This window comes from Aegilops tauschii, chromosome 3, assembly GCF_002575655.3.
Source record: "Aegilops tauschii subsp. strangulata cultivar AL8/78 chromosome 3, Aet v6.0, whole genome shotgun sequence".
In the NCBI taxonomy this organism is placed as follows: domain Eukaryota; kingdom Viridiplantae; phylum Streptophyta; class Magnoliopsida; order Poales; family Poaceae; genus Aegilops; species Aegilops tauschii.
This window is the reverse complement of record NC_053037.3, coordinates 82,850,843-83,427,558: the sequence shown is the minus strand read 5'-3', so window position 1 is coordinate 83,427,558 and position 576,716 is coordinate 82,850,843. Positions and strand designations below refer to the sequence as shown.

At 48.7% G+C, this 576,716-nt stretch overlaps 2 protein-coding genes, 1 long non-coding RNA gene and 1 pseudogene across 3 annotated transcripts; 1 reads left to right on the top strand and 3 right to left on the bottom strand.

Moving 5' to 3' along the window:
- Window positions 1-62,649: 62,649 nt before the first annotated feature.
- LOC109777347 (aspartic proteinase CDR1) lies at window positions 62,650-67,870 on the bottom strand. Its single transcript, XM_073510045.1, is given in 4 exon segments — window positions 62,650-63,504; window positions 63,506-64,858; window positions 66,705-66,835; window positions 66,932-67,870. Coding segments are annotated over 2 exon segments (1,377 nt in total). The 5' UTR covers window positions 64,468-64,858; window positions 66,705-66,835; window positions 66,932-67,870; the 3' UTR covers window positions 62,650-63,089.
- On the top strand, window positions 65,082-68,551 carry LOC141042282 (uncharacterized). The gene is made up of 3 exons (XR_012204331.1): window positions 65,082-65,670; window positions 66,079-66,193; window positions 67,877-68,551. It is a non-coding gene; the product is annotated as an uncharacterized lncRNA (long non-coding RNA).
- A 30,329-nt stretch (window positions 68,552-98,880) lies between these two features.
- LOC109777154 (aspartic proteinase CDR1-like) lies at window positions 98,881-105,711 on the bottom strand (annotated as a pseudogene).
- Window positions 105,712-446,550: 340,839 nt separating this feature from the next.
- Window positions 446,551-447,399, bottom strand: LOC141042729 (uncharacterized). The gene is made up of 2 exons (XM_073511608.1): window positions 447,193-447,399; window positions 446,551-446,946 (listed from the first exon to the last, which is right to left on the bottom strand). The coding sequence occupies exons 1-2, from the start codon at window positions 447,397-447,399 to the stop codon at window positions 446,644-446,646; spliced, it is 510 nt and encodes a 169-aa protein (XP_073367709.1). The 3' UTR covers window positions 446,551-446,643.
- Between the last annotated feature and the right edge of the window lie 129,317 nt (window positions 447,400-576,716).

Genomic DNA, 576,716 nt, shown 5'->3' with positions numbered 1-576,716 from the left:
GAGATACCTCTCCGACAATCGGAGTGACAAATCCTAATATCGAAATACGCCAACCCAACAAGTACCTTTGGAGACACCTGTAGAGCACCTTTATAATCACCCAGTTACGTTGTGACGTTTGGTAGCACACAAAGTGTTCCTCCGGTAAACGGGAGTTGCATAATCTCATAGTCATAGGAACATGTATAAGTCATGAAGAAAGCAATAGCAACATACTAAACGATCGGGTGCTAAGCTAACGTAATGGGTCATGTCAATCACGTCATTCTCCTAATGAGGTGATCCCGTTAATCAAATGACAACTCATGTCTATGGCTAGGAAACATAACCATCTTTGATTAACGAACTAGTCAAGTAGAGGCATACTAGTGACACTTTGTTTGTCTATGTATTCACACATGTATTATGCGGAGGCAAGCATTTTTGGAGGAAAAGGAAAGCTTCCAATAAGTGCATCCTTTGCATACTCTTGAAGGCAAGCATTTCTGAACTCTGGCATAATATTTGTGTGGTGGTGTTTTGATACGATCACAGCACCTTTGGACTTGGAGTATGTGATAGCTTTATGTATCGATATGGTCTCGTGCATGAGTGCACTTTGGAGTTGTTTTGTGGTCAGCAAAGGATACACTAATGATTTGGATCATCCTCGTGAGCTTCTCTTGCACACCGGTAGGAAGCCGGGAAAGTCGTGGTCTTGGGTAGACACGAGCTTGTCCCTAATCCCTCGTCGAGACGAGTATGCCCGGCATAGCATGGTGAGGCTCGAGGAGCGGTGATTTATTTCACTAGTGGTAATATGGTTGGTGGATTCTTGGACCACCCGAGCCGGTTGTAGACCGAGTCTTGATCAATAGCTTCCTTTTGTTGGTACCACCACTTGTCCCTGCAGGGGACAGGGTATGGTTCAGTAGGTTGTCAACCCCTTTCCAAAGCACACACCGTACAGAGAGGCCGGGATGAGGGTCCCATGGCCATGGATTAAAACCAGTCATCCGGTCCGGGGGCATGGGTGTTTCGGTTGTGGCCGAAGGGGATAGCTTCCCCAGTTTGCGCGCGGTATAAATTTTGTGATCCCATGCTACGTCGAGGTTGTAGCCTCCCCACTTAGAGTTTTGCTTGGCAGGTGTCGTGGGTGATTCCAGACACTGGTGAGTTAAGCTGGTGTGTGCAGGTCAGGCGTGTTTTCAATCAAAAGACCGTAGACGAAATTAGTCCCGAGGGACTAAGTAAACCCGTTACTCATGGGAAATGGTACTCCCTCTGCAGAGGATATATCCTGTTGGACAGTCTTGTTCTTGAGTAAAAACCACAGTCTGAGTTGAACCTCAGTAACGGTATTCGGATGGAGAACGATTCAACTAGAACTCAGTAACGGTATTCGGATGGAGAACGATTTAACTAGGTCGTAGAAACGGTATTCGGATGGAGATACGGCTTGACTAAATTATCGGTTTTCGGATGGAGAAACGACTGTACTAAATATTGCTTATGACTATGGCACGCATGGATTGTGATCTTATTATTTTGGACTAACCATTATGTATTTTTTTTAGTATCCTTGGGATGGTTCTACCTCCCAGATATTCACTGTAATTATTCTCTTTTAAGCCCTTTCTGTGGCGTCGTTCAGACGCCCGACTGCGGTATACTTGTTGTTCCTTTACCTTTTATAAGCCCTTTCTGTGGCGTCGCTCAGAGCCCGACTGCGGTATACTTGTTGTTCCTTTACCTTTTATAAGCCCTTTATGTGGTGTCGCCCCGACGCCCGACTGCGGTATTATTATTCTGCATTTTCCGCTCGAGGAGTCTTTCAGACACTCGTTTGGCACCTGTATTATTATTTCGCATTTTCCGCTCGAGGAGTCTTTCAGACACTCGCTTGGCACCCAGTATTTTACTTTGACTCATTTTAACCACATGTGTGCATCATGGTGTTCGTATCTGTTCGTGACAGGCGTGTGATCACATATTAACCCGGAGCCTGTTTGATATATTATACCCGTGTTCTTAATGTTTGCGAGTACATTCAAACGTACTCACTGGCTTGTCCCTGGCTATTGTCTTGGCCAGATTCCTTGCTTGGAGATCAGCGTCGCGGGACAACCTCAGAACCTACGCGTTGACATTTACAGCCTCGCGAAGATAGGAGTTATCCTGGTCAGCTGTTCTTGTGGGAAATGGAGACCCATAGACGCAGATGTACCCAATCGCTTCCGCCCTCAATCATTAGAAACCAAATGTTGTACTCCTAGGCCTGAATGGTCTTGTACTACATATTTTTGTACTTGCTTGGAATTCTTGTATCAAGTTGGTACCTCATAAGCTAACAGTAATCCTGGGGCTGGTGAGCGCACAGGCCGTTTTCTGGGAGTTTATATCCCAAAAATCCGGTCGTGACACAGCCTGAAGACGATCTTCCTCAAGGACCATAGCATCATCTTGTTGCAATTTCTCTTGCTCAAACTCATCATAAGCGAGCACTTGAGGTGACCCGTGTATGAGTTTCGTGGGGAGAAATGCTCCCCGTACACCAGGGAGAAAGGTGTCTGGCCAGTAGCTCAATTTGGTGTCGTCCTGATTGACCAAAGAACTGCCGGCAACTCTTCAATCTAGCGTCTTCCGCACTTGCGCGGCCTGTCGAAGGTCCTCATTTTGAGACCTCACAGCACCTCAGCATTTGCTCTTTCAGCCAGGCCGTTGCTTCTTGGATGAGCAATAGAAGCAAAACAGATTTTGCTGCCAAGGTCTTGGATATACTGCATGAATGTGTGGCTCGTGAACTGTGTGCCATTGTCGGTGATGACACTGTTTGGCACACCAAAATGGCAAACTAGTCCTCTAAAGAACGTGACGGCTGACTGTGCTGTCACCTTTTGTTGGGGAACGCAGTATTTCAAAAAAAATTCCTACGATCACGCAAGATCTATCTAGGAGATGCATAGCAACGAGCGGGGAGAGTGTGTCCACGTACCCTCATAGACCTAAAGCGGAAGCATTTAGTAATGCGGTTGATGTAGTCGAACGTCTTCGCGATCCAACCGATCCAAGCACCGAACATACGGCACCTCCGCGTTCAGCACACGTTCAGCTCGATGACGTCCCTCGAGCTCTTGATCCAGTTGAGGCTGATGGAGAGTTCCGTCAGCACGATGGCGTGGCGACGGTGATGATGAAGTTACCGGTGCAGGGCTTCGCCTAAGCACTACGACGATATATATGACCGAGGTGTGTAACTATGGAGGGGGGCACCGCACACAGTTAAGAGAAACTTATGTCTCTTTGGGGTGCCCCCCTCCCACGTATATAAATGAGGGGGAGAAGGAGGCCGGCCAAGGTGTGGCGCGCCAAGGGGGGAGTCCTACTTGGACTCCCGGTCCAAGTAGGATTCGCCCCCCCTTTCCTATTCCAAGAAGGAGAAGGGGGAAAGAGAGGGAGGAGAAGAAGGAAAGGGGGGGCGCCCCCCAACCCTAGTCCAATTTGGTTTGGGCTTGTGGGGGCACCTCCACCTGGCTGCCTGCCTCCTCTCTCCTCAAGGGCCCATGAAGGCCTAACCCCCCGGGGGGTTCCGGTAACCCCCCCGGTACTCCGGAAAATGTCCGAACCTTTCCGAAACCATTCCGTTGTCCAAACACAACCTTCCAATATATCAATCTTTATGTCTTGACCATTTCGAGATTCCTCGTCATGTTCGTGATCTCATCCGAGACTCCGAACAAACTCCGGCCATCAAATCACATAACTCATAATACAAATCGTCATAAACGTTAAGCGTGCGGACCCTACGGGTTCGAGAACTATGTACACATGACCGAGACATATCTCCGGTCAATAACTAATAGAGGAACCTAGATGCACATATTGGCTCCTACATATTCTACGAAGATCTTTATCGGTCAAACCGCATAACAACATACGCTGTTCCCTTTGTCATCGGTATGTTACTTGCCCGAGATTCGATCGTCGGTATCATCATACCTAGTTCAATCTCGTTACCGGCAAGTCTCTTTAATCATTCTGTAATGCATCATCCCGCAACTAACTCATTAGTCACATTTCTTGCAAGGCTTATAGTGATGTGCATTACCGAGAGGGCGCAGAGATACCTCTCCGATGCACGGAGTGACAAATCCTAATCTTGATGTATGCCAACCCAACAAACAACTTCGGAGACACATGTAGAGCATCTTTATAACCACGCAGTTACGTTGTGACATTTGATAGGACACAAGGCGTTCCTCCAGTATTCGGGAGTTGCATAATCTCATAGTGAGAGGAAAATGTATAAGTCATGAAGAAAGCAATAGAAATAAAACTAAACGATCATTAATGCTAAGATAACGGATGGGTTTTGTCCATCACATCATTCTCTAATCATGTGACCCCGTTCATCAAATGACAACACATGTCTATGGTTAGGAAACTTAACCATCTTTGATTAACGAGCTAGTCAAGTAGAGGCATATAGGGTCACTCTGTTTGTCTATGTATTCACACGTGTACTAAGTTTCCGGTTAATACAATTCTAGGATGAATAATAAACATTTATCATGATATAAGGAAATATAAATAACAACTTTATTATTGCCTCTAGGGCATATTTCCTTTAGCCTCCCACTTGTATTAGAGTCAATAATCTAGATTACATAGTAATGATTCTAACACCCATGGAGTCTTGGTGCTAATCATGTTTTGCTCGTGGAAGAGGCTTAGTCAATGGGTCTGCAACATTCAGATCCGTATGTATTTTGCAAACTTCTATGTCTCCCTCCTTGACTAGATCGCGGATGGAATTGAAGTGTCTCTTGATGTGCTTGGTTCTCTTGTGAAATCTGGATTCCTTCGCCAAGGCAATTGCTCCAGTATTGTCACAAAAGATTTTCATTGGACCCGATGCACTAGGTATTACACCTAGATCGGAAATGAACTCCTTCATCCAGACTCCTTCACATGTTGCTTCCGAAGCAACTATGTACTCCGCTTCACATGTATCGTGGAACTGCACCAACTGACAGCTCCACCATTCAATATAAATATGTATCTGGTTTGCGACCTAGAGTCATCCGGATCAGAGTCAAAGCTTGCATCAACGTTACCATTTACGACGAGCTCTTTGTCTCCTCCATAAACAAGAAACATATCCTTAGTCCTTTTCAGGTATTTCAGGATGTTCGTGACCGCAGTGATCCACTCCTGGATTACTTTGGTACCTCCCTATTATACTTATAGCAAGGCACACAACATTTCATACATGATAGAACCTATGGCTGAGGCATAGGGAATGAATTCCATTTTCTCTCTATCTTCTGCAGTGGTCGGCCATTGAGTTTCACTCAACTTCACACCTTGTAACACAGGCAAGAACCCTTTCTTTTACTGATCCATTTTGAACTTCTTCAAAATATTATCAAGGTATGAGCTTTGTGAAAGTCCAATGAACCGTCTTGATCTATCTCTATAGATCTTGATGGCCAATATGTAAGCAGCTTCACCAAGGTCTTTCATTGAAAAATTCTTATTCAAGTATCCTTTTATGCTATTCAGAAATTTTGTATCATTTCCAATCAACAATATGTCATCCACATATAATATTAGAAATGCTACTGAGCTCCCACTCACTTTCTTGTAAATACAGGCTTCTCCAAAAATCTGTATAAACCCATATGCTTTGATCCCACTATCAAAGCGTATATTCCAACTCTGAGAAGCTTGCACTAGTCCATAAATGGATCGCTGGAGCTTGCACACTTTGTTAGCACCTTTAGGATCGACAAAACCTCCTGGTTGCATCATATACAACTCTTCTTTAAGAAATCCATTAAGGAATGCAGTTTTGACATCCATTTGCCAAATTTCATAATCATAAAATGCCGCAATTGCTAACATGATTTGGACAGACTTAAGCATCGCTACGGGTGAGAAGGTCTCATCGTAGTCAACTCCTTGAACTTGTTGAAAACCTTTCGCAACAAGTCAAGCTTTGTAGACAGTAACATTACCGTCAGCGTCAGTCTTCTTCTTGTCCATTTATTCTCTATTGCTTGCCGATCATCAGGAAAGTCAACCAAAGTCCACACTTTGTTCTCATACATGGATCCCATCTCAGATTTCATGGCCTCAAGCCATTTCGCGGAATCTGGGCTCATCATCGCTTCCTCATAGTTCGTTGGTTCATCATGGTCAAGTAACATGACCTCCAGAACAAGATTACCGTACCACTCTGGTGCGGATCTTACTCTGGTTGACCTACGAGGTTCAGTAGTAACTTGATCTGAAGTTTCATGATCATTATCATTAGCTTCCTCACTGATTGGTGTAGGAATCACTCGAACAGATTTCTGTGATGAACTACTTTCCAATTCAAGAGAAGGTACAATTACCTCATCAAGTTCTACTTTCCTCCCACTCACTTCTTTTGAGAGAAACTCCTTCTCTAGAAAGGATTCATTCTTAGCAACGAATATCTTGCCTTGGGATCTGTGATAGAAGGTGTACCCAACAGTCTCCTTTGGGTATCCTATGAAGACACATTTCTCCGATTTGGGTTCGAGCTTATCAGGTTGAAGCTTTTTCACATAAGCATCATAGCCCAAACTTTAAGAAACGACAACTTCGGTTTCTTGCCAAACCACAATTCATATGGTGTCGTCTTAACGGATTTAGATGGTGCCCTATTTAACGTGAATGCAGCCGTCTCTAAAGCATAACCCCAAAACAATAGCGGTAAATCAGTAAGAGACATCATAGATCGCACCATATCTAATGAAGTACGGTTACAACGTTCGGACACACCATTACGCTGTGGTGTTCCAGGTGGCGTGAGTTGTGAAACTATTACGCACTGTTTCAAATGAAGACCAAACTCATAACTCAAATATTCACCTCCATGATTATATCATAGAAACTTTATTTTCTTGTTACGATGATTTTCCACTTCACTCTGAAATTCTTTGAACTTTTCAAATGTTTCAGACTTATGCTTCATCAAGTAGATATACCCATATCTGCTCAAATCATCTGTGAAGGTCAGAAAATAACGATACCCGCTGTGAGCCTCAACACTCATCGGACCGCATAATATGTATTATTTCCAACAAGTCTGTTGGTCGCTCCATTGTTCCGGAGAACGGAGTCTTAGTCATCTTGCCCATGAGGCATGGTTTGCAAGCATCAAGTGATTCATAATCAAGTGATTCCAAAAGCCCATCGGCATGGAGTTTCTTTATGTGCTTTACACCAATATGACCTAAACGGCAGTGCCATGAATAAGTTGCACTATCATTATGAAACTTATATCTTTTGGCTTCAATACTATGAATATGTGTATCACTACTATCGAGATTCAACAAAAATAGACCACTCATCAAGGGTGCATGACCATAAAAGATATTACTCATATAAATAGAACAACCATTATTCTCTAATTTAAATGAATAACCGTCTTGCATCAAACAAGATCCAGATATAATGTTCATGCTTAACGCTGGCACCAAATAACAATTATTCAGGTCTAAAACTAATCCCGAAGGTAGATGTAGAGGTAGCGTGCCGACGGCGATCACATCGACTTTGGAACCATTTCCTACGCGCATCGTCACCTCGTCCTTAGCCAATCTTCGTCTAATCCGTAGCCCCTGTTTCGAGTTGCAAATATAGCAACAAAACCAGTATCAAATACCCAGGCGCTACTACGAGCATTAGTAAGGTACACATCAATAACATGTATATCAAATATACCTTTCACTTTGCCATCCTTCTTATCCGCCAAATACTTGGGGCAGTTCCGCTTCTAGTGACCAGTCCCTTTGCAGTAGAAGCACTCAGTCTCAGGCTTAGGTCCGGACTTGGGCTTCTTCACTTGAGCAGCAACTTGCTTGCCGTTCTTCTTGAAGTTCCCCTTCTTACCTTTGCCCTTTTTCTTGAAACTAGTGGTCTTGTTAACCATCAACACTTGATGCTCCTTCTTGATTTCTACCTCCGCAGCCTTTAGCATTGCGAAGAGCTTGGGAATTGTCTTACCCATCCTTGCATAGTATAGTTCATCATGAAGCTTTTGTAGCTTGGTGGCAGTGATTGAAGAACTTTGTCAATGACACTATCATCAAGAAGATTAACTCCCAGTTGAGTCAAGTGGTTGTGGTACCCAGACATTCTGAGTATATGTTCACTGACAGAACTATTCTCCTCCATCTTGCAGCTAAAGAACTTATTGGAGACTTCATATCTCTCAATCCGGGCATTTTCTTGAAATATTAACTTCAACTCCTGGAACATCTCACATGCTCCATGACGTTCAAAACTTCGTTGAAGTCCCGGTTCTAAGCCCTAAAGGATGGCACACTGAACTATCGAGTAGTCATCAACACGCGACTGCCAGGCATTCACAATGTCTGCAGTTGCTGGTGCGGGTGGTACACCTAGCGATGCTTCCAGGACGTAATTCTTCTGTGCAGCAATGAGGATAATCCTCAAGTTACGGACCCAGTCCATGTTGTTGCTATCATCATCTTTCAACTTAGCTTTCTCTAGGAACGCATTAAAATTCAAGGGAACGGTAGCACGGGCCATTAATCTACAACAACATAGACATGCAAAATACTATCAGGTACTAAGTTCATGATAAATTAAAGTTCAATTAATCATATTACTTAAGAACTCCCACTTAGATAGACATCCCTCTAGTCATCTAAATGATCACGTGATCCAAATCAACTAAACCATGTCCGATCATCACGTGAGATGGAGTAGTTTTCAATGGTGAACATCACTATGTTGATCATATCTACTATATGATTCACGCTCGGCCTTTCGGTCTCAGTGTTCCAAGGCCATATCTGCATATGCTAGGCTCGTCAAGTTCAACCCGAGTATTCTGCACGTGCAAAACTGACTTGCACCCGTTGTATGTGAACGTAGAGCTTATCATACCTGATCATCACGTGGTGTCTCGGCACGACCAACTGTAGCAACGGTGCATACTCAGGGAGAACACTTATACCTTGAAATTTAGTGAGAGATCATCTTATAATGCTACCGCCGTACTAAGCAAAATAAGATGCATAAAGGATAAACATTACATGCAATCAAAATAAGTGATATGATATGGCCATCATCATCTTGTGCCTTTGATCTCCCTCTCCAAAGCACCGTCATGATCACCATCGTTACCTGCTTGACACCTTGATCTCCATCGAAGCATCATTGTCGTCTCGCCAACTATTGTTCTACAACTATCGCTACCACTTAGTGATAAAGTAAAGCAATTACATGGCGATTGCATTTCATACAATAAAGCGACAACTATATGGCACCTGCCAGTTGCTGATAACTGTTACAAAACATGATCATCTCATACAACAATTTATATCTCATCACGTCTTGACCATATCACATCACAGCAAGCCCTGCAAAAACAAGTTAGACGTCCTCTACTTTGTTGTTGCAAGTTTTACGTGGCTGCTACGGGCTTCTAGCAAGAACCATTCTTACCTATGCATCAAAACCATAACGATTTTTTGTCAAGTGTGCTTTTTTAACCTTCAACAAGGACCGGGCGTAGTCAAACTCGATTCAACTAAAGTTGGAGAAACAGACACCCACTAGCCACCAGTGTGCGAAGCATGTCGGTAGAACCAGTCTCATGAACGCGGTCATGTGATGTCTGTCCGGGCCGCTTCATCGAACAATACCGCCGAATCAAAGTAAGACGTTGTTGGTAAGCAGTATGACTATTATCGCCCACAACTCTTTGTGTTGTACTCGTGCATATAACATCTACGCATAGACCTGGCTCGGATGCCATTGTTGGGGAACGCAGTATTTCAAAAAAAATTCCTACGATCACGCAAGATCTATCTAGGAGATGCATAGCAAGGAGCGGGGAGAGTGTGTCCACGTACCCTCGTAGACCGAAAGCGGAAGCATTTAGTAACGCGATTGATGTAGTCGAACGTCTTCGCGATCCAACCAATCCAAGCACCGAACGTGCGGCACCTCCGCGTTCAGCACGCGTTCAGCTCGATGACGTCCCTCGAGCTCTTGATCCAGTTGAGGCCGAGGGAGAGTTCCGTCAGCACGATGGCGTGGCGACGGTGATGATGAAGTTACCGGTGCAGGGCTTCACCTAAGCACTACGACGATATGACCGAGGTGTGTAACTGTGGAGGGGGGCACCGCACATGGTTAAGAGAAACTTGTGTCTCTTTGGGGTTCCCCCTCCCACGTATATAAAGGAGGGGGAGGAGGAGGCCGGCCAAGGAGTGGCGCGCCAAGGGGGGAGTCCTACTTGGACTCCCATCCAAGTAGGATGCGCCCCCCCCCCTTTCCTATTGCAAGAAGGAGAAGGGGGAAAGAGAGGGAGGAGAAGAAGGAAAGGGGGGCCGCCCCCCAACCCTAGTCCAATTCGGTTTGGGCTTGGGGGGCGCGCCTCCACCTGGACACCTGCCTCCTCTCTCCTCAAGGGCCCATGAAGGCCCATTAACCCCCGGGGGGTTCCGGTAACCCCCTAGTACTCCGGAAAATGTCTGAACCTTTCCGAAACCATTCCGGTGTCCAAACACAACCTTCCAATATATCAATCTTTATGTCTCGACCATTTCGAGATTCCTCGCCATGTCCGTGATCTTATCCAGGACTCCAAACAAACTTCGGTCATCAAATCACATAACTTATAATACAAATCATCATCGAACGTTAAGCGTGCGGACCCTATGGATTCGAGAACTATGTTGACATGACCGAGACATATCTCCGGTCAATAACCAATAGCGGAACCTGGATCCTCACATTGGCTCCTACATATTCTATGAAGATCTTTATCAGTCAAACCGCATAACAACATACGTTGTTCCCTTTGTCATCGGTATGTTACTTGCCCGAGATTCGATCGTCGGTATCATCATACCTATTTCAATCTCGTTACCGGCAAGTCTCTTTACTCGTTCCGTAATGCATCATCCCGCAACTAACTCATTAGTCACATAGCTTGCAAGGCTTATAGTGATGTGCATTACCGAGAGAGCCAAGAGATACCTCTCCGATGCACGGTTTGACAAATCCTAATCTTGATCTATGCCAACCCAACAAACACCTTCGAAGACACCTGTAGAGCATCTTTATAATCACCCAGTTACATTGTGACGTTTGATAGCACACAAGGTGTTCCTCCGGTATTCGGGAGTTGCATAATCTCATAGTCAGAGGAACATGTATAAGTCATGAAGAAAGCAATAGCAATAAAGCTGAACGATCATTAATGCTAAGCTAATGGATGGGTCTTATCCATCACATCATTCTCTAATGATGTGATCCCGTTCATCAAATGACAACACATGTCTATGCTTAGGAAACTTAACCATCTTTGATTAACGAGCTAGTCAAGTAGAGGCATACTAGGGACACTCTGTTTGTCTATGTATTCACACATGTACTAAGTTTCCAGTTAATACAATTCTAGCATGAATAATAAACATTTATCATGATATAAGGAAATATAAATAACAACTTTATTATTGCCTCTAGGGCATATTTTCTTCACCTTTCTCACTGCTTCCACTTCCGGCCACTTTGTGAATTTGTCGATTTCGATGTACAAGTACTCAAAGCCCCCTACATCACGGGGAAAAGGGCCCAATATGTCGAGCCCCAGACCGAAAATGGCCAGGAAAGAGGGATTGTCTGAAGAGCTTGAGCTGGCTGATGCAATTTCTTTGAATGGAACTGACACGCTTCACACTTGGTTACTAGTGCAGTTGCATCCTGGAGGGCAGTGGGCCAAAAGAAACCTTGCCGGAATGCCTTGCTGGTAAGAGCCCTTGATCCTATGTGAGAGCCACATATGCCTCCACGTATCTCTGCCAATAGCTCCAGTCTGTCCTCCCGAGGAATGCACTTCAATTTCACGACGTTCGGTCTTTTTCTGTACAGGATATCGTGCACAAACTGGTACATATTAGACCGACGAGCTACTTTCTCCGCTTCTTCCTGTTCCTCAGGGAGTTCCCCTGTTTGGAGGAACCTGACGATGTGTTGTGCCATGCTGGAGCCTGAGGCTCGACAGCAAGGACTAAGGGCATTTCTTCTGCTGTGGGAAGAGTTTTCTCTACGGCAAGGGCTCGAGGCCCTGCTGGAGCCTGTCGCCCCCCGACAAGCTTGGCATCGTCCTCGGCAACTTCCTTGTCAGCGGACCCTGGGAGCTCAGCGGCAAAGTACTTGCCGGAGCTCAACTTCCTTCGCTTATCTTGCCTTGCTGATGGTTCAACAGATGGCTGAGTCAGTTGGAGCACAGAAGTCCCTGGTTCCACAGGTAACTTGAGGGCAGCACGTTTCGACAGGTCGTCAGCAATGTTGTTCTCTGCATGAGGAACATGCTCTGCTTGCAGACCGTCAAAACGCTCCTCCAATTTCCTCACTTCATCTATGTAAGCCTCCATCATTGGGCTCTGATTATCTTTGTTAACTTGCTTGACGACAAGCTGTGAATCACCTCTGACGATGAGCTTCTTAATTCCAAGGTCCGCCGTGATCCTGAGACCGGCAAGCAGTCCCTCATATTCTGCAGTGTTGTTTGTTGATCTCTCCCCGGGAAAGTGCCTCTGGACTACGTATTTGAGGTGCTCCCCGGTGGGCGCGACAAGCAGCACACCAGCACCGGCGCCTTGTAGTGAGAAAGCCCCATCAAAATACATAACCCACTCTCGGCTCGTTTCCTTGTCGGGGAGAGTGGTCTCTTGAATCTCCTCGTCAGGCATTGGGGTCCACTCCGCAATGAACTCCGCTAATGATGTGCTCTGGATTGTTGAAGTGCTTTCAAACTTAAGACCAAAGCTCGACAGTTCCAATGCCCACTCCACAATTCTTCCTGTCGCATCTCGGTTGTGTAAGATCGGTTGCAACGGGAAGCGAGTGATGACGATGATCTCATGTTCTTGGAAATAGTGGCACAGCTTCCTCAAGGCCATAAGGAGGCCGAAGAGCAACTTCTGCACACGGAGTACCTTGACCTAGCCCCCTGCAAGAGGGAGCTGACAAAATAAACTGGGTGCTGCACCATCTTCTTCTTCTATACTGCTTCATTTGCTTGCGTAGATCCTGCCTTGTCGGCACCAGACTCTGCCGGGGGTCCTGCCTTGTCGGCACCAGACTCTGCCAGGGAGAGCCCTAGCTCATCATTCGACGGTCTCGCCGCCGCTGCTGCTTTTTCGTTGACTTCTCTCTGCGCCACCGGCGCAGCACTAACCACTTGATTCGTTGTCGCTAGATATAGCAGCAACGGCTCTTGAGCTTTATGAGCAAGTAGTGTTGGCATAGAGGAGAGGTACCTCCTCAAATCTTGCAGCGCCGCCTACGCTTCCGGAGTCCATTTCATTGGACCTACCTTTTTCAAGATCTTAAAGAAGGACAGGGCGCACTCAGCAGATTTGGAGATGAACCTGCTTAGAGCAGCAACGCAGCCGACAAGTCGACGCACATCTTTGACTCGTCTTGGTGCTTCTATATGCTCAATTGCCTTGATCTTGTCAAGGTTCGCCTCGATCCCACGCTGAGACACAAAGAATCTGAGAAGCTTGCCGGATGGGACGCCAAACACACACTTCTCAGGATTGAGCTTGAGATTGATCTTGCGCAAATTTGCAAATTTTTCTTCCAAATCTTGCACGAGTGTTGCCTTGTCCTTGGTTTTGACCACTGTGTCATCCATATAAGCTTCCATATTTCTATGTAGCTGGGGCTCAAAACCGATCTGGACCGCCCTTGTAAATGTCGAACCAGCGCTTTTCAACCCGAAAGGCATTCGTATAAAACAATACGTACCACATGGGGTCGTAAATGTGGTCTTCTCTTCATCTTCCTTTGTCATGAAAATCTGATGGTACCCTGAGTAAGCGTCAAGAAACGACAGCAAGTCGCACCCGGCAGTGGAGTCTACAATCTGGTCGATGCGCGGCAAGGGGAAAGGATCCTTTGGGAAGGCTTTATTGATATCTGTATAATCAATACACAGCCTCCATTTTCCATTCGCCTTGCGCACTACAACCGGATTGGCCAACCACGTTGGATGGAGTACCCCTCTGACCAAACCTGCTGCTTCCAACTTCCTGATCTCTTCAGTGATAAACTCTTGCCGCTCCAAAGCTTGCTTCCTAACCTTCTGCTTGATGGGCCGCACATGAGGACAGACAGCAAGATGGTGCTCAATCACCTCCCTGGAAACGCCGGGGATGTCAGATGCTTGCCATGCAAACGCATCGACATTCGCCCGCAGGAAGGCAATGAGCACGCTTTCCTATTTGCTGTCGAGGGCGGAACTTATAGTGAAAGTTTCGCCCGTGCCGTCCTCCTTGACGGGCACCTTTTTAGTCTCTGGTGGAGCTGCCTTTGATTTCTTGCTCTTGCCGGTGGAGCTCTCTGGCACTTCCTCGATGGGAACTCAACACTTCGAGGAGGCGCGCTTGCCGGAGTGGGCGCAAGAGGTCTTGCCGGTCTTCTTCTTGCCGATGGAGCTCTCTGGCACTTCCTCGATGGGAACGCAACACTCTTAGGAGGCGCGCTTGCGGAGCGGGTGCATGAGGTCTTGCCGGTCTTCTTCCCCCCGGGGGCTCCAGTGGCAGGAGCAAGCGCCTTAACGATAGGTTCTACAACTGCTTCCCGGTAGATTTAGTCGGCGCAGATAAGCGCATCCTTCTTGTCGGAGTTGACGGTGATGATGCTCATCAGGCCGGGCATCTTCAATGTATTGTAAGCGTAATGTGATGCCGCCATAAACTTGGCCAGTGCTGGACGGCCAAGGATCCCGTTATACGGCAACAGAATCTTGGCAACATCAAAATTGATCTTCTCCATCATGTAGTTCAGCTCTCCACCAAATGTAACTGGTAGCATGATCTTACCCTTCGGCTGGCTTCTTCCCGGGTTGATCCCCTGAAAAACGTGCCCGCCTCTTTGAGATCTCCATCAGGAATCTATAACCTCTTGATCACATTGGGTGAGATCAAGTTCAAACCGGCCCCACCGTCCACTAGCATTTTTGTCACCGTGAGGTTGCGAATCGTTGGTGAAACCAACAATGGCAAACACCCGAACGCTGTTGTGCGATCAGGGTGATCCTCAGCGTAAAAAATGATAGGCGTGTTGGACCATCTCAACGGCTTCCGGGCATCGACCAAGGGCTCTGTCGCATTTATCTTGCGCGCCCACTATTTAGGTTGGCGGTGAGAGCAATGCAACGAGGCGCCACCGTCAATGCACATGGCTTCTGTAGCTTTTTGAAACTCATGCTCGTTGGACTTGTCGTCCTCTTCATGGTCATCATCACCCTCTTTCTTGTCGCGGCCTCGAGCTGGCCGCTCCTGTTGTTTGTCCTTGCCGCGGCGACCTCCTCGGCCACCACGTTTCTTGCCGGACCCCTCAGCACCATCCTGGCCCTTCTCCTTGTCTCGCCTTTTGATACGTCTCTGCCGTATCTATAATTTTTGATTGTTTCATGCCAATATTATACAAGTTTTAGATACTTTTGGCAACTTTTTATATGATTTATTGGACTAACCTATTGATCCAGTGCCCAGTGCCAGTTCCTGTTTTCTGCATGTTTTTTGTATCGCAGAGTATCCATATCAAATGAAGTCCAAATGCAATAAAATTACACGGAGAATTATTGTGCAATACTTGTGATTTTTGGGAGTTGGAATCACCGCAAACGGAGGCCCACACAGCCCACAAGGCACCAGGGCGCGCCAGAGGCCCCTGGCGCGCGGTGGTGGGTTGTTCCCTCCTCGAACGTTGATTGGAGCTCTACTTCAGGCGCAAGGAAGCTTATATCCGGAAAAAATCGTGTTAAAATCTCAGCGCAATCAGAGTTACGGATCTCCGGGAATATAAGTAACGGTTTTTGGCCAGATTTGGGGAACGCAAAACAGAAGAGAACAGAGAGGGAGATCCAATCTCGGAGGGGATCCCGCCCCTCCGCTGGCATGGACATCAAGGACCAGAGGGGGAACTCTCCTCCCCATCTAGGGGGGAGGCCAAGGATGAAGAAGAAGTAGGGGGGCTCTCTCTCCCTCGCTTCCGGTGGCGCCGGAGTGCCACCGGGGCAATGATCGGGACGGCGATCTACATCAACAATCTTGCTACCGTCAACACCAACTTTCTCCCCTTCCATGCAGCGGTGTAACACCTCTTCCCCCAGCTGTAATCTCTACTTAAACATGGTGCTCAACTCCATATATTATTTCCCAATGATCTATGGTTATCCTATGATGTTTGAGTATATCCGTTTTGTCTTGTGGGTTAATTGTGATCTTGGTTGGTATGATTGTATATTTTATTTATGGAACTGTCCTACGGTGCCCTCCTATCTCGCACAAACGTGAGGGGGCCCCGCTGTAGGGTGTTGCAATATGTTCATGATTCGCTTATGGTGGGTTGCGAGAGTGATAGAAAGTTAAACCCGAGTAGGTGGGTTATGGAGTATGGGAGTAAAGAGGACTTGATACTTAATGCTATGGTTGGGTTTCACGACCTTAAGGATCTTTAGTAGTTGTGGATGCTTGCTAGAGTTCCAATCATAAGTGCATATGATCCAAGTAGAGAAAGTATGTTAGCTCATGCCTCTCCCTCATATAAAGTTGCAAGAATGATTACCGGTACTTGTTATCGATTGCCTAGGGACAAATAACTTTCTTGTTGACACAAACCCTTTAACTAAACACCTAACTTTTATTATCTTGCAAAGTACTTCTAGTTTTATTCTTGCAAAGTAGTTCTAGCATCACTCTTACAAAATAGTTTCATACTTGTTTTCGGTAAAGCGAACGTCAAGTGTGCGTTGAGTTGTATCGGTGGTCGATAGAACTTGAGGGAATATTTGTTCTACCTTTAGCTCCTCGTTGGGTTCGACACTCTTATTTATCGAAAAAGGCTACGAACAATCCCCTATACTTGTGGGTTATCAAGACCTTTTTCTGGCGCCATTGCCGTGGAGTTATAGCGTGGGGTGAATATTCTCGTGTGTGCTTGTTTGCTTTATCACCAAGTAGTTTTATTTCTTGTTCTAATTTGTTATCTATCTTTAGTTAAGGATATGGAACACGAAGCACCAAAAAAATTAGTGGTACTTGCTACTCATGGAGATGTGGAACCTCTTAGAACCCTCGATGCTCGTTATGTAAAAGATATTATGCACTACTTTGATAATCCTGAGAAAACCCCATTCAACTATATAATGGGAGTAACGTTGGATCAACATGAATACTTTAGGGATTATCGCTTGACTCATAAAGGGAAATTGTTATGGGATCAAATTCATATGTTGCATTGGTATGCTTGGAATTTATGCCAGAGATATCATTATACTTGTTGCTCTAGGATGAATGCTCCACATCTTCCCTTTTCATGTGAATTTAATGATAATGAAACCTTAGCTTCTTATGCTAATGGTATATATGATTACTATGATGTGGAACGGATAGAAGAATTTGTTGCTTTTAAGGGTGCATATGAAATTGAATCTTTGTTTGAGAAGTTTGAAGATTTTGATGATTCAGTTTATAGACCTGAAAAACTTGCTATCCTTAAATATTGCTATGATAATTATAGATACAATTATGATATTGATGTATTTATTTAGAATAACTCTGCTGTCCAAGAAAAGACTAATATTTTGCAGGAGTTTATGGAAGAAGAAATTGATGAAACTGCGAGCTCATTGGATGGAAAAGATGATGAGGAGAGCGAAGAACAAATGGAGGAAGAACGGATTGATCACCCGTGCCCACCTTGTAATGAGAGTAATTCTTCAACTCATACATTGTTTAATGCCCCTTCATTCTTACCGAAGGATGAATGCCCTGATAATTGCTATGATCCCGTTGATTCGTTTGAAGTATCCCGTTTTGATGAACTTGATGCTTGTTATGCTTGTGGCCAAGATGCCAATATGAATAATTCTTATGGAGATGAACTTGCTATAGTTCATTATGTTAAGAATGAAATTGTTGCTATTGCACCCACACATGATAGTCCTATTATCTTTTTGAATTCTCCAAACTACACTATATCGGAGAAGTTTGCTCTTATTAAGGATTATGTTGATGGGTTGCATTTTGCTACTACACATGATGATTTTGATGAATATAATATGCATGTGATTGCTGCTCCTACTTGCAATTATTATGAGAGAGGAACTATGTCTCCTCCTCTTTATGTTTCCAACACGAAAAAGTTGCAAGAAACTGCTTATGCTATGTATTGGCCTTTACTTGATGTGCATGAATTGTTCTTGTATGACATGTCGATGCATAGGAAGAGAGTTAGACTTCGTCATTGCTTGATATATGTTGCTTTGTGCTCACTACTAAATGCTAAATCATTGTTGATTCAAATTGGCTTTGATATACCTTGGGATCCGGCTGGATTCATTACTTGAGCACTTTATGCCTAGCTTAATGGCTTTAAAGAAAGCACTGCAAGGGAGACAACCCGGAAGTTTTAGAGAGTCATTTATTTCTATTAAGTGCTTTTATAAAGTTTAAGAACAAAAAAATATAGAGGGGAACTTAAAAACTTTTTCACAAAAGAGAATCGATTGGAAGTTATGCATTGGAGAAGTGAGGGTCGACCTTGAACACTTGTGTTCATGCTCATGTAAACAATGTAGAATTTTCATGAAGATTATCACAAAAATAATTATCCCCTTGTACAATTCCATTGTATTATAAAAATAATGTGCCAAGGTTTGCCTTTAGGATGTTTAGATTGCTTGTTGGTTTGTGCGGTGCAAAACAGAAACTTTGGTTGTAGTGCGCGATTTTACATTTTTTGTTGGAACGTCAAACGGTTCTGAAACTTTTTGCACTGTCTTTCTATACAAATTTTTTTTCCTAATTTTTTCAGAATTTTTGGAGTACCAGAAGTATGGTGAATGTTTCGATTACTACAGATTGTCCTGTTTAAGACAGATTCTGTTTTTGATGCATTGTTTGCTTGTTTTGATGACACTATCGATTTCTATCAGTGGATTAAGCCATGGAAAAGTTATATTACAGTAGCTACAATGCAAAAACAAAATATAAATTGGTTTGCAACAGTACTTAGAGTAGTTATTTGCTTTATTATACTAACGGATCTTACCGAACTTTCTGTTGAGTTTTGTGTGGATGAAGTGATCAAAGATCGAGGAGGTCTCGATATGAGGAGAAGGAGGAGAGGCAAGAGCTCAAGCTTGGGGATGCCCAAGGCACCCCAAGTAAATATTCAAGGAGACTCAAGCGTCTAAGCTTGGGGATGCCCCGGAAGGCATCCCATCTTTCTTCAACAAGTATCGGTATGTTTTCGGTTTCGTTTCGTTCATGTGATATGTGCAAATCTTGGAGCGTCTTTTGCATTTAGTTTTTCCCTTTTTCTTTTATGCACCATGCTGGTATGAGATAGTCCATGGTTGATTTATAGAATGCTCATTGCACTTCACTTATATTTTTTGAGTGTGGCCTTGTAGAATGCTTCATGTGCTTCACTTATATCATTTGAAGTTTGGATTGCCTGTTTCTCTTCACATAGAAAACCGTTATTTGAAGAATGCTGTTTTGGTTCACTTATATTTGTTAGAGCATGGTCTTTTGTAGAAAGAATTAAACTCTCATGCTTCACTTATATCTATTTAGAGAGTCAAAAGGAATTGGTCAATTGCATGGTTAGTCATAAAATCCTACATAAAATTTATGGATCACTGAATATGATATGTTTGATTCCTTGCAATAGTTTTGCGATATAGAGATGGAATATGTGGGAGGTACTAGTAAACGGTTGTGGTTAGTAAGAATGTTAGTGTTAAGGTTTATAATTCCCAAAGCATGCACGTATAGTCTCTCGTTATGCTATGAAGTTGGAGCATGATTTATTATTGATTGTCCTCCTTATGAGTGGCGGTCGGGGATGAGCGATGGTCTTTTCCTACCAATCTATCCCCCTAGGGGCATGCGTAGTAGTACTTTTCTTTGAGGGCTAATAAACTTTTGCAATAAGTATATGAGTTCTTTATGACTAATGTGAGTTCATGGATTATACGCACTCTTACGTTTTTTGCAATTTGCTAGCCTCTACGGTACCATGCATTGCCCTTTCTCACATCGAAACATGGTGCAAACTTCGCAGGTGCATCCAAACCCCGTGATATGATACGCTCTGTCACACATAAGCCTTATTATATCTTCCTCAAAACAGCCACCATACCTACCTATTATGGCTTTTCCATGGCCATTCTGAGATATATTGCCATGCAACTTCCACCGCTTCCGTTTGATGACTTGAGCATTCATTGTCATATTGCTTTGCATGATCATATGTCTGACATAGTAGTTGTGGCTCAGCCAGCGTTCATCATTTTTTATACACGTTAGGCTAGATCATTGCACATCCTGGTACATTGCGAGAGGCATTCATATAGAGTCATACTTTGTCATAAGTATCGAGTTGTAATTTTTATTTCTTTTGAGTTATAAGTAAATAGAAGTGTGATGATCATCATTATTCATTTTCAGAGCAGTGCCCCAGTGAGGAAAGGATGATGGAGACTATGATTCCCCCACAAGTCGGGATGAGACTCCGTACAATGAGAGAGAAAAAAGAAAAAAAAGAAAAAAATAAACCAAGAGAGAAGGGGCATTGTTAGTATCCTTTACCACACTTGTGCTTCAAAGTAGCACCATGTTTTTCATATGGAGAGTCTCCTATGTTGTCACTTTCATATACTAGTGGGAATTTTTCATTATAGGACTAGATGCACACCCACTTAGTTTTCATATTGAGCTTTCATACATTTATAGCTCTTAGTGCATTCGTTGCATGGCAATCCCTACTCCTCACGTTGATATCAATTAATGGGCATCTCCATAGCCCGTTGGTTAGCCGCGTCGATGTGAGACTTTGTTACTTTTTTGTCTTCTTTATGTTTACCCCTATCATCATACTCTATTCCACCCGTACTGCTATATCCATGGCTTGCGCTCATGTATTGTGTGAGGGTTGAAAAAGCTGAAGCGCGTTAAAAAGTATGAACCAATTGCTCGGCTTGTCATCGGGGTTGTGCATGATAAATACTTTGTGTTAAGAAGACAGTGCATGACAAGACTATATGATTTTGTAGGGATAACTTTCTTTAGCGTTGATATTTTGAAAGACATGATTGTTTGTTGGGATGCCTGAGTATTGATGTCTTTATGTCAAATTATAGACTATTGCTTTGAATCACTTATGTCTTCATATTCATGCCATGATTAGATATATGATCAAGTTTATACTAGGTAGCATTCCACATCAAAAATTATCTTTTTTATCATTTACCTGCTCGAGGACGAGCAGGAATTAAGCTTGGGGATGCTGATACGTCTCCGTCGTATCTATAATTTTTGATAGTTTCATGCCAATATTATACAAGTTTTACATACTTTTGGCAACTTTTTATATGATTTATTGGACTAACCTATTGATCCAGTGACCAGTGCCACTTCCTGTTTTCTGCATGTTATTTGTATCGCAGAGTATCCATATCAAACGAAGTCCAAATGCAATAAAATTTCACGGAGAATTATTTTGGAATATTTGTGATTTTTGGGAGTTGGAATCACCGCAAACGGAGGCCCACACAGCCCACAAGACACCAGGGCGCGCCAGAGGCCCCTGGCGCACGGTGGTGGGTTGTGCCCTCCTCGAACGTCGGTTGGAGCACTACTTCGGGCGCAAGGAAGCTTATATCTAGAAAAAAATCAAGTTAAAATCTCAGCGCAATCGGAGTTACGGATCTCCGGGAATATAAGAAACGGTTTTCGGCCAGATCTGGGGAACGCAAAACAGAAGAGAACAGAGAGGGAGATCCAATCTCGGAGGGGATCCCGCCCCTCCGCCACCATGGAGACCAAGGACCACAGGGGGAACTCTCGTCCCCATCTAGGGGGAGGCCAAGGATGAAGAAGAAGTAGGGGGCTCTCTCCCCCTCGCTTCCGGTGGCGCCGGAGTGCCACCGGGGCAACGATCGAGATGACGATCTACATCAACAATCTTGCTATCGTCAACACCAACTTTCTCCCCCTCTATGCAGCGGTGTAACACCTCTTCCCCTCGCTGTAATCTCTACTTAAACATGGTGCTTAACTCCATATATTATTTCCCAATGATCGGTTATCCTATGATGTTTGAGTAGATCCGTTTTGTCCTGTGGGTTAATCGTGATCTTGGTTGGTATGATTGTATATTTTATTTATGGTGCTGTCCTACGGTGCCCTCCATTCTCGCGCAAACGTGAGGGGCCCCCGCTGTAGGGTGTTGCAATATGTTCATGATTCGCTTATGGTGGATTGCGAGAGTGACAGAAAGTTAAACCCGAGTAGGTGGGTTATGGAGTATGGGTGTAAAGAGGACTTGATACTTAATGCTATGGTTGGGTTTCAGGACCTTAATGATCTTTAGTAGTCGCAGATGCTTGCTAGAGTTCCAATCATAAGTGCATATGATCCAAGTAGAGAAAGTATGTTAGCTCATGCCTCTCCCTCATATAAAGTTGCAAGAATGATTACCGGTACTTGTTATCGATTGCCGAGGGACAAATAACTTTCTTGTTGACACAAACCCTTTTACTGAACACCTAACTTTTATTATCTTTCAAAGTACTTCTAGTTTTATTCTTGCAAAGTAGTTCTAGCATCACTCTTACAAAATAGTTTCATACTTGTTTTCAGTAGAGTGAAAGTCAAGTGTGCGTAGAGTTGTATCGGTGGTCGATAGAACTTGAGGGAATATTTGTTCTACCTTTAGCTCCTCATTGGGTTCGACACTCTTATTTATCGAAAAAGGCTACAAACGATCCCCTATACTTGTGGGTTATCACCTTTCATATTCAGCTTTCTGCCTCTCGACAAGCTGCTCAACTTGCCGGCAGTTCTGGAGATCATGGCCCTTGGTGCGATGGATCTTGCAGTACTGCTTGTTGGAGCCCTCCGGCTTGTCAGCAACCGCCAAGGCCTGGCAGGCGGCGCACCCGGCAACCTCCTTGCCCGGGTCGTCAACCTTGGCTTTCTTGGCGGTGCCGGGGTTGCCGGATTCCTCGACGGCAAGCACGGTCTGCCCTTGTGCTTCCTGTTATGCCATCGGCCCTTATTTGCCGGGGTGGCGGCGTCTTCGTCTCCGGAGTCAGTTGCTGCATTGGCATCTTTGCCGAGGTACCTCCTTCCTTCTTCAGCCCGAGCACATCTATTGGCTAGAACATAAAGCTCGGCAATATCCCTAACCTTGTTCATCGCCAGCTCTTCGCGCATCTTGCGGTTGCGCACATTCTGATGGAATGCGCTGATAACGGCGGCAGGATGAACGTTCGGGATATTGTACTATACACGGTGAATCTTTGTATGTACTTGCGCAGGGCTTCACTCTCTTTCTGGGGGATGATATGTAAATCACTTGCCTGGCCAGGAGCTTGGTGGCCTCTGGTAAAGGCGCCAACAAACTTGTGAAACAGATCTGACCAAGAAGAGATGGAATTTTCTGGAGGTGCATCAACCATGACCTGACGTTGGGCTTGAGTACCAACGGGAAGTAGTTGGTGAGCACCGTGTCGTCTCGAGCCCCGGCAGCCTGCACCGCGATGGTGTAGATGCTCAAGAACTTCGACGGGTGATTCTTGCCATCGTATTTTTCCAGGACCTCGGGTTTAAACGCGCGGGAAGTGGGCCACTGGACTCGCCGCAGCTCACGAGTGAAAGCTGGCAACCCACCTCGTAAGGTAAGTCACCAGAATCCCCCGGCGCAGGCTTGTCTACAGTGGGCCCTGCGATGCTGTCAGATTGATGGCGCACTTCCCGCCGGCGCTCGATGGTGGTTCGAGTGTCTTCTTTTGACTCGTTCCCGAAGAACTTGACGTTGATCGCGGCGTGTTCGTGGGTCGGACGACACCGTGGAACCGTCTTCACGGGCGTCGACCCGCCGAACTGGCGACCATTGTTGTCGTGGCGGAGGAGAGTGCACCATGGTCGCACCACCTCCGATCTTTCTGCCATCGGCACATGCTGGCTCGATGGACCGCCACCGCGAAGGCTCCGCTTGCTGCCGTCCATCTCCATTAGCAAAACCGAGGAGGCTTTGAATAGCAGTTCAACATTCTTCAAGCTTCTCCGTAGCGGGAGGAAAATCTAGGAGTAGCTGCCGGTGTAGGTGGCAGCAATAGGCGTGAAGAACGTGAGGTGTTCTGACTCCAAACCGTGTTAGAAGGAGCTCCATCACAGTCCCATGGCCATGTGCCGTTTCCACCGGCATCTTGGCGTGCGTGCTGGCCCCGCACATCTCAGGAACGATGTTGAGGGCTCTTTCCATGGGGACGCTTGGGGTCACCAACGTCGCGGTGTTGCTCATCACGCACGACCAGGGAGGACCACGGCGCATGCGCTGGCGGGGGTGTCTTGGAAGTCGCTTTTCCACCCTTGGAGGTCGCTGCACCGCCCGTAGGCAGCACGGCTCCGTCCTTGGATCCAGCGGTGTGCGGGCCAACATCGCGGCCACGGACGATATCGCTCGCCTGGCTTCTATCGCCAGAACGTCATGAAATCTCATGATCTCCACCTCCTCCTCCCGCGTCCATCCCGTCACCCGTCCGTGTTGGTACGAGCAGATCGGTCACATATGAACCAATCGTCGTGATACCCTTCCTCTTGGGAAGTATGATGATGAAGACGTTGAAGAAACTGACGCGCTGACTGCTAGATCAGGTTCGGGCAACCTCTAGCCCCTGCCTGGCATGCCAAAGATGTCGGAGAAACGACACCTATGGGATCACGTGGATCCCTTCTATGGTTTGGCAAGCAAAGAAGTGCGCACAAAGAGCAGATCCAACGATCAACACGAGGGGTTTTACCCAGGTTTGGGCCGGTGAGAAGCGTAAAACCTTAGTCCTGCTTTAGTGTACTGAGAGTTCTTGAGCTCTGGCTAGCTGCTACACATGCAAACTGGGCCAGAAAGTCCAAAAGTCCCCCTCTGTATCGCCTTGGGCCTCCTTTTATACCAAGGGGCTGCCATAGTGGCGTACATGAGGTGTAAAGTGCTACAGTTCACATGTTTATCCCTGTCATCTTAGGACAAGCGCATTTAATGCGCTGCTTATGTGTCCCTAACTTTCTTGGGGATGGAAATAGAGCTCGCCCCATCTGTCGCCGCCTCGTCCCATCTCGACACGCGTCCAGGATGACGAGGCTCGCGGGGCCAGGCTGGCAGGCTAGTCGCTGCGCTGGAGCGGTGGCAGGGCAGTGGGATCTCGGTCGGGCACGAGTCTTGCCATGGCCCCGTAGACGTCCCCGGCAAGAATCTTGCCGGGGCCTCGCAAACATTCCCGGTAAGAACCTTGCTGGGAACTTCGCCTTTTAGTCTTCACAAAGATCTGCATGCCACCACGCAGACACCCCTGGATCTTGGTCTTGACATTGTCAATGGTGTCAGAGCTCTCAACCTCAAGGGTGGTGATCTTGCCGGGGCTTCGCAAACCATCCCGGCAAGGATCTTGCCGGGGACTCAGCTTGTCTTCAGTTCTCTGATTATTGGCTCGAATGCCATCTTGGTCGCCTCGTACTTGCTTCCAGTTGCCCCCGTCAGGCCTTGCCGCGAGCGTGGCTGCAACTGCCCGTGCACAAGTATGGGGTACTATAGGGCCCAAACTTTAGTACACCGACAGTGGCCTTCCCTGCTCTCTTCAGCCATGCTCGTCGCAAAAACAGAAAAGTAGGGGCCGCCCTCACCAACGAGCAAGATAACGGATCCGCAACATGGAGAGACAAGTGCAATTTCACCACAATACCTGAGGATGTGTGATACGTCTCCAAGGTATCGATAATTTTTTATTGTTCCATGCAATTATATTATCTGTTTTGGATGTTTAATGGGCTTTAATATGCACTTTTATATTATTTTTGGGACTAACCTATTAACCGGAGGCCCAGTGCCAATTTCTGTTTTTTTGCCTATTTCAGTGTTTCGTAGAAAAGGAATATCAAACGGAATCCAAACGGAACGAGACCTTCACGAGTATCTTTCTTGGAACAAATGCAACCCAGGAGACTTGGAGTGGAAGTCAGAGACGCAACGAGGCGGCCACGAGGCAGGAGGGCGCGCCGAGGGGGGTAGGTGCGCCCCCACCCTTGTGGGCCCCTCGTTGCTCCAACGACGTACTTCTTTCGCCTATATATACTCTTATGCCCTAAAAACATCCAGAGGAGCCACGAAACCACTTTTCCACCGCCGCAACCTTCTGTACCCGTGAGATCCCATCTTGGGGCCTTTTCCGGCGCTCCGCCGGAGGGGGAATCGATCATGGAGGGCTTCTACATCAACACCATAGCCTCTCTGATGATGTGTGAGTAGTTTACCACAGACCTTCGGGTCCATAGTTATTAGATAGATGGCTTCTTCTCTCTTTGGTTCTCAATACAAAGTTCTCCTCGATGTTCTTAGAGATCTATTTGATGTAATACTCTTTTGTGGTGTGTTTGCCAAGATCCGATGAATTGTGGATTTATGATCAAGTTTATCTATGAATAATATTTGGTTCTTCTCCGAATTATTATATGCATGATTTGTTATCTTTGCAAGTCTCTTTGAATTATCGGTTTAGTTTGGCCTACTAGATTGATCTTTCTTGCAATGGGAGAAGTGCTTAGCTTTGGGTTCAATCTTGCGGTGTCCTTTCCCAGTGACAGCAGGGGCAGCAAGGCATGTATTGTGTTGTTGCCATCGAGGATAAAAAGATGGGGTTTATATCATATTGCTTGAGTTTATCCCTCTACATCATGTCCTCTTGCCCAATGCGTTACTCTGTTCTTATGAACTTAATACTCTAGATGCATGCTGGATAGCGGTCGATGTGTGGAGTAATAGTAGTAGATGCAGAATCGTTTCGGTCTACTTGACACGGACGTGATGCCTATATTCATCATCATGCCTAGATATTCTCATAATTATGCGCTTTTCTATCAATTGCTCGGAAGTAATTTGTTTACCCACCGTAATATATGCTATCATGAGAGAAGCCACTAATATATGCTATCATGAGACAAGCCACTAATTTGCTGCATCACCCTTTCCTCTTCAAGAGAAAACCAACGCATGCTCGAGAGGTAGCAAGAAGGATTTCCGGCGCCGTTTCCCGGGAGATCTACGCACAAGTCAGGACATACCCATCACAAACTCTTCTCCCTCGCATTACATTATTAGCCATTCACCTCTAGTTTTCCTCTCCCCCACTACACCTTTGCCGTTTTATTCGCCTCTCTTCCATTCGCCTCTTTTTGCTTGCTTCTTGTGTGCTTGTGTGTTGGATTGTTTGTCACGATGGCTCAAGATAATACTAAATTATGTGACTTTTCCAATACCAGCAACAATGATTTTATTAGCACTTCGATTGCTCCTATTACCGATGCTGAATCTTGTGAAATTAATGCTGCTTTGTTGAATCTTGTCATGAAAGATCAATTTTCAGGCCTTCCTAGTGAAGATGCCGCTACCCATCTAAACAACTTTGTTGATTTGTGTGATATGCAAAAGAAGATAGATGTGGATAATGATATTGTTAAATTGAAGCTATTTCCGTTTTCTCTTAGGGATCGTGCTAAAACTTGGTTCTCTTCTTTGCCTAAAAATAGTATTGATTCATGGAATAAGTGCAAAGATGCTTTTATCTCTAAGTATTTTCCTCCCGCTAAGATCATCTCTCTTAGGAACGATATTATGAATTTTAAGCAACTTGATCATGAGCATGTTGCACAAGCTTGGGAGAGGATGAAATTAATGATACGTAATTGCCCTACACATGGTTTGAATTTATGGATGATTATACAAAAAATTTATGCTGGATTGAATTTTGCTTCTAGAAATCTTTTAGATTCGGCCGCGGGAGGCACTTTTATGGAAATCACTTTAGGAGAAGCTACTAAACTCCTAGATAATATTATGGTTAATTATTCTCAATGGCACACCGAAAGATCCACTAGTAAAAAGGTTCATGCGACTGAAGAGATTAATGTTTTTAGTGGAAAGATGGATGAACTTATGAAATTGTTTGCTTATAAGAGTGTTTCCTATGATCCTAATGATATGCCATTGTCCACTTTGATTGAGAATAGTAATGAATCTATGGATGTGAATTTTGTTGGTAGGAACAATTTTGGTAACAACGTGTATAGTGGAAACTTTAATTCTAGGCCATTCCCTAATAATTCCTCTAATAGTTATGGTAATTCCTACAACAACTCTTATGGAAATTTTAATAAGATTCCCTCTGATTTTGAGACTAGTGTTAAAGAATTTTTGAATTCGCAAAAGAATTTCAATGCTTTGATTGAAGAAAAAATGCTTAAGATTGATGAGTTGGCTAGGAGCATAGATAGAATTTCTCTTGATGTTGATTCCTTGAAACTTAGATCTATTCCACCTAAGCATGGTATCAATGAGTCTCTCAAATCCATGAGAATTTCCATTAATGAGTGCAAAGAAAGAACCGCTAGGATGCGTGCTAAAAAGGATTGCTTTGTGAAAGCGTGTTCTTCTAGTTTCGACAATAATAATGATGAAGATCTAAAAGTGATTGATGTGACTCCTATTAAATCTTTGTTTTCCAATATGAATCTTGATAAAGATGGGACTGGAGATGAGTCAACTTTAGTTAAAAGGCGTCCCAACGATTCGGAGTTTTTAGATCTTGATGCTGAAATTAACAAAAGTGGTATTGAAGAGGTCAAAACTTTACTTAGTAATGAACCCACTATTTTGGATTTCAAGGAATTTAATTATGATAATTGCTCTTTGATAGATTGTATTTCCTTGTTGCAATCTGTGTTGAATTCTCCTCATGCTTATGATCAAAATAAAGCTTTCACTAAACATATCGTTGACGCTTTAATGCAATCTTATGAAGAAAAGCTTGAACTAGAAGTTTCTATTCCTAGAAAACTTTATGATGAGTGGGAACCAACTATTAAAATTAGGATTAAAGATTATGAATGATATGCTTTGTGTGATTTGGGTGCTAGTGTTTCCACGATTCCAAAAACTTTGTGTGATGTATTAGGTTTCCGTGAATTTGATGATTGTTCTTTAAATTTGCATCTTGCGGATTCCACCATTAAGAAACCTATGGGAAGAATTAATGGCATTCTTATTGTTGCTAATAGGAATTATGTGCCCGTAGATTTCATTGTTCTTGATATAGATTGCAATCCTACATGTCCTATTATTCTTGGTAGACCTTTCCTTAGAACGATTGGTGCAATTATTGATATGAAAGAAGGAAATATTAGATTCCAATTTCCGTTAAGGAAAGGCATGGAACACTTTCCTATAAATTAAATTAAATTACCTTATGAATCTATTATGAGAGCCACTTATGGATTGCATACCAAAGATGACAATACCTAGATCTATTCTTGTTTTTATGCCTAGCTAGGGGCGTTAAACGATAGCGCTTGTTGGGAGGCAACCCAATTTTATTTTTGTTTCTTGCTTTTTGTTCCTGTTTAGTAATAAATAATCCATATAGCCTCTGGTTAGATGTGGCTTTATGTTTAATTAGTGTTTGTGCCAAGTACAGCCTTTGGGAAGACATGGGTGAAGTCTTTGCAATCTTGTTGTAAAAAACAGAAACTTTTGCGCTCACGAGAATAGATGCCATTTTTTACTGGAGAGTGCTTTAGGTTGATTATTTTTTTAAGATGATTAATAGACAAATTCCTCACGTCCACCAATTTATTTCAGAATTTTTGGAGTTACAAAAGTATGCGTATGAATCAGATTGCTACAGACTGTTCTGTTTTTGACAGATTCTGTTTTTCGTGTGTTGTTTGCTTATTTTAATGAATCTATGGCTAGTATCGGGGGGGGGGGGGTATGAACCATAGAGAAGTTGGAATACATTAGGTTTAACACCAATATAAATAAAGAATGAGTTCATTACAGTACCTTAAAGTGGTGGTTTGTTTTCTTATACTAACGGAGCTCATGAGATTTTCTGTTTAAGTTTTGTGTTGTGAAGTTTTCAAGTTTTGGGGTAAATATTTGATGGATTTTGGAATAAGGAGTGGCAAGAGCCTAAGCTTGGGTATTCCCAAGGCACCCCAAGGTAAAATTCAAGGACAACCAAAAGCCTAAGCTTGGGGATGCCCCGGAAGGCATCCCCTCTTTCGTCTTCGTCTATCGGTAACTTTACTTGAGGCTATATTTTTATTCACCACATGATATGTGTTTTGCTTGGAGCGTCTTGTATGATTTGAGTCTTTGCTTTTTAGTTTACCACAATCATCCTTTCTGTACACATATTTTGGGAGAGACACGCATGAATCGGAATTTATTAGAATACTCTATGTGCTTCACTTATATCTTTTGAGCTAGATAATTTTGCTCTAGTGCTTCGCTTATATCTTTTTAGAGCACGGTGGTGGTTTTATTTTATAGAAATTGTTGATCTCTCATGCTTCACTTATATTATTTTGAGAGTCTTTTAGAACAGCATGGTAATTTTCTTTGGTTATAAAATTAGTCCTAATATGATGGGCATCCAAGATGGGTATAATAGAAACTTTCATATAGAGTGCATTAAATACTATGAGAAGTTTGATACTTGATAATTGTTTTGAGATATGAAGATAGTGATATTAGAGTCGTGCTAGTTGAGTAATTTTGAAATTGATAAATACTTGTGTTGGGGTTTGCAAGTCCCGTAGCATGCACGTATGGTAACCATTGTGTGACAAATTTGAAGCATGAGGTGTTCCTTTGATTGCTTTCTTTAGGAGTGGTGGTCAGGGACGAGCGATGGTCTTTTCCTACCAATCTATCCCCCTAGGAGCATGCGAGTAGTGCTTTTGGTTTGATGACTTGTAGATTTTTGCAATAAGTATGTGAGTTCTTTATGACTAATGTTGAGTCCATGGATTATACGCACTCTCACCCTTCCACCATTGCTAGCCTCTCTTGTGCCGCGCAACTTTCGCCGGTACCATGAAACCATCACTTACCTTCCTCAAAACAGCCACCATACCAACCTATTATGGCATTTCCATAGCCATTCCGAGATATATTGCCGTGCAACTTTCCACCGTTCCGTTTATTATGACACGCTCCATCATTGTCATATTGCTTTGCATGACCATGTAGTTGATATCATATTTGTGGCAAGGCCACCTTCATAATTCTTTCATACATGTCACTCTTGATTCATTGTATATCCCGGTACACCGCCGGAGGCATTCACATAGAGTCATATTTTGTTCTAAGTATCGAGTTGTAAGTAAATAAAAGTGTGATGATCTTCATTATTAGAGCATTGTCCCATGTGAGGAATGGATGATGGAGACAATGATTCCCCCACAAGTCGGGATGAGACTCCGGACGAAAATAATAATAAAAGAGGCCAAAGAAGCCCCCCCCCCCAAAAAAAAAAAAAAGAGGCCAAAGAAGCCCACCAATAAAAATGAGAGAAAAAGAGAGAAGGGGCAATGTTACTAACCTTTTTCCACACTTGTGCTTCAAAGTAGCACCATGATCTTCATGATAGAGAGTCTCTTATGTTGTCACTTTCATATACTAGTGGGAATTTTTCATTATAGAACTTGGCTTGTATATTCCAATGATGGGCTTCCTCAAATGCCCTAGGTCTTAGTGAGCAAGCAAGTTGGATGCACACCCACTTAGTTTCTTTTGTTGAGCTTTCATACACTTATAGCTCTAGTGCATCCGTTGCATGGCAATCCCTACTCACTCACATTGATAACTATTGATGGGAATCTCCATAGCCCATTGATACGCCTAGTTGATGTGAGACCATCTTCCTCCTTTTTGTCTTCTCCACAACCACAATTCTATTCCACCTATAGTGCTATGTCCATGGCTCGCGCTCATATATTGCATGAAAGTTGAAAAAGTTTGAGAATACTAAAGTATGAAACAATCGCTTGGCTTGTCATCGGGGTTGTGCATGATGGGAGCATTTTGTGTGATGGAGATGAAGCATAGCCAAACTATATGATTTTGTAGGGATGAGCTTTCTTTGGCTATGTTATTTTGAGAAGACATAATTGCTTGGCTAGTATGCTTGAAGTATCATTATTTTTATGCCAATACCAAACTTTTGTCTTGAATCTTTTGGATCTGAACATTCATGGCACAATAAGAGAAATTACATTGAAAAATTATGTTAGATAGCATTCCACATCAAAAATTCTATTTTTATCATTTACCTACTCAAGGACGAGCAGGAATTAAGCTTCGGGATGCTTGATACGTCTCCAACGTATCTATAATTTTTTATTGTTCCATGCTATTATATTATCTGTTTTGCATGTTTAATGGGCTTTAATATGCACTTTCATATTATTTTTGGAAATAACCTATTAACCGGAGGCCCAGTGCCAGTTTCTAATTTTTTTTTTGCCTATTTTAGTGTTTCGTAGAAAAGGAATATCAAACGGAATCCAAACGGAACGAAACCTTGGCGAGGATCTTTCTTGGAACAAATGCAACCCAGGAGACTTGGAGTGGAAGTCAGAGACGCAACGAGGTGGCCATGAGGCAGGAAGGCGCGCCCCCACCCTCGTGGGCCCCTCGTTGCTCCACCAACGTACTTCTTCGCCTATAGATACTCTTATACCCTAAAAACATCCAGGGGAGCCACAAAACCACTTTTCCACCGCCGCAACCTTCTGTACCCATGAGATCCCATCTTGGGGCCTTTTCTGGCGCTCCGCCGGAGGGGGAATCGATCACGGAGGGCTTCTACATCAACACCATAGCCTCTCTGATGATGTGTGAGTAGTTTACCACAGACCATCGGGTCCATAGTTATTAGCTAGATGGCTTCTTCTCTCTCTTTGGTTCACAATACAAAGTTCTCCTCGATGTTCTTGGAGATCTATTTGATGTAATACTCTTTTGTGGTGTGTTTGCCGAGATCCGATGAATTGTGGATTTATGATCAAGTTTATCTATGAATAATATTTGGTTCTTCTCTGAATTCTTATATGCATGATTTGTTATCTTTGCAAGCCTCTTCAAATTATCGGTTTAGTTTGGCCTACTAGATTGATCTTTCTTGCAATGGGAGAAGTGCTTAGCTTTGGGTTCAATCTTGCGGTGTCCTTTCCCAGTGACAGCAGGGGCAGCAAGGCACGTATTGTATTGTTGCCGTCGAGGATAAAAAGATGGGGTTTATATCATATTGCTTGAGTTTATCCCTCTACATCATGTCATCTTGCCTAATGCGTTACTCCGTTCTTATGAACTTAATACTCTAGATGCATGCTGGATAGCGGTCGATGTGTGGAGTAATAGTAGTAGATGCAGAATCATTTCGGTCTACTTGACACGGACGTGATGCCTATATTCATGATCATGCCTAGTTATTCTCATAATTATGCGCTTTTCTATCAATTGCTCGGCAGTAATTTGTTCACCCACCATAATATATGCTATCATGAGAGAAACCACTAGTGAACCCTATGGCCCCTGGGTCTATTTCCATCATAAAAGTTTCCGATCTACAATTCTTGTTTACTATTTTGCAATCTTTATTTTCCAATCTATACAACAAAAATACCAAAAATATTTATCTTATTATATTTATCAGATCTCACTTTTGTGATTGGCATGAAGGGATTGACAACCCCTTTATCATGTTGGTTGCAAGGTTCTTGATTGTTTGTGCAGCTACTAGGTGACTTGTGTGTTATCTCCTACTGGATTGATACCTTGGTTCTCAAAAACCGAGGGAAATACTTACGCTACTTTGCTGCATCACCCTTTTGCTCTTCAAGGGAAAACCAATGCATGCTCGAGAGGTAGCAATGTGGCGGCTGATCGGCGAAGCACACATAGCTCTGGACCCAGCGCCTGAAGATAGGATTAATTGGACTAACACATGCGACAGACGATACACGGCTAAGTCGGCTTACAAGATACAATGCCTACAAAACCCCAACTCAAATTTCAACAGTCTCATATGGAAGGTCTTGCCGCCCAGCAAGCTAAAGATGTTCATGTGGCTCCTCCTCCAGAACCGCCTATGGTGCAATGACAGGTTGCAGAGAAGAGGTTGGCCCAACGGCTACTTCTGTCCCTTGTGCCTCAGGGACCTAGAAACGTCAACGCACTTGATATGGAGTTGCAACTTCTCCCAAGAGATATGGAGGAAATGTGCCAGTTGGATAGGATGCTCCTCACTCGCGCCAAGGGATAGGCCTCAACTAAGCTCGGCCTAGACCTGCCAAATCATCATCAGCACGGCTACAGCTGCCAATAGGCGCGGAATCAGATCAATGATCATCATGATCACCTGGGAAATATGGAAGGAGAGAAACCAATGCGTCTTCCGGGAAGAAACACCCTAGACCCAAGACGTCATCTCAGCAATCAGGAACAACATCGAGCAGTGGAGATTAGCTGGAGCGAAATGCATTGAGCCCCTTTTGGGGATACTGTTAGCGAAAATTAGCCCGCAGGGAGGGGGAGCAAGCTGTACTTTCTCTTTTCATCCATTTGATCACTTGATCTACATGTTTCCACAATTCCGTTGCTTTTTGCCAAATCAATGAAGCAAGTGTTCAAGCCGGGTCTTTAAAAAAATGCATTTACATTTCTCGGCATGCCTCGGATACGGGCCGAAAACAGCTGAGGCAGAACAGAAACTTTAAAATAAACCTGTAAATTTTGAAATCAAAACTTCGCGCGACAAATCGAACTTCTCCAATAGAACTACTAGCGTTCATAGTTACTTGATCATCATACAAAAGTCATACATAGTCAAAAAATTTAGAAACTAGATCGAAGGAGCAACAGCCACCCTAACCCTAATGCCAAAAATTGGCTCAACGGCGGCAACGCTGCAGCGGCGGAGGAGCTCAGTCCTCGTCATCGGAGCCGAGGTCGACGTAGATATCATCCCACGCCTTGCCTTCGCGGCACCATGCTGCCAAGTTGTCGTCGAACTCCTGCGCCTTCGCGAGCCCCTTCTCGAGGAGGACTTTGTCGAGGTCAGCTTCCCATCGATGGCGCTACTCTGCCTTCTCCTCCTCCTGCGCACTGCACGCCAATGGCGGCCTCGAAGGCGTCCGCCTCCGCCGAGCAGAGGAAATCCTCCGGCCCGATGACGCCACCGGCCCGCCACTCCGGCTCCTGCTCCCTCCTCACCACGCGGAGCGACGGGAGCTCCTCTGTCTCCCTCTTGACCGGCATGTGCGGCATCCATGAGATCAAGGCACCGGCGGAGGAGCTGCCCTCGACGGAGGAGCCAGAGGACAACCCGCTGCGGAGGAGCACCTGCCTGTGGTCGTACTCCTCCGTTTCGCGATGGAGGAGCGACGGCGGCGGCAAGAGCCCGTGGTTGGTGTACCTACGGGCAACCCTTTTCCTCGCATCGTCGGTGGCGACGCACCACCTCCGCTCGGGGTCGTCGCGGCCTGCCGACCACAGTCCGCGCCACGTCAAGAGGGGAGAGGGGGGATTGAAGTCGCCGGTGGTGGGAAATCGAGAGGGGGGGATTGGGAATTGCGGCGGCACGCTGATAAGGTTTTGACCCGTATTCCAGCCGCAAACCCTTACATATACTGCATGGGGGGTTGCGGGCCACTGTAAAAAAATTACAGTTCGTGCGACTATACAGGCTCTGGTCTGGCCCAAAAAACGGGCCAAACCCGTATAGTCGCTGGATTTTTGCGGGTCGCCCTATTTTAAGGGTTCTACTAGAGATGCTCTTAGGGTTTTGTTTCTTCGACAACAACAACAAGGTGATGACCAACGATGACGTGTTGGAATAAGGTATCTCTGGCCTCTCCCTACATCGACGATGTCTGATCCGGGTCTGGCAAATGACCTATGAGAGTTTGTATCCCTAGATCTGTTGGCTCTCTTCTGATCAATGAGAGCAATTAGTTTTCCTTTGGTGCGACAACTTCGTCATTTTTTCCAGTGTTGTACTGTGTCATGTTCTGATTGTTTCCACCCCTCTGGATTGGCAGTGATGGATTGCAAGCCTGTACTGCATGGGGTGATACTCCAACTGATGCTTCTTCAACAACTCTTAGATCTCGCCTCAAGGGGCGAGTGACTATTGCAGTCTTTAAAGCCTGGTGTGGCGAAGACATTTGCAGGTGTAGCTTCCTTTAGTGATGTTTTAGTGCAATTTTTAAACTTTGACAGGTGATACGCAATCAGATGAAGAAGAAGTCTAGTATGTTTTTGCAATGTAATTTTATTTTGTACTGGTCGATCTATGTCCAGCTGTCTTTCCATTGTATTGGCTATTGGTTATCATAACAAATATAAGATATAAGATGTCAATTGGGAGTAGGGCATTTTGCAGGATGAGCTCCATAGAGATGTTTTTTGAAAAAAAAATGAAAATCATACTTTAAGTTTAATTTATTTATTTTGAAAAATCATACACATTCATATTGATGTGTTTTACAGTAAAGTCTGATGGTCAAATACATTATAGTGAGAGCAATACATAAAAGACAAATTTTTATAGTGAATAGTACATGCACTATTCATCATTTCAAAATCATGATTTTTCTCTTTTTTGTGTAGCTCTCACCATAATATATATCGTCTTCAAATTTTACACACATGTATTATACATTGATGTCGCTTGAACTACTTCGGTATTTCTCCAAAGAGGAAGGGATGATGCAGCACAACTACGGTAGGTATTTCCCTCAGTGATGAGACCAAGGTTATCGAACCAGTAGGAGAACCACGCAATACTACGTGAATGGCACCTGCACACAAAAAACAAATACTTGCAACCTGACGTAAAAGAGGGGTTGTCAATCCCTCCCGGGTAAAAGATAGGTAAAAATTGTAGTAGATTGGATAAATAGATCTCGCGGGAACGCGAGATAAAATAAATAACAATAAATTGCAGCAAGGTATTTTTGGGTTTTTGGATTAATAGATCTGAAAATAAAAGCAAATAAAAATAGATCTCGAAGGCAAATATGATAAAGAAGAGACCCGGGGGCCGTAGATTTCACTAGTGGCTTCTCTCGAGAAAAATAGCATACGGCGGGTAAAAAAATTACTCTTGGGCAATTGATAGAACTTCAAATAATCGTGACAATATCCAGGCAATGACCATTACATAGGCATCACGTCCAAGATTAGTAGACCGACTCCTGCCTGCATGTACTACTATTACTCCATGCATCGACCGCTATCCAGCATGCATTCAGTGTATTAAGTTCAAGGAAGAACGGACTAATGCAATAAGAACGATGACATGATGTAGACAAGATCTACTCATATAGGAATAGACCCCATCTTGTTATCCTTGATAGCAATGATACATACGTGTTGTTCCCCCTTATGTAACTGGGATCAAGCACCGTAAGATCGAACCCTTCACAAAGCACCTCTTCCCATGGCAAGAAAAATTGATCTAGTCGGCCTAACTAAACCAAAGATTCGAATAAGAAATACGAGGCTATAAGTAATCATGCATATAAGAGATCAAAGAAACTCAAATAACTTTCATGGATAAAAACATATATCTGATCATAAACTCAAAGTTCATCGGATCCCAACAAACACACCGCAAAAAGAGTTACATCAAATAGATCTCCAAGAGACCATTGTATTGAGAATCAAAAGAAAGAGAGAGAGGAAGCCATCTAGCTACTAACTACAGACCTGTAGGTCTACAATGAACTACTCACGCATCATCGGAGAGGCACCAATGAGGATGATGAACCCCTCTGTGATGGTGTCTAGATTGGGTCTATGGTATCTGGAACTTGCGGCGGCTAGAATTGTTTTTCGTCGACTCCCCTAGGGTTTCTAGAATATTGGGGTATTTATAGAGAGAAGAGGCGGTGCGGGAGGCCACCGAGGTGGGCACAACCCACCTGGGTGTGCCTGGGCCCCCAGGCACGCCCTGGTGGGTTGTGCTCCCTTGTAACCCCCACTGGTACTTCTTTGGACAAACAGGTGTCTTCTGGTCCAGAAAAAATCTCCAAAAAGTTTTGCTGTGTTTGGACTCCGTTTGGTATTGATTTTCTCCAAAGTAAAAAAACAAGCAAAAAACAGCAACTGGCACTGGGCACTATGTCAATATGTTAGTCCCAAAAATGATATAAAGTTGCTATAAAATGATTGTAAAACATCCAAGAATGATAATATAACAGCATGGAACAATCAAAAATTACAGATACGTTGGAGACGTATCATACATCCTTATGAATGCGTGTGATTTTTCTTTAAAAAATGAAACTTAAAAAATTAGTTTTTCAAAAAAAATCAAAATAAAGGGCTTCATGGAGGTCATCCTCCATTTAGCATTTACGGTCGTTTGGGTGTCTCTTCAAGAAAGGCCATAGATCGGTCGCCTCCTACACCATAGGAATGGGCCGCTCGTACGCGTTGGATCGCCTCTCCGTTGTCCCTGCGATCACACCCACATCGCTTGCACCTCCCAGCCCTCCAGCAGGCGCGCTACCCGTACCGCTCTCATCATCGGGTGGCTAGAAACACCTGGAATCATCGCTTCCAACAGAGAGCGCCCACTCAAAACTGGTTATTTTCTCGAACAAATGAATGGCATGCTCGAAAATGGTTATTTTTGCTCAAGGCATCATTATCACATGTCGAGTTTGATAACATGACGGTCACCTTGTGTCCCATTTGGTTCGCCCAGAGAAATGCCAATTCACAAAGCACAATTGCAGTCCCCATTATCAACACATCTTTTCATCAAGAGTTTCATCAACGATCTTTCGGTAGTTGAGGATCCTCGACGCGCGCAAGTGGCAAGCCCAGTGATGGGGAATGTGTGTGAACCTTGGGTCCCTCCTCCGATGGGACATGTTAAATGTTATTGCTGCTATTTCTACATAGAGAGGCAAGGTCAACCGCGATAGTTTGTCACGATCATACTAGCTATTATTTGGGCTCGTCGGCCATGGCCTTTGAGATCACATATCCTAACATCCTTGAGACTTTGGCATGTAGAGAAGCATTGACATTGGCCGCCAATTTGAATGAGCAACATCTCTTTGTTGCCTCTGATTACCGTTCAGTTGTCAAAGATATTGCAGAAGCACAAGGAGGAAGCAATGTATGGTGCCATAGTTAGAGAGATTAATGCATGGAGGAGTGAGTTTATTTCTTGTGACTTTTGCTTTGAGAGTAGGAAGATAAATTTTGAAGCTCATAGTTTAGCCATAATAGCTTTATCTCTTGCAGTAGGCTGATGACCCACAAGTATAAGGGATCAATCTGAGTCCTTTCGACAAGTAAGAGTGTCGAACCCAACGAGGAGCAGAAGGAAATGACAAGCGGTTTTTAGCAAGGTAATTTATGCAAGCACTGAAATGGTCAGTAACATGTAGTTTGATAGCTAGATAATTTGTAACGAGCAAGTAACGGTAACGGTAACAAAAGTGCAGCAAGGTAGCCCAATCCTTTTTGTATCAAAGAACATGCCAAAACAAACTCTTATAGCAAGTAAATCGTTCCTGAGGACACATGGGAATTTCATCTAGTCACTTTCATCATGTTGGTTTGATTTGCGTTCGCTACTTTGGTAATTGGATACTATGTGGGTGGACCGGCGCTTGGGTGTTGTTCTTACTTGAACAAGTATCCCACTTATGATTAACCCCCCTCGCAAGCATCCGCAACTATGAAAGAAGAATTAAGATAAAATCTAATCATAGCATTAAACATGTGGATCCAAATTAGCCCCTTACGGAATAGCGCATAAACTAGGGTTTGATCTTCTGTCACTCTAGCAACCCATCATCTAATAACTACTCCACAATGCATTCCCTTAGTCCCAAAGATGGTGAACTGTCATGTAGTCGACGTTCACATAACACCACTAAGGGAATCACAATATACATATCATCAAAATATCGAACGATTATCAAATGCACATGATTACTTACAACATGGCTTCTCCCGTGGCCTCAAGAACAAGGGCACCTACTCACAAATAAAATTCATGCTCAAGATCACAGGGATATTAAATAGAATAATGGGTCTGAACATATAATCTTCCACCAAATAAACCATCTAGCATCAACTACGTGTAATCAACACTACTAGTCACCCACAGGTACCAATCTGAGCTTCCGGTACAAAGATTGAACACAAGTGATGAACAAGGGTTTTGAGATGAGATGGTGATGTTGAAGATGTTGATGAAGATTGGCCTCTAATGACCCACAAGTATAGGGTATCAACCTTAGTCCTTTCGATTAGTAAGTGTGTTGAACCCATCGAGGAGCAGATGGAAATGACAAGCGGTTTTCAGCAAGGTATTTTCTGTAGGCACTGAAATTATCGGTAACAGATAGTTTTGTGACAAGATAATTCATAACGGGTAACAAGTAACAAGTGTAGAAAAAGTGCAGAAAGGTGGCCCAATCCTTTTTGTAGCAAAGGATAAGCCTGGACGAACTCTTATATAAAGCAAAGTTCTCCCGAGGACACATGGGAATTACTGTCAAGCTAGTTTTCATCATGCTCATATGATTCGCGTTCGTTACTTTGATAATTTGACATGTTGGTGGACGGGTGCTTGGGTGCTATCCTTCCTTGGAAAGGCCTCCCACTTATTATTAACCCCTCTCGTGAGCATCCGCAACTACGAAAGAAGAATTAAGATAAATCTAACCATAGCATGAAACATGTGGATCCAACTCAGCCCCTTACGAAGCAACGCACAAACTAGGGTTAAAGCTTTTGTCACTCTAGCAACCTATCATCTACTTATTAATTCTCAATGCCTTCCCCTAGGCCCAAATCATGGTGAAGTTTCATGTTGTCGATGTTCACATAACACACCACTAGAGGAAAGACAACATACATCTCATCAAAATATCGAAAGAATACCAAATTCACATAATTACTTATAACAAGACTTCTCCCATGTCCTCAGGAACAAACATAACTACTCACAAAGCATGTTCATGTTCAAGATCAAAGGGGTATTGAATATCATTAAGGATCTGAACACATAATCTTCCACCAAATAAACCAACTAGCATCAACTACAAGGAGTAATCAACACTACTAGCAACCCACAGGTACCAATCTGAGATTTTGGGACAAAGATTGAATACAAGAGATGAACTGGGGTTTGAGAGGAGATGGTGCTGATGAAGATGTTGATGAAGATTGACCCTCCATCGATGAGGGATCGTTGGTGATGACGATGGCTTCGATTTCCCCCTCCCGGAGGGAAGTTTCCCCTGCAGAATAGCTCCCCCGGAGCCCTAGATTGCTTCTACCCAGGTTCCGCCTCGAGACGGCGTTGCTTCGTCACGAAAGCTCCCTTATGATTTTTTCTATGTCAAAAACTTTCATATAGCAGAAGATGGGCACCAGACGATGGCCAGGGGGGCCATAAGCCCTGGGGGTAGGGCGCGCCCCCAGGCTTGTGGCCACCTTGTGGGTCCCCTTCTGTTGTTTCTTCGCCCAATATTTTTTATATATTCCAAAACAATTCTCCGTAAAGTTCCAGGACATTTGGAGTTGTGTAGAATAGGTATCTCAGATTTGCTCCTTTCTGGTCCAGAATTCCAGCTGCTGGCATTCTCCCTTTCCATGTAAATCTTGTAAAATAAGAGAGAAAAGGCATAAGTATTGTACGATAATATGAAAGAACAACCCATAATGCAATAAATATCAACATAAAAGAATGATGCAGAATGGACGTATCAACTCCCCCAAGCTTAGACCTCGCTTGTCCTCAAGCGAAAGCCGGAATCGATAATCATGTCCACATGTTTAGAGATAGAGGTGTCAAAAAATAAAATACGGACATGAAGGCATGTAGCGACCAGACCTCAAACAGTCTCATCTACCGTGCACCAGTGTCATCCCTGGATCAGTAATGCTGACACGCACAGTACAAATGGAGGATTTATAACAGAGTAGCAATCACACACTTATTACATCGAGTATCTCAAGAGAGAAATAAGTGACAAATATGGCTTAAGGCCATCTAAATACGATAACAGCGGAAGACTTGGAAGATAAGTGAGTCCATCAACTCCAACGGCATCACTGAGTATAAGACCACGACCTAAGGCACCTTACTCGTCGTCTGAAAAGTCTGCAACATGAAACGTTGCAGCCCGAAAATGGGTCAACACATGGAATATGCTGGCAATGTAACACATGGAGAGTAATGAACAAAATAATGCTATACTACATGCATATATGGCTGGTAGAAGGCTCTATGGTTACAGTTTTGCGAAAAGCCAATTTTTCCCTACTGCAAAGGAATAAATTTTATTTAACTATCATGGTGGTTGTTAAACATTGAGATGGTTGACAGCATCTCAATCCCAATTAAGTACCATCATTAACCCAACAAAATTAATTAAAGTAACATGATGAGATTCACAGGATAATCCAAGTACTAGATACTCAAGATGTCCATAACCGGGGACACGGCTAACCATGATTAGTTTATACACTCTGCAGAGGTTTGTGCACTTTTCTCCACAAGACTCGATCGCCTCCGCTTGATTCTCGCACTACATGATGTTTGAGAAACGGATGACCGAGACACAGTCTTTCAGAAGTGTTTGCACCATACGAATGGGTAGACCGTTACACCTACTTTCCCCTACATCTGCTAGTCTACCACTGTAAGAGTTCACACAACTTAGTCAACTATGCTAGAGCCCATAGTAGCTTGCGGCTGCACACGGAAGTTTCTAGCATGAATAATCTCATGATCCCTTTGAACCTGGGTGGCGGTCCAAAAGAAAACAGGCAATCCTGGAATACCCAGGTACCTCAATCCACCCAGATGTGAGTTTTAGTTGCCACCTTAAGGTTAACCATTAATTAACAATCTCATATCTGTCATGGTAACACTCAAACCCAATCCACGTCTACTAGCATAGCATAGCAATATAAGCAAACGTAGAAGTAACTCCCAAAGGTTTGATAATAAACAGGTAATAGGTACTACCTCAACTACTTCCCAATACCCACAATTTAATTAGATCCTAATCATGCAATGTTTGAGGGTTGGTCTAATGCAATAAAACTGGGTAGTAAAAGAAGTATGATCAAAGTGTTACTTGCCTTGCTGATGATCCGTGAAACCTAGAGATTCGAAGTAGCAAGCGGCGCACTCCGGGTACTCTATCGCAAACAAACAAGCATACAATAAGCACTCATCAAATACATAGGTAAAACTCAAATAAAAGATCTAACCAGAAAGTTCAACTTAAGAACTCCGGTTTGCAAAAAGAAACAAATCGAACGAAGTAACAAAAGTCAAACGGCGAAAGAAACAAGCTTCATTTACTAATCTGAATCTAGGTCAAATTTTACAGTAGCAAAAACTTGTTTGAATAGGTTAAATGGAAAGAGAATTTCGAGACGAAACTCTAGGCGCTTGAATCGCCTGATTCCGATAAACGAGCTAAAAGATATACCAGAACGAAAATCTGATCAGAAATCGCGATCCGGAATAATCGCGGAAAATCCGTCGAAAAAGAAAATTGACGAACAGTTAAACGAACGGACGTTCGTTAGCTGCGACAAACCGACGAACACGTTCGTTAAAACGAACGGATCGGGCGAACGCTCACTAACTAACTAAACCAAAAAAATAAACCGATCTATTAAAGTAAAACCTAGGGTTTCGGAAAAAACCGAACGGGTTTTTTTTTAAACCGGCACGGCGGCGGCGGCTGCAGTTACCTCGGCGAGGTACTCCGGACGGGCTCCGGCGGGGTCTGGATGGGGGGCGGCGAGGGGCGGCGGGGTGCAGGCGTCGTCGGCTTCAGCGAGGGGCGACGAACGGAGCGGCGGGCGGCGGCATTCGGGCTCCGGCGGCGAGCTCCTTCGGCGGCGGGGTCGGCTCCTTCAGGCGGCTCCTGGCGGCGGCTTCGGGCGTCGGGGTGTGGTGAGGAGAGGGAGGCGGCGAGGCTGGGGTATTTAAGAGGGGGGTGCTGCTGCCTTGGGGAGGGGGCGGCGGCGGCGTGTCCCGCCAGGACACTGGCGGCGGCGGCTGGCGTGCTCGGGAGGGAGACGGGGAGCTGGGCCGTCGGCTGGGCTTCGGCCTAGTCGGCGCGCTCGCGACCTTTTTTTTAAATAATTTCGCCGAACCTAAGAAAAATCATAGAAAAATAAATAAAAATCCAAAAATGCCAAAACAAATTTTCACCGTCTAATTAAAATAATTAGAACGAGATGAACATTTTCTTGGCCCAAAAATGCAGTTTTGAAAGCGTGCAATTTTTTTCTAATGCAAATAAAATCCGAATAAAATCAAATATTTGATTTTAATATTTTTCCTCCAATATTTCAATTATTTTGGAGAAGTCATATTTTCTCCTCTCATATATTTTAATACAAAATATTTTTTGGAGAGAAAAATAATTAAAACCTAAAATCCTCGTTTCATTATTTGATAAAGTCAAATATGAAACCGCGAAAAATCCCCAACTCTCTCCGAGGGTCCTTGAGTTGCTTAGGATTTTCGAGGATTTGCAAAAATGCAATAAAATATGCTATGCAATGATGATCTAATGTATAACATTCCAAATTGAAAATTTGGGATGTTACAAACCTACCCCCTTAAGAGGAATCTCGCCCTCGAGATTCGGGTTGGCTAGAAAATAGGTGAGAGTGGTCCTTCCGTAGATCTTCCTCTCGCTCCCAGGTGGCTTCGTCCTTGGTATGGTGACTCCACTGAACTTTGCAAAACTTGATAACCTTGCTGCGGGTGACTCGGCTGGCATACTCCAGAATCTTAACTGGTTTCTCCTCATAGGTCAAATCACTATCCAGCTGAATCGCTTCCAATGGCACCGTATCTCTCAGTGGTATCTCAGCCATCCCTACGTGGCACTTCTTCAACTGGGAAACGTGAAATACATCATGAACTCCTGACAATACTTCACGCAATTCCAGTTTGTAAGCAACTTCTACCATACGCTCCAAAATTTTGTATGGTCCTACAAAACGTGGCGCTAACTTTCCTTTAACTCCAAAGCGCTTCACTCCTCGAAGTGGTGATACATGAAGATAAACTCTGTCTCCGACTTTGTGAACTGTCTCCTTGCGTTTAGAATCTGCATAACTCTTCTGCCTGGACTGGGCTACCTTGAGCCTATCGCGAATCAACTTCACTTTCCGTTCAGACTCTTTAATAAAATCTGGTCCAAACAACTGGCGGTCTCCAACTTCGTCCCATAACAATGGCGTTCTACACCTCCTTCCGTACAAAGCTTCGAAAGGGGCCATCTTCAAACTGGTTTGATAACTGTTGTTGTAAGAAAACTCTGCATACGGCAAATTGTCGTCCCAACTAGATCCATAATCTAGCGCACAAGCTCTCAGCATCTTCCAAAATCTGATTGACTCTCTTGGTCTGTCCGTCTGTCTGTGGGTGAAAGGCTCTACTGAACTCTAGCCTGGTACCCAAGGTTTCATGTAACTGATTCCAAAACTTCGAAGTAAACTGGGTTCCTCTATCTGATACAATGGTCCTCGGAACTCCATGCAGACATACGATCCTGGTCATGTATATCTTTGCCAACTTAGCACTGGTGTAAGTGGTCTTCACTGGGATGAAATGAGCTACTTTCGTCAAATGATCGACTACAACCCATATTGAGTCATAGCCTGAACGAGTCCTGGGCAATCCCGTGATAAAATCCATGCCTAGTTTATCCCATTTCCATTCGGGTATCGGCAATGGCTGTAGCAATCCTGCTGGCTTCTGATGCTTTGCCTTCACTTTCTGACATACATCACAAACTGCTACATACTCCGCAATATCTTTCTTCATTCCGGTCCACCAGAAAGTATCCTTCAAATCCAAATACATCTTGGTATTTCCTGGGTGAATCGAATACGGTGAATCATGGGCCTCTTGCAAGATCAACTTCCTGATCTCCGGATCATTGGGTACATAAACACGGTCCTCAAACCATAAGGTATCGTGCTCATCCTCACGAAATCCCTTGGCTTTTCCTTTACTCATCCTTTTCTTTATCTCGTCAATTTCCTTGTCTGTCTTCTGAGCTTCCCTGATCTTTTCCATCAAGGTAGACTGAATCTCCAACGTTTCTACATAGCCTCTTGGAACTATCTCCAAACATAGCTCGCGAAGATCCTCGGCTAATAATTTCGGTAACTCTCCGGTCATGAGGGTGTTAACATGGCTCTTGCGGCTCAACACATCAGCTACTACGTTAGCCTTTCCGGGGTGATAATGCAATCTCATGTCATAATCCTTTATGAGCTCCAACCATCTCCTTTGCCTGAGATTCAACTCCTTTTGCGTGAAGATGTATTTCAAACTCTTGTGATCCGTGTACACCTCACAGTGATTTCCGATGAGAAAATGTCTCCATGTCTTCAACGCATGTACTACGGCTGCTAACTCCAAATCACGCGTGGCATAATTCTTCTCATGGGGTTTAAGTTGTCGTGAAGCATATGAAACAACTCTTCCCTCCTGCATTAGCACTGCTCCAAGTCCTCGACGTGAAGCGTCGCAATATACTTCATAGTCCTTGCGTTGATCTGGCAGAATCAGCACTGGTGATGTAACCAAACGCTTCTTCAACTCTTGGAAACTAGCTTCACATTCCTCAGTCCAATTGAATTTGGTGTCCTTCTTTAACAGCTCTGTCATGGGCTTAGCAATCCTCGAGAAATTCTCAATGAACCTCCGGTAGTATCCTGCAAGTCCAAGAAAACTCCGGATCTCTCCAACTGATGTGGGTGATTCCCAGCTTGTTACTGTGTCAACTTTGGTGGGGTCTACTGCTATTCCTTCTCCGGATATAACGTGTCCGAGGAATCCAACTTCCTTCAACCAAAACTCACATTTGCTGAACTTGGCGTATAACTGATGTTCTCTGAGCTTCTCAAGTACCAAACGCAAATGTTCCTTATGCTCCTCTTCATTCTTGGAGTAGACTAAAATGTCATCAATGAACACTACGACGAACTTATCCAAAAACTCCATAAACACTTTGTTCATCAGGTTCATGAAATAGGCAGGTGCATTAGTCAGACCAAATGACATAACGGTATACTCGTACAGCCCATACCTGGTGGTAAAAGCTGTCTTAGGTATATCCTGCTCTCGAATCTTTAACTGATGGTATCCTGATCGTAGATCGATCTTGGAAAATACCTTAGCTCCTTGTAATCGGTCAAACAGATCATTGATCATCGGCAGTGGGTACTTATTTTTTATGGTCACTTCATTCAATCCTCGATAATCAACAACCATCCTCAATGATCCATCGTTCTTCTCCACTAGAAGTACGGGTGATCCCCAAGGTGAAGAACTTGGGCGAATATAGCCTTTATCCAGTAACTCCTTAATCTGCTTCTTAATTTCTTCCAAATCCTTAGCGGGCATCCTGTACGGTCTCTTAGATATCGGCCCTGTGCCTGGCAAAAGTTCAATCAAAAACTCTATGTCTCTATCTGGTGGCATGCCTGGCAACTCTTCTGGAAATACATCCGGGTAATCCTTCACCACTGGTACTTCCTCCTGTACAACTCCTGATAAGGAATTTACTTGAGTCCTCTTCGGCACATGCCGGGATACATACTTAATCCTTCTCCCTTCTGGGGTGGTAAGCAAAATCGTCTTACTGGCGCAATCGATGTTTCCCCCATACATCGATAGCCAATCCATTCCCAATATTACATCCAAACCTTGCGACTCCAAAACTATTAGGTCTGAGGGGAAAACATGCCTACCTATGGCCAATGGCATCTGAAAACATCCTTGGCTTGCCATATACTCTGCTCCTGGCGAGGTTACTAACATAGGTGTTCTGAGAACTTTGGTGGGCAACTTAAACTTATCCACAAATCCCCTTGATATGTATGAATGCGATGCACCAGTATCAAAAAGAACGAGTGCAGTAAATGACTTAACCAAAAACTTACCTATTACTGCATCTGGCTGAGCTTCAACCTCCTCCACGCTAACGTGGTTCACATGTCCTTTGTTGAAAGGGTTCGGCTTCTTCCCAGAGCTTCCATTGCCATTTATATTCTGGGCTTCAGGACATTCATTGGCATAATGTCCAGTCTTCTGGCACTTAAAGCAAGTGACTTGGCTCAGTTCTCTCTTAGCTGGGGTTGAAGGGCTGGTACGGTTCTGGCCGTTGCTTCCTCCATTCCCATTACCATTCTTGGGGCCATTATGGTTGTGCGAACTACCTCCTCCATGGGTATGCTGAAACTGTCCTCCCGATTTCGGGGTAAAACGTGGCTTCTGCTGAGCTCCAGAATTGTACTTCCCTTGTCCATACTTCCTTTTACGGTTTTCAATCTGCTGCTGCTTCCCTTCAATCATGAGAGCTCTATCTACCAACTCCTGGTAGTTGTTGAAGGTTGCTACCATCAACTGCATGCTCAGCTCATCATTCAGTCCTTCCAGAAACTTCTCCTGCTTGGCTGCATCTGTAGCAACGTCATCTGGAGCATAACGTGCTAACTTACTAAAGTCCTCCACATACTGGCCTACGGTGCGTCCTCCTTGGCGTAGGTTGTGAAACTCACGCTTCTTCATAGCCATAGCTCCTGCTGAAACATGGGCAGTACGGAAAGCTTGCTGAAACTGGTCCCATGTGACAGTGTCAATAGGGTGTGTGGCTGTGTAATTCTCCCACCATGAGGCTGCGGGTCCATCAAGCTGATGTGTGGCAAATCGCACTCTCTCCGCATCTGTGCATCCTGCAGTGGTCAACTCCCTTCCAACTTTGCGGAGCCAATCATCTACAACAATCGGCTCGGTGTTGCTGGAAAACACCGGCGGATTTAGCCTCAAGAAACGGGCTAAGTGATCAACAGGTGGTGGTGGTGGGTTGTTGTTGTTGTTGTTGCCTTGGTTCTGTACTAACACTTGCATCAGGGCATTCTGCTGCTGAATCAACTGAGTGATCTCCGGTGGGAAAACAAATCCGGTGTCGCGTCTCGGAGGCATCTGATAGGTTTAGAAAAGATGAGAATTTAGAATAGAATGAGGTCTAGAGAGAAAACACCACCCTTATGCTCATGAGACAAACACAATCAATATCACTCAATCAAACAAGGCATACAATCGATCTAACTATCGTTATAAAGTGCTCGGACTATACTATATACATGGGGGAATACTACTACTGATTATGGTGGTCTACTAGAAATTTTGATCGGTCGAAGACTCCATGATATCTGCTCCAGCTTCATCAACAAAGTCATCTTCACTAGGGTCTGAGTAGGTGTCGTCGATGATGATGTAGTTATCCGGGCAAGTAGAATCGTCATCTTCTCCTCCTGGTGCTGAGTCTCCCATGAATACTCCGATCTTCTTTATCAGGTCATCATTCTTCTCCAACAACGTGGCGATCTCCTCCTCATATCCATCGCGCGTAGACTTGAGTTCTTCCTCCAACTCCGTGATCTTGGTCAATGCCTTCTTCAGATCTATCATGTCTGCGCACATCTGGTTCTCCTGGCGACGAATGTGTTGGTTTTGCTCCTGGATGAAAGCTGCAATTGATCCATCCTTCTTGGTGCTGATCATCTCCCATTGCTCATCTAGGCGTCCACAAATCTGATAAATAGTATCCTTAAGCTCCCTGTGGTAGACTTCTCCAATGCGTCCCATAGAGATGTGGGTTGCCATGCTCTTCCCTAAACTCCAGGTTGGTGCATCAAAGGAAAACTCTATAGGCTCAGTGACTAGCGTAAACGTCCTTCCTGGAACTTGAACTTGAATCTTCCAGCGCTCCTCTTCTGGTAGTGTGGCTTTGTAAGTCCCGGTGAAACTTGGTATTCCGATGTTCAGGTACTTAGTGACTTCCTTCAAGTGTCGTCCAAAAGGTGTATCTTCATCTGGTTGCATGAACTTGTTCCTTGCATCCGCCATTCCTAAAGGAGTAGAAAGTGGAGAGGAGTCAGAAATAAAAAGAGAGTAGTGTTCTAGGGTTTAAGCTTAGTGGTCGTGTCCTACAGTCAATGTGTGCTCTGATACCACCTTTGTAGCGACCAGACCTCAAACAGTCTGATCTACCGTGCACCAGTGTCATCCCTGGATCAGTAATGCTGACACGCACAGTACAAATGGAGGATTTATAACAGAGTAGCAATCACACACTTATTACATCGAGTATCTCAAGAGAGAAATAAGTATGACAAATATGGCTTAAGGCCATCTAAATACGATAACAGCGGAAGACTTGGAAGATAGGTGAGTCCATCAACTCCAACGGCATCACCGAGTATAAGACCACGACCTAAGGCACCTTACTCGTCGTCTGAAAAGTCTGCAACATGAAACGTTGCAGCCCGAAAATGGGTCAGCACATGGAATACGCTGGCAATGTAACACATAGAGAGTAATGAACAAAATAATGCTACACTACATGCATATATGGCTGGTAGAAGGCTCTATGGTTACAGTTTTGCGAAAAGCCAATTTTTCCCTACTGCAAAGGAATAAATTTTATTTAACTATCATGGTGGTTGTTAAACTTTGAGATGGTTGACAGCATCTCAATCCCAATTAAGTATCATCATTAACCCAACAAAATTAATTAAAGTAACATGATGAGATTCACAGGATAATCCAAGTACTAGATACTCAAGATGCCCATAACAGGGGACACGGCTAACCATGATTAGTTTATACACTCTGCAGAGGTTTGTGCACTTTTCTCCACACGACTCGATCGCCTCCGCTTGATTCTCGCACTACATGATGTTTGAGAAACGGATGACCGAGACACAGTCTTTCAGAAGTGTTTGCACCTTACGAATGGGTAGATCGTTACACCTACATTCCCCTACATCTGCTAGTCTACCACTGTAAGAGTTCACACAACTTAGTCAACTATGCTAGAGCCCATAATAGCTTGCGGCTGCACACGGAAGTTTCTAGCATGAATAATCTCATGATCCCTTTGAACCTGGGTGGCGGTCCAAAAGAAAACATGCAATCCTGGAATACCCAGGTACTGCAATCCACCCAGATGTGAGTTTTAGTTGCCACCTTAAGGTTAACCATTAATTAACAATCTCACATCTGTCATGGTAACACTCAAACCCAATCCACGTCTACTAGCATAGCATAGCAATATAAGCAAACGTAGAAGTAACTCCCAAAGGTTTGATAATAAACAGGTAATAGGTACTACCTCAACTACTTCCCAATACCCACAATTTAATTAGATCCTAATCATGCAATGTTTGAGGGTTGGTCTAATGCAATAAAACTGGGTAGTAAAAGAAGTATGATCAAAGTGTTACTTGCCTTGCTGATGATCCGTGAAACCTAGAGATTCGAAGTAGCAAGCGGCGCACTCCGGGTACTCTATCACAAACAAACAAGCATACAAGAAGCACTCATCAAATACATAGGTAAAACTCAAATAAAAGATCTAACCAGAAAGTTCAACTTAAGATCTCCGGTTTGCAAAAAGAAAAAAATCGAACGAAGCAACAAAAGTCAAACGGCGAAAGAAACAAGCTTCGTTTACTAATCTGAATCTAGGTCAAATTTTACAGTAGCAAAAACTTGTTTGAATAGGTTAAACAGAAAGAGAATTTCGAGACGAAACTCTAGGCGCTTGAATCGCCTGATTCCGATAAACGAGCTAAAAGATATACCAGAACGAAAATCTGATCAGAAATCGCGATCCGGAATAATCGCGGAAAATCCGTCGAAAAAGAAAACTGATGAACAGTTAAACGAACGGACGTTTGTTAGCTGCGACAAACCGATGAACACGTTCGTTAAAACGAACGGATCAGGCGAACGCTCACTAACTAACTAAACCAAAAAAATAAACCGATCTATTAAAATAAAACCTAGGGTTTCGGAAAAAAACCGAACGGGTTTTTTTTTTAAAACCGGCACGGCGGCGGTGGCTGCGGTTACCTCGGCGAGGTACTCCGGATGGGCTACGGCGGGGTCTGGACGGGGGCGGCGAGGGGCGGCGGGGTGCGGGCGTCGTCGGCTTCGGCGAGGGGCGACGAACGGGGCGGCGGGCGGCGGCGTTCGGGCTCCGGCGGTGAGCTCCTTCGGCAGCGGGGTCGGCTCCTGGAGGCGGCTTCGGGCGTCGGGGTGGGGTGAGGAGAGGGAGGCGGCGGGGCTGGGGTATTTAAGAGGGGGTGCTGCTGCCTTGGGGAGGGGGCGACGGCGGCGGGGTCGTGTCCGACCAGGACACGGGCGGCGGCGGTTGGCATGCTCGGGAGGGAGACGCGGCGCTGGGCCACGCGAGGAGCTGGGCTTCGGCCCAGTCGGCGCGCTCGCGACCTTTTTTTATAAATAATTTCGCCGAACCTAAGAAAAATCATAGAAAAATAAATAAAATTCCAAAAATGCCAAAACAAATTTTCACCGTCTAATTAAAATAATTACAACGAGATGAACATTTTCTTGGCCCAAAAATGCAGTTTTGAAAGCATGCAATTTTTTTCTAATGCAATTAAAATTGCAAATAAAATCCAAATAAAATCAAATATTTGATTTTAATATATTTCCTCCAATATTTCAATTATTTTGGAGAAGTCATATTTTCTCCTCTCATATATTTTAATACGAAGTATTTTTCGGAGTGAAAAATAATTAAAACCTCAAATCCTCGTTTCATTATTTGATAAAGTCAAATATGAAACCGCGAAAAATCCCCAACTCTCTCCGAGGGTCCTTGAGTTGCTTAGGATTTTCGAGGATTTGCCAAAATGCAATAAAATATGCTATGCAATGATGATCTAATGTATAACATTCCAAATTGAAAATTTGGGATGTTACAAGGCATCACAATCATCCTTAGAACAACAACATATTGTCATATAACTTCTTATGCTAAAGTGATAATTCGTTCACAAGGTAAAGTATGAATCAAAAACTTCATTGAAAACTAACAGACTATGATCTCAGTCATTGAAGCAATTGCAATTTATCATAATATCAGAAAGAGTCAATGTTAGAGCTTTTATGTAGCAAGTTCACATACTCAACCATCTTTTAGTCTTTCATAATTGCTAACACTCACGCGATACTTATGAGATCAAAGCTTCAATCGGACACAGAGAAAGACAAGGGCTTATAATTTCGCCTCCCAACCTTTTACCTCAAGGGTAATGTCAACAATAATAAATTATGATCACCAACATCCGAGTGGATATGTATGTCTGGATCTTTCCCCAACATATAGTGCTTGCCAAAAAGAGTAAGTGTAAAAAGGAAGGGTGAAGAGCACCATGACTCTTGTATAAAGGTAGGAGAGAAAAATAAAAGATAGGCCCTTCGCAGAGGGAAGCAGAGGTTTTCATGCGCTTCTATGGTTGGATGCATGAAATCTTAATGCAAAAGAACGTCACTTTATATTGCCGCTTGTGATAAAGAACTTTATTATGCAGTCCACCACTTTTATTTCTTCTATATCACAAGTTCGTATAAAGCTTATTTTCCTCACACTAAAAGATCATACATATTTAGATATCAATTTTTATTGCTTGCACCGATGACAACTTACTTGAAGGATCTTGCTCAATAGATTGGTAGATATAGTGGACTCTCATGATAAAACTAGGTCGATGGGTTTTGGATGCACAAGTAGTATCTCTACTTGGTGCAGAAGATTTGGCTAGCATAGCATGAGAAGAAAGCTCAACATGTTGGAGGATCCATGACAATATAACTTCTATTCGGATATAAGAAAACATAACTCATTATGTTGTCTTCCTTGTCCAACATCAACCTTTTAGCATATAATATTTTAATGAGTGCTCACAATCGCAAAATATGTCCAAGATAATATATTTATATGTGAGATCTCTCTTTCTTTATTATTTGCTATTAATTGCAACAATGACCAAAACTACGTTTGTCAACCCTCAACAAATTTCATGCTACATACTTCTTATATGTGAAGTCATCACCTTCCATAAGAGTATATATACTTTTCCACCTCCTGTGTGCCACTGTGGCAACCCCTTTTGTCCATAAAAGGAGGCTCGAGGCGTACAAGAGAGGGATTCGGGTCGTTTGGACAACACACGCACCACAGCTAGTTCGAAAGCTCAAGAACACTCAAATATACACCAAAGCAGGACTAGGGTATTACGCATCCTTGTGGCCTGAACCTGGGTAAACGATCTTTGTGCTGGCTACCAGACCCGCTCTTTGCACAACCCGTGCCGCCAACCGTAGAAGGGATCCCAGTGATTCCATAGGTGTCGTTTCCCCCCGACAGTTCTACTATTTTTACTTAAATGGTAGGATGATATTTAAACCAGTTCTCCTTAGGGAGATCAACATGAGTAGCAACTAGCAAATGATTCACAGAAAGAAGCTACTATCTCAGAGTCAAGTCCGTATTTAGTGTTAAATTCACGAAAAGCATCAGTATCCATAAAGGATTTAACACTATCGAACTCAAGGTTTATACCTGACTCCTTACCTTTGTCGAGCTCCCAATCTTCAGAGTTGCATTTAATTCTTTCCAAAAGATCCCATCAGAATTCAATTGTCTTCCTCATAAAAGAATGAATACAAGAAGTATCGAGCATGGATTGATCATTACAAGAAAGCCGAGCAAAAAAATTCTGTATAATAATTTCTCTTGAGAGCTCATGATTGGGGCAGGAATATAACATTGACTTAAGCCTACCCCAAGCTTGAGCGATAGTTTCTCCTTCACGAGGCCAATATATATATATATATATATATATATATATATATATATATATATATATATATATATATATATATATATATATATATATAAAATTCCGATGACAATGAACCAGATGCATAGGATAAAACTTCTGATGAAATTCCAATTTCAATCAGTTGTAATTCCAAGCTCCAATATCATCACATAGCCTATACCATGTCAATGCCTTTCCCTTGAAAGATAAAGGGAAGACCTTCTTCTTGACTTCATCTCCGGGCAAACCTGCAAGCTTAAATAATTCACAAACTTCATCCACATAGATTAGACGCAAATTAGGATGTAGTGTTCCATCTCCTGCATAAGGATTAGCTAGCAGTTTCTCTATCACACCCGAAGGAATTTCATAATAAATATTTTCAATAGGTGCAGTAGGTTGAGGTGTAACTTCTTGTTCTTCCGGTCGAGGTGAAGATACCCCGAACAAACCCCTCAAAGGATGATTTTCCATAGTGACAAGTGACAGTAAATTTCAGCACAAAATATAAATTTTTCCTTACCAAATTCCATTCACCAAAGGCGCTTCACTCCTCGGAAACGGCGCCAGAAAAGAGTCTTGATAACCCAAAAGTATAGGGGATCAATCATAGTCCTTTCGATAAGTAAGAGTGTCGAACTCAACGAGGAGTGGAAGGAAATGACAAGCGGTTTTTAGCAAGGTATTTTCTGTACGCACTAAAATTTTCGATAACATATAGTTTTGTGATAAGATAATTCGTAACGGGTAACAAGTAACAAGTGTAGCAAAATTGCAGCAAAGTGGCCAATCCTTTTTGTAGCAAAGGATAAGCCTAGACGAACTCTTATGTAAAGCAAAGTGCTCTCGAGGACACATGGGAATTACTGTCAATCTAGTTTTCATCATGCTCAAATGATTCGCGTTCGTTACTTTGATAATTTGATATGTGGGTGGACCGTTGCTTGGGTCCTATCCTTACTTGTACAAGCCTCCCACTTATGATTAACCCCTCTTGCAAGAATCTGCAACTACGAAAGAAGAATTAAGATAAATCTAACCATAGCATGAAACATGTGGATCCAAATCGGCCCCTTACAAAGAAACACATAAACTAGGGTTTAAGCTTCTGCCACTCTAGCAACCCATCATATACTTATTACTTCCCGATGCATTACCCTAGGCGCAAATCACAGTGAAGTGTCATGTAGTTGATGTTCACATAAAACCACTAGAGGAAAGACAACATACATCTCATCAAAATATCGAATGAATACCAAATTCACATGATTACTTATAACAAGACTTATCCCATGTCCTCAGGAACAACTGTTACTACTCACAAAGCATATTCATGTTCATGATCAGAGGGGTATGGAATATCATTAAGGATCTGAACATATGATGTTCCACCAAATAAACCAAATAGCATCAACTACAAGGAGTAATCAACACTACTAGCAACCCACAGGTACCAATCTGAGGTTTTGGGACAAAGATTAAATACAAGAGATGAACTAGGGTTTGAGAGGAGATGGTTCTCATGAAGATGTTGATGAAGATTGACCCTCCCTCGACGAGAGGATCGTTGGTGATGACAATGGCTTCGATTTCCCCCTCCCAGAGGGAAGTTTCCCCGGGAGAATAGCTCCGCCGGAGCCCTAGATTGCTTCTGCCCAGGTTTCGCCTCGAGACGGCGGCACTTCGTCCCGAAAGCTCCCTTCTGATTTTTTCTAGGTCAAAACCTTTCATATAGCAGAAGATGGGCGCCAGAAGATGGCCAGGGGCCCCACAAGAACTGGGGGCACGCCCTGGGGGTAGGGCGCCACCCAGGCTTGTGGCCACATGGTGGGTCCCCTTCTGTTGTTTCTTCGCCCAATATTTTTTATATATTCCAAAACAATTCTTCGTAAAGTTTCAGGACATTTGCAGTTGTGCAGAATATGTATCTTAGATTTGCTCCTTTCCGGTCCAGAATTCCAGCTGCCGGCATTGTCCCTTTTCATGTAAATCTTGTAAAATAAGAGAGAAAAGGCATAAGTATTGTGCCATAAGATGAAACAACATCCCATAATGCAATAAACATCAACATAAAAGTATGATGCAAAATGGACGTATCGGCCTCCGAAAGATGAGAGGGTTGTTGGTGATGACGATGGCTTCCATTTCCCCCTCCCAGAGGTAAGTTCCCCCAGCAGATTCACTCCGCTGGAGGGCAAAAGTGCTCCTGCCCAAGTTCCGCCTCGAGACGGTGGTGCTCCATCCCGAATGTCCTCTCCTTATTTTTCTAGGTCGAAAGACCTTATGTACCAGAAGATGGGCACCGGAGGTGGGCCAGGGCCCCCACTACCCACGAGGGCGCGCCTGGAGGGGGTGGCACGCCCTGGTGCCTAATGGGAACCTCTGGGTGGCCCCCTCTAGTACTTCTTTTCTTCAATATTTATTATATATTCCAAAATAATTCTCCGTAAAATTTCAGCTCATTTGGAGATGTGCAGAATAGGTATCTCTGACGTAGTTTTTTCAGGTCCATAATTCCAGCTGTCGGCATTCTCCCTCTTTATGTAAGCCTTGCATATTATGAGAGAAAAGGAATTATAATCACTCAACAATGTGTTATATTGAATAAAAACACTATAAATAATAGTAGGTAAACATGATGCAAAATGGGCGTATCATAGGCCGGCGTTTGTGGCTTGGCATTCCATCGTGTAATGATACCCATGAACATTCAGGTTGAATAAACTGGAACGCCTTTATCCTTTACAAAACAGAGAGCCCCCGCTTGACCGACCACGCTCTCCATCTCATTCCCATTGTAGGATAGCCTGCCGCATCACTGCTTAGGTGCATCCCCTGTTGCCAAATGTCTCGCAACACGCCGGGTTGGGTCACATCTCTGAAGGAAATATGCCCTACAGGCAATAATAAAGTTATTATTTATTTCCTTATATCATGATAAATGTTTATTATTTATGCTAGAATTGTATTAACCGGAAACATGATACATGTGTGAATACATAGACAAACAGAGTGTCACTAGTATGCCTCTACTTGACTAGCTCGTTGATCAAAGATGGTTATGTTTCCTAGCCATAGACATGAGTTGTCATTTGATTAACGGGATCACATCATTAGGAGAATGATGTGATTGACTTGACCCATTCCGTTAGCTTAGCACTTGATCGTTTAGTATGTTGCTATTGCTTTCTTCATGACTTATACATGTTCCTATGACTATGAGATTATGCAACTCCCGTTTACCGGAGGAACACTTTGTGTGCTACCAAACATCACAACGTAACTGGGTGATTATAAAGGTACTCTAGAGGTGTCTCCGAAGGTACTTGTTGGGTTGGCGTATTTCGAGATTAGGATTTGTCACTCCGATTGTCGGAGAGGTATCTCTGGGCCCTCTCGGTAATGCACATCACTATAAGCGTTGCAAGCAATGTGACTAATGAGTTAGTTGCAGGATGATGCATTACGAAATGAGTAAAGAGACTTGCCGATAATGAAATTGAACTAGGTATTGAGATACCGACGATCGAATCTCGGGCAAGTAACATACCAATGACAAAGGGAACAACGTATGTTGTTATGCGGTTTGACCGATAAAGATCTTCGTAGAATATGTAGGAGCTAATATGAGCATCCAGGTTCCGCTATTAGTTATTGACCGGAGACGTGTCTCGGTCATGTCTACATAGTTCTCGAACCTGTAGGGTCCGCACGCTTAACGTTCGGTGACGATTTGTATTATGAGTTTATGTGTTTTGATGTACCGAAGGTAGTTCGGAGTCCCAGATGAGATCGGGGACATGACGAGGAGTCTCGAAATGGTCGAGACGTAAAGATCGATATATTGGATGACTATATTCGGACATCGGAAAGGTTCCGAGTGATCGGGTATTTTTCGGAGTACCGGAGAGTTACGGGAATTCGCCGGTGAGTATATGGGCCTTATTGGGCTTTAGGGGAAAGAGAGAAGAGAGGCTGCGCGCCCCCCCAAGGCCTAGTCCGAATTGGACTAGGGGGAGGGGTTGTGCCCCCTCTTTCCTTCTCTTCTCTCTTCCCTTTCCTTGACACCTACTCCGACTACTTGGAAGGGGGGAATCCTACTCCCGGTGGGAGTAGGACTCCTCCAGGGCACGCCATAGGGGCCGGCCCTCTCCCCCCTCCTTCACTCCTTTATATACGTGGCCAGGGGGCACCCCATAGACACAACAATTGATCTCTTGATCTCTTAGCCGTGTGCGGTGCCCCCCTCCACCATATTCCACCTCGATCATATCGTAGCGGTGCTTAGGCGAGGCCCTTCGTCAGTAGCATCATCATCACCGTCACCACGCCGTCGTGCTGACGGAACTCTCCCGTGAAGCTCTGCTGGATCGGAGTTCGCGGGACATCATCGAGCTGAACGTGTGCTGAACTCGGAGGTGCCGTACGTTCGGTACTTGGATCGGTCGGATCGTGAAGACGTACGACTACATCAACCGCGTTGTACTAACGCTTCCGCTTTCAGTCTACGAGGGTACGTGGACAACACTCTCCCCTCTCATTGCTATGCATCACCATGATCCTGCGTGTGCGTAGAATTTTTTTTAAAATTACTACGTTCCCCAACAATCTTACAGTAGAGCGTCCTACTAGTCGTAGCATCATCGTTCTTCTTCGTCCTGTCGACTGGTAGCACTAGTAGAGCGACGCGCCGATGCAACATCGCGGTTGTGCACGTCTCGTCGCTGGCCGTCTTGCAGCAACGCCGCGAGCCGGTGGTACCAACCCCATCTATGCAAAGTCATTTTTACCATAGCCGGGAGCTACCGGTGGCCTTGCCACCAATGAGCAACTGACACCACATCTAGTACCTTTATATTGCTGTTGTATTTGATTCCTTTCACCCATTTGCATATTTGGTATTTCCCTTCTACTGGACCCAACACGTGGGATGGCATCTTTCTCTCATCTACTCACGTACAGTTACATGCATGGCTTTACTCTCTCTCTCTCCATCAAAACCCATTCCATTTTATTTTCTCGTTATAATTTAAATCATTCATATCTTTTAAACCAGAACTTTATTTTAGTAAAAAAATTATATATTTGAACTCCTGGCGTGAAGACCATGAGAACAAGACCAATCGTGGATACATTTTCAACACATTTAAATTTTAGCATTTCAGTCAACTTATTTTACTCAATCTATTTCAGTGTGTTTTTTAAATGAGTTTCTTTTGTGAAGTTGCTTTGTTCACTTATTTCAGTTCAAGTTATATTTCACATATATCAGCTTCCAAATGAGTGAAATCAGCTTCTGGAAATAATTGAATCATGTCTTTTCAAATGAAACGAGTGAAATTAGCCATTTAAAATTAGTAAAATGAGTTTCATTTGAATTATTATTTTTAATAAGTGAAATTAGTTTCTAAATTGAAATATAATTTTTGTGAAACACCTTTTTCCAGTTTGTTTTTTGTGAAGTTGCTTCGTTCACTAATTTCAGTTTCAGTTATATTTCACATATACCATGACTTGAAACCAATGTTTTTTTATAACTGGGTAAAATTACATTTTCAACTATGTGAAATCTCTTTTTATATAAATAGTGAAATGTATTTTTGAGTGAAATATGTTAACTGAAACTAAAGAAATATATTTGGGAAGATGAATGAAATATTTTACATGCATATTTCAGAAATCAGTTATGTCAACATTTCAAACATTTCAAGCGTATGTGAAATCAGTTTTTTTAAATGAGGGAAATATATTATTTCAATTGAGTGAGTGTAATGTGTTTTGAAAAATGTGTGAAACGTATCTTTTGTAAATAGTATAAGTGAAATCGTTTATTGAAATGAGTGAAATATATATTTTCAAAATGAGTGAACTCCGTTTTTATTATTCAAGATAAGTGAAATATGTTTTTTTAGTTGAGTGAAATATGTTATTTGGCATCTATGAAATAAAATTCGTCCAAATGTATCCAATTTTGATCTTATTTTAAAGATCTTGCCTCGAGTAATTCAAATATTAAAGTATCACCAATTAAATTTATTGTTTAAAATATTTAAATCTCCAAAATTTTCGCTATTGAATTTAATACTAGTCTTTCCTTGGGAGAGAGACTTCTGATTGTTTAATCGCCGTACTCCTACCTACTACATGTAGCTGCATGGGCATGCATGCATAGGGGTCCACAACAGGTTTATATTCGGAAAAAGTCCAAAACAAACCTTCTTCAATTTGTAGGCGAAAGCTAAATCAAAGCCCGAACTCTCAATCCCTGAAATCAGTACACCAAACTCTCTAATCCCGGTCTATTTTAAACCTTAACAGAACATAGCCGGGATTTGCTGAATTGCGCCGGCCCAGTAGCACAGTTGCTCGCGCGCGCACTAATCTGCTTTTTTATTAGTTTCTTCCTTTTTCGTTTTCTTTTCTTTTTTCATTTTTAGACATGTCTATTTTTTCTAAGTACCCAATGTACATTTTTAACGCACACATTAAATATGTTTGAATAAACTTTGATATTTTCAAATACTTTATGTTCATTTATAAATTACATGTTTTCAAAACTTTTTGAATACTTGGTAATATTTTTTCAACTACATGTTTTACATTTTCTTAATGACAATATTTTTTTTATAAAAATACACAATACTCTTTTACGTGGTTTAACATTTTTAAATTTGCATACACTTTTTTCAAGGACATACCACATATATTCTGTTAAGGTTATGACACTTTTTTTACATCATGCAAACATTTTTTTTACATTGTAAACACATTCTTTTAAAAATGTCACAAACACATTTTTTGGAACTCGTGATCATTCTTGAAATGTTACATTTTTTGAATGTATAAAACATTTTTTTGAATCACACAAATATTATTATACATTGTATAAACATTTGGATTGTCCCGTACATTTTTTAAAACTTTTGATATTTTTTAAATGTCACAAAATATTTTCAGGTTTCAGAAAAATTTTATGTAACAAAATGTGTCCGCACTTTAAAATTTTGTTCAGGTTGCAGAAAAAATTTATGTTTCAAAAAGTGTTTACCCCTAAAAAATATTTTCAAAGTTCGATACTTTGGTTTCTGATTAAATATTTCGGGCCTCTGACTATGTCAGTCATAGTCGTTTGGTGTAGTGGCTACCAGGTCCCAAGTTCGATTCCACAACATGTTTTTTTTGAATTATTACGTCGCCGTTAAGAAAAAGAAAGAAAGAATTTTTTACGTCGCGTGTTGGAATTATTATCACGATTTAAAAAAAAACTAATAGAGTTGATTTTGTGCGAAACACGAAATTCCAAACAGTTTTTAAAAACACAAAACGAATTGAATTAGTGTGAAAAATAGAAAACGAAAACATTTTTAACTTTTGAACAATTTTAGAAATGTGCGAACATTTTTTAAACCTCATGAATTCTTGTTGTGTTATAGTGGGCCAGCCCAAATTCTAGTCCGTGAGAGTAGCTGGAATCCCGGCCGGGATTGTAGTCTTCCCAGTGTGCCAAACAGGTCTAGGGTCGAAAATAGACCGGGATTACAAGTTCAGAGTGCCAATTTTCGGGATTCAAAGTTCAGGGTTTAATTTAGTTTTCGTCTACAACTTCAAGGTTTATTTTGGACTTTTTCCTTTATATTCTCACCTATTGAAGTGTGAAAGAGATTGGTTGCTTACACGTGAACAGTGGCCACGAATCTCAAAGCAATCGTATGTGGTGGATTCTTTTCTGGTAGCTCCCGGCTCCAGTAAAAAACTTTTTCGACCCCATCTGCCATTCGCATCCTTGGCACTCGCTGTGAGCCAGTCGCAGCACCGTTGACTGGGTTGACAACGTCGCCGCCAGGCAGTCGTCGCACACTCTCCCTCTGTTCCAAATTTGAACTAAAACCACGACGAATAATTTGAAACGGAGGGAGTACTACAGATTATGGATCAACCAACTCAAATTGGTACGGTTCTTATCCAGGCCCTATGCTCAGGCACAGCATCGACCAACTAAATAGTGATGATGCATCACATGTTTGACCACTTTAGTGTATCAATTTATTGACATACGAAGAACGAACACAGATATCACAATTATCCTTGAGAGGGATTTTGCACGACAGTGCATATCCGTTCGTCCATCCATCCATCCATGTCAAAGTGTAGCAGACAGCCAGCACTCCCGTCGTGCAGGTCATGCATCGTCTGCAAAGCAGTTTTGGAGATGAAATTACATGTTGCATTCGTGGTCCAATTTCCCAGACAACGAGGCACATCAACGCATGCATGCATAGATGCATCATGCATGGCAAAACATTAGACGTAGTTATTCGATAATCCTAGTTATTACATGGTTATTAGCTATATCTACTCATGGTGATTAGCTATATCTACTCATGGTGATTAGAGGCGGGAGGAGAGGGGTAGGATTTGGCGCAGTCGGCAGCGGCGAAGGTGATGGCGCCCTTGTCCAGGTCGAAGCCGAGCCAGAAGTTCTGCTGCGCGATGTTACCGATGACCGCCACATTGTCCGTCGCCGCGGACATGGCCAAGCACACGGTCCCCGGCTGCGGCTGTACGAACGCGTTCTTCACCTTCAGGGTGATCACGGCGCCGCCGCCAAACCCCAGCGTCACCTCCGGGAAAAGCTTCTCCAGCACCCAGTCCTGAATCGTACCGCCCACCTCGTAGCACAGGTCCAGCAGCTTCTCCGGCGACTGCTTCCGCTGGAGCTTGATGCTCTTGGTGAGCTCCTCCACGATCGGGTCCAGCAGCGCCTTGTCGAGGAACGTCAGTGCCGTGCCAGTCGACGACGACGGGCGACCGCTTCGGCGGTACGATGGTCGAGCTCCCGATCTTGACGGACGTGAGCAGGATGGTGTAGAAAGCGTCCACGGCCGAGGGGATCAGCGGCGTGGTCACCGCGCCCGGCTCCTTCACGGTGGCGCGGGCGCCGAAGTTGATGATGGAGGAGGCGTTGATGGAGAAGGGCGCGAGGCAGTACGAGAACCTCCGGCCGAGCGATGTCTGGGTGCCGATCTGGTCGATGAGGGAGAGGTTCCCGGCGCCGAGGCCGACGTTGCCGGTCAAGAGGAACGGGCTGCCGCCGGTCGTGTTCGTGTTGCAGCCGAAGTTGACTCTGGTCAGTTGCAGCTGCGGACGTTCGCGGCATCCAACACAGCCGCCGGGAGCGTCGTCGAAGATGAAGGTCTCGGTGGAGAGGATGCCGTCCGTCGTGGAGCCGTCACCGGAGGAGAAGTGGTACTGGCAGTGGGAGTTGGCGTCGCAGGAGGCGCCACGGACCGCGTGGCACGAGGGCAACCGGCAGGCCACGAAGCCGTAGGATGACGAGGAGGAGGTGTCGAACACGTAGCTCAACGGCGACCCCCCGGCGGCTGGCGGAGGGCCGGAGGTTCCGTTGATGCATTTGAACGACACGAGGTTGCTGCCGGTGTTGACGATGGCGAGCATCCGGGTGCGCGGCGTGCCGATGTTGACGTAAATCAGGTATTCGTACGGACTGGACCTGATCTCGGCCACGCCGCCGGAAGGATCGCCGACGGTGTACGAGCGCTCCGTGGAACGCCGCACGGCGGCAAGCACGCGGTCGTGCGAGGTGAGCGACGGGTCATGGAGCGGCGACTTGGGAGAGTCCCGGTGGATGAACTCCACACTAAACCCGCCGCCGACGTACGCCGTGCACGGGCAGAGCTGCGCCGTCAGGACGACGCCAAGGAGCAACAGTGCCCGCCATGTCGTACCCGTCATTGTGTCCTAACTCTTCTTCTGAGTAGTAGCTCGACACCCCGTCGCTTGCTAATGGCCTCCTCTGCTGCTGGTGCAGTATTAATAGGGGGGTGGGGAGACGAATGTGGTAAGCAAGAAATGATAATTTCCTGCAACTAGTAAACGTGCACGTGCAAACGCACGTCTTAAACGTTTATCAAGTGAATTCACATGGTATACTACTAAAATAATTTTTATAAAAAAATCAAATAGGTACAAAATGTTGTCATGCCACTCAAATTGTATTTTTTAAAGTGTTAATGATACATAGCAAAATATACCTGGGTAGGTGTGTCGGACAAAATATGTCCAGTGAAGTACTCTATAAAATTTAACATCCATAGACCACAGGATGACCTGCATAATTACAAAACTAAAATAAAAATAACTATTAATTTTTAAGAAATTTTAAAAAATATAATCAAATGGTCATGACTAAAAAAATCTTTGTGAAATCCTTGTGATGTAATAACTCCTCGTGATAACAAAAATCAAACCCGGACACGCCCGTTTATAAAAAAAAAAAAAAAAAAAGTTCACAACGCCCACTGGCTCCACCGCCCCCCGCTAGGCATATCTGTCCGCCGTTCCCCATTCTCAACGTGCACATTCACTCCACCGCCCCCGCTACCCCTATCCAGCTCGTCAGGCCGGCCCTCACCCACACCGCGCCCTGCATCTGCCGCTGCGTCTGCCGCCCGTGCCACGCCCAACTACGCCTGCCGCCCGTGCCGCGCCCAGCTGCGTCTGCCGCCGGCGCCAAATCTCTGCTAGCGGGAGCAGAAGGATAGGAAGGAGAGAACCGCATGCACTGACTTTCTTCCCCATCGCCGGCGCTAGGTTTAGACGGCCCCTTCTCGTCGAATCCGGCCGCGACGTAGTCCCCGAGGAGGCGCTCGAGCTCTATCGGGCGACCCAGCGCAAGGCGGCGTCTGAGGCGGATGCAGAGGTGTCGGATTCGTCTCCACCGGATCGGCGGCTGCGGCACCAGATGCAGCGGATCGGGCGCTTCTCTTTCACCGGCGAGCTGCCCGTCGGCCTGCGTAGGGGGAGGAGTCGAAGGAGCTGGTGTCGCGCTCATTCTCGCGTTGGCCCGATGTGAGAACTCCTCGCCTTGGCCCGATGTGAGAACTCCTCGCCTTGGCCCAATGTGAGAACTCCCGCTCCGCGCGCCGCTCGCAGCTGGTAAGCCCACGCGTTACCCTCCAGTCTCCACAGCGCCGGACACTGACTCAGTTGGTGTTTTGAGCTGATTGTTGTGTAAGCTATGATTTAGATAGTGTACGTATATAAAATCGAAAATCTCCATGCTGAGGTTGGCTTGACAGATGATTATACCGGGTAGTCCATTCAGTTTTGACATCAAATCAGCTTGAAAACATGAATGCACATGAGACTTTGCAAACCAGACAGACTTTGCAAACAAGGCACAACCAACTAAATCTCATTTTGGTCATGTATTTATGTGTGTCTAGCAGTACACATGACAAGTGTAACAACAACAACAGAACATCCTCCACACACAAGCCTCGTCACCCTCACAAGAAATATTCAGCATAATGCAGAATCTAATAAGTTTTTCTCTTTTATAAGCAAAAGAACATTGAAGGGATGCTCGTGGAAGATGAGGTCAAGAAGGTACGAGAAGAACGTTGATGGGATGCTCACGGAAGATGAGGTCAAGAAGGTGGATACGCCCATGATGCATGTATGAATTGTACTTTCACAAACATACTCTGACAAGTATCTCATGTCAAGCTTTAGTTTTGTTATAAAAGATTTGGTTGCCCGTATGAATTTTCTTTCTGATATAGTCATGCCACTAATTTACTAACAGTAGTCGTTGTGGCACTGAAATCTACAACTGCACTAATCTCTATCAGGAATGAAATTGGACTCCACGATTTCAGTGATGTTTCTAGATAAGAAATTTGGAACTAACAAGAGATAAACATGCACATAGCAATTGAAGTGATTTTGGTCCCGCCGTCTTATATTTAAGCAGACTGCTAATTTGTGATGGTTTGCTACTGTAGGTTAACATCATGGATGAGTAGTCTGCTCGTGACGAAGACCCTTAACTATTATGTCATCTAGTCTCATTTGTTATGACTTACATGCATATGCATACTCTATTCGTAATTGCGGGGATATTTTCTTTCTAATGCGATTAATGGGCATATACAATAAACACATAAGCGTTGAATTAGGAGGTATACCCATTTGTCTGCAGTGTGCTCTTAATACGCTCTTGCCTTGGCCATGTTGAAATGTCTAGGTCCTTCCACTTATCTGATTTTAGTTCGATGTGAACCGATGCAAATTTGAATACACTTTCCAGTCCTTCCAGCTGTTGCATGAATAAATGACAAAGTATTAGCATCACAAGTGAAGAATAACAGAAATTGTTCTATCAAGAAATGGTGCAGCAGGACTAATAACTAACCATATTAGTGAGGTCTTTGCGGTGAATTCCTGTGCCTAGTGAGTCGACCACCTGGATGCATCACACCCTTGTATTTATAACTGCTAGGTACCAATGAAAGTCTTCAATGTTTACTGGAACGAATATTTGAAAAAGGGTTTCTATTAGTTGAGGTCTGATCTATACAAAAATTTGTCCTCGATTGAATTCATAGTAATATGGAACTGTGACTCACCATACCATGTCCAAATAAGTTGTAGCTCTCTTTAATACCCATCTTGGTGCTTCAAATTGTATACAGCTAAATTCCTTTATCATCTTAGACATGTGTGCATTCTCTAAGAACACACTTCCACCTGACCTCATCTGTAGATGCTCTTTAGCACTTATGCAATGTATGTATGCGTCTATGATCTACAATATGAAGTGCACACCTTAGTTATAGGAGATAATAGAAACTCATGTTAAACCAGCACTATCTTGTCATAAAGCTACATATACTTACTTCGTCGTCTTGTCATAAAGGCATTTGGCACGCAGATTATATGCTATGATGTAGGATATGCGGCTCAGCAACTGAGCATTATCATGGATTAGTTGATGGTTGGCTTGTTTTGATTAGAACTTCCACCCACACATGCAGGCTGTATTTTGTAACCATGGCGCCCTCAGTTGAGCGAGTTGTTATTTCAAATTAATTACAAGAAACTGGTCCAATCCATGATGCGATGCTAGAGTAATAAATATGACAGTACTGTTTTATTACTTCACTGAAATATGCACTTAAAAACCCAAAATTTACTTCACTGAAATATGCACTTGAAAACCCAGAATCTGCTCATTATAGTCAGAACATTGATTGGATAGAGGCATGAAGCGCACCATGTAAATATTACTGTCCATTCTAAGTAAAAGAAAAGAAGAAGAGATGTATACTATGTATTAAAATCTTGCCTGATGTTTCAGAGGATGGCGAAAGAGGTGCAGGGAGCCGACGGCCTGTCCGCAGTGAGGAAGTGATGGAGGAACAACCACCCACTTGAGGGTGGGTACACGGTAGCAAGGGCGCCAACTGGGAAGGCGACGCTGCTGCCGGGCGGCGAGGTCGTCGTCCACCAAGGCGATGATGCTTCCGTGCGGCGAGGGGATCCTCCTCAGTGAGGAGGTGATGAGGAACAACCACGCACTTGATGGGTGGGTACAGGGCGGCGAGGGCGCCGACCAGGAAGGGGACTCGGCTGCCGGGCGGCGAGGTCGTCGTCCACCAAGGCGACGAAGCTTCCGTGCGGCGAGGCGATCAACCTGGGGATCTGTTTCTATTTTTATGGGATATACGCATGTTTTTTTTTCTTTGCATGGCCTATGTGATGCGTGATTGTAGGGGGTTTGGTCGAGTGCGTGTGGGGTCTCTATTTTTCTCCGCGGTGGAGTACGGTCAGCGAAGTTAAATCGGTAAGTGCACACCAGAAACGTATCAGATTACAAGGCTAGCCGTTGGATTGTGATTAGTGGGCCTGATCATGTGGTGGTATTGGGTCTGTGTACGGTTTGCGGGGTGCGTTTAGTGAAGTTCTTGTTTGATTGTTTAATAGTAGTGGAGATAATTTGATTGGAGAGAGATTAGAGATTTGAAGGTGGTAATTAGGTTTGTGCTTAAAGTTTTTTTGTGATCACTTGTTAATTTGCTAGCATGCGAATATCCCAGTGGCAACTGGCAAGACAGGCAGCTGATTGATTCTTTCCCGGGCAGTGATCTGCGCCGGTGCACCGGCCCAATCGTTGGGCCGGTCAAGGCCCAGCCGTCCGATCCGCGAGCTCGAGCCGTCAGATCTGTTCCTCGAGCCCCCTTCCCATGCGTTGACTTCTTCCCTTCTTCTTCACCGCGTGCTCGCCCCAGCCGCTCTCTGTCGCCGGCGACTAGCCCCTCACCTGGACCTCCTCCCCTCCCCTCCCTAGTCCCACGCTGCTGGATGCGCTCTCCGTCCCCGTCGCCGCCGGCCGCCGTCCCCGTCCCCGTCGCAGCATCCATACTCGCCCCCCGGTCCAGCAGAAAGCCCATAGCCCCCTCGTAGCAAAAAATGGCGCCGTCTTGAAGCACACCGGCACCCCCCTTGTCGTCGCAGCACCTAGCAGCCGCCATCGTCGCTGCACTGTCGTGTCGCCGACGCAGCTCTCAACGTCGCTGCTCGCTGCCATTGGCGAGTCAGGTTGAAGCTTTTTATCTCATCGGTTGAAGCTTAAGCTTTTCTCGCGGATTGAAGCTTTCCACCGTGCCAATTGAAGCTTTTTTCACCTGAGCTTGAAGCTTTTTTCACAAAGGGTTGCAGCTTTTTACTCTGCGGTTGCAACAAAAACACAGAGAGACGCCATGGTCGTCGTCGAGGAGGATTTTCTCAATCTCTGTTTGAAGCTTTTTCATCTACGGGTTGAAGCTTTTTGTCAAAACGGTTGTAACTTTTCCTGTATTTTGTTGTCTGGTTGAAGCTTTTTTATCTACTGGATGTAGCAAAAACCTCCAACGGTAGTAGCAAAAGCCTGCTACGGTTGCAGCAAAAAAATCATTGTCGTCCTCGCGAGGTCGTAGCTCTGCCTGATGGATGTAGCAAAAAGCTTTGCCGGTAGTAGCAAAATCCAACAACGGTTGCAGCTTTCCCTTGTTGTGCAGTGCCATTGAAGCTTTCTATGTCTATGGTTGAAGCTTTTTTCAACGGCTTTTGAAGCTTTTCTAGGTGACGGTTGCAACACTTGTATACGCGGGAGGATCCGGGCATGGCTGCAGGCAGCCATGGCGGCCGGCGAGGGAGCGCTTCACCGCCGACGATGCGCGTGCGTGAAGACTGTAGGTAGGGGGTGGACGTGTCGTGTGCGTGGGGAAATCGTCGGCCGTGCAGTGGACGGGCGGCCTCGCCGGCGAGATTGGGCTGCCGCGGGTAGAGGGTCGATGCGGGGGGTAGACGGCGGCCTTGCCGGCGAGATTGGGCTGCAGCGGGGTAGGGGCGCGATGCGGGGGTGGACGGCAGCCTCGCCTGCGAGATTGGGTTGCAGCAAATAGGGTCACCGGCGCAGATCTCATCGACACAGGGAGCACGAGGTAGCGGGCGACCGGCCGAAAGCTTCGGCCGGCGCACCATCTCCAAACGTTTCCCTTCTTTTCCTCCGCCAGAAAAATGGCAGGGACATTAAATCATTCAGAAACGGCAACGGTTAAACTACTGCATGATTTTCTTTTTTTCTTTATTTATTATGTTCTCCTCAATCTAAACGTATTTCATAATTCTTTTGTGTTTTCCTCGTGAAAGAAAATGATTCTGCCAATACAGGAAAAACATATTTTGTCTTGTGTTTCTCAGTTACGCTGAGAGTATTATGTCGGTCACTCGGCTTATGGCCCTCTAAGTCGTGTGTCGATGCCAAGACGCACGGAGCGGAGTCTAGGCGCACCACCACGTACACCATGGTACAGCTCGAAAACACTCAGCGTATTGGAAAAAAACTCGACGTATAATGATAAAATTCGAGTGTTATTGTGGCCCGCGCGGCGAATTACCACATCAGGTGGTCATGCTCACCGCACATGATGACACCGTGATGGCGTACATAATACATTTTCTTTTAAAAAAATCTGAAAACTCATCATCTAGGGTAAGCCAAGGGGTCGACAAAATGCACTCGGTTACATTGGATAATATCCCGCCAACCGTCCATTCGTATGATAAACTATTATTTTGGTGGCGTGACTGTTGCTACCGTGCTATATGTATCGACACAATTATTGTTTTTATGATCTAATACACTATGCTTCCTAATTTTGGAGCCCCCTCTTTCAATTGAGGTGTTCCATTTTTAATTGGATAATATCCCGCCAACTGTTCATGTGCTCAGGTTTGCCCCCAGTTGCGAATTGTGCTCAGTTTTGCCCCTAGATTGTGCGCAACTACTATGACGAGGCCAAACGGGCGGTTTTCAGTCCATTCCGTCTATTGGCGTTAGTGGTAGTGGGTCCGGAGCTTACACATTGGACCGCGTGGACGTGGGTCTGGAGCTTACATGTGGGACCGCGCAACAACGTCCCCAAATCAATCCTAGGGTCTAACCGGGCCACTCAATGCCACTCTGTCCCGTCCGCCGCCCGGCCGTCTTGCGCCACCGCCGCCACCTGCGCCGCCACCAGCTGCGCTGCCGCGGCCGTCCTGCTCCGCCCGCCACCTTCTTGTGACGCCATAGGTGGGGCGCCCGCCACCTGCTCGACCCGCGGCATGGCCTCCTTCCATGCGCTCGGCCGGAGCGCTGATAGGTTGGGGGCTGGTGCACACAGAGGAAGTATGAGGGTGAAGCCTAGGGCGAAATGGTGAGCGGCGGCGACCCCGGAGTATTTGGCAAGGCAGGCATCGGGCCGAAGATCCGCCGCGTCCACGACTGGGTTCTCGAGGGGTAAGTCATGCTTCCTGTTTAGATTGAGCTTAGTTGTGCATTTCAATAGTCGATTCGAGTTGGTTTGCCCGGTTAGTTTGGCTATTGGTGTGCTGATTGCGTCTCTGTTTTTCATCGGTTAGGATGGAGTTGCGGTTTGCTTTCTTGGGGCACATTAGAAGGGACCGGTACATGATGAATGCAAAGAATAAGAAGAAATTCCAAGGAGGTTTCGATATCTATTGCCAATGGCTTGTAATTGGAGTTTCAGACAATTTGGGGAGGTAATTTGTAGCCAATATCCTTGGGGTTTGCTTGATGAAGTGGAATACAAATACTACGATGGGAAAAATAAATGGGTGACAATTAGTAATGATGAAGAGCTGGCTACCGTGTTTGCTAGGCATAAGGAGAAAGAGAATTTTCATGTGAGGCTGCAAATTGATGTGCGTGAGCAGGCATTTGGACCTAGGATGGCGGGTGCACCTTCTCGGGCAAAACCAAGTCGTTGTAATGGCAGCTCTAGTCAGAACAGTTCAGTTAGTGCACGGCGATGTGGTGGCCCGACAAGCGTGGGCACCGGCAGTAGGGTCCCCCTTGAAGTGGAGCCTGATGCCTACAATTCTGGAGTTGATGAAGAGAAGCTATATTCTGATGTTATTCAGAATTTACGAATGGCACCTCGGGCTGAAAACCAAGATAAGGCTGACAATGATGTCCATGTGGATGATGACGCGGTGGGTGAGGACGAAGACCTCGCAGCTGTTGAATGGGACCCTTTGAACCCTCATATGGACTAAGGTACCATTTTTGCATCCATGAGCAAGTGTAGAAATGCACTTGTGACATACTGCATCAAGGTACAACGTACTTTCAAAGTTAACAAGAGCGATCAAGTACGTTACAGAGTGTACTGTCCGACTGAGGGTTGTCCATGGAGGATGCTCGCATCTAAAATGCGAAATGGCACGAATGTTCATGTCAAAGTGAACCCTTTTAATCACACATGCCAGGAATCAACCCTTATGAAGGATAAAATCGGTAGATCCAAGTCAAGATGGGTGGCGGAAGAAGTAAAGAAGTGGGTGAAAGAAAACCAGCAAGTGGGAACAACGGAATTGCAGAAGAACATCAAAGACAAGTTCAAGATAGAGTTACCATACATGAGGTTGTTAAATGGTAAACAACATGCTATGGATTCTATTTATGGTAACTGGCAGGAAAGTTTCCAATTACAGTATTCATTCAAAGGTGAAGTGGAGAGGACCAGCCTAGGTAGTATTGTAGATATTGACCACCACACCGTGGAGTACACATTCAGGGGAGTGACAAAGACCAAGGAATGCGTTAGGAGGGTTTTTGTCTGCTTTGAGGCTTGTCGCTGGGTTTTTTGGGCAGGCTCCAGGCCGTATTTGGCTATTGATGCTACTTTTCTCATAGGGAGGTTTAAAGGACAGTTAGTAGCAGTTTGTGTAGTTGATGCACACAATTTCGTATTTCCGGTTGCGTACGATGTGCTGGAGACAAAGTCTAAGGAGAGCTGGACTAGGTTTTTGCATAATCTGCGCCGGGCTATTGCACATCCCAATGGGTTGGTAATTCATACAGATGTCTGCAAAGGTTTAGAAGTGGCCGTGGACAATGTGTTCCCTGGAGTAGAGCATAGGGAATGCATGCGTCACCATGCTGCAAATTTTGTGAAAAAATACAAAGGAAAGGCATATACCGACAATTTATGGCCAGCATCTTTGGCTGGCAGTGTGAAGAAGCACAACCACCACTTGAGGCAGTTATACAAGAATCCCAAAGTGAAGGAATACTTGGAAACACACCACTCCAAGTTATGGGCCAGAAGCCAATTCAGTGAACTGAGCAAACTTGACTATGTGCACAATAATCTAGCAGAGTCTTTCGACTCAACGATCCGGAAACTAAAGGGTCATGATGTGGTGGATTTGCTTGACAGGATAAGGATAGAATACATGCAGAAATTTCATTATCGTGCAGGAATAGCCGATGGAAAATTCATGGGCTACATTATAATCCCTGCTGTGATGAATGAACTGAAGCAGAAAACAACAGGCTTGAAAATGAGCATGACTCTTTGCTCGGGTACCACAGCAGAGATGTCATATTTGGATAAAGAGAAGAGGGAATGGAGATATCTAGTGGATTTAGAAGCTAGAACTTGCATTTGTAGGAAATGGCAGATAACTGGGTTGCCATGCATTCATGCCTTGTTTTTTATCATTTCTCTCTCAAGTCCAGCAGGAAACATACATCAGTACGTGCATGATTACTACTGTTTTGCAAGGTTCAAAGCCACATATGCGTATGACTTGCCTTCTATGGAGGGAAAACAACAATGGGACATAGTGGACCATGGATTTAAGCTTTGCACCCCAGTTCTGAAGAGAGCAGCAGGTAGACCAAGGAAGAGTTGAATCAGACCTCGCAGCGAAGGAGCTGGACTTGGAGCGAGGAAGCTTAAGTGCACAAGGTGTGGTGGGTCTGGTCATTTCGGTAAGTATTGTGATAGCACAATAGATCCAGCGTTCGGAGAGTGTTTCGAGGAAGGCTTCGATGAAAATGTTGGTCAGCAGTCGGTTTCCGCAACAGATGGTGAAAATGATGGTCAACAGCCGGTTGCATCAGATGAGGATTTTGACGAGGTTCCAAATGATGATGGTCAACAGCCGCATATGATTTTGACGATGATCCAAAATATCCTCCAGATGTTGATTCAAGCAAGGCTCCAAATGGTGATCGAAGTGAGGCTCCAAATGGTGATCCAAGTGAGGCTCCAAATGGTGACCAACCTTCTGTCGTTGTGAGTTCTGCTAGGTATGTAAATCTTGCAAATACTACTGGACATTTATCACTTGACATGATCTCATTACCCTTTATGTTTTGTACAGCTCTGTGGTAGGTTTGAAGAAGACGCGCAAGGTACCGACAATCAAGAGGAGAAGAGAAGAAGCAATGAGCACAATGAGCACAAGGTGCATGAGGAGCAAAGTGATGGCAAGAAGCTCAAGGATCAAACAGAAGCCCCAACACTATTTATGAATAATTATGAAACATTATGAATAATGTTGTATTTTTGTTGAATGATGTTGGACCTATGTTATAACTATGTTTGAATGATGTTGGACCTATGTTAGAACTATGTTTGAATGATGTTGGACCTATGTTAGAACTTCAAATTTGACATGGTATTTGGATGTTGCAATTCTGTCGAAACTTTGGTAGGGTAAACTCACATTCATGAAAAAATGTGCTAAAAAGGAGCTCCAAAGGTAGGGTAAACAGCCTCATTTCTAAGCAAGGTTTTTTCGACCTTGTCTAAATCAGGCAAATAACTTTGCTACACATATATTCTATATATACAGACTATGTGCGATGGTTTTTTTTTAATTTGTTTTGCTCATTTGAATTCTGGTCAAACCTAACATTGACCAAGATTTAAACAACTCCAAAACATCAAAATGAGAAACTAACCCTGGATCCTTCTTAGTCACTCCAAAATGAAGCTGTGGTGAGGTTTTTGAAAATTTCATGTTCCAAACCCCAAACCACTTCTCTTCACTTCATACGTCAGAATTTTTTATTTGAATGTATGTATACCTTGTTTATCAACTTAAACGCTAGTATATGACATAAGAAGACTACGTGCGCTGGTTTTTCATTTTTCTGATTTTTTTAATTTATTATGCCCATTTGAATTCTGGTCAAACCTAACTTTGACCAACATTTAAACAAGTTTAAAACATGAAAATGAAAAACTAAGCCCGGATCGTTCTTAGTCACTCCAAAATGAAGCAGTGGTGAGGCTTTTGAAAATTTCATGTTCATTCCCCCAAAACACTTCTCTTCACTTCATACAAGAGAGTTTGAGATACTTGAGATATCACATGAGACACATGAACTTTTCGTTTAGATGCATGTAGACCTTGTTTATCAACTTAAATCGTTAGTATATGACATAAGAAGACTACGTGCGCAGGTTTTTCATTTTTCTGATTTTTATTTAATTTATCATGCTCATTTGAAATCTGGTCAAACCTATCTTTGACTCCTCCAAACCCCTCCCAAATCCCGCCAACCCTAGCGCTAAACAAGGACCGTCCATCTAACCCTAGTGCCGAACAAGGACCATTGATCCAACCCTTCTAGAAGGAATCTGCGGGGAGGAGGAGGGTGATCCACGAGATGCAATCTGATTGGGTCGGCGATTTTTTTCTCAACACGTAGTGGGTGCGCTGGATGGACCGTTGGGCCGTCTCGCTCTCCGGGCCTGTGAGCGTTGTTAATGCCCGTCTCAGCCTTTCCAGGCCTGCATGCATGGGAAGTGCGGCGACGTGGGCATGCATGCGCGGGAGGCGGGCATGGGCATGCATGCGCGGGAGGCGAGCGACGTGGCCATGCACACATTGATTCAGATTACGCAGTGATTCAGATGCACACACCCGGTCAAATAGCAGCCCTATCGTTTCAGTGCCCGGATTCACACACGCACTATTCGCATCCCTTCTATCTTCCTCTCCCACTCACACGCCTATTTATATGCCTCTCTTCCTCTCCCACTCACCACCCAAGCCAGATCCATTCTCTCCAACTTCAAACACCCAAGCGATCGAACCCTCCATCCTCTCCGAGAACCCCAACCACCAAGTGAAGATGCAGTACAACTGGCCGACCTTCCTTCGTCCGCCTGTCGTGCCGGAGCTGCGCTACCCATCGGGCGTGCTCGTGGAGAGGGAGCTCCGTGTGTGGGCGACTTCCAGGTGGAGGGGGTCCGTCGAGCTAGCCTAGGATGTTCACCCTCAACGAGGTTCATGACCGCACCGACACCCTCCTACTGCTCACGGTCATCTTTGCCAACCCGTTTGACGTGCGCGAGCTCCTCGTCCAATTGTATTGGTGCGGTTGCGAGTCCATCTTCTTCACGGTGTACAACATCTTCACCAAATACGAGTGCATCTTCCCCACTGAAAACTAGATGCACTCCCTTCCCTGCGATGAGGAGGAGGAGTGAAGTTGAAGACGGTGGTGAAGGGGTGTGGCCAAGGTGGAAAAATGTCAAGATGAAGATGTTCAAGAAGGGGTGCGAGCCCGGAGTGAAGTTGTTAGTCAAGCTCGTCATGTTTTAGTTTTATTCTTTTTATTTTGTTGCTTTTCTATGTCGTGTGTGCTGTGTCGTGTCGTGTACCTGGACTTATCTATGTAGGGTACCCATTTATGTAAGGGTACGGTGGGTTGCATCTTATCTATCTAAGTTATTATATGTGTTCAAAAATGTCCGTGACCGAAGATATCATTTCTTCCCTAAACCAAGTCATGAACTAACATGCACATGTATTCCCTTTAAACCCTAAACCAAGTGCCACTCTAACCAGAATCATGTGGCAGTGCAAACATGCGTTTCCAACCCTCCAAGTTCAGTACAAAACAAAGGAAAACCACTGTCACGCGTGTGCAAACATTCAGTACAAACATGCGTTTTTAAACCCTAAACCAAGTCACGGTCTCACTATGTATAGTTTCCTTCCCTATCCATGTCAAAGTCTTTCCATCTGCCCTAGCGGTTACCAGCGCAGCCCTAAATGCCACAAACCCACGCGGTCCTGGGTTCGAGTCCCAGCCGCACCAATTTTTTGTGCATTTTCCACCCTTCATTTTTAGACATTATTTTTTTCTCAATGTAATGCCCTTCAAAAATGTTCATTAATTTTGGCACCTGGTGTAAACCTCAACCAGCGCTGAGGCATATTTTCCATGACATTTTGGTCTTTGATTTAAATCACAATGTATTTGAATTGGAGTAATTAAATTGGTATTAAATATTTAATAGCTCCAAAAAAATTCTGAACTTAATTGTTTGGCTCTAGAATAATTCAATTAGCTTCCATAAAAAGTTTCAGAATTAAATAAAATGATTTACTGGCTAAACTAAATCAGAACAAAAAACAGAAAACACGCAAGAGTACTCATTTGCCCACCCCCGAATGGGCCTAATTGGATGCAGTTGGCCCATTAGTCTAGCCGGCACTTGGCTCTCGGCTCTGAATTTTTCCCACAGAGAAACCTTTTTTTACAGAAAGGCAGAGCAGAGAGCTGCATTTCATTGATCAAAGTTTCCGAATTTCTCATTTCTTCTCCCTTTTTCCAACATATTTAAATGTCGGTCATTTCCTCTCCTTTTTTCAACATTTAAAAAACTTTGAACAACATTTAAACAAGGTGAATTTCTCATACAATTTCAAGCTTACAAATTCCTCCATAATTCATGCCTTTCCATACAATTTCAACATTACACCCAGTGCGATTACCATACCTACAAATGTCCAAAAGTAATTGCAAATGGGTATTTGTGCTTGATCTTTGAGCTTCCTAACCTTCTTGTTCAACCTCTTAAGCTCAACAGCTAGCTCTCTGTCATTGCGTGCTCTGCCCTCCTTCTCTTCTTCCGGAGCTCTTGCTGCGGCCACTGCCGTTCATGGCAGGATGAGCAACCATTCTTCGTGCTCTTCTTGCAGTTCATTCATCAGAGTCTTGGCCAGAGCATCGAACCAAAGGAAAAAACATTTTACCTGCATGAACGCCAAACAGGTCAACCGTATTGCTCAAGGATCCCGACCACGAAAATGGTGCAATTGCCCCGATTCTTACCCCATTCTCGCTGCACACGTAGAACGGACGAATATGGTTCTTCGGTGTGCGAGAAATCCTCCGATCAACGCTCGACGACACCGCGGGCAGACGAAGATCGACATATCCACATGCGCCGGGCTCTGGATCTGCGAGGTGGCGGGGGAGCTTGAAGAAGACATCGAGCTCGGAGCCGAAGGGGGTCTCAACGCCGCCACGCCCTCCACAACAATCTTCCCACCGCCGCGCTCTCTATCGCCAGTGGTCACCGCCGCTCTCTCTGTCGCCCGGGCCCAGCTCCTAGCTACCAACAGTGGTCCCCGCCACTCTCTCTGTCGCCCGCGCCCAGCTCCCCAGCCTAGCTGATTGTTGCTCACCGCTATGAGCTCTGGGGACGCGCGCCGCCGCTTATATCGCACACCCGCAATGACTCTTTGCTGGGTCCCACAAGCCACGAGAGCAACGGTCTGATCTGAAGGAAATATGTCCTAGAGGCAATAATAAAGTTGTTATTTTATATTTCCTTATATCATGATAAATGTTTATTATTCATGCTAGAATTGTATTAACCGGAAACTTAGTACATGTGTGAATACATAGACAAACAGAGTGTCCCTAGTATAGTTTCACAACTCATGCCACCTGGAACATGTAACGCCCACGATGCGGCTATATCTCCCACGTGTCGAGGCACGACTTAGAGGCATAACCGCATAGTGGTTTTGTCGCAAGAAGGGTCATCTTCATACAATCCCATGTAAAAAAGAACAAGAATGGGATAAAGAGTTGGCTTACAATCGCCACTTCACACAATACATAAATATCATCATACATCATCCAAAATACAATCATATAGACCGACTACGGCCAAAATCCAGATGAAAATAAGACAACCCCAAATGCTAGATCCCCGATCGTCCCAACTGGGCTCCACTACTGATCATCAGGAAAAGACACATAGTAACGACCACGTTCCTCGTCGAACTCCCACTTGAGATCGACGCCATCGTCTGCACTGGCATCGTCGGCACCTGCAACTGTTTTGGTAGAATCTGTGAGTCACGGGGACTCAGCAATCTCACACCCGCGAGATCAAGACTATTTAAGCTTATAGGAAAGGATGGAATGGTGAGGTGGAGCTGCAGCGGCAAAAGCATATATGGTGGCTAACTTGCGCAAATGAGAGCGAGAAGAGAAGCAACGGAACGGTCGTCATCTAGCAATGACCAAGAAGTGATCCTGAACACCTACTTACGCACACATAACACAGACCGTGTTCACTTCCCGGACTCCGCCGAGAAGAGACCATCACGGCTACACACGCATTTGATGTGTTTTACTTGGGTCAAGTGACAAGTTATCTACAACCGGACATTAACAAATTCCCATCTGCCTCATAACCGCGGGCACGGCTTTCGAAAGATAATACCCTGCAGGGGTGTCCCAACTTAGCCCATCATAAGCTCTCACGGTCAACGAAGGATAAACCTTCTCCCGGAAAAACCCGATCAGTCTCGGAATCCCGGTTTACAAGACATCTCGACAATGGTAAAACAAGACCAGCAAAGCCGCCCGAATGTGCCGACAAATCCCGATAGGAGCTGCACATATCTCGTTCTCAGGGCACACCGGATTGTCCAAGCTTCCGATAGGCCAGACCAGAGTTGCCCCTGGTGGCCACCGGCGATTGACAGTTTGGACCAATACTCAGAGGAGCACTGGCCCGGGGGTTTAAAATAAAGATGACCCTCGGGCTCTAGAAAACCCGGGGGAAAAAGGTATAGGTCGCAAATGGTAAAACCAAGGTTGGGCCTTGCTGGAGGAGTTTTATTCAAGGCGAACTGTCAAGGGGGTCCCATAAATCACCCGACCGCGTAAGGAACGCAAACTCAAGGAACATAATCCCGGTATCACAGTAACTAGGGCGGCAAGAGTGGAACAAAACACCAGGCATAAGGCCGAGCCTTCCACCCTTTACCAAATATATAGATGCATTAATTAAATAAGAGATATTGTGATATCCCAACATATCCATGTTCCGACATGGAACAACTTCAACTTCACCTGCAACTAGCAACGCTATAAGAGGGGCTGAGCAAAAGCGGTAACATAGCCAAACAACGGTTTGCTAGGAAAGGATGGTTAGGGCTGGCATGGCTAAAATGGGAGACATGATATAGCAAGTGATAGGTAGCGAGCATGGCAATAGAGCGAACAACTAGCATAGCAAAGATAGAAGTGATTTCGAGGGGTGGTCATCTTGCCTGCAAGATTCTCAGAGTTGTCGAAAGCTTGATCCTCGTAAGCGTACTCGACTGGTTCCTCGTTCACGAACTCGTCTCCCGGCTCTACCCAAGACAAGAACACAAACAAACGGAACCACAATCAACAATGAGGAATGCGCAAGCAACATGATGCAAAACATGTATGATATGCAAGATAAGGTATGCGATGCATATGCGTGCTCCAGGAGGAAAATGATGAACATGGCAGTAACTTGGGAAACCAAGCATGCCACTGGAAAGATGAGATGATTTCGGTCGAAATCGATATAAAGATCACCGGAATCGGATGCACGGTTTGCAAATGGCAAGCAAAACAAGAATGACACTAATCTGCGATAAACAGCAAGATAACACTTAAAATGCAACAAACAACAATGCTACAGCACCCCAACATAGCAACAAAGCACATGGCAGTAATCTACAGGAGATGCTTGACAAAAGATGAACACTGAGCTACGGCTAGTTCTCAACATATCAAGCTCAATCAAGCATGGCAAAAGTGCAAAAGATTACAGGTTCACAGACTTAGTGAAAAACTGGACATGGCAGTAAACAACATCAGGTAGCAATGTTCAGAGCATGAAATCAGCATGCTACAGGAACTTAACGAAGCCAAACAAGGCATGGTAGTGTTCTACTAAATGCACATGACAAAAGTCCCTTACTGACCATAAGCCAAAAAGGACCAGAAGATATGATGGCAAGCATGTAAACCTAGCAAGTTTCGTTATCAGGTTTCAGACTAGCAGAAAACAGAGCATGGCAGAAATATTAATATGTAGGCCTCTTTGTGAGCTTGAAGCACTCACTACAGAGCAATGCATGACAAACCAAGCATACCTAAAGCAAGATGGAATGTTTATGAAGCTAATCATGGCAAGAACAATAGCATAGCGTGTATGGATCAACTACAATAAGCTTGGCAAAAATGCATGTCATGTTAAGAATCTGCCAGAAATATTTTATAGCAAAATGACAGCAACTAGCCCTCTTCCAACAGATATTTGGGTATCAAGATGACCTCTAATGAACAAGGTGCAATTGAACAAAATGAAGAGCATCGCGAGACGAACAATTTGACATATTACACGCGCGAATCAGAGCTACATGCACAGAGTTATGGCATCGGGAACAGATGCACATGCTGATGAATTTCCAGGACTTAGAGAAAAAAGGGGGGGCGAGAAAGTCAACGGGCACGTACTGGATCGATCGGATCTGGCGATGCTCGGCTCGCCCTCGTCGGCGGCGAAGGAGGGAGGCGAGGCGCGGCCAGAGGAGAGGAGGAGGGAGGCCGACGGGCGCGGGGAGGGGCGGCGCCGGCGGAGGCGGCGCACCGGCGAGCGGCGGCGGCGACCGGAACGCGGCGGCGGCGGTTGGCGAGCTCGCCGGAGCTCCACGGCGGGGCGGCCGGCCGGCGACGGGACAGGCGGCGAGGAGGAGGAGGCCGCACGGGGGCACGGCGACGGGCCAGGAGGCGGGCTCGCCGCGGGCTCGGGCGGGCCGCGGGCGCGGGCGGCGGCGCGCGGTGACGTGGCGGCTCCGGACTGGTCGGGCGGTGCGGCGGACGTTGTCCGGCCGGAGCGGACGCGTCCGGCGCGGCGCGGAGGGAGAGGGTTAGGGTTCGTCTGTGATTTCGTTTTTCGGGATGCCCACATATAAATAGGTAGAGGGAGCTAGGAGACTCCAAATGAGGTACGGTTTTCGCTCACACGATCGTGATCGAACGACCTAGAGCATGGAAGAGAGTTTGGTGGGTTTTGGGCTGGTTTTAGAGGGGGTTTTTGCTGGACACTCAAATGGACTTTGCGGATGCCCGGTTAACCGTTGGAATACCAAACGACCTCCGAATGGAACGAAACTTGACCGGTAGTCTCCGGGTGGTATATTAAGACCACTTGACAAGCCTCGGTCCATTCCGAGAAAGTTTGACATATGCACATGAAAGAAAACAAGAGGGGTGCACCGGAGGAGATAGGAGCGCCGGATTGGAAAACGGACAGCGGGGAAAATGCTCGGATGCATGAGACGAACACGTATGCGAATGCAATGCACATGATGACAAGATAAAAAAAATGCATGACATGACAAAATGCAAAACGAAAGACAAAACCTGACAACGGAGGGAAAAACATATCACATCGCCGAAAATGGCAAGAGTCGGAGTTACAATTATGGCAAGTTACATCCGGGGTGTTACAACACTCCACCACTACGAGAGGATCTCGTCCCGAGATCTAGGACTGAAAGAACTCCGGATATTCGGAACGGAGATGGTCCTCGCGTTCCCAGGTGGCTTCCCGGTCGGAATGGTGCGACCACTTCACTTTCAGGAATTTGATAGACTTGTTGCGAGTCTTGCGCTCAGTTTCTTCAAGAATAGCAACGGGGTGCTCATGATAAGACAAATCTTCTTGGTGGTCAATCTCTTCGAAGTCGATAGTGCGCTCAGGCGTCTTGAAGCACTTGCGGAGCTGTGACACGTGGAACACATCGTGCACGTTCGCGAAGTTGAAAGGAAGCTCAAGTTGATAGGCGAGGTCGCCTCTTTTGCCAATGATCTTGAAAGGACCCACGTATCTATGGGCAAGCTTCCCTTTGATACCGAAGCGACGAGTGCCTTTCATTGGAGAGACGCGGAGGTAGACATGGTCTCCGATCTCGAAAGTCAAATCACGATGCTTACTATCATAGTAGCTCTTCTGACGTGATTGCACGGCTTTGAGATTATCACGGATGACTTTACACATTTCTTCAGCTTCAGTGATTAAGTCATTGCTAAGAAGTTGGCGTTCACCAGTCTCTGACCAATTGAGAGGAGTACGACACTTTCTGCCATATAGAATCTCGAATGGGGCCTTGCCCGAACTCGCTTGGAAGCTGTTGTTGTAGGAGAATTCAGCATAAGGGAGACAATCTTCCCATTTCATGCCAAAGGAAATGACACAAGCCCTGAGCATATCTTCAAGAATTTGATTGACTCGCTCGACTTGGCCACTGGTTTGAGGGTGAAAAGCTGTGCTGAAGCGAATGTTTGTGCCCATGGCCTTCTGGAAGGAGTCCCAGAACTTAGACGTGAAGATGCTTCCACGATCTGAAGAAATCAATTGTGGAATGCCGTGCAAAGAGACAATTCTGGAGGTGTAGAGCTCTGCCAGCTGAGCTGCTGTGATGGATTCTTTGATAGGATGGAAATGAGCCACTTTAGAGAGCTTGTCAATGACAACGAAGATAGCGTCATTTCCGCGCTTGGACTTTGGAAATCCAGTCACGAAGTCCATTTCGATATGATCAAACTTCCACTCTGGGATAGCAAGAGGTTGGAGGAGACCAGCTGGTCGTTGGTGTTCTGCTTTCACTCTTCGGCAGACATAACATTCATTCACGAATTGAGCAATTTCTCGCTTCATTCGAGTCCACCAATACGACTGCTTGAGGTCATGATACATCTTCGTACTTCCAGGATGAATGGAAAGGAGAGAATTGTGCGCCTCGTTCATTATGACTTTCCTTAGATCACCTTTAGGAACCACAATCCGGTCCTCGAAGAACAAAGTGTCTCTGTCATCAATGCGATAGCACTTGTATTTGGAAAGACCCTTGTCGATACCACGTTTCACCTTCTTCACCATGGCATCAAGGAGTTGTGCCTCACGAATTTGATCTTCCAAAGTAGGAGATACTATGAGGTTGGCAAGAAAGCCTTGAGGAACAACTTGGAGATTCAGCTTGCGGAAAGCTTCACAAAGATCCGGTTGGAAAGGCTTGAGGATTAAGCTGTTGCAATAAGCCTTCCTGCTTAAAGCATCTGCAATGACATTACCTTGCCTGGAGTATATTCGATACTCGGATTGTACTCTTGAATCATTTCGACCCATCGAGTCTGCCTGAGGTTGAGGTTGGGCTGAGTGAAGATATACTTGAGACTCTTGTGATCAGTGAAAATGTCCACTTGTCGTCCCAACAAGAGATGTCTCCACGTAATCAATGCATGGACAACTACCGCCAACTCAAGATCGTGAGTGGGGTAGTTCTTCTCGTTGGGCTTCAACTGCCGAGAGGTATAGGCCACAACTTTCTTCTCTTGCATTAACACAGCACCGAGACCTTGGAGAGAAGCATCACAGAAAACTTCATACAACTTGGATTCATCAGGAGGAGTCAAGACAGGAGCTGTGACTAGTTTCTCTTTGAGAGTGTTGAAAGCAACGTCACACTCAGGAGACCAGACATACTTCACATGCTTCTATAGGAGGTTGGAAAGAGGCTTTGCAATCTTGGAGAAATTCTCCACGAATCTTCGGCAATAGCTTGCAAGACCCAGAAAACTGCGGAGCTGCTTGAAGTTTTGAGGAGGTTCCCAATCCACAACTGCGGACACCTTCTCGGGGTTAACAGCGATGCCCTTGGCAGAGATGATGTGACCAAGGAAAAGAACTTCATCGAGCCAAAACTCACATTTGGAGAACTTCGCATAGAATTGATACTCTCTGAGCTTGTCGAGCACCAATCGCAAATGTTTGGCATGATCCTGCTTATTCTTGGAGAAGACCAAGATATCATCGAGATACACCAGAACGAATTCATTGGTATAGGGGTTGAAGATGAAATTCATCATTCGAGAGAACACCGGAGGAGCATTGACAAGGCCGAAAGACACGACAGTATATTCATAAGAACCAAAGCTTGTTCTGAATGCTGTCTTGGGAATATCTTCTTCACGAATGCGAATCTGATGATAACCCATACGAAGGTCAAGCTTCGAGAATACTTTAGCCCCTTTGAGTTGCTCAAATAGCTCATTGATGTTGGGAAGTGGATACTTGTTCTTGATTGTCTTTTTGTTCAATGGACGGTAGTCGACACAAAGTCGGTCCGTGCCATCCTTCTTCTTGACAAAAAGAACACCACAACCCCATGGAGAAGAACTCGGTCTGATCAAACCCAGACGCTCTTGTTCATCGAGCTGTTTCTTCAATTCCTTCAGCTCGTTGGGTCCAAGCTTGTATGGACGCTTGCAAACGGGTTCAGTGCCAGGCTCTAGTTCGATAACGAACTCAACTGGCCGGTGCGGAGGCATACCCGGAAGCTCTTCTGGAAAGACATCTTGATACTCGCAAACGCCTGGAATTTGTGAGATGGCATTCAATTCGCCCTTCTCATTGAGAGAAAAAAACCGAATGGTTTCATCACGAGCGGCAAAAATAATCACATCCTCAGACGAGTGTGTCAATTGAATTTCCCTGGCAGCACAATCAAGTAGGGCTTTGTGCTTAGAAAGCCAGTCCATCCCGAGAATTAGATCAATATCCGAGTCACCAAGAACAATTGGAGAAGACAGAAATTTATAGTCGCCCATCTTGATGGTAACATTCGGAACCATGGAACTTGCATTCATGCATTTGCCCGGAGAGACAACTGCTAACGGCCTAGGCAATCCTTGGAAATGCAATTCATGCTTGGATGCAAAAGGTCTTGATATGAAAGAAAGCGATGCACCAGTATCAAAAAGAACTTTTGCAGGAATATCATTAACAGGAAGATTACCCATTATCACATCAGTAGATTCCTCCGCTTGAGCTGCATTCATCATGTTCACCTTTGCAAACTTTGGATTATGCTTGACCACTGCATTGCTGGAAGATCTGACAGGAGGAGGAGGAGGAAGACGCCTCTGGTTGAAGCACTTGTTAGCATAGTGACCTTTCTGCTGACATTTGTTGCAAGTCACCTCTGAGAGTGGACGGTGATAAGGAGCATTGGACTTTGGAGCTTGATTCTGAGACTTGTTCTGATAGCCAGAGTTGGAAGAGTTTGAAGAACCATGGCCACCTTTGTTCTTCTGCTGATAAGGCTGACGAAATGGAGGAGGAGGAGGCAACCAGAACTTCTGTTGCTTAGCTGTCACAAGTGAGGAAGAAGAAGACTGAACTGCGTCTCTGACCCTCTTCTTAGAAGCCTCACACTTGAGCTGAGCAGCCTCTTGCTTCAGTGCCATATTGTAGAATTGATCAAAGTGAGTAGGCTCAACAAGAACGAGAGCTAACTGCAGATCCTCTTTAAGGCCACCTCTGAAGTGATAGATCATGCTCTTCTCATCAGGAACGTCTTGTTTAGCGAAGCGAGCAAGTTTCTGAAACTGAATGTTGTATTGATACACAGACATGTTGCCTTACTTGAGATTGCGGAACTCCTCACGCTTGCTCTCAACAACACTTTGTGGAATGTGGTGCGCTTTGAAGTCCCGACAGAAGTCAGTCCAAGTGATCACACGACCTCCTCTGGAATCTTTGTATTGTTGATACCAATCAGCAGCTTGGTCCTTGAGCTGGAAAGAAGCGAACTTGACATAGTCCTCAGGCCTGACATTGCTACATTCAAAATGCTTGTTGATGTCCACGAGCCAATCATCGGCATCCGTGGCCTCGGCACAGTAGCTGAAAGACTTGGGCTGATTTGCGAGAAACTGGTTGAGAGTGGCAAAGTGAAACTGATTGTTGCCTTGACCTTGATTGCCTTGCCCTTGAGTACGTTCTTGCAAGAGTTGCAGAATCATCTGAGCATTGGCGTTGGTGGCTGCCATGATTGCTTGCCATGCCTCCGGAGGTGGAGGTGGTGGCGGAGGGTTCGCTTGACTCCCTTCATTGCGATCCGGATTCTGACGCGTTGGCGGAGCCATCCTGAAGAGGGTGACATCCGTTAGCATCTTGATAGACAAATAGATAAGTAGAATCAACGGATAGAAATTGCAACATATAGTCTTCACAATAAACATTCGCACGAAGATGAACAAATGAATTCCGTAGTAAATCATCACACTTCCATAAGTTGAGAAGCCACTTGAAAAAGATATGGAATGAACATATGAATTCGAAACAACTCGAATACCATAATACAAAATAAAACAAAGTTTTGGCTTGCAGAATAAGCCGGAACAAACATATGATAGATATTTTGTCCGAAGTTTTCGTGGTGGGGCCCACACGGGCTCAATCGTACAGCACCATCATGTACAAGGCTGTGCACATGACATACGAAGCGTCCCCGAGTCGGCAAAGCCATGGACTCTTTAAGACACAACGAGACCACTGTAAAATCAACCGTATGCCGGCGGACCACTAGACGTCGAACCCCAATCTCATATCATGCGTCTGTCGGAAAGATATCCTAAGGCTACTTGAATTCCCACTTATAAACTCCCGAAACTTTCTGGTTATGCAATCTGGTGTAGGGGATACAGGGGACACAAAATATATCACCCAAACTAACAATCCCTAGATCCAGCTGTATCCATCCATCAACACATAACCAAGAAATCTTCGGAAATCGTTTACCTCAACATTCGAAAAGCATCCGTTATACAAGTTATGGCAATACTCCCGAACTCCCTCCCCAGTACTGGGTGGCGTCGAGGTGATCTCACCAACAACTGCATAAAAGAGATTTCGATATCGGCGAAACTCAGGTATTCTAGAACTGCAACGATAAAATTGTGACGACAACACCTCGGAGCTCAACTCCCCGGGACACTGCCACAACCCCTAAATGACAGGAGGCACCAAGAACAATGTTCTCGTCACAAATCCATCGGAACGATTCCAAGATACCCGCGTGATCCTAAATTTTTTTTAGTGAAATTTGAGGACAGAATAGTCAAAACTTCTACGTCAGGAGACCTCACCAGAGCGACGAAGGGACTGAGGAGTAAAAAGAATCCTACTCTCCGATATATATAATCCTAAGACTCAAAACATTTTTGTTCTAGACTCAACAACGCCAGCGATTCGATCAAGCAGGGGGCTCCTAAGTCGGGGATGGCTCTGATTACCAACTTGTAACGCCCACGATGCGGCTATATCTCCCACGTGTCGAGGCACGACTTAGAGGCATAACCGCATAGTGGTTTTGTCGCAAGAAGGGTCATCTTCACACAATCCCATGTAAAGAACAAGAATGGGATAAAGAGTTGGCTTACAATCGCCACTTCACACAATACATAAATATCATCATACATCATCCAAAATACAATCATATAGACCGACTACGGCCAAAATCCAGATGAAAATAAGACAACCCCAAATGCTAGATCCCCGATCGTCCCAACTGGGCTCCACTACTGATCATCAGGAAAAGACACATAGTAACGACCACGTTCCTCGTCGAACTCCCACTTGAGATCGACGCCATCGTCTGCACTGGCATCGTCGGCACCTGCAACTATTTTGGTAGAATCTGTGAGTCACGGGGACTCAGCAATCTCACACCCGCGAGATCAAGACTATTTAAGCTTATAGGAAAGGATGGAATAGTGAGGTGGAGCTGCAGCGGCAAAAGCATATATGGTGGCTAACTTGCGCAAATGAGAGCGAGAAGAGAAGCAACGGAACGGTCGTCATCTAGCAATGACCAAGAAGTGATCCTGAACACCTACTTACGTCACACATAACACAGACCGTGTTCACTTCCCGGACTCCACCGAGAAGAGACCATCACGGCTACACACGCATTTGATGTGTTTTACTTGGGTCAAGTGACAAGTTATCTACAACCGGACATTAACAAATTCCCATCTGCCTCATAACCGCGGGCACGGCTTTCGAAAGATAATACCCTGCAGGGGTGTCCCAACTTAGCCCATCATAAGCTCTCACGGTCAACGAAGGATAAACCTTCTCCCGAAAAAACCCGATCAGTCTCGGAATCCCGGTTTACAAGACATCTCGACAATGGTAAAACAAGACCAGCAAAGCCGCCCGAATGTGCCGACAAATCCCGATAGGAGCTGCACATATCTCGTTCTCAGGGCACACCGGATTGTCCAAGCTTCCGATAGGCCAGACCAGAGTTGCCCCTGGTGGCCACCGGCGACTGACAGTTTGGACCAATACTCAGAGGAGCACTGGCCCGGGGGTTTAAAATAAAGATGACCCTCGGGCTCTAGAAAACCCGGGGGAAAAAGGTATAGGTCGCAAATGGTAAAACCAAGGTTGGGCCTTGCTGGAGGAGTTTTATTCAAGGCGAACTGTCAAGGGGGTCCCATAAATCACCCGACCGCGTAAGGAACGCAAACTCAAGGAACATAATCCCGGTATCACAGTAACTAGGGCGGCAAGAGTGGAACAAAACACCAGGCATAAGGCCGAGCCTTCCACCCTTTACCAAATATATAGATGCATTAATTAAATAAGAGATATTGTGATATCCCAACATATCCATGTTCCGACATGGAACAACTTCAACTTCACCTGCAACTAGCAACGCTATAAGAGGGGCTGAGCAAAAGCGGTAACATAGCCAAACAACGGTTTGCTAGGAAAGGATGGTTAGGGCTGGCATGGCTAAAATGGGAGACATGATATAGCAAGTGATAGGTAGCGAGCATGGCAATAGAGCGAACAACTAGCATAGCAAAGATAGAAGTGATTTCGAGGGGTGGTCATCTTGCCTGCAAGATTCTCAGAGTTGTCGAAAGCTTGATCCTCGTAAGCGTACTCGACAGGTTCCTCGTTCACGAACTCGTCTCCCGGCTCTACCCAAGACAAGAACACAAACAAACGGAACCACAATCAACAATGAGGAATGCGCAAGCAACATGATGCAAAACATGTATGATATGCAAGATAAGATATGCGATGCATATGCGTGCTCCGGGAGGAAAATGATGAACATGGCAGTAACTTGGGAAACCAAGCATGCCACTGGAAAGATGAGATGATTTCGGTCGAAATCGATATAAAGATCACCGGAATCGGATGCACGGTTTGCAAATGGCAAGCAAAACAAGAATGACACTAATCTGCGATAAACAGCAAGATAACACTTAAAATGCAACAAACAACAATGCTACAGCACCCCAACATAGCAACAAAGCACATGGCAGTAATCTACAGGAGATGCTTGACAAAAGATGAACACTGAGCTACGGCTAGTTCTCAACATATCAAGCTCAATCAAGCATGGCAAAAGTGCAAAAGATTACAGGTTCACAGACTTAGTGAAAAACTGGACATGGCAGTAAACAACATCAGGTAGCAATGTTCAGAGCACGAAATCAGCATGCTACAGGAACTTAACGTAGCCAAACAAGGCATGGTAGTGTTCTACTAAATGCACATGACAAAAGTCCCTTACTGACCATAAGCGAAAAAGGACCAGAAGATATGATGGCAAGCATGTAAACCTAGCAAGTTTCGTTATCAGGTTTCAGACTAAGCAGAAAACAGAGCATGACAGAAATATTAATATGTAGGCCTCTTTGTGAGCTTGAAGCACTCACTACAGAGCAATGCATGACAAACCAAGCATACCTAAAGCAAGATGGAATGTTTATGAAGCTAATCATGGCAAGAACAATAGCATAGCATTCATGGATCAACTACAATAAGCTTGGCAAAAATGCATGTCATGTTAAGAATCTGCCAGAAATATTTTATAGCAAAATGACAGCAACTAGCCCTCTTCCAACAGAGATTTGGGCATCAAGATGACCTCGAATGAACAAGGTACAATTCAACAAAATGAAGAGCATCGCGAGACGAACAATTTGACATATTACACGCGCGAATCGGAGCTACATGCACGGAGTTATGGCATCGGGAACAGAGGCACATGCTGATGAATTTCCAGGACTTAGAGAAAAAAGGGGGGGCGAGAAAGTCAACGGGCACGTACTGGATCGATCGGATCTGGCGATGCTCGGCTCGCCCTCGTCGGCGGCGAAGGAGGGAGGCGAGGCGCGGCCAGAGGAGAGGAGGAGGGAGGCCGACGGGCGCGGGGAGGGGCGGCGCCGGCGGAGGCGGCGCACCGGCGAGCGGCGGCGGCGACCGGAACGCGGCGGCGGCGGTTGGCGAGCTCGCCGGAGCTCCACGGCGGGGCGGCCGGCCGGCGACGGGACAGGCGGCGAGGAGGAGGAGGCCGCACGGGGGCACGGCGATGGGCCAGGAGGCGGGCTCGCCGCGGGCTCGGGCGGGCCGCGGGCGCAGGCGGCGGCGCGCGGTGACGTGGCGGCTCCGGACTGGTCGGGCGGCGCGGCGGACGTTGTCCGGCCGGAGCGGACACGTCCGGCGCGGCGCGGAGGGAGAGGGTTAGGGTTCGTCTGTGATTTCGTTTTTGGGATGCCCACATATAAATAGGTAGAGGGAGCTAGGAGACTCCAAATGAGGTGCGGTTTTCGCCCACACGATCGTGATCGAACGACCTAGAGCATGGAAGAGAGTTTGGTGGGTTTTGGGCTGGTTTTAGATGGGGTTTTTGCTGGACACTCAAATGGACTTTGCGGATGCCCGGTTAACCGTTGGAGTATCAAACGACCTCCGAATGGAGCGAAACTTGACCGGTAGTCTCCGGGTGGTATATTAAGACCACTTGACAAGCCTCGGTCCATTCCGAGAAAGTTTGACACACGCACACGAAAGAAAACAAGAGGGGTGCACCGGAGGAGATAGGAGCGCCGGATTGGAAAACGGACAACGGGGAAAATGCTCGGATGCATGAGACGAACACGTATGCGAATGCAATGCACATGATGACAAGATAAAAAAAATGCATGACATGACAAAATGCAAAACGAAAGACAAAACCCGACAACGGAGGGAAAAACATATCACATCGCCGAAAATGGCAAGGGTCGGAGTTACAATTATGGCAAGTTACATCCGGGGTGTTACAGAACACCACAGCGTAATGGTGTGTCCAAACATCGTAACCGTACTTTATTAGATATAGTGCGATCTATGATGTCTCTTACTAATTTACCACTATCTTTTTGGGGCTATGCATTAGAGACAGCTGCATTCACGTTAAATAGGGCACCATCTAAATCTGTTGAGACGACACCGTATGAACTATGGTTTGGAAAGAAACCTAAGCTATTTTTTCTTAAAGTATGGGACTGCGATGCTTATATGAAAAAGCTTCAACCTGATAAGCTCGAACCCAAATAGGAGAAATGTGTCTTCATAGGATACCCAAAGGAGGCTGTTGGGTACACCTTCTATCACAGATCCGAAGGCAAGATATTCGTTGCTAAGAATGGATCCTTTCTAGAGAAGGAGTTTCTCTCGAAAGAAGTGAGTGGGAGGAAAGTAGAAATTGATGAAGTAGTTGTACCTTCTCCCGAATTGGAAAGGAGTTCATCACAGAAATCAGTTCCAGTGATTCCTACACCAGTTAGCGAGGAAGCTAATGATGATGATCATGAAACTTCAGATCAAGTTACTACTGAACCTCGTAGGTCAACCAGAGTACGTTCCGCACCAGAGTGGTACGGTAATCCTGTTCTGGAAGTCATGTTACTAGACCATGACGAACCTGCGAACTATGAGGAAGCGATAATGAGCCCAGATTCCGCAAAATGGCTTGAGGCCATGAAATCTGAGATGGGGATCCATGTATGAAGAACAAAGTGTGGACTTTGGTTGACTTGCCTGATGATCGGCAAGCCATTGAAAATAAATGGATCTTCAAGAGGAAGACGGATGCTGATAGTAGTGTTACTATTTACAAAGCTCGAATTGCCGCAAAAGGTTTTCGACAAGTTCAATGTGTTGACTACGATGAGATTTTCTCACTCATAGCGATGCTTAAGTCTATCCGAATCTGGCAAATGGATGTCAAAACTGCATTCCTTAATGGATTTCTTAAAGAAGAGTTGAATATGATGCAACAAGAAGGTTTTGTCAATCCTAAAGGTGCTAACAAAGTGTGCAAGCTCCAGCGATCCATCTATGGACTGGTGCAAGCATCTCGGAGTTGGAATATACGCTTTGATGAGTTGATCAAAGCATATAGTTTTATACAGACTTGCGGTGAAGCCTGTATTTACAAGAAAGTGAGTGGGAGCACTACAACATTTCTGATAAGTATATGACATATTGTTGATCAGAAATAATGTCGAATTTTCTGGAAAGCATAAAGGAGTGTTTGAAAGGAGTTTTTCAAAGAAAGACCTCGGTGAAGCTGCTTACATATTGAGCATCAAGATCTATAGAGATAGATCAAGACGCTTGATAAGTTTTTTCAATGAGTACATACCTTGACAAGATTTTGAAGTAGTTCAAAATGGAACAGTCAAAGAAGGAGTTCTTGCATGTGTTGCAAGGTGTGAAGTTGAGTAAAGACTCAAAACCCGACCATGGCAGAAAATAGAAAGAGAATGAAAAGTCATTCTCTATGCCTCAGTCATAGGTTCTATAAAGTATGCTATGCTATGTACCAGACCTATTGTGTACCTCACCATAAGTTTGGCAAACGGGTACAATAGTGATACAGGAGTGGATCACTGGACATCGGTCAAAATTATCCTTAGTGGAATAAGGACATGTTTCTCGGTTATGGAGGTGACAAAAAGTTCGTCGTAAAGGGTTACGTCGATGCAAGCTTTGACACTGATCCGGATGACTCTAAGTCTCAATCTAGTTACATATTGAAAGTGGGAGCGATTAGCTAGAGTAGCTCCGTGCAGAGCATTGTAGACATAGAAAATTTGCAAAATATATACGACTCTGAATGTGGCAGGCCCATTGACTAAACTTCTCTCACAAGCAAAACATGATCATTCTTTGGGTGTTAATCACATAGCTATGTGAACTAGATTATTGACTCTAGTAAACCCTTTGGGTATTAGTCACATGGAGATGTGAACTAATCACATAAAGATGTGAACTATTAGTGTTAAATCACATGGCGATGTGAACTAAATTATTGACTCTAGTGCAAGTGGGAGACTGAAGGAAATATTCCCTAGAGGCAATAATAAAGTTGTATTTATATTTCCTTATATCATGATAAATTTTTATTATTCATGCTAGAATTGTATTAACCGGAAACTTAGTACATGTGTGAATACATAGACAAACAGAGTGTCCCTAGTATGCCTCTACTTGACTAGCTCGTTAATCAAAGATGGTTAAGTTTCCTAGCCATGGACATGTGTTGTCATTTGATGAACGGGATCACATGATTAGAGATTGATGTGATGGACAAGACCCATCCGTTAGCTTAGCATAATGATCGTTTAGTTTTATTACTATTTCTTTCTTCATGACTTATACATGTTCCTCTGACTATGAGATTATGCAACTCCCGAATACTGGAGGAACACCTTGTGTGCTATCAAACCTCACAACGTAACTGGGTGATTAGAAAGATGCTCTACAGGTGTCTCCGAAGGTGTTTGTTGGGTTGGCATAGATCAATAATAGGATTTGTCACTCCGTGTATTGGAGAGGTATCTCTGGGCCCTCTCGGTAATGCACATCACTATAAGCCTTGCAAGCAATGTGAATAATGATTTAGTTGCGGGATGATGCATTACGGAATGAGTAAAGAGACTTGCCGGTAATGAGATTGAACTAGGTATGATGATACCGACGATCGAATCTCAGGCAAGTAACATACCGATGACAAGGGGAACAACATATGTTGTTATGCGGTTTGACCGATAAAGATCTTCATAGAATATGTAGGAGCCAATATGAGCATCCAGGTTCCGCTATTGGTTATTGACAAGAGATGTGTCTCGGTCTTGTCTACATAGTTCTCGAACCCGTAGGGTCCGCACGCTTAACGTTCGATGGCGATTTGTATTATGAGTTATGTGATTTGATGACCGAAGATTGTTCGGAGTCCCGGATGAGATCATGGACATGACGAGGAGTCTCGAAATGGTTGAGACATAAAGATTGATATATTGGAAGGTTGTGTTTGGACACCGGAATGGTTTCGGAAAAGTTCAGACATTTTTCGGAGTACCGGGGGTTACCGAAACCCCCCGGGGAGTTAATGGGCCTTCATGGGCCTTAGTGGAGAAGAAAGAGAGGGCCAGCCAGGAGGTGGCGCCCCCCTGCTAGTCTGAATTGGACAAGGGGTGGGGGCGGCGCCCCCCCTTTCCGTCTCCTACTCCTCCTCTCTTTCCCCCTTTGCTACTCCGGAAAAGGAAAGAGGAGGGGGAATCCTACTTGGACTAGGGAGTCCTAGTAGGACTCCCCACACCTGGCGCGCCCCCCTTGGGCTGGCCACCTCTCCTCCCCCCTTTATATACATGGGAGGGGGCACCCCAAAGGCACACCAAGTCTTCTCTTAGCCGTGTGCGGTGCCCCCTCCACAGTTACACACCTCGGTCATATCGTCGTAGTGCTTAGACGAAGCCTGCGTCGGTAACTTCATCATCACCGTCGCCACGCTGTCGTGCTGACGGAACTCTCCCTCGTCCTCAACTGGATCAAGAGATCGAGGGACGTCATCGAGCTGAACGTGTGCTGAACGCGGAGGTGCCGCACGTTCGGTACTTGGATCGGTTGGGTCGCGAAGACGTTCGACTACATCAACCACGTTACTATACGCTTCCACTTTCGGTCTACGAGGGTATGTGGACACACTCCCCACTTGTTGCTATGCATCTCCTAGATAGATCTTGCGTGATCGTAGGCAAAAAAATTGAAATACTGCGTTCCCCAACATGATCGTGTAGCGCATCTCTGCTGCCTGGTCCCACCTGTAAGGGCCGAGTCAAAACGTTGACCTGACGGAGACTACAGTGTTCACGGAACGAGCCGGTGCGGACAGACTAGGGGCAAAACTGAGCACGATTTACAACTGAGGGAAAAACTGAGCACAGAGACACCACTGAGGGCAAAAGGATAATTAACCCTTTTTAATTTGGTTGATGAATTTGACTGGGTTAATAATTTCTCGAGAAGCTCTTCATTCAGCTAAGTTATTCAATATTGGATCGGATTCATGATTTTGATCTGGCCAATGATTTCTCAGATTAATCGGTAACAAGCAGCCTAAAAAAAATATAGAACACCAATCCCACACATACTCTCACCATCTAGAAAAAAATTAGCGCCAACATATGACATCATAGTATCAATATAATACATGCGGCCATCCACCAATGCAAAAAACTACCACATAAGTGTGATTTCATTTACAGATCATAGAATGACACTGCCAAGAAAGCCCACAAAAACACCATATTAGAATAAAACATCTTCCCCACGCGCCAAGCCAAATAACAAACAAAAATTATGAAATCCCAACAACTCCAACGGCGAAGCGAAGTGCACTCAACCCTTCTAATATATACTACATATGTAGTAGCTTGCTTTCCTGCAATTTTTATTCCATTATTTTTATGATTGGAGTTGATTTGTTTGGTTTCAGATTTGCTAGATAGAACTGTTGAGAGATGTGAGTACCAAATGTGTCAGCGTGATTCTTTTTATGCTTTTCATTTTATTTATTGTTTTACCTCAATGCACTCTCTCTGCTGATCTACTCATGAAATGATGATGTGGATGCACGAGCATCTTGCATAATTCCAGGGATGACTCTAAAGGAAAAACAAACTAGCAAATGCTTAGTTGTTTTACATCAACATTTGTATTATACTTAATGTGCATGATAAGATATTGTTTATATTTTTATTATCATACATTAAGATATTTTTTTGCGAATAATACATTAAGATGTGTTGGTAGCTAAATCTTTCAGACTCATTGTTCTTTCCTTTGAAGGCCAGGTGTGCACATGGGATGGGATCCATTGGTTTGATACAAGATGGCGGTACGTTGATCCATTTCCTAAAGGTTACCATGAAGCATGGGATATCGTGCTCATTCCAAGATGATGGCACACCCAGCAAATCGATGGGGAGCTGAGTTAGCATGCAGTGAGGAAGTGAGAACATAATCTATTTTCTCCCGATGGAGTGGAGATGAAACCACATAACTATAGAGAAGAAAGCCGAAGGAGCATGCATAATGTAAACGGGGATGGGAGCATATAGAAACCAAGTTTTCAAGACTTGATCTTGGGGACCAAATCTTGTTCAGGGTTCAGTTGTGTACTGGGTGTCATTTTTGATACACTTGATGCATGATCAAGAATTCGTCCGAAACCACACAAGGAAGGGTCGGAAAACCTCCCGCATCTACATGTGGCCCTAATATATGTTTAAATATCCACTAAAAACTTTGATGTGGCACTTGCTTCACAAACAGGACTATCCGACAGGAAAGTTCTGGACTTAGAGTTTGACAGCCCCCATTTCAAGGCGGTGGGAGGGAATCTTGTGAAGACATGGGCTCAATGTTGGTTTGACATGTGTTGTCATGCCACTTCTCCGCTGGATGAAAATTCGGTGTCGCGGTTATATGATGCTGTTCTGCGCGAGGAGAGGCTCAACGTTGCGCTGTTGTGATGCTGCTCCGACGGCGTGCGACCGCTGTCAAGTTGACTGTAATTGATAGGGATTGGAGAATACGAAATAGGAAATACAAAATAGTGATGGGGTGCAGATGCTTTGAGATCGTGATAGCCATGTGTCACGTAGAGTGTGTCTAATTTCTTGAAGTGTGACTCCTGATTTCATATAATTTGTCACATTGCATAGTTGGTCTATCCTATCTGTCCCCGATAAGCCTTTGAGGTTTTGAAACAACGCGTGTAGCCAAGCACGGTTGAGAGGGTTAGCCACTGTGTATGCACAACCTGAAGGTGACTAGGAGGGAAAGGGCGGGACTGAAATTCAGGAGGAAGGTTCCATGGGTAAGAGCAAGTACAATAGGGAGACATGGGCGGGCTATAAGATGCCACATCTGATTTTTACATAGTTGGAGAAGAGTGAAGATGAGCTGTTGTAACACGTGCCCTAACACACTTTGCGAGAGAAAAAGATGGGTCTTTTTTGCGGGGATAAAGGGAGTAGGATGGGTCATATATTAATAACATGGCATAGTAGAAGGACTAACTATTATACAAGTAGTCTATTAGGTTGGCTATATGTGATATGACAACTACATATAGTTTTTTTTTTAAATTGGCAACTTCATATATCTGGATGTTGGATATATTATTAACCAGGCTCGAAATTTATCATTTTTGGGTAAGCAATGCTACACATACGGGGAGTATTTACGGGTTAAGGGAGAGGCTTAGCTGCGGTTTTTTGATTGGTTAGAAATCAGGATGGGGGCCCACCCCGGCTGAAATTGAGGGGGGGGGGTGAGAAGATTAGTTATAAGAAGGCATGTAAAACCTCCGTAGAAGGCCCGTAAATTTAGAATTATTGTTTTGGCGCGTTGCAATTTTTATTTGTTCCTTTAGAATGTTATTAGTATTACTACGTATTTATGTTTTGCTTTGTATAGTACGAAATGTAGGCAGTATTTGAATAGGTTTAGCAAAGCAGTTTTATCTTGTCCCCTCAAAAAAGAAAGAAATACAGTTTATCTTGCACCTGTAAGGCTGGTTGTGATGACAGTTTCATAGCTAGTATCATGCATGCCAACTAGGCAAATTTGATGAGGTGTCATATGCTAAAAAGCGACACCATACAAACAAGTAGCTGCCTTGCTAGTTGGTTAGCGTGGTTAGTTTAGTGGTCTTAGTTGTCTAAGGTTGAGAGTTCCTAGATTGCAGGATCCAATTGTCATTAATTGCGGGATCATGGAGAAAATGGAAGGAAATCAACCAATAATCGGTGTTCGCTCGAGTTAAAACCGCAAGATCAATAAGCATCGTCCGATCTAAAATGAACGAGATCCGGGTCGTTTAGATCTGTTACAAAAATCCGGCTGACTGGAAAATAGCTTTTCCAAAAACTAAAAGAAGCAGTAGCTACAGAGAGGAGGCCGGAGGGGAGGGCCATTGATAGGAGGTAGCACAATCTACACTGGCAAAGGTGGCGGTGCGCTTGTCGAGGTCGATCCCGATGTGCATGTTCTGCTGGGCGATGCTCCCCCAGATCATGCCCCCATCTTCCTTGTGGGCCTCCCCTAACGTCATGCACATCGTCCCCTCCTGCAGCATCACGAACGTGTTCTCCGCCTTGAGCGTCACCACCCCGCTGCCTTCCAGGCCCAGCTTCACCTCCGGGACACTCCTCCCGAACGCCGTCTCCCCCACCCCAGACACGTCGTAGCAAATAGGTATCTCCTCGTCCGGCGACTTCACCCGCCGGAGTTTGATGTTCCGGGTCAGCTCCTTCACCATCGGGTCCAGCAGCTCCTTGACAAGCCACGCCAGCGTCGTGCCAGAGTCCACGATGATGCGGGGCGGCTGCGGCAACATGAAGCTCCTGTCCCCGATCCTGACGGACTCGAGCCCAATGGTGAGGCACGCGGCGATGTCGGAGTGGAGTAGCGGTGTGGTTGCTGCGCTCGGCTCCGTCACGGCGGCGCGGGCGCCGAAGTTGAGGATCGAGGGGTGTTCACAAAGGACAGCACGAGGCAGTAGGAGAATCTCCGGCCGATCGACGTGGCCGCACCGAGCTGGTTGGCGAGGGAGAAGTTCCCGTCGCTGAGCCCAACGAGGCCGTCCCCGGTGAAGTCGCCTTTCGTGGACGTGGAGCAGCCGAAGTTGAATCCGGCCACTTGCAGCTGCGGACGGTCGCGGCACCCGACGCAGCCGCCTGGGGCGTCGTCGAAGGTCAAGGTCTCCGTGGAGAGTGTTCGCACACGAACACGTCACCGTGTACCCTCGACGCCGAGGGTGATGCACCGCAGCTCACGTGGAAGAAGACCCGCCGGAAGCGCGGTACGCAAGACAATCCGGCGCACACTTTTGTAGACCCGAAACCCCACACGTCCGGGAGGGACCCCGTCAGGGCGCGCGGCGGCTATGGGCTGCCCTAGGTCGGCCTGACTGCCCCTAGGGCCTCGAGGTTCGCCGCCCTGCAACAAGAAGAACGAACGAAGAACGAGGAAGAAGAAGAACTAGGGTTAAGGAGAAAAGATAAAAGATAAAAAGTGGTAGATGATTTGTTCGATTGTGTGTTGTTCAATCGGCCGTCACCCCTTAAATATATAAGAGGCGGCTGGACTTCCTGTGAAAGGAAAAGGCTTGGATTCACGTCCAAAACCCTAGTCAAATTCGGATTGGTTTTGTCCGAACTTTCCAAAACTGTTCGGTTTAAACTGGCTGCACCTTGCGGGTCTTTTTTGTGGTGGTAAACTATCTCGGATGGAAACGAGCCCAAAAAATTCTTGACCGTTTCGACGAGACGAACAAATTTCATGTTGAACGTGTTTTGATCAGAGGTCATCTTGAGGGAGTTTTCGGCTGTTTTCCGAAGTCTGCGGCAGAAAAATCCAAAACTCGGACAAACATCCCCGGAGTGTGCGGCCATCCTCGGAGAAATCCAAAACCCGGATGATCATTCCCGGAGTGTCCGGCCATCCTGATGTAGCCATGCATTTTTGGCCGTAACTTTTGCACACGAACTTCGATTGAGACGTTTCTTATATCAAAATCGATCGTTTCGACGAGAGGAAGACAATCCGTGTAGATCACTTTTCCATACGAGGCAGTCTTGGGGGTGTAATCAGCCGAATAGTGTTCTGAATACAAAATCTCGGTATTTCAAACACAACCTCGGCCTTTGAGATGAGATCGGACGGCGATGGCCCAAACTTTAAAGATGTTCATACCAACAATACAGAACTCTTTCATGTAGATCACTTCTTTATTTGAGGCCATTTTAAATAAGTTCTTGACCATGCCAAAATCTGGTGTCAACACATCCCCCCCCCCCCCCCCCCCCGTTTTCGGCAAAGCTTGTGTGCGGAAAAATAACTTGCACGAAGTTTGTTCTAAGCGCGATGTCAACACTCCATCGGCCATTTGTACGTGCTTAGGAAGATAGGTATATATCGGCCATTTAGATTAGCAACAAAGTGAAGCTAATTGAACATATGATGATTTGGTAATACCCTTTCATGATGTAAGAAAATACATTGCATCCATGGATTAAAATAAGCCCACTGAGGGTAACCAATCATACCTGATAAAGAATTCCATGGCATATGCATCAACTACATAGTTGAAGAATATGGATAATGTGTGGACCGAAGATGTTGAAACCTTCGGCTGGGTCCTTCATAGTTTTCACTCTTTTCCTTCTTCATCTTTGCCGCACTTCGTGTAATGAATGCTTTCACATAATTCTTATTTTGAGTACTTACTTTAGGAACCCATGCCATGTTCCTTTCTTCAAGTTCTTGTGCACTAAGTTTTTGTAATTTCTTCTTTTGCCAATATGATAAGCCGAGTGAGCGCCCCGGCTATGATTTTGTTTGAACTAATGACAATTCTTGTTTTACCTTGTGCACTTTTAACTTCTTTTCTTCAGATTTGGCACTTTGATTCTCGACAATTGATTGCTTCATCTCATTGCCTTTAGTAGCCAATGTTAACACTTTAATTGGCTCTTTATCCTTTAAGATCAAATCTGAATTGGCACTCTTGCGACCATCTTTTTTAACTTGATATACTTGTTTGATCACCTCTTCCTTCTTTCTTGAGCTCCGGACCGATTCTTTTTTATTAAAACGGTCTTGAACATATGACAGCTCACTGAACATTGATCTTCTTGGAGCTGCATAACAATGGTGAGATGGTCTAAAATATGATGGAGAATGTGCCATTGTATCATACCTGTCCCATGATGAATATCGATCTACATGAGCATAGGGAGGCATCCACGAAATTGGCATTGGTGGCCCAAAATAAGGATATGAACACGTTGCATTAAAATTCTCTTCTTGCCAATAACGATCCTTGGATTTGCGCCTAGGGGGTGATCTTGATGCTTTTGCATCACTTGACCGATAAGCACCATTCTCTTCACTTTTCTTTTGATATTTATCTAACAACTGTGCAAAAGTGACCTTGAATTTCTTGTGCTTGTGCTCATTGCGGCCTTTATCTCCTTTTGTTTTGCTTGCATCGATCTTTGGATTGCTTTGTTGCCCCCCAGTCCTTGGCGTCTTCATTGTATCTTCGATAGGACTCGTGCCTTCAAGAATATTTTCATTGTGCTCTTGAACAACTTCTTTACTTGAAAGCTTGATCCCATCACCTGTAGTTTTTGCCTTCTCATCTTTAAAGGAATCGTCTTGAAGCATCCGATTCAAAAACTTTTTTCCATTAGGACCAATCGGAATAGACTGGTCATCCCTTGGTGTTTCAACAAATTTTAATCGTCCTTTATCAATGGCCGATTTAACTATTTGACGAAACATGTTGCAATCCTCAAAATTATGCTTGGATGAATCATGCAACCTGCAATACATTCGTCCTTGGATTGATGGCTTCACATGGTGATCAAGAACTCTAATGTAATTATTTTTCAGCAACAAATCAAATATTTGATCACACATGCTTGAATTGAAGGTATACTTCTTGTTTTCTAGCCGATCTTGGTGCGCAAACGGCTTTGGAGTTAAGCAAACGAATGGTTCAAATTTGGAATATCGCCATTCGGCTATGCATTGTGTTTTGCACCCTATCTCCGATGTATTTGGATAAGATATTATATTAGCATCAGATTCCTCAAAAGAATTTGACCTTGGCTTTAAATTTCTGAAATGAAAATAGTTAGAATACACATGTCTCAATTGAGACCAAGTGCAAGCCAAGTATGAAACAAGCAAAGCTACACAATTAGATATGAATTTTTGATAAAGCAATTGGGGAAAATTTTGGCTGCAATAATAGGTCATTATCGGTCTTTATAAGTGGCACAATAGGTTGACCGATATGCTCTATAACAGTTTTATTGCTAACAAGTAAATTTCCCTTCTTCATTGGTCTTTCAAAATTACTTATGAGAATTTTTCTCATAGAAGCATCAACAATAAAGTTGCGACCAAATCGGAAGATAGGTAAATCACTTGCTAGACATACCTCTTCAAACACGTTGGGAGAGCATGATGGTTGTGTTACTTGAACGATATATTGTTCCTCTTTCGAATAGCTCCCCAACACCTTGTCGTCCTGTTTTTCTAGAAAAGATCCGGCATACGTAATATTTGATTCGGTCTTTTCAATAGCCAAATTAACTTTGTTATCCAAATCACCACCTTTTTTGACAATTCTATCCACACCCAATGCTTTCTCTTTTTGGCATAATCTAGCTTGGATTGCAGTAGAATTAATAGGTCTTCCCTCTTTTATTAATTCATGTAGAACAACATTGCATTCGTCCCAAAAAGACATAAGGTTTTTCTTAATGACCCAATTTGGATAGAATTGCCCCCCGACACTTTTAGACTCTTTCGGTAACGAGATGTCACCGAAATTCTGTAATTGTGTTGGGGGGACATGATATGCCACGGTAGTAGGTGAATGCATTTGCGCTCCTGTAGAAGTTTCACTTATTCGGCCATGACCATGAAGGTGCGGAGCCGAATTATGGACATCAACAGTTGCGTATGGTGCCAGAAAATTAGTAGCATGAGCTGTAGCATATGATGTTTGAGGGTAATTGGCCGAATAACTAGTAGTAGCATGGCCAATTCCCCTATCCACCGGCACGTTTGGATTAACATACTGCAAGTTATTTGCCGATGAATAAAAAGTTGAAACACTTTGTTGCATCCTATTGGAAGTTCCTACATGGGGTGTCTCAACTTGATTAACCGAACTCATCATGTTGTTCATCGGCATATAGGTTTGTGGGGTTGCCGATACATGAGAGTTCGGATACATATGTTGCATGTTGCTAAAATTATATGAAGTTGAAGCATGAAGATTATTCTGAATCGGCTGTTGCGCATAATTAGATGCATAATTGATAAAACTAGGGCTAGCTGACACATTATGCTCATTAGACGATCTAGCAACAACATATGGATTATTTGCATCTACAAAGGGGAATTGGGTATTCATATTACCTTTGTAGATTGCAGCAACTTGATGACGATCTCTTCGTAGCAAGAACGGGCTGGAGACTGTTTAAAGCTTCGTCCCCAGCGGAGTCGCCAGAAAGTGTGTTCGCACACGAACACGTCACCGTGTACCCTCGGCGCCGGGGGTGATGCACCGCAGCTCACGTCGAAGGAGACCCGCCGGAAGCGCGGTACGCAAGACAATCCGGCGGGCGCTTTTGTAGACCCGAAACCCCACACGCCCAGGAGGGACCCCGTCAGGGCGCGTGGCGGCTATGGGCTGCCCTAGGTCGGCCTGACCGCCCCTAGGGCCTCGAGGTTCGCCGCCCTGCAACAAGAAGAACGAACGAAGAACGAGGAAGAAGAACTAGGGTTAAGGAGAAAAGATAAATGATAAAAAGTGGTAGATGATTTGTTCGATTGTGTGTTGTTCAATCGGCCGTCACCCTTTATAGATATATAAAAGGCGGCTGGACTTCCTGTGCAAGAAAAAGGCTTGGATTCACGTCCAAAACCCTAGTCAAATTCGGATTGGTTTTGTCCGAACTTTTCAAAACTGTTCGGTTTAAACTGGCTGCACCTTGCGGGTCTTTTTTGTGGTGGTAAACGATCTCGGATGGAAACGAGCCCAAAAGCAATCTTGACCGTTTCGACGAGACGAACAACTTTGATGTTGAACGTTTTTTGATCAGAGGTCATATTGAGGGAGTTTTCGGCTGTTTTCCGAAGTCTGCGGCAGAAAAATCCAAAACCTGGACAAACATCCCCGGAGTGTGCGGCCATCCTCGGAGAAATCCAAAACCCGGATGATCATTCCCGGAGTGTCCGGCCATCCTGATGTAGCCATGCATTTTTGGCCGTAACTTTTGCATACGAACTTTGATTGAGACGTTTCTTATATCAAAATCGATCGTTTCGACGAGAGGAAGACAATCCGTGTAGATCACTTTTCCACACGAGGCAGTCTTGGGGGGTGTAATCAGCCGAATAATGTTCTGAATACAAAATCTCGGTATTTCAAACACAATCTCGGCCTTTGAGATGAGATCGGACGGCGATGGCCCAAACTTTAAAGATGTTTATACCAACAATACAGAACTCTTTCATGTAGATCACTTCTTTATTTGAGGCCATTTTAAATAAGTTCTTGAACGTGCCAAAATCTGATGTCAACAAAGAGAACGCCGCTAGTCTCGGAGCCGTCCAAGTAGGAGTAGACGTACTTGCAGTTGGATTTAGCGTCGCAGGACACGCCGGTGCCGGTGAACGCGTGGCACGTGCCGGAATGGCAATCCACGCGGCCGAACGTCGACGACTTGGACGGGTTGAACACGACCCTCGGCGGCGCTCCCCCGGCGGCTTTGGGAAGATCGGCGGTGCCATTGTTGCTGCATTTGACCCACAGGAGGTCGCTGCCGGTGTCGGCGAAGGCGAGCATCCGTGTAGGCGGCAACCCGATGTTGACGTACATGAGGAAGTCCAACGGCGGGATGGAGATGACCTCAGCCACGCCGCCGTCAGGAGAGCCAGTGCCGGTGGCGGCGGCGTACGAGCATGCCAGTGCCGAGGCGCGCCTCGTGGATCGCCGCGCGGCCGCGAGCATGCGGCCATGCGGGGTGAGCGACGGGTCGTAGAACGGCGACTTGACGGAGTGGTCACGGTGGATGAGCTCGACGCTAAACCCGTCGTCACCGCCGACGTACGCCGTGCACCCGCACATCTGCGCCGTCAGGAGCACGACGCCGACGAGCAGGACAGCACGAGATACCACACCCGTCATTTGTGCCCGAAATCCCAAGGATTAGCTTCACTGGTCGAGTTGCGGGTGCGGCTGGTGCTGCGTACGTAGGTAGTATAAACGATGATGGTGTAGTATAGATGGTAATTAGTAAATGGGGAGCCGAGACGAATGGGGCAAGTCATGATTTGATATGAATTGTGGAGTGCACACTCATGCATGCATGGCCAATGAGTGGTGATCGTACATTAATTTGATTGGAGAGGGGATCATGCGGTTTCTATATTGCTAAAATATACTCCTCCGCTCCTAAATGTAAATCTTTTTCAAGATTCCACTACAAACTACATACCGATATATATAAACATATTTTAGAGCATTTCCAACAGGCGCCCTAAACAAGCGCCGTGCCGCAAATTTAGCCAGTTTAGCGCGCGCGCAACCCGGCGGGTGGCTCCAGCAGGCGCGCAATAACCGCGCGCGCGGTATAAGGAGTTGGGCGCGCGGTCGGATTCGCTATCTCGCGCGGTGTATTTGGGGTGCCCGCTTCCGCGCGCGGCACACTCGAGCGCTCGCGCTGCACTCTCTCTTCTCCGCCTCCTATGCCCCGCGCGCGCCGGCGCCGGCGAACTGCACCCCATGGACGCACGCGCCGGCACCCCGCTCACCCCATCCTATAGCCGCGACCCCTCCACTGCCGCCGCCGCCGCACACCCTAGCCCGGGTGGCGTTGGCCTCGCCTCCGCCGGAGCTCCTCCGACCATCGGCCTCGCGCGCGGCCTCTTCATGCCGCCGCGGATGACCTCGGCGGCGGGTGGCGTCGCGCCGGCGCCGGCCCGAGCCGCCGCCCCCTCCTCAAAGCTTCCCAATGCGGCGCGGCCAAAGAAGGGCAAGACATCGGCGAAGAAAAACAAGGCGGCGGATGGCTCCGGCACCTCGAAGGCGAGGAGGAAGAAGCTTGCAGCGTGCGACGGGCGCGGCGGCTACCGAAGCGCCGGCGAGCTCACTCGTTGAGCCGGCGGCCGACGCGCACAACATGTTCGACGAAATGCCCCCAAGGTAAAAAAAATTCTAACTTTTCATTTTTTGTTATTTTTTCAATGCATTCACATATAGATAGCTTATTTGCATTGTTCAAAAAAAAATTGTAGTCTCAATGATGATGCATACATGTCAACGATGGGTGTTGGCTCCAACAATTCGCATTGGTCTCAAACCAATGACATGCATTTCGAAGACCATGAGTTCGAGGTGGACGAGGAGGGTGAGGGCATTGTCGACGCACCGAAAGGAAGAGCGGGCAATTACACCAACGTCGATGACATCTTACTATGCAATACTTGGTTGCAAGTGTCGAGGGATCCATCCGTTGGAGGTGATCAAAGTAGAGATGCTTATTGGGGGCGGATGAAAGAACACTTTGATGTTCACAACTTGAGTGGAATTGACCGCTCCGAGAGATCACTTCGGTCCCGATGGTCGACAATCAACTCGGATTGTCAAAGGTGGGCGGCCTGTCAAAAGGCGGTTGACAAGTTGAACCCAAGTGGCACAAATGAGGACGATAGAGTAAGTGGCATTTCATACATGTTCATCATACTTGTTGTTGGTGCTAACTTGCTTTGTTTTCATGTAGTACAACATTGCGCAAAACTTGTTCAAAGAAGAGGAGAGGACAACCAAGAAGGGAAAGATCAAGAAAGGAAGGGTCTTTACCTTGCCCCATTGCTATAACGTGTTGAAGGATGATGAGAAATGGAAGAAGCGTGAAGATTTGAATGATTTGCATTTGAGCAACAAACGCAAGCGAACAATTAAGTTGGATGATGATGATGAGGAGGATGATGCATCAAGTGATGACGGCAAGAGAAGCCCCACACCCAACTCGGTTTCATACTCGAAGCCAAAGCGACCGGATGGGTGCAAGAAATACAAAACCGAAAAGAAGAAGAGGAAAGGAGATGATGAGCTCAAAAATGCTATGGAAGCTATTGTGAAGGCAAGAAAAGAAGCCAACGAGGTGAGGAAAATGGCAAGGAACCAAGATGCCGCGGCCGAGGAGAGGAGGTTGGCGGCCGAGGAGAGGAAGGTGGCTTTGGAGGAGAGGAAGGTGAGCAATGAGGAGCGAACTAGATTGTTGGAATGGGAGAAGCACTTGTTCTTCTTGGACACATCTAACCTCAATGCGGCGCAAAAGGAGTATGTCAATCTTGCCCGTGAAGAAGTCTTGATCCAAAAAAGAGCCATGGTTCGTGCAATGGGTGGCGGTGGCCTCGGCGCAATGGGTGGCGGTGGCCTCGGTGCCATGGGTGGCATGGGTGGCTTCGGAGGTACCGTGGGCGGTGCAATGGGAGGCATTGCTGGCTTTGGAGCACCCCCTGACGCTATGGCCACCATGGGAGGCATGAGTTTTGCTTCTCTCATGGGAGGCATGGGTGCACCTCCGGCCGCCATGGGCGGAATGTCTTTCGATGTGCCTCCTCGCACACATTCCCATGAAGATGCCGTTGAAGATCTTGCCAACACCGTCGGAGCTTCACGTGATGCGGTGCGCGATGAGGAGAGGGAGGAAGATTCATCTTCGGAGGCGGAAGAATCGTCTTCCGAAGATGAGGACGAGGACGAAGACAAGGACGAGGAATGATGTGTCTTTCATTTGTGTATTGAACTTGATTTGCATTTTGAACTTGGTTGGATGAACTTGTGGGCATGATTTTGAACTTGTGGGCATGAACTTTTCTTCATCAACTTGTTTGTGTGAAATTTTATATGTCATGTTCATTGCATTTTGAATGTTTTAACTTCATTTTGTGTTCAAAATGCCATATATGCAATGCCCCGGCGAGTCGCGCGCGCTGCATTATTTGCGCGCTGCTGGAGCGGCGCGCGCGCGCTGCATTTTAGCGCGGCTGCTGGAGCCAGCGCTGCGCGCCGCGCCAAACCAGGCGATGGGCGCGCGACAAAGCAGTTTTTTGCGCGCGGCGCGTTCGGCGCCTGTTGGAGATGCTCTTAGAGTGTAAATTCATTCATTTTGCTCCGTACGTAGCCCATAGTGAAATCTCCAAAAGGACTTATATTTCTCTAAAATGCATCTATATACACATCCGTATGTGGTCTATAGTGAAATCTCTACAAAAACTTATATTTAGGAACAAAGAAAGTATAAATCTACATGCACATATCCATGAGGTGTCTTCTTAAAGCAAGAAATCGATAGGCCTTATAAGGATAGTCCAGGAAATTGTTGCAAATATATTAGGGCCTTTTTAATATGGAAGATATGGGAATTTTTGATAAAATAGCATGGCTGATACCTAAGCATAATTATAAATCAGATTTCTAAGCCACTCTATATATTTTTTCTTTATGGGCGGAGCCAAATACAGATAGCAACAACCCCGTGTCTCATACACAACTACCATTCATCCCCACGCCAGTTACTAAAAGTAATAACCTTCCGTCCAAAGGAGGCATATGTTGGATTGTCAACTTCACCCAATATCAAGAAGATCATTAATATAAACATATAAAGAGGATATCAAATCATATTATCATACAATCGTAAGCCTACTAAGTTTCCTCCATATCCCCGACAACTGGGGAAACTACTCTCACATCGAGAGTACAAACATCGCATGATGAATCATGATAAAGATGGTGGTAGCGTTAAAGTAATACGATCGTGAATCCACACTGACTAATGTATTACAAAGATTTGGAGATGAAGTGGTGATGATGAAGCTGGATGGTAATGATGCCCTTTAAATGTGGTGATGTGGCGGCGGAGACCCTGAATCAATCCCCCCTTTGGAATCCTTCCGAGGCTAGGGTTCTTTGTTCTGGATCTGTTTCTGGTCACGTGACGTCTTTGATCTTCAATCCATCTGCACGGGGGTGAAGTAGTTGACTAGGAAGAGGCGGCGAAGGTGGTACGACCGCTGGTACGAGCGCGTGTGCTCGTACCATAAACCGTCTTTCGGTTTGGAGGATTTCGTATGAGCTTTTTCTTCTCCCACTTGTTTCACAATTTTTATGGTAGTGTTTTATCACGTTAATTATCATGATTTTATCACCATAAATTGAGTTCTTTCCTTAATGCTCCAGATTATTCCCATATATGATATCCTGGCAACTACATACAAAAAGAAGTGCGCGAATGCAGTAAAATCCAAAAAATCCTATACTACAGGTCGAAATGAAATGCGCAAATCATCAAAAAAAATTGGACTCATCATCACCACGGACGGGCGCAAAAAATTGCCACCACATCTAACAACTTAGCAGTGGCGGGCGTTTTCTGGCGCCCGCCACTAATTTGTACCTATTTGCGCATTTTTTTGTGTTATCGCGCTATTGTTGTTTTATGGGTATATTTTTTGTTTCCATTTTTTGCAGGCTTGAATTTAGTACGTAGGTACAGTCATGTCAAACTATTGTCATTTTTTAGTTAATTTCTTATTTTTAAAGTATTAATTGAATTTCTAGCCATTAAAATGACCAAAATGCTATCCGGTTAAAACAAAATACACAACCGAGGACAGAAAAGGATGAAACTTGGAATGGTGTTATAACATGACTCCTATAGGGTCTGGTCAAAATTTGAGATCTTTATAAAAAAACTTGATGCACTTCGTGTACAAATTGAAGAGTCTCCCTCAAAATATCAGGTTTTCTAATGGAAATTAACCGTCTACTTTTGCAATGTTGAATATATACCAATGAAAGTCCCATGCTCAAATTTCTAACTATTTTTGGTTGATTTGACAATTTCAGAGCATTATATAAATTTCAAGCCATTAAAATGAACTTCGATTAAAAAATATATGCAAATGAGATCAGAAAAGGATGAAAATTGGCACGTTTTCATCACATGATCCACATAAGATGTGGTCAGAATTTTAAAGATTAGGGCAAAAACTTGATGCACTTTGTGTACAAATTGAAGAGCTTTTCGTGAAGTATCAGTGTCGGTGTACAAAAGTAGGGACCTTTTCTGTACCCCTTTACTTGTGCACGGGCAGTTGTAGCCACACCTACGGCCACGCTTGGCGGGGCAAAGGAAGCGAGGATAGAAGACTACCAGAGCAGTGCCCCAGCCAGAGGCGCAAGGAGCAAAGGGACAAGATGGGTTTTCCTCGGCAAGAGCCTTGCCGGGGCGGCCCGCGTAGCCTCGGCAAGAGCCTTGCCGGGGCGACCTGTCCAACACCAGCAAGGCCGCCACCCTTGAGCCTAAGAGTTCCGACACCATCGACAACATTGGAACCAAGGCTCGGGAGGCGCTTTCATGGTGGCATGCAGATCTTTGTGAAGACTAGAGGCATGCGAGACTAGATGAGAACCAGAAGACGAAGGCCCCCGGCAAGATCCTTGCCGGGGACGACCACGAGATCCCGGCAAGACCCTTGCCGGGGACATCTGCAGGGCTGCAGCCAGGCCCACACCTACCAAGGCTCCGCCGCCCCGTGGCCGTTCCAACACGACGATCAGCTCGCCAACTAGATGAACGCCTGCGTGGCAGCATGCACCTTCTGGGCCAACTAGCCAAGCACCTGCGTGGTGGCATGCAGATCTTCATGAAGACTCTGCCACCGCACCAGCTTAGTAGCCAGCCAGCATGGCGCAGCACGCCTCGTCAGCGTGGACGCGCGCCGGAGCGAGGAGAAGCGGCGATAGACGGGACGAGCTTCCTTGGCGTCCCCGATAAAGCAAGAGGGCACGTCGGCAACGCATTAAATGCGTTTTGTCCCACGATGTCAGGGATAGACTCGTACATTGTACATACTTTCCACCTCCTGTGTGCCACTGTGGCGACCCCTTTGACGTATAAAAGAGGCCCGAGGCGTACTGGGAAAGGATTCAGACTTTTTGGGCTAGGATGCACCATAGCTAGTTCAAGAACTCAAGAACACCAAATATACACCAAAGCAGGATTAGGGTATTACGCATCGCTTGCGGCCCGAATCTGGATAAAATTCCCCCGCGTTGATTGTCTAAACCCACTCTTTCCACAGCTCCGCGCCCCGTCAACCGTAGTAGGGATTCCCTGTGATCCCATAGGTGTCGTTTCCCCGACAATCAGGGTTTTGAATGTAAATAGTCAACTTTCATAGAGAATGCTCTTCTTTCAACGACTGATTTTTCTCCATCTCCACAACCAACAACCCTTCATATTTCCTGAGGGTTTTCTCAATTTTCTCCAGAGAGTTTTGTTGTATATTCGCAATTTTGATCAGTTTGGCATGGTCATCCTCATACGAAGAATATTGATCACTGGAATGAACCTTGTGATGTTTGGAGGATACCTTTTCTTTCAAAGCCTTTGCCATGAAGCAGTAGGCAAGAGATTCATCGTCACTTGAATGGTTCTCGAAGTAGTTTGATGTAGGGGTGGAGGCACATGCTATACTAGCCATGTGATGTCTACTACGCAACTTTATTCTTGTAGACACGTGTTGGGCCTCCAAGCGTAGAGTTTTGTAGGACAGTAGCAATTTCCCCTCAAGTGGATGACCTAAGGTTTATCAATCCGTGGGAGGTGTAGGATGAAGATGGTCTCTCTCAAACAAAGCTGCAACCACATAATAAAAAGTCTCTTATGTCCCCAACACACCAAATACAATGGTAATTTGTATAGGTGCACTAGTTCGGCGAAGAGATGGTGATACAAGCGTAGTATGGATAGTAGATATTTGTTTTTGTAATAAGAACAATAAAAACATCAAGGTAGCAATTGATAAAACGGAGCACAAACGGTATTGCAATGCTTGAAAATGAGGCCTAGGGTCTATACTTTCGCTAGTGCAATCTCTCAACAATGCTAATATAATTGGATCATATAACCACCCCTCAAAGTGCGATGAAGAATCACTCCAAAGTTCCTATCTAGTGGAGAACATAAGAATAAATTGTTTGTAGGGTACGAAACCACCTCAAAGCTATTCTTTCCGTTCGATCTATTCAAGAGTTCGTACTAAAATAACACAAAGCTATTCTATCCATTCGATCTATCCTAGAGTTCGTACTAAAATAACACCAAAGAAAATTCATATTCATAATACTCAATCCTACACAAAGCACTTCAATGAGTGCCCCAAGATTTCTACCGGAGAAATAAAGACAAGAACATGCATCAACCCCTATGCATAGATTACCCCAATGTCACCTCGGGAACCCGTGAGTTGAGTGCCAAAACATATATCAAGTGAATCAATACGATACCCTGTCACCATGAGTATTCAATTGCAAGACATATATCAAGTGTTCTCAAATCCATAAAAGTATTCAATCCAATAACAACAAAATCTCAAAGGGAAAACTCAATTCATTACAACAAGATAGAGAGGGGAAAACACCATATGATCTGACTATATTAACAAAGCCCGCGATACATAAAGATCGTGCCATCTCAAGAACACGAGAGAGAGAGAGATTAAACACATAGCTACTGGTACAAACCCTCAGCCCCGAGGGTGGACTACTCCCTCCTCATCGTGGTGGCCGCCGGGATGATGATGATGGCCATCGGAGATGATTCTCCCCTCCGGCAGTGTGCCGGAACGGGGTCTATAGTGGTTTTTGGTGGCTACAGAGCCTTGTGGCAGCGGAACTTCTGATCTAGGTTCACCCCGAGGGTTTTCGGAATATTTGGGAATTTATAGGGCAAAAAGGGGGTGCGGGAGACCACCGAGGTGGGCACAACCCACTTGGGCGCGCCTGGGCCCCCAGGCGCGTCCTGGTGGGTAGTGCCCCCCTCGGGGCACACCCCAGGTGCTTCCCTAGCCCACTGGTGGCCTTCTGGTCCATAAAAAATCCAGAAAAAGTTTCGCGGTGTTTGGACTCCGTTTGATATTGATTTCCTGCGATGTAAAAAACAAGCAAAAAACAGCAACTCGCACTGTGCCCTGGGTCAATAGGTTAGTCCCAAAAAATGATATAATGTTGCTATAAAATGATTGTAAAACATCCAAGAATGACAATATAACAACATGAATACTTCATAAATTATTGATACGTTGGAGACGTATCAGCATCCCCAAGCTTAATTCCTACTCGTCCTCGAGTAGGTAAATGATAAAAGAAATAATTTATGAAGTGTGAATGCCAGCAAAGTGCAGTTTGATCAATGATAATATCAATCACTTTTCCTAGCATCCTGACAACAACTCTTTCTTATAATATTTCTCATGTTTAAAGTAGCAACCAATTCACATGTTAAGGTTCAAACAATGAATTCTCTTGAAACTCAACAACCTATGTTCTCAGTCACCAAGCAATTGCAATTCAACTTATTCAACAGAGTTTAAGTAAGAGCCCCACATACTCAACCATCATATAGTCTTCTATGATTGCTCACACTCACCGCATACACATGAGCAAAATGTATCAACCACATACATAGAAAGATAGGGGCTTATTGTTTTGCCTCCCAACGCATTCACCTCAACGGTGATGTCAACAATAATAACTCATGCTAACCATATCCAGCTGGATATATGTACCTAGATCTTTCCTCACCACATGACGCTTGCCAAAAGAGAAAAATAAAAAGGAATAGAGAGAAATAGTTTGACTCTTCGCATAAAAGTAAATGCTGAAAAGTAAAAGATAGGCCCTTCGCAGAGGGAAGCAGAGGTTGTCATGCACTTTTTGTTTGTATGCTCAACCCCTTAGTGCAAAAGAACGTCATGTTATATTGCCCCTTATGATAGCAACCTTTATTATGCAGTCTGTCACTTTTATTCTTTGCCATCACAAGTTCGTACAACGCTCAATTTTCTCTTACACTAAATGATCTAACACTTTTAGAAGCAATTTTTATTGCCTTATTGCACCGATGACAACTTACTTGAAGGATATTGCTCAATCCCTAGGTAGGTATGGTGGACTCTTGAAAATAAGATTTGGTTTTAAGGGTTTTTGGATGCACAAGTAGTATCTCTACTTGGTGCTGAGCTTTTGGCTAGCAAAGATGGGGGGCAAGCACCACATGTTGAAGGACCTATGACAATATAACTTATATGTGAATATGAACAAACATAAATCATTACGTTGTCTTCCTTGTCCAACGTCAACAATTTTGGCATATAATATTTTGATGGGGGCTCACAGTCACAAAAGATTTCCAAGATAGTATATTTGCATGTGAAAGTTCTCTTCCTTCTACTAATCATTCGTGAATTGCTTGTATGACCAATATTGTGATTGTCAAGCCTCAAAAGATTTCACTTTCTAAACCCAATGTGAAGCTACCACTAGGCATGATATGATTTCAAATTCATGACATTCAATTTATTCAGCAATTTACTCATAGGATATAAGTGAAGCACAAGAGTAAATGACAAGCTACTCCAAAAAGATATAAGTGAAGATCAAATGAGTAGTTAAGTAAATAGATAGCTATGTGAGGACTCTCTCTTATTAAAAAAACTTTCAGATCTAAGAATTTTATTAAAACAGCAAGCAAAAACAAAATAAAATGACATTCTAAGAATAGCACACATCATGTGAAGAAGCAAAAACTTAGGCTCAACCGATACTAACCGATAATTGTTGAAGAAGAAAGGTGGGATGCCTACCGGGGCATCCCCAAGCTTAGATGCTTGGGACTCCTTGAAATATTATCTTGGGGTGCCTTGGGCATCCCCAAGCTTGAGCTTTTGTGTCTCCTTAATTCCTGTTATATCACGGTTTTCCTAAATCTCGAAAGCTTCATCCACACAAAACTCAACAAGAACTAGTGAGATAAGTTAGTATAAACCAATGCAAAAGCCTTATCATTTCTACTGTAGAAAATCACAAAAATTATTATTCAACATTGCATACTAAATGCCTCTGCATATTTAATACTCCTATCCTCAAATAGAATCATTAAACAAGCAAACATATGCAAACATAACAGCAATCTGCCAAAACAGTACAGTCTGTAAAGAATGCAAGAGTATCAATACTTATTACACTCCAAAGATTATGAAAATTGACCACACTATAGAAAATTTATCAGAGCTTATTTTGCAAAAAGTTTCAACATTTTATCACATTCTGACTTTTCTAGGGAATTTTTGCAACAGCGGTAAACTTTCTGTTTTCAAACAGCAACATGTATAGTTGCAAAATAAGCATGGCAAAGGCTATCCTTGCCACTTTTATTGAAATAAAAGATGCAAAACATTATTCTAAATAACATCAAGCAAATCCTAACAAAATAAATTTATGCTGCAAGCAAAACACATATCATGTGACGAATAAAAATATAGCTCCAAGTGAGGTTACCGATAATGTTGGAGACGAAAGAGGGGATGCCTTCCGGGGCATCCCCAAGCTTAGTTGCTTGGATCTTCCTTGAATATTACCTTGGGGTGCCTTGTGCATCACCAAGCTTAGGGTCTTGTTCCTCCTTATTCTCCTCATATCGACATCTCACCCAAAACTTGAAAACTTCAATCACACAAAAATTAACGGAACTTCGTGAGATAGGTTAGTATGATAAAGAGCAAACCATTTCACTTTGGTACTGTCAAAGACAAGATTCATAATTTTTTCCACACAGTGACTACTGTAGAATATTATTTCCACAATTTATATTGAACAATATAAGCCATAGAAACTAGGAAACAAGCAAACTATGCATTAAAACCAGAATCTGTCAAAAACAGAACAGTCTGTAGTAATCTGTACTCAAACCATACTTCTGCTACTCCAAAAATTATGAAAAAATTAGGACCACGTGAAAACTTTGTATATTAATCTTCTGCAAAAATAATCAACTCAAAATCACTCTTATGTTAAAAATGAGAATTATTTTCGTGAGTGCAAAAGTTTTTGTTTTTCAGCAAGATCAAATCAACTATCACCCAACATGATCCCAAAGGCTTTACTTGGCACTTTATTGAAACAAAAGCAATAAAACATGATTACTACAGTATCCTAATCATGTGAACAAAAAAAACAGTAGGTAAAAGTGTTGGGTTGTCTCCCAACAAGCGCTTTTCTTTAATGCCTTTTAGCTAGGCATCATGATTTCAATGATGCTCGCATAAAAGATAAGAATTGAAACATAAAGAGCATCAAGAAGCATATGACTAGCACATTTAAGTCTAACCCACTTCCTATGCATAGGGATTTTGTGAGCAAATAATTCATGGGAACAAGAATCATCTAGCATAGGAAGGCAAAACAAACATAACTTCAAGATTTTCAACACATAGAGAGGAAACTTGATATTATTGCAATTCCTACAAGCATAAGTTCCTCCCTCATAATAATTTTCAGTGGCATCATGAATGAATTCAAAAATATAACTATCACAAAAAGCATTCTTTTCATGATCCACAAGCATAGAAATTTTATTACTCTCCACATAAGCAAATTTATCCTCAGTAGTGGGAGCAAAATCAACAAAATAACTATCATGTGGTTGAAAATTAAAATCATGATGACAAGTTTCATAGTTATCATTATTCTTTATAGCATACATGTCATCACCATAATCATCATATATAGCAACATTGTTCTCATAATAATGAATTCAAACCTCTTCCGAAATAGTGGATTCATCAGTAAATAAAGTCATGACCTCTCCAAATCCACTTTCATAATTATTATAATAAGATTCAACACCCTCCAAAATAGTGGGATCATTAGTACCTAGAGTTGACACTCTTCCAAACCTACTTTCATCAATATAATCATCATAAATAGGAGGCATGCTTTCATCATAATAAATTTCCTCATCAAAACTTGGGGGAGTAAAAATATCATCTTTATCAAATATAGCATCCCAAGCTTGTAACTTTGCATATCATAAGCATCATGGATATTCAAAGAATTCATACTAACAACATTGCAATCATGCTCATCATTTAAATATTTTGTGCCAAACATTTTATTGACTTCTTCTTCTAACAATTGAGCACAATTTTCCGAACCATCATTTTCATGAAAGATATTATAAAGATGATCAATAATATGATGCAACCTCAATTCCATTTTTTATGTAGTTTTATTTTATAAACCAAACTAGTGATAAAAGAAGAAACTAAAAGATTCAATAGCAAGATCGAAAGATATACCTTCATGCACTCACCTCCCAGGCAACGACGCCAGAAAAGAGCTTGATGTCTACTACGCAACTTTATTCTTGTAGACACGTGTTGGGCCTCCAAGCGCAAAGTTTTGTAGGACAATAGCAATTTTCCCTCAAGTGGATAACCTAAGGTTTATCAATCCGTGGTAGGTGTAGGATGAAGATGGTCTCCCTCAAACAACCCTGTAACCAAATAAGAAAAAGTCTCATGTGTCCCCAACACACCAAATACAATGGTAATTTGTATAGGTGCACTAGTTCGGCGAAGAGATGGTGATACAAGCGTAGTATGGATAGTAGATATTGTTTTTTGTAATAAGAATAATAAAAAACAGCAATGTAGCAATTGATAAAACGGAGAACAAATGGTATTGCAATGCCTGAAAATGAGGCCTAGGGTCCGTACTTTCTCTAGTGCAATCTGTTAACAATGCTAATATAATTGGATCATATAACCACCCTCAAAGTGCGATGAAGAATCACACCAAAGTTCCTATCTAGCGGAGAACATAAGAATAAATTGTTTGTAGGGTACAAAACCACCTCAAAGCAATTCTTTCCGTTCGATCTATTCAAGAGTTCGTACTAAAATAACACAAAGCTATTCTTTCCGTTCGATCTATCCTAGAGTTGGTACTAAAATAACACCAAAGCAAATTCATATTCATAATACTCAATCCAACACAAAGAACTTCAAAGAGTGCCCCAAGGTTTCTACCGGAGAAACAAAGACAAGAACTTGCATCAACCCCTATGCATAGATTACCCCAATGTCACCTCGGGAATCCGCGAGTTGAGTGCCAAAACATATACCAAGTGAATCAATACGATACCCCATTGTCACCACGAGTATTCAGTTGCAAGACATATATCAAGTGTTCTCAAATCCATAAAAGTATTCAATCCGATAACAACAAAATCTCAAAGGGAAAACTCAATTCATCACAACAAGATAGAGAGGGGAAAACACCATATGATCCGACTATATTAACAAAGCCCGCGATACATCAAGATCGTGCCATCTCAAGAACACGAGAGAGAGAGAGAGAGATTAAATACATAGCTACTGGTACAAACCATCAGCCCCGAGGGTGGACTACTCCCTCCTCATCGTGGTGGCCACCTGAGATGATTCCCCCCTCCGGTAGGGTGCCGGGACGGGGTCTAGATTAGTTTTTCGTGGCTATAGAGCCTTGCGGTGGTGGAACATCTGATCTAGGTTCACCCACCTGAGATGATTCCCCCCTCCGGCAGGGTGCCGGGACGGGGTCTAGATTAGTTTTTCGTGGCTATAGAGCCTTGCGGTGGTGGAACATCTGATCTAGGTTCACCCCGAGGGTTTTTGGAATATTTGGGGATTTATAGGGCAAAAAGGGGGTGCGGGAGGCCACCGAGGTGGGCACAACCCACCTGGGCGCGCCTGGGCCCCCAGGCGCGCCCTGGTGGGTTGTGCCCCCCTCGGGGCACCCCCAGGTACTTCTCTGGCCCACTGGTGGTCTTCTAGTCCATAAAAAATCCACAAAAAGTTTCGCGGTGTTTGGACTCCGTTTGATATTGATTTCCTGCGATGTAAAAAACGAGCAAAAAATAACAACTGGCAGTGGCACTGGGTCAATAGGTTAGTCCCGAAAAATGATATAAAGTGGCTATAAAATGATTGTAAAACATCCTAGAATGATAATATAACAACATGAATACTTCATAAATTATAGATATGTTGGAGACGTATCACCATGCCGGAATCAGAATCCACACCGGATTCATCAACTTCTTCGGAGTCAGATGACTCTCCTTCATCAGAATCCATCTCCTTGCCGATGTATGCCTTGGCCTTGCGAGAGGTATTCTTGCGGTTGGAGGAGGACTTGGAAGGATTCTTTGAGGAGGATCTCGACGAAGACTTGGAGGTGGAGTTGTCCTTCTTCTTGAAGAACTTCTTCGTTTTCTTCTCATCATCGGAATCATACTTCTTGCTCTTGATTTTGCCTCAATAGTTGCCTCAATCATATCTTCCACTAGCACGAATTTCAGCTTCCCAAAGAGGACAGTTCGAGATGAAATGTCCTGGCTTTTTGCACTTGAAGCAGGTGTATTCTCCAATGGGTTTTGATGAACATTTTGAACTGCCAGAGTTGCTGGATCCTTTCTTCTGGAACTAGTTCTTCCTGTGAAGGCACTAGAATCTTTTCGTGATCAGTGCAAGATCTTTGTTGATCCTTTTGGGGTCATCAGAATCTTCTTCGGCATTTCCTTCTGAGGAAGAATCAACCACATCCTTGAGAGATTAGATTTTGTGATGACTTAAACCATACAGATCTTTCTTCTCTTCTTCTTGTTCCTCGCGGGTGTTTAGCCTTTCCATGATATCAGCAGAGTCGAGAGCTTTGAAATCAGCTCATTCCCTGATCATCAGAACTAATGTGTCGAATGAACTGTCAAGTGATCGGAGCAGTTTCTTCATGAGTTCATGGTCAGTGATGTCTTTGGCATTGAGACCTTCCAGCTCATTTGCAATGTCACTCAGACGATCGAATGTTTGCTGACAGCTTTCATTTCCAATGCGCTTGAACCGATCGAACTTTGCTCGAAGAGTATCAATGCGAGCTTCTTTCTGAGTTGAAACACCCTCATTTATCTTTTCAAGAATGTCCCACAATTCCTTCGTAGTTTCACACTTACGATACAAAGAAATTGAGCACGAGAGAGATGGCCACCAATTTCATCTTTAGCTTGAGAGTCCATCTGAATGAGTTTCTTCTCGAGGTCAGTGGGTGCCTAAGGTACTTCAACCATGAATCCAAACTGCACCACGTTCCACATATCATCGTCAATAGCTCGGATATGGATCTTCATCTTCTCTTTCCAGAAGGGATAGTCCGTCCCATCAAAGATGAGAATCTTGAGATGCGACTTGTAGCTCACTGAATACATACTTAAACTCCAGGGTGGTTAGACTAAAATGAGTAGAGTCAAGGAGCACCTTGCTCTGATACCAATTATAGGAATGAAGTATGTCTACCAGAGGGGGGGTGAATGCACTACAAAAAAATACACTTCCGTGATGATACGTGTTTGTCACAGTAGGTCACGTTTTCTGTCATGCATGTACATCCATGACGATTTTATGACAGAATCAAGATAGTCATGCATGTGTTGTCGTAGAAGTGTTCCATGACAATACCAAAATTATCATCACGGAAGTGTCCACTTCCATGACGATAAATGGCACGCCATGGAAGTGCTTTCGTCAAGCGTAACCGACACGTGGCATCCACCGTAATGGGTCGCCGTTAAGCTATAGGGTCCGGTTTCAATCTGATAACCCGTTAACAGCCAAGACCAATGGGGATTTTCCATGTGTAAAATTCTCAATGGCCAGAGGAACCACGTGCAGGCTCACCGTTGGGACAGATGTCATCCACTCATTGGACCGAAGGCGCCTATGATACGTCGACACGTGGCACGACCCAACAGAGACCCATTCCGGTGAAAAGGCCAGCCCGTTTGACTTGGTCAAAAGGTAGCGGGCCGGCCCATGGAAAGCTTGTTAACGGCCTGTTCGCATATAGCCCATTTATAGCCTGCTAACTCATGGCCCATTACGGCCTATCCGAATTAGGCCCAGTAGCGTCATATGGGCCGTCCAATATGATTCCAGCCCGTTGTAACTCCTGGCCCATGTATGGCCAATGACGTCTTTTCGCCCATACGAGGCCCTTTGTAACTCTGGGCCCATTAAAGGCCCGAGGTGAAACTGGCCCATAATGAACAGTGTATCGCTTTATACCCATTAACAGCCCATTATTCCGTCGGCCGTTTCCAGCCCGTGTTAACTTTCGGCCTTCTAAGGGCCCATTTATTCTTGGGCTCATTTCCAGAATTTGGTTACTTTCGGTCCGTTACTGGCCTGTTCTGCTTGTGGGCCAAATTCAGCCCGTGGTTACAGTCGGCCTGTTTGTGGCCCGTTAACCCATTGGGCTATTTTCATAGCGTCATCAAATACGGCCTATTAGCGGCCCGTTATGGTCGGGCCATAAAACAGACGATTTCCACTCTAGCCCGTTTACGGCCCATTTTGCGGACCATTATTGGTCCACGAATAGTACAACCCATATTTGGCGAAACGATTATGCGGCCCGTAGAAGGCCCACAGATTAGATGGCCCGTAGAAGGCCCATGGATCCTACGGCCCGTAGAAGGCCCATGGATCCTACGACCCGTAGGAGGCCCATGGTCACTACAGTAGGTAGCAGGACCATGGTTACAATAGTCCGTGTGTTGCCATGGTTATTGTGGCCTAGTTATAAAAATAGATTATTGTGGCCACTAGAAAAACACGGAAAAAGAACTGCAGTGACTACAAGCAAACAACTAAACAAGGCAATAAGGAAATAAATAAGCAAGAAACTAACACTAGGCTATTACACATATTACATACATTGGGCATCAAAGTTGGCCACCAGTGCAAATATAGGGAACAAAGCAGCATATTACATACATTGGCCATCTAAATTGGCCACCAGTGCAAATAACGTGGCAGCAAAACAAGTCCATAACTGAAACAACTTCAGAAGAGCTCAAGAAACGTTATCCTAGGTATCCACCATGCTGGCAATAAGCTTAGCAAGCTTATTAACTTTCTCCCGTTTGGCACTAAAATCCTCCAAAGCTTGCTATTGCACCAGAAAGTATGCATCTGAATGCTCCAGGGACTTCTGTAGTCCTTCGGCTTCTTGTCGCAGCACAGCTGATCGATGTCTTTCAGCTTGTAGTTGAGACTCAAGAAACTGAACTGATTCAGACAGTGAGTTTGAATAGCTTGTGCCAGCGGTAGTGGCCAGTAACTCGAACACTACACCAAGACAGGACTTTGGGGTTGTCTCACTGTCTTCAAGATAGTTTTCCTTAGCTGTTTTATCAGCTTTGTTGGAGACCAACAAGGATGTCTCAGTATCCTGAACCTTATCTGCATTACTTCCTTTACCATTTCTTAATAAGGCACTCTTCCCCAATATTTTGTCAGCATTCTGAAATAAGAAACAAGCAGACACATAACAGGTTTAGCTAGTATATGAAACTCATTTCGATGAACCAATTCATTAGTAAGGTGGACAGGATTAAACTACCAAGTCTTCTATTGCCAAGTAGTACATAATAAAAGCATCAAACAAACATATATCTATGTCCTATGGTCACTGCATTGTCTTGCCAAATCAAAATAGAGACACGGTTCAAATCATATCAGTTCAAGACAAAGCAGCACTGACAGAATACAAAGCGTGGGGAACTACACGGCACAACTAGATTTTAGATGGGTACCACGGGTCTACATGTACAACAACACTATTGGCTCTGTTGTGATGCTTGTAATCACTGGTGCGCGTCGGTCCTAAACAAACGGTTTTAATCCTTTCCGCGACGGCATATGGAACCGTCTCCAAGTGAGTGTGGGCGATAGGGGGGTCCTTCCCACATGACCCAGAAACCGTCGAGGATAGGGAGCCTTGATGCATACAGTTGTCCATGTATAACCGTTTTCGATATCTCAAATATCCCAAACGCTTCATCCTTGCTACTCGTTTGTGCTCGCATTGCCATCGTAGTCAGAGTTTTGTGGTTCTGCCTAAAACCAGGCAGATTCTAGGCACGGGAGTTTTCTAGGCACATTCTAGGCACGGGAGTTTTACGATGCCTGGCACATCACAAACAGTTCATGATTATAAACCGTGTACGATAGGTAGACAATCACACACATTTAGTTTTCCCGCACCGTATGTGATAGTGTCTGACATCACACACGCTTTGCAAACAGCAACTGTGTGCATGCTTGCACACGTTTCCTCTCTATGAACCGTCTCGGATTATGGTGTATATCACAAACGTTTGTGTTTTACCAACCGTGTGTGCCATAATGACCCGCACAACGTAATATCGCCCTAATTTAATTGCTGCTATTTAAAATTTTACCTAATTTAAACATGAAAGTAGGCTATAGCTTTATTCATATCCATCAGGTTCAAACAACCAATGCATTATTCAATTCACAGGTACATATGTTTAAGAATTACAGAAGCACCAAATAAAGAATGATGTACCAGGGTTCTATACTTGTACTATTACAGATGGTAAAGAAAGAGGCGACAGACATTCCAGTTGCTGAACAAGGTGAAGCGGAATGGCCCTATTGTGCTCTCCTGGATGCAGAAGGCATGCAGGACTCTAGTCCAACCCCTTGTGATGGCCGGCCGCCAATCATGTAGTTTGAGAGGTAATCTTGAGTAAACTGCTTCAGGATCCACTTCAAAAGAAAAAAGATGCAGATATTGTCATCTAACACAACCCATTACGGGCAGTAAAAAGAAGGCTACAGGGTTCTTACTTACCATTCTGCAGTTCACTGTTGTCTTGCATAAAGTGTAAACAAATAGTTTGATTGACATCTTTTGACCCATTTTAGTAACAATCTTTATCAGTTTCCTCACTTGATGCTGGTTCATGAATATCTCATTGCCCCATACGCAGAAAGGATCAAAGTGTGGATCTTTGGCAATGATATATGTACCTAAAAGCACCAAGTTAATATTAGAAGGTAAACAACAATTGAAAAATGATGTATTACAACACTCCATCCATCCCATTATATAAGATTTTATTACATGTATATCTAGACATCATCAGAACATTAAGGTAACACTCTTCCTTGTTGCTATGTAGCCTGGGATTGCATATTTAGTCATTCAGTACAATGCATGTTGCTAAACAACAATTAAAAAACGAAAAGGCATGTTAACTGTAATATCCTTAACAGCAACCAAATATCGTAATTCATAGTGGTATTATTGAAACTGTTACTGATGGAATTGAACTGCACGGCAAATAGTTGCACATATAGAGCAATACATTGTGAAGAACTGAAATAAACAAGTCATAAGGACATCTCTAGGCGATCCTTAAAAAGTTAAAGGACTAAAACCCTTAGTGGATATATATATATATATATATATATATACTCCAGCAATTTTTGGCATTTTCTAGTCGATCCCCTAAACTTAAGGTTGTAAACTTCAATTTGATCAAGTTCAAAGCAGGTTCAACCGAAAGTAGCATGTATTCAAACATAAACATAGATAGTTTTGCATAACCGAACATAAAACATAAATTTAAACTAAGCTAAACTACTTTCGGTCGAAGTAGAGGTCGAGCCAATCCTTCCTCGTCATGTACGGTGTGCCGCGAGCCGGGTCCGGGCCAGTACCATCGTTGGGGTTGTTGGGGAAGGCACTCCTCCACTCGTCGACGTTGATCTCCTCGTCCTCGGGGCCCACCTCGACGCCCTCTGCACTGCCGTCGCCCCCGCCTTCGACCTCGTCATCAGAGGAGAGCGCGATAACCTCGCCGCCCTCCGCGCCGCCATCCTCCCCGCCTTCGACCTCTTCATCGGAGGAGAGCACGATAACCTCGCCGCCCTCCGCGCCGGCAAAGATCGCCCGCTCCGCCTCCACGAGCTCTGGGTGCTGCCGACGGAGCTCTTGCATGTAGGCCTCGTCGGTGGCCTTGGCCTCGAGATGCTCCCATGCCTCGTGGTCCTCCCGCGCCATAGCCGAGCTCACCACCCTTGGCTCCGGCGGAACGAGGTGGACCAGACATGTGCTGAAGGGGAAATTGAGCCTAGCCGCCGCGCCGTGGTAGCGGACCTGCCAGCGGTCGTACTCCATGGCCGCGAGCTCGGTCGTGTGGAAGCTACCGAGCCACCGGCGGGTGTGGGTCTCTCGATCTGTAATCTCGGCGATCCACGTCCCCCACCGCCGCTGCTGGACCCCGAGGTAGGACTTCGTCGACTGCCGGGTCCGGGGGAGGACGGGGAAGTCCTCGAACCGGCGTAGGGGCGCGGTGGCGGGCGGATCAGGGGACCGGCGACGGCGGATCGGGCCCGCGGAGGACGACGGGGACACCTCCGTGGCCACCTCGCCGGTGTCGGGCGAAAATGCCGCGATAAACCTCTTTTTGGCCATTGGCTACTCGAGATCCCTGGCACACATGTAGGGGTTGAGGATGGAGGCGCCAGCGATGGCGGCGACCTACCAATGGTTTCGAGGGTTGTATGTGTCTATGTGAGAAAAGGTTGTGTTTGAGGAAATACTGCGGCAACTGAAAATTTTACTAGGCGGGAGTAACAAGGCAGAGCTACTGAAAATTTGGATCAAGGGCGAGCAGATATTTTTGAGATTGCGAGGGATGCAGAGGCGGGAGTAAAATGCTGGGGCTACTAAAAATTTGAATCAAGGGACTGAAGTAGAGTAGGAGTAACAGACATCACACACAGTCCGCACATACTAATCGTGTGCTATCAAACATTAAAACCTTCCAGGCGGTAGATATTTTCGAGATTGCGAGGGATACAGAGGCGGGAGCTTTGGGGGAGCGAGCTAGTGTGCTTGACGCGCCGGCTGTGGACTGTAGCCGATGCACCTTCTCGCGTAAGCCATAGGCGTACTATACACCGACGGTGCTCCAAGATATTTTGTACTACATCTCACACGGTTGGTGAGAATAAACTGTGTGGGATCTACTTGATTTGAATTACAAAATGGGGTCACAGCGGCAATGGATGGTGTTTGAATTGCTAGACCTTTAATCTGCAGTGAACATGCAACTGTATGTGTTGGGGAACGTAGTAATTTCAAAAAATTTCTACGCACACGCAAGATCATGGTGATGCATAGCAACGAGAGGGGAGAGTGTTGTCCACGTACCCTCGTAGACCGAAAGCAGAAGCGTTAACACAACGCGGTTGATGTAGTCGTACGTCTTCACGATCCGACCGATCAAGTACCGAACGCACGGCACCTCCGAGTTCAGCACACGTTCAGCTCGATGACGTCCCTCGAACTCCGATCCAGCCGAGTGTTGAGGGAGAGTTTCGTCAGCATGACGGCGTGGTGACAATGATGATGTTCTACCGGTGCAGGGCAGCACCTAAGCACTGCTACGATATTATCAAGGTGTAATATGGTGGAGGGGGGCACCGCACACGGCTAAGAGATCAATGATCAATTGTGTGTCTAGAGGTGCCCCCTTACCCCCGTATATAAAGGAGCAAGGGGGGTTCGGCCGGCCAAAGGGGAGAGGCGCGCCAGGAGGGGCTAGGAGAGAGAGGGGGAAGAGGTGGAGGGGAGGAAGAAAAGGGGGGGGGCGCCGCCCCCTTCTCCTTGTCCTATTCGGACTGGGGGGGGGGAGGGGCGTGCGGCCCTGCCTTGGCCTCCTCTCCTCTCTTCCACCTAGGCCCACTAAGGCCCATTAAGTTACCGGGGGGTTCCGGTAACCTCCTGGTACTCCGAAAAAATCCCAACTTCACCCGGAACACTTCCGATATCCAAACATAGGCTTCCAATATATCAATCTTTACATCTCGACCATTTCGAGACTCCTCGTTATGTCCGTGATCACATCCGGGACACTGAACAACCTTCGGTACATCAAAACATATAAACTCATAATATAACTGTCATCGTAACGTTAAGCGTGCGGACCCACGGGTTCGAGAACTATGTAGACATGACCGAGACACCTCTCCGGTCAATAACCAATAGCGGAACCTGGATGCTCATATTGGCTCTCACATATTCTACGAAGATCTTTATCGGTCAGACCGCATAACAACATACGTTGTTCCCTTTGTCATAGGTATGTTACTTGCCCGAGATTCGATCGTCGGTATCTCGATACCTAGTTCAATCTCGTTACCGGCAAGTCTCTTTACTCGTTCCGTAATACATCATCCCGCAACTAACTCATTACTTACAATGCTTGCAAGGCTTATAGTGATGTGTATTACTGAGTTGGCCCAGAGATACCTCTCCGACAATCGGAGTGACAAATCCTAATCTTGAAATACGCCAACCCAACAAGTACCTTTGGAGACACCTGTAGAGCACCTTTATAATCACCCAGTTACGTTGTGACGTTTGGTAGCACACAAAGTGTTCCTGCGGTAAACGGGAGTTGCATAATCTCATAGTCATAGGAACATGTATAAGTCATGAAGAAAGCAATAGCAACATACTAAACGATCGAGTGCTAAGCTAACGGAATGGGTCAAGTCAATCACATCATTCTCCTAATGATGTGATCCCGTTAATCAAATGACAACTCATGTCTATGGCTAGGAAACATAACCATCTTTGATCAACGAGCTAGTCAAGTAGAGGCATACTAGTGACACTCTGTTTGTCTATGTATTCACACAAGTATTATGTTTCCGGTTAATACAATTCTAGCATGAATAATAAACATTTATCATGAAATAAGGAAATAAATAATAACTTTATTATTGCCTCTAGGGCATATTTCCTTCAGTCTCCCACTTGCACTAGAGTCAATAATCTAGATTACACTGTAATGATTCTTACACCCATGGAGTCTTGGTGCTGATCATGTTTTGCTCGTGGAAGAGGCTTAGTCAACGGGTCTGCAACATTCAGATCCGTATGTATCTTGCAAATTTCTATGTCTCCCACCTGGACTAAATCCTGGATGGAATTGAAGCGTCTTTTGATGTGCTTCGTTCTCTTGTGAAATCTGGATTCCTTTGCTAAGGCAATTGCACCAGTATTGTCACTAAAGATTTTCATTGGACCCGATGCACTAGGTATGACACCTAGATCGGATATGAACTCCTTCATCCAGACTCCTTCATTTGCTGCTTCCGAAGCAGCTATGTACTCCGCTTCACACGTAGATCCCGCCACGACACTTTGCTTAGAACTGCACCAACTGACAGCTCCATCGTTCAATGTAAACACGTATCAGGTTTGCGATTTAGAATCGTCCGGATCAGTGTCAAAGCTTGCATCAACGTAACCATTTACGATGAGCTCTTTGTCACCTCCATAAACGAGAAACATATCCTTAGTCCTTTTTAGGTATTTCAGGATGTTCTTGACCGATGTCCAGTGATCCACTCTTGGATTACTTTGGTACCTCCCTGCTAAACTTATAGCAAGGCACACATCAGGTCTGGTACACAGCATTGCATACATGATAGAGCCTATGGCTGAAGCATAGGGAACATCTTTCATCTTCTCTCTATCTTCTGCAGTGGTCGGGTATTGAGTCTTACTCAATCTCACACCTTGTAATACAGGCAAGAACCCTTTCTTTGCTTGATCCATTTTGAACTTCTTCAAAACTTTGTCAAGGTATGTGCTTTGTGAAAGTCCAATTAAGCGTCTTGATCTATCTCTATAGATCTTGATGCCCAATATATATGCAACTTCACCGAGGTCTTTCATTGAAAAACTCTTATTCAAGTATCCCTTTATGCTATCCAGACATTCTATATCATTTCCAATTAGCAATATGTCATCCACATATAATATCAGAAATGCTACTGAGCTCCCACTCACTTTCTTGTAAATACAGGCTTCTCCAAAAGTCTGTATAAAACCAAATGCTTTGATCACACTATCAAAGCGTTTATTCCAACTCCGAGAGGCTTGCACCAGTCCATAAATGGATCGCTGGAGCTTGCACACTTTGTTAGCTCCCTTTGGATCGACAAAACCTTCCGGTTGCATCATATACTACTCTTCTTCCAGAAATCCATTCAGGAATGCAGTTTTGATATCCATTTGCCAAATTTCATAATCATAAAATGCGGCAATTGCTAACATGATTCGGACAGACTTGAGCATCGCTACGGGTGAGAAGGTCTCATCGTAGTCAATCCCTTGAACTTGTCGAAAACCTTTCGCAACAAGTCGAGCTTTATAAACAGTAACATTACCGTCAGCGTCAGTCTTCTTCTTGAAAATCCATTTATTTTCAATGGCTTGCCGATCATCGGGCAAGTCAACCAAAGTCCATACTTTGTTCTCATACATGGATCCCATCTCGAATTTCATGGCCTCAAGCCATTTTGCGGAATCTGGGCTCACCATCGCTTCTTCATAGTTCGTAGGTTCGTCATGGTCTTGTAACATAACCTCCAGAACAGGATTACCGTACCACTCTAGTGCGGATCTTAATCTGGTTGACCTACGAGGTTCAGTAATAACTTGATCTGAAGTTTCATGATCATTATCATTAACTTCCTCACTAATTGGTGTAGGTGTCGCAGAAACTGGTTTCTGTGATGATCTACTTTCCAATAAGGGAGCAGGTACAGTTACCTCATCAAGTTCTACTTTCCTCCCACTCACTTCTTTCGAGAGAAACTCCTTCTCCAGAAAGGATCCATTCTTAGCAACGAATGTCTTGCCTTCGGATCTGTGATAGAAGGTGTACCCAACAGTCTCCTTTGGGTATCCTATGAAGACATATTTCTCCGATTTAGGTTCGAGCTTATCAGGTTGAAGTTTCTTCACATAAGCATCGCAACCCCAAACTTTAAGAAACGACAACTTTGGTTTCTTGGCAAACCATAGTTCATAAGGTGTCGTCTCAACGGATTTTGATGGTGCCCTATTTAGAGTGAATGCAGCCGTCTCTAAAGCATAACCCCAAAACGATAGCGGTAAATCAGTAAGAGACATCATAGATCGCACCATATCTAGTAAAGTACGATTACGACGTTCGGACACACCATTACGTTGTGGTGTTCCGGGTGGCATGAGTTGTGAAACTATTCTGCATTGTTTCAAATGTAGGCCAAACTCGTAACTCAAATATTCTCCTCCACGATCTGATCGTAGAAACTTTGTTTTCTTGTTACGATGATTTTCAACTTCGCTCTGAAATTCTTTGAACTTTTCAAATGTTTCAGACTTATGTTTCATTAAGTAGATATACCCATATCTGCTCAAATCATCTGTGAAGATGAGAAAATAATGATATCCGCCACAAGCCTCCATATTCATCGGACCACATACATCTGTATGTATGATTTCCAACAAATTAGTTGCTCTCTCCATAGTTCCGGAGAACGGTGTTTTAGTCATCTTGCCCATGAGACACGGTTCGCAAGTACCAAGTGATTCATAATCAAGTGATTCCAAAAGTCCATCATTATGGAGTTTCTTCATGCGCTTTACACCGATATGACCTAAACGGCAGTGCCACAAATAAGTTGCACTATCATTATCAACTCTGCATCTTTTGGCTTCAACATTATGAATATGTGTGTCACTACTTCCGAGATTCATTAAAAATAGACCACTCTTCAAGGGTGCATGACCATAAAAGATATTACTCATATAAATAGAACAACCATTATTCTCCGATTTAAATGAATAACCGTCTCACATCAAACAAGATCCAGATATAATGTTCATGCTCAACGCTGGCACCAAATAACAATTATTTAGGTCTAATACTAATCCCGAAGGTAGATGTAGAGGTAGCGTGCCGACGGCGATCACATCGACTTTGGAACCGTTTCCCACGCGCATCGTCACCTCGTCCTTGGCCAGTGTTCGCTTAATCCGTAGTCCCTGTTTCGAGTTGCAAATATTAGCAACAGAACCAGTATCAAATACCTAGGTGCTACTGCGAGCTCTGGTAAGGTACACGTCAATAACATGTATATCACATATACCTTTGTTCACCTTGCCATCCTTCTTATCCGCCAAATACTTGGGGCAGTTCCGCTTCCAGTGACCAGTCTGCTTGCAGTAGAAGCACCCAGTCTCAGGCTTAGGTCCAGATTTGGGTTTCTTCTCCTGAACAACAACTTGCTTGCCGTTCTTCTTGAAGTTCCCCTGCGTCTTCCCTTTTGCCCTTTTTCTTGAAACTAGTGGTCTTATTGACCATCAACACTTGATGCTCCTTTTCGATTTCTACCTCCGCTGCCTTTAGCATTGCGAAGAGCTCGGGAATTGTCTTATTCATCCCTTGCATGTTATAGTTCATTACGAAGCTCTTGTAGCTTGGTGGCAGTGATTGAAGAATTCTGTCAATGACGCTATCATCCGGAAGATTAACTCCAAGTTGAATCAAGTGACTGTTATACCCAGACATTTTGAGTATATGCTCACTGACAAAACTATTCTCTTCCATCTTGCAGCTGTAGAACTTATTGGAGACTTCATATCTCTCAATCCGGGCATTTGCTTGAAATATTAACTTCAACTCCTGGAACATCTCATATGCTCCATGACGTTCAAAACGTCGTTGAAGACCCGGTTCTAAGCCGTAAAGCATGGCACACTGAACTATCGAGTAGTCATCAGCTTTGCTTTGCCAGACGTTCATAACCTCTGGTGTTGCTCTTGCAGCAGGCCTGGCACCCAGCGGTGCTTCCAGGACGTAATTCTTCTATGCAGCAATGAGGATAATCCTCAAGTTACGGACCCAGTCCATGTAATTGCTACCATCATCTTTCAACTTTGCTTTCTCAAGGAACGCATTAAAATTCAACGGAACAACAACACGGGCCATCTATCTACAATTAACATAGACAAGCAAGATACTATCAGGTACTAAGTTCATGATAAATTTAAGTTCTATTAATCATATTACTTAAGAACTCCCACTTAGATAGACATCCCTCTAATCATCTAAGTGATTACGTGATCCAAATCAACTAAACCATAACCGATCATCACGTGAAATGGAGTAGTTTTCAATGGTGAACATCACTATGTTGATCATATCTACTATATGATTCACGCTCGACCTTTCGGTCTCAGTGTTCCGAGGCCATATCTGCATATGCTAGGCTCGTCAAGTTTAACCTGAGTACTCCGCGTGTGCAAAACTGGCTTGCACCCGTTGTAGATGGACGTAGAGCTTATCACACCCGATCATCACGTGGTGTCTGGGCACGACGAACTTTGGCAACGGTGCATACTCAGGGAGAACACTTTTATCTTGAAATTTAGTGAGAGATCATCTTATAATGCTACCGTCAATCAAAGCAAGATAAGATGCATAAAAGATAAACATCACATGCAATCAATATAAGTGATATGATATGGCCATCATCATCTTGTGCTTGTGATCTCCATCTCCGAAGCACCGTCATGATCACCATCGTCACCGGCACGACACCTTGATCTCCATCGTAGCATCGTTGTCGCTCGCCAACTATTGCTTCTACGACTATCGCTACCACTTAGTGATAAAGTAAAACATTTACATGGCAATTGTATTGCATACAATAAAGCGACAACCATATGGCTCCTGCCAGTTGCCGATAACTCGGTTACAAAACATGATCATCTCATACAATAAAATTCAGCATCATGTCTTGACCATATCACATCACAACATGCCCTGCAAAAACAAGTTAGACGTCCTCTACTTTGTTGTTGCAAGTTTTACGTGGCTGCTACGGGCTTAGCAAGAACCGTTCTTACCTACGCATCAAAACCACAACGATAGTTTGTCAAGTTGGTGCTGTTTTAACCTTCGCAAGGACCGGGCGTAGCCACACTCAGTTCAACTAAAGTGAGAGAGACAGACACCCGCCAGTCACCTTTAAGCAACGAGTGCTTGCAACGGTGAAACCAGTCTCGCGTAAGCGTACACGTAATGTCGGTCCGGGCCGCTTCATCTCACAATACCGCTGAACCAAAATATGACATGCTGGTAAGCAGTATGACTTATATCGCCCACAACTCACTTGTGTTCTACTCGTGCATATAACATCAATGCATAAAACCAGGCTCTGATACCACTGTTGGGGAACGTAGTAATTTCAAAAAAATTTCTACGCACACGCAAGATCATGGTGATGCATAGCAACGAGAGGGGAGAGTGTTGTCCACGTACCCTCGTAGACCGAAAGCAGAAGCGTTAACACAACGCGGTTGATGTAGTCGTACGTCTTCACGATCCGACCGATCAAGTACCGAACGCACGGCACCTCCGAGTTCAGCACACGTTCAGCTCGATGACGTCCCTCGAACTCCGATCCAGCCGAGTGTTGAGGGAGAGTTTCGTTAGCACGACGGCGTGGTGACAATGATGATGTTCTACCGACGCAGGGCTTCGCCTAAGCACTGCTACGATATTATCGAGGTGTAATATGGTGGAGGGGGGCACCGCACACGGCTAAGAGATCAATGATCAATTGTGTGTCTAGAGGTGCCCCTGCCCCCGTATATAAAGGAGCAAGGGGGGGTTCGGCCGGCCAAAGGGGAGAGGTGCGCCAGGAGGAGTCCTACTCCTACCGGGAGTAGGACTCCCCCCTTTTCCATGTTGGACTAGGAGAGAGAGGGGGAAGAGGTGGAGGGGAGGAAGGAAAGGGGGGGCGCCGCCCCCTTCTCCTTGTCCTATTCGGACTGGGGGGGGGGGAGGGGCATGTGGCCCTGCCCTGGCCTCCTCTCCTCTCTTCCACCTAGGCCCACTAAGGCCCATTAAGTTACCGGGGGGTTCCGGTAACCTCCCGGTACTCCGGAAAAATCCCGATTTCACCCGGAACACTTCCGATATCCAAACTTAGGCTTCCAATATATCAATCTTTACGTCTCGACCATTTCGAGACTCCTCGTTATGTCCGTGATCACATCCGGGACTCCGAACAACCTTCGGTACATCAAAACATATAAACTCATAATATAACTGTCATCGTAACGTTAAGCGTGCGGACCCTACGGGTTCGAGAACTATGTAGACATGACCGAGACACCTCTCCGGTCAATAACCAATAGCGGAACCTGGATGCTCATATTGGCTCCCACATATTCTACGAAGATCTTTATCGATCAGACCGCATAACAACATACGTTGCCCGAGATTCGATCGTCGGTATCTCGATACCTAGTTCAATCTCGTTACCGGCAAGTCTCTTTACTCGTTCCGTAATACATCATCCCGCAACTAACTCATTAGTTACAATGCTTGCAAGGCTTATAGTGATGTGTATTACTGAGTGGGCCCAGAGATACCTCTCCGACAATCGGAGTGACAAATCCTAATCTTGAAATACGCCAACCCAACAAGTACCTTTGGGGACACCTGTAGAGCACCTTTATAATCACCCAGTTACGTTGTGACGTTTGGTAGCACACAAAGTGTTCCTCCGGTAAACGGGAGTTGCATAATCTCATAGTCATAGGAACATGTATAAGTCATGAAGAAAGCAATAGCAACATACTAAACGATCGAGTGCTAAGCTAACGGAATGGGTCAAGTCAATCACATCATTCTCCTAATGATGTGATCCCGTTAATCAAATGACAACTCATGTCTATGGCTAGGAAACATAACCATCTTTGATCAACGAGCTAGTCAAGTAGAGGCATACTAGTGACACTCTGTTTGTCTATGTATTCACACAAGTATTATGTTTCCGGTTAATACAATTTCCTTCAGTATGTGTGTCGTAAAAGAATTCGAATTATTCAGGGTTCGTTTAGACATTTCATACATTAAACTGGTTTTCTAGCCATTTCAGGTGCACAATTCAAAATTAAACTACATGCACATGCTCCGGTGCATACAAATTGGTTGGAAAATCAAATATGTGTCCTTTAGTGCATGCTCTGGTCCCATGGAAGAAATGGGAATGAATTTTTCAGGGTTCGTTTGGCCTTTTTTTATAAAATAACTGGGTTTTCTAGGCATTTTATGTGCATAATTCAAATTTGAACTACAAGCACATGCTCCAATGCACTAAGGTTGGTTGAAAAATCCAATCTGTGTCCTTGGGTGAATTTCTAGGTCCCATGCAAGAGATGGGAGTGAAATTCAAACACCAGGGCACTATTGATTGCCGGCAAAACATTGAGATGCCTGTTTTTTAAATTCTAGTAAATCCAAAACTCGTCTGAAATTCATGAAACTTGGCATGCTATCATGGAGCGGCATCAACATGCCGTGTTAAAAAAATTGTCCCATTTGGGGCAGGTTCGGGTATATGCTTCTCACAAACCAGAGCTTCTCACAACAAGCATGATGGTTTTGGTAGGGAACGTCCCACCTTTGGGGACGAAATGATATCCATTGCCTCTTATTGCTTTCAAAAAATTTCTCGTGTCAACATAGAACAACAGGAGTGTTGTGTCAATTTTTGGGATTTTTCAGGATTCGTTTGGACATTTTTATGCATTAACTGAGTTTTCAATGCATTTATGTGCATAATTCAAATTTGAACTACATGCACATGCTCTAGTGCAAATAAATTGGTTGAAAAATCAAATCTGTGTCCTTGGGTGCATGCTTAGGTCCCATGCAAGAAATGGGAATGAATTTCAAACACCATGGCACCGTTGATTGTCAGAAAAACATTGAGATGCCTCATTTTTAAAATCTAGTAAATCCAAAACTCGTCTGAAATTCATGAAACTTGGATGCTTTCATGGAGCGACATCAACATGCCGTGGTAAAATTTTTGTCCCGTTTGGGGCAGGTTTGGGTAAATGCTTCTCACAAACCAGAGCTTCTCACAACAAGCATCATGGTTTCGGTAGGGAACGTCCCACCTTTGGGGACGAAATGATATCCACTGCCTCTTATTGCTTCCAAAATTTTTCTCATGTCAACATAGAACAACAGGAGTGTTGTGTCAATTTTTGTGATTTTTTGCGGTTCTTTTGGGCATTTTTATGCATTAACTGAGTTTTCAATGCATCTATGTGCATAATTCAAATTTGAACTACATGCACATGCTCCAGTGCATCTAAATTGGTTGAAAACTGTTGGGAAACGTAGTAATTTCAAAAAAATTCCTACGCACACGCAAGATCATGGTGATGCATAGCAACGAGAGGGGAGAGTGTTGTCCACGTACCCTCGTAGACCGACAGCGGAAGCGTTATCACAACGCGGTTGATGTAGTCGTACGTCTTCACGATCCGACCGATCAAGTACCGAACGTACGGCACCTCCGAGTTCTACACACGTTCAGCTCGATGACGTCCCTCGAACTCCGATCCATCCGAGTGTTGAGGGAGAGTTTCGTCAGCACGACGGCGTGGTGACGATGATGATGTTCCACCGACGCAGGGCTTCGCCTAAGCTCCGCAACGGTATTATCGAGGTGTAATTTGGTGGAGGGGGGCACCGCACACGGCTAAGAGATCTCAAGGATCAATTGTTGTGTCTCTGGGGTGCCCCCCTGCCCCCGTATATAAAGGAGCAAGGGGAAGGCAGCCGGCCAAGGGGAGAGGCGCGCCATAGGGGGGAGTCCTACTCCCAACCGGAGTAGGACTCCTCCTTTCCTTGTGGGAGTAGGAGAAGGGAAGGGGGAAGGAGAAAGAAGGAAGGGTGCGCCCCCCTTCCCTAGTCCAATTCGGACCAGACCATGGGGAGGGGTGCGGCCACCTTTCGAGGCCTTTCTCTCCTTTCCCGTATGGCCCATTAAGGCCCAATACGAATTCCCGTAACTCTCTGGTACTCCGAAAAATACCCGAATCACTCGGAACCTTTCCGAAGTCCGAATATAGTCGTCCAATATATCGATCTTTACGTCTCGACCATTGCGAGACTCCTCGTCATATCCCTGATCTCATCCGGGACTCCGAACTCCTTCGGTACATCAAAACTCAATAAAACTGTCATCGTAACGTTAAGCGTGCGGACCCTATGGGTTCGAGAACTATGTAGACATGACCGAGACACGTCTCCGGTCAATAACCAATAGCGGGACCTGGATGCCCATATTGGCTCCCACATATTCTACGAAGATCTTTATCGGTCAGACCGCATAACAACATACGTTGTTCCCTTTGTTACCGGTATGTTACTTGCCCGAGATTTGATCGTCGGTATCTCGATACCTAGTTCAATCTCGTTACCGGCAAGTCTCTTTACTCGTTCCGTAACACATCATCCTGCAACTAACTCATTGGTCACAATGCTTGCAAGGCTTATAGTGATGTGCATTACCGAGTGGGCCCAGAGATACCTCTCCGACAATTGGAGTGACAAATCCTAATATCGAAATACGCCAACCCAACAAGTACCTTTGGAGACACCTGTAGAGCACCTTTATAATCACCCATTTACGTTGTGACGTTTGGTTGCACACAAAGTGTTCCTCCGGTAAACGGGAGTTGCATAATCTCATAGTCATAGGAACATGTATAAGTCATGAAGAAAGCAATAGCAACATACTAAACGATGGAGTGCTAAGCTAACGGAATGGGTCAAGTCAATCACGTCATTCTCCTAATGAGGTGATCTCGTTAATCAAATGACAACTTATGTCTATGGCTAGGAAACATAACCATCTTTGATTAACGAGCTAGTCAAGTAGAGGCATACTAGTGACAGTCGTTTTGTCTATGTATTCACACATGTATTATGTTTCCGGTTAATACAATTCTAGCATGAATAATAAACATTTATCATGATATAAGGAAATATATAATACTTTATTATTGCCTCTAGGGCATATTTCCTTCAGTCTCCCACTTGCACTAGAGTCAATAATCTAGTTCACATCGCCATGTGATTTAACATCAATAATTCACATCACCATGTGATTAACACCCATAGTTCACATCTCTATGTGACCATCACTCAAAGGGTTTACTAGAGTCAATAATCTAGTTCACATCGCTATGTGATTAACACCCAAAGAGTACTAAGGTGTGATCATGTTTTGATTGTGAGATAATTTTAGTCAACGGGTCTGTCACATTCAGATCCGTAAGTATTTTGCAAATTTCTATGTCTACAATGCTCTGCACGGAGCTACTCTAGCTAATTGCTCCCACTTTCAATATGTATCTAGACCGAGACTTAGAGTCATCTAGATTTAGTGTCAAAACTTGCATCGACGTAACCCTTTACGACGAATCTTTTGTCACTTCCATAATCGAGAAAAATTTCCTTATTCTACTAAGGATAATTTTGACCGCTGTCCAGTGATCTACTCCTAGATCACTATTGTACTCCCTTGCCAAAATTAGTGTAGGGTATACAATAGATCTGGTACACAGCATGACATACTTTATAGAACCTATGGCCAAGGCATAGGGAATGACTTTCATTCTCTTTCTATCTTCTGCCGTGGTCGGGCTTTGAGTCTTACTCAATTTCATACCTTGTAACACAGGCAAGAACTCTTTCTTTGACTGTTCCATTTTGAACTACTTCAAAATCTTGTTAAGGTATGTACTCATTGAAAAATCTTATCAAGCGTCTTGATCTGTCTCTATAGATCTTGATGCTCAATATGTAAGCAGCTTCACCGAGGTCTTTCTTTGAAAAACTCCTTTCGAACACTCCTTTATGCTTTGCAGAATAATTCTACATTATTTCCGATCAACAATATGTCATTCACATATACTTATTAGAAATGATGTAGTGCTCCCACTCACTTTCTTGTAAATACAGGCTTCACTGCAAGTCTGTATAAAACTATATCCTTTGATCAACTTATGAAAGTGTATATTCCAACTCCGAGATGCTTGCACCAGTCCATGGATGGATCGCTGGAGCTTGCATATTTTGTTAGCACTTTTAGGATTGACAAAACCTCCTGGTTGCATCATATACAACTCTTCTTTAATAAATCCATTAAGGAATGCAGTTTTGTTTATCCATTTGCCATATTTCATAAAATGCGGCAATTGCTAACATGATTCGGACAGACTTAAGCATAGATACGAGTGAGAAACTCTCATCGTAGTCAACACTTCGAACTTGTCGAAAACCTTTTTTCGACAATTCTAGCTTTGTAGATAGTAACACTACTATCAGCGTCCGTCTTCCTCTTGAAGATCCATTTATTCTCAATTGCTTGCCGATCATTGGGCAAGTCAACCAAACTCCACACTTTGTTCTGATACATGGATCTCATCTCAGATTTCATGGCCTCAAGCCATTTTGCGGAATCTGGGCTCACCATCGCTTCTTCATAGTTCGTAGGTTCGTCATGGTCTAGTAACATAACCTCCAGAACAGGATTATCATACCACTCTGGTGCGGATCTTGATCTAGTTGACCTACGAAGTTCAGTAATAACTTGATCTGAAGTTTCATGATCATTATCATTAACTTCCTCACTACTTGGTGTAGGTGTCGCAGAAACAGATTTATGTGATGAACTACTTTCCAATAAGAGAGCAGGTACAATTACCTCATCAAGTTCTACTTTCCTCCCACTCACTTCTTTCGAGAGAAACTCCTTCTCTAGAAAGGATCCATTCTTAGCAACGAATGTCTTGCCTTCGGATCTGTGATAGAAGGTGTACCCAACTGTCTCCTTTGGGTATCCTATGAAGACACATTTCTCCGATTTGGGTTTGAGCTTATCAGGACGAAACCTTTTCACATAAGCATCGCAACCCCAAACTTTTAAGAAACGACAACTTTGGTTTCTTGCTAAACCTCAGTTCATAAGGCGTCGTCTCAACGGATTTTGATGGTGCCCTATTTAACGTGAATGCAGCTGTCTCTAATGCATAAGCCCAAAATGATAGTGGTAGATCGGTAATATACATCATATATCGCACCATATCTAATAAAGTACGATTACGACGTTCGGACACACCATTACACCGTGGTGTTCCAGGTGGCGTGAGTTGCGAAACTATTCCCCATTGTTTCAAATGTAGACCAAACTCGTAACTCAAATATTCTCCTCCACGATCTGATCGTAGAAACTTTATTTTCTTGTTACGATGATTTTCAACTTCACTCTGAAATTCTTTGCACTTTCCAAATGTTTCAGACTTATGTTTCATTAAGTAGATATACCCATATCTGCTTAAATCATCTGTGAAGGTGAGAAAATAACGATATCCGCCACGAGCCTCAACATTCATCGGACCACATACATCTGTATGTATGATTTCCAACAAATCTGTTGCTCTCTCCATAGTTCCGGAGAACGGTGTTTTAGTCATCTTGCCCATGAGGCACGGTTCGCAAGTACCAAGTGATTCATAATCAAGTGGTTCCAAAATTCCATCAGTATGGAGTTTCTTCATGCGCTTTACACCGATATGACCTAAACGGCAATGCCACAAATAAGTTGCACTATCATTATTAACTTTGCATCTTTTGGCTTCATTATTATGAATATGTGTATCACTACGATCGAGATCCGACAAACCATTTTCATTGGTGTGTATGACCATAGAAGGTTTTTATTCATGTAAACAGAACAACAATTGTTCTCTAACTTAAATGAATAACCGTATTGCAATTAACATGATCAAATCATATTCATGCTCAACGCAAACACCAAATAACACTTATTTAGTTTCAACACTAATCCCGAAAGTATAGGGAGTGTGCGATGATGATCATATCACACTTGGAACTACTTCCAACACACATCGTCACCTCGCCTTTTACTAGTCTCTGTTTATTCTGCAACTCCCGTTTTTGAGTTACTACTCTTTAGCAACTGAACCAGTATCAAATACTGAGGGGTTGCTATAAACACTAGTAAGTACACATAAATAACATGTATATCCAATATACCTTTGTTCACTTTGCCATCCTTCTTATCCACCAAATACTTGGGGCAGTTCCGCCTCCAGTGACGAGTTCCTTTGCAGTAGAAGCACTTAGTCTCAGGCTTAGGTACAGACTTGGGCTTCTTCACTTGAGTAGCAACTTGCTTGCCGGTCTTTTTGAAGTTCCCCTTCTTCCCTTTGCCCTTTTCTTGAAACTAGTGGTCTCGTCAACCATCAACACTTGAAGTGGTCTCGTCAACCATCAACACTTGATGTTTTTCTTGATTTCTACCTTCGTCGATTTCAGCATCACGGAGAGCTCGGGAATTACTTTCGTCATCCCTTGCATATTATAGTTCATCACGAAGTTCTACTAACTTGGTGATGGTGACTAGAGAATTCTGTCAATCACTATTTTATCTGGAAGATTAACTCCCACTTGATTCAAGCGATTGTAGTACCCAGACAATCTGAGCACATGCTCACAAGTTGAGCGATTCTCCTCCATCTTTTAGCTATAGAACTTGTTGGAGACTTCATATCTCTCAACTCGGGTATTTGCTTGAAATATTAACTTCAACTCCTGGAACATCTTATATGGTCCATGACGTTCAAAACGTCTTGGAAGTCCCGATTCTAAGCCGTTAAGCATGGTGCACTAAACTATCAAGTAGTCATCATATTGAGCTAGCCAAACGTTCATAACGTCTGCATCTGCTCCTGCAATAGGTCTGTCACCTAGCGGTGCATCAAGGACATAATTTTTCTGTGCAGCAATGAGGATAATCCTCAGATCACGGATCCAATCCGCATCTTTGCTACTAACATTTTTCAACATAATTTTTCTCTAGGAACATATCAAAAATAAACACAGGGAAGCAACAACGCGAGCTATTGATCTACAACATAATTTGCAAAATATTATCAGGACTAAGTTCATGATAAATTTAAGTTCAATTAATCATATTACTTAAGAACTCCCACTTAGATAGACATCCCTCTAATCCTCTAAGTGATCACGTGATCCATATCAACTAAACCATGTCCGATCATCACGTGAGATGGAGTAGTTTCAATGGTGAACATCACTATGTTGATCATATCTACTATATGATTCACGCTCGACCTTTCGGTCTCCGTGTTCCGAGGCCATATCTGTTATATGCTAGGCTCGTCAAGTTTAACCTGAGTATTCCACGTGTGCAACTGTTTTGCACCCGTTGTATTTGAACGTAGAGCCTATCACACCCGATCATCACGTGGTGTCTCAGCACGAAGAACTTTCGCAACGGTGCATACTCAGGGAGAACACTTATACTTTGATAATTTACTGAAGGATCATCTTATAATGCTACCGTCAAACAAAGCAAGATAAGATGCATAAAGGATTAACATCACATGCAATCAATATAAGTGATATGATATGGCCATCATCATCTTGTGCTTGTGATCTCCATCTCCGAAGCACCGTGCTTGTGATCTCCATCTCCGAAGCACCGTCATGATCACCATCGTCACCGGCGCGACAGCTTGATCTCCATTGTAGCATCGTTGTCGTCTCGCCAACTTATTGCTTTTACGACTATCGCTACCGCTTAGTGATAAAGTAAAACTATTACATGGCGATTGCATCTCATATAATAAAGCGACAACCATATGGCTCCTGCCAGTTGCCGATAACTCGGTTACAAAACATGATCATCTCATACAACACATTATATCACATCATGTCTTGACCATATCACATCACAACATGCCCTGCAAAAACAAGTTAGACGTCCTCTACTTTGTTGTTGCATATTTTACGTGGCTGCTACGGGCTTAGCAAGAACCGTTCTTACCTACGCATCAAAACCACAACGATAGTTTGTCAAGTTGGTGCTGTTTTAACCTTCGCAAGGACCGGGCGTAGCCACACTCGGTTCAACTAAAGTGAGAGAGACAGTCACCCGCCGGTCACCTTTAAGCAACGAGTGCTCGCAACGGTGAAACCAGTCTCGCGTAAGCGTCCGCGTAATGTCGGTCCGGGCCGCTTCATCTCACAATACCGCTGAACCAAAGTATGACATGCTGGTAAGCAGTATGACTTATATCGCCCACAACTCACTTGTTTTCTACTCGTGCATAGCATCAACGCATAAAACCTGGCTCGGATGCCACTGTTGGGGAACGTAGTAATTTCAAAAAATTTCCTACGCACACGTAAGATCATGGTGATGCATAGCAACGAGAGGGGAGAGTGTTGTCCACGTACCCTCGTAGACCGACAGCGGAAGCGTTATCACAACGCGGTTGATGTAGTCGTATGTCTTCACGATCCGACCGATCAAGTACCGAACGTACGGCACCTCCGAGTTCTACACACGTTCAGCTCGATGACGTCCCTCGTACTCCGATCCAGCCGAGTGTTGAGGGAGAGTTTCGTCAGCACGACGGCGTGGTGACGATGATGATGTTCCACCGACGCAGGGCTTCGCCTAAGCTCCGCAACGGTATTATCGAGGTGTAATTTGGTGGAGGGGGGCACCGCACACGGCTAAGAGATCTCAAGGATCAATTGTTGTGTCTCTGGGGTGCCCCCTGCCCCCGTATATAAAGGAGCAAGGGGAAGACAGCCGGCCAAGGGGAGAGGCGCGCCATAGGGGGGAGTCCTACTCCCACCGGGAGTAGGACTCCTCCTTTCCTTGTGGGAGTAGGAGAAGGGAAGGGGGAAGGAGAAAGAAGGAAGGGTGCGCCCCCCTTCCCTAGTCCAATTCGGACCAGACCATGGGGAGGGGTGCGGCCACCTTTTGAGGCCTTTCTCTCCTTTCCCGTATGGCCCATTAAGGCCCAATACGAATTCCCGTAACTCTCCGGTACTCCGAAAAATACCCGAATCACTCGGAACCTTTCCAAAGTCCGAATATAGTCGTCCAATATATCGATCTTTACGTCTCAACCATTTCGAGACTCCTCGTCATATCCCTGATCTCATCCGGGACTCCGAACTCCTTCGGTACATCAAAACTCAATAAAACTGTCATCGTAACGTTAAGCGTGCGGACCCTATGGGTTCGAGAACTATGTAGACATGACCGAGACACGTCTCCGGTCAATAACCAATAGCGGGACCTGGATGCCCATATTGGCTCCCACATATTCTACGAAGATCTTTATCGGTCAGACCGCATAACAACATACGTTGTTCCCTTTGTCACCGGTATGTTACTTGCCCGAGATTTGATCGTCGGTATCTCGATACCTAGTTCAATCTCGTTACCGGCAAGTCTCTTTACTCGTTCCATAACACATCATCCCGCAACTAACTCATTAGTCACAATGCTTGCAAGGCTTATAGTGATGTGCATTACCGAGTGGGCCCAGAGATACCTCTCCGACAATTGGAGTGACAAATCCTAATCTCGAAATACGCCAACCCAACAAGTACCTTTGGAGACACCTGTAGAGCACCTTTATAATCACCCATTTACGTTGTGACGTTTGGTAGCACACAAAGTGTTCCTCCGGTAAACGGGAGTTGCATAATCTCATAGTCATAGGAACATGTATAAGTCATGAAGAAAGCAATAGCAACATACTAAACGATCGAGTGCTAAGCTAACGGAATGGGTCAAGTCAATCACGTCATTCTCCTAATAAGGTGATCTCGTTAATCAAATGACAACTTATGTCTATGGCTAGGAAACATAACCATCTTTGATTAACGAGCTAGTCAAGTAGAGGCATACTAGTGACACTCTGTTTGTATATGTATTCACACATGTATTATGTTTCCGGTTAATACAATTCTAGCATGAATAATAAACATTTATCATGATAGAAGGAAATATATAATACTTTATTATTGCCTCTAGGGCATATTTCCTTAAAAAAAAATCAAATATGTGTCCTTGGGTGCATGCTTAGGTCCCATGCAAGAAATGGGAATGAATTTCAAACACTAGGGCACCGTTGATTGCCGACAAAACATTGAGATGCCTGGTTTTTAAATTCTAGTAAATCCAAAACTCGTCTGAAATTCATGAAACTTGGCATGCTATCATGGAATGGCACCCGACATGATGTGGTATTTTTTGTGTCCATTTTGAGAGAAGGCGCACTCGAATAATGACAGCCAACAAAGGCATTTTGAAAAATAGCTGCCACTTTAATATCTCAAATGTTTGTATAATTCAAACCGTGTGCGTTCTGTTAACCATTCACGTGACGCCACGTGTCTTGGTTTTAATGGCTGTAGGAGGTGCCGTGCAGACAGCTGCTTGATCTTGACTGAACGGGAGGCGTGCGAGCACAGTCCGATGCGCAGGCTGACCGAGAGGCGTGTAAGCTGTCCTCCAATGCGCAGGCTCACCGGTAAGCATGCGAGCTGTACGCTGTGCAGGCTCACTAGGAAGCGAGCCCTTTGACTTCCTTGGCCGCCCGCCTTCCTCTCCATTAATGGCGCCCAAGCCGCTGCTTAATACGGGTGGCCTTACTGTTCGCCTCCCATACCCCTCCCCCCCCGCAGACCCCCACCGCCATGGCGCAGAATGATAATCGCCACTAGTCTTCAAGTTTGGTGAAGTCGACTCTGAGCCAGAGGATATAGAAAATAAGGAGGAATGGGGCCTCATGGACATGGCCCAGAACGAGCTGGTCGCGGCGGTTGCTTCCCCCGCTCCCGTCCCAGCTCCCATCCCCGTGCCAGCGACCATCCTCGTAGCATTGACGGGCTTGTCGCCGAGCACTATCGCAAAGCTGAAAGCCGCGGGCGTCAGCGAGGTCTCCGCGGACCCGCGCGAGCTCGTGTACATGCCAGCGCCAGCGCCCGTGCCTGTGCGCGCCCTCCACCCACCGTGGCGCCGGCCCCCGTGCGTTTGGCAGCACCCGCCGCGCCCGTGCGCGCCCGTCCACCCACCACGGCGCCGGTCCCCGTGCGTTTGGCTGCACCCGCCATGCCCGTGCCCATGCGTGCCCCCCCTTAGCGGCATGGGACGCTGCCGTCGACCGCTACCTCTCAGCGGCGCCAGTTGCCGTCCTCAGGCGCCCCGCCCGTCGATCGCGCGACGACATGATGTTTGATTTACAAGTGAAGAACATTTTGTGCTGCCTTGAAGACTTCAACAACGGCGTCCCGGAGGACGACAACGACAACGACGGCACGGCACGCCGCCTCCGCCGCTGCCGGAAATAGTATTTTTGGGGTTTAATACTGTATCTCGAATTCTCGATCATATGAATATAAATTCGCAGTGTGACTGAACGAAAGATATGGTTTGAACGAACTTGCATGTTTCTCTCTTAATGTACAGACTTATCAAACGATTTTCTTTTGAAAAAACGTCAACGGTTTTTAGATATAAAACACTCATCGCAAACGTTTTAGTTAGAACACCCATATGCAAACCGACAACTTCCCCAGGAAGCCAAGGGAAAATGTGCCGAGCAGGATTTCTGCATCCCTTCAATGCAAACGGTTGTTTTGCATGACCCGTGTGCAACCACGTACAAACAATTGGGTAAGATTTGCATATCTGTCATTTTGGGTATGTTGCCATTTCTCAAACTGGAAAGAATGACATTTGTTTATCTAGTAACATTGCCATATGTCAACCTTGTAACACTGCGATTTGTCAAAATATGCAGCTACAAATCACTAGCACTATCTAATTTTTGCAACTATCACTAGCACTGTTCATATGGACACCACTAGCAGGCGTGAGTTCATGGACGCATATGCAAATGTACCATTGATTACATACAAGTCATCAACCCACAACGACAACGAGGATTGATGACCCACAAGTGTAGGGGATCTATTGTAGTCCTTTCGATAAGTAAGAGTGTCGAGCCCAACGAGGATCAGAAGGAAATGATAAGCGGTTTTCAGCAAGGTATTCCCTGCAAGCACTGAAATTATCGGTAACAGATAATTTTGTGATAAGATAATTTGTAACGGGTAACAAGTAACAAAAGTAAATAAAGTGCAGCAAGATGGCCCGATCCTTTTTGTAGCAAAGGACAAGCCTGGACAAACTCTTATATGAAGGAAAACGCTCCCGAGGACACATGGGAATTATCGTCAAGCTAGTTTTCATCACGTTCATATGATTCGCGTTCGGTACTTTGATAATTTGATATGTGGGTGGACGGGTGCTTGGGTGCTGTCCTTACTTGGACAAGCATCCCACTTATGATTAACCCCTATTGCAAGCATCCGCAACTACAAAAGAAGTATTAAGGTAAACCTAACCATAGCATGAAACATATGGATCCAAATCAGCCCCTTACGAAGCAATGCATAAACTAGGGTTTAAGCTTCTGTCACTCTAGCAACCCATCATCTACTTATTACTTCCCAATGCCTTCCTCTAGGCCCAAACAATGGTGAAGTGTCATGTAGTCGACGTTCACATAACACCACTAGAGGAGAGACAACATACATCTCATCAAAATAACGAACGAATACCAAATTTACATAACTACTAATAGCAAGACTTCTCCCATGTCCTCAGGAACAAATGTAACTACTCACAAAGTATATTCATGTTCATAATCAGAGGAGTATTAATATGCATATAGGATCTGAACATATGATCTTCCACCAAATAAACCAACTAGCATCAACTACAAGGAGTAATCAACACTACTAGCAACCTACAGGTACCAATCTCAGACTTAGAGATAAGAATTGGATATAAGAGATGAACTAGGGTTTGAGAGGAGATGGTGCTGGTGAAGATGTTGATGGAGATTGGCCCCCTCCCGATGAGAGGAGCGTTGGTGATGACGATGGCGATGATTTCCCCCTCCCGGAGGGAAGTGTCCCCGGCAGAACAGCTCCACCGGAGCCCTAGATTGGTTCCACCTCATGGCAGCGGAGTCTCGTCCCGAAAGCTTGCTTATGATTTTTGGGATAATTATATTTATGCCCCTAGTTGTGTCCCACTCGTCTGTTTTACCCCTAATTTCCAAAAGTCACCGGTTCTGTCCAAGTCACTTTGCCCCTCTTATGCTTTTGCCCTTTGACTGTTTGACCGCCAGTTTGAAAACTTCATAACTAATTCATACTAAATCAGAAAAATGCAAATAAGATACCAAAATGTTCAAAAAAACATCACCTATATGTCAGTGTCATTTGCATTCATGAAAAAAGTGTTGGAAAGTGCACATCTGAGTTTTAGCTCTTTTGATACCACCATGAATAGTAAATCTAAAAGAAATTCAAAAAATTCAAAAAAAATATGGTGGCAAAGAACGACAAATGTTCTAAGTGCTTGCCAAGTTTCATCAAGGAATGAAATTCGTGGAAGTCATGGCAAAAAAATAATCTATTTTGGAGTGCTGATTGTTTTTTTGCTGGGGCTCCCACGAATGTCATTCCCTGATGAAACTTGGCAAGCACTTAAAACATTTGTCATTCTTTGCCACCAATTTTTTTTTGATTTTTTGATTTTTTTTAGATTTTACTATTCATGGTGGTAGCATAAGAGCTAAAACTCAGATGGTTACTTTCAAACACTTTTTTCATGAATGCAAATGACACTGACATATAGGTGATGTTTTTTGAACGTTTTGGTATCTTATTTGCATTTTTCTGATTTAGTATGAACTAGTTATGAAGCTTTCAAACTGACGGTCAAATGGTCAAAGGGAAAAAGCATAAGAGGAGCGAAGTGACTTGGACAGAAGCGGTGACTTTTGGAAATTAGGGGTAAAACAGCCGAGTGGGACACAACTAGGGGCATAAATCTAATTATCCCATGATTTTTCCTCGGACGAAAGACTTCATATAGCATAAGATGGGCACCGGAGGGCCACCAGGGGGCCCACGAGGCAGGGGTGCGCCCCCTCCCTCGTGGCCAGGGTGTGGGCCCCCTCTGGTATTTTCTTCGCTCAGTATTTTTATTATTTCCAAAAATGACTTCCTTGGAGTTTCAGGACTTTTGGAGTTGTGCAGAGGTCTCTAATATTTGCTCCTTTTCCAGCCCAGAATTCTAGCTGCCGGCATTCTCCCTCTTTATGTAGACCTTGTAAAATAAGAGAGAATAGGCATAAGTATTGTAACATATTGTGTAATAACAGCCCATAATGCAATAAATATCGATATAAAAGCATGATGCAAAATGGACGTATCAACTCCCCCAAGCTTAGACCTCGCTTGTCCTCACGCGGAAGCCGGTAATGATAAACATGTCCACATGTTTAGAGGTAGAGGTGTCGATAAAATAAAATACAGACATGAGGGCATCATTATCATTCTTATAACAGCAACATATATGAATATTGTCATATGATTTCTTATGCTCAAGTAATAATCTATTTACAATGTCAAGTATGAGTCAGAAACTTCATTGAGAAATAACAAACTATAATCTCAGTCATTGAAGCAATTGCAATTTATCATAACATCCGAAAGAGTCAATATAAGAGCTTTTCAGCAAGTCCACATACTCAACTATCATTTAGTCTTTCACAATTGCTAACACTCACGCAATACTTGTAGTTACGGAATTTTAATCGGACACAGAGAAAGATAGGGGCTTATAGTTTCGCCTCCCAACCTTTTACCTCAAGGGTGATGTCAACAATAATAGTTCGTGCTAATTTACATCCAATTGGATATATATATCAGGATCTTTCCAACACAACGTGCTTGCCAAAGGATAAAATGTAAAAAGGAAAGGTGAAGACCACCATGACTCTTGCATAAGGTAAGAGATAAAAGTAAAAGATAGGCCCTTCGCAGAGGGAATCAGAGGTTGCCATGCACTTTCAGGGTTGGATGCACAAAATCTTAATGCGAAAGAACGTCACTTTATATTGCCACTTGTGATATGGACATTTATTATGCAGTCCATCGCTTTTATTTCTTCCACATCACAAGATCGTATAAAGCTTATTTCCTCCACACTAATCAATTATACATATTTAGAGAGAAATTTTTATTGCTTGCATCGATGACAACTTACTTGAAGGATCTTACTCAATCCATAGGTAGATATGGTGGACTCTCATGGAAAAACTGGGTTTAAGGATATTGGAAGCACAAGTATCTCTACTTGGTGCAAAGAATTGGCTAGCATGAGGGAGAAAGGCAAGCTCAACATGTTGGATGATCCATGACAATATACTTTATTTCAGATATAAGAAAACATAACCCATTACGTTGTCTTCCTTGTCCAACATCAACTCTTTATCATGTCATATTTTAATGAGTGCTCACAATAATCATAAAAGATGTCCAAGATAGTATATTTATATGCGAAACCTCTCTTTATTTATTACTTCCTATTAATTGCAACAATGACCAAAGCTATGTTTGTCAACTCTCAACAACTTTTAATAATCATACCCTTTCTATGTGAAGTCATTACTCTCCATAAGATCAATATGATCTCTTTGTTTCTTTTTATTCTTTTCTTTTCCTTTTATTCACTCAAGATCATAGCAAGATAATCAAGCCCTTGACTCAACACTAATATTTATTATATAGCTCACGGACTCGATTACATAGAGGGATCATAAGCAAAACTCAAAACTAGATCATACCAAAAACTTTATTCTACTAGATCAAGATATTACTAAAAGGATCGAACTAAGAAAAATGGTAAAGATAGGAGTGTGATGTGATACGATACCGGGGCACCTCCCCCAAGCTTGGCAGTTGCCAAGGGGAGTGCCCATACTAGATACTTAGTTTTCCTTTTTCGGAGGAGGTGATGATGGAGTTGTTGATGATGACAGTTGTGTCTTTAGCTTCTTCATACTGTAATTGAGAAGGGAAATTTCCTCCTTTAAATCATCGACCTCCGATTCCAGCTTCAAGATCTTGTCACATTAATCTCCTTTGCTTTTCTGCCGAAAACGAGAAGGAATAGATCGGTTGCTAGATAGTTTAGCCCTCTTAGGGAGACTAGATTTCTTGAACTTCACGTGCATATCCCCAGGTTGAGGTAGAGGGACATCCTCCTCCTCCGAACTTGAATCATTGATCCTCATCAAATGAGCATCCTCCTCCTCATCTGTAGTTCAACCACAAGGAGATAGATCCCCATAAGTCTTTGGGTCAGCAATGAGGTGTGAGACATGGCTCTCTCCGTCGGAATCCTGAGATGACATCTTGCTCCAAATCTGCTACAGAAACAGCTTGAAACAAAAACAGAGGATAATTGCGTGATACGGTGGTCAAAACCTTCAGGAGATTATATAATGACTTTTTACCGACCGAAAGAAGTATCGTGCAAGAAAACAGAGTCTGGAGAGCGCACGAGGTGCCCACGAGGCAGGGGGCGCGCCCTCCACCCTCGTGGAGGCCTCGTGTCCTTCCCAGACTGCTTCTTATTTTCCTATTTTTCTAAATATTCCAAAACGGAGAAAATTTGCCATTAGAACTATTTTGGAGTCGGTTTACTTACCGTACCACATACCTATTCCTTTTCGGAGAAATAACTTCTTTAAGCATCTTAATAGAGGTGTTATGATCAGCACTACTAGTTGGAATAGCTTCTACCCACTTAGTAACGTAATCAACAGCAACTAAAATATGTGTATACCCATTAGAGGAAGGAAAAGGTCCCATATAATCAAAGCCCCAAACGTCAAATGGTTCAATAACAAGTGAATAATTCATAGGCATTTCTTGACGTCTACTAATGTTACCAATTCTTTGACATTCATCACATGATAAGACAAACTTACGAGCATCCTTGAAGAGAGTAGGCCGATAAAAACCGGATTGCAATACCTTATGTGCAGTTCTATCTCCAGCGTGGTGTCCTCCATAAGCCTCGGAGTGACACTTGCGTAGGATCTGTTCCTGTTCATGCTCAGGTACACAACGTCTAATAACACCATCTACTCCTTCTTTATAAAGATGTGGGTCATCCCAAAAGTAATGTCTTAAATAATAGAAAAACTTTTTCTTTTGCTGGTATGTGAAATTAGGTGGTATAAATTTAGCAACAATGTAATTAGCATAATCAACATACCATGGAGCAGGACGAGAAGCATTTATGACATTTAGTTGTTCATCAGGAAAGCTATCTCAATAGGTAGTGGGTCATCAAGAACATTTTCTAACCTAGACAAGTTGTCTGCAACGGGGTTCTCAGCTCCCTTTCTATCAATAATATGCAAATCAAATTATTGTAGCAAGAGAACCCATCTAATAAGTCTAGGTTTAGCATCTTTCTTTTCCATAAGATATTTAATAGCAGCATGATCAGTGTGAATAGTTACTTTAGAATCAACAATATAAGGTCTGAACTTATCACAAGCAAATACAACTGCTAAGAATTCTTTTCAGTAGTAGCATAATTTCTCTGGGCACTGTCTAGAGTTTTACTCGCATATTGAATAACATTTAATTTCTTATCAACTCTTTGTCCTAGAACAACACCTACAACATAATCGCTAGCATCACACATAATTTCAAAGGTAAATTCCAATCAGGTGGCTGAACGATAGGTGCAAAAATCAATGCTTTCTTAAGTATTTCAAATGCTTCTGCACAATCATCATCAAAGACAAAAGGTATATCTTTTTGTAATAGATTAGTCAGAGGCCGAGAAATTTTTGAGAAGTCCTTAATGAACCTCCTATAAAACCAGCATGACCACTACTAGGAAAGGGCTATAGATGAAATGGCCACTAATGTGTGGTGCGCCACTACTATATAGCAGTGGCGCACCATGTGCTGGTGCGCCATTAGTGTGAAAGACACTAATGGCGCACCAGCACATGGTGCGCCACTAGTAACAATTTTTTTATTTCTCCAAATATACTAATGGCGCACCAGGGCACAGTGCGCCATTACTAGTTCTAAGTAGTAATGGTGCACCAGCCTCATAGTGCGCCACTACTATTTTTTTTGCAAAACTACTAATGGCGCACCAGTGTATAGTGCGCCATTACTAGTTAGTAATGGCGCACTGTGCTCTGGTGCGCCATTAGTGTATATATTTTTTTTTTGCAAAACTACTAATGGCGCACCACCAGCAGGTGCACCATTAGTAACCAGGGTTACTAATGGCGCATTTGTAGGTGGTGCGCCATTAGTAACCTGGGACCAGCTAGATATTTTGGACAGCCACACCTACCCACTCACTTTCCCCACTTCATTCTCTCCACCTCCTCCTCCAAGCTTGTCTCGGCTGCCTCCTCCTCCTCACCTCATTTGCACCATAAATTCATCCAAATTAAGTGGTTAAATTACCCTTTTTTGATAGGTAAGTAAGGGGGAAGCTATCTTTATGTTGTTCTCCCTCCAACAACGTGCACATACACTTTTTATGGCCTAGCTAGATCTATGTATGTTTGTGGTGTTGCATATATGTTTGTGTTTGAGGTACCGGTATTTGAAATGCGATAGTTGCCAATATTTTGCCGGAATGTTGATTCATTTCCGTTTCGGCAAGAATTTTGGCACTATGCATTCTTTTTGGTCCTATTTTTAGGGAAAGTCATGCCAAATTTTTTCTTGGTTCTAAAATATCGTTTTGCTCTACCCCGCAGGCGACCATGGTCCACACGATGACCGAAGGCATCGTGAATTGGTTTTTGAGCTCCGCAAAGGCCGAGATGCTTGAAAAGAACGAGATGGAGATAACATGTCCGTGTCGAAGATGCAAGCTGAAGAGCCTTATTGCGGACCCGGATCCCGGGCAGGTGCGGGACCACCTGCTCTTCGGTGGTTTCATGGATGGCTATCGGTGGCAAGGTGATGAAGATGACTATGAAGTCGTCCATGGGGGCCGGGCAAGAAATGAGGAAGGGCAGCAAGACAACCACCGCGGCTCGGGCGGGCGAGAAGACGAAGAATCTCCAGGACATGATCACGACAGTGATGCGGTACACAGTCATCATGTAGAAGATGCCAGACATGACGATGAGGAAGATGCCGGAGCAGACGAAGGGCATGATCATGAAGATGAAGATGCCAGCAGAGCAGACGACGATGGACCATCGATGGGCTGGGTGCAGGACCCTCATATTCAAGAGCTGCTTCTCAAGCAGACGGATAACGCAAGAGCTGCTGCCCGAGAGAAAGCCAAGCTGGATCAACTGGAGATAGACGCGGTTACTCCATTGTATGAAGGATGCAGGCCCGAGGATACCCGCCTGAAAGTAACGCTCATGGCTCTGGAGATGAAGGTAAAACACAAAATGACCGACGCATGCTTCGACGAGAACATGTCATTCTGGCACGAACGTCTTCCCAAGGGGAACAAGTGCCCGACCAGTTTCGAGGAGGCGAAGACAATCGTGTGTCCTCTGGATTTACCGCACGTGAAATACCATGTGTGCATGAACAATTGCATCATTTATCGGGACGAGCACGTGGAGTCTACCATATGTCCGGTGTGCGGCATCACTCGATACAAGAAGAGGAAGAAAGCTCCTCGAAAAGTGGTGTGGTACTTTCCGATCACTCCTCGTCTGCAGCGGTATTTCACGGACCCTAAGGTAGCAAAGCTCCTGCGTTGGCACGCGGATAGGGAGGAGAAGAAGCGAGAAGATGACGCAAATGATCCGGAGATAAATAAAAAAGGCAAGATGCTGAGTCACCCTAAGGATGGGAGCCAGTGGCAAGCGTTGAACTTCGAACACCCAGAATTTGGGAAGGATCCAAGGAACATCATGCTGGGCGCGAGCACCGATGGAGTCAATCCGTTTGGCAGCCAGAGAAGCACACATAGCACCTGGCCTGTGTTTGTGTGGATGTACAACCTTCCCCCTTGGTTGTGCATGAAGAGGAAGTACATTCACATGAGTATGCTAATTGAAGGGCCGAAACAACCAGGGAACGACATCAATCTGTATCTGGGGCTGCTGAAAGAGGAGCTAGACACGTTGTGGAAAACGCCAGCCAATACGTGGGACGCCGCAGAGAAAGAATATTTCCCTATTAGAGACACACTGCTCACAACGGTGCACGACTATCTCGGTTACGGATATCTCGCGGGGTAGGTGGTCCACGGATTTTCTGGATGCGTTAGGTGCATGGATGACACAACGTATGGCCAGCTAGATAGAGATCCCGGGTCTTCGAAAACCGTGTTCATGGGACATCGAAGGTGGCTTCGCGACGATGACCCATGGAGGAAACGCAAGGATCTGTTCGATGGTGAAACCGAACCCCGAAGACGTCCGCGTACGAGGAGCGGCGAGGAAATAGACGAGCTGTTGAAAAATTGGAAAGATTGTCCACTACCGGGAAAGAAGCAAAAGGTGCCAGAGCTGGGAAAGAAGCGAAAGGCGCCAGAGCCGCTGCTGACGGTATGGAAAACGAGGTCTGTTTTCTGGGACTTGCCGTACTGGAAGATCCACCGTGTGCCTCACAGCCTTGATGTCATGCAAATCACGAAGAACGTGTGCGAGAGTCTGCTTGGTACCCTGCTCAACATGCCAGAGAGGACCAAAGATGGGCCGAAAGCAAGGGCAGACTTGAAATCAATGGGCATCAGGGAGGAGCTTCACGCTAATGATGATGATGATGAGGCGAAGCAGGACACGGAAAGTCGTCGCAAAGGCAAAAAGGCCAAGAAGACCGGAAATGACTTCCCTCCCGCGTGCTTCACTCTAAGTCAGGAGGAGATCGATCAGTTTTTCACCTGCCTCTTAGGAGTAAAACTTCCTTATGGTTACGCGGGGAAGATAAGCAGATACCTAGACTCAGCGAAGCAGAAGTTCAGCGGGATGAAGTCTCACAACTGTCACGTGCTGATGACGCAGATACTTCCAGTTGCAATCCGTGGGATCATGGACGCGCACGTCCGTGAAACGCTATTTGGCCTATGCAACTTTTTCGATGTCATCTCTCGGAAGTCGGTTGGCGTGAGGCAACTCAGAAGGCTACAGGAAGAGATCGTGGTGATACTATGTGAGCTTAAGATGTACTTCCCGCCCGCATTCTTCGACGTTATGGTGCATCTGCTGGTCCATATCGTGGAGGATATCATCCAACTCGAGCCGACGTTCCTGCACAGCATGATGCCGTTCGAAAGGATGAATGGTGTCATCAAAGGATACGTTCGCAACATGTCACGTCCAGAGGGAAGCGTAGCCAGGGGCTTTCTGACCGAAGAGTGCATCTCCTACTGCATGAATTATCTAGGCATCGAGAACCCCGTTGGTCTGCCCGTCAACAGGCACCTCAGCAGGCTCGCTGGATGGGGTCATCATGAGGGTCGCCGCGAAATGCATGTCGACTTCGAGGGTCGACTCGCCGACTTTGAAAGAGCAAACCTAGTCGCGCTACAACACATAGACGTGGTCGATCCTTGGGTGGTAGAGCACAAAACCTTTATTGAGAAGATGTACAATGACCGAGGCCAACAGAGGACGGACGGAGATATAATCAAAGAGCACAACTCATGTTTCACGCGTTGGTTCAAGCAGAAGCTTCTGTCGTACCCTTTACATGAGGATTCTTCTGCGGAAGAACAACTCATATTCGCCTTGTCACAGGGCGCCGAGCACAACTTGATGATGTATGTGGCGTACGATATCAACGACTACACATTCTACACCGAGGACAAGGACATGAAGAGCGATGGTTATCAGAACTCCTGGGTAACGATGGAATCCTACACCGGTAACGACAAGGATAGATACTACGGAAGGATCGAGGAGATCTGGGAGCTGAGCTACGCTGGAGAGAAGGTCCCGATGTTCCGTGTCAGATGGTCCAAGAGCGTTATAAAAGAAGACCGGTATTTCACCACCATGGTTATACCCGAAGCCAAATCCAAGACCGCAGGCGCGAACGTCACCGCGAAAAATGAGCCATGGGTACTGGCTTCCCAAGTGGACCAATGCTTCTTCATTACCGACCCGTCAAAGCCCAGTCGTGTTGTCGTGAGGAGAGGCAAAAGGAAGATCATCGGAATGGATGGAGTCGCCAATGAGCAAGACTTCGACAAGTACGGCGACCCCAAGATGGAACATGACGACGACGATGAAGTATCAGCATACACCACAAGAAGAAGCAGGACCACCCTACCTAAAGGACGTCCGTTCAAGAGAAGAACTCCATTTACGAAAAATAAGGGCAAGAAGATTGTGAACAGATAGCTAGCTAAGATCGATTGTATTTAAATTGTAGCCTTCATTTCTCGATTGTATTTCATGGGCACTTTTTGAACTCATGAATATTTTTAAATTTCATGGACACTCGATCTCGATCCCCTCCATCTCGATCGCTATCCCACCTCGCCAGATCCAGTCCCCCTTGCCGCCGAGCACCCCCCGCACCCTCTCCCCCGCTCCACCGGCCGCCGTCGCCGACTCCCCACACCCTCCCCCGCTCCACCGCCGCCGACGACCCACCGCACCCTCCGCCGCTCCACCGCCGCCGACGACCCACCGCACCCCTCCCCCGCACCCTCCCCGGCCCGCTCCACCGGCCGCCGCCGCCGACCCACCGCACCCTCCCCCTCTCCACCGCCACCGCCGACCCACCGCACCCTCCCCCGCTCCACCGCCGCCGACGACCCACCGCACCCTCCCCCGCTCCACCGCCGCCGCCGACCCCCCGCACCCTCCCCGGCCCGCTCCACCATCACAAATGAATGCAACAAAAATTGCAAAAAAAAACAAATTTGATTATATTTTCAAATAACAAATTTGATGATATTTTCAAATAAAAAATTTGTTGACATTTTTTCATATTCATAAATATTTTCAAATAACGAATTTGATGATATTTTATAAAAAATTATTACTGTTTCATTGCTATATAAAAAAAATTACTTATGGCGCACCTCTGGCTGGTGCGCCATTGCTATATAAAAAAAGATTACTAATGGCGCACCTCTAGCTGGTGCGCCATTGCTATAAAAAAAGATTACTAATGGCGCACCGACCATGGGTGCGCCATTGCTATCTAAAAAAACATACTAATGGCGCACCGCTGCGGGGTGCGCCATTGCTATCTAAAAAAACATACTAATGGCGCACCGCTGCGGGGTGCGCCATTAGTAAGCTTCCCCCTAGCTAATTCCTCCCTCTCCCTCGCCAGATCCCCTTCGTCCCTCTCCCTAGCCAGATCCACCCGAGCGCTGCCCCGACCCATGACGCCGCCGCCCCGAACCCCGCCGGACTCCACCCCCGCGCCCCCACCACTGCAGCTCCCCCGCGCCGCCGCCCCCGCTCCCCCCCGCCCCGAGCCGGAGGAGGAGGACCAGGAGGAGGACGAGGAGGAGGTCTTCCTCTTCGACTACGAGGACCCGGACGAGCTCGGACGCCCTCGAGCCATCCCTTCGACGCCCGCCTATTTCCTCCGCCTCGGCCACCATCGCCACCGCTCGACGCCGAATTCGTGCCGCCTAGACTAGCTCCGGCTACCCCGAGTCGTCCTCGACCTCCCCAGTGAGCACCCGAGCCGCTTCCCCCTCTTCCCCCTCTGTGTTCTTGTGACGCATTTTGTTGTTTGTAATCCTGGAATGTCAACGAATGGTTTCTTTGCTAAATTCAAGGTGATTGTCAAAGTTTCTTATGATTTAAGCCCAAAGTCTGAACCAAATCTTCAGTTTGTTCCATCTAATGTCATACTTTGGTTACTCCCCTGTCATGCTAATCTTACATTCCAGTATACTTTAGTTCGAGACATGGATGGATCATTCTGTATGTGTGCAATGGTGAAAAGAGAAGGAAAAGGAATTAACAAGTTTAACATTTGGGCAATTAGAATCTCGCCAGATAGTAAGGGATAGAAAGTTGTGCAATCTGAAATCCTGTCTGAGTGGCACATATAGAAAGCCTAGATTTATTTTTCTTCTCCTTACTCTACTGTATGCTAGGAAAATGTGTACTAGTGCATCCGTAGTACTACTAGTGCCACTTAGTGATGCTCTGTGTGCTTGTTTTCTCGATCCAAATGGGTTACCAAGTTGGAAGTTAACTGCAGACAGATGAGGAAGTTGAAGTATTCAGTGCTATCTTGTGATCATTTCCTTCACACCATCCTGTAGGATATTTAAGACGTTTTTAAAATGGGCAGTAAAATGACCAAATAATCAGATGTACAGTTTTCTCTGCTACTGAACATCATACATTTCAGATATGACACTGTTTGGACATTTGTAAAATCCAGTGCTTGTGTATCTGCTGTTTGGATTAAGAATTATGAATAGCACATCCTAGGACATGAACTAGAATTATGAACAGGACATCCTAGGAGTAGATGAACATTTTGTGGTTCTGCTAGGACTTGCTCCAGATTTTTTAACCCTAGGATTTCTTTTCTTTTAGTTCTTTTCTTACAGAAAATTTACTGAAAATTCAGAAACTTGGAGTAACCTGTGGACTGTACTTTTGTGATCTCCTACTCTTGAATCTTACTACTACAAGCACAAGCAGTACAAATAAGGCTAGAATTTACTCTGAATTTTGACAGTAAGAAGAAGAATGAAAATGCAAGGAGTAAATAAGAATAAGAATAAGAATTTTACTTATGATATGATGATGAGGCAAATCACTAGCAGACAACTGCCAAGAATGCAGGACTATTTTACTCTGCCTAAGAATATGCATGTCTTGTTTTCTGGTTATGGATATTGTATAGTACTACATATCTTGTTTTTTTGTAATATAATGCTTACCAAAGGTTTCAATATTTTGCTGTTACCATTGTTCTTTGAGCATACTTCTTTTTCATTTCCTACTATCCTTATTCTAATTCTCTTAAATTGCTATGTTGTGTGTAATAGAATTAGATCTTGGATCTGCTAGTGGACTTTGGGAGTTTGTTTACTTGGCACCATTCAGTCAAGTAGCCATTCATGTGAACTTTTATTTTGTCCATATGAAAGCAGATGACCATATGGTCTGTGGCCTTTTCATCCATCATTTACACTGTGAATCCAACACCGGTGGTGCTGCTTTGTTTCTGTGATCACATTGTGGTGCCTGGCATATTTGCCCCATCACTTCGTTACCCCTTTCTCCTGAAATGTTGATTAATTTCCGTTTCGGTTGAGATTGGGGCCCTCCTAGGTCAAGAAAATTAGCAAAGGTCATGCCCAATTTTCTTGACCTAGAAGGTGCCCGATTCTCATCCAAAACAAAAATTAATCAGCATGTATCTTGACATCAACCAATAGTAGTGATCTAGTGCTTTAGTGGTTGGATTAGTTTAGTATTTTTTTCACACACTCAGACACCCTTGCTTGCCATGTGTGTGAGAGAGATAGTGAGAGGAGACAAGAAGAAGGGGGTTAGGAAGATGCTACCTGCTCATCAAAGCTAACCATCTCCCCCTTTTCACCCCTTTTCCTTTGTCTTTTGTGGGTTACAAGGAAGCTACTGGTTCCATCCCACAACACCTAGCAACAACACACTAACAGGTTCCATCCCAAAACACCTAGGCAATATCACAAACATCTCTCAATTGTTCCTTGATAATAACCAACTTTTTGGCGACATTCCTCGAGAATTAGGTTATTTGGTCAACTTAGAGATCTTGTTCCTTGACAATAACCAACTTTTTGACCAAACTTTTTTCCTATTTAGAGCGAAAGATGGCCCACAACGATGAGGCTGGCGGTTCGGGCGGCAAGCAATTCTGGGAGCTGTCCCAGGAGCTGGAGGAAGAACCTCACCGCTATGAGGACGACACCGCGGAAGACACCGATCCTGACTACACAACCCCTAGTGGCATCGGGGATGACACCACTGATGGTGCCGCCGAGGATGCCACCACTGATGATGGCAGCGCACGCACAGATGGCAGCCAACCGAAGAGGCAACGGAAGGACCGGCGCCCGAGCGTGCTCGGCACCGTCAAGGAGGAATTTACTAAAGTGAACTCCGACGGGCATCCAACGGCGCCCAAACAAGTAGTCAAGGGGTACTCGGTTCAGCTCGGGTGCATTCTCCGGAGCACCGTCTCGATCAACACCGAGAACCTAAGCCATAAGGACCGAGGGAATTTGCGCAGCCTCCTCTTCACGAAGCTGCACGAACGATACAAGTTCCCCGCTGACTTTGAAAACACACGCCTCTTAGGGAATAAAGTGAACAGTGCCGCCCTCACGAGGATGAGCACGGCCCTGTCTACTTGGAGAAGCACGGTGAAGGCAATGATTGAAAAAGGTGATAGTTATGAGAAGATGAAGGCGAAATATCCTTTGATGAGCGAAGATGACTACAAGGAGTTCAAGATCAAGTGCGAGAGCAGCGCAACCTCCGAATCAAGTTAGTGGGGGAAAGAAATGCGGCAGTTGAACTTCGGGGTCCACCAACTCGGTCCTGGCGGTTACAGAGTGGCGGAGCCTATATGGGACAAGGAGGACACGGAGCGTGCCAAGCAAGGCCTACTGCCCCGCTTTGAGAAATTCCGTGACAAGCAGACCAGGAACTTTGTCAGGGCCCGGTACAAGGAGGACCCGGTAACAAAGGAGCTTACCACGGATCCGAAGACCAGGGCGCTTGAGCTTGTTCTGGTAAGGAATACACCCCCGCGTAATTAGCTCCATATGGTTGCATTCTAATTAATGAAGCCAAATTTCTAAATGGTTCACATTCCTTCTGCAGGAGGCTGAAAGCAGTAGCGCGGGGTCGTCTCAGAGCTCCCCTTTTGACACCCCTTTAAATAGGGCGTTGAACGTAATGAAAAACAAGGATAAGCTCAGTAAGCCGTCGTCAGCTGGTCGTGTGGCCGGCAAAGGCTTGTCCACAAAATGGTCGTCATACTATACCGCTGGTGGGAGAAAGGAGAAAAAGACCAGCTCGGAAAGCCAGTCGCGTGAGGTTCAAGAACTCAAGGCACAAGTGGCGCGGATTCCGGAGATTGTCCAAGAGCAAGTGCAACAACAACTGGGAACGACGCTCACCGCCATTGTGCCTACCTTGATTCAGGGGCTGACGACGTGGATTGCGAGCGGCCAACAGGGGCCTCCCCCGGTTCCCAGCTTCACGGCCAGCAACTCGCACAACGCGCAGACGACGCCATTGGTGTCTCCAGCGGAGGCGGTATTCGTGTTTCCGGCGCCGGCATGGGCATTGGAGCTTAATGCACCCGGATGTACGCCGGCCGGCACCTCGCCAGCAAGCGGCCCCTCCGTCAGTTGCACGCCCGCCGTTGGCGGTGCCTCGACATTAGGCGAGCTCGACGGCATCACGGTAACTAAGCCTCTCGGCCGATGACTTCATCTCCTTGCCTTTGACTGGGCATCCTTGACGCCCTACATGTTTTCACAGGGCGCCGCCGACGTTCCTTGCACTCTCCTGCACTTCGTGGGCGGCGAGTTGGTCGATGTCGCCAAGGGCAGAATCGTTCAACCGGGCAACCGCGTGTTCCACGGTAATCCGATGCCACCCACATTGTATAGGGTTGAACTGGTTCGGGTGCTGCCAGGCTGCGACGAGTTGTTACCTCCGATTCGACCCGCTGGGGCCGACGAAGATGATGTGATGACCCTCAGCGCCTGCGTAAGCTGGCCCCTGCTTTGGCCGAAGAGCCAGATTCGTTTGGGGACGGGGGACACCACCCCACAAACAAGACCGCCAGTCGTGCCAGCGCCAAGCCATGGCAAGAACGCCGCAATGCTACCGGACATGCCGGACATCCCTATGGCACAGGATCCGGACATGCATATGGCACAGGATCCGGACGACGACGACAACGACGACGGTACATTTTCCAACGTTGATAAGTACTTTGCCGAACATGGGTACGGTGACGAGTTCTGCGGGCCTCCTTCTCAAGAACCCAACCCTGAAAAAGATGACCGTGATCTAGCTGGTACGGCGGAGAAACCCAATTGCAACAGGCGTCGTCTGGCGTTCAGTTCTCAGGAGACGCCTCCAGCTGCCACCTTCACCGAGCCTCAGATAGCTGAGGTGCGAAATATTATCAGCCCCAACACGCTCAAGAAGGCGGTCTGTGAGCAGAACTCGATCCCATTACAGCTGATCAGGAAGAAGGGACGGAAACGAAAGACTAACAAGGGCGCCGGTGCGAGCCACCCAGCACCGAGTACGATCCGTGCTCAGGATGGGCCACCTTCACCTAAGGATATCTCGAGGAGGGTGCATGTGGCGGGTAGGGCGATGCTACCAACAAATATGCTCAATGCTGCAACCGGTGCTATGCGGAGTCTGCATGATAGTGTTCTTTCTTTGGAGAAGCGGCGTCTCAGAGAGAATGATGTGGCATACCCGGTTTTCGTGGCCAAGGTGCCAGAGGGCAAGGGCTTTGTGGATAGCGCCGTCGGGGGTACGATCGTCCTGCGGTTTGATGACATCTTTGCTATGTTTAACCTTCATCCGCTGCACTACACCTTCATTCGGCTGTTTTCACTGAGTATGGAGATGCGGATCATTAGAGACAAGACCCCGGACATTGTGATAGTCGACCCCTTCTACATGCGTGCCAAGATCTTGGGCAGCGCTGGGGACCGGCAAGTCGCGAGTTCACACCTCGAAGGCGTCATTCTGGCAAACCCAGATAAGGATAACTTCCTCGTGCCTTACTTTCCCGAGTAAGTCATCCCCTAACCGCCCCGTAACATATGATTTCTTAGATTTCGATCGTTCTTTTTTTTCTTCTAACATTCTGTGTTCTGTGCAGTGACACACATTGCACACTCATCCTCTTAAGCCCGAAATATTCCATGGCCACGTATTTCGACCCGGACCATGACTCCAAGATGGACTACACAAATATCAAGAAAGTTCTTGATGATGCTCTCCCCGGCTACGCCGCATCTGGAGGCACCTTTAAGAGGGCAGCTTGTAGGTACGGCAGGCACGTGTTCACCCACAATACGACGTTCCCCTGCGTCAAGCAGCCGCCTGGCGGTCAGAAGGATGCCTACTACGCCCTCCATCACATGCGGGCGATCGTACGGGACTATAATCACCTTCTGCTACCAAATAATCTCAAAGATTGGGCCGCAAGCTTGGCGGCAATCCAGGACGCGGACATCCGACAAGAATTCTTTCGCATCCAGTCGGAGTTCGCAGAAATCATCCATCAAGATTTCCTTCGTACCTCGGGGCAGTTCTACCTCAAATATCAACCGTCCAACAGTGAGATAGACACAACGCTACAAATGCAGGCTCAGAACGCCCGTGACTTCATGACCATCACGACAGACGGCGGCTTCATCCATGCTCAGGTCCCATGAGTCGAGTCGAAAGTAGTGATGCTATGTGTAGTTTTGAAACATCGATTAGCTCATGTTGTAATTAAACTTTAATGAACTTGTATGTCTCTTTGGTTTGGACAGTCGTTCAACTTAGATGTAATCGATGCTATTTATTAGTAGGACCATGAATCGTGCTATTAATGTCTTGCTATTCTTTTCCGATCCTTTTGTTGCATACTTATATATTGCTTATGTATTGTCTGTTGTTTGGCTAGTGCATAGAGATGCCGTCGTATGTCGTGTACAAGGGTAAGCTTCCCGGAGTCTACGACGACTGGGAGGAGTGTCGGAGACAGGTTCACCGTTTCAGCGGTAACAGTTACAAAGGGTACACCACTAGGGCGGAGGCGGAATCTAGATACGCGCGCTATCTAGCGGGAGAGAGGAGGGAGCGTTGGAGGAACCGAATGAAGACCAGTTTCATCGCGATGATGCTCATCGTGATGACCGCAGTTCTCTTCTATGTGATGGTAGTTTAGATGATCGATATCGACTTGTAATGTGAAGACAAACTCGCTACTCACGGTCTCGAGACTTGTAATGTTCTATCTTTGTTCGGTCTTTTGAATTCGGAGACTAATATGATGGATTGTATTCGGAGACTAATCTTTTATTGTATTCGATGAATCTGCTGTTGCTGTGTGGTGCTGTCTATATTCTGTCAAATAATATATTTTGTAATCTGTGCAAATATCAGAAAAGAAAAAAATAATAATCCCTAATATACATACTAATGGCGCATCACCCCAACGTGCGCCATTAGTATGCCAAAGGATACTAATGGCGCATCACCCCGCAGTGCGCCATTAGTATGGCAAAGCACATGTGTAAATATCGCCCCCTGGGAGGCACACTAATGGCGCATGTTGGTCTATACTAATGGCGCACGGCGTGATGCGCCATTAGTATACCAGATACTAATGGCGCACCAGTGGTGCGCCATTAGTATTTAATACTAGTGGCGTGGTACTAGTGGCGGACCAGTAGTGCACCATTAGTAGACAAAACTGGTGCGCCACTAGTAGGCCTTTTCCTAGTAGTGGACCAAGGAAACTTCTTATACCTTTGATGTCCTTAGGACACGGCATCTTTTCAATAGCATCAACTTTGGCTTTATCAACTTCAATACCTCTTCCAGAAATTTTATGCCCCAAGACAATACCTTCATTAACCATAAAGTGGCACTTCTCCCAATTGAAGACAAGATTAGTTTCTTCTGCAAAACTCGATCAAGGTTGCTCAAGCAATCATCAAAGGAGGATCCATAAACGGAGAAATCGTCCATGAAAACCTCACATATCTTTTCACAAAAGTCCGAAAATATAGCCATCATGCATCTTTGAAAGGTAGCAGGTGCATTACATAAACCAAAAGGCATATGTCTATAAGCAAAAGTACCGAAAGGGCAAGTAAAAGTGGTCTTTGCTTGATCATCAGCTGACACATGTATTTGAGAGAAACCAGAGTAACCATCTAGAAAGCAAAAATGTGTATGTTTGGATAATCTTTCTAGCATTTGATCAATAAAAGGCAAAGGGTAATGATGTTTTTAGTAGCTTTATTTAGTTTGCGGAAATCAATTACCATCCTATAACCTGTAATAATTCTTTGCGGAAACAATTCATCTTTATCATTAGGAACGACAGTAATACCTCCCTTCTTAGGGACACAATGGACATGACTTACCCACTGACTATCAGCAACGGGATAGATTATACCTGCCTCAAGGAGCTTTAGTATTTCCTTTCTTACCACTTCTTTCATCTTAGGATTTAGCCGTCGTTGATTATCAATAACTGGTTTGGCATCTTTCTCCAAATTTATTTTGTGTTGGCATAGAGTGGGACTAATGCCCTTAAGATCATCAAGAGTATATCCAATAGCAGCACGGTGCTTCTTCAGAGTTTTCAATAATTTTTCTTCCTCCTTCTCTGAAAGGTTAGCACTAATAATAACATGATATATCTTCTTTTCATCAAGATAAGCATATTTAAGAGTATCAGGTATAGGTTTAAGCTCAAACACGGGATCACCCTTGGGTGGAGGAGGATCCCCTAGGATTTCAACAGGCAGGTTGTGTTTCAGAATAGGTCCCTGTTTAAAGAATACTTCATCTATTTCCCTTCTTTCATTCATAAACATATCATTTTCATGGTCTAGCAAATATTGTTCTAAAGGATCACTAGGAGGCACGGCAATAGAAGAAAGACCAATAATGTCATCCTTACTAGGCAATTCCTCTTCACGGTGTTGTCTACGAAATTTAGAAAAATTAAACTCATGAGACATATCACCCAAAGCAATAGTAACAACATCCTTTTCGCAGTCTATCTTAGCATTAACAGTGTTCAAGAAGGGTCTACCAAATATAATGGGACAAAAGCTATCTTGTGGGGAACCAAGAACAAGAAAATCAGCAGGATATTTAGTTTTCCCACACAAGACTACAACATCTCTAACAATCCCAATTGGTGAAATAGTATCTCTATTGGAAAGTTTAATTGTGACATCAATATCTTCTAACTCAGCAGGTGCAATATCATGCATAATTTCTTTATATAAAGAGATAGGTATTGCACTAGCACTAGCACCCATATCACATAAACCATGATAACAATGATCTCCTATTTTAACAGAAATAACAGGCATGCCTACCACAGGTCTATGTTTATCTTTAGCACCAGGTTTAGCAATTCTAGCAGTCTCATCACAAAAGTAAATAACATGCCCATCAATATTATCAGCTAAGAGATCTTTAACAATAGCAATATTAGGTTCAACTTTAACTTGCTCAGGGGGTGTATAAGTTCTAATATTACTTTTACGAACCACAGTTGTAGCTTTAGCATGATCCTTTATTCTAACAGGGAAAGGTGGTTTCTCAACATAAGCAGTAGGAACAATAGGATCCTTATAAGTGATAGTCTTTTCTTCAACTTGAATAGGTTCAACTACTTTTACTTCTATGGGGGGATGATATTTAAACCACTTCTCCTTAGGGAGATCAACATCAGCAGCAAAAGCTTCACAAAAAGAAGCTACTATCTCACAGTCAAGTCCATATTTAGTGCTAAATTTACGGAAAACATCGGTATTCATAAAAGATTTAACACAATCAAACTTAGGTGTTATACCTGACTCCTTACCTTCGTCGAGATCCCAATTTTCAGAGTTGCGTTTAATTCTTTCCAATAAATTCCACTTGAATTCAATAGTCTTCATCATAAAAGAACCAGTACAAGAAGTATCGAGCATGGAGCGATTGTTGTCAGAAAGCCAAGCATAATTTTTTTGAATAATCATTTCTCTTGAGAGCTCATGATTGGGGCATGAATATAACATTGACTTAAGCCTCCCCCAAGCTTCAGCGATGCTTTCTCCTTTGCGAGGCCAAAAATTATATATATATAATTACGATCACGATGAACAAGATGCATAGGATAAAACTTCTGATGAAATTCCAATTTCAATCGCTTATAGTCCCATGATCCCATATCATCACATAGCCTATACCATGTCAATGCATCTCCCTTCAAAGATAAAGGGAAGACCTTCTTCTTGATAACATCATCGGGCATACCTGCAAGCTTAAATAATCCACAAACTTCATCCACATAGATTAGGTGTAAATCAGGATGCAATGTTCCATCTCCTGCAAAAGGATTAGCTAATAGTTTCTCTATCATACCCGAAGGAATTTCAAAGTAGACATTTTCATTTTCAGTAGGTTCAGTAGGTTGAGGAGCAACTCTTTGCTCTACTGGTCGAGGTGAAGATACCCCGAATAAGGCCCTCAAAGGATTACTTTCCATAGTAACAAGTGACAGTAAATTTCAGCACACTATATAAATTTTTACTTAGCAAATTCCACCTGCCAAAGGCGCTTCACTCCCCGGCAACGGCGCCAGAAAAGAGTCTTGATGACCCACAAGTGTAGGGGATCTATCGTAGTCCTTTCGATAAGTAAGAGTGTCGAACCCAACGAGGAGCAGAAGGAAATGATAAGCGGTTTTCAGCAAGGTATTCCCTGCAAGCACTGAAATTATCGGTAACAGATAGTTTTGTGATAAGATAATTTGTAACGGGTAACAAGTAACAAAAGTAAATAAAGTGCAGCAAGATGGCCCAATCCTTTTTGTAGCAAAGGACAAGCCTGGACAAACTCTTATATGAAGGGAAATGCTCCCGAGGACACATGGGAATTATCGTCAAGCTAGTTTTCATCACGTTCATATGATTCGCGTTCGGTACTTTGATAATTTGATATGTGGGTGGACCGGTGCTTGGGTGCTGTCCTTACTTGGACAAGCATCCCACTTATGATTAACCCCTATTTCAAGCATCCGCAACTACAAAAGAAGTATTAAGGTAAACCTAACCATAGCATGAAACATATGGATCCAAATCAGCCCCTTATGAAGCAATGCATAAACTAGGGTTTAAGCTTCTGTCACTCTAGCAACCCATCATCTACTTATTACTTCCCAATGCCTTCCTCTAGGCCCAAACAATGGTGAAGTGTCATGTAGTCGACGTTCACATAACACCACTAGAGGAGAGACAACATACATCTCATCAAAATAACGAACGAATACCAAATTCACATGACTACTAATAGCAAGACTTCTCCCATGTCCTCAGGAACGAACGTAACTACTCACAAAGCATATTCATGTTCATAATCAGAGGAGTATTAATAGGCATATAGGATCTGAACATATGATCTTCCACCAAATAAACCAACTAGCATCAACTACAAGGAGTAATCAACACTACTAGCAACCTACAGGTACCAATCTCAGACTTAGAGACATGAATTGGATACAAGAGATGAACTAGGGTTTGAGAGGAGATGGTCCTGGTGAAGATGTTGATGGAGATTGGCCCCCTCCCGATGAGAGGAGCGTTGGTGATGACGATGGCGATGATTTCCCCCTCCCTGAGGGAAGTGTCCCCGGCAGAACAGCTCCGTCGGAGCCCTAGATTGGTTCCGCCAAGGTTCCGCCTCGTGGCGGCGGAGTCTCATCCCGAAATCTTGCTTATGATTTTTCCTCGGACAAAAGACTTCATATAGCAGAAGATGGGCACCGGAGGGCCACCAGGGGCCCAACGAGGCAGGGGCGCGCCCAGGGGGGTAGGGCACGCCCCACCCTCGTGGCCAGGGTGTGGGTCCCCTCTGGTATTTTCTTCGCTCAGAATTTTTTATTATTTCCAAAAATGACTTCTGTGGAGTTTCAGGACTTTTGGAGTTGTGCAGAATAGGTGTCTAATATTTGCTCCTTTTCCAGCCCAGAATTCCAGCTGCCGGCATTCTCCCTCTTTATGTAAACGTTGTAAAATAAGAGAGAATAGGCATAAGTATTGTGACATAATGTGTAATAACAGCCCATAATGCAATAAATATCGATATAAAAGCATGATGCAAAATGGACGTATCAAGGATACACGTTGGATTATAGATCATTTCCAACAAAACATTCTAGTAAAGTTTTTCTCACACAACAAATAACAAAGCGATGAAATGAACTTCAGCTCAACCACTCGTCGGCGTTGGAAACGCTTGCTTTCAACCAGAAGTGATTCTCTGGGAAGGGCCAGCTACTGTCAATCTCGAGACCAACGCAGGACTGATCATCGAGGCTGAAGCGGCCTATGTCAGGACCCATATTGGGACGGTAGGGAAGCATAGTAATGTCCGAGGTATAGATACAGTTGCTTCTCATAAATGGTAGTAATGTTGTGTCAACAGAAGCTGGATCGCCTTCCACCATCATTAGATAGTTTTGTCCAAGGAAGAGCGAGTTTCCTCCAAGACTTTCAATACTGAACCAGGGAGAAGGTGTTGGCGCTAGTACACTAGTATCCATCCCGAATACCCTGCAACGGATGTTGGAATAGGTCCGAAGAGTGCGACCATACGAGACAACACCTGCTTCCTTAGTAACATCAGTAGTGCCCCATATACAGACAAGAAGAGGTGATCCATCAGACTAAGTTGCCAGGCGCCACTGAGTATATGGGTCTTGCTCGTCCTCATGCTCGTGAATAAAATTTTCAAGTATAGGAAGTGGAATGTTCACAGGACCTTGGAAACACAAGAAGGTTAATTAGTAAAGGGAAACTAGCTAACCCGCATGCATGTGGATGAAACAATTATAATTACGGTGGAAGACAAACGTACCGAAATCATAAGGATTCCATGCAAAAATAGTGCCACGAGTGGTGGCAGCAAACACAAGACCCTCGTATTGAATTGCATCACAGTACTCATCCGTGTATAGAAACTGATTTTTGAGCAATATCCATCGAGTCGAACCATGAAGGACGGCAACAAGCTTGTCGAAGATAGCGACAACATAAGCGTTCCTATAACCCCAAGAGCGGTTGGGAACTCGACAAATTGCTATCTTCCGTAGACGACAGTCAGCATGATTGTATTTGATCTCACGTAGAATACCGGTGTACTCAACCTCTGGGCAGTCGTCTGAGATTTTTCAAAGTGGAACCCTATGACGAGTGTACACATTCACAAGTTCCCACTTGCAGTTGTACCCAATATAAACAACCCAATCTCCATTTGCGCCTGCCCAAGCCTTGCCCTGAAGCGATGGCATCTTAACATCATACGTATCATTATCAAGCGGCATCAACTTACACAAGGCGAGGCTTCCCTTGTCCCTGCGCCAGTCAGCAGGGTCATGGCAAAGAAGATAGGGGAGATCAAACCACTCCTGGACCCTTGGGTTCCTTGTAATGATGTTATTAGTTGAGTCGAGAATGGTCTTGAACGAACCTGCCATGCTAGCCGAGGTGATGATGTCGCACCGATCAATGAGTTCCTCCACCGCGTCACCATTCAGATCGGGGCAAGAATAACAGGGTCGTTTTCGGCTTGTTCCCTCCATGGAGAAGATGATCAAACAATGGCAGAAGGAAGGGTGAAGGCAAATGGAGGAGGGAGGAAGAGCTAGCGTGCGACAGCAGTTCCAAATCGAGAGGGAAAGGCGATGAGTCGGTGGACGGTTGCCACGGTACACGAAGAGGCGCCTGGGGAGCGAACGGTTGCCACATAGGTCACACACTAACGACAAGGGTCGAGTGAACCGCATGCAATCCCATCGCCAACACAAACGTCTTGTTAAGTTGAACCATTTCTGTTCTCTTGTGTCAACGCAAACAGTTCATACGAGTGAACCACATGCCATATATCGCACACACCTTGATCTGGCTGACCGTTTCTTTTGTGTTGCCTAATCACAAACAGTTCATCCGAGTGAACCGTATGCTGTATATCGCACACACCTTCAACTGGCTGCCCGTTTCTTTTGTGTTGCCTAATCACAAACAGTTCATCCGAGTGAACCGTATGCTGTGTATCGCACACGCCTTCATCTGGCTGCCCGTTTCTGTTGTTCCTCCTCATCACAAACAGTTAATTGAACTGAACCGTATGCCCTTCATTGCACACGCAACTAAAATCTGAACCGTGTTTGATGCATCCTCCATCGCAAACGTTTTCACCTTTTTTGACGGTTTTCATACACCACCGTTTGCGATTATTGCATTGCACACAGTTTCTCGAAGGGTCTCTGGTTGTAGTGTCGCGTTAGCAGCATCCTGCAGTAGTGAATGTGCATGATATGAGAACTCAACTGTATACACAATTGAAACAGAAATCAACAAAGCTTTTTATAAGAACAAACTTGTTAAAGAAACATACGTAAACATACCTGTTGTGCCATTGGAGTTTCGATTGGATCCTTCAATTTAAAAATAAGTTTGTATGGGTAAATACAGTGATACAAGAGCAAAGCAGTATGCACGATAGCAATGGCATCTTAAATGAGAACAGTTGTTCTTCATGTTTAAGCACTTGTTCTACATGAATAGAGTACAGTAAGACACGGACATATAGTACTTAAAAATAAAAATGAGCTCATAGACCTTACCACATTCTTGGTTCGGGACCAGTACAGAACAAGGCGTTCTCAATCATCATCCAGTAAATGTGTCTCGGGAGAACGTAAGGGAATTTGATGAGTTTCTTTGCCAGTGAAGTACATTTTCTTCAGGTAATTTCGATACTGCAGCCAAGCATTCTTGAAGATAGCAGAGGTATTAGCACAGGTTACCTCATCCTGAGTTTCCAAATCGGTCCTTATCTATAGAGAAAAATGGGAAAATTTGCTGTATTATAACCATCATGGAGGTAGAATGTATGGGACAAAGCAAAGTAATTGCCATGAATAACATTACTTACACATAACTCCTGGACAAACACCTGCAACTGGCATTTTCCTTCATCTTCAGTATAATATTTCCATGATGGGAAGATACGCACATAGGATTTAACAACATCAAATGCGATAGAAGCTAAAGTATGAATGGCTGGTTGTGCTTCCTCCACAGGAATAGGTATACTAACTGGTGGAGTTGGAGTTCGCCGTGGTAGTACTGGAGCTGCCTTACTAACTGCTTTTGTTTGGGAGCTCTGTGGTAGAGATGGTGTTGTGTCAACAGGAACTGGGTTACTATTTGCTAGGGTTGGGGTTAGATTGGGTGAAGCTGGTTCTCTGTCCATTGCAGTAGGGGTACAATATGCGAGAGTCTGGTTATGTGTGGTAGGGATGTTTCTCGTGCATGTACAAGCGGGGTGCTATCTCCACCAAGAGGTAGCACTGTTTTATTTCAAGACTGTGTTTTTACTCGGCTAGATACTACCATCACCCGCTCTAATTCAAATGGCTGATAAACAGGAAACATAGTTGAATGTACAAACGTTGTATGAGAGACAGATGAAATAGATAGTGTGGCAAAAAGAGGGCATGAAATAGTTGACATGTATATTGTTTAACTAAAAAGGATAGCATGACATAATTTCACATATATGATGTCTATCTAAACTGGATAGCATAGCATGACATAATTCAAAGATATGATGACTAACTAAACATGATGGCATGAGATAATTATACGATGTCTTTAGTAAACAGGTTCGCATGACATAATTCACATACATGTTATCTAAGTAATTAGATCACATGATTTAATTCACATATGTTATTTATATGCTAAGCAGAGGGCATTCGCATATATGATGTCTGAACTAAGAACATGGTATTGAATATTGTGTATATGATGTCTAAACTATGCAATGCAAGACACCATATGCATGATATGAGCAGTATAATCGTGCCAAGTTAGAGCATACACCTCGGTGGGGGAATAGGACTGGTCATCTATCTCTGAATCCATCTCTGAGGAGCTATTGGGACCCAGCAAGAGATATGCTTCGACAGGTAGCATTGTCTGCTCTGAAGACCTTGTTTTTAGTCTGAATTTTTCCATCACCCACTCAAATGGCTGATTCACAGGAAGAGTAGTTTAATGTACAAACATTGTCGACAAATCAAAATGTAATGAAGGAAAGGATGGGCAAGATATCATTCAAATATATGATGCCTCGGTTAACAGGATGGCGTTGCATATTTCACATATATTATGGCTGGCTAAAAGAGATGAGACTGCAAAATTCCCATATATGATATGGAAACTAAACAGGTGGCATTACAGAACATGTCTAAACTAATCAGATGACATATATGATGTCGAAAGTAGGCACTGCAAGACAACATATGCATGATATGACCAACATCATCATGCCAAGTTAGAGCAAACACCTTGGGGGTAAATAGGAGTGGTCAGGTGTGCCTGAATCTGCCTCAGAACAGATATCTTCCTCTGGATTACAATCTGGAGAGGGGGGTGGGGGTTTGCCATTGAACCCTCCATGCATGGAGCGATGTCTGCATGACATTGTATTGCCATGCAAAACTCTTCTCTTTTTCTCTGCATGTTCAGCATGGCCGTGTACAATATCTGACATGCATACGAAAAAAATTTAGTGAGATTATGTAAGGAGAGCATGCAGAAATCTAGAGTGATGGTAACAACCAGTGGATGGATCCAAAAATAATGATAGCTGGTTGATGATAGCTTTAATTTAATAAAAAGACAGATGATGATTGCTTTACTATTTGTTTCCCACCCAAGATGAACAACATAGGCATACCCTAGGTGAACCAGATAATAGACATAGATACTATTCATTGCTGCCTTGATATGTGCCCCACAAGTAATTTTTAAACTCAAGTTTGAACATTAATTTGGACCTGACTTGGAGTCTAAGAGGTGAACAGGACGATAAAGTAGCAGGTAATATTAAGCAATGCATAACATAAGCAGAAACAAAAGAGTGCGACCTCTCTTGTGGACGCGTGTACTCCTCAGGTTCATCTGCTGAGTCGATGATGGTGATGCAATTGCGGCGAGTGCCGGCGGCAGGGAAGGAGATCTGAGGCGGTGAAAGATCGTCATGAGTCATGATGTCTGGTTTGGTGGATGCTTCTGTCTATGGAGCAGCTCAGGCGAGGTGGACGACGTCGCGGCAAGAGCAGGATAAACCACACAAAGTTTTCTTTGACACCTACCTGTAACTGAAGTAATTCTGTAAGGGCTCATTTGGCTTGCAGGATTCTAAAAACGCAGGGATAGGAAAAACACCGGAATAGGATAGGAATGCAAGTGGGAAACATAACATTTGTAAACATGGGATTTCTGTCAACTTGGGTGTTTGGTTCATAGGAATTGGAAGAGCAGAGAAATGCAAAGAAACATGGCCAAATTAAAGTGAAACCATATGAAAGCGTGTACAGTTAGAATGTTATTCTGCCACTAATGCACTTGGTCTTGTGTTCATGCATAGGATTTTGAAAAGTAGGTCTAGGTGGATGTTTTGCTCCATTCCTTTCAACAAAATGCATGAATAATAGAATAGTAGAGTGGCATAAGAAAATTTCCTATTGCTATGTTTTTCCTTCACTTTTTCCTTTGAACCAAAATAGCCCTAATGGATCAACATGAATGTAGAGTAATAAGTGATGCGACAAGTGTACAACCTCTTTGCCGTAGCCGTGTCGACCTCAGCATCATTGGGTTGGTCGTTGAAGAAGTTGAGGCAGAGGTGGCTGTCGGAGGTGTGGAGGAAGATCTGAGGAATCTGTAGACGGCGTCCAGGGCACTGCTTTGTTGTGATGGATGGTTCCATCGTTGGAGCAGCTCCGGCGAGCCATACATAAGACGTCGAGGCTGAAGCAGTACAAGACAGACATCGTTAATCTCAAGTGGGATTCTAATAGCATCTCCAATAGATGATGTAAAATACATTACCAAAAAGTGATAGATGTAAAATTTACATCACCAAAAAACACCTGACCACAACAGATGAGGCAAAAACTATTGACTCTGAACTTAACTGTCGAAACTAAAATTTACTGTGGAATCTGAATGTTACTATTGAAACTGAACACACTGGTAGCAGAGAGGCACTTCACATGTAGTTTAGGCCGCTCGAGCACTAGTAGTAGAGAAACAGTGATCTAAATCAGCAGGCGATCGACGGGGAACACATTAGCAGATAGCAGCCAGAGCAGCAACGCTTGGAGGAGTGCGAACTAGAGCCAGAGCAGCAACTCGTGTAGCTGCAGCAGCCTGTGTACCAGCATCAACAGCGCGAGCGAGAGCAAGAGCAGAGCAGCAGCATGAGCGTGGGGGAGAGCAGAGCAGTAGCGCGACGGAGTGAGAGACGGAGCAGCATCAGCGTGAGTGAGTAAGAGCCGGAGCAGCAGCAGCAGCATGAGTGAGTGAGAGCCAGAGCAGCAACAACAGCAGCATGAGCGAGCGAGAGCCGGAGCAGCAGCAGCAGATTCGGCTGGTATGGCCGCCGCCGAAGGGGCCTCCCACTGGGGGAGATCCGCCATGGAGATGTCGCCCGTGGCACCGGCTTCGAGGTAGCTGCGCCATGGGGGTGCGGGATGGAACACCGTCGACGCCAGGAGGTCGAGTTAAGGAGAAGGTGCGATGCGATGAGTGTACAACCTCTTTGGTGGCGCTGAGTAGGGCTCCGCTTCGTCCAAGGAGTCGGTGAGGATGTTGCGGTTCTGATGGAGCAGGTTAAGGCGGCGTTGTGGGGATGGATCAGCCGCGATAGACGAGGCGATCGTCGGAGCAGCTCTTTGGAGGTAGAGGACGGGGCGGCTGAACCGGCGGGACGATGAGATCTGTCGGATTTCGGGTTCCGGCAAAACCCTTAAGGTTCGAACACTGGGTTGCACGTGAATATCTCCCCCTCACCGATCACTCCCTCACACGCTTCACGAATTCACAGACTAGCTCGCCGAACCTAAAGAATACAAAGACACAGGATTTATACTAGTTTAGGCCACCATTGCAGTGTAATACCCTACTCCAATGTGGTGGTAGTGGATTGCCTCTTGGGCTGAGGATGAACAGTACAAGGGGAAGAATAGCCTCCTGAGGAGAGGTGTTCTTGTGCTTGGTGAGTGGTGTGTGGATGAGGATGGTCTGAGTCCACTCTCTACTATGGTGGTGGCTAGTCCTATTTATAGAGGCCCTGGTCCTCTTCCCAAATATTGAGCGGGAAGGGAGCCAACAACGGCCAATTTGAAAGGGGACAGCTAGTACAGCTTATCCTGACAAAAGTAGTCTTCGCCTGCCAAAGGCTCTGGTGGTGACGCCGTCTTGGGCTTCACGATGACCTCCGTCTTGCCGTCCTGCTGGTCTTGGTCTCGTTGCACCGATATGGAAACCTTTGCCTGATGCCTCGGAACTCCTCGCCTGCGCTTGCCCCTTAGCACCAAAGAGGAAGCAAGGACACTGTGCGCGCTGGCGCCCGCCTGGTCTCGATCGTCATGGCTCACGTCACTGGAACCTCGCGAGGTTTGCCTTGCCTTGATCTCTCCGCCCCTCGCGAGCTAGTCTGGTGAGGCCGCTCCTGAGGAGGTCTTGTGTCGTCCGCCTCGCGAGGCTTGGCCCCTCGCGAGGGTCTCGAAAGCTTGTTGGTGAAGATGGGCCGTACGGGCCCACGCCGTGGTCCGCAGGCAGGCAAGTCTAGGGACCCCCGTTCCCAGAACACCGACAGAAGCCCCCGGGCGCAAGGCGCGCTCAGACTTGGCTTCGAGGCGAAGCCAAAGGGCAAGTGCGGAGCGCCGCGGGCCCCAACAGCCTGCGGCCTTGGTCGACGCGTGGCGGTTGGTTGGACGTGGGCATCTCCGCTTCCCCACGTTGCCTCGGCAACTACCCGACTGTCAAAAAGGCTAGCGTAGACAGCGCTTGCCTTCATTGCTTCCTTTCGCCTTGCTCTAGATCCCCTTTCTTGCTTTTCGCTTCCGAAATCCCCAGATCTGCTCCCTTCCCCTTCCGCATGAGCGACCAATGGCGCCTCGGAAGGTCAAGCCTGCCTCGTCGCCGGCCTGGTACGAGCCTGCTCTCGATGCACCCAGCGTCTCGGAGAAGAACCTCACCGCCACGCGCTTGCTGACGGTGGGGGATAGCAACGAGAGGGGGAAGACTGAGCTCCGGGCTGCCTCTGACGTGCCGGAGCTCGAGGGAAGCACCTTCTTCCCCTTCTTCACGAGCAACATCATCGCAGGGTTAGTTCCCCCCTTCTCTGACTTCTTCTATGAGGTCCTTGGCCACTACGGGCTGCAGGCGCTGCATCTTCATCCCAACTCTATCCTTCTCTTGTCGATCTTCGCCTACTACTGCGAGGCGTACCTTGGCGTGATGCCGTCCGTGGCCTGCCGCACCACTTCTTCTTCCTCCGCATCAACGAGGGTCATACCTCCGGGTGTGCCAATTTCATCGCGGCCGGCAAGGCCAACTCAATCTCGAAGACTGGGAAGAAGGCTGACGGCTTCAGGAGCAAGTGGGCCATGGTGGACGCTACGCTGCCAATGGAGATGCCCCAGGCTGACAAGGGGTGGTCCTGCGCGAAGCTCACTGATGAGCGCGCGACATTGTTGCTGGAGCAGATGAAGACCGACCTGAAGCCAGGCAATGCGAAGGCGGCAAAGGTGACAGGGGCCATGCTTCTAAGGGAATTCCTGATGCTGCGGGTAGCCCCACTTCAGGCTCGTACGCGCCCCTTGTGGGAGCTTGGGGACGAAGAGGACAAAGTTTGCCTGAGCCCGAAAGCCTTGTCCGACGGTGAGCTGGCCGTGGTTCTCCGCCTCTTAGTTGGGGACGACCAGGAGTACCCGCCGAGCATCTTCACTCCCTTGTTTTGCCGTGACGACGGGGCGCAGGTTGTGGCCTGCAGGCCGACTTTTGACGGGCGCGGGCTGGTGCCGCCGGCGCCTGCCGGGGCCCTTGTGGCACGGACGCCGGTGGATCTGTCTTCTGATGAGTCCCGTAGGGAGGAAGAGGAGGAGGAGGAGGACTCGGAGGTGACCTCTGAAGGGATGGGGGAAACCTCCCCCTTGAGCAAGGCCGACATCCTCTGCACCCTGCCAGACGACGACGAGGCCGACGCCCGCCAGGAGAAGGGGGAGCCTCCCATGGTCCCGACGAGAGGCAGGTCGGCGCTGGTCTCCCGAGATGCCACCCCAGCTTTGACACCGCCTGGGGCAGCCTCCGGCCCCTCCGCTGCCCCCGCTTCTACTCTTGGAGCCTGCGCGCCCGTACTTCAAGCCTCGAGGCTTTCGGGCTTCAAGCTCACCAAGCGGAGGGTGGACCACGCCGCGGTGGACCAGTAAGTGCTCGCGCTTTGCCTTGTTCTTGATTATGCCACTGATTCCTGATGCTTCTCCGCTGTGCGATTAGGCCGACGCAGGTGACGAAGAAGAGGAAGGAGGGGGTGGTGGTGCCGCCCGGGACCAACCCGCCTGCTCCGTCAGCATCTCCCTCCATGGAGAAGGGCTACGTTGCCGCTCATGTCTCTCCGGCCCGGTCGTCCTCGCGAGGCATGGGGGAGAACCCTTGGGAGGAGTCAGCCCCCATGGCCTCGCTGGCTCCGGAGGCACCGGCGTCCGGCTCGGCTGCTGAAGCCTCCGAGGCTCAGGAGCTCCCAGCTTCCCAGGCTATGGCGACAATACCTTCTCCTCCACCTCCTGCTGCGCCGCTGATCCCAAGTCCTTCTACCTCCCCTGACGTCTTGGAGCACGCCCTTCTAGAGATGACCCGTCCGCGAGAAGATCTTCAAGGCGCCGACCCCCTCCTGGTGGCCGGGCGTCTGGAGCTAGTTTCTGGCTGGCTCCATTCCAACGTGTCTGTTCGAGCGGCGCTGAGCCAGGCCGTGGCGACCTCTGAGAAGGAGAAGCAGGCCGCCGCCCAGGCAGCAGCCACTCGCGAGGCTGCGCTGAAGGACGTCGAGGCCGCCAAGAGTCGCTGCCAGACGCTAGAGGCCGAGCTGAAGACCCTACAACGAACACGCAGAGGAAGCCCGTGGCCGTCAGGCGGAGGAGGAGAAGATGAAGGCCCGGGAGGACGCCGTCAAGGGTCACGACGCCGAGCTGGAGCAGTCGGCAAAGGCGCAGGCCATTGAGCACGGCCGACTGGAGGAGCTGGAACGGAAGGTGAAGGCGGAGGAAGCCGAACTTGCCGCGAAGGCGAAGGTCCTGGCTGAGGACCGCGCGACCTTCGCGCTTCTCAAGAAGAGGTCTCGCGAGGCTCTGAAGTCACTCTATGAAAAGGGCTTGGAGAGGCCGCTGACCACCGACAAGGACGGCCCCACCCAACTGCTTCCCTACTTGGTTGCCGCGCATGAGGAGGTTGTGAGCGGCATCGGTCCCATGGCCGAGGAAGAAGCCCGCGTTCTTTCATCAGCTGCGCTAATGCGTGTCTTCAGCCACCTCCATCTTCGCGACCCTACCGCTCGCCTTGATGAGCTGCTAGAGCCCATGGCTGATGAACACTACATAGCTGCCGCCGCGGCCGTGAAAGGTCAGGTGGAGGCCCTGCTGAAGAAGTTCCGCGCCTTCACTTCCGTGCCTTCGACCGGAGGCGCCACCACTCCTGCAGCTCTGGCCGGTGGATGCGACGAAGGCGACGTCATCAAGGGAGGAGCGCCTCTCGCGGGCGTCGGTGGTGTTCAGGGGTGACTTGCGGCTCCTTTCCTGTTTTATTCCTCCAACATGCATCATGCCTCGTGGAGGCGTGAAACTTGCGTTCGGTATTGTGAGAACAATATGTCTTGTAATATTTGCTTTGAGATTTTGTGATTTTCTTCCTATCCGCTTTACGTTTTATGTCGGCAGAGCCCGGCCCCGCGCATATCTCAACCGCCATTGGGCGACCGGAGACCAGGACGGAACCAAGGAGTGAGGGGCTACGTGACCAGTTAGGCTCCTGAGTCGCGATGCTCAGGAGTCTCCCTTGACGCGCAAACAGCTTATAGGAAGGGGCGTAGGAGTGAGTTTAGTGTTCTACGTCGGCAGGGCCCGGCCCCGCGCATATCTCAACCACCGTTGGGCCGACCGGAGACCAGGACGAGACCAAGGAGTGAGGGGCTACGTGACCAGTTAGGCTCCTGAGTCGCGATGCTCAGGAGTCCCCCTTGACGTGCAAACAACCTTCATACCTTTGCCCTCGCCGAGGCTTGGCTCGGGAGGGGCACGCGACGACCAGGTCTGGGGAACCTGGTTGGGTGGCGTACACTTGGGCATGACCCGAGCGCAGCCCCCGTGCCCAGCCCCCTCGCGCTAGTCTCCCGAGGAAAGGTGTTGCGGTGAGGCCGGGCACTGAGCTCAAGGGCTCCCTGAAGATGATACGGCCATGGGGCCTCCATCAGTTGTTTATCACCAGCGCGGAGCATAGCACTTCCGCACTTGCACGGGCATAGCCGCTCCTCGGCAGTGTCGACGGCCAGCGCGGAGCATGGTGCTTCCGCTGGTACGTGGGAGGGGACTCCCTACTGCAGAGAGCCCCCGGGGCGTGTACAACCCCGCCCTGACACGTGGCTTGCACGACAGGGCTAGACGAGGTGTGTCTGGGCACTCGTGAGCCAGCGCGGGACTCACGAGGCCCTACCTCAAGGCGGGTTGCGCCTGGTCTTGATTCTTGTTTGTTGTGGTGGTCCTGTGAGGTGGTTAGACAACCTGCGCCAAACGAATCTCCTGAGGTTATCGCGTGAGAAGGCCAGGCACCAACGGCCCCAGGAGGTGACGTGAACGGGGCCGACCCGCCATACAGAGCTCAGCCATTGGATTTATCGGCGCTGCAGGTACGGGCCCGAGCACAGACGCCGTGCCCAACCGTTCTCACACGAAGGGTCCTGAAGAAAGACAATCTGTCAGAGTAAATGGCCACGGGTAGCTTAACCGACTGCCCCTGGCTCTTCCAAAAAATTATCAGGCCTTTGGGCCTTCAAGCATTCCAAGCATTGGGCTGCCTTCCCTGGCCGGCTACCTCTGAAGCCGACTCACGGAAGGCAACCCAGCCTCAGCAACCTCCCCCAGGATAACCACGGGGTGGCCGACTCCAGGGAGCCGGCCATAGAGGATGCCAACTCCCAGAAGCCGGCCACGAAGAACGCCGACTCCAAGAAGCCGACCACGACCGCAACCACCAAAACTACCCCACATAACGGTGACAAGACGGGGTGTGGCCACAGTGCGGCCCACTACCCCCGAAGCCCGAGGCAGGCATGGCCACAGGACGCCGTACGGGACGGCCATCTCCCGTCCGGCTCGGCACTGTAGCCATGCTGGCCTCAGCGTCACCCACGGCAGACGCCAGTATGGACCGCGGGCGGCGGGCCCCTTCAGCCAGCGAGAGGCGCGAAGGCGGCCCGGCCTCCCCCAGTCGGCCAAGGGCGTAGCCGGCCCCCAGAAGCTGGCTACCCCCTCCCTCGAAGCATGTGCCACATTAAGGAGATAAGACGAGGTAAGGCTACAGTGAGCACCCTCGAAGCGGCACACTGTAGCCACGCTTACCTCGGCGAAGCCCTCGTCGTTAGGGGCGAGGCTACAGTAAGCAGCCGCCGACAAGACCCTAGGCGGTGGGGCTGGCCTGTCGACCAAGAGGCCGGCAGCCGCGGGACCCACCAGTCGGCGGGCCCCAACAGCCGGCGGAGAAACCGGCGAGTGTAGACACTGACGGCTGGGACCAGTGCCAAGTCGGATTACAATTGTACCCCCGGGAGGTAGGCCTATATAAACCCCCCGGGGCACCCATGCAAAGGGTTGGTTTCTTAGCATTACACACACACCATAGAGAGAGGGAAGCAAGAGCTAGCCTTGTTCTTCTTCTCCCTTGAACCCAACAGCTCTAGGAGCGATTGTAGCTACTCTTCCTGATCTAGTGATCATGCGGAGACCCCGCAGAGCAGGACTAGGGGTGTTATCTCCTCGGAGAGCCCCAAACCTGGGTAAGATCCGCCGGCGTGCATGTCTTCGCCTCATCCCATTTCCAGGCACCGGCGACATCTTACTGGCACCCACCATGATAAGCCACCCGTTGGCATATGTCGCACCTACCACCCGACATTTGGCGCCCACCTTGGGGCCAGGTGCACCGTCGTCCGGAGACCTGTTCTGGACGGGAACCCTCTTCCTCCCCCGCGAGCGCAGCCAGCCTGCTGCGCCCGATGGCGTTTGCCTCGACGCGCTGCAAGGCGTCGATGACGCCTGCGCAGCGAGCTGCCTCGCCGATCTTCTCGGCGAGACTCGCATCTCCGACGAGCCTGCGTCCGACGCAGGCACAGACTACCCTGAGAGCCGCCTCGTTAGCCTCCTCGACCAGCTTCACGTCTCCAGCGAGCCTGCCGCAGACTTGGAGTCGGTCGGCTCCACCGACCCGATGCTCGTCGACTCTGACACAGCATCGCTCGATGCCTACCCCTCCGACTCGGTGGTCTTCGACGATCCTCTCCCTCGAGCTGACAGTGGCAGCAGCGCTGTCACCGAAGTGTTGGTCATCAGCCACGTCGCCAACTCGGGCGAGAACGCCCACGACGCCCTGCAAGCGGCAATGCACGACCTCTCCGTCCCCATCCCGGCCGACGCCGACGCCGAGACCTTGGAGGCACGTCGCCTCGCCCTCGTCGCGGAGGGCCAGAAGATAGCCTCCATGAGACGCCTCACCGAGGCCCACCAGCGTGAAGTCGACCGCGCCGCCTTCGGTACGCCGCCGCCTAGCGGCCCGAGCCGAGCCGGCTTCGTCCAGAAGCGCGACGCGGCTATCGCTAGCATGCTGGGGGCGGATCGCCCCGTCTACGCCACCCCGCTCGAGAATCTGCGAGCCGCTCAGGCGGCCGCAGAAGAGCTCAATGGGCTGGGAGCCCATGAGCTCCCCTACATGACAAGACGGATCCAGCAGCTGATCGACGCGGCTGTAGAACGGCACGAAGCCGGCGCCTGTGCTGATAGTCATCCCCCGCGCCGGGAGCACGCCGCGACGTCCCGCTCGCCGACTGCGAGCGGCGCCCGCCAGAAGAAAGACAAGGAGTCGGCTGCTAGCCGCGGCCGGACTCGCATCACCATCGAGCGTGACGCGGAAGGCCGCCCGCGAGCGGTGGAGCACCAAGGAAATCTGCCTCCTCCCCCGCCTCGAAGAGAAAGACGTCTCACCCTGCCGCCTATCACGCACCCGACTCTTGGCGACCGACTCGGCCGCCGAGAAGGAGTCGGCGAGAACGACGCCCGCCACCGGTCGACCGCCTTGTTCGATCCTTGGCGTTAGAAGAAGAAGACGATGTCGGCCCGCCATGCTTTGGCCCCCGCATCCGCGACGAACACTTCCCCAAAGGGTTCTCGCTCCCCAGAGACACGCCCAAGTACAATGGCTCGGTGAAGCCGGAACATTGGCTCATCGACTACTCCACTGCTGTCAGCATAGCCAACGGCAATCGGAGCGTAGCCGTGAAATACGCCCCCCTCATGCTGCAAGGCACGGCGCGCACCTGGCTCAACAGCCTCAAGCCTTACAGCATCAACAACTGGCTGGACTTCACGGAAGTCTTCGTCCGCAACTTCACCAGCACGTACAAGCGGCCTCCCAAGCCTCGCCAGCTCTCCCTCTACGTCCAAGGACCCGACGAGTCGACCCGCGACTACCTCACGGGGTGGGCCGAGCTCCGCAACTCCTGCGAGGTTGTGCACGAGGTCCAGGCCATCGAGTACTTCACCGCCGGGTGCCGAGAGGGCACCCTCCTCAAGCACCGACTCCTCTGCGACGAGCCGGCTACCCTCGACGAGTTGCTGGTCATCACGGACAAGTACGCCATGGCCGACTCCTCGATGAAGACCGAGCTGCGAGTAGACGCCTCTGGGAAGGTGATTTCTCCGGCTCCGAAGACGCTGGCTGGTGACCCCAATCGGCGCCCCAACCAGAACGATCACAAGTGCAAGGCCCCCATGCCGACTTCCACCAGTCGGCAGGTGGCCACAGTTGAAGAGGAGCAGCCCGAAGAGCGGGCCGCTCCCAAGAAGAAGGGTGGCAGGCCGGCTTGGCAGCCGGCTTTCTCTTACGAGCAGACTCTCGACGCCCCCTGCAAGTTCCACTGCGGCGCGAAGCCGTCCAACCACACAACCCGAAAATGCCATTGGCTCACCCGCATCTCCAAGGGTGAAGGGTTGTTGCCGCCTCCGCCTCCCGGCCCGCTGCCTCCAGCCCCTCAGCAACCGACGGCTCGGCCGGCAGTCGGAGCCATCCAAAACGAATTCCCTGAAGAGCACGCCGCCTACATCGTCTTCACCAGTCAAGCCGACGACAAGCGCAGTCGGCGCCGTCAGCATGAAGAAGTCAATGCAGTCGCCTCTAGCACCCCCGAGTTCATGCACTGGTCAGAGAAGCCAATCAGCTGGAGCTAGGCCGACCAACCAGAGGTGATGCCATCCCCTGGCTCCTATGCAATGGTCTTGGATGTCACCCTCGCGATGGAGGGGAGAGCTGCCCGATTCTCCCGCGTCCTGATAGATGGCGGAAGCAGTATCAACATACTGTACCGCGATACCATGGAGAAGCTGAACATCAAGGCGAAGCAGCTTATGCCGAGCCGGACCGTGTTCCATGGTATCGTCCCCGGCTTGTCTTGCTCCCCAATCGGCAAGATTAAAATGGATGTTCTCTTCGGAGACAAAGATCATTTTCGCCGAGAAGCGATCTGGTTCGAGGTAGTGGATTTGGAGAGCCCCTATCATGCTCTGCTTGGCCGACCTGCTCTGGCCAAGTTCATGGCTGTGCCCCACTACGCCTACCTGAAGATGAAGATGCCGAGCTCGAAGGGGATCATCACGGTAGCCGGCGATTACAAGAAGTCCATCGAGTGTGCCATGGCCAGTAGCCGGCTGGCCGAGTCCCTCGTGGTGGCAGAAGAGAAGAAGATGCTGGAGCGGGTTGTGGCCATGGCCGGCAAGCAGCCGGCCCTGTCCCCCAACCCCAAAGATTGTGATGCGCAGGGCTCCTTCTAGCCTGCCAAAGAGACAAAGAAGATACCTCTGGACCCGGAGAACCCGGAGAGGTTCGCTGTCATTGGGGCGAACTTGGACAGTAAATAGGAAGGCGAGCTCGTTGACTTCCTCCGTGAGAATCGAGACATTTTTGCATGGTCCCCGAAGGACATGCCGGGTGTCCCGAAGGATTTCGCCGAGCACAAATTACATGTCCGAGCTGATGCGAAGCCGGTCAAGCAGCACCTCCGCCGACTGTCAGAAGAGAAGCGAAGAATCGTGGGAGAAGAGATAGCCCGGCTCCTTGCCGCTGGCTTTATCATGGAAGTGTTTTTTCCAGAGTGGCTTGCCAACCCAGTTCTGGTTCTGAAGAAGAATAACAAGTGGCGTATGTGTATAGACTACACCAGCCTGAACAAGGCTTGCCCAAAGGATCCGTTTGCTCTGCCGCGGATTGACCAAGTGATAGACTCCACAGCTGGATGCGAGCTGTTGAGGTTTTTGGACGCCTATTCAGGGTACCATCAGATCAAGTTGGACCCAGCAGACCGCCTGAAGACAGCCTTCATCACACCATTTGGAGCTTTCTGCTACCTGACTATGACATTCGGCTTAAGGAATGCCGGTGCCACTTTTCAGCGTTGCATGCAGAAATGCCTCTTGAAACAACTCGGCAGAAATGCCCACGTCTATGTAGACGACATTGTGGTGAAAACAGAGAAGCGCGGTACCCTGCTGGAAGATCTCAAAGAAACATTCGCCAACTTGCACCGATTCCAAATCAAGCTCAACCCCGAGAAGTGCGTGTTCGGAGTACCAGTCGGCCAGCTGCTAGGCTTCCTGGTCTCCGAACGCGGCATCGAGTGCAACCCCGTCACAATCAAGGCCATCGAGAGGATGGAGATTCCCACCAAACTGCGAGATGTGCAGAAGTTCACCGGCTGCTTGGCCTCCCTGAATCGTTTTATCAGCCGACTAGGAGAGAAGGCTCTCCCCCTGTGCCGACTCATGAAGAAGTCCACTCACTTCGAGTGGAATGACCAAGCCGACCAAGCCTTCCATGAGTTGAAGAAGATGCTGACCACTCCGCCTGTCTTGGCGGCGCCGACTGAATAGGAGCCCATGCTCCTCTACATTGCCGCAACTAGCCGAGTAGTAAGTACTGTTGTTGTGGTCCAGCGCCCGGAAGAAGGCCGAGCCCAGCTAGTCCAGAGGCCGGTGTACTACCTAAGCGAAGTGCTATCCAGCTCAAAGCAGAACTACCCGCACTACCAGAAGATGTGTTATGGGGTATACTTCGCCGCCAAGAAGCTGAAGCCCTACTTCCAAGAGCACCCCATCACGGTCATGTGCACCGCCCCGCTCGCCGAGATCATAGGCAGCCGGGATGCATCCGGCCGGGTGGCTAAATGGGCCATTGCACTGGCGCCCTACACGATCTTCTACCAACCCCGCACCGCCATCAAGTCCCAAGCCTTGGCCGACTTCCTCGTCGACTTGGCCAGACCCAGTACCTACCGCCGGCTGCCGACTCTACCCATTGGCGGATGCACTTTGACGGGTCCAAGATGCGCACCGGCTTGGGAGCCGGCATCGTCCTCACCTCTCGCAAAGGCGACAAGCTCAAGTACACGCTGCAGATCCACTTCGCCGCCTCCAACAACGTGGCCGAGTACGAGGCGCTCGTACACGGGCTCCGGCTAGCCAAAGAGCTCGGCATACGCCGAATCCTGTGTTACGGCGACTCAGACTTGGTGGTCCAGCAGTCGTCTGGCGACTGGGACGCCAAGGACGCGAACATGGCGAGCTATCGATTCCTCGTCCAACAGATCAGCGGATACTTCGAAGGGTGCGAGTTCCTTCACGTGCCAAGGGCCGACAACGACCAAGCAGATGCCCTAGCACGGATCAGCTCCACCCGACAAGCCATACCGACTGGCGTCTCCCTCCAGCGCCTCCTCAAGCCGTCCATCAAGCCGTCTCCAGAGTCGGACTCTATCTTCGTACCGCTTGCGCCAGATGCAGCCGGATCCGACTGGAGGAACCCCGCAGGCGGCACGGGGACTTCGACAACTGGCCCGGGGACTGCCGTAGTCGCACCCGGCCCAGGGACTTCAGAACCCGGCCCGGGGACTGCAGCAGTCGGCCCGGGGACTGCAATGACACAAGAAGCGGTGGCCGACTCAATTTCCACGCCACCCAACCCACCCACCCGAGTCATGGTGGCTACACTAACAGAAGAAGAAGTCACAGCTCCATCATGGGCCCAGCCCATCCTCAAGTTCCTAGTCAGCAGAGAGCTGCCGGCTGATGAGATCTCAGCAAGACTAGTGCAACGACGAGCCGCAGCATATGCAATAATCAACAGAGAGCTTGTGAAGCGCAGCGTCACTGGAGTCTTCCAGCGTTGTGTCGAGCCAGAAAAAGTAGTGGCAATCCTCAAGGATATCCACCAAGGCGACTGCGGCCACCACGCAGCCTCAAGATCACTTGTGGCAAAGGCTTTCCGCCATGGTTTCTTTTGGCCGACTGCCTTGGAAGATGCTAAAGAGATAGTCAAGAGCTGCAAAGGATGCCAAGTTTTTAGTTCCAAGCAACACCTGCCGGCTTCTGCACTCAAGACCATTCCCCTCACCTGGCCTTTTGCCGTCTGGGGACTGGACATGGTGGGCCCTTTCAAGACAGCCCGCGGCGGCTTGACGCATCTACTTGTCGCTGTGGACAAGTTCACAAAGTGGATCGAAGCAAAGCTGATCAAGAAGCTGAACGGGCCGACTGCCGTGATATTCATCACCGACATCACTACTCGGTACGGCGTGCCGCACAGCATCATCACTGACAACGGCATGAACTTTGCCAAAGGAGCACTGGCACGTTTCTGCGCGACGCAGGGCATCCGACTGGACTTAGCATCCGTTGCCCACCCGCAGTCAAACGGCCAGGTCGAGCGAGAAAATGGACTCATCCTCTCCGGCATCAAGCCTCGACTGGTTGTACCACTGGAGCGATCAGCCGGCTGCTGGCTCGATGAGCTGCCGGTTGTCCTCTGAAGTCTGCGCACTACACCCAACAAGTCAACCGGCTTCACTCCGTTCTTCCTTGTATATGGTGCCGAGGCTGTCATCCCAACCGACATCGATTTCGACTCGCCTCGGATAACCATGTACATGGAGGCGGAGGCCAAGGAAGCAAGAGAAGACGGCGTCGACCTACTGGAAGAAGGCCGGCTGTTAACACTCAGCCGGTCTGCCATCTACCAGCAAGGGCTGCGCCGCTACCACAACCGTAAGGTCAAGCCAAGATCCTTCCAAGAGGGCGACCTTGTGCTCCGGCTGATCCAGCGAACAGCCGGCCAGCACAAGCTCTCGGCCCCTTGGGAAGGCCCCTTCGTCATCAGCAAGGCACTAGGCAACGACTCCTACTACCTGATCGATGCGCAAAAACCAAGAGCACGCAAGAGAGACGACTCTGGCAAGGAGTCGGAGCGACCATGGAACGCGAACCTCCTGAGAAGATTTTACAGTTGAAAGCAGTATGTATCATGCTACCCTTTTGTGTTAAGTACGAACCAACAGGCCCCCCGAACAGTACTCGGGGACTGCCTTTATTTATCTATGAATGACGAGTGTCATATCCATGAATGTATTATTACATTTGATTTCTTGTCTGGCACCGGGTCCGACTAGTCGGCCCGGGGACTGGCCGCCTTGAGCTATACTAAAAGTTCTGCCTGAAGTCAGACAAGTAGTGTGCCGGCTCCCGAGTCCTCTCTTGTTGAAAGTTGCAGCTCGAAGAACCGACTGTCCGACTAGCAAGAGGCAAGGCAGAAAGGATGCCCACACGAAAAACGGCTAAGGACCAACGAACTTATATAGCAAAAAGACGGCCTGCAACCACGCTTACCGGCTGTCAGAACAGCCGGCTGGCCGGCTTCCTAAACATTTAGCTCTAGTCCAGCAAAGCTAGAGTACTTGCCCCCCCCCCCCAATTGGCCAAGCACTCCTCCAGCTACAAATTGCAGAGCAACTATTTGACTGGGGAGCCGGCAACCAAGGGAGGGCGGCAAAGGAAACAGCAGAAGGACGAAAAGCAAAGTACGAGGAAAAGCCAAATGCATGCATAAGTTATATATACATATAAAGCCCCCAACAGGCTGGCAACGAACATAAGTTCGAATACACCCCCAGTGGGTGGAATTGTGCAGACTTAACAGAATATTGTTCCAAAAGTGACAAGACAGGAAAACAAAAGATGGCAGACTAGACTAGGGCGCGGTGCGGGAACCAGGCTGGTCGGTGGAGACGGCGTCGCCGGCTGAAGGAGTGGCCGCCTAACGGGTCTCGGCTTGGTCACCACCAGTGGCAGGCGACGCACTCGTGCGTGACGTGGTGCTGGAGGCGCGGTCAGGCTGAGGCTGGTCGGCTGCTCCACCAGCCGGCTCGACGTCTTCACCCTCCTCCTCCTCCTCTTCGCCCTCGTCACTGGAGTCGATCTCCTCCGCCGAGTCTTCACCGTCTGCCGGGTTCAGCCCGAACCACTCCTCCGGCTAGGCGACACCGTTGTCATCTACCTCAGGGGCGAAGACGCTGGTGTCGGTGTAGTCGACGATCGCCGAAGCCCGCCGGATGATAGCCGGCCGCGCCGGCTCCAGCTCCGTGTCGGCTTACTGCCGCCAGGTAGCCAGCTGATCCAGGCTCATGCCGGGATACCAGGCCTTGACGAACTCCAGCGCCCGCCTGGAGCCTGACCGAGCCGCCAAGGCCTTCCAGGCTTCGAAGTGGCCGACTGCCACCTCCAACCAGTCGGCAGTCCGACTGGGGGTGCGAGGAACCACTTGGCCGGGCCAGGGGGCGGCCAATACTTGCGCCCCGGCGCGCTGAAGACGGCGGAGCAGTCGGTGAGCCGGCTGGAGACGGGCCTGGATCGCCAAGAGCTGCTCCTCCAGCGAACAGCCAGCGGTTGGCGAAATCTCGAAGCCAGCCTGCCTTCGTGCTTGGCGGCGGGCCTCGATGATCTGGTTGGCGGCGGTAGAGTAGCCAGGGAAGTACTATGGGCAAGAAAGAAAGAGAAAGAAGAGAAAACACCAAGTCAGAAAACGAGCCAAAAGCGGCAGACGGCTAGAAAGGACGAAGAAGTAGGCGGCTTACCGTCAACCAGATCCTCGATCTGACCATAGCCAGTGATCAAAGTTTGCCTTGCTTCAGCCCAGCCAGCTGCCTCCGTCTCGTACTCGGCCTGGAGGGCGGCTTCACGGTCCTGCACCGCCTTCAGAGCCGCCTTGTGGCCCTCCTCCTGGTCGGCCAGCTTCTTGGCCAGGCGGTCGCGTTCCTGCACCAAGGCGGCGAGCTCGGCATCCTTGGCACGAAGGGCAGTCTGAGATTCTCCCAGCTGTGCCCCCAGACCGGCGTTGGCCGCTGCAGAGACGGCAGAAAAAGAAGAAACAATAAGAGGAAGTCGTCAAGGAAGATCCGACCCGACTGCTCAGCAGTCGGCCCGAATCTCAGGGACTACACCGAGTGGGTGCGCTGACGCGCCCCACGTGAGATAAAGAACAAAGCACTTACCCCGGCTCTCAGTAAGGTCGGCGGTCTTCTGGGTCAGCTCCCGAGCCTGGGAGTTGAAGGCGGCCGCACGAAGATTGTGGTAGTCCTGCAAGATAGACAGAAGATCGAAGTAAGAACAAGAATAGCAAAGCCAAATCAGCCGGCTGGAGGCAGACCTGGATCGCCAAGAGCTGCTCCTCCAGCGACCGACTAGCGTTCGGTGCAATCTCGGCACCAGCCTGCCTCCGCGCCTCGCGGCGGGCCTCGATGATCTGGTTGGCGGCGGTGGAGTAGCCAGGGAAGTACTCTGCGCAAGAAAGAAAAAGAAAGAAGAGAAAACACCAAGTCAGAAAACGAGCCAAAAGCGGCAGGCGGCAAGAAAGGACGAAGAAGAAGGCGGCTTACCGTCAACCAAATCTTCGATCTGGCCATAGCCGTTGATCAGCGTCTGCCTTGCTTCGGCCCAGCCAGCCGCCTCTGTCTCATACTCGGCCTGGAGGGCGGCTTCGCTATCCTGCACCGCCTTCAGAGCCGCCTTGTGGCTCTCCTCCTGGTCGGCCAACCTCTTGGCCAGGCGGTCACGTTCCTGCACCAGGGCAGCAAACTCGGCCTCCTTGGCACGAAGGGCGGCCTGAGACCCTCCCAGCTGCGCCCTTAAATTGGCGTTGGCCGCTGCAGGGACGACAGAGAAAGAAGAAGCAATAAGAAGAAGTCATCAAGGAAGATCCGACCCGACTGCTCAGCAGTTGGCCCGAATCTCGGGGACTACACCCAGTGGGTGCGCTGACGCGCCCCCACGTGAGATAAAGGACGAAGCACTTACCCCGGCTCTCAGTTAGGTCGGCGGTCTTCTGGGTCAGCTCCCGAGCCTGGGAGTTGAAGGCAGCCGCGCGAAGATTGTGGTAGTCCTGCAAGACAGGCAGAAGAGCGAAGTAAGAGCAAGAATAGCAAAACTAGATCCGCTAAGAAGTTCTAAGCCGCCTGCTCAGCAGCCGACTCGGAACTCGGGGACTACACCCAGTGGGTGCGCTGACGCGCCCCCACGGAAGAAATCAAGATCAAGAAGAAGCAAGATAAGAAGACTAACCCGGATGGCCGCCCGCGTCGCAAGGAACTCGTCGGTATACTGCCTCAGCGCCGTAGCCTGGGCCTGGAGCCGGGTCCGGACGTCCTGCGCGGCCACGTTCATCACGGCCGTCCCTCCGCCCGGCGTCCACCCCGAGGTAGCGCTGGCCACCTCCACATCCTGGGCCGACGAGCTGGAGCCCGCGGCCGGCTGCGGCTCCGACACGGCCTTCTGTGGCTCCGACGCAGCCTTCCCTGCGTGCCGTCTCGGTGGCATCCGGACCGCTCGCTCAGTCCTTGTGGCCGGCTCGCCCCCCGCCGAATGCACAGGCGGTAGATCAGGCCGGCCGCCTTGAGCCGCCCCAGTCGGCGGGGTCGGCACCGGCGCCCTCTCCAGGATGACGACGTCATCGTCCCTCTCCAGCCCTGGCTGGTCGCCGCCGGCTCCTTCTAGCGAGGGCTCCGGGGCCCCAGGCGCTGCGACGCGCAGTGGGGTGACCAACAAGGCCCCCTCCGCCGTCGCCGCAGCTGCAGCCTCCGCTTGGGCCTTGGCTGCGGCGTCGGCGCGCGCCTTCGCCGCCTCCTCCTCCTACGCCGCCTGGGCGGCGGCCGCCTTCCGTACCTCCGCCTCCCGCGCGTTCCGTTCTGTTGCCTCCTGAAGGTCGGCACGGGGGTCCATGCGGCGAGTGGTGCTCCCAGACCCCCTCGGCGACTCAACGACGGAGGCGGCAGCCGCCCGCTCAAGCGACAATGGAGCTCTGGTTGTTTGGAGAAAAAGACAAGGATTTAGGAACCACCAGAGAAAAGAAAGAAAAAAGAGTACACAAAAGAGTTCGAACTTACGCCGACACCGTCTGTGGTTGTTTCACCGTCTTGCGGAAGCGAGCCGCCTTCGCGGCCGCCGCCTTGCCCCTGGGCTTCTTCGTCCGACTGCCGAACAAACCCTGGGAGGCGCGACGCTTTTGCCCGCCGCCCCGAGTAGGCGGTGCCGCGGAGGAACCCGCGCCGCGTCCAGATGCCGGCCGACGGCGCGGGACGACTTCGGCCTCGTCGTCGTCCGGCCAGTCGTCGAAGGTGACTCCATGCCCGGAGCCGCCTGCTTCGCCGCCGGCTTGGCCACCACCCGTCTCGGTGTTGTCATCCATAGCGGCCGCCCCCAAGTCGGGGTCCTCCAGGTCGTGCTGCGTCCGGTCGGGGACGAATCGGCGCTCCGCACCCGACCCGCCGGCAGGCCGAAGAAGAGGGCTCTGTCAAAGACAAGCCGACTAGTCAGAGTCGGCCAAAGGAACTCGGTGACAAAGCTAAGAGAAAAAGAAGAGACAAGGAGAACATACCGTGGGCGGCGGATTGGCTCGGCTATATGGCTCCTTGCCGAACTGCCACTCTTCGGAGAGTTTGCAGTTCGCGAGGTAGTTCACCATATAGGACACCTCCTCGTGCGGCATGTCCTTGGTGCACATCCGGCTTGGATCGAGCTGGCCGCTCATCTGACAGATCAGATGAGGGCGGCTCTGGAGCGGGAGTACCCGGCGCGTGACGAAGGCGGCCAGCAGGTCGGGCCCCGTCAAGCCCTCCGACTGGGTCATCGCTCACACTCGGGCGACGGCTGCGGATCCAGCCGGCGTCAGAGTCACGGCCCGGTAGGACCACTGGGGCCGCCTGCCCGCCGGTGGGCCGGCTATGTAAGCCGACAGGTTGACGTAGTCGCCCTACGGGGCCATGTTCCTGACGTAGATGTATGACTTTTGCCATAGCTTCACCGACTGGATCACCGTGATGATGGGGAAGGGGTTGTCGGCAGCCACCCTCCGCATCGCGATGAAGGCGCCAGTCTGAGCCGGCACGCCCTGCGAGCGCGTGCCCAGCTTGGACTGGAAGAACTCCCCCAGAGCTCGAGGGTGGGGAGGACGCCGAGGTAGCCTTCGCACAAGGTGACGAAGGCAGACAACAGCACCACCGCGTTCGGGGTGAGGTGGTGCGGCTGGAGCTGGTAGAACTCGAGCCAAGAGCGGAAGAAGGCGCTCACGGGCAGGCCGATTCCGCGCAAGAAATGCGAGCGGAAGACCACCCGCTCGCCCTCCCGCGGCTCCGGCGTATTCTCCTTCGCCGGTGCGAGACGGACCTCCACCTTGTCCGCGCTGGGCAGCCGCCGCGTCTTGCGGAGGAATTCGACGTGATCCTCGTGGACGTTGGAGCCGTCCCAATCCCCGCTGTACTGCTTCGTGGCGGGAGGCATAGTGAAAACGAACGCGGCGGGGGAGGAACTAGTGGTGGAAGAGCGCGGCGGCGAGGCGCTATTGCAAGAAAGGGCAGGAAGAAGAAGATGGTGGAAAGAGGAGGAGCGTGCGAGAGCCTGCCGCTCTCACCCCTCCCCCTACTTATAGCTTCGCCAGGTGAAGCCGGGGAGGCCGGACGTGGGGTGAGACGTGGGATTAACTGCACCCACTCCCCCCGCACCTCGCGATTATTACGCCCTAAAGGCGTGCTGAAACTGCCGCAAGGAGACGTGCGGGCGGTTTCGGGCTGCAGAGAATCCGCGCCTGGGCCCGGGCGTGGACGTGGCGGGCCCCCGCCCTGCGGCGACGTCCCGTCGCGCGCGTGGGCTGGCAGGCTTTTTGGCCGAGAGAGGCCACGTGGTTCGCAGGCGGCAAGTGGCCGGCCCGCGGCCTGGTGCACGCGCTGGCGATCTCCCGCCCTCTGACTCTGGAATTTTTGGCCAAGACGGCGCGCCTAACGAAAGCCGGCTCCCAGCTGCCGACTTGTCAAGATAGGAAGCTGATCGAGCTTCTCAACTCCTACCCAACCTCGAAGCCCAATCAGCTTCGGGGACTACTGTCGGAGTAAATGGCCACGGGTAGCTTAACCGACTGCCCCTGGCTCTTCCAAAAAATTATCAGGCCTTTGGGCCTTCAAGCATTCCAAGCATTGGGCTGCCTTCCCTGGCCGGCTACCTCTGAAGCCGACTCACGGAAGGCAACCCAGCCTCAGCAACCTCCCCCCAGGATAACCACGGGGTGGCCGACTCCAGGGAGCCGGCCATAGAGGATGCCGACTCCTGGAAGCCGGCCACGAAGAACGCCGACTCCAAGAAGCCGGCCAAGACCGCAACCACCAAAACTACCCCACATAACGGTGACAAGACGGGGTGTGACCACAGTGCGGCCCAGTACCCCCGAAGCCCGAGGCAGGCATGGCCACAGGACGCCATACGGGACGGCCATCTCCCGTCCGGCTCGGCACTGTAGCCATGCTGGCCTCAACGTCACCCACGGCAGACGCGAGTACGGCCCACGGGCGGCGGCCCCTTCAGCCAGAGAGAGGAGCGAAGGCGGCCCGGCCTCCCCTAGTCGGCCAAGGGCGTAGCCGGCCCCCAGAAGCCGGCTACCACCTCCCTCGAAGCATGTGCCACATTAAGGAGAAAAGACGAGGTAAGGCTACAGTGAGCACCCTCGAGGCGGCACACTGTAGCCACGCTTACCTCGGCAAAGCCCTCGTCGTCAGGGGCGAGGCTACAGTAAGCAGCCGCCGACAAGACCCTAGGCGGTGGGGCTGGCCTGTCGACCAAGAGGCCGGCAGCCGGCGGGACCCACCAGTCGGCGGGCCCCAACAGCCGGCGGAGAAGCCGGCGAGCGTAGATGTCACGACCGGTTTTCCAATAAAAATATTTATTGAGAAACCGATCCCTTTTACGGACCAGTAGAGAAGAATTCTCCTCACTGGTAGACAATTTCTTGATCACAGAAGAAAAACCAGGAGTACTAAATATAATACAAGGTTGAGCGGAGATTGCTCAACAATTTATTACAAACGCGCCAATATTACACATAAAGGCGGATAGGGTGGCATAACTACTGACTCACAATTAAAGCGGTGGTGGATATGTCACGGTGAAGTGGGTGACATGACTCCTGAATCTAACAGCTCTTCGAGCGACGGAGTGAGGCTCGAGGATACTTATTGTGGGTGGCGGAAGCGTAAATAATACAAGTGACTAATATCCAGGATCGCACGGGACTGACTGGGATTCTTCTAGGCGTCGGACTCACTATCAAACTCTTCATCCATGAGATCGCCTTCGTCAACATCTGGCCAAATCAACAAGCCAGGTGAGTACTATGAAAGTATTCGCAAGATAGTTCGGACATGAGATATAACAAATGTAAACATGATGCATATGAATAGATTAACAAAGCGCACTCAGACAATGAGATAGCCATGCATGGGAAAATAAAAGGGAAGTCGGGCGGTAGTCCTCCCGAAATCCCAATGTAATACTGAAGACCAATCGAGTGTCTGAATGACTCCTCGAAAGGATGCCAAAGAAAATAACAATGCCGCAGTCGGGCGTCAAGGCGACACCACATAAAGGGCTTATAATGGAAAATAAATGACAGTGCGTGCCACAGTCGGACGTCTGAGCGACATAACATAAAGGGCTTATATTGAAATTAAATGACAATAGTGCCACAGTCGGACGTTTGGGCGACATCACATAAAGGGCTTATATTGAAAGTAAATGACAAGAGTGCCACAGTCGGACATCTAAGCGACATCACATAAAGGGCTTATATTGAAAGTAAATGACAAGAGTGCCACAGTCGGACGTCTAAGCGACATCACATAAAGGGCTTATATTCCATAACTTAATATTTCAGTGGCTCATAAATTAAAATCATTACAAGGGAATATTCAGGTACGTGATAAAATAAAGGTTAGTCCATCCATAGGAATAACAATTCAAACGGGTATACCACTCAAGCTTGTTCACCGGGGATTTTACCACGAGTACTGACATAGATATGGATATGCTGGCCATGGTCCTTGACCATGGACACGATGGCTCGGAAGGATTTGACTCTGCAGAGTTTGTACTCTTAACCACAGCCAACGGATTTTAGTAGTCACAAGGGACTAGTTCCGTTTACGGTGTTTTAGGAGAAACACGTCTAACCAGTACCCACCCATTCAACATTCCGATGCCCGGAATCACCCTCGGCAACGTTCAAGAAAAACTTTGAGACGGGGAGGCTACAACCTCGCGTAGCATGGGATCAAATTTATATACGCGCGCTCTAAGGGGTGCCCCCCTCTCGGTCCCAACCAGAAACACCCATGCCCCCGACCGGATGACTGGCTTTAATCCAGGGCCATGGAACCCTCATCCCGGCCCCTCTATTTGGTGTGTACAAGGAAAGAGGTTAACAACTTACTAAACCGTGTTCTTTTCAGAAGACATGTAGCAGCACGAAAGGGGAAGGACGGTAACGTGACTCAGTCCACGTTAACGTCGGAGTTTATCGGATGACGTAAGACTGGCATGCTACAACCATACCATCTTACTACCTTTCATGTCACCACATGATCAGGTCATTTTGTCACAGCCCCAGATCAGCCCTTGTCTGACTTTGCTTGTTCCTCATGCATCATGTTTAAATTTTGCTTAAACTTGAAATAGGGGTGATCAATCCCTAGCACCCAAAAGAACTCAACTAGGTTCAACTTAAAAAACATTTTCAATGAACCCAAATGCCCTTTAGAAAAGTTCATGATTTTTGATAAAGGTAAAAACCTCTGCCAAAAATGATAAACATATTTCTAGGTCATTTCTGGACATCTTCAACCTCCCAACGCCGGAGATCCCTCTCGCCGCCCCGCTCGCTCCAGTGCTTCCCCGAGCACGCCGAGGCCACCTCTGCACTCACTGTGAGCCCCTGCGTCGAACCCCCCTCCTCTCTGCTCCGTTTGCTCATTGTAGACGCCGCCCCCTTGCTCACCGTAGCACGCCGCCGCGCGAGCTCGACGCCAGCATCACTCCGGTGACCATTTGGTCACGCGCGGTGCCTAACACACTCACCGCACCTCGTAGCGTCTCGCTAGTGCATCCATTCACCCACTAGCACGCTACAGCAGCAAAACCACCGACGCCCGAACTCCGGCCGCCGCATTCGTGCTCGCCGCCGTCGACTTAGACCACCCCAGCTCCTCCCGCTTGGCCTACTAGATGCGCGCGAGCCCCAGCTACGCGTAGGACCAAACCGCGGTCGATTTGGTCGATCGTGGGCAAATCCCGAGCCCCTCCGCCGTCCCGGGTTTCACCGGCGACGAGCCGTGGACCAAGTCCGGCGGGTTTGACCCTGCTTGACCGGGGTTTGACTCCCCCTGACCCACTGACATGTGGGCCCAGGCCTTAACTAATCTAGATTAGGTTTAGTTTAATTCTAAATAACTCTGCTAGTTAACCTTGTCACTGACGTGTGGACCCCACTGTCAGGTTTGACTTGGCTAGCCCTTTGACCTGCTGACGTCATGCTTACACATTGCTGATGCAGTAAATAGTTTCTGTATTTAAAATAATTCAGGAATTCCAGAAAATAGTATAAACTTCTAAAATTCATAGAAAATCAACCGTAGCTCATAATGAAATATTTTATATATGAAAAATTATCAGAAAAATCCAATCTATCCATTTATGCTACTTTCATGCATGAAAAACCAACTTATACCTGCTGTATAAGTGAAAACATTCAAATGGCATTTTAAATGCTCAAACTAGAGTTTGCATTTGAACCTTCGGTTCAAATGGGCTCCCTTGCACTTGTTGCTAGCTACATTAGCTCAATTCACAGCATATTGCCATGTCACATTCATGCATCATATTGTTGCATTGCATTGATTGTGTTTCCTTCTCTGTTGCCGGTGTTGTCCCCTCTCGGTAGACGTTGTTCCGGCGTTGTGATCGTTGACACTAATGAAGACTCAATGCTATCTTCAGAAGTGCCAGGCAAGCATAACCCCCTTGTTCATTCCGATACAATCCCACTCTCTTGCTCCTGCTCTCTTTACTGCATTAGGACAACAACGATTCAACTGTTACTTGTTGCGGTAGTTGAACCCCTTATCCTCTGCATGACCTGTCATTGCCACAGTAAATAGATGAAACCCACTAGCATGAGTAGGAGTTGTTTGAGCCCTGATGTGCCTACTCATTCATGCTTGTTTGTCATGCCTGCTACTGCTTAGAGTTGTCGGGTCTGATTCATCGGGGATGAGTTGGAATGGTGATGAACATGTCCTACTGTGTGCGAGCTAAGTGTGTGAACACGTTTTGGTAAAGGTAGCGGTGAGAGGCCATGTAGGAGTACATGGTGGGTTGTCTCATTGCAGCCATCCTCAGGAACAGAGTTCTGTGTTTGTGCTCCATGATACAGTTACTACCACGCATTGGGCCCGAAACCAATGGACCCTCTTGGCTTCTTAATCACCCTTGTCCTCTGTCCAGGAGTTGCAAGTAGTTTCTGGTGTTTGTAGTATGCTGGAGGCCGTGGGCAGCGCTGACCGGAGGGGTGGGCTGTGATGCGGTAGGCACGTGGCCGGGCATGCCGGGCGCCCGTTTGGTGTCTCGGAACCCTGCACACATCCTTCGGGGCTGTATGTGGAAACCTCGGCCGGACTCCCTGCGGATGGAACCTGAATAGGCGATAAACCTGGACTAGAGACTTGAGTGTTTAGGTAGGCTGTGGCCGACTCCCTCGCCAGGCTTCCGCTTGAAGGTTGCCGAGGTACACGACGTGTACATGGTGGTAAGTGGCGAGAGCGTGTGTGACGAAGTACACCCCTGCAGGGTTAACATCATCTATTCGAATAGCCGTGTCCGCGGAAATGGACTTCTGGGTTGCCTATAACAGTTCATAGACAAGTGAAAGTGGATACTCTAAAATGCGCAAGATAAGCGTGAGTGCTATGGATGGCGTTCTCGTAGGGAGACGGGAGCGGATCCATAGTGGAGTATTGATATGATGAATATGTGGACTCGTGTGCGCCACCTCAAAAGAGTTACTTGCAGTCGTAGTTTAGGATAGCCACCGAGTCAAAGCTGGCTTGCTGCAGTTAAACTCCACCACCCCTTTTGTTGATACCGATGCATATGTAGATAGTTCTGATGTAAGTCTTGCTGGGTACATTTGTACTCACGTTTGCCTATTTTATGTTTTGCAGAGAGACGTCAGTCTCGCTAGTAGTTCCGTGTGGACTTCGACGTTTAGCTTGATACCTCAGCTACGATCTTGTGCCCTCGGCAGGATCTAGTACATAGTCAGGCTTCTCAGCCTTTTTCATTTGTAGATGTCTGTACTCAGACATGTTGAGCTTCCGCATGTGCTTTGACTTGTATGCTCTGAATGTTGGGTCATGAGACCCATGTTTGTAATATCTGGCTCTTCGGGGCCTAATGAATAAATACTCTGAGTCGTAGAGTCTTGTTGTGATGCCATGTTGTATCTGCACATATCGAGCATATTGTGTGGATGATTGAAATGCTTGGTATGTGTGGGATCTGACAATCTAGTTGTCTATCCTTAGCAGCCTCTCTTATGGGGAAATGTAGTCTAGTGCCTCCTTGAGCCATAGTAGTCCGCTACAGCCCGGTTCACCGGAGTCCTGCTAGCCCAGCACTACTGCTCTGGACACTTGACTGGCCGGCATGTGTTTCATATCGTTCCTGTGTCTGTCCCTTAGGGGAAATGTCACGCGGTGACATCCGGAGTCCTGCCTAGCCTGCTACAGCCCGGGTTCCCGGAGTCCTGTTAGCCCAGTGCTACAGCCCGGATTCGCACGCTGCTGACCGACACGTTCGATGTTGATTCATGTATGCCTGTCCCCATACGTTAGTGCCGCTTTGGGTTCACGACTAGCCATGTCGGCCCGGGTTCTCTGTCATATGGATGCTAGCGACATTATCATATACGTGAGCCAAAAGGCGCAAACGGTCCTGGGCCATGGTAAGGCGACACCCGTGGGAATACCGTGCGTGAGGCCACAAAGTGATATGAGGTGTTATAGGCTAGATCGGTGTGACTTAGAATTGGGGTCCCGACACATTTCTCATCGAAGATCACAGTAACTTCGAGACACAGGGTTAGTTGCCTTGCATGCAACGTAATACTCACCGATGCTCACATGCCATGCACAAACTATTCAAGCAAACATGCAAAACACCTATCATATCAAAGGTTCAAACATGCTTGCCTGATTCGGAGAAGTCGGAGTCTAGCTCGGCGAAGTTCGCGGCTCCGTCACCTCCTCCGGAACCTACGGTATACGAAACCGTACACTAACGTGAAAATCATCGCGTGCACAAAAATTGTTCCAAATTTTTTCCAAATAAATACTATAAAAAACTAGACAAATATATAAGACTGACAGAAAAAGAATCAATCAAAAATCATCTTTTATTAAAAAGTATAAGGGTTTTAGTCCAAGGACTGATCTGTGATGAAATAGAAAAGAAACAGGGACTTGTTTGAAAAACCAGAAAACGGTTCGGTAGGAAATGCGCCAGCCCAAAGTGAAAGCGCATTTTGCCCGAAGGCGCTACCAGAAAACGGTTCGAAGGGGGAAAAGAGAGACTCTGACGGGGGTCCCACCCGTCAGGTTTAAAACTCCCAACGGAGTTCGCCGGCGCCCGAAGGCTGCGGTGGTCGCCGGCGTCGAACCATGGCGAGGCAGGGAGATCGGAGGGTACCAAGAGGTTCAGGGTGTTCTTCCGCGTCGGTGGGTGGTGGACTTGGACGTCGGAGAGCACCACGTCGACGGCGACACTTTCTCCGGCGGACGGTGGTTCGGGCGATGGTGGAGTACTCCGGTGGGTGCTGCAAACTCCAAATTGAAGCACGGGTCAGAAGAGTGGATGTACTGGAAGGCTGCTGGCAAGAGTTGAGGGGTAGGGGTGTACGCACGGGGGTGAATCGAGCTGGGTCCCGTGGCGGGTCGAGGCGGCCGGAGTTGGGGAAGAAGGCTCCCTTGGGGGCTGCCCAGTGGCTTGGCGTGGTATTGGTGGTGCGTAGAGGTGGTGTGGGTTCGAGTTCAAGCTCGGGACCTCCTTTTATAGGCGATCCGAGGGGGTGGCCGTGAATGGGGTAGCTCCGGCGAGCGATTACGGCAAGGCAGAGGTTGGGCAGGGGGTTTAAGCGGCTAGGCACCATCAGGGAGGATCACTGGTGCCGTTCCCCCGCTAAACCTCGGTCGGGCTTGGCGTAATGCGCCGATCCTCGACGGGGCGGCCGTACGGGCACGGCGGCGGTAGATAGCGCGCTCCGCGCCTACCAGTTCACGACGACTGACTGCAGCGCGCACGGGTGAGTGGGTGGCCACGCGGCGGCCTCCGGTGGCTTGGGCGGCGCTGGACGGCGCCGTCCAACGCTGCGCCCCTCTCTGGCAGCCGCAAAGCCGCTGCTGCCGTCGCTCACGGGGTGGCGCACCTCCTCCTACTCGTCGCCGACGCTCGCAAGCCTCCAGGCGATCGTGCGGCGCAGGGATAAGAAGGAGGGAACAGGGAGCAAGGCGCCACCGAGGCTACTGGCGAGATCGACGAATGGTTCTGAAGAAAACAACAGCAGCTCCTGAAACTGTTTACTGAACTTCTGAACTTGACAGAAACAGTGCCCTTCAGGTGTTCGACGAAATGATTTGGCATGAAGAAATTTTTTTCTGGAGCTGGGACTTGGTGAGGTGACCTCTCAATGCATCCAGAGGCTGCCTGAATTTTCTCAGATTTTTAGGAGGAGAAAACAATTGAATTTCATCAAATTTGGCAAATATGGTCCAACTTGCAGCAAGCACAATTTGAAATATTTGAACTGGAGACCAGTGGATCTTCATGGATCTTGGTTGAGGGCTCTAAGGACTAGCTAGGGAAATTTGTTTGGAGGCCAAACTCAAAGTAGAAATGGTAGCTCCTTTGTAAATCTCCAATAGCCAAAGTAGAGGGCAGAAATTATTTTTGATAAGAAATAAATGGAAGAGAAATTATGGGGAGGTTCAACTTGCTGGATTTGAAGTATATCTTGACACAAAGATGGGAGATGGCTTATGGGAGGTGGTTTCCACTCATGTCATGGCATGAGGGGATTTTTGAAAGGGGAAAAGATCACTCCAAATGCCATAGGGCTATTTAAAAGATTTTTCAAAAGAAATATCCTAAATGAAAAGCATTTGGTTTTGAGTCCAAATAAGATGGAAAAACCTCCAAGACCAAAAATCAAGTCTTGGGTGAATCCAAACAAAACACTTGGCATAAAAGAAATTTTTTGAGAGGGAGAGTTCTTTAGAAGAAAAATTTAAATAACCTCCCTCAAATCAAATAAAAGTTTGAAAAAGCCAAATAAAAATTTTGGGTGTCACAACACCTACCCCCTTAGGAAAATTCTCGTCCCCGAGATTTCAGCTGATCCTCAAATAGATGTGGGTATTCTGCCCGAAGAAAATCTTCTCTTTCCCATGTTGCTTCATCCTCAGAGTGATTGCTCCACTGAACCTTGAAGAATTTTGTTGTCTTCTCACGGGTCCTTCTTTCAGACTCTTCCAATATCTTTACTGGCCGCTCTCTGTAGGTGAGGTCTGGTTGCACATCAATGCTCTCATGAGATACATGCTTCTCCGGGTTGCCCACACATTTCCTCAACTGTGAGATGTGGAACACGTCGTGGATGTCTGACATCTCTTTGGGTAGGTCTAGTTGGTAGGCTACTGTGCCTCTTCGTGCAACTATACAGAAGGGTCTGATAAATCTCGGGGCTAGCTTCTCCTTAATTTTGAACCGTTGCAGGCCTCGCATAGGAGACAGTCGTAGGTATACGTAATCACCGGGTTCAAAGCTGATCTCACGATGTTTTCGATCGTAATAGCTCTTTTGTCGGCTTTGAGCTGTCTTGAGTCTGTCCCTGATCTGTTTAACTTTCTCCTCGGCTTCCTTGAGCATGTCTGGGCTGAAGATACGACTGTCACCTGTCTCTGACCAATTTAGTGGGGTACGACATCTCCGCCCGTACAATGCTTCAAAAGGTGCCATCTGTAGGCTGGCTTGGTAACTGTTGTTGTAAGCAAACTCGGCATACGGCAAACTTTCTTCCCAACTGGATCCATAGGTGAGCACACAGGCTCTCAGCATGTCCTCTAGGATTAGGTTCACGCATTCCGTTTGTCCATCAGTCTGAGGGTGGTACGCTGTACTGAATGCTAGTTGCGTGCCCAGAGCTTGTTGTAAGTGATCCCAGAATTTAGAGACAAATTGAGTGCCTCGGTCGGATATTATAGTCTTTGGGACTCCATGCAAACAAACTATACGGGAGAGGTAAAGCTTAGCAAGCCTTTGAGTGGAGTAGGTCGTCTTCACGGGAATGAAATGTGCTACCTTGGTTAGCCTATCTGTGATGACCCATATGGAATCATTTCCGCGTTGTGATCGAGGTAGTCCGACGATGAAGTCCATTCCAATTTCATCCCATTTCCACTCAGGTATCCTGTTTGGCTGTAGTAGCCCTGCTGGCTTTTGATGCTCGGCTTTTATGCGCTGACATGAATCGCAACAAGCAATAAATACGGCTATATCTCTTTTCATACAGTGCCACCAAAATCTCTCCTGAATGTCTTTGTACATTTTGGTTGCTCCAGGGTGGATCGAATATGGGGCGGTGTGGCTTTCGATTAGGATTTGTTGCTTGAGTTCCTCAATGTTTGGTACGCAAAGTCTGTCCCCGTACCATAATATTCCTTCATTGTCTGTGACGAACTCTGAAGCCTTGCCAAGGCTCATTTTTCTCTTTATACCTTTGATGCTGGGATGTCCTTGCTGAGCCTTCTTAATTTGTTCCACTAGGGTGGGATGTATCTCCAGATTTGATACGTTGCCCTCGGAGACTAACACCATGTTGAGTCTAGCGAACTCCTGCTGAAACTCAGGCCTCAAGTTCTGTGGACCGTCGTTGCCCGGGCTGGGGTTCCGACTAAGGGCATCTGCCACTACATTTGCTTTCCCTGGATGGTAGTGAATGCCGACATCATAGTCCTTGACCAATTCCAACCAGCGTCGTTGTCGTAAATTTAGCTCTGGTTGTGTGAAAATATATTTAAGGCTCTTATGGTCCGTATATATTTCACAACGATTTCCCAGTAGAAAGTGCCTCCACTCTTTGAGTGCATGGATGACTGCCGCTAGCTCCAAGTCATGAGTAGGGTAATTTTCCTCATGTTTCCGTAGTTGCCTGGAAGCATACGCGACAACTTTGCCGTCCTGCATCAATACGCACCCGAGGCCCTTCCGGGATGCGTCACAGAACACTTCGAAACTCTTGTGTATGTCTGGCACGATCAAAACTGGTGCTGTTGTTAGTTTCTTCTTGAGTTCTTGGAAGCTTTTCTCGCACGCTTCCGTCCATACAAACTTCTTGTCTTTCTTGAGCAACTGTGTCATTGGTTTTGCCACAGTGGAGAATCCTTCAATAAATCTTCGGTAATATTCAGCCATTCCTAGGAAACTCCGTACATCAGTTACGTTGGCTGGTGGTTTCCAGTCAAGTATGGCTTTGACCTTTTCTGGGTCTACGGCCACGCCTTCTTGGGTCAATATATGGCCTAGAAAACCAACTTGTCTTAGCCAAAATTCACACTTGCTAAATTTGGCGTATAATTGATGTTTCCTTAATTCTCCCAAAACAATTCTGAGATGTTCAGCATGCTCTTCTGGTGTCCTTGAGTATACCAGAATATCATCAATGAACACCACAACAAAGTTGTCCATGAATTTCATAAACACTTTGTTCATGAGGTGGACGAAATATGCGGGGGCGTTCGTCAGTCCAAACGGCATTACTGTTAACTCATATAACCCGTATCTGGAGGTGAATGCTGTCTTAGGGATATCTTCTGTCTGTACTTTCAATTGATGATATCCCGATCTCAAATCAATTTTTGAGAACACCTTGGCTTGTCCGAGCTGGTCAAACAAATCATTTATCCGTGGCATCGGATTTTTTTTTTGATGGTGACCATATTGAGAGCTCGATAGTCTATACACAATCTCAGTGTCCCATCCTTTTTCTTGGCGAATAATACTGGCGAACCCCAAGGTGAGGAGCTGGCTCGAATAAATCCTTTGTCCAGTAATTCCTTTATTTGCTTCTTCAATTCTACCAACTCGGACGGTGCCATTCTATAAGGCTTCTTGTAGATGGGGGTGGTGCCAGGTGCTAGTTCAATGCTGAATTCTATCTCTCGGTCTGGTGGCATGCCTGGTAGTTCTTCCGGAAAAACGTCGGGAAATTCGCACACCACTGGAACTTTTCTCAATTGTGAAATGTCCACTTTGTTCAGCTTTGGTTGCCGTGACCGTGGTCGCTCTTGAGCTGTAACTTTTATTGTCTTGTCGTGATGATGAGTGAGAATCACAGTCCGATTGAAACAATCAATAAATCCATTGTTGGTGGTCAACCAGTCCATCCCTAGGATAACATCCAGTCCTTTATTTTCCAACACGATGAGATTAGCCTGAAACTTTAGTCCTTCGAATTCAATAATCACTCCTTGGCAGTAACTCTGAGTGATCTGCTTATTTCCGGGGGACTTGATGATCATAGATTTTTCCAGAGGAAGGATCGGAAAACCGTGTTGCAAAACAAAACTCTTCGAAATGAATGAGTGAGAAGCTCCAGAATCAAACAAAACCGTGGCAGGTATTGTGTTGACAGGGAACGTACCGAGTACGATGTCTGGGGCATTCTGGGCTTCTTCCCTGGTCACATGGTTCAGGTGACCCTTCCTGTGATTGTTGTTGGGATTGAAATTGTTACGCTTGGGGGCTGGATTGTTCCCACCATTGTTCGGCTTGGGGGCCGAGTTCCTTGGTTTTGGGCACTGTTTGGCATAGTGCCCTTCTTCTCCACAAGCATAGCAAGTGACCCCTGGACGGTATGTAAAGTCCTTGTCCCTTGAATGAAACTGTCTGGTTGGCCTAAGAGCAGTAGGCGTGGATTTTCTTGCTTCAATCCTCTGAACATCAGTCTTGCTTCGGTTGTTGCGAGCAAGAGTCGTTTTGTCCCTCTTTCGCTTACGAATATCCTCCAGACTGCGGCGCTCATTCTCCAAAGTAATGGCCTTGTCAACCAGAGTTTTGAAATCCGGGAAAGTGTGTACGACCAGTTGGCATCTTAGTGCTGGCGCCAGGCCGTCCAAGAACTTTTCCATAATTTTGTTCTCAGTCATTTGCTCATCGTAGGCATAACGAGATAGCTGGGTAAACTGACTGTTGTATTCTGTCACTGACATGCCTCTCTGCTTGAGGTCATCAAATTCTCTTTTCTTGATTTTTATGATGCTCCTGGGGATGTGTGCCCCACGAAAGCCTTCCTTAAACTCTTCCCAGGTGATGTTATGTTCACTGGGATGCATGTGTAGGAAGTTCTCCCACCATGCTGCAGCTGCTCCAGTGAGGTAGTGAGGTGCATAAAGCACCTTCTCATGATCAGAACATTGAGCAATAATTAACTTTCTTTCGATGTCACGAAGCCAATCATCGGCTTCAAGCGGCCTATCAGTGTGAGCAAACGTTGGAGGGTGTGTCTTCTGCAGTTCAGACAACTTGGAGTGTGGTTGGTATGGCTCACGGTGATTTCCCATATTGATGACGTGATTCATCATTTCTTGGTGTTGCTGTTGGCTTTGTTCCAAAAGGCGGCATACTTGAGATAAGGCTGCCTCGCTGTCCTGTTGACTAGACTGTCCCTGAGTGAAGTTGTTGCTTGTCTATGTTCCATAAACTTCTTCTGGTGGATTTCGCATGGAACGAGTCCACGGACGAGACATTTTCCCCTCTGGGGGTATTATTTTGCAAAATTTATGAGAAGAACTGTGTGGTACAAGGAAAATTTTGCAGAGATGAAAACTTTAAAAGATCTCAAGATTTTTCAAGAACATGAACGATTTCGCACGGAGAAGGACTGCTTAGCACATATCTTACACGTGATACGCAAACATACGATACATCACTCAGGAGGTGCGTACACACTCCTGACATGTTATTAAGGCTAGCACACTCCTCCGGGATCCTACATGATGCGCACACAAATACTACAAACTAACGTACATATAAAACATATCATACATGCAGACACATCGCGCGGCGACTAGGCGCACTCAGTCAGAGATGGTGAAGATATCCTTCCCCTTGCCGAGGGTAAGGCCCAACGGTGCAGGAGACTCAACCTCCACCTCCTCCCTAATAGGCTCCAGGCGCGTAGCACTGCGCTGAGGTGATGGCGCGGGTGCGACAGGCGGTAGTGTGGGTGCAGCAGGCGGTGCAACTCTGATTGGAGTAGGAGCAATGACCCGGTCGAACTCCTCAGTGGTAGGCAGACGGCGAGCAGTGGCCAAAATGGCAGGTGAATAGGACGCTGAGGACGAGACGTACGTCAGTGGCGGTGCCATGTGGCGAAGCTCCTTCCTGCTGGCAGAACCGCCCCGAAATAAGTCCATGCGGGCAGCCACAAGATCGTCCACGAGGTTGTCGAAATCTTTCTCCAGAGCTTTGAGATACTCAACAAGCATCTCGATAGCTTCATCTCGCTCTCCCCTATGGCAGGCGAATGCATAGTGACAAGTATATGGCACATGGCATGGGAGGTAGCGGTAGCGACGAGTCTTCATCGAAGGAAGAATGTCCCGAAGGCGAGCTATCGCCTCACGGGCAGCCATCTGCATGGCATGCCTCTCCGTAGGCATGGCCCTTCCCACAAAATGGAAGTGGTGAGACGCAGAACGTCCTCCCTTGAATTTCACCACGGCCTGGTGCATAGACACGTCGTCGCTGAGCTTGTGCTGGTAAAGCGTGAACTCCGGACGAGTCGCTGGCCCGATCGCGAGCTTGGTGATGGAGACGAGGAGTTTGACAAACCCCTCGGGCACATTAGTGAACACCCGAGTCTCGCAGTCGCTGCCAGCCATCTACAAAAGTAGGCAAAAATTCTGAGTAGTCATATCATAAATTTATGATGACCAACAGAAAATAGCTACATTTGCAAAATGCTGAAAAAGCACTAAAGATGCTAATAACCGATTAGCGATCGCACCTTGTGGCTTCCTACAGTCAGCCTGGCTCTGATACCAAGCTTGTCACGACCGGTTTTCCAATAAAAATATTTATTGAGAAACCGATCCCTTTTACGGACCAGTAGAGAAGAATTCTCCTCACTGGTAGACAATTTCTTGATCACAGAAGAAAAACTAGGAGTACTAAACATAATACAAGGTTGAGCGGAGATTGCTCAACAATTTATTACAAACGCGCCAATATTACACATAAAGGCGGATAGGGTGGCATAACTACTGACTCACAATAAAAGCGGTGGTGCATATGTCACGGTGAAGTGGGTGACATGACTCCTGAATCTAACAGCTCTTCGCGCGACGGAGTGAGGCTCGAGGATACTTATTGTGGGTGGCGGAAGCGTAAATAATACAAGTGACCAATATCCAGGATCGCAAGGGACTGACTGGGATTCCTCTAGGCGTCGGACTCACTATCAAACTCTTCATCCACGAGATCGCCTTCGTCAACATCTGGCGAAATCAACAAGCCAGGTGAGTACTATGAAAGTACTCGCAAGACAGTTCGGACATGAGATATAACAAATGTAAACATGATGCATATGAACAGATTAACAAAGCGCACTCAGACAATGAGATAGCCATGCATGGGAAAATAAAAGGGAAGTCGGGCGGTAGTCCTCCCAAAATCCCAATGTAATACTGAAGACCAATCGAGTGTCTGAATGACTCCTCGAAAGGATGCCAAAGAAAATAACAATGCCGCAGTCGGGCGTCAAGGCGACACCACATAAAGGGCTTATAATGGAAAATAAATGACAGTGCGTGCCACAGTCGGACGTCTGAGCGACATCACATAAAGGGCTTATAAAAGTAAATGACAAGAGTGCCACAGTCGGACGTCTGGGCGACATCACATAAAGGGCTTATATTGAAAGTAAATGACAAGAGTGCCACAGTCGGACGTCTAAGCGACAGCACATAAAGGGCTTATATTGAAAGTAAATGACAAGAGTGCCACAGTCGGACGTCTAAGCGACATCACATAAAGGGCTTATATTCCATAACTTAATATTTCAGTGGCTCATAAATTAAAATCATTACAAGGGAATATTCAGGTACGTGATAAAATAAAGGTTAGTCCATCCACAGGAATAACAATTCAAACGGGTATACCACTCAAGCTTGTTCACCGGGGATTTTACCACGAGGACTGACATAGATATGGATATGCTGGCCGTGGTCCTTGACCATGGACACGATGACTCGGAAGGATTTGACTCTGCAGAGTTTGTACTCTTAACCACAGCCAACGGATTTCAGTAGTCACAAGGGACTAGTTCCGTTTACGGTGTTTTAGGAGAAACACATCTAACCAGTACACACCCATTCAACATTCCGATGCCAGGAATCACCCTCGGCAACGTTCAAGAAAAACTTTGAGACGGGGAGGCTACAACCTCGCGTAGCATGGGATCAAATTTATAAACGCGCGCTCTAAGGGGTGCCCCCCTCTCGGTCCCAACCGGAAACACCCATGCCCCCTGAACGGATGACTGGCTTTAATCCAGGGCCATGGAACCCTCATCCCGGCCCCTCTATTTGGTGTGTACAAGGAAAGAGGTTAACAACTTACTAAACCGTATTCTTTTCAGAAGACATGTAGCAGCACGAAAGGGGAAGGACGGTAACGTGACTCAGTCCACGTTAACGTCGGAGTTTATCGGATGACGTAAGACTGGCATGCTACAACAATACCATCTTACTACCTTTCATGTCACCACATGATCAGGTCATTTCTCATCGAAGATCACAGTAACTTCGAGACACAGGGTTAGTTGCGTTGCATGCAACGTAATACTCACCGATGCTCACATGCCATGCACAAACCATTCAAGCAAACATGCAAAACACCTATCATATCAAAGGTTCAAACATGCTTGCCTCGTTCGGAGATGTCGGAGTCTAGCTCGGCGAAGTTCGCGGCTCCGTCACCTCCTCCGGAACCTACGGTAAACGAAACCGTACACTAACGTGAAAATCGTCGCGTGCACAAAAATTGTTCCAAATGTTTTCCAAATAAATACTATAAAAAACTAGACAAAATTATAAGACTGACAGAAAAAGAATCAATCAAAAATCATCTTTTATTAAAAAGTTATAAGGGTTTTAGTCCAAGGACTGATCTGTGATGAAACAGAAAAGAAACAGGGACTTGTTTGAAAAACCAGAAAACGGTTCGGTAGGAAATGCGCCAGCCCAAAGAGAAAGCGCATTTTGCCCGAAGGCGCTACCAGAAAACGGTTCGAAGGGGGAAAAGAGAGAGGCTGACGGGGGGGTCCCACCCGTCAGGTTTAAAACTCCCAACGGAGTTCGCCGGCGCCCGAAGGCTGCGGTGGTCGCCGGCGTCGAACCACGGCGAGGCAGGGAGATCGGAGGGTACCAAGAGGTTCAGGGTGTTCTTCCGCGTCGGTGGGTGGTGGACTTGGACGTCGGCGAGCACCACGTCGACGGCGACACTTTCTCCGGCGGACGGTGGTTCGGGCGATGGTGGAGTACTCCGGTGGTGCTGCAAACTCCAAATTGAAGCGCGGGTCAGAAGAGTGGATGTACTGGAAGGCTGCTGGCAAGAGCTGAGGGGTAGGGGTGTACGCACGGGGGTGAATCGAGCTGGGTCCCGTGGCGGGTCGAGGCGGCCGGAGTTGGGGAAGAAGGCTCCCTTGGGGGCTGCCCAGTTGCTTGGCGTGGTATTGGTGGTGCGTAGAGGTGGTGTGGGTTCGAGTTCAAGCTCGGGACCTCCTTTTATAGGCGATCCGAGGGGGTGGCCGTGAACGGGGTAGCTCCGGCCAGCGATTACGGCGAGGCAGAGGTTGGGCAGGGGGTTTAAGAGGCTAGGCACCATTAGGGAGGAACACTGGTGCCGTTCCCCCGCTAAACCTCGGTCGGGCTTGGCGTAATGCGCCGATCCTCGACGGTGCGGCCGTACGGGCACAGCGGCGGCAGAGAGCGCGCTCCGCGCCTACCAGTTCACGACGACTGACTGCAGCGCGCACAGGTGAGTGAGTGGCCACGCGGCGGCCTCCGGTGGCTTGGGCGGCGCTGGACGGCGCCGTCCAACGCTGCGCCCCTCTCTGGCAGCCGCAAAGCCGCTGCTGCCGTCGCTCACGGGGTGGCGCACCTCCTCCTGCTCGTCATCGACGCCCGCAAGCCTCCAGGCGATCGTGCGGCGCAGGGATAAGAAGGAGGGAACAGGGAGCAAGGCGCCACCGAGGCTACTGGCGAAAACGACGAAAGGTTCTGAAGAAAACGACAGCAGCTCCTGAAACTGTTTACTGAACTTCTGAACTTGACAGAAACAGTGCCCTTCAGGTGTTCGACGAAATGATTTGGCATGAAGAATTTTTTTTCTGGAGCTGGGACTTGGTGAGGTGACCTCTCAATGCATCCAGAGGCTGCCTGAATTTTCTCAGATTTTTAGGAGGAGAAAACAATTGAATTTCATCAAATTTGGCAAATATGGTCCAAACTTGCAGCAAGCACAATTTGAAATATTTGAACTGGAGACCAGTGGATCTTCATGGATCTTGGTTGAGGGCTCTAAGGACTAGCTAGGGAAATTTGTTTGGAGGCCAAACTCAAAGTAGAAATGGTAGCTCCTTTGTAAATCTCCAATAGCCAAAGTAGAGGGCAGAAATTATTTTTGATAAGAAATAAATGGAAGAGAAATTATGGGGAGGTTCAACTTGCTGGATTTGAAGTATATCTTGACACAAAGATGGGAGATGGCTTATGGGAGGTGGTTTCCACTCATGTCATGGCATGAGGGGATTTTTGAAAGGGGAAAAGATCACTCCAAATGCCATAGGGCTATTTAAAAGATTTTTCAAAAGAAATATCCTAAATGAAAAGCATTTGGTTTTGAGTCCAAATAAGATGGAAAAACCTCCAAGACCAAAAATCAAGTCTTGGGTGAATCCAAACAAAACACTTGGCATAAAAGAAATTTTTTGAGAGGGAGAGTTCTTTAGAAGAAAAATTTAAATAACCTCCCTCAAATCAAATAAAAGTTTGAAAAAGCCAAATAAAAATTTTGGGTGTCACAACACCTACCCCCTTAGGAAAATTCTCGTCCCCGAGATTTCAGCTGATCCTCAAATAGATGTGGGTATTCTGCCCGAAGAAAATCTTCTCTTTCCCATGTTGCTTCATCCTCAGAGTGATTGCTCCACTGAACCTTGAAGAATTTTGTTGTCTTCTCACGGGTCCTTCTTTCAGACTCTTCCAATATCTTTACTGGCCGCTCTCTGTAGGTGAGGTCTGGTTGCACATCAATGCTCTCATGAGATACATGCTTCTCCGGGTTGCCCACACATTTCCTCAACTGTGAGATGTGGAACACGTCGTGGATGTCTGACATCTCTTTGGGTAGGTCTAGTTGGTAGGCTACTGTGCCTCTTCGTGCAACTATACAGAAGGGTCTGATAAATCTCGGGGCTAGCTTCTCCTTAATTTTGAACCGTTGCAGGCCTCGCATAGGAGACAGTCGTAGGTATACGTAATCACCGGGTTCAAAGCTGATCTCACGATGTTTTCGATCGTAATAGCTCTTTTGTCGGCTTTGAGCTGTCTTGAGTCTGTCCCTGATCTGTTTAACTTTCTCCTCGGCTTCCTTGAGCATGTCTGGGCTGAAGATACGACTGTCACCTGTCTCTGACCAATTTAGTGGGGTACGACATCTCCGCCCGTACAATGCTTCAAAAGGTGCCATCTGTAGGCTGGCTTGGTAACTGTTGTTGTAAGCAAACTCGGCATACGGCAAACTTTCTTCCCAACTGGATCCATAGGTGAGCACACAGGCTCTCAGCATGTCCTCTAGGATTAGGTTCACGCATTCCGTTTGTCCATCAGTCTGAGGGTGGTACGCTGTACTGAATGCTAGTTGCGTGCCCAGAGCTTGTTGTAAGTGATCCCAGAATTTAGAGACAAATTGAGTGCCTCGGTCGGATATTATAGTCTTTGGGACTCCATGCAAACAAACTATACGGGAGAGGTAAAGCTTAGCAAGCCTTTGAGTGGAGTAGGTCGTCTTCACGGGAATGAAATGTGCTACCTTGGTTAGCCTATCTGTGATGACCCATATGGAATCATTTCCGCGTTGTGATCGAGGTAGTCCGACGATGAAGTCCATTCCAATTTCATCCCATTTCCACTCAGGTATCCTGTTTGGCTGTAGTAGCCCTGCTGGCTTTTGATGCTCGGCTTTTATGCGCTGACATGAATCGCAACAAGCAATAAATACGGCTATATCTCTTTTCATACAGTGCCACCAAAATCTCTCCTGAATGTCTTTGTACATTTTGGTTGCTCCAGGGTGGATCGAATATGGGGCGGTGTGGCTTTCGATTAGGATTTGTTGCTTGAGTTCCTCAATGTTTGGTACGCAAAGTCTGTCCCCGTACCATAATATTCCTTCATTGTCTGTGACGAACTCTGAAGCCTTGCCAAGGCTCATTTTTCTCTTTATACCTTTGATGCTGGGATGTCCTTGCTGAGCCTTCTTAATTTGTTCCACTAGGGTGGGATGTATCTCCAGATTTGATACGTTGCCCTCGGAGACTAACACCATGTTGAGTCTAGCGAACTCCTGCTGAAACTCAGGCCTCAAGTTCTGTGGACCGTCGTTGCCCGGGCTGGGGTTCCGACTAAGGGCATCTGCCACTACATTTGCTTTCCCTGGATGGTAGTGAATGCCGACATCATAGTCCTTGACCAATTCCAACCAGCGTCGTTGTCGTAAATTTAGCTCTGGTTGTGTGAAAATATATTTAAGGCTCTTATGGTCCGTATATATTTCACAACGATTTCCCAGTAGAAAGTGCCTCCACTCTTTGAGTGCATGGATGACTGCCGCTAGCTCCAAGTCATGAGTAGGGTAATTTTCCTCATGTTTCCGTAGTTGCCTGGAAGCATACGCGACAACTTTGCCGTCCTGCATCAATACGCACCCGAGGCCCTTCCGGGATGCGTCACAGAACACTTCGAAACTCTTGTGTATGTCTGGCACGATCAAAACTGGTGCTGTTGTTAGTTTCTTCTTGAGTTCTTGGAAGCTTTTCTCGCACGCTTCCGTCCATACAAACTTCTTGTCTTTCTTGAGCAACTGTGTCATTGGTTTTGCCACAGTGGAGAATCCTTCAATAAATCTTCGGTAATATTCAGCCATTCCTAGGAAACTCCGTACATCAGTTACGTTGGCTGGTGGTTTCCAGTCAAGTATGGCTTTGACCTTTTCTGGGTCTACGGCCACGCCTTCTTGGGTCAATATATGGCCTAGAAAACCAACTTGTCTTAGCCAAAATTCACACTTGCTAAATTTGGCGTATAATTGATGTTTCCTTAATTCTCCCAAAACAATTCTGAGATGTTCAGCATGCTCTTCTGGTGTCCTTGAGTATACCAGAATATCATCAATGAACACCACAACAAAGTTGTCCATGAATTTCATAAACACTTTGTTCATGAGGTGGACGAAATATGCGGGGGCGTTCGTCAGTCCAAACGGCATTACTGTTAACTCATATAACCCGTATCTGGAGGTGAATGCTGTCTTAGGGATATCTTCTGTCTGTACTTTCAATTGATGATATCCCGATCTCAAATCAATTTTTGAGAACACCTTGGCTTGTCCGAGCTGGTCAAACAAATCATTTATCCGTGGCATCGGATTTTTTTTTTGATGGTGACCATATTGAGAGCTCGATAGTCTATACACAATCTCAGTGTCCCATCCTTTTTCTTGGCGAATAATACTGGCGAACCCCAAGGTGAGGAGCTGGCTCGAATAAATCCTTTGTCCAGTAATTCCTTTATTTGCTTCTTCAATTCTACCAACTCGGACGGTGCCATTCTATAAGGCTTCTTGTAGATGGGGGTGGTGCCAGGTGCTAGTTCAATGCTGAATTCTATCTCTCGGTCTGGTGGCATGCCTGGTAGTTCTTCCGGAAAAACGTCGGGAAATTCGCACACCACTGGAACTTTTCTCAATTGTGAAATGTCCACTTTGTTCAGCTTTGGTTGCCGTGACCGTGGTCGCTCTTGAGCTGTAACTTTTATTGTCTTGTCGTGATGATGAGTGAGAATCACAGTCCGATTGAAACAATCAATAAATCCATTGTTGGTGGTCAACCAGTCCATCCCTAGGATAACATCCAGTCCTTTATTTTCCAACACGATGAGATTAGCCTGAAACTTTAGTCCTTCGAATTCAATAATCACTCCTTGGCAGTAACTCTGAGTGATCTGCTTATTTCCGGGGGACTTGATGATCATAGATTTTTCCAGAGGAAGTATCGGAAAACCGTGTTGCAAAACAAAACTCTTCGAAATGAATGAGTGAGAAGCTCCAGAATCAAACAAAACCGTGGCAGGTATTGTGTTGACAGGGAACGTACCGAGTACGATGTCTGGGGCATTCTGGGCTTCTTCCCTGGTCACATGGTTCAGGTGACCCTTCCTGTGATTGTTGTTGGGATTGAAATTGTTACGCTTGGGGGCTGGATTGTTCCCACCATTGTTCGGCTTGGGGGCCGAGTTCCTTGGTTTTGGGCACTGTTTGGCATAGTGCCCTTCTTCTCCACAAGCATAGCAAGTGACCCCTGGACGGTATGTAAAGTCCTTGTCCCTTGAATGAAACTGTCTGGTTGGCCTAAGAGCAGTAGGCGTGGATTTTCTTGCTTCAATCCTCTGAACATCAGTCTTGCTTCGGTTGTTGCGAGCAAGAGTCGTTTTGTCCCTCTTTCGCTTACGAATATCCTCCAGACTGCGGCGCTCATTCTCCAAAGTAATGGCCTTGTCAACCAGAGTTTTGAAATCCGGGAAAGTGTGTACGACCAGTTGGCATCTTAGTGCTGGCGCCAGGCCGTCCAAGAACTTTTCCATAATTTTGTTCTCAGTCATTTGCTCATCGTAGGCATAACGAGATAGCTGGGTAAACTGACTGTTGTATTCTGTCACTGACATGCCTCTCTGCTTGAGGTCATCAAATTCTCTTTTCTTGATTTTTATGATGCTCCTGGGGATGTGTGCCCCACGAAAGCCTTCCTTAAACTCTTCCCAGGTGATGTTATGTTCACTGGGATGCATGTGTAGGAAGTTCTCCCACCATGCTGTAGCTGCTCCAGTGAGGTAGTGAGGTGCATAAAGCACCTTCTCATGATCAGAACATTGAGCAATAATTAACTTTCTTTCGATGTCACGAAGCCAATCATCGGCTTCAAGCGGCCTATCAGTGTGAGCAAACGTTGGAGGGTGTGTCTTCTGCAGTTCAGACAACTTGGAGTGTGGTTGGTATGGCTCATGGTGATTTCCCATATTGATGACGTGATTCATCATTTCTTGGTGTTGCTGTTGGCTTTGTTCCAAAAGGCGGCATACTTGAGATAAGGCTGCCTCGCTGTCCTGTTGACTAGACTGTCCCTGAGTGAAGTTGTTGCTTGTCTATGTTCCATAAACTTCTTCTGGTGGATTTCGCATGGAACGAGTCCACGGACGAGACATTTTCCCCTCTGGGGGTATTATTTTGCAAAATTTATGAGAAGAACTGTGTGGTACAAGGAAAATTTTGCAGAGATGAAAACTTTAAAAGATCTCAAGATTTTTCAAGAACATGAACGATTTCGCACGGAGAAGGACTGCTTAGCACATATCTTACACGTGATACGCAAACATACGATACATCACTCAGGAGGTGCGTACACACTCCTGACATGTTATTAAGGCTAGCACACTCCTCCGGGATCCTACATGATGCGCACACAAATACTACAAACTAACGTACATATAAAACATATCATACATGCAGACACATCGCGCGGCGACTAGGCGCACTCAGTCAGAGATGGTGAAGATATCCTTCCCCTTGCCGAGGGTAAGGCCCAACGGTGCAGGAGACTCAACCTCCACCTCCTCCCTAATAGGCTCCAGGCGCGTAGCACTGCGCTGAGGTGATGGCGCGGGTGCGACAGGCGGTAGTGTGGGTGCAGCAGGCGGTGCAACTCTGATTGGAGTAGGAGCAATGACCCGGTCGAACTCCTCAGTGGTAGGCAGACGGCGAGCAGTGGCCAAAATGGCAGGTGAATAGGACGCTGAGGACGAGACGTACGTCAGTGGCGGTGCCATGTGGCGAAGCTCCTTCCTGCTGGCAGAACCGCCCCGAAATAAGTCCATGCGGGCAGCCACAAGATCGTCCACGAGGTTGTCGAAATCTTTCTCCAGAGCTTTGAGATACTCAACAAGCATCTCGATAGCTTCATCTCGCTCTCCCCTATGGCAGGCGAATGCATAGTGACAAGTATATGGCACATGGCATGGGAGGTAGCGGTAGCGACGAGTCTTCATCGAAGGAAGAATGTCCCGAAGGCGAGCTATCGCCTCACGGGCAGCCATCTGCATGGCATGCCTCTCCGTAGGCATGGCCCTTCCGACAAAACGGAAGTGGTGAGACGCAGAACGTCCTCCCTTGAATTTCACCACGGCCTGGTGCATAGACACGTCGTCGCTGAGCTTGTGCTGGTAAAGCGTGAACTCCGGACGAGTCGCTGGCCCGATCGCGAGCTTGGTGATGGAGACGAGGAGTTTGACAAACCCCTCGGGCACATTAGTGAACACCCGAGTCTCGCAGTCGCTGCCAGCCATCTAAAAAGTAGGCAAAAATTCTGAGTAGTCATATCATAAATTTATGATGACCAACAGAAAATAGCTACATTTGCAGAATGCTGAAAAAGCACTAAAGATGCTAATAACCGATTAGCGATCGCACCTTGTGGCTTCCTACAGTTAGCCTGGCTCTGATACCAAGCTTGTCACGACCGGTTTTCCAATAAAAATATTTATTGAGAAACCGATCCCTTTTACGGACCAGTAGAGAAGAATTCTCCTCACTGGTAGACAATTTCTTGATCACAGAAGAAAAACTAGGAGTACTAAACATAATACAAGGTTGAGCGGAGATTGCTCAACAATTTATTACAAACGCGCCAATATTACACATAAAGGCGGATAGGGTGGCATAACTACTGACTCACAATAAAAGCGGTGGTGCATATGTCACGGTGAAGTGGGTGACATGACTCCTGAATCTAACAGCTCTTCGCGCGACGGAGTGAGGCTCGAGGATACTTATTGTGGGTGGCGGAAGCGTAAATAATACAAGTGACCAATATCCAGGATCGCAAGGGACTGACTGGGATTCCTCTAGGCGTCGGACTCACTATCAAACTCTTCATCCACGAGATCGCCTTCGTCAACATCTGGCGAAATCAACAAGCCAAGTGAGTACTATGAAAGTACTCGCAAGACAGTTCGGACATGAGATATAACAAATGTAAACATGATGCATATGAACAGATTAACAAAGCGCACTCAGACAATGAGATAGCCATGCATGGGAAAATAAAAGGGAAGTCGGGCGGTAGTCCTCCCAAAATCCCAATGTAATACTGAAGACCAATCGAGTGTCTGAATGACTCCTCGAAAGGATGCCAAAGAAAATAACAATGCCGCAGTCGGGCGTCAAGGCGACACCACATAAAGGGCTTATAATGGAAAATAAATGACAGTGCGTGCCACAGTCGGACGTCTGAGCGACATCACATAAAGGGCTTATAAAAGTAAATGACAAGAGTGCCACAGTCGGACGTCTGGGCGACATCACATAAAGGGCTTATATTGAAAGTAAATGACAAGAGTGCCACAGTCGGACGTCTAAGCGACAGCACATAAAGGGCTTATATTGAAAGTAAATGACAAGAGTGCCACAGTCGGACGTCTAAGCGACATCACATAAAGGGCTTATATTCCATAACTTAATATTTCAGTGGCTCATAAATTAAAATCATTACAAGGGAATATTCAGGTACGTGATAAAATAAAGGTTAGTCCATCCACAGGAATAACAATTCAAACGGGTATACCACTCAAGCTTGTTCACCGGGGATTTTACCACGAGGACTGACATAGATATGGATATGCTGGCCGTGGTCCTTGACCATGGACACGATGACTCGGAAGGATTTGACTCTGCAGAGTTTGTACTCTTAACCACAGCCAACGGATTTCAGTAGTCACAAGGGACTAGTTCCGTTTACGGTGTTTTAGGAGAAACACATCTAACCAGTACACACCCATTCAACATTCCGATGCCAGGAATCACCCTCGGCAACGTTCAAGAAAAACTTTGAGACGGGGAGGCTACAACCTCGCGTAGCATGGGATCAAATTTATAAACGCGCGCTCTAAGGGGTGCCCCCCTCTCGGTCCCAACCGGAAACACCCATGCCCCCTGAACGGATGACTGGCTTTAATCCAGGGCCATGGAACCCTCATCCCGGCCCCTCTATTTGGTGTGTACAAGGAAAGAGGTTAACAACTTACTAAACCGTATTCTTTTCAGAAGACATGTAGCAGCACGAAAGGGGAAGGACGGTAACGTGACTCAGTCCACGTTAACGTCGGAGTTTATCGGATGACGTAAGACTGGCATGCTACAACAATACCATCTTACTACCTTTCATGTCACCACATGATCAGGTCATTTCTCATCGAAGATCACAGTAACTTCGAGACACAGGGTTAGTTGCGTTGCATGCAACGTAATACTCACCGATGCTCACATGCCATGCACAAACCATTCAAGCAAACATGCAAAACACCTATCATATCAAAGGTTCAAACATGCTTGCCTCGTTCGGAGATGTCGGAGTCTAGCTCGGCGAAGTTCGCGGCTCCGTCACCTCCTCCGGAACCTACGGTAAACGAAACCGTACACTAACGTGAAAATCGTCGCGTGCACAAAAATTGTTCCAAATGTTTTCCAAATAAATACTATAAAAAACTAGACAAAATTATAAGACTGACAGAAAAAGAATCAATCAAAAATCATCTTTTATTAAAAAGTTATAAGGGTTTTAGTCCAAGGACTGATCTGTGATGAAACAGAAAAGAAACAGGGACTTGTTTGAAAAACCAGAAAACGGTTCGGTAGGAAATGCGCCAGCCCAAAGAGAAAGCGCATTTTGCCCGAAGGCGCTACCAGAAAACGGTTCGAAGGGGGAAAAGAGAGAGGCTGACGGGGGGGTCCCACCCGTCAGGTTTAAAACTCCCAACGGAGTTCGCCGGCGCCCGAAGGCTGCGGTGGTCGCCGGCGTCGAACCACGGCGAGGCAGGGAGATCGGAGGGTACCAAGAGGTTCAGGGTGTTCTTCCGCGTCGGTGGGTGGTGGACTTGGACGTCGGCGAGCACCATGTCGACGGCGACACCTTCTCCGGCGGACGGTGGTTCGGGCGATGGTGGAGTACTCCGGTGGTGCTGCAAACTCCAAATTGAAGCGCGGGTCAGAAGAGTGGATGTACTGGAAGGCTGCTGGCAAGAGCTGAGGGGTAGGGGTGTACGCACGGGGGTGAATCGAGCTGGGTCCCGTGGCGGGTCGAGGCGGCCGGAGTTGGGGAAGAAGGCTCCCTTGGGGGCTGCCCAGTTGCTTGGCGTGGTATTGGTGGTGCGTAGAGGTGGTGTGGGTTCGAGTTCAAGCTCGGGACCTCCTTTTATAGGCGATCCGAGGGGGTGGCCGTGAACGGGGTAGCTCCGGCCAGCGATTACGGCGAGGCAGAGGTTGGGCAGGGGGTTTAAGCGGCTAGGCACCATCAGGGAGGAACACTGGTGCCGTTCCCCCGCTAAACCTCGGTCGGGCTTGGCGTAATGCGCCGATCCTCGACGGGGCGGCCGTACGGGCACGGCGGCGGCAGAGAGCGCGCTCCGCGCCTACCAGTTCACGACGACTGACTGCAGCGCGCACAGGTGAGTGAGTGGCCACGCGGCGGCCTCCGGTGGCTTGGGCGGCGCTGGACGGCGCCGTCCAACGCTGCGCCCCTCTCTGGCAGCCGCAAAGCCGCTGCTGCCGTCGCTCACGGGGTGGCGCACCTCCTCCTGCTCGTCGCCGACGCCCGCAAGCCTCCAGGCGATCGTGCAGCGCAGGGATAAGAAGGAGGGAACAGGGAGCAAGGCGCCACCGAGGCTACTGGCGAGATCGACGAAAGGTTCTGAAGAAAACGACAACAGCTCCTGAAACTGTTTACTGAACTTCTGAACTTGACAGAAACAGTGCCCTTCAGGTGTTCGACGAAATGATTTGGCATGAAGAATTTTTTTTCTGGAGCTGGGACTTGGTGAGGTGACCTCTCAATGCATCCAGAGGCTGCCTGAATTTTCTCAGATTTTTAGGAGGAGAAAACAATTGAATTTCATCAAATTTGGCAAATATGGTCCAAACTTGCAGCAAGCACAATTTGAAATATTTGAACTGGAGACCAGTGGATCTTCATGGGTCTTGGTTGAGGGCTCTAAGGACTAGCTAGGGAAATTTGTTTGGAGGCCAAACTCAAAGTAGAAATGGTAGCTCCTTTGTAAATCTCCAATAGCCAAAGTAGAGGGCAGAAATTATTTTTGATAAGAAATAAATGGAAGAGAAATTATGGGGAGGTTCAACTTGCTGGATTTGAAGTATATCTTGACACAAAGATGGGAGATGGCTTATGGGAGGTGGTTTCCACTCACGTCATGGCATGAGGGGATTTTTGAAAGGGGAAAAGATCACTCCAAATGCCATAGGGCTATTTAAAAGATTTTTCAAAAGAAATATCCTAAATGAAAAGCATTTGGTTTTGAGTCCAAATAAGATGGAAAAACCTCCAAGACCAAAAATCAAGTCTTGGGTGAATCCAAACAAAACACTTGGCATAAAAGAAATTTTTTGAGAGGGAGAGTTCTTTAGAAGAAAAATTTAAATAACCTCCCTCAAATCAAATAAAAGTTTGAAAAAGCCAAATAAAAATTTTGGGTGTCACAGTAGACACTGACGGCTGGGACCAGTGCCCAGTCGGATTACAATTGTACCCCCGGGGGGTAGGCCTATATAAACCCCCGGGGGACCCATGCAAAGGGTTGGCTTCTTAGCATTACACACACACCATAGAGAGAGGGAAGCAAGAGCTAGCCTTGTTCTTCTTCTCCCTTGAACCCAACAGCTCTAGGAGCGATTGTAGCTACTCTTCCTGGTCTAGTGATCATGCGGAGACCCCGCAGAGCAGGACTAGGGGTGTTATCTCCTCGGAGAGCCCCGAACCTGGGTAAGATCCGCCGGCGTGCATGTCTTCGCCTCATCCCGTTTCCAGGCACCGGCGACGTCTTACTGGCACCCACCATGATAAGCCACCCGTTGGCATATGTCGCACCTACCACCCGACACAATCGGCGCACGGCTCCCATGGTAGGTGACAATCAAGCAGGTGATAGTCATAGATAGCATGGAAAGCAAACTGGCCCAAGTAAATGCAGGGACGATACATGCCACTGGGTCAGGCCCGAGCGGCTTGGGGATGATGCAGCCCGAGAGGCGCCCTCAGCAAGGTAAGCTAAAGACATAAAAAGGGATACATGCCACAGGGACGGACCCACGCGGCCTGGGAATGATGCAGCCCTGAGGGCGCTCCTAGCTGAATAAACATGGAAAGTGTCACCTGGTTCTGTTGATAAAGGGGTGTTGAGGCAGCTGAAGATGCGTGGTGCAGGGGTTGCTCCTCACGAGCCACCGGGGCCCTGATCCTCAGGAGACTCTGGGGGTCCAAGCGGTTCCTTGAGGACCGTCTCCATCTCCGCCAGGACTGCGTGGTGCCTGGCCTCCTGAGCCGCGAGGATGCTCCGCATGTTACGCTGGAAGGTGGAAGCCACGCTCGGCAGGCCAAAAGGCATGCGAACGTAGCTGTGAGGTGGGCCCTCGCAGCGTCCCACGCGCGAAGGCCGGAAGGGCTCTTGAGATGCGGCTCTGTTGAGCCCTGGAATGTCGATGCAGACGCGCAACCCGCCATCCTCGCCTGGATGGGGAGCTGCGGCGGGTGAGCGCCGGCCGCCGCACATGGCTCTTGCTTCTTGCAGTTCCTGAGTGGTCTTGGTGATGAACTCTCGAGCGTTGGGTGCTCCTCGCCCATTGTCTTCCTGAGGGAAACGTGCCACGAAGCACGCCTCCACGTGGTGCCCCAGCGCCTTCCTCGTGATGTCGACAAGGTATGAGGCCCTCCAGAAGAGAGCCCCCGAGCCCTGCCCGAGGAGGGCGCCGGGTGCGCCTTCCTATGCTAGGGAAGAAGGTGCCCCAGGCACGGGCGCTGATCCTGACGAGGTACCACTTGCGGTGCCGCTCTCCAGAGGTCCGGCGCGGAGCAGTTGCTTCTTCTTCTTGGGGATGGCTTGAGCTGCATTATTGTCGGGGTCTTCGATTGACGCTGCTTGGAAGGCACGCTCGAGGGAGCACACCGCATCTCTTTCTTCGCAGGGGACTGTGATGATCCCGCCACTTCCTGGCATCTGGAGGACGTTGTAGCCGTGGTGCGTGACCGGCATGACCTTGGCCAGGGCTGGATACCCGAGGATGGCATTGTATGGTAGACGAATGTGGGCGATGTCGAAGTCGATGAGCTTGATGCGCTAGTTGTTGCGTTCTCCGAAGGTGACAGGGAGGCGGACCTGCCCTAACGGCATGGTGGAACCGTCGGTCACTCCCGAGAAAGGCTTGGTAGGCTGAAGCTGGTCGTAGGGCACTTGGAGACCGTCAAACATGTTGACGGACAAGACGTTGAGCCCGGCGCCGCCATCGATGAGGGTCTTGGTGACTTGCACTTTGCTGATGACGGGCGAACCAAGCATCGGGAGGACCCCAGTGGTTGCCACGCACTTGAGCTGATGTATCGAGCTGAAGGTGATGGCGCACTTGGACCACCTGAGCGGGCGTGTGGCCTCGAGCCTAGGGAGGTCTGCGTTCACCTCGTGGGCAAACTGCTTGAAGATGCGTTGAGAGGCCGGGGCTTGAGCTCCACCCAAGATGCAGGCGATAGCATGCGGCTCCTGGAAGCCCCCAGCCCCCTCATCTTGATGGCGGTCATCGTTCCTTCTTGGTGGCGGCGGCAACGGAGGAACCCCAGCATTGCCTTGAGGACGATCCTCACGAGGCTGATCCCTCTAGGCGCCCTTGCGAGGCTGATCCTGCTAGCGGTCCTCACGAGGCCAGTCGCCCCACTCCTGGCGCAGGCCCCGGTCGTCCCAGCGTCCTCCGCCACGTCCTCCTCCTCGGCCGTAGCCTCGGTCGTTGCGCTCGGGGCGTCGACCGAAGCATCCGTCGCGGATGGCCCTGAGCTCTTGACAATCGTTGGTGTTGTGGCTGTGCACGTTGTGGAAGGCGCAGAACGGTCGGCTGCTCTTGGATGACTCGGGCTGGTCCCTGCCGCATTTCGTGTCCGGCTCCGCCGCGAGCACGGCGACTCCCTTGCGCTTCACGTCCTTGGCCTTGGCTTTCTTCTCCTCCGGGTTAGCAGCTGGGAGCTCGAGGAGGGAAAGGCGCCCTTCCTCAGCCCTTGCGCACTTTGTCGCCAGGTTGAACAGCTCCAGGGATGTGCACAACTCCTCGTGGATGGCGAGCTCCTCCTTCATCTTGACGTCGCGGACGCCAGAACGCGGAGATGATGTCCTCGTCCGTCACCTTGGGGATCTTGAGGCGAACGTTGTTGAAGCGCTGGATGTACTTCTGGAGGGTCTCCCCTAGTTGTTGCTTGCTGCGGCGCAGGTCACCCGCGGCCGGGGGGCGGTCGCGCGTGCCCTGGAAGTTGGCGACGAAGCGGTCACGCATCTCATTCCAGGAGGAGATGGAGCCAGGAGGCAGGTTCAGGAGCCAGGAGCGGGCACCATCCTTGAGAGCCATGGGGAACCAGTTTGCCATGACTTTCTTGTCGCCGTTAGCCGCCTCGATGCTCAGTTCGTAGAGCTGCAGGAACTCCGTGGGGTCGGGGGTGTCGTCGTAGCAAGGAGGCAGATCTGGCTTGAACTTGCCCAGCCATGCAACGCTACGCAGCTCGGCGGTGAAGGCACGGCAGCCTGCCGTGGTCACGGGGCCCGTCGTGGAGGTGGGGCTTGATCTTGGTGCCCGCGCGCCGCCACGGCAAGCGGTGCAAGGCCCTGCCACGGCAAGCGATCCTAACGTGGTGGTGCGAGGAGCGGTGGGGCGTTCTCCTGCAGCCGAGGGACTTCTTGACAGCTTCTTTCTTCACGCGCGGGTGCTTGGCGCGGCGGGTCGCGCCGCGGAGCCGCGCGTCTTGGCGCCAGGGTGCCGTCTTGGTGCAGAGGTGGCGGAGGCGCTCCATGAGCCAAGTCGCGTGTAGCCGGCGGGGGGCTAGGCAGTGAGAGGGACAGTGCAGGGGAGCCCCCTGCGGTGCTGACGAGCTCGGTGATGCGGTCTAGCCAGTCCTCGTAGAGGTCGTCGACTAGGCGGTAGCGCAGGAGCTCGTGCGCCATGAGTAGCGCGGCCCGCGTGACCGTGGGAGCGCGACGAGCGTGGGATGACGAACCAGCGGGGGTCAGTGACGGGGTGGCGGTGCGACCGTCCCGCCGCACGGAGGGGTGCAGTGAGGATGATTGCTGCTCGTTCCCCACCGGGCCGGTGGCTGCGTTGGCGGCAGGCGATGGAGAACAACGGGGAGCCCCGCTGACGGGGGCCGTCTGAATGGCACGGGCGGCGAGGGCGGCCCGGCGCTCAGCGCGGGCGCGACGAGCGTCCGACATGGTTGTGGTGGAGCGGCGAAGCACGGGTCGATGAGAAGAAGGCCTCGGTGCACCCCTACCTGGCGCGCCACATGTCGGATTTCGGGTTCTGGCAAAACCCTTAAGGTTCGAATACTAGGGTGCGCACAAAGATCTCCCCCTCACCGATCATGCCCTCACACGCTTCACGAATTCACGGACTAGCTCGCCGAACCCAAAGAACACAAAGACACAAGATTTATATTGGTTCGGGCCACCGTTGCGGTGTAATACCCTACTCTAGTGTGGTGGTGGTGGATTGCCTCTTGGGCTGAGGATGAACAGTACAAGGGGAAGAACAGCCTCCCGAGGAGAGGTATTCTTGTGCTTGGTGAATGGTGTGCGGATGAGGATGGTCCGAGTCCCCTCTCTACTATGGTGGTGGCTAGTCCTATTTATAGAGGCCCTGGTCCTCTTCCCAAATATTGAGCAGGAAGGGAGCCAACAACGGCCAATTTGAAAGGGGACAGCTAGTACAGCTTATCCTGACTAAAGTAGTCTTCGCCTGGCAAAGGCTCTGGTGGTGACGCCGTCTTGGGCTCCACGATGACCACCGTCTTGCGGTCCTGCTGGTCTTGGTCTCATTGCACCAATATGGAAACCATTGCCTGATGCCTCAGAACTCCTCGCCTGCGCTTGCCCCTTTAGCACCAAAGAGGAAGCAAGGACACTGTGCGCGCTGGCGCCCGCCTGGTCTCGATCATCATGGCTCACGTCACTGGAACCTCGCGAGGTTTTCCTTGCCTTGATCTCTCCGCCCCTCGCGAGCCAGTCTGGTGAGGCCGCTCCCGAGGAGGTCTTGTGTCGTCCGCCTCGTGAGGCTTGGCCCCTCGCGATGGTCTTGAAAGCCTGTTGGTGAAGATGGGTCGTACGGGCCCACGCCATGGGCCGCCGTGGGGTTTCGCGGCTGGAGCAGAGAGGTTCTGGCGGCCTGGGATTTCGAATGTCAAAAATGAGGTGATGGGAGAGTGGGAACCATGACTTAGGGACATGCTTGTCCAAAATGTAGGGTGTGTTACAAAAGTACCCCCACTGATTTGAACTAGCGGTCCTTTCGGCTCAGGGTTAGAAGGGGGATTTCACGTGTCAGGATTTGGCAGCTGGAGCGAGTTTTCGCGCGCTTTGTAATTTCGAGATAGCAAGGCGTGGGTTGTGAAGGCGCGAGTTTTGGGAGCACGATATCTGAATTTTTGGGATATAACAAGGCGCGGGTTGAATATTAGGGACAAGCCTAACGTGTAATATTGTACGTAAAAAATCAATTCGCACTTACCTCAACAAAAAAACAAAAAAATAAAATTATTCGCACCACACAAAGAGAGAGTCTTGTCTCGTTATACTGTACAAATGCTATTCAACATGTTATGTCCAATTAAATTTTTTTGCTGGCTGTATAATGGATGTAACCTACTCATACCAACATTTTAGTGCATTCCAAATGTCCAGACCGCCGCTGCAATTTGAACTAAATTTGAATTTGTTTCTCTACTTGAATAAGAATCTACAATCATGATTGTTGCCAACTGAAACCATCATTCGTGTATTATCTTAACACACAACATGATTACTATAGAGATAGATATGAACTATGTGTACGTCGGCGTTCTGGGAACGGGGTTACCCAGACTTGCCTGCCTGCGGCCCACGATGTGGCTCCATCAACGGCCTGGTACGACCCATCTTCAACATCGACAACTCAAGACCCTCGCGAGGGGCCAAGCCTCGCGAGGCGGACGACGCCAAGACCACCAAAAGGAGCGGCTTCCTCAGGCTGGCACCTGAGGGGCGGAGATCCCTATGCAAGCCTCCAACTCGTGAGGTTTGGATGACGTGAGCCATGACGACCAAGGCCAGGCAGGCGCCAGCGGGCGCAGTGCAGTAGTTTCCTCTTTGGTGCCAAGGAGGCAAGCGCAGGCGCGGAGTCCCGAGGAATCAGCCAAAGGTTTCCATTTCCATGCAACACGGCCAAGACCGCCAGGAATGTAGGACGGAGGTCATCGCCGAGCCCACCACAGCGTCACGACCAGCATCTTTGCAGCGAAGACTACTTTTGTTAGGATAAGATGTACCAGTTGTCTCCCTTCGAATTTGGCCCTTGTGGGATCCCTTCCCGCCTTCGTTTTGGGGGAAGAGGACCAAGGCCACTATAAATAGGACCTAGCCACCACCATAGCTGGGGGATGGATCATTCAGGCCATCCTCTCCCTCACCAGCTCAAGAACACACCTCCTGAGGTTGTTCGCCCATTATAGAAGTCATCCTCAGCCCACCTCGAGGACAATCCTCCACAAAGCAGGAGTATGGTTTTACACCGCAAGGTGGCCCAAACCTGGGTAAACTGCTGTGTCCCATTTCCTTCCTGTTCATCGAGCTAGGCTTTGAGATCGGCGAGTAGGAAGACTAGGGAGGTAGAGTTCTTCGCACGCACCCCAGAGTTCAAATCTATCCAGGGTCCGTGTAGCCCGGAATCTAACATTTGGCGTGCCAGGTAGGAGTGCATCGGAGCCTCCCTTCCTCTAGTCGATTCGCCACCGTTCCACCGCCTCCATGGTTGATGCTCATCGAGTTCGTGCTAAGCGCCGGGCTGCCCTCGCCACCCACGTCGCCCAAACGGCGCCTGCCGGCGACAGCGCTCCCCGCCGTTCCCCATCGCCTGCGGCCAACGCTGCCACCGGCCCCGCGGCCCACCAGCAGCAGGCTTCATCGATGCAGCCCTCTGGGCGGCATGATGGGCGCACTGCCACTCCGTCCCTTCTTCCTCGTCTCATGCTCGCCGCAGGCCGGCGAACGCGCAGGCTGTGCTGGTCATGGCGCGTGAGCTCCTGCGCCATCGCCTGATCGACGACCTCTACGAGGACTAGCTGGACCACATCGCCGAGCTCGTCAGCGCCGCGTAGAGGCCCCTGCACCGTCTCGTTCGCGGCCTCCCCCGCCGCCCCTCTTGAGTGACGTGGCCTACGGTGCGCCTCGTCCGCCTCCAAGGCAAGACATCATCCCTGAGCCAAGGCAAGACATCGTCCCCGAGCCAAGGCGCGAGGCTCCGCGGCATGACTCGCCTAGCAGGCCGCCGGCGTGCGACGAGGAGAGCTGCCAGGTGGTGCAACATCCGGAAGGAGGCGCGTGCACTCCCAGCACCGTCACGTCAAGACTGTGTGCCACCGCGGTGGTGGCGCGCGAGCGCCAGGCTCAGGCTCCGCCTCTATGGCGGGTTCCCGTGACCACGACGGGATGCCGCACGTTCACTCCGGAGCTGCGCAGCGTCGTCTAGCCGGGGAAGTTCAAGCTAGACCTGCCTCCATGCTACGAAGGCACTCTCGACCCTGCCGAGTTCCTGCATCTCTATGAGCTGAGCATCGAGGCGGCCAACAGCGACGAGAAGGTCATGGCGAACTGGTTTCCCATGGACCTCAAAGATGGTGCACGCTCGTGGCTCCTGAACCTCCTGGTGGGATCGATCTCCTCCTGGGATGAGATGCGGGAGCGCTTCATCGCCAACTTCCAGGGCACTCGCGACCGCCCGCCGGTTGCGAGTGACCTGCGGCGCATCAAGCAGTAGCTGGGAGAGACCCTGCAGAAATACATCCAGCGCTTCAACAACGTTCGCCTCAAGATTCCCATGGTGTCGGACGAAGCCATCATCTCGGCGTTCACAAACGGCGTCCGCGATGTCAAGATGAATGAAGAGCTTGCCATACAGGAGGACCTGTGCACGACTCTGGAGATGTTCAACATGGAAAACAAATGCATGAGAGCTGAGGAGGGTCGCCTCTCCCTCCTGGAGCTTCCAGAGGCTGACCCAGAAGACAAGAAGGCCAAGGCCAAGGATGTGAAGCGCAAGGGGCCAGCAGTGCTCGCGGCCGAGCCTGAGATGAAGCGCGGCTGTGACCACCCGGAGTCATCCAAGGGCAGCCGTCCGTTCTGCGTCTTCCACAACGTGCACAACCACAACACCAATGACTACCAGGAGCTCAGGGCCATCCGCGATGGGTGCATTGGTCGCCGCTCTGAGCGCAACGACCGAGGCTACGGCCATGGAGGAGGCCGAGGCGGAGGACGTTGGGACAACCGTGACCCCCGCCAGGACTGGCACGATCAGCCTTGTGAGGACCACTGGCAGGGCCAGCCTCGCAAGGGTGCCTGGAGGGATCAGCGTCGCAAGGATCGTCCTCAAGGCAACGTTGGTCATCCTCCACTGCCGCCACCGCCAAGAAGGAATGATGACCACCACCAAGATGAGGGGGCTAGGGGCTTCCAAGAGCCTCGTTCCATCGCGTGCACTCTAGGTGGTGCTCAGGCCCCTGCCTCCCATCGCATTGTCAGGTGGTAGGTGCGACATATGCCAACGGGTGGCTTATCATTGTGGGAGCCAGTAAGACATCGCCGGTGCCTGGAACCGGGATAAGGCGAAGACATGCACGCCGGCGGATCTTACCCAGGTTCGTAGCTCTCCGTGGAGATAACACCCCTAGTCCTGCTCTGCGGGGTCTCCGCATGATCATTAGATCAATACAAGTAGCTACAAGTGCTCCTTGAGCTGTTTGGCTAGGGGAAGACGAAGGGCAAGGCTAGCTCTCCTTTTCTCTCTATGGGGTGTGTGAAACTATGTGAGATCCACACTTTGCATGGATGTCCCGGGGGGTTTATATAGGCCTACCCCCCAGGGGTATAATGGTAATCCGGCTGGGCGCGGGTCCCAGCCGTCAGTGTCTGTGCTTGCCGGCTTCTCCGCCGGCCATTGGGGCCCGCCGACTGGTGGGTCCCGCCGGCTGCCGGCCTCTTGGCCGACGGGCCGGCCCCATCGCTTGGGGGCCTTGTCGGCGGCTGGTTACTGTTGCCTCGCCTCTGATGACAAGGGCTTTGTCGAGGTAAGCGTGGCTACAGTGCCGCCGCCTTGTGGGCTCTCACTGTAGCCTCACCTCGTCTTGTCTCCTTAATGATGCACATGTTTCGAGGGAGGGAGGTAGCCAGCTATTGGGGGCCGGCTACGCCCTGGCCGACTAGGGGAGGTTGGGCCGCCTTCGAGCGTCTCTCTGGCTAAAGGGGGCCGCCGCCCGCGGGCCGTACTGGCGCTTGTCGTGGGTGACGTTGAGGTCAACATGGCTACAGTGCCGTGCTGGACGGGGGATGGCTGACCCGTACGACGCCCTGCGGCCATGCCTGTTCCGGGATTCGGGGGTAGTGGGCTGTACTGCGGCCAAGCCCCGTCTTGTCACCGTTATGTGGATGCAGTCTTGGTGGGTGCAGTCTTGGCCGGCTTCTGGGAGTCGGCCATCTTCATGGCCGGCTTCTGGGAGTCGGTCCTCTTGGGGCCGGCTTCCTGGAGTCGGCCATCTCGTAGCTTTCTTCGGGAAGGTTTTTTGAGGCCGGGTCGCCTTCTGGTAGTCGGCCTTGGGGATAGCCGGCCGGAGGAATGCGGCCCCATGCTCTGGATGCTTGGAGGCTCGAATGGCCTGATAATTTTTTGAAGAGCCAGGGCGAGTCGGTTAGGCTACCCGTGGCCATTTACTCCGACAGTAGTCCCCGAAGCTGGTTGGGCTTCGAGGTTGAGAGGAGGTCGAGAATCTCGGTCAGCTTCTTATCTTGACGAGCCAGTAGCTGGGAGCCGGCTTCGGTTGGGCGTGCCGTCTTGGCAAAATTTCTAAAGTCTGAAGGCGGGAGTCAGCTGGTGCGCGCGCCGGGCTGCGGGCTGGCCGCTTGCCGCCCGCGAACCACGTGGCATCCTCCGGCTGAAAAAAGCCTGCCAACCCACGCGTGCGACAGGATGTCTCCGCAGGCCGGGGGCCCACCACTCCTACGCCTAGGCCCAGGCGCGGATTCTCTGTGGCCCAAAGCTGTCCGCACGCCTTCCGGCGGCGGTTTCCGCATGCCGTTAGGGCACAATAATCGCGGGACGTGGGGGAGTGGGCGCCGTTAATCCCACGTTCCCCCCACCCTCGCCTCCTCGGCTTCGCCGCACGAGGCTATAAGTAGGGGGAGGAGGGGAAGCGGCAGACGCTCGCACGCTCCTCTTCTCCCCGCCATCTTCTTCCTCCTCCTTTCCATCTCAGCAGCGCCTCGCCACTGCGCCGTCCCACCAATCTTCACTCCACCCCGCAGCTTTGCCGCCGCAGGGCCATGCTTTCTCCGCCGCTGCTCCCTTTCTCGCCAGCTTCTCGCCATCATGCAGTACGGCGGGGACTGGGACGGCTCCAACGTCCATATGGACCACATCGAGTTCCTCCGCAAGACGCGGCGGTTGCCCGGCAAGGACCAGGTGCGGGTCCGTCTCGCACCGGAGAAGGAGATCACGCCGGCGCCGGAGGAAGGCGAGCGGGTAATCTTCCGCTCGCACTTCCTGCGCGGCCTCGGCCTGCCGGCGAGCGCCTTCTTCCGCTCCTTTCTCGAGTTCTATCAACTCCAGCCGCACCACCTCACCCCGAACAGGGTGGTGCTGCTGTCCGCCTTTGCCACTCTGTGCGAGGGCTTTCTTGGCGTTCTCCCCACCCTCGAGCTCTGGGGGAAATTCTTCCAAACCAAGCTCGGCACCCGCATGCAGGGCGTGGCGGCTCAGAGCGGCGCCTTTATCGCGATGCGGAGGCCGGCAGCTGACAACCCCTTCCCCGTCATCACGCTGATCCAGTCGGCGAAGCGCTGGCAGAAGTCGTACTTCTACGTGAAGAACGTCGCCCCGCAAGGCGACTACGTCACCCTGCCGGCTTACGTAGCCGGCCCGCTGGCTGGGAGGCGGCCCCAGTGATCCTACCGGGCCGTGACGCTGTCGTCGGCTGGAGCCGCGGCTTTCACCCGACTCCGGGTGATGATCCAGTCGGAGGGCCTGACTGGGTCCGACTTGCTGGCCGCCTTCGTCGCGCGCCGGGTGCTTCCGCTTCAAAGCTGCCCTCATCTGATCTGTCAGATGAGTGGCCAACTCGATCCGAGTCGGATGTGCACCAAGGATATGCCTCACGACGAGGTGGCTCATATGGTGAATTATCTTTCGAACTGCAAGCTCTCCGCAGAATGGCAGTTTGGCAAGGAGGCGTACTCCGGTGCTCATCCCCCGCCTACGGTATGCTCTCTTTATCCTTTCTTCTCTTAGTTTTGTTGCCGAGTTTTTCTTGGCCGACTCTGACCAGTCGGCACGTCTTGGCAGAGCCCTCTCCTTCGAGCTACGGCCGGGTCGGGGGCGGAACGCCGATTTCTTCCCGATCGGGCGGAGCATGACTTGGAGGACCACGACTTGGGGGCGGCCGCCATGGACGACAACACCGAGGCGGGAGGCGGCGAAGCCGGCGGCGAAGCAGGCGGCTCCGGGCTTGGAGTCAGCTTCGACGACTGGCTGGATGACGACGAGGAGGAAATCGTCCCACACCGCCAGCCAGCGTTCGGCCATGGCGCGGGTTCCTCCGCCACGCCGCCTGCTCGGGGCGGCGGACAGAAGCGTCGGGCGGCGTCGGGCTTGTTTGGCAGTCGGCCGAAGAAGCCCAAGGGCGGGGCGGCGGTGACCAGGCGGTATGAGGTAGCCGCGAAGGCGGCCCGCTTCCGCAAGGTGGTGAAGCAGCCGCAGACGGTGTCGGCATAAGTGTAGATTCTTTTGCATACTCTTTCTTCTCTTCTTGTCGATTTCTGAATCTTTGTCTTTTCTCAAAAATCAGGGCTCCGCTTTCTCTTGAGAGGGTTGCTGCCGCCTCCATGGTTGGATCGCCGGGAGGATCCAGGAGCACCCGCCGTGTCGACCCCTGCACCGAGCTTCAGGCGGCGACAGAGCGAAATGCGCGGGAGGCGCGGGAGGAGCGGGAGGCGGAGGAGCTGAGCACGGCTGCCGCCAAGGCGGCACAGGAGAAGGAGGAGTCGGCGAAGGCGCGTGCCGACGCAGCAGCCAAGGCCCAGGCGGAGGCTGCAGCCGCAGCGAGAGCGGAGGGGGCATTGCTCGTCACCCCCCTTTGTGTCGCAGCGCCCGAGATCCCGGAGCCCTCGCCAGAGGGAGCCGGCGGTGACCTGCCGGGGTTGGGGAGGGAGGACGACGTCGTCGTCCCGGAGAGGGAGGCGGCACCGTCTTCGCCGACTGGGGAGGCCCAAGGCAGCCAGCCTAACGTGCCGCCTGCGCAATTGGCTGGGGGCGAGCCGGCCGCGAGGACGGACCTGGTGGTCCAGTCGCCATCGCGCCAGCGCGCGGGGAAGGCCAAATCGGCTCCGGACCTGCAGAAGGCCGCGGGCTCCAGCTCGTCGGCCCAGGACGTGGAGGTGGCCAACGCCAGCTCGGGGTGGACGCTGGGTGGAGGGACGGCCGTGGTGAATGTGGCGGCGCAAGAAGTCCGGAACCGGCTTCAGTCCCAGGCCGCGGCGTTGTGGAAATATAATACGAGTTCCTCGCGATGCGGGGTGGCCATTCGGGTAAGTCTTCCCGTTTTTGCTTCTTGATCTTGGTTTCTACCGTGGGGGTGCGTCAGCGCACCCACTGGGTGTAGTCCCCGAGTTTCGAGTCGGCTGCTGAGCAGGCGGCTTGGAACTTCTTAGTGGGCTTTGTTTGCTATCTTGTTCTCATTCGCTTCTCTGCCTGACTTGCAGGACTACCACAACCTTCGTGCGGCTGCCTTCAACTCCCAGGCTCGGGAGTTGACCCAGAAGAATGCTGATCTATCTGAGAGTTGGGGTAAGTGCTTCATCTTTTATCTCACGTGGGGGCGCGTCAGCGCACCCACTGGGTGTAGTCCCCGAGATTCGGGCCGACTGCTGAGCAGTCGGGTCGGATCTTTCTTGATGACTTCTTTTCTCATTGCTTTTTTCTTCTCTGCCGTGTCTGCAGCGGGCAACGCCAAACTGAGGGAGCAGCTGGGTTGGACTCAGGCCGCCCTTCGTGCTATGGAGGCCGAGTCTGACGCCTTAGCCCAGGAGCGCGACCGCTTGGTCAAGAAGCTAGCCGACCAGGAGGAGAGCCACAAGGCGGCCCTGAAGGCGGTGCAGGATAGCGAGGCCGCCCTCCAAGCCGAATATGAGACGGAGGCGGCGAGCTGGGCCGAGGCGAGGCAGTCGTTGATCAACGGCTAAGGCTAGATCGAAGACTTGGTTGACGGTAGGCCGCCCTCTTCTTCGTCCCTTGCTTGCCGCTTGCCGTTTGGTTCACTTTCTGACTTGGTATTTTTCTCTTCTTTCTCTTTCTTTCTTGTGCAGAGTACTTCCCTGGCTACTCTACTGCCGCCAACCAGGTCGTCGAGGCCCACCGTGAGGCGCAAAGGCAAGCTGGCGCCAAGATCGCGCCGAACGCTCGCCCGTCGCTTGAGGAACAGCTCCTGGCGATTCAAGCCCGCCTCTAGCCGGCTCACCGCATGCTTCGCCGGCTTCAGCGTGTTGGGGCGCAGGTGCTGGCTGCTCTCTGGCCTGGCGAGGTGATTCCCCGCACCCCCAGTCGGACTGCCGACTGGCTGGAGGTGGCGGCTGGCCGCTTCGAGGCCTGGAAGGCTTCTGCGGCTCGGTCAGGCGCCAGGCGGGCGCTGGAGTTCGTCAAGGCCTGGTATCCTGAGCTGAGCTTGGACCAGCTTTCCAGCTGGCGGCAGGAGGCCGACACGGAGCTGGAGCCGGTGCGGCCGGCTATCATCCAGCGAGCCTCGGCGATCGCCGACTACACCGACACCAGCGCCTTTGCTCCTGAGGTGGATGACAACGGCGTTGCCCAGCCGGAGGAGTGGTTCGGGCTGAACCCGGTAGATGGCAAAGACTCAGCGGAGGAGATCGACTCCAGCGACGAGGGCGAGGAGGAGGAGGAGGGTGAAGGTGTCGCACCAGATGGTGGGGCAGCCGGTCAGCCTCAGCTTGACCGTGCCTCCAGCAACAAGGCGCGTGCGAGCGCACCGCCTGCAGCCGGCGATGATCAAGCCGAGACTCGCCAGCCGGCCACTCCTACAGCCGGCGCTGCCGTCTCCACCGAGCAGCCCGACTCCCCTGCTGCGCCCTTAGTCTAATCTGCCGCCTTTACTTTCCTGTTTTATTACTCTTGGAACAGTATTTTGTTAAGTTTGCGCAGTTCCACCCACTGGGGGTGTATTCGAACTATATTGACTACCGGCCTGTTGAAGGCCTTATGTGTAAATATAATCATGCATGTGTTTGGCTTTCCATTGTTCTTTGCTTTTCATCCTTTGGCTGTTTCCTTTGCCGCCCCCCTTGGTTGCCGCCTTCCCAGCCGGACAGCTGCTCTGCAGTCTGTGGCTGGAGAAGTGCTTGGCCGGTTGGCAGGGCAAGTACTCTAGCTTTGTTGGATTGTAGCGAAGTGACTTGGAAGCCGGTCAGCTGGCTGTTTTGACAGCCGGTAGGCGTGGTTGGAGGCCGGCTTGTGTTATATAAGTTCGTTAGTCCTTAGCCGTTTTTCGTGTGGGCATCCTTTCTGCCTTTGGCTCTTGCCAGTCGTACAGTCGGTTCTTCGAGCTGCGACTTACAACCAGAGAGGGCTCGGGTGCTGGCACACTACTTATCTGACTTCAGGTAGAACTTTTAATATAACTTAAGGCGGCCAGTCCCCGGGCCGACTAGTCGAACCCGGTGCCAGATAGAAAATCAAATGTAATAGTACATTCATGGGTATGACACTCGTCATTCATAGATAAAGGAGGGCAGTCCCCGAGTGCGCCTCGGGGGGCCCGTTGTCTCGTACTTAAATACAAAAGGGCAGCATGATACATACTGCTTTTAACTGTAAAATCTTCTCAGGAGATTGGCGTTCCATGGTCATTCCGACTCCTTGCCGGAATCATCCCTCTTGCGTGCTCTTGGCTTCTGTGCGTCGATCAGGTAGTAGGAGTCGTTGCCTAGGGCCTTGCTGATGACGAAAGGGCCTTCCCAAGGGGCCGAGAGCTTGTGCTGGCCGGCTATTCGCTGGATCAGCCGGAGCACAAGATCACCCTCCTGGAAGGATCTTGGCTTGACCTTCCAGTTGTGGTAACGGCGCAAACCCTGCTGGTAGATGGCGGACCGGCTGAGTGCTAACTGCCGGCCTTCTTCGAGTAGGTCGACACCGTCTTCTCACACTTCCTTGGCCTCCGCCTCTGTGTACATGGTGACCCGAGGCGAGTCGAACTCGATGTCAGTTGGGATGACAGCCTCGACACCATATACAAGGAAGAACGGAGTGATGCCGGTTGACTTGTTCGGGGTAGTAGGCAGACTCCAGAGGACAGCCGGCAGCTCATCGAGCCAGCAGCCGGCCAAACGCTCCAATGGTACGACCAGTCGGGGCTTGATGCCGGAGAGGATGAGGCCGTTTGCTCGCTCGACCTGGCCGTTTGACGGCGGGTGGTCAACGGACGCTGTCGGAGTAAATGGCGACGGGTAGCCTAACCGACTACCCCTGGCTCTTCAAAAATTATCAGGCCATTTGAGCCTTCAAGCATTCAAGGCATTGGGCCGCCTTCCCCCGGCCGGCTACCCCAGGAGCCGACCCTCAGAAGGCGAACCATCCCCAGAAACCTCCCCCAAGATAACTACGAGATGGCCGACTCCAGGAAGGCGGCCACGGAGAACGCCGACTCCCAAGAGTCGGCCATGGAGAGCGCCGACTCCAAGAAGCCGGCCAAGACCGCACCCACCAAAACTACGCCCACATAACGGTGACAAGACGGGGTGTGGCTACAGTGCGGCCCACTACCCCCGAATCCCGAGGCGGGCATGGCCGCAGGACGCCGTACGGGTCAGCCATCTCCCGTCCGGCTCGGCACTGTAGCCATGCAGGCCTCAACGTCATCCACGACAGTGAAGGAAATATGCCCTAGAGGCAATAATAAAGTATTATATATTTCCTTATATCATGATAAATGTTTATTATTCATGCTAGAATTGTATTAACCGGAAACACTCGGCAGGAGCCATATGGTTGTCGCTTTATTGTATGAGATGCAATCGCCATGTAATAGTTTTACTTTATCTCTAAGCGGTAGCGATAGTCGTAAAAGCAATAAGTTGGTGAGACGACAACGATACTACGATGGAGATCAAGGTGTCGAGCCGGTGACGATGGTGATCATGATGGTGCTTCGGAGATGGAGATCACAAGCACGGTGCTTCAGAGATGGAGATAACAAGCACACGATGATGATGGCCATATCATATCACTTATATTGATTGCATGTGATGTTAATCCTTTATGCATCTTATCTTGCTTTGATTGACGGTAGCATTATAAGATGATCTCTCACTAAAATTTCAAGATAAAAGTTTTCTTCCTGAGTATGCACCGTTGCAAAAGTTCTTCGTGTTGAGACACCACGTGTTAATCGGGTGTGATAGGCTCTACGTTCAAATACAACGGGTGCAAAACAGTTGCACACGTGGAATACTCAGGTTAAACATGACGAGCCTAGCATATGTACAGATATGGCCTCGGAACACAGAGACCGAAAGGTTGAGCGTGAATCATATAGTAGATATGATCAACATAGTGATGTTCACCATTGAAACTACTCCATCTCACGTGTTAATCGAACATGGTTTAGTTGCTTTGGATCACGTAATCACTTAGATGATTAGAGAGATGTCTATCTAAGTGGGAGTTCTTAAGTAATATGATTAATTGAACTTAAATTTATCATGAACTTAGTACCTGATAGTATCTTGCTTGTCTATGTTAATTGTAGATATATGGCCCGTGCTGTTGTGCCGTTGAATTTTAATGCGTTCCTTGAGAAAGCTAAGTTGAAAGATGATGGTAGCAATTACACGGACTGGGTCCATAACTTGAGGATTATCCTCATTGCTGCACAGAAGAATTACGTCCTGGAAGCACCGCTAGGTGCCAAGCCTCCTGCAAGAGCTACGCCAGAAGTTATGAACGTCTGGCAAAGCAAAGCTGATGACTACTCAATAGTTCAGTGTGCCATGCTTTACGGCTTAGAACCGGGACTTCAACGACGTTTTGAACGTCATGGAGCATATGAGATGTTCCAGGAGTTGAAGTTAATATTTCAAGCAAATGCCCGGATTGAGAGATATGAAGTCTCCAATAAGTTCTATAGCTGCAAGATGGAAGAGAATAGTTCTGTCAGTGAGCATATACTCAGAATGTCTGGGTATAATAATCACTTAATTCAACTGGGAGTTCAACTTCCGGATGATTGCGTCATTGACGGAATTCTTCAATCACTGCCACCAAGCTACAAGAGCTTCGTGATGAACTATAACATGCAAGGGATGGATAAGACGATTCCCGAGCTCTTCGCAATGCTAAAGGCAGCGGAGGTAGAAATCAAAAAGGAGCATCAAGTGTTGATGGTCAGTAAAACCACTAGTTTCAAGAAAAAGGGCAAAGGGAAGAAGAAAGGGAACTTCAAGAAGAATAGCAAGCAAGTTGCTGTTCAGGAGAAGAAATCCAAGTCTGGACCTAAGCCTGAAACTGAGTGCTTCGACTGTAAGCAAACTGGCCACTGGAAGCGGAACTGCCCCAAGTATTTGGCGGATAAGAAGGATGGCAAGGTTAACAAAGGTATATGTGATATACATGTTATTGATGTGTACCTTACTAATACTCGCAGTAGCACCTGGGTATTTGATACTGGTTCTGTTGCTAATATTTGCAACTCGAAACAGGGGCTACGGATTAAGCGAAATTTGGCTAAGGACGAGGTGACGATGCGCGTGGGAAATGGTTCCAAAGTCGATGTGATCGCCGTCGGCACGCTACCTCTACATCTACCTTCGGGATTAGTTTTAGACCTAAATAATTGTTATTTGGTGCCAGCGTTGAGCATGAACATTATATCTGGATCTTGTTTAATGCGAGACGGTTATTCATTTAAATCAGAGAATAATGGTTGTTCTATTTATATGAATAATATCTTTTATGGTCATGCACCCTTGAAGAGTGGTCTATTTTTAATGAATCTCGATAGTAGTGATACACATATTCATAATGTTGAAGCCAAAAGATGCAGAGTTAATAATGATAGCGCAACTTATTTGTGGCACTGCCGTTTGGGTCATATCGGTGTAAAGCGCATGAAGAAACTCCATACTGATGGAATTTTGGAATAACTTGATTTTGAATCACTTGGTACTTGCGAACCGTGCCTTATGGGCAAGATGACCAAAACACCGTTCTCCGGAACTGTGGAGAGAGCAACAGATTTGTTGGAAATCATACATACAGATGTATGTGGTCCGATGAATATTGAAGCTCGTGGCGGATATCGTTATTTTCTCACCTTCACAGATGATTTGAGCAGATATGGGTATATCTACTTAATGAAACATAAGTCTGAAACATTTGAAAAGTTCAAAGAATTTCAGAGTGAAGTTGAAAATCATCGTAACAAGAAAATAAAATTCCTACGATCTGATCGTGGAGGGGAATATTTGAGTTACGAGTTTGGTCTACATTTGAAACAATGCGGAATAGTTTCGCAACTCACGCCACCCGGAACACCACAGCGAAATGGTGTGTCTGAACGTCGTAATCGTACTTTATTAGATATGGTGCGAACTATGATGTCTCTTACTGATTTACCGCTATCGTTTTGGGGTTATGCTTTAGAGACGGCTGCATTCACTCTAAATAGGACACCATCAAAATCCGTTGAGACGACGCCTTTTGAACTATGGTTTGGCAAGAAACCAAAGTTGTCGTATCTTAAAATTTGGGGTTGCGATGCTTATGTGAAGAAACTTCAACCTGATAAGCTCGAGCCTAAATCGGAGAAATGTGTCTTCATAGGATACCCAATTGAGACCGTTGGGTACACCTTCTATCACAGATCCGAAGGCAAGATATTTGTTGCTAGAAATGGATCCTTTCTAGAGAAGGAGTTTCTCTCGAAAGATGTGAGTGGGAGGAAAGTAGAACTTGATGAGGTAACTGTACCTGCTCCCTTATTGGAAAGTAGATCATCGCAGAGATCAGTTTCTGCGACACCTGCACCAAGTAGAGAGGAAGTTAATGATAATGATCATGAAACTTCAGATCAAGTTATTACTGAACTTCGTAGGTCAACTAGATCAAGATCCGCACCAGAGTGGTACGGTAATCCTGTTCTGGAGGTCATGTTACTAGACCATGGCGAACCTACGAACTATGAAGAAGCGATGGTGAGCCTAGATTCCGCAAAATGGCTTGAAGCCATGAAATCCGAGATGGGATCCATGTATGAGAACAAAGTGTGGACTTTGGTTGACTTGCCCGATGGTCGGCAAGCCATTGAAAATAAATGGATCTTCAAGAAGAAGACTGACGCTGATGGTAATGTTACTGTCTATAAAGCTCGACTTGTTGCGAAAGGTTTTCGACAAGTTCAAGGAATTGACTACGATGAGACCTTCTCACCCGTAGCGATGCTTAAGTCTGTCCGAATCATGTTAGCAACTGCCGCATTTTATGATTATGAAATTTGGCAAATGGATGTCAAAACTGCGTTCCTGAATGGATTTCTGGAAGAAGAGTTGTATATGATGCAACCGGAAGGTTTTGTCGATCCAAAGGGAGCTAACAAAGTGTGCAAGCTCCAGCGATCAATTTATGGACTGGTGCAAGCCTCTCGGAGTTGGAATAAACGCTTTGATAGTGTGATCAAAGCATTTGGTTTTATACAGACTTTTGGAAAGTGAGTGGGAGCTCGATAGCATTTCTGATATTATATGTGGATGACATATTACTGATTGGAAATGATATAGAATTTCTGGATAGCATAAAGGGATACTTGAATAAGAGTTTTTCAATGAAAGACCTCGGTGAAGCTGCATATATATTAGGCATTAAGATCTATAGAGATAGATCAAGACGCTTAATTGGACTTTCACAAAGCACATACCTTGACAAAGTTTTGAAGAAGTTCAAAATGGATCAAGCAAGGAAAGGGTTCTTGCCTGTACTACAAGGTGTGAGATTAAGTAAGACTCAATGCCCGACCATTGCAGAAGATAGAGAGAAAATGAAAGATGTTCCCTATGCTTCAGCCATAGGCTCTATCATGTATGCAATGCTGTGTACCAGACCTGATGTGTCCCTAGCTATAAGTTTAGCAGGGAGGTACCAAAGTAATCCAGGAGTGGATCACTGGACAGCGTTCAAGAACATCCTGAAATACCTGAAAAGGACTAAGGATATGTTTCTCGTATATGGAGGTGACAAAGAGCTCATCGTAAGGGGTTACGTTGATGCAAGCTTTGACACTGATCCGGACGATTCGAAATCGCAAACCGGATACGTATTTACATTGAACGGTGGAGCTGTCAGTTGGTGCAGTTCCAAGCAAAGTGTCGTGGTGGGATCTACGTGTCAAGCGGAATACATAGCTGCTTCGGAAGCAGCGAATGAAGGAGTCTGGATGAAGGAGTTCATATCCGATCTAGGTGTCATACCTAGTACATCGGGACCAATGAAAATCTTTTGTGATAATACTGGTGCAATTGCCTTAGCAAAGGAATCCAGATTTCACAAGAGAACCAAGCACATCAAAAGACGCTTCAATTCCATCCAGGATTTAGTCCAGGTGGGAGACATAGAAATTTGCAAGATACATACGGATCTGAATGTAGCAGATCCGTTGACAAAGCCTCTTCCACGAGAAAAACATGATCAGCACCAAGACTCCATGGGTGTAAGAATCATTACTATGTAATCTAGATTATTGACTCTAGTGCAAGTGGGAGACTGAAGGAAATATGCCCTAGAGGCAATAATAAAGTATTATATATTTCCTTATATCATGATAAATGTTTATTATTCATGCTAGAATTGTATTAACCGGAAACATAATACATGTGTGAATACATAGACAAACAGAGTGTCACTAGTATGCCTCTGCTTGACTAGCTCGTTAATCAAAGATGGTTATGTTTCCCAGCCATAGACATGAGTTGTCATTTGATTAACGGGATGACCTCATTAGGAGAATGACGTGATTAACATGACCCATTACGTTAGCTTAGCACCCGATCGTTTAGTATGTTGCTATTGCTTTCTTCATGACTTATACATGTTCCTATGACTATGAGATTATGCAACTCCCGTTTACCGGAGGAACACTTTGTGTGCTACCAAACGTCACAACTTAACTGGGTGATTATAAAGGTGCTCTACAGGTGTCTCCAAAGGTACTTGTTGGGTTGGCGTATTTCGAGATTAGGATTTGTCACTCCGATTGTCGGAGAGGTATCTCTGGGCCCACTCGGTAATGCACATCACTATAAGCCTTGCAAGCATTGTGACTAATGAGTTAGTTGCGGGATGATGTATTACGGAACGAGTAAAGAGACTTGCCGGTAACGAGATTGAACTAGGTATTGAGATACCGACGATCGAATCTCGGGCAAGTAACATACCGATGACAAAGGGAACAACGTATGTTGTTATGCGGTCTGACCGATAAAGATCTTCGTAGAATATGTGGGAGCCAATATGGGCATCCAGGTCCCGCTATTGGTTATTGACCGGAGAGGTGTCTCGGTCATGTCTACATAGTTCTCGAACCCAAAGGGTCCCCACACATAAAGTTACGATGACAGTTTTATTATGAGTTTATATGTTTTGATGTACCGAAGGTTGTTCGGAGTCCCGGATGTGATCATGGACATGACGAGGAGTCTCGAAATGGTCGAGACGTAAAGATTGATATATTGGACGACTATATTCGGACACCGGAAGTGTTCCGGAGAAGTTTCGGATTAAACCGGAGTGCCGGAGGGTTACCGGAACCCCCCGGGGAAGTATTGGGCCTTAGTGGGCCTTGAAGGGAGAGAGAGGGCAGCAGCCAGGAGGTGGTGCGGCCCCTCCCAGGAGGAGTCCTAGTTGGACTAGGAGAGGGGGGCGCAGCCCCCTTTCCCTCTCCCTCTCTTTCCTTCCCCCCTTCTTTTCCTAGTAGGACTAGGAAAGGGGAGTCCTACTCCTACTAGGAGGAGGACTCCCCCCCTCTCCTTGGCGCGCCCATAGGCAGCCGGCCTCCCCCTTGCTCCTTTATATACGGGGGCAAGGGGGCACCTCTAAACACACTTGATATACTATATTTTAGCCGTGTGCGGTGCCCCCCTCCACCAGATTACACCTCGATAATACCGTCGCGGAGCTTAGGCGAAGCCCTGCGTCAGTGGAACATCATCATTGTCACCACGCCGTCGTGCTGACGAAACTCTCCCTCAACACTCGGCTGGATCGGAGTTCGAGGGACGTCATCGAGCTGAACGTGTGTAGAACTTCGGAGGTGCCGTGCGTTCGGTACTTGATCGGTCGGATCGTGAAGACGTACGACTACATCAACCGCGTTGTGATAACGCTTCCGCTGTCGGTCTACGAGGGTACGTGGACAACACTCTCCCCTCTCGTTGCTATGCATCACCATGATCTTGCGTGTGCGTAGGAATTTTTTTGAAATTACTACGTTCCCCAACAGGCAGACGCCAATACGGCCCGCGGGCGGCGGGACCCTTTAGCCAGAGAGAGGCACGAAGGCGGCCCGGCCTCCCCCAGTCGGCCAGGGGCGTAGCCGGCCCCCAGAAGCTGGCTACCCCCTCCCTCGAAGCATGTGCCACATTAAGGAGACAAGACGAGGTAAGGCTACAGTGAGAGCCCTCGAGGCGGCACACTATAGCCATGCTTACCTCGACAAAGCCCTCGTCATCAGGGGCGAGGCTACAGTAAACAGCCGCCGACAGGACCCCAGGCGGTGGGGCCGGCCTGTCGACCAATACGCCGGCAGCCGGCGGGACCCACCAGTCGGCGGGCCCCGATGGCCGGCGGAGAAGCCGGCGAGCATAGACACTGACGGATGGGACCCGCGCCCAGCCGGATTACAATTGTACCCCCGGGGGGTAGGCCTATATAAACCCCTCGGGGCACCCATGCAAAGGGTTGGCTTCTTAGAGTTACACACACACCATATAGAGAGGGAAGCGAGAGCTAGACTTGCTCTTCTTCTCCCTTGAACCCAACAGCTCAAGGAGCACTTGTAGCTACTCTTTCTGATCTAGTGATCATGCGGAGACCTCGCAGAGCAGGACTAGGGGTGTAATCTCCACGGAGAGCCCCGAACCTGGGTAAGATTCGCTGGCGAGCATGTCTTCGCCTCATCCCGTTTCCAGGCACCGGCGACGTCTTACTGGCTCCCACAATGATAAGCCACCCGTTGGCATATGTCGCACCTACCACCCGACATTTGGCGCCCACCGTGGGGCCAGGTGCACCGTCGTCCGGAGACCTGTTCTGGACGGGAACACTCTTCGTCCCCCGCGAGCGCAGCCAGCTTGCTGCGCCCGATGGCGTTTGCCCCGACGCGCTGCAAGGCGTCGACGACGCCTGCGCGACGAGCCGCCTCGCCGATCTGCTTGGCGAGGTTCGCATCTCCGACGAGCCCGCGTCCGACGCGGTCACGGACTACCCTGAGAGCCGCCTCGTCAGCCTCCTCGACCAACTTCACGTCTCCAGCGAGCCTGCTGCAGACTTGGAGTCGGTCGGCTCCACCGACCCGATGTTTGTCGATTCTGACACGGCATCGCTCGACGCCTACCCCTCCGACGTGGTGGTCTTCGACGACCCTCTCCCTCGAGCTGACAGCGGCAGCAGCGCTGTCACCGAAGTGTTGGTCATTAGCCATGTCGCCAACTCGGGCGAAAACGCCCACGACGCCCTGCAAGTAGCAATGCACGACTTATCCGTCCCCATCCCGGCCGACGCCGACGCTGAGACCTTGGAGGCACGCCGCCTCGCCCTCATCACGGAAGGCTAGAAGATAGCCTCCATGAGACGCCTCACCGAGGCCTACCAGCGCGAAGTCGATTGCGCCGCCTTCGGTACGCCGCCACGTAGCGGGCCGAGCCGGCTTCTTCCAGAAGCGCGGCGCGGCTATCGCCAGCATGCTGGGGGCAGATCGCCCCGTCTACGCCACCCCGCTCGAGAATCTACGAGCCGCTTAGGCGGCCGGTGAAGAGCTAAATGAGCTGGGAGCCGATGAGCTCCCCTACATGACAAGGCGGATCCAGCAGCTGATCGACGCAGCCGCAGAACGGCACGAAGCCGGCGCCCGCGCTGACAGTCATCCCCCGCGCCGGGAGCACGCCGCGACGTCCCGATCGCCGACTGCGAGCGGCGCCCGCGGGAGGAAAGACAAGGAGCCGGCTCCTAGCCGCAGCCGGACTCGTATCACCATCGAGCGCGACGCAGAAGGCCGCCCTCGAGCGGTGGAGCGCCAAGGAAATCCGCCTCCTCCCCCGCCTCGAGGGGAGAGACACCCCACCCCGCCGCCTATCACGCATCCGACTCTTGGTGGCCGACTAGGCCACCGCAAAGGAGTCGGCGAGAACGACGCTTGCCACCGGATCGACCGCCTAGCTCGATCCCTGGCGTTGGAAGAAGAAGACGATGTCGGCCCGCCATGCTTTGGCCCCCGCATCCGCGACGAGCCCTTCCCCAAAGGGTTCTCGCTCCCCAGAGACACGCCCAAGTACAACGGCTCCGTGAAGCCGGAAGATTGGCTCATCGACTATTCTACTGCGGTCAGCATAGCCAACGGCAACAGACGCGTCGCCGTGAAATACGTCCCCCTCATGCTGCAAGGCACGACGCGCACCTGGCTCAACAGCCTCAAGCCCTACAGCGTCAACAGCTGGCTGGACTTCACGGAAGTCTTCGTTCGCAACTTCACCAGCACGTACAAGCGGCCTCCCAAGCCTCGCCAGCTCTCCCTATGCATCCAAGGGCCCAACGAATCAACCCGCGACTACCTCACACGATGGGCCGAGCTCCGCAACTCCTGCGAGGGGCTGCACGAGGTTCAGGCCATCGAGTACTTCACCACCGGGTGCCGAGAGGGCACCCTCCTCAAGCACCGGCTCCTCTGCGACGAGCCGGCTACCCTCGACGAACTGCTGATCATCGCGGATAAGTACGCCACGGCCGACTCCTCGATGAAGACCGAGCTCCGAGTGGATGCCTCTGGGAAGGTGCTTGTTCCGGCTCCCAAGACCTCGGCTAGCGAATCCAGTCGGCGCCCCTACCAGAACGACCAGAAGCGCAAGGCCCCTATGCCGCCTTCCACCAGTCAGCAGGTGGCCACAGTTGAAGATGAGCAACCCGAAGAACGGCCCGCTCCCAAGAAGAAGGGTGGCAGGCCGGCTTGGCAGCCGGCTTTCTCCTACGAGCAGACTCTCGACACCCCCTGCAAGTTCCATAGCGGCGCGAAGCCGTCCAACCACACGACCCGAAAGTGCCACTGGCTCACGCGAATCTCCAAAGCCGAGGGGCTGGTGCCGCCTCCGCCTCCCGGCCCGCCGCCTCCAGCCCCCCAGCAGCCGGCGGCTCGGCCGGCAGTCGGAGCCATTCAAGATGAGTTCCCTGAAGAGCACGCCGCCTACGTCATCTTCACAAGCCAAGCTGAAGACAAGCGTATTCGGCGCCGTCAGCATCAAGAGGTCAACGCAGTCGCCTCTAGCGCTCCCGAGTTCATGCACTGGTCCGAGAAGCCCATCAACTGGAGCCAGGCCGACCACCCAGAGCTGATGCCATCCCCTGGCTCCTATGCACTAGTCTTGGATGTCACCCTCGCGACTGAGAGGCGAGCTGCCTGATTCTCCCACGTCCTGATTGATGGCGGAAGCAGTATCAACATACTGTACCGCGATACCATGGAGAAGCTGAACATCAAGGCGAAGCAGCTCATGCCAAGCCGGACCGTGTTCCATGGCATTGTGCCCGGCTTGTCTTGTTCCCCGACCGGCAAGATCAAGATGGATGTTCTCTTCGGAGACAAGGATCATTTTCGCCGAGAAGCGATCTGGTTTGAGGTAGTGGATTTGGAAAGCCCCTACCATGCTTTGCTTGGCCGACCTGCTCTGGCCAAGTTCATGGCTGTGCCCCACAACACCTACCTAAAGATGAAGATGCCGAGCTCGAAGGGGATCATCACCGTTGCCGGCGACTACAAGAAGTCCATCGAGTGCGCCATGGCCAGCGGTCGGCTGGCCGAGTCTCTCGTAGTGGCAGAAGAGAAGAAGATGCTGGAACGGGTTGTGGCCATGGCCGGCAAGCAGCCGGCTTTGTCCCCCAACCCCAAAGATTGTGATGCGCAGGGCTCCTTCCAGCCGGCCAAGGAGACGAAGAAGATACCCCTGGACCCGGAGAACCCGGAACGGTTTGCTGTCATTGGGGCAAACCTGGACAGTAAATAGGAAGGCGAGCTCGTCGACTTCCTCCGTGAGAATCGAGACATCTTCGCATGGTCCCCAAAGGACATGCCGGGTGTCCCAAAGGATTTCGCCGAGCACAAATTGCACGTCCGAGCCGACGCGAAGCCGGTCAAGCAGCCCCTCCGCCGACTGTCAGAAGAGACGCGAAGAATCGTAGGAGAAGAGATAGCCAAGCTCCTCGCCGCTGGCTTTATTATGGAAGTATTTTTTCCAGAGTGGCTGGCCAACCCAGTCTTGGTTTTGAAAAACAATAACAAGTGGCGTACGTGCATAGACTACACCAGCCTCAACAAGGCCTGCCCCAAGGATCCGTTTGCTTTGCCACGGATTGACCAAGTGATAGACTCCACAGCCGGATGCGAGCTGTTGAGTTTTTTGGATGCCTACTCAGGGTACCATCAAATCAAGTTGGACCCAGCAGACCGACTGAAGACTTCCTTCATCACACCATTCGGAGCTTTCTGTTACCTGACTATGACATTCGGCCTAAGGAATGCCGGTGCCACTTTTCAGCGTTGCATGCAGAAATGCATCCTCAAGCAACACGGCAGAAATGCCCACGTCTACGTAGCCGACATTGTGGTGAAGACAGAGAAGCGCGGCACCCTGCTGGAGGACCTCAAAGAAACATTCGCCAACTTGCGCCGATTCCAAATCATGCTCAACCCCGAGAAATGCGTGTTCGGAGTACCAGCCGGCCAGCTGTAAGGCTTTCTGGTCTCCGAACGCGGCATCGAGTGCAACCCTGTGAAGATCAAGGCCATCGAGAGGATGGAGGTTCCCACCAAATTGCGAGATGTGCAGAAGTTCACCGGGTGCTTGGCCTCCCTGAACCGGTTTATCAGCCGGCTAGGAAAGAAGGCACTCCCCCTGTACCGACTCATGAAGAAGTCCACTCACTTCGAGTGGAACGACCAAGCCGACCAAGCCTTCCATGAGCTGAAGAAGATGCTGACCACTCCACCTGTCCTAGCGGCACCGACTGAGAAGGAGCCCATGCTCCTCTACATTGCCGCGACCAGCCGAGTGGTCAGTACAGTTGTCGTGGTCCAGCGCCCGGAAGAAGGCCGAGCCCAGCTAGTTCAAAGGCCGGTGTATTACCTAAGCGAAGTACTATCCAGCTCAAAGCAAAACTACCCGCACTACCAGAAGATGTGCTATGGGGTGTACTTCGCCGCCAAGAAGCTGAAGCCCTACTTCCAAGAGCATCCCATCACGGTCGTGTGCACCGCCCCGCTTGCTGAGATCATAGGCAGCCGGGATGCATCCGGCCGGGTGGCTAAATAAGCCATTGCATTGGCACCATACACGATCTTCTACCAACCCTGCACCGCCATCAAATCCCAAGCATTGGCCGACTTCCTCGTCGACTGGGCCGAGACCCAATACCTACCGCCGGCTCCCGACTCTACCCATTAGCGGATGCACTGCCGTGAGTCCAAGATGCGCACCGGCTTGGGAGCCGACATCATCCTCACCTCTCCCAAAGGCGACAGACTCAGATACACGCTGCAAATCCACTTCGCCGCCTCCAACAACGTGGCCGAGTACGAGGCGCTCATACATGGGCTCTGGCTAGCCAAAGAGCTCGGCATACGCCGGATCCTGTGTTATGGCGACTCGGGCTTGGTGGTCCAGCAGTCGTCTGGCGACTGGGACGCCAAGGATGCAAACATGGCGAGCTATCGATTCCTCGTCCAGCAGATTAGTGGGTACTTCAAAGGGTGCGAGTTCCTTCACGTGCCAAGGGCCGACAACGGCCAAGCAGATGCCCTGGCACGGATCGGCTCCACCTGACAGGCTATACCGACCGGCGTCTCCCTCTAGCACCTCCTCAAGCCATCCATCAAGCCGTTTCCAGAGTCGGACTCTATCTTCGTACCGCCTGTGCCAGGTGCAGCCGGATCCGACTGGAGGAACCCCACAGGCGGCACGGGGACTTCGACAAATGGCCCGCCGACTGCCGTAGTCGCACCCGGCCCGGGGACTTCAGAACCTGGCCCGGGGACTGCAGCAGTCGGCCCGGGGACTGCAGCAACACAAGAAGCGGTGGCCGACTCCAATTCCACGCCACCCGACCCACCCACCTGAGTCATGGTGGCCGTACTAACAGAAGAAGAAGTCACAACTCCATCATGGGCCCAGCCCATCCTCAAATTCCTAGTCAATAGGGAGCTGCCGGCTGATGAAATCTCAGCAAGACTAGTGCAACGACGAGCCGGAGCATATGCAATAATCAACAGAGAGCTTTTCAAGCGCAGCGTCACTGGAGTCTTCCAGCGCTGTGTCGAGCCAGAAAAAGGAGTGGCAATCCTCAAGGATATCCATCAAGGCGAATGCGGCCACCACGCAGCCTCAAGATCACTTGTGGCCAAAGCTTTCCGCCACGGCTTCTTTTGGCCGACTACCTTGGAAGATGCCAAAGAGATAGTCAAGAGCTGTAGAGGATGCCAAGTTTTCAGTTCCAAGCAACACCTGCTGGCTTCTGCACTCAAGACCATTCCCCTCACCTGGCCCTTTGCCGTCTGGGGACTAGATATGGTGGGCCCTTTCAAGACAGCCCGCGGCGGCTTGACAGATCTGCTGGTCGCCGTGGACAAGTTCACGAAGTGGATCGAAGCGAAGCCGATCAAGAAGCTGAACGGGCCGACTGCCGTGACGTTCATCACCGACATCACTACTCGGTACGGCGTACCGCACAGCATCATCACCGACAACGGCACAAACTTTGCCAAAGGAGCACTGGCACATTTCTGCGCGACGCAGGGTATCCGACTGGACTTAGCATCCGTTGCCCACCCGCAGTCAAACGGCCAGGTCGAGCGAGCAAATGGACTCATCCTCTCCGGCATCAAGCCCCGACTGGTTGTACCACTATAGCGATCGGCCGGCTGCTGGCTCGATGAGCTGCCGGCTGTCCTCTGGAGTCTGCGTACCACCCCCAACAAGTCAACCGGCTTCACTCCATTCTTCCTTGTATATGGTGCCGAGGCCGTCATCCCAACCGACATCGAGTTCTACTCGCCTCGGATCACCATGTACACGGAGGCGGAGGCCAAGGAAGCAAGAGAAGACGGTGTCGACCTACTGGAAGAAGGCCGGCTGTTAGCACTCAGCCGGTCCGCCATCTACCAGCAGGGGTTGCGCCGTTACCACAACCGCAAGGTCAAGCCAAGATCTTTTCAGGAGGGCGACCTTGTGCTTCGGCTGATCCAGCGAACAGCCGTCCAGCACAAGCTCTCGGCCCCCTGGGAAGGCCCTTTCGTCATCAGCAAGGCACTAGGCAACGACTCCTACTACTTGATCGACGCGCAAAAACCAAGAGCACGCAAGAGGGATGACTCCGGCAAGGAGTCAGAACGACCATGGAACGCGAACCTCTTGAGAAGACTTTACAGTTGAAATCAGTATGTATCATGCTACCCTTTTGTATTAAGTACGAAACAACAGGCCCCCCGAGGAGCACTCGGGGACTGCCTTCTTTTATCTATGAGTGACGAGTGTCATATCCATGAATGTATTATTACAATTGATTTCTTGTCTGGCACCAGGTTCGACTAGTCGGCCCGGGGACTGGCCGCCTTAAGCTATATTAAAGTTCTACCTGAAGTTAGACAAGTAGTGTGCCGGCTCCCAAGTCGTCTCTTGTTGAAAGTCACAGCTCGAAGAACCGACTGTCCGACTAGCAAGAGCCAAGGTAGAAAGGATGCCCACATGAAACACGGCTAAGGACTAATGAACTTGTATAACGAAAAGACGGCCTCCGACCACACTTGCCGACTGTCAGAACAGCCGGCTGGCCGGCTTCCCAAACACTTCGCTATAATCCAACAAAGCTAGAGTACTTGCCCTCCCAATTGGCCAAGCACTTCTCCAGCCACAGATTGCAAAGCAACTGCCTGACTGGCGAGGCGGCAACCAAGGGAGGGCGGCAAAGGAAACAGCAGAAGGATGAAACGCAAAGAACAAGGAAAAGCCAAACACTTGCATAGTCATATATACATATAAAGCCCCCAACAGGCCGGCAATCGACATAGTTCGATTACACCCCCAGTGGGTGGAATTGTGTAAACTTAACAGAATATTGTTCCAAAAGTGACAAGACAGGAAAATAAAAGATAGCAGACTAGACTAAAGGTGCGACGTGGGAGCCGGGTTGGTCGGTGGAGACGGCGTCGCCGGCTGAAGGAGTGGCCGGCTGGCGGGTCTCGGCTTGATCACCACTGGTGGCAGGCGATGCACCCGCGTGTGACGTGTTGCTGGAGGCACGGTCAAGCTGAGGCTGGCCGGCCGCCCCACCATCCGGCCCGGCGTCTTCACCCTCCTCCTCCTCTTCTTTGCCCTCGTCGCTGGAGTCAATCTCCTCCGCCGAGTCTTCGCCATCTGCCGGGTTCAGCTCGAACCATTCCTCTGGCTGGGCAACACCGTTGTCATCTACCTCAGGGGTGAAGGCGCTCGTGTCGGTGTAGTCAGCTATCGCCGAAGCCCGCCGGATGATAGCCGGCCACACCGACTCTAGCTCCGTGTCGGCCTGCTGCCGCCAGGTAGCCAGCTGGTCCAGACTCAAGCCGGGATACCAGGCCTTGACGAACTCCAGCGCCCGCCTGGCGCCGAACCGAGCCGCCGAAGCCTTCCAAGCTTCGAAGCGGCCGACCGCCACCTCCAGCCAATCGGCAGTCCGACTGGTGGTGCGGGGAACCACTTCGCCAGTCCAGAGGGCGTCCAACATCTGCGCCCCGGTACGTTGAAGTCGGCGGAGCAGTCGATCAGCCGGCTGGAGGCAGACCTGGATCGCCAAGAGCTGCTCCTCCAGCGACCGACTAGCGTTCGGTGCAATCTCGGCACCAGCCTGCCTCCGCGCCTCGCGGCGGGCCTCGATGATCTGGTTGGCGGCGGTGGAGTGGCCAGGGAAGTACTCTGCGCAAGAAAGAAAAAGAAAGAAGAGAAAACACCAAGTCAGAAAACGAGCCAAAAGCGGCAGGCGGCAAGAAAGGACGAAGAAGAAGGCGGCTTACCGTCAACCAAATCTTCGATCTGGCCATAGCCGTTGATCAGCGTCTGCCTTGCTTCGGCCCAGCCAGCCGCCTCTGTCTCATACTCGGCCTGGAGGGCGGCTTCGCTATCCTGCACCGCCTTCAGAGCCGCCTTGTGGCTCTCCTCCTGGTCGGCCAACCTCTTGGCCAGGCGGTCACGTTCCTGCACCAGGGCAGCAAACTCGGCCTCCTTGGCACGAAGGGCGGCCTGAGACCCTCCCAGCTGCGCCCTTAAATTGGCGTTGGCCGCTGCAGGGACGACAGAGAAAGAAGAAGCAATAAGAAGAAGTCATCAAGGAAGATCCGACCCGACTGCTCAGCAGTTGGCCCGAATCTCGGGGACTACACCCAGTGGGTGCGCAGACGCGCCCCCACGTGAGATAAAGGACGAAGCACTTACCCCGGCTCTCAGTTAGGTCGGCGGTCTTCTGGGTCAGCTCCCGAGCCTGGGAGTTGAAGGCAGCCGCGCGAAGATTGTGGTAGTCCTGCAAGACAGGCAGAAGAGCGAAGTAAGAGCAAGAATAGCAAAACTAGATCCGCTAAGAAGTTCTAAGCCGCCTGCTCAGCAGCCGACTCGGAACTCGGGGACTACACCCAGTGGGTGCGCTGACGCGCCCCCACGGAAGAAACCAAGATAAAAAACAAGCAAGATAAGAAGACTAACCCGGATGGCCGCACGCGTCGCAAGGAACTCGTCGTTGTATTTCCTCAGTGCCGTAGCCTGGGCTTGGAGCCGGGTCCGGACGTCCTGCGCGGCCACATTCATCACGGCCATCCCTCCGCCCGGCGTCCACCCCGAGGTGGCGCTGGCCGCCTCCATGTACTGGGCCGACGAGCTGGAGCCCGCGGCCGGCTGCGGCTCCGACGCAGCCTTCGGCGGCTCTGATGCGGTCTTCCCCGCGCGCTGGCGCAGCGGCGTCCGGACCGCCAGATCAGTCCTCGCGGCCGGCTCGCCCCCCGCCGACTGCGCAGGCGGCAGATCAGGCCGGCCGCCTTGAGCCGCCCCAGTCGGCGGGGTCGGTACCGCCGTCCTCTCCAGGATGATGACGTCCTCATCCCTCTCCAGCCCAGGCTGGTCACCGCCGGCTTCTTCTGGCGGGGGCTCCGGGGCCCCAGGCGCCGCAACGCGCAGTGGGGTGACCAGCAAGGCCCCCTCCGCCATCGCCGCAGCCGCAGCCTCTGCTTGGGCCTTGGCTGCGGCGTCAGCGCGCCGCTTCGCCGCCTCCTCCTCCTGCGCCGCCTTGGCGGTGGCCGCCCTCAACGCCTCCGCCTCCCATGCATCCCGCTCCTCTCGCACCTCCCGCGTGTTTCGCTCCGTCGCCGCCTGAAGATCGGCACGGGGGTCCACGCGGCGAGTAGTGCTCCCAGATCCTCCCTGCGACCCAACGACGGAGGCGGCAGCAGCCCGCTCGAGCGACAATGGAGCCCTGGTTTTTTGGAGAAAAGACAAGGATTCAGGAGCTACCAGAAAGAAGAAAAAAGAATGCACGAAGGAGAGTATACTTACGCCGACACCGTCTGCGGCTACTTCACCGCCTTGCGGAAGCTAGCCGCCTTCGTGGCCGCCTCCTCCCGCCTAGTCGCCGCTGCCCCGCCTCTGGGCTTCTTCAGCCGACTGCCAAACAAGCCCGGCGCGGCACGACGCTTTTGCCCGCCGCCCCGAGCAGGCGGCGCAGCGGAGGAACCCGTGCCGTGGCCAGGCGCCGGCTGACGGTGTGGGACGACTTCAGCCTCGTCGTCGTCCGGCCAGTCGTCGAAACTGACTCCAAGCCCGGAGCCGCCAGCTTCGCCGCCGGCTTGGCCACCGCCAGCCTCGGTGTTGTCGTCCATAGCTGCCGCCCCCAAGTCGGGGTCCTCCAGATCGTGCTCCGTCCGGTCGGGGATGAATCGGCGCTCCGCGTCCGACCCGCCTGCAGGCCGAAGAAGAGGGCTCTGTCGAGACAAGCCGACTAGTCAGAGTCGGCCAAAAGGAACTCGGCGACAAAACTGAGAGAAGAAAAAGAGAAAAGGAGAACATACCGTGGGTGGCGGATGGGCTCGGCAATATGGCTCCTTGCCGAACTGCCACTCTGCGGAGAGTTTGCAGTTCGCAAGGTAGTTCACCATATAGGCCACCTCGTCGTGCGGCATGTCTTTGGTGCACATCCGGCTCGGATCGAGCTGGTCGCTCATCTGACAGATCAGATGAGGGCGGCTCTAGAGCGGGTGCACCCGGCGCGTGACGAAGGCGGCCAGCAGGTCGGGCCCCGACAAGCCCTCCGACTGGATCATCGCCCGCACTCGAGCGACAGCTGCGGTTCCAGCCGGCGTCAGTGTCACGGCCCGGTAGGACCACTGGGGCCGCCTGCCTAACGGTTGGCCGGCTACGTAAGCCGGCAGATTGACGTAGTCGCCCTGTGGGGCGACGTTCTTCACGTAGAAGTATGACTTCTGCCATATCTTCACCGACTGGATCAGCGTGATGACGGGGAACGGGTTGTCGGCAGCCACCCTCCGCATCGCGACGAAGGCGCCAGTCTGAGCCGGCACGCCCTGCATGCGCGTGCCAAGCTTGGACTAGAAGAACTCCCCCCAGAGCTCGAGGGTGGGGAGGACGCCGAGGTAGCCTTCGCACAGGGTGACGAAGGCGGACAGCAGCACCACTGTGTTCGGGGTGAGGTGGTGCGGCTGGAGTTGGTAGAACTCGAGAAAGGAGCGGAAGAAGGCGCTCACGGGCAAGCTGATGCCGCGCAAGAAATGCGAGCGGAAGACTACCCGCTCGCCTTCCTCCAGCTCCGGCGTAATCTCCTTCGCCGGCGCAAGACGGACCTCCACCTTGTCCGCGCCGGGCAGCCGCCTCGTCTTGCGGAGGAACTCGACGTGATCTTCATGGACGTTGGAGCCGTCCCAATCCCCGCGGAACTGCATCGTGGCGTGGGGCTGGCGAGAATGGGCGCGGCGGCGGAGGATCGAGTGGTGGAGCGGTGCAGCGGCGAGGCGCTGTCGCCAGAAAGAGCAGAAGGAAGAAGATCGCGGACAGGGAAGGGGCGTGCGCGCGCGTGCCACTCTCCCCCTCCCCCTACTTATAGCTTCGCACGGTGAAGCCGGGGAGGCGGGGCGTGGGGTGAGACATGGGATTAACTGCACCCACTCCCCCCACGCCTCGCGATTATTACGCCCTAAAGGCGTGCCGAAACCGCCGCAGGAAGACGTGCGGGCGGCTTCGGGCCGCAGAAAATCTGTGCTTGGGCCGGGGCGTAGGCGTGGCGGGACCCCGACCTGCGGCGACGTCCCGTCGCGCGCGTGGGCTGGCAGGCTTTTTAGCCAAGGGATGCCACGTGGTTCGCAGGCGGCAAGTGGCCGGCCCGCGGCCCGGTGCGCGCGCTGGCAGGCTCCCGCCCTCCGACTCCAAGTTTTTTCGCCGAGACGGCTTACCCAACCAAAGCCGGCTCCTAGCTGCCGGCTCGTCAAGATAGGAAGCTGACCGAGCTTCTCGCCTCCCACCCAACCTCGAAGCTCAATCAGCTTCGGGGACTACTGTCGGAGTAAATGGCCACGGGTAGCCTAACCGACTACCCCTGGCTCTTCAAAAATTATCAGGCCATTTGAGCCTTCAAGCATTCAAGGCATTGGCCCGACTTCTCCCGGCCCGCTACCCCAGGAGCCGACCCTCAGAAGGCGACCCAGCCCCAGAAACCTCCCCCAAGATAACTACGAGATGGCCGACTCCAGGAAGCCGGCCACGGAGAACGCCGACTCCCAAGAGTCGGCCATGGAGAGCGCCGACTCCAAGAAGCCGGCCAATACCGCACCCACCAAATCTACGCCCACATCACGGTGACAAGACGGGGTGTGGCTACAGTGCGGCCTGTTGGGGAACGTAGTAATTTCAAAAAAATTCCTACGCACACGCAAGATCATGGTGATGCATAGCAACGAGAGGGGAGAGTGTTGTCCACGTACCCTCGTAGACCGACAGCGGAAGCGTTATCACAATGCGGTTGATGTAGTCGTACGTCTTCACGATCCGACCGATCAAGTACCGAACGCACGGCACCTCCGAAGTTCTACACACGTTCAGCTCGATGACGTCCCTCGAACTCCGATCCAGCCGAGTGTTGAGGGAGAGTTTCGTCAGCACGACGGCGTGGTGACGATTATGATGTTCCACCGACGCAGGGCTTCGCCTAAGCTCCGCGACGGTATTATCGAGGTGTAATATGGTGGAGGGGGGCACCGCACACGGCTAAAATATCGTATATCAAGTGTGTTCTTAGGTGCCCCTTGCCCCCGTATATAAAGGAGCAAGGGGGAGGCCGGCTGCCCTAGGCGCGCCAATGAGAGAGGGGGAGTCCTCCTCCTAGTAGGAGTAGGACTCCCCTTTCCTAGTCCTACTAGGAAAGAAGGGGGAAGGAAAGAGAGGGAGAGGGAGAGGGAAAGGGGGCTGCGCCCCCCTCTCCTAGTCCAACTAGGATTCCCCTTGGGAGGGGGCGCGCCACCTCATGGCTGCTGCCCTCTCTCTCCCCTCAAGGCCCACCAAGGCCCAATACTTCCCCGGGGGGTTCCCGTAACCCTCCGGCACTCCGGTTTAATCCGAAACTTCTCCAGAACACATCCGGTGTCCGAATATAGTCGTCCAATATATCAATCTTTATGTCTCGACCATTTCGAGACTCCTCGTCATGTCCGTGATCACATCCGGGACTCCGAACAACCTTCGGTACATCAAATCACTTAAACTCATAATATAATTGTCATCGTAACTTTAAGCGTGCGGACCCTTTGGGTTCGAGAACTATGTAGACATGACCGAGACACCTCTCCGGTCAATAACCAATAGCGGGACCTGGATGCCCATATTGGCTCCCACATATTCTACGAAGATCTTTATCGGTCAGACCGCATAACAACATACGTTGTTCCCTTTGTCATCGGTATGTTACTTGCCCGAGATTCGATCGTCGGTATCTCGATACCTAGTTCAATCTCGTTACCGGCAAGTCTCTTTACTCGTTCCGTAATACATCATCTCACAACTAACTCATTAGTCACAATGCTTGCAAGGCTTATAGTGATGTGCATTACCGAGTGGGCCCAGAGATACCTCTCCGACAATCGGAGTGACAAATCCTAATCTCGAAATACGCCAACCCAACAAGTACCTTTGGAGACACCTGTAGAGCACCTTTATAATCACCCAGTTACGTTGTGACGTTTGGTAGCACACAAAGTGTTCCTCCGGTAAACGGGAGTTGCATAATCTCATAGTCATAGGAACATGTATAAGTCATGAAGAAAGCAATAACAACATACTAAACGATCGGGTGCTAAGCTAACGTAATGGGTCATGTCAATCACGTCATTCTCCTAATGAGGTGATCCCGTTTAATCAAATGACAACTCATGTCTATGGCTAGGAAACATAACCATCTTTGATTAATGAGCTAGTCTAGTAGAGGCATACTAGTGACACTCTGTTTGTCTATGTATTCACACATGTATTATGTTTCCGGTTAATACAATTCTAGCATGAATAATAAACATTTATCATGATATAAGGAAATATATAATACTTTATTATTGCCTCTAGGGCATATTTCCTTCAGTCTCCCACTTGCACTAGAGTCAATAATCTAGATTACATAGTAATGATTCTTACACCCATGGAGTCTTGGTGCTGATCATGTTTTTCTCGTGGAAGAGGCTTAGTCAACGGGTCTGCAACATTCAGATCCGTATGTATCTTGCAAACTTCTATGTCTCCCACCAGGACTAAATCCCGGATGGAATTGAAGCGTCTTCTGATGTGATTGGTTCTCTTGTGATATCTGGATTCCTTTGCTAAGGCAATTGCACCAGTATTATCACAAAAGATTTTCATTGGTCCCGATGTACTAGGTATGACACCTAGATCGGATATGAACTCCTTCATCCAGACTCCTTCATTCGCTGCTTCCGAAGCAGCTATGTATTCTGCTTCACACGTAGATCCCGCCACGACACTTTGCTTGGAACTGCACCAACTGACAGCTCCACCGTTCAATGTAAATACGTATCCGGTTTGCGATTTCGAATCGTCCGGATCAGTGTCAAAGCTTGCATCAACGTAACCCCTTACGATGAGCTCTTTGTCACCTCCATAAACGAGAAACATATCCTTAGTCCTTTTTCAGGTATTTCAGGATGTTCTTGACCGCTGTCCAGTGATCCACTCCTGGATTATTTTGGTACCTCCCTGCTAAACTTATAGCAAGGGACACATCAGGTCTGGTACACAGCATTGCATACATGATAGAGCCTATGGCTGAAGCATAGGGAACATCTTTCATTTTCTCTCTATCTTCTGCAGTGGTCGGGCATTGAGTCTTACTCAATCTCACACCTTGTAGTACAGGCAAGAACCCTTTCTTTGCTTGATCCATTTTGAACTTCTTCAAAACTTTGTCAAGGCATGTGCTTTGTGAAAGTCCAATTAAGCGTCTTGATCTATCTCTATAGATCTTAATGCCTAATATATATGCAGCTTCACCGAGGTCTTTCATTGAAAAACTCTTATTCAAGTATCCCTTTATGCTATCCAGAAATTCTATATCATTTCCAATCAGTAATATGTCATCCACATATAATATCAGAAATGCTATCGAGCTCCCACTCACTTTCTTGTAAATACAGGCTTCTCCAAAAGTCTGTATAAAACCAAATGCTTTGATCACACTATCAAAGCGTTTACTCCAACTCCGAGAGGCTTGCACCAGTCCATAAATGGATCGCTGGAGCTTGCACACTTTGTTAGCTCCCTTTGGATCGACAAAACCTTCCGGTTGCATCATATACAACTCTTCTTCCAGAAATCCATTCAGGAATGCAGTTTTGACATCCATTTGCCAAATTTCATAATCATAAAATGCGGCAACTACTAACATAATTCGGACAGACTTAAGCATCGCTACGGGTGAGAAGGTCTCATCGTAGTCAATCCCTTGAACTTGTCGAAAACCTTTCGCAACAAGTCGAGCTTTATAGACAGTAATATTACCATCAGCGTCAGTCTTCTTCTTGAAGATCCATTTGTTTTCAATGGCTTGCCGACCATCGGGCAAGTCAACCAAAGTCCATACTTTGTTTTCATACATGGATCCCATCTCCGATTTCATGGCTTCAAGCCATTTTGCGGAATCTGGGCTCACCATCGCTTCTTCATAGTTTGTAGGTTCGCCATGGTCTAGTAACATGACCTCCAGAACAGGATTACCGTACCACTCTAGTGCGGACCTTGATCTAGTTGACCTACGAAGTTCAGTAATAACTTGATCTGAAGTTTCATGATCATTATCATTAACTTCCTCACTATTTGGTGTAGGTGTCGCAGAAACTGATTTCTGTGATGATCTACTTTCCAATAAGGGAGCAGGTACAGTTACCTCATCAAGTTCTACTTTCCTCCCACTCACATCTTTCGAGAGAAACTCCTTCTCTAGAAAGGATCCATTCTTAGCAACGAATATCTTGCCTTCGGCTCTGTGATAGAAGGTGTACCCAATAGTCTCCTTTGGGTATCCTATGAAGACACATTTCTCCGATTTAGGTTCGAGCTTATCAGGTTGAAGGTTCTTCACATAAGCATCGCAACCCCAAACTTTAAGATACGACAACTTTGGTTTCTTGCCAAACCATAGTTCAAAAGGCGTCGTCTCAACGGATTTCGATGGTGTCCTATTTAGAGTGAATGCAGCCGTCTCTAAAGCATAACCCCAAAACGATAGCGGTAAATCAGTAAGAGACATCAAAGCTCGCACCATATCTAATAAAGTACGATTACGACGTTCGGACACACCATTACGCTGTGGTGTTCCGGGTGGCGTGAGTTGCGAAACTATTCCGCATTGTTTCAAATGTAGACCAAACTCGTAACTCAAATATTCTCCTCCACGATCAGATCGTAGGAATTTAATTTTCTTGTTACGATGATTTTCAACTTCACTCTGAAATTCTTTGAACTTTTCAAATGTTTCAGACTTATGTTTCATTAAGTATATATACCCATATCTGCTCAAATCATCTGTGAAGGTGAGAAAATAACGATATCCGCCACGAGCCTCAATATTCTTCGGACCACATACATCTGTATGTATGATCTCCAACAAATCTGTTGCTCTCTCCATAGTACCGGAGAACGGTGTTTTGGTCATCTTGCCCATAAGGCACGGTTCGCAAGTACCAAGTGATTCAAAATCAAGTGATTCCAAAATTCCATCAGTATGGAGTTTCTTCATGCGCTTTACACCGATATGACCCAAACGGCAGTGCCACAAATAAGTTGCACTGTCATTATTAACTCTGCATCTTTTGGCTTCAACATTATGAATATGTGTATCACTACTATCGAGATTCATTAAAAATAGACCACTCTTCAAGGGTGCATGACCATAAAAGATATTATACATATAAATAGAACAACCATTATTCTCTGATTTAAATGAATAACCGTCTCGCATTAAACAAGATCCAGATATAATGTTCATGCTCAACGCTGTCACCAAATAACAATTATTTAGGTCTAATATTAATCCCGAAGGTAGATGTAGAGGTAGCGTGCCGACGGCGATCACATCGACTTTGGAACCATTTCCCACGCGCATCGTCACGTCGTCCTTAGCCAATCTTCGCTCAATCCGTAGCCCCTGTTTCGAGTTGCAAATATTAGCAACATAACTAGTATCAAATACCCAGGTGCTACTACGAGCATTGGTAAGGTACACATCAATAACATGTATATCACATATACCTTTGTTAACCTTGCCATCCTTCTTTTCCGCCAAAGACTTGGGGCAGTTCCGCTTCCAGTGACCAGTTTGCTTGCAGTAGAAGCACTCAGTTTCAAGCTTAGGTCCAGACTTGGGTTTCTTCTCCTGAACAACAACTTGCTTGCTATTCTTCTTGAAGTTCCCTTTCTTCTTCCCTTTGCCCTTTTTCTTGAAACTAGTGGTTTTACTGACCATCAACACTTGATGCTCCTTTTTGATTTCTACCTCCGCTGCCTTTAGCATTGCGAAGAGCTCGGGAATAGTCTTATTCATCCCTTGCATGTTATAGTTCATCACGAAGCTCTTGTAGCTTGGTGGCAGTGATTGAAGAATTCTGTCAATGACGCAATCATCCGAAAGTTGAACTCCCAGTTGAATCAAGTGATTATTATACCCAGACATTCTGAGTATATGCTCACTGACAGAACTATTCTCTTCCATCTTGCAGCTATAGAACTTATTGGAGACTTCATATCTCTCAATCCGGGCATTTGCTTGAAATATTAACTTCAACTCCTGGAACGTCTCATATGCTCCATGACGTTCAAAACGACGTTGAAGTCCCGGTTCTAAGCCGTAAAGCATGGCACACTGAACTATTGAGTAGTCATCAGCTTTGCTTTGCCAGACGTTCATAACTTCTGGCGTAGCTCTTGCAGGAGGCCTGGCACCTAGCGGTGCTTCCAGGACGTAATTCTTCTGTGCAGCAATGAGGATAATCCTCAAGTTACGGACCCAGTCCGTGTAATTGCTACCATCATCTTTCAACTTAGCTTTCTCAAGGAACGCATTAAAATTCAACGGAACAACAACACGGGCCATTTATCTACAATTAACATAGACAAGCAAGATACTATCAGGTACTAAGTTCATGATAAATTTAAGTTCAATTAATCATATTACTTAAGAACTCCCACTTAGATAGACATCTCTCTAATCATCTAAGTGATTACGTGATCCAAAGCAACTAAACCATGTCCGATCATCACGTAAGATGGAGTAGTTTCAATGGTGAACATCACTATGTTCATCATATCTACTATATGATTCACGCTCGACCTTTCGGTCTCTGTGTTCCGAGGCCATATCTGTACATATGCTAGGCTCGTCAAGTTTAACCTGAGTATTCCGCGTGTGCAACTGTTTTGCACCCGTTGTATTTGAACGTAGAGCTTATCACACCCGATCATCACGTGGTGTCTCAGCACGAAGAACTTTTGCAACGGTGCATACTCAGGGAGAACACTTTTATCTTGAAATTTTAGTGAGAGATCATCTTATAATGCTACCGTCAATCAAAGCAAGATAAGATTCATAAAGGATTAACATCACATGCAATCAATATAAGTGATATGATATGGCCATCATCATCTTGTGCTTGTGATCTCCATCCCCGAAGCACCGTGCTCGTGATCTCCATCTCCGAAGCACCGTCATGATCACCATCGTCACCGGCGCGACACCTTGATCTCCATCGTAGTATCGTTGTCATCTCGCCAAATAATTGCTTTTACGACTATCGCTACCGCTTAGTGATAAAGTAAAACTATTACATGGTGATAGCATCTCATACAATAAAGCGACAACCATATGGCTCCTGCCAGTTGCCGATAACTCGGTTACAAAACATGATCATCTCATACAACAAATTATATCACATCATGTCTTGACCATATCACATCACAACATGCCCTGCAAAAACAAGTTAGACGTCCTCTACTTTGTTGTTGCAAGTTTTACGTGGCTGCTACGGGCTTAGCAAGAACCGTTCTTACCTACGCATCAAAACCACTACGATAGTTTGTCAAGTTGGTGCTGTTTTAACCTTCGCAAGGATCGGGCGTAGCCACACTCGGTTCAACTAAAGTGAGAGAGACAGACACCCGCTAGTCACCTTTAAGCAACGAGTGCTCCGAACGGTGAAACCAGTCTCGCGTAAGCGTGCGCGTAATGTCGATCCGGGCCGCTTCATCTCACAATACCACTGAACCAAAGTATGACATGCTGGTAAGCAGTATGACTTATATCGCCCACAACTCACTTGTGTTCTACTCGTGCATAGAATCAACGCATAAAACCAAGCTCTGATACCACTGTTGGGGAACGTAGTAATTTCAAAAAAATTCCTACGCACACGCAAGATCATGGTGATGCATAGCAACGAGAGGGGAGAGTATTGTCCACGTACCCTCGTAGACCGACAGCGGAAGCGTTATCACAACGCGGTTGATGTAGTCGTACGTCTTCACGATCCGACCGATCAAGTACCGAACGCACGGCACCTCCGAAGTTCTACACACGTTCAGCTCGATGACGTCCCTCGAACTCCGATCCAGCCGAGTGTTGAGGGAGAGTTTCGTCAGCACGACGGCGTGGTGACGATTATGATGTTCCACCGACGCAGGGCTTCGCCTAAGCTTCGCGACGGTATTATCGAGGTGTAATATGGTGGAGGGGGGCACCGCACACGGCTAAAATATCGTATATCAAGTGTGTTCTTAGGTGCCCCCCTGCCCCCGTATATAAAGGAGCAAGGGGGAGGCCGGCTACCCTAGGTGCGCCAAGGAGAGAGGGGGAGTCCTCCTCCTAGTAGGAGTATGACTCCCCTTTCCTAGTCCTACTAGGAAAGAAGGGGGGGAAGGAAAGAGAGGGAGAGGGAAAGGGGGTTGCGCCCCCCTCTCCTAGTCCAACTAGGATTCCCCTTGGGAGGGGGCGCGCCACCTCATGGCTGCTGCCCTCTCTCTCCCCTCAAGGCCCACCAAGGCCCAATACTTCCCCGGGGGGTTCCGGTAACCCTCCGGCACTCCGGTTTAATCCGAAACTTCTCCGGAACACTTCCGGTGTCCGAATATAGTCGTCCAATATATCAATCTTTACGTCTCGACCATTTAGAGACTCCTCGTCATGTCCGTGATCACATCCGGGACTCCGAACAACCTTCGGTACATCAAATCACATAAACTCATAATATAACTGTCATCGTAACTTTAAGCGTGCGGACCCTTTGGGTTCGAGAACTATGTAGACATGACCGAGACACCTCTTCGGTCAATAACCAATAGCGGGACCTGTATGCCCATATTGGCTCCCACATATTCTACGAAGATCTTTATCGGTTAGACCGCATAACAACATACATTGTTCCCTTTGTCATCGGTATGTTACTGGCCCGAGATTCGATCGTCGGTATCTCGATACCTAGTTCAATCTCGTTACCGGCAAGTCTCTTTACTCGTTCCGTAATACATCATCTCGCAACTAACTCATTAGTCACAATGCTTGCAAGGCTTATAGTGATGTGCATTACCGAGTGGGCCCAGAGATACCTCTCCGACAATCGGAGTGACAAATCCTAATCTCGAAATACGCCAACCCAACAAGTACCTTTGGAGACTCCTGTAGAGCACCTTTGTAATCACCCAGTTACGTTGTGACGTTTGGTAGCACACAAAGTGTTCCTCCGGTAAACGGGAGTTGCATAATCTCATAGTCATAGGAACATGTATAAGTCATGAAGAAAGCAATAGCAACATACTAAACGATCGGGTGCTAAGCTAACGTAATGGGTCATGTCAATCACGTCATTCTCCTAATGAGGTGATCCCGTTTAATCAAATGACAACTCATGTCTATGGCTAGGAAAGATAACCATCTTTGATTAACGAGCTAGTCTAGTAGAGGCATACTAGTGACACTCTGTTTGTCTATGTATTCACACATGTATTATGTTTTCGGTTAATACAATTCTAGCATGAATAATAAACATTTATCATGATATAAGGAAATATATAATACGTTATTATTGCCTCTAGGGCATATTTCCTTCATGGCCCACTACCCCCGAATCCCGAGGCAGGCATGGCCGCAGGACGCCGTACGGGTCAGCCATCTCCCGTCCGGCTCGGCACTGTAGCCATGTAGGCCTCAACGTCATCCACGACAGACGCCAGTACGGCCCACCGGAGGCGGGCCCCTTTAGCCAGAGAGAGGCACGAAGGCGGCCCGGCCTCCCCCAGTCGGCCAGGGGCGTAGCCGGCCCCCAGAAGCCGGCTACCCCCCTCCCTCGAAGCATGTGCCACATTAAGGAGACAAGACGAGGTAAGGCTACAGTGAGAGCCCTCGAGGGGGCACACTGTAGCTATGCTTACCTCGACAAAGCCCTCGTCATCAGGGCGAGGCTATAGTAAACAGCCGCCGACAGGACCCCAGGCGGTGGGGCCGGCCTGTTGACCAATAGGCCGGCAGCCGGCGGGACCCACCAGTCGGCGGGCCCCGATGGCCGGCGGAGAAGCCGGCGAGCACAGACACTGACGGCTGGGACCCGCGCCCAGCCGGATTACAATTGTACCCCCGGGGGTAGGCCTATATAAACCCCCCGGGGCACCCATGCAAAGGGTTGGCTTCTTAGAGTTACACACACACCATATAGAGAGGGAAGCGAGAGCTAGACTTGCTCTTCTTCTCCCTTGAACCCAACAGCTCAAGGAGCACTTGTAGCTACTCTTTCTGATCTAGAGATCATGCGGAGACCCCGCAGAGCAGGACTAGGGGTGTTATCTCCACGGAGAGCCCCGAACCTGGGTAAGATTCGCCGGCGAGCATGTCTTCGCCTCATCCCGTTTCCAGGCACCGGCGACGTCTTACTGGCTCCCACAATGATAAGCCACCGGTTGGCATATGTCGCACCTACCACCCGACAGACGCTAAGTCCAGTCGGATGCCCTATGTCACGCAGAAACGTGCCAGTGCTCCCTTGGTGAAATTTGTGCCGTTGTCGGCGATGATGCTGTGTGGTACACCATACCGAGTAGTGATGTCTGCGATGAATGTCACGGTAGTCGGCCCGTTCAGCTTCTTGATTGGCTTCGCTTCAGTCCACTTGGTAAATTTGTCCACGGGGACAAGCAGATGTGTCATGCCGCCGCGGGCTGTCTTGAATGGGCCCACCATGTCCAGCCCCCAAACGGCAAAGGGCCAGGTGAGGGGGATGGTCTTGAGTGCAGAAGCCGGCAGGTGTTGCTTGGAGCTGAAAACTTGGCATCCTTTGCAGCATTTGACTAATTCCTTGGCATCTTCCAAAGCAGTCGGCCAGAAGAAACCATGGTGGAATGCTTTGGCGACAAGTGATTTCGAGGCTGCGTGGTGGCCGCATTCGCCTTGGTGGATGTCCTTGAGGATTGCTATGCCCTTCTCTAGCTCGACGCAGCGCTGGAAGGCTCCAGTGACGCTACGCTTAACAAGTTCTCTGTTTATTATTGCATATGCTCCGGCTCGGCGTTGAACTAGTCTTGCCGAGATCTCATTAGTCTGCAGCTATCTGTTGACTAGGAAGTTGAGGATGGGCTGGGCCCATGATGGAGCTGTGACATCTTCTATTGTCAGTACGGCCACTGTGAGCCGGGTTGGTGGGTTGGGTGGTGGAGAGTTGGAGTCGGCCACCGCCTCTTGTATCGCTGCAGTCCCCGGGCCGGGTTCTGAAGTCCCCGAGCCGGGTGCGACTACGGCAGTCCCCGGGCCGCTTGTCAAAGTCCCTGAGCCTCCTGCTGGGTTCCTCCAGTCGGATCCGGCTGCATCAGGGGCGGGCGGTACGAAGATAGAGTCTGATTCTGGAGACTGCTTGATAGACGGTTTGAGGAGCCGCTGGAGAGAGACACCGGTTGGTATAGCCTGTCGGGTGGAGCCGATCCATGCCAAGGCATCTGCTTGGTCGTTGTCGGCCCATGGCACGTGGAGGAACTCGCACCCTTCAAAGTATCCACTGATCTGCTGGACGAGGAATCGATAGCTCGCCATGTTTGCATCCTTGGTGTCCCAGTCGCCAGATGACTGCTGGACCACCAAGTCCGAGTCGCCATAACACAGGATCCGGCGTATGCCGAGCTCTTTGGCTAGCCGGAGCCCGTGTATGAGCGCCTCGTATTCAGCCACATTGTTGGAGGCGGCAAAATGGATTTGCAATGTGTATATGAGCTTGTCGCCTTTGGGAGAGGTGAGGACGATGCCGGCTCCCAAGCCGGTGCGCATTTTGGACCCATCGAAGTGCATCCGCCAATGAGTGGAGTCGGGAGCCGGCGGTAGGTACTGGGTCTCGGCCCAGTCGACAAGGAAGTCGACCAATGCTTGGGACTTGATGGCGGTGCGGGGCTGGTAGAAGATCGTGTAAGGAGCCAGCGCAATGGCCCACTTAGCCACCCGGCCGGATGCATCCCGGCTGCCTATGATCTCGGCAAGCGGGGCGGTGCACACGACTGTGATGGGATGCTCTTGAAAGTAGGGCTTCAGCTTCTTGGCGGCGAAGTACACTCCATAGCACATCTTCTGGTAGTGCAGGTAGTTTTGCTTCGAGGTGGACAGTAATTCGCTTAAATAATATACCAGCCTCTGAACCAACTGGGCTCGACCTTCTTTTGGGCGCTGGACCACGATGACTGTACTGACCACTCGGCTAGTCGTAGCAATGTAGAGGAGCATGGGCTCCTTCTCAGTCGGCGCTGCCAGGACAGGTGGAGTGGTTAGCATCTTCTTCAACTCATGGAAATCTTGGTCTGCTTGGTCGCTCCACTCGAAGTGGGTGGATTTCTTCATGAGTCGGTACAGGGGGAGAGCCTTCTCTCCTAGCCGGCTGATGAAGCGGTTTAGGGAGGCCAGGCACCCGATGAACTTCTGAACGTCTCGCAACTTGGTGGGAATCTCCATTCTCTCAATGGCCTTGATCTTCACAGGGTTGCACTCAATGCCGCGTTCAGAGACCAAAAAGCCTAGAAGCTAGCCGGCTGGTACTCCGAACACGCATTTCTCGGGGTTGAGCTTGATCTGGAATCGGTGCAAGTTGGCAAATGTTTCTTTGAGGTCTTCCAACAGGGTGTCTCGCTTCTCCGTCTTCACCACAATATCGTCTACGTAGACGTGGGCATTTCTGCCGAGTTCCTTGAGGAGGCATTTCTGCATGCAACGCTAAAAAGTGGCACCGGTATTTCTCAAGCCGAATGTCATAGTCAGGTAGCAGAAAGCTCCGAATGGTGTGATTAAGGCGGTCTTCAGGCGGTCAGCTGGGTCCAACTTGATCTGTTGGTATCCTAAGTAGGCATCCAAGAAACTCAATAGCTCGCATCCGGCTGTGGAGTCTATCACTTGATCAATCCATGGTAGGGCAAACGGATCTTTGGGGCAGGCTTTGTTGAGGCTAGTGTAATCTATACACATACGCCATTTGTTGTTTTTCTTCAACACGAAGACCGGGTTGGCAAGCCACTCTAGGAAAAACACTTCCATAATGAAGCCGGCGGCCAAGAGCCGGGCTATCTCTTCTCCTACGATTCTTCTCTTCTCCTCCGACAGTCGGCGGAGAGGCTGGTTGACTGGTTTCGCGTCTGCTCAGATGTGTAGCTTGTGCTCGGCGAAATCCTTCGGAACACCCGGCATGTCCTTTGGGGACCATGCAAAGATGTCTCGATTCTCATGGAGGAAGTCGACGAGCTCGCCTTCCTATTTACTGTCCAGGTTTGCACCAATGACAGCAAACCTCTCCGGAATCTCCGGGTCCAGAGGTATCTTCTTCGTCTCCTTGGGCGGCTGGAAGGAGCCCTGAGCATCATATTCCTTGGGGTTGGGGGATAGGGCTGGCTGCTTGTCGGCCATGGCCACAACTCGCTCCAGCATCTTCTTCTCTTCAGCAACCACGAGGGACTCGGCCAGTCGGCTGCTGGGTGCAGCGCACTCGATGGACTTCTTGTAGTCGCCGGCTACAGTGATGATCCCCTTTGAACTCAGCATCTTCATCTTGTGGTAGGCGTAGTGGGGCACAGCCATGAACTTGGCCAGGGCAGGTCGGCCAAGCAAGGCGTGGTAAGGGCTTTCTAGGTCCACTACTTCGAACCAGATCGCTTCTCGGCGAAAGTGATCCTTGTCTGCGAAGAGAACATCCATCTTGATCTTGCCGATTGGGGAACAGGACAGGCCGGGTATGATGCCATGGAACACAGTCCGGCTTGGCATGAGCTGCTTCGCCTTGAGGTTCAACTTCTGCATGGTGTCATGGCACAGTATGTTGATACTCCTTCCGCCATCAATCAGCACGCGGGAGAATCGGGCAGCTCGCCTCTCCGTCGCGAGGGTGACGTCCAACACCAATGCGTAGGAGCCAGGAGACGACATCACCTCTGGGTGGTCGGCCCGGCTCCAACTGATAGGCCTTTCAGACCAATGCATGAACTCGGGGCTGCTGGAGGCGACCGCGTTGACTTCTTCGTGCTGTCGGCGCCGACTGCAGTTGTCTTCAATCTGGCTCGTGAAGACGACGTAGGCAGCGTGCTCATCTGGGAACTCATCCTAAATGGCTCCGACTACTGGTCGAGCAGCCGGCTGCTGAGGGGCTGGAGACGGCGGGCCGGGAGGTGGAGGCGGCACCAGCCCCTCGCCCTTGGAGATCCGCGTGTGCCAATGGCACTTCCGGGTCGTGTGGTTGGATGGCTTCGCGCCGCTGTGGAACTTGCAGGGGGCATCGAGAGTTTGCTCGTAGGAGAAGGCCGGCTGCCAAGCCGGCCTACCGCCCTTCTTCTTGGGAGCGGGCCGCTCTTCGGGCTGCTCGTCTTCGACAGTGGCCACCTGCCGACTGGTGGAAGGCGGCATAGGGGCCTTGCGCTTGTGGTCGTTCTGGTAGAGGCGTCGGTTGGACTCGCTAGCCGGCGTCTTGGGAGCCGGAGCGAGCACCTTTCCTGAGGCGTCCACTCGGAGCTCGGTCTTCATCGAGGAGTCGGCCATGGCGTACTTGTCTGCTTTGACCAGCAGCTCGTCGAGGGTAGTCGGCTCATCGCAGAGGAGTCGGTGCTTGAGGAGGGTGCCGTCTCGGCACCCGGCGGTGAAGTATTCTATGGCTTGAACCTCGTGCACACCCTCGCAGGAGTTGCGGAGCTCGGCCCACCGCGTGAGGTAGTCGCGAGTCGATTCGCTGGGCGCTTGGACGCATAAGGAGAGCTGGCGAGGCTTGGGAGGCCGCTTGTATGTACTGGTGAAGTTGCGGACGAAGACTTCCGTGAGGTCTAGCCAGTTGTTGACGCTGTGGGGCTTGAGGCTGTTCAGCCAGGTGCGCGCCGTGCCTTGAAGCATGAGAGGGACGTACTTCACGGCAACGCGCCTGTTGCCGTTTGCTATGCTGACCGCGGTAGAGTAGTCGATCAGCCAATCTTCCGGCTTCATGGAGCCGTTGTACTTGGGCGTGTCTCTAGGGAGTGAGAACCCTTTGGGGAAGGGCTCGTCGCGGATGCGGGGGCCAAAGCAAGGCGGGCCGACATCATCTTCTTCTTCTAGCGCTAGGGATCGCGCTAGGCGGTCGATCCGGTGGCGGGCATCGTTCTCGCCGACTCCTTCGCAGTGGCCTAGTCGGCCACTGAGAGTCGGATGCGTGACAGGCGGCGGGGTGGGATATCTCTCCCCACGAGCCGGGGGGGGAGGCGGATTGCCTTGGCGTCCCACCGCTCGGGGGCGGCCTTCTGCGTCGCGCTCAATGGTGATTCGAGTCCGGCTGCGGCTAGCAGCCGACTCCTTGTCTTTCCTCGCGCGGGCGCCGCTCGCTGTCGGCGACCGAGATGTCGCGGCGTGCTCTCGGCGGGGGGGGAGGACTCTCAGCGCGGGCGCCGGCTTCATGCCGTTCTGCGGCCGCGTCGATCAGCTGCTGGATGCGCCTTGTCATGTAGGGGAGCTCATCAGCCCCCAGCCCGTTCAGCTCTTCTGCGGCCGCCTGAGGGGCACGCAGGTTCTCGAGTGGCGTGGCGTAGACTGGGCGGTCTGCCCCCAGCATGCTGGCGATGGCCGCGCCGCGCTTCTTGACGAGGCCGGCTCGGCTAGGCCCGCCATGAGGCGGCGTACCAAAGGCGGCGCGGTCGACTTCGCGCTGGTGAGCCTCAGTGAGGCGTCTCATGGAGGCTATCTTCTGGCCCTCCGTGATGAGGGCGAGGCAGCGTGCCTCCAGAGTCTCGGCGTCGGCGTCGGCCGGGATGGGGACGGACAAGTCGTGCAGCGCCACTTGTAGGGCGTCGTGGGCGTTCTCGCCCGAGTCGGCGCCGTGGCTGATGACCAGCACCTCAGTGATAGTGCTGCTGCCACTGTCGGCTCGAGGGAGAGGGTCGTCGAAGATCACCACGTCGGTGTGGAAGGCGTCAAGCGATGTCGTGTCGGAGTCGACAAGCATCGGGTCGGTGGAGCCGACCGACTCCAAGTCCACAGCAAGCTCGCTGGAGACGTGAAGCTGGTCGAGGAGGCTGACGAGGCGGCTCTCGAGGTAGTCTGTGCCCGCGTCGGACGCGGGCTCGTCGGAGATGCGAGTCTCGCCAAGAAGGTCGGCGAGGCAGCTCGCCGCGTAGGCATCGTCGACGCCTTGCTGCGCATCGGGGCAAGCGCCATCGGGCGTAGCGGGCTGGCTACGCTCGCGGGGGAGGAAAACGGTTCCCATCCAGAACAGGTCTCCGGACGACGGTGCACCTGGCCCCACGGTGGGCGCCAATGTTGGGTGGTAGGTGCGACATATGCCAATGGGTGGCTTATCATTGTGGGAGCCAGTAAGACATCGCCGGTGCCTGGAAATGGGATAAGGCGAAGACATGCACGCCGGCGGATCTTACCCGGGTTCGGGGCTCTCCGTGGAGATAACACCCCTAGTCCTGCTCTGTAGGGTCTCCGCATGATCACTACATCAATACAAGTAGCTACAAGTGCTCCTTGAGCTGTTTGGCTAGGGGAAGACGAAGGGCAAGGCTAGCTCTCCTTTTCTCTCTATGGGGTGTGTGAAACTATGTGAGATCGACACTTTGCAAGGATGTCCAGGGGGGTTTATATAGGCCTACCCCCAGGGGTACAATGGTAATCCGGCTGGGCGCGGGTCCCAGCCGTCAGTGTCTGTGCTCGCCGGCTTCTCCGCCGGCCATTGGGGCCCGCCGACTGGTGGGTCCCGCCGGCTGCCGGCCTCTTCGCCGACAGGCCGGCCCCACCGCTTGGGGGCCTTGTCAGCGGCTGGTTACTGTTGCCTCACCTCTGATGACGAGGGCTTTGTCGAGGTAAGCGTGGCTACAGTGCCGCCGCCTTGTCGGCTCTCACTGTAGCCTCACCTCGTCTTGTCTCCTTAATGATGCACATGTTTCGAGGGAGGGAGGTAGCCGACTATTGGGGGCCGGCTACGCCCCTGGCCGACTAGGGGAGGCCGGGCCGCCTTCGAGCGTCTCTCTGGCTAAAGGGGCCCGCCGCCCGTGGGCCGTACTGGCGCCTGTCGTGGGTGACGTTGAGGTCAACATGGCTACAGTGCCGCGCCGGACGGGGGATGGCTAACCCGTAGGGTGCCTTGCGGCCATGTCTGTTCCGGGATTCGGGGGTAGTGGGCTGTACTGCGGCCACGCCCCGTTTTGTCACCGTTATGTGGATGCAGTCTTGGTGGGTGCAGTCTTGGCCGGCTTCTGGGAGTCGGTCCTCTTGGGACCGGCTTCCTGGAGTCAGCCATCTCGTAGCTTTCTTCGGGAAGGTTTTTTGAGGCCGGGTCGCCTTCTGGTAGTCGGCCCTGGGGATAGCCGGCCGGAGGAAGGCAACCCCATGCTCTAGATGCTTGGAGGCTGGAATGGCCCGATAATTTTTCGAAGGGCCAGGGGGGTCGGTTAGGCTACCCGTGGCCATTTACTCCGACACGCATCTTCAAGCAGTTCGTGCGTGAGGTGAACGCGGCCCTCCCCAAGCTTGAGGCGATGCGTCCACTCAGGTGGTCCAAGTACACCATCACCTTTGACACTTCTGACCAGTTCAAGTGCGCGGCCACTGATGGCGCCCGCCCGATGCTCTGCTTGCCTACCATCAGCAACGTCCTCGTCACCAAGACACTCATCGATGGTGGCGCGGGGCTCAATGCTCTCTCCGTCGAGATGTTCGAGATGCTCCAGGTGGCGTAGGTGCCGTACGACCAGCTTCAGCCTACCAAGCCCTTCTCAGGAGTGACCGATGGCTCCACCACCCCAATAGGGCAGATCTGCCTCCCTGTCACCTTCGGCAAGCGTGACAACTACTGCACTGAGCTCATCAACTTCGCCGTCACCCACATTCGCCTCCCATACAACGCCATCCTGGGGTATCCGGCCCTGGCCAAGTTTATGGTTGTAACTCACCATGGCTACAACATCATCAAGATGCCAGGGAGCGGCGGAATCATCATGGTCGCCTGCGAGGAGATGGACGCGGTGTGCTCTCTCGAGCGCGCCTACCAGCCTACGGCGGTCGAGGACCCAGACAACAAGGGCGCTGAGGCCGTCCCCAAGAAGAAGAAGCAACTGCTCCGCCTCGGACCTCATGTAACACCCCGGATGTAACTTTCCATTTTTGTAACTCCAACTCTTGCCATTTTCGGCTATGTGTTATGATATTCCCTCCGTGGTCGGGTTTTGTCTTTCGTTTTGCATTTTGTTCATGTCTTGCATTTCATATCATGTCATCATGTGCATTGCATTTGCATACGTGTTCGTCTCATGCATCCGAGCATTTTCCCCGTTGTCCGTTTTGCAATCCGGCGCTCCCATCTCCTCCGGTGCACCCTTCTTGTTTTCTTTCGTGAGCGGGTGTCAAACGTTCTCGGAATGGACCGAGGCTTGTCAAGTGGCCTTGGTATACCACCGGTAGACCACCGGTCAAGTTTCGTTCCATTTGGAGGTCATTTGGTACTCCAACGGTTAACCGGGCATCCGCAAAGTCCATTTGTGTGTTGCAGCAAAACCCCCCTCAAACCCAGCCCAAAACTCCTCTAAGTCACTTCCATGCTAATGGTCGTTCGATCACGATCGTGTGGGCGAAAACCGCACCTCATTTGGAGCCTCCTAGCTCCCTCTACCTATATATTTGCATCCCTCACGAGATTTCTCGCACATGAAACCCTAAAAAATCTCCTCCGCGCCGCCGGACGCGTCTCCCCCAGCGCCGGACACGTCCGTCGCCGCCACCTCGCCCAACCAGCCGCCGCCACGTCAGCGCCCGGCCGCCACCACTGCGCCGGCCCGCCAGGCCCGCCGCGGGCCCTCCCGGCCCGTACGCCGCCGCGCGCCTCCCCCCGCTCCCGTGCGCCGCGCCGACGTACCTCCCCGCGCCACCGCCGTACCTCGCCGCCCCTCGCCACCGGCCGCCGCCCGCCATCGCCACCGGTCTCCGCCGCCGCGCTCGCGCTCCCCGCCCCCGTCGCCGTCTCCTCGGCGTCCGTGCCCGGCCTCCACCGCCTCTCCTCTGGCCGGCCGCCGCCTCCTCCTCCTCCCTCGCCCGGCGAGCTCTGGCGAGCCGAACCCTAGCCGGCGCCCCGGCCAGATCTGGATCGGCCGAGTCTGAGGTTGACTTTTTCTCTTCCCCCCCCCCCCCCCCGAAACTTCCAAGTCATTTTACTTTGCAGCAAGTTCCCGTGTTCATCGCATCATAACTCTCTGTACATAGCTCCGTTTCACGCGTGTAATATATCAAAATGTTTGCCTCGTGATGCTCTTCATTTTGTTGAATTTCACCATGTTCATTAGAGGTCATCTTGATGCCCAAATCTCTGGTGCAAGAGTGCTAGTTGCTGTTATCTGCTGGTTCTTAGCAGAACTTGGAGATTTGTTATTTTTGTTGCATTTATTCTATGCATCTTATGGGCATGAGCTCTACATGTGTTTTGTTGTATGCCATGACATCTTTCTAGTGATGTATGACATGTATTTTTGTGATCTCTGTGGTGACTAGAACAAGCATGCAAACTAGGCTCCGTAATGTTTCTGGTTTCAGGGACTTAGTAAGTCCTTGTCTGCTGTTATTTTGTTGCCATGTAAACTTGATGCTACAGAGAGACCATGCATATTTTGGAGATGTTCACTAAGGATGTTTTGTAGATATTATTGTAATTGATCCATTCCTGCCATTTTTTGCAATTATGGAGTGCCCTAGAATGGCTTAATCTTGCTCTACTTTTGCTATAAAATATTTCTGGCAGATTGTTGACGTGTTATTCAATTTTGCCAAGCGTGTTGTAGTTGATCCATTCATGCTATGCTTTTGTTCTTGCCATGGATAGCTTCATAAACATGCCATCTTGCTGTAGGTATGCTTGTTTTGTCATGCATTGCCTTGTGGTGAGTGCATCAAGCTCACCAAGTCTGAAACCTGTTAACGAAACTTGCTATGTTTACAAGGTTGCCATCATATCTTCTGGTCCTTTTTGGCTTATGGTCAGTAAGGGACTTTTGTCATATGCATTTAGTAGAATACTGCCATGCCTTGTTTTGCCACGTTAAGTCTGTGAACCTGTTACCTTTTGCACTTTTGCCATGATTGTTTGAACTTGTTATGGTGTGATCTAGCCGTAGCTTAGTGTTCATCTTTTGTCAAGCATCTCCTTTAGATTACTGTCATATGCTTTGTTGCTATGTTGGGGTGATGTAACATTGTGACTTGTAGCATTTTAAGTGCTATCATGCTGTTAATCGTAGATTCGTGTCATTCTTGTTTTGCTTGCCATTTGCAAACCGTGCATCCGTTTCCGGTGATCTTTATATCGATTTCGACCGAAATCATCTCATCTTTCCAGTGGCATGCTTGGTTTGCCAAGTTACTGCCTTGTTCATCATTTTCCTTCCGGAGCACGCATATGCATCGCATATCATATCTTGCATATCATACATGTTTTGCATCATGTTGCTTGTGCATTTCTCGTGATTGATTGTGGTTCCGTTGCTTGTGTTCTTGTCTTGGGTAGAGCCGGGAGACGAGTTCGTGAACGAGGAACCTGTTGAGTACGCTTACGAGGATCAAGCTTTCGACAACTCTGAGAACCTTGCAGGCAAGATGACCACCCCTCGAAATCACTTCTATCTTTGCGTTGCTAGTTGTTCGTTCTATTGCCATGCTGCACTACCTATCACTTGCTATACCATGCCTCCCATATTGCCATGTCAGCCTCTAACCATCATTTCCTAGCAAACCGTTGTTTGGCTAAGTTACCGCTTTTGCTCAGCCCTTCTTATAGCGTTGCTAGTTGCAGGTGAAGTTGAACTTGGTTCCTTGTTGGAACATGGATATGTTGGGATATCACAATATCTCTTGTTTAATTAATGCATCTATATATATTTGGTAAAGGGTGGAAGGCTCGGTCTTATGCCTGGTGTTTTGTTCCACTCTTGCCGCCCTAGTTTCTGTCATACCGGTATTATGTTCTTGAGTTTGCGTTCCTTACGCGTTTGGGTGATTTATGGGACCCCTTGACAGTTCGCCTCTAAAAAAACTCCTCCAGCAAGGCCCAACCTTGGTTTTACCATTTGCCACCTAAGCCTTTTCCCCCGGGTTTTCGCGAGCCCGAGGGTCATCTTATTTTAACCCCCGGGCCAGTGTTCCTCTGAGTGCTGGTCCAAACTAGAGCACCGTGCGGGACCATCCCTTGGCAACTTGGGTTATGTTGGTACCTGTACGCTTCGCTTATCCGGTGTGCCCTGAGAACGAGATATGTGCAGCTCCTATCGAGATTTGTCGGCACATTCGGGCGGCTTTGCTGGTCTTGTTTTACCATTGTCGAAATGTCTTGTAAACCGGGATTCCGAGATTGATCGGGTCTTTCCGGGAGAAGGTTTATCCTTCGTTGACCGTGAGAGCTTATGATGGGCTAAGTTGGGACACCCCCTGCAGGGAATTATCTTTCGAAAGCCGTGCCCGCGGTTATGAAGCAGATGGGAATTTGTTAATGTCCGGTTGTAGAGAACTTGTCACTTGACCCAATTAAAATACATCAACTGTGTGTGTAGCCGTGATGGTCTCTTCTCGGCGGAGTCCGGGAAGTGAACACGGTTTGAGTTATGAATGACGTAAGTAGGAGTTCAGGGTCACTTCTTGATCATTGCTAGTTGACGACCGTTCCGTTGCTTCTCTTCTCGTTCTCTTTTGCGTATGTTAGCCACCATATATGCTTATTGCCTGCTGCAGCTCCACCTCTTTACACCATCCTTTCCTATAAGCTTAAATAATCTTGATCTCGCGGGTGTGAGATTGCTGAGTCCTCGTGACTCACGGATTCTACCAAAACAGTTGCAGGTGCCGACGATGCGAGTGCAGATGATGGGATTGATCTCAAGTGGGAGTTCGATGAGGAACGTGGTCGTTACTATGTGTCTTTCCCTGATGATCAGTAGTGGAGCCCAGTTGGGACGATCGGGGATCTAGCATTTGGGGTTATCTTATTTTCATTTGGATCTTGACCGTAGTCGGTCTATGTGTGTATTTTGGATGATGTATGAATTATATTTATGTATTGTGTCAAGTGGCGATTGTAAGCCAACTCTTTATCCCATTCTTGTTCATTACATGGGATTGTGTGAAGATGACCCTTCTTGCGACAAAACCACTATGCGGTTATGCCTCTAAGTCGTGCCTCGACACGTGGGAGATATAGCCGCATCGTGGGCGTTACAAGTTGGTAATCAGAGCCATCCCCGACTTAGGAGCCCCCTGCTTGATCGAATCGCTGGCGTTGTTGAGTCTAGAACAAAAATGTTTTGAGTCTTAGGATTATATATATCGGAGAGTAGGATTCTTTTTTACTCCTCAGTCCCTTCGTCGCTCTGGTGAGGTCTCCTGACGTAGAAGTTTGACTCTTCTCTCCTCAAATTTCATAAAAAAAAAATTTTAGGATCACGCGGGTATCTTGGAATCGTTCCGATGGTTTTGTGACGAGAACATTGTTCTTGGTGCCTCCTGACATTTAGGGGTTGTGGCAGTGTCCCGGGGAGTTGAGCTCCGAGGTGTTGTCGTCACAATTTTATCGTTGCAGTTCTGGAATACCTGAGTTTCGCCGACATCGAAATCTCTTTTATGCAGTTGTTGGTGAGATCACCTCGACGCCACCCAGTACTGGGGCGGGAGTTCGGGAGTATTGCCATAACTCGTATAACGGATGTTTTTCAAAGGTTGAGGTAAACGATTTTCGAAGGTTTCTTGGTTATGTGTTGACGGATGGATACAGCTGGATCTAGGGATTGCTAGTTTGGGTGATATATTTTTGTGTTCCCTGTATCCCCAACACCAGATTGCATAACCAGAAAGTTTCGGGAGTTTATAAGTGGGAATTCAAGTAGCCTTAGGATATCTTTCCGACAGACGCATGATATGAGATTGGGGTTCGACGTCTAGTGGTCCGCCTGTACACGGTTGGTTTTACAGTGGTCTCGTAGTGTCTTAAAGACTCCTTGGCTATGCCGACTCGGGGACGCTTCGTATGTCATGTGCACTGCCTTGTACATGATGGTGCTGTACGATCGAGCCCGTGTGGGCCCCACCACGAAAACTTCGGACGAAATCTCTATCATATGTTTGTTCCGGCCTATTCTGCAAGCCGATACTTTGTTTTGTTTTGAATTGTGGTATTCGAGTTGCTTCGAAATCAGATGTTGATTCCATATCTTTTTCAACTGGCTTCTCAACCTATGGAAGTGTGATGATTTACTATGGAATTCATTCGTTCATCCTCGTTCGAATGTTTATTGTGAAGACTATATGTTGCAATTTCTATCCGGTGGTTCTACTTATCTATTTGTCTATCAAGATGCTAACGGATGTCACCCTCTTCAGGATGGCTCCGCCAACGCGTCAGAATCCGGATCGCAATGAAGGGAGTCAAGCGAACCCTCCGCCACCACCTCCGCCTCCGGAGGCATGGCAAGCTATCATGTCAGCCACCAACGCCAATGCTCAGATGATTCTGCAACTCGTGCAAGAACACACCCAAGGGCAAGGCAATCAAGGAAATCAAGGCCAAGGCAACAATCAGTCTCATTTTGCTACTCTCAACCAGTTTCTCGCAAATCAGCCCAAGTTTTTCAGCTACTGTGCCGAGGCCATGGATGCCGATGATTGGCTCGTGGACATCAACAAGCATTTTGAATGTAGCAATGTCAGGCCTGAGGACTATGTCAAGTTCGCTTCTTGTCAGCTCAAGGACCAAGCTGCTGATTGGTTTCAACAATACAAAGATTCGAGAGGAGGTCGTGTGATCACTTGGACTGACTTCTGTCGGGATTTCAAAGCGCACCACATTCCACAAAGTGTTGTTGAGAGCAAGCGTGAGGAGTTCCGCAATCTCAAGCAAGGCAACATGTCTGTGTATCAATTCAACATCCAGTTTCAGAAACTTGCTCGCTTCGCTAAACAAGACGTTCCTGATGAAAAGAGCATGATGTCGTGGAATTGTCACGGCAAATGTGCTCGTGCAAGGACTTAGTCGTGGAGCCATCGCAACTAGGAAGCTTAAAGGGGTTAAACGGGACAAGGAACACGAGGGTTATATTGGTTCGGCCCCTTACGGTGAAGGTAAAAGCCTACGTCCAGTTAAGGTGATATTGATTAGGGTTTCGATGACCAGGGAGCTTAATTGCTATGCCTGGCTCTCGACGAGATCTTACTTGTCCTAAACCGCCGCTGGGTCGTCCCTTTATATAGAGAGGTTGACGCCCGCGGCTCTCAGAGTCCCGGCCGGCTCATAAGAGTGTCCGGCTCGGGCTCTCAACTATTCTTGCCTTACACTACAAGTCTTGCCATACGGCGGTTTATCACTACGGGCCATAAGCCACCTCCGGGTCTTAGGCCCATCATTGACCCGCCGTCTTCAAGCTTGGCACTGGGCTTCGCATGATGACCATTATGAGTAACCCGGCCCCTCCTGGCGGGTGACTCTAAGGTTTATATCCTCAACATTAGGCCCCAGATTGATTTGAACCGGTTCATGTCAATCTTCAATTCTTCTGAGAGAAAAAATCTTCCGGCTTATGGTCGTGTGAAGGATATAACCCGCCGTGACGTCATCTTCTGGATTCCTGATAACCCGCCATGACGTCATCTTCCATTAAGTTCATATCTTTATTCCATTAAATCCCAACGGATCTTATCTTTAATGGTCATCCCGAAGATCGAGGCGCCTCGGGGGCGAGATAATCACGCCATGACCTCCTCGTTTCTCGCGCCCACTTATGAGCTTCACCTTATAAATAGCCCGGCCCGTAAGTCTCCAGTCACTCGTCGCCTCCATCTTCTTCCTCCTCTCGCCACTGTGCTGCTGCCCGAGCTCTGCCGCCGCCGCTGCCGCGGGTTTCATCATCTTCACCAACTCAGGCCGCTGCATCAACCTGACGTGACCAGAGAAACGCGACGAACCCCCGCCGTAACTCCGCACCTGTAAGTCCCTGCTCCTCTCCACCGTAGATCCGCATTAGGGTTCCATTGTTCTTCGCTGTTCTTCGCTGTTCTTCGCAAGTTCCCTGTAGTTCGGCCACTATGGTCATGTTTTGATCCAAGAGTAGCACAGATCTCCTGCGGTAGTTGTTGTACATCCATTTTTCCACTAGTAGATCCCCTTTGTTTGAAATAAGATCCCACTCTGAATCCATGAACTTCTTCTGCTTCAGTTCTAGGTATAGAAAATTTTCTCTTTAGCCGACCGTTTTGATCCAAAATAATTACTGCGATCTGTGAAACTTGTTTTCACCACACTTAGTGTAAAATGGCATCTACTGAGCTATGGCGGCTTACATTTCTGGCTCAAAGAAGCCATGCGCCGTAAATTTTCCGGCTCATTTCTGATAAAGCTGTAGACAATTTGAATTACTCACGATACCTTCAGCGGCTTAGATAACCCGATGCACTTAACCATATGTCATTAGGCCCCTCTCATAAGCCGCCATTTGAGTATTTAAACTGTAGACATCTGCCGGCTTATAATTGAACCGGACATTTTCCTTTTGTCATAGGCTTCATCTTTTACAATGCCTCCCAAAGCTCCCAAAGCACCCATCACGTGCAACTGGATCAGGTCCAACGTCACCGACGACACCTTAGCTGATTTCGTAAAGACGGGTTACTTGCCCAAGAAAGAGATTATGTCTTATCGTGCCCCTGACCCGTCGGAGGAGAGACCGCAACCACGGGATGGGGAGGTGGTGATATTTGCGGATCACATGAGCCGGGGCTTCGCACCGCCCGGCTAAAAATTCTTTAGAGATGTGCTGAATTTCTTTGATCTGCGGCCACAAGACATAGGACCCAATTCCGTGTCAAATATATGCAACTTCCAAGTATTCTGCGAAGTCTACCTTGGAGAAGAGCCCAGCTTGCTGCTCTTTAGAGAGCTCTTTTAACTGAACCGCCAGAACGAGTGCGCCAACGGGCTGAGCTTGGAACTTGGTGGAATCTCCATTCAACGACGGAGAGATTGCCTTTTTCCTTACGCTGAGCCGCCAAGCCACCCAAAGGACTGGAACCTGACGTGGTTCTACTGCCAGGACACTTCTCCGGCTGACGAAAGCCCTCTGCCCAGCTTTCGTGTCGTGCGTCTAGAACCAAACCACCCTCTGCCAGACAAACTATCTCAGGCGGAGCGTCAACCTCTGATCCCTACCATCAACAAGATCAAGGCTCTCCTGGGAAACGGCCTCAACGGCATTGATCTGGTCCGGGTTTGGATCTCCTGGCGGGTGATCCCTTTGAGCCGCCGCCCCGGCTTAATGTGTGCTTATACGGGCCGGAAGGATGACCCTCTGCGGCACAGTCCCAATGATCTTCCTGAGGATGTTGTGGACGACATGGCCAAGTCTCTCCTGAATGAGATCTTAGCCGACTGTGGGAGGACCGGCTTGAACCCCTTCTGCCAAGCTAACCCGGCCCCGGCGGTAAGTCACTGACCTGACCACCTTGGTTTTCCTTTGAATAATTTCCATCTGAGCTTTAAGAAATCTTTGTTGTATATTTCAGGCTAATGACAAGTTCTGGAAGGTCAAATATGACCATGCGGCGGACAAAAAGGCCAGGAAGTCTAAGAAAGCCGCCAGGAGAGCCGCCCCTCGCAAGAAGGGAAGCAGGCCTACTCCCTCAGAGCTGCTTCAGCTAAGCGATAGCTCCGAGTCAGAGGTAACCCCTGAATCTGTAGACTCTTATTTTTGTTTTCGCTTTTCTGCTGTCTTTTGACCACCTTATTAACTTGATTATCCACAGGATGACACCGGAGCAAGTAACCCGGTAACTGAAGAGGTAACTATACTTTCCTCCGACTCGGACCCCTTGCCAAGGCTGAAAGTCCGAAGAGTAACCCGGAAAGTAAGCTTTTCGCATCCTTTAGCTTATCAAGATCCTCAATTTCTTTTGAAGCAACAGATTCATGAGAGCCGGAGGCAAACCCGGGCCAGCAAGGATGCAGACCTCTCCTCCGGCTTACCCGAAGCATCAAGAAAGCGCTGGACTGAGGTTATCTCCAACTTATACCCTTGTCATCCTTTAGCGGGTGTCACTCGTCAACCGCTCAATTCGTCTGATTCCAATTATCAGGAAACTTCACCTTCCTCTGGTGATTCTATGCAATCAAACCTGCTGGCTTTTAAGACCGCGCCCGGGTAATAATGATCATCTTATGTTGTACTTATCTTACCCATGCTTTTGTACTAACCTTTTGTCCTTTCAGTGCTCAAGCAAAGCTCAGTAAAAGAGCGAAGAAGAATAAGCCGGTCGAAGAGCCGGTCTTGGCTGAGCCGGAGGTTTCAGCTCAAGAGGCGCCAGCTGCCTCTGCTCCTGAAGCCACCGCTCCAACCGACGAGCCAATCACGGAGACTTCTGCTAACCCGGAGACCTCCAGCCCAGCTCAGCCGGCCGATGACCGGGACGTGGTAATCACCCGGACGGAGTTTGTCGAGCCGGGGAGACCCACTGCGCTGGCTAAGTGCTCTGCCAAAGAAGAGTTGCTAGAGCGCCGCAGGGCCAAGCTGGACATCACCTACTACGCCAACCTGAGCATTGGAGATATGTCATGACCGGTTTTCCAATAAAAATATTTATTGATAAAACGATCCCTTTTACGGACCAGCAGAGAAGAATCCTTCTCACTGGTAGACAAAATCTTGATCAAAGAAGAAAATACCAGGAGTACTGAATATAATACAAGGTTGAGCGGAGGCTGCTCAAAAATTTATTACAAGCACGCCGATAAAACATAACAGTGGATAGGGTGGAATAACTACTAACTTACGATACAAGCGGTGGTGGAAATATCACAGCGAAGTGGGTGACCTGACTCCTGAAAACTAACAGCTCTTCGAGCGTCGGAGTGAGGCTCGAGGATACTTATTGTGGGTGGCGGAAGCGTATATAATACAAGTGACCAATATCCAGGATCGCACGGGACTGACTGGGATTCCTCTAGGCATCGGACTCACTATCAAACTCTTCATCCATGAGATCGCCTTCGTCAACATCTGGCCAAATCAACAAGCCAGGTGAGTACTATGAAAGTACTCGCAAGATAGTTCGGACGTAAGATATAACAAATGTAAGCATGATGCATATGAACAGATTAACAAGCGCACTCAGACAATGAGATAATAATTGCATGGGAAATAAAAGAGAAGTCGGGCGGTAGTCCTCCCGAAATCCCAAAGTAATACTGAGGGCCAATCGAGTGTCTGAATGACTCCTCGAAGGGATACAAAAAGAATAACAATGCCGCAGTCGGGCGTCAAGGCGACACCACATAAAGACTTATAATAGAATATAAATGACAGTGCGTGCCACAGTCGGACGTCTGAGCGACATCACATAAAGGGCTTATATCAAAAGTAAATAACAAGAGTGCCACAGTCGGACGTCGGAGCGACATCACATAAAGGGCTTATATTGAAAGTAAATGACAAGAATGCCACAGTCGGACGTCTGAGCGACATCTCATAAAGGGCTTATATTGAAAGAATAAATAACAGTGCATGCCACAGTCGGACGTCTGAAGCGACATCACATAAAGGGCTTATATTTCACAACTTAATATTCCATTAGCTTATGAGTTCATTTCATTTCAAGGGAATCATCAAGTATGAGATAAACAACAGGGTTAGTCCATCCATAGGAATAACAATTCAAACGGGTATACCACTCAAGCTTGTTCACCGGGGATTTACCACGAGGACTGACATAGATATGGATATTCTAGCCATGGTCCTTGACCATAGACACGATGACTCGGAAGGATTTGACTCTGCAGAGTTTGTACTTTAACCACAGCCAACGTATTTCAGTAGTCACGAGGACTAGTTCCGTTTACGATGTTTTAGGAGAAACACATCTAACCAGTACACACCCATTCAACATTCCGAAGCCAGGAATCACCCTCGGCAACGTTCAAGAAAAACCTTGAGACGGGGAGGCTACAACCTCGCGTAGCATGGGATCAAATTTATATACGCGCCCTTTAAGGGGTGCCCCCCTCTCGGTCCCAACCGGAAACACCCATGCCCCCTGACCGGATGACTGGCTTTAATCCAGGGCCATGGAACCCTCATCCCGGCCCCTCTATTTGGTGTGTACACGGAAAGAGGTTACCAACTTACTAAACCGTATTCTTTGCAGAAAACATGTGGCGGCACGAAAGGGGGAAGAACGGTAACGTGACTCAGTCCACGTTAACGTCAGAGTTTATTGGATGTCATAAGGCTGGCATGCTACAACAATACCACCTTACTGCCTTTCATGTCACCACATGACTAGGCCATCTCTCATCAGAGATCACAGTAACTTTGGAACACACGGGTAGTTGCCTTACATGCAACGAGATACTCACCGATGCTCATATGCCATGCACAAGCATCCAAGGAAACATGCAAAACACCTATCATATCAAAGGTTCAAACATGCTTGCCTGGTTCGGAGAAGTCGGAGTCTAGCTCGGCGAAGTTCGCGGCTCCGTCACCTCTTCCAGAACCTACGGTATTGCGAAAACGTACACTAACGTGAAAATCATCGCGTGTATAAATTTTTTTTCCAAATTTTTTCCAAATAAATACTATAAAAAACTAGACAGAAATACAAGACTGACAGAAAAAGAATCACTCAAAAATCATCTTTTATTAAAAAGTTATAAGGGTTTTAGTCCAGGGACTAATCTGTGATGAAACAGAAAAGATCCAGGGACTTAACTGAGAAAACAGAAAACGGTTCGGAGAAAAGGGCGCCAGCCCAAAGAGAAAACGTATTTGCCCGAAGGCGCCAACAGAAAACGGTTCGAGGGGGAAAGAGAAGAGAGGCTGACGGGGGGGGGGGTCCACACGTCAGGTTTAAAACTTCGCCGGCGCCCGAAGGCTGCGGTGGTCGCCGGCGTTGAACCACGGCGAGGCAGGGAGATCGGAGGGTACCAAGAGGTTCAGCGTGTTCTTCCGCGTCGGTGGGTGGTGGACTTGGTCGTCGGAGAGCACCACGTCGACGGCGACACTTTCTCCGGCGGACGGTGGTTCGGGCGATGGTGGAGAACTCCGGTGGGTGTTGCAAACTCCAAATTGAACCGCGGGTCAGCGGAGTGGATGCACTAGTAGGCTACTGGCAAGAGCTGTGGGGTAGGGGTGCACGCACGGGAGCGAATCGAGCTGGGTCCTGTGGCGGGTCGCGGCGGCCGGAGCTGGGGAAGAAGGCTCCCTCGGGGCTCTTCCAGTGGCTTGGCGTGGTTTTGGAGGTGTGTAGAGGTGGTGTGGGTTCGAGTTCGAGCTCGGGGCCTCTATTTATAGGCGATCCGAGGGGGTGGCCGTGAACGGGAAATCTCCGGCGAGCGATTACGGCGAGGCAGTGTTTGGGCAGTGGGTTTGGGTGGTCAGGCAGCATCAGGGAGGTTCACTGGTGCCGTTCCCCCGCTAACCTTGGTCGGGCTTGGCGTAATAGCGCCGGTCCTCGACGGGGCGGCCGTATGGGCACGGCGGCGGCAGAGAGCGCGCTCCGCGCCTAGCAGTTCATGACGAAGGGTGGCAGCGTGCACGGGGGAGTGGATGGCCACGCGGCGGCCTCGGGTGGCTTGGGCGGCGCTGGGCGGCGCCGTCCACGCTTCGCCTCTCTCTGGCAGCCGCAAAGCCGCCGCTGCCGTCGCTCACGGGGCGGCGCACCTCCTCCTGCTCGTCACCGACGCCCGCAAGCCTCCAGAAGAATGTGCGGCGCAGGGATAAGAAGGAGGGGACAGGGAGCAAGGCGCCACCGCGGCACTGGCAAGATCGACGTCGGGTTCTGAAGAAAACGACAGTAGTTCTGAAACTGTTTATCTGAATTTACTGAACATGATAGCAACAGTGTCCAGCAGGTGTTCGACGAAATGATTTGGCATGAAGATTTTTTTTTCTGGAGCTGGGACTTGGTGAGGTGACCTCTCAATGCACCCAGAGGCTGCCTGAATTTTCTCAGATTTTTAGGAGAAGAATTCAAATGAATTTCATCAAATCTGGCAAATCTGGTCCAAACTTGCAGCAAGTATAGTTTGAAATATTTGAACCGGAGACCAGTGGATCTTCATGGTTCCTGGTTGAGGGCTCAAAGGACTAGCTAGGGAAATTGGTTTGGAGGCAAAATTCAAAGCAGAAAGGGTAGCTCCTTTGTAAATCTCCAAAAGCTAGAATAGAGGGCAGAAATATTTTTGATAAGAAATGAATGGAAGAGAAATTTATGGGGAGGTTCAAACTGCTGGATTTGAAGTATATCATGATCCAAAGATGGGGAATGGCTTATGGGAGGGGGTTTCCACTTAGGTCATGGCATGAGGGATTTTGAAAAGGGGAGAAGATCACTCCAAATGCCATAGGGCCATTTAAAAGATTTTTCAAAAGAAATTTTCCCAAGTGAAAAGCATTTGGTTTGGAGTCCAAATAAGAAGGGAAAACCTCCAAGACCGAAAACCAAGTCTTGGGTGAATCCAAACAAAAATACTTGTCATAAAAGAAATTTTTTGAGAGGGAGAGTTCTTTAGAAGAAAATTTAAATACCCTCCTCAAATCAAAATAAAAGTTTGAAAAAAATCCAATTAAAATTTTTGGGTGTCACAACACCTACCCCCTTAGGAAAAATCTCGTCCCCGAGATTTCTGCTGATCCTCAAATAGATATGGATACTCTGCCTGGAGAAAATATTCCCTTTCCCATGTAGCTTCATCCTCGGTGTGGTTGCTCCACTGAACCATGAAATTTTTTGTTGTTTTCTGACGGGTCCTCCTTTCAAACTCTTCCAAAATCTTTACTGGCCGCTCTCTGTAGGTGAGGTCTGGTTGCACATCAATGATCTCATGAGATACATGCTTCTCTGGGTTACTCACACATTTTCTCAACTGTGAGACGTGGAACACGTCATGGACGTCTGACAGCTCCTTGGGTAGGTCTAGTGTGTAGGCCACTGTGCCTCTTCGTGCCACTATACAGAATGGTCCAATAAATCTCAGTGCTAGCTTCCCCTTAATTTTGAACCGTTGCAGGCCCCTCATAGGAGACACTCGGAAGTATACGTAATCACCGGGTTCAAAGCTGACCTCACGATGCTTTTGATCGTAGTAGCTCTTTTGTCGGCTTTGGGCTGTCTTGAGTCCGTCCCGGATCTGTTTAACTTTCTCCTCGGCCTCCTTGAGCATGTCTGGGCCGAAGATACGACTGTCACCTGTCTCTGACCAATTCAGTGGGGTACGACACCTCCGTCCGTACAATGCTTCAAAGGGTGCCATTTGTAAGCTGGCTTGGTAACTGTTGTTGTAAGAAAACTCGGCATATGGCAAACTTTCTTCCCAACTGGATCCATAGGTGAGCACACAGGCTCTCAGCATGTCCTCTAGGATTTGGTTCACGCGTTCTGTTTGTCCATCAGTCTGAGGGTGGTACGCTGTACTGAAAGCTAGTTGCGTGCCCAGAGCTTGTTGCAGGTGATCCCAGAATTTTGAGACAAATTGAGTGCCTCGGTCTGATATTATAGTCTTTGGGACTCCATGCAGACAAACTATACGGGAGAGATAAAGCTTGGCTAGCCTTTGAGTGGAGTAGGTCGTCTTCACGGGAATGAAATGTGCTACCTTGGTTAGCCTGTCTGTGATGACCCATATGGCATCATTTCCGCGTTGCAATCGAGGTAGTCCGACGATGAAGTCCATTCCAATTTCATCCCATTTCCACTCAGGTATCCTGTTTGGCTGGAGTAGCCCTGCTGGCTTTTGATGCTCGGCTTTTATGCGTTGACAAGAATCGCAACAAGAATGCGGCTATATCCCTTTTCATACCGTGCCACCAAAATCTTTCCTGAATGTCTTTGTACATTTTGGTTCCTCCAGGGTGGATCGAGGATGGAGCGGTGTGGCTTTCGGTTAGGATTTGTTGCTTGAGTTCCTCAATGTTAGGTACACAAAGTCTGTCCCCGTACCATAATTATTCTTCCTTGTCTGTGACGAACTCTGAAGCCTTGCCAAGGCTCATCTTCCTCTTTATACCTTCGATGCTGGGATGTCCATGCTGAGCCTTCTTAATTTGTTCCATTAGGGTGGGATGTATCTCCAGATTTGATATGGTGCCCTCAGAGACTAACACCAAGTTGAGCCTAGCGAACTCTTGCTGAAACTCAGGCCTCAAGTTTTGTGGACCGTCGTTGCCCGGGCTGGGGTTCCGACTAAGGGCATCTGCCACTACATTTGCTTTCCCTGGATGGTAGTGAATGCCGACATCATAGTCCTTGACCAATTCCAACCAGCGTCGTTGTCGTAAATTTAGCTCTGGTTGCGTGAAAATATATTTAAGGCTCTTATGGTCCATATATATTTCACAACGATTTCCCAATAGAAAGTGCCTCCATTCCTTGAGTGCATGGATGACCGCTGCTAACTCCAAGTCATGAGTTGGATAATTTTCCTCATGCTTCCGTAGTTGCCTGGAAGCATACGCGACCACTTTGCCATCTTGCATTAGTACGCATCCGAGGCCCTTCCGGGATGCGTCACAATACACTTCAAAACTCTTGTGTATGTCTGGCACGGTCAAAACCGGTGCTGTTGTTAGTTTCTTCTTGAGTTCTTGGAAGCTTTTCTCGCATGCTTCCGTCCATACAAATTTCTTGTCTTTCTTGAGCAACTGTGTCATTGGTTTTGCCACAGTGGAGAATCCTTCAATAAATCTTCTGTAATATCCGGCCATTCCCAGGAAACTCCGCACATCTGTCATGTTGGCTGGTGGTTTCCAGTCAAGTATGGCTTTGACCTTTTCTGGGTCTACGGCCACACCTTCTTGGGTTAATATATGGCCTAGGAAACCAACTGGCCTTAGCCAAAATTCACACTTGCTAAATTTGGCGTACAATTGATGTTTCCTTAATTCTCCCAAAACAATTCTGAGATGCTCAGCATGCTCTTCTGGTGTCCTTGAGTATACCAGAATGTCATCAATGAATACCACAACAAATTTGTCCATAAATTTCATAAACACTTTGTTCATGAGGTGGACGAAATATGCGGGGGCGTTTGTCAGTCCAAACGGCATTACTGTGAACTCATACAATCCGTATATGGAGGTGAATGTTGTCTTAGGGATATCTTCTGTCCGTACTTTCAATTGATGATATCCCGATCTTAAATCAATTTTTGAGAACACCTTGGCTTGTGCGAGCTGGTCAAACAAATCATTTATCCGTGGCATCGGATATTTGTTTTTGATGGTGACCATATTGAGAGCTCGATAGTCTATACACAATCTCAGTGTCCCATCCTTTTTCTTGGCGAATAATACTGGCGAACCCCAAGGTGAGGAGCTGGCTCTAATAAATCCTTGGTCCAGTAATTCCTTTATCTGCTTCTTCAATTCTACCAATTCTGAGGGTGCCATTCTATAAGGTTTCTTATAGATGGGAGTGGTGCCAGGTGCTAGTTCAATGCCGAACTCTATCTCTCGGTCTGGTGGCACGCCTGGTAGTTCCTCAGGAAATACGTCAGGAAATTCACATACCACTAGAACTTTTCTCAGTTCTGAAATGTCTATTTGTTCAGCTTTGGTTGCCGTGACCGTGGTCTTTCTTGAGCCGTAACTTTTATTGTCTTGCCGTGATGATGGGTGAGAATCACAGTCCGATTGAAACAATCAATAAATCCTTTGTTGGTGGTTAACCAGTCCATCCCTAGGATGACATCCAGTCCTTTGTTTTCCAACACGATGAGATTAGCTTGAAACTGTAGTCCTTCAAACTCAATGATCACTCCTTGGCAGTAACTCTGAGCGATCTGCTTATTTACGGGGGACTTGATGACCATAGATTTTTCCAAGGGAAGTATCGGAAAACCATGTTGCAAAACAAAATTCTTCAAAATGAACGAATGGGAAGCTCCAGAATCAAACAAAACCATGGCAGGTACTGTGTTGACAGGGAACGTACCGAGCACGATGTCTGGGGCATTCTGCGCTTCCTCCCTGGTCATATGGTTCAGGTGACCCTTCCTGTGGTTGTTGTTGGGATTGAAATTGTTGCGCTTGGGGGCTGGATTATTCCCACCATTGTTCGGCTTGGGGGCCGAGTTCCTTGGTTTTGGGCATTGTTTGGCATAGTGCCCTTCTTCACCACAAGCATAGCAAGTGACCCCTGGACGGTACGTGAAGTCCTTGTCCCTGGAATGAAACTGTCTGGTTGGCCTTAGGTCAGTAGTCGTGGATTTTCTCGCTTCATTCCTCGGAACCTCAGCCTTGCTTCGATTGTTGCGAGCAAGAGTCGTCTTGTCCCTTTTCCGCTTACGGATATCCTCCAGACTGCGGCGCTCATTCTCCAAGGTAATGGCCTTGTCAACCAGAGTTTTGAAATCTGGGAAAGTGTGTACGACCAGTTGGCATCTTAATGCTGGTGCCAGACCGTCCAAGAATTTTTCCATCCTTTTGTTCTCCGTCATATGCTCATCGTAGGCATAACGAGATAGCTGGGTAAACTGCCCGTTGTATTCCGTCACGGACATGCCTCTCTACTTGAGGTCATCAAATTCTCTTTTCTTGATTTTTATGATGCTTCTGGGGATGTGTGCCCCATGAAAGCCTTCCTTAAACTCTTCCCAGGTGATGTTGTGTTCACTGGGATGCATGTGTAGGAAGTTTTCCCACCATGCTGCAGCTGCTCCAGTAAGGTAGTGGGGTGCATAAAGCACCTTCTCATGATCTGAACACTGCGCAATAATCAGCTTTCTTTCGATGTCACGAAGCCAATCATCGGCTTCAAGCAGCCTATCAGTGTGAGCAAACGTTGAAGGGCGTGTCTTCTGCAATTCAGACAACTTGGAGTGTGGTTGATATGGCTCACGGTGGTTCCCCATATTGATGACGTGATTCATCATTTCTTGGTGTTGCTGTTGGCTTTGTTCGAAAAGGCGGCATACTTGAGATAAGGCTGCTTCGCTGTCCTGTTGACTAGACTGTCCCTGAGTGAAGTTGTTGCTGGTCTGTGTTCCATAAATTTCTTCTGGTTGATTGGGCATGGAACGAGTCCATGGACGAGACATTTTCCACTCTGGGGTATTATTTTGCAAAACTCATGAGAAGAACTGTGTGGCACAAGGAAAATCTTGCAAAGGCAAAAATTCAAAAGACCTCAAGATTTTCAAGAAAACTTAAATGATTTCGCACGGAGAAGGACTGTTTAGCACATATCTTACACGCGATACGCAAACATACGATACAACACTCAGGATGTGCGTACACAATCCTGACATGTTATTTAGACTAGCACACTCCTCCGGAATGCAGCGCACACAACTACTACAAACTTAAGTACATAAAACATAACATACATGCAGACACAACGCGCGGCTACTCGGCGCACTCAGTCGGAGATGGTGACGATGTCCTTCCCCTTGCCGAGTGTAAGACCCAGCGGTGCAGGAGACTCAACCTCCACCTCCTCCCTAGTAGGCTCCAGGCGTGTAGCACTGCGCTGAGGTGATGGCGCGGGTGCGACAGGCGGCAGTGCGGGTGCGGCAGGCGGTGCAGCTCTGACTGGAGTAGGAGCGATGACTCGGTCGAACTCCTCAATGGTAGGCAGACGGCGAGCAGTGGCCAAAATGGCCGGTGCATAAGATGCTGAGGACGAGACGAAAGTCAGTGGCGGTGCCATGTGGAGAAGCTCCTTCCTGCTGGCAGGACCGCCCCGAACTAAGTCCATGCGGGCAGCCACAAGATCATCCACGAGGTTGTCGAAAGATTCCTCCAGAGCTTTGAGATACTCCACAACCATCTCGATGGCTTCATCCCGCTCTCCCCTATGGCAGCCGAATGCATAGTGACAAGTATATGGCACATGGCATGGGAGGTAGCGGTAGCGACGAGTCTTCATCATAGGAAGAATGTCCCGAAGGCGAGCTATCGCCTCACGGGCGGCCATCTGCATGGCATGCCTCTCCGTAGGCATTGCCCTTCCCACAAAACGGAAGTGGCGTGACGCAGAGCGTCCTCCCTTGAATTGCATCACGGCTTGGTGCATAGACATGTCGTCGCTGAGCTTGTGCTGGTAAAGTGTGAACTCTGGACCAGTCGCTGGCCCGATCGCGAGCTTGGTGATGGAGACGAGGAGTTTGACAAACCCCTCGGGCACGTTAGTGAACACCCGAGTCTCGCAGCCGTTGCCAGCCATCTACAAAAGTAGGCCAAAAATTCTGAGTAGTCAAATCATAAATTTATGATGACCAACAGAAAATAGCTACATTTGCAAAATGCTGAAAAAGCACAAAAGACGCTAATAACCGATTAGCGATCGCACCTAGTGGCTTCCCACAGTCAGCCTGGCTCTGATACCAAGCTTGTCACGACCAGTTTTCCAATAAAAATATTTATTGAGAAAACGATCCCTTTTACGGACCAGCAGAGAAGAATCCTTCTCACTGGTAGACAAAATCTTGATCACAGAAGAAAATACCAGGAGTACTGAATATAATACAAGGTTGAGCGGAGGCTGCTCAACAATTTATTACAAGCACGCCGATAAAACATAACGGCGGATAGGGTGGCATAACTACTAACTTACGATACAAGCGGTGGTGGAAATATCACAGCGAAGTGGGTGACCTGACTCTTGAAAACTAACAGCTCTTCGAGCGTCGGAGTGAGGCTCGAGGATACTTATTGTGGGTGGCGGAAGCGTATATAATACAAGTGACCAATATCCAGGATCGCACGGGACTGACTGGGATTCCTCTAGGCGTCGGACTCACTATCAAACTCTTCATCCATGAGATCGCCTTCGTCAACATCTGGCCAAATCAACAAGCCAGGTGAGTACTATGAAAGTACTCGCAAGACAGTTCGGACGTAAGATATAACAAATGTAAACATGATGCATATGAACAGATTAACAAGCGCACTCAGACAATGAGATAATAATTGCATGGGAAATAAAAGATAAGTCGGGCGGTAGTCCTCCCGAAATCCCAAAGTAATACTGAGGGCCAATCAAGTGTCTGAATGACTCCTCGAAGGGATACAAAAAGAATAACAATGCCGCAGTCGGGCGACAAGGCGACACCACATAAAGGGCTTATAATAGAATATAAATGACAGTGCGTGCCACAGTCGGACGTCTGAGCGACATCACATAAAGGGCTTATATCAAAAGTAAATAACAAGAGTGCCACAGTCGGACGTCGGAGCGACATCACATAAAGGGCTTATATTGAAAGTAAATGACAAGAATGCCACAGTCGGACGTCTGAGCGACATCTCATAAAGGGCTTATATTGAAAGAATAAATAACAGTGCATGCCACAGTCGGACGTCTGAAGCGATATCACATAAAGGGCTTATATTTCACAACTTAATATTCCATTAGCTTATGAGTTCATTTCATTTCAAGGGAATCATCAAGTATGAGATAAACAACAGGGTTAGTCCATCCACAGGAATAACAATTCAAACGGGTATACCACTCAAGCTTGTTCACCAGGGATTTACCACGAGGACTGACATAGATATGGATATTCTAGCCATGGTCCTTGACCATAGACACGATGACTCGGAAGGATTTGACTCTGCAGAGTTTGTACTTTAACCACAGCCAACGGTTTTCAGTAGTCACGAGGACTAGTTCCATTTACGGTGTTTTAGGAGAAACACATCTAACCAGTACACACCCATTCAACATTCCGAAGCCAGGAATCACCCTCGGCAACGTTCAAGAAAAACCTTGAGACGGGGAGGCTACAACCTCGCGTGGCATGGGATCAAATTTATATACGCGCCCTCTAAGGGGTGCCCCCCTCTCGGTCCCAACCGGAAACACCCATGCCCCCTGACTGGATGACTGGCTTTAATCTAGGGCCATGGAACCCTCATCCCGGCCCCTCTATTTGGTGTGTACACGGAAAGAGGTTACCAACTTACTAAACCGTATTCTTTGCAGAAAACATGTGGCGGCACGAAAGGGGGAAGAACGGTAACGTGACTCAGTCCATGTTAACGTCGGAGTTTATTGGATGTCGTAAGGCTGGCATGCTACAACAATACCACCTTACTGCCTTTCATGTCACCACATGACTAGGCCATCTCTCATCAGAGATCACAGTAACTTCGGAACACACGGGTAGTTGCCTTACATGCAACGAGATACTCACCGATGCTCATATGCCATGCACAACCATCCAAGCAAACATGCAAAACACCTATCATATCAAAGGTTCAAACATGCTTGCCTGTATCGGAGAAGTCGGAGTCTAGCTCGGCGAAGTTCGCGGCTCCGTCACCTCTTCCGGAACCTACGGTATAGCGAAAACGTACACTAACGTGAAAATCATTGCGTGTATAAAATTTTTTTCCAATTTTTTTCCAAATAAATACTATAAAAAACTAGACAGAAATAGAAGACTGACAGAAAAAGAATCACTCAAAAATCATCTTTTATTAAAAAGTTATAAGGGTTTTAGTCCAGGGACTAATCTGTGATGAAACAAAAAAGATCCAGGGACTTAACTGAGAAAACAGAAAACGGTTCAGAGAAAAGGGCGCCAGCCCAAAGAGAGAACGTATTTGCCCGAAGGCGCCAACAGAAAATGGTTCGAGGGGGAAAGAGAAGAGAGGCTGACGGGGGGGGGGGGTCCACACGTCAGGTTTAAAACTTCGCCGGCGCCCGAAGGCTGCGGTGGTCGCCGGCGTTGAACCACGGGGAGGCAGGGAGATCGGAAGGTACCAAGAGGTTCAGCGTGTTCTTCCGCGTCGGTGGGTGGTGGACTTGGTCGTCGGAGAGCACCACGTCGACGGCGACACTTTCTCCGGCGGACGGTGGTTCGGGCGATGGTGGAGAACTCCGTTGGGTGCTGCAAACTCCAAATTGAAGCGCGGGTCAGCGGAGTGGATGCACTAGAAGGCTACTGGCAAGAGCTGTGGGGTAGGGGTGCACGCACGGGAGCGAAACGAGCTGGGTCCCGTGGCGGGTCGCGGCGGCCGGAGCTGGGGAAGAAGGCTCCCTCGGGGCTCTTCCAGTGGCTTGGCGTGGTTTTGGAGGTGTGTAGAGGTGGTGTGGGTTCGAGTTCGAGCTCGGGGCCTCTATTTATAGGCGATCCGAGGGGTGGCCGTGAACGGAAAATCTCCGGCGAGCGATTATGGCGAGGCAGTGTTTGGGCAGTGGGTTTGGGTGGTCAGGCAGCATCAGGGAGGTTCACTGGTGCCGTTCCCCTGCTAACCTTGGTCGGGCTTGGCGTAATAGCGCCGGTCCTCGACGGGGCGGCCGTACGGGCACGGCGGCGGCAGAGAGCGCGCTCCGCGCCTAGCAGTTCACGACGAAGGGTGGCAGCGTGCACGGGGGAGTGGATGGCCACGCGGCGGCCTCGGGTGGCTTGGGCGGCGCCGTCCACGCTGCGCCTCTCTCTGGCAGCCGCAAAGCCGCCGCTGCCGTCGCTCACGGGGCGGCGCACCTCCTCCTGCTCGTCGCCGACGCCCGCAAGCCTCCAGGAGAACGTGCGGCGCAGGGATAAGAAGGAGGGGACAGGGAGCAAGGCGCCACCGCGGCACTGGCGAGATCGACGTCGGGTTCTAAAGAAAACGACAGTAGTTCTGAAACTGTTTATCTGAATTTACTGAACATGATAGCAACAGTGTCCAGCAGGTGTTCGACGAAATGATTTGGCATGAAGAAAAAAATTTCTGGAGCTGGGACTTGGTGAGGTGACCTCTCAATGCATCCAGAGGCTGCCTGAATTTTCTCAGATTTTTAAGAGAAGAATTCAAATGAATTTCATCAAATCTGGCAAATCTGGTCCAAACTTGCAGCAAGTATAGTTTGAAATATTTGAACTGGAGACCAGTGGATCTTCATGGTTCCTGGTTGAGGGCTCAAAGGACTAGCTAGGGAAATTGGTTTGGAGGCAAAATTCAAAGCAGAAAGGGTAGCTCCTTTGTAAATCTCCAAAAGCTAGAATAGAGGGCAGAAATATTTTTGATAAGAAATGAATGGAAGAGAAATTTATGGGGAGGTTCAAACTGCTGGATTTGAAGTATATCATGATCCAAAGATGGGGAATGGCTTATGGGAGGGGATTTCCACTTAGGTCATGGCATGAGGGATTTTGAAAAGGGGAGAAGATCACTCCAAATGCCATAGGGCCATTTAAAAGATTTTTCAAAAGAAAATTTCCCAAGTGAAAAGCATTTGGTTTTGAGTCCAAATAAGAAGGGAAAACCTCCAAGACCAAAAACCAAGTCTTGGATGAATCCAAACAAAAATACTTGTCATAAAAGAAATTTTTTGAGAGGGAGAGTTCTTTAGAAGAAAATTTAAATACCCTCCTCAAATCAAAATAAAAGTTTGAAAAAAATCCAATTAAAAATTTTGGGTGTCACAAGATATCATCTCCGGCTATGTCAATCAGGTGCACAGCAGCCGGGACCTGGAGATTGACATGGTGAAGCAGATACAGCAGAAGTCTGAGGTACCACTCTATTGCCTACTGCATAGTCATCTTTACCATACTAGCCCCCAAGTCTACTACTTATGATAGAATATGTTGTAGACTTAACTTCCGGCTTACTTCCATGAACCAGTAATTTGTAGATAGAAAAGTTTGACATGCATTAGCCCCCAAGTGCCAAGTGTCTTTGCTTGGAAAGTGCTTGGGACTTTAAAGTTGCATAATAATTGTTCATACTATAACCCGGAAATTGTGCAGGCTGCTTGCAAGAAATTTGAGGCTGATATCTCGGAGCTGAAGAACCGCCTGAAGACTCAGGAAACTGAGGCCCGGAAGGCCAACGCCAAATTGCTGCTCAAGAGAAGCTGAAGAAGAAGTTTGAAGCCGAAAGGAAGACTTGGGCCGAAGAAAAGGCTGCTCTGGTAAGCCAGGCCGAACAGGCGGAGAAGGCTCTGACGGAGAGAACCGCCGAACTCTCCGGCTTGAAGCGCCGTGTGTCACAGATGGTCGCCGCAATCTTCGGTAAGTCATGCTGCAGACTTTCAACAAGTTTACATTCTTTATGTCTCATAACTCCCATCATTGATAACGGCTTATCTTACTTTGTTAAACAGGTCCTAGAAGCGCCAACCTCAATCAGAACGTGCTGACCAAGCTGAAGGCCGTGTACACCCTAGTGGAGCAACTCTACACCGGGTCACAGCGCGCCTTGGCCGTGGTGGCCCTATCCAATGAGGTTCCGACTCATCTGGCGGACGTACTTCGCCGGCTTGCCGTTCTTCCTCAGCGTTTCCAAGAGCTGCGACGGGCCTCTGCAAGAGCCGGAGCCATAGCTGCTCTGAGCCGGGCCAAGGCTTTCCTTCTAGAGCTAGACCCGGCTAACATTGCACTTGGTTACCCCAGCCTGAAGGAAGACGGCACCCCCTTCGACCAAAAAGACTTTGCTGCCTGTGTGAAGATCGTGCGCCCGGTGGCCACCCTGATTGGGAATGACACCGATCTGACCAAGTACCAGCTGGGCTACGACGCAGAGAATCAGAGGATCCCTACTCCGCGTTATGAAGCCATCAGCTTGGTCCCGCCGACTCGTAAGCACACCTTTGCCCCAGAAATTGACCCGGCCGGGTTAATTGACGAGGAGGCTCAATTTGAAGCTTTGAGCGGCATTGACTGGAAATCGTCAACCTTCCAGGTCATGGGAACAGCCGGAGGAGCGGAGAGGGATGAGCCGGAAGCTTCGACCCGGCAAGCATCTTGACTCTTTAGACGGCCCATGATTATGCTTGTTAAACAATGCTTCACCCTTTTGGACTCGGGGAGTCTTGTAATAGAGTAGGACCAACATTTTAACTTTGTCGTGCCATCGTGCACGTGTTGAATGCTTATCTCCATTGAAGTTGCTTCCTTATATTCTTCCGGGTCATAATTGATCATTTATTTTCCTTAAGCTCAAATAGATGTCTTTAACCATCCTGCATAGAAAAACAAGTCACAAGTCTCTAGGCGGCTTACCGCACTGAGAATCATAGTCTCATACATATATCCCGGAATATGAATCTAAGTCACCAAAGACTGGTCCTCAGTTATGTCCTTGATGTGACCATAATAGAATACTTACAGGCCTTCAAGTATGCTTCCGGTTTATGTAACCCGGATAATAAGGTTGGTACCTCAACTCCGGTTTACCAGTCTTGATAATGCTGATTGTGTGTGACTAACACTGTGAATAAAAGTTAAGTCGGCGGAATAAGAACCGCCATGTACACTGTTGATACAACCAGAAGAACTTGTTGTAAATCTGAAAATCAAAACTTAGGGGCTTCCGGTTCGAATATGACCAGAGACCCGTCCCAAAGGCGTTAAGCTAAGATTCGAATGCGATCATATAGCCCCCAGTGGTTTTGGCGATGCCGATCAAGAGAATACCGACAGCTATGTTCTCTTTGGTTCGAATACGACCCATGTTTGAACAGGAAGCCCCCAAATGACCTTAAGAGTTGTTTAACGACGCTGATTCGAATACGATCCACGTCGGTTCCCAAAGGGGGTTGAGCTATGATTCAAATATGATCAAAGAAAACTCCCCAATGAGCTCGGCACTTTGCCAATCAAGTGGGTATCGACAGCTATGTTCTCTTTGGGTCGAATACGACCTATGTTTGAACAGGAAGCCCCCAAGTGATTATATTGCGTACAGCTAGATTCGAATACGATCATAAGCCGGATCCACCTCCAAGTGACCATGTGATGGTGTAATGGGAACAACACTTTTACCTTTGGAGGAGAAAAGGACAGAGGTCCTGCTTTATTATTTAACTTAATTTATACATGGCTATAGAAGTATGTACACTACGAGAGCCGGTGGCTCAAGTGTAATAAGGCCGAAGCTGAGCTTTGTTCCACGGCCGACGGGTCTCCTCTTCCGACTTGCGTGAATCTTTATGCTCCCGAACGTCAATAAGGTAGTATGACCCATTGTGCAAGTTCTTGCTAACCACAAAGGGCCCTTCCCAAGGCGGGGATAGCTTGTGTGCATCTGTTTGATCTTCGATGAGCCGGAGCACCAGATCACCTTCCTAGAAGACCCGGGACTTAACCCGGCGGCTGTGATAACGGCGCAGGTCTTGTTGGTAAATCGCTGAGCGAGCTGCTGCCATATCACGCTATTCGTCCAACAAGTCAAGAGCATCTTGGCGCGCCTGTTCATTATCCGCCTCAACATAACCCGCCACTCGAGGCGAGTCATGACGGATGTCACTGGGGAGGACTGCTTCCGCTCCATAAACCATGAAGAAAGGCGTGTAACCCGTAGACCTGTTAGGAGTAGTATTGATGCTCCATAACACGGAGGGTAGCTCCTCCACCCAACAACCCGGCGTCCGTTTCAAAGGGACCAAAAGCCGGGTTAAGTCCTTGGACCTTTCAAAAGGTCCAACCAGGTCAAGCCCCCAAACCGCAAACGGCCAAGTAATTGGAATCATCCTCAGCTCCTGAGTCGGCACATGAGCCCGTCGCGAGAACCTCTGGCAACCATCACATTTACTGACCAAGTCCTCCGCATCAGCATGAGCCGTCAGCCAATAAAAACCATGACGAAAAGCCTTGGCCACAAGAGATTTTGAGCCGGCATGATGGCCACAATCCCCTTCATGAATCTCACGCAAGATTTCTTGACCTTCCTCAGGGGAGACACAACGCTGGAACGCTCCCGTGACACTCCGGCGACGCAGCTCACCATTGATAACAACCATCGACTTAGACCGCCGGGTTATTTGTCTGGCCAAAGTTTCATCCTCAGGCAAATCTCCCCGGGTCATGTAAGCCAAGTACGGCACCGTCCAGTCCGGGGTGATGTGGAGAGCCGCTACCAACTGTGCCTCCGGGTCAGGGACAGCCAAATCTTCCTCTGTAGGTACCTTAACAGAAGAGTTATGCAAGATGTCCAGGAAAGTATTAGGCGGCACCGGCTTTCGCTGAGAGCCCAGCCGGCTTAATGCATCAGCCGCCTCGTTCTTCCTGCGATCGATGTGCTCTACTTGGTAACCCTGAAAGTGTCCAGCAATGGCATCAACTTCACGGTGATAAGCCGCCATGAGAGGGTCCTTGGAATCCCACTTGCCTGATACTTGTTGAGCCACTAAGTCTGAGTCGCCGAAGCACCTTACCCGGCTCAAGCTCATCTCCTTAGCCATCCGAAGACCATGGAGCAAGGCCTCGTACTCAGCCGCATTATTAGTGCAAGGAAACATCAACCGTAGCACATAATGAAACTTGTCACCTTTAGGGGAAGCCAATACAACTCCAGCCCCCGAGCCCTCCAATTGCCTAGACCCATCAAAGTGAATGGTCCAATATGTATTATCCGGCTTTTCTTCAGGCACCTGTAGTTCTGTCAAATCGTTGATGAAATCCACCTGTAGTTCTATCAAATCTGGATGATATCTCCAAGGGGGGCAGAACTAACCACAGTAATAGGGTGACCCTGAAAATAATGCTTAAGCTTCCGGCTTGCCATGAACACACCATAAACAAGCTTCTGCCAATGTGGATACCGCTATTTGGACTCGATGAGCACTTCGCTGACGTAATAAACCGTCCGTTGAACCGGATACTCTTTACCCTCTTCCTTGCGCTCCACCACCACAGCCACGCTGACGGCTCGTGTGTTAGGAGCTACATACAGTAATAAGGGCACTTTGTCCACCGGAGCAGCAAGAACTGGGGGCTCCGCCAGCTGTCTCTTCAAATCCTCAAAAGCAGTATTAGCAGCATCATTCCAGACAAAGTCATCAGTTTTCTTCATCAACTGGTACAATGGCATGGCCTTCTCACCCAAACATCTTATAAACCGGCTTAAAGCAGAGATACGACCCGCCAGGCGCTGGACGGCGTCTATACATACCGGCTTAGCCAGAGAGGTGATTGCCTTGATCTTCTCCGGGTTAGCTTCAATGCCTCTGTTAGAAACCAAGAAACCCAAGAGCTTGCCCACAGGAACACCAAAAACACACTTGGCCGGGTTAAGCATCATCTCGTAGACCTGGAGATTATCAAAGGTTTCTCTCAGATCATCTATCAAGGTTTCCTTCTCTCTGGACTTAACCACAATATCATCCACATAGGCATGAACATTGCGCCCAATCTGGTTATGAAGACAGTTTTGTACGCAACGCTGATAAGTCGCCTGTGCACTCTTGAGCCCGAAAGGCATAGACACATAACAGAAGGCTCCAAAGGGAGTAATGAACGTTGTTTTCTCTTGGTCTTTAACTGCCATTTTAATCTGATGGTATCCAGAATAAGCATCGAAGAAACTTAAGCGCTCACAACCCGCCGTAGCATCACTGATTTGATCAATACGGGGGAGGGCAAAAGGATCAGCCGGACATGCCTTGTTTAAGTCCGTGTAGTCCACACACATCCGCCAGGTGCCGTTCTTCTTGAGAACAAGCACCGGGTTAGCTAACCACTCTGGGTGAAAGACTTCAACAATAAAACCGGCTGCCAAGAGCCGGGCCACCTCTTCTCCAATGGCTTTCCGCCTTTCCTCATTAAACCGTCGAAGGAATTGCCTGACCGGCTTAAATTTCGGATCAACATTGAGAGTGTGCTCAGCGAGTTCTCTAGGTACACCTGGCATGTCAGAAGGTTTCCATGCAAAGATGTCCCTGTTCTCACGGATGAACTCGATGAGCGCGCTTTCCTATTTCGGATCCAAACTGGCACTGATGCTGAACTGCTGAGACGAGTCACCTGGAACGAAATCAACAAGTTTAGTCTCATCAGCTGACTTAAATTTCATTGTCGGCTCATGCTCCGTAGTTGGCTTTTTCAGAGAGGTCATATCTGTTGGGTCAACATTGTCCTTGTAAAACTTCAACTCCTCCGTTGCACAAATAGATTCTGGATAAGCCGCATCGCCTTCCTCACACTCCAAGGCCACCTTCCGGCTGCCATGAACCATAATGGTCCCATTGTGACCCGACATCTTGAGCTGCAAATACACGTAACACGACCGTGCCATGAACTTGGCGTAAGCCGGCCGCCCAAATATAGCATGATACGAACTTCTTATCTTGACCACCTCAAAGGTCAATTTTTCCACCCTGTAGTTGTACTCGTCTCCAAAGCCAATTCCAATTCGATCTGACCAACTGGATAAGCCGACTTACCAGGCACCACGCCATAGAAAATAGTATTGGACTGGCTGAGGTTCTTATCAATCAACCCCATACGACGGAAAGTCTCATAATAGAGGATGTTGATGCTGCTGCCTCCATCCATGAGCACCTTAGTGAACTTATATCCTCCCACCTGAGGAGCCACCACCAGGGCCAAGTGACCCGGATTATCAACCCGGGGAGGGTGATCCTCCCTACTCCACACAATAGGCTGCTCAGACCATCTTAAATAGCGTGGAACCGCCGGCTCAACAGCATTCACAGCCCTCTTGTGAAGCTTCTGATCTCGCTTACACAGACTAGTGGTAAATACGTGATATTGTCCACCGTTAAGCTGCTTTGGATTGGTCTGATAACCCCCCTGCTGCTATTGATGACCCTGGCCAGACTGCTGATTAAAGCCCCCTTGACTGTTCTGACGATTAGGATTTGAGCCGCCGCCCGGGCCATGAAAACCGCCAGCGCCTGCGCCGCCAGCCGGGCCATTGTTGCCATTAAAGTCATTGGAATTCTTAAAGGCCTTCATGATTGTGCAATCCTTCCATAGATGAGTAGCTGGCTTCTCCCTAGAGCCATGCCTTGGACAAGGCTCATTCAACAGCTGTTCCAGCGTCGGGCCTGACCCGCCGGCTCGGGGAGGTGGCCTCCCCTTGCGTCGCTGGTTATTACCCTGTGAGCTGGCGTTGGCCACGAACTCTAGGCTGCCGTCGGCCTTATGCTTGCCACCTCCTTGGTTCGCCGAGTTATGCTGAGGACCCTTGCCATTGCCGTTCTTCTTTCCCTTCCCTGTCCTTTCATCATCCGACGCGGGGTCCTTGGTACTATCAGTCGGCATACTTGACGAGAGCCGCCATCAGCGTAGCCATATCATTACAGTCACGCTTGAGCCGCCCGAGTTTCATTTTCAGGGGCAAGAAACGACAATTCTGCTCCAACATTAAGACTGCAGAGCTGGCATCCATCTTATCAGATGAATGTATTATCTCCTTGACCCGGCGAACCCAATGTGTTGTAGACTCACCCTCCTGCTGTTTACAGTTAGTCAAATCCACAATTGACATAGACTGCCTACATGTATCTTTGAAGTTTTGGATGAAACGGGCTTTCAGCTCAGCCCAAGACCCGATGGAATTCGGTGGCAGCCCTTTCAACCAAGTGCAGGCAGTCCCATCTAACATCATGGTGAAGTACTTGGCCATCGCCGGTTCGCTGACCTCCAGCAATTCCATGGCCATCTCATAACTCTCGATCCAGGTCCGGGTTGTAAATCAGCCGTGTAGTTAGGCACCTTCCTAGGCCCTTTAAAGTCCTTGGGTAGACGTTCGTTGCGGAGAGCCGGCACTAAACAAGGGACACCTCCAGTCCTTGTAGGGATACCCACGTCGACGGAAGCCGTCGGATGAGCCGGGGGTGTTTGGTAAGCCGTCAACTGAGGCACCTGCTCCGCCTCTTGCCGTGCTCTGTCTTGGTCTGTCGCGTGAAAGGCTCCGTTATGAGCCGGGCCATGGCCAGGTGGCAAGTCATGGCGTCGGACATTACTTGAGCCGGTCGCTGAAACCATGTGTCTGCTATAACTCGGGCTCCGGCCTGGACGAGGGGTTGAATGGATCTTGTCCCGGCTGTAAGAGTACGCCTCTTGCTGCGCCAGAGCCGTCTGAAGGAGCTCCCTGACCCGGCGGGTTTCAACCGCCGTTGGAGAATCACCATCAATTGGGAGAGCCGCCAGCCGTGCTGCCGCGGCGACCATGTTTTCCAACGGGTTGGCATAATGACCCGGTGGTATTGGCACGTACTAAGGCGGGGCAGGGTTCACCCGGGGCGGTCCCATTACTTGGGGCTGAATTGGTGTCCCAGCTCCTGGTACTATGATCTCCGGTGGGTTACTAGACCCTGCACCTGGCGTGTTGAAGAGATTTCGAGGATTGTAGACCGGAGGGAGTCGATATTGGGCCTTTTGATGCCTCCTTCTCATCACCTCATTGGACGCGTTCTGATCCATTGTGAGCCGGAAAGACTGCGCCTGAATCAACTGAGTCTGGGCATCGAGAGCCGTCCTCTCCGCAGCCATCCTGTTCCCTTCCGCCGCCAGATCCTCCATGGCTTTCACTAGATCTAACTTTAACTGCGCCACCTCCGCATCATGCTGAGCTTGATCCGCCGGGTCAACCGTAGCGGTCAACAGGGCCGTCATCTTGTCCGTGAGATCCATCAGCACCTGAACCGGCGAGGGCACCGGGTTTCCTGACCCGGCTGCAGGGTTTTGAACAGGCTGTGCACCGGCCATGAAGATTCCAACCCGGCTCGGCGGTTCAAAGGGGTCCGGAATACTGTCGCCGTCGGAACAGCCCCCGAGCCTGCCATCCTGGAGTTGATATAACGAGTTTGACTCATCCGTAGCCGACTCGCCCTCAGAGCCGGCGACCGTCTCATCACCAGATCCAGACCCTTCGGAGACTCCTCCATGAACACATCCTACAAAAGCATGCTTCAAGGCAGGTAGAGCCCGGGCGGGTCGTGCATGCTGAGCCGTCTCGATGAGACCAGCGCAGAGATCCGGCTCAGGGCCCGGCTCACCAATCTTGCCAATGAAGACATGAATTCCGCCGAAGGGGACCCGGTACCCGTACTCAATTGAGCCGGCGTCGGGGCCCCAGTTTGCATCGTCGATGTAGAGCTTGCCGCGACGACTCTTGGTCATCCGGCCCACAGCGTATCCCTTGAGCCCTTCGAAGCTGCCCTTCAAGAACTCAAATCCACCGTGCGCTGGCCCCACGGTGGGCGCCAACTGTCGTGGAATTGTCACGGCAGATGTCCTCGTGCAAGGACTTAGTCGTGGAGCCATCGCAACTAGGAAGCTTAAAGGGGTTAAACGGGACAAGGAACACGAGGGTTATACTGGTTCGGCCCCTTACGGTGAAGGTAAAAGCCTACGTCCAGTTGAGGTGATATTGATTAGGGTTTCGATGACCAGGGAGCTTAATTGCTATGCCTGGCTCTCTATGAGATCTTACTTGTCCTAAACCGCCGCCGGGTCGTCCCTTTATATAGAGAGGTTGATGCCCCGCGGCTCTCAGAGTCCCGACCGGCTCATAAGAGTGTCCGGCTCGGACTCTCAACTATTCTTGTCTTACACTACAAGTCTTGCCATACGGCGGTTTATCACTACGGGCCTTAAGCCACCTCCGGGTCTTAGGCCCATCATTGACCCGCCGTCTTCAAGCTTGGCACTGGGCTTCGCATGATGACCATTATGAGTAACCCGGCCCCTCCTGGCGGTGACTCTAAGGTTTATATCCTCAACACATGATCTATCACTTCAGAGGTGGCCTTAGAGAGGATCTGCAGTTAGCTCTCGTTCTTGTTGAGCCTACTCAGTTTGATCAATTCTATAATATGGCACTGAAGCAAGAGGCTACTCAGCTCAAGTGTGAGGCTTCTAAGAAGAGAGTCAGCGACGCAGTTCAGTCTTCTTCTTCCTCACTTGTGGCTGCTAAGCAACAGAAGTTCTGGTTGCCTCCTCCTCCTCCGTTTCGTCAGCCTTATCAACAGAAGAACAAAGGTGGCCATGGTTCTTCCAACTCTGGCTATCAGAACAAGTCTCAAAATCAAGCTCCAAAGTCCAATGCTCCTTATCACCGTCCACTCTCAGAGGTGACTTGCAACAAGTGTCAGCAGAAAGGTCACTATGCTAACAAGTGCTTCAACCAAAGGCGTCTTCCACCTCCTCCTCCTGTCAGATCTTCCAGCAATGCAGTGGTCAAGCATAATCCAAAGCCTGCAAAGGTGAACATGATGAATGCAGCTCAAGCGGAGGAATCTACTGATGTGATAATGGGTAATCTTCCTGTTAATGATATTCCTACAAAAGTTCTTTTTGATACTGGTGCATCGCTTTGTTTCATGTCAAGACCGTTTTTTGCCAATCATGAATTCACTTGGTCTTATCTAGATAAACCATTGGGTGTTGTTTCTCCGGGGAAGTCAATGAGAGCCAACTCGATAGTTCCGGATGTTTCCATCAAGATGGGAAACTATAAATTTCTGTCTTCTCCAGTTGTTCTTGGTGACTCGGATATTGATCTCATTCTCGGGATGGACTGGCTTTCTAAGCACAAGGCTCAACTTGATTGTGCTGCCAGGGAAATTCAATTGACACACTCTTCTGAGGATGTTATCATTTATGCCGCTCGTGATGAAACCATTCGGTTATTTTCTCTCAATGAGAAGGGCGAATTGAATGCCATCTCTCAAATTCCAGTCGTTTGTAAGTACCAAGATGTCTTTCCAGAAGAGCTTCCGGGTATGCCTCCTCACCGGCCAGTTGAGTTCGTTATCGATTTTGATCCAGGCACCGAACCCGTTTGCAAGCGTCCATACGAGCTTGGACCCAACGAGCTGAAGGAATTGAAGAAATAGCTCGATGAACAAGAGCGTCTGGGTTTGATCAGACCGAGTTCATCTCCATGGGGTTGTGGTGTTCTTTTTGTAAAGAAGAAGGATGGCATGAACCGACTTTGTGTCGACTACCGTCCATTGAACAAGAAGACAATCAAGAACAAATATCCACTTCCCAACATCAATGAGCTTTTCGAGCAACTCAAAGGTGCTAAAGTATTCTCCAAGCTTGACCTTCGTATGGGTTATCATCAGATTCACATTCGTGAAGAAGATATTCCCAAGACAGCATTCAGAACAAGTTTTGGTTCTTATGAATATACTGTCGTGTCTTTCGGCCTTGTCAATGCTCCTCCAGTATTCTCTCGGATGATGAATTTCATCTTCAACCCCTATACCAATGAATTCGTCCTGGTGTATCTCGATGATATCTTGGTCTTCTCCAAGAATAAGAAGGACCATGCCAAACATTTGTGATTGGTGCTCGACAAGCTCAGAGAGTATAAATTCTATGCGAAGTTCTCTAAATGTGAGTTTTGGCTTGATGAAGTTCTTTTCCTTGGTCAAATCATCTCTGCCAAGGGCATCGCTGTTAATCCCGAGAAGGTGTCCGCAATTGTGAATTGGGAACCTCCTCAGAATGTCAAGCAACTCCGCAGTTTTCTTGGTCTTGCAAGCTATTGCCGAAGATTCGTTGAGAATTTCTCTAAGATTGCAAAGCCTCTTTCCAACCTCCTCCAGAAGCATGTGAAGTATGTCTGGTCTCCTGAGTGTGACGTTGCTTTCAACACTCTCAAAGAGAAACTAATCATGGCTCCTGTTCTAACTCCTCCTGATGAATCCAAGCCATTTGAAGTTTTCTATGACGCTTCTCTCCAAGGTCTCGGTGCCGTGTTAATGCAAGAGAAGAAAGTTGTGGCCTATACCTCTCGTCAGTTGAAGCCCAATGAGAAGAACTACCCCACTCATGATTTTGAGTTGGCGGCAGTTGTCCATGCATTAATAACGTGGAGACATCTCTTGTTGGGAAGACAAGTGGACATTTTCACCGATCACAAGAGTCTCAAGTACATCTTCACTCAGCCCAACCTCAACCTCAGGCAGACTCGATGGGTCGAAATGATTCAAGAGTACAATCCGAGTATTGAATATACTCCAGGCAAAGCCAATGTCATTGCAGATGCTTTAAGCAGGAAGGCTTATTGCAACAGCTTAATTCTCAAGCCTTTCCAACCGGATCTTTGTGAAGCTTTCCGCAAGCTGAATCTCCAAGTTGTTCCTCAAGGCTTTCTTGTCAACCTCATAGTCTCTCCTACTTTGGAAGATCAAATTCGTGAGGCACGACTCCTGGATGCCATGGTGAAGAAGGTGAAACGTGGTATCGACAAGGGTCTTTCCAAATACAAGTGCTATCGCATTGATGACAGAGACACTTTATTCTTCGAGGACCGGATTGTGGTTCCTAAAGGTGATCTTAGGAAAGTCATTATGAATGAGGCACACAATTCTCTTCTTTCCATTCATCCTGGAAGTTCGAAGATGTACCATGACCTCAAGCAGTCGTATTGGTGGACTCGAATGAAGCGAGAAATTGCTCAATTCGTGAATGAATATGATGTCTGTCGAAGGGTGAAAGCAGAACACCAACGTCCAGCTGGTCTCCTTCAACCTCTTGCTATCCCAGAATGGAAGTTCGATCATATCGAAATGGACTTCGTGACTGGATTTCCAAAGTCCAAGCGCGGAAATGATGCTATCTTCGTTGTCATCGACAAGCTTTCTAAAGTGGCTCATTTCCTTCCAATCAAAGAATCCATCACAGCAGCTCAGTTGGCAGAGCAATACACCTCCAGAATTGTCTCCTTGCACGGCATTCCACAATTGATTTTTTCTGATCGTGGAAGCATCTTCACCTCTAAGTTCTGGGACTCCTTCCAGAAGGCCATGGGCACAAACATTCGCTTCAGCACAACTTTCCATCCTCAAACTAGTGGCCAAGTCGAGCGAGTCAATCAAATTCTTGAAGATATGCTCAGGGCTTGTGTCATTTCCTTTGGCATGAAATGGGAAGATTGTCTTCCATATGCCGAATTCTCCTACAACAACAACTTCCAAGCGAGTTCGGGCAAGGCCCCACTCGAGATTCTCTATGGCAGAAAGTGCCGTACTCCTCTCAATTGGTCAGAGACTGGTGAACGCCAACTTCTTGGCAATGACTTAATCACTGAAGCTGAAGAAATGTGTAAAGTCATCCGTGAAAATCTCAAAGCCGCGCAATCGCGCCAGAAGAGTTACTATGATAGTAAGCACCGTGATGTGGCTTTCGAGATCGGAGACCATGTCTACCTCCGCGTCTCTCCAATGAAAGGCACTCGTCGCTTCGGTATCAAAGGGAAGCTTGCCCCTAGATACGTGGGTCCTTTCAAGATCATTGGCAAAAGAGGCGACCTCGCCTATCAACTTGAGCTTCCTTCCAACTTCGCGAGCGTGCACGATGTGTTCCACGTGTCACAGCTCCGCAAGTGCTTCAAGACGCCTGAGCGCACTATCAACTTCGAAGAGATCGATCTCCAAGAAGATCTGTCTTATCATGAGCATCCCGTTGCTATTCTTGAAGAAACTGAGCGCAGGACTCGCAACAAGTCAATCAAATTCCTGAAAGTGAAGTGGTTGCACCATTCCGACCGGGAAGCCACCTAGGAACGCGAGGACCATCTCCGTTCCGAATATCCGGAGTTCTTTCAGTCCTAGATCTCGGGACGAGATCCTCTCATAGTGGTGGAGTGTTGTAACACCCCGGATGTAACTTTCCATTTTTGTAACTCCAACTCTTGCTATTTTCGGCTATGTGTTATGATATTCCCTCCGTGGTCGGGTTTTGTCTTTTGTTTTGCATTTTGTTCATGTCTTGCATTTCATATCATGTCATCATGTGCATTGCATTTGCATACGTGTTCGTCTCATGCATCCGAGCATTTTCCCCGTTGTCCGTTTTGCAATCCGGCGCTCCCATCTCCTCCGGTGCACCCCTCTTGTTTTCTTTCATGAGCGGGTATCAAACGTTCTCGGAATGGACTGAGGCTTGTCAAGTGGCCTTGGTATACCACCGGTCAAGTTTCGTTCCATTTGGTACTCCAACGGTTAACCGGGCATCCGCAAAGTCCATTTGTGTGTTGCAGCAAAACCGCCCTCAAAACCAACCCAAAACTCCTCTAAGTCACTTCCATGCTGTAGGTCGTTCGATCACAATCGTGTGTGCGAAAACCGCACCTCATTTGGAGCCTCCTAGCTCCCTCTACCTATATATTTGCATCCCTCCCGAGATTTCTCGCAGATGAAACCCTAAAAAATCTCCTCCGCGCCGCCGGACGCGTCTCCCTCAGCGCCGGACACGTCCGCCGCCGCCTCCTCGCCCAACCAGCCGCCGCCACGTCAGCGCCCGGCCGCCGCCAACGCGCCGGCCCGCCAGGCCCGCCGCGGGCCCTCCCGGCCCGTACGCCGCCGCGCGCCTCCCCCCGCTCCCGTGCGCCGCGCCGCCGCCTCGCCTCTCCACCGCGCCGCCGTGCCTCCCCGCGCCGCCGCCGTACCTCGCCGCCGCCGCCTCGCCGCCCCTCGCCTCCGGCCGCCGCCCGCCATCGCCACCGGTCGCCGCCGCCGCGCTCGCGCTCCCCGCCGCCGTCGCCGTCTCCTCGGCGTCCGTGCCCGGCCTCCTCCGCCTCTCCTCCGGCCGGCCGCCGCCTCCTCCTCCTCCCTCGCCCGGCGAGCTCAGGCGAGCCGAACCCTAGCCGGCGCCCCGGCCAGATCTGGATCGGCCGGGTGTGAGGTTGACTTTTTCTCTTCCCCCCCCCCCCCCCCCGAAACTTCCAAGTCATTTTACTTTGCAGCAAGTGCCCGTGTTCATCGCATCATACCTCTCTGTACATAGCTCCGTTTCGCGCGTGTAATATATAAAAATGTTTGCCTCATGATGCTCTTCATTTTGTTGAATTTCACCATGTTCATTAGAGGTCATCTTGATGTCCAAATCTCTGGTGCAAGAGTGCTAGTTGCTGTTATCTGCTGGTTCTTAGCAGAACTTGGAGATTTGTTATTTTTGTTGCATTTATTCTGTGCATCTTATGGGCATGAGCTCTACATGTGTTTTGTTGTATGCCATGCCATATTTCCAGTGGTGTATGACATGTATTTTTGTGATCTCTGTGGTGACTAGAACAAGCATGCAAACTAGGCTCCGTAATGTTTCTGATTTCAGGGACTTGGTAATTTCTCTTAAGTCCTTGTCTGCTGTTATTTTGTTGCCATGTAAACTTGATGCTACAGAGAGATCCATCCATATTTTGGAGATGTTCAGTAAGGATGTTTTGTAGAAATTGTTGTAATTGATCCATTCCTGCCATTTTTTGCAATTATGGAGTGCCCTAGAATGGCTCAATCTTGCTCTCCTTTTGCTATAAAATATTTCTGGCAGATTGTTTACGTGTTATTCAATTTTGCCAAGCTTGTTGTAGTTGATCCGTTCATGCTATGCTTTTGTTCTTTCCATGGATAGCTTCATAAACATGCCATATTGCTGTAGGTATGCTTCTTTTGTCATGCATTGCCTGGTGGTGAGTGCATCAAGCTCACCAAGATGCCTTCATATTATTGTTTCTGCCATGCTCTGTTTTCTGCTAAGTCTGAAACCTGTTAACGAAACTTGCTATGTTTAGAAGGTCTCCATCATATCTTCTGGTCCTTTTTGGCTTATGGTCAGTAAGGGACTTTTGTCATATGCATTTAGTAGAATACTGCCATGCCTTGTTTTGCCACGTTAATTTCCTGTAGCATGTGGTTTTCGTGCTCTGAACATTGCTACCTGATGCTGTTTTCTGCCATGTCCAGTAATTTCACCAAGTGTGTGAACCTTTTATCTTTTGCACTTTTGCCATGATTGTTTGATCTTGTTATGGTGTGATCTAGTCGTAGCTCACTGTTCATCTTTTGTCAAGCATCTCCTGTATATTACTGTCATATGCTTTGTTGCTATGTTGGGGTGCTGTAACATTGTGACTTGTTGCATTTTATGTGCTATCATGCTGTTAATCGCAGATTCGTGTCATTCTTGTTTTGCTTGCCATTTGCAAACCGTGCATCCGTTTCCGGTGATCTTTATATCGATTTCGACCGAAATCATCTCATCTTTCCAGTGGCATGCTTGGTTTGCCAAGTTACTACCTTGTTCATCATTTTCCTTCCAGAGCACGCATATGCATCGCATATCATATCTTGCATATCATACATGTTTTGCATCATGTTGCTTGTGCATTTCTCGTGATTGATTGTGGTTCCGTTGCTTGTGTTCATGTCTTGGGTAGAGCCGGGAGACGAGTTCGTTAACGAGGAACCTGTTGAGTACGCTTACGAGGATCAAGCTTTCGACAACTCTGAGAACCTTGCAGGCAAGATGACCACCCCTCGAAATCACTTCTATCTTTGCTTTGCTAGTTGTTCGTTCTATTGCCATGCTGCTCTACCTATCACTTGCTATATCATGCCTCCCATATTGCCATGTCAGCCTCTAACCATCCTTTCCTAGCAAACCGTTGTTTGGCTAAGTTACCGCTTTTGCTCAGCCCTTCTTATAGCATTGCTAGTTGCAGGTGAAGTTGAAGTTGGTTCCATGTTGGAACATGGATATGTTGGGATATCACAATATCTCTTATTTAATTAATGCATCTATATATATTTGGTAAAGGGTGGAAGGCTCGGTCTTATGCCTGGTGTTTTGTTCCACTCTTGCCGCCCTAGTTTCTGTCATACTGGGATTATGTTCCTTGAGTTTGCGTTCCTTACGCGGTTGGGTGATTTATGGGACCCCTTGACAGTTCGCCTTGAATAAAACTCCTCCAGCAAGGCCCAACCTTGGTTTTACCATTTGCCACCTAAGCCTTTTCCCCCGGGTTTTCGCGAGCCCGAGGGTCATCTTATTTTAACCACCGGGCCAGTGTTCCTCTGAGTGCTGGTCCAAACTAGAGCACCGTGCGGGACCGTCCCTTGGCAACTTGGGTTATGTTGGTACCTGTACGCTTCGCTTATCCGGTGTGCCCTGAGAACGAGATATGTGCAGCTCCTATCGGGATTTGTCGGCACATTCGGGCGGCTTTGCTGGTCTTTTTTTACCATTGTCGAAATGTCTTGTAAACCGGGATTCCGAGACTGATCGGGTCTTTCCGGGAGAAGGTTTATCCTTCGTTGACCGTGAGAGCTTATGATGGGCTAAGTTGGGACACCCCCTGCAGGGTATTATCTTTCGAAAGCCGTGCCCGCGGTTATGAGGCAGATGGGAATTTGTTAATGTCCGGTTGTAGAGAACTTGTCACTTGACCCAATTAAAATACATCAACTGTGTGTGTAGCCGTGATGGTCTCTTCTCGGCGGAGTCCGGGAAGTGAACACGGTTTGAGTTATGAATGACGTAAGTAGGAGTTCAGGATCACTTTTTGATCATTGCTAGTTGACGACCGTTCTGTTGCTTCTCTTCTCGCTCTCTTTTGCGTATGTTAGCCACCATATATGCTTATTGTCTGCTGCAGCTCCACCTCTTTACACCATCCTTTCCTATAAGCTTAAATAGTCTTGATCTCGCGGGTGTGAGATTGCTGAGTCCTCGTGACTCACAGATTCTACCAAAACAGTTGCAGGTGCCGACGATGCCAGTGCAGATGATGGGATCGATCTCAAGTGGGAGTTCGATGAGGAACGTGGTCGTTACTATGTGTCTTTCCCTGATGATCAGTAGTGGAGCCCAGTTGGGATGATCGGGGATCTAGCATTTGGGGTTATCTTATTTTCATTTGGATCTTGACCGTAGTCGGTCTATGTGTGTATTTTGGATGATGTATGAATTATATTTATGTATTGTGTGAAGTGGCGATTGTAAGCCAACTCTTTATCCCATTCTTGTTCATTACATGGGATTGTGTGAAGATGACCCTTCTTGGGACAAAACCACTATGCGGTTATGCCTCTAAGTCGTGCCTCGACACGTGGGAGATATAGCCGCATCGTGGGCGTTACACCTCAGGAGGATGGGGTGTCCGATGGTCCAGCCTCAGGACCTATGCCCACTGATGGGGCGCCATCCCCTCTCGCATAGGAAGGCGCACCCAGCGCCCCTCTCAGGCTGGGCACGGGGGCTCTCCTCTGGAGGGCCTCTGACCTGGCCAGTGTCACGAGGGAGGCGTTAGGGCATCATGTGGAGGCGTGCTTCAGTGTGCGCTTCCACGAGGAGGGTGCGGGGCACCAGGCGCCAGGCGCACAGGAGTTCATCACCAAGGCGATCGAGGAGCTTCAGGAGGCAAGAGCTATGCGAGGCGAACGTCACCCCACGCTACCCGCGTAGCTCCCTGCCCCAGCGAGGACAGCGAGCTGCGCGCCTGCGTCAACATCCCAGGGCTCAATAGGGCCGCATCTCAGGAGCTCTTCTGGCTGTCCCACATTGGCCGGTGCGAGGGCCCCCTCACAGCTACGTTCGCATGCCTTTCGGTTTGCTGAACAGGGCTGCCACCCACCAGCGCCACATGCAGGGCGTCCTGGCAGCTCATGAGGCCAGACACCAGGTGATCCTGACGGAGATGGCGATGGATCCTCGTGAGCCCCCTGGGCCTCTGGAGCCTCGCAAGGCTCAGGACCTAGGAGGCTTGTGAGGAGCGACTTCTGCAGCACGCGTCTTCGGCTACTTCAACACTTCTTCAACAACGGTGCCAGGTGACATTTTTTGGTTTGTTCAATTTGGGGCGCCCCTCGGGTTGCATCATCCCCAAGCTGCGTGGGTCCGTCCCTGCGGCATGTATTGCTCTTTGCACCTATCAGAACTGGCTTTATCATTTGTTCACGAGCTGCTTTATTGTTATCACTTGCATGGCCGGTGCTTCGTCACCCTTCGCGGCCTCCGCGTGTTGCTGACCCGCCTCTTGCTCATCCCGCAACGGGGGCTCCACATGCTGGCATGACGCTTGTGCTCGGGTTCGTCCCTGCAACATCGATAAATCTGAGAGATCGAGCTTTGACTCGTGGCCTGCCCCATGCACGTCACCTCACTAGATCCTCAGTGCCTTCATCTTCTTGCGGAAAGAACATCGGCGGGACAGCAAGCGCGGTTATGTGTTATGTTCTCCTCCTCAAACTAACTTGCAGGAACCTCCGGAGCATGACTACGAATGGCCGCGTTGGCCACTCCTTTTTCACGCAATCCGCTTGCACGTTAAAGGGGGGCTCCTGAGCATCGTGCCTCAGGGGCTCCCACTGGCCCTCGAGCCCTCACCCCCTGGCCTTGACCATGGCATTGCGACCTGGCATACCAGCGGCGGCTGAGCCCCACTCGAGGGCCGGGACCCAAGGACATAGAGCATCTAGATGAGTGAGAAAAGGGGGGGACCGGCGTGATCCCAACCCAAAAGTGTCACCCCTAAGGCACGATCAGGCGCCGCGCAAGGGAATCACCACAGGCTCACCAAGATAAGTCGCCCATACACATTGCCATGAACCTCACGACCCAGTATTTCAACTCTCCCAATCTCGCTCGGGCAATGCCGCTTTCCTTTTCGGCCTTCAGGGAGCTACTTTCACGCCAAAGGGGACCTCTTGAGCATTGCGCCTCAGTAGCTCTTACCGGAGCCCGGGGCGCCCTCCTCCTGGCCTTGACCATGGCATCGATACCTGGCATACCAGCGACGGCTGAAGCCTGCCTGGGGACTGGGTCTTGTCGGCGTAGAGCACTAAGCTACCGCGAGAAAGAAAAGGGAGGACCGTGTCGGAGTGAGATACGCATTTGCAACATCATACTAGGAAGGATAACATTGGAGCAAAAGCATTACAGTTTTTTACATACCCCCATGGGGCTCGTCACAATTCTGCGCAGGGAAGCAAAAGAGGAAGACCTCGAAGGACCCCGGCTGCAGGGTATCACCAGCGGCGCCTAGCGGACGCCACTGCAGCGCTCCGAGCGCGGCGAGAGCTCGACGGCACGTAGCTGTCGTCGTTGGACTCCGGAGAATCGCTCGGCTTAGGAGAGTCGCTGGATTCTAGGGAGTCGCCGCTGCTGCTGGAAGAGCTGCCGGCAAGGCCAAGGGCAAGTTCATCACCCGTGGCCGCACTGCGTGGACTGCCTCCTCCGGAGCAGCACTCCAAGCGCCGGCCGTCTTTGTCGAAGACCTTGAAGAATAGCGTGGAGGCACCATCATACTCGAAGTGGATGGTGAGGGCCCCCTCTGGACAGCATGCGCGGGCAACCTCGTCCCATCCTCGATTCATGAAGACGTCGCCCGGAGGGACGACCTCAACCCCCATCTCCGTAGCCAGGCTGGAGCACCTGGCGTGTTGCAGCCACAGTTCGAGTGGCCCCCTCGGCGGCATCTCCTCGATAAAGAACCTCAGGAACCGGATGCCCGTACGCGGCGGCATTGCCGCCCACACCATGAACTCGCGCGAGGTGCCCTCAGCGTGATTTCGCCGGCCGGCTGGCCGTGCAGCATCGGCCTGTCCTCCGCGACCCCGGCCTGCACGACACTGAGCACTTCCACCTGCCCAGGGCTCTGCGCACTGGCATACAAAGGGATCGGGAAGCCGGGCGGAGGTCGCTCGTACCAAGGCCGTGTCACCTCTTGCCCCTCGCCAGCATCGCGGGGGCGGCCGAACCTTTTCTTCGGCGGGAGTGGCCCAGGCTCCTGCCGAGGGGGTTTTCCCTTCTCTGCCGCGGAGAACCTCCTGATCGGCGCCATGCATGCTACGGCAAGGCGGCAAGACCAAGAAGAAGGAGAGGGAGCAAGTAACGAGAAGATGAAGATGGGTAGGGGCTCTGCCCCTCCCCTCATTTGTAGCCAGAGGGAGGCCAACTGCCGGCCTCCACGATCCCCAGTAATGATGACCTTCTCTACATGCAGCATGCTCTTGTCCAGTCGAACAGTTGCCGAGGCAACATGGGGAAGCAGAGACGCCCATGTCCCATGAAGCGCCACGCATCGACCAAGGCCGCAGGTGGTTAGGGCCCCCGGCTCCGCCCTTGCCCTTTGGCTTCGCCTCAAAGCCAAGTTCGAGCGTGCCTTCGGCCCGGGAGCTACTGTCGGCGTTCTGGGAATGGGGGTCCCCAGACTTCCCAGCCCGCGGCCCATGGCGTGGCTCCATCAATGGCCTGGTACGGCCCACCTTCAGCATCGACAACTCAAGACCCTCGTGAGGGGCCAAGCCTCACGAGGCGGACGACGCCAAGACCTCCAAAAGGAGCAGCCTCCTCAGGCTGGCTCCTGACGAGCGGAGTTCTCTATGCAAGCCTCCACCTCATGAGGATCGGATGACATGACCATGACGACCAAGGCTAGGCAGGCGCCAGCGGGCGCAGTGCAGCAGTTTCCTCTTTGGTGCTAAGGAGGCAAGTGCAGGCGCGGAGCCCTGAGGAATCAGCCAAAGGTTTCCATTTCCATGCAACATGACCAAGACCGCCAGGACGGCAGGACGGAGGTCATCGCCGAGCCCACAATAGTGTCACGACTTGAAGCTTTGCAGGCGAAGACTACTTTTGTTACGATAAGATGTACCAGTTGTCTCCCTTCGAATTTGGTCATTGTGGGATCCCTTCCCACCTTCGTTTTGGGGGAAGAGGACCAAGGCCACTATAAATAGGACCTAGCCACCACCATAGCCGGGGACGGATCATTCAGGCCATCCTCTCCCTCACCACCTCAAGAACACGCCTCCTGAGGTTGTTCGCCCACTGTACTAGTTCATCCTCAACCCACCTCGAGGCCTATCCACCACAAAGCAGGAGTGGGGTTTTACACCGCAAGGTGGCCCGAACCTGGGTAAACTGTTGTGTCCCATTTCCTTCATGTTCATCGAGCTAGGCTTTGAGATCGGCGAGTAGGCAGACTGGGGAGTTAGAGTTCTTCGCACGCACCCCAGAGTTTGAATCTATCCAGGGTCCGTGGAGCCCGGAATCCGACAGTGTACTATATGAACTCGAATTCAAATTTTTGAATACACTTGATGTAAATTCCAAATAATAGTACATTTGATGTACTAACTAGATCTTCATAATCTAAACAATGTTCCATACGTACACCGTATTTATCACACAAAGTATAGTGCCCCGCCCCTGCATTATGACAAGTATTTAGCCCTGAGCTGCAAAAGCCACACATTATCACAAATTATAATCAATGTTCTATATATTATATGTAGTATAACATGTTCATAACCACACCATGCGTATCACTATCATATATATTCATTCATGCATGCATCAGTTTAAAACACTATGGTATCTTCTTCAAATATCCGAATCCACTTTTTTATAATGAATTATGATCTCTGTTGGTCTTTTACACCCACACAATCCTCTTCCCTTTGTAGCTAGAGCTAACTTTCTATCGTACATGCACACGCCCGCCCCCCTCTCAGCCTCCCTCAGTGTCCCCTCCATTGCGCACATTTGTTATTTCTCTTTAGGTCGTTCACCCATGCTGTGTGTAGGCCCCGGGGCTCCTTCTTTCCGGCACACACACCGGTCGATATACCTCTCTAGCCAAGTGTGCCTACCACAAACACACACTTCCCCTCTTCTCTTCTCACCGTCCATGCCCCCCTATGTCCAATACGGTTCCACGCAGGTGCACACTCCCGCCCTTCTTTTCATCGGTCTCATACTCGCACACTCCTCCCCCTCGACATAGTAGGCCTCTCGGACCACCTCCTAGCCGCACCCCTCTCCCCCTGTCTGTCTCTCCGGACCTTATTTGCTTCTAACACATGCATGCATGTATACCTACCGATCTCCCTACATATAGCTAGGTCAGTTATAATTCTTTTTCCCAACACACGGATCAACGTACCTCACTAGTTATGTCTCTCCCTTTCTCCGACACACGACGATTGATCTTCCTATGTAGTCTGCTTACCACAACCATATCGTCCCCACTCATCATCCTTGCATACCTCCCGACCCGTCTTTCACACGCACGTGCATAGACAGGCAGACATCCCCTCTCTTATTGATATTGCACTCGTACCCTCCATTTGTCTAGCAGGCCTCTCCCACCATTTGCAAGAAGCAACTCCACCACCAACCCACTGAGACTCTACCTTTGTCTCCCTCCCAACCTCATTCCTCTACTACACATATGCATGGATATCGATCGATCTCCCTCAATACATAGCTAGGTCTCTCTCCCTCTCCACACATATACCAGTCGATCTACCTCTCTATAGTTATGTCTCTGCCCCCTCCCCGCCCCCCACACACACCGATAGTCAAACGTTGTAGGTAGGTAGCCATGCCACACACAAACTGCACCTCTGCCCTCTCACATTCTAGTAGGCCAGTCGCCCTGTATCTTTGACGTGGGCAAACACAAATTCGATGGCACTCTTTATCGATCGCGCACCCACACACTTCATCCCTGTTTTTGATTCTATCAATATCTCACGCCGATGATCCCTCCACTCTCTTCTCGTGGATCGCTCCCTCTATATATGATATATCCATGACTGTGTTTCACACACTTTGCATATGTTACATTTTTTTGTTTGAGATATCATCGACACATTGCCTCTGTTTCGCACAAACCATCTCTCTCACACCCACCCACGTACGTATGTTCCTGCACGTAAAGAAGAGGTGCATGCACAACGCACATACTCACGTCACGTTCCCGGCCACACCCACATAGGTACACGGTGGAGTTCATTTCTGTACAAAAGGTAGCCCATGTGATAATTTGACGCGTGTAGCGGTTGTTTACTCAAAGGAGGGTCGTGTACCACGCGTAGACGAAAACAGTTCGACTTGACGCGTTAGTATTAAAAAAAAGTTATATTCCTCAATGGCACATACAGAATATAAAACGATTTTCATCGGGAAAAAAGAAATCCGCTCCACTATATACAATGGAGCCTGCCTGTTGGGGTTTGTCTCTCATCACACTATCTCACACAAGGTGGCGGTGGCCTCTCTCTCTCACCGTTGGTCACTGATCCGGCCGCATCCCGTCTGCCAACGGAAAGGGAGGATGTGCATCGTTTCTCTGTTCGACGGCGTTGAGGCAGCACATCTCGATCTGCGGTACCCGCCATTCTCTCCAACCAACCTCTGCCGCGGTAGGGCCTTCGCCACTTGCTCGCTGCTGCAGTATGGGCAGATCCCTGCCACCGGTGCCCTCCTAGTCACATCCCGACGACCCTCAGGTACAGCTTCCTCCGACCTTGCTCCACTGCCCATCTTCCCACGTTGCTGCATGTGGATCTTCTTTAGTTGTTTCCTTAAAATGTATCTCGACCGGCGTACTTTCCATCTTGAAATCTCGTCCTCAAACCATTTTTGATAAACCACCATGCTGCTATCTTTCCCTTATGACATGGAATATGCTTCTTTTTTGTCGGCGTATGTGTCTTCAACTCTTGTTATTGGGCAGTAATTGTTTCTTTCTACCTCCTTTTGCAAATAGGGCTATCCATTTCACCTCGTTGCTATTGTGACCTTTTGGTAAACTGCACAAATCACTTTTTTCTTAAGAGTGTTTTGTGCAGTTCTGACAAAATGTCACACGGGCAACGTTTTTACATTTCTGTGGGATTGCAAAAAGGGAGATTGGTTTTGCTATCCTCCTCATCCAACTCCGTGCCTAATGTTCTCCAACAAGTAGTTAGTCCTAAAGAGAGATCGCAGAGGTGATCGGCTTCTATTTGTGTGTGTGATGTTTCATCATCTAGTTCCACTATTATTGTAATCACACTGACTGGATATCTTTGCAAACAGAGATGATCAGCTCGATTTTAGTGGAACTACACAAAATGATCGGATTGTGATGTCCTCCATACACCTCTTTCTTGGCTACAGAGCTACGTGAAACTAGCTGCCAACCAATGAACACTGTGCCCAGGAAATGGAGCCATGCCTACGAACAACATCGATAAATTATATATTTTTCTTTATTTGTACACCTTCTCACAACTTTGTGTTCAGTTGTGATGTGAATATCGGCGCTGATATGCGAACCATTGAGATGCATTAGCAGCCATGGTAGTTTCATTTGTATTTGATGGAATGTTGTAACGAGACAATCTTGAGGCAAGAGGACACATGAATCCTAAGTTGAAACTTTTTTTTCTGCGGTAACCAAAGTTGAAACCTTCATAGCATCACAGTACATTTTCATTATGCTGAAAAATTATGCATACATATAAACAAATCCTGAAAGATTGGTTGCAATGCCAGAAACAATTCAACTTTGTTTCGCCGACATGTGGGACATCCTTCATCCGGCTCCACCTGCCGTGCAGCAATATTGAGTGCACAACTGTAGGGGAGATTCACCCCGGTCATTGTGCCGCAGTAATAATGACTAGTGAGTAGTCAAATCACACAGCCCCACCTTCTCCACAGTAAGTTGCTCGGACGAAGCAACCATCATTTCTCTCTTTGTTGAATCCGCTGGTACTCCAATTCCCTGAGCAAAAAGTTGCTCGGGTGAAGAAACCATCACTTCACCTTTCCCACAGTAAGTACTAGTCCCTCCGTCTAGGTGTATAAGTCATCTTAGGTTGTGCACCATGACCAAGAAGGAGGAGAAAACAAGAGAACCTAATGTTTATTTGCTAATTAATAGCACTGCGTGCAATGAACTAACCACTGCATGTGGTGTTTGGTAGTCTCGAGTCATTGAAAACATGCACGCCCCACATCTCTTATTGGATGATATGTCAAGAAACAAGAAACGAGGTGGGAGTTAATGCACCGCGCCTAAGTGTTTTGGGATTATTTGGTTTTCGTAAGGTGACCTATACACCCTCCTTTTTTATTATACAAACAACCACACGCGAATATTGGACGGTAGTAGCACAGTAACTGAATCAAAAATCGAAACCAACCAATGAACTACTACTAATGGTGAGCGTTTGCTAGTATCATGTACTCCGTCTTTCCATGTATTGATGTATATAGGGCTTAATGTGTTTTCTGAGACTAACTCTGGCCCTGTTTGGATCCATGGGTTAGAGTTAGTTTGAGCTATTTGGGGCTCAAATAGCCCTAAAGTATCCAAACATGAGGGTTAAATTGGAGCAAGTTGCACCTAACCCACCAAAAAAAATATCCCACCCAAGAGGTGCTAATTGGAGCTAGTTCTCATTGGGCCCACTGAAAAAATCACTTTTCTCTCTATCCCGCCCGCCAAGTGGTGCTAATTGGAGCTAGTTCTCGTGGGGCCCATTGAAAAATCACTTTTCTCTCTCCACCAAGTGCATTTATTGTCAATCTAGCTAACCCTGTCATCCAAACACCTCTTTGGCTAGAGTTAGTTCAGGGTTGGTCATGAGTTAGTCTAACCTCTAGCTAAGTTAGAGTATCCAAACAGGAGCAGTATAAGACATGCAAGTTGCTCAAAGCATACCGTCAAATTTCTACGTGAAAGGATCTTCGAATGATATAATTTTCAAATTATATAAAATCTTATCAATAGTCAAAGGCAACCTCGAAGAATACATTAGGCCCTATATATACGTATGGATGGAGGGAGTAGTACTAATTGCAACGCATGCATGCGTGTGGAGTACTACAGTACTAAACAAGAATGGTTTACATGCATTGGTCAATTATATCTTAGTTATGGCACTTAACAATTTAATGCACAAAACAATAATGGTTGATGGGATTAGCAGAAAGCAAAGCACCTTTTTAACGGGGATTTTCATCATTCTATGAAGGTGCAAAACCAAGTGTTACTACTACACCAAACAAGTTCAAAACAAGAAACTGGACCCACTCACGGCACGGCACGCATGACTCGTTTGGTCTGTCAGTCAATGCACTTCCTCTTCCTGGCATAACAATATAGTATAGTAAATTTTATGCTCTTGGCATGTCGCTAACATGTGGGAGCGAGTGATGAGTTAATCGACCTCAATAGACGGCAAAATCGCCAGCCCGCCGCACTTTGAGAGAGGCGAGGAGCGAGAAACGATACGGGCTGGTGGATTACTGGAGCTAGGTGTCGCATGGAGGCCAAGAAATATGGTGATAGCGTGGGTTGGCCATGTATGATGTAACTACACAGGGCTGCCGTGTTTCGGACTCTTCCAGTCTACTGTGGAGAAGATTGGGTAGATTTTATATCGCTGAATAAAAATATTAAAGAGTCCAGACGCTCCATCGTGAGGTTTCTTGCTCCTTCTCGGTCGTCGGAAAGCGTTCTTCTAAGTTTTGCCGACATGTGGGACATCCAGCATCCAGGTCCATGTGTCATGCAAGAAAATGGAGTTAAGTATAGTAGGAGAGACTCACCAACGGTCATGAACGTAGGTGGAGTACGTGCACGAATCACCCGGAAAAAAAGGAATACGAGCACGAAGAGAAGAGGTGAAGGCACCAACACAGGTACTCTTTGCCTCTTTCCCTAGTACTCATGCGCGGGTACACGGTGAGCTCATTTCTGTACAAAGAGGCAGCTCACCTGATAATTTGTGAGTGTAGTAGTTTTACATGGGAACCACGCGTGGACGAATCAAAGTTCGATCATGACGCGGTGGCGCGTTTTTTATAAATTAAGATATTCTATTCAATGGCACGTACGCAACATTATTTTCTGAATGGAACGTGAATCGTGCACGCACTGAATGATGGAGCACGGGATGGTAGCCATGGACATGGTCAGCCCTTTTTGGAGACTAATACACTACTCCCTCCGTCCCGAAATGCAAGACACTTTTTGACACTATGATAGTATCAAGATACGTCTTACATTTCGGGACGGATGGAGTACTTTTGATGTGTCCCGTCAACTAGCAAATGAGGAGAAGCTTTTCTTACTACTAGTACGACCTCTCCCTCGCTCACGCGCGTGCGTAGCGGCTCGCAGGATGAGGAGAAGCTTTTGCTTTACGATAGTTGATACGTCTCCAACGTATCTATAATTTTTATTGTTCCATGCTATTATATTATCTGTTTTGGATGTTTAATGGGCTATATTATGCACTTTTATATTATTTTTGGGATTAACCTATTAACCGGAGGCCCAGTGCAAATTGCTGTTTTTTTTGCCTATTTCAGTGTTTCGCAGAAAAGGAATATCAAACGGAATGAAACCTTCGGGAGAGTTATTTTTGGAACAAATGCAATCCAAGAGACTTGGAGTGGACGTCAAGGAAGCAACGAGGAAGCCACGAGGCAGGGAGGCGCGCCCAGGGGGTAGGCGCTCCCCCACCCTCGTGGGCCCCTCGTGGCTCCACCGACCTACTTCTTTCGCCTACATATACTCATATACCCCAAAAACATCCGAGAGCACCACGAAACCCTATTTCTGTAGCGACCAGACCTCAAACAGTTTGATCTGCCGTGCACCAGTGTCATCCCTGGATCAGTAATGCTGACACGCACAGTACAAATGGAGGATTTATAACAGAGTAGCAATCACACACTTATTACATTGAGTATCTCAAGAGAGAAATAAGTATGACAAATATGGATTAAGGCCATCTAAAAACAATAACAGCGGAAGACTTGGAAGATAAGTGAGTCCATCAACTCCAACGGCATCACTGAGTATAAGACCACGACCTAAGGCACCTTACTCGTCGTCTGAAAAGTCTGCAACATGAAACGTTGCAGCCCGAAAACGGGTCAACACATGGAATATGCTTGCAATGTAACACATAGAGAGTAATGAACAAAATAATGCTATACTACATGCATATATGGCTGGTAGAAGGCTCTATGGTTACAGTTTTGCGAAAAGAAAATTTTTCCCTACTGCAAAGGAATAAATTTTATTTAACTATCATGGTGGTTGTTAAACATTGAGATGGTTGACAGCATCTCAATCCCAATTAAATATCATCATTAACCCAACAAAATTAATTAGAGTAACATGATGAGATTCACAGGATAATCCAAGTACTAGATACTCAAGATGACCATAACTGGGGACACGGCTAACCATGATTAGTTTATACACTTTGCAGAGGTTTGTGCACTTTTCCCCACAAGACTCGATCGCCTCCGCTTGATTCTCGCACTACATGATGTTTGAGAAATGGATGACCGAGACACAGTCTTTCAGAAGTGTTTGCACCTTACGAATGGGTAGACCATTACACCTACTTTCCCCTACATCTGCTAGTCTACCACTATAAGAGTTCACACAACTTAGTCAACTATGCTAGAGCCCACAATAGCTTGCGGCTGCACACGGAAGTTTCTAGCACGAATAATCTCATGATCCCTTTGAACCTGGGTGGCGGTCCAAAAGAAAAACAGGCAATCCTGGAATACCCAGGTACCTCAATCCACCCAGATGTGAGTTTTAGTTGCCACCTTAAGGTTAACCATTAATTAATAATGTCACATCTGTCATGGTAACACTCATACCCAATCCACGTCTACTTAGCATAGCATAGCGATATAAGCAAACGTAGAAGTAACTCCCAAAGGTTTGATAATAAACAGGTAATAGGTACTACCTCAACTACTTCCCAATACCCACAATTTAATTAGATCCTAATCATGCAATGTTTGAGGATTGGTCTAATGCAATAAAACTGGGTAGTAAAAGAAGTATGATCAAAGTGTTACTTGCCTTGCTGATGATCCGTGAAACCTAGAGATTCGAAGTAGCAAGCGGCGCACTCCGGGTACTCTATCGCAAACAAACAAGCATACAATAAGCACTCATCAAATACATAGGTACAACTCGAATAAAAGATCTAACCAGAAAGTTCAACTTAAGAACTCCGGTTTGCAAAAAGAAACAAATCGAACGAAGCAACAAAAGTCAAACGGCGAAAGAAACAAGCTTCGTTTACTAATCTGAATCTAAGTCAAATTTTACAGTAGCAAAAATTTGTTTGAATAGGTTAAACGAAAAGAGAATTTCGAGACGAAACTCTAGGCGCTTGAATCGCCTGATTCTGATAAACGAGCTAAATGATATACCAGAACGAAAATCTGATCAGAAATCGCGATCTGGAATAATCGCGGAAAATCCGACGAAAAAGAAAATTGACGGACAGTTAAACAAACGGACGTTCGTTAGCTGTGACTAACCGACGAACACGTTCGTTAAAACAAACGGATCGGGTGAACGCTCACTAACTAACTAAACCGACAGATAATAAATAAACCGATCTAAAAAAATAAACCTAGGGTTCGAAAAAATAAACCGAGGCGGTTTAAAAAAAACCGGATGGCGGCGGCGGCTAACCTCCGGCGAGGCTCGGGACGGGCTCCGGCGGGGTCTCGACGGGGGAGGCGAGGGGCGGCGGGGTGCGGGCGTCGTCGGCTTCGGCGAGGGGCGACGAACGGGGCGGCGGGCGGCGGCGTTCGGGAGCTCCGGCGGCTCCTCCTTCGGCGGCGGGGTCGGCTCCTTCAGGCGGCTTCGGGCGTCGGGGTGGGGTGAGGAGAGGGAGGCGGCGGGGCTGGGGTATTTAAGAGGGGGGTGCTGCTGCCTTGGGTAGGGGCGATGGCGGCGGCGTCGTGTCCGACCAGGAAACGGGCGGCGGTGGCTGGCGTGCTCGGGAGGGAGACGGGCCGCTGGGCCGCGCGGGGAGCTGGGCCGTCGGCTGGGCTTCAGCCCAGTCAGTGCGCTCGCGACTTTTTTTTAAATAATTTCGCCGAACCTAAGAAAAATCATAGAAAAATAAAAAAATCCAAAAATGCCAAAACAAAATTTCACCGTCTAATTAAAATAATTAGAACGAGATGAACTTTTCTTGGCTCAAAAGTGCAGTTTTGAAAACGTGCAATTTTCTTCTAATGCAATTAAAATTGCAAATAAAATCCGAAAAAAATCAAATATTTGATTTTAATATTTTTCCTCCAATATTTCAATTATTTTGGAGAAGTCATATTTTCTCCTCTCATATATTTTAATACAAAATATTTTCGGGGAGAAAAATAATTAAAACCTAAAATCCTCGTTTCATTATTTGATAAAAGTCAAATATGAAAACTATGAAAAATCCCCAACTCTCTCCGAGGGTCCTTGAGTTGCTTAGGATTTTCGAGGATTTGCCAAAATGCAATAAAATATGCTATGCAATGATGATCTAATGTATAACATTCCAAATTGAAAATTTGGGATGTTACAAACCTACCCCCTTAAGAGAATCTCGCCGTCGAGATTCGGGTTGGCTAGAAAATAGGTGAGAGTGGTCCTTCGGTAGATCTTCCTCTCGCTCCCAGGTGGCTTCGTCCTTGGTATGGTGACTCCATTGAACTTTGCAAAACATGATAACCTTGTTGTGGGTGACTCGGCTGGCATACTCAAGAATCTTAACTGGTTTCTCCTCATAGGTCAAATCACTATCCAGCTGAATCGCTTCCAATGGCACCGTATCTCTCAGTGGTATCTCAGCCATCCCTGCGTGGCACCTCTTCAACTGGGAAACGTGAAATACATCATGAACTCCTGACAATCCTTCAGGCAATTCCAGCTTGTAGGCAACTTCTCCCATACGCTCCAAAACTTTGTATGGTCCTACAAAACGTGGCGCTAACTTTCCCTTAACTCCAAAGCGCTTCACTCCTCGAAGTGGTGATACACGAAGATAAACTATGTCTCCGACTTCGTGAACTGTCTCCTTGCGTTTAGAATCCGCATAACTCTTCTGCCTGGACTGGGCTACCTTGAGCCTATCGCGAATCAACTTCACCTTCTGTTCTGATTCCTTAATCAAGTCTGGTCCAAACAACTGGCGGTCTCCAACTTCGTTCCACAACAAGGGTGTTCTGCACCTCCTTCCGTACAAAGCAACGAAAGGGGCCATCTTCAAACTGGTTTGATAACTGTTGTTGTAAGAAAACTCTGCATACGGCAAATTGTCGTCCCAACTACATCCATAATCTAGCGCACAAGCTCTCAGCATATCTTCCAAAATCCGATTGACTCTCTCGGTCTGTTCGTCTGTCTGTGGGTGAAAGGTTGTACTGAACTCTAGCCTGGTACCCAAGGTTTCATGTAACTGATTCCAAAACGTCAAAGTAAACTGGGTTCCTCTATCTGATACAATGGTCCTCGGAACTCCATGCAGACATACGATCCTGGTCATGTATATCTTTGCCAACTTAGCACTGGTGTAAGTGGTCTTCACTGGGATGAAATGAGCTACTTTCGTCAAACGATCGACTACAACCCATATTGAGTCATAGCCTGAATGAGTCCTGGGCAATCCCGTGATAAAATCCATGCCTAGTTTATCCCATTTCCATTCGGGTATCGGCAATGGCTGTAGCAATCCTGCTGGCTTCTGATGCTCTGCCTTCACTCTCTGACATACATCTCAAACTGCTAGATACTGCGCAATATCTTTCTTCATTCCGGTCCACCGGAAAGTATCCTTCAAATCCAAATGCATCTTGTTATTTCCTGGGTGAATCGAATATGGTGAATCATGGGCCTCTTGCAAGATCAACTTCCTGATCTCCGGATCATTGGGTACATAAACACGGTCCTCAAACCATAAGGTATCGTGCTCATCCTCACGAAATCCCTTGGCTTTTCCTTTACTCATCCTTTTCTTTATCTCGTCAATTTCCTTGTCTGTCTTCTGAGCTTCCCTGATCTTTTCCATCAAGGTAGACTGAATCTCCAACGTTGCTACATAGCCTCTCTGTACTATCTCCAAACATAGCTCGCGAAGGTCCTGTAGCGACCAGACCTCAAATGGTCTGTGCTGCTGTGCACCAGTGTCATCCCTGGATCAGTAATGCTGACACGCACAGTACAGATGGAGGATTTATAACAGAGTAGCAATCACACACTTATTCCATCGAATATCTCCGGAGAGATTAAGTATGATAAACATGGCTTAAGGCCATCTAATAACGATAACAGCGGAAGACTTGGAAGATAAGTGAGTCCATCAACTCCAGCGGCATCACTGAGTATAAGACCACGACCTAAGGCACCTTACTCGTCGTCTGAAAAGTCTGCAACATGAAACGTTGCAGCCCGAAAACGGGTCAGCACATAGAATATGCCGGCAAAGTAACACATAGAGAGCAATGAACAATGATAAGGCTATACTATATGCATATATGGCTGGTGGAAAGGCTCTATGGTTACAGTTTTTGCGAAAAGCCAATTTTATCCTACTGCAAAGGAATAAATTTTTATTTAACTATCATGGTGGTTGAAACATTGAGAAGGTACCTCCAACTCAATCCCAATTAAGTAACATCATTAACCCAACAAAATTAATTATAAGTATCACGGTGATGAGATTCAAATGATAATCCAGGTACTAGATACTCAAGTTGTCCATAACCGGGGACACGGCTAATCATGATCAGTTTGTACACTCTGCAGAGATTTGTGCACTTTTCCCCACAAGACTCGATCGCCTCCGCTTGATTCTCGCACTGCCTGACGTTTGAGAAACGGATGACCGAGACACAGTCTTTCAGAAAAAGTCACTCTCTACTCTGGATGGACCGGTACACCTACTTTCCCCTACATCTGCTAGTCCACCTCTTCAAGAGATCCTGTAACCTACTCAGCTATGCTAGAGCCCATAATAGCTTGCGGCTGCACACGGAAGTTTCTAGCATGAATAATCTTATGATCCCTTTGAGCCTGGGTGGCGGACCTTATACATACAGACAACACTGGGTTCTCTAGGTGCCTCAATCCACCCAGATGTGAGTTTTTAGTTGCCACCTTAAGTTGAACCATTAATAAACAACTCACATCTGTCATGAATATCACTCAAACCCAATCCACGTCTACGAGCATAGCATGGCAATGAAAATAGCAACGTAGAAGTAACTCCCAAGGGTTTGATAAAGAACAGGTAATAGGTACTACCTCAACTACTTCCCAATACCCACAGGTTAATTAGATCCTAATCATGCAATGCGTTTGAGGAAATAGATCTAAGGCAATAAAACTGGGTATGAACGGGGTATGATCAAAGTGTTACTTGCCTTGCTGATGATCCGCAAAACCTAGCGAGTCGAAGTAACAAGCGGCACACTCCGGGTACTCTATGGCAAACAAACAAGCATACAATCAGTACTCATCTAATGCATAGGTAAAACTCGAAAGAAAGATCCAACCAGAAAGTTCAACTTAAGAACTCCGGTTTGCAAAAAGAATCAACTCGAAAGAAACAACGAAAGTCAAACGGCGAAAGAAAGAAACTTCGTTTGCTAATCTGGATCTAGGTCAAATTTTACTGTAGCAAAAACTTGTTTGAGTAGTTTAAACGGATAGAGAATTTCGAGACGAAACTCTAGGCGCTTGAATCGCCTGATTCCGATAAACGAGCGAAAAGTTAAACAGATTCGAAAATTCGATGAGAAATCGAATCTGAGAAAATAACGAGAAAAATCCGACGAAAAAGAAAAACGGACGAACGGTTAAATAACGGATGTTCGTTAACAGAGAAAAACCGACGAACGCGTTCGTTAAAACGAACGGTTCGGTGAACGCTCGTGAAATAAGAAAACCGAAAAAAAACCGATCTAGGGTTTTTTTTAAAGTTCCGCGGAGAATATTGAGTAGAAAAATAAATAAAAATCAGAAAAATATGAAATAAATTTTCCCCGTCTAGTTAGAAAATCTAGAATAGGGTGAACATTTTTAAAATCAAAAATAAATATTTCGAAAACATGCATATTTTTTTTAAATGCAATAAAAATTGCAAATTAAATCCAATTAAATTCCAAATAATGATTTTAACATTTTTCCTCCAGTATTTCAATATTTTGGAGAAGTCATATTTTCTCCTCTCGTTTATTTAAAATAAAATGAAATATTTTTCCAGAGGGAAAATAATTAAAATTCCAAATCCTCGTTTGAAAAATCAAATAAGAAAATTCGAGAAAATCCCCAACTCTCTCCGAGGGACCTTGAGTTGCTTAGGATTTATCGAGGATTTGTCAAAATGCAACAAAACATGATATGCAAATGATGATCTATGTATAACATTCCAAATTGAAAATTTGGGATGTTACAAACCTACCCCCCTTAAGATGAATCTCGCCCTCGAGATTCGGGTTGGCTAGAAAACAGGTGGGAGTGGTTTTTCTGTAGATCTTCCTCTCGCTCCCAGGTGGCCTCATCTTCTGTGTGGTGACTCCACTGGACTTTGCAAAACTTGATAACCTTGTTGCGGGTAACTCGGCTGGCATACTCGAGAATCTTAACTGGCTTCTCCTCATAAGTCAAATCACTTTCCAACTGAATCGCTTCCAGTGGCACAGTATCTCTCAGTGGTATCTCAGCCATCTCTGCGTGGCACTTCTTCAACTGCGAAACATGGAATACATCATGAACTTTAGACAATCCTTCGGGCAATACCAGCTTGTAGGCAACTTCTCCCATACGTTCCAACACTCTGTATGGTCCGATAAAACGAGGCGCTAACTTTCCCTTAACTCCAAAGCGCTTTACTCCTCGTAGTGGTGATACTCGAAGATACACTTTGTCTCCGATTTCGTGAACTGTCTCCTTGCGTTTAGAATCAGCATAACTCTTCTGCCTGGACTGGGCTACCTTGAGCCTATCGCGAATCAACTTCACTTTCTGTTCAGACTCCTTAATCAAATCTGGTCCAAACAACTGACGGTCTCCAACTTCATCCCATAACAACGGTGTTCTACACCTCCTTCCGTACAAAGCTTCGAAAGGGGCCATCTTCAAACTGGTTTGATAACTGTTGTTATAAGAAAACTCCGCATATGGCAAATTGTCGTCCCAACTTGATCCATAATCTAGCGCACATGCTCTCAACATGTCCTCCAAAATCTGGTTGACTCTCTCGGTCTGTCCATCTGTCTGCGGGTGAAATGTTGTACTAAATTCCAGCCTGGTTCCCAATGTTTCATGTAACTGCTTCCAAAACTTCGAGGTAAATTGAGTTCCTCTGTCTGATACAATGGTCCTCGGAACTCCATGCAAACATACTCTCCTAGTCATGTATATCTTTGCCAACTTAGCACTGGTGTAAGTGGTCTCAACTGGAATGAAATGAGCCACTTTCGTCAAACGGTCGACTACAACCCATATCGAGTCGTAGCCTGAACGGGTCCTGGGTAATCCCGTGATAAAATCCATGCCTATTTTATCCCACTTCCATTCGGGTATCGGCAATGGCTGTAGCAATCCTGCTGGCTTCTGATGCTCTGCCTTCACTCTCTGACATACATCACAAACTGTTACATACTCCGCAATATCCTTCTTCATTCCGGTCCACCAGAAAGTATTCTTCAAATCCAAATACATCTTGGTATTTCCTGGGTGAATCGAATACGGTGAATCATGGGCTTCTTGCAAAATCAACTTCCTGATCTCCGGATCATTTGGCACATATACGCGGTCCTCGTACCATAAGGTATCGTGCTCATCCTCACGAAATCCCTTGGCTTTTCCTTTGCTCATCTTCTCCTTTATCTCTTCAATCTCCTTGTCTGTCTTCTGAGCTTCTCTGATCCTTTCCATCAAGGTAGACTGAATCTCCAATGTCGCTAAATAGCCTCTAGGGACTATCTCCAAACATAGCTTGCGAAGGTCCTCGGCTAACTTCTGAGGTAACTCTCCTGTCATGATGGTGTTGACATGACTCTTGCGGCTCAACGCGTCTGCTACTACGTTAGCCTTTCCGGGATGATAATGCAATTTCATATCATAGTCTTTGATGAGCTCCAACCATCTCCTCTGTCTGAGATTTAACTCCTTCTGCGTGAAAATGTACTTCAAACTCTTGTGATCCGTGTACACCTCACAATGGTTTCCAATGAGAAAATGTCTCCATGTCTTCAATGCATGCACCACGGCTGCTAATTCCAAATCATGCGTAGCATAATTCTTCTCATGGGGTTTAAGTTGTCGTGAAGCATACGAAACAACTCTTCCTTCCTGCATAAGCACTGCTCCAAGTCCTCGACGAGAAGCGTCGCAATAAACTTCATAGTCCTTGCGTTGATCTGGCAGAATCAACACTGGTGATGTAACCAATCGTTGCTTCAACTCCTGGAAACTAGCTTCACATTCCTCAGTCCAATTGAATTTGGTGTCCTTCTTCAATAGCTCAGTCATGGGCTTAGCAATCCTTGATAAATTCTCGATAAATCTCCGGTAGTATCCTGCGAGTCCAAGAAAACTCCGGATTTCTCCAACTGTAGTGGGAGATTCCCAACTTGTCACTGTGTCAACCTTGGCAGGGTCTACTGCTATTCCTTCTCCAGAAATAACATGTCCAAGGAATCCAACTTCCTTCAACCAAAACTCACACTTGCTGAACTTGGCATATAACTGATGTTCCCTGAGCTTCTCAAGTACCAATCGTAAATGCTCCTCATGCTCTTCTTCATCCTTGGAAAAGATTAAAATATCATCAATGAACACCACGACGAACTTATCCAAAAACTCCATAAACACTTTGTTCATCAGGTTCATGAAATAGGCCGGTGCGTTAGTCAGTCCAAATGACATAATGGTATACTCATACAATCCATATCTGGTGGTAAATGTTGTCTTGGGTATATCCTGCTCTCGAATCTTTAACTGATGGTATCCTGATCGTAGATCGATCTTGGAAAATACTCTAGCTCCTTGCAGGCGGTCAAACAAATCATTGATCATCGGCAGTGGGTACTTGTTTTTGATGGTCACTTCATTCAATCCTAGGTAATCAACAACCATCCTTAGTGATCCATCTCTCTTCTCTACTAGAAGTACTGGTGATCCCCAAGGTGACGAACTTAGGCGAATATAGCCTTTATCCAGTAACTCCTTGATCTGCTTCTTAATTTCTTCCAAATCCTTTGCGGGCATCCTGTACGGTCTCTTAGATATTGGCCCTGTGCTTGGCAAAAGTTCAATCAAAAACTCAATGTCTCTATCTGGCGGCATGCCTGGCAACTCTTCTGGAAATACATCCGGATAATCCTTCACCACTGGTACTTCCTCCTGTACAACTCTGATAAGGAATTCACTTGAGTCCTCTTCGGCATATGCCTGGATACATACTTGATCCTCTTTCCTTCCGGGGTGGTAAGAAAAATAGTCTTGCTGGCACAATCGATGTTTCCTCCATACAACGATAGCCAATCCATTCCCAAAATCACATCCAAACCTTGTGATTCCAAAACAATGAGGTCTGAGGGGAAAACATGCCTTCCAATGGCCAACGGTATCTTAAAACATCCTTGGGTGGCCATATACTCTGCTCCTGGCGAGGTTACTAACATGGGGCTTTTGAGAACTTGGGTGGACATCTTAAACTTGTTTACGAATCCCCTTGATATGTATGAATGCGATGCACCAGTATCGAAAAGAACAGTTGCAGTAAATGACTTAACCAAAAACTTACCTATTACTGCATCAGGCTGAGCTTCAATCTCCTCCACGCTCACGTGGTTCACATGTCCTTTGTTGAACGGGTTCGGCTTCTTCCCAGAGCTTCCATTGCCATTTCCATTTTGGGCTTCGGGACAATCCGTTGCATAATGCCACGTCTTCTGGCACTTGAAACAAGTAATGTGACTTAGATCTCTCTTGGTTGGGGTAGATGGGTTGGTGCGGTTCTGTCCGTTTCCTCCTCCATTCCCATTACCATTCTTGGAGCCATTATGGTTGTGCGAACTACCTCCTCCATGGGTATGCTGAAACTGTCCTCCCGGCTTCGGGGTAAATCGTGGCTTCTGCTGGGCTCCAGAATTATACTTCCCTTGTCCATACTTCCTCTTGCGGTTTTCAATCTGCTGTTGCTTCCCTTCTATCATGAGAGCTCTATCTACCAGCTCCTGGTAGTTGTTGAAAGTTGCTACCATCAACTGCATACTCAGCTCATCATTCATCCTTCCAGAAACTTCTCCTGCTTGGCTGCATCCGTAGCAACGTCATCAGGTGCATAACGTGCTAACTTACTGAAATCTTCCACATACTGGCCTACGATGCGTCCTCCTTGGCGTAGGTTGCGAAACTCACACTTCTTCATAGCCATAGCTCCTGCTGAAACATGAGCTGTACGGAAAGCTTGCTGAAACTGGTCCCATGTGACAGTGTCAATAGGGTGCGTGGCTGTATAATTCTCCCACCATGATGCTGCGGGTCCATCAAGTTGATGTGTGGCAAAACGCACTCTTTCCGTGTCTGTGCATCCTGCAGTGGTCAACTCCCTTCCAACTTTGCGGAGCCAATCATCTGCTACAATCGGCTCGGTGCTACTGGAAAACACCGGCAGGTTTAGCCTTAAGAAACGGGCTAAGTGGTCAACAGGTGGTGGTGGCGGTGGATTGTTGTTGTTGTTGTTGCCTTGGTTTTGAACTAACACTTGCATCAAGGCATTCTGTTGCTGAATCAACTGGGTGATCTCTGGCGGGAAAACAAATCCGGGGTCGCGTCTCGGAGGCATCTGATAGGTTTAGAAAAGATGAGAATTAAGAATAGAATGAGGTCTAGAGAGAAAACACTACCCATATGCTCATGAGACAAATTCAATCAATATCACTCAATCAATCCAAACAAGGCAAAACAATCGATCTAACTAACGTTACAAAGTGCTTGAGCTATACTACTAAATGGGGGAAAAACTACTACTGATATGGTAGTCTACTAAAAATTCTGATCCGTTGAAGACTCCATGATGTCTGCTCCAGCTTCATCAATCCATTCCTCTTCACTTGGTTCCGAGTCGGTGTCGTCGATGATGATGTAGTTATCCGGACAAGTGCATTCGTCGACTTCTGCTTTTGGCACTGGATTTCTCACGAATGCTCCAATCTTATTCTCCAGGTCGTCAATCTTCCCGACTAGTGTGTTGATTTCTTCCAAATAGTCTTCGCGTGTAGTCTTGAGTTCTTCTTGGAGTTCCTTGATCTTCGTGAATGCCTTCTTCAGTTCTTCCTTGTCCGTGCATATCTGGTTCTCCTGGCGTCCAATATGTTGGTTCTGCTCCTGGATGAAAGCTGCAATTGATCCATCCTTCTTGGTCTTGATCATCTCCCATTGCGCGTCTCGACGTCCACAAATTTGATAAATTGTATCCTTAAGCTCCTGGTGATAGACTTCTCCAATGCGTCCCATGGCGATATGTGCGGCCATGCTCTTCCCTAAACTCCAAGTTGGTGCTTCGAAAACCAATCTCATGGCACTAAACATTCTTCCTGGAATGATAACTTGAATCTTCCAGCTCTCCTCTTCAGGTAATGTAGCGTTGTAGGTTCCGGTGACGCTTGGTATTCCTATGTTCAAGTACTTGGTGACTTCCTTCAAGTGTCGTCCAAATGGCGTGTCTTCATCTGGTTGCATGAACTTGCTCCTTGCATTCGCCATTCCTAAAAGAGTAGAAAGTGGAGAGGGGTCAGAAAAGAGAAGAGAGAAGTTTTCTAGGGCTTAAGCTTAGTGGTCGTGTCCTATAGTCAGCGTGTGCTCTGATACCAACTTTGTAGCGACCAGACCTCAAATGGTCTGTGTTGCTGTGCACCAGTGTCATCCCTGGATCAGTAATGCTGACACGCACAGTACAAATGGAGGATTTATAACAGAGTAGCAATCACACACTTATTACATCGAATATCTCCGGAGAGATTAAGTATGATAAACATGGCTTAAGGCCATCTAATAACGATAACAACGGAAGACTTGGAAGATAAGTGAGTCCATCAACTCCAGCGGCATCACTGAGTATAAGACCACGACCTAAGGCACCTTACTCGTCGTCTGAAAAGTCTGCAACATGAAACGTTGCAGCCCGAAAATGGGTCAGCACATAGAATATGCTGGCAAAGTAACACATAGAGAGCAATGAACAATGATAAGGCTATACTATATGCATATATGGCTGGTGGAAAGGCTCTATGGTTACAGTTTTTGCGAAAAGCCAATTTTATCCTACTGCAAAGGAATAAATTTTTATTTAACTATCATGGTGGTTGAAACATTGAGAAGGTACCTCCAACTCAATCCCAATTAAGTAACATCATTAACCCAACAAAATTAATTATAAGTATCACGGTGATGAGATTCAAATGATAATCCAGGTACTAGATACTCAAGTTGTCCATAACCGGGGACACGGCTAATCATGATCAGTTTGTACACTCTGCAGAGGTTTGTGCACTTTTCCCCACAAGACTCGATCGCCTCCGCTTGATTCTCGCACTGCCTGACATTTGAGAAACGGATGACCGAGACACAGTCTTTCAGAAAAAGTCACTCTCTACTCTGGATGGACCGGTACACCTACTTTCCCCTACATCTGCTAGTCCACCTCTTCAAGAGATCCTGTAACCTACTCAGCTATGCTAGAGCCCATAATAGCTTGCGGCTGCACACGGAAGTTTCTAGCATGAATAATCTTATGATCCCTTTGAGCCTGGGTGGCGGACCTTATACATACAGACAACACTGGGTTCTCCAGGTGCCTCAATCCACCCAGATGTGAGTTTTTAGTTGCCACCTTAAGTTGAACCATTAATAAACAACTCACATCTGTCATGAATATCACTCAAACCCAATCCACGTCTACGAGCATAGCATGGCAATAAAAATAGCAACGTAGAAGTAACTCCCAAGGGTTTGATAAAGAACAGGTAATAGGTACTACCTCAACTACTTCCCAATACCCACAGGTTAATTAGATCCTAATCATGCAATGTGTTTGTGGAAATAGATCTAATGCAATAAAACTGGGTATGAACGGGGTATGATCAAAGTGTTACTTGCCTTGCTGATGATCCGCAAAACCTAGCGAGTCGAAGTAACAAGCGGCACACTCCGTGTACTCTATCACAAACAAACAAGCATACAATCAGTACTCATCTAATGCACAAGTAAAACTCGAAATAAAGATCCAACCAGAAAGTTCAACTTAAGAACTCCGGTTTGCAAAAAGAATCAACTCGAAAGATACAACGAAAGTCAAACGGCGAAAGAAAGAAACTTCGTTTGCTAATCTGGATCTAGGTCAAATTTTACTGTAGCAAAACTTGTTTGAGTAGATTAAACGGAAAGAGAATTTCGAGACGAAACTCTAGGCGCTTGAATCGCCTGATTTCGATAAACGAGCGAAAAGTTAAACAGATTCGAAAATTCGATCAGAAATCGAATCTGAGAAAATAACGAGAAAAATCCGACGAAAAAGAAAAACGGACGAACGGTTAAATAACGGACGTTTGTTAACAGAGAAAAACCGACGAACGGTTCGGTGAACGCTCGTGAAATAAGAAAACCGAAAAAAACCGATCTAGGGTTTTTTTTAAGTTCTGCGGAGAATATTGAGTAGAAAAATAAATATAAATCAGAAAAATATGAAATAAATTTTCCCCGTCTAGTTAGAAAATCTAGAATAGGGTGAACATTGTTAAAATCAAAAATAAATATTTTGAAAACATGCATATTTTTTTTAAATGCAATAAAAATTGCAAATAAAATCCAATTAAATTCCAAATAATGATTTTAACATTTTGGAGAAGTCATATTTTCTCCTGTCGTTTATTTAAAATAAAATGAAATATTTTTCCGGAGGGAAAATAATTAAAATTCCAAATCCTCGTTTGAAAAATCAAATAAGAAAATTCGAGAAAATCCCCAACTCTCTCCGAGGGTCCTTGAGTTGCTTAGGATTTATCGAGGATTTGTCAAAATGCAACAAAACATGATATGCAAATGATGATCTATGTATAACATTCCAAATTGAAAATTTGGGATGTTACAGGTCCTCGGCTAATCCTTTCGGTAACTCTCCGGTCATGAGGGTGTTAACATGACTCTTGCGGCTCAACGCATCAGCTACTACGTTAGCCTTTCCGGAGTGATAATGCAATCTCATATCATAATCCTTTATGAGCTCCCACCATCTCCTTTGCCTGAGATTCAACTCCTTCTGCGTGAAGATGTATTTCAAACTCTTGTGATCCGTGTACACCTCATAGTGATTTCCGATGAGAAAATGTCTCCATGTCTTCAACGCATGTACTACGGCTGCTAACTCCAAATCATGCGTGGCATAATTCTTCTCATGGGGTTTAAGTTGTCGTGAAGCATATGAAACAACTCTTCCCTCCTGCATTAGCACTGCTCCAAGTCCTCAACGTGAAGCGTCGCAATATACATCATAATCCTTGCGTTGATCTGGCAGAATCAGCACTGGTGATGTAACCAAACGTTTCTTCAACTCTTGGAAACTAGCTTCACATTCCTCAGTCCAATTGAATTTGGTGTCCTTCTTTAACAGCTCTGTCATGGGCTTAGCAATCCTCGAGAAATTCTCAATGAACCTCCGGTAGTATCCTGCAAGTCCAAGAAAACTCCGGATCTCTCCAACTGATGTGGGTGATTCCCAGCTTGTTACTGTGTCAACTTTGGTGGGGTCTACTGCTATTCCTTCTCCGGATATAACGTGTCCGAGGAATCCAACTTCCTTCAACCAAAACTCACATTTGCTGAACTTGGCGTATAACTGATGTTCTCTGAGCTTCTCAAGTACCAAACGCAAATGTTCCTTATGCTCCTCTTCATTCTTGGAGTAGACTAAAATGTCATCAATGAACACTACGACGAACTTATCCAAAAACTCCATAAACACTTTGTTCATCAGGTTCATGAAATAGGCAGGTGCTTTAGTCAGACCAAATGACATAACGGTATACTCGTACAGCCCATACCTGGTGGTAAAAGCCATCTTAGGTATATCCTGCTCTCGAATCTTTAACTGATGGTATCCTGATCGTAGATCGATCTTGGAAAATACCTTAGCACCTTGTCATCGGTCAAACAGATCATTGATCATCGGCAGTGGGTACTTATTTTTGACGGTCACTTCATTCAATCCTCGATAATCAACAACCATCCTAAATGATCCATCTTTCTTCTCCACTAGAAGTACGGGTGATCCCCAAGGTGAAGAACTTGGGCGAATATAGCCTTTATCCAGTAACTCCTTGATCTGCTTCTTAATTTCTTCCAAATCCTTAGCGGGCATCCTGTACGGTCTCTTAGATATCGGCCCTGTGCCTGGCAAAAGTTCAATCAAAAACTCTATGTCTCTATCTGGTGGCATGCCTGGCAACTCTTCTGGAAATACATCCGGGTAATCCTTCACCACTGGTACTTCCTCCTGTACAACTCCTGATAAGGAATTTACTTGAGTCCTTTTCGGCACATGCCGAGATACATACTTAATCCTTCTCCATTCTGGGGTGGTAAGCAAAATCGTCTTACAGGCGCAATCGATGTTTCCCCCATACATCGATAGCCAATCCATTCCCAATATTACATCCAAACCTTGCGACTCCAAAACTATTAGGTCTGAGGGGAAAACATGCCTACCTATGGCCAATGGCATCTGAAAATATCCTTGGCTTGCCATATACTCTGCTCCTGGCGAGGTTACTAACATAGGTGTTCTGAGAACTTTGGTGGGCAACTTAAACTTATCCACAAATCCCCTTGATATGTATGAATGCGATGCACCAGTATCAAAAAGAACGATTGCAGCAAATGACTTAACCAAAAACTTACCCATTACTGCATCTGGCTGAGCTTCAACCTCCTCCACGCTAACGTGGTTCACATGTCCTTTGTTGAAAGGGTTTGGCTTCTTCCCAGAGCTTTCATTGCCATTTCCATTCTGGGCTTCAGGACATTCATTGGCACAATGTCCAGTCTTCTGGCACTTAAAGCAAGTGACTTGGCTCAGGTTTCTCTTAGCTGGGGTTGAAGGGATGGTATGGTTCTGGCCGTTGCTTCCTCCATTCCCATTACCATTCTTGGGGCCATTATGGTTGTGCGAACTAACTCCTCCATGGGTATGCTGAAACTGTCCTCCCGATTTCGGGGTAAAACCTGGCTTCTGCTGAGCTCCAGAATTGTACTTCCCTTGTCCATAATTCCTCTTACGGTTTTCAATCTACTGCTGCTTCCCTTCAATCATGAGAGCTCTATCTACCAACTCCTGGTAGTTGTTGAAGGTTGCTACCATCAACTTCATGCTCAGCTCATCATTTAGTCCTTCCAGAAACTTCTCCTGCTTGGCTGCATCTGTAGCAACGTCATCTGGAGCATAATGTGCTAACTTACTAAAGTCCTCCACATACTGGCCTACGGTACGTCCTCCTTGGCGTAGGTTGCGAAACTCACGCTTCTTCATGGCCATAGCTCCTGCTGAAACATGGGCAGTACGGAAAGCTTGCTGAAACTGGTCCCATGTGACAGTGTTAATAGGGTGTGTGGCTGTGTAATTCTCCCACCATGAGGCTACGGGTCCATCAAGCTGATGTGCGGCAAATCGCACTCTCTCCACATCTGTGCATCCTGCAGTGGTCAACTCCCTTCCAACTTTGCGGAGCCAATCATCTGCAACAATCGGCTCGGTGCTGCTGGAAAACACCGGCGGATTTAACCTTAAGAAACGGGCTAAGTGATCAACAGGTGGTGGTGGTGGGTTGTTGTTGTTGTTGTTGTTGTTGTTGTTGCCTTGGTTCTATACTAACACTTGCATCAGGGCATTCTGCTGCTGAATCAACTGAGTGATCTCCGATGGGAAAACAAATCCGGTGTCGCGTCTCGGAGGCATCTGATAGGTTTAGAAAAGATGAGAATTTAGAATAGAATGAGGTCTAGAGAGAAAACACTACCCATATGCTCATGAGACAAACACAATCAATATCACTCAATCAAACAAGGCATACAATCGATCTAACTATCGTTACAAAGTGCTCGGACTATACTATATACATGGGGGAATACTACTACTGATTATGGTGGTCTGCTAGAAATTTTGATCGGTCGAAGACTCCACGATATCTGCTCCAGCTTCATCAACAAAGTCATCTTCACTGGGGTCTGAGTCGGTGTCGTCGATGATGATGTAGTTATCCGGGCAAGTAGAATCGTCATCTTCTCCTCCTGGTGCTGAGTCTCCCATGAATACTCCGATCTTCTTTATCAGGTCGTCATTCTTTTCCAACAACGTGGCGCTCTCCTCCTCATATCCATCGCGCGTAGACTTGAGTTCTTCCTCCAACTCCGTGATCTTGGTCAATGCCTTCTTCAGATCTATCATGTCTGCGCACATCTGGTTCTCCTGGCGACGAATGTGTTGGTTTTGCTCGTAGATGAAAGCTGCAATTGATCCATCCTTCTTGGTGCTGATCATCTCCCATTGCTCATCTCAGCATCCACAAATCTGATAAATAGTATCCTTAAGCTCCCTGTGGTAGACTTCTCCAATGCGTCCCATAGAGATGTGGGCTGCCATGCTCTTCCCTAAACTCCAGGTTGGTGCATCAAAGGAAAACTCTATAGGCTCAGTGACTGGCGTAAACGTCCTTCCTGGAACTTGAACTTGAATCTTCCAGCGCTCCTCTTCTGGTAGTGTGGCTTTGTAAGTCCCGGTGAAACTTTGTATTCCGATGTTCAGGTACTTAGTGACTTCCTTCAAGTGTCATCCAAAAGGTGTATCTTCATCCAGTTGCATGAACTTGTTCCTTGCATCCGCCATTCCTAAAAGAGTAGAAAGTGGAGAGGAGTCAGAAATGAGAAGAGAGTAGTGTTCTAGGGTTTAAGCTTAGTGGTCGTGTCCTACAGTCAGCGTGTGCTCTGATACCACCTTTGTAGCGACTAGACCTCAAACAGTCTGATCTACCGTGCACCAGTGTCATCCCTGGATTAGTAACGCTGACACGCACAGTACAAATGGAGGATTTATAACAGAGTAGCAATCACACACTTATTACATCGAGTATCTCAAGAGAGAAATAAGTATGACAAATATGGCTTAAGACCATCTAAAAATGATAACAGCGGAAGACTTGGAAGATAAGTGAGTCCATCAACTCCAACGGCATCACTGAGTATAAGACCACGACCTAAGGCACCTTACTCGTCGTCTGAAAAGTCTGCAACATGAAACGTTGCAGCCCGAAAATGGGTCAGCACATGGAATATGCTGGCAATGTAACACATAGAGAGTAATGAACAAAATAATGCTATACTACATGCATATATGGCTGGTAGAAGGCTCTATGGTTACAGTTTTGCGAAAAGCCAATTTTTCCCTACTACAAAGGAATAAATTTTATTTAACTATCATGGTGGTTGTTAAACATTGAGATGGTTGACAGCATCTCAATCCCAATTAAGTATCATCATTAACCCAACAAAATTAATTAGAGTAACATGATGAGATTCACAGGATAATCCAAGTACTAGATACTCAAGATGTCCATAACCGGGGACATGGCTAACCATGATTAGTTTATACACTTTGCAGAGTTTTGTGCACTTTTCCCCACAAGACTTGATCGCCTCTGCTTGATTCTCGCACTACATGATGTTTGAGAAACGGATGACCGAGACACAGTCTTTCAGAAGTGTTTGCACCTTACTAAAGGGTAGACCGTTACACCTACTTTCCCCTACATCTGCTAGTCTACCACTGTAAGAGTTCACACAACTTAGTCAACTATGCTAGAGCCCATAGTAGCTTGCGGCTGCACACGGAAGTTTCTAGCATGAATAATCTCATGATCCCTTTGAACCTGGGTGGCGGTCCAAAAGAAAAACAGGCAATCCTGGAATACCCAGGTACCTCAATCCACCCAGATGTGAGTTTTAGTTGCCACCTTAAGGTTAACCATTAATTAATAATGTCACATCTGTCATGGTAACACTCATACCCAATCCACGTCTACTTAGCATAGCATAGCGATATAAGAAAACGTAGAAGTAACTCCCAAAGGTTTGATAATAAACAGGTAATAGGTACTACCTCAACTACTTCCCAATACCCACAATTTAATTAGATCCTAATCATGCAATGTTTGAGGATTGGTCTAATGCAATAAAACTGGGTAGTAAAAGAAGTATGATCAAAGTGTTACTTGCCTTGCTGATGATCCGTGAAACCTAGAGATTCGAAGTAGCAAGCGGCGCACTCCGGGTACTCTATCGCAAACAAACAAGCATACAATAAGCACTCATCAAATACATAGGTACAACTCGAATAAAAGATCTAACCAGAAAGTTCAACTTAAGAACTCCGGTTTGCAAAAAGAAACAAATCGAACGAAGCAACAAAAGTCAAACGGCGAAAGAAACAAGCTTCGTTTACTAATCTGAATCTAAGTCAAATTTTACAGTAGCAAAAATTTGTTTGAATAGGTTAAACGTAAAGAGAATTTCGAGACGAAACTCTATGCGCTTGAATCGCCTGATTCCGATAAACGAGCTAAAAGATATACCAGAACGAAAATCTGATCAGAAATCGCGATCTGGAATAATCGCGGAAAATCCGACGAAAAAGAAAACTGACGAACAGTTCGTTTAAACGAACGGATCGGGCGAACGCTCACTAACTAACTAAACCGACAGAAAATAAATAAACCGATCTAAAAAAATAAACCTAGGGTTCGAAAAAAATTAAACCGAGGCGGGTTTTTTTTAAAAAAAAACGGACGGCGGCGGCGGCTAACCTCCGGCGAGGCTTGGGACGGGCTTTGGCGGGGTCTGGACGGGGGTGGCGAGGGGCGGCGGGGTGCGGGCGTCGTCGGCTTCGGCGAGGGGCGACGAACGGGGCGGCGGGCGGCGGCGTTCGGGAGCTCCGGCGGCTCCTCCTTCGGCGGCGGGGTCGGCTCCTTCAGGCGGCTTCGGGCGTCGGGGTGGTGTGAGGAGAGGGAGGCGGCGGGGCTGGGGTATTTAAGAGGGGGGGTGTGCTGCTGCCTTGGGGAGGGGCGACAGCGGCGGCGTCGTGTCCGACCAGTACACGGGCGGCGGCGGCTGGCGTTCTCGGGAGGGAGACGGGGCGCTGGGCCGCGCGGGGAGCTGGGCCGTCGGCTGGGCTTCGGCCCAGTCGGCGCGCTCGCGACTTTTTTTTAAATAATTTCGCCGAACCTAAGAAAAATCATAGAAAAATAAATAAAAATCCAAAATGGGAAAACAAATTTTCACCGTCCAATTAAAATAATTAGAACGAGATGAACATTTTCTTGGCTCAAAAATGCAGTTTTGAAAACGTGCAATTTTTTTCTAATGCAATTAAAATTGCAAATAAAATCCGAATAAAATCAAATATTTGATTTTAATATTTTTCCTCCAATATTTCAATTATTTTGGAGAAGTCATATTTTCTCCTCTCATTTTAATACGAAATATTTTTCGGGGAGAAAAATAATTAAAACCTAAAATCCTCGTTTCATTATTTGATAAAAGTCAAATATGAAAACCGCGAAAAATCCCCAACTCTCTTCGAGGGTCCTTGAGTTGCTTAGGATTTTCGAGGATTTGCCAAAATGCAATAAAATATGCTATGCAATGATGATCTAATGAATAACATTCCAAATTGAGAATTTGGGATGTTACAATTTCCACCGCCGCAACCTTCTGTACCCATGAGATCCCATCTTGGGGCCTTTTCCGGCGCTCCGCCAGAGGGGAAATCGATCATGGAGGGCTTCTACATCAACACCATAGCCTCTCCGATGATGTGTGAGTAGTTTACCACAGACCTTCGGGTCCATAGTTATTAGCTAGATGGCTTCTTCTCTCTCTTTGGATCTCAATACAAAGTTCTCCTCGATCTTCTTGGAGATCTATTCGATGTAATTCTTTTTGTGTTGTGTTTGTCAAGATCCGATGAATTGTGGGTTTATGATCAAGATTATCTATGAACAATATTTGGTTCTTCTCTGAATTCATATATGTATGATTTAAATATCTTTGCAAGTCTCTTCGAATTATCAGTTTGGTTTGGCCTACTAGATTGATCTTTCTTGCAATGGGAGAAGTGCTTAGCTTTGGGTTCAATCTTTCGATGTCCTTTCCCACTGACAGCAGGGGCAGCAAGGCACGTATTGTATTGTTGCCATCGAGGATAAAAAGATGGGCTTTATATCATATTGCTTGAGTTTATCCCTCTACATCATGTCATCTTGCCTAATGCGTTACTCTGTTCTTATGAACTTAATACTTTAGATGCATGCTGGATAGCGGTCGATGTGCTGAGTAATAGTAGTAGATGCAGAATCGTTTCGGTCTACTTGTCGCGGGCGTGATGCCTATATACATGATCATGCCTAGATATTCTCATAACTATCCACTTTTCTATCAATTGCTCGACGGTAATTTGTTCACCCACCATAGATTATGCTATCCTGAGAGAAGCCACTAGTGAAACATATGGCCCCGGGTCTATCTTCCATCATATTATTTTCCTATCAATTTACTTTTTCTTCCGTCTTTTATTTTGCAATCTTTACTTTCCAATCTATATCATAAAAATACCAAAAATATTTATCTTATTATCTCTATCAGATGTCACTTTTGCAAGTGGCCGTGAAGGGATTGACAACCCCTTTATCGCGTTGGTTGCAAGGTTCTTATTTGTTTGTGCAAGTACTAGGCGACTTGCGTGTAGTCTCCTACTGGATTGATACCTTGGTTCTCAAAAACTGAGGGAAATACTTACGCTACTTTGCTAGAAAACCCTTTCCTCTTCAAGGGAAAACCAACGCATGCTCAAGAGGTAGCAATAGTGCGCTTAATACAGGCGGTGGACGTGCAACAGTTCATTCGATGTCAAATTGCCAGAAGTATCTATACTCAAATACCATCATCATTGTTTGACTTCCGGAAGAGGCAAAGAGCAAAGTGCATGGTAACCTACTCACAGTATAACTGGCCGTGTTTGCACGGATTTTTTAACGTAGTACAATCTGAGTGGATTGCTCCAGTGGTCATCACACGTGAGCGAATAGATTTGCACCCTTCCGCGCTCCATTTTGTCTTGCGTTCCTTCCTCCATCCAGCACGCTGACAAGTGGGCCCCATGCTCATGTATGCCAACGTGGTAGTTAATTATTTTTCTAGAGTCAGCTATCTCATCGATGCCACATCAATGTACCCACTAGAAACAAGTTAGACTTGTTCGGTTCAACTACCTCCCTAGGTGTTTGGAGAGGAATTGGCCGGTGTGAGACAGTTCTATAGGTGGGCAGGCGGCAAAAAAAGGGGGAAACGCGCGAACCAGCTAGACGAGCGAGGGAAGCTTCTACATTCGCGGGGGTGATACGTCTCCAACATATCTATAATTTATGAAGTATGCATGCTATTATATTATCCATCTTGGATGTTTAATGGGCTTTACTACGCACTTTTATATTATTTTGGGACTAACTTATTAACCCAGAGCCCGGTGCCAGTTTCTGTTTTTTCCCTTGTTTCAGTGTTTCGCAGAAAAGGAATATCAAACGGAGTCCAAACGGAATGAAACCTTCGGGAGAGTTATTTTTGGAACGGAAGCAATCCAAGGGACTTCGAGTGCACGTAAGGGAAGCAACGAGGAAGGCACGAGGCAGGGGGCTGCGCCCACCCCCCTGGGCGCGCCCTCCACCCTCGTGGGCCGCTCGTGGCTCCCCTGACCAACTTCTTTCGCCTATATATACCAATATACCCTAAAACCATCAGGGAACAGAAGAGATCAGGAGTTCCGCCGCCGCAAGCCTCTGTAGCCACCAGAAACCAATCCGGACCCTATTCCGGCACCCTGCCGGAGGGGGGATCCCTCATCGGTGGCCATCTTCATCATCCTGGCGCTCTCCAAAACGAGGAGGGAGTAGTTCACCCTCGGGGCTGAGGGTATGTACCAGTAGCTATGTGTTTGATCTCTCTCTCTCTCTCGTGTTCTTGAGGTGATACGATCTTGATGTATCGCGAGCTTTGCTATTGTAGTTGGATCTTATGATGTTTCTCCCTTTCTACTCTCTTGTAATGGATTGAGTTTTCCCTTTGAGGTTATCTTATCGGATTGAGTCTTTAAGGATTTGAGAACACTTGATGTATGTCTTGCGTGGGATACCCGTGGTGACAATGCGGTATTCTATTGATTCACTTGATGTATGTTTTGGTGATCAACTTGCGGGCTCCTCCCATGAACCTATGCATAGGGGTTGGCACACGTTTTCGTCTTGACTCTCCGGTAGAAACTTTGGGGCACTCTTTGAAGTACTTTGTGTTGGTTGAATAGATGAATCTGAGATTGTGTGATGCATATCGTATAATCATACCCACGGATACTTGAGGTGACATTGGAGTATCTAGGTGACATTAGGGTTTTGGTTGATTTGTATCTTAAGGTGTTATTCTAGTATGAACTCTATGATAGATCGAACGGAAAGAATAGCTTCGAGTTATTTTACTACGGACTCTTGAATAGATCGATCCAAAAGAGTAACTTTGAGGTGGTTTCGTACTACCATAATCTCTTCGTTTGTTCTCCGCTATTAGTGACTTTGGAGTGACTCTTTGTTGCATGTTGAGGGATAGTTATATGATCCAGTTATGTTATTATTGTTGAGAGAACTTGCACTAGTGAAAGAATGAACCCTAGGCCTTGTTTCCTAGCATTGCAATACCGTTTACGCTCACTTTTATTATTAGTTACCTTGCTGTTTTTATTTTTTCAGATTACAAAAACCTACATCTACCATCCATATTGCACTTGTATCACCATCTCATCGCCGAACTAGTGCACCTATACAATTTACCATTGTATTGGGTGTGTTGGGGACACAAGAGACTCTTTGTTATTTGGTTGCAGGGTTGTTTGAGAGAGACCATCTTCATCCTACACCTCCCACAGATTGATAAACCTTAGGTCATCCACTTGAGGGAAATTTGCTACTGTCCTACAAACCTCTGCACTTGGAGGCCCAACAACGTCTACAAGGAGAAGGTTGCGTAGTAGACATCAGGGGGACGTGGCATTGGCCATTGGGAGGCAACACGCGGTCATCCGGGTATGCAATAAAGGATGCGAAGAGGCTTCCTATATCGGCAAGGACCAACTTCCCTACCGATTGCTCATCCAATAGAACTCCCAAGTTAACTGTGCTGAGGCTGGAGTAGTCATCAGATGGGTGACCGAATGGGAAGTGGACTCAATGTTAAAACTAACGGGATGGGTTACTATAAACGTTTAATTGGCTTAAATGTATATAGTGCTCCGTCCTATTAGTTGAACCTCGAGGTCTTTATTTTGTAATTTTTTGTTTTTTGAACACATGTTAATCGAAGGTCTATCGCGTTACTTTTTGACAAAAAAATTGAACACATGTTAATTGGCTTGAAAGAAGGTCTATAGTGTTACTTCACGACATCTTTCCAAAAAAAAAGTGATATGACTTTTGTCAACCTATAAGGCATGCCTGTCAAATTAACCTCGAGGTACTTGTTCTCAAATTAACCTCTCGGTCTTGCTGGAGTACTTGTTTTTGAACACATGTTAATCGAAGGTCTATCGCATTACTTTTGATAATTTTTTTGAACACATGTTAATTGGCTTGAAAGAAGGTCTATCGTGTTACTTCATGACATCTTTCCAAAAAAAGTGATATGACTTTTCTCAACCTATAAGGCATGCCTATCAAATTAACCTCGTGGTAGTTGTTCTCAATGTCTTCTAGGAATACTTGTTTTTTGAACACATGTTAATCGAAGGTCTATCGCGTTACTTTTTGATAATTTTTTTGAACACATGTTAATTGGCTTGAAACAAGGTCTATAGTGTTACTTCACGACATCTTTCCAAGAAAAAGTGATATGACTTTTGTCAACCTATATGGCATGCCTGTCAAATTATCCTCGAGGTACTTGTTCTCAAATTAACCTCTGGGTCTTGCAGGAGTACTTGTTTTTTGAACACATGTTAATCGAAGGTCTATCGCGTTACTTTTTGATAATTTTTGTTTTTTGAACACATGTTAATTGGCTTGAAAGAATGTCTATCGTGTTACTTCACGACATCTTTCCAAAAAAGTTATATGACTTTTGTCAACCTATCAGGCATGTCTGTCAAATTAACGTCGAGGTACTTGTTCTCAATCTGGTTCTTGCAGGAGTACTTGTTTTTTGAACACATGTTAATCAAAGGTCTATCGCGTTACTTTTTGATAATTTTTGTTTTTTGAACACATGTTAATTGGCTTGAAAGAAGGTCTATCGTGTTACTTCACGATATCTTTCCAAAAAATGATATGACTTTTGTCAGCCTATAAGGCATGTGTGTCAAATTAACCTCGAGGTACTTGTTCTCAAATTAACCTCTGGGTCTTGCAGGAGTGCTCCAATGTGTTAGCGTCAATTGCAAGATGAGCCAACAAGCTAGCAGTGAAGTTGCCAACATGCTCAAGGTGCATGCAACATTGAGTAGAAAGAAGCATGCCCTGGAAATTAATGCGTGCTTAGGGTGGCCTTTGCTCAAAGAGCAAGTGTATATAAGGTACAGTCGGCACGCTATAAGGATGAGGAGCGAGAAGCGATATGGGCTGCTGGATATACTATAACTAGGTATCCCACGGAGGTAACATTCAAAGTTATTCTCACACTATAGAATGGTATCGGAATGTGGAGAGATTTGGTTGATTTTATATCGCTGAATAATATAAAATATTATGAGTGCAGACGCTCCACCGCGAGGTTCCTTGCTCCTTCTCGGTCGTCGGGAGTCTATGTTCTTACACTCTTTTTTTTATGTGAGCTTTTTTCATCCTGTTGCCAACACATGGGACATCTAGCATCAACGTGCATGTGTCATGCAAGAAAATGGAGATAAGCAGTGCGTAAGTGAGTCGTGCACTTCGATGGCACCTACTACGCAATATTTTTTTCTCCTCGATGGAACATGAATAGTGCACATACTCAATGACGGAGCACGTGATGGTAGCCATGGACATGGTCGGCCCTTTTTGGAGAGAGTACTAAATAACTTTGATGTGTCCTGTCAACTCGCAGAACGACTAGAAGCTTGCTTACTACGCCTTCTCCCTCGCCAACGCGTGCGCGGTGGCTCGCAGCATGAGGAGAAACTTTTGCTTACAAGCGGTGGACGTGCAACAGTTCATTTGGTGTCAGATTGCCAGAAGTACTACTGTAGTACCATCATTATTGTTCGACTTTCGGAAGAGGCGAAGAGCCAAGCGCGAGGTCACCTACTAACCTAGTACAATATACTATAGCCAAAGCCGGTCCACCTTTATAGAGCATGGTAAATTAATATAGGCGGCTCTTGCAGCGGCACATCATTTAGAGCAAGTACTCTCTTTGTAGGAACTTAAAATGCAGGAATAGGAAAAATAAAGGATTGGAGTGGCATGTCCACTTCGATCCCATAGCATTAACATAGTGTTCCCCTAAAAAACAGAGTGTTTGACACAGGAAAAACAAAGGAAGTGAAAAAAAAGTTGGAGTCGATGCTAGATTGCCAATTAACACATGATTTCATAGGGAAAAAATCCTATAGCATTTTATCCTATGAATCAAACGACCAATGTAGGAAAATTATGAGGGGGGTCTCTACAACAGTGTTCCTCGGCTCGCACCTAGCATCACGGTGGTCGAACTTGGAGTCATTCATCTGGTACACGTGGCATCTCAGATCTGGACACAAGGTGACGTAGACCATCAAGGTCGGCTGGTCATAATGGAAGTATCATAAGTGGTATCATGCATGTCAACTAGACTTTTTGGATGATGTGGCACACAATTAAATGAGGAAAGAGAGGGTGTAGTATCATATCATGATACCGTGTCATTAAATTTTGTACTACTTTGTGTCATGCATGGCAATTAATAAGGCAACCTAAGATACTAACTTATGATACTATGCATTACGGACGTAGTATCATACACTAGTATAATATGCATGATACTAGTATATGATACTCACCATTACGACCAAGGATAATGTTTTCCACAAAGCCGGACGTACACGGTCAAGGTCCACAGTCAAGGGGGAAGGGCGGACGCGACCTCTCACTATGTCCGCCATTTGAAGCGGCGCGCTGGCCGAGGACGCTGCCCACTGCCCTCCCAGTTGTACCCGCCTCCTTGCCGCATTCAAAAACCTGCATTTAAACCCATGTGGAATGCGAGAAACCCACTCCGGCCACACACGTCCGTTCAGGAGCAGCACGTCGGCCAAGCTCCTCCTTCCACCATTTTCTCCACTCTTTCGGCAGCATCCGACGAGCAAGATGAGTAGTTCTCTGGCATAAAAGCCGTCTGGGTGGCCCGTCGAGCCCAGCAGTTACGAGCGAGGCAGCTCGCTGCTCCACCTACCTCACCTAATCCGTCGGAGGCAGTTGCCGCACTAAGCTAGCGCGTGGTTCCGAAGCTGGCCGCTCCAATACAACTCGAGGAAGAGTGCCGACTTGCTCCACACCGGCTTGTCGGGGAGCACGGCGGCACGGACATCGTCGTTGCCCTCGACGCCGCCGCGTCGTACAACGCCTCCAGTACCAGCGACTGCGCCATCCGTCGTCGACGCACGCGGAGCCGTGCCATGCAGGCAGAGAAAGAAGCCGACACAGATGTCCACGAGGTGACATGGCTACGCGGATATCAATAAGGTGACGGCCAGCATGTCCCCGCCCGTCGCCATCATCGAGGAGAAGTAGAACACGGGAGGCCGCCGCCGATTGTATCCCATGAAGGCCACCGCCGAGGCGACGCTGGCGAAAATAGTCGGTGTCTTACATGATTCTTCTTCAGCCGGATGTTGGAGGAGGAGAAAGAGATCGGGCGGCGACCATTTAGATTAGGTATATTAATTCTACCAGGCTGGTTGTAATGGGAGTATCATAAGTAGTATCATGCATGCCAACTAGGCAAATTTGATGAGGTGGCATAGAATTAAATGAAGAAAGAGAGGGTTGAGTATCATATTATGATACTGTATGGAATTAAGTTACTCCCACTGTTTTTAGTCTTAGGCCCTGTTCGGTTCGACCTCCTCCCCAGGGGTTTGGAGTGGAATGGAGGGGAATTTGGCTTGTACATGATTTAATCCCCCACAATCCCTGTTAATCCCCGTTAAAACCCCTTGAACCGCACATGCCCTTAAGGTTAAAAATGACCGGGATTACAGAGGACGTGGTACAAACTTCAAGGATTTAAAGGTGAGGGTTTGTTTCCGACTAGCTCTACAACCTCAAGGTTTATACTCCCTCGGTCCCAAAATAAGTGTCTCAACTTTATACTAACTCTAATACAAAGTTGTACTAAGCTTGGGACACTTATTTTGGGACGGAGGGAGTAAATCAGACTTCACTCTACCCTCACGCACATGCCCGGGTACACTCATGGTGGAGCGCATCTGCACACGAAAAGGCAGGTAACGTGACAATTTGAGACATCTAGTCATCCACTTAATGTGGGGTCTGGGACCAAATGTCAGCCATACCAAGTGCGACTTGAACGTGGTAGCACGGTTATTGATTGAGTTTCTTTTTATGGTACGTTAAATAAAAAATATGGCTGCGCGCGTATTCAATTTAAAATGATCGCTATGGAGGAAAAAACAATTACTACTCCACTAGTCCACTTTGGGACTTGCTTGCTAGGGTTGTTCTCTTCTTCTCACTCTCTCACCCTCTCCAGATCTAAACAAGACCGTGTTGTCCATTCTCTTTGTCTCTCTCTCTCTCTCTTCTCTCCGGTTGACATAGATCTAGTCGGATACCTTCCGCTAGTGGTCGCCGGTGGCAAGGGAGGAAGCCGACGTGCATCGTCTTCTTTGACCTGGCGCCGGCGTTGGAGGTCGTCCTCAACCTTGCGTCCCACCGTCGAGTTGGCAGATCCGCCCGCCTGCCTCGCCACATCGCGCTGACCGGAGGTATAACTTTTTTTTAGAACCGGCCTTGTTCTAATGGCCCAGCTCCCCACGCTGTTGCATCCCTTTTTTCATCAAGTTAGGATTGCTCCCCACGTCGCTGCATCCTGCATGTGGATATTCTTCTAGTATTACAAAGCTCTCCATGTAGCTAGCTCCATCAGCTTGTCGAACACTCGAACACCACCTAAATTTTTACTATTAGAGGAAAAAAGGTACTGCAGATACTGGCTAACGAACTGATCTCTTGGTTGGAAAGGGAAATAAAGATGCTGGCCAGACCGGTCTCTTGGTAAAAAAAGGACAGAAAGTGGGGGTGTTGGGTCGACAATGCAACCGAGAATGAGCACGTCTAGATTTCATGTGGTCACATAGCAATGGTCACTGACGAGAACAAAAAATGCACAAATCCATACATGCTTTGCATGTTTTCCGCACTCGGCAACACCTCTGTCTCACCACTTTATGCATCGGTGGATGTAAAACGTGCTTGTGCCTCCCTTGTCCCTATGCCCTTACTGCTGCTATTAATCTAACATCAGAGGTAAAATGAAACAATGACACTGTTAATGGTCGTTGTTATGCTGTTGTCAATCTATTGCCATTGATAAAATGAATCAATGCCACCACTGTTTTGTGAAATGCTTTTGTCTTGCTTTATTTCTCATAAAGAGTGTTTTGGGCCGTTACACTAAACTCTGACACCGGTAACATAGCTGCATCTTCGTTGAACTGCACAAAATTTAATTGCATAATGGTTGACACGATGATGTGTTTGTCCTTTCCGTATCACTCTTTGTTAGAACGACCATTCCTGTTAACCGTGCATGTACGTACTGATCAAGTGCTACTCCCAATCTGTCATCACATAGTCATAATGCAATTGTTATGCATGTTAATGTAAGCCCCTGTTAATCTAGTGCCAGTGTTGATTTGATGTGATGGCACTTCTTAGTTAATGGCACTTTTTCATATTTTCACTGTAATGCCATTGATAACATATGAGATGTTGCTGTTAATCATATGCCGCTGCAAAAAAAATGACACTGCTTAAATAACCCTGTTACATATTTGTGCACACAGGGTTGTCTATCTCCATATGGTGTCTATTTGTGCAAACGGAAGCACAAACCTCAATTTTAGTGGAACCTGCTATCAGCTGACCTCACGGTGCTCCAGGTATTCCTACATTCTTAACTAGGTAGAATGACCAACGCAAGATGAAATAAGCTTATTCGTACGTTGACTTGTTGTTTGCAGTGTGGAATGAGCCTTTCATGTGTGGAGGAGCAAACAAGCACTGCAGGCGCTCCGTCAACGCAAGATAAAAGAGACCGAGTCATTGATGTCCTAGCTGGTGAGTAGGGGTCGTGCAAATAGCGGTGCATTATTTTAGTGGAACTGCACAGAAAAAGATATTGGGGTTAGTCGGACAAATTTTTATAGCCACACAGAAGGAATTGCGCTCATCGATTGCGTAGAATTTCCTCCATGCCATCATAGGGGATCCCAAGGTGGAAATCAACTAACCACCTATAAAATTATGCATAATCTTCCTCACACGGGTTAGTATCCCCTTCGTCTAGATGATCGTGTTTTGTCATGCCGAGCTATTGATATCTGCTACTGTTTTGCGACACCGTTTAAGTACAGTGCTTTCCTATCTTTTCACATTCAGGACAATAAAGACGATTTCAGTGGAACTGCACAAAATGGTCTTATGTTGAGTGATCTCCATTGCCTCCTCTGTTTGCTGCAATGTGTCAACGTAAATTGCAAGATGAGCCATCAAGCTAGTTGTGGAGTTGCCAACATGCTCAAAGGGCACGCAACATTGAGCAGAAAGAAGCATGCCCAGGAAATTAATGCATGCGTAGGGAGGCCCTTTGCTCAGAGAAGCATCTATCATTTTTTCTTTATTTCTACACCTTCTCACAGCTTTGTGTTGGTTATAGTCCTGTGAATCATTTAGATGTGTAAACATGATGAACTTAAGTGCTTGTGAATGTTAGCTAGTATGCACACCGTATCTTGTGAAGCTTAGTTTAGTGTCAATGTTAGAGTGTCAACCTTTACAATCTATGTATATTGTGGGCAAGTTATTTGACCCGTCATTTTGCCGTGCTACGACCAGTGTGAGTGTCTGCATGCAGTACACCATCCTCCAATTTGGTGGATGCCAAGCCGGCCCAAAAAGGAGCTATAACTTTTTTTCAAGTTGAAAAATGTTACCGACGAGGAGCCATAATTAAGATGGAGGCATCGCTTTTTTCTTTCGAATGGGAAATAAGCTGGAGAGCTGGAGAGTGTCTCTAATGGGATGCCTCTAGTGTTAAGGCCCTCCAGTACGAAACACGGGCAGCCGACTGGGCCGATACAAAAGCCTATCTATCTTAAAGCCCATTTGTTTTTGTTTTTTGCAAGGAAAAGCCCATATTTCTTGAAGAGGGGGCACTTCCAAAAAAACCCTCCTTCCTCCTTGCTTCCACTTATACTACAGCTCGCTGGACTCTCTCGCTTCCGTCGCCCCCAATTCCCCCCGCTCCCCATCTTCCTCACTCGTACAGAAAACCCCCGCTCACCTTCTTCCTCACTCGTACAGAAAAGGCATGCGCCTCTTCTTCCTCACTCCTACAGAAAACTCCAGCCATCCTTCTTCCCCACTCGCACTGCCACTAGGCTCGTCTCTTGCTACTCTGCTCAAAACCGTGAGCTTGGCGCGACGCTCGCAAGGAAAATGGAGTCGGCTGGCCCCAGCGCCAAGAAGATGAGGCTCCCGTCAGCGGTGACGCCAGTTGTAGATTCCGCACCTGGCAGCGCGGGGAGAAACGACGAGCCCCCTCCCCCCACCAGGATCTGACGAACCCATAGAATATCCGGTGGACCGCATAAGCGATCTCCCGGATGACATCCTTGGGGAGATCATCTCCCTTCTCCCCACCAAGGATGGCTGCCGCACACAAGTCGTCGCATCTCGTTGGCGCACTCTCTAGCGCACCGCGCCTCTTAATCTCAAATGTCGTCAGATATCTGTCTTTCCTGAATTTGATCTCCTCAGAGCCATCGTCTCCTCCGACCAGGGTCCCGTTCAATGCCTCTGCATCCCGACACGCTACATGCTTTCCATACCCTGCACGGTGGACGGCTGGCTGACATCCACTGAATTCGAAAAACTCTAGAAGCTTGAGTTCTACCATTACTACGAAAAATATATGTCGTGATCCCTGTTGGGAAACGTAGCATGCAATTTCAAAAAAATTCTGCGCTCACGCAAGATCTATCTAGGAGATGCATAGCAACGAGAGGGGGAGAGTGTGTCCGGGTACCCTAGTAGACCGAAAGCGGAAGTGTTAGGTTGACGCGGTTGATGTAGTCGAACGTCTTCACAATCCAACTGATCTAGTACCGAACGTACGACACCTCTGAGTTCATCACACGTTCATCTCGATGACGTCCTCGAACTATTGATCCAGCAGAGGGTCGAGGGAGAGTTCCGTCAGCACGACGGCATGGTGACGGTGATGGTGATGTGATCGGCGCAGGGCTTCGCCTAAGCACTACGACGCTATGACCGGAGGAGTAATCTGTGGAGGGGGGCACCACACACGGCTAAGAGAACAATATTTGAGGAGGAGGAGGCCAGCCAGGAGGCGCGCACCATGGGGGCGAGTCCTACTAGGAGTAGGATCCCTCCTTTTTCCTTTCTTTCACCGGATGGAAAAAGAAGGAGAGGGAGAGGGAGAGGAAAGGGGGGCCGCACCCCCTCCTCCTTGTCCTATTCAGACTCCTTAGGAGGGGGGGCGTGCGCCACCCCCCCCCCCCCCCCCCCGTGGGCTATCCTCTCTCTCCCTTAGGGCCCATGTAGGCCCAATCATCCCCGGGGGGTTCCGGTAACCCCTCGGTACTCCGGTAAAATACCCGAACCACTCCAAACCATTCCGATGTCCGAATACTACCTTCCAATATATGAATCTTTACCTCTCGACCTTTTCGAGACTCCTCGTCATTTCCGTGATCTCATCTGGGACTCCGAACAAACTTCGATCACCAAAACATAAAACTCATAATACAAATCGTCATCGAATGTTAAGCGTGCGGACCCTACGGGTTCAAGAACTATGTAGACATGACCGAGACACATCTCCGATCAATAAACAATAGTAGAACCTGGATGCTCATATTGGCTCCCACATATTCTATGAAGATCTTTATCGGTCAAACCACAATAACAACATATGTTATTCCCTTTGTCATCGGTATGTTACTTGCCCAAGATTCGATCGTCGGTATCATCATACCTAGTTCAATCTCGTTACCGGCAAGTCTCTTTACTCGTTCCATAATGCATCATCCCACAACTAACTCATTAGTCACACTGCGTGCAAGGCTTATAGTGATGTGCATTACCAAGAGGGCCCAGAGATACCTCTCCGATACTCGGAGTGACAAATCCTAATCTTGATCTATGCCAACCCAACAAACACCTTCGGAGACACCTGTAGAGCATCTTTATAATCACCCAGTTATGTTGTGACGTTTGATAGCACACAAGGTGTTCCTCCGGTATTTGGGAGTTGCATAATCTCATAGTCAGAGGAATATGTATAAGTCATGAAGAAAGCAATAGCAATAAAACTTAACGATCATTATGCTAAGCTAACGGATGGGTCTTGTCCATCTCATCATTTTCTAATGATGTGATCACGTTCATCAAATGACAACACATGTGTATGGTCAGGAAACATAACCATCTTTGATCAACGAGCTAGTCAAGTAGAGGCATACTAGGGACACTCTGTTTTGTCTATGTATTCACACATGTACTAAGTTTCCAGTTAATACAATTCTAGCATGAATAATAAACATTTATCATGATATAAGCAAATATAAATAACAACTTTATTATTGCCTCTAGGGCATATTTCCTTCAGTCTCCCGCTTGCACTACAGTCAATAATCTAGATTACATAGTAATGATTCTAACACCCATAGAATCTTGGTGCTGATCCTGTTTTGCTCGTGGAAGAGCCTTAGTCAACGGGTCTGCAACATTCAGATCCATATGTATTTTGCAAATCTCTATGTCTCCCTCCTTGACTTGATCGCGAATGGAATTGAAGCGTCTCTTGATGTGTTTGGTTCTCTTGTGAAATCTGGATTCCTTCGCCAAGGCAATTGCTCCGGTATTGTCACAAAAGATTTTCATTGGACCTGATGCACTAGGTATTACACCTAGATCGGATATGAACTCCTTCATCCAGACTCCTTCATTTGCTGCTTCCGAAGCAGCTATGTATTCCGCTTCACACGTAGATCCCGCCACGACGCTCTGCTTGGAACTGCACCAACTTACAGCTCCACCATTCAATATAAATACGTATCCGGTTTGTGACTTAGAGTCATCCGGATCAGTGTCAAAGCTTGCATCGACGTAACCATTTATGACAAGCTCTTTGTCACCTCCATAAACGAGAAACATATCCTTAGTCCTTTTCAGGTATTTCAAGATGTTCTTGACCACTGTCCAGTGATCCACTCCTGGATTACTTTGGTGCCTCCCTGCTAAACTTATAGCAAGGCACACATCAGGTCTGGTACACAGCATTGCATACATTATAGAACCTATGGCTGAGGCATAGGGAAAGAGTTTCATTTTCTCTCCATCTTCTGCAGTGGCCGGGCATTGAGTCTGACTCAACTTCACACCTTGTAACACAGGCAAGAACCCTTTCTTTGACTGATCCATTTTGAACTTCTTCAAAACTTTATCAAGGTATGTGCTTTGTGAAATTCCAGTTAAGCGTCTTGATCTATCTCTATAGATCTTGATGCCCAATATATAAGCAGCTTCACTGAGGTCTTTCATTGAAAAAATCTTATTCAAGTATCCTTTTATGCTATCCAGAAATTCTGTACTATTTCCAATCAACAATATGTCATCCACACATAATATTAGAAATGGTACAGAGCTCCCACTCACTTTCTTGTAAATGCAGGATTCTCCAAAAGTATGTATAAAACCATATGCTTTGATCACACTATCAAATTGTATATTCCAACTCTGAGAGTCTTTCACCAGTCCATAAATGGATCGCTGGAGCTTTCACACTTTGTTAGCACCTTTAGGATCGACAAAACCTTCTGTTGCATCATATATAACTCTTCTTTAAGAAATCCATTAAGGAAGGCAGTTTTGACATCCATTTGCCAAATTTGGTAATCATAAATGCGGCAATTGCTAACATGATTCGGACAGACTTAAGCATCGCTACGGTTGAGAAGGTCTCATCATAGTTAACTCCTTAAACTTGTCAAAAACCTTTTGCAACAAGTCGAGCTTTGTAGACAGTAACATTACCATCAGCATCAGTCTTCTTCTTGAGGATCCATTTATTCTCTATGGCTTGCCGATCATCAGGCAAGTCAACCAAAGTCCACACTTTGTTCTCATACATGGATCCCATCTCAGATTTCATGGCCTCAAGCCATTTAGCGGAATCTGGGCTCATCATCGCTTCCTCATAGTTTGTAGGTTCGTCATGGTTCAGTAACATGACTTCCAGAACAGGATTACTGTACCACTCTGGTGCGGAACGTACTTTGGTTGACCTACGAGGTTTTGTAGTAACTTGATCTGAAGTTTCATGATCATCATCATTAACTTCCTTACTAATTGGTGTAGGCAACACTAGAACTGATTTCTGTGATGAACTACTTTCCAATTCGGGAGAAGGTACAATTACCTCATCAAGTTCTACTTTCCTCCCACTCACTTCTTTCGAGAGAAACTCCTTCTCTAGAAAGGATCCATTCTTAGCAACAAATGTCTTGCCTTCGGATCTGTGATAGAAGGTATACCCTACAGTTTCTTTTGGGTATCCTATGAAGACGCACTTCTCCGATTTGGGTTCGAGCTTATCAGGTTGAAGCTTTTTCACATAAGCATCGCAGCCCAAACTTTAAGAAACGACAGCTTAGGTTTCTTGCCAAACCACAGTTCATATGGTGTCGTCTCAATGGATTTAGATGGTGCCCTATTTAACGTGAACACAGTCGTCTCTAAAGCATAAACCCAAAACGATAGTGGTAAATCGGTAAGAGACATTATAGATCGCACCATATCTAATACGGTACGGTTACGACGTTCGGACACACCATTACGCCGTGATGTTCCAGGTGGCGTGAGTTGCGAAACTATTCTACATTGTTTCAAATGAAGACCAAACTCATAACTCAAATATTCACCTCCACGATCAAATCATAGACACTTTATTTTCTTGTTATGATGATTTTCACACTCTGAAATTCTTTGAACTTTTCAAATGTTTCAGACTTATGTTTCATTAAGTAGATATACCCATATCTGCTCAAATCATTTGTGAAGGTCAGAAAATAACGATACCCGCCGCGAGCCTCGACACTCATCGGACCGCATACATCAGTATGTATTATTTCCAATAAGTCAGTTGCTCGCTCCATTGTTCCGGAGAACGGAGTCTTAGTCATCTTGCCCATGAGGCATGGTTCGCAAGCATCAAGTGATTCATAATCAAGTGATTCCAAAAGCCCATCAGCATGGAGTTTCTTCATGCGCTTTGCACAGATATGACCTAAACGGCAGTGCCACAAATAAGTTGCACTACCATTATTAACTTTGCATCTTTTGGCTTCAATATTTTGAATATGTGTATTACTACGATCGAGATTCAACAAAAATAGACCACTCAACAAGGGTGCATGACCATAAAAGATATTACTCATAGAAATAGAACAACCATTATTCTCTGATTTAAATGAATAACCGTCTCGTATCAAACAAGATCTAGATATAATGTTCATGCTCAACGCTGGCACAAAATAACAATTATTCAGGTCTAAAACTAATCCCGAAGGTATATGTAGAGGTAGCGTGCCGATGGCGATCACATCGACCTTGGAACCATTTCCGACGCGCATCATCACCTTGTCCTTAGCCAATATTCGTTTAATCCGTAGCCCCTATTTCGAGTTGCAAATATGAGCAACAGAACCAGTATCAAATACCCAGGCGCTACTACAAGCATTAGTAAGGTACACATCAATAACATGTATATCAAATATACCTTTCACTTTGCCATCCTTCTTATCCGCCAAATACTTGGGGCAGTTCCACTTCCAGTGACCAGTCCCTTTGCAATATAAGCACTCAGTTTCAGGCTTAGGTACAGACTTGGGCTTCTTCCCGGGAGCAGCAACTTGCTTGCTATTCTTCTTGAAGTTCCCCTTCTTCCCTTTGCCCTTCTTTTGAAACTAGTGGTGTTGTTAACCATCAACACTTGATGCTCGTTCTTGATTTCTACCTCCGCAGCCTTAAGCATAGCGAAGAGCTTGGGAATTGTCTTTTCCATCCCTTGCAATTATAGTTCATCATGAAGCCTTTATAGCTTGGTGGCAGTGATTGAAGAACTCTGTCAATGACACTAATCTGAGTCAAGTGATTATGGTACCCAGACATTCTGAGTATGTGTTCACTGATAGAACTGTTCTCCTCCATCTTGCAGCTATAGAACTTGTTGGAGACTTCATATCTCTCAACTCAGGCATTTGCTTGAAATATTAACTTCAACTCTTGGAACATCTCATATGCTCCATGACATTCAAAACGTCTTTCAAGTCCTGATTCTAAGTCGTAAAGCATGGCACACTGAACTATCGAGTAGTCATCAACTTTAGTCTGCCAGACGTTCATAACGTTCGGAGTTGCTCCTACAGCGGGCCTTGCACCTAGCGGTGCTTCCAGGACGTAATTCTTTTGTGCAGCAATGAGGATAATCCTCAAGTTATGGACCCAGTCCGTGTAATTTCTACCATCATTTTTCAACTTAGCTTTCTCTAGGAATGCATTAAAATTCAAGGGAACGGTAGCACGGGCCATTGATCAACAACAACATAGATATGCAAAAACTATCAGGACTAAGTTCATAATAAATTAAAGTTCAATTAATCATATTACTTAAGAACTCCCACTTAGATAGACATCTCTCTAGTCATCTAAATGATCACGTGATCCATATCAACTAAACCATGTCCAATCATCACGTGAGATGGAGTAGTTTTCAGTGGTGAACATCTCTATGTTGATCATATCTACTATATGATTCACGTTCGACCTTTTGGTCTCAGTGTTTCGAGGCCATATCTGCATATGCTAGGCTCGTCAAGTTTAACCCGAGTATTTTGCACGTGCAAAACTGGCTTGCACCCGTTGTATGTGAACGTAGAGGTTATCACACCCGATTATCACGTGGTGTCTCGGCACGACGAACTGTAGCAACGGTGCATACTCAGGGAGAACACTTATACCTTGAAATTTTAGTGAGGAATCTGTTGGGGAACGTAGTAATTTCAAAAAAATTCTACGCACATGCAAGATCATGGTGATGCATAGCAACGACAGGGGAGAGTGTTGTCCACGTACCCTCGTAGACCGAAAGCGGAAGCGTTAACACAACGCGGTTGATGTAGTTGTACGTCTTCACGATCCGACCGATCAAGTACTGAACGCATGGCACCTCCGAGTTCAGCACACGTTCAGCTCGATGACGTCCCTCGAACTCCGATCCACCCGAGTGTTGAGGGAGAGTTTCTCAGCACGATGGCGTGGTGACAATGATGATGTTCTACCGACGCAGGGCTTCGCCTAAGCACTGCTACGATATTATCGAGGTGTAATATGGTGGAGGGGGGCACCGCACACGGCTAAGAGATCAATGATCAATTGTGTGTCTAGAGGTGCCCCCCTGCCCCATTATATAAAGGAGCAAGGGGGGTTCGGCCGGCCAAAGGGGAGAGGCGCGCCAGGAGGAGTCCTACTCCTACCGGGAGTAGGACTCCCCCCCTTTTCCATGTTGGACTAGGAGAGAGTGGGGGAAAAGGTGGAGGGGAGGAAGGAAAGGGGGGGCGCCGCCCCCTTCTCCTTGTCCTATTCGGACTGGGGGGAGGGGCGTGCGGCCCTGCCCTGGCCTCCTCTCCTCTCTTCCACCTAGGCCCACTAAGGCCCATTAAGTTACCGGGGGGTTCCGGTAACCTCCCGGTACTCCGGAAAAATCCAGATTTCACCCGGAACACTTCCGATATCCAAACATAGGCTTCCAATATATCAATCTTTACGTCTCGACCATTTCGAGACTCCTCGTTATGTCCGAGATCACATCCGGGACTCCAAACAACCTTCGGTACATCAAAACATATAAACTCATAATATAACTATCATCGTAATGTTAAGCGTGCGGACCCTACGGGTTCGAGAACTATGTAGACATGACCGAGACACCTCTCCGGTCAATAACCAATAGCGGAGCCTGGATGCTCATATTGGCTCCCACATATTCTACGAAGATCTTTATCGGTCAGACCGCATAACAACATACGTTGTTCCCTTTGTCATCGGTATGTTACTTGCCCGAGATTCGATCGTCGGTATCTCGATACCTAGTTCAATCTCGTTACCGACAAGTCTCTTTACTCATTCCGTAATACATCATCCCGCAACTAACTCATTAGTTACAATTCTTGCAAGGCTTATAGTGATGTGTATTACTGAGTGGGCCCAGAGATACCTCTCCGACAATCGTAGTGACAAATCCTAATCTTGAAATACGCCAACCCAACAAGTACCTTTGGAGACACCTATAGAGTACCTTTATAATCACCCAGTTACGTTGTGACGTTTGGTAGCACACAAAGTGTTCCTCCGGTAAACGGGAGTTGCATAATCTCATAGTCATAGGAACATGTATAAGTCATGAAGAAAGCAATAGCAACATACTAAACGATCAAGTGCTGAGCTAACGGAATGGGTCAAGTCAATCACATCATTCTCCTAATGATGTGATCCCATTAATCAAATGACAACTCATGTGTATGGCTAGGAAACATAACCATCTTTGATCAACGAGCTAGTCAAGTAGAGGCATACTAGTGACACTCTGCTTGTCTATGTATTCACACAAGTATTATGTTTCCGGTCAATACAATTCTAGCATGAATAATAAACATTTATCATGATATAAGGAAATAAATAATAACTTTATTATTGCCTCTAGGGCATATTTCCTTCAGTCTCCCACTTGCACTAGAGTCAATAATCTAGAATACACAGTAATGATTCTTACACCCATGGAGTCTTGGTGCTGATCATGTTTTGCTCGTGGAAGAGGCTTAGTCAACGGGTCTGCAACATTCAGATCCGTATGTATCTTGCAAATTTCTATGTCTCCCACCTGGACTAAATCCCAGATGGAATTGAAGCGTCTTTTGATGTGCTTGGTTCTCTTGTGAAATCTGGATTCCTTTGCTAAGGCAATTGCACCAGTATTCTCACAAAAGATTTTCATTGGACCCGATGCACTAGGTATGACACCTAGATCGGATATGAACTCCTTCATCCAGACTCCTTCATTTGCTGCTTCCGAAGCAGCTATGTACTCCGCTTCACACGTAGATCCCGCCACGACACTTTGCTTAGAACTGCACCAACTGACAGCTCCACCGTTCAATGTAAACACGTATCCGGTTTGCGATTTAGAATCGTCCGGATCAGTGTCAAAGCTCGCATCAACGTAACCATTTACGATGAGCTCTTTGTCACATCCATAAACAAGAAACATATCCTTAGTCCTTTTTAGGTATTTCAGGATGTTCTTGACCGCTGTCTAGTGATCCACTCCTGGATTACTTTGGTACCTCCCTGCTAAACTTATAGCAAGGCACACATCAGGTCTGGTACACAGCATTGCATACATGATAAAGCCTATGGCTGAAGCATAGGGAACATCTTTCATCTTCTCTCTATCTTCTGCAGTGGTCGGGCATTGAGTCTTACTCAATCTCACACCTTGTAATACAGGCAAGAACCCTTTCTTTGCTTGATCCATTTTGAACTTCTTCAAAACTTTGTCAAGGTATGTGCTTTGTGAAAGTCCAATTAAGCGTCATGATCTATCTCTATAGATCTTGATGCCCAATATATATGCAGCTTCACCGAGGTCTTTCATTGAAAAACTCTTATTCAAGTATCCCTTTATGCTATCCAGAAATTCTATATCATTTCCAGTTAGCAATATGTCATCCACATAATATCAGAAATGCTACTGAGCTCCCACTCACTTTCTTGTAAATACATGCTTCTCCAAAAGTCTGTATAAAACCAAATGCTTTGATCACACTATCAAAGCGTTTATTCCAACTCCGAGAGGCTTGCACCAGTCCATAAATGGATCGCTGTAGCTTGCACACTTTGTTAAGCTCCCTTTGGATCGACAAAACCTTCCGGTTGCATCATATACAACTCTTCTTCCAGAAATCCATTCAGGAATGCAGTTTTGACATCCATTTGCCAAATTTCATAATCATAAAATGCGGCAACTGCTAACATAATTCGGACAGACTTAAGCATCGCTACGGGTGAGAAGGTCTCATCGTAGTCAATCCCTTGAACTTGTCGAAAACCTTTCGCAACAAGTCGAGCTTTATAGACAGTAATATTACCATCAGCGTCAGTCTTCTTCTTGAAGATCCATTTGTTTTCAATGGCTTGCCGACCATCGGGCAAGTCAACCAAAGTCCATACTTTGTTTTCATACATGGATCCCATCTCGGATTTCGTGGCTTCAAGCCATTTTGCGGAATCTGGGCTCACCATCGCTTCTTCATAGTTCGTAGGTTCGCCATGGTCTAGTAACATGACCTCCAGAACAGGATTACCGAACCACTCTAGTGCGGATCTTGATCTAGTTGACCTACGAAGTTCAGTAATAACTTGATCTGAAGTTTCATGATCATTATCATTAACTTCCTCACTAATTGGTGTAGGTGTCGCAGAAACTGGTTTCTGTGATGATCTACTTTCCAATAAGGGAGCAGGTACAGTTACCTCATCAAGTTCTACTTTCCTCCCACTCACTTCTTTTGAGAGAAACTCCTTCTCCAGAAAGGATCCATTCTTAGCAACGAATGTCTTGCCTTCGGATCTGTGATAGAAGGTGTACCCAACAGTCTCCTTTGGGTATCCTATGAAAACACATTTCTCCGATTTAGGTTCGAGCTTATCAGGTTGAAGTTTCTTCACATAAGCATCGCAACCCCAAACTTTAAGAAACGACAACTTTGGTTTCTTGCCAAACCATAGTTCATAAGGTGTCGTCTCAACGGATTTTGATGGTGCCCTATTTAGAGTGAATGCAGCCGTCTCTAAAGCATAACCCCAAAACGATAGCGGTAAATCAGTAAGAGACATCATAGATCGCACCATATCTAGTAAAGTACGATTACGACGTTCGGACACACCATTACGTTGTGGTGTTCCGGGTGGCGTGAGTTGTGAAACTATTCCGCATTGTTTCAAATGTAGGCCAAACTCGTAACTCAAATATTCTCCTCCATGATCTGATCGTAGAAACTTTATTTTCTTGTTACGATGATTTTCAACTTCGCTCTGAAATTCTTTGAACTTTTCAAATGTTTCAGACTTATGTTTCATTAAGTAGATATACCCATATCTGCTCAAATCATCTGTGAAGGTGAGAAAATAACGATATCCGCCACGAGCCTCAATATTCATCGTACCACATACATCTGTATGTATGATTTCCAACAAATTAGTTGCTCTCTCCATAGTTCCGGAGAACGGTGTTTTAGTCATCTTGCCCATGAGACACGGTTCGCAAGTACCAAGTGATTCATAATCAAGTGATTCCAAAAGTCCATCATTATGGAGTTTCTTCATGCGCTTTACACCGATATGACCTAAACGGCAGTGCCACAAATAAGTTGCACTATCATTATCAACTCTGCATCTTTTGGCTTCGACATTATGAATATGTGTGTCACAACTACCGAGATTCATTAAAAATAGACCACTCTTCAAGGGTGCATGACCATAAAAGATATTACTCATATAAATAGAACAACCATTATTCTCTGATTTAAATGAATAGCCGTCTCGCATCAAACAAGATCCAGATATAATGTTCATGCTCAACGCTGGCACCAAATAACAATTATTTAGGTCTAATACTAATCCCGAAGGTTGATGTAGAGGTAGTGTGTCGACGGCGATCACATCGACTTTGGAACCGTTTCCCACGCGCATCATCACCTCGTCCTTGGCCAGTGTTCGCTTAATCCGTAGTCCCTGTTTCGAGTTGCAAATATTAGCAACAGAACCAGTATCAAATACCCAGGTGCTACTGCGAGCTCTGGTAAGGTACACATCAATAACATGTATATCACATATACCTTTGTTCACCTTGCCATCCTTCTTATCCGCCAAATACTTGGGGCAGTTCCGCTTCTAGTGACCAGTCTGCTTGCAGTAGAAGCACTCAGTCTCAGGCTTAGGTCCGGATTTGGGTTTCTTCTCCTAAACAGCAACTTGCTTGCTGTTCTTCTTGAAGTTCCCCTTCTTCTTCCCTTTGCCCTTTTTCTTGAAACTAGTGGTCTTATTGACCATCAACAATTGATGCTCCTTTTTGATTTCTACCTCCGCTGCCTTTAGCATTGCGAAGAGCTCGGGAATTGTCTTATTCATCCCTTGCATGTTATAGTTCATCACGAAGCTCTTGTAGCTTGGTGGCAGTGATTGAAGAATTCTGTCAATGACGCTATCATCCGGAAGATTAACTCCCAGTTGAATCAAGTGATTGTTATACGCAGACATTTTGAGTATATGCTCACTGACAGAACTATTCTCTTCCATCTTGCAGCTATAGAACTTATTGGAGACTTCATATCTCTCAATCCGGGCATTTGCTTGAAATATTAACTTCAACTCCTGGAACATCTCATATGCTCCATGACGTTCAAAACGTCGTTGAAGACCCGGTTCTAAGCCGTAAAGCATGGCACACTGAACTATCGAGTAGTCATCAGCTTTGCTTTGCGAGACATTCATAACCTCTGGTGTTGCTCTTGCAGCAGGCCTGGCACCCAGCGGTGCTTCCAGGACGTAATTCTTCTGTGCAGCAATGAGGATAATCCTCAAGTTACGGGCCCAGTCCGTGTAATTGCTACCATCATCTTTCAACTTTGCTTTCTCAGGGAACGCATTAAAATTCAACGGAACAACAGCACGAGCAACCTATCTACAATTAACATAGACAAGCAAGATACTATCAGGTACTAAGTTCATGATAAATTTAAGTTCTATTAATCATATTACTTAAGAACTCCCACTTAGATAGACATCCCTCTAATCATCTAAGTGACTACGTGATCCAAATCAACTAAACCATAACCGATCATCACGTGAAATGGAGTAGTTTTCAATGGTGAACATCACTATGTTGATCATATCTACTATATGATTCATGCTCGACCTTTCGGTCTCAGTGTTCCGAGGCCATATCTGCATATGCTAGGCTCGTCAAGTTTAACCTGAGTATTCTGCGTGTGCAAAACTGGCTTGCACCCGTTGTAGATGGACGTAGAGCTTATCACACCCGATCATCACATGGTGTCTGGGCACGACGAACTTTGGCAACGGTGCATACTCAGGGAGAACACTTTTATCTTAAAATTTAGTGAGAGATCATCTTATAATGCTACCGTCAATCAAAGCAAGATAAGATGCATAAAAGATAAACATCACATGCAATCAATATAAGTGATATGATATGGCCATCATCATCGTGTGCTTGTGATCTCCATCTCCGAAGCACCGTCATGATCACCATCGTCACCGGCACGACACCTTGATCTCCATCGTAGCATCGTTGTCGTCTCGCCAACTATTGCTTCTACGACTATCGCTACCGCTGAGTGATAAAGTAAAACAATTACATGGTGATTGTATTGCATACAATAAAGCGACAACCATATGGCTCCTGCCAGTTGCCGATAACTCGGTTACAAAACATGATCATCTCATACAATAAAATTCAGCATCATGTCTTGACCATATCACATCACAACATGCCCTGCAAAAACAAGTTAGACGTCCTCTACTTTGTTGTTGCAAGTTTTACGTGGCTGCTACGGGCTTAGCAAGAACCGTTCTTACCTACACATCAAAACCACAATGATAGTTTGTCAAGTTGGTGCTGTTTTAACCTTCACAAGGACCGGGCGTAGCCACACTCGGTTCAACTAAAGTGAGAGAGACAGACACCCGCCAGTCACCTTTAAGCAACGAGTGCTCGCAACGGTGAAACCAGTCTCGCGTAAGCGTACGCGTAATGTTGGTCCGGGCCGCTTCATCTCACAATACCGCTGAACCAAAATATGACATGCTGGTAAGCAGTATGACTTATATCGCCCACAACTCACTTGTGTTCTACTCGTGCATATAACATCAACGCATAAAACCAGGCTCGGATGCCACCGTTGGGGAACGTAGTAATTTCAAACAAAATTCTACACATACGCAAGATGATGGTGATGCATAGCAACGAGAGGGGAGAGTGTTGTCCACGTACCCTCGTAGACCGAAAGCGGAAGCGTTGACACAACGCGGTTGATGTAGTCGTACGTCTTCACGATCCGACCGATCAAGTACCGAACGCACGGCACCTCCGAGTTCAGCACACGTTCAGCTCGATGACGCCCCTCGAACTCCGATCCAGCCGAGTGTTGAGGGAGAGCTTCGTCAGCACGACGGTGTGGTGACAATGATGATGTTCTACCGACGCAGGGCTTCGCCTAAGCACTGCTACGATATTATCGAGGTGTGATATGGTGGAGGGGGGCACCACACACGGCTAAGTGATAAATGATCAATTGTGTGTCTAGAGGTGCCCCCTGCCCCCGTATATAAAGGAGCAAGGGGGGTTCGGCCGGCCAAAGGGGAGAGGCGCGCCAGGAGGAGTCCTACTCCTACCGGGAGTAGGACTCCCCCCTTTTCCATGTTGGACTAGGAGAGAGGTGGGGAAGAGGTGGAGGGGAGGAAGGAAAGGGGGGGCGCCGCCCCCTTCTCCTTGTCCTATTCGGACTGGGGGGAGGGGCGTGCGGCCCTGCCCTGGCCTCCTCTCCTCTCTTCCACCAAGGCCCACTAAGGCCCATTAAGTTACCGGGGGGTTCCGGTAACCTCCCGGTACTCCGGAAAAATCCCGATTTCAACCGGAACACTTCTGATATCCAAACATAGGCTTCCAATATATCAATCTTTACGTCTCGACCATTTCGAGACTCCTCGTTATGTCCGTGATCACATCCGGTACTCCGAAGAACCTTCGGTACATCAAAACATATAAACTCATAATATAACTGTCATCGTAACGTTAAGCGTGCGGACCCTACGGGTTCGAGAACTATGTAGACATGACCGAGACACCTCTCCGGTCAATAACCAATAGCGGAACCTGGATGCTCATATTGGCTCCCACATATTCTACGAAGATCTTTATCGGTCAAACCGCATAACAACATACGTTGTTCCCTTTGTCATCGGTATGTTACTTGCCCGAGATTCGATCGTCGGTATCTCGATACCTAGTTCAATCTCGTTGCCGGCAAGTATCTTTACTTGTTCCGTAATACATCATCCCGCAACTAACTCATTAGTTACAATGCTTGCAAGGCTTATAGTGATGTGTATTACTGAGTGGGCCCAGAGATACCTCTCCGACAATCGGAGTGACAAATCCTAATCTTGAAATATGCCAACCCAACAAGTACCTTTGGAGACACCTGTAGAGCACCTTTATAATCACCCAACTACGTTGTGACGTTTGGTAGCACACAAAGTGTTCCTCCGGTAAACGGGAGTTGCATAATCTCATAGTCATAGGAACATGTATAAGTCATGAAGAAAGCAATAGCAACATACTAAACGATCGAGTGCTAAGCTAACGGAATGGGTCAAGTCAATCACATCATTCTCCTAATGATGTGATCCCATTAATCAAATGACAACTCATGTCTATGGCTAGGAAACATAAGCATCTTTGATCAACGAGCTAGTCAAGTAGAGGCATACTAGTGACACTCTGTTTGTCTATGTATTCACACAAGTATTATGTTTCCGGTTAATACAATTCTAGCATGAATAATAAACATTTATCATGATATAAGGTAATAAATAATAACTTTATTATTGCCTCTAGGGCATATTTCCTTCAGAATCATCTTATAATGCTACCACCGTACTAAGAAAAATAAGATGCATAAAAGATAAACATCACATGCAATCAAAATATGTGACATGATATGGCCATCATCATCTTTTGCCTTTGATCTCCATATCCAAAGCACCGTCATGATCTCCATCATCACCGGCTTGACACCTTGATCTCCGTCGTAGCATCGTTGTCGTCTCGCCAACTATTGCTTCTACAACTATCGCTACCGCATAGTGATAAAGTAAAGCAATTACATGGCGATTGCATTTCATACAATAAAGTGACAACCATCTCTACAAAAAATACACTTCCGTCATGATACGTGTGTCGGGTGGTAGGTGCGACATATGCCAACGGGTGGCTTATCATTGTGGGAGCCAGTAAGACATCGCCGGTGCCTGGAAACGGGATAAGGCGAAGACATGCACGCCGGCGAATCTTACCCAGGTTCGGGGCTTTCCGTGGAGATAACACCCCAAGTCCTGCTCTGCGGGGTCTCCGCATGGTCACTAGATCAACACAAGTGGCTCCTTGAGCTGTTTTGCTAGAGGAAGAAGAAGGGCAAGGCTAGCTCTCCTCTTCTCTCTATGTGGTGTCTAAAACTCTATTAGATCAACACTTTGCATGGGTGCCCCGGGGGTTTATATAGGCCTACCCCCTGGGGGTTAAATGGTAATCTGGCTGGACGCGGGTCCTAGCCGTTAGTGTCTGTATTCGCCGGCTTCTCCACCGGCCGCTGGGGCCCGCCGACTGGTGGGTCCCGCCGGCTGCCGGCCTCTTGGCCGACAGGCCGGCCCCACCGCCTGGGGGTCTTGTCGGTGGCTGGTTACTGTAGCCTCGCCCCTGATGACGAGGGCTTTGTCGAGGTGAGCATGGCTACAGTGCCGCCGCCTGGCGGGCTCTCACTGTAGCCTTACCTCGTCTTGTCTCCTTAATGATGCACATACTTCATGGGTGGGAGGTAGCCGGCTATCGGGCGCCGGCTATGCCCTAGGCCGACTGGGGGAGGCTTGGCCGTCTACCAGCATCTCTCTGATTGAAGGGGCCCGCCGCCCGCGGGCCGTACTGACAGCCTGTCGTGGGTGGCGTCATGGTCAACATGGCAACAGTGCCGCGCCGGACGGGGGATGGCCGACCCGTACGGCGTACTGTGGCCATGCGTGCTCCGGGATTCGGGGGTGGCAGGCTGTACTGTAGCCACCGCCCGTCTCGTCACTGTTATGTGGGTGCAGCCCTTGAGGGTGCAATCTTAGCCGCTCGCCGGGAGCCGGTCTTCTTGCGGCCGGCTTCTGGGAGTCGGTCCTCTTGTGGCCAGCTTCTTGGAGTCGGCCATCTTGTGGCTCTCTCCGGGAGGGTTTTTAGGGTCGGGCCATCTTCCCATAGTCGGTCCGTGAAATAGCCGGCCAGGGGAAGGCGGCCCTGTGCTTTGGGTGCTTGAAGGCTCGATCAGCCCGATAATTTTTCAAAGAGCCAGGGGAGTCGGTTAGGCTACCCGTGGCCATTTACTCCGACAGTTGTCCCCGAAGCTGGTTGGGCTTCGAGGCTGAAAGGAGGACGAGAAGCTCAATCAGCTTCCTATCTTGAAGAGCCAGCAGCTAGGAGCCGGCCTTGATCAGGTGCGCCGTCTTGGTGATGTTTTGAAGTCTGAAGGCGGGAGCCAGCTGGCGCGCCCGCCGGGTTGCGGGCCGGCCGCTTGCCGCCCGCGCGCCATGTGGCACCCTCCGGCTGGAAGAGCCTGCCAGCCCACGTGCGTGACGGGACGCCGCCGCAGGCCGGGGCCCACCACTACCACGCCTAGGCCTAGGTGTGGATCTTCTGTGGCCCAAAACAGGCCATTCACCTTCCAACAACAGTTTCCGCATGCCGTTAGGGCGCAATAATCGCGGGACGTGGGGGAGTGGGCGCAGTTAATCCCACGTCCCCCCACGCCTCGCCTCCTCGGCTTAGCCGCACCAGGCTATAAATAGGGAAGGAGGGGGAGCGGCAGACGCTCGCACGCTCACCCTCGCTCCGCCATCTTCTTCTTCTACCTGTCCATCGTCGTAGCCCCTCGCCACCGCGCCATCCCTCCAGTCATCACACTACCCCGCAGCTTTGCCACCGCAGGGCCGTGCTTTCGCCGTCGCCGCGCCTTTCTCATCGGCTTCTTGCCATCATGTTGCGCGGCGGAGACTGGGACGGCTCCAACGTCCATGCGGACCACATCGACTTCCTCCGCAAGACACGGCGGTTGCCCGGCAGGGGCCATGTGCAGGTCCGTCTTGCGCCGGAGAGGGAGATCTCGCCGGCGCCGGAGGAGGGCGAGTAGGTAATCTTCCGCTCGCACTTCCTGCGCGACCTTGGCCTGCCTGCGAGCGGCTTCTTCCAGTCCTTCCTCGAATTCTACCAGCTCTAGCCGCACCACCTCACTCCAAACATGGTGGTGCTGCCGTCTGCCTTCGTCACTTTGTGCGAGGGCTTCATCGGCGTCCTTCCCACCCTAGAGCTCTGGGGGGAATTCTTCCAGTCCAAGCTCGGCACCACCATGCAGGGCGTGCCGGCTCAGAGCGGCGCCATCATCATGGTGCGGAGGTCGGTAGCCGACAACCCTTTTCCTCCCATCACGCTGATCCAGTCCGTGAAGCTCTGGCAGAAATCCTACTTCTATGTGAAGAACGTCGCTCCTCAAGGTGACTTCGTCAACTTGCCGGCTTATGTAGCCGGCCCGCCGGCTGGGAGGCGGCCCAGTGGTCCTATCGGGCCAGAACGTTGTCGCCTGCTGGAGCCGCCGCCGTCACGTGACTCCGGGTAATGGTCCAGTCGGAGGGCCTGACCGGGTCCGACCTGCTGGCTGCATTCGTGGTGCGCCGGGTGCTCCCGCTCCAAGGCCGCCCTCATACGATTTGTCAAATGAGCGGCCAACTCGATCCGAGTCGGATGTGCACCAAGGAGATGCCTCATGCAGAGGTAGCTCTCATGGTGAACTACCTCGCGAACTGCAAGCTCACCGACGAGTGGCAGTTTGGCAAGGAGCCGTACTCCCGTGCCAATCCCCCGCCTATGGTAAGCTTTCTTTTTCTTCACTTCTTTACTTTTGTCACCAAGTTTCTCTTGGCCGACTCTGACCAGTCGGTTTGTCTTGACAGAGCCCCCTCCTTCGACCGGCAGCTGGGGCAGCGGGGGTGGAGCGCCAATATCTCCTCGACCGGGCGACGCACGACTTGGACGACCCTGACTTGGGGGCGGCCGCTCTGGACGACAACACCCTGGTGGGAGGCGGCGAGGCAGGCGGCTCCGGGCTTGGCGTCAGCTTCTACGACTGGCCGGATGATGACGAGGCAGAAGTCGTCCCGCGCCGCCAGCCGGCGTCCGATCATGGCGCGGGTTCATCTGCCGCGCCGGCTGCCCGAGGCGGCGCGCAGAAGCGCCGGGCCGAGCCTATTCGGCAGTCCGCCGAAGAAGCCCAAGAGCACGGCGGCGGCGACAAAGCGGGACAAGGCGGCCGCGAAGGCTGCTCGCTTCCGCAAGGTGGTGAAGCAGCCACAAAAGGTTTCGGCGTAAGTGTCAATTCTCTCGCGTATCCCTTCTTATTTTTGTTGATATTCTTCTGAGTCCTTGTCTTGATTCATCAAACAAGGCTCCGCTTTCTCTTGAGTGGACCGCTGCCGCCTCCTTGGTTGGAGCGGCGGGAGGATCCGCAAGCGCCCGCCGCGTGGACCCCCGTGCCGAGCTTCAAGCGGCGACGGAGCGGAATGCGCGGGAGGCGCGGGAGGAGCGGGAGGCGGAGGAGCTGAGGGTGGCCGCTGCCAAGGCGGCGCAGGAGATGGCGGAGGAAATGGCGGTGGCACAAGCCGACGCGGCAGCCAAGGCCCAGGCGGAGGCTGCAGCCGCAGAGAAGGCGGCGGAGGCCCTGCTTGTCGTCCCCCTCCGCGCTGTGGCGCCCGAGATCCCGGAGCCCCCGCTAGAGTAAGCCGGTGGCGACCAGCTGGGGATGGAGAGGGAGGAGGACGACGTCGTCGTCCGGGAGAGGGAGGCGGCACCGCCATCGCCGACTTTGGCGGACCAAGGAAGCCGACCAAACGCGCCGCCCGTGCAACCGGCTGGAGGCGAGTCGGCTGCGAGGACAGACCTTGTCGTCCGGTCGCCATCGTGCCGACGCGCAGGGAAGGCGACTTCGGCGCCGGATCCGCAGAAGGCCGCGGGCTCTACCTTGTCGGCCCAGGATCTGGAGACGGCCAGCGCCAGCTCGGGGTGGACGCCGGGTGGTGGGACGGCCGTGCTGAACGTGGTGGCTCAGGAAGTCCGGAACCGGCTTCAATCCCAGGCCACCGTGCTGCAGCAGTATACCCAAGAGTTCCTCGCGACGCGGACGGCCATTCGAGTGAGTCTTCCCGCTTTTTTGTTTCTTGTTCTTGATTTCTTCCGTGGGGGCGCGTCAGCGCACCCACTAGGTGTAGTCCCCGAGTTCCGAGTCGGCTGCTGAGCAGGCGGCTTGGAACTTCTTAGTAGACTTCAATTGCTATCTTGTTCTTATTCGCTCCTCTGTCCTACTTACAGGATTATCACAACCTCCGCGCGGCTGCCTTCAACTCCCAGGCCCGGGAGCTGAACCAGAAGATCACTGATCTGACTGAGAGCCGGAGTAAGTGCTTCATCTTTTATCTCACATGGGGGCGCGTCAGCGCACCCACTGGGTGTAGTCCCCGAGATTCGGGCTGACTGCTGAGCAGTCGGGCCGGATCTTTCCTGGCGACTTCTTTCTTATTGCTTTTTTCTTTTTTACCATAACTACAGAGGCCAATGCCAACCTGAGGGAGCAGTTGGGTGGGGCCCAGACCGCCCTTCGCGCCAAGGAAGCCGAGTTCGACGCCTTGGCTCAGGAGCGTGACCGCTTGGTCAAGAAGCTGGCCGACCAGGAGGAGAGCCATAAGGCGGCCCTGAAGGCGGTGCAGGACAGCGAGGCCGCCCTCCAAGCCGAATACGAGACCGAGGCGGCGAGCTGGGCTGAGGCAAGGCAATCGCTGATCGACGGCTATGGCCAGATCAAAGACTTGGTTGACGGTAGGCCGCCTTCTTCTTTGTTCCTTTGCTTGCCGCTTGCCATTTGGTCCATTTTCTGACTTAGTGTTTTTTCTCTTCCTTTCTTACTTGTGTAGAGTACTTCCCTGGTTACTCCGTTGCCGCCAACCAAGTCGTCGAGGCCCACCGCGAGGCGCAAAGGCAGGCTGGTGCTGAGATCGCGCCGGATGCTCGCCGGTCGCTTGAGGAGCAGCTTCTGGTGATCCAAGCCCGCCTCCAGCCGGCTCACCGCATGCTCCGCTGTCTTTAGCGCGTTGGGGCGAAGTGCTGGCCACCCTCTGGCCCGGCGAGGTGATTCCCCGTACTCCCAGTCGGACTGCCGACTGGCTGGAGGTAGCGGTTGGCCGCTTCAAGGCCTGGAAAGCCTCTGCAGCTCGGTCAGGCGCCAGGCGGGCGCTGGAGTTCGTCCAAGCTTGGTATCCTGAGCTGAGTTTGGACCAGCTGGCCACCTGGCGGCAGGAGGCCGACGCGGAGCTGGAGGCGGTGTGGCTGGCTATCATCCAGCGCGCCTCGGCAATCGCCGACTACACCAACACCAGTGCCTTTGCCCCTGAGGTGGATGATGACGGCGTTGCTCAGCCGGAGGAGTAGTTTGGGCTGAACCCAGCGGATGGTGAGGACTCGGCGGAGGAGATCGACTCCAGCGACAAGGGCGAAGAGGAGGAGGGAGAGGATGGTGAAGACGTCGTGCCAGACGGTGGAGCAACCGGCGAGCCTCAGCTTGATCGTGCCTCCAGCAACGAGGCGCGTGCGAGCACGCCGCCTGCAGCCGGTGATGATCAAGCCAAGACTCGCCAGCCGGCCACTCCTCCAGCCAGCACTGCCGTCTCCACTGACCTGCCTGGCTTGCCTGTTGCACCTTTAGCCTGATCCGCCACCTTTGCTTTCCTGTTTATTACTTCTTGAATAGTATTTGTTAAGTTTGCGCAGTTCCACCCACTGGGGATGTATTCAAACTATGTTGAATGCCGGCCTTTCGAAGGCCTTTTGTGTAAATATAATCATGCATGTGCTTGGCTTCCGATTGTATTTGCTTCCCATCCTTTTGGCTGTTTCCTTTGCCGCCCTCCCTTGGTCGCCGCCTTCCCAGCCGGACAGTTGCTCTGCAGTCTGTGGCTGGGGAAGGACGTGGCCGTTTGGGAGGGCAAGTACTCTAGCTTTCTGGGATTATAGCAAGGTGAATGGGAAGCCGGCCAGCCGGCTATTCTGATAGCCAGTAGGCAGGATGGGAGGCCGGCTTGTGTTATATAAGTTCGTTAGTCCTTAGTCGTTTTTTCGTGTGGGCATCCTTTCCTGCCTTTGACTCTTGCCAGTCGGACAGTCGATTCTTCGAGCTGCGACTTTCAACAAGAGAGGGCTTGGGTGCCAGCACACTACTTGTCTGACTGCAGACAGAACTTTAATATAACTCAAGGCGGCAAGTCCCCGGGCCGACTGATCGAACCCGGTGCCGGACAGAAAAACAAACATAGTAATACATTCATAGGTATGACACTCGTCATACATAGAAAAAAAGGGTAGTCCCCGAGTGCTCCTCGGGGGGCCCGTTGTCTTGTACTTAATACAAAAGGTAGTGTGGTACATACTGCTTTTAACTGTAAAATCTTCGGAGGAGATTGGCGTTCCATGGTCGTTCCGACTCCTTGCCGGAATCATCTCTCTTGCGTGCCTTCGGCTTCTGTGCGTAGATCAGGTAGTAGGAGTCGTTGCCTAGAGCCTTGCTAATGAAGAAGGGGCCTTCCCAAGGGGCTGAGAGCTTGTGCTGGCCGGCTGTTCGCAGGATCAGCCGGAGCACAAGATCGCCTTCTTGGAAGGATCTTGGCTTGACCTTCCGGTTGTGGTAACGGCGCAAACCCTACTAGTAGATGGCGGACCGGCTGAGTGCTAATAGCCGGCCCACTTCCAGTAGGTCGACGCCGTCTTCTCACGCTTCCTTGGCCTCCGCCTTCGTGTACATGGTGACCCGAGGTGAGTCGAACTCAATGTCAGTTGGGATGACAGCCTCGGCACCATATACAAGGAAGAAAGGGGTGAAGCCGGTTGACTTGTTCGGGGTAGTACGTAGACTCCAGAGGACGGCAGGCAGCTCGTCGAGCCAGTAGCCGGCCGAACGCTCCCGTGGTACGACCAGTCGGGGCTTGATGCCGGAGAGGATGAGGCTGTTTGCTCGCTCGACTTGGCCGTTTGACTGCGGGTGGGCAACAGACGCTAAGTCCAGTCGGATGCCCTCTGTCGCGCAGAAACGTGCCAGTGCTCCTTTGGCAAAATTCGTGCCATTGTCGGTGATGATGCTCTGTGGTACACCATACCGGGTGGTGATATCTGCGATGAATGTCACGGCAGTCTGCCCGTTGAGCTTCTTGATTGGCTTGGCTTCAATCCACTTGGTGAATTTGTCCACGGCGCCAAGCAGATGTGTCATGCCGCCGCGCGCTGTCTTGAATGGGCCCACCATGTCCAATCCCCAAACGGCAAAGGGCCAGGTGAGGGGGATGGTCTTGAGTGCCGAAGCCGGCAGGTGTTGCTTGGAGCTGAACACTTGGCATGCTTTGCAGTTTTTGACTAATTCCTTTGCGTCCTCCAAAGCAGTCGGCCAGAAGAACCAAGGCGGAATGCTTTGGCGACAAGTGATCTTGAGGCCGCGTGGTGGCCGCATTCGCCTTGGTGGATGTCCTTGAGGGTTGCTATGCCCTTCTCTGGCTCGACGCAGTGCTAGAAGACTCCAGTGACGCTGCGCCTAACGAGTTCTCTGTTTACTATTGTGTATGCTCCGGCTCGGCGTTGAACTTGTCTTGCCGAGATCTCATCAGTCGGTAGCTCTCTGTTTACCAGGAAGTTGAGGATGGGTTGGGCCCATGATGGAGCTGTGACTTCTTCTATTGCCAATACGGCTACTGCGACCCGGGTGGGTGGGTTGGGTGGTGAAGAGTTGGAGTCGGCCACCGCCTGTTGTGTCGTTGAAGGCCCCGGACCGACTGCTGCAGTCCCCGGGCCAGGTTCTAAAGTCCCCGCGTTGGGTGCGACTACGGCAGTCCCCGGGCCGCTTGTCGAAGTCCCCGAGCCGCCTGCTGGGTTCCCCAAGGCGGATCCGACTGTATCAGGGGCAGGCGGTACGAAGATGGAGTCTGATTCTGGAGACGGCTTGACAGACGGTTTGAGGAGGCGTTGGAGAGAGACGCTTGTTGGTATAGCTTGTCGGGTGGAGCCGATTCATGCCAGGGCATCTGCTTGCTCGTTGTCGGCCCGTGGCACGTGGAGGAAGTCGCATCCTTCAAAGTATCCGCTGATTTGCTGAACGAGGAATCGGTAGCTCGCCATGTTCTTTGCGTCCTTGGCGTCCCAGTCGCCGGATGATTGTTGGACTACCAAATCCGAGTCGCCATATCACAGGATCTGGCGGATGCCAAGCTCTTTGGCTAGTCGGAGCCCGTGTATGAGCACCTCGTACTCGGCCACGTTGTTGGAGGCGGCAAAATGAATTTGCAATGTGTATCTGAGTTTTTCGCCCTTGGGAGAGGTGAGGACGATGCCGGCTCCCAAGCCGGTGCGCATCTTGGATCCATCGAAGTGCATCCGCCAATGAGTGGAGTCGGGAGCCGGCGGTAGGTACTGGGTCTCGGCCCAGTCGACAAGGAAGTCGGCCAATGCTTGGGACTTAATGGCGGTGCGAGGCTGGTAGAAGATCATGTAAGGAGCCAGCGCAATGGCCCACTTAGCCACCCGGCCGGATGCGTCCCGGCTGCCTATGATCTCGGCAAGCGGGGCAGTGCATACGACCGTGATGGGATGCTCTTGAAAGTAGGGCTTCAGCTTCTTGGCGGCAAAGTATACTCCATAGCACATCTTCTGGTAGTGCGGGTAGTTTTGCTTCGAGGTGGACAGTACTTCGCTTAAATAATACACCGGCCTCTGGACTAACTGAGCCCGGCCTTCTTCTGGGCGTTGGACCACAATAACTGTACTGACCACTCGGCTAGTCGCGGCAATGTAAAGGAGCATGGGCTCTTTCTCAGTCGGTGCCGCCAAGACAAGCGGCGCGGTCAGCATCTTCTTCAACTCGTGAAAAGCTTGGTCTGCTTGGTCGTTCCACTCGAAGTGGGTGGACTTTTTCAGGAGTCGGTACAGGGGGAGAGCCTTCTCTCCTAGCCGGCTGATGAAGCGGTTCAGGGAGGCCAGGCACCCGGTAAACTTTTGGACGTCTCGCAGCTTGGTAGGAATCTCCATTCTCTCTATGGCCTTGATCTTCACTGGGTTGCACTCGATGCCGCGTTCGGAGACCAAGAAGCCTAGAAGTCGGCCGGCTGGTACTCCGAACACGCATTTCTCAGTGTTGAGCTTGATCTGAAACCGGCGCAAGTTGTCAAATGTTTCTCTGAGGTCTTCCAGCAGGGTGCCGTGCTTCTCCGTCATCACCACAATATCATCTACACAGACGTGGGCATTTCTGCCGAGTTGCTTGAGGAGGCATTTCTGCATGCAACGCTGAAAAGTGGCACCGGCATTTCTCAAGCCGAATGTCATAGTCAGGTAGCAGAAATCTCCGAATGGTGTGATGAAGGCGGTCTTCAGGCGGTCGGCTGGATCCAAGTTGATCTGATGGTAGCCTGAGTAAGCATCCAAGGAACTCAACAGCTCGCATCCGGCTGTGGAGTCTATCACTTGATCGATCCGAAGTAAGGCGAACGGATCTTTGGGGCGGGCTTTGTTGAGGCTGGTATAATCTATACACATGCGCCATTTATTGTTTTTCTTCAACACCAGGACCGGGCTGGCAAGCCATTCTGGAAAAAAACACCTCCATAATGAAGCCGGCTACCAGAAGCCGGGCTATCTCTTCTCCTACAATCCTTCTCTTTTCCTCCGACAGTCGGCAGAGAGGTTGTTTGACTGGTTTTGCGTCTACTCGGACGTGTAGCTTGTGCTCGGCGAAATCCTTCGGAACACCCGGCATGTCCTTTGGGGACCATGCAAAGATGTCCCGATTCTCACAGAGGAAATCGACGAGCTCGCCTTCCTATTTGCTGTCCAAGTTTGCTCAATGATGGCAAACCTCTCCGGGTTCTCTGGGTCCAGAGGTATCTTCTTTGTTTCCTTGGCCGGCTGGAAGGAGCCTTGAGCATCATATTCCTTGGGGTCGGGGGACAGGGCTGGCTGCTTGCCGGCCATGGCCACGACTCGGTCCAGCATCTTTTTTTCTTCGGCAATCACGAGGGGCTCGGCCAGCCGGCTGCTGGCTGCAGCACACTCAGAGGATTTCTTTTAGGCTCCAGCTATGGTGATGATCCCGTTTGAACTTGGCATCTTCATCTTGAGGTAGGCATAGTGGGGCACAACCATGAACTTGGCCAGGGCAGGTCGGCCAAGCAACGCGTGGTAAGGGCTCTCTAGATCCACCACTTCAAACCAGATTGCTTCTCGACGGAAGTGATCCTTGTCTCTGAAGAGAACATCCATCTTGATCTTGCCGATTGGTGATTAGGACAGGCCGGGTACGATGCCATGGAACACAGTCCGGCTTGGCTTGAGTTGCTTCGTCTTGATGTTCAGCTTCTCCATGGTGTCACGGTATAGTATGTTGATGCTGCTTCCACCGTCAATCAGTACACGGGAGAATCGGGCAGCTCGCCTTTCTGTTGCAAGGGTGGCGTCCAATACCAATGCATAAGAGCCGGGAGATGGCATCAGCTCTGGGTGATCGGCCCGGCTCCAGCTGATAGGCTTCTCAGACAAATGCATAAACTCTAGGTTGTTAGAGGCGACCGCGTTGACTTCTTGGTGCTGTCGGCGCCGACTGCGCCTGTCTTCAGTTTGGCTTGTAAAGACGACATAGGCGGTGTGCTCGTGCGGGAACTCGTCTTGAATGGCTCCGACTGCTGGTCGAACAGCCGGCTGCTGAGGGGCTGGAGGCGGCTAGCCAGCAGGTGGAGGCGGCACCAGCCCCTCACCTTTGGAGATCCGCGTGAGCCAATGACACTTCCGAGTCATGTGGTTGGACGGCTTCGCGCCGCTGTGGAACTTGCAGGTGGCATGAAGGGTTTGCTCGCATGATGAGCCCACCAACTTCCTGGCGAGATGCCTACGGTTAAAAACAACCGACATGTCAAGATCCAAATTCGAATCTTCCTAATTATCTGACACTACCTACACTAAAGTCAGGTCTACTGACTCTGTGCACCTTGACTATAGCTTCGCAGTGACAACCTTGATCGAATGTAGGAGAAAGCCGGCTGCCAAGCCGGCCTGCCACCCTTCTGCTTCTGGGGCATGGGCCGCTCTTCAGGTTGTTCGTCCTCGACTATGGCTACTTGCCGACTGGTGGAAGGCGGCATAGGGGCCTTGCGTTTATTGTCGTTCTGGTAAGGACGTCGACTGGAGTCACCAGCCGGCGTCTTGGGAGCCGAAGCGAGCACCTTTCCAGAGGCATCCACTCGAAGCTCGGTCTTCATTGAAGAATCGGCCGTGGCGTACTTGTCTGCTGTGATCAGCAGCTCGTCGAGGGTAGTCGGCTCGTCGCAGAGGATCCGGTGCTTGAGGAGGGTGCCCTCTCGGCACCCGGCGGTGAAGTACTCTATGGCTTGAACCTCGTGCACCCCTTCGCAGGACTTGCGGAGCTCGGCCCAACACGTGAGGTAGTCGCGAGTTGATTCGCTGGGCCCTTGGACGCACAAGGAGAGCTGGCGGGGCTTGGGAGGCCGCTTGTATGTGCTGGTGAAATTGCGGATGAAGACTTCCGTGAAGTCTAGCCAGCTCTTGATGCTGTAGGGCTTGAGGTTGTTCAACCAAGTGCGTGCCGTGCCTTGAAGCATGAGCGGGACGTACTTCACGGCAACGCGCCTGTTGCTGTTCGCTATGCGAACTACGGTGGAGTAATCGACCAACCAGTCTTCCGGCTTCACGGAGCCGTTATATTTTGGCGTGTCTCTTGGGAGTGAGAACCCTTTGGGGAAGGGCTCGTCGCGGATGCGGGGGCCAAAGCAAGGCGGGCCGACATCATCTTCTTCTTCTAGCGCCAGGTATCGCGCTAGGCGGTCGATCCGGTGGCGGGCGTCATTCTCGCCGACTCCTTCGCGGTGGCCTAGTCGGCCACCGAGAGTCGAATGCGTAACAGGCGGCGGGGTGGGATATCTCTCCCCACGAGGCGGGGAAGGAGGCGGCTTGCCTCGTCGTTCCACAGCTCGAGGGCGGCCTTCTGCGTCATGCTCGATGGTGAGCCGAGTTCGACTGCGGCTAGCAGCCGGCTCCTTGTCTTTTCTCGCGCGGGCGCCGTCTGCAGTCGGCGTCCGGGATGTCGCGCCGTGCTCTCGGCGTGGGGGAGGACTTTCAGCGCGGGCGCTGGCTTCATGCCGCTCTGCGGCCGCGTCGATTAGCTGCTGGATGCGTCTAGTCATGTAGGGGAGCTCGTCGGCCCCCAGCCCGTTCAACTCGTCTATGGCCGCCTGAGCGGCACGCAGGTTCTCAGGTGGCGTGGCGTAGACTGGGCTGTCTGCTCCCAGCATGCTGGCGATGGCTGCGCCACGTTTCTTGACGATGCCGGCTCGGCTCGGCCCACCAGGAGGCGGCGTACCAAAGGCGGTGCGGTCGACTTCGCGCTGGTGAGCTTCAGTGAGGCGTCTCATGGATGCTATCTTCTGGCCCTCCGCGATGAGGGCAAGGCGGCGTGCCTCCAGTGCCTCGGCGTCAGCGTCGGCCGGGATGGGGGCGGACAAGTTGTGTAGCGCCGCTTGTAGTGCGTCGTGGGCGTTCTCGCCTGAGGCGGCGCCATGGCTGATGACCAGCACCTCGGTGACAGCGTTGCTGCTACTGTCGGCTCGAGGAAGAGGGTTGTCGATGATCACCACGTTGGTGGGGAAGGCGTCAAGCGATGCCGTGTCGGAGTCGACAAGCATCGGGTCGGTGGAGCCGACCGACTACAAGTCCACAGCAAGCTCGCTGGAGACGTGAAGCTAGTCGAGGAGGCTGACGAGGCGGCTCTTGGGGTAGCCTGTGCCCGCGTCGGACGCAGGCTCGTCGGAGATGCGAGCTTCACCAAGAAGATCGGCGAGGCAGCTCGCCGCACAGCGCCATTGGGTGTGCCGGGCTGGCTACGCTCGGTGGGAAGGAAAAGGGTTCCCGTCCCGAACAGGTCTCCGGACGACGGTGCACCTGGCCCAAGGTGGGCGCCAAATGTCGGGTGGTAGGTGCGACATATGCCAACGGGTGGCTTATCATTGTGGGAGCCAGTAAGACATCGTCGGTGCCTGGAAACGGGATAAGGCGAAGACATGCACGCCGACGAATCTTACCCAGGTTCGGGGCTCTCCATGGAGATAACGCCCCTAGTCCTGCTCTGCGGAGTCTCCGCATGGTCACTAGATCAACACAAGTGGCTACAAGTGGCTCCTTGAGCTGTTTTGCTAGAGGAAGAAGAAGGGCAAGGCTAGCTCTCCTCTTCTCTCTATGTGGTGTCTAAAACTCTATGAGATCAACCCTTTGCATGGGTGCCCCGGGGGTTTATATAGGCCTACCCCCCCGGGGGTACAATGGTAATCTGGCTGGACGCGGGTCCTAGCCGTCAGTGTCTGTATTCGCCGGCTTCTCCGCCGCTGCTGGGGCCCGCCGACTGGTGGGTCCCACCGGCTGCCGGCCTCTTGGCCGACAGGCCAGCCCCACCGCCTGGGGGTCTTGTCGGTGGCTGGTTACTGTAGCCTTGCCCCTAATGACGAGGGCTTTGTCGAGGTAAGCATGGCTACAGTGCCGCCGCCTGTCGGGCTCTCACTGTAGCCTTACCTCATCTTGTCTCCTTAATAATGCAGATACTTCGAGGGTGGGAGGTAGCCGGCTATCGGGCGCCGGCTACGCCCTAGGCCGACTGGGGAGGCTTGGCCGTCTACCAGCATCTCTCTGACTGAAGGGGCCCGCCGCCCGCGGGCCGTACTGACAGCCTGTCGTGGGTGGCGTCATGGTCAACATGGCAACAGTGCCGCGCCGGACGGGGGATGGCCGACCCGTACGGCATACTGTGGCCATGCGTGCTCCAGGATTCGGGGGTGGCAGGCTGTACTGTAGCCACGCCCCGTCTCGTCACCGTTATGTGGGTGCGGCCCTTGAGGGTGCAATCTTGGCTGCTCGCCGGGAGCCGGTCTTCTTGCGGCCGGCTTCTAGGAGTCGGTCCTCTTGTGGCCGGCTTTTTGGAGTCGGCCATCTTGTGGCTCTCTTCGGGAGGGGTTTTAGGGCCGGGCCGTCTTTTCGTAGTCGGTCCGTGAAATAGCCGGCCAGGGGAAGGCGGCCCTGTGCTTTGGGTGCTTGAAGGCTCGATCGGCCCGATAATTTTTCAAAGAGACAGGGGGAGTCGGTTAGGCTACCCATGGCCATTTACTCCGACAACGTGTTTGTCACAGTTGGTCCCGTTTTTTGTCATGCATGTACATCCATGAAGATTTTATGACAGAATCAAGATAGTCAAACCTATTGTGTCGTAGAAGTGTTCCATGACACTACCAAAATTATCATCATGGAAGTGTCCACTTCCATGACGATAAATCGTGCGTCATAGAAGTGCTTTCGTCAAGGGTGACCGACACGTGGCATCCACCGTAACGGGACGCCGTTAAGCTATCGGGTCCGGTTTTGGATCCGATAACCCGCTAACAGCCACGACCAATGCCGATTTTCCACATGTAAAATTCTCATTGGCCGACGGAACCACGCGTCAGCTCCGCGTTGGCACAGGTATCACTCATCCAACGGTCGAGATGGGCCTATGATATGTTGACACGTGGACGGGCCCAAAAGTGGCCCATAAAGTTTAAATGGGCCGGCCCAACTAAAGGCCCACAAGATTTTGCGGACCATGATGGGCCGACCCAGCTAAAGGCCCACAAGATTTTGCAGACCATAATGGGCCGGCCCAGCTAAAGGCCCACAAGATTTAGCGGACCACAATGGGCGAGCCCAGCTAAAGGCCCACAAGATTTTGCAGACCATAATGGGCCGGCCCAGCTAAATGCCCATGACGGTGTCCTGGACTAGGGGGTACTCACCATGTCGTCTCCCGACCAGCTGGATCGGGCCGAGGACCCCCATGGCGGTTCACTATTGGGCCAGTTCGGACAGCCCCTGCCGCATACAAGGAACACTCCACAAGACTTGACGCCCAAGACAAGGACTCTCCTAAAACCCTAGGCCTCCGGTGTCTTATATAAACCGAGGCCAGGCTAGTCAATAGACAATCTGATATTCATTAATTAGATCAATCTCGTGGTAGACACATGTACTCTGTACTACACCCCATATGAATATAATCAAAAGCAGGATGTAGGGTTTTTACCTCCATCAAGAGGGCCTGAACCTGGGTAAAGTCCCATGTCCATGTTACCATCACTCCAAGACGCCTAGCTTAGGACCCCTACTACGAGATATGCCGGATATTGAACCGACATTGGTGTTTTCATTGAGAGCCTGCTAGGCGATCGTCACGGTTCGATGGGTCTTCTATCGACGCCAAATCAGGTGTTATATTTTTAGTTTATTTCGTCCTATATAGATCGGTTCGTTTGCAAATTATCTATGTCGCCGTGGGCAGTTCTTTTACAGATCAGTTTTTGCCCTCGCCTGGAAGTTGGGATCAAATGATAGCCGCGCAAAAGCCGCACACCCTGATCTCCACTTTGCAATCTGTGTGATGCACATTGAGCCGAGGTTCTATTCGGCGGCCGACAAAGGAAACCAAATCTGGCGCATGGCTGCAGCCTCACGTGGGCAGATTACTCAAAGCTTTCTTTTCTCCCCCACAACAGCTACGTGCACTAGGAGATCATCAGGGAGATTCAATTCAATTCTCTCTCTTCCTTATTTAATTAGGCCATAGACTACTTTAATACCTAGTTTCTATTACATGTACGTAAAGCATGCATGGTACTAATTGTTTTGCAATTTCCGAGGATTGATCACGGTGCACATTTGCTTTGAAGCGCCACTTATCATTAAGGAAGCTCCGCGCTGCCCTGACTCGACCGGCTGTTCGTCAACCAGTTTCTTGTACCGCTACTGATGGACACCTCGTGCGCGACACCGAAAGTTAACAGTGTCCGCGCTATGCCGCCTGCTCGCGAAATCGACCTTAGCACCCAGGATTTCATTGAAAGCTTGCTAGGTCATCGCCGCAGAATGGTGGGACGATCAGGAAATATTTTTCCAGTCAAATCTTTTCCATGTAAATTTTCTCTCCTGCAAAATCGTCGCTACTGTGCTGTGCTATTTGTTTGTAGTCAGATTGGATCGAGAAATTTTATAGCGGCAGCGACCGTATCTGCCACCTGGCAGAACATCGGACCCGAACTACCTTGCGTACTGTAAAGACCCTGGTGAAACGCGTTTGTAAGCGACGGCATAGTTACCGAACTCGCTACAGGGCGGCGGCGACCCAGCCGAGGCGATCGTGCAACCCATACTACCCACGCAGTGCACCGCGGGTGGGCCTGCTGACCGAAGCATTAGATCGGCAGCAACAAGAGGCTCTCTTCCTATTTCTTTTTTTCTTTTCTTTTAATCTACCAGTATCTACGCTGTCGCTCGTGGTCTGCTACTTATTGAGCATGCATAAGACAAACACTAGTGTTGTAGCACTACTTCAATTAGGTGTGCCTCACGTGAAGCTCAGAGTGCTATGTAGCACTCGCATGGCTTTCAATAATATTTTTAGAGACAAATATCACATCTGTCGCCCAGTAAGTATCTTGTGATTTATCTCGGCCGGACAACTTTTCATCAAACTTTGCTTCGTCAGTCTTCAGTTTGGCCAGCCACTTATATTACTGCCAGGTGCTACCTCTCCAAATTATTTTTAGTGCGCAGTACCTTTTCTTCTGGGAATTATTACTTCGGCCAGTATCGTTTTCTGTGTACAGCCAGTTAATGTGTGGCAACAATGATGTCTTTTTGCGAGTTCTTGTTTCACCACTATATTGCATCGACGTCGTCGTTCCATGGACGACCTCTGGTTTTCGACCAGCGTGATGTTTTCGCCACGTCACTCCACCGAGCCAATGTCAACCACGCCGTGTCACCGCCACAGGCCATATTTCTTTTATTACCCACCTTGCATAAATTATTTATTATGCTATGATTTTTTTAAATTTATTATTATTACTATTATATCCGGCTTGCACTATTCTCTGTGCACAGGTAAATGATCCGGGTTGGGCAGCGCTATCACCTCGGCGTACCGACGTACCGCGTCACCTTGGCTGGACCGGGGGCTTCGTCATCACTTCATTAACCCACGCCGGGGGCTTCGGCGTCATACTGCCGGCCTGCTCCGTCACCTCGGCTGGACCGAAGGCTTTTCCATCTCTTCATCAAACCTACTCCGGGGACTCCGGCATCATCAGCCGACCAGCTTCGTTAGTTCGGCTGGACCGGGGGCTGCTCCTCAACGTGTTAACCGCGCTATGTCGCCACTTTATCTAGCCGAGCTCTTTTCTCGGACACTTCGGAACCGGCTTGGGGGTTGGGACCTCGGCCAGGCCGAGGACTATGTCTTCGTCCCGCCATAAGTCCGCACCTCACAATCAACACCGAGCACACTAACCAACTAAGTCGCTTTCATGCTCAAAAACTTTCAGTTTTAAATTTTGTTCGGTTCGACCAAGCATTATACTTTTTGGCAAAAAGTTGTTTGTGAAAAACTTCCTTGTCAAAACTTTGTTTGTGGCACACAAATTCAAATACCCCGTTTACTTGGGGGCTTCCTTTATGAAGCCTTTCCTCTTGCATATGATTAGACTGGTATGGCTTCGTTCCTTGTTCGTGTATTACACCACAATATGCACCATGTTGACTTAAGTGTTCCGCAAGCTGGGTTGCCTTGCTCCTGTGTTTACCCCTACGTTCCCCGATTGTTCCGCTATGGAGTAAAGGGAGCACCTCTGCGATTGTCACGATCGGGTCATCCGAGCTCGGACCTCAGACTGGGTGAAGCCAAAAGCTAGCGCTCTTATTGTTTTCAATCATGGTCGGCACACAACGGAACTCATGAGTACAAAAAATCTATTGCACAAGTCTCATAGTAACAATGAGCAACCGAAGAAAGGTATCGGTGGGGGTACTATTTTCTTCGAAGATACTTCTTACACTTCGTCAGTAATATAGCATAAGTTCCCTGAGCGCGCTTTGTCTGTTATAGCCTTATGGCCTGATTGCCTGGTTATCGAAAACACCATCGATATTCTCGACAGGTGGAATACATAACACTTTTCGGCCCTTGACCGAAGAGGGAGAAGCCGGCTGTCGGGACCCTGATTCTAAGTCACACCGATCTAGCCTGTAACACCTCATATCACTTTGCGGCCTCACGCACGGTACTCCCACGGGTGTCGCCTTACCATGGCCCGAGACCGTTTGGGCCTTTTGGCTCACGTATATGACAATGTCGCTAGCATCCATATGACAGAGAACCCGGGCCGACATGGCTAGTCGTGAACCCAATGCGGCACTAACGTATGGGGACAGGCATACATGAATCAACATCGAACGTGTCGGTCAGCAGCGTGTGAATCCGGGCTATAGCACTGGGCTAACAGGACTCCGGGAACCCGGGCTGTAGCAGGCTAGGCAGGACTACGGATGTCACCGCGTGACATTTCCCCGAAGGGACGGACACCGGAACGATGTGAAACACATGCCGGCCAGTCAAGTGTCCAGAGCAGTAGTGCTGGGCTAGCAGGACTCCGGTGAACCGGGCTGTAGCGGACTACTATGGCTCAAGGAGGCACTAGACTACATTTCCCCATAAGAGAGGCTGCCAAGGAAAAACAACTAGATTGTCGGATCCCACACATAGCAATACACGTTACACGTACGCATAACATGCAAGTATGTGCTGTACAACATGTCATCACAACATAACGCGAACTCATATAGATAAAAGGCCCAGAAGAGCCACATAGCATTAAGTACAAACAGGGGTCACATGACCCATCATTCAGAGCATACACGCAACGGAAGCATTACATGTCTGAGTACAGACAACTACAAAAGAAAAAGGCTGAGAAGCCTGACTATCTACAAGACCCTCCCAAGGGTACAAGATCGTAGCTGAGGTACAAGCTACTCGTCGAAGTCCAAGCGGAGCTACTAGTAAGACTGAAGTCTCCGCTGCAAAACATAAACAAAGCAACATGAGTACAAAGGTACTCAGCAAGACTTACATCAGATCCTATCTTACCTGTATTTGTATCAAGAAGGTAGTGTGGGGTTTAGTTGCAGCAAGCCAGCTTTGACTCAGTGGCTATCCTGTTCTACGACTACGAGAAACTTCTTTGAGGTAAGAAGGCGCACACGAGTCCACTAAGCACCACCTCAATACACCACTATGGATTCATTCCCGTCTCACTACGGGAAGCCATCCATAGCACTCACACTTATCTTGAGCATTTTAGAGTATCCACTTCAAGTTGTCTATGTACCACGTAAGCATCCAAGAAGTCCATAACCGAGGACACGGCTATTCGAATAGATCATGATAACCCTGCAGGGGTGTACCGCGTCACACACGCTCTCGCCACTTACCGCCATGTACACGTCATGTACCTCGGCAACCTTCAAGCGGAAGCCTAGCGAGGGTGTCGGCCACGACCTGACTAACCATACAAGACTCTAGTCCAGGTTTATCGCCTATTCGGGTTCCATCTGCAAGGAGATCCGGCCGGGGTGTCGCTCACGGCCCCAAACGATGTGCGCAGGGTTCCCAAGCCCACCTTGCCAGATGGATCTACGCTTGGTACACCGTGCCACTTGTGCCTAGTCTGTCCCAAGCCCACCTGGCCGGGTGCCACTTGGTAGACTACTAACACTACCTACAAACACCAGAAACTAATTGCAACTCCTGGACAGAGATCAAGTTGGTTAATAAGTCGAGAGGGGCACTTAAGCATTCCAATGTGTGGTAGTAGCTAGTCATTGGACAACATACACAGAACTCAGTGCTTAAGGACGGTTCCAGTGAGACAACCCACCATGTACTCCTACATGGCCTCTCACCGCTACCTTTACCAAATCGTGTTCACACGCTTAACTCTCAGCACCAGAACATACCGTAACACTCCAATTCATTCCCATTGAATCAGGCCTGACACAACTCTAAGCAATAGCAGGCAAGGCATGGTAGGAACACAACATGGCTCAAACAACTCCTACACATGCTAGTGGGTTTCAACTATTTACTGTGGCAATGACAGGTCATGCAGAGGAATGGGTTCAACTACCGCAGCATAAAGTAGCAGTCGAATCGTTGTTGTCCTAATGCAGTAAAAGAGAGCAGGAGCGAGAGAGTAGGATTGTATCGGAATGAACAAAGGGGGTTTGCTTGCCTGGTAGATCAACAGGGTGGCACTGCTCCTCAGACAGGTACTCTGGAACTCTCTCCGGAGCAGGACCTATCGAGAGGGAACGGTGTCGACAGTCAAAAACACAATCATATGCAGCAATATGATGCATGAATATGGCATGGATATGTGATGTATTTTGAGCCAATGCATTTAGCATTCAACTTGGAAGAGATCCATTTGAACCAAAGGTTCAAATGCAACTCTAATTTAAGTCCTTATATATGCCTTATATATGTTTTCACTTATACAGTAGGTATAAGTTGGTTTGTCATACATGAAACTAGTACAGATGGATAGATTGCATTTTTTTGATAATTGTTCATATATAAATTGTTTAAATCTGAGCTACGGTTGAATTTCTATGAATTTTAGAAGTTTTGAACATATTCTGGAATTTCCTTATTTATTTTAAATCCAGAAAAGGGTTTATTGCGTCAGCACTGCGTCATCATGACGTCAGCGGGTCAACGGTGCTGACCTGGTCAACCTGACGTGTGGGGGCCACACGTCAGTGTCATACGTTTTAAACAGAGGGTTAAATTTATTCTAATTATAGGATTAGGCGCAGGGGCCCACTGTTAGTGTCGCAGGGGGGTAATTAGTGCGGTTTGACCCGGGTTGACCGGCGGTTAGTCGCCGGCGAGGCCGAACACGGCGGAGCTCATCGGGTTCGTCGCTCCGGCGACCATTTGGGCAACGGAGGCCACCTACGCGAAGCCCAGGCTCGCGCGCATCCAGTGGGACACGCGGACGACCGTGGGGTGGTCGGAGCTCGCCGGAGCGAAGCTCGCGGCGGTGGCCGGAGTTCGGCCAAGGGCGGGCGCAGCGCTGCGGTGCACGGGGGCGTGAGCGGAGAGGCGCTACGGCCTCCTGGCGTCACCAGAAGCACGGTGACGCGCTCGGTTGCGGGCTGCGGTGGCCAGGGCGACGGCGGTGACATGGACGGCGGCGAGGAGCTACGGCCATGGTGGGGGTCGGGGCTACAGCGCGGGAACGGAGAAACGAAGAGAGGGAAACGGGGCAGGAGCTCACGGTGGACTCGACGGCGTCGTCGGAGAGCTCGGGGACGCACTGGAGACGGTGGGGCCGCGAAGATGATCTCCGGCGGCCGGAGATGAGGACGACGGCGATGGAGGCGCACCAGGGCGTTCCGGCTTGCGTGGCTCAGCGGAGGGGTTCAGCACGAGGAGGCGGAGCTCTGGGTCACGACGGAAGTGCGAGGGGATGGCGGGGAGCGCGGGCCAGTGAACGGCGGCGACCGGCGCGTTCGGGCGTCGCGGGAGAGAGCGGGAGAGAGGAGGGGAGAGGCGCAGGAGAGAGGGAGTGAGGCCTTGAGGGGGGGGTCGTGGCGTCGTCCAGGCGACCGAGGCGTCGAGGGAGGGGAGGGCAGGCAGGCAGCTGCCGTGGCGCGCATGCGCGCGGCGTGCGGTGACCACGCGCCCTGTCCCTCTGGCGCGAGGAGGGGGACGACTGGCGCTGGCCGCATGTAGTACAGTATAGAGCAAAAAGATGGAACCGAAGCTCCCTGATTGATTGATTGAAGGAATAGAAAAATGCAACGTCTCTCCTCTTTCTCCCATGCTTGGCCGCATGTAGTACAGTATAGAGCACGGAGTCTACTCCCCTGTCCCTTCTATCACAAATCACAAAGCAGTGAGGCATCAAATCACAAAAGCACGGATGAAGCAAGCATCATTTCACTCTTCGCTGACTCCGGTTCTCCATCGTCTTCTTCGAGAAACCATCTCACCGCACTAGTACTCCTAGTAGTACAAGTAAAGGACTTCCTCGATGCAAATAAGGCGTTTGTCTCGGCTTGCAGGCGGCACTTGCGAATGACTTACCGTGGTCTCCCTCAATGGTGTTCTCCGTCGAGCGCACTTCGCCAAACCACCAAAAAAAAAGATATCGTCGACGTCACCGCAATGGGGAAGGAAGTCAAATATAGTTACTACCTCCATTTTTTTTGTACACAAGGCCAGTATATCAAAATTACAATTTGCAAAGGGCCACTAACACTAATCGAGGCAAAATTGATGGGGTTAGCAACCAAGGACATTAATATCCCCTGCATGCATGCGGAAGTGAGAAGGTTGGTTTGCATGGCGCTGCATTAATCAAGCGATGAGGAGTGAGATGGTTAGCTCTGTGGTCTTTGGAGAAAAAACACGCATTAATTGACACGTGAAACGAGGATTTGTATCAATTAAATCCCGCGAAGGAAAACCCCGCCTTTCTTTTTTAACACTAGTACTCCTAGTACGTACGTACTTATCCTGGTTGGGTCTAGGCCTTGCATTGCCAAACTTCGCCACACATTTTTGCCAAGCTTGCCTAAAGTTTTCAAAATGAGAAGGAGGTACACTTGCGCACGGCTGTCGCGGTCGCACCGCACCCTCACACGGTCGCTCCTGCACGCCGCGGTCGCACCGCACCCTCACACAGTCGCTCCTGCACGCCGCAAACCCAACCAAGGGAACGCACCCTCACTGACACGTGTTGTCGCATGTGAACAAACCAAACTCCGCCATCCTATCGCTGACACATAATTTTCGTTCATAGAGTATGTTTATCCAACCGCATGTTGGGGAGTATCCGTACGGCCCGTGCGGTGGTCTATTGGGGAAGAAGAAGAGGTGAGGAAGAAGGAAAGAAGGGTTAGGAGACGTAGGATATTCATCCAACCGGCTGAAATGGTTGACTGACCCAAGTCAGGCGACTTGCATAACAAATATATGTTTTTACACAGCAAAAGATCCATAAAAACAACAACATAAAGAAAAACTATCAATACTCGCGGAAAGAGACGGCCTCGTCGTCTTTGGCTGCCGGTGCGAACCAGCCGTCGCTGCCGACGTGTGTCTCCGCACCGTGGTTGTCCTCGGCCTCCAGCTACTCGTTCAAGCGGAGCGTGCGGGCGCTCTGCACGGACGAGAGCACAGCCCGGTTCAAGTCGAGGACGTCCGGTTCCGGCTGCAGGAGGGCCTCGATGGCAGTGGCATCCGTGCGCTCCGCGTCGAGTCGAGCCTCCGCCGCCCGGTTCAAGTCCAGGACGTCCGGTTCCGCCTGTAGGAGGGCGCCGATGAGAGCGGTATCCGCGCGCTCTGCATCGAGTCGAGCTTCTGCTGCCCGGTTCAAGTCCAGGACCTCCGGTTCCGCCTGCAGGAGGGCTTCGATGGCAGCGGCATCCGCGCGCTCCGCCTCAAGTTGAGCCTCCGCCGCCCGGTTCACATCCACGACATCCGATTGCGCCTGCAGGAGAGCCTCGATGGCAGCGGCATGCGCGCGCTCCGCGTCGCGTTGAGCCTCTGCCTCCCGGTCCTCCTTTAGTATCGCCATGTTGAACCGCTGGTCCGCCTGCACCATGGGGGACTCGGACGCCGGCACGAAGTCGACGTCCATCGTCTCATACCCATCGGGGGCCTTCTGCGCCGCGACCTCCGCCATGAACATTGGATCGGCTTCCTCCTCCTCGTAGCTTGGCTGCAGAGAACTCGAGGATTGGCCCGCCGCAAAGCGAGCTTGGGAACGGAGGTCTGTGGCGCCGACCGCCGCCGCGATTTCTGCGCGGCGCTCCGGCGTCAGCATCTTGTAGTAAGTGATCTTGCGGCGCACCATGGCTTTCCGGCAAACTAAGGGACGCTTGATGCAGGCTAGGGGATCGAAAGGTGGGGGAAAGGGCTGGAGATTTGGTGTGGTTTTAGGGCAGTGGCTGGCGTAGGCCGAGCAGCGAAGGTTCTGGTGTGAATAGTGGTTCCGGTGACGACCGGTCAATCGGTTTTGACTGTACATCGCTCTTGTCGCGTTCGCGTTGCAGCCCGGCATGCTGGACCCTCCACGTCGCTCACCGAATGGAACGCGCTTCGTCTTGCGTTTTTGCTCGCTTGTGGGACCCCAGTTGAGAGCAAACCGACGTCCCTCCCCCTCCCCCGCCCGCGTCATTTATTATACCACCACTCCCTCTGTTTTATGCGGAGTAAATAAAAACAGAGGGAGTATACTACAGATGAGGATCCCCTGACGTCGCCGAACCCATTGAGTAACTGACATGCGGGGCCTAGCAAGCATGGGGTCCGCCAGTAAGTGACTGAAAGGGAGGGTAAGGCAGGGATACCTACGTCAGAGGATCGACTTCCACTATACTACTTTGACCAAATGTTAGAGTAATAATATATGACATGCAACTTACACACATGTTAGAGTAATAATATATGACATGCAACTTACACAAAGCATACAGGGTCTAATGCATTTTTCGAGGCTAACTTTGACCAAATTTTAGAGTAATAATATATGACATGCAACTTATACAAAGCATACGGTCAAATTCGTATGTGAAAGGAGTTTCCAATGATATAATTTTCACATTATACATCTCATGTACTATTAATCTTGTCAATAGTCAAATTGGAAACCATCTCGAGTACAAATCTAGGAGTACGTACGAATCTAACAATATTGATTGGGCGTTGTTGAATGTTGATACCTTTTTGATCAAAGTAGAGATACTTTGACTACACATAAAACTTATATGTAAACTAGAAAGGATAGGGGGAGTATATTGTACGTTCAAAAACGAAACGAACATTGAATACCCTTTATATATTATTTGCGGATGCTATGATCATCGGTTCAAAATTTTCAATCCGCCTTAGGTATCACGTGCCCCCACTCGTTCCGTCTCGATTTCATCTCGGGGTCCGGAGATCTATTGAAAGAGGACTAGGGTGGGTACATGCGAATGATACTCGGCGGAATGTTCAAATGAGGCAAGCGGGAGGATGGACTCGACTGGAGGGCGACATGATCGATGGAGAAGAGGGTTGGAGAGGAATGAGAAATAAGCAAACGCCACATGACTATACTTGAATGGCTGAAATAAACAATAAGTTGTTTCGCTTGGCCTACATAGTGAAAGGCCTAATGCGCAATGCGGAGCACTGACGCTCGAATATGGCCGGGAAAACAGGGAAACCGACATGTGGGGCACACCCATTGGGATGACGTAGCGCAGACTAGTCCAATGGAGGAGCTGGCCCATGACCTCCTCGCCACCGACAACCGTTCATGTGGGTTGTTGGGGCCAACAACGGGGCGCAGCTCCAGCACCGCCTCTGGACACGGCGATCGCGGTGAGCGACATGCTCATATCATCGCTAGACACGGTCGGTTTCAGTGTGCTGAGGGTGGCGTTAGTGCTGTGGCACGACCAACGGTATGTTTGGTTTGTGCCCAAGGTTGCCCCATCAAAGCATTGGGTAGCCAAAATTTTGGTTGAGGTATTGGTTGCCCATGATTTGGCCGACATTGGCAAGAAAAATGAACTAGAGTTGGCTAGAGTTCATTGGCATGCCAAAGAAATGGCAACCATCCAAACAAAGAGCAATCTTTGGGTCATGACCAAAATTTTGGTTGAGGTATTGGTTCCCCATGATTTGGCCGACATTGGCAAGAAAAATGAACTAGAGTTGGCTAGAGTTCATTGGCATGCCAAAAAATGGCAACCATCCAAACAAAGACCAATCTTTGGGTCATGACCAAAATTTTGGTAAGGTGCACTTTGGCCACAATCCAAACACACCCCAACACCCGGCTCGTCGAGGATGCATGCGGCCCCGCGACGCGTCCGCGGAGTGGTGTGGCGCGGCCAACTGCATCCTCTGGACCTGAGACCATGCCGGGTCGTCTTGCTTTTTCAATGACATGCGGGGATCGCATGTGAGCAAAGGGCATCTCCAACGTTGCCACGACCGCAGCTGACTACCCTGGCACACCAAAACCCTCGTCCCTCGCGCCGTCGCGCGGTGCGTTCCCAGCCGGCGCCAGCTGCCCGCATTCATGCCCGAGGAACCAACTCCGGCGACTTAATGACGCACCCAGACGCTTAGCCTCACCGGAATGCGCTACTTAAAGCGGCAACGCCCAACTAACCTCCACACCATAGCGCATCATCCTCCTACCTGGCACCACATCCGCCATGACCGCAAGTGCGAACGCTCTGCGGGAGAGCTTGTCTTTGGGGATGAAGCTCGAGGTCGCCGCCCTCGCTCAAGTCGCCCCTCGCGAGGCAATAGCGGCGTAGCCGGACGCGGACGCGACCGCACAAGCGATGGCCACACTGGCGGCCGACGACGGGAGCATCGTCAGCCACGCGTCCTACTTGCCTCCGTCCAATGTCCGGCACCGCCGAGGTCGGGGACTCCTCCGAGGATGAGTAGGGCATGGGAGGCGGCAGGGCATGGTGTGCCAACTGGCTGGTCCGTATCCCGTGTTCTACTCTTCCTCGCCGGAGACCGCACCTTCACTTCATGGGTCTTGAACCCCGCCCCCGTACATAGAGATCGCAGATGGAGGATGTCGGTCGCCACTGTAGAATAGGTTTAGGGTCGGGTTTCTTTTATTTTTCTGTCCTATAGAAGTTTGAAATGTAATGAAAATCTGCCGTGTTTGCATTAGTCTCGGCCGGTGTATATGAACTTTCACAATAATATACATATTGTAGGAGTACTAGCAAGATGCCCGTGCGTTGCACGGAAGATCAAGATCTTGTGGGAGAAAAGGATGAACGAGGGAAAGCCTTATCTGCAAATGTGGAGAGGAGTGCGGGTAAATTGTCATAGTTTCCTTCCTATCCGTTAGATATAGATCGGACGGCCTATATTGCAGGATGACAGGCACACCATCATCACCAACTCTGCTTTTTATTGAACCGAGACAAATCTAACATGCGAAGTAAAATAAACACATAGGGTCTATACATACACAAATTATCTTAGGCACTCCAATAGTACGTCCACTACACATTCACGCATTTCACATCTTTCTACATCTACGGGAACCAACGAAAGGGTTAACGTAAATTGCCTCTCTCTCTCCTCCCCTGATTTTCATGGTGGTGGGCCCGTCCCTCCCCCAATCTACAATCAACAGCTCACACATTTCACATTACGTTAATGTCAGGACCCCGATTCTAAGTCACACCGATCTAGCCTATAACACCTCATATCACTTTGCGGCCTCACGCACGGTATTCCCACGGGTGTCGCCTTACCATGGCCCGGGACCGTTTGCGCCTTGTGGCTCACGTATATGCTAATGTCGCTAGCATCCATATGACAGAGAACCCGGGCCGACATGACTAGTCGTGAACCCAAAGTGGCACTAACTTACGGGGACAGGCATACGTGAATCAACATCGAGCATCTCGGTCAGCAACGTGCGAATCCGGGCTGTAGCACTGGGCTAACAGGACTCCGGGAACCCGGGCTATAGCAGGCTAGGTAGGACTCCGGATATCACCGCGTGACATTTCTCCGAAGGGACAGACACAGGAACGAAGTGAATCACATGCCGGCCAGTCAGGTGTCCGGAGCAGTAGTGCTGGGCTAGCAGGACTCCGGTGAACCGGGCTGTAGCGGACTACTATGGCTCATGGAAGCACAAGACTACATTTCCCCATAGGAGAGGCTACCAAGGATAAACAACTAGGTTGTCGGATCCCACACATACCAAGCATTTCAATCATACACGCAATATGCTCGATATGTGTAAATACAACATCGCATCACAACATAACTCTACGACTCAAGTACTTATTCATTAGGCTCCGAGGAGCGAGATATTACAAACATGGGTCTTATGACCCAACATTCAGAGCATACAAGTCAAAGCACATGCGGAAGCTTAACATGTCTGAGTACAGACATCTACAAATGAAAAAGGCTGAGAAGCCTGACTATTTACTAGATCCTGCCGAGGGCACAAGATCGTAGCTGAGGTATCAAGCTAAACGTCGAAGTCCACACAGAACTACTAGCGAGACTGACGTCTCTCTATAAAACATAAAATAGGCAAACGTGAGTACAAATGTACCCAGCAAGACTTACATCAGAACTAGCTACATATGCATCGGTATCAACAAAGGGGGTGGTGGAGTTTAACTGCAGCAAGCCAGCTTTGACTCGGTGGCTATCCTAACTACGACTGCAAGTAACTCTTTTGAGGTGGCGCACACAAGTCCACATATTCACCATATCAATACACCACTATGGATCCGCTCCCGTCTCCCTACGAGAACGCCATCCATAGCACTCACGCTTATCTTGCGCATTTTAGAGTATCCACTTTCACTTGTCTATGAACTGTTATAGGCAACCCAGAAGTCCTTTACCGCGGACACGGCTATTCGAATAGATCATATTAACCCTGCAGGGGTGTACTTCTTCACACACGCTCTCACCACTTACCGTTGTTTACACGACATGTACTCGACAACCTTCAAGCGGAAGCCCAACGTGGGTGTCGGCCACAGCCTACCTAAACACTCAAGTCTCTAGTCCAGGTTTATCGCCTATTCAGGTTCCATCCGCAGGGAGTCCGGCCGAGGTTTCCACATACGGCCCCGAACGATGTGTACAGGGTTCCGCGACACCAATCGGGCGCCCGGCATACCCGGCCACGTGCCTACCGCATCACAGCCCACCCCTCGGGTCAGCGCTGCCCATGGCCTCCAGCATACTACAAACACCAGAAACTACTTGCAACTCCTGGACAGAGGACAAGGGTGATTAAGAAGCCGAGAGGGTCCATTGGTTTCGGGCCCAATGCGTGGTAGTAACTGTTTCATGGATCACAAACACAGAACTCAGTTCTTGAGGACGGCTTCAATGAGACAACCCACCATGTACTCCTACATGGCCTCTCACCGCTACCTTTACCAAATCGTGTTCACACACTTAGCTCTCAACAGTAGGACATGTTCACACACCTCCGATTCATCCCCGATGAATCAGACCTGACTCAACTCTAAGCAGTAGTAGGAATGACAAACAAGCAGGAATGAGTAGGCACATCAGGGCTCAAACAACTCCTACTCATGCTAGTGGGTTTCATCTATTTACTGTGGCAATGACAGGTCATGCAGAGGATAAGGGGTTCAACTACCGCAGCATGAAACAGTTGCATTGTTGTTGTCCTAATGCAGTAAAATAGAGCAGAGCGAGAGAGTGGGTTTGTATCGGAATGAACAAGGGGGTTTTGCTTTCCTGATGGAGTGGTAGTAGGATACTGCCCTTCAGTCGGATAATCATGGGTATCCTCGGAGGCAGAACCTACCACGAAAGATACGTCGAACGCAATCAACACATGACGATATGCAACAACATGATGCATGCTATGACATGGCAATATGAATGTGTTTTTGGCTAATGCAAGCTAGAACAGATTGAGATGAGTCCATTTGAACCAAAGATTCAAATGCATACCCATGTTATGAAGTCATAAAGGTGCATTAACTTGTTTCACCAAAACAGCAAGGTTAGGTTGTTCTAACATGCATGAAACCAGTACAGATGGATAGATTGGATTTTTCTGATCATTTTTCATATATAATTTGTTTCATTTGGAGTTATGGTTGAATTTCTATGAATTTTAGAAGTTTGCTACATTTTCTGGAATTTCCTATATAAAAATAATTCCAGTAATTAAATTAATGCGTCAGCATTGCGTTAGGGTGACGTCAGCTGGTCAGCGGGGTCGTCCAGGTCAAACCTGACGTGTGGGGTCCACACGTCAGTGTCACTGTTAGTAAACTAACTAATTTAGAATTAATTAAAAGTTAATCCAGGTTAATTAGCAGGCGGGCCCCACTTGTCATTGACTCAGGGGAGGGGGGTCAGCCTTGGTCAAACGGGGTCAACTCGCTGGCGTTTAGCCGCCGGCGAGGCCAAACGCGGCGGCGAGCCACGGGTTTGCCCTACGGGGCACCGTTTGGCGCGCGGAGCACAGCTACGGGATGCGGACGCTCGTCCGCATCCAACCGTGGGGGTGGCGCGGCCGTGGAGTGGCGCCGATGACGAGCTCGGCGGCGGCACGTGCGGGTGAGCTACGTGCAGTTGCTACGGAGCTCGAGAGTGAGAACGAGAAGGGGGAGAAGGTAGCGGAGCTCACTGCGGTCACGTAGAAGCAAACGGCGCGGTCGGGGACGGGCTGACGACGTCGGGAGGTCACTGGCGATCTCGGAGCAGAGGAGGCGAAGTCGAGGGTGCAGGGGGCGATGCAGGCCGTTCGGCGTTGCCTGACTCGACTGAGAGGACGAGGGCGTCGAGACGGAGCTGCTGGACAGCACGGGAAGGCGAGGGGAGCACGGTGGCTGCGGTGGTGGCGAGCGGCGGCGACGAACCCATTCGGGTGGGTGAGAGAGAGAGGTCCAGGGGAGGGAATGAGCACGGGGGAGAGCGGGAGGGGTCGAGGGGAGCGCGTGGCGTCTCCGGGGATGTCCAGGGAGAAGCGGCAAGCAGGAGGTGGCCGGGGCGCGTGGGCGCGCACGGCGGCCACACGCCTCTCGTCCTACTGGCGAGAGGTGGGAGATGACTGGCAGCGGCGCTGGGCTGGGCCAGCCAAGTGGGCTGGCCAGCTGGGCTGCGACAGGTGAGGCCAGGTAGGTTTCCTTTCTCTCTCTTTTTTTTGTTTCTGTTTTCTAATATTCTGTAGTCTTTAGGGCTTTATTAAAAATACTTAGACACTTCCAAAAATCATGAAACTACTCATGATCACTGTTGGGAATATATCCTACAGTAAACATTTTAGTTTATGATTAGTTGAGCATTTAAAATATTTAATAGCATTTAAATGCCGAAATGCAAATAGAGTATGATTTAATCCAGAGCCCAAATATGTCATGTAAAAATGTGCATCACCTCTGGCAGTGGTTTAAGACCAAGGCAGAGATGATGAACATTTTAGAAGGGCATTTCAGGTTCATTGAAATTATTTTTAGCAAACCCTTGTTGTTAACAGGGGGTGCTGGGGTTTCTGTCTTCCCCATTTCAAGTTTCTGGAAAAAAAGAAACATGATGCAACACTCTAATGCATGAACTAGCTAGGATGTGACAGTTAATTACGTAACTGGGATTACGTAGGTGTAGCACTACACGTCCTAAAAAACCCAACTAAGCCAACCTCCCAGCATATCGCGCGGAAAAAGACCCGACCGCACCATTTTACTCGGGATTACCGGATTACTAGTAGTAGTATCGATGGATCGTGCGAAGCAACAATTTTCTTTTGAGGGGGCGAAGCACCTAGTTTAAAAGGAAAAAAGGCGGTACACTCACAGCACTCCTGTCGCGGTCGCATTGCACCCCACACACGTTCGGTCCTGCACACGGCTCACGCAAACGGAACGCGCTTCGGCTTGCCTCTTCACTGACACGTGGGACTGCACTTGGAGAAACCGACCATGCGCCAAACTCCCCCCGCCCACCGCGCGAAAATCCTCCCCTCCCCCACACCAAAAAATTCCCCCCAAATCCGATTCAACCGCCCTTCGGCCAACTAGCCAATAATATTCCCCAAACCCCCTCCCCCCTGTCCCCTTCCACTCCATTCGCTCTGCGAAAGCCGCCCTCCCCGCCGCGCTGATACGTCGGCGCCGCGGTTCGGCGATCCTCTCGCTCCCACAGTACGCTCTCGTAGACTGCCGTCCTCTAGCCGCGCCGCCACCTCTGGCTACGTTCTTGTGGAGGCGCACGGCGGTCAGCGCCGCCACCGCTGGCGACGTTCGTGTGGAGACGCATGGCGGTCAGCTTCTCCCACGGAACGCGCATTCTAGACTGAGGCCCCGTTCATGTCGGTGTAGCGCTGAATGTTAGCTGATAGACGCTGTTAATCTCACTGTTTGCCGAAGTAGTTTACTGTCAATATGCTCTGCTTAAGAAGCTTCCTTGCCCTGTTCTGCACTCAGTCTGCTTAGATGAGATGGCATCCCAAGGCCGATTAGTTGCTAAAATATCCTGCCATATATTTATTGTGACGTAGATTGCCATGGTCTAGTAGCCAATCTGTTAGGTGAAATATCTCTACACCGTTTTATACTCGATCTTTGTTGCTGCGATGGCCTTCGATAGTTCGATGGCTGTGTGCTCGGCCTCATTGACTGCTGAAACAGCCTGCCATAATTTGGCACTCCAATCTGTTTGCTGAATTAGCTTGACATATATTTCGTTACTTAGATCTGCTCGTCCAAATATCTTGCCATAGATTTAGACATCGACCTAGGTATTTTTTTCTGGACTTCATAAAAAAGCATATATGTTTTCCTGTAATATCTAGTAGAAGAACTAATTTGTATGCCTAACAGATGGACAGGGGATAACTTCTGCTCGAAGATTCTCCGCTGCATATGTCGAGGGGGTTGAAAACTTCATGAACTTTATTAGAGCTGAGTACGGTGGTCCGAAATCATATGTGCTCTGCCCGTGTAGCAGTTGTATGAATTCAGTTACAAGACCCCAGTCAACTGTGCAAAATCATCTACACTTGTATGGGATGTCGGTCACATATACTAGGTGGGTTCATCATGGTGAAGCTGTGAACGTCAATGTTATTGACTACGTGGAAGCAGCAGATCACCATCTTGATCTGCCTGATGCTCAGGTGGAAGAGGAGGAGGAGGTGGTGGTGGCGGAGCCAGTGAGTTTGACCAACATTGAAACAATGCTACTAAATGCTCGTGCATTGCGTGAACTTTCACCTGCAGAAGAAAAACGGTGGGCCCGCATGTTGGAACAATGCAACGTTGCTGTCACCCCAGGAAATAAGCTGTCAGTATTCTCAGCTATGGTCACCTTTCTTCAGGTGAAGACATTTGAGCGAATGACCAACAAATCATTCGATGCGATGTTGGCTGCTTTCCGCGAATCTTTCCCAGATGCGTGTGAGCTGCCACACACCTACAGTAAAATGAAGAATTTCCTTTGTGTAGTTGGAATTGGATATGATATGATCCATGTTTGTAAGAATAATTGTGTTCTGTTCCGGAAGGATTATGCCAACTTAAGTGAATGCCCGAAATGCAAATCATCAAGATGGAAAGATGGCGATGCTGTGAAGAGGATTCCTCATAATGTTCTGAGACATTTTCCAATTATACCAAGATTGCAGAGGTTGTTTCATGATGCTGAAACAAGAGAGGATGTACTGTGGCATTCTAGGAACCAGGAGTACAGAGATCAGAATGTAATGTGCCATCCATCTCATGGTAGTGAGTGGAAAAGCTTCAATGATAAACACAAAGAGTTTGCTGCTGACCCGAGACACATTAGACTTGGCTTAGCTTCAGATGGATTTAACCCATTTGGCCACCAGAGCGCCACATATAGCATGTGGCCAGCGCTTGTTATCCCTTACAACATGCCTCCAAATGTCTGCACCAAAGAATCAAACTACATGATGGCCTTGCTCATTCCAGGTCCAAAATGTCCTGGAAAGGATTTTGATTTGTTCATGGAGCTTCTTGTGGAGGAACTTCAACAGCTATGGAAGGGTGTTCTCACTCGAGACCTATATAGCAGCCCACCAGCTGATTTCTTTCTGCGTGCTATTATAATTTGGTGCATCCATGATTATCCGGCTTTGGGCACTATGTCAGGGCGAACGACACATGGTTACAATGCATGTGTTCACTGTGACAGGAATCCGCTGTCATCTGCAATACTTAGCAAGATCTGTTACATTGGACACCGCCGTTTCCTTGCCAAGGACAAGCCGCGTCCTAGAAAATACCGAAGACATGTGTTCAATGCAAAGCACGAAAACCGTGATGCGCCAAAGAGGCTCACCGCCGATGAGTTGCAAGTGGAATTAGAGAAGGTCAGGCATATTACACCAGGAAACCATCCTGGTAATGGAAGCGGGAAAAGGAAGCGTGGCAGGGTAGAAGAGAGATTATTGTTTACCCGCAGGTCCACTTTTTGGGACTTGGAGTATTGGAAAGATTTGGATCTGCGGCATAATCTTGATGTGATGCACATCGAGAAAAATATATGTGACAGCATTATCAGCACACTTCTTAATATTGAAGGCAAGACGAAAGATACCTTAAAATCTAGGATTGCTTTAACACACCTGGGTATCAGAAAGGATTTGCAGGTGCAAGATGAAGGTAAACCACGGGATATGGCACCAGCTGTGTACGTCTTGGACAAGGTAAAAAGAAAAGAATTCTGCGAGGTCCTGTCACGTGTGAGATTCCCATATGGATTTGCTTCCAACCCTGAAAGGAGAGTCAGTGCAGATGGAAACAAGGTACAAGGGTTGAAAACTCATGACTGCCACGTCCTACATCAAAGGGTTTTACCTGTTATCCTTAGAGGATTGGGCCGCCCTGACTTATACAGAGCAGTTGCAGAGTTGGGACAATTCTTCAGGGAACTCTGCAGTAGGAATATCAGGATAGATGCTTTGGAGCGTCTTAGAGACAAGATACCAACTATCCTATGCGACCTTGAGAAGATATATCCTCCAACCTTCTTTGATGTGATGGTGCATTTGGCTGTTCATCTACCTGATGAGGCACTACTTAGAGGTCCAGTACAGTATGGCTGGATGTACCCTATTGAAAGGCGGCTAGGCACTTTCAAGGGCTATGTTAGGAACAGAGCTAGACCCGAGGGTTCCATTGTAGAGGCCTACAATGCTACAGAAGCGTTGACATTCTGCTCAAAATACATTGAAACAGCTGATCAGCTTAGCAAAGAGGTGGGTGAAGACAATACCGGGCTCAATGTTTTCGATTATTCTGTTCGAGTTACAGGGAAGAGTCGACAAGAGGACAAACCTAAAGATTTGGACAAAATTGTTTGGTATGTGTTGAATAACTGTCCTGAGATACTACCTTATATCAAGTAAGTGTAGTACTGCAGCTTATACATCGTAATCTACTAAAATTACAGCACATTCTTATATATTTAGATGTTTGACGCGAACACTATGTTGTGCAGCATCTACAAAGAGGAGTTACTGCCGCAAAATCCAAGAAACATTGACAAACTGGTTATGGCAGGATTTGCGAAATGGTTCAAGAACCATGTAAGCTTTTGAAGTGCACTGTCAGTTTTTTTAATATATTGAGTACATAAGATGATCAGCTTGTCTATTTTCTAACCATAGGTTAAGAAGATGCGGGAGGATGGGCAGGCAGTTGATGATGCCCTTTACTCACTAGCAATGGGTCATGATACTCGAGTAAGACATTATGAATCTTGCGTTGTTGGAGATGTGCACTACAACACCCTTGCATGAGACGAAGGCAGGAAGACACAAAACAGTGCCATCATGAGCACTGATACGTATGACAAAGAGACAACTGAAATGTATGCTAACATAACAGACATTGTTCAGTTGTAGTATATCTCCAGTTACGAGGATCATCGGTGTGTGGTTCTGTTGTGCTTTCGTTGGTATAACCTGTTTTCCAGGATCGCAAAACCCAGAGCTGATGATTATTTCAAATCCATCAATGTCAAGGCGGCGTACCAGACCAGCGAGCCCTTTATTTTGGCAAATCAAGCAACACAGATATTTTTCTTGGAAGACACATTTGCACATAGCAATGACTGGAGAGTATTGCAAAGGTTTGAGCAGAGGAATTCGTTTAATGAAGTTGCACAACAAGATGATTCTTACACTGCTCCTGATGTACAAGATAACACAGATGTTCCTCATATCTTTTAGAACCATCACGTCAATGACGCTGGTGAAAAGATTGCCTGTCGTGCTATGGACATACAAGAGTTGATCAAGAAGCCAACGTTCGAGGACGTTGAGGACGAAGAAGAAGATGACACCGTGGGGAATTACGATTCAGACTGATACAAATGGCGAAGATGTTGACGCTGCTGCTGCAGATGATGATTACATTGCTTTTGTCGTATTTGCTTGTCAGAAGACGTTTTTTTATCTACTATGTGAAATTGTGTTTGCTATGACAACTGAAACCTGATGAACATGTTGTTTAGTATTTTGTTGTGAGAACATCACTTGTTATGTATGCTGATTTGTGTTTGGTGATTGTATGAGAACTAAAACATGATGACATTGTTGTTTAGTTGTACTCATATTTGGCTGTGAAACTTGAATTTGATGACATAGTTTGCTGTTGGACTGCAATTTGCTCGACGTCTTCGAATGAGAACAAAGCTGACCCAACAGGGCCTCTGCTATTTATTTATTTATATGAGAAAAAGGGGATACCCCCTGATTTCCGTTAATAGAAATCATTAGATGTTCACAACACTACGCCCAGCCGGCTACACAGGTTTCATTCATTACTAGTTTCAGCAAAGTGCTCATGTCGTAGCCACTGAATACATCACGAGTGCTACATACACTGCAAATAAAGAGACAATCATCCTACAGAGCACATCGATTTTGCCCATTATCTTCACAAGCTCTTTCATCTCCTCATTGATGGCAAGGCCGTTCAGCAGCTGTTGCTTGGCCATGATTAGAGGAACTGCATCTTTAACCTTCTGCTCTGCATCTTCCTCTTCTGCCGTTCCTTCAGTTACTTGTCCAACACCCCAACCTGCTGGTATTGGGATTCCTCGGCTAACCAATTAATCAGCGTAGTTGCATTCCCCCACATCAGCAACTTCCCAGAAATACAAATCACACGAATCTTCCCTTTTCTACATGAATCAAATTGGAAGATCATCAACCAAACTATTAAAAAAATCAGCAACTGAAAGCAGCAGAACAACACTTAAAACATACTATTACCCCATGATTCGGGCATTTGTAGAACACTCGGCCAGGGTTGCGGATTGTGGTTGAGACGCGACGGATGACTCTGCGTGATTTGCAGCAGTGGCACCACACCAATGGCAGCGGGTTGCGATGAGCAATCGGCTGCGGTGCGTGTGCCGGCGGGGGTGTGATGAGGCCCACAGGCGATGGTACGGGTGGCGACTTGGCGCATATCTGGTTGTTGCCTGCTGAAGAGCAGGTGGACGAGCAGCCAGCGGACATGGTTGCTGCGGCCAGAGCTTCTGATGCTAGGCAGAGTAAGTAGAGAAGAGGAGAAGCGAACGTTGGATATGTCAGTTTCATTACTTGCAGAGTAGCATAGCACCATATATAGTCATAGTCTAGGTTTGGATTCGAACTAGCTACAGGAGAGACCTCCTTGTTTTGCGAAAAAAATTATTTCTCCACCTGACAGCTGGGACCCACCGGCTGTATCTTCGCACAGAAGGAAGTGCCTCCTTGTTTTGCAAAAAAAATTATTCATCCCGTTGACAGCTGGGACCCATCAGATTTGGTGACTGACTTGTGGGCCTACTAAGCGGACGTGTAAGCATCGCTTTGTCAACTTAATCAACAAATGATTCTAGCAGCTGGACCGTTGGATGTTAATCCAACAGCCGTGCTCCTTCTTCAACCTCTGTCTTGCTCCTGTCTCCCGTGGGCGGCACCGCGGCTGTGCTGCCGCGCACCCGAACTAGTGAAGTTTCCCACTCCTCTCCATCTGCGACTCCACTGCCCCGTCTTCCCCATCTCCGGGTCGTTCCAGTCTGGGTGCGCTCCGCACGGTGTGGTCAACGTGGTCAACAACCGAGAGTCATTGGAAGATGACTGTACGTGAGAGGCTGACAGTGGGGACGCACCACGCCCATGGACGCATGCATGCAATGGAACGCGACGAGGTCAACGTGGTCAAGGAACGACTTCCATTGGAAGTATACTGTACGTGGAGAGTCTCAGCTGGGTCCATGGCCGCAGCAAGTAAGTGCCTCCTTATTATGCGAAAAATAATGATTCCTCCAACTGACAGCAGGGACTCACTGGACAGGCCACCGTATTTTGCGAAAAAAACGTTTGCCCCCTGACTGCTGGGACCCACCTGACGGGCCACCATATTTCGTGAAAAAAACGTTCCCCCCACTGTCAGCTCGGACCCACCGGAAGTGCCTCCTTATTACGCACAAAAAAATGAATACTCCCCCGGCTAGCTGGGACCCACCTTGGTGGGAGGCCGACTTGTGGGCCTACTAAGTTGACGGGGACGAAGGGCTTTGTCAACTTAGTCAATATGAATGATTCTAGCTCCAGTGACCGTACGATGTCCATCCAACGGCCGTAGTGCTTCTTCAACCTCTGGTCTTCTTGCTCCAGCCGCCCAAAGCAGCGCCGGTCGTGCCGCATGCTCCTGCCTCCCGTGGCCGACTGTGCTGCCGCGGAGGCCTCACCGCCCCCTACTATTCCCACCGCTGGCCAGGCCCTGCGGCGACGGCAGCCTCACACCGCAGCCGAACCAGTGAACCCTCATACTCCTCTCCGCGCGGGCTTCCACTGCCGTGTCTTCCCCGGCTCCGCGTCGTCCCCTTCCTAGGCCTCGCCGTCATCCACCGCCGTGGTGCTCTCCGCGCGGCATGGTCAACGTGGTCAAGGAACGACTTCCATCGGAAGAGTACTGTACGTGGAGAGGCTGACAGCTGGGTCCACGGCCACATCCCAGTTTTTTTGTGATTTGCCAAGTAAGTCGCTTTGTCAGGCCTGTTGGGCTGCAAATCTTTCAAGACGCGGAGAGCTTTCATTCGGCTGGCCGAGAAAATGGCCCATGAGTAATGAGAAATGGGCTGTACATTTTTAAAACACATCAAACCGACAATTAGTTTCAAATATCTTTTTTCATTTCGAGATTTTAAATTACATTAATTTTTATGCATGGAGAATTTGTTGGATTTTATATTGATATACATTTATTTTTAAAATCAGTTTGAATGTGAGTCGAAATTTCGGGATTAAAAACAGTTCGGACCGCACCGAAATATGCAAAATTTTGTATACTTTTTTAACCGTGGCCACAATATGGGCTGTAATGCTAACCAAAAGAATATGGGCTCCAAAAAAACCTTAATAATTAGCAAATGGGCTGTAAATTATTAGAAATAATGGCAGATGGGCTGTATGCTGTTTTCCATAGATTTGAGGCTTTCCTAAAAATAGGTTGACGCACAAGCAGTGACTGTTGGATTGCCATCCAACGGCCGTCGTGCTTCTTCAAGCTCTCCTCTTCCTGCTCTAGCCGCTCAAACAAGCGCCGGCGGGACTGCCTGCTCCCTCCTCTCCGCGGCCGGCTCAGCTGCCGCGCAGGCCTCACCGCCCCACCGTACTCCCATCGCTGGCCTAGCCATCCCTCTACTCACCCACACCTGCTGTTATTCTCCGGCGATGGCAGACGAACCAATAAACCCTCGTACAGTTGTACTCCCCTCCGCGTGGGAAACAACTATCGAGTCTTCCCTGCCTCCGTGTCGTTTCCTTCCTAGCCCTCACCGTCGTCCACCGCCCTGGTGCTCTCGGCGCGGCCTGGTCAACGTGGTCAACGACCGACATGCATCTGAAGTGGATTGTACGTGGAGAGGCCGACAGCTGGGTCCATGGCCGCACGCAAGGAAATGCCTCCTTATTACGCGCAAAATAATGATTCCTACACTTGACATCAGGGACCCACCAAAAGGGCCTCTGTATTTTGCAAAAAAAAAACGTTACCGCCGCTGACAGCTCGGACCCACAGCTATATCTTCGTACGCAAGGAAGTGCCTCCTTATTACGAACAAAAAAATCAATACTCCCCCTGTTAGCTGGGACCCAGTATAGTGGCAGGCTGACTTGTGGGCCTACTAAGTTGACGGGGACGGAGGGCTTTGTCAACTTAGTCAATATGCATGATTCTAGCTCCAGTGACCATACGATGTCCATCCAACGGCCGTAGTGCTTCTTCAACCTCTGGTCTTCTTGCTCCAACCGCCAAACCGGCGCCGGTCGTGCCTCATGCTCCTGCCTCCCATGGCCGGCTGCGATGCGGCGGAGGCCTCACCGCCCCCTACTACTCCCACCACTGGCCAGGCCATCCCTCTACTCACCCACACCCCCTGTTATTCTGCGGCGAGGCAGCCTCACACCGCAGCGAACCAGTGAACCCTCGTACTCCTCTACGCATGGGCATCCACTGCCGCGTCTTCCCCGGCTCCGCGTCGTCCCCTTCCTAGGCCTCGCCGTCGTCCACCGCCCTGGTGCTCTCGGCGCGGCGTGGTCAACGTGGTCAAGGAACGGCTTCCATCGGACGTGGACTGTATGTGGAGAGGCTGACAGCTGGGTCCACGTCCGCAGCAAGGAAGTGCCTCCTTATTACGTGCAAAATAATTATTCCTCCACCTGACAGCGGGGACCCACCGGACGGGCCACCGTATTTCGCGAAAAAAACGTTTGCCCCTGACTGCTGGGACCCACCAGCTACATCTTCGCAAGCAAGGAAGTGCGTCCGGGCAAAAAAACGATTCGCCCCCCTGACTGTTGGGACCCACCAGCTACATCTTCGCAGGCAAGGAAGTGCCTAACAGTTGGGACCCACCTGGTCGAAGCGTATGTAGCATTGTCATTCTGGTCGTGAACGTGTACGTACATATATACTGGTGGATGTAGAGGCGCGCACGTGTCGTAGTATAGGCGCTTGCGTGTCGTAGTAGAGGCGCGCACGTAGCATGTACACGTACGTACAGCGGCCAGGGTGCAAGAAAGAAAATACGGCCATGTATGTGTACATACGGGCGGGGTCTTGAACGCCTACTCGCGCATACGTACGGCCAGGGCTCGTGTACATGGCTGGGTCGGAACGGAGAAATAGCGTCGTCGTCGTGTTCATGGGGAGGCAATGGAATGCGTCGTGTTCATGGGGAGGCAACGGAATGCGTCGTGTTCATGGGGAGGGGTGTGGCGTACCGCAAAACGGAGGAAACGGACCTCCTACGGTCGAAATGGGGGTCCTGTTGATCGGGAGGGGTCTGGCGTACCGCAAAACGGAGGAAACAGACCTCCTACGGTCGAAACGGGGGTCCTGTTGATCGGGAGGGGTGTGGCGTACCGCAAAACGGAGGAAACGGACCTCCTACAGTCGAAACGGGGGTCCAGTTGATCGGGAGGGGTGTGGCGTACCGCAAAACGGATGAAACGGACCTCCTACGGTCGAAACAGGGGTCCTGTTGATCGGGAGGGGTGTGGCGTACCGCAAAACGGACGAAACGGACCTCCTACGGTCGAAACGGGGGTCCTGTTCATTGGGAGGGGTGTGGCGTACCGCAAAACGGGACTCCACGGGACACTATTCATCTCCACCGTCGACCTCCTCCAGCCTCCACGGGCTCCTGTTCATCCTGCCTCCACCGCGCGCTACTCCACCGGCTACTGTTCAACCACCCCTCCACGGGCAGCCCTCCAACGTCTACTGTTCATCCAGCCCTCCACACCACGGGGTCCTGTTCAACCACCCCTCCACGGGCACCCCTCCATCGTCTACTGTTCATCCAACCCTCCACCACACCACGGGGTCCTGTTCATCCAGAGGCAACGCCACCGCTCACTGTTCATCCAAACTCCCCTGCAACGCTCACTGTTCATCCCAGAGGCAGCATCGATCGGCTTCAGTTAGCAGCAGTAGCGAAGGAATCGCTCGATCGGGTTCAGTTAACAGCCATCGATCGATCGCTCGGGTTCAGTAACGCATAGCCTGCAGTGCAATCGCTCGGGTTCAGTTAGAGCCCAACGCCTCGCTCGGGTTCTGTTAGAGCCAACGCCTCGCACACACGTGCGTACGTGTACGAGAGAAACGCGCATCGCTCGTCCCCCGACCTCCCACCGTAACCGGGAACTCCCTGAAATTTTCCTCGCCCTCGCTTCTACCACGGTTTTTTCCGTCATGGACGGCCCAAAGAATGTCATGCAGCTGCGTTTCCGGCCCGCGCAGGACGAAAAGCCCATTTTCTGTCATGATTTTTTGTCATAGAAGTAGGAGCCCACCACATCTATGATGATACCGGGTTTTGTCACAATTATCGTCATAGAAGTGTCATATGTATGACAGAAAAAAAATTCGTTCGGCCCAAAATGTCACGGATGTGTCTTTTTTTTTGTAGTGACTTGTAAGGCACATACATAAATACAAGTTCAATATGTGGTCTGATCAAATTCATATAGCCTACCTGATACTTTGGATCAGACCAGTGTTTAATGAGGGCTGTCCAGTCTCCATCTGTAATATATTCCACTGGAGATGTTTGGGCGATTTCATTGTTAGCCTTGCCTTCAAAGTGAGATTTTCTAAGGTGGTACCGATACTGTCGCAGAGCAGACTGAAAAACATGAGTGCATGCTTGTTTAGTTGCATCATCTTTCGGATCCAACTTGAACCTCATCTGTTGAAAAAAGAATGTGAGTCTTATTGGGAGGAAGCTAGAAAGTATGGGACAGAGCAAGACAATATTACTAATTGCGATGAATAACATTACTTACGGATAAATGGTCAAGGGAGGTGTTAAACTGGGTATTGTCTTTCTCATTCCTGTACTGGATCCACATTGGGAGGATACGTGCATGACATCTAACGGTAACGGCTGCCTCTGATACTAACTTGGCTGACTCTGTAGCATCACGTGGCCTTTTTGAACCTGCCTCAAAATGGATCTCCATTCTTACTCCTTTAGATTTTGTTAATCTATCAAGCATTATCCCTGATGTCTGTTTCCGCTTGCGCCGTGGTGCTAGTTCAACAACGAATATGGAAAGTGTTAGTGTACATCAAACTGTGAGAGTACATATAAAGAAGCATGCAACTGCAACTTGACTCGGTCAGGTACCGTCTTGGTGTTGATGCTCATGAGGTTCATCTGATCTTGCCAAGTCCTGTTGTGTCAGCAGTGCTTCGGAAGTAGTGTTAGGTGTGAAGGCAGCTTGGGAACTGGCCAGTTCTGGAGCAAACAAACGAGTAACTCGTTGAGATGCTGGTACAGTTGAAGCGGATGCTGCAGCTGGTGGAGCAGGTGATACTGTGTTTGTAGATTTAGCCGGTGGACTTGGACCTTCTACTGCACTATAGGTAGATTTAGCCTGTGGTGAGGTGCCGCGGCTAAGCAGCCGAGTATCCTCAGCAGTTTCTTTCTCCGAGTGCTTGAGCGGAAGCTTCGTCCGACTTCTGCCGGGCCGACTGGCAGGAGTCGGCCTCGCCCAGTCTGATTTATCCAAACTTCGAATGCAGCGGCGGGAACCAAGTGGCGTACTTGCTAAGCCTCTAGACTGCCGCCCGTTGTGGGCATGTCACGTGGCGTCGAGCGGCCGGGCCAGTCTGCCAGCCCACGCTCGCGATGAGACGCGCCTGCAGGCGGGGCCCGCCACTACCGCGCCTCGGCACGCGAGTGGATCCGCTGCGGCCGAGGTGGGCGGTTGAGGTTCTCGCGGAGTTACTATGCGCAGTAATCCGTGCGATAAACGGGGGGGCGTGGGATCATGGGCGCAGTAAATCCCATGATCGCCCCCTCGGCTTCGCAGCCCGTAGGCCTATAAGTAGGGGGAGGAGGGGGGAGCGGCGGAGCACGTGCATCCCTCCTCCCCATTCTTTCCTCCTTCTTCTTCCTCTCGCCGTTGCGCCTCCAAGCCATGCTGAGCGCTGCGGTGGTTCATTTTCGATGAGCTCATCTTCCAACCCCACGCCCCCACGGCGCGCTCCGGAGCATGGGACGGCTCCGAAGTTCACGACGACCACGTTGATTTCCTCCACCAGACGCGGCGGCTGCCCGGCAAGGATTACGTGAAGGTCCGCCTCGCACCGAGGGGGGAGATCTCGCCGGCGCCGGAGGAGGGCGAGCGGGTCGTCTTCCGCTCGCACTGACTGCGCGGCCTTGGCTTGCCGGTGAGCAGCTTCTTCCGGTCCTTCCTCGAGTTCTACGGTCTCCAGCCGCACCACCTCACCCTGAACACGGTGGTGCTGTTGTCCGCCTTCGTCACCTTGTGCGAAGGCTTCCTCAGCGTCCTCCCCACCATCGAGCTTTGGGGGGAGGTCTTCTACATCAAGCTCGGCACTCTCGTCGCGGGCGTGCCGGCCCAATGCGGCGCGTTCATCGCGGTGTGGAGGTCGGTGGCCGACAATCCGTTTCCTCCCATCACGCTGATCAAGTCAGTGAAGATGTGGCAGCGGTCGTACTTCTACGTGAAGAGCGTCTTCCCGGAGGGCGACTGGGTCAACTTGCCGGCGTACGAAGCCGGCCCGCCAGCTAGGAGGCGGCCCAACTAGTCGTACCGGGCCAGGACGTTGTCGCCTACTGGAGCCGCCGCCATCGCGCGGCTCCGAGTGTTGACACAGACGAAGGGCCTGACCGGGCCTGACTTGCTGTCCGCCTTCGTGGCGCGTCGAGTGCTCCCACTCCAGAGCCGCCCTCACATGATCTGCCAAATGAGCGGGCACCGGGACCCAAGCCGGTTGTGCACCAAGGAGATGCCTCACGCAGAGGTAGCTCACATGGTGACCTATCTTGCTAACTGCCAGCTCACGGAGGAGTGGCGGTTTGGCAAGGAGGCGTATTCACGCGCCAACCCCCCGCCTATGGTGTGTCATCTGTCTTTTTTCTCTGTCTCTTTGTTGCCGAGTCCGGCCTGCCTGACCTGACCAGTCAGCCTTTGAATAGAGCCCCCTCCTCCAGCAGGCAGCCGGCGCCGCGGGGCCGGAGCGCCAATTCCTCCCCGACCGAGCGGAGAGCGACGTCGACGACCCCGACTTGGGGGCGGCGGCCTTGGACGACGACGCCAAGGGAGGAGGCGGCGAAACAGGCAGCTCGAGGCTCAGAGCCAGCCTCGAGGACTGGCCTGACGACGACGCTCGCCCCGCGCCACCAGCCAGGAGTCGGCCAGCCGGGCGCGAGCTCGTCTGCCGCGCCGGATGCCCAAGGCGGCGTGAAGAAACGCCGGGCCGCGCCGAGCTTGTTCAGCAGTCGGTCGAAGAAGCCCAAGGGCTCGGCCGCGGCGACCAAGCGGGACGAAGCGGCCGCGAAGGCCATCCTCTTCCGCAAGGAGGTGAAGAAGCCGCAGCTGGTTTCCGCGTAAGTACTACCTTCCTCTTGCGCCTTCATTTTTTCCTTGTTGGTTCTGTCTGAGCGTCTTTACTTTGTTTCCCTTGATCTAGGGCTCCGCTGTCTCTTGAGAAATCGTCAGCCGCCTCCATCGTGGGGTCGGCGGAGACCTCCACCACCACTCGGCGGATTGACCCGGCCACTGACCTCCGGGAGGCGAGGGAGCGGAACGAGCAGGAAGCGCGCGAGGAGAAGGAAGCCACCCGCCTGGAGAAGGCAGAAGCAGAGAAGGCGGAGGCCGCCGCCCTAAAGAAACTGGCGGAGGTCGAGGTAGCTGACGCGGCGAAGAAGCAGGCCAAGGATGCCGCGCACCGCCAGTCGGCGGTATTCATCACTCCCCTGAACTCTGCGCCGCCACCTACGGAGTTCGTGGCGCAAACTGGGGAAGTCGGCGACGAGCACCCGATCATGGAGAGGGACGGCAGTGACGTCGCCATGCTGGACGTGATTGTGCCTCCACCGCCGTCGTCCGGGAGCACGCAAGGCGAGCAGCCGGTGGACCCGCCAGTGCCGCCGACTGGAAACGAGTTGGTCACGGGCCCGATTCCTGAGGCCGGCACACCGACGCGCCGCCGACTCGCAAAGGCGGCCTCAGCGCCACGCCCGCTGGAGACTAGCGCTGCGAGCTTCTCCATCCCGGACACCGAGGCGACCGGCGCCGCGCCCACTAGGTGGGTGCGGGTTGGCGGGACGGGCCCTCTGAACAAGGCGATGCTGGATGTTCAAACCAAACTCCGCGCCGAAGCCGACGCCATCAAGAACTGCAGCAAGGCGTATCTGGCATCGCGAGAGGCCATCCAGGTATGCTTCTTGCTTCTTTGTTTTTAACTCTTGTATTGCTTCGTGGGGGCGTGTCAGTGCACGCACTGGGTGTAGTCCCCGAGTTCCGGGCCGGCTGCTGAGCAGGCGGCGTGGAACTTTAACTAGTAGGCTCTGAGAGCTGATATCCTTGCTGTAGGACTATCATAACCTTTGTGCTGCCGCCTTTAATTCCAAGGTCCAGGAGTTGGATCAACATGCTGTCGACTTGTCGGAGAGCCGGAGTAAGTCCTCTTCCTTTTCCTGTGGGGGCGCGCTGGCGCACCCGCGGGCTGTAGTCCCCGAGATTCGGGCCGACTGCTGAGCAGTCGGGCCGAATCTCCCCGGCGACTATTCTTCTTTCTGTTGACGACTCCTTTCTCCGCGGGGGCCCGCTAGCGCACCAGCGGGCTGTAGTCCACGAGATTCGGGCCAACTGCTGAGCAGTCAGGCCGGATCTCCCCGGCGACTCTACTTCTTCATTGTAGGCAACTGACACCTTTTCCTTCTTCTTTCTCCGCAGAAGCCAACACCACCTTGCAGCAGCAGCTAGGCGAAGCCATCACTGCGCTCCGCGCTAAGGAGGAGGAGCGCAGCAAGCTGGCTGAAGAGCACGACCGGCTTGTCGCGCAACTGGCGGAACAGGCAGAGATTCTCAAGAAAGCCTAGAAGGAGGCGGAGGACAAGGAGACCAGCCTCATTGCTGAGTTTGCGATCGAACACTCCACCTGGACCGACAAGCAGGCGATGCTGACTTCCGGCTTTCACGAGATTGAGGACATAGTCGATGGTGAGCTTCCCTCTTTTTCCTTCTTTGAGCTGCCGGTTGTTGGTCGAGCCGGCTTCTCGTCTCTAACTTTGGCTCTTTGCTTTCTGTCTGGGCAGACTTCTTCCCTGGTCACTTGAACGCCGCCAATCAGGCCATTGAAGCTGATCGCGAAGGACGGAGGGCGGACGGTGCACAGATCGCCGCCGACGCTCCCCGAACCCTTAGCGAGCAGATCCTGAGCATCGAGGCCCGTCTTCGGCCGGCTCACCGGATGATGCGTCGGCTTCAGCGTGTCGGTGCCCAGGCGATCGCTACCCTGTGGCCGGACATGCCGGCACCACGCACTCCTAGTCGGACTGCCGACTGGCTGGAGGTGGCGGCCGGCCGTCTTGAGGCCTGGAAGGGCTCCTCGGCCCGGGCTGGAGCGTGCCGGGCCTTGGAATTTGTCAAGGCGTGGTACCCTGGGCTGAGTCTAGCCCAGCTAGCCACGTTCCGGCTGGAAGCTCAGGAGGAGTTGCCGGTCGTGGAAGATGACCTCGTCAAGCGTGCGGCATCAATCGCCGAGTACACCGACACCAGCATCTTCGTCCCGGAGCGGGTTGAGAACGGCGCTGAGGCGCCACTAGAAAGGTTCGGGCTGAACCCGGAAGACGGCGAGGACTCGACGGAGGTGATCGACTCCAACGGCGAGGAAGAAGGCGAGGCGGAGGAGGAAGGCGAAGAGGAGGTGCCAGAGGTCGGAGCGGACGGCCAGCCTCAGCTCGACCGCGCCTCCAGCAAAGAGCCACGCCCAACGGAGCCAGCTACCACTGGAGGCGACCAAGCGAAGACTGACCAGCCGGCCGCTCCACCAACTGGCGCCGCCAACTCCTCCGATCCACCGAACCCGTCTGCCGCTCCCTAGGCCACCAGTTTATCTTTTGCTTTACCTGTCTATCAGTCTCGACGAACTTGTTAATTTTGCACAATTCCACCCGCGGGGTGTATCTCAAACTTCTGTTGAATATCGGCCGAGGGCCTTTGCTACGTAAAATATTTTTCCGAGTTCTATCTTTCCTTGCTTGTTTCTCTTTGGCTTCTTTCCTTTGCCGCCTTCCCTTGGTTGCCGTCTTGCCAGCCAAACAGCCGCTCTGAGGACTGTGGCTGGGTCAAGTACTTAGCTACTTCCGGGAAGGCAAGTACTTAGCCATTTTTAGAGTTTTTTAGCAAGTTAAGTAGACGCCAGCCGGCCGGCTGCTCAGCAGTCGGTCGAAGAGGCGGGAAGCCGGCCTGAACTATGCACATGCTTTGGGTCCTTAGCCATTTTTCATGTGGGCACCCTTTCTGCCTTACTTCTGCCCACCAAACAGTCACTCTGCAAGCTGCGCCTTCTGGCAGGAGACGGCTTAAGTGCCAACATATTACTTGTCCGGTTGCAGGAAGCATTTCATAGTGCAAGGCGACGAGTCCCCGGGCCGACTAGTCGGACCCGGTGCCAATCGGCATAAAGAAAATGACACACTCATAGGCATAATTCTTATCATGTAGATAAAAGAGGGCAGTCCCCGAGCTCTTCTCGGGGGACCCGGAGTCTTCGTACTTTAATACAAAAGGTAGTGTGGTACATACTGCATCAACTGTAAAATCATCGGAGGAGATTTGCATTCCATGGCCGCTCCGTCTCCTTGCCGGAGTCGTCCCTCTTGCGCGCTCGAGGCTTCTAAGCGTCGATCAGGTAATAAGAGTCGTTGCCCAACACTTTGCTGATGATGAAGGTGCCTTCCCAAGGCGCTGAGAGCTTGTGCTGGCCGGCTGTTCGCTGGATCAGCCGGAACACAAGGTCTCCTTCTTGGAAAGATCTCGGTTTGACCTTCCGGTTGTAGTATCGGCGCAGGCTCTGCTGGTAGATGCTGGACCTGCTGAGTGCCAACAGCCGGACCTCTTCCAGCAGATCGACGCCGTCTTGACGTGCTTCTTCTACCTCCTCTTCGGTGTATATGGTGAGTCGAGGGGAGTCGAATTCTATGTCCGTTGGGATGATGGCTTCGGCACCATAGACGAGGAAGAAAGGCGTGAAGTCGGTTGACTTGTTCGGAGTTGTGCACAGGCTCCAGAGGACGGCTGGCAGCTCGTCGAGCCAGCAGTCGGCCGAAGGCTCCAGAGGCTCGACCAGTCGAGGCTTGATGCCGGACAAGATGAGGCCGTTTGCTCGCTCTACTTGGCCGTTTGACTGCGGATGGGAAACGGACGCTAGGTCCAGTCGGATGCCCTGCGTCGCGCAGAAACGGGCCCAGGCGCCTTTGGCGAAGTTCGTGCCGTTGTCGGTGATGATGCTGTGTGTTATACCATACCGAATGGTGACGTCGGAGATGAAAGTCACAGCAGTCGGACCATTCAGCTTCTTGATTGCTTTTGCTTCTATCCACTTGGTGAACTTGTCCACCGCGACAAGCAGATGAGTCATGCCACCTCGTGCTGTTTTGAATGGTCCCACCATGTCCAGGCCCCAGACAGCAAAGGGCCAGGCAATGGGGACAGTCTTGAGTGCAGAAGCCGGCTGATGTGGCTTGGAACTGAACTTCTGGCACCCTTTGCATTTCTGGACCAAGTCTTTGGCGTCTTCTAGAGCAGTCGGCCAGAAAAAACCATGGCGGAAAGCTTTGGCGACAAGTGCTCTTGAAGCCGCATAGTGGCCACATTGGCCTTGATGGATGTCTTTGAGGATTGCTCGCCCTTGCTCCGGCTCCACGTAACGCTGGTAGACACCAGTGATACTGCGTCTCACAAGCTCTTTGTTGACTATGGTGTATGCTGCTGCTCGGCGTTGCACTTGCCGGGCCGAGATCTCGTCCGTCGGCAGCTCTTTGTTTACCAGGAAGTTGAGGATGGGCTGGGCCCATGAAGGTGCTGCGATTTCTTCGACTGCCAGGACTGTAACTTGGACGAGGGCGGTTGGGCTGGGAGGCGGCGGGTTGGAGTTGGCTGCCGCTTGCTGGGTCGATGAAGTCCCCGGGCCGACTGCTGCAGTCCCCGGGCCGGGCTTTGAAGTCCCCAGGCTAGCCGCTGCAGTCCCTGGGCCGACTGCCGCGGCCCCCGGGCCGCCTGCCGGAATTCCCGTGCCGGCTGCAGGAGCTCTCAAGTCGGGTCAGACTGCTTCAAGAGGAGCCGGCACGAAGATAGAATCCGACTCTGGCGATGGCTTGACAGACGGCTTGAGGAGGCGTTGTAGGGCGACGCCGGTCGGTATTGCTTGACGGGTGGAGCCGATTCGTGCCAAGGCATCTGCTTGCTCATTGTCATTTCTTGCCACATGGAGAAACTCAGACCCTTCAAAATATCCACTGAGTTGCTGTACGAGGAAGCGGTAGCTCGCCATGTTTGCATCTTTGGCGTCCCAGTCGCCTGACGACTGCTGGACCACCAAGTCAGAGTCACCATAGCACAGGATTCGGCGAATGCTGAGCTCTTTGGCAAGCCGGAGCCCGTGAATGAGTGCCTCGTATTCAGCGACGTTGTTGGAGGCGGCAAAATGGATTTGCAGCACATATTTGAGCTTGTCGCCTTTGGGAGAGGTGAGGACGATGCCGGCTCCCAAACCGGTACGCATCTTCGAACCATCAAAGTGCATCCGCCAATGGGTGGAGTCCGGCGCTGGTGGCAGGTACTGGGTCTCGGCCCAGTCGATGAGGAAGTCGGCCAGCGCCTGTGACTTGATGGCGGTGCGAGGCTGATAGTAGATGGTGCAAGGGGCCAAATCTATGGCCCATTTGGCCACTTGGCCTGAGGCATCTCGGCTTCCAATGATCCCGGCAAGCGGAGCAATGCAGACAACAGTGATTGGGTACTCTTGAAACTACGGCTTCAATTTCTTGGCGGCAAAGTGCACGCCGTAGCACATCTTCTGATACTGGGGGTAGTTTTGCTTGGAGGCTGACAACACTTCACTCAGGTAATACACCGGTCTCTGGACTGGTAGTGCCTTGCCTTCCTCCTTGCGTTCTACTACTCTGACTGTGCTGACCACTCGGCTGGTGGCGGCGATGTAGAGGAACATGGGCTCCTTAGGAGTGGGAGCCGCTAGGATAGGTGGAGTAGTCAACATCTTCTTGAGCTGGAGAAAGGCTTCATCCGCCTTGTCGTTCCACTCGAAAAAAGTGGTCTTCTTCATGAGCTGGTACAGGGGAAGAGCCTTCTCGCCCAGCCGACTGATGAATCGGCTGATGGATGCCAAACAGCCGGTGAACTTTTGTACGTCGAGCAGTCGGGTGGGCACTTCCATCCTCTCGATGGCCTTGATCTTCACAGGGTTGCACTCTATGCCGCGCTCTGAGACCAGGAATCCAAGAAGCTGGCCGGCTGGTACTCCGAAGACGCATTTCTCCGGGTTGAGCTTGATTTGAAATCGGCGCAAGTTCTCAAAGGTCTCTTTGAGGTCTTCTAGCAGCGTTCCACACTTCTCTGTCTTCACCACAACATCATCCACATAAACATGGGCGTTTCTGCCGAGTTGTTTGAGGAGGCACTTCTGCATGCAATGTTGAAACGTGGCGCCGGCATTCCTCAAGCCGAACATCATGGTCAAGTAGCAAACGGCTCCAAATGGTGTGATGAAGGCGGTCTTCAGCCTGTCGGCCGGGTTTAGCTTGATCTAGTGATACCCTGAGTATGCATCCAAAAAACTCAGCAGCTCGCATCCGGTTGTGGAGTCTATCACTTGGTCAATTCTCGGCAAGGCAAATGGGTCTTTGGGGCAGACTTTGTTCAGGCTGGTGTAATCAATACACATGCGCCACTACTTGTTTTTCTTTAGCACAAGGACTGGGTTGGCCAGCCACTCTGGAAAGAACACTTCCATGATGACGCCGGCTGCCAGCAGCCGGGCTATCTCTTCTCCAACGACTCTTCTCTTCTCTTCCGACAGGCGGCGCAAGGGCTGGCTGATTGGCTTGGCATCAGACCGGACATGTAACTTGTGCTCGGCGAAACACCCGGCATGTCTTTGGGTGACCATGCAAAGATGTCCCGATTCTCACGGAGGAAATCGACGAGCTCGCCTATTTGCTGTCAAGGTTTGCGCCTATGACAGCGTACTTCTCCGGGTGCTCCGGGTCCAAGGGTATCTTCTTTGTCTCTTTGGCCGGCTTGAACGAGCCCTCGGCTTCCGACTCCTTGGGGTTGTGTGACATTTCCGGCTGCTTGCCTGCCATCGCCACAACTCGGCAAGGAGCCGCTTCTCGGCCGCGATCACAAGGGACTCGGCCAGCCGGCTGCTATCTGCTGCGCAGGCGGACGACTTCTTGTAATCCCCTACTATGGTTAGAATTCCGTTGGAATTCGGCATCTTCATCTTGATGTAAGCATAGTGGGGGACCGCCATGAACTTGGCCAGAGCAGGCCGACCAAGTAGTGCATGGTATGGGCTCTCGAGGTCCACCACCTCCAACCAGACTGGCTCTCGGCGGAAGTGATCCTTGTCTCCAAAGAGGACGTCTATCTGGATCTTGCCGATTGGTGAGCAGGAAAGGCCAGGAACTATGCCATGGAATACAGTCCGGCTGGACTGAAGCTGCCTTTGTTTGATTCCTAACTTCTCCATGGTATCTTTGTACAGGATGTTGATGCTGCTGCCGCCATCTATCAGAACTCAGGAAAACCGAGCAGCTCGCCTATCAGTGGCAAAGGCGGCATCCAGAACCAGGGCGTAGGAGCCGGGATTGGGCATCACTTCCGGGTGGTCAGCTCTGCTCCAGCTGATGGGCTTCTCGGACCAATGCATGGAGTCGGGGGTCTCTGATGCCACTTCATTTACTTCTTGCTGTCGTTGCCGTCTGTTGTGCTTATCGTTGGCCACGCTGGTGAACACAACATAAGCTCCGTGCTCTTTAGGGTACTCATCTTGTATGGCTCCGACTGGTCGAACTGCCGGCTGCTGGGACGGAGGAGGAGGCGGCTGCCTAGCAGGCGGAGGAGGCAGAAGGCCGTCACCCTTGGCGATCCTGGTGAGCCAATGGCACTTCCGAGTTGTGTGGTTGGACGGCTTCGCGCCACTGTGAAATTTGCAGGGCGCATCAAGAGTCTGCTCATAAGAGAAAGCCGGCAGCCAATTGGGCTTGCCGCCCTTCTGGCGCTTGGATAGAGGCTTCCCTTCCGGCTGCTGGTCTTCGACTGTCGCCTCCTGCCAACTTGTGGAAGCCGGCTACATGGCCTTGCGCTTGTTGTCGCTTGGTTGCTGGCACCGACTGGTGTCGCCAGCGGGGTTCGTGGAGCTTGAGGGGCCACTTTGCCAGATGCATCTACTTGGATCTCTGCCTTCATGGAGGAGTCGGCCGTGGCATATTTATCTGCTATGATCAGCCACTCGTCGAGGGTCGCCGGCTCATCGCAGAGAAGTCGATGCTTGAGGAGGGTGCCCTCTCGGCACCCAGCGGTGAAGTACTCGATGGCCTGCACCTCGTGCACACCTTCGCAAGAGTTGCACAGCTCGGCCCAGCGCGTGAGGTAGTCGCGAGTCGACTCGTTGGGGCCTTGTACGCACAAGGAGAGCTGGCAAGGTTTGGGCGGCCGCTTGTACGTGCTGGTGAAGTTGCGGTTGAAGGCTTCGGTGAAGTCGACCCTGCTGTTGATGCTGCGGGGCTTCAGACTGTTCAGCCATGTCCGGGCCGTGCCCTGGAGCATGAGCGGAACGTACTTCACAGCAACGCGCTTGTTGCCATTTTCTATGCTGACGGCTGTGGAGTAGTCGACCAGCCAGTCCTCCGGCTTCACGGAGCCGGTGTATTTGTGCGTGTCTCTTGGGAGTGTGAACCCTTTGGGGAAGGGCTCGTCTCGAATGCGGGGGCCGAAACAAGGCGGACCAAACTCATCTTCCTCTTCTAGCGCCAGGGATCAGTGGAGACGGTGGATCCGGTGGCGGGCATCGTTCTCTCCGAATCCTTCTCGGCGGCCAAGGCAGTCGCCGAGCATCGGGTGTTCAACAGGCGGCGGGGTGACACGCCTTTCCCTGCGAGGGGGAGGAGGCGGACAGTCATCCCGTCGTTCCACTGCTCTCAGGCGGCCGTCTTGGTCGCGCTCAATGGTGATGCGAGTCCGGCTGCGGCTGACAGCCGGCTCCTTGTCTCTTCTTCCGCGGATGCCACCAGTCGGCATCCGGGATGTCGCGCCTTGATCTCAGCGGGGAGGCAGATCGTCGTTTTGCCGGTGAGGCGCCTCAGTGCGGCAGCCGGCCTCGTGCTTCTCGGCAGCTGCGTCGAGGAGCCACTGGACCCGCTCCGCCATCTAGCGACGTTCTTCACCCTCGAACTTGTCCAACTCCTCTGCTGCCGCCTGGGCAGCTCGGATATTTTCCGCGGGCGTGGCGTAGACGGGGCGATCTGCCCCGAACAGCCACGCCGCGCTGCTGGACCGTGCCAAGGCGGCTGGGCCCACCGGGAGCCGGCGTGCCGCCCAGAGCGCGGTCCATCTCACGCTGGTAGGCCTCCGACAGGCATCTCATGCTGGCCAGCTTCTTGGCGCCCTCGACGAGCTGGATGCGGCGTGCTTCCAGCATCTCGGCGCCGGCGTCTTCTGGGATGGGCGCCGTCAGGTCTAGCAGTGCCGCGTCGAGCGGGTCATGAGCACCTCCGCCGGAGTGCTCGCTGTGGCCGATGACAAGCACCTCCGTGACGGCACTTTCACCGCTCTCCGCGCAATGAGGCGGCTTGTCGTAGACCACCACGTTGGTGGGGTACGCGTCAAGCGACGCAGTGTCGGAGTCGACAAGCAACGGGTCGGTGGAGCCAACAGATTCCAAGTCCACAGCAGGCTCGCTGGTGACGTGGAGCTGATCGAGGAGGCTGATGAGGCGGCTCTCAGGGCCGTCGGTGCCCGCATCAGACGCGGGCTCGTCAGAGAGGCGAACCTTGCCAACAAGGTCGGCGAGGCAGCTCGCCGCGCAGGCGATCTCCACGCGATGCAGCGCGTCGGCGCAGACTCCGTCTGGTGTGCCAGGCTGGCTGCGCTCGCGAGGGAGGAAAAGGGTTCCTGTCCAGAACAGGTCTCCCGATGACGGTGCACCTCACCCCATGGTGGGCGCCAAATATCGGGGGTTGGGTGCGACATATGCCAATGGATGGCTTATCATGGTGGGAGCGATTAGAACGTCGCCGGTGCCTGGAAGCGGGATAAGGTGTAGACACGAACGCCGGTGCACTTTACCCAGGTTCGGGGCTCTCCTAGGAGATAACACCCCTAGTCCTGCTCTGCGGGGTCTCCGCATGATCACTAAGGCACAAGTGGTACAATGGTGATCCTTGAGCTGTTTGCTAGAGGTAGGAGAAGGCAAGGCTAGCTTTCTCCTTTCTCTATGGGTTGGTCTAGTTCTAACAGGTTGGGAACCCTTTGCATGGGTGCCCTGGGGGGTTTATATAGGCCTACCCCCCCCAGGGGTACAATAGTAATCCGGCCGGGTGTAGGACCCGGCTGTCAGTCTCTCTGGTTGCCGGCTTCTCCACCGACTGTTGGGGCCCGCCGCCTGGTCTGCCCCGCCGACTGGTCTGGTACTGAGCCTATAGGCCGCCTCCGCCGCTTGCGGGTCTTGTCGGCTGCTGATCACTGTAGCCGTGATGCTAATGACGCCGGCTCGGTCAAGGGAGCGTGGCTACAGCCCCGCCGCCTGGCGGGTGATTACTGTAGCCACACTGTGTCTCGTCTAGTTAATGGCGTGTGGGCCCCGAGGAAGGGGCGGGCCGACTGCTGGGGGCCGACCTCCCTCGGGTCCGACTGGTGGGGCTCTAGCCGTCTTCCGGGCTCTCGTTGATCGGTGGGGCCCGTCGTCCTTGGGCCGTACCGACAAGCCATCGTGGGAGCAGGGCTCCGCCTGCTTGTGGTGATGTCAGGGGTGGAGTGGCAACAGTGCCGTGCCGGGCGGAGATCCCCGCCTGTACGGTGCACTGTGGCCACGCCTATCCCTGGATTTGGGAGGGATGGGCTATACTGTAGCCACTCCCTGCCTTGTCTTTCTTGATGAGGGCGCATGCCCTGCTTAGCGCCACGGGCCGACTGCTAGGGGCCGGCTTCTCTAGAAGCCGTCCTCTAGGAGTCGGCTTGCCTTGATGCCGGCTTTTGGGACTCAGCCGTCTTCGGGCAGCCGGCTATTCCTCCAACCGGCCACCAGAAGGCGGCACTTCGTCTTAGCGCCTTGAGGGGCACAGCCTGCCCCGATGTCTTGAAAGGTTCTGGGTCTCGGGTTAGCCTACCCGTGGCCCATTACTCCGACAGGGTAAGTGATCGTTGCAGGTATAAGTTGTAAGCTACGTAGATGCAATTCAACATAATCAGAAGCAATACAAACTAGACATCATACGGAAAACGCAACCACATATAACAGTTCCAAGTTAGAGCAAGCACCTGTGATGGTGGAGTAGGGGAGATGTGCTCATCATGTACACGTATGTTCTAGAAACAGGAAGACGTGTCATATTCACAGGCATTATGTGTAAAGTAAGTAGATGCAATTCAACAAAGTTAGAAGCAATACAAGCTAGACATCATACGCAACATGCAACCACATATAATAGTTCCGAGTTAGAACAAGCACCTGTGATGGTGGAGTAGGGGAGATGTGCTCATCATCTACATAGCTACGTTGACTGTCCAGCCTTGTGTTGTCTTGCGAATCTTGTTGGGAGGATGGCGGAGTAGAATCTATAGAGACCCCCTGTTTGAGTTGCTCCGAAGGACCACCATCATCCACTGCCGGACTAATTTCCTTCAGCTATAATGATTTTGCATTGTGAAGTCAAACCGATAAGAAAAAGGAATAAAATTCGCTCTTCAGAACTCATTCATGCATGATACTGATGAACACTGCTCGGATGAAAGGCAAACACGTGATGCGAGGATGGAATATGTTGAAAAACAGGATGGCATGACATATTCACACCTATGATGTGGTAACTGAGCAGAAGGCATTTCAACAAATTAGAAGCACTGCAAGCTAGACACCATATGGAAGATGCAACCAATATCACTCTGCCAAGTTCAAACTGTATGGCGTTTCTACAAATTAGAAGTACTAGAAATCATATGCAAGACACAACCAATATCACAGTGGCGACTTAAAGGTGTCTTATCATAAGTGACTGATGCAGGATATGCAAGAGCAGTAGTCTGTTGTAAGAACATCGTGTGATCAGATATAGTATGTTCTAGAAACAGGAACATATGTCATATTCACAGGCAATATGTGTAAAGTAAGCAGATGCAATTCAACAAAGTTAGAAGAAATACAAGCTAGACATCATACGCAACATGCAACCACATATAATAGTGCCAAGTTAGAGCAAGCACCTGTGATGGTGGAGTAGGGGAGATGTGCTCATCATCTACACAGTTACGTTGACAGTCTAGCCTTGCGTTGTCTTGCGAATCTTGTTGGGATGATGGCGGAGTAGAATCTATAGAGAACCTCCGTTTCATTTGCTCGGAAGGACCACCATCATCCAATGCCTTGCCAATTTCCTTCAGCTTTATTGATTTTGCATTGTGAGGTCAAACCGACTAGAAAAAGGAATATAATTCGCTTTTCAGAACTCATTCATGCATGATACTGACGAACACTACTCTGATGAAAGGCAAAGTCATGATACGAGGATGGAATATGTACGGAAATATGGACGGCTTGACATATTCACACCTATGATGTGGTAACTAAGCAGAAATCACTTCAACAAATTAGAAGCACTGCAAACTAGACACCATATGGAAGGTGCAATCAATATCACTCTACCATGTTAAAATTGTCTCATCATAGGTGGCGTTCATCAAACTAGAAGCAATACATGCTAGAAATCATATTCAAGACGCAAACCAATATCACACTGCCAACTTAAAGGTGTCCCATCATAAGTGACTGATGCAGGATACACAAGAAGAGTAGTTTCATGTAAGAACATGGTGTGATAGACAGATATAGTATGTACCAAAAACAGGAAAGTGTGTCATATTCACACGTATCATGTGTAAGCTAAGAAGATGCGGTTTACACTAATTAGGAGCAATACAAGCTAGACACCATATGCAACATGCAACCAGATATCACACTGCCAAGTTAGAGCAAGCACCTTGGATGGTAGAGTAGGGGAGCGGAGACTTGGACCTTGTAATCCACTATCAGTACAAGGAGAATTGGTACATATGCTCCGCTTACGTTGCTGCAGAGGACCACCATCATCACCTTCCTTACTCTTTTCCTTCCTCTTTCTTGATTTTGCCTTGTCAAGTCAAACCCACAAGAAAAAAGGAATAAAATTTGCTCTTCAGAACTCATTGATGCATGATACTGACGAACACTACTTTCATGTAAGGCAGCCGCATGATAGGAGGATGGAATATGTATGAAAAACAGGACGGCATGACACATTGACATGTATGATGTATAAAGTGTAAACTAAGCACAAGGTGCTTGAACTTGTTAGAATCAATGCAATCTAGAAACCATATGAAAGATGAAACCAATATCACTCTGCCAAATTAAAAGGGTGCCCTAACAAATGTATTTGACCAAATTAGAAGCAATACATGGCAACAGGCTAGAAATAATATGCAATATGCAATGAATAAAGGTGACTCATCGTAAGTGATTGATGCAGGATACAGAAGATAGGTAGTTTCATGTAAGAACAAGGTTAACACATAGGTGTAGTGTGTACCAAAAATAGGAAGGCATGTCATATTCACTGGTATAATGTGTAAACTAAGCAGATGCAATTTACCCTAATTAGAAGCATTACAAGCTAGACACCGTATGCAACATGTAACCACATATCACACTGCAAAGTTAGAGCAAGCACCTGTGATGGTGGTGTAGGGGAAGTGCGGTCTTCAAGTACAGAGCTACGTTCAATATCTTCATTTAGGCTTGCTTTTTCTTGAGAATCATGTGGAGAGGATGAAATGCATTCTTTACAAGAGTAGCGCGTCTCATATTAACCCACAGGCATGACTGTCTCATCATAAGCGATAGATGCAGGATACACAAGAACAGTAGTTTGATGTAAGAACATGGTGTGATAGGCAGATGTAGTGTGTACCAAAAATAGGAAGGCGTGTCATATTCACATGTACAATGTGTAAGCTAAGGAGATGCACTTTAACAAATTAGGAGCAATACAAGCTAGGCACCATATGCAACATGCAACCAGATATCACACTGCCATGTTAGAGCAAGCACCTTGGGTTGTGCAGTAGGGGAGATGAGATTTGGAACTTGCACTGCAGTACGAGTAGCAGGAGAATCTGCAGAGATCATCTGTTTCGGTTGCTCCAGAGGACCACCATCATTCCGTGCCTTCGTCCTTTCAGATTTTGCCTTGTCAAGTAAACACACAAGAAAAATGAATGAAATTCGCACTTCCAAATTCGTTGATGCATGATACTGACGAACACAACTTTTATGTATGTCAACCACATTGTAGGAGGATGGAATATGTATGAAAAACGCTAAGCAGAAGGCATTTCAACAAATTGGAAGCAATGCAATCTAGACACCATATGAAAGATCCAACCAAAATCACTCTACGAAGTTAGATGTGTCTCATTACAAGTGGCACTTCAACAAATTAGAGGCAATACATGTTTGAAATGATATGCAATATGCAACCAATACTAAACCGTCAACTTGAAGGTGTATCGTCAGAAGTGATTGATGAGGGATACACAAGAAAAGTAGTTTGATGTAAGAACATGGTTAATAGAAAGACGCAGTATGTACCAAAAACAGGAAGGCATGTCATATTCACAAGTATAATGTGTTAACTAAGCAGATGCAATTTACCCTAATTAGAAGCATTACAAGGTAGACACCATATGCAACATGCAACCACATATCACACTGCCAAGTAAGAGCAAGCACCTGCGATGGTGGCGTGGGGGAATTGCGGTCATCAACTAGAGAGCTACGTTGACTATCTTCATTTAGCCTTGCTATTTCTTGAGAATCATGTGGGGAGGATGACACTGCACTCTTTAAACGAGTATGGCGTCTCACAGTAACCCACTGGGGTGACTGTCTCATCATAAGTGATTGACGAGGGATACAAAAGAGCATTAGTTTGATGTACGAACATGGTTAATAGACATATGTAGTATGTATCAAAAACAGGAAGGCATGTCATTATCAAACATATAATGTGTAAAGTAAGCAGATGCAATTTAACCAAATTGGAACCAATACAAGCTAGACACCATATGCAACATGCAACCACATTTGACAGCGCCAAGTTAAAGCAAGCACCTGGGATGGTTGTGTGTGGCAATTGAGATCATCAACTGCAGAGCTACGTTTAATGTCTCCAACTGTTGACACTGCACCCTTTAGAGCGCTGAAACGCTTAGTGCTTATCTTAGAATTACACTGGAGCGACTTCTGTCTTTTCTTTTCTGCATTCATAACACTGCATCAGAGTCTGAAATACCCATGCATAAGAAAACAATAGTGTGAATATGGGTGAAGTGTGTGCACAATTAGTACAGTGTAAAGGTAGCAGATAGCAGGTCGGTGAGAAATAAATGACGGGAGACATATGATAGCTCTACAACATGCATGGCACACTAAATTACTACAGGATTCTATGAAAATAATAGTTGACTGAAAACAAATAGGTCAGTCCATTTTTTTGTCTGCACCGTCCGATGTACAAAGAATGGGCAGATCGCCTTCATCTACCTCTAGCCAGTCAGTGTTGACGATCTTCCTCGAAACGCCAGCGACCATCGGCCCAGTCCCCTGCCTGCGCCCTCCCCTCGACCTCACCGCACCGCCGTGCTTGGCACCGCCCCCCGGCCATCCATTCAAGCCCCGCCGAAATCCAGATCGGGCGCAAGCAGCTCCTGCGCCCCACACCCCTATTGTAACACCCACGATGCGGCTATATCTCCCACGTGTCGAGGCACGACTTAGAGGCATAAACGCATAGTGGTTTTGTCGCAAGAAGGGTCATCTTCACACAATCCCATGTAATGAACAAGAATGGGATAAAGAGTTGGCTTACAATCGCCACTTCACACAATACATAAATATAATTCATACATCATCCAAAATACAAACATATAGACCGACTACGGTCAGAATCCAGATGAAAATAAGACAACCCCAAATGCTAGATCCCCGATCGTCCCAACTGGGCTCCACTACCGATCATCAGGAAAAGACACATAGTAACGACCACGTTCCTCGTTGAACTCCCACTTGAGATCGACCCCATCATCTGCACTGGCGTCGTCGGCACCTGCAACAGTTTTGGTAGAATCTGTGAGTCACAGGGACTCAGCAATCTCACACCCGCGAGATCAAGACTATTTAAGCTTATAGGAAAGGATGATGTAATGAGGTGGAGCTGCAGCGGCAATAAGCATATAAGGTGGCTAAGATACGGAAAAGAGAGCGAGAAGAGAAGCAACGGAACGGTCGTCATCTAGCAATGACCAAGAAGTGCTCCTGAACTCCTACTTACGTCATACATAACTCAGACCGTGTTCACTTCCCGGACTCCGTCGAGAAGAGACCATCACGGCTACACACGCAGTTGATGTATTTTAATTGGGTCAAGTGACAAGTTCTCTACAACCGGACATTAACAAATTTCCATCTGCCTCATAACCGCGGGCACGGCTTTCGAAAGATAATACCCTGCAGGGGTGTCCCAACTTAGCCCATCATAAGCTCTCACGGTCAACGAAGGATTAACCTTCTCCCGGAAAGACCCAATCAGTCTCGGAATCCCGGTTTACAAGACATCTCGAGAATGGTAAAACAGGACCAGCAAAGCCACCCGAATGTGCCGACAAATCCCGATAGGAGCTGCACATATCTCGTTCTCAGGGCACACCGGATGGGCAAGACGTCGGGTTGGCATAGACCCTGTTTGCCCAGGGGGCGCTGGACATCGCCCAGTTTGGGCCAGCACTCGAAGGAACACTAGTCCGGGGGTTTAAAATAAAGATGACCCTCGGGCTCGCGAAAACCCGGGGGAAAAGGCTTAGGTGGCAAATGGTAAAACCAAGGTTGGGCCTTGTTGGAGGAGTTTTATTTAAGGCGAACTGTCAAGGGGTCCCATAAATCACCCGACCGCGTAAGGAACGCAAACTCAAGGAACATAATACCGGTATAACAGTAACTAGGGCGGCAAGAGTGGAACAAAACACCAGGCATAAGGCCGAGCCTTCCACCCTTTACCAAAATATATAGATGCATTAATTAAATAAGAGATATTGTGATATCCCAACATAACCATGTTCCAACATGGAACAAACTTCAACTTCACCTGCAACTAGCAACGCTATAAGAGGGGCTGAGCAAAAGGAGTAACTTAGCCAAACAACGGTTTGCTAGGAAAAGATGGTTAGAGGCTGACATGGCAAAATGGGAGACATGATATAGCAAGTGATAGGTAGCGCAGCATGGCAATAGAGCGAACAACTAGCAAAGCAAAGATAGAAGTGATTTCGAGGGGTGGTCATCTTGCCTGCAAGGTTCTCAGAGTTGTCAAAAGCTTGATCCTCGTAAGCGTACTCAACAGGTTCCTCGTTCACGAACTGGTCTCCCGGCTCTACCCAAGACAAGAACACAAGCAAACGGAGCCACAATCAATCACGAGAATGCACAAGCAACATGATGCAAAACATGTACGATATGCGAGATATGATATGCGATGCATATGCGTGCTCCGGAAGGAAAATGATGAACATGGCAGTAACTTGGCAAACCAAGCATGCCACTGGAAAGATGAGATAATTTCGGTCGAAATCGATATAAAGAGCACCGGAAACGGATGCACGGTTTGCAAATGGCAAGCAAAACAAGAATGACACGAATCTGCGATTAACAGCATGATAGCACTTAAAATGCAATAAGTAACAATGCTACAGCACTCCAACATAGCAACAAAGCACATGGAAGTAAACTACAGGAGATGCTTGACAAAATATGAACATTGAGCTACGGCAAGATCACAACATATCAAGCTCAAACAAGCATGGCAAAAGTGCAAAAGATAACAGGATCACAGACTTAGTGAAAAACTGGACATGGCAGAAAACAGCATCAGGTAGCAATGTTCAGAGCACGAAATCAACATGCTACAGAAAATTAACATAGCAAAACAAGGCATCGCAGTATTCTAGTAAATGCGTATGACAAAAGTCCCTTACTGATCGTAAGCCAAAAAGGACCAGAAGATATGATGGCAAGCATGTGAACTTAGCAAGTTTCGTTATCAGGTTTCAGACTTGGCAGAAAACAGAGCATGGCAGAAATAATAATATGAAGTCCTCTTTGTGAGCTTGATCCACTCACTACAGTGCAATGCATGACAAAACAAGCACACCTACAGCAAGATGGCATGTTTATGAAGCTAACCATGGAAAGATCAAGTACAAAGCATGCATGGATCAACTACAATAAGCTTGGCAAAATTGCATATCATGTTAAGAATCTGCCAGAAATATTTTATAGCAAAAGTAGAGCAAGATTGAGTCATGCTATGGCACTCCATAATTGCAAACAAGGGCTGGAATGTATCAATTGAAACTATAGCTACAAAACATCCTTACTGAACATCTCCAAAATATGCATGGATCTCTCTGTAGCATCAAGTTTACATGGCAACAAAATAACAGTAGACAAAGTCTTAGAGAAATCACCAAGTCCCTGAAATCAGAAACATTACGGAGCCTAATTTTAATGCTTGTGCTAGTCATCACAGAGATCACAAAAATACATGGCATACACCCTTGGAAAGATGGCATGTCACACAACAAAACACATCTAGAGCTCATGCCCATAAGATGCACAGATTTAGAGATACAAAAATGACAAATCTCCAAGTTCTGATAAGAACCAGAAGATAACAGCAACTAGCCCTCTTGCAACATAGATTTGGGCATTAAGATGACCTCTAATGAACTTGGTGCAATTTAACAAAATGTAGAGCATCACTAGGCGAACAATTTGACATATTACACGCGCAAATCGGAGCTACATGCAAGGAGTTATGGAGCTATGAACAGGAGCATATGCTGTAGAAAATTAATGACAGTGAAAATTTAGGGGGTCGAGGGAAAGTCAACCGTACAGTGGCCCGATCGGATCTGGCCGGGCTCCACGAACTCGGGCTCGGCGACGGGAGAGAAGAGGAGGCGGGCGGCCGGAGGGAGAGGATGGCGCCGCGGGGGAGAGGAGCGGCGGCGGCGGCGGGGCTCCGCGGCGCGGCGGCGGCGGGGCGGCACTGGCGGCCGACGACGAGGCGGCGGGCCGGCAGGCGCGCGGGCAGGCGACGGCGACGGCCAGGAGGCGTCGGGCGCGGGCGCGAAGGTGGCCGGGCCCCGCGGGCCAGGCGCGGGCTGCGGGGGCTGCGCGGGCCGGCGGCGCTGGAGCGGCGGCGGGACAGGTGGTGGCTCCCGATTCGTCGGGCGGAGGCGGCGGACACGTCCGGCGGCGGGGAATTTTGTCCGGGCGCAAGGTCGAAGAAGGTAGGGTTTGGACTGCGATTCGTTTTTCGGGGGTCTCACATATAAATAGGTAGAGGGAGCTAGGAGGCTCCAAATGAGGTGCGGTTTTCGCCCACACGATCGTGATCGAACGACCTAGAGCATGGAAGAGAGTTTGGTGGGTTTTGAGCTGGTTTTTAGGGGGGTTTTTGCTGGACACTAAAATGGACTTTGCGGATGCCCGGTTAACCGTTGGAGTACCAAACGACCTCCAAATGGAACGAAACTTGACCGGTGGTCTACGGGTGGTATATTAAGGCCACTTGACAAGCCTCGGTCCATTCCGAGAAAGTTTGACACCCACACACGAAAGAAAACAAGAGGGGTGCACCGGAGGAGATAGGAGCGCCGGATTGCAAAACGGACAACGGGGAAAATGCTCGGATGCATGAGACGAACACGTATGCAAATGCAATGCACATGATGACATGATATGAAATGCATGACAAGGACAAAAACAAAACGAAAGACAAAACCTGACCACGGAGGGAATATCATATCACATAGCCGAAAATGGAAAGAGTCGGAGTTACAAATATGGCAAGTTACGTCCGGGGTGTTACAACACTCCACCACTACGAGAGGATCTCGTCCCGAGATCTAGGACTGAAAGAACTCCGGATATTCAGAACGGAGATTGTTGAGGATATAGACCTTAGAGTCACCCGCCAGGTGGGACCGGGTTACTCATATGGTCATCGCCAGAAGCCCGGCGCTAAGCTTGAAGACGGTGGGCCAGAGATGGGCTTAAGACCTGGATACGGATTAAGGCCCGTAGTTGCAATCATTATTATGGTAGAACTTGTAGTGTAAGGCAAGAATAGTTGAGAGTCCGAGCCGGACACTCTTATGAGCCGGCCGGGACTCTGAGAGCTGTTGGGCGTCAGCCTCCCTATATAAAGGGACGACCCGGCAGCGGTTTAGGGACAAGAAAGATCTCATCGAGAACCAGGCATAGCAGTTAAGCTCCCTGGTCATCGAAACCCTAATCAATACCACCTCAAACTGGACGTAGGCTTTTACCTTCACCGTAAGGGGCCGAACCAGTATAAACCCTCGTGTTCCTGGTCCGATTAACCCCTTCAAGCTTCCTAGTTGCGATGGCTCCATGACTAAGTCCTAGCTCAAGGACATCTGCCGTGACAATTCCACGACAGTTGGCGCCCAACGTGGGGCTGGCGCACGGTGGATTTGAGTTCTTGAAGGGCAGCTTCAAATGGCTAAAGGGATACGCTGTGGGCCGGATGACCAAGAGTCGTCGCGGCAAGCTCTACATCAACGATGGAAACTGGGGCCCCGACGCCGGCTCAATTGAGTACGGGTACCGGGTCCCCTTCGGCGGAATTCATATTTTCATTGGCAAGATTGGTGAGCCGGGCCCTGAGCCGGATCTCTGCGCCGATCTCATAGAGACGGCTCAGCGTGCACGACCCGCCCGGGCCCGGCCTGCCGTAAGGCATGCTTTTGTGGGATGTATCCATGGAGGGCTCTCTGATCAATCTGGATCTGGTGATGAGACGGCCGCCGGCTCTAACGGCGAGTCGTCCACCGATGAGTCAAATTCGTTGTATCAACTTCAAGATGGCAGGCTCATGGGTTGTTCCGATGGTGACAGTATTCCGGGCCTGTTTGAGCCGCCAAGCCGGGTTGGAATCTTCATGGCCGGTGCGCAGCCTGTACAGAACCCTGCTGCTGGAGCGGGAAACCCGTTGCCTTCGCCGGCTCAGGTGCTAATGGATCTCACAGACAAGATGAAGGCCCTGTTAACCGCCACGGTTGACCCAGCGGATCAAGCTCAGCATGATGCGGAGGTGGCACAGTTAAAATTGGATCTAGTGAAATCTAAGGAGGATCTGGCAGCAGAAGGGATTAGGATGGCTGCGGAGAGGGCGGCTCTCGATGCCCAAACCCAGTTGATTCAAGCGCAGTCCTTCCGGCTCACGATGGATCAAAACGCGTCCAATGAGGTCCTGAGAAGGAGGCATCAAAAGGCCCAGTCTCGACTCCCTCCGGTTTACGATCCACGAAACCTCTTCAACACGCCAGGTGCAGGGTCTAGTAACCCGCCAGGGGTCATAGTGCCCGGGTCTGGGACCCCTATTCAGCCACAAGTGATGGGGCCTCCCCAGGTGCCCCCTGCCCCGCCTAAGTACGTGCCAATACCACCAGGTCATTATAATAACCCGCTGGAGAACATGGTCGCCGCGGCAGCACGGCTGGCGGCTCTCCCAGTCGACGGCGACTCTCCAACGGTTATTGGAACCCGCCGGGTCAGGGAACTCCTTCAGACAGCACTGGCGCAGCAAGAGGCGTACTCCTACAGCCGGGACAGGATCCACTCGACCCCTCGTCCAGGCTGGAGCCCGAGTTACAGCAGACCCATGGTCTCAGCGACCGGCTCAAGTAACGTCCGACGCCATGACCCGCCCCCTGGCCATGGCCCGGCTCATAATGGAGCCTTTCCCGCAGCAGACCAAGACAGAGCGCGGCAAGAGGCGGAGCAGGTGCCTCAGTTGACGGCTTACCAGACTCCCCCGGCTTATCCGACGACGTCCGTCGATGTGGGTATCCCTACAAGGACTGGGGGTGTCCCTTGTTTAGTGCCAGCTATCCGCAATGAATGTCTACCCAAGGACTTCAAAGGCCCTAGGAAGGTGCCCAATTACACGGCTGACTTACAACCCGCAGCCTGGATCGAGAGTTACGAGATGGCCATGGAGCTACTTGAGGTCAGTGAGGCGGCAATGGCCAAGTATTTCACCATGATGTTGGATGGGACTTCCCGCACTTGGTTGAAAGGGCTACCACCGAATTCCATCGGGTCTTGGGCTGAGCTGAAAGCCCGGTTCATCCAAAACTTCAAGGATACCTGTAGGCAGTCTATGTCAATTGTGGATTTGACTAACTGTAAGCAGCAGGAGGGTGAATCCACGACGCATTGGGTTCGCCGGGTCAAGGAGATCATACATTCATCAGATAAGATGGATGTCGGCTCTGCAGTCTTAATGTTGGAGCAGAATTGTCGTTTCATGCCCCTGAAGATGAAACTCGGGCGGCTTAAGCGAGACTGTAATGATATGGGTACACTAATGGCGGCTCTTGTCAAGTACGCCGATTCTGATGGTACCAAGGATCCCCCTTCGGATGATGAAAGGGCAGGGAAGGGAAAGAAGAATGGCAATGGCAAGGGTCCTCAGCATAACCCGGGTAACCAAGGAGGAGGCAAGCGCAAGGCCGATGGCAGCCTAGAGTTTGTAGCCAACGCCAGCTCACAAGGTAATAGCCTGTGACGCAAGGGGAGGCCCCCTCCCCGAGGCGGCGGGTCAGGCCCGACGCTGGAGCAACTGTTGAATGAGCCTTGTCCAAGGCATGGCTCTAGAGAGAAGCCAGCGACTCATCTATGGAAGGATTGTGCGATCATGAGAGCCTTTAAGAATTACAACGGCCCGGGCGGCGGCTCAGGCGCCGGCGGCTTTCATGGCCTGGGCGGTGGCTCAAATTCTAATCCTCAGAACGATCAAGGGGGCTTTAATCAACAGTCTGGCCAGGGTCATCAACAGCAGCAGGGGGGTTATCAGACCAATCCAAAGCAGCTTAGCGGTGGACAGTATCATGTGTTTACCACCAATCTGTGTAAGCGAGATCAGAAGCTTCATAAAAGGGTTGTGAATGCTGTTGAGCCGGCGGTTCCACGCTACTTGCGGTGGTCTGAGCAGCCTATAGTATGGAGCAGGGAGGATCACCCTCCTCGGGTGGATAACCCGGGCCACTTGGCCTTAGTGGTAGCTCCTCAGGTGGGAGGATATAAGTTCACTAAGGTGCTCATGGATGGAGGCAGCAGCATCAACATCCTCTATTATGAGACGTTCCGTCGTATGGGGTTGATTGATAAGAACCTAAGCCAGTCCAACACTATTTTCCACGGTGTGGTACCTGGTAAGTCGGCTTATCCAGTCGGCAAGATCGAGTTGGAGGTGGCCTTTGGAGATGAGAACAACTACAGGGTGGAGAAATTGACCTTTGAGGTGGTTAAGATAAGAAGTCTGTACCATGCCATATTTGGGCGGCCGGCTTACGCCAAGTTCATGGCACGGCCGTGTTATGTGTACTTACAGCTCAAGATGCTGGGTCACAATGGGACCATTACGGTTCACGGCAGCCGGAAGGTGGCTCTGGAGTGTGAGGAAGGCGATGCAGCTTATGCAGAATCTGTTTGTGCAACAGAGGAGTTGAAGTTTTACAAAGACAATGTTGACCCAACAGATATGACCTCTCTGAAAAAGCCGACTACGGAGAATGAGCCGGCGATGAAATTTAAGTCGGCTGATGAAACTAAGCTTGTTGATTTTGTTCCAGGAGATTCATCTCAGCAGTTTAGCATCAGTGCAAATCTGGATCCAAAATAGGAAAGCGCGCTCATCGAGTTCATCCGTGAGAATAGGGACATCTTCGCATGGAAACCTTCTGACATGCCAGGTGTACCTAGAGAACTCGCTGAGCACACTCTAAATGTTGATCCAAAATTTAAGCCGGCCAGGCAATTCCTTCGGCGGTTCAATGAAGAGAGGCGGAAAGCTATTGGTGAAGAGGTGGCCCGGCTCTTGGCGGCCGGGTTTATTGTTGAAGTCTTTCACCCAGAATGGTTAGCTAACCCGGTGCTCGTACTCAAGAAAAACGGCTCTTGGCTGATGTGTGTGGACTACATGGACTTAAACAAGGCGTGTCCGGCTGATCCTTTTGCCCTTCCCCGTATTGATCAAATTATTGATGCTACGGCAGGTTGTGCACGCTTAAGTTTCTTGGATGCTTATTCCGGATATCATCAGATTAAAATGGCAGTTAAGGACCAGGAGAAGACGGCGTTCATCACTCCCTTTGGAGCCTTCTGCTATGTGTCTATGCCCTTTGGACTCAAGTGTACACAGGCGACTTATCAGCGTTGTGTACAGAACTGTCTTCATAACCAGATTGGGCGCAATGTTCATGCTTATGTGGATGATATTGTGGTTAAGTCCATAAAAGAGGAAACCCTGATAGATGATTTAAGGGAAACCTTTGATAATCTCCGGGTCTACAAGATGATGCTTAACCCGGCCAAATGTGTTTTTGGTGTTCCTGCAGGCAAACTCTTGGGTTTTTTTGGTTTCTGACAGAGGCATTGAAGCTAACCCGGAGAAGATCAAGGCCATCACCTCCCTGGCTAAGCCGGCGTGTATAAATGATGTTCAGCGCTTGGCGGGACGCATCGCTGCTTTAAGCCGGTTCATAAGCTGTTTGGGTGAGAAGGCCATGCCATTATATCAGTTGATGAAGAAAACTGATAACTTTGTCTGGAATGATGCAGCTAATACTGCCTTTGAGGATTTGAAGAAGCAGCTGGCAGAGCCTCCAGTCCTTGCTGCTCCGGTTGATAAGGAGCCCTTATTATTATATGTGGCGGCGAACACACGAGCCGTCAGTGTGGCTATGGTGGTGGAGCGCAAGGAAGAGGACAAGGAGCATCCGGTTCAGCGGCCAGTTTATTATGTCAGCGAAGTGCTCATCGAGTCCAAACAGCGGTATCCGCATTGGCAGAAGCTTGTTTATGGTGTGTTCATGGCGAGCCGGAAACTTAAGCATTATTTCCAGGGTCATCCCATCACTGTGGTCAGTTCTGGCCCTCTTGGCGACATCATTCAAAACAGAGAGGCCACAGGGAGAGTGGCTAAGTGGGCTATAGAGCTTGGACCTCATGGTCTGAAATACGTGCCACGCACTCCTGTTAAGTCTCAGGCCTTGGTGGATTTCATCAATGATTGGACAGAGTCACAAGTGCCTGAGCAAAAGCCGGATAACACATATTGGACTATTCACTTCGATGGGTCCAGGCAGTTGGAGGGCTCGGGGGCTGGAGTTGTATTGGCTTCCCCTAAAGGTGACAAGTTCCATTATGTGCTATAGTTGATGTTTCCTTGCACTAACAACGCAGCTGAGTATGAGGCCTTGCTCCATGGTCTTCGGATGGCTAAAGAGATGAGCTTGAGCCGGGTAAGGTGCTTCGGCGACTCCGACTTGGTGGCTCAACAAGTATCAGGAAAGTGGGATTCCAAGGACCCTCTCATGGCGGCTTATCGCCGCGAGGTTGATGCCATTGCTGGGCACTTTTAGGGCTACCAAGTAGAGCAGATTGATCGCAGGAAGAACGAGGCGGCTGATGCTCTAAGCCGGCTAGGCTCTCAGCGAAAGCCGGTGCCGCCTAATACTTTCTTGGATGTCCTGTATAGTCCTTCTGTTAAGCTGCCTACATAGGAAGACTTGGTTGTCCCTGACCCGGAGGCGCGACTGGTGGCGGCTCTCCACATCATACCGGACTGGACAATGCCTTATTTGGCTTACATGACCCGGGGTGAGTTGCCTGAGGATGACACTTTGGCCAGGCAAATAACCCGGCGGGCTAAGCAATGATTGTTATCAATGGCGAGTTGCATCACCGCAGTGTTACAGGAGTGTTTCAGCGTTGTGTCTCCCCTGAGGAAGGTCAAGAGATCTTGCGTGAGATTCATGAAGGGGATTGTGGCCATCACGCCGGCTCAAAGTCTCTTGTGGCCAAGGCCTTTCGCCATGGTTTTTATTGGCTGACGGCTCATGCTGATGCGGAGGACTTGGTTAGTAAATGTGATGGTTGCCAAAGGTTCTCGCGACGGGCTCATGTGCCGGCTCAGGAGTTGAGGATGATCCCAATTACTTGGCCCTTTGCGGTCTGGGGGCTTGATATGGTTGGGCCTTTTAAAAGGTCCAAGGATAAGAAGACCCACCTCTTGGTGGCAGTTGACAAATTCACAAAGTGGGTGGAAGCTGAGCTAGTTAGCAAGTGCAATGCAGCCACGGCGGTTCAATTCATGAAAAAGGTGATTTTTCACTTTGGCTTTCCGCACAACATTATCACTGACAATGGCACCAATCTATCCAAAGGCGCCATGGAAGAGTTTTGTCAACGAGAACATATCCGACTTGATGTTTCCTCAGTTGCTCATCCTCAATCCAATGGTCAAGCTGAGAGAGCTAATCAGGAGATTCTGAAGGGCATCAAGCCCCGGCTTTTGGTCCCTTTGAAACGGATCCCGGGTTGTTGGGTGGAGGAGTTGCCCTCCGTGTTATGGAGCATCAACACTACTCCTAACAGGTCTACAGGTTTCACGCCTTTCTTCATGGTTTATGGGGCAGAAGCAGTCCTCCCCAGTGACATCCGTCATGACTCGCCTCGAGTGGCGGCTTATGTTGAGGCGGACAATGAACAGGCGCGCCAAGATGCTCTTGACTTGTTGGACGAATAGCGTGATGTGGCAGCAGCTCGCTCAGCAATTTATCAACAAGACCTGCGCCGTTATCATAGTCGCCGGGTTAAAACCCGGGTCTTCCAGGAAGGCGATCTGGTGCTCCGGCTCGTCCAAGATCAAACAGATGCGCACAAGCTATCCCCACCTTGGGAAGGGCCCTTTGTGGTCAGCAAGAATTTGCACAACGGGTCATATTACCTCATTGACATTCGGGAGCACAAAGATTCGCGTAAGTCGGAGGAAGAGACCCGTCGGCCGTGGAACATAGCTCAGCTTCGGCCTTACTACACTTGAGCCATCGGCTCTCATAATGTACATATTTCTCTCAGCCATGTATATATTATGATAAGCAATAAAGCAGGACCTCTGTCCTTTTTTCTCCTCCAAATATGCACGTGTTGTTTTCATTGCAAGATTACATGATAACTTGAAGGAGGATCCGGCTTATGATCGTATTCGAATCTAGCCGTAAGCAATAAGGTCACTTGGGGGCTTCCTGTTCAAACATGGGTCGTATTCAAACCAAAGAGAACATAGCTGTCGGTACCCATTTGATTGGCAAAGTGCCGAGCTCATTGGGAAGTTTTCTTTGATCATATTTGAATCTTAGTTTAAACCCTTTGAGAACCGACGTGGATCGTATTCGAATCAGCGTCGTTAAACAATTCTTAAAATCACTTGGGGGCTTCCTGTTCAAACATGGGTCGTATTTGAACCAAAGAGAACATAGCTGTCGGTTCCCTCTTGATTGGCATCGCCACACCCACTGGGGGCTATATGATTGTATCCGAATCTTAGCATAACCCCTTTGGGCCGGGTCTCTGGTCGTATTCGAACCGGAAGCCCCTAAGTTTTTCTGCTTCACCGTAAGTTTCTTCTGATCATTTCAAAGTGTGTACGGCCGGGTCTCACTTGGCCGGCTTAACTTTGGTTTCCAGTGTTAGTTGGACACAATGGGTGTTATTAAGACAGGTAAACCGGAATTGAGGTACCAACCTTGCTACCCGGGTTATTTAAGCCGGAAGTATGCTTGCAGGCCGCTAAGTATGTTATTACGGCTGTATTAAGGATATAACTGAAGACCAGTCCTTTTTGATTCATATTCCGGGTTATATATCTAAAACTTATGATTCTCAGGGTGGTAAGCCGCCTCGAGACTTGTGATTTGTCATTCTCTGCAGGATAGTTAAAGGCAACTATTTTGAGATTAAGGAAAACAAATGATTGATTACGACCCGGAGAAACATAAAGGAGACAACTTCAACAGACTTCAGCATTCAAGGCGTGCACGATGGCACGGCAAAGATAAAGTATTGGTCCTACTCTATTACAAGACTCATTGAGTCCAAAAGGGTGAGGCATTGTTTGATAAGCCGCCAGCCGAGTTATGACGCTTGCTGGGTTGAAGTCCCCGGCTCGTTCCTCTCTTCTCCTCCGGCTGATCCCAAGACCTGGAAAGTTGATGACTTCCAGTCGATGCCGCTGAGAGCTTCGAATTGGGCTTCCTCGTCAATTAACCCGGCCGGGTCAATCTCCGGGGCGAAGGTGTGCTGACGAGCTGGCGGGATCAAGTTGAGGGCTTCATAGCGCGGAGTAGGGATCCTCTGATTTTCTGCATCGTAGCCCGGCTGATACTTAGACAGATCTGTATCATTGCCAATCAGAGTGGCCACCGGGTGTACGGCCTTCGCGCAAGCTGCGAAATCCTTCTGATCGAAGGCGGTGCCGTCTTCCTTCAGACTTGGATAGCCAAGGGCGATGTCCGCCGGGTCTAACTCTGGCAGGAACGCCTTGGCCCGGCTCAGCACGACGATCGCTCCGGCTCTTGCAGAGGCCCGTCGCAGCTCCTGGATCCGTTGAGGCAGAACGGCGAGCCGGCGAAGGACTTCCACCAGGTGAGTCGGCACCTCGTTGGATAGGGCCACCACAGCCAAGGCACGCTGTGACCCGGTGTAGAGTTGCTCCACCAGGGTGTATACGGCCTTTAGCTTGGTTACCACACTCTGGTTTAGGTTGGCACTTCTGGGACCTGTTTAACAGAATAAGATAAGCTGCCGACAAGGATGAGTTATGAGATATCAAAATTTTAAACTTTATGAAAGCCGGTGAGATGACTTACCGAAGATTGCGGCCACCATCTGGGACACTTGGCGCTTTAAGCCGGAGAGCTCGGCGGTCTTCTCGGAGAGAGCCTTCTCCGCCTGTTCAGCCCGGTTCACCAACGCGGGCTTTTCTTCGGCCCATGCCTTCTGCTCAGCGTCAAACTCCGTCTTCAGCTTCTCTTGCGCGGCGATGCTGGACACAAATTTGGCATTTGCCTTCCGGGTCTCCATCTCTTGCATCTTCAGCCGGTTCTTGAGATCAGCGAGGTCAGCCTCAAGCTTCTTGCCAGCAGCCTGCATAAATTTCTGGGTTATGGCATGAACAGTTACTATACAAATTTAAAGTCCCAAGTGTTTTCCAAGCAAAGACACTTGGCACTTGGGGGCTAATGCATATTGAACGTTTCTATCTACAAATTGCCGGTTCAATTGAGTAAGCCGGAACCTAAGTCTACAACATACTCAATCATAAGTCGTCGACTTGGGGGCTGGCATGGTAAAGGTAACTATGCAGTAAGTAAGAGGACAGAAGAATAATACCTCAGATTTCTGCTGGATCTGGTTCACCATGGCAATCTCTGCGTCCCGGCTCTTGTGCACTTGGCTGACGAAGCCGGAGACGATCTCTCCAATGTTCAAATTGGAGTAGTCAGTGAGGTCTAGGTTAACCCGGCGGGACTCTAGCAGCTCCCCTTTGGCGGAGCACTTGGCCAGCGCGGTAGGTCTCCCCGGCTCAACAAACTCCATCCGGGTAATTACCACCTCCAGGTCATCAGCTGGTTGAGCCGAGCTGGAGGCCTCCGGGTTAACAGAAGCTTCTGCAGTTGCCTTGGTGGTTGGGGAAGCGGCCTCAGGTGCAGAGGCAGCTGGCGGCTCTTGGGCGGCTGCCTCTGGCTCAGCCAAGTCCGGCTCATCGACCGGCTTGGACTTCTTCGCCCTCTTGGTGAGCTTGGCCTGGGCACTGGAAAGACAGAAAGGTTAAGCACAATAGTGTAAGTAAAGACAAAGTACAACAGGAGATGGTTATCGTTACCCGGGCACGGTCTTGAAGGCCGACAGGCTTGACTGCATAGAGTCGCCAGAAGAGGGGGAAGTTTCCTGATAATTTGAGTCAGAAGAGTTGAGCGGTTGACTTATAACACCTGCCAAAGGATGAAAAGGGTACAATTTTGAGATCACCTCTGTCCGGCGTTTCCTCGATGCGTCAGGTAACCCGGAGGAGAGGTCCGTGCTTTTGTCGGTCCGGGTGTGCCGCCGGCTCTCATGCACCTGTCGCTTCAAAATAAATTGAGGGTCTTGATAAGCTAAAGGATGTGAAAAGCTTACTTTCCGGGTTACCCTTCGGATTTTCAGCCTTGGCAAGGGCTCCGAGTCGGAGGAAAATGTCGTTACCTCTTCAACCACCGGGTTACTTGCTCCGATGTCGTCCTATTGATGAACAAGTATTGATAAGGCGGACAGAAATAAACAACAAGTACAACAAGGACTTACAGGCTCAGGGGTTACCTCTGACTCGGAGCTGTCGCTTAGTTGCATCAGCTCTGAAGCAGTAGGCCTACTTCCTTTCTTGCGAGGGGCGGCTTTCTTGGCGGCTTTCTTCGCCTTTCTGGCCTTCTTGGCCGCCTCATGGTCATATTTGACCCGCCAGAACTTGTCATCAGCCTGAAAAGTACAATGATGATTTCTTAAAACGATTCAGATGAAAGTTATATACAGAAGAAGATAAGATGTTCAGATCAGCGGCTTACCGCTGGGGCTGGGTTGGTTTTGCAGAAGGGGGCTAACCCGGTCCTCCCGCAGTCTGCCAGGCCCTCGTTCAAAAGAGCCTTGGCCATGTCCTCTGCAACATCTTCAGGAAGATCGTTGCGGCTGTGTCTCTGGGGGTCATCCTTACGGCCCGTGTACTCGCACATTAAGCCGGGGCGGCGGCTCAATGGGATCACCCGCCAGGAGATCCAGACCCAGACCAGATCGATTCCGTTCAGACCATTGCCCAGGAGAGCCTTGATCTTGTTGATGGTGGGGAGCAGAGGTTGGCGCTCCGCTTGAGTCAGCTTGTCTGACAGTGGGTGAGTCGGCTCCAGACGCGAGGGGCGAAAGCCGGGCAACGGACTCTCATCAGCCGGCGACGTGTCTTGGCAGTAAAACCACGTCAGATTCCAGTCCTTGGGGTGGCTGGGCGGCTCTGCGTAAGGGAAAAGGCAGTCCCTACGCCGCTGGATGGAGATGCCGCCTAGCTCCAAACTCGGCCCGTTGGCGCACTCGCTCTGGCGGTTTAAATAGAAAAGCTCTCTGAAGAGCAGCAGACTGGGTTCTTCTCCAAGGTAAACTTCGCAGAACACTTGGAAGTTGCAGATATTGGACACCGAGTTGGGTCCTATGTCCTAAGGCCGCAGATCGAAGAAATTCAGAACGTCTCTGAAAAACTTTGAGCCGGGCGGTGCGAAGCCCCGGCTCATGTGATCGGCAAAAATGACCACCTCCCCGTCCCTTGGCTGTGGTCTCAACTCTGATGGGTCGGGGGCACGGTAGGACATGACGTCCTTCTTGGGCAAATAGCCAAACTTGACAAAATCTGCTAACGTCTCGTTGGTGACATTGGACCTCATCCAGTTGCAAGTGATGGAGGCTTTAGGAGCTTTGGGAGGCATGGTGACTGTTGGAAGCCTATGATACAGGGAAAAATGTCCGGTTTAATAATGAGCCGGAGGAGACTTACAAGTTAAGGTTTAAGGTGGCGGCTTATGGAGGGGACTAATGATATATGTCTAAGTGCATCGGGTTATCTAAGCCGCTGGTGTGCTTGAGGGTAACTCAAGTTGTCTACGGCCTTATCACAGATGAGCCGGAAAATTCTATGGTGCATGGACTCCTTTAAGTCGGAAGGTTCTATGGCGCGTGTTTTCTTTAAGCCGGAAATGTAAACCGCCATGGCTCAACGAGGGCAGTTTTTTACTAAGTATGGTGAAAACAGGTTTCACACATTGCGGTAAATATTTTGGATCAAAGTGGTCGGGCAAAAGAAAAAGTTTCTAGACCTAGAAACAGACGCGAGGGAAGTTCTTGAGCTCGAATGAGGTCTTTATGCAGTAAAAAGAGGCCTACCTGCATTTGAAATGAGTGCTAAACAGCTGCCGCACTAGTTCTACCCTATACTAAGATCAAAAAGAGGCAGTAAAATTCAAATCTACTGAGGGCCTCGATGAACTACGAAGAACAGAGGAAGAACTATGGAGCCCTAGTGCGGATCTGCCCTATGGAATAGCGAGGACTCACCGGTGCTGAAGAGGAACGGAGGTTGCCGCCATTTGTATGGACCGAGTCAGGGTGATGCAGCGGCCGAGGTTGACGAAGACCGGGGGTGCGGCGGCGGCGCGGAGTTTGAGCTCGAGCAGAGGACAGTGGCGCAAGGAGGAAGAAGAAGTGGATGAAGGCTTGTCGGGCCGGGCTATTTATAAGGCGATCTCATAAAGTGGGTGCAAGAAACGAGGAGACCACGGCGTGGTTATCTCCCCACGAAACGCCTCGATTTTCGGGATGGCAGTAAAGATAAGATCCGTTGCGGATCTGGTGGAGTAAAAAACGGGCTTAATGTAAGATGACGTCACGGCGGATTACCCGGAGTCCAGAGGATGACGTCACGCCGGGTTATGGCCTTCACATGATTGTAAGCCGGAGATTTTCTGTCGAAAAGATTGAAGATGGAAGATTGAAGATTGACATGAGCCGGCTCAAATCAATCTGGGGCCTAATGTTGAGGATATAGACCTTAGAGTCACCCGCCAGGTGGGGCCGGGTTACTCATATGGTCATTGCCAGAAGCTCGGCGCTAAGCTTGAAGACGGTGGGCCAGAGATGGGCTTAAGACCCGGATACGGCTTAAGGCCCGTAGTTGCAATCATTATTATGGTAGAACTTGTAGTGTAAGGCAAGAATAGTTGAGAGTCCGAGCCGGACACTCTTATGAGCCGGCCGGGACTCTGAGAGCTGCTGGGCGTCAGCCTCCCTATATAAAGGGACGACCCGGCAGCGGTTTAGGGACAAGAAAGATCTCATCGAGAACCAGGCATAGCAGTTAAGCTCCCTGGTCATCGAAACCCTAATCAATACCACCTCAAACTGGATGTAGGCTTTTACCTTCACCGTAAGGGGCCGAACCAGTATAAACCCTCGTGTTCCTGGTCCGATTAACCCCTTCAAGCTTCCTAGTTGCGATGGCTCCATGACTAAGTCCTAGCTCGAGAACATCTGCCATGACAATTCCACGACAGAGATGGTCCTCACGTTCCCAGGTGGCTTCCCGGTCGGAATGGTGCGACCACTTCACTTTCAAGAATTTGATTGACTTGTTGCGAGTCTTGCGCTCAGTTTCTTCAAGAATAGCAATGGGGTTCTCATGATATGACAAATCTTCTTGGAGGTCAATCTCTTCGAAGTTGATAGTGCGCTCAGGCGTCTTGAAGCACTTGCGGAGCTGTGACACGTGGAACACGTCGTGCACGTTCGCGAAGTTGGAAGGAAGCTCAAGTTGATAGGCGAGGTCGCCTCTTTTGCCAATAATCTTGAAAGGACCCACGTATCTAGGGGCAAGCTTCCCTTTGATACCGAAGCAACGAGTGCCTTTCATTGGAGAGACGCGGAGGTAGACATGGTCTCCGATCTCGAAAGCCAAATCACGATGCTTACTATCATAGTAACTCTTCTGCGCGATTGCACGGCTTTGAGATTATCACGGATGACTTTACACATTTCTTCAGCTTCAGTGATTAAGTCATTGCCAAGAAGTTGGCGTTCACCAGTCTCTGACCAATTGAGAGGAGTACGGCACTTTCTGCCATAGAGAATCTCGAACGGGGCCTTGCCCGAACTTGCTTGAAAGCTGTTGTTGTAGGAGAATTCAGCATATGGAAGGCAATCTTCCCATTTCATGCCAAAGGAAATGACACAAGCCCTGAGCATATCTTCAAGAATTTGATTGACTCGCTCGACTTGGCCACTAGTTTGAGGATGGAAAGCTGTGCTAAAACGAATGTTTGTGCCCATGGCCTTCTGGAAGGAGTCCCAGAACTTGGAGGTGAAGATGCTTCCACGATCTGAAGATGGATTCTTTGATTGGAAGGAGACAATTGTGGAATGCCGTGCAAGGAGACAATTCTGGAGGTGTAAAGCTCTGCCAGCTAAGCTGCTGTGATGGATTCTTTGATTGGAAGGAAATGAGCCACTTTAGAGAGCTTGTCGATGACAACGAAGATAGCGTCATTTCCGCGCTTGGACTTTGGAAAACCAGTCACGAAGTCCATTTTGATATGATAAACTTCCATTCTGGGATAGCAAGAGGTTGGAGGAGACAAGCTGGTCGTTGGTGTTCTGCTTTCACTCTTCGACAGACATCACATTCATTCACGAATTGAGCAATTTCTCGCTTCATTCAAGTCCACCAATACGACTTCTTGAGGTCATGGTACATCTTCGTACTTCCAGGATGAATGGATAGGAGAGAATTGTGCGCCTCGTTCATAATGACTTTCCTTAGATCACCTTTAGGAACCACAATCCGGTCCTCGAAGAATAAAGTGTCTCTGTCATCAATGCGATAGCACTTGTATTTGGAAAGACCCTTGTCGATACCACGTTTCACCTTCTTCACCATGGCATCAAGAAGTTGTGCCTCACGAATTTGATCTTCCAAAGTAGGAGAGACTATGAGGTTGGCAAGAAAGCCTTGAGGAACAACTTGGAGATTCAGCTTGCGGAAAGCTTCACAAAGATCCGATTGGAAAGGCTTGAGAATTAAGCTGTTGCAATAAGCCTTCCTGCTTAAAGCATCTGCAATGACATTTGCTTTGCCTGGAGTATACTCAATACTCGGATTGTACTCTTGAATCATTTCGACCCATCGAGTCTGCCTGAGGTTGAGGTTGGGTTGAGTGAAGATATACTTGAGACTCTTGTGATCGGTGAAAATGTCCACTTGTCTTCCCAACAAGAGATGTCTCCACGTTATTAATGCATGGACAACTGCCGCCAACTCAAGATCGTGAGTGGGGTAGTTCTTCTCATTGGGCTTCAACTGGCGAGAGGTATAGGCCACAACTTTCTTCTCTTGCATTAACACAGCACCGAGACCTTGGAGAGAAGCATCACAGAAAACTTCAAACGGCTTGGATTCATCAGGAGGAGTTAAGACATGAGCTGTGACTAGCTTCTCTTTGAGAGTTTTGAAAGCAACATCACACTCAGGAGACCAGACATACTTCACATGCTTCTGGAGGAGGTTGGAAAGAGGCTTTGTGATCTTGGAGAAATTCTCAACGAATCTTCGGCAATAGCTTGCAAGACCAAGAAAACTGCGGAGCTGCTTGACATTCTGAGGAGGTTCCCAATTCACAATTGCGGACACCTTCTCGGGGTTAACAGCGATGCCCTTGGCAGAGATGATGTGACCAAGGAAAAGAACTTCATCGAGCCAAAACTCACATTTGGAGAACTTCGCATAGAATTGATACTCTCTGAGCTTGTCGAGCACCAATCGCAAATGTTTGGCATGGTCCTTCTTATTCTTGGAGAAGACCAAGATATCATCGAGATACACCAGAACGAATTCATTGGTATAGGGGTTGAAGATGAAATTCATCATCCGAGAGAAAACTGGGGGAGCATTGACAAGGCCGAAAGACACGACAGTATATTCATAAGAACCAAAGCTTGTTCTGAATGCTGTCTTGGGAATATCTACTTCACGAATGTGAATCTGATGATAACCCATACGAAGGTCAAGCTTCGAGAATACTTTAGCACCTTTGAGTTGCTCAAATAGCTCATTGATGTTGGGAAGTGGATACTTGTTCTTGATTGTCTTCTTGTTCAATGGACACAAAGTCGGTCCGTGCCATCCTTCTTCTTGACAAAAAGAACACCACAACCCCATGGAGAAGAACTCGGTCTGATCAAACCCAGACGCTCTTGTTCATCGAGCTGTTTCTTCAATTCCTTCAGCTCGTTGGGTCCAAGCTTGTATGGATGCTTGCAAACGGGTTCAGTGCCAGGCTCTAGTTCGATAACGAACTCAACTGGCCGGTGAGGAGGCATACCCGGAAGCTCTTCTGGAAAGACATCTTGGTACTCACAATCGACTGGAATTTGAGAGATGGCATTCAATTCGCCCTTCTCATTGAGAGAAAATAACCGAATGGTTTCATCACGAGCGGCAAAAATAATCACATCCTCAGAAGAGTGTGTCAAAAGAATTTCCGTGGCAGCACAATCAAGTTGAGCCTTGTGCTTAGAAAGCCAGTCCATCCCAAGAATTAGATCAATATCCGAGTCACCAAGAACCATTGGAGAAGACAGAAATTTATAATTGCCCATCTTGATAGAAACATCGGGAGCCATCATTTTGGTATTCATGAATAAACCCGGAGAGGAAACCGCTATCGGCTTAGGCAGATCAACAGTATGCAAATTGTTCATGGATGCAAAAGGTCTTGATATGAAAGAAATAGATGCACCAGTATCAAAAAGAACTTTTGCAGGAATATCATTAACAGGAAGATTACCCATTATCACATCAGTAGATTCCTCTGCTTGAGCTGCATTCATCACGTTCACCTTTGCAGACTTTGGATTATGCTTGACCACTGCATTGCTGGAAGATCTGACAGGAGGAGGAGGCAGACGCCTTTGGTTGAAGCACTTGTTAGCATAGTGACCTTTCTGCTGACACTTGTTGCAAGTCACCTCTGAGAGTGGACGGTGATAAGGAGCATTGGACTTTGGAGCTTGATTGTGAGACTTGTTCTGATAGCCAGAGTTGGAAGAGTTGGAAGAACCATGGCCACCTTTGTTCTTCTGCTGATAAGGCTGACGAAACGGAGGAGGAGGAGGCAACCAGAACTTCTGTTGCTTAGCTGCCACAAGTGAGGAAGAAGAAGACTGAACTGCGTCCCTGACTCTCTTCTTAGAAGCCTCACACTTGAGCTGAGCAGCCTCTTGTTTCAGTGCCATGTTATAGAATTAATCAAACTGAGTAGGCTCAACAAGAACGAGAGCTAACTGCAGATCCTCTTTAAGGCCACCTCTGAAGTGATAAATCATGCTTTTCTCATCAGGAACGTCTTGTTTAGCGAAGCGAGCAAGTTTCTGAAACTGGATGTTGTATTGATACACAGACATGTTGCCTTCCTTGAGATTGCGAAACTCCTCACGCTTGCTCTCAACAACACTTTGTGGAATGTGGTGCGCTTTGAAGTCCCGACAGAAGTCAGTCCAAGTGGTCACACGACCTCCTCTGGAATCTTTGTATTGTTGATACCAATCAGCAGCTTGGTCCTTGAGCTGAAAAGAAGCGAACTTGACATAGTCCTCAGGCCTGACATTGCTACATTCAAAATGCTTGTTGATGTCCACGAGCCAATCACCGGCATCCGTGGCCTCGGCACAGTAGCTGAAAGACTTGGGCTGATTTGCGAGAAACTGGTTGAGAGTAGCAAAGTGAAACTGATTGTTGCCTTGACCTTGATTGCCTTGATTGCCTTGCCCTTGAGTACGTTCTTGCAAGAGTTGCAGAATCATCTGAGCATTGGCGTTGGTGGCTGCCATGATAGCTTGCCATGCCTCCGGAGGTGGAGGTGGTGGCGGAGGGTTCGCTTGACTCCCTTCATTGCGATCCGGATTCTAACGCGTTGGCGGAGCCATCCTGAAGAGGGTGACATCCGTTAGCATCTTGATAGACAAATAGATAAGTAGAATCAACAGATAGAAATTGCAACATATAGTCTTCACAATAAACATTCGAACGAAGATGAACGAATGAATTCCATAGTAAATCATCACACTTCCATTAATTGAGAAGCCACTTAGAAAAAGATATGGAATCGACATATGATTTCGAAGCAACTCGAATACCACAATTCAAAATAAAACAAAGTATTGGCTTGCAGAATAAGCCGGAACAAACATATGATAGAGGTTTCGTCCGAAGTTTTCGTGGTGGGGCCCACACGGGCTCAATCGTACAACACCATCATGTACAAGGCTGTGCACATCATACGAAACGTCCCCGAGTCGGCATAGCCAAGGACTCTTTAAGACACTACGAGACCACTGTAAAATCAACCGTGTACAGGCGGACCACTAGACGTCGAACCCCAATCTCATATCATGCGTTTGTCGGAAAGATATCCTAAGGCAACTTGAATTCCCACTTATAAACTCCCGAAACATTATGGTTATGCAATCTGGTGTTGGGGATACAGGGGACACAAAATATATCACCCAAACTAGCAATCCCTAGATCCAGCTGTATCCATCCGTCAACACATAACCAAGAAACCTTCGGAAATCGTTTACCTCAACCTTCGAAAAGCATCCGTTATACAAGTTATGGCAATACTCCCGAACTCCCGCCCCAGTACTGGGTGGCGTCGAGGTGATCTCACCAACAACTGCATAAAAGAGATTTCGATGTCGGCGAAACTCAGGTATTCCAGAACTGCAACGATAAAATTGTGACGACAACACCTCGGAGCTCAACTCCACGGGACACTGCCACAACCCCTAAGTGTCAGGAGGCACCAAGAACAATGTTCTCGTCACAAAACCATCGGAACGATTCCAAGATACCCGCGTGATCCTAAATTTTTTTTAGTGAAATTTGAGGAGAGAATAGTCAAAACTTCTACGTCAGGAGACCTCACAAGAGCGACGAAGGGACTGAGGAGTAAAAAGAATCCTACTCTCCGATATATATAATCCTAAGACTCAAAACATTTTTGTTCTAGACTCAACAACGCCAGCGATTCGATCAAGCAGGGGGCTCCTAAGTCGGGGATGGCTCTGATTACCAACTTGTAACGCCCACGATGCGGCTATATCTCCCACGTGTCGAGGCACGACTTAGAGGCATAACCGCATAGTGGTTTTGTCGCAAGAAGGGTCATCTTCACACAATCCCATGTAATGAATAAGAATGGGATAAAGAGTTGGCTTACAATCGCCACTTCACACAATACATAAATATAATTCATACATCATCCAAAATACAAACATATAGACCGACTACGGTCAGAATCCGGATGAAAATAAGACAACCCCAAATGCTAGATCCCCGATCGTCCCAACTGGGCTCCACTACTGATCACCAGGAAAAGACACATAGTAATGACCACGTTCCTCGTCGAACTCCCACTTGAGATCGACCCCATCATCTGCACTGGCGTCGTCGGCGCCTGCAACTATTTTGGTAGAATCTGTGAGTCATGGGGACTCAGCAATCTCACACCCGCGAGATCAAGACTATTTAAGCTTATAGGAAAGGATGGTGTAATGAGGTGGAGCTGCAGCGGCAATAAGCATATATGGTGGCTAACATACGGAAAAGAGAGCGAGAAGAGAAGCAACGGAACGGTCGTCATCTAGCAATGACCAAGAAGTGATCCCGAACTCCTACTTACGTCATATATAATTCAGACCGTGTTCACTTCCCGGACTCCGCCGAGAAGAGACCATCACGGCTACACACGCAGTTGATGTATTTTAATTGGGTCAAGTGACAAGTTCTCTACAACCGGACATTAACAAATTCCCATCTGCCTCATAACCGCGGGCACGGCTTTCGAAAGATAATACCCTGCAGGGGTGTCCCAACTTAGCCCATCATAAGCTCTCACGGTCAACGAAGGATTAACCTTCTCCCGGAAAGACCCGATCAGTTTCGGAATCCCGGTTTACAAGACATCTCGACAATGGTAAAACAAGACCAGCAAAGCCACCCGAATGTGCCGACAAATCCCGATAGGAGCTGCACATATATCATTCTCAGGGCACACCGGATGGGCAAGACGTCGGGTTGGCATAGACCCTGGTTGCCCAGGGGCGCCGGACATCGCCCAGTTTGGGCCAGCAGTCGAAGGAACACTGGTCCGGGGGTTTAAAATAAAGATGACCCTCGGGCTCGCGAAAACCCGGGAGAAAAGGCTTAGGTGGCAAATGGTAAAACCAAGGTTGGGCCTTGCTGGAGGAGTTTTATTCAAGGCGAACTGTCAAGGGGGTCCCATAAATCACCCGACTGCATAAGGAACGCAAACTCAAGGAACATAATACCGGTATAACAGTAACTAGGGCGGCAAGAGTGGAACAAAACACCAGGCATAAGGCCGAGCCTTCCACCCTTTACCAAAATATATAGATGCATTAATTAAATAAGAGATATTGTGATATCCCTACATAACCATGTTCCAACATGGAACAAACTTCAACTTCACCTGCAACTAGCAACGCTATAAGAGGGGCTGAGCAAAAGCGGTAACTTAGCCAAACAACGGTTTGCTAGGAAAAGATGGTTAGAGGCTGACATGGCAAAATGGGAGACATGATATAGCAAGTGATAGGTAGCGCAGCATGGCAATAGAGCGAACAACTAGCAAAGCAAAGATAGAAGTGATTTCGAGGGGTGGTCATCTTGCCTGCAAGGTTCTCAGAGTTGTCGAAAGCTTGATCCTCGTAAGCGTACTCAACAGGTTCCTCGTTCACGAACTCGTCTCCCGGCTCTACCCAAGACAAGAACACAAGCAAACGGAGCCACAATCAATCACGAGAATGCACAAGCAACATGATGCAAAACATGTATGATATGCGAGATATGATATGCGATGCATATGCGTGCTCCGGAAGGAAAATGATGAACATGGCAGAAACTTGGCAAACCAAGCATGCCACTGGAAAGATGAGATGATTTCGGTCGAAATCGATATAAAGAGCACCGGAAACGGATGCACGGTTTGCAAATGGCAAGCAAAACAAGAATGACACGAATCTGCGATTAACAGCATGATAGCACTTAAAATGCAATAAGTAACAATGCTACAGCACTCCAACATAGCAACAAAGCACATGGCAGTAAACTACAGGAGATTCTTGACAAAATATGAACATTGAGCTACGGCAAGATCACAACATATCAAGCTCAAACAAGCATGGCAAAAGTGCAAAAGATAACAGGATCACAGACTTAGTGAAAAACTGGACATGGCAGAAAACAGCATCAGGTAGCAATGTTCAGAGCACGAAATCAACATGCTACCGAAAATTAACATAGCAAAACAAGGCATCGCAGTATTCTACTAAATGCATATGACAAAAGTCCCTTACTGATCCTAAGCCAAAAAGGAACAGAAGATATGATGGCAAGCATGTGAACTTAGCAAGTTTCGTTATCAGGTTTCAGACTTGGCAGAAAACAGAGCATGGCAGAAATAATAATATGAAGGCCTCTTTGTGAGCTTGATGCACTCACTACAGTGCAATGCATGACAAAACAAGCACACCTACAGCAAGATGGCATGTTTATGAAGCTAACCATCGCAAGAGCAAGTACAAAGTATGCATGGATCAACTACAATAAGCTTGGCAAAATTGCATATCATGTTAAGAATCTGCCAGAAATATTTTATAACAAAAGTAGAGCAAGATTGAGTCATGCTATGGCACTCCATAATTGCAAACAAGGGCAGGAATGGATCTATTACAACTATAGCTACAAAACATCCTTACTGAACATCTCCAAAATATGCATGGATCTCTCTGTAGCATCAAATTTACATGGCAACAAAATAACAGCAGACAGACTTTTGAGAAATCACCGTCCCTGAAATCAGAAACATTACGGAGCCTACTTTGCATGCTTGTTCTTGTCACCACAGAGATCACAAAAATACATGGCATACACTCTTAGAAAGATGGAATGGCACACAACATAACACATGTAGAGCTCATGCCCATAAGATGCACAGATTTAAAGATACAAAAATGACATATCCTAGTTCTGATAAGAACCAGAAGATAACAGCAACTAGCCCTCTTGCAACAGAGATTTGGGCATCAAGATGACCTCTAATGAACTTAGTGCAATTGAACCAAATGTAGACCATCACGAGACGAACAATTTGACATATTACACGCACAAATCGGAGCTACATGCAAGGAGTTATGGAGCTATGAACAGGAGCATATGCTGTAGAAAATTAATGACAGTGAAAATTTAGGGGGTCGAGGGAAAGTCAACCGTACAGTGGCCTGATCGGATCTGGCCGGGCTCCTCGAGCTCGGGCTCGGCGACGGGAGAGAAGAGGAGGCGGGCGGCCGGAGGGAGAGGATGGCGCCGCGGGGAGAGGAGCGGCGGCGGCGGCGGCGGGGCTCCGCGGCGCGGCGGCGGCGGTGCGGCGCCGGCGGCCGACGGCGAGGCGGCGGGCCGGCCGGCGCGCGGGCAGGCGTCGGGCGCGGGCGCGAGGGCGGCCGGGCCCCGCGGGCCAGGCGCGGGCCGCGCGGGCCGGCGGCGCTGGAGCGGCGGCGGGACAGGTGGCGGCTCCCGATTCGTCGGGCGGAGGCGGCGGACACGTCCGGCGGCGGGGAATTTCGTCCGGGCGCGAGGTGGAAGAAGGTAGGGTTTGGACTGTGATTCGTTTTTCGGGGGTCTCACATATAAATAGGTAGATGGAGCTAGGAGGCTCCAAATGAGGTGCGGTTTTCGCCCACACGATCGTGATCGAACGACCTAGAGCATGGAAGAGAGTTTGGTGGGTTTTGAGCTGGTTTTTAGGGGGGGTTTTGCTGGACACTCAAATGGATTTTGCGGATGCCCGGTTAACCGTTGGAGTACCAAACGACCTCCAAATGGAACGAAACTTGACCGGTGGTCTCCGGGTGGTATATTAAGGCCACTTGACAAGCCTCGGTCCATTCCGAGAAAGTTTGACACCCACACACGAAAGAAAACAAGATGGGTGCACCGGAGGAGATAGGAGCGCCGGATTGCAAAACGAACAACGGGGAAAATGCTCGGATGCATGAGACGAACACGTATGCAAATGCAATGCACATGATGACATGATAAGAAATGCATGACAAGGACAAAAACAAAACGAAAGACAAAACCCGACCACGGAGGGAATATCATATCACATAGCCGAAAATGGCAAGAGTCAGAGTTACAAATATGGCAAGTTACGTCCGGGGTGTTACACCTATGATAGACACCGATGCCGCTTCCCGGGCGAACAGGCGGACTAGGTGCTTCGCGCGCCTAAGCGGGTGCTGCTTCTTTTATTGCGGTTCGACTGACCCTGAATTGAAATCCAGGCGGGCTACTGACCTCTAGCAAAGGTGAAATAGTAAAGGGAGGAAACCTTGTGCATTTAGTATCACGAAGAAGATGCAGTAAGAAGCGCTCAACTAGTTTCTTTCGTGGGATGAATACGGTGTGAGCAGAGACGTAAGGTTTGCACGAATAAGGGAAGAGGAGTACCTCTTTCTGCTGGCAGTGCTGTGTCCTCCTTCTGTTTTACCAACGATCTTCTTGTGGTTCACTAGAAACGAGAAGTTGTGGAGGACGGTGGAGCCTTGGACGAACCCATGGCCAAGTTGTTGAGTGTGGTGCGGTGGCCGTCCGTCGGCTGCAGGGAATCAGATCCGAGGCGGTGAACGACGGCGTAGCGGGAACAGCTCCGGTGCGGTGGACGGTTGCGATAGTGAAGCGGCAGTAGTGAGGTGCAGGACGGCGTGGTCGGAGTAGTTCTGGTACGGCGCACGTCGGCGTCTGCATCATGGAGGCAGCTCTGCCTCTGTCGGCGTTCTGGGAACGGGGGTCCCTAGACTTGCCTGCGTGCGGCCCACGGCGTGGCTGCGCTAGCAGGCCTGTACGGCCCATCTTCATCAACAAGGTAATCAAGACCCTCGCGAGGCGGACGACGCGAGACCTGCTCAGGAGCGGCCTCACCAGGCTGCCTCGCGAGGAGCGGATATATCAAGGCGGGGCAAACCTCGCGAGGCTCTCGTGACGTGAGCCATGATGATCAAGATCAGGCGGGCACCAGGCGGGCGCCAGCGCGCGTAGCGTCCTTGTTTCCTCTTTGGTGCTAAGGAGGCCAGCGCAGGCGCGGATTACCGAGGCATCAGGCAAAGGTTTCCATATCCGTGCAGCAAGACCAGGACCAGCCGGGCGGTAGGACGGAGGTCACCGTGGAGCCCGAGACGGCGTCACCACCAGAGCTTTCCGCAAGCGAAGACCGCTTTTGTCAGGTTAAGCTGTACTAGCTGTCCCCTTTCAAATTGGCCGTTGTTGGCTCCCTTCCCGCTCAATATTTGGGGAGAGGACTAGGGCCTATATAAGTAGAACTAGCCACCACAGTAGGGCAGAGGATCTTGGACCAGATCATCTTGGACTAGATCCACTCCATCCTTGCACCCTCTAGTTGGTAGAGCACAAGAACACCTCAACCTCAGGAGGCTGTTCTTCCCCTTGTACTGTTCATCATCAGCCCAAGTGGCAATCCACCACCACCACACTGGAGTAGGGTATTACACCACAACGGTGGCCCGAACCAGTATAAATCTTGTGTCTTTGTGTTGTAAGTTCGTCGAGTTCGTCCGCGAGATCTTAGCGAGTTAGGGCATAGATCGGTAGGGAGCAAATCTCCATGCGCACGCCAGTGTTCGAACCTTGAGGGTTTTGGCGGAACCCATGATCTGACATTTGGCGCGCCAGGTAGGCGTGCGCCGGAGCTTCCTTTCCGTCATTCGCATCCAGTCGCTCCGTCGTCTCCATGGCGGACGCTCGCCGTGCTCGTGCTGAGCGTCGGGCTTCCCTTGCCACCCGCGTCACTCGTACGGCTCCCGTTGGTGGGCCACCTTGTCGTTCTCCATCTCCCGCCGCCAACGCCGCCACTGGCCCAGCGGGGAATGAGCAGCAGGCGTCCTCGTTGCACCCCTCGGTGCCGCAAGACGGCCGCACCGCCACTCCGTCGCTGACCCTAGCCGGGTCATCATCTCACGCTCGTCGCGCTCCCATGGACGCACGGGCTGCGCTCCTCATGGCGCACGAACTCCTGCGCTACCGCCCGGTCGACCACCTCTACGAGGACTGGCTCGACCGCATCGCCGAGCTTGTCCGCGCCGCAGGGGGCTCCCCTGCGCCGTCCCTCTCTCCGCCTAGCCCTCCGCTTGCTTCAGGCGACGCAACTCACGGAGCGCCTCCATCGCCTCTGCCCAAGATGGCGCCTTGGCACTAAGGCGTCCGCCGCCGCGACGTAATCCGCCGCGTCCGGCGCCCGCGCGTGAAGAAGGAAGCTGCCAAGAAGTTCCTCGACCGCAAGAGAACGCCCCGCCACTCCTCGCACCACCGCGCTAGGATCGTCTGCCGCGGCAGGCTCCCGTGCTGCTTGACGTAGCGGCGCGTGGGCATCAAGACCAGGCTCCACCTCCAAGGCGGGCCCCAGCGACCACGGCCGGTTACTGCGCCTTCACCCCTGAGCTGCGTAGCGTCGCCTGGCCGGGCAAGTTCAAGCCAGATCTACCTCCTCGCTACGACGGCACCCTCGACCCAGCGGAGTTCTTGCAGCTCTATGAGCTGAGCATCGAGGCGGCCAACGGCGACGAAAAGTCATGGCGAACTGGTTCCCTAGGTCACTCAAAGACGGCGCCCATTCGTGGCTCCTGAACCTGCCTCAGGGCTCGATCTCCTCCTGGGACGAGATGCGCGACCGCTTCGTCGCCAACTTCTAGGGCACTCGCGACCGCCCGCCGGCTGCGGGTGACCTGCGCCGCATCATGCAACAACCAGGAGAGACCCTCCAGAAGTACATTCAGCGCTTCAACAACACTCGCCTCAAGATCCCCATGGTCAAGGATGAGGCCATCATCTCCGCATTCTCTGACAGCGTCGACGACATCAAGATGAAGGAGGAGCTCGCTATCCATGAGGAGTTGTGCACATCTCAGGAGCTATTCAACCTGGCGACCAAGTGCGCAAGAGCTGAGGAGGGGCGCCTATCCCTCCTTGAGCTGCCAGCTGCGGGCCCAGAGGAGAAGAAAGCCAAGGCCAAGGACGTGAAGCGCAAGGAGGGAGCCGTGCTCACAGCAGAGCCGGACACCAAGCGAGGCAGAGATCAGCCCGAGTCATCCGAGAGCAGCCGACTGTTCTGCGCCTTCCACAACCTGAACACCCACAACACCAGCGACTGTCAAGAGCTCAGAGCCATTCGGGAAGGACGCTTCGGTCGACGCCCCGAGCACTGCGACCGGGGCTACGGCCGAGGGGGAGGACGTGGTGGCGGACGCTGGGACGACCGTGGCCCGCGCCAGGAGTGGCGCGGCAGGCCTCGCGAGGACCGCTGGCAAGATCATCCTCGCGAGGGCGCCTGGAGGGACCATCCTCGTGAGGATCGTCCTCAGGGCAAAGCCGGTCTTCCCCTGCTGCCGCCACCGCCAAGAAGGAATGACGACCACCATCGGGACGAGGGGCTGGGGGCTTCCAGGAGCCGCGTGCAATCGCCTGCATCTTGGGCGGAGCTCAGGCCCCAGCCTCGCAGCGTATCTTCAAACAGTTTGCTCGTGAAGTGAACGCAGTCCTCCCCAAGCTTGAGGCCACACGCCCGCTCAGGTCGTCCCAGTGTGCCATCACCTTGAACTCGGCAGATCAGCTCAAGTGCACGGCCACCGCTGGTGCCCTCCCGATGCTTTGTTCACCAGTCATCAGCAACGTGCAATTTACCAAGACCCTCATCGACGGCGGCGCGGGGATCAACGTCCTGTCTGTCGACACGTTCGACAACCTCCAAGTACCATATGACCAGCTTCAGGCTACCAAGCCCTTCTCAGGAGCGACCAATGGCTCCACCGCACCGATAGGGCAGGTCCGCCTCCCTGTCACCTTCGAAGAGCGCAAGAACTACCGCACCGAGCTCATCGACTTCGACGTCGCACACATCCGCCTGCCATACAATGCCATCCTTGGGTATCCAGCCCTGGCCAAGTTCATGGCAGTGACCCACCACGGCTACAACGTCCTTGACGGCTACAACGTCACATGCGAAGAAAGAGACGCGGTATGCTCCCTCGAGCGTGCCTTTCAAGCTGCAGCAATCGACGACCCCGACAGCCAGGGCGATGGCCCTCCGAAGGCCATCCCCAAGAAGAAGAAGCAGTTGCGCCGTACCGAGCGTCAGGAGGGCGGCAACGCAGCTGGAACCTCGTCAGGATCAGCGCCCACTCCAAGGGAGCCTCCCTCCATCACATAGGAAGGCGTGCCCGGCGCCCTCGTCGGGCAGGGCTTGGGGGCTCTCTCCTTGAGGGCCTTAGACCTTGCCCACGTCACGAGGGAGGCGCTCGGGCACCACTTGGAGGCGTGCTTCAAGGCACGTTTCCCTCAGGAGAACACAGGGCAAGGAACGCCCACCGCTAAGGAGTTCATCACCAAGACTACTCAGGAACTACAAGACGCAAGGACCATGCGCGGCGACCGCTGCTCACGAGGTGCAGCTCCCCATCCAGGCGAGGATGCCGGGCTGCGCGTCTGCGTCGATGTCCCAGGGCTCAACAGGGCCGCTTCTCAGGAGCTTTTCTGGCCTTCGCGCGTGGGCCGGTGCGAGGGTCCGCTGCACAACTATGTTCGCATGCCATTTGGCTTGCCGAGCGTGTCATTTGTCTACCAGCGCAACCTGCAGCGCGTCCTGGTGGCTCAGGAGGCCAGGTACCACGCTGTCCTGGCGGAGATGGAGACGGTCCTCAAGGATCCGCCTGAGCCCCCAGAGCCTCCCGAGGCTCAGGGCCCTGGCGGCTCGTGAGGAGCAGCCTCTCCGCCATGTACCTTCAGCTGCCCCAACATCTCTTCATCAATAGAACCAGGTGACATTTTCCAAGTTCATTCAGCTGGGAGCGCCCCTCGGGCTGCATCATTCCCAGGCCACGTGGGTCCGTCCCTGTGGCATGTATCCCTTTTGCTTATGTCTTTAGCTTACCTTGCTGGGGGCGCCCCTCGGGCTGCATCATCCCCAAGCCGCTCGGGCCTGACCCAAGTGGCATGTATCTTTCCGCATTTACCCAAGCTGATCTACCTTCCAATGCTTAATCTACCCATGATTATCACCTGCTCGATTGCCACCCGCCACGGGTCCACTCCTCCATCATGTAATTCGCTTGCGCGTTGAAAGGGGAGCTCCTGAGCATCGTGACTCAGGAGCTCTTACTGGCTCTCCAGCCCTCACCCCCTAGCCTTAACCATGGCATCACGACCTGGCATACCAGCAGCGGCTGAGCTCGCTTGAGGACCGGGACCTGAGGACGTAAAGCGCTTGCACCTAACCGCCTTGTAGGAACATACAGCTATCAAGACCCAAGACCAGGCGCAACCCGCCCTGAGGTAGGGCCTTGTGAGTCCCGCGCTGGCTCACGAGTGCCCAGATACACCTCGCAGCCCTGCCGTGCAAGCCACGTGTCAGGGCGGGGCTGTACTGTGACGCCCCGAGACCGATGCTTCAGACGCCTTTCATGTTTTTCGTTATCGTCGTGTGTATTCTTTTGTTTGCTGTATTCATGCATGTTACATTGTTGTTTGCCTATGCATATGTCCCATGTATCATCACCTCTCCCTTCCTTCTTCCTCATGTTTTTGCAAGTGACATATTTCCCTCCTCCATTAATGTTCATTTATTTCCTGATGATCTTACTCCACGCCTTATACCTCTATGTCAAATATCATCCATTTTGGAGTTGTTTTGGTAGGGTTCAAAAATGGCTCATGTTTGAATCAATTTCAAACTTGAATTATTTTTCTGTCCTTAAAAATGCCCAAAGCAATTTATTCAAATTCTACACAAATTCGGGACTCCAGGGATATTCTCATATCTCTCCAAACCCTCGCCATATTCCTGTGCTTTTTGGTCTTTATTTTTCTGTCTGAAGAAAAAATAATAGAAAGAAGAAGCAATACCGCAGAAGCAGCCCACCTGCCACTTACCTGTCTGATTTCAGCCCAATAAACCCATCAGAGACGATCCCTCCTGTTCTTCTCCTACCTCCTGTACGGCAGGCCATCAGGAGGCTCCACGTCGGCGCTTCGGCTGATTTGACGACCGGTAGCTCCCCTAGCCTCCTATAAAACTTCTCCAAACCCTACCCTAGCCTCTCCTCTCTCCATTTCCCCCTCTCCCTGCCGCCGCCACCAGGTAGGTCGCCCACCATAGCCGTCGCCCTGGACGAGGAGAGCTTAAGCTCGTCCCCGGCCTGAACACCTCTGTCGTCTGCGTTGCTGCCATGGGGAGAGAACCCCGACCCTCTTCATCGTCTTCCTCACCCTCGCACGCGACCACGAGGACCCCGAAGGCTTCTTCCTCGTCGTATGCTTCTCTGCTTCCTCTTCTTCACGGAACCGGCGGCTTCCCCGTCAGCGCCCTCCTCCTCCGTCCCCGGTCAGCCTCGACCTCGTATGACTCCAGCAACACCCCCACGGTGAAGCTCTGCTCCTCCCCATCTCTCTCTCTCCGGTCCCGTTGTCCGCATGTCCGTCGATCCGCGCAACCCGAGGCCATCCGCCATGGCCAACCAGGGGAGCGAGTTCAGGCTCGTGCCTTGCCTCTTCCGCACACGCCTCGCAGCACATCTTCTAGGTGAGCTGGTCAGCGCGCTCTGTTTTCAACTGTGAGGTGCTGGGTTCAATTCCCAAGCATCCCAATTTTTGCCCCTGTCTCCTCTTATTTATCTTTTTTGCACACCACACAGCCAGCCACTTAGGCCTCATTCGCTTCTCGGCCGCTGCACTGCGCTGCAATCCGGGCCGTGCATATTTTTTTCCACTCTGTGATTTTGGCATATTTCCAGTGCATGCATATTTTCAGAAGTGCCATTAATTTGCTTTGCTCATATATAAATATCCATGCATCATAATAAAGCATGTAATATATGTAAAATGCTTAGGATTTCATGTACTTTCATAATATGCTGCTTTCTTCCATGTTTAAAATGTCTGAATGTGCTGTTTGAATTAATTTGCATAAATAGCATGTTAAAATACTTTATTTCATAACTAAATAACCGTAGCTCCATTCTAAATAAATTTTATATGTAAATGGGGTAGAAAAATACATAGATTAACTTGCTGCACTTTATTTTGCTGTTTAAGAACATTAAAATTGTGTATAGGGAAGAACAGTACCAAATTTAAAATATGAACATGAGGTTTTTCCGGAATTGTTGTTTGTTGTTCCGGCCTCAATTAAACTTGCCTAAATAGTTAGTTTACTTATGCTTCACCTCTTGCCATGTTAATCAACATTTAATATTGTTGGGTACATAAACGGGAGAAAACTAAATTTTTGATGTGGTGTTTCATCAATATGCATTTCGTTGCATATTGAGCTCCACTTAATTTGTAGCGATGTTCGTTGCACTTTGCCACGCCATGAATCATTAAACCGGACATGCATCATACTTGATTGTGCATCATGCCATGTTTATGTGGTGGTTGTTTACTATGTTGTTTGTTTCTTTCCGGGATGCTTCTCTCGTTAGCTTCGGTTTCTTTCTGGAGTTGTCAGGATTCGTTGGACTATGTCCATTTGTCTTCTTCATGGACTCGTTCTTCTTCCTTGCGGGATCTCAGGCAAGATGACCATACCCTCGAAATCACTTCTATCTTTGCTTGCTAGTTGTTCGCTCTATTGCTTTGTCATGCTACCTACCACTTGTTATATCATGCCTCCCATATTGCCATGTCAAGCCTCTAACCCACCTTCCTAGCAAACCGTTGTTTGGCTATGTTACCACTTTTGCTCAGCCCCTCTTATAGCGTTGTTAGTTGCAGGTGAAGTTGAAGATTGCTCCATGTTGGAACATGAATATGTTGGGATATCACAATATATCTTATTTTAATTAATGCATCTATATACTTGGTAAAGGGTGGAAGGCTCGGACTTATGCCTGGTGTTTTGTTCCACTCTTGCCGCCCTAGTTTCCATCATACCGGTGTTATGTTCCTTGATTTTGCGTTCCTAACACGGTTGGGTGATTTATGGGACCCCCTTGACAGTTCGCTTTGAATAAAACTCCTCCAGCAAGGCCCAACCTTGGTTTTAACATTTGCCACCTAACCCTTTTTCCCTTGGGTTCTGCAGACTCAAGGGTCATCTTTATTTTAACCCCCCCGGGCAAGTGCTCCTCCGAGTGTTGGTCCAAACTAGAGCCCTTTGCAGCGCCACCTCGGGGAAACTTGAGGCCTGGTTTTAGTTGTACGGACTGCTCATCCGGTGTGCCCTGAGAACGAGATATGTGCAGCTCCTATCGGGATTTGTCGGCACATTCGGGTGGTCTTGCTGGACTTGTTTTACCATTGTCGAAATGTCTTGTAACCGGGATTCCGAGACTGGTCGGGTCTTCCCGGGAGAAGGAATATCCTTCGTTGACCGTGAGAGCTTATAATGGGCTAAGTTGGGACACCCCTGCAGGGTATAAACTTTCGAGAGCCGTGCCCGCGGTAATGTGGCAGATGGGAATTTGTTAATGTTCGGTTGTAGAGAACTTGACATTTGACTTAATTAATATACATCAACCGTGTGTGTAGCCGTGATGGTCCCTTTTCGGCGGAGTCCGGGAAGAGAACACAGCTTTTGGGTTATGTTTGACGTAAGTAGGAGTTCAGGATCACTTCTTGATCATTACTAGTTGACGACCGTTCCGTTGTTTCTCTTCTCGCTCTTATTTGCGTATGTTAGCCGCCATATATGCTAGTGCTTGCTGCAGCGCCACCTCACACCCCTTTCCTACCCATAAGCTTAAATAGTCTTGATCTCGCGGGTGTGAGATTGCTGAGTCCTCGTGACTCATAGATACTTCCGAACAGTTGCAGGTGCCGAGGATACCAGTGCAAGTGATGCTACCGAACTCAAGAGGGAGTTCGACGAGGACCTTGGTCGTTTCTATGTTTCTTTTCAGGTTGATCAGTAGTGGTGCCCAGTTGGGACGATCAGGGATCTAGCATTTGGGGTTGTCTTCTTTTATTTTGGTTCCGTAGTCCGACCTATGTGTGTACTCTGATTGATGTATGATTTTATTTATGTATTGTGTGAAGTGACGATTGTAAGCCAACTCTTTATCCCATTCTTGTTCATTACATGGGATTGTGTGAAGATGGCCCTTCACTACTAGGAAAAGGGCTATAGATGGAATGGCCACTAATGGCACACCACGGTCTGGTGCGCCATTAGTGTGAAAGACACTAATGGCGCACCAGACGCAAGGTGCGCCATTAGTAACAAATTTTTTTTTTCCAAACATACTAATGGCGCACCAGGGCACAGTGCGCCACTACTATATTTTTTATTTTTTATTTTTTTGCAAAACTACTAATGGCGCACCAGGGAACAGTGCGCCATTACTAGTTTAAACTAGTAATGGCGCACTGTTCCCTGGTGCGCCATTAGTGTTTTTTTTGCAAAACTACTAATGGCGCACCACCAGGAGGTCCGCCATTAGTAACCAGGGTTACTAATGGCGCATTTGTTGGTGGTGCGCCATTAGTAACCTGGGACGAGCTAGATATTTTGTCTCAGCTGCCTCCTCCTCCTCACCTCATTAGCACCATAAATTCATCCAAATTAAGTGGTTAAATTACCTTTTTTTGATAGGTAAGTAAGGGGGAAGCTATCTTTATGTTGTTCTCCCTCCAACAACGTGCACATGCACTTTTTATGGCCTAGCTAGATCTATGTATGTTTGTGGTGTTGCATATATGTTTGTGTTTGCAGGTACCGGTATTTGAAATGCGATAGTTGCCAATATTTTGCCGGAATGTTGATTCATTTCCGTTTCGGCGAGAATTTTGGCACTATGCATTCTTTTTGGTCCTATTTTTAGGGAAAGTCATGCCAAATTTTTTCTTGGTTCTAAAATATCGTTTTGCTCTACCCCGCAGGCGACCATGGTCCGCACGATGAATGAAGGCATCGTGAATAGGTTTTTGAGCTCCGCGAAGGCCGAGATGCTTGAAAAGAACGAGACGGAGATAAGATGTCCGTGTCAAAGATGCAAGCTGAAGAGCCTTATTGCGGACCCGGATTCCGGGCAGGTGCAGGACCACCTGCTCTTGCGTGGTTTCATGGATGGTTATCGGTGGCAAGGTGATGAAGATGACTATGAAGTCGTCCATGGGGGCCGGGCAAGAAATGAGGAAGGGCGGCAAGACAACCACCGTGTCTCGGGCAGGCGAGAAGACGAAGAATCTCCAGGACATGATCACGACGGTGATGCTGTACACAGTCATCATGTAGAAGATGCCGGACATGATGATGAGGAAGATGCGGGAGCAGACGAAGGGCATGATCATGAAGATGAAGATGCCGGTGGAGCAGAAGACGATGGACCATCGATGGGCTGGGTGCAGGACCCTCATATTCAAGAGCTGCTTCTCAAGCAGACGGATAACGCAAGAGCTGCTGCCCGAGAGAAAGCCAAGCTGGATCAACTGGAGATAGACGTGGTTACTCCATTGTATGAAGGATGCAGGCCCGAGGATACCCTCCTGAAAGTAACACTCATGGCTCTGGAGATGATGGTAAAACACAAAATGACCGACGCATGCTTCGACGAGAACCTGTCATTCTGGCACGAACGTCTTCACAAGGGGAACAAGTGCCCAACCAGTTTCGAGGAGGCGAAGAAAATCGTGTGTCCTCTGGATTTACCGCACGTGAAATACCATGTGTGCATGAACAATTGCATCATTTATCGGGACGAGCACGCGGAGTCTACCATATGTCCAGTGTGCGGCGTCACTCGATACAAGAAGAGGAAGAAAGCTCCTCGAAAAGTGGTGTGGTACTTTCCGATCACTCCTCGTCTGCAGCGGTATGTCGCGGACCCTAAGGTAGCAAAGCTCCTGCGTTGGCACGCGGATAGGGAGGAGAAGAAGCGAGAAGATGACGCAAATGATCCGGAGATAAATAAAAAAGATAAGATGCTGAGTCACCCTAAGGATGGGAGCCAGTGGCAAGCGTTGAACTTCGAACACCGAGAATTTGGGAAGGATCCAAGGAACATCGTGCTGGGTGCAAGCACCGATGGAGTCAATCCGTTTGGTAGCCAGAGAAGCACACATAGCACCTGGCCTGTGTTTGTGTGGATGTACAACCTTCCCCCCTGGTTGTGCATGAAGAGGAAGTACATTCACATGAGTATGCTAATTGAAGGGCCGAAACAACCAGGGAACGACATCAATCTGTATCTGGGGCTGCTGAAAGAGGAGCTAGACACGCTGTGGAAAACGCCAGCCAATACGTGGGACGCCGCAGAGAAAGAATATTTCCCTATGAGAGCCGCACTGCTCACGACGGTGCACGACTATCTCGGTGACGGATATCTCGCGGGGCAGGTGGTCCACGGATTTTCTGGATGCGTCAGGTGCATGGATGACACAACGTATCGCCAGCTAGATAGAGATCCCGGGTCTTCGAAAACCGTGTTCATGGGACATCGAAGGTGGCTTCGCGACGATGACTCGTGGAGGAAACGCAAGGATCTGTTCGATGGTGAAACCGAACCCCGAAGACGCCCGCGTATGAGGAGCGGCGAGGAAATAGACGAGCTGTTGAAAATTGGAAAGATTGCCCACTGCCGGGAAAGAAGCAAAAGGCGCAAGAGCCGAGAAAGAAACAAAAGGCGCCAGAGCCGCTGCTAAAGGTATGGAAAACGAGGTCTGTTTTCTGGGACTTGCCATACTGGAAGATCCACCGTGTGCCTCACAGCCTTGATGTCATGCATATCACAAAGAACGTGTGCGAGAGTCTGCTTGGTACCCTACTCAACATGCCAGAGAGGACCAAAGATGGGCCGAAAGCAAGGGCAGACTTGAAATCAATGGGCATCAGGGAGGAGCTTCACGCTAATGATGATGATGATGATGAGGCGAAGCAGGACACGGAAAGTCGTCGCAAAGGCAAAAAGGCCAAGAAGACCGGAAATGACTTCCCTCCCGCGTGCTTCACTCTAAGTCAGGAGGAGATCGATCAATTTTTCACCTGCCTCGTAGGAGTAAAACTTCCTTACGGTTACGCGGGGAAGATAAGCAGATACCTAGACTCAGCGAAGCAGAAGTTCAGCGGGATGAGGTCTCACGACTATCATGTGGTGATGACGCAGATACTTCCAGTTGCAATCCGTGGGATCATGGACGCGCACGTCCGTGAAACGCTATTTGGCCTATGCAACTTTTTCGATGTCATCTCTCGGAAGTCGGTTGGCGTGAGGCAACTCTGAAGGCTACAGGAAGAGATTGTGGTGATACTATGCGAGCTTGAGATGTACTTCCCGCCCGCATTCTTCGATGTTATGGTGCATCTGCTGGTCCATATCGTGGAGGATATCATCCAACTCGGGCCGACGTTCCTGCACAGCATGATGCCGTTCGAAAGGATGAATGGTGTCATCAAAGGATACGTTCGCAACATGTCATGCCCAGAGGGAAGCATAGCCAGGGGCTTTCTGACCGAAGAGTGCATCTCCTACTGCACGAATTATCTAGGCATCGAGAACCCCGTTGGTCTGCCCGTCAACAGGCACCTCGGCAGGCTCGCTGGATGGGGTCACCGTGAGGGTCGCCGCGAAATGCATGTGGACTTCGATGGTCGACTCGCCGACTTTGAAAGAGCAAACCTAGTCGCGCTACAACACATAGACGTGGTCGATCCTTGGGTGGTAGAGCACAAAACCTTTATTGAGAAGACGTACAATGACCGAGGCCAACAGAGGACGGACGGAGATATAACCAAAGAGCACAACTCATGTTTCACGCGTTGGTTCAAGCAGAAGCTTCTGTCGTACCCTTTACATGAGGATTCTTCCGCGGAAGAACAACTCATATTCGCCTTGTCACAGGGCGCCGAGCACAACCTGATGACGTATGAGCCGTACGATATCAACGGCTACACATTCTACACCGAGGACAAGGACATGAAGAGCGATGGTTATCAAAACTCCGGGGTAACGATGGAATCCTACACCGGTAACGACAAGGACAGATACTACGGAAGGATCGAGGAGATCTGGGAGTTGAGCTACGCTGGAGAGAAGATCCCGATGTTCCGTGTCAGATGGGCCAAGAGCATCATAAAAGAAGACCGGTATTTCACCACCATGGTTATACCCGAAGCCAAATCCAAGACCGCAGGCGCGAACGTCACCGCGAAAAATGAGCCATGGGTACTGGCTTCCCAAGTGGACCAATGCTTCTTCATTACCGACCCGTCAAAGCCCAGTCGTGTTGTCGTGAGGAGAGGCAAAAGGAAGATCATCGGAATGAATGGAGTCGCCAATGAGCAAGACTTCGACAAGTACGGCGACCCGAAGATGGAACATGACGACGACGATGAAGTATCAGCATACACCACAAGAAGAAGCAGGACCACCCTACCTAAAGGACGTCCGTTCAAGAGAAGAACTCCATTTACGAAAAATAAGGGCAAGAAGATTGTGAACAGATAGCTAGCGAAGATCGATTGTATTTAAATTTCATGGGCACTTTTTGAACTCATGAATATTTTTAAATTTCATGGACACTCGATCTCGATCCCCCTCCATCTCGATCGCTATTCCACCTCGCCAGATCCGGTCCCCCTCGCAGCCGAGCACCCCCGCACCCTCCCCGGCCCGCTCCACCGTCACAAATGAATGCAACTAAAATTGCAAAAAAAACAAATTTGATTATATTTTCAAATAATAAATTTGATGATTTTTTTCGTATTCATAAATATTTTCAAATAACAAATTTGATTATATTTTTTAAAAAATTATTACTGTTTTTATAAAAAAAATATTACTGTTTCATATTCATATTCATTTTCTAAAAAATTATTAGATGCAACAAAAAATAATAATAATAATAAAAGATTACTAATGGCACACCTCTGGCTGGTGCGCCATTGCTATATAAAAAAAATTACTAATGGCCCACCAATCGTGGGTGCGCCATTGCTATATAAAAAAACATTCTAATGGCGCACCGCTTCTGGGTGCTCGATTAGTAAGTTTCCCCCCTATAGCTAATTCCTCCCTCTCCCTCGCCAGTTCCCCTTCGTCCCTCTCCCTCGTGCCAGTTCCTCTCCGTCCGCTCCCAATCCGCGCCCCCGCCGCCTCCCTCTCCCCATCCTCCCCTTCCTCCCCTCCCACCCCACTCTCGCCGGAGCAGTGCCGCAGGGCCGACACCAACCTCGCCCTCGCCCGCGCGGGCCGCAACCTCCGCCTCGCCGAGTCCGGAGCTACTCGTGGAGGAGACGTGGCTGGAGGCGCTCTCCGGGGAGGTGCCCGTCTACCCGCCGCCCCACCTCGTCTTCCACGCGCTCCACTATGCTGTTAGGGTTAAGATTTTTTTAGTCCCCGCCCCCAACTCTGCTGCTGAAATTACCGTTGAAATTGAGGTAAAATCACTGTTGAACTGGGTGTAAAATCACTACTGTTGAAATTCAAATTTAAACTTGAAAATGAAAATTGAATTGGAGAATTAAATCACTGTTTTTAGTCCCCATTTCTGAACCTATGCTAAGTATGGCAATACCACAGAGTATAAGAAGTACTCCTGCATCTTACACAATGATAGGTCTAATTTATGCTACTCAACGAAAGAAGAAGAAAAATGCACTGGACATACACTGAAGAAAAATGCACTGTATCATCGGGTAATTGTCCATGGTTTATACCTGAAAATAAGTTTATCTCACGGCATGAATGTAAGTATCTGTTCCGCATTCATGGGCTATCTACCCAAGGTAAACCTAGAAAATGAGTTATATCCAGGACAAGCCACTGTCAATTAACACTCTATACACTGCCAACTGTATTTAGTTAACATTACACTGCTACTGCTATTCAGCACAAACGTTTGATCATCTCACTCTACTTACTGTCAATTGACACTATATAACTATCATCTCCATTCACTAGCAGCAGCCAGCACTTCTGAATCTAATCTTTCTTGGGCAAGCTCGGCTACTTGTTGTTAGTCATTCACTAAAAGATCCTCAACAGACTGCATGCATCTAGTATTAAATTTCTTGGACGGATCATCTCTTTTAGCAAAGGACTGTAATAATTAACTAACTGAAAATTTGACATTCTGGACTATGCTTGGCCTGGTTTTGTGAAATCTCATCTCTTTTCTACTGCCATGACTAGTCATGAATTTTATTTTACTTTCCCCACTTTATAACATTCAGAAATTGTTTACTAGCTCAAGCTTCTCCTTTGCACTTTATCACTTCAATCTGCTGCTACCTCAAGCTTCTCGTTTAAACTTGTGCCAAGTAACATTTTTCCTTGTATAATTATATGGTGGTTGACTGAGCTGCTACTTTTTCCTTGTAGAAGATCGCAGGTCGAGTGGGAGGGATCCAGTTGCGACGACACCGAATCACCAGCAAGGCAGCTGCCTAGAATAATAGGTTGACTCACCTATATATACTACTATCTTGCATCTCTCTCTTGTTTCTTCTTCTACTACAATACAAAGAGAGTCATTTCAGTTACTTGTCTTAGTGTGTGGTGTGGCTGTTTATTGTTCAACACCAGCAGCTAGCTCTATTTAGGTCCAGTAGAAACGACATGGCTCTCCAATTTTTAAGTAATCTTGCATATGACTTGGATATACCTTATGGAGTTGTAACAGTTCCTCCTGGTGCTTAGGTGCATTTTCTTTGTGTAACTTGGTTTAAAAATGTGATTTTGTCTTTTGTGGCATTTGGATGCCTAAATCCCATTTTCTTAATCATATTGCTTGGAAACTTTTGGTTATCTCCTCTCAGTGATGAAATAATTTATATGTAGTGCACTTTTTTCATAATTAGGTAATAACGTTGGTTACAGTTTTGGTAGTTCAAACGGGATGTATCTCATTTTGTAGACAAATTATTTTCTGGAATATCATATATTCAAATTTGTAATGAATGATGGCTTCTACCTGAATTAGTAGACTCTGTGGTGTTAGTTTGTTCTAAATACAGTAAGATAATTTTAACAACTGTAGAACATGTTGAGACTAGCAACTTTTTTGTGGCATCAACCAACAGTCCTGTCACTGGGTTATCCTATTTTATATTTTTAATTACTAACTTAAGTTTGAGTAAACAGTGGCAGTGAAGTCCTCATAATAATCAGGCGGATGTTAACTTTCTGATGTCCCCAGAAGTTAACTAAGATTGTGGTGCCAGTACAGGCACATTGTGGCCTTTTCATCCATATGAAAGTAGAGGCACATTGTGGTGCTAGTTTGCTGGGTTTTGTCTCCAACCATCGTGTCGTGATGATTTTGCAGGTACCCCGAGAGGCCCTTGAGTTTTCCGGAATGTCCTATTTTCAGCAAAGGTCATGCTGAAATTTTCCGTGAATTTTAGCATGACTTTGCTAAAAATAGGACATATGGGGTACTTGCGACTAATGCATGGGCCGGGGTATCTTAGTACTTAATTAAGTAGGATCAATTGCCCCTTTATTCTTGCTGCATTAAACCATAGGTGGCAATAGAGCCAAGTGATTAGGCCCAAATGATGAAAGCTTAGGCTTTTAAGGTGCCTTGGCGTCGACAAACCCTAAATGATAAAAGCTTAGCTTTTAGGATGCCTCTCGGTGTCGACAAACCCTAAATGATGAGACCATGATCTTGTTCCTTGACAATAACCAACTTTTTGACCAAACTTTTTTCCTATTTAGAGCAAAACATGGCCCACAATGATGAGGCCGGTGGTTCGGGCGGCAAGCAATTCTGGGAGCTGTCCCAGGAGCTGGAGGAAGAACCTCACCGCTATCGGGACGATGCCACGGAAGACACCGATCCTGACTACACAACTCCTAGTGGGGTCGGGGATGACACCACTGATGGTGCCGCCGAGGATGCCACCACTGATGATGGCGGTGCATGCACAGATGGCAGCCAACCGAAGAGGCAACGGAAGGACCGGCGCACGAACGTGCTCGGCACCGTCAAGGAGGAATTTACTGAAGTGAACTCCGACGGGCATCCAACGGCGCCCAAAGAAGTAGTCAAGGGGTACTCGGTTCAGCTCGGGTGCATTCTCCGGAGCACCGTCTCGATCAACACTGAGAACCTAAGGCATAAGGACCGAGGGAATTTGCGCAGCCTCCTCTTCACGAAGCTGCACGAATGATACAAGTTCCTCGCTGAGTTTGCAAACACACGCCTCTCAGGGAATAAAGTGAATAGTGCCGCCCTCATGAGGATGAGCATGGCCCTGTCTACATGGAGAAGCACGGTGAAGGCAATGATTGAAAAAGGTGATAGTTATGAGAAGATCAAGGTGAAATATCCTTTGATGAGCGAAGATGACTACAAGGAGTTCAAGATCAAGTGCGAGAGCAGCGCAACCTCCGAATCAAGTCAGTGGGGGAAAGAAATGCGGGAGTTGAACTTAGGGGTCCACCAACTCGGTCCCGGCGGTTACAGAGTGGCGGAGCCTATATGGGACAAGGAGGACGCGGAGCGTGCCGAGCAAGGCCTACCGCCCCGCTTCGAGAAATTACGTGACAAGCAGACCAGGAACTTTGTCAGGGCCCGATACAAGGAGGACCCGGTAACAAAGGAGCTTACCACGGATTCGAAGACCAGGGCGCTTGAGCTTGTTCTGGTAAGGAATACACCACCGCGTAATTAGCTCCATATGGTTGCATTCTAATTAATGAAGCCAAATTTCTAAATGCTTCACATTCCTTCCGCAGGAGGCTGAAAGCAGTAGCGCGGGGTCGTCTCAGAGCTCCCCTTTTGACACCCCTTTAAATAGGGCATTGAACGTAATGAAAAACAAGGATAAGCTCAGTAAGCCATCGTCAGCTGGTCGTGTGGCCGGCAAAGGCTGGTCCACAAAATGGTCATCATACTATACCGCTGGTGGGCGAAAGGAGAAAAAGACCAGCTCGGAAAGCCAGTCGCGCGAGGTTCAAGAACTCAAGGCACAAGTGGTGCGGATTCCGGAGATTGTCCAAGAGCAAGTGCAACAACAAGTGGGAACGACGCTCACCGCCATAGTGCCTACCTTGATTCAGGGGCTGACGACGTGGATTACGGGCGGCCAACAGGGGCCTCCCCGGGTTCCCAGCTTCACGGCCAGCAACTCGCACAATGCGCAGGCGGCGCCATTCGTGTCTCCGACGGAGGCGGTATTCGTGTCTCCGGCGCCAGCACGGGCATTGGAGCTTAATGCACCCGGGTGTACGCCGGCCGGCACCTCGCCAGCAAGCGGCCCCTCCGTCAGTTGCACGCCCGCCGTTGGCGGTGCCTCGACATTAGCCGAGCTCGACGGCATCACGGTAACTAAGCCTCTCGGCCGATGACTTCATCTCCTTGCCTTTGACTGGGCATCCCTGACGCCCTACATGTTTTCGCAGGGCGCCGCCGACGTTCCTTGCACTCTCCTGCACATCGTGGGCGGCGAGTTGGTCGATGTCGCCAAGGGCAGAATCGTTCAACCGGGCAACCGCGTGTTCCATGGTAATCCGATGCCACCCAGCTTGTATAGGGTTGAACTGGTTCGGGTGCTGCCAAGCTGCCACGAGTTGTTACCTCCGATTCGACCCGCTGGGGCCGACGTAGATGATGTGATGACCCTCAGCGCCTGCGTAAGCTGGCCCCTGCTTTGGCCGAAGAGCCAGATTCACTTGGGGGCGAGGGACACCACCCCACAGACAAGACCGCCAGTCGTGCCAGCGCCAAGCCATGGCAAGAATGCCGCAACGCTACCGGACATGCCGGACATCCCTATGGGACAGGATCCGAACATGCATATGGCACAGGATCCGGACAACGACGACAACGACGGCGGTACATTTTCCAACATCGATAAGTACTTTGCCGAACATGGGTACGGTGACGAGTTCTGCGGGCCTCCTTCTCAAGAACCCAACCCTGAAAAAGACGACCGCGATCTAGCTGGTACGGCGGAGAAACCCAATTGCAATAGGCGTCGTCTGGCATTCAGTTCTCAGGAGACGCCTCCAGCTGCCGCCTTCACCGAGCCTCAGATAGCTGAGGTGCGAAATATTATCAGCCCCAACACGCTCAAGAAGGCGGTCTGTGAGCAGAACTCGATCCCATTACAGTAGTTCAGGAAGAAGGGATGGAAACGAAAGACTAACAAGGGCGCCAGTGCAAGCCAGCCGGCACCGAGTACGATCCATGCTCAGGACGGGCCACCTTCACCTAAGGATATCTCGAGGAGGGTGCATGTGGCGGGTAGGGCGATGCTACCGACAAATATGCTCAATGCTGCAACCGGGGCTATGCGGAGTCTGCATGACAGTGTTCTTTCTTTGGAGAAGCGGCATCTCAGAGAGAATGATGTGGCATACCTGGTTTTCGTGGCCAAGGTGCCAGAGGGCAAGGGCTTTGTGGATAGCGCCGTCGGGGGTACGATCGTCCTGTTGATGACATCTTTGCTATGCTTAACCTTCATCCGCTGCACTACACCTTCGTTTGGCTGTTTTCGCCGAGTATGGAGATGCGGATCATTAGAGACAAGACCCCGGACATTGTGATAGTCGACCCCTTCTACATGCGTGCCAAGATCTTGGGCAGCGCTGGGGACCGGCAATTCGTGAGTTCACACCTCGAAGGCGTCATTCTGGCAAACCCAGATAAGGATAACTTCCTCGTGCCTTACTTTCCCGAGTAAGTCATCTCCTAACCGCCCCGTAACATATGATTTCTTAGATTTCGGTCGTTCTTTTTTTCTGACATTCCGCGTTCTGTGCAGTGACACACATTGCACACTCATCCTCTTAAGCCCGAAATATTCCATGGCCACGTATTTCGACCCGGACCGTGACTCCAAGATAGGCTACACAAATATCAAGAAAGTTCTTGATGATGCTCTCCCCGGCTACGCCGCATCTGGAGGCACCTTTAAGAGGCCAGCTCGTAGGTACGGCAGGCACGTGTTCACCCACAATACGACGTTCCCCTGCGTCAAGCAGCCGCCTGGCGGTCAGAAGGATGCCTACTACGCCCTCCATCACATGCGGGCGATCGTACGGGACCATAATCACCTTCTGCTACCAAATAATCTCAAAGATTGGGCCGCAAGCTTGGTGGCAATCCAGGACGCGGACATCCGACAAGAATTCTTTTGCACCCAGTCAGAGTTTGCAGAAATCATCCATCAAGATGTCCTTCGCACCTCGGGGCAGTTCTACCTGAAATTTCAACCGCCCAACAGTGAGATAGACACAACGCTACAAATGCAGGCTGACAACGCCCGCGACTTCATGACCATCACGACAGACGGCGGCTTCATCCACGCTCCGGTCCCATGAGTCGAGTCGAAAGTAGTGATGCTATGTGTAGTTCTGAAACATTGATTAGCTCTTGTTGTAATTAAACTTTAATGAACTTGTAAGTCTCTTTGGTTTGGACAGTCGTTCAACTTAGATGTAATCGATGCTATTTATTAGTAGGACCATGAATCGTGCTATTAATGTCTTACTTTTCTCTTCCGATCCTTTTGTTACATACTTATATATTGCTTATGTATTGTCTGTTGTTTGGCTAGTGCATAGAGATGCCGTCGTATGTCATGTACAAGGGTAAGGTTCCCGGAGTCTACGACGACTGGGAGGAGTGTCGGACATAGGTTCACCGTTTCAGCGGTAACAGTTACAAAGGGCACACCACTAGGGCGGAGGCGGAATCTAGATACGCGCGCTATCTAGCGGGAGAGAGGAGGGAGCGTTGGAGGAACCGGATGAAGACCAGTTTCATCGCGATGATGCTCATCATGATGACCGCAGCTCTCTTCTATGTGATGGTAGTTTAGATGATCGATATCGACTTGTAATGTGAAGACAAACTCGCTACTCGCAGTATCGAGACTTGTAATGTTCTATCTTTGTTCGGTCTTTTGAATTCGGAGACTAATATGATGAATTGTATTCGGAGACTAATCTTCTATTGTATTCAATGAATCTGCTGTTGCTGTGTGGTGCTGTTTATATTCTGTCCAATAATATATTTTGTAATCTGTGCAAATATCAGAAAAGAAAAAAATCCCTAATATACATACTAATGGCGCATCACCCCAACGTGCGCCATTAGTATGCCAAAGGATACTAATGGCGCATCACACAAACGTGCGCCATTAGTATGCCAAACGATACTAATGGCGCATCACCCCAACGTGCGCCATTAGTATGCCAAAGGATACTAATGGCGCATCACCCCGCAGTGCGCCATTAGTATGGCAAAGCACATGGGTAAATATGGCCCCCTGGGAGGCATACTAATGGCGCACCGTGGCCTATACTAATGGCGCACTGCCTGGTGCGCCATTAGTAAAAAATACTAGTGGCGTGGTACTAGTGGCGCGCCAGTAGTGCGCCATTAGTAGGCAAAACGGGTGCGCCACTAGTAGGCCTTTTCCTAGTAGTGCTTCTTGCGACAAAACCACAATGCGGTTATGCCTCTAAGTCGTGCCTCGACACGTGGGAGATATAGCCGCGTCGTGGGCGTTACAAGTTGGTAATCAGAGCCATCCCCGACTTAGGAGCCCCCTGCTTGATCGAATCGCTGGCGTTGTTGAGTCTAGAAACAAAAATGTTTTGAGTCTTAGGATTATATATAATGGAGAGTAGGATTCTTTTTACTCCTCAGTCCCTTCGTCGCTCTGGTGAGGACTCCTGACGTAGAAGTTTTGACTCTTCTCTCCTCAAATTTTCACTAAATTTTTTTTAAGGATCACGCGGGTATCTTGGAATCATTCCGATGGTTTTGTGACGAGAACATTGTTCTTGGTGCCTCCTGACATTTAGGGGTTGTGGCAGTGTCCCGGGGAGTTGAGCTCCGAGGTGTTGTCGTCACAATTTTATCGTTGCAGTTCTGGAATACCTGAGTTTCGCCGACATCGAAAATCTCTTTTATGCAGTTGTTGGTGAGATCACCTCGACACCACCCAGTACTGGGGCGGGAGTTCGGGAGTATTGCCATAACTCGTATAACGGATGCTTTTCGAAGGTTGAGGTAAATGATTTCCGAAGGTTTCTTGGTTATGTGTTGACGGATGGATACAGCTGGATCTAGGGATTGTTAGTTTGGGTGATATATTTTGTGTCCCCTGTATCCCCAACACCAGATTGCATAACAAGAAAGTTTCGGGAGTTTATAAGTGGGAATTCAAGTAGCTCCTAGGATATCTTTCCGACAGATGCATGATATGAGATTGGGGTTCGACGTCTAGTGGTCCGCCTTTTCACGGTTGGTTTTACAGTGGTCTCGTAGTGTCTTAAAGAGTCCTTGGCTATGCCGACTCGGGGACGCTTCGTATGTCATGTGCACTGCCTTGTACATGATGGTGCTGTAAGATCGAGCCTGTGTGGGCCCCACCACGAAAACTTCGGACGAAATCTCTATCATATGTTTGTTCCGGCTTATTCCGCAAGCCAAATCCTTTGTTTTGTTTTGTTTTTTTGTGGTATTCGAGTTGCTTCGAAGTCAAATGTTGAATCCATACCTTTCCTAAACGGTGTTCTCATATTGCTATGTGAATACTAATCCTTCTTGATCATCGAGGTCGTCATGTTAATTCTTTTCCAACCGGCGTGCTTCTCTTCAAGATGATCCCATCATTCTCCCCATCCGCAAGATCAATTCTAAGTTCTCTCAATGATGTCTGTTTCATTCATCCCAAGTTTCCTTTGTTTTTCCCGCCCTCCCACCCTTTTCTTCAAGGACTCAGATTTCTTAACCAAGTATCCATTTTATTCATGTGAAGTCCCTTCATTCTTTTCAATCAATGTTCTTACCCGGTGGTTCTCATGAGGATGTTCTTCAAGTTTATCATTCTTCATTCTTTTTCTTCTCCGGTGGACTAAATTCAAGCCTTCAATGTTGGTCACATTCCTTTCCTTGTTTCAAATGCTTTCTCATGCCGGTGTACCTCTTAATCATCCACTTCTCGCCATTCATTTGTTCCGGAGTGCTGAAGATGCCTCAGGAGATTCATGTTTTCATTCCTAATCCGTTCTAACTATTTCGAGGTTGTTACCTCATTCAAGCCATTTAATTCAACCGGCGCAATTTTTCTTTCAATCATTCAACGGTGTATCTTTTGAGTGGGCCCTAACCCACAGGTCTTTTCCCAGGATCTTACCTGACTCTTCTAATTTTTCGGAGTTATTCTCAAATTCATTGCAAAGTTTGACGTAAGAATGATTTATCATCAGTCATATGTCTTTCTCCAAGATAATTCAAATTCTTTTCATTGTTGGTTCAACCTTTCTAATTTTTCATCCCGGAGTATCTCAACAATTCATGGTGGTGTTTCGCATCATCATTCTCAACATTTGAAGACCGAAGAAGAATTTCTCCTAAATCTTGGTCCATTCTCTTGAAGATTCATAGTTCTAGCTTATGCCATCCTCTCATAATTGTTTTCGACTGTGAGAATTCTTTTCACCCATCCGGAGCATTTCATGAGTTGTTTTCGTTTCTTGATCATCCAAAGGCCATCATTTCAGAAGATTTCTCGTTCTAAGTTTTCAGCTTCGTTCTCCAATTATTCTAAATTGATGTCTCTTCGTTCATCTCCATATTCTCCCGGTGCATAGTTCAAGTATCCTCTAATCAGCTCGTGATCTCTTCGTTCACTTGTATCTTCGTTGATTTTCTAATTCTTCCCGATGTTTCTTTATCTTATCTTCGTTGATTTTCAGATTCTTACGGTGGTTCGTTCAAGAGTTCTCTTCCTTCGTTATCATATCAATTTATTCGTTGTTTCAATCCTACCGGTGGTTCGATGAAGACCTTCCCAAGTTTGCGTCATATATATCTTAATCCTTTCTACGAGAATAAGTAGTATGCCAAATCCATTGCTTGTCATCAATTTAATTAGTGAAGGATCAGCATAATGTAATTCTTATTCTTGTTTCATCGAGTAAATTCAATTCCTTATTCCGGAGGTTCATCAAAATTCTTGTTTTCATTTTTTCATCTTTCTTTCCGAAGTTCCAAGTTTTCTTGGTTATATCATTTCAAAGCTCCATCTAAATCATTGCAAGGCTTCACCTTGTGTTGTCAACTTCTCTTTCTTTTTATCATCCTTTTATTACCGGAGTTCTTCATGGAGGCTCTACATGGTGGTTCATCAAAGATTCTTTTCATTCTTCAATTGTTCGTCAAGAATTCTCTCGGAGTTAAGATCCGCTAAGCCATACTGCAAAATAAACATGGTGCTCAACACATGTTTTGTTTTGTGGAGTCCAAGCATTCTTCATCTTGCATTCTAAAATGCAATTCGTTCTACCTTATCATTTGAGGTGGTGTTATGTCATTCTTGACAGTTTGAGTTCATGCTTCATGACTGACATGTTGTCAAGAATGAGGTATTTTAAATCCATCAATCTCTTCATTAGAGTTATCTTGGGTTATATTTCACCTAAAGCTTTCCCTAAGGATTGTTGCTATTTATGGTGCTTATAAATGACCCAAGTTCTTCATTTATCCTCCCAGTGAAATAAGTTTTTTTCGTCTCCTTGTTGATATCAATCCAACCAATTGTTTCCGTTAGTGGCCGGTTGTCACCTCATAATTTTGAGATGTTCTCATAAGCCCACAACAAGTTTATTCTTTTCGTTGTTGGTTTTCCAACAACTTCGTTCTAACCTCCTTGGAAGGATGCTCTTTCAATTTTAATTGGCAGAGTTGTCATTCTTCTTCTTCGTTCTTTTCTTTCCAACCATCTCCATTCATTTGTTCCGAAGGCATTGTGATGTTGCTCTCTTTGACCCATCTTCTTGTTTTGTCAAGATCATGTTTTTTCCTTACTTATCCATTTAACCGGAGTGTTGTGTCATCTCTTCAATTTATTTTCATCTTATCAAGTTTTCCTTCTCTTTTCTACTGGAGTGCTGTCCAAATTCTGTCATTCTTATTCCTTGGCTATCTCATTATACCGAGGTGGTCATATTCTTATTGGTTCATCGAGCTCTTGTTCCATGCTTCAATCTACAGGGTCCTCGTAATGTTCCTTGTTCCTCTTTGTTAACAGAGTGTTTGCAATCTCGTTTGCCTCCATTGTATTCATTCTTTTGATTTGTTCAACCTCTCAAGGTTCGTGGTTTCACTTTTTTGTCAAAGAAGCAACTTTGTTTTACCTCTTCCTCTTTCGCTTCTCTCCGGTGTCATCCTTAGATCTCGGGACGAGATCTCTTGTAAGTGGAGGAGTGTTGTGACGCCCCGAGACCGACGCTTCAGACGCCTTTCATGTTTTTCGTTATCGTCGTGTGTATTCTTTTGTTTGCTGTATTCATGCATGTTACATTGTTGTTTGCCTATGCATATGTCCCATGTATCATCACCTCTCCCTTCCTTCTTCCTCATGTTTTTGCAAGTGACATATTTCCCTCCTCCATTAATGTTCATTTATTTCCTGATGATCTTACTCCACGCCTTATACCTCTCTCTCAAATATCATCCATTTTGGAGTTGTTTTGGTAGGGTTCAAAAATGGCTCAAGTTTGAATCAATTTCAAACTTGAATTATTTTTCTGTCCTTAAAAATTCCCAAAGCAATTTATTCAAATTCTACACAAATTCGGGACTCCAGGGATATTCTCATATCTCTCCAAACCCTCGCCATATTCCTGTGCTTTTTGGTCTTTATTTTTCTGTCTGAAGAAAAAATAATAGAAAGAAGAAGCAATACCGCAGAAGCAGCCCACCTGCCACATACCTGTCTGATTTCAGCCCAATAAACCCATCAGAGACGATCCCTCCTGTTCTTCTCCTACCTCCTGTACGGCAGGCCATCAAGAGGCTCCACGTCGGCGCTTCGGCTGATTTGACGGCCGGTAGCTCCCCTAGCCTCCTATAAAACTTCTCCAAACCCTACCCTAGCCTCTCCTCTCTCCATTTCCCCCTCTCCCTGCCGCCGCCACCAGGTAGGTCGCCCACCATAGCCGTCGCCCTGGACGAGGAGAGCTTAAGCTCGTCCCCGGCCTGAACACCTCCGTCGTCTGCGTTGCTGCCATGGGGAGAGAACCCCGACCCTCTTCGTCGTCTTCCTCACCCTCGCACGCGACCACGAGGACCCCGAAGGCTTCTTCCTCGTCGTATGCTTCTCTGCTTCCTCTTCTTCACGGAACCGGCGGCGTCCCCGTCAGCGCCCTCCTCCTCCGTCCCCGGTCAGCCTTGACCTCGTACGACTCCAGCAACACCCCCACGGTGAAGCTCTGCTCCTCCCCATCTCTCTCTCTGGTCCCGTTGTCCGCATGTCCGTCGATCCGCGCAACCCCGAGGCCGTCCGCCATGGCCAACCAGGGGAGCGAGTTCAGGCTCGTGCCTTGCCTCTTCCGCACACGCCTCGCAGCACACGCGCATCTCACTCGCGAGCTCCGTTGCCTGCTTTGACCTGTAACCACCATGACCGAGACAAGCTCCTGCTCGTCCTCGGTTTGCAGTACCCGTAGCCTTGTGCGTATGCCCGCAGAAGCCGCCGCTTGGTTCGTCCACACGCACACCCTTTTCCGCACACCCGCTGATGCCTAGCAGCAGAGTTCGGCGCCGCGTTCGCTCGCCGCTGCCCTGAGCTTTCTCGGTGTAGCCATGGCTGAAGCTCGCCACTTCTGTTGTTCGGTTATGAAGGAAGCCACCTCCTTATGCAGACAACACACGCAGCAGCCCAACCGGTTAGTCTTCCGCTTCCCCTTTGTCACCCTGGCGACCAGGGATCAAATCCCCACGGGCACATTCTTTGCCATCAATTTTTGCCTTACCAGATCAAGCCTTGTTCTTGTTCTTCTTCTGTCAAGTCCAGTATCCATCACACACATCTTCTAGGCGACCTGGTCAGCGTGCTCTGTTTTCAACTGTGAGGTGCTGGGTTCAATTCCCAAGCATCCCAATTTTTGCCCCTGTCTCCTCTTATTTATCTTTTTTGCACACCACACAGCCAGCCACTTAGGCCTCATTCGCTTCTGGGCCGCTGCACTGCACTGCAATCCGGCCCGTGCATATTTTTTTCCACTCTGTGATTTTGGCATATTTCCAGTGCATGCATATTTTCAGAAATGCCATTAATTTGCTTTGCTCATATATAAATATCCATGCATCATAATAAAGCATGTAATATATGTAAAATGCTTAGGATTTCATGTACTTTCATAATATGCTGCTTGCTTCCATGTTTAAAATGTCTAAATGTGCTGTTTGAATTAATTTGCATAAATAGCATGTTAAAATACTTTATTCCATAACTAAATAACCGTAGCTCCATTTTAAATAAACTTTATATGTAAATGGGGTACAAAAATACATAGATTAACTTGCTGCACTTTATTTTGCTGTTTAACAACATTAAAATTGTGTATAGGGCAGAACAGTACCAAATTTAAAATATGGACATGAGGTTTTTCCGGAATTGTTGTTTGTTGTTCCGGCCTCAATTAAATTTGCCTAAATAGTTAGTTTACTTATGCTTCACCTCTTGCCATGTTAATCAACATTTAATATTGTTGGGTACATAAACGGGAGAAAACTAAATTTTTGATGTGGTGTTTCGTCAATATGCAACTCGTTGCATATTGAGCTCCACTTAATTTGTAGCGATGTTTGTTGCACTTTGCCACGCCATGAATCATTAAACCGGACATGCATCATACTTGATTGCGCATCATGCCATGTTTATGTGGTGGTTGTTTACTATGTTGTTTGTTTCTTTCCGGGTTGCTTCTCTCGTTAGCTTCGGTTTCTTTCCGGAGTTGTGAGGATTCGTTCGACTACGTCCGTTTGTCTTCTTCATGGACTCGTTCTTCTTCCTTGCGGGATCTCAGGCAAGATGACCATACCCTCGAAATCACATCTATCTTTGCTTGATAGTTGTTCGCTCTATTGCTTTGCCGCGCTACCTACGACTTGCTATATCATGCCTCCCATATTGCCATGTCAAGCCTCTAACCCACCTTCCTTGCAAACCGTTGTTTGGCTATGTTACCGCTTTTGCTCAGCCCCTCTTATAGCGTTGTTAGTTGCAGGTGAAGTTGAAGATTGCTCCATGTTGGAACATGAATATGTTGGGATATCACAATATATCTTATTTTAATTAATGCATCTATATACTTGGTAAAGGGTGGAAGGCTCGGCCTTATGCCTGGTGTTTTGTTCCACTCTTGCCGCCCTAATTTCCGTCATACCGGTGTTATGTTCCTTGATTTTTCGTTCCTGACGCGGTTGGGTGATTTATGGGACCCCCTTGACAGTTCGCTTTGAATAAAACTCCTCCAGCAAGGCCCAACCTTGGTTTTAACATTTGCCACCTAACCCTTTTTCCCTTGGGTTCTGCAGACTCAAGGGTCATCTTTATTTTAACCCCCCCGGGCCAGTGCTCTTCCGAGTGTTGGTCCAAACTAGAGCCCTTTGCAGCGCCACCTCGGGGAAACTTGAGGCCTGGTTTTAGTTGTACGGACTGCTCATCCGGTGTGCCCTGAGAACGAGATATGTGCAGCTCCTATCAGGATTTGTCGGCACATTCGGGTGGTCTTGCTGGACTTGTTTTACCATTGTCGAAATGTCTTGTAACCGGGATTCCGAGACTGATCGGGTCTTCCCGGGAGAAGGAATATCCTTCGTTGACCGTGAGAGCTTATAATGGGCGAAGTTGGGACACCCCTGCAGGGTATAAACTTTCGAGAGCCGTGCCCGCGGTTATGTGGCAGATGGGAATTTGTTAATGTCCGGTTGTAGAGAACTTGACATTTGACTTAATTAAAATACATCAACTGTGTGTGTAGCCGTGATGGTCCCTTTTCGGCGGAGTCCGGGTAGAGAACACGACTTTTGGGTTATGTTTGACATAAGTAGGAGTTCAGGATCACTTCTTGCTCATTACTAGTTGACGTCCGTTCCGTTGTTTCTCTTCTCACTCTTATTTGCGTATGTTAGCCGCCATATATGCTAGTGCTTGCTGCAACTCCACCTCACACCCCTTTCCTACCCATAAGCTTAAATAGTCTTGATCTCGCGGGTGTGACATTGCTGAGTCCTCGTGACTCACAGAAACTTTCAAACAGTTGCAGGTGCCGAGGATACCAGTGCAAGTGATGCTACCGAACTCAAGTGGGAGTTCAACGAGGACCTTGGTCGTTACTATGTTTCTTTTCAGGTTGATCAGTAGTGGTGCCCAGTTGGGACGATCGGGGATCTAGCATTTGGGGTTGTCTTCTTTTATTTTGGTTCTGTAGTCGGACCTATGTGTGTACTCTGATTGATGTATGATTTTATTTATGTATTGTGTGAAGTGGCGATTGTAAGCCAACTCTTTATCCCATTCTTGTTCATTACATGGGATTGTGTGAAGATGACCCTTTTTGCGACAAAACCACAATGCGGTTATGCCTCTAAGTCGTGCCTCGACACGTGGGAGATATAGCCGCATCGTGGACGTTAAATGTACACGCCCCGGGGGCTCCTCCCAGAGGGGGCCCCCCCTCCCACGCACAAGTGGAAGCACCATGCTTCGCGCTGGCCGTCGACACTGCCGAGGAGCGGCTATGCCCGTGCACAAGCGGAAGCACTATGCTCCGCGCTGGTGATAATCAACTGAGGGCGGCTTCGTGGTCGTACCAACCTCAGGGAGCCCCAGAGCTCAGCGTCCGGCCTCACCGCAATGCCTCCCCTCGGGAGAGCTGTGCGAGGGGGCTGGGCACGGGGGCTGCGCTCGGGTCACGCCCAAGCGTACGCCACCCAACCAGGTCTCCCGGACCTGGGGGCTGCGCTCGGGTTACGCCCAAGCGCACGCCACCCAACCAGGTCTCCCGGACCTAGTCGTCGCACGCCCCTCCCGAGGCCTCGGCGAGGGCAGGTATGGAGATTGTTTGCACGTCAAGGGGGACTCCTGAGCATCGCGACTCAGGAGCCTAACTGGTCACGTAGCCCCCCACTCGTTGGTCCGTCCTGGTCCCCGGTCGGCCCAATGGCGGTTGAGGTATGCACGGGGCCGGACTCTGCTGACGCAAAACATTAATCTATCCTCGCGTACTCTCCCTATAAGCTGTTTGCGCGTCAAGGGGGACTCCTGAGCATCGTGACTCAGGAGCCTAACTAGTCATGTAGCCCCTCACTCCCTGGTCCGTCCTGTCTCTGGTCAGCCCAATGGCGGTTGAGGTATGCGCGGGGCCAGGCTCTGCCGATGCAGAACACAAAGCGGATGGGAAGAAAATCGCAAAATCTCGAAGCAAATATTACAAAACATATTGTCCTCACAATATCAAGTGAAAAGTTTAACACCTCCACGAGGCCAGATGCATATTACAGGAACGAAACAGGAGAGCAGTCGCAGGTCACCCCTGGACACCGCCACCACCTGCAGAAGGTGCTCCTCCCCGAGTAACGTCGCCTTCACCTGCACCACCAGCCGCAGGATCGGCAGCATCGCCGGACAAGGGTGCGGAGGCAAAGCCGCAGAACTTCTTCAACAGGGCCTCCACCTGACCTTGCATAGCTGCCGCGGCGGTTGCGCAGTGATCATCAGCCACAGGCTCCAGCAGCTCGTCAAGACAAGCGTTGGGGTCGCGAAGGTGCAGATGGCTGAAAACGCGAGTCAATGCAGCTGAAGACAGGACGCGAGCTTCTGCCTCTGCGATGGGACCGATACCATCCGCGACTTCCTCGAGCGCCTTCACCAAGAGGGGAAGTAGCAGGGCGGGGCCGTCATCATCGGTGGTCAGCGGCCTCTCCAAGCCGTGCTCGTAGAGCGTCTTAAGTGCCACGCGAGACCTCTCCTCGAGATCGGCAAAGGCCTCACGGTCTTCGGCCAGGACCCGCGCCTTGGCATCAAGATCGGCCTCCCTCGCCTTCACCTTCCGCTCCAGCTCTTCGAGCCGGCTGCGCTCGGCAGCCCGCGTCTTCCCCAACTCCCCCAGCTCAGCGTCATGGTTCTTGACGGCGTCCTCCCAGGCCTTCATCTCCTCCTCCTTCACCTGGCGGCCGCGTGCTTCTTCGGCGTGCTTGTCGCGCAGGCTCTTCAGCTCGTCCTCCAGCTCTTGGCAGCGGTCGCGGGCGGCCTTGGCGTCTTTCAGTGCCGCCTCATGACTGGCTGCAGCACTGGCAGCACTCTGCTTCTCCTTCTCGGAAGACGTCGCGGCCTGGCTCAGCGTCGCGTGAACCGCCGAGTCAGAGTGAAGCCAGCCAGAGGTCAGCTCCAGGCGCCCAGCCACCAGGTGCGGGTCCGTGCTCAGGAGATCTGCCTGCAACTGGGTCATCTCCAAAAGAGCACGCTCCAGGACAGCAGCAGAGGCAGAAGAACCTGGGAGTGGAGGTGCAGCAGTGGGAGGAGACGACACCGTCACCAGGGCCTGGGAGACTGCGGGTTTCGGAGCGGTCGGGACCTCTTCAGCCGAGCCAGACGCCGGCACCTCCGGGGCCAGCGGGGCCATGGGGGATGACTCCTCCCGGCGACGCTCCACTTGGCCTCACGGAGACGACCGGGCTGGGGAGGTGCGAGCGCTGACGTCTCCTTTCTCAGCAGAAGGGGGCGCAGCCGCCGTACCCTCCTTCCTCCTCTTCGCCGCAGACGACAGCCTGCTCAACCGAGGAGGAACGTCAGGAAGCGGCGACATGAGCAAAAACAAGACGGAGATCGAGCACTTACTGATCCACCGCGGTGTATTCCACCCTCCGCTTAAGAAGCTTGAAGCCTGAAAGCGTCGGGGCCTGAGGAGTGGGCGCGCGGGCTCCGGCGGCAGAAGGCGGCGCAACAGAAGGGCCGGAGCCGGCCCCAGGAGGCGTCAAGACGGAGGCAGCATCTCGAGGAACCAACAACGACCTACCCCTCGTCGGGATGAGGGGCTGCTCCCTCTCCTCCTGTTGAGTGTCGGTCTTGGCGTCGTCTGGCAGGGCGCGGAGGATCTCGGCCTTGCTCAGAGGAGGAGTCTCCCCCACCTCTTCAAGAGTCTTCTCCGAGTCCACCTCCTCTTCCTCCTTCCCACGGGACTCGTCAGAAGATAGCTCCACCCGCGCGTGTCGAAGGTCGACCTGGAAGCCACGAGTGGCTCCCAGTCCTTGCGGACGAACAAAGGAGTGAAGGCGCTCGGCGGGTACTCCTGGTTATCCCCAACCAGGAGGCGCAGGACAGCAACCAGTTCGTCGTCAGGCAGGGCCCTCAGCCTCAGGCGGGTCTTGTCTTCTTCATCTCCGAGCTTCCACAAGGGGCGCACACGCGCCTGGAGTGGGGCAACGCGCAACATCAGGAATTCCCTCAGGAGCATGGCCCCTGTGACCTTCGCCGCCTTCGCGTTGCCCGGCTTCAGGTCGGTTTGCATCTGCGAGAACACTGACTACGCCCGCTCATCAACAAGCTTTGCGCGAGGCACCCCTTGTTAAATTGGGGTGCCTCCGTCGGCAATGCCAAGCGCGGGTGGACGCGCTTGGTATCCATCATGACACATTTGGCCCGGATGTTGTTGACTCTCTTCCCAGTGTTCGAGATCGAGTTGGCCTTGCTAGATGCGACGAAATTGGCACACCCAGAGACGTGACCATCGCTGACGCGAAGGAAGAAGAAGTGGCGCAGGAGAGCCACGGACGGTATCACGCCCAGATACGCCTCGCAGTAGTAGGCAAAGATGCACAAGAGGAGGATAGAGTTGGGATGAAGATGCAGCGCCTGCAGCCCGAAGTGGTTGAGGACCTCGAAAAAGAAATCGGAGAAGGGAGTAACCAACCCGGCAGAGATGCTGCTCGAGAAGAAGGGGAAGAAGGTGCTTCCCTCAGGCTCCGGCGCGTCGGAGGCAAGCCGGAGCTCCGTCTTCCCCCATTCATTGCTATCCCCCGCCGTCAGCAAGCGCGTGGAGGCGAGGCTCTTCTCCGTAATGTTGGGCGCTTCGAGAGCCGGCTCGTACCAAGTCGGCACCGAGGAGGGCTTGACCTTGCGCGGCGCCATCAGTCTCGGGTGCGGAGCGAAATTGGAGCAGATCTAGAGGTATCGGCAGCAAGGAGCGAGAAAGGGGATCATATGCTAGGCGAAGGGGAACAGTGAAGGCAAGCGCTGCCTGCGCCAGCCTTTTGTCAAGTCGAACAGTTGTCGAGGCCGCGTGGGGAAGTGGAGACGCCCACGTCCAATCAACCGCCACGCGTCGACCATGGCCGCAGGCTTTTGGGGCCCGCAGCGCTCCGCGCTTGACCTTTGGCTTCGCCGCGAAGCCAAGCCCGAGCGCACCTTGGGCCCGGGGGCTACTGTCGGCGTTCTGGGAACGGGGGTCCCCAGACTTGCCTGCATGCGGCCCACGGCGTGGCTACGCTAGTAGGCCTGTACGGCCCATCTTCATCAACAAGGCAATCAAGACCCTCGCGAGGGGCCAAGCCTCGCGAGGCGGACGACACAAGACCTCCTCAGGAGCGGCCTCACCAGGCTGCCTCACGAGGAACAGAGATATCAAGGCAGGGCAAATCTCGCGAGGCTCTCGTGACGTGAGCCATGACGATCAAGATCAGGCGGGTGCCAGCGCGCGCAGCGTCCTTGTTTCCTCTTTGGTGCTAAGGAGACCAGCGCAGGCGCAGAGTACCGAGGCATCAGGCAAAGGTTTCCATATCCGTGCAGCAAGACCAAGACCAGCCGGACGGCAGGACGGAGGTCACCGTGGAGCCCGAGACGGCGTCACCACCAGAGCTTTCCGCGGGCGAAGACCGCTTTTGTCAGGATAAGCTGTACTAGTTGTCCCCTTTCAAATTGGCCGTTGTTGGCTCCCTTCCCGCTAAATATTTGGGGAGAGGACCAGGGCCTATATAAGTAGAACTAGCCACCACAGTAGGGCAGAGGATCTTGGACCAGATCATCTTGGACTAGATCCACTCCATCCTTGCACCCACTAGTTGGTAGAGCACAAGAACACCTCAACCTCAGGAGGCTGTTCTTCCCCTTGTACTGTTCATCATCAGCCCAAGAGGCAATCCACCACCACCACACTGGAGTAGGGTATTACACCACAACGGTGGCATGAACCAGTATAAATCTTGTGTCTTTGTGTTGTAAGTTCGTCGAGTTCGTCCGCGAGATCTTAGCGAGCTAGGGCATAGATCGGTAGGGAGGTAATCTCCGCGCGCACCCCAGTGTTCGAACCTTGAGGGTTTTGCCAGAACCCGTGATCCGACAGCCTTGGCTTCAGCTGCGAAGTCCTTGAGGGCGTTGCGGTTGTGTTGCGTTGGATGACGACGTTGGGGTACCGGCTCCGGCGTGATGAGGAGGGCGGCAGTGGATTGGGCGCGATGGGGTGGAGGATGGAGGAGCCTGGGGTTTCACGGCTGGTGGAGAGGGCGTTTTGGCGCCCACGGAGTATGGATGGGGAAACGGAGGGAGGCGGGGAACTAAGGGGGAACAATGTTTCGGTTTGGGACGCGCTTGTTTGAAATTTGGGGAAAGTTACAAACTTTGCCCCCATCTAAAATTTTGGACATATTGCGGGTTGGGGGTAGGACAGTAATCTTAGGTGTCCAAATGTGGGCGGGATAGATTTTGGCCGAGCGCATGGGTGTTTAGGCGCCCACGGCGCATGAATGCTTCTCGGAGGCGGTTGAGACTGGCGTCTTGGTGAAGTTGCAAACCTACCCCGGTTTAGACCTTTGGACATCGGGCCGATAGGCTACACGGGCCAGAGTCAGGGCAGTAATTTCCTACCACCAAACATTAGTCTCGTGTGGTTTCGGGTGACTAGAGGCCTATTTGGTGCTTCGTTCAATATTTGGGAGAAGAAACATGAACGTTTTCTGTTCTCTTGAATTGAACTTTCAGGATTTGTCAAACTTCATAAATCTTTACTCTTGAAAATCCTAAAGCTACGATTATTTTGGAATGGAGGGGCTACATTTGAATATATATTGTACATGAGTATATATTAAAAAATATGCAACTTACCTCAGTTCATGCATGGTTCCAGATATAATCTCCTTGGTTGCAAAAAAAAGTTAGACATGCGTATGAATATATATAGCATGTTCAAACGCACAACAAAGATTGATGCCCCCTTTTACATCTGATTTACAAATGCCATTATCTCGGGTTCAAATAGATGAATGCACTTCCTATGAATTCGAATCTTCGAAACCCCCTTTATGTTGAATTCGATATGTATTCTATTCCATAGCTAGCAATTTGGAATGTATCCATGCAAGTGACAAATGTATAAAGTGCTTCACACTAACAACATGGAGTGCACTAATTAATGTTTATATATGAATTGCACAAGCATCCATTGCCTGTATTTCAAACCGCTCTCACTCTATGGATCGATAATATGAAATAAACACATGCACATGCTAGAATTCAATAGAGTATGGGTGTCTGATAGACCGATTTTCGTCCATACGCAATTTGCAAAATTCAAGATCTCATCCAAAAATAATAATCCCATTTATATTTTAATTTAATTTGTAGAACCGCCTTTTACAGTAGATGCACTATGCCTCAGCCCGTTCTCACAAACGCGCTATATATCACTCTATCTAACGCATAAGTGCACACACTTTATATGCATCGGCATTTCTCTTTCACACATGCTCACAATCTCTCTCGGGGTGTGTCTCACGCACATGCTCTCTCTGTATCTCTCTCTCTTTCTGACTACTATGTACCACTCTTTTCACTAATCTCAGTTGGAAAACACTATTTCTCACATGCATATATACACACGCACGGTCTCTACTAGCCCTTTATACGCACATATATGTGCCTACGTGTCTCCCGCACGCACATTATCTTTAGGCCTCTCTCGCACACATTGCCCCCCCAGACACACCTCTCTCTTAGTAGTTGGCAGATATGATTCCATCATATCATTCGGTAGGATATCCCTGACTGTTAGGCTGGATGGTAATATGAGGCAAAGTTTTACCTTAGTTCGGACCCTTGCAGATGAGGAAAAAGCCTACTCCTGGTACTGTATATTAGTTATAGGGGTGTGTACAAAGTACACGTGAATACCAGGCATTGTGCATGTGTGTATACTATCGACAAACTAGCCCCCAAGCTTCTATAACATACTGGGGGCCTAGGGTTACAAATCATATATAGTCGGCTTATCACCAGTGGGGATAGAGTCCTCCGCGACTCTGGTAGCTAGCTTCGTGTTGTACGCTGAGTCCTCCACATGGGTCTTCCTATAACGCGTCTCGGTCCAACATATGTGGCGCAGGATGGAACCGACCCATGAGTCCTCATGTTGACCCACCACAACTAGAAATGATGTGGCCACCACACCACACATGCAATCGGCCACTAAGAAAATAAGCATATACAATAGTACAATGTTATACATGAAAGTTAATTGCATGGTGCATCCAAAAATATTTGTTCTGCATTGTGAATGTTTAGATATTCTCCTAAAATATTAGTCACGGGAAAGAGAAATGAAGGGCATATCTCTCCTTGTCTCCACCGGACACCCCCTCTTTCTACACCACTTTCACGTACGCACACAAACTATCTCTTGGCCCTCTAAAAGTATGTATGCCCATGACACATTCACACATGACGATCACTGTATTTCAAGCTAAAGCACTATATGGTCATTGGACTTCAGAATATGCTCATTATGGTCACCGTATACATTCTCGTGGTGATCATACGGTATCTAGCTCACGATACGTCTCCGTATTTTCTTGATGACACTGACGGACTTTGCATTTGATGCGTGCGCCGTATTTTGTTGACGACACTTACGGTCATTATATTTGAAGCGAAAGCACGATATGGTCACTGGACTTCAGAATAAGCTCATCACGGTCACCACATACATTTTGTCGTGCTAACCAACATGTGGTTGGATGGTTAGGAGGACAGTGGTTTCTTGAGCCCACCAGGGTTAAAGTCCCGGTGCTCGCATTTATCCTGGGTTAATTTCAGTATTTTCCGGCGATGTGCGTTCAGCGGGAGGAGACGCTCCACTCGACTACGAGGCACCTATGGTGACTTCGTAAAATCTCAAGATCATATGCTGGCTCACTCTCTCGAAGGTGCTCATAGGAGTAGGGTCTGCGTGTGTGTGCTTATAGCGGTGAGTGCTTGCGCGTATATATGAGCCTTTGTGTCTATACCATGTTAAAAAATACATGTCATGATTATACGGTCACTACCTCACCCGTACAACTCCGTATTTTGTTGATGACACAATCAATTGACCAGTCGAACGTTCCACGTGGCGCAACTAGTGTTGCACCATCGGGGCGCGTAACCATGGGGCCCACCTGTCAGCCCGTATATGAAAGAAAGAAATGGTAGTTTGAGTCTGTACTGTGTTAATAAAATACATTTTAGGGTGATCATACGGTCACTGGCTCACCATACAGCTTCGTAATTTGTTGATGACACGATTAATTGACCAGTCAAACGGTCCACATTCAACAGCGCACATTACCATAGGGCCCACCCGTCCGCGTGTATATGAAGGAAGAAAATGGTAATAAATTAGTGGTCGGTGGGTACTCAAAGTCATGAGACCTCTGGTTGGCAGTCGCCGGCGGTGGGGGCGCGTTGATTGGGCGGTGGGGTGGGGATCGCCGGAGAAAAAAGCTCGGCGCGGGGGGGCCTAGAGGGATGGCCGGTGCGGCGGTAGACCGGCGGTGGGGAGTGGTTTCGGGGCGGGCGGGGCGGCGTGGCGACGCGGGCCGGCCGCGGGTGGCGGTGGCCAGCGGTTCGGCCGGTGGTGGCTGGCGGCTCAGGGGGGTGGAGTTTGATGATAAACTGCAGGCCCTTGATTTCGTATCCAACGACTGGAAAATCTAATGACCATAGATGAAAAGGTCAGTCGACTGACGTGTAGCCTCACCCCGCACGTAGACATGAACGCACGCAAGACATGCACGCATGCAGGCGTGCAACACTGACACATACACATAACCAACACACGCATGCATGCAGGCATGCAACACTGACACGTACACATGCACTCACGAACACACGCATGTACGCACACATGCATGCAACACTGAAACATACCCTTGCACGCACGCAACACTCGCACGCCTGCATACACACAGCACATGACACAAGGCACACGCTCAACCTATACGTGCATGCACCCTTTGTTAAGGACATGGATTGTTACGGGTATTAATCAATCTTATCTGTGATAAGCAGAACATTGATGTTTGCAGCGGTCTTTATGAATCACAACGTATCGAACGGGCTATCAACATAGTAGGCTTATCTACATGAAAAAGATGACGTCACAGTCAATGAGCAATCATTCGTTTATGAAATGCCCGCTTCTGACCGCCCTGGCCCACCAAATGTTCCTCTGCTGTGCGCTGCCTGCGTTGGGTCACTGACATGCAGGCCATGTACCTAAAGAGCCCACACGTCAGTGGAAGAACGGCGCGGTGTCCTACGTCAGAGTCGAGGGAGCCACTCGCTGCATGCCCGGCTGAACACGCCTCCTTGCCGCATTCAAACGCCTCCATCAAACCCGCCCGTGTGGAAGTCGAGAAACCCACTCTGGACACACGTTCGTTCATGACCGGGCCGGCATTAAATGCAATGCCGGCCGAGCTCCTCCCATTCACCGTCTATTTAATCTCCTATTTAAACAAGGCCAAACGCCGGCCAAGAATCGCACACCTCCGCCGCTCTCCTATCTCCTCCTTCACCATTTTGTCCACTCTTACAATGGCTTACGAAGAGTAGTTATTCCGCATCCAAGCCGGCTGGGTGGCCCGCCAAGCCCACCGGATACGAGATATGCAGCTCGTTGATCCACCTCCCTCCCCTCGCCCGACGGAGCCAGTTGCCGCCCCAAGCTGGCGCGCGGTTCAGCAACTCGCTGCTCCAGGCCAGCTCGACGAGGAGCGGCGCACGGGCGTCGTTGCTGCTGTCCACGCCACCGCCTCGTACTGCCTCTCCCGTTTCTGTGGCCGAGACTCCCATGCCGGCGGCCACGCCATGCAAGCAGTGATAGAAGACGGGTGCGCGGAGAGCGACGAGTCGGTGGCCAGCGCCTCCGTGTCCGCCGCCATCATCAAGGAGAAGTAGAACACGGGAGGCCGCCGCCGCTTGGGTCCCATGAAGGCCACCGCAGAGGCGACGCCGGCGTACACAGCAAGTGTCTTGCCGGATCCTTTTGTTGTGAGGACCTTCACGGAAGCAGGGAAGCCCCCTTCCACCATCATCTTCGGCATCAGCCAATGATATCAGTTGGACAGTGGGGAATCGAGCGGTCCTTTGCGCTAAAGCATATACCTCCGGGGCTCCCGGCAGTCCGGTGATCGTGCTGCCGGACACGAGGAACACAAATCGATCGGCGGGCGACCATTTAGGCCAGGTATTATATACCTGTGCTGTCCAGAACTAGCACTGCGTAGTTCATTTGAATGTAATGAAATCCGTCATGTTTGTATGAAAATCTGGTATCTTATATGATTTCCGCCGTTGTTTATATGAAATATTGCCGTGTTTGCGTGAATTTTGTCCGATTTGTTGAGTTGCTGTCATAATGTGTGCGGCTACGGTTGGATGGCATAATTTGCGGGTCGCCGGTCGGTCTGCGGGCGGCTCGGGCGGCGTGGTGGGACAAAAAGAACACAACTCGTGCAAGCTCGTCTCCAACGTGTGCGCTGGAGGATGCATGAGCACCCGAGCCATTCCTTGTTCATCGGTGGCAAAGGCACCGGTGGACAAAGGGTTGCCAATATTTTGGCTACCCCGGGCAAGATCCAAACAGCCCCTCCCAACAGATTCAAATCCCTCATTCGCCGTGGAATTTTGCCATGTGTTGTTTTCATGGACTAGCAAGATGCCCGTGCATTGCACGGAACATCAAGATGCATTTTTTTACAAAACACCTGTTGTGATTGACCCATGCAGGAGTAATCCCATTTTGTAAAAACTAATGATATCTCGAGAATTTTATCGGATAAATGGTATCTCGAGAATTTTATAGGACTCCATTTTTGTATACAAGGCCACAAACCCATATTATAGGTACCAAGGCAAAAATTAATGTCTTCTAAGTCAATGTTGCAAGCCACCTTGTTTCCTTGTTTGCCGTGTAAATTAATGTGTATTCTTCTCTTTCATGCACATCAAGCCAATGCTCACACTCCCGCATGCATGCAAGGGATAATTAATGTACTCCTTTGCTAGTACTATGAGGTAGACACCATTAATATTGCATCAATTAGTGTTAGTGGCCTTGTATATCTGCGAATTGTCATTTTGATAGTGGCCTTGTATATAAAAATGAAGGGAGAAAGATGAGAGATAAGGTGAGGAGGAGTGGGGCGTGGTGGTGACTAGTGGTCGGACTGGGCGGAGGCATGGGGATGGACGGCGCATTATGTCTAGGTTTGTATCTCTCTCTCACATACACCCACGTAGGTGGGAGACGTGCACGAAGAGAAGAGGTGCACGAACGGCGCACGTACTCCCGTCCCTTTCCCAACCACACCCGCGCGGGTACACGGTGGAGCTCAATTCTGTATGAAAAGGCAGCCCATGTGGTAATTTGACACGTGTACTGGTTGTCCACTTGGTGGAGGGAGGATCGTATACCACGGGTGAACAAACAAATTGCGACTTGACGCGTTATGTTAAAAAGGAGGCAAACCATGTGGGGCCTATCGTAGAGGCAAGGCTCTATACACTGGACTACTTTTGATATGTCCCGTCAACTCGCAAAACGAGGAGAAGCTTGCTTAGTACGCCGTCTCCCCCGCCCACGGGCGCGGTGGCTCACAGGATGAGGTGAAGCTTGCTTACTAGTAGTAGTACTGTACGCCTTACGCCCGCTCCCTCGCCCACGCGCGCGGTGGCTCGCAGGACGAGGAGAAAATTTTACTACTCCCTCCGTTTACTCCTCGTCCCTACTACCTTGGTTAGAGAGATTATCATATTGTTTGGAATATATATGTCCTTTAGTACTCCCTCCATTTACTTATACAAGGCCACTATAAAAAATACATTTTGCATCTATACAAGGCCACAAATAGTAATCGAGACAAAAGTTACTACTCCCTCCTTTCTAGTTTATGACTCAATTTCAAAATCTCTCCAACCAAGGTAGACGGTGAGTGGTCGAATTAATTTCGTACTCCTAGTTTGCACAAGTAATTAGTACGCTTGTTTTTCTCAAGAAGTTATGTTTACCGAGGCATTAATTAGAACGAATGCATGAATGACCACTAAATTTCCATGAACTTCTACATGCATTGGTGAGTTTTCTCTTGACACTGCTTGCATCGGGTGATCTACCGCACCTCGAAATCCAAAATGTGATGGTATTACTACTAGTATTAGAATTGAGACTTATAAAACGGAAAAACGAATGTTTTTTAGATGAGCCCTATAAACCCTAGTGGGTACGTACTCCGTAAAATCAGATTTTCCCAAAACTAAGTCGCTCAACCTTTATTTGCTTGTTTCCCTTCCTGCCTCCTTGCCTCGAATAGACTATGCCAAACTTCCCTTCCTCCCGCGCGGGAAAAGACCCACCCTCGCCTTTTTTAGTCCAGGTTTGTATCGATGGATCACGCGAAGCAACAAAAACCCAAGTCGTGTCTTGTACTCCTCCGTCGATGCTCGCTTTCATGAATTCTGTACTTCATGTCACCGACATGTGGGACATATAGCAACCGGGTCGACGTGTCAAGCACCAAATAACAGTGCAGAACAGCAGGGGGACACACCCCAGTCATACCGCCCCAGTAGTAGTAATGAGCAATGAGACGTCAAATCACAATGCCGCACCTTCCCAGACGGACGAAGCAACCATTATTTCACACTTCGGTTCGCCATCATCTCAAACCACGTAGTATTGCTTCTGCCTCAAGAGGGACACGTGCATCGCCTTGGTACATCATGACATGTGGGACCGCATGACAGGCCATGCTCCCCTACTGATCGCTCGGTAAAATCACCTCATTTTTACTATACTTCCTCCGTATCGGTTTACATGGCATGCACGTCGTTCTAGGTTGAGAATTTAACTGGCTATATATGTGATGAACAGTATATGTTTAGAAACTACACCCGCTTAAGAATCCAATGATATACTTTTTGTGACATAGTAACTCATATTTAGTTAGTCAAATGGATGACCTAGAACTACGCGCACGCCCTATAAACCGAGACGCCTAAAAACCGAGACGGAGAGGGTAGTTCAGTACGTATCTTTTTAGACCAATATAGTCGGGATTCACCAAGGAGCAAAACCAAGTGGTAGGCTGCTTCTGTCGTGTTGGCGTAGCAACTCAAGCAGGGTCAGTCCACACACGAAATGGTGACACACTTAACAGGACCCCTTTGGCCGACATGTGGCTCATCCACCGGCCCACGTGCGATGCACCAAATTACATTTCGGAGCAGCAGTTGGAATTGGAGGCACCCCGGTCGTAGCGCCGCAGTAGTAGAAAATGAGCAATGAGGGGTCAAATCACAAAGCCCCACCTTTCCCGCATTAAGCTGGACGGACGAAGCAACCATCATTTCACTCTAAGGCGCAAGAGCTTAAAGAAAAGAGAAAACCAATGATGCGTGCGGCAGCTACCTATGGCGCCCTAGGGTAGGGGTCTCCACTACAGATCCTTTTTTTTAAGCGCCTCACTACAAATCGGCTTCTCCCTCGTCCTCTTGAAGAAAACCGATGATGCGTGCGGCGGTAGGGTTTGTAGGAGTGCGGGGCCACGTCATATTAAACGGAAGAGGGATTGAGTTCGAGTCGACGCCTTAAATATGTGTGGGCCGCTTGGTTTTAGGAGAACGAGGCAGCATTTTGGGTTCGGGGACCAGTGGAGATATAGTACGTACAAACAATTGTGGACGTAGGTTCGACCGAAAGGCAATGATGCATGGGCCCTGCATTTTGATATACCCGGGGCCGCGTGAAATTTTCTACTCTACTCAAAAATAGTAAGGTACACATGCATTGAACGCATGAGATTTCGAAACCAAATTATGAATAAATACACACTATAGCATGTAAAGCTTTGAGTCATATATGCATGATGTAGATGTTCGTTTAGTTCTTATAGTTCATCTCATTCAAAATCAATTAGTTTTATAAAAAATGTTAAGATTCATGGGGTTGTGCATTGTAAAGCATAAAGTAAAAAACAAATAATGGCAATTTATTAAAAAAAAAATTCAATTATGATACGGAAGATTCTAGAACAAAGGAGAAGTGCTTGTGTTTTGAGGTTTGTGCATTATGCTTAAGTTCAACCATGGAGTCTTCTAAATTGTACATGTGGCAGATCTGGTGGAATGTTGATGATATCCAACGGCCAGTAGTGCTCGGATTTGCCATCTCTGCACTGTCAGATTAGCTTCATCCAGCGACCATCTTTCAAAGTTATTCGCACACTATATAGTTCTTGTGCCATTAGTTGCATGTCTTGGAAAAAATCTACTAGTGGGTTGTACTAGCTATTTAGGAATAGAAGATGTATACATGGAAGTTGTAGGGAAAGAGATGACATGGAGTATCTCAATTCCTATGAGTAGGGATTGGAAAAAGAGATGTCATTTGGTTCACATCATAGGAACTTTTCTATTGAATCTAGAGATGACATGTATCTCAATTCCTACGGGGAGGGATTAGAAAAGAGATGTAATTTGGTTCATATCATAGGAACTTTTCTATTGAATATACGCTAATGTTTATTTTCCTTTGAAATTATGGGAGTATAGGAATCCATTCATGTGAACCAAGTGGCTCTAAAGCTATAGAAATGATATCATGTTTATTTCCTTTGAAATGTGGAGTATATGAATCTATTCCTATAAACCAATTGGCTCTAAAGGAATAAATCCTATAAAAATCATATCATATAGAGTTCCTATGATATTCCTCCACACCAAAGGATGGTTGAAATTGTTGCATGTGATACGATGGTCTTTCTTTGTAGACTCCTCCCCCATCTTTATAGTTACCTCTCGAAGATGAATGAAATGATATATACAGGGTATTCTACATGTGCAATTTGGTACACGAAAACTCGGTAAAAGTTTGCGAGGTTCGAATTTTCAATAAAGCTATATGCACTGCATTTTGGAACAGAGGGAGCATACGGCAGTTGCTAACACTCACGTGGAAGATTTGTGTGTAGGAGGAGTGGCTGTTCTGTTAAATGACATGGCAAAACTGACACTGTCGGATGCCAATCTAACGGTTGTTACGACGTTCGTCAGGAAAAGGCTTGTGGCGAACGTTTGTCGGATAATGATTTACGGACACATGCATTGCATTGATACGTGACCCCCTCTCTCTCACGCACACGCACCCTCACGAGTCACGACTCTCCCGAGTCCTCTCGCACCCACCGTCTATCTGTAGGTAGACGTCACACACATATGTGCTCTTCACACCCTACCCTCAGAACTTCTAAAAACAAAAGACGTCGCGCACATTTTATTTTAGCTCACACGTCACACACTTATACTATTACTCTTGTGGCGAACGTTCTTTGGGCATAGTATATTGTACTCTCACAAAGAGAAGTAGTGCACGCACGCACTAGTTCTCTCACACCCACTCGCGGGTACACGTAGGAGCGCATTTTTTTGAAGCTGGTACAACAAAATCACTCCACTATATATATAAGCAGGAGCCTTAGCACTTGCTTTACTAGGGTTCCTCTTGTTCACTCTCTCATGCTCTCCAGATCTAAGCAAGACATAGGTGGCCACACTCTCTCTCAACTCACGGCTGGTCACAAATCTGGTCGGACAACCTCGACCGGGGTAGGGGTGTAGGTGCATTGTTCACGCTGTCGTCGGCGGCGAGGGAGGAGACCAACGACTGCCCGCGCGTCCCGATCGGCGGCCGTGCCATTCTCTCCGAGAGAGCGCCGGCTCGGGAGGGCCTCCGACCCCTTCTTCCTCCCTGCGGTATTGTGGCCAAGATGCGGCCTCCCGACGCCGTCTTTGCCACATGCCGACGACCCTCAGGTATATATTCCTTTGAAACCTGCCTTGCTCTACTGCCCCAGCACCCCACTTGGCTTCGTGTGGATCTTTTTCTACTTCTGTGTGCTGTTCCAAATCCACCTAGACTTTTACTATTATTAGAGGTAAATCTAGTTCATACAGTCGAGTCTAAGAGTTGGTTCAAACAGGAAAGAAAGTGGGAAAGCTGTAGCATGAATCTAGGACTTGGTTCTAAGAGGAAACGGGGGAAAGTAGTAGATACTGGCTAGCCAACCGGTCTCTTGGTTGAAAAGACGAAGAAAGCATGGTGGACGGCGAAGGGTGGGGGAAAGTGGACCTATCTCTTGGTTGAAAAAGGAAAGAAAGTGACGGGTGTTAGGGGACAATGCAAATGAGAATGAGCAGGTCTAGATTTCCTGTGCTCACATAGGAAAATGTCACAAAGGAGATAAAAAATGGGACAAATGCAGACATGCTGCCTGAGTGTTTTCCGCTCTCGGCAACCACATCTGCCTCACCACTTTATGCCCCTACTGTCCCTACGCCCATATCGCTGCCGTTAATGTAAAATCACATGAAGCATTAAGCAATGCCACCTAATGTCACTATAAGTAATGGTCTAGTGCCGTCGATAAATTGAAGCAATGCCACCACCATTTTATGAAGTGCTTCCATCTTGCTTTATTTCCCATGAATTGTGTTTTTGCAGTTACACTTAAATCTCACACCGCTAACATTGCTTCATCCCAGTGGAACTTCACAAATTTGATTGCACATTTACTGACCATGTGCTACTCTCATGACAGTAATACTAATGCTATTGTTCTGCATGTTAGTCTAGTGGCAGTGTTGATGTGATGTGATGCTACTTACTTAAGGACACTTTCATACTGTCAATCTAGTGCTAATTATAACACAATAGATGTTGTTGTTAATCATACGCCACTGCAAATATCTGTCACTGTTTAAATAACCGTATTTCGTATTTGCGCAAACAGGTATGTCTGTCTCCAAATCGTTTCGGGATGTCTGTCTCCGTATCGTTTCTATCCGCACAATCAAAAGCACACACCTCAGTTTTAGTAGAACCGCGCAAAATGAGATGGCTATCCCTTGCTGTCGTCGTCTAACTACCCGTCTTCCAGGTATTCCTACATTGGTAGTTACTAGGTAGAATGACCAACGCAATATAAAAGAAGTTGATTCGTACGTTTTACTTCCTAATTGCAGTGTAGGGACGAGCGAAAACAACTGCATCCTAGTCCGGAATGCACTTCTACCAGTTCATCCATGGACCGAGGACTAGCTAGCACGGCTGCACGACGGTTTTTTGGACAGGTGCGCGGACAAGAGGCATTGTGGTCTGCTTATTTCTGCAAATAGCGGTGCTTAAATTTAGTAGAATGCACAAGCATTTCAGCTGGTCAGTACACTGCATGGTTCAGTTCAGCATTCCAGCTGAGACCAAAATTATAATTGGTTATTCTGAATTGAGAGAACCTAACCCTAGATGGTAGCAACAAGAAAAAACCAGAGTGAACTCCAGGAAATTTAAGCCTGCCGGGAGGCCCTTTGCTCAGAGAAGCCTTGCTTGTTTTTTCCTGATTTGTAAACCTTCTCACAACTTTGCCTTTTGCTATGAACTAGTATATGTTTGTTATGTTCTATGAATCATTGAGATGTATAAAATTTCTTAACTTATGCTTTTCAAGTTTTTTATGAAGCCATGTTTAATTTGAGTGTTCCACATGAACGCTGGACTAGCGTGTGAACGTTTGGAATTTACATTGTGGCCTCAGTTAACTGCATGAACCACTGTAACAAGATACATAGTTGCTTATATGTCAGGCAGAAGATTGTTGATTGCTAGCTGGTCGATAGCCTAGTGTTGAAGCGAGTTGAGCCAATGTGCCGTGTTTTACACAACTGCTTACAAGTGGGGTAGCACCAACAGTGTTTACAAGTACTTATGTATACGTCGGCGCACAGTTCTCGAACGAGTAATCTATTTCATCGAAACACACACTGCTCGTATGATAAACCATGACAACTTATGTATTACCATGCCATATTCATGAAAAAACTAGTGAGGACGCTTCTGTTTCGGCAACAATTACGATGGTTCTCACATGATTCACAGGCACACAAAAGTAGCAGCAGTTCCCATAGATGGATTCAAACAGAGTACTAGCCCCAGAGGGCTCGATAACAGGCAAGGTTCGGATAATTAGACACAATCCAAACTACTATTAAACACTAGTTGGGGCAACTATTTCATGCCTCGATCTAATTTTGGGCTGGACACAAGATGGACCTTGCCATGAACATCATCGAGGACGTCTGGCAGCAGCTCAATCCTGTGAACCTTCATGAAGACTACCTTGTGGCCTTGCCACTCATAAACTTGTTTGTGGAGGCATGCCACGTCATCTTCCTGCGTAAGCTTGACAAGAACAGTATGCCTCACAAACGAAGGAGTAGCTTTGAACTTCTTGTGCTTCAGTACACCCTAGACAACACGCCTGAAAATAGTGAGGTTGGAATACAACTCTTCATTGGTATAAGCGCAAATGGCTTCCAGGATCCAACAGCCTAAAAACTCTGTTTTCCCAGTGCGTATATTCAGGTCATCCGCCTCAGAGCTAGTGACATGAACAACCACACAATCCTTGTCTGCATCAAGGCTCTAATTGAAACAAAAACAAATTCTGAATTACTTTCTAGTATAAGAAACACAAGTTATTTAAACCACTATGTATAGCATGGCATCGAAGCTAATAAAATTTTGCATTATTCATCACCACATACTTAGATGAAAAACCACAATCGAGATCGGCAAAGAAGAAAATCACCTTGGGCAGCTCAGCGGGCGGGGGGACACATCCTCGAAGGGGGAAAACTGCTCCTGCAATGCCACGGGGGCTGTAACCTCAAAGGGGGCGGTGACCATCTTAGTAGTGGCCGTGAGCGTATCTGGGGTCGGCTCGGTGGCTGCCTCCATCTTCTTGGAGCTCTCTGTCTCGTGGGGATCAGCCTCCCGCGTCTTCTCCAATATCGGCAGATCTTTGCCTGGTTCTCCTTGGTACATCATGAAACTGATGAATACTAGGAGACCACTGAAAGGAAAACACAATCGCAATGACAATGAAACAAAAAAGAGAGTGAGGATCGGTTACTGCTTTGCAAAAGTTCTTTTTTTTCTCTGAACAAAAATATACCAACATCACGGATCCGCTTACCTTCCCTTCGTTGGGAGAGAAGAACAGTGGCAGATGCGAGTGTTGCCTTTCTTGAAGACGATGAGGGAGAAGGGGATTCAGCGAAGACTGAAATGATGGTTGCTTCGTCCGTCAAACTTAGACTGCGGGGAGGTGGGGTTTTGTGATACGACGGCTCGTTACTGTCGCGCTATGACCGGGGTGACTCTCCGCCTGCATACTGCCTTCTAATTTGGTGGATGGCATTTGGGCCCGCGCGCTGCATGGCCCGCATGTCGGTGAACAAAAGTATAACGGCATTCAGTAGAGGGAGATGTTTCGATGACCTAGGAGGAGCCAGAAGCGGTATTGTATCCACTGTACTAGTAGTAATTGTTTTTCTGGGTAGCTGTAGAGTGTCTCCATTGTACTAGTAGTAATTGTTTCTCTGGGCCCAAGACAAAACAGCCCATCCACCCTAGTAAATAGTAAAATCAATTCAAAAGCCCATATATTTATTGAATGAGAGGCGCTACCCACACCCAGCACACCTCCACCCCAAAAACCCTGGGTGTTCTTCTTCCTCCTCACTCCCACCCACCTCACGTCAGCTCGCTCCACTCGTACCCCCAAATTCCTCACCTCACTCCTACAGAAAACCCCAGCTCCCCTTCTTCCTCACTACTACAAAAAACCCCAGCTCCCCTTCTTCTTCACTCGCACTATAACTAGGCTCGTCATTCGTTACTCTGCTCAAATCCGTGAGCGCGACGCGACACCCTCGAGGAAAATGGAGTCAGCTGACCCCAGCGCCAAGAAGATAAGGCTCCCGCCAGCGGCGACGCCTGTTGTAGATCCCGCACCCGGCAGCGTGGGGAGAAGCGGCGACCCCGCCCCCACCGGATTCCAGGAATCCGTAGAATCTCGGGCGGACCGCATCAGCGATCTCCCAGACGCCGTCCTTGGGGAGATCATCTCGCTTTTCCCCACCAAGGATTGCTACCGCACCCAAGTCCTCTCAATTCGGTGGCGCCCTCTATGGCGCACCGTGCCTCTTAATCTCGACTGTCGTCAGCTATCTCTCTTCAATGATTTTGAAATCCCAAGAGCCATCATGTCCTCCCACCAGGGCTCCGTTGAAAGCATCTGCATCCCGTCATGCTACCTGAGCAAGCATACCATGCCCTACACGGTGGACGCCTGGCTGAAATCCCCTAAATTCACAGAACTACAGCTGCTTGAGTTCTACTATTCCCCTGGAAATCACATACCACATACCGAACGCCATGTACTTGTGCCCTTAGCACCGATGTCCGTCTCGCGGTTTTCCTCCTCTCTCCACACCGCCACCTTTGCGCTGTGCTACCTACCAGACAATCTGGTACTAAACCTTCGACTCCCATTTCTCAAGAAACTTTCACTTGTGCGGGTTCATATATCGGAGGCCTCATTGCACAACATCATCCACTCCAGTTGCCCTGCCCTAGAGTGCTTGGTGCTTGTTTTCACCGTTAGAATCGGTTGTCTCCAAATAAAGTCGCCTAACCTTGTAAGAATTGGAATTTCTTTTGACGGAAGGCAGCTCATCATCCAAGATGCCCCTTCACTTCAAAGGTTGATCCTTGATTCTAGTTATTCACCATTCCAAATAACCATCCTTTCTGCGCCTAAACTGGAGACCTTGGGTGTAATACATGATCTCTGTGCTCATTTCAATATGGTGTTTGGCTCCACAGTTCTTCAGGTACTTTATATTACCATCTACACTTGTAACCATTCAAGCAAATATGCCCTAGAGGCAATAATAAAGTTATTATTTATTTCCTTATATCATGATAAATGTTTATTATTCATGCTAGAATTGTATTAACCGGAAACATGATACATCTGTGAATACATAGACAAACAGAGTGTCACTAGTATGCCTCTACTTGACTAGCTCGTTGATCAAAGATGGCTATGTTTCCTAGCCATAGACATGAGTTGTCATTTGATTAATGGGATCATATCATTAGGAGAATGATGTGATTGACTTGACCCATTCCGCTAGCTTAGCACTCGATCATTTAGTATGTTGCTATTGCTTTCTTCATGACTTATACATGTTCCTATGACTATGAGATTATGCAACTCCCGTTTACCGGAGGAACACTTTGTGTGCTACCAAACGTCACAACGTAACTGGGTGATTATAAAGGTGCTCTACAGGTGTCTCCAAAGGTACTTGTTGGGTTGGCGTATTTCGAGATTAGGATTTGTCACTCCGATTGTCGGAGAGGTATCTCTGGGCCCACTCAGTAATGCACATCACTATAAGCCTTGCAAGCATTGTAACTAATGAGTTAGTTGCGGGATGATGTATTACGGAACGAGTAAAGAGACTTGCCAGTAACGAGATTGAACTAGGTATTGAGATACCGACGGTCGAATCTCAGGCAAGTAACATACCAATGACAAAGGGAACAACGTATGTTGTTATGCGGTCTGACCGATAAAGATCTTTGTAGAATATGTGGGAGCCAATATGAGCATCCAGGTTCCGCTATTGGTTATTGACCGGAGAGGTGTCTCGGTCATGTCTACATAGTTCTCGAACCCGTAGGGTCCGCACGCTTAACGTTACGATGACGGTTATATTATGAGTTTATGTGTTTTGATGTACCGAAGGAGTTCGGAGTCCCGGATGAGATCGGGGACATGACGAGGAGTCTCGAAATGGCCAAGACGTAAAGATCGATATATTGGACGACTATATTCGGACTTCGGAAAGGTTCCGAGTGATTCGGGTATTTTTCGGAGTATCGGAGAGTTACGGGAATTCGTATTGGGCCTTAATGGGCCATACGGGAAAGGAGAGAAAGGCCCCAAAATGTGGCCGCACCCCTCCCCATGGACTAGTCCGAATTGGACTAGGGAGGGGGGCGCCCCCTTCCTTCTTTCTCCTTCTCCCTTCCCTTCTCCTATTCCAACAAGGAAAGGACGCCCTCCTCCTTGGCCGGCGGCCTCCCCCTTGCTCCTTTATATACGGGGGCAGGGGGCACCCCATAGACACAATTGATCAACGATCTCTTAGCCGTGTGCGGTGCCCCCCTCCACCATATTACACCTCGATAATATCGTAGCGGTGCTTAGGCGAAGCCCTGCGTCGGTAGAACATCATCATCGTCACCACGCCATCGTGCTGACGAAACTCTCCCTCAACACTCGACTGGATCGGAGTTCGAGGGACGTCATCGAACTGAACGTGTGCTGAACTCGGAGGTGCCGTGCGTTCGGTACTTGATCGGTCGGATCGTGAAGACGTACGACTACATCAACCGCGTTGTGTTAACGCTTCCGCTTTCGGTCTACGAGGATACGTGGACAACACTCTCCCCTCTCGTTGCTATGCATCACCACGATCTTGCGTGTGCGTAGGAAATTTTTGAAATTACTATGTTCCCCAACAGTGGTATCAGAGCCAGGTTTTATGCGTTGATGTTATGTGCACGAGTAGAACACAAGTGAGTTGTGGGCGATATAAGTCATACTGCTTACCAGCATGTCATATTTTGGTTCAGCGGTATTGTGAGATGAAGCAGCCCGGACCGACATTACGCGTACGCTTACGCGAGACTGGTTTCACCGTTGCGAGCACTCGATGCTTAAAGGTGACTGGCGGGTGTCTGTCTCTCTCACTTTAGTTGAACCGAGTGTGGCTACGCCCGGTCCTTGCGAAGGTTAAAACAGCACCAACTTGACAAACTATCGTTGTGGTTTTGATGCGTAGCTAAGAACGGTTCTTGCTAAGCCCGTAGCAGCCACGTAAAACTTGCAACAACAAAGTAGAGGACGTCAAACTTGTTTTTGCAGGGCATGTTGTAATGTGATATGGTCAAGACATGATGCTATATTTTATTGTATGAGATGATCATGTTTTGTAACCGAGTTATCGGCAACTGGCAGCAGCCATATGGTTGTCGCTTTATTGTATGAAATGCAATCGCCATGTAATTGTTTTACTTTATCACTAAGCGGTAGCGATAGTCGTAAAAGCAATAGTTGGCGAGACGACAACGATGCTATGATGGAGATCAAGGTGTCGCGCCGGTGACGATGGTGATCATGACGGTGCTTCGGAGATGGAGATCACAAGCACAAGATGATGATGGCCATATCATATCACTTATATTGATTGCATGTGATGTTTATCTTTTATGCATCTTATCTTGCTTTGATTGACGGTAGCATTATAAGATGATCTCTCACTAAAATTTCAAGATAAAAGTGTTCTCCCTGAGTATGCACCGTTGCGAAAGTTCTTCGTGCTGAGACACCACGTGATGATCGGGTGTGATAGGCTCTACGTTCAAATACAACGGGTGCAAAACAGTTGCACACGCGGAATACTCAAGTTAAGCTTGACGAGCCTAGCATATGCAGATATGGCCTCGGAACACGGGGACCAAAAGGTCGAGCGTGAATCATATAGTAGATATGATCAACATAGTGATGTTCACCGTTGAAACTACTCCATCTCACGTGATGATCGGACATGGTTTAGTTGATATGGATCACGTGATCACTTAGAGGATTAGAGGGATGTCTATCTAAGTGGGAGTTCTTAAGTAATATGATTAATTGAACTTAAATTTATCATGAACTTAGTCCTGATAGTATTTTAGCAAATTATGTTGTAGATCAATAGCTCGCGTTGTTGCTTCCCTGTGTTTATTTTTAATATGTTCCTAGAGAAAATTATGTTGAAAGATGTTAGTAGCAAAGATGCGGATTGGATCCGTGATCTGAGGATTATCCTCATTGCTGCACAGAAGAATTATGTCCTTGATGCACCGCTAGGTGACAGACCTATTGCAGGAGCAGATTCAGACGTTATGAGCGTTTGGCTAGCTCAAAATGATGACTACTTGATAGTTTAGTGCACCATGCTTAACGGCTTAGAATCGGGACTTCAAAGACGTTTTGAACGTCATGGACCATATGAGATGTTCCAGGAGTTGAAGTTAATATTTCAAGCAAATACTCGAGTTGAGAGATATGAAGTCTCCAACAAGTTCTATAGCTAAAAGATGGAGGAGAATAGCTCAAGCAGTGAGCATGTGCTTAGATTGTCTGGGTACTACAATCGCTTGAATCAAGTGGGAGTTAATCTTCCAGATAAAATAGTGATTGACAGAATTCTCTAGTCACCATCACCAAGTTAGTAGAACTTCGTGATGAACTATAGTATGCAAGGGATGACGAAAGTAATTCCCGAGCTCTTCGCGATGCTGAAATCGACGAAGGTAGAAATCAAGAAATAGCATCAAGTGTTGATGGTTAACAAGACCACTAGTTTCAAGAAAAGGGCAAAGGGATAGAAGGGGAACTTCAAGAAGAACGGCAAGCAAGTTGCTGCTCAAGTGAAGAAGCCCAAGTCTGGACCTAAGCCTGAGACTAAGTGCTTCTACTGCAAAGGGACTGGTCACTGGAAGCGGAACTGCCCCAAGTATTTGGTGGATAAGAAGGATGGCAAAGTGAACAAAGGTATATTTGATATACAGATTATTGATGTGTATTTTACTAGTGTTCGTAGCAACCCCTCGGTATTTGATACTGGTTCAGTTGCTAAGAGTAGTAACTCGAAACGGGAGTTGCAGAATAAACAGAGACTAGTAAAAGGCGAGGTGACGACGTGTGTTGGAAGTAGTTCCAAGATTGATATGATCATCATCGCACACTCCCTATACTTTCGGGATTAGTGTTGAAACTAAATAAGTGTTATTTGGTGTTTGCGTTAAGCATGAATATGATTTGATCATGTTTTTGCAATACGGTTATTCATTTAAATTAGAGAATAATTGTTGTTCTATTTACATGAATAAAACCTTCTATGGTCATACACCCAATAAAATGGTTTGTTGGATCTCGATCGTAGTGATACACATATTCATAATAATGAAGCCAAAAGATGCAAAGTTAATACTGCCGTTTAGGTCATATTGGTGTAAAGCGCATGAAGAAACTCCATACTGATGGGATTTTGGAATCACTTGATTATGAATCACTTGATCCTTGCGAACCGTGCCTCATGGGCAAGATGACTAAAACGCCTTTCTCCGGAACTATGGAGAGAGCAACAGATTTGTTGGAAATCATACATACAGATGTATGTGGTTCGATGAATATTGAGGCTCGTAGCAGGTATCATTATTTTCTGACCTTCACAGATGATTTGAGCAGATATGGGTATATCTACTTAATGAAACAGAAGTCTGAAACATTTGAAAAGTTCATATAATTTCAGAGTGAAGTGGAAAATCATCGTAACAAGAAAATAAAGTTTCTACGATCTGATCGTGGAGAAGAGTATTTGAGTTACGAGTTTGGCCTTCAGTTAAAACAATGTGAAATAGTTTCACTACTCACGCCACCTGGAACACCACGGTGTAATGGTGTGTCCAAACATCGTAACCGTACTTTATTAGATATGGTGCGATATATGATGTCTCTTACCGATCTACCACTATCGTTTTGGGGTTATGCATTAGAGACAGCTGCGTTCACGTTAAATAGGGTACCATCTAAATCCGTTGAGATGACATCTTATGAACTGTGGTTTGGCAAGAAACCAAAGTTGTCGTTTCTTAAAGTTTGGGGTTGCGATGCTTATGTGAAAAAGTTTCATCCTGATAAGCTCAAACCCAAATCGGAGAAATGTGTCTTCATAGGATACCCAAAGGAGACAGTTGGGTACACCTTCTATCACAAATCCGAAGGCAAGACATTCGTTGCTAAGTATGGATCCTTTCTAGAGGAGTTTCTCTCGAAAGAAGTGAGTGGGAGGAAAGTAGAACTTGATGAGGTAATTGTACTTGCTCCCTTATTGGAATGTAGTTCATCGCAAAAACCAGTTTCTATGACGCCTATACCAATTAGTGAGGAAGTTAATGATGATGATCATGGAACTTCAGATCAAGTTATTACTGAATCTCGTAGGTCAACCAGAGTAAGATCCGCACCAGAGTGATATGGTAATCCTGTTCTGGAGGTCATGTTACTTGACCATGACGAACCTACGAACTATGAGGAAGCGATGATGAGCCCAGATTCTGCAAAATGGCTTGAGGCCATGAAATCTGAGATGGGATCCATGTATGAGAACAAAGTGTGGAGTTTGGTTGACTTGCCCGATGATCGGCAAGCCATAGAAAATAAATGGATCTTCAAGAGGAAGACGGACGCTGATAGTAGTGTTACTATCTACAAAGCTAGACTTGTCGGAAAAAGGTTTTTGACAAAGTTCAAGGTGTTGACTACGATGAGATTTTCTCACTCGCAGCGATGCTTAAGTCTGTCCGAATCATGTTAGCAATTGCCGCATTCTATGAAATCTGGCAAATGGATAAACAAAACTGCATTCCTTAATGGATTTATTAAAGAAGAGTTGTATATGATGCAACCAGAAGGTTTTGTCAATCCTAAAGGTGAAAACAAATTATGCAAGCTCCAGCGATCCATCTATGGACTGGTGCAAGTATCTCGGAGTTGGAATATACGCTTTGATAAGTTGATCAAAGGATATAGTTTTATACAGACTTGCGGTGAAGCCTGTATTTACAAGAAAGTGAGTGGGAGCACTACAACATTTCTGATAAGTATATGTGAATGACATATTGTTGATCGGAAATAATGTAGAATTATTCTGCAAAGCATAAAGGTGTGTTTGAAAGGAGTTTTTCATAGAAAGACCTCGGTGAAGCTGCTTACATATTGAGCATCAAGATCTATAGAGATAGATCAAGACGCTTGATAAGTTTTTTCAATGAGTACATACCTTAACAAGATTTTGAAGTGGTTCAAAATGGAACAGTCAAAGAAAGAGTTTCTTACCTGTGTTACAAGGTGTGAAATTGAGTAAGACTCAAAGCCCGACCACGGCAGAAGATAGAAAAAGAATGAAAGTCATTCCCTATGCCTCGGCCATAGGTTCTATAAAGTATGCCATGCTGTGTACCAGATCTATTGTATACCCTACACTGATTTTGGCAAGGGAGCACAATAGTGATCTAGGAGTAGATCACTGAACAGCGGTCAAAATTATCCTTACTGGAATAAGGATATGTTTCTCGATTATGGAAGTGACAAAAGGTTCGTCGTAAAGGGTTACGTCGATGCAAGTTTTGACACTAATCTAGATGACTCTAAGTCTCGGTCTAGATACATATTGAAAGTGGGAGCAATTAGCTAAGAGTAGCTCCGTGCAGAGCATTGTAGACATAGAAATTTGCAAATGGATCTGAATGTGACAGACCCGTTGACTAAAATTATCTCACAAGCAAATCATAATCACACCTTAGTACTCTTTGGGTGTTAATCACATAGCGATGTGAACTAGATTATTGACTCTAGTAAACCCTTTGGGTGTTGGTCACATGACGATGTGAACTATGGGTGTTAATCACATGGTGATGTGAACTATTGATGTTAAATCACATGGCGATGTGAACTAGATTATTGACTCTAGTGCAAGTGGGAGACTGAAGGAAATATTCCCTAGAGGCAATAATAAAGTTATTATTTATTTCCTTATATCATGATAAATGTTTATTATTCATGCTAGAATTGTATTAACCGGAAACATGATACATCTGTGAATACATAGACAAACAGAGTGTCACTAGTATGCCTCTACTTGACTAGCTCGTTGATCAAAGATGGTTATGTTTCCTAGCCATAGACATGAGTTGTCATTTGATTAACGGGATCATATCATTAGGAGAATGATGTGATTGACTTGACCCATTCCGTTAGCTTAGCACTCGATCATTTAGTATGTTGCTATTGCTTTCTTCATGACTTATACATGTTCCTATGTCTATGAGATTATGCAACTCCCGTTTACCGGAGGAACACTTTGTGTGCTACCAAACGTCACAACGTAACTGGGTGATTATAAAGGTGCTCTACAGGTGTCTCCAAAGGTACTTGTTGGGTTGGCGTATTTCGAGATTAGGATTTGTCACTCTGATTGTCGGAGAGGTATCTCTGGGCCCACTCAGTAATGCACATCACTATAAGCCTTGCAAGCATTGTAACTAATGAGTTAGTTGCGGGATGATGTATTACGGAACGAGTAAAGAGACTTGCTGGTAACGAGATTGAACTAGGTATTGAGATACCGACGATCGAATCTCGGGCAAGTAACATACCGATGACAAAGGGAACAACGTATGTTGTTATGCGGTCTGACCGATAAAGATCTTCGTAGAATATGTGGGAGCCAATATGAGCATCCAGGTTCCGCTATTGGTTATTGACCGGAGAGGTGTCTCGGTCATGTCTACATAGTTCTCGAACCCGTAGGGTCCGCACGCTTAACGTTACGATGACGGTTATATTATGAGTTTATGTGTTTTGATGTACCGAAGGAGTTCGGAGTCCCGGATGAGATCGGGGACATGACGAGGAGTCTCAAAATGGCCGAGACGTAAAGATTGATATATTGGACGACTATATTCGGACTTTGGAAAGGTTCCGAGTGATTCGGGTATTTTTCGGAGTACCGGAGAGTTACGGGCCTTAATGGGCCATACGGGAAAGGAGAGAAAGGCCCCAAAGGGTGGCCACACCCCTCCCCATGGACTAGTCCGAATTGGACTAGGGAGGGGGGCGCCCCCTTCCTTCTTTCTCCTTCTCCCTTCCCTTCTCCTATTCCAACAAGGAAAGGAGGAGTCCTACTCCCGGTGGGAGTAGGACTCCCCCCTTGGCGCGCCCTCCTCCTTGGCCCGCGGCCTCCCCCTTGCTCCTTTATATACGGGGGCAGGGGGCACCCCATAGACACAATTGGTCAACGATCTCTTAGGCGTGTGCGGTGCCCCCTCCACCATATTACACCTCGATAATATCGTAGCGGTGCTTAGGCGAAGCCCTGCGTCGGTAGAACATCATCATCGTCACCACGCCGTCGTGCTGACGAAACTCTCCCTCAACACTCGGCTGGATCGGAGTTCGAGGGACGTCATCGAGCTGAACGTGTGCTGAACTCGGAGGTGCCGTGCGTTCGGTACTTGATCGGTCGGATCGTGAAGACGTACGACTACATCAACCGCGTTATGTTAACGCTTCCGCTTTCGGTCTACGAGGGTACGTGGACAACACTCTCCCCTCTCGTTGCTATGCATCACCATGATCTTGCGTGTGCGTAGGAAATTTTTGAAATTACTATGTTCCCCAACAACCATAAGCTGCATTTTAAATTTCTGCGCATAAGTTATGTATCATCTTGGAGTACACATTTTGTACTAATATTTTGTTCTATGCTCAATGAAGAGTTTCTCCATGGATGGCCTATCAATGGTGCTGGACTCTGTCAAGTTCTTATATATCCAAATGAATAGTTTTGATCTGAACAAGATTACTGGCTTGCTGCAATGCTTTCCATGTCTGGAGAAGTTGTATATAAAGGTGATAATTTCACGCACAATTGAAGCCCACATATAGTGTACTAGAATTAACCGTTCAGCTGTTGCTCTTTCGACACTCTTTTTTTAGACCTTAACTGTTTTCAATCTTCATGTCTATTTAGGCAACAGAACGAGGTAAGAAATTTATAACCAATCGGTGGATTCGTAAGCATCAAGATTTTCTCACTTCTCATGAGATTCGATTGAAGACAATAACGCTAGAACGATATGTAGCCAACCGTGCAAACACTAGATTTGTCACATTCTTCCTGCTGAATGCGAGGTTACTATTGTCCATCAGGCTTAAGTTTATCAGCAGCATGGTTTTGACGGATGGGTATCTGGAAGAGCAAAAAAAGGAGTTTTAGGTGGGCAAAAGAGCTTCGGAACGTGTCGGGCTTCTATTGTGGTCATAATCCAGTAAATTTTACGACCCAGGATGTTCATTCTATGGACCTGACCGATCCATTTGACTGTGACTGCCGAAAACAGTGCTGGAGTTAGATGTTGTTGCCCTTTTCAACCTGGGTTTTTTGTAAACCTGGTGAACAATTAACCCTCGTGCTTTTGTACAGTTTGTAAGCTGGAGTTAGATGTTCTTGCCCTTTTCAACTCGGCTGTGACTGTCATATTTTCTTTTAAACAAGGCAAATGGCTTGCCAGTCATTTAATTTAGAGTGAAATATTGTAACAACTAACAAATCCCAACCAAGGGAAATAACATCACTCTCGCCGGCTGCTTGAGCTCACTTTGCATTACAGAAGCCAAGTGATTAGCCCCCACCAGCACCCACAAACTTATTTCGAACTAGCACATCAAATGGGCTGTAAATTTTCATAGGAAAGGCTGCATGGCCGTGACAGATTTGGATTCTGACATTGGGGACCCGCGAGGAAATAGCCTATCCAAGGTGGTGTTGACTTACTCGCCAGTCAACAAACGATTCTGCCTACTAGCCGTTGGATTCACATCCAACATCTGTCGTGTATCTTCTATATCTTGTCTTCTTCTTCCTCCAGGCACCCAAACCAAACCACCCCGTCGGCTCCGCCTACTCTCGGCTCCCATGGCTGGCTGGGCCTCCACCGCCCTACCGTAGTACCCTCCAACGTTGGCCAGTCCCTCCCTCTATTCCCCCACACGTCCTGTTATTCTCCAGCGATGTCAGCACCAACATGCACCCACACCCGAACCAGTCAACCCTCGTACTCCCCTCCACCTGCGACTGGACCGACGCATCTTCCACGGCTCCTGTTCGTTCCGTCCGAGGCCTCACCATCGTCCTCTGCCTTGCGGCCTTGGTTCGCTCGCCGTGCGCGGTGCGCCACCCTCTTGCGTTGTCAACGTCATCAACAACCGAGAGGAACAAGGAGATGACTGTACGTGGAGAGGATGACAGTAGGGACCCACCAGTGCCATGGCAGTACGCAAGCAAGTGCCTCTATATTACAAGCCCAAAAATATGGTTCCTCCTAATGGTTGGACATCTGGGGCTCACGCCATTCTCAACGTAGTCAATAAACGAGAGAATTACACTACGAGCGGCTGACACCAGGGACCCAGCAGGTCGCGCAGTTTTTTTGAGGAACAAGCAGTTGTTATTTATACTAGTTTTAGCGATGGATCAGGGTAACAACGGGGCTGTGCGAGGGCTGTGGCCCGTCTAGCCAGGGTTTTATTTATGTTTACCACATCATGAGCCCAGTTGTGTTTTTTTCTTGCTGAAAATGGCTAGCCCAGTTCTATTTTTTTTAAGAAATACCCAAACGAGGCCTACTTGCTTTATCAGCCCTTCTGGGCTACAAATCTTTCAAGACGAGGAGTGTTTCATTCGGGTTGCCCAGAAATGGGTTGTACATTTTTAAAACACATCAAACCAGGAATTAGTTTCAATTTTTTTTCATTACAAGATTTTAAATTCCATTGATTTTTATGCATGGACAATTATTTGGATTTTATATTTATATAAATTATTTTTCAAAATAGTTTGAATGTGAATCGATATTTCAGGATTAAAAATAGTTGACCGCACCGAAATATGCAAAACTTCGTATACTTTTTTACCGTGGCCACAATATGGGCTGTAATGCTAACAAAAAGAAGATGGGCTCAAAAAAATTCTTAAGAATTAGCAAATGGGTTGTACATTATTAGAAATAATGGCAGATGGGTTGTATGTTGTTTTCCACAGATTTGAGGCTGACTTGTGCGCCTACTACAGGTTGACGCATATGCTTTCCTAAAAAAAAAGGTTGACGCACACGCAACGCCGTGTCAACTTAGTCAACACACGAGAGGAGTGACTGTTCGATGTCCATCCAACGGCTGTTGTGCTTCTTCAATCTCTGCTCTTCCTGCTCCAGCCGCTCAAACAAGCGCCGGCGGGACTGCCTGCTCCCTCCTCCCGTGGCCAACTATGCTGCTGCGCAAGCCTCACCGCCCCACCATACTCCCATCGCTGGCCTAGCTATCCCTCTACTCACCCACACCTACTGTTATTCTCCGGGGACGGCAGACGAACCAGTAAACCCTCGTACACCTCCACGTGGGAAACAACTGCCGAGTCTTCCCTGGCTCTGTGTCGTTCCCTTCCTAGGCCTCGCCGTCGTCCACCGCCCTGGTGCTCTCGGCGCGGCCTGGTCAACGTGGTCAATGAACGACATCCATCGGAAGTGGACTGTACGTGGACATGTTGACAGCTGGGTCCACGGCCGCACGCAAGGAAATGCCTCCTTATTACGCGCAAAATAATGATTCCTCCACCTGACAGCTTGGACCCACGGGAAGGGATTTTGTATTTCGCGAAAAAACGTTCCCCCCGCTGACAGGTCGGACCCACCAGCTATATCTTCGCACGCAAGGAAGTGCCTCCTTATTACGCACAAAAAAATGAATACCCCCTGCTAGCTGGGACCCACCATAGTGGGTGGCTGACTTGTGGGCCTACTAAGTTGACGGGGACGGAGGGCTTTGTCAACTTAGTCAATATGAACGATTCTAGCTCCAGTGACCGTACGATGTCCATCCAACGGCCATAGTGCTTCTTCAACCTCTGGTCTTCTTGCTCCAGCCGCCCAAAGTAGCGCCGGTCGTGCCGCATGCTCCTGCCTCCCGTGGCCGGCTGTGCTGCCGCGGAGGCCTCACCGCCCCCTACTATTAATTCCCACCGCTGGCTAGGCCCTGTGGCGACGGTAGCCTCACACCGCATCCGAACCAGTGAACCCTCGTACTCCTCTCCTCGCGGGCTTCCACTGTCGCGTCTTCCCCGGCTCCGCGTCGTCCCCTTCCTAGGCCTCGCCGTCGTCCACCGCCCTGGTGCTCTCGGCGTGTGGTGGTCAACGTGGTCAAGGAACGACTTCCATCGGAAGAGTACTGTACGTGGAGAGGCTGACAGCTGGGTCCACGGCGGCCGCAAGGAAGTGCCTCCTTATTATGCGCAAAATAATTATTCCTCCACCTGACAGCAGGGACCCACCGGACGAGCCACCGTATTTCGCGAAAAAATGTTTTCCCCTGACTGCTGGGACCCACCAGCTACATCTTCGCACGCAAGGAAGTGCGTCTGGGCAAAAAAACGATTCGCCCCCTGACTGTTGGGACCCACTAGCTACATCTTCGCACGGAAGGAAGTGCCTGACAGTCGGGACCCACCTGGTTGAAGCGTACGTAGCGTTGTCATTCTGGTCGCGAACATGTACGTACATACTGGTCAATGTAGAGGCACGCACGTGTCGTAGTAGAGGCACGCACGTAGCATGTACACATACGTACAGCAGCCAGTGTGCAAGAAAGAAAATATGGCCACGTACGTACATACGGGCGGGATCTCGAATGCCTACTCGCGCATATGTACGGCCAGGGCTCGTGTACATGGCTGGGTCGGAACGGAGAAACAGCGTCGTCGTCGTGTTCATGGGGAGCAACCGGCTGGGTCGGAATGGAATGTGTTGTCGTGTTCATGGGGAGGGCTTGGATGGAACAGCCGATGGAAACGAGGCCTGGCGTACCGCCGAACGGAGGAAACAGCCTTGTGTTCGACCGGCCACGGTCGAAACGGGATCCTGTTCATCGGGAGGGGTCTGGCATACCGCAAAACGGAGGAAACTGACTTGTGTTGAACCTCCTACGGTCGAAACGGGGTCCTGTTGATCGGGAGGGGTGTGGCATGCCGCAAAACGGAGCAAACAGACTTGTGTTGGAGCGCTACGGTCGAAACGGGGGTCCTGTTCATCGGGAGGGCTGTGGCATACCGCAAAATGGGACTCCACGGGATACTGTTCATCCCCACCGTCGACCCCCTCTAGCCTCCACGGGCTACTATTCATCCACCGTCGACCTCCTCCAGCCTCCACCTGCGACTGTTCATCCACGGGCTCCTGTTCATCCAGCCTCCACCGCGTGCTACTCCACCGGCTACTGTTCAACCAGCCCTCTCCACGGGCTCCTGTTCAACCACCCCTCCACGGGCTACTGTTCATCCAGCCCTACACCGTCTACTGTTCATCCAGCCCTCCACGGGGTCGTCCTATTCATCCAGCCCTCCACGGGGTCCTATTCATCCAGCCCCAACCGGCTCGATCGATCGGGGTCCTATTCATCCAGAGGCAACACCACGGGGTCCTGTTCATCCACCCCCACCGGGAACTGTTCATCCAAAACCCCCGAGCAACGCTCACTGTTCATCCAGAGGCAGCATCGATTGGCTTCAGTTAGCAGCAGTAGCGAAGGAATCGCTCGATCGGGTTCAGTTAACAGCCATCGATTGATCGCTCGGGTTCAGTAACGCGTAGCCTGCAGTGCAATCACTCGGGTTCAGTAGGCGAACGCCTCGCTCGGGTTCAGTCAGAGCCCAATGCCTCGCACCCACGCGCGTGCGTGTACGAGAGAAATGCGCAAACCTCCATGCATCGCTCGGCCCCGACCACCCCACCGTAACCTGGAACACCCCAATATTTTCCTCGCCCTCGCTTCTACCACGGTTTTTTCCGTCATGGACGGCCCAAAGAATGTCATGCAGCTGTGTCTCCGGCTTGCCCAGGATGAAAAGCCCATTTTCTGTCATGATTTTTTGTCATAGAAGTAGGAGCCCACCACATCTATGATGATACCGGGTTTTGTCACAATTATCGTCATAGAAGTGTCATAAGTATAACAGGAAAAAAAATCGTCGCCCAAAATGTCACGGATGTGTCTTTTTTTGTAGTGCATAAGGCTCCTGCAAGTTGCCGATAACTTTTACAAAACATGATCATCTCATAAGATAACTTATATCATATCATGTCTTGACCATATCACATCACAACATGCCCTGCAAAAACAAGTTAGACGTCCTCTACTTTGTTGTTGCAAGTTTTACTTGGCTGTTACGGGCTTCTAGAAAGAACCATTTTTACCTACGCATCAAAACCACAACGTTCGTCAAGTGTGTTGTTTTAACCTTCAACAAGGACCGGCCGTAGTCAAATTCGATTCAACTAAAGTTGGAGAAACAGACACCCGCCAGCCACCTATGTGCAAAGCACGTCGGTAGAACCAGTCTCATGAATGTGGTCATGTAATGTTGGTACAGGCCGCTTCATCCAACAATACCGCCGAATCAAAATAAGCTGTTGGTGGTAAGCAGTATGACTATTATCGCCCACAACCCTTTGTGTTCTACTCATGCATATCATCTACGCATAGACCTGGCTCGGATGCCACTGTTGAGAAATGTAGCATGCATTTTCAAAATTTTCCTATGCTCACGCAAGATCTATCTAGGAGATGCATAGCAACGGGAGCGGGAGAGTGTGTCCACGTACCCTCGTAGACTGAAAGCGGAAGAGTTATGTTAACGCGGTTGATGTAGTCGAACGTCCTCACGATCCAAACGATCTAGTACCGAATGTACGGCACCTCCGAGTTTAGCACACGTTCAGCTTGATGATGTCCCTCGAACTCTTGATCCAGCAGAGGGTCGAGGGAGAGTTCTGTCAGCACGACGGTGTGGTGACGGTGATGGTGATGTGATCCGCGCAGGGCTTCGCCTAAGCACTAAGCACACGGCTAAGAGAACAATTGATGTGATATGGGGTGCCCCTGCCCCCGTATATAAAGGAGGGGAGGAGGAGGAGGCCGGCCAGGAGGCGCGTGCCATGGGGGGAGTCCTACTAGGAGTAGGATTCGCCCCCCCCCCCCTTTCCTTTCTTCACCGAAGGGAAAAGGAAGGAGAGGGAGAGGAAAGGGGGGCCATGCCCCCTCCTCCTTGTCCTATTTGGACTCCCTAGGAGGGGGGCGCGCGCCACCCCCTCCCTCCGTGGGCTTCCCTCTCTCCCTTAGGGCCCATGTAGGCCCAATACTTCCCCGGGGGGTTCCGGTAACCCTCGGTACTCCGGTAAAATACCTGAACCACTCGAAACCATTCCGATGTCCGAATACTACCTTCCAATATATGAATCTTTACCTCTCGACCATTTCGAGACTCCTCGACATGTCCGTGATCACATCCGAGACTCCGAACAAACTTTGGTCACCAAAACATATAACTCATAATACAAATCATCATCGAACGTTAAGCGTGCGGACCCTACGGGTTCAAGAACTATGTAGACATGACCGAGACACATCTCCGGTCAATAACCAATAGCGGAACCTGGATGCTCACATTGGCTCCCACATATTCTACGAAGATCTTTATCGGTCAAACCGCAATAACAACATACGTTATTCCCTTTGTCATCGGTATGTTACTTGCCCGACATTCGATCGTCGGTATCATCATACCTAGTTCAATCTCGTTACCGGCAAGTCTCTTTACTCGTTCCGTAATGCATCATCCCGCAACTAACTCATTAGTCACATTGCTTGCAAGGCTTATAGTGATGTGCATTACCGAGAGGGCCCAGAGATACCTCTCCGATACTCAGAGTGACAAATCCTAATCTTGATCTATGCTAACCCAACAAACACCTTCGGAGACACCTGTAGAGCATCTTTATAATCACCTAGTTATGTTTTGACATTTGATAGCACACAAGGTGTTCCTCCGGTAATCGGGAGTTGCATAATCTCATAGTCAGAGGAATATGTATAAGTCATGAGGAAAGCAATAGCAATAAAACTTAACGATCATTATGCTAAGCTAACGGATGGGTCTTGTCCATCTCATCATTCTAAAGCCATATTAGTTAGTAATGAAACGAACATTACGTGCATGATTTGGCTAATATGTAGGAGAAACTTACCACGAGGAGCTTGTATAGGGCCCGGTGAGACGTGTCGTTCCGGTTCCTCTCCGCCTCCAGCAGACTAGCCGTCCTCTCCTCCAAGTCCCTCTCCCTCTCCGCCGCCTGCCTGTTTGCCTCCGCCCGAAGCTCTTGGGCCCTAGCCTTGATGATGAGCTCCATTGGTCGTGGACGAGGCCTTATCTCAAGATCGGAGCTCATCTGGCGCTTCTTGATCTGCGAGAGAGTTCTAGGAAAATGTATCTGTCCATCCCCAATGGCTACCCAGCCATGTACCTCCCGCCACCAGATAGCATCACGATCTCTGGATCAAAAGGAATCTGGCTCGGGTCAAAGTCCTCTCCTTTCCTCGTCTTCCCAACATCTCTGTACCACGAGCTTGTTGTGGGAGGAGATTTTGGTGAAGCTCTCTGGATGATCGAGGTCATCCTCAAAGAATGCCTTGGCCTTCTTGTACGGGGCAGTATGGACCATGGCATAGAGGTCGAACAGCGGTGGCACGTCCTTCTTGTTGTGTCGCGCCTAAAAGAGAGGAACAAAATATTAGTTAAGGGCTCAAGCTAGTATGAAGAATGAAATTGCATTAATCGTGAAGCAAACCACATACCCAGTGACCCCCGTAGTCAAACAGGTTGGAGCTCCCTTGATGGTGTGGCACACCTTGCATTTGGGCACGCTTATTCCTGGCCTTGTTGTGGACGGCTAGCCATTGGGGAGAGCACCACTCATCCACCAACGCCTCCCAACAGTCCATCCTATCCTCACACCATCTCGGGGCACCTAAGTTAGACAAAGAGAAATTTCAGCGCTGCGCCTACGAATCAAATCAAGGAAACTAAGTACAAGGCCTTAAGAATAGGTAATTACCTTCATGTACTTCTCCTTACTTAGATACTTGGCGCGGCACTTCGTCTTGGACCTCTTAATGTTAGTCGAGGCGTAGTAGTCTCGAACAGCCTGCACCAGCCTCGTGCCGTAAGGTCTGAAGTAGGCGCTTGCACTCAGCTTCGAGAACCATAGCCGCGTCCGCCTCATGTTCGTCAAGAAACCTGTAGAAGGTCTTCAATCAAACAAGACAACACTGATTAGTACAATCACTAGGTACTGTTGATTTTTTTATTCTGTAAAGGAGAAATTACCCAAAACCGCCGGATCACAATGTCGGTCACCGTCTCGCACAAGACACCGTCGACCCTCTCCTCCGGCGGGTCCAGGGCAGCCATGTACAGCTCCCAGCTCAGTGCTAGTTGTGGAACCTGACCCTCACCGGGCAACGTGACCCACCCTGGGAAGTGGTGCCAGCAAAGCACAACAAGGACCTGGTTGGGCCTGCGGACACCAGGGGCATGTTTCCAACCCCTGCAGTATGACAAGGCCAACACATTAGATATTAATTTGAAGAAACATGAAGGAAAAAGGTTAAAAAAGAGTAAATGCACTTACTTCTCCCCGTTAGGCTCAATCAACCACATGTGATCGCGGGTCGCTGGCACGGGCGGGAGCTTTGTACCACCATGCTGGTAGACCTTCTTGCCCCCTCAACCAGCTTGCCCTCTCTATAGCTATCCTCAGAAAAGCTGTCCTCGCCATCAACATGGCCACTAGTCTCCGGAGTCACGTGGGACGAAGACTCTGAGACCGGAGTCTCGTGGGACGAAGATTCTGGGACCCGAGTCTCGTGGGACGAAGGCTCGGCGACCTGAGGCTCGTGGACCGGAGTCCGAGACGGGTCCACGTCAGACAGGTCCACCTCAGATGGAGCAGTCCTGTGGTCGGGAGAATCAGCTGGGGGTGGCGGCGAGGAAGGCGTAGCAGCCTTCCTACCTCTCCCGCCGCCACGTCCACCTCTAGGACCCCTCTTCGTCTTCCCCCAACCTCTCCCGGTCGAAGAAGAAGCGCTCGCCAGTGGTGTCTGCATACTGTCTAGCAGCGCTCTCTGGAGGTGCTGGGGTGGAATGGAAACACCCCTCCCAGCACATGCCGAGGAAGGAGGCTCAGAGCACTCTCGACCCGCGCCCACCATCTGTCAACACCTGCAATGACAAAGAGTAAACAAAATTAGTACAACATAAACATAATAAAAAAATTAAGTGTATCATCATCATGAACATAATAAAAAAATGAGTACCTAATAACATGAACTAATTAATAATATATATGTAAATAATAATAATTGAATACCTGACTCATAATTCACAAATATATGACCCCGTCGGCCTCTGGAAGGCCGAAGAGCACCCTCGACACCTCGATCCTCGACCCCTAGACCCTCGACTCATTTTCCCCTTAATCCTCGATGCCTCGACCCCTTTTCTCCTCGACCCTCGGCCCATCGACACCTCGATCCTCGACCCATAGACCCTTGACTCCTTTTCCCCTTGATCCTCGACCCCTCGACCCCTTTTCCCCTCGACACCTCGATCCTTGACGCCTCGACCCTTGACTCATTTTCCCCTCGATCCTCGACCCCTCGACCACTCGGCGACCCTCTTTTCCCTCGGCGACCCTCTTTTTCTACTTTTCCTACTTCTTCTTTTCATCTTCTACTTCTTTTTTTCATCTTCTTCTTTCTTCTTCTTCTTCTTCTTCTTCTTCTTCATCTTCTTCTATTCTTCTCCTTCTCCTCCTCCACTTCTTCTTCTTCTTTATTTTCCTTTTTCCTCTCCTTCTTTTTCTTCTTCTTCCTCTTGTCTTCTTTTTCTTCTTCATTTTCCTTATTTTCCTTTTTCCTCTCCACTTCTACTTTTTCTTCTTTTCTTCTTTATTTCATCTCACAAAATGTACTAATAACCTAAAATATGACTAACAAAAAATCTACTAACCTAAAATATGACTAAATATAGAAAAACTAACCTACAATCTACTAACCTAAAAAAGAACTAAATCAACTAACCTAAATTACTAACAGTACAACCTCAATCAAAAAACAGCAAGAAAAAAAGAAAGATAAAAAGGGAAGAAACCTCACGAGGGGGCGGCTGCACGGAGCAGCGCCGGGCGGCGGGGGCCGGCTGGACGGAGAGGCGTCGAGCGGCGGGGGGCGGAGCAGCGACGGGCGGTGGGGCGCTGGGGTGTCGGGAGGCCTTGGGGGTCGGGGCGGTGGGGGTCGGCGACGGGGGTGGCTCGGGCACAGGGACAGCGGGGAGGTGAGGGAACAGAGACAGAGGGGAGAGAGAGGGGTGGGGCGCGTGCGCTGACTGTTTTTTGTTAGGTCAAAGCTCTTTGCCGTCTGCTAGCAGACGGCAAAGAGCCTAGGTAGTGGGGTGGGGCCGGGGGGAACGGCCATTAGGTTGGCCACTCTCTTTGCCGTCTGCTAGCAGACGGCAAAGAAAGTGGCCGTTAGGTCGTTCTCGTTAGTGGGCCACCCACCCTCTTTGCCGTGCTTCTATGCCGTCAGCTAGCAAACGGCAAAGAGCAGGCTGACGACAAACACGATCTTTGTCGTCAGCTCATTCTTTGCCGTCAGTTTTCTGTAAGCTGATGGCAAAGACGTTCTTTGCCGTCAGCTAGATGACGGCAAAGAGCTGGCTGATGGCAAAGATCCTGGTTCCAGTAGTGCTTCTTCAATCTCTGGTGTTCTTGCTCCAGCCGCCCAAACCAGCGTCGGTCGTGTCGCCTGCTCCTGCCTCCCATGGTCTGCTCTGCTACCACGCAGGCCTCACCGCCCCATCCTACTCGCATCGCTGGCCTGGCCATCCCTGTAATCACCTAGACCTACTATTATTCTCTGGCGATGGCAGCCTCACACTACAGCCCAACCAGTAAACCCTCGTACGCCCCTCCGCGTGGGAAACAACTGCCGAGTCTGCCCCGGCTCCGGGTCATTCCATTCCCATGCCTCGCCGTCGTCTACCGCCTTGGTGCTCTCGGTGCGGCATGGTCAATGAACGACTTACATTGGATGAGGAATGTACGTGGAGAGGCTGATAGCTGGGTCCATGGCTGCAGCAAGGAAGTGCCTCCTTATTACGCGCAAAATAATGACCACCTGACAGCATGGACCTACTGGAAGGACCTCTGTATTTTGGCTTAGCTGTATTTTGTGAAAAAAATGTTTTCCCCCTGACACCTGGGATCCACCAGCTATATCTTCGGACGCAAGGAAAGTGCCTCCATATTAGGCGCGAAAAAAATGAATCCTCCCCCTGACAGCTCGGACCCACCATCAATAACTTCGCCTCAAGGAAGTGCCTCCTTATCCTCCCTGACAGTCGGGACCCACCTGGTCGAAGCATACGAAGCGTTGTCGCGAAGGTGTACATACATACTGGTCGATCGGTCTCTCTGCAATGATGAACCGTGCCCGAGCAAGTAGCGGCACATGTAGTAGTAGAGCCCCCGATGTAGCAGTTCAGGCAGTCCCTTCTAAACCGTGTACACGTACGTACAGCCACATGCCAAAAAATACGGCCACGTACGTACATACGGGCGAAGTCTCAAAGGCGTACTCACGCATATATACGGCCAGGGCTCGTGTACATGGAGAGGCAACGGACGGCAGCAATGGCATCCTGTTCATCGGGCAGCCAACCGGCTGGTTCGGAACGAAGAAACAATGTCTTGTTCATCGGGAGGCAACAGACTAGGTCAATGCGTCCTGTTCAATGGGAGCCAACCGGCTTGGACGAAACAGCCGAAACGGGGTCTGGCATACCGCAGTACGGAGGAAACGGCCTTCTGTTTCACCGGCTACGGTCGAAACAACATCCTGTTCATCGGGAGGGGTGTGGCGTACCGCAAAATGGAGGAAACGGACTTGTGTTGGAGCGCTACGGTCGAAATGGGGGTCCTGTTCATCGGGAGGGGTGTGGCATACCGCAAAACAGAGGAAACGGACTTGTGTTGGAGTCCTAAGATCTTCATCATTATTTTCACAAAAACTAGAAGAACATGCTTTTCCAAACCAATCTCGCTTAGCACGCATCTTAGCGGTTCTTTCTTTACACTCATCAATGGAAATTCTGATAGCTTTAAGAGACTCATTAATATCATGCTTGGGTAAAAAAACAAGCAAAAAATAGCAACTTGCACTGGGCACTATGCCAATAGGTTAGAGTTGTTATAAAATGATTGTAAAACATCCAAGAATGATAATATAACAGCATGGAACAATCAAAAATTATAGATACGTTGGAGACGTATCACTACGGCGTAAAACATCCGAAAGGCAATGAAAGCGGAATATTCTAGATATATGTCGGTGCGACGTGTAATTACCGTGAGGGCGTCGAGCTCAGCCAAAGACGAAGCCCCGCCTAGCACGCCAGAGAAAGAGAACGGGCTGCTATGAGCGGGTGTGGGACAGGCGCGGTTGCGTGAGCAGGTGATGGTGCGGTTGTGATGTTCACTGAGTTGCTCCCCACGAAGCTGGGCATGGGAAAATCATGTGACATCTTGTCTGGATTTTCTTCTTCCAGTTGATGACAGCCGGGATCAAGTTAGTAGCGAAATCATTTCTGCATGCAGCTAAAGCTGCAGCGACTGTCTATCGGACCAACTCATTTTCTCTTGAGCTATTTTTTTGCATCATTGGCTGCTTTTTTGTCGAACTCAAGCTTCACCTTCTCGTCCATGTCCGCCTGACTGGACTTCTTTTTCTGCTTCTTGGCCTCCAATCCCTTGTTGTAATACACCTTCCACGTAGCGCCATCTCCGGCGCCGTGCACACGTCCATATTGCGACCGCTGGTCCAAAGGGAGTCCCTTCAGTTCATTCAAGGCCTGGTTGAGAGGGGTGTCCCATTGGGCCTCATCGATGAAGACTCGCTTTCGGCTACAAGCCTGTGTTGCTTCTCCTGCAAAAGGAACGTGAACAGTTTACGAATGTGTAGTCGACTTGATCAGAAGCTAAATGTAAGATGGTAAAAGAATAATTACCAGTATTTTAATCAATTTCCTCATGATCGGGTCCGTTTAAAAAAATCTTCTTTTCCCTATCCCACTTGTACCGGGCCTAGATGAAGTCACGCTCCAAGGGGGCGGTGAACTTCACGAATGGGTCTGGGATCCCCGAAGCTTCATGTTCTGCATCCTCCTTATCCCATATGGGCCTTTTGCCAAGGTAGACACGGCCTCTGAGGCGTTGGTTCCCCGTGTTCCTTTGCTGGAGCCCCTTGAATTTCTCAGCCTTAGCCTTGGCTGCGTCGGTAGCGCAAGTGTCCTTGAACTTTTGGAACTCCTCTTCCGTAAGTGTCGGATTTTCCTCCAGAATCTTGGACAGGGGTTCATTAGCATCGTTAGCTCATTTCACCCTCCCTATCCAGGACGCCAAATCATTGTTGAACATGCAAATGGATCTTATATGTACTCATCCCATGGCTCTTATATGTGCTCATTGATACGTCTCCAACGTATCTATAATTTATGAAGTATTCATGCTATTATATTATCTGTTTTGGATGTTTATGGGCTTTACTAAACACTTTTATATTATTTTTGGGACTAACCTATTAACCGGAGGCCCAGCCCAAATTCTTGTTTTCTTGCCTATTTCAGTGTTTCGAATAAAAGGAATATCAAAAGGAGTCCAAATGGAATGAAACCTTCGGGAGAGTTATTTTTTGGAATGGAAGCAATCCAGGAGACTTGGAGTAGACGTCAGGGAAGCTTCGAGGAAGCCACGAGGCAGGGAGGCGCGCTCTACCCCCTCGGCACGCCCCCACCCTCGTGGGCCCCTTGTGGCTCCCCTGACCGACTTCTTTCGCCTATATATGTCCATATACCTAAAAACATCGGGGAACAGAATAGATTGGGAGTTCTACTGCCGCAAGCCTCTGTAGCCACCAAAAACCAATTGGGACCCTGTTCCCGCACCCTGCCAGAGGGGAGATCCATCACCGGTGGCCATCTTCATCATCCCGGCGCTCTCCATGACAAGGAGGGAGTAGTTCACCCTCGGGCCTAAGGGTATGTACCAGTAGCTATGTGTTTGATCTCTCCCTATCGTGTTCTTGAGGTGGTATGATCTTGATGTATCGCGAGCTTTGCTATTATAGTTGGATCTTATGATGTTTCTCCCCCTCTACTCTCTTGTAATGGATTGAGTTTTCCCTTTGAAGTTATCTTATCGGATTGAGTCTTTAAGGATTTGAGAACACTTGATGTATGTCTTGCATGTGCTTATCTATGGTGACAATGGGATATCACGTGATCTACTTGATGTATGTTTTGGTGATCAACTTGCGGGTTCCGTAACCTCGTGAACTTATGCATAGGGGTTGGCACACATTTTCGTCTTGACTCTCCGGTAGAAACTTTCCAGTTTGACAAATGGCAACATACCCAATATGACAGATGCAAATCTTACCAAATTGTTTGTACGTGGTTGCACACGGGTCATCCAAAACAACTGTTTGCGTTGAAGGGATGAACAAATCATGCGCTGCTCTCACTTTGCATACGGGTGTTCTATCTAAATCGTTTGCGATCAAGAGCTACAGAAATCCTGCTCGGCACATTTTCTCTTGGCTTCCTGGGGAAGCTGTCGGTTTGCATACAGGTGTTCTAACTAAAACATTTGCGATGAGTGTTTTATATTTAAAAAGCGAATTAAACTGCGGCTTGGGCGCCATTAATGGAGAGGATGCAAGCAAGGCAGGTGGCCATGGAAGTCAAAGGGCTCGCTTCCCAGTGAGCCTGCGCAGCGTACAGCTCACATGCTTCCCGATGAGCCTGCGCACTCGAGGACAGCTTGCACGCCTCTCGGTTAGCCTACCCACCGGACGGCGCTCGCACATCTCCCGTTCAGTCAAGGTCAAGCAGCTGTCCGCACTGCACCTCCTACAGCCATTAAAACCAAGACACATGGCGTCACGTCAATGGTTAAACGAATTTTGGATTTACTGGAATTTAAAAACCAGGCATCTCAATGTTATGTCGGCAATCAACGGTGCCCTCGTGTTTGAAATTCATTCCCATTTCTTGCATGGGACCTAAGCATGCACCCAAGGACACAGATTTGATTTTTTCAACCAATTTATATGCATTGGAGCATGTGCATGTAGTTCAAATTTGAATTATGCACATAAATGCATTGAAAACTCAGTTAATGCATAAAAATGTCCAAACAAACCCCGAAAAATCACAAACATTCACACAACACTCCTGTTGTTCTATGTTGACACGAGAATAAAATTGAGAGCAATAAGATGCAATGGATATCGTTTCGTCCCCAAAGGTGGGACGTTCTCTACCGAAAACCATCATGCTTGTTGTGAGCAGCATATACCCAAACCTGCCCCAAATGGGACAATATTTGTACCACGGCATGTTGATGCCACTCCATGATAGCATGCCAAGTTTCATGAATTTCAGACGAGTTTTGGATTTACTAGAATTTAAAAACCAGGCATCTCAATGTTTTGCCAGCAATCAATGGTGCCCTGGTGTTTGAAATTCAGTCCCATTTCTTGCATGGGACCTAAGCATGCACCCAATGACACAGATTTGATTTCTCAACCAATTTATATGCACTGGAGCATGTGCATGTAGTTCAAATTTGAATTATGCACATAGATGCATTGAAAACTCAGTTAATGCATAAAAATGTCCAAAAGAACCCCGAAAAATCACAAAAATTCACACAACACTCCTGTTGTTCTATGTTGACACGAGAAAAAAATTGAAAGCAATAAGAGGCAATGGATATCGTTTCGTCCCCAAAGGTGGGACGTTCCCTACCGAAAACCATCATGCTTGTTGTGAGAAGCATATACCCAAACCTGCCCCAAATGGGACAAAAGTTGTACCACAGCATGTTGATGCCGCTCCATGATAGCATGCCAAGTTTCATGAATTTCAGGATTTTTGGATTTACTAGAATTTAAAAACCAGGCATCTCAATGTTTTGCCCGCAATTAACGGTGCCCTGGTGTTTGAAATTCATTCCCATTTCTTGCATGGGACCTAAGCATGCACCCAAGGACACAAATTTGATTTTTCAACCAATTTATATGCACTGGAGCATGTGCATGTAGTTCAAATTTGAATTATGCACATAAATGCATTGAAAACTCAGTTAATGCATAAAAATGTCCAAACGAACCCTGAAAAAGCACAAAAAATCACATAACACTCCTGTTGTTCTATGTTGACACGAGAAAAAAATTGAAAGCAATAAGAGGCAATGGATATCGTTTCGTCCCCAAAGGTGGGACGTTCCCTATCGAAAACCATCATGCTTGTTGTGAGAAGCTCCGGTTTGTGAGAAGCATATACCCAAACCTGCCCCGAATGGGACAAAATTTGTACCACGGCATGTTGATGCCGCTCCATGATAGAATGCCAAGTTTCATGAATTTCAGATGATTTTTGGATTTACTAGAATTTAAAAACCAGGCATGTCAATGTTTTGCCGGCAATCAACGGTGCCCTGTTGTTTGAAATTCATTCCCATTTCTTGCATGGGACCTAAGCATGCACCCAAGGACACAGCTTTGATTTTTCAACCAATTTATATGCACTGGAGCATGTGCATGTAGTTCAAATTTGAATTATGCACACAAATGCATTGAAAACTCAGTTAATGCATAAAAGAACCTCGAAAATTCACAAAAATTCACACAACACTCCTGTTGTTCTATGTTGACACGAGAAAAAAATTGAAAGCAATAAGAGGCAATGGATATCGTTTCGTCCCCAAAGGTGCGACGTTCCCTACTGATAACCATCATGCTTGTTGTGAGAAGCTCCGGTTTGTGAGAAGCATATACCCAAACCTGCCCCAAATGGGACAAAATTTGTACCACGACATGTTGATGCCGCTCCATGATAGCATGCCAAGTTTCATGAATTTCAGATGATATTTGGATTACTAGAATTTAAAAACCAGGCATCTCAATGTTTTGCCGGCAATCAACGATGGCCTGGTGTTTGAAATTCATTCTCATTTCTTGCATGGGACCTAAGCATGCACCCAAGGACACAGATTTGATTTTTCAACCAATTTATATGCACTGGAGCATGTGCATGTACTTCAAATTTGAATTATGCACATAAATGCATTGAAAACTCGGTTAATGCATAAAAATGTCCAAACGAACCTCGAAAAATCACAAAAATTCACACAACACTCCTGTTGTTCTATGTTGACAGTCGAAATTTTTTGAAAGCAATAAGAGGCAACGGATATCGTTTTGTCCCCAAAGGTGGGACGTTCCCTACAGAAAACCATCATGCTTGTTGTGAGAAGCTCCGGTTTGTGAGAAGCATATACCCAAACCTGTCCCAAATGGGACAAAATTTGTTCCACGGCATGTTGATGCCGCTACATGATAGCATGCCAAGTTTCATGAATTTCAGATGATTTTTGGATTTAGTAGAATTTAAAAACCAGGTATCTCAATGTTTGCGGTCGAGTGACGGTGGCAGGATGTTTGAAATTCATTCCCATTTCTTGCATGGGACCTAAGCATGCAACCAAGGACACATATTTGATTTTTCATTAAGTTTATATGCACTAGAGCATGTGCATGTTGTTCAAATTTGAATTATGCGCATAAAATGCCTGGAAAACCCAGTTAATGTATAAAATGTACAAACGAACCCTGAATAATTCCAATTTTTTTGACGACACACCTATAGTTGCATGTTCACTACAGATAAAAGTTCTACCAATTCAAACACCATCCTTTGTAGCTGTGACCCCATTACGTAATTCAAATGATCAAGATGATAAATCAAGTAGATCACACACAGTTTATTATCACCAACCATGTGAGATGCAACACAAAATATCTTTGAGCACCGTCGGTGTATAGTACTATAAATCAAGTAGATCGCACACAGTTAGTCTCCTTTGTGTACCCAAATTATGCAATGACGTGGATGACCACCGTAACCAGGGAAATTCGAACCAAAATTTTTGACGTTCAAACTCAACACACACGGGTTAAGCTATCTGAATCGTTTGTGATGTTCACATATCGTACACAATTCTGAATAAGGGACCGTGTCTGATGACACTTTGCGCGCCAGTTTTTTGGCTGAAGCGATTCCAAATTTTCGGCTTTCGCGGAAATATCTACCTCCCCGCCCCCTCCCCCTTACCAAAAGCCACATTTCCGTCTTTCCTCCTTCCTTTCCAAGTTGAAACCTTCACTCCTTGCTTGTAGCGCCGCCGCCTCCTCGCCGGCGACCCTCCTTCACGCTCCTCGGCCTCGCCTATCCAGGCAGGTAATCCACACCCGACCCCCATCCTCCTCCTCCTTCAACATCCCACATGCCCCTACCGCCGGCGCGAGTGCGACACCTTCCACCCAAATTACCGACCCCTCCACCAAATAAGCGCCGGCCTAAGCCATGGTGCATGCAGTATAGCCAGGACCTCAAGGAGCATTTGCCAGCGGAGAAGCAAATCGCGGCCGCACGCGCGAATGAGGTCGTGATGGCTGCTATTCTTGCCAACCCCCAGATCTTGAAGGAGCACCTTGCCATTTGCTAGCTACGTCGGTTAAGCATGCTCGGTTTACCGTTGCGTGTGCTGCTCCTGCCTTTCCTTCATAAATTCTAGTGAATTGTACTATCTAATTTTACCATGCAATATGTTGCTCTAGTGTATATGTTCTATATGTCATGCAGTGTGGTGCTCACTTATTAACTGTTTTGTTAATTAGTTGTCATCTTCAGTTAACTGTTTGGTTCAATTCTGCAAATGTGATGATCAATTCTTCAGGCTGCAATCTTGTATTGTCTTCCATGTGAGAAATAAATCGAATTTATCTTTACAAAATTGTGGGTGCATTATGTTATTGTATACCATGTGAGGAATAAATTGAATTTGGCTGTAGTAGATACATGAGAAACAAATATAATTGCTACAATTGGATGTAGTTAACTGTTGGGTTAACTGTCTGATCTTCTATTAGGAGTATGTTATATTGTGCAATGTGGTGCTCAGTTAATGTTTGGTTCATTTGTTGTTGTGTTTAGTTAACTTCTTGGTTCAATTCTGCAATGCAATGTCCAATTATCGTGGGTAGAATTTTGTATTGTTGGGCATGTGAGGAATAAATCGAATTTCGCTGCACTTAATACATGAGAAACATATACAAGTGCTATATTTCCTAGTTCTTAATCATGCTTGGTTTGGATAAATGGGTTTCCCGTGTGGCTTCAATTAATCTGATGAATCTGCAATGTGATTATTTTTCATCACCATATTTACTGATAGCATGCAAACCCTTACTTAACCTGATGACTAACTACCTTATATGTGTTGCATGGAAATAATGGGAAGCACTGAGGTTTACTATCGAGGTTAGCACATGCATGGTCCGTTGTCTAATAGCACATTATTGTGCAATTGCAGGAACCATTCTAATATTTAGGTTTTTAACAATTTGGTCTTGCACATGTAGGTCCTGCTGTTAGAGGTTTTGACCCACTGTTCGACCCTTTTTGCATATGGGTAAATGAGTTGTCCATGAATATCAGTCAAGTCAAGAAACTCAGAAAGATTGTTAGGATAAAGAAATTAGCGACAAAAAACAACAAGATCTTTGTCTGCACAATGAAGAATACATCAGTTCACTACAGGATGGTACTAACTATTATACCTTGCCTTTTTTATTCCTTTGCCCCATTTCCAATATAGAGAAGATATTTATGCACATCCTTGTTTTCAGGCCTTTCCAAAGCAGTTCACTGATAATTACCTCTCAAACCACCTGTATGGTCAGGAGGCGAGGAAGGTATTCATACAACACCCACGGTTCAATATTGAAGTGTTCCTGAAGAGGACGAAGGATGGATGGTCAATCATCCACAGGCACTGGCCTAAAGTTACAAAGACCTTCAACATCAATGAAGGCTCAATATTCGCCTTCTGCTTCAGCGGTTTTCCAGATGAGATACATCTGTCTATGTACCGTCTATGATGCTAATTTCGAAAGGTTATAGATGTTGCATGTGAAATTTGGTCCTGGTGTAGTTGTCTAATGGGGTAGCTGAGTGCTGAAGCTATATGATGTTGTACTCTGATGTATTTCAATTATGAAAATGAAATTTATTGTGTGCTTAAGATGAACTGTCAATTAGATTAATAAATGGATTATGAATAATCGGATAATTAGCCTGCTAATTGGGTTTTGCTACTGCAAATGGTTGTTGAAAAAATACCGTGGGTGATGACCTCAGGCAACGCACACAGTTTCTAGGAATAAACCGTGTTGGATCAATGAACAATCACACATGACTTTCTCTTGAAAACTGTTTGCGTTAGGCCACCTTGCGCAAACGTTTACCACATGAAAACTGTGTGTGATGGACAACCTTTGCCACACAGTTTCTTCCATGGACCGTGTGTGATATATTCAATAATGCAAGCGATTTAACGGGAAAAATTGTGTGTGATGTACCTGTGAACGGAAACGTTTTCCTTGGAGCGACTATGTGGGATGCACATACGAACGGAAATGTTTAGCGGGGACTGACTGTGTGGGATGTACTTGCGACCGGAAACAATTTCACCGTATAATTGTATTTTTTTAGCTCTACTGTACGTATTTCCGTATTTGAGCGCTCGTCGGTCGCACACGACCTCATTTTGCCGAACGTGTGTGCCAGGAGGCCATATCCCCGACGGTTTCTGGGTCGTGTGGGGAGGACCCCCCTATCGCCCACACTCACTTGGCGACGGTTCCAAATGCCGTCGCGGAAAGGGGTTAAAAACCGTTTGTTTAGGAGCTCGTTGTACTAGTGCCTAGACCTAGTATCTCTATAGAACCCTAAACTAAATTAACTAAATTCTGTAGAACCCTAAACTAAATTCACATCTAAACCCTAGCTAGAACCCTAAACTACACCGAGGCGGAGAGAGCGGATGGGTGGGGCTTACAGAGGGGGGTTGGGGGAGATGGCCGCACCAAGGAGGTTCGGAGGCGAGGCGGGGTCGTGGGAGATGGTGACGTCAAGGAGGCTGCAGTCACCGGCGAGGTCGAGGAGGAGGAGGAGGCAGGCGCGCGGCGATGCCCAGGAGGCCGCAGGCGCTGACGAGGTCGAGGAGGAGGAGGCAGGCGCGCGGAGACATCGAGGAGAAGGCAGGCGCGACGAGGACGGGCTACGGGCGATGACGCGAGGAGGCAAGGGCGATGAGGGCTCCGGTGACGGCGCGAGGAGAAAGGGGAGAAATGGGGTGAATTGGGGTAGAGAGGCCCGCACACAGTGCGGTTAAGTCAAAGTAGCAGTAGCACGTTTGCTCTTGACACGTGTTACTGCTAAGTTAGCTATAGCGCGTGTCCAAAGAAGCGGTACTGCTATTTTGACTTAGCAGTAGCGCCTTTTAGATAAAACATGCTACTGCTATTCCTATCATTTTTCCTTTCATTTTCTTTTTCTTTTTTCCTTTCTGCCTTTTCTTTTCTTTTAATTTTCTTTTTTGTTTTATTTTCTTTTCTCCTTTTTCTTTTTATTTTCTATTCCTTGTAATTTTCTTTTCATCTTGTTCTTTCCTTTCTCATTTTTCTTTTTCTTTTCTTTTCCGAAAGAAAACCGAGCCGGGAAGAAGGGGATCGGATCGGATACAATGTATATAACTCAGACGGCAGTTTATATCACACATCATTCCACCGATAATGATTAAGTGCGTACAAAAACACATACATACATACATATATATATACATATATATATATATATAAATGATGCATGGTTTCTCAGCGTCGACGTTTTTCGTTTTTGAGTGAGCTTCTTTCCGTTCTTGTTCGTTGTCGAATAATTGAGCCCCTCGTTGTGACTTTTCCTTTTCCATGGAGTATCACAACGATCTCTTCTGGTAGCCTTCGGAGCTGCTTCACACTGGTCGACTTTCGAGAGATAACTTCAAAAAATTGCGGAGACCAATAAGCGTTTCACGGACGTGCTTGTCCATTATCCCTCTAAGGGCAATAGGTAGTATCTGTGTCATCATCACATGACAGTCATTAGACTTCATCCCACTGAACATTTTCTTCCTCATGTCTATAAATCTGCTTATCTTCCCACAGTAACCGGAACTAACTTTGATTCCGGTAAGGCACTTGAAGAATTGATCGATCTCCTTCGGACTTAAGGTGAATCAAGAAGGGGGCAGTAATTCTCTTCCTTCTTGTTGACTTTTTAACCCCTGTCCCCCGCCTCCGTATCCGTCTCCTCTGAGTTTTTATGGGACTTTTTATGGGGCGGCATGCGCAGCTCTCATATAGAAATACCTGTCGGCGTTCTGGGAACGGGGGTCCCCAGACTTTCCTGCCTGCGGCCCAGGGCGTGGCTAAGCCAGCAGGCCGTACGGCCCATCTTCATCAACAAGGCATCCAAGACCCTCGCGAGGGACCAAGCCTCGCGAGGCGGACGATGCAAGCCCTCCTCAAGAGTGGCCTAGTCAGGCAGGCTCGCGAGGAGCGGAGATATCAAGGCAGGGCAAACCTCACGAAGCTCTCATGACGTGTGCCATAACGATCGGCACCAGGCGGGCGCCAGCGGGCGCAGCGTCCTTGTTTCCTCTTTGGTGCTAAGGAAGCCAGTGCAGGCGAAGAGTACCGAGGCATCAGGCAAAGGTTGCTATATTGGTGCAACAAGACCAAGACCAGGAGGACGGCAAGACGAAGGTCATCGTGGAGCCCAAGATGGCATCACCATAGAGCTTTTCGCAGGCGAAGACCACTTTTGTCAGGATAGCTTGTACTAGCTATCCCCCTTCAAATTTGCCCGCCGTTGTTGGCTCCCTTCCCGCTCAATATTTGGGAAGAGGACCAGGGCCCCTATAAATAGGTCTAGCCAGCATGGAGCAGGGGGATCGAGCAGTTGACCCAGCTCTCACGCGCATAAGTCCGCAAGCACAAGGACACCTCAACCTCAGGAGGTTGTTCTTCCCACTGTACTGTTCATCACCTGCCCAAGAGGCAATCCACCACCACCACACTGGAGTAGGGTATTATACCATAATGGTGGCCCGAACCAGTATAAATCTCGTGTCTCTCTGTTATTGCGAGTTCATCGAGTTCGTCCGCAAGATCTTAGCAAGCTAGGGCGTAGATCGGTAGGAGGGAAAGACTTCACGCGCACCCCAGTGTTCGAACCTCAAGGGTTTGCCGGAACCCCACATCCGACATTTGGCGCGCCAGGTAGGGGTGCGCCGTAGCTTCCCTTCCATCAGATCGTCGCTCCATCGCTCTGTCGTCTCCATGGCGGACGCTCGCCGTGCTCGAGCTAAGCGTCGGGCTGCCCTCACCGCCCGTGTCGCTCAGACGGCTCCCGTCGGCAGGCCACCTCGTCGTTCTTCGTATCCCGCCGCCAACGCTGCCACCGGCCCGGCGGGGAACGAGCAGCAGGCGTCCTCGCTGCATCCTTCGGTGCGGCAGGACGGCCGCACCGCCACTCCATCGCTGATCCCGGTCGGTTCTTCGTCTCACGCACGCCGCGCTCCCATGGAGGCGCGGGCCGCGCTCCTTGCTGCGAACGAACTCCCGCGCTACCGCCCCGTCGACGACCTCTACGAGGAATGGCTCGACCGCGTCGCCGAGCTCGTCCGCGCCGCAGGGGGCTCTCCGGTGTCGTCCCTCTCTCTGCCTCACCCTCAACCAGCCATGAGCGACGAGGCTCATGGCGTGCCTCCACCACCTCTGCCCCAAGACGGTGCCTTGGCACGAAGGCACGCCGCCCCACGGCGTGATCCGCCACGCCCGGTGCCCGCGGGTGAAGAAAGAAGCTGCCAAGAAATCCCCCGGCCGTGAGAAGCTGCACCCGCTCCTTCCGCGCCACCTCGTCAAGACTGCGCACCGCCAGCGGCGGCGCCGCGCGGACCTCATCAAGACCAAGCTCCACCTCCGAAGCGGGCCCCAGCGACCACGGCCGGCTGCCGCGCCTTCACCCCCGAGCTGCGCAGCATCGCCTGGCCAGGCAAGTTCAAGCCAGATCTGCCTCCTCGCTACGACGGCACCACCGACCCCGCGGAGTTCCTGCAGCTCTACGAGCTGGCCATCGAGGCGGCCAACGGTGATGAGAAAGTCATGGCGAACTGGTTTCCCATGGCTCTCAAGGATGGAGCCCGCTCCTGGCTCTTGAACCTGCAGCACGGCTCGATCTCCTCCTGGGACGAGATGCGCGACTACTTCGTCGCCAACTTCCAGGGCACTCGCGACCGCCCGCCGGCCGCGGGTGACCTGCACCGCATCAAGCAACAACCAGGAGAGACCCTCCAGAAGTACATTCAATGCTTCAACAACACTCGCCTCACGATCCCCAAGGTCACGGACGAGGCCATCATCTCCGCGTTCTCTAACGGCGTCCGCGATGTCAAGATGAAGGAAGAGCTCGCCATCCATGAGGAGCTGTGCACATCTCAGGAGCTGTTCAATCTAGCGACCAAGTGCGCAAGAGCTGAGGAGGGGCGCCTCTCCCTCCTCGAGCTGCCAGCTGCGGGTGCAGAAGAGAAGAAGGCCAAGGCCAAGGAAGCGAAGCGCAAGGAGGCGGTTGTGCTCGCAGCAGAGCCCGACACCAAGCGGGGCAGAGATCAGCCTGAGTCATCCAAGAGCAGCCGACCATTCTGCACCTTCCACAACCTCAACACCCACAACACCAGCGACTGCCAAAAGCTCAGAGCCATACGGGAAGGACGCTTCGGTCGATGCCCCGAGCGCAGCGACCGGGGCTACGGCCGTGGAGGAGGACGTGGAGGTGGACGCTGGGACAACCGTGGCCCGCGCCAGGAATGGCGCGACAGGCCTCGCAAGACCGCTGGCAGGACCATCCTCGCGAGGGCGCCTGGAGGGATCAGCCTCATGAGGATCGCCCCCAAGGCAACACCGGACTCCCCCCACTGCCTCCACCAAGAAGAAACGACGACCACCATTAGGACGAGGGGGTTGGGGGCTTCCCGGAGCCGCGCGCAATCGCCTGCATCTTGGGTGGCGCCCAGGCCCCAGCCTCTCAGCGCATCTTCTAACAGTTCGCTCGCGAGGTGAACGCGGTGCTCCCCAAGCTCGAAGCCACGCGCCCGCTCAAATGGTCCCAATGCGCCATCACTTTCAACTAGGCAGATCAGCTCAAGTGTGCGGCCACCGCCGGCGCCCTCCCGATGTTGTGTTCCCCAGTCATCAGCAATGTGCAGGTTACCAAGACCCTCATCGACGGCGGCATAGGGCTCAACGTCCTGTCCGTCGACACGTTCGACAACCTCCAAGTGTCGTATGAGCAGCTCCAGCCTACCAAGCCCTTCTCAGGAGTGACCGACGGTTCCACCACGCCGATAGGGCAGGTCCGCCTGCTTGTCACCTTCGGAGAGCGCAAGAACTACCACACCGAGCTCATCGACTTTGACGTCGCGCACATCCGCCTGCCGTACAACGCCATCCTCGGGTATCCGGCCCTGGCCAAGTTCATGGCGGTCACCCACCACGGCTACAACGTCCTCAAGATGCCGGGAAGCGGCGGAATCATCACGGTCCCATGTGAAGAGAGAGATGCAGTCTGCTCCCACGAGCGCGCCTTCCAAGCTGCAGCAATCAGCAACCCCGACAGCAGAAGCGGGGGCCCTCTGGAGACCATCCCCAAGAAGAAGAAGCTGCGCCGCGCAGGACCTTAGGAGGATGGCGACACGGTAGGAGCCTCATCAGGATCAGCGCCCATCCCAGGGGCGCCTCCCTCCATCGCATAGGAAGGCGCGCCCAGCGCCCTCCTCGGGCGGGGCTCGGGGGCTCTCTTCTAGAGGGCCTCAGATCTTGCCAACCTCACGAGGGAGGCGCTTGGGCACCACTTGGAGGCGTGCTTCGCAGCACGTGTCCCTCAGGAGAGCACAGGGCAAGGACTGCCCACCACTCAGGAGTTCATCACCAAGACCACTCAGGAACTGCAAGACGCAAGAGCCATGCGCGGTGACAGCCGCTCACGAGGCGCAGCTCCCCATCCTGGCGAGGATGCTGGGCTGCGTGTCTGCATCGACGTCCACGGGCTCAACAGGGCCGCATCTCAGGAGCGCTTCTGGCCTTCGCGTGTGGGCCGCTGCGAGGGCCCGCCACACAGCTATGTTCGCATGCCCTTCGGTTTGCCGATCGTGGCGTCAGCCTATCAGCGCAACATGCGGCGTGTCCTGGCGGCTCAGGAGGCCGGGTACAACGCCGTCCTGGAGGAAATGGAGACGGTCTTCAAGGAACCTCCCAAGCCCCCAAAGCCTCCCGAGGCTCAGGGCTCCGGTGGCTCGTGAGGAGTCATCCCTTCGACGCACGCCTTCAGCTGCACCAACTCTGCTTCGTCTACAGAACCAGGTGACATCTTCCAAGCTCATTTAGCTAGGAGCGCCCCTCGGGCTGCATTATTCCCAGGCCGTGTGGGTCCGTCCCTGCGGCATGTATCCCTTTTTGCTTATGTCTTTAGCTTACCTTGCCGGGGGCGCCCCTCGGGCTGCATCATCCCCAAGCCGCTCGGGACGGACCCAGTGGCATGTATCTTCCTGCATTTACCCAAGCTGATCTGCTTTTCATGATTAACCTACCCACGGCTAACGCCTGCTCGATCGCCGCCCACCACGGGCATGTTCATCCTATGCAATTCGCTTGCGCGTTAAAAGGGGGGCTCCTGAGCATCGCGACTCAGGAGCTCTTACTGGCTCTCCAGCCCTCACCCCCTGGCCTTGACCAAGGCATCGCGACCTGGCATACTAGTGGCGGCTGAGCTCGCTCGATGGCCGGGACCTGAGGACGTAGAGTGATTGCATCTAACCGCCTTGCAGGAACACATAGTCACCAAGACTCAAGACCAGGCGCAACCCACCTTGAGGTAGGGCCTCGTGAGTCCCGCGCTGGCTCATGGGTGCCCAGATACACCTCGCATCCCTGTCGTGCAAGCCACGTGTCAGGGCGGGGCTGTACACGCCCGGGGGGCTCCTCAGGGAAGGGGGCCCCCATCCCACGCACAAGTGGAAGCACCATGCTCCGTGCTGGCTGTCGACACTGCCGAGGAGCGGCTATGCCCGTGCACAAGCGGAAGCACTATGCTCCGTGCTGGTTATAAACAAATGAGGGCGGCCCCACGGTCGTACCAACCTCATGGAGCCCAGAGCTCAGCGTCCAGCCTCACCGCAATGCCTCCCCTCGGGAGAGCCGCGCGTGGGGGCTGGGCACGGGGGCTATGCTCGGGTCACGCCCGAGAGCATGCCACCCAACCAGGTCTCTCGAACCTAGGCGTCGCGCGCGCCTCCTGAGGCCTCGGCGATGGCAGGTATGGAAATTGTTTGCGCGTCAACGGGGACTCCTGAGCACCGCGACTCAGGAGCCTAACTGGTCACATAGCCCCTCACTCCTTGGTCCGTCCTGGTCTCCGGTCGGCCCAATGGCGGTTGAGGCATGCGCGGGGCCGGCCTCTGCCGACGCAGAATGCAAAGCAAATAGGAAGGAAATCGCAAAATCTCGAAGCAAATATTACAAGCATATTGTCCTCACAATACCAAATGAAAAGTCTAAACGCCTCCAAGAGGCTTGCTACATGTTGCAGGAACGGAACGGGAAGAATAGCCACAGGTCACCTCTAGGCATCGCTGTCGCCTGCGAAAGGTGCTCCCACGTGAGCAATTTTGTCTTCACTTTCACCACCAGCTGCAGGATCGGCGACATCGCCGGACAAAGGAGCGGAGACAAAGCCGTGGAACTTCTTCAGCAAGGCCTCCACCTGACCTTGCACGGCTGCGGCGGCGGCCTCGCATTGATCTTCAGCTACAGGCTCCAGCAGCTCGTCAAGGCAAGCGTTGGGGTCGCGAATGTGCAGGTGGCTGAAGACGCGAGTCAGCGCAGCCGAAGACAGGACGCGAGCTTCTGCCTCCGCCATGGTACCGAGGCCATCAACGACCTCCTCAAGCGCCTTCACCAAGAGAGGAAGCAGCCGGGCAGGGCCGTCCTCGTCGGTGGCCAGCGACTTCTCCAGGCCGTGCTCATAGAGCGTCTTCAGCGCCTTGCGAGACCTCTCCTCGAGGTCGGCGAAGGCCGCACGATCTTCGGCCAGGACACGCGCCTTGGCGTCAAGATCAGCCTCCCTCGCCTTCGCCTTCCGCTCCAGCCCTTCCAACCGGCTCCGCTCGGCGGCCTGCGTCTTCTCCAACTCCGCCAGCTCGGCATCGCGGTTCTTCACGACATCCTCCCGGGCCTTCACCTCCTCCTCCTTCGCTTGCGGCAGCGTGCTTCTTCGGCGTTCTTGTCGCGCAGGCTCTGCAACTCGTCCTCCAGCGCCCGGCAGCGGTCACGGGCGGCCTTGGCGTCTTTCAGCGCCATCTCACGATCGGCTGTGGCGTTGGCGGCACTCTAATTCTCCTTCTCAGAAGCCGCAGCGGCCTGACCCAGCACCGCGCGAATAGCCAAGTCGGAGTGGAGCCAGCCTGAGGCCAGCTCCAGGCGCCCGGCCACAAGACGTGGGTCCGCGCTCAGGAGATCCGCCTGCAACTGGGTCATCTCCGAAAGAGCACGCTCCAGAGCAACAGCAGTAGAAGAACCTGGGAGTGGAGGTGCAGCAGCGGGAGGAGGCGACATCATCACCAGGGCCTGGGGGATCGCGGGTTCCGGAGCAGCTGGGACCTCACCAGCCGCACCAGGCGCCGGCACCTCCGGAGCCAGCGGGACCATGGGGGCTGACTCCACGCGGCGATGCTCCTCTTGGCCTCGCGAGGACGACCGGGCTGGGGAGATGCAGGCGCTGCTGCCTCCTTTCTCCGCGGAGGGAGGCACGACCGCTGCGTCTTCCTTCCTCTTCTTCGCCGAAGATGTTGGCCTGATCAACCAAGGGCGAGCATCAGGAAATGACGAGTACAAACAAGGACAAGGCGAAGCTTAAGACACTTACTGATCCACTGCAACATACTTCCGCTTGGGAAGCTTGAAGCCTGACAGCTTCAGGACCTGAGGTGCAGGCGTTCGGGCTCCGGCGGTGCCAGGCGGTGCGGAGGTAGAACTGGAGCCAGCCCCAGGAGGCATCAGGACGGAGGCGGCATCACGAGCCACCAGTGACGACCTACCCCTCGTCGGGATGAGGGGCTGCCCCTTCTCCCCTTGGCGGGCATCGACCTCGGCATCGTCAGGAAGGGCGCGGAGGATCTCGGCCTTGCTCAGAGGGGAAGTCTCCCCCACCTCTTCCAGAGTCTTCTCCGAGTCCACCTCCTCTTCCCCTTCCCTGCGGGACTCATCAGAAGACACCTCCACTGGTTTCGATGCTGCAGGGGCTCCCGGAAGCGCCGGCGGCACCAGCCCACGCGCGTCGAAGGTCGGCCTGGAGGCGACGAATTCCTCCCGGTCCCTGCGTTGGAACAAAGGAATGAAGGCGCTAGGCGGGTATTCCTGGTTGTCCCCAACTATGAGGCGCAGAACAACATCCAATTCATCGCCAGGAAGGGCTCCAGGCCTCAGACGGGTCTTGCTCCCCTCCTCTTCAAGCTCCCACAAGGGGCGCTCACGCGCCTGGAGTGGGGCGACCCGCAGCATCAAGAACTCCCTCAGGAGCATCGTCCCCGTCACCTTGGCCGCCCTCGCATTGCCCGGCTTCAGGTCGGTCACCATCTGCCCCAACACTAGCGATGCCCGCTCATCGGCAAGCTCCGCCTTGGGCCACCCCCCGTTGGAAGAGGGTGCCGCCGTTGGCAAAGCCAGACGCGGATCGGCACGCTTGGCGTCCATCATGACCCATTTGGATCGGATGTTGCCGGCCCTCTTCCCGGTGCTCGAGATCGAGTTGGCCTTGCCGCATGCGACGAAGTTAGCGCATCCGGAGATGTGCGTCTCGCTGACACGGAGGAAGAAGAAATGGCGCAGGAGCGCCACAGACGGCATCACGCCCAGGTACGCCTCACAGTAATAGGTGAAGATGGACAGGAGGAGGACAGAGTTGGGATGAAGATGCAACGCCTGCAGCCCGTAGTGGTCGAGGACTTCATAAAAGAAATCAGAGAAGGGAGGAACCAACCCGACGGCGACGCTGCTCGAGAAGAAGGGGAAGAAGGTGCTCTCCTCAGGCTCCGGCACATCAGAGGCAAGCCGGAGCTCGGTCTATCCCCACTCGTTGCTCTCGCCCGCCATCAGCAGGCGCATGGAGGCGAGGCTCTTCTCCGTGACGGTGGGCACCTCGAGGGCCGGCTCATACCAAGCTGGTCCTGAGGAAGTCTTGACCTTGTGCGGCGCCATGGATTGCAGATGTAGGATGAGATTGGAACAGATCCGAAGGTAGCGGCGGTGAGGAGTAAGAAAGGGGATCTAGAGCGAAGCAAGGGAGAAGCAATGAGGGCAAGTGCTACCTGCGACAGCCTTTTGTCAGGTCGGGCAGTTGCCGAGGCAGCGTGGGGAAGCGGAGACGCCCACGTCCAATCAACCGCCACGCGTCAACCGAGGTCGCGGGCTTTTGGAGCCCGCGGTGCTCCGTACTTGACCCTTGGCTTCGCCGCGAAGCCAAGCCTGACGCACCTTGGGCCCGGGGGCTACTGTCGGCGTTCTGGGAACGGGGGTCCCCAGACTTGCATGCTTGCGGCCCACGGCGTGGCTAAGCCAGTAGGCCGTACGGCCCATCTTCATCAACAATGCATCCAAGACCCTCGCGAGGGGCCAAGCCTCACGAGGCGGACGACGCAAGACCTCCTCAAGAGTGGCCTAGTCAGGCAGGCTCGCAAGGAGCGGAGATATCAAGGCAGGGCAAACCTCACGAGGCTCTCATGACGTGTGCCATGACGATCGGCACCAGGCAGGCGCCAGGCGGGCGCCAGCGCGCGCAGCGTCCTTGTTTCCTCTTTGGTACTAAGGAAGCCAGCGCAGGCGAAGAGTACCGAGGCATCAGGCAAAGGTTGCTATATTGGTGCAACGAGACCAAGACCAGGAGGACGGCAAGACGGAGGTCATCGTGGAGCCCAAGACGGCGTCACCACAGAGCTTTTCGCAGGCGAAGACCACTTTTGTTAGGATAGCTTGTACTAGCTGTCCCCCTTCAAATTTGCCCGCCGTTGTTGGCTCCCTTCCCGCTCAATATTTGGGAAGAGGACCAGGGCCCCTATAAATAGGTCTAGCCACCATGGAGGAGGGGGGTCGAGCAGTTGACCCAGCTCTCACGCGCACAAGTCCGCAAGCACAAGGACACCTCAACCTCAGGAGGTTGTTCTTCCCTCTGTATTGTTCATCACCAGCCCAAGAGGCAATCCACCACCACCACACTGGAGTAGGGTATTACACCATAACGGTGGCCCGAACCAGTATAAATCTTGTGTCTCTCTATGATTGCGAGTTCATTGAGTTCGTCCGCGAGATCTTAGCGAGCTAGGGCATAGATCGGTAGGAGAGAAAGACTTCGCGCGCACCCCAGTGTTCGAACCTCAAGGGTTTGCCGGAACCCCACATCCGACAATACACGCCTTTGCTGGTGTCCCATGTCTTGGTCGGTGTTTTCCATAACATGTCTAACTCCTCTAGAAGTAGCCCCAGATACAGATTAATATTATTTCCCGGTTGTTTTGGCCCTTGAATCAGCATGCTGATGTGTATGTACTTTGACTTCATGCACAACCAAGGGGGAGTTTGTACATCCATACAAACACGGGCCATGTGCTATGGTTGGTGTTCTGGTTGCCAAACTGGTTCATACCATCGGTACTCGCGCCAAGAACGATGTTACTTGCATCACTTGTGAAATATCAATATTCGGCGCTGAACGCTCTCCATTGGCTTGCATCCGCGAGGTGTCTCAGCTTCAGATCATCTCCATCGTTGGGCTTTTTCCTCTCCGGGTGCCAACGCATGAGCTTTGCTTCCTTAGGATCTACAAAATAACATTGCAGACGGGGAGTGATCGGTAAGTACCATACAACTTTCTGGGAGATTTCTTTCCGGCCTTCTTGTATCGAGAAGCATTGCACACTGGACAACTAGTTTTTTCCGCGTGCTCCTTCCGATAAATGATGCAATCATTGATGCATGCATGGTATCTAATGTGCGGCAGATCAAGAGGGCACACGATGTTCTTGGCCTCATCCACACTAGTCGGACATAGATTCCCCGCGAGAAGAACCTTCTTTAGGTACTTGAGAAGCTCATCCAGGCTTATGTCGGTCCATTTGTTTTAGCCTTCATCTTTAGAAGTTCGAGCGTGAAACTCAAGCGGGTCACCTCGGAATCGCAACCATCATACAATGGAGTGTTCGAGACGACCTCCAGTTGCTTCAGCTTGGCCTCCTCTCTAGAAGCGGCTCTGTCGGTACTCGTCTCCTTGCGAAGCAGGTCTCGAACATGAGGGTCCTGCACGATTGAACTTAGTAGCAACAAAGTCTGTGGCGTGTCCAAGTCTTGTCCTCCGACCTCTTCTCCGCCGCCATGTCCGGCCTCTTTTCCACCGTCATGTCCGACCTCTTCCCAGCCGCCATGTTCGGCCCTTCTCAGCCGCCATCGTCGGTCTTCTTTTTGTCTGGCCCCTATCGTCATTGGCTGCCCCGTCGACGTCCTCATCATCATCTTCAATTATCCACCGGGTATAGCCATCCATGAAACCATTCATGAGCAGGTGCGCCATCAAACGACCATCCTTATAGGGGTCGAGCCAAACTCCTCCTTTGCATCTTCGATACGGACATAAAATCTCTATCCAGTTATTTTCATTCATGTCCTGCACCGTCGATCGCAACCACCTTTCCATCATCGTTCCACTGACCATCATGAACGCCTGCACGGTAATAATAAACAAATGGATTATAAAAATGCATGCATGCATAAAAGTCATACAAAAATTCGGCATGACCTTCCCTAAAAATAGGACATATAGAGTTTGCCCGAAATTCGCCGAAACGGAAATAAATTGACATTTCGGCAAAACATAGGCAACTCAAGCACAATTCGGTGGCAACTCATGCCACACACACAATTTCCATCATATCGCCCAATTAGGTCATATCGCACACATGCACACATATTTCCATTCTTACAAAAGCACAAATTTTTAATCACCTATCTCGAGATAGAGATCAAGCACGGTGATGAGGTCGATTGGTGTCGTCACACACACCTAGGGAGTGATCAAAAGTGGACAAAGCTTACTTCTTAGCATGGCTAGATCTAGTTAGGGAGGTACATAGGTCACTTCATTAAATGGGTAGATCTACCAAGCTAGTTGGGGAAGGAGATGACTCTAACTAGTGGAGGGGAGGAAAAGTGAGGAAAAAGAGAAAGGAGTTGCATTAACAGAGGTGTTGTAGTTAGCTAGGAGCATTAAAGAGAGAGAAAGAGAAGTAGAATAAAGAGATTTGTAAGGGCATTTTTATCCCTTAGTTGGTTTTGGTGATTGATGACAATGCTTTTGCAGACTAATCATGTGCATCGAATATTTCAGATATATTGACTAGGCACAAGATGATTTGGTTCCCCTCGAAGGCTATGGAAGACGGCGTTTCTCTTTGTTTCTTTTCGGTGGTATTGAGTCGTAGGGAAGCCATACTATTAAGAGGCGGTCCGCGTTGGAAAGGTTGGGTGGATTCATCACGTACACATGTTCCTTTGCACCTCCTTTCCTCTAGCCTTTGGAGTATCCTATGTTTTCCTTGTCTATGCAAATATTGCTCTTGCTTGCTGAACTAGGGCGTGCGGTAGTACTGCTCCTTAGAGCGGTAGTACCGCAGGACCTTGCGGTAGTATCGCCCGCTCGTGCGGTAGTACCGCAAGGGCCCATGGTAGTACCGCTTCTAGTAAGCAGAAGTACCGTGGTATCTGACTTAGTTCCGCAAGTACGCGGCAGTAAGGGGCGGATGTAATTTTTTACATCCGCGCCTCGCGCGGTAGAACTGCTGCTGGCTTACGGTACTACCGCGTCGGGTTTTTGCATCGACTCCAACTCTGCGGAAGTAGCCGCGGATGTAATTTTTATATCTGTGCCTTCCCATCTCTAGGCACCCCTGCCTTGCGGTAGTACCGCAAGGGGGAGCGGTAGTACCGCGCCAGCAGTACTACCGCCCTCTGCTTTTGTGCATTTTAGGCTGTTCTGGTCTTTGCTGCGTGGGCGGTAGTACCGCGGGGCCCTACGGTAGTACCGCGTGCCCCTGCGGTAGTACCGCGCCTCTGGTACGGTAGTACCGTGCTGCGCAGGCTGAGTTGGTGGATAACGGTTGGATTTGTTCTTCCACTATATAAGGGGTGTCTTCCTCCTCTAGTTGGTCACCTCTTCCACCTCCAAGCTCCATTGTTTCTCCAAGCTCCATTTTCGCCTGATCTCCTTCCCTAGCCAATCAAACTTGTTGATTCTCTAGGGATTGGTTGAGAAGGCCCCGATCTACACTTCCACCAAGAGAAATTTGAATCCCCCCACTAATCCCTTGTGGATCTTGTTACTCTTGGGTGTTTGAGCACCCTAGACGGTTGAGGTCACCACGGAGCCATAGTCCATTGTGGTGAAGCTTCGTGGTATCGTTGGGAGCCTCCAATTAAGTTGTGGAGATTGCCCCAACCTTGTTTGTAAAGGTTCGGTCGCCGCCTCCAAGGGCACCAATAGTGGAATCACGGCATCTCGCATTGTGTGAGGGCGTGAGGAGAATACGGTGGCCCTAGTGGCTTCTTGGGGAGCATTGTGCCTCCACACCGCTCCAACGGATACGTACTTCCTCTCAAAGGGAAGGAACTTCGATAACACATCCTCGTCTTCACCGGCTCCACTCTTGGTTATCTCGTGCCTTTACTTGTGCAAGCTTATTTGTGCTTTATCTCTTGCTTGCGTTTGTGCTTATTGTTGTTGCATCATATAGGTTGCTCACCTAGTTGCATATCTAGACAACCTACTTTGATGCAAAGTTTAAATTGGTAAAGAAAAGATAAAAAATTGTTAGTTGCCTATTCACCCCCCCTCTAGTCAACTATACCGATCCTTTCAATTGGTATCAGAGCCTCGTCTCTTTATTAAGGACTTTATCGTCCGAAGAGTATGGTTGACGTCGTAGACGGTGTGGAGGAGCACTCCGGTGTGAATCCGGTCTCGTCTACGGGAGATGGGGGAACCGCGGTCTCTCGTGAGGAATTCAATGTGGCGCTGGACACATTGAAAACCTCCATGATGACCGAGGTCGAAAGCATGTTTAATAAATTCTTAGAAGGGCTTAAACTTTCCACCGCACCGTTGAAAGTGGGTGATCCCGCTAACAAGGTGACGGATGCTACCTCCGACAAGGGGGAAGCTACTAGCGAGAAAGCTCCTTCTTCTAGTGGTAAAAATGGCACCGGCATCTTTGCCCATGTGGAACATCCACCTGTCTATGGTGGACCGCTTCCTTCCACTCATTTGAATCATGCCGGCCCGGCCCCTAAGATTGAGAAGAATGTAGAATTTGATTCTTGGGTCTATCGTTTTAAGCGTCATTTAAATCATGTGAACACTAACATTTGGAGAATCATTGAAGAAGGTTTCTATCCGCATGACCGAAGTAAATTCACTCCTAGAGAAGCCGTGGATAATCAATTCAATGAGAATGCTCTCTTCATCATCCAAGAAGCAATCCCACCCGAAGATCTTCCTCATCTCCGGCCCTACACCATGGCCAAAGATGCTTGGCTCCAAGTGGTTTCCCTCTATCGAGGAAGCGCAAGCATTCAACGCTCCAACTATGAAGTGGTGCAAGATGAAGCCGATGAGTTTGCAATGAAAGAAGATGAAGAACCTCGTGATCTTTATCGGAGAGTAACTAAACTCGCGGTCTCTCTCCGAGATCATGGAAGTAAGGACACGGATGACAATTGGATCAAGCGAAAATTCCTCAAGGCAATGATGCCCTACCACAAAGCCATGTCCTCCGTCATTCGTCAAAGGCCGGACTTCCACACCTTGTCCTCAAGTGAAGTGTTGGATGAGTTCGTTGCTATGAGCATCTTGGACAAGACCGCCGATAATGCGGTTCTTCGCTCTCAAAGAGTAAAGAAGCCCAACCTTGCTCTAAAGTACAAGGTTAGTATGGAGGAAGAGGATGAAGAGGAAGAAGAGGAGAGTAACCTCGAAGATACGAAGTATGCCTATCATGAACACATGGCACTTGCCTCAAGGCAATTTTGGAGCAAGAAGAACTCAAGGCCCAACTTCAACAAGAACAATTCAAGTGGCGCAAAGGGCAAGCAACGTGTGAGGACTTTCTTCAATTGTGGCAATGTGAGCCACTTTGTTGCAGAGTGCCCTTATGAGAAGAGGGAAGACAATGGTGGCAAGCTCATCCGAAAGGACAAGGCCAAGTCGTTCCCCAACAAGAGCAACTTCACCAAGAAGACTCCTCCGAAGGCTTTGGTGGTACAAGAAGAGTACAATGAGGATGATGACGATGAGGAAGATGGTGAGTCGGTTGCCATGGCCTCCGTTGCCATTGCGACGACTCCACGGGTGTCTCTGTTTGACTCACCCAATGAGAACATCGCTGCCAAGTGCCTCATGTCTAAAGCCACCAACAAGGTAACCCCCAACATCAAGACTACCATCATTAATCATCCTTCTTCGGATAGCATTGATGAACATGAGGGGACAAATGTGGAGGAGAATGAGTTTGAGACCTTCATGGGTAAACTCAAGGGTAAATCCAAGAAGCACTTTGTTGCTCTCTTGGAACAACTTGGTGAAGCCAATGACATGATCGAGGCTCATGAAGATACCATCTCTAAGATGGAGGGGCATAGTCGTGACTATGCCGATGAGATTTCGGATCTTTCCAATGCTCTTGACGAAGAGTGTGGTCTTCGTTTGGCTCTTGAGGAGTCACACAACGATGATCATGCTAAGTTAAAGAAAGATCTTGATCATGCTCTTGTTGTTTCTCTGTGCTAAACTCCGAGAAGGCAAAGCTTGGGGTTGATCTTGCTAGACTCAAAGAGGAGTTTGACATTCTCGACAAGGCTCACAAAGTCTTGAAGGGTGTTCATGCTAGCCTCAAGGAGTCTCATGATCAACTCCAAGTGAAGCTAACCAAGGAGAAAGCCACCTTTCCTCATATGGTGTTAATTGATAATGCAAATGCTACTAACCCTTGTTGTGAGCATGTGCATCTTGTTGAGGAGAATGCTAAGTTGAAGGAGCAACTTGAGAAAGGCCTTGTGTCATGCATACAAGGTGAGAAGAACCTCAACGACCTTTTGAGCAATCAAAAGGAAGTTGTGGCCAAGGAGGGGATTGGGTTCGCACCCAAGCCCAAGAACAAGAAGAAGAATGACAAGACCAAACGACCTCCTCCTCTCAAGAAAACTTTTGTGAAGGAGGGAGAGGGTGCTTCCAAGGATAAGAAGAACAATGCGAAGGGTAGCGGTGTCAAGAAGGGCAATGCCACCCCTTCCAACAAAGCCGGCGACTTTAATCCTTCTTATGTGTTATGGCGTGCTAGTGATGGGCATGTTTATGCCAAATTTGTTGGTTCTCCTCATGAGTATATTGAATGGTCTATTTGGGTTCCTAAGACCCTTGTTACTAACATCAAAGGACCCATTACAAAATTGGTACCTAAAACCAAGCATTGATCTCTTGTAGGTGTTTGCTTCCGGTGGGGGATCATGGTTGCTCGATAGTGGAGCTACAAATCATATGACCGGAAGCAAGGACTTGGTGGTGGACATGCACAAGATTCCATCTATGACCACCAATGTCGAGTGGGGTGATGCCTCGTCTTCTAAGGTATTGGGACTCCACAAAGTTGTCATTTCTCATGATCTCACGATCGACAAGGTCATGCTTGTTGAGTCCCTTGCATACAATTTACTTTCCGTTGGTCAACTTGCAATCATGGGCTTTGCCACTTTCTTTGACATTGATAACATGGCCCTCTTGTGGAGCAAGACTCTTAAAGTAGCCTTTGTTGGGCATGTCAAGAACGTCTCTATGTGATTAACTTTTCGGAGCGACCCACTAAGACCGCGACATACCTAATGGCTAAAGTTGATGTGGGATGGCTTTGGCATCGCCGTTTAGCCCATGTCAATATGAGATCTTTGCAAAGTCTTCTCAAGGGGGACCATGTCCGTGGACTAACGAATGTTAGTTTTGCTAAAGATCGTGCTTGCAGTGCTTGTATCGAAGGAAAGCTAGATGAGAAGGCTCACCCTCCCACGACTATCATTTACTCGAAGAGGCCTTTGGAGCTCCTTCACTTGGATCTCTTTGGGCCTCCATCCTTTGATAGTCTTGGGGGTAGGAAGTATTGCTTGGTGATTGTGGATGACTATTCAAGATACACTTGGGTGTATTTCTTCAAGAGGAAGAGCGAGACCCAACAAACCGTCATTGACTTTGCAAATGAAGCCCAACGTCAACACAATGCAAAGATCTTGACAATAAGAAGTGACAACGGCACCGAGTTCAAGAACTACACCTTGGATGAGTTTCTTAGTGATGAGGGCATCAAGCATCAATATTCTGCACCTTACACCCCTCAAGAAAACGGTGTTGCGGAGAGGAAGAACCGGATGTTGATGGATGCGGCAAGGACCATGATGGCGGAGTTCAAGTCTTCATACAACTTTTGGGCCGAAGCCATCAACACCGCGTGTCATGCATCCAATCGGCTCTACCTCCGCAAGGCCTTGAACAAGACTCCATATGAGATACTCACTGGTAACAAGCCCAACCTCAAGTAATTTCAGGTGTTTGGGTGTAAGTGTTTCATTCTCAAGAAAGGTGTTCGGTTGTCTAAATTTGATGCTAGAGCTTATGAGGGCATATTTGTTGGTTATGCTACAAACTCTCATGCTTACCGTGTCCTCAATAAATCCACGGGACTTATTGAGGAGACGTGTAACATGGAGTTTGATGAGAATAACGGCTCCCAAGTGGAGCAAAGTGGCACTTGTGATGTACGTGATGAAATTCCTCCTCAAGCCATAAGAAGAATGGGTGTTGGTTTTGTTGGGGAACATAGTAATTTCAAAAAAATTCCTACGCACACGCAAGATCATGGTGATGCATAGCAACGAGAGGGGAGAGTGTTGTCCACGTACCCTCGTAGACCGACAGCGGAAGCGTTATCACAACGCGGTTGATGTAGTCGAACGTCTTCACGATCCGACCGATCAAGTACCGAACGCACGGCACCTCCGAGTTCTACACACGTTCAGCTCGATGACGTCCCTCGAACTCCAATCCAGCCGAGTGTTGAGGGAGAGTTTCGTCAGCACGACGGCGTGGTGACGATGATGATGTTCCACCGACGCAGGGCTTTGCCTAAGCTCCGCAACGGTATTATCGAGGTGTAATATCGTGGAGGGGGGCACCGCACACGGCTAAAATATCGTATATCAAGTTGTGTCTATGGGGTGCCCCCCTGCCCCCGTATATAAAGGAGCAAGGGGAAGAGGGCCAGCCAAGGGGAGGTGGCGCGCCCAAGGGGGGAGTCCTACTCCCACCGGGAGTAGGACTCCTCCTTTCCTTGTGGGAGTAGGAGAAGGGAAGGGGGAAGGAGAAAGAAGGAAGGGGGCGCCCCCCCTCCCTAGTCCAATTCGGACTAGCCCATGGGGAGGGCTGGGGCCACCCTTTGGGGTCTTTCCCTCCTTTCCCGTATGGCCCATTAAGGCCCAATACGAATTCCCGTAACTCTCCGGTACTCCGAAAAATACCCGAATCACTCGGAACCTTTCCGAAGTCCGAATATAGTCGTCCAATATATCGATCTTTACGTCTCGGCCATTTCGAGACTCCGCGTCATGTCCCCGATCTCATCCGGGACTCCGAACTCCTTCGGTACATCAAAACTCAATAAAACTGTCATCGTAACTTTAAGCGTGGGGACCCTTCGGGTTCGAGAACTATGTAGACATGACCGAGACACCTCTCCGGTCAATAACCAATAGCGGGACCTGGATGCCCATATTGGCTCCCACATATTCTACGAAGATCTTTATCGGTCAGACCGCATAACAACATACGTTGTTCCCTTTGTCATCGGTATGTTACTTGCCCGAGATTCGATCGTCGGTATCTCGATACCTAGTTCAATCTCGTTACTGGCAAGTCTCTTTACTCGTTCCGTAATACATCATCCCACAACTAACTCATTAGTCACAATGCTTGCAAGGCTTATAGTGATGTGCATTACCGAGTGGGCCCAGAGATACCTCTCCGACAATCGGAGTGACAAATCCTAATCTCGAAATACGCCAACCCAACAAGTACCTTTGGAGACACCTGTAGAGCACCTTTATAATCACCCATTTACGTTGTGACGTTTGGTAGCACACAAAGTGTTCCTCCGGTAAACGGGAGTACCATAATCTCATAGTCATAGGAACATGTATAAGTCATGAAGAAAGCAATAGCAACATACTAAACGATCGGGTGCTAAGGTAACGGAATGGGTCAAGTCAATCACGTCATTCTCCTAATGAGGTGATCCCGTTAATCAAATGACAACTCATGTCTATGGCTAGGAAACATAACCATCTTTGATTAACGAGCTAGTCAAGTAGAGGCATACTAGTGACACTTTGTTTGTCTATGTATTCACACATGTATTATGTTTCCGGTTAATACAATTCTAGCATGAATAATAAAAATTTATCATGATATAAGGAAATATATATTACTTTATTATTGCCTCTAGGGCATATTTCCTTCAGTCTCCCACTTGCACTAGAGTCAATAATCTAGTTCACATCGCCATGTGATTTAACATCAATAATTCACATCACCATGTGATTAACACCCATAGTTCACATCTCTATGTGACCAACACTCAAATGGTTTACTAGAGTCAATAATCTAGTTCACATCGCTATGTGATTAACACCCAAAGAGTACTAAGGTGTGATCATGTTTTGATTGTGAGATAATTTTAGTCAACGGGTCTGTCACATTCAGATCGGTAAGTATTTTGCAAATTTCTATGTCTACAATGCTCTGCACGGAGCTACTCTAGCTAATTGCTCCCACTTTCAATATGTATCTAGACCGAGACTTAGAGTCATCTAGATTTAGTGTCAAAACTTGCATCGATGTAACCCTTTACGACGAACCTTTTGTCACTTCCATAATCGAGAAACATATCCTTATTCCACTAAGGATAATTTTGACCGCTGTCCAGTGATCTACTCCTAGATCACTATTGTACTCCCTTGCCAAAATTAGTGTAGGGTATACAATTGATCTGGTACACAGCATGGCATACTTTATAGAACCTATGGCCAAGGCATAGGGAATGACTTTCATTCTCTTTCTATCTTCTGCCGTGGTCGGGCTTTGAGTCTTACTCAATTTCACACCTTGTAACACAAGCAAGAACTCTTTCTTTGACTGTTCTATTTTGAACTACTTCAAAATCTTGTTAAGGTATGTACTCATTGAAAAAACTTATCAAGCGTTTTGATCTATCTCTATAGATCTTGATGCTCAATATGTAAGCAGCTTCACCGAGGTCTTTCTTTTGAAAAACTCCTTTCAAACACTCCTTTATGCTTTGCAGAATAATTCTACATTATTTTCGATCAACAATATGTCATTCACATATACTTATCAGAAATGTTGTAGTGCTCCCACTCAGTTTCTTGTAAATACAGGCTTCACCGCAAGTCTGTATAACACTATATCCTTTGATCAACTTATCAAAGTGTATATTCCAACTCCGAGATGCTTGCACCAGTCCATAGATGGATTGCTGGAGCTTGCATATTTTGTTAGCACCTTTAGGATTGACAAAACCTTCTAGTTGCATCATATACAACTCTTCTTTAATAAATCCATTAAGGAATGCAGTTTTGTTTATCCATTTGCCATATTTCATAAAATGCGGCAATTGCTAACATGATTCAGACAGACTTAAGCATAGATACGAGTGAGAAACTCTCATCGTAGTCAACACCTTGAACTTGTCGAAAAACCTTTTTACGACAATTCTAGCTTTGTAGATAGTAACACTACTATCAGCGTCCGTCTTCCTCTTGACGATCCATTTATTCTCAATTGCGTGCCGATCATCGGGCAAGTCAACCAAAGTCCACACTTTGTTCTCATACATGGATCTCATCTCAGATTTCATGGCCTCAAGCCATTTTGCGGAATCTGGGATCACCATCGCTTCTTCATAGTTCGTAGGTTCGTCATGGTCTAGTAACATAACATCCAGAACAGGATTACCGTACCACTCTGGTGCGGATCTTACTCTGGTTTACCTACGAGGTTTGGTAGTAACTTGATCTGAAGTTACATGATCATCATCATTAACTTCCTCACTAATTGGTGTAGGAGTCACAGGAACAGATTTCTATGATGAACTACTTTCCAATAAGGGAGCAGGTACAGTTACCTCATCAAGTTCTACTTTCCTCCCACTCACTTCTTTCGAGAGAAACTCCTTCTCTAGAAAGGATCCATACTAAGCAACGAATGTCTTGCCTTCGGATCTGTGATAGAAGGTGTACCCAACTGTCTCCTTTGGGTATCCTATGAAGACACATTTCTCCAATTTGGGTTTGAGCTTATCAGGATGAAACTTTTTCACATAAGCATCGCAACCCCAAACTTTAAGAAACGACAACTTTGGTTTCTTGCCAAACCACAGTTCATAAGGCGTCGTCTCAACGGATTTTGATGGTGCCCTATTTAACGTGAATGTAGCTGTCTCTAATGCATAACCCCAAAACGATAGTGGTAAATTGGTAAGAGACATCATAGATTGCACTATATCCAATAAAGTACGGTTATGACATTCGGACACACCATTATGCTGTGGTGTTCCAGGTGGCATAAATTTGTGAAACTATTCCACATTGTTTTAATTGAAGACCAAACTCGTAACTCAAATATTTGTCTCCGCGATCAAATCATAGAAACTTTATTTTCTTGTCATGATGATTTTCCACTTCACTCTGAAATTCTTTGAACTTTTCAAATGTTTCAGACTTATGTTTCATCAAGTAGATATACCCATATCTGCTCAAATCATCTGTGAAGGTGAGAAAATAACGATATCCGCCACGAGCCTCAATATTCATTGGACCACATACATCTGTATGTATGACTTCCAACAAATCTGTTGCTCTCTCCATAGTTCCGGAACGGCGTTTTAGTCATCTTGCCCATGAGGAATGGTTCGCAAGCATCAAGTGATTCATAATCAATTGATTCCAAAATCCCATCAGTATGGAGTTTCTTCATGCGCTTTACACCAATATGACCTAAACGGCAGTGCCACAAATAAGTTGCACTATCATTATTAACTTTGCATCTTTTGGCTTCATTATTATGAATATGTGTATCACTACGATCAAGATCCAACAAACCATTTTCGTTGGTGTGTATGACCATAGAAGGTTTTTATTCATGTAAACAGAACAACAATTGTTCTCTAACTTAAATGAATAACCGTATTGCAATAAACATGATTAAAACATATTCATGCTCAACGCAAACACCAAATAACACTTATTTAGTTTCAACCCTAATCCCGAAAGTATAGGGAGTGTGCGATGATGATCATATCAATCTTGGAACTACTTCCAACACACATCGTCACCTCGCCTTTTACTAGTCTCTGTTTATTCTGCAACTCCCGTTTTCGAGTTACTACTCTTTAGCAACTGAACCAGTATCAAATACTGAGGGGTTGCTATAAACACTAGTAAGTACACATCAACAACATGTATATCCAATATACCTTTGTTCACTTTGCCATCCTTCTTATCCACCAAATACTTGGGGCAGTTCCGCCTCCAGTGACCAGTCCCTTTGCAGTAGAAGCACTTAGTCTCAGGCTTAGGTACAGACTTGGGCTTCTTCACTTGAGTAGCAACTTGCTTGCCATTCTTTTTGAAGTTCCCCTTCTTCCCTTTGCCCTTTTCTTGAAACTAGTGGTCTCGTCAACCATCAACACTTGATGTTTTTCTTGATTTCTACCTTCGTCGATTTCAGCATCACGAAGAGCTCGGGAAATACTTTCGTCATCCCTTGCATACTATAGTTCATCACGAAGTTCTACTAACTTGGTGATGGTGACTAGAGAATTCTGTCAATCACTATTTTATCTGGAAGATAAACTCCCACTTGATTCAAGTGATTGTAGTACCCAGACAATCTGAGCACATGCTCACTAGTTGAGCGATTCTCCTCCATCTTTTAGCTATAGAACTTGTTGGAGACTTCATATCTCTCAACTCGGGTATTTTGCTTGAAATATTAACTTCAACTCCTGGAACATCTCATATGGTCCATGACGTTCAAAACGTCTTTGAAGTCCCGATTCTAAGCCGTTAAGCATGATGCACTAAACTATCAAGTAGTCATCATATTGAGCTAGCCAAACATTCATAACGTCTGCATCTGCTCCAGCAATAGGTCTGTCACCTAGCGGTGCATCAAGGACATAATTCTTCTGTGCATCAATGAGGATAATCCTCAGATCACGGATCCAATCCGCATCTTTGCTACTAACATCTTTCAACATAATTTTTCTCTAGGAACATATCAAAAATAAACACAGGGAAGCAACAACGCGAGCTATTGATCTATAACATAATTTGCAAAATACTATCAGGACTAAGTTCATGATAAATTTAAGTTCAATTAATCATATTACTTAAGAACTCCCACTTAGATAGACATCCCTCTAATCCTCTAAGTGATCACGTGATCCATATCAACTAAACCATGTCCGATCATCACGTGAGATGGAGTAGTTTCAATGGTGAACATCACTATGTTGATCATATCTACTATATGATTCACGCTCGACCTTTCGGTCTCTGTGTTCCGAGGCCATATCTGTATATATGCTAGGCTCGTCAAGTTTAACCTGAGTATTCCGCGTGTGCAACTGTTTTGCACCCATTGTATTTGAACGTAGAGCCTATCACACCCGATTAACATGTGGTGTCTCAGCACGAAGAACTTTCGCAACGGTGCATACTCAGGGAGAACACTTTTGTCTTGAAATTTTAGTGAGAGATCATCTTATAATGCTACCGTCAATCAAAGCAAGATAAGATGCATAAAGGATTAACATCACATGCAATCAATATAAGTGATATGATATGGCCATCATCATCTTGTGCTTGTGATCTCCATCTCCGAAGCACCGTCATGATCACCATCGTCATCGGCGCGATACCTTGATCTCCATCGTAGTATCGTTGTCATCTCGCCAAATAATTGCTTTTACGACTATCGCTACTGCTTAGTGATAAAGTAAAACTATTACATGGTGATTGCATCTCACACAATAAAGCGACAACCATATGGCTCCTGCCAGTTGCCGATAACTCGGTTACAAAACATGATCATCTCATACAACAAATTATATCACATCATGTCTTGACCATATCACATCACAACATGCCCTGCAAAAACAAGTTAGACGTCCTCTACTTTGTTGTTGCAAGTTTTACGTGGCTGCTATGGGCTTAGCAAGAACCGTTCTTACCTATGCATCAAAACCACAATGATAGTTTGTCAAGTTGGTGCTATTTTAACCTTCGCAAGGACCTGGCGTAGCCACACTCGGTTCAACTAAAGTGAGAGAGACAGACACCCGCCAGTCACCTTTAAGCAACGAGTGCTCCGAACGGTGAAACCAGTCTCGCGTAAGCGTACGCGTAATGTCGGTCCGGGCCGCTTCATCTCACAATACCGCTAAACCAAAGTATGACATGCTGGTAAGCAGTATGACTTATATCGCCCACAACTCACTTGTGTTCTACTCGTGCATAGCATCAACGCATAAAACCAGGCTCGGATGCCACTGTTGGGGAACGTAGTAATTTCAAAAAAAATTCCTATGCACTCGCAAGATCATGGTGATGCATAGCAACGAGAGGGGAGAGTGTTGTCCACGTACCCTCGTAGACCGACAGCGGAAGCGTTATCACAACGCGGTTGATGTAGTCGAACGTCTTCACGATCCGACCGATCAAGTACCGAACGCACGACACCTCCGAGTTCTACACACGTTCAGCTCGATGACATCCCTCGAACTCCGATTCAGCCGAGTGTTGAGGGAGAGTTTCGTCAGCACGACGGCGTGGTGACGATGATGATGTTCCACCGACGCAGGGCTTCGCCTAAGCTCCGCAACGGTATTATCGAGGTGTAATATCGTGGAGGGGGGCACCGCACACGGCTAAAATATCATATATCAAGTTGTGTCTATGGGGTGCCCCCCTGCCCCCGTATATAAAGGAGCAAGGGGAAGAGGGCCGGCCAAGGGGAGGTGGCGCGCCCAAGGGGGGAGTCCTACTCCCACCGGGAGTAGGACTCCTCCTTTCCTTGGGGGAGTAGGAGAAGGGAATGGGGAAGGAGAAAGAAGGAAGGGGGCGGCCCCCCTCCCTAGTCCAATTAGGACTAGCCCATGGGGAGGGGTGCGGCCACCCTTTGGGGTCTTTCCCTCCTTTCCCATATGGCCCATTAAGGCCCAATACGAATTCCCTTAACTCTCCGGTACTCCCAAAAATACCCGAATCACTTGGAACCTTTCCGAAGTCCGAATATAGTCGTCCAATATATCGATCTTTACGTCTCGGCCATTTCGAGACTCCTCGTCATGTTCCCGATCTCATCCGGGACTCCGAACTCCTTCGGTACATCAAAACTCAATAAAACTGTCATCGTAACGTTAAGCGTGCGGACCCTTCGGGTTCGAGAACTATGTAGACATGACCGAGACACCTCTCTGGTCAATAACCAATAGCGAGACCTGGATGCCCATATTGGCTCCCACCTATTCTACGAAGATCTTTATCGGTCAGACCGCATAACAACATACGTTGTTCCCTTTGTCATCGGTATGTTACTTGCCCGAGATTCGATCGTCGGTATCTCGATACCTAGTTCAATCTCGTTACTGGCAAGTCTCTTTACTCGTTCCGTAATACATCATCCCGCAACTAACTCATTAGTCACAATGCTTGCAAGGCTTATAGTGATGTGCATTACCGAGTGGGCCCAGAGATACCTCTCCGACAATCGGAGTGACAAATCCTAATCTCGAAATACGCCAACCCAACAAGTACCTTTGGAGACACCTGTAGAGCACCTTTATAATCACCCATTTACGTTGTGACGTTTGGTAGCACACAAAGTGTTCCTCCGGTAAACGGGAGTTGCATAATCTCATAGTCATAGGAACATGTATAAGTCATGAAGAAAGCAATAGCAACATACTAAACGATCGGGTGCTAAGCTAACGGAATGGGTCAAGTCAATCACGTCATTCTCCTAATGAGGTGATCCCGTTAATCAAATGACAACTCATGTCTATGGCTAGGAAACATAACCATCTTTGATTAACGAGCTAGTCAAGTAGAGGCATACTAGTGACACTCTGTTTGTCTATGTATTCACACATGTATTATGTTTTCGGTTAATACAATTCTAGCATGAATAATAAACATTTATCATGATATAAGGAAATATATAATACTTTATTATTGCCTCTAGGGCATATTTCCTTCAGGTTTTATCCTACCCACTGAGGAACCCCTTGTGGCTGAAGGAGAAGGACAATGCTCCACTCAAGTGGAGCCATCACCAATCCAAGGCCCACACGCTTCCGAAGAACAAAGTGAAGGCCCTCAACCTCATGAACAAGACCAAGGGCAAGATCATGCTCAAGACGGTGTTGACACACCAAGTGATGCCCAAGGTCAAGTTCTCTCCTCCGAGCAAGTTCAAGATCAAGAACAAGCTCAAGACGGCGCTCAAGATGATCAAGTGACCGCTCCTCAACTCACCACCGAGGAGGAATTGGAGCGTCGTGTTGGAAATATGCCCTAGAGGCAATAATAAAATGGTTATTATTGTATTTCCTTGTTCATGATAATTTTCTATTGTTCATGCTATAATTGTATTAACTGGAAACCGTAATACATGTGTGAATACATAGACCACAACATGTCCCTAGTAAGCCTCTAGTTGACTAGCTCGTTGATCAATAGATGGTTATGGTTTCCTGACCATGGACATTGGATGTCATTGATAACGGGATCACATCATTAGGAGAATGATGTGATGGACAAGACCCAATCCTAAGCATAGCACAAGATCGTGTAGTTCGTTTGCTAAGAGCTTTTCTAATGTCAAGTATCATTTCCTTAGACCATGAGATTGTGCAACTCCCGGATACCGTAGGAATGCTTTGGGTGTACCAAACGTCACAACGTAACTGGGTGGCTATAAAGGTGCACTACAGGTATCTCCGAAAGTGTCTGTTGGGTTGGCACGAATCGAGACTGGGATTTGTCACTCCGTATGACGGAGAGGTATCTCTGGGCCCACTCGGTAATGCATCATCATAATGAGCTCAATGTGACTAAGGAGTTAGCCACGGGATCATGAGTTACGGAACGAGTAAAGAGACTTGCCGGTAACGAGATTGAACGAGGTATTGGGATACCGACGACCGAATCTCGGGCAAGTAACATACCGATAGACAAAGGGAATTGTATACGGGATTGATTGCATCCCCGACATCGTGGTTCATCCGATGAGATCATCGTGGAACATGTGGGAGCCAGTATGGGTATCCAGATCCCGCTATTGGTTATTGGCCGAAGAGGTGTCTCGGTCATGTCTGCATGGTTCCCGAACCCGTAGGGTCTACACACTTAAGGTTCGGTGACTCTAGAGTTGTTATGGGAAATAGTATGTGGTTACCGAAGGTTGTTCGGAGTCCCGGATGAGATCACGGACATCACGAGGAGTTCCGGAATGGTCCGGCGGTGAAGATAAATATATTGGACGAAGGGTATTGGAGTTCGGAAGTGTTCCGGGGGTACCAGGCTATGGCCAGCATGACCGAAAGGTGTTTCGGGAGCCCCGGCAAGTGTTGGAGGGCCTCATGGGCCAAAGGGGAAGGGGCAAACCATCCCACTAAGGGGTGGTGCGCCCCCCACACCCTTTCCCACGTTACTTGGGGAGGTGGGGCGCCTCCACCTGGCTTGGGAGGCAAGCCTCCACCTGCTTGGCTTGGGGGGCAAGTCTCCCTAGGATTTTCCCTAGGCAGATCCAATCTGCTTGGCCGCCGCCCCTAGGGGAAACCCTAGGGCGCCTCCCCCTCTCCCCTTGCCCCTATATATAGTGGAGGGGTGGGATGGCAGCCGCACCTCTTCCGTGGCGCAGCCCTCCCTCCTCATACACCTCCTCCTTCTCCTCCGTAGTGCTTAGCGAAGCTCTGCCGGAGAACCACGAGCTCCATTGCCACCACGCCGTCGTGCTGCTGGAGTTCTCCCTCAACTTCTCCTCTCCCCTTGCTGGATCAAGAAGGAGGAGACGTCCCCGGGCTGTACGTGTGTTGAACGCGGAGGCGCCGTCCGTTCGGCGCTAGATCGGATCTTCCGCGATTTGAATCGCCGCGAGTATGACTCCATCAACCGCGTTCTTGTAACGCTTCCGCTTAGAGCGTTCTTGTACTAGGGCGTGCGGTAGTACTGCTCCTTAGAGCGGTAGTACCGCGCTGCGCAGGCTGAGTTGGTGGATAACGGTTGGATTTGTTCTTCCACTATATAAGGGGTGTCTTCCTTCTCTAGTTGACTATCTCTTCCACCTCCAAGCTCCATTGTTGCTCCAAGCTCTATTTTCACCCGATCTCCTTCCCTAGCCAATCAAACTTGTTGATTCTCTAGGGATTGGTTGAGAAGGCCCCGATCTACACTTCCACCAAGAGAAATTTGAATCCCCCCACTAATCCCTTGTGGATCTTGTTACTCTTGGGTGTTTGAGCACCCTAGACGGTTGAGGTCACTGCGAAGCCATAGTCCATCGTGGTGAAGCTTCGTGGTATCGTTGGGAGCCTCCAATTAAGTTGTGGAGATTGCCCCAACCTTGTTTGTAAAGGTTCGGTCGCCGCCTCCAAGGGCACCAATAGTGGAATGACGGCATCTTGCATTGTGTGAGGGCGTGAGGAGAATACGGTGGCCCTAGTAGCTTCTTGGGGAGCATTGTGCCTCCACACCGCTCCAACGGAGACGTACTTCCTCTCAAAGGGAAGGAACTTCGGTAACACATCCTCGTCTTCACCGGCTCCACTCTTGGTTATCTCGTGCCTTTACTTGTGCAAGCTTATTTGTGCTTTATCTCTTGCTTGCGTTTGTGCTTATTGTTGTTGCATCATATAGGTTGCTCACCTAGTTGCATATCTAGACAACCTACTTTGATGCAAAGTTTAAATTGGTAAAGAAAAGCTAAAAATTTGTTAGTTGCCTATTCACCCCCCCCCCCCTCTAGTCAACTATATCGATCCTTTCAAGAGTAATGTGGGAGAAGTAGTGAGGAATAAGCAAAGTGAAGGAGAGAGGAGGTGGGAGCTAGGGAAAGTGAAAGGAAGAGAGGATGGGGGAGGGGAGGGGTAGGAAAAGGTGGCAAGCTACTGCGCCTTAGCAGCAGCGAGGGCAGGAAAACGTTGTTGCTAAAAAAGTAGTAGTAGTGCGTTCCTGCAAGCCGCGCTACTGCTAAGTGGGGCCTGCCATGTGGCACAGTTCAAACTTAGTTGTAGCGCTGTCCCGTGAAAACGCGCTTCTACTATTCTGTTAGCAGTAGCGTGTGTTCTAGAACGGCGCTACTACTATACCTAGCATGTCGGCAACAGTGTGGCCAAAATAGTAGTAGCGCGTTTTTTTGGAGCCGTGATGCTGCTATGTATGTAGCAGTAGCGCCCATGGTAACCATGCGCTACTGCTAAGTATCAGTAGCGCCTATTTATAACCAGGGTTTTCCATAGTAGTGGCAGCTAGTAGAATTAGCAGTAACGTGGGCCGATATCCCGCGCTACTACTAATGAAGCCCTATCTTCTTCCCCCGCGGCCCGTTGTCCTACCTCTCTTTCTACCTCACTCTCCCCTCACACTCTCTCGCTCCCTGGTACGTCTCCAACGTATCTATAATTTTTGATTGTTCCATGCTATTATATTATCCATCGTGGATGTTTTATATGCATTTATATGCTATTTTATATGATTTTTGGGACTAACCTATTAACCTAGAGCCCAGTGCCAGTTTCTGTTTTTTCCTTGTTTTTGAGTATCGCAGAAAAGGAAAACCAAACGGAGTCCAATTGACCTGAAACTTCACGAAACTTATTTTTGGACCAGAAGAAGGCCATGGAGTAAAAGAGTTGGGCCAGAAGAGTCCCGGGCTGCCCACGAGGGTGGGGGGGCGCCCACCCCCCTGGGCGCGCCTCCCTACCTCGTGGACAGCCCAGAGACCCCCCTGACTTGTTCTCGACGCCAAAACCTCTTATATATACAGAAACCCCCAGAACATAACCTAGATCGGGAGTTCCGCCGCCGCAAGCCTCTATAGCCACCAAAAACCAATCTAGACCCGTTTCGGCACCCTGCCGAAGGGGGAATCCTTCACCGGTGGCTATCTTCATCATCCTGGCACTCTCCATGACGAGGAGGGAGTAGTTCACCCTCGGGGCTGAGGGTATGTACCAGTAGCTATGTGTTTGATCTCTCTCTCTCTCTCTCTCGTGTTCTTGAGGTGGTACGATCTTGATGTATCACGAGCTTTGCTATTATAGTTGGATCTTATGATGTTTCTCCCCCTCTACTCTCTTGTGATGGATTGAGTTTTCCCTTTGAAGTTATCTTATCGGATTGAGTCTTTAAGGATTTGAGAACACTTGATGTATGTCTTGCATGTGCTTATCTGTGGTGACAATGGGATATTCACGTGATCCATTTGATGTATGTGTAACGCCCGGATAATCAAGCTACAGTAATCCCCTACTAATGATGCCAAGTCATCACTGTTACTGTTGCTAATCTCACTTCGATACAAAACCAATTCAAATTCAATTTTATAATAAAGTCAAATAAATTATTTCTCCAAAGAGTAAAACAAAAATGTTTGCTGGGTTGCAAATTTTCACTAACTAAATGTCATGAGTGATTCAACATCATCTGAGATAGCTAATTTCTCGTGGGAATTAATGCAGTTCCAAATCAGCATTTTTAAATGCTTTTCCATTTGTGAAAAATCCAAATCAATTCAAACCCCTCCCAAACTTTTTGTGGCAGGTGCCAAATATTGTAATGTATTTATTTGGCCAAGTCCCACATTTTACAGAACTCCTTTTGGCAGCTCAAATATTGTATTGCATTTTTCTGTAAAAAAGAAAAGAGCAAAAGAAAGGAAAAAAGAAAAGAAACAACCCCCCCCCTCGCGCTAGGCCAACCGGCCCAGCCGCCCCGTATAACTCCCCCAGCCCTCGACCTAACCCTAGACTGCCCCGAACCCCACCCTCTCCCTACAGCGCCGACAGGGGAGAGCCCCACGCTCGACCCCCGATCCACTCCCCTCGATCTCACCCACCTCTCTCTGGCATGGGGCCCACTGGCCAGTTTGACCAGTCAACAGTCAAACTTTGACTGCTGACTGGGCTGCTGACTCAGTCCCTGGCCCCACCAGTCAGCCTTTGCTGACTTGGCAGTTGACCCAGTCAACTGGGCCCACCCTGTCAGCCTCTATACTGCTCTGCTGTGTACACTTTGTGTGTGCACGTAGCAATTTAGTCTTTAATTTTGAATTAATAATAATTTTAGAATATTGTTTAAATATTTGAAAACCCGTATAAAATAATCCGTAACTCGGATGGAAATGTTTTCTACATGAAAGTTGCTCAAAAAGACGAGACAAATCCAGATACGCCCTCTGTTCGTCTGTCACATGTCCCTAGCATAGCGAACCTGCAACCTTTCCCCTCCATTTCATCTGTCAGAAAATGCCTAACCCTGGGAAACATCGGATGTTTTCCCCCTTCGCCGGTATCGTGTAGCATCGCGTTAGAACACGCCTAGTGTTGCTTTTTGTCATGTCATGCATCTGTGTGCTTTGTATTTACTGTTTCTTCCCCCTCTTCTCTCCCGTAGACCCCGAGACCAATGCTGCCCCTGTGATCGACTACGTCGACGACGACCCCCTCCTTGACAGAGCAACCAGGCAACCCCCCCCCCTTTGACCATCCCGATATCGCCCATTCCATTCTCTCATGCTTGCATTAGATTTTGCTAATTGTTTGCTCCTATTCTGGTGCATAGCCTACTTTTGTATCTGTTGTTGTACCTTACCTGCTTATCCTAAACTACTTAGTATAGGTTGGTTAGTGATCCATCAGTGACCCCCACCTTGTCCTTGTTGCCCCTGCTTCATCATCGAAGACCCGATCAATGGGATCGAAGACCAGGCCCCGGCACTGCGCATCACTTTCCCCTTAGTTGCTCGACACTACTGGGTTACTATCAAGTGCCAAGGGTGAGGCCTCATCAGCACTTCTGATGTTAACCCTATAGCGTAGCTATTCGGTCATGGTCATCGAGGGTGATTCCGCCTTAACCACTTTCGATACAACTCTGTCGTGCAACCCCTCAAGTGTGAACCTCGAGGGTGGATCCTCTTATGTTCACCTTTATGATTACATCGAGTGGAATCCGTCAAGGGTGATTCCTTAGGTTTTCCCCTTGGTGTTAGACACATGGTTACTATGGTTACTATGACTTTACCCTGAACCAGGTTACTAAAGACGGGTCGGCCCTGAGGGGTACCCGCGCGAGCTTAATTGCGAGTGATGTGGAGTCGGGTTGACCTGGAAGGTGCCCGCGAGATACTTACGAGGCGTGGCCGGGCATTCTTAGCCCTTGCCGCAAGTCCTCGAGACGGGGCGACGGGGTCACATCTTTCGTGGGTCTCTGCTTGTTACCGCGCGTTCCTAATCCACTACGATTTGGATATTTGATCCGAGGGGCCTCTAGCCTGATAGCACTAACCATCACGTGGGCATAGTATGGGCGTTCTGCGTCGTATACAGCAGCCGAAGCTTAATAGACGTCAGCGACTGAGCGGCGCGCGCCGGGTTGGACTGGTAAGCTCCTGCCTTTTTTAAGGAGGTAGCTAGGTCTGCTCACCGGCCGCCCACGCAACGTGCAGGAGTTCTCGGGGCGATGGCCCATGATCCCTGGGGGCATAGGTTTAGTCCGGCGTGCTAACCTCTCTATTAAGCCTAGGTCGGGTTGCGGCGTATTGTTTGGCCGAGGCCGGGCATGACCCAGGAAAGTGTGTTCGGCCGGAGTTAATCGAGCATGGTGGGTAAGTTGGTGCACCCCTGCAGGGAAGAAAACATCTATCGATAGCATGTCCTATGGTAACGGACACTCGGAGTTGTATCCCGATCGATACAACTAGAACTGGATGCTGAGGCATGAATTGGATATGTTGCTTCGGGAGTCGAGAAAGGATCCCGGGGCGTTGACAACAACATAAATATGACTTATGTTATACTACACTACTCCCTCATGTTGCTGCAAGATGGTGGTTTCCAGAAGATGCTAGTCTTTGATAGGACTAGCTTCTCCCCCCTCTTATTCTGGCATTTCTGTAGCCCAGTCCACATATACAGCCTTCCTTTGATAATATTGCATATGTAGTGTAGATCCTTGCTTGCTGAGTACTTCAGATGAGTACTCACGGTTGCTTTGCTTCCTCTTCTCCCCCTTTTTCCCATTCTTCTCGGATGTCGCAACCAGATGGTGGAGCCCAGGATCCAGACGACACCACCGACGACTCCAACTACCCCGAGGGTGCCTACTACTACGTGGAGACCGCCGATGACCAGGAGTAGTTAGGAGGCTCCCAGGCAGGAGGCCTTGCCTTTTCGATCGTAGATGCTGTTGTGTTGGCCTTCTTAAGGCAAACTTGTCTAACTTATGTTTGTACTCAGATATTGTTGCTTCCGCTGACTCTTGTGTATTCGAGCCCTCGAGGCCCCTGGCTTGTAATATCAAGCTTGTATTTTTTAAATTTGTGTCTAGAGTTGTGTTGTGATATCTTTGTAATGCCCACGATGCGGCTATATCTCCCACGTGTCGAGGCACGACTTAGAGGCATAACCGCATAGTGGTTTTGTCGCAAGAAGGGTCATCTTCACACAATCCCATGTAATGAACAAGAATGGGATAAACAGTTGGCTTACAATCGCCACTTCACACAATACATGAATATATATCATACATCATCCAGAATACAAACATATAGACCGACTACGGTCAAATCCAGATGAAAATAAGACAACCCCAAATGCTAGATCCCCGATCGTCCCAACTGGGCTCCACTACTGATCATCAGGAAAAGACACATAGTAACGACCACGTTCCTCGTCGAACTCCCACTTGAGATCGACCACATCATCGGCACTGGCATCGTCGGCACCTACAACTGTTTTGGTAGAATCTGTGAGTCACGGGGACTCAGCAATCTCACACCCGCGAGATCAAGACTATTTAAGCTTATAGGAAAGGATAGTGTAATGAAGTGGGGCTGCAGCGGCAATAAGCATATATGGTGGCTAACTTGCGCAAATGAGAGCGAGAAGAGAAGCAATGGAACGGTCGTCATCTAGAAATGACCAAGAAGTGATCCTGAACTCCTACTTACGTCATACATAACTCAGACCGTGTTCACTTCCCGGACTCCGCCGAGAAGAGACCATCACGGCTACACACGCAGTTGATGTACTTTAATTGGGTCAAGTGACAAATTCTCTACAACCAGACATTAACAAATTCCCATCTGCCTCATAACCGCGGGCACGGCTTTCGAAAGATAATACCCTGCAGGGGTGTCCCAACTTAGCCCATCATAAGCTCTCACGGTCAACGAAGGATAAACCTTCTCCTGGAAAGACCCGATCAGTCTCGGAATCCCGGTTTACAAGACATCTCGACAATGGTAAAACAAGACCAGCAAAGCCCCCGAATGTGCTGACAAATCCCGATAGGAGCTGCACATATCTCGTTCTAAAGGCACAATGGATGAGCCAGACGTCGGGTTGGCATAGACCCTGGTTGCCCAGGGGGCGCCGGACATCGCTCGGTTTGGGCCAGCACTCGAAGGAGCACTGGTCCGGGGGTTTAAAATAAAGATGACCCTCGGGCTCGCGAAAACCCGGGGGAAAGGCTTAGGCGGCAAATGGTAAAACCAAAGTTGGGCCTTGCTGGAGGAGTTTTATTCAAGGCGAACTGTCAAGGGGGTCCCATAAATCACCCGACCGCGTAAGGAACGCAAACTCAAGGAACATAATCCCGGTATATCAGCAAACTAGGGCGGCAAGAGTGGAACAAAACACCAGGCATAAGGCCGAGCCTTCCACCCTTTACCAAATATATAGATGCATTAATTAAATAAGAGATATTGTGATATCCCAACATATCCATGTTCCAACATGGAACAAACTTCAACTTCACCTGCAACTAGCAACGCTATAAGAGGGCCTGAGCAAAAGCGGTAACTTAGCCAAACAATGGTTTGCTAGGAAAGGATGGTTAGAGGCTGACATGGCAATATGGGAGACATGATATAGCAAGTGATAGGTAGCGTAGCATGGCAATAGAGCGAACAACTAGCAAAGCAAAGATAGAAGTGATTTCGAGGGGTGGTCATCTTGCCTGCAAGGTTCTCAGAGTTGTCGAGAGCTTGATCCTCGTAAGCGTACTCAACAGGTTCCTCGTTCACGAACTCGTATCCCGGCTCTACCCAGGACAAGAACACAAGCAAACAGAACCACAATCAATCACGAGAAATGCACAAGCAACATGATGCAAAACATGTATGATATGCAAGATATGATATGCGATGCATATGCGTGCTCCGGAAGAAAAATGATGAACATGGCAGTAACTTGGCAAACCAAGCATGCCACTGGAAATATGAGATGATTTCGGTCGAAATCGATATAAAGATCACCGGAAACGGATGCACGGTTTGCAAATGGCAAGCAAAACAATAATGACACGAATCTGCGATTAACAGCATGATAGCACTTAAAATGCAACAACTAACAATGCTACAGCACTCCAACATAGCAACAAAGCACATGGAAGTAATCTACAGAAGATGCTTGACAAAAGATGAACCCTAAGCTACGGCTAGTTCACAACATATCAAGCTCAAACAAGCATGGCAAAAGTGCAAAAGATAACAGGATCACAGACTTGGTGAAAAACTGGACATGGCAGAAAACAGCATCAGGTAGCAATGTTCAGAGCACGAAATCGACATGCTACAGGAACTTAACATAGAAAAACAAGGCATGGAAGTGTTCTGCTAAATGCACATGACAAAAGTCCCTTACTGACCATAAGCCAAAAAGGACCAGAAGATATGATGGCAAGCATGTAAACATAGCAAGCTTCGTTATCAGGTTTCAGACTTGGCAGAAAACAGAGCATGGTAGAAATAATAATATGTAGGCCTCTTTGTGAGCTTGATGCACTCACTACAGAGCAATGAACTACAAACCAAGCACACCTACAGCACGATGCCATGTTTATGAAGCTATCCATGGCAAGAACAAAAGCATAGCATGTATGGATAAACTACAATAAGCTTGCCAAAATTGCATATCATGTTAAGAATCTGCCAGAAATATTTTATAGCAAAAGTAGAGCAAGATTGAGTCATGCTATGAAACTCCATAATTGCAAACAAGGGAAGGAATTGATCAATTACAACTATAGCTACAAAACATCCTTACGGAATATTTCCAAAATATGCATGGATCTCTCTGTAGCATCACGTTTACGAGGCAACAAAATAACAGCAGACAAGGAC

Excerpts from the sequence above, each read along its gene's own strand:
- LOC141042729 (XM_073511608.1), bottom strand. The coding sequence starts at position 447,399 with ATGGAGTTTGTTGAGCCGGGGAGACCTACCGCGCTGGCCAAGTGCTCC. Across the intron at positions 446,947-447,192 it reads AGATCCAGCAGAAATCTGAG|GCTGCTGGCAAGAAGCTTGA; the intron begins GTATTATTCTTC and ends AAATTTATGCAG.